The 497,457-nt window shown below is 35.8% G+C and overlaps 12 protein-coding genes, 2 long non-coding RNA genes and 1 other non-coding gene across 40 annotated transcripts in view; 10 read left to right on the top strand and 5 right to left on the bottom strand.

Moving 5' to 3' along the window:
• LOC129928011 (uncharacterized) overlaps window positions 1-8,038 on the top strand; it is a 10,710-nt gene extending 2,672 nt beyond the window's left edge. Inside the window, exons 2-4 of one of the 2 annotated variants that reach the window (XM_056039810.1) lie at window positions 4,342-4,388; window positions 5,862-6,625; window positions 7,874-8,038. In XM_056039810.1, the coding sequence (XP_055895785.1) occupies window positions 4,355-4,388; window positions 5,862-6,625; window positions 7,874-7,897 (822 nt within the window). In that variant the 5' untranslated portion in view covers window positions 4,342-4,354 and the 3' untranslated portion in view covers window positions 7,898-8,038. Of the gene's footprint in view, window positions 1-4,341; window positions 4,389-5,861 lie in introns of both variants that reach the window. The other variant, XM_056039809.1, reaches the window with a different exon arrangement.
• Window positions 8,039-40,462: 32,424 nt separating this feature from the next.
• Window positions 40,463-67,831, top strand: LOC106074790 (uncharacterized). 6 transcript variants are annotated; one of them, XM_056040551.1, is made up of 11 exons: window positions 40,463-40,599; window positions 41,035-41,088; window positions 53,647-53,769; window positions 56,271-56,410; window positions 56,839-56,946; window positions 59,311-59,446; window positions 59,609-59,689; window positions 60,081-60,222; window positions 60,920-61,043; window positions 64,037-64,242; window positions 67,336-67,831. In XM_056040551.1, the coding sequence occupies exons 2-10, from the start codon at window positions 41,052-41,054 to the stop codon at window positions 64,229-64,231; spliced, it is 1,086 nt and encodes a 361-aa protein (XP_055896526.1). In that variant the 5' UTR covers window positions 40,463-40,599; window positions 41,035-41,051; the 3' UTR covers window positions 64,232-64,242; window positions 67,336-67,831. The 6 variants fall into 6 exon arrangements, with proteins under 6 accessions (XP_055896526.1, XP_055896530.1, XP_055896528.1 ...); XM_056040552.1 differs by having other exon boundaries at window positions 40,465-40,753; window positions 56,274-56,410; XM_056040550.1 differs by having other exon boundaries at window positions 40,466-40,753.
• Window positions 67,832-69,338: 1,507 nt separating this feature from the next.
• LOC106071582 (divergent protein kinase domain 1A-like) lies at window positions 69,339-96,383 on the bottom strand. 3 transcript variants are annotated; one of them, XM_056040549.1, is made up of 9 exons: window positions 96,365-96,383; window positions 80,542-80,660; window positions 80,080-80,137; window positions 79,164-79,289; window positions 77,637-77,744; window positions 76,534-76,737; window positions 76,326-76,400; window positions 73,517-73,746; window positions 69,339-73,358 (listed from the first exon to the last, which is right to left on the bottom strand). In XM_056040549.1, the coding sequence occupies exons 2-9, from the start codon at window positions 80,556-80,558 to the stop codon at window positions 72,941-72,943; spliced, it is 1,236 nt and encodes a 411-aa protein (XP_055896524.1). In that variant the 5' UTR covers window positions 80,559-80,660; window positions 96,365-96,383; the 3' UTR covers window positions 69,339-72,940. The 3 variants fall into 3 exon arrangements, with proteins under 3 accessions (XP_055896524.1, XP_055896522.1, XP_055896523.1); XM_056040547.1 differs by lacking the exon at window positions 96,365-96,383 and adding an exon at window positions 82,817-82,968; XM_056040548.1 differs by lacking the exon at window positions 96,365-96,383 and adding an exon at window positions 82,632-82,780.
• Trnag-gcc (transfer RNA glycine (anticodon GCC)) lies at window positions 88,422-88,492 on the bottom strand. Its single transcript has one exon. It is a non-coding gene; the product is annotated as a tRNA-Gly (tRNA).
• Window positions 96,384-101,939: 5,556 nt separating the features above from the next.
• Window positions 101,940-185,855, top strand: LOC106061993 (uncharacterized). 2 transcript variants are annotated; one of them, XM_056040537.1, is made up of 20 exons: window positions 101,940-102,142; window positions 136,630-137,769; window positions 138,087-138,559; window positions 158,431-158,481; window positions 159,252-159,310; window positions 164,010-164,104; window positions 164,676-164,744; window positions 179,307-179,361; window positions 179,511-179,607; window positions 179,949-180,004; window positions 180,120-180,201; window positions 180,315-180,420; window positions 180,662-180,971; window positions 181,152-181,331; window positions 181,480-181,614; window positions 181,861-182,040; window positions 182,225-182,432; window positions 182,824-182,975; window positions 183,302-183,509; window positions 183,691-185,855. In XM_056040537.1, the coding sequence occupies exons 2-20, from the start codon at window positions 136,637-136,639 to the stop codon at window positions 183,927-183,929; spliced, it is 3,888 nt and encodes a 1,295-aa protein (XP_055896512.1). In that variant the 5' UTR covers window positions 101,940-102,142; window positions 136,630-136,636; the 3' UTR covers window positions 183,930-185,855. The 2 variants fall into 2 exon arrangements, with proteins under 2 accessions (XP_055896512.1, XP_055896511.1); XM_056040536.1 differs by lacking the exon at window positions 101,940-102,142 and adding an exon at window positions 120,107-120,463.
• Window positions 185,856-199,857: 14,002 nt separating this feature from the next.
• On the top strand, window positions 199,858-203,698 carry LOC106076340 (uncharacterized). 3 transcript variants are annotated; one of them, XR_008779704.1, is made up of 5 exons: window positions 199,858-200,208; window positions 201,295-201,437; window positions 201,849-201,948; window positions 202,354-202,467; window positions 203,072-203,698. It is a non-coding gene; the product is annotated as an uncharacterized LOC106076340 (long non-coding RNA). The 3 variants fall into 3 exon arrangements; XR_008779703.1 differs by having other exon boundaries at window positions 199,861-200,021; window positions 203,072-203,336; XR_008779705.1 differs by lacking the exon at window positions 199,858-200,208 and adding an exon at window positions 200,378-200,619.
• A 2,326-nt stretch (window positions 203,699-206,024) lies between these two features.
• Window positions 206,025-236,691, top strand: LOC106064618 (tetratricopeptide repeat protein 28-like). Its single transcript, XM_056040535.1, has 30 exons — window positions 206,025-206,173; window positions 206,883-207,092; window positions 207,504-207,681; window positions 208,019-208,254; window positions 209,340-209,584; window positions 210,266-210,354; window positions 211,131-211,221; window positions 213,121-213,279; window positions 213,443-213,580; window positions 214,439-214,587; window positions 215,380-215,606; window positions 216,116-216,280; window positions 218,713-218,841; window positions 219,882-220,078; window positions 221,174-221,367; window positions 222,621-222,806; window positions 223,953-224,109; window positions 224,810-224,976; window positions 226,226-226,438; window positions 227,803-227,950; window positions 228,126-228,298; window positions 228,577-228,680; window positions 229,230-229,455; window positions 230,690-230,775; window positions 231,524-231,681; window positions 232,443-232,554; window positions 233,908-233,970; window positions 234,203-234,279; window positions 234,407-234,485; window positions 235,214-236,691. The coding sequence occupies exons 1-30, from the start codon at window positions 206,069-206,071 to the stop codon at window positions 235,448-235,450; spliced, it is 4,698 nt and encodes a 1,565-aa protein (XP_055896510.1). The 5' UTR covers window positions 206,025-206,068; the 3' UTR covers window positions 235,451-236,691.
• Window positions 236,692-240,394: 3,703 nt separating this feature from the next.
• LOC106067009 (golgin subfamily A member 2-like) lies at window positions 240,395-278,624 on the bottom strand. Of its 4 annotated transcripts, XM_056040538.1 has the most exons (27): window positions 278,535-278,624; window positions 276,018-276,143; window positions 274,669-274,733; window positions 274,138-274,201; window positions 273,246-273,278; window positions 272,394-272,450; window positions 270,780-270,860; window positions 268,338-268,439; window positions 267,592-267,685; window positions 265,783-265,889; window positions 260,893-260,951; window positions 260,708-260,768; window positions 259,911-259,991; window positions 258,949-259,041; window positions 258,174-258,281; window positions 257,705-257,792; window positions 253,459-253,603; window positions 252,875-253,067; window positions 251,738-251,851; window positions 250,841-250,999; window positions 250,393-250,527; window positions 249,285-249,423; window positions 248,621-248,800; window positions 247,939-248,045; window positions 246,783-246,957; window positions 245,024-245,174; window positions 240,395-243,932 (listed from the first exon to the last, which is right to left on the bottom strand). In XM_056040538.1, the coding sequence occupies exons 1-27, from the start codon at window positions 278,580-278,582 to the stop codon at window positions 243,635-243,637; spliced, it is 3,063 nt and encodes a 1,020-aa protein (XP_055896513.1). In that variant the 5' UTR covers window positions 278,583-278,624; the 3' UTR covers window positions 240,395-243,634. The 4 variants fall into 4 exon arrangements, with proteins under 4 accessions (XP_055896513.1, XP_055896515.1, XP_055896514.1 ...); XM_056040540.1 differs by lacking the exon at window positions 272,394-272,450 and having other exon boundaries at window positions 278,535-278,604; XM_056040539.1 differs by lacking the exon at window positions 273,246-273,278 and having other exon boundaries at window positions 278,535-278,604.
• A 1,359-nt stretch (window positions 278,625-279,983) lies between these two features.
• LOC106067010 (organic cation transporter protein-like) lies at window positions 279,984-301,825 on the top strand. Its single transcript, XM_056040546.1, has 13 exons — window positions 279,984-280,146; window positions 280,935-281,037; window positions 282,068-282,280; window positions 283,259-283,371; window positions 287,373-287,452; window positions 287,989-288,092; window positions 289,524-289,678; window positions 290,789-290,957; window positions 292,442-292,648; window positions 296,475-296,695; window positions 299,411-299,592; window positions 299,725-299,876; window positions 301,627-301,825. The coding sequence occupies exons 3-13, from the start codon at window positions 282,132-282,134 to the stop codon at window positions 301,670-301,672; spliced, it is 1,578 nt and encodes a 525-aa protein (XP_055896521.1). The 5' UTR covers window positions 279,984-280,146; window positions 280,935-281,037; window positions 282,068-282,131; the 3' UTR covers window positions 301,673-301,825.
• Window positions 301,826-305,558: 3,733 nt separating this feature from the next.
• Window positions 305,559-311,966, top strand: LOC106067008 (uncharacterized). Of its 5 annotated transcripts, none has more exons than XM_056040556.1 (3): window positions 305,559-305,689; window positions 308,468-308,598; window positions 311,001-311,966. In XM_056040556.1, exons 2-3 carry the CDS (start codon window positions 308,562-308,564, stop codon window positions 311,897-311,899), a joined length of 936 nt encoding a protein of 311 aa, XP_055896531.1. In that variant the 5' UTR covers window positions 305,559-305,689; window positions 308,468-308,561; the 3' UTR covers window positions 311,900-311,966. The 5 variants fall into 5 exon arrangements, with proteins under 5 accessions (XP_055896531.1, XP_013081561.2, XP_055896532.1 ...); XM_013226107.2 differs by lacking the exon at window positions 305,559-305,689 and adding an exon at window positions 305,819-305,840; XM_056040557.1 differs by lacking the exon at window positions 305,559-305,689 and adding an exon at window positions 305,827-305,937.
• A 6,344-nt stretch (window positions 311,967-318,310) lies between these two features.
• LOC129928089 (uncharacterized) lies at window positions 318,311-324,418 on the top strand. The gene is made up of 3 exons (XR_008779706.1): window positions 318,311-318,601; window positions 318,733-318,788; window positions 324,042-324,418. It is a non-coding gene; the product is annotated as an uncharacterized LOC129928089 (long non-coding RNA).
• Window positions 324,419-329,483: 5,065 nt separating this feature from the next.
• On the bottom strand, window positions 329,484-340,813 carry LOC129928088 (uncharacterized). Of its 5 annotated transcripts, none has more exons than XR_008779702.1 (4): window positions 333,178-333,432; window positions 331,249-331,355; window positions 330,834-330,902; window positions 329,484-330,464 (listed from the first exon to the last, which is right to left on the bottom strand). XR_008779702.1 is itself a non-coding variant. In XM_056040543.1 (4 exons), exon 1 carries the CDS (start codon window positions 339,657-339,659, stop codon window positions 337,632-337,634), a length of 2,028 nt encoding a protein of 675 aa, XP_055896518.1. In that variant the 5' UTR covers window positions 339,660-340,813; the 3' UTR covers window positions 329,484-330,464; window positions 330,829-330,902; window positions 331,249-331,355; window positions 333,439-337,631. The 5 variants fall into 5 exon arrangements, 2 of the variants coding, with proteins under 2 accessions (XP_055896518.1, XP_055896517.1); XR_008779701.1 differs by lacking the exon at window positions 333,178-333,432 and adding an exon at window positions 332,550-333,131; XR_008779700.1 differs by lacking the exon at window positions 333,178-333,432 and adding an exon at window positions 332,564-333,126.
• LOC106070556 (histone-lysine N-methyltransferase PRDM9-like) lies at window positions 334,609-366,443 on the top strand. Of its 4 annotated transcripts, none has more exons than XM_056040545.1 (10): window positions 334,609-334,724; window positions 350,943-351,088; window positions 351,232-351,369; window positions 351,725-351,807; window positions 352,018-352,141; window positions 353,028-353,101; window positions 353,884-354,093; window positions 355,051-355,230; window positions 360,575-360,671; window positions 365,462-366,443. In XM_056040545.1, the coding sequence occupies exons 2-10, from the start codon at window positions 350,944-350,946 to the stop codon at window positions 366,256-366,258; spliced, it is 1,848 nt and encodes a 615-aa protein (XP_055896520.1). In that variant the 5' UTR covers window positions 334,609-334,724; window position 350,943; the 3' UTR covers window positions 366,259-366,443. The 4 variants fall into 4 exon arrangements, with proteins under 4 accessions (XP_055896520.1, XP_013085936.2, XP_013085935.2 ...); XM_013230482.2 differs by having other exon boundaries at window positions 353,028-353,104; XM_013230481.2 differs by having other exon boundaries at window positions 334,676-334,724; window positions 350,902-351,088; window positions 353,028-353,104.
• Window positions 366,444-417,461: 51,018 nt separating this feature from the next.
• LOC106072550 (zinc finger protein 226-like) lies at window positions 417,462-424,543 on the top strand. Its single transcript, XM_056040561.1, has 4 exons — window positions 417,462-417,621; window positions 419,503-419,775; window positions 419,983-420,168; window positions 423,653-424,543. Exons 2-4 carry the CDS (start codon window positions 419,548-419,550, stop codon window positions 424,130-424,132), a joined length of 894 nt encoding a protein of 297 aa, XP_055896536.1. The 5' UTR covers window positions 417,462-417,621; window positions 419,503-419,547; the 3' UTR covers window positions 424,133-424,543.
• A 3,037-nt stretch (window positions 424,544-427,580) lies between these two features.
• Window positions 427,581-430,563, bottom strand: LOC106072549 (C-type lectin 37Db-like). Its single transcript, XM_013232935.2, has 2 exons — window positions 430,446-430,563; window positions 427,581-428,212 (listed from the first exon to the last, which is right to left on the bottom strand). Exons 1-2 carry the CDS (start codon window positions 430,498-430,500, stop codon window positions 427,785-427,787), a joined length of 483 nt encoding a protein of 160 aa, XP_013088389.2. The 5' UTR covers window positions 430,501-430,563; the 3' UTR covers window positions 427,581-427,784.
• Between the last annotated feature and the right edge of the window lie 66,894 nt (window positions 430,564-497,457).

Genomic DNA, 497,457 nt, shown 5'->3' with positions numbered 1-497,457 from the left:
TATTTCCCTTATTACATTTTGTACACGTTTTAAGTTCAAATTCTTCTTTGTTATTCATAGTCAATGACAATACATGCATCTTTTTTTTTTTAAATAACCAATTAGTAGTGGTAATTTATTTATTTTGTGATATATAGAGAAAAGGGAGCTTTCTTCCTGCATTATTAAGATATATGGCAGAATTTTTCGGTTCATCCCCTTAGATAAGCTTTGTTTTCAAAAAAAGATTTTTTTACAAATATTTTGCTTGTTTAATTTCAGCGTTTCTCAAACTGGTAATCTAGAAGCCAAATATTTAACAAGGGAAGGAGCGAAGAACTTTTTTTTTTTTTTTTTGTACACGGGACGCCAAATTCTGTAGTTTTTGCTTTGTAGTTATAGATACATATTTGAATATTGACCATGTAATCTTATCTTCTAAATAACAGGCGTTTTTTCTAACAGATGTTGATTATGTCCCACGTATTATTACAATAGTTTAAAAATCAGATTCTTAATTAACCCTTAAAACGCGTGTGGTAGTTTATTTATTGTAATTTCATGTTGTATGCACTTATTTTAAAACAGCTCAGCACTTTAAGGGTTAATTGACGGGAAAGACGCGGGGACAGTTGGGGAGACTCGCCCAGAACCGAGATGCCAGGAGGAAGCTAGTTTATGGCGTTTGTTTCATGCGGGACTACAGTCAGAGATGAGAAGATGATTTCATCAAAGAAGTAGGAAATTGTTTATGTTGTTTTGCTAAAGGCGTCTACTAATCAAATAGACTTTTAATATGCCAACATTTTAATAGTTATAGTGATGGGCAAAAGTTAACTAAAAAGTAGCTAACTTTTAGTTTAACTAAAAAAAAATAGTTAAGGCCAAAGTTTAATTTATTTTTTTCAATTTGTCATTTCATTAACTAAAAGTTTAATTACTTCTTTTTAGTTCAAACTTAGTTTTAGTTTAACTAAAAAAATTAGTTTAGTTCCCATCACTAAATAGTTATATGTCTCCGCTAATCGCTAACACGATTCTACTCGCCTTTAATACGTCAGAAGAGTCAAATTTGACCCAAGTGCTTCATTATGTTGCTTAACATAAAAATGGTCTTAGGACTAAGTTCACATGTTGAAATTTTCAAGATTAAACTATCCAATGTCAAGGACGCTAAAGTAAACTTTTTTAAAATTGCCAACTAAAATTAAAGTCATGAACAGAAGAGTTTTAAAAATATTTGATTCTGTAGAACTAAAATGTTTACTCAAAAAAAAAATCGTGTAACTTTGTAAAAACACCTAGCTTATCAACACTGCCTTTATTTTGCACACCGGATATACCGAAAAGCTTGCTATTTTTAGGTTTAATCGCCATGAATGAAAATCTACTATAAACGTACGTGCGCTACATGCGCCCAAATATCTTTCACACTTGATTGTCGCGCTTTTCCTGTTCTTTATTTGGTCTGCATTCTTTTGAATGTGCGCTGAAGACGCCAGTAGATTTAATTTCTGATGGTAAGAAGTTTTAAAAAATCGCTTTTGCGTCTGTTCTGCCCTGACCCCACAGAAAAGCTTGAAGCCCTTCCCCCGTACCCGTAGCTTGCTATCAAGGGGACGTACTCTTTTTTTTTTTTTCGTTTAGGTCAAGGTTGTAACCAAAAGATTGAGAAACACTATGTGTTATTGAAAATGCATCATATTTCAGATGTGTGTTATATTTTCATCCTGGCAATATCCTGAAAAGACTTTGCTGCCTTTTTAAAGTGTGAATCATAGGCCTAGTGATTGAACGACTTTATGTTCACTGAAGCGTGCAACATTTGCGTGTCTTTGTGTTTGTTTATAGGTGTCACGTACACTATGACCATATATGGTAACAGTTTTAAGTTGTTCGCCGACTTAGCTCGAAATAGCAGGGAAACATTAGACTGCAATGATTGGTTGGTCTGGGAGGAGTAAGTTGTTGATCACGTGATTACAAGCTGAAACCCGGGGAAGATGCAAAATAGAATCAGTCGGTTGTAAATATTTGTAGAGATAAGATCTAACTTGTATGTAGTTAAGAATATATATTTTATTCGTATCAAGACTCAGATATATTATTGAATAAATCAGTTATTCAAGTACATTTTAACCATTGTAACTATTTGTGTATAGTGTTTTCAAGTTATTAATTAAAGTAATTGTTTTTGAACGAAGAGAAGTTTCTTCATTGAATTTAGATCGTACTTAGATCATATTTGTCAAGTTGTAACTCCTAGATCTAGATGATCCTCTTATCAATTGGCAACATTCTGTATGATCGTATCATCAACATAGATCTGTCTACTTCTATACGATCATCTTATCGAAAGATCATTTCAAGATCCTCGGCAATCACGATCATTGATGGTACAATATAGTTCAAGTCTGATCGTGACAGTAGCACCATCTTAGAGTGTGACATCAACACCATTGATGATCGTGACAATAGGGTAGACATTCAAAACGAGAGTTGCGGATCAAGAACGACTGCCCACTAATCTTGTTAAAAAAAAACACGAATGCAATCTTTCGGAAGACCATCGCACCGGCAAACACATATTTAACTTTTTTTTCAGTGCCCTCCCTCCCCCCCCCCCCTCCCCACAGACAGTGGCGTGGCGTATACTCGATGCCCGATGCGGCAGCTCCTCATTTTGCCCTCCAAAACAAAAAAAAAACTAACTAAAACTGCGCTCCCAGACTCCACGGGCTTTTTGGGACTTGAGGCGCATGAAGCGCCCTAACCACACTATCCCGTGGTGGAGGCTGTCCAGGCCTGAGCAAGATATTATAGCACAGTGTAGGACAGGCCATTGTTCCTTTTGGCTCGTATTTCTCACGGCTATGGCCAAATTTTGATTCACGGTGCCCCCGCTGCGGGGAAGAAGAGGAAACCATGCGTCATATTCTGTTTGACTGCCCTAGACTTGCTGATCTCCGTTTCGACAGGTCTTGGAAACCCAAAATTTTCTACCTGTATGATGACATGTATGCACTACAAAAGAAAGCAGGGTTTCTGTCCAGGGCTTTTGCAAGAGAGGATTTGAGCCTCTCAAGCCCACACTCTAATGGAGTTTGATGATGATAAAATAAAACTGCGAAATGCAATAAAAAAAATGAGTGGCTCGTAAATTTGTCATTGTTTATCACCAGTAATTCTTGATCAACATTTGTCTAAAGAAACATCGCTCGCCTACATCTACGCTTACCAAGTAAAGTTCCCTTTTCGGACCTTGCGATCTATAGGGCAGATGATGTTAAGGTCATCTGTTTCTTTGGCCAACGGTTAACGAGCAGGGTGTCATGTGGCCAGCACAACGATCAACCGCCTTTACTTTTCCCAAACTAAAGTCAGTTACCCATTAGAGCTGGGTGGACTCAGGGGCGCCCTAAATATCCCGAAATTCAAAATCCCAGTCTTCACAGAGATTCGAACCCAGGACCCCAGGTTCGGAAGTCAAGCACTTAACCTAAGATGTCAGAAATATGCGATCCAAGATGACGATATTTAGAACTTAATTTTTAAACCGATTTTTTTATTTTTATAAAACACTGGAGCTCAGCAGGCTCTTGTTTTGGAACTTTGGAGGCTTCTGAAGAAACTGCGTCAAATCAGTTGAAAGCATCTTTAATTCAGGACGAAATTAGTTCCGGTCCATGTCGATAGGAGCACAATTGAGACTGTCCTTATCTCAATAGTTGGGAATAGGACAAAAATGTATATTTATCCCTCACAAGTTTTTTAATTGGGTGATTATTTCTAGAATAATCCGACTCAAAAATAAAGTTCCATACGAAGCTCTGTCATAAAGAATCTTCAAAATTTTCAACTGGCACCTTTTTCTTTAGGTTCTGTACTAATTCCAGATCTGAGCACAAGGAATTTTTAAAAAGTATTTTTAAAATACGATTTTAACATTTGTTTTCAGACGGCGACTTTTTTTTTTTTGAGATCTCACTCTGATAATAAGTCGGATGCACATAAAATCAGCTACAAAAAATAAGCGTATTTTCCAAATAAATTATAGCTTTTATATAGCGCTACTTTCATACTTTCAATGGTCAGAGGGCTATGGTCCAATCTCATTTGTGGACCAGTGGGGAGAAAGGGGGTATCTGGTAGAAGGTTTTCCTTGCTGCTTCAGGCGCTCAGTTAACACAACTCTGCCCGAGTCGGGCGTCGAACCTCGAGCCCCCTTCATAGGTAGCCAAGACATGTTCAAGCGTACTTAGTTTCTCGGCCACGTTTCCCACTTTAAAAAAATGATTTCATGTCTCATGTTGCCACTGTGGTCCAAATAACATATACTTTTGTTTGTTTTTGTTTTAAAAGGGTGTTACTCCAAATGAATTCAACTGTTCTAACGAATTCTACAGCAGGTACTGTTATTTCTAAGCTTACATCAACTCATAATGTCTGTCTGTTTGGTAAAACGTTTGTTCACATTATTTCACCCACACCAAATCTCGGATCAAGCTGAAATTGTGTACAATTATTTCTTTTACCTGAAGACACAAGAATCAATGAAAAAAAATAGTTAATCAACTATTGGTAATTAATTATTTTGTTTGATATCTTGAACAAAGGTAAAGATATCGTACTTGACATATATGGTAGTATAAGTTGAATAAGTTCCCTTGAGGAAACGATCATGTAAAAACATTCACCAAGATACCCCCCCCCCCATCTTCCCTCCCCCGTTCTCAACTGGTCCAAACAAGTGATAGGAGCATAGCGTATTGAGATAGCTAAAAGCGAAACAAAAACGATTGGTACAAATATATCTATCGCACAGATTTATAATGTCTTAGTGTACAATCACATGAATGATCCAAACTTTTTAATGCAATTACACTTAATAAAACTTTTTTTTTTTAAAGTAATATTTAAAAATGTTTTTATTGTTTATATAGTTGTAAATATATAGTGTAAATGTTTATATAGTTGTAAATATATAGTGTAAATGTTTATATAGTTGTAAATATATAGTGTAAATGTTTATATAGTTGTAAATATATAGTGTAAATGTTTATATAGTTGTAAATATATAGTGTAAATGTTTATATAGTTGTAAATATATAGTGTAAATGTTTATATAGTTGTAAATATATAGTGTAAATGTTTATATAGTTGTAAATATATAGTGTAAATGTTTATATAGTTGTAAATATATAGTGTAAATGTTTATATAGTTGTAAATATATAGTGTAAATGTTTATATAGTTGTAAATATATAAACTTTTTTTTAAAGTAATATTTAAAAATGTTTTTATTGTTTATATGGTTGTAAATATATAGTGTAAATGTTTATATAGTTGTAAATATATAGTGTAAATGTTTATATAGTTGTAAATATATAGTGTAAATGTTTATATAGTTGTAAATATATAGTGTAAATGTTTATATAGTTGTAAATATATAGTGTAAATGTTTATATAGTTGTAAATATATAGTATAAATGTTTATATAGTTGTAAATAATATTTTTTGTACAATGTATTTCTTAAGGAGGCTGAGCGGTAAAGCGCTTGGCTACCGAACTGAGGTCCGGGGTTCGAATCCTGGTGAAGACTGGGATTTTTAATTTCGGGATCTTCGGGCGCCTCTGAGTTCATTAGTTGGGGAAAAGTAAAGGCGGTTGGTCGTTGTGCTGGCCACATGACACCCTCGTTAACCGTAGGCCACAGAATCAGATGACCTTTACATCATCTGCCCTATAGACCACAAGGTCTGAAAGGGGAACTTATACTTATTTATTAATTACGTGAGTGTTCCAAACTAATTGATACAATTACACTTTATTTATGTTAGGTATTTTAAAGTATTTTTTTTTTTCATTTTCTTGTTTTCAAGGTAAGCATGAGACTCAGATATCGGAAAGCGGAGAGTCCGACCTGCATAAACATCTTGCTAACTGTAAGAAAAACCCAGGTCATACGCAGTTTATTCCTTTTACACAATTCAACATTACAGATCTACCTGAAGATAGTCGTGACGTAGATCTGTATGAACTAATCAAAGCTACAGCTGACCTGACTGTTAGAATTGGTGTTAACAAGGTTAGCCCAGACAGGCCAGAGTTTTGGCCAAACACACAGTTTAATTATCCTTTCTATGATATTCGAGGAAGCAACATTTTGAGAACTGGCAGTGGACTGATAACTGTGTATAAATTCGTAGATGGATCTGGGTATGATGGACACGAAAGTAATTATCATGTTCTTACTGGAAAGAAACTAGAGAGAAATTACAAAACCTGTCCCTGTGATAAATGTCAACAGTCAGAGAAACCCAGCAAAATTTGGTGGGAAATATTGATCCACACAGCCACACATGTGGTTTTTGATGACACTGAGGCCAGTCATACGACTTGTAGATTGTTTTATGATGACAAAGATAGCCCGGTGGTCATTCTGGATAAGGTCAGTGTTGATTATGTAAACACTGAGAGAGACAAATGTAGATTAAAGTATGTTGTATGCGATTACACACTCGGAGATAAACTTTATAACATGGTAAAACTGTGGTGTGAGCTTTTAAAAAAAGTCTGGAAAAAATACATTAATAGATCCGAGCTAATGTTTATAGTGTCACACCCACATGGATGTTTCAAACAGGTGAGTGTTGGTCGGTTGGTTGACAATAACAAGGTGAGTGACTATAACTCAATTTACAATTTGACAACATTGACCTACACTGCAAGCACATGTCCAGGAAGTAGCGGCGCTCCGGTTTACTGTGTCGGGTTGGGTGCCACCCATGTTCATTGTGGAACTTTAGACTTAAAAGTTAATTACAGTGGCGTTGGTTACTATATGAAACAAACCACTGTGTAAAACAATATTTCGGGGTTATTCAAATGTGTATTTCATTCTTTCATCTCTAGTGTTTAAATATTTGTAACTTTAGTTGGTAAATCTCTCTCTATATATATATAAATATATTATACCATCCATGGCGCGAAGGGGTTCAATGAACCCGGACCCACGCCCATTAGGGGCCCACTGCCAGTGGTGTAGCAACAATGGCGCAAAGGGTTGATTGCACTTGGGTCCTAACTCTTATTCAGTTGAGGCCCACGTGAGAACTTATAGACGACAAAAAAAAAATTGCACTTCTGTAAAAATTAATTCCATATTAGAATCTGAAAAGTTCCCTAGAAATCTCCAAAACGTGGCACGAAACTTTATATTAGTTTGAAAACATTAACCATGTGTTTGAAAACATTAACCATGTGTTTGAAGACATTAACCATGTGTTTGAAGACATTAACCATGTGTTTGAAGCTAGAGTTAACATACCAGCAGCTTGTAGTATTTAAATGTAAGGAACTGTTCTCCATCAGGTTTAATGTCATGGTGTTCAGCCCTAAGTTTACGAGGGGACTATTGTTGCCAGTTCGTCCCCTTTGTTTTCCATGTATGTTCATAAACCATTGCTAGTATTAATAGGCTGGTATTAGACTGAATGGAGTGGGAGGAAGAGAGTTGGATGTAGAAACTATGAATGTGATGTACAGACAAATAAGGAAAGGGGGACTAACAGTGACAATTAGGTCCAGTGAGGTAGTCCTGATGGTCCAAGAATTAATATTTCGACACATCTATTAATTATTCAATTTTTTAAAAAGCTTAATCTGTTTCTTTTATTTTCCGTATTTAAAATACGTAAATTTATATATTTTTTTAAAAATGAGATGCAAATGTTCGCAATTGTACTAAGTCTGAGATCTTAACAGACTTAAGAAATTTTATTTAAAAATTAATCCAATCCGAGAAAGTTTATACTGTGAAGTCCTAGGTAGTGTAAGTCTTCGTCATATTGTTTTGTTGTCTTCTGTATTATGTTAAACATGTTTCCAACAGAATAAAAGGATCATTAAATATTAAGCAAGCAAAAGAAACATCGTAGGTCTCGTGCTTGTGCTATTACAATGAACGGCGAAACCGAATCGGAGAGCAGGTTTATAACCAAGATCTAGAAGATAGATAGATGTCCAAATTAATCATGGAAAAGTATGGAGTATTAAAGAAAGGGTTAGTATTTATTTGGTTCATAGTACTTAAAGAAATTTATTACCATTATATTTATACAAAAACCTCTAATTATGCTTTATTTAAAATTGCTATGAATATTGAAATCTGACAGGAAAAAAATATTTTAAGAATTTCTATGACACATAGCAGGTTGGCATCAGTTTGTGTTCTTTCCATAGAGCGAGAAACTGTTAAAAGTTTAGAAATAGATGCACTGGTTACTGTCTTTACTACCTAGAAGGCCAGAAAAATGTTCGATCTAGTTACTGTTAAATGATGGAAGTACAATTAGATTATAGTTTGTATCAATATATAACAGTTTTACACCTAGAATTGTTTTAGGAATGTAAATGTGTAGAATGTAGAACTCATAAAACACTTCTTTATTCAGTTGAAACATCTTTAAGTCGTTTAATTCTGTTAAGAAATTGTACAAACATTGACTTTTGAGACACTATGACTTGTCTGAATCCTAGCTGAATCAAACGTAAAGACATTATTACTTATAAAAAGAAGGCTACTCTACTTGCATTGAAATGTCTTTTGGTAAATTTACCGATACATTCAAATTACTCAATTTTTCTGTCTCACTTTACATTCATTTTGTTGGGGAAGGGAGCCTACAAACATATTCGTGCAAACGGGCCCACCGGTACCCTGTTACGCCACTTTGTGTGTGTATATATATATATATATATATATATATATATATATATATATATATATATATATATATATATATATATATATATATATAACTTGAATATACAATACTGTTTATGTTTTACTAAATATTTAGCATATCTATGCACAATAAGTTAAAAAGGAGTCGTTTCTCTAATTTTCGGACTGTTTTGAATCCTATTTTAAGGACCTTTTTATTGTAATAATGATTGATATATCTGAACTATTTAATATATATCATAAACAGTCAATTTGCAGACAAGAAATTAGTTATCTGGTGTGGTATTTAGCAATCAGTGTCTCCTAAATGCTGCTTGTAAGATAATTGGCAACCAAAAAAAAAAATATAAAAAAACGTACTGGTACTTAGGTAACTATTCAAGGAAAACATTCTTAAGAATGTTATTATGATTTCAACGAGGTAAAGAAATCCCCTGGTTAATATTTTAACATGTGTAGGCCTACGTCACAGAGAGTAGATACGAGACACTGATCACAAATATGCCTACAGATGCCTACAAATTAATACAAAACACACTCTTATTTCCTTTATTAGCAATTTATTCATTTAATACAACCCAGTTTACTGATGTACGTTTCACGTGTAATGTTGAAGTCAAATTGTGCTATGGACCTAGACCTATATACTATATGCTTTTAATGTATTGTCATTATAAGAGTAATAAAGATTATTATCTTGGCCTATTACATTTATGATTATTACTGTTATGATCGTAGTTAGACTGTTGATATGTGTTTTATATAGGTTGGACCACTCAGTGTCTGGGAGTAACATCCCTTGTAACTATTGTTGTCAACCAAGATAGCGTACGATCGTAGTTAGCTAGATTCTAAATAGACTAAATAGTTCATATTATTAACGTAACAATGTCACACATAGTTTTTCTTTTTTTTTTTTTTGGTTTTCTAACGATTTTAATTAAAGGAAGATGCTTCACGTCATTGTGTTGTTTATATATATATATATATATATATATATATATATATAACTGTATAAAAAAAAATTAACGCTCGATTATTTCAAATAATATTTAAACTTAAGTCAAGTTAAGGTTAAGTCTAACCGAACTAAATATGTTTTTTTTTTAAGTCTCTGTGGCATTTTACGTCTCGAGAGACGATCTTTTCCCTTTGCAACTTCTTGTGTGACTAAAGAGGCCAATCCTTGATACACAGCTGCGATCGCAGGTTGGGCATATATAATCACCAGGCGCCGTTGCATTTTCACCTTTCTTTCTGCTTCTGTTGTGTATGACATCTGCAATCTGTGACCCTTCCTTTATGCTCTCTCTCCATGTGGATCTGTCCAGTGCCACCTCTTCCCAGTTGCCAGTGTCGATTTTGAAGAGCTTCATGTCGCGTTTGCATACATCCGTATAACGTAAAAGTGGGCGACCAGCGGCTCTCCTGCCTTCTATTAGATCGCCATACAGGATGTCCTGTGGAAGTCGACCTACTGGCATTCTACGAACGTGGCCAAGCCAGCCAAGGCGTCTGCTGCTGATAACAGAGCGGATGTCCTGGCATCCTGCTCTATGTAGCACTTCCTCATTGGTTATCTTATCTTGCCACCTTATTTTAAAGATCCGCCTTAGGCATCGGAGGTGAAAGACATTCAGCTTTTTTTCCTGCCATGAGTAGGTTGACCATGTTTCACTTCCGTACAGCAAGGTGCTCAACACACAGGTCCGGTAGACTAGGGCTTTAGTACTGCTAGTCAGCAATATGTTGTCCCAGACTCTTTTCTGCAACCGTGACATGGTGGCCATTGCCTTGGCTATCCTGTTGTTTATGTCTTTATCAAGTAGAGTGTTGTTGGATATGATGGAGCCAAGGTAACAAAAGTGATCAACAATTTCTAGTGGTTGGCCATTAATGCTTAATTGAGGTGCAGTGTTTGTGTTTTTTAAAGTATTATAAATTATAAACTATAATAAAATATATAAAACAAAAATAAGTCTCAATAGTGCGAGATTCGTTAGCGTCTACTGTAATTAGTAAGATTTGAAGACTTTTATGATTTATTTTCTTTTGGTGGTCTTACTTAAGCTCCTAAATGACATGATGTCTATGTAGGTGATACCTAGATATAGTAGCCTTCTATGGCATCTCGTGATGATGCCAAAGTTCAAATAACAGACATTACGTCACACCAGATAATAGAAACTTACCAATATTATTGTGCCTGTTCCTGATATGAAGAATATATGTAATTTAGGGGCTTAAGTAAGACCACCAAAAGAAAATAAATCATAAAATCTAGATTGACATAGGAACACTCGTAGGATGTAATAATCTTTTGTTTTTTTGAAGTAACGTCTGTATTTTATAAGATAAGAAGAAGTGTCAGATGATTCGTTCACCCGATCATAAGATTTATTATTAGAACTATTTACTTTTGTTTCTTTAGCAGCTCACATTTACGACATAACCAAAAGCAATCGTATTATTTTAACTTAAAAATACATCGTAATCATATTTTAAATATTACGTCTAAATGATGTATAATGTACATTTATGTCTGCTTTTAAGTCTGTAGGAGTTAAGCGATGATGCTGAAACAGAAGCTGCAGTCAAGTTATGGACTGACTGAAGGAACATCGGAGACATGTAAAATATATAGATACTGGGAATATAAAATATGTCTGAAGGAACTTGAAAGAGATATAGCCTACATTTTTCTGTATAAGATGTCCGGTTATCTAATCCCAGGTTGCATCAGTTGCATCATCCCCAATCACTTCATGCCCTGGCTATTTAAATTCCCTGACATTTCATCCAAGGGCAGCTGATAAGTTAGTATCAAGGTAGATAAGTTAGTATCATGGTAGATAAGTTAGTATCATGGTAGATAAATTAGTATCATGGTATATAAGTCAGTATCATGATAAATAAGTCAGTATCGTGGTAGATAAGTCAGTATCATGGTAGATAAGTCGGTATCATGGTAGATAAGTCAGTATCATAGTATATAATTTAGTATCATGGTAGATAAGTCAGTATCATGGTAGATAAGTTAGTATTATGGTAGATAAGTTAGTATCATTGTACATAAGTTAGTTTCATTGTACATAAGTTAGTATCATGGTAGATATGTTAGTATCATGTTAGATAAGTCAGTATCATGGTAGATAAGTCAGTATCATGGTAGATAAGTCAGTATCATGGTAGATAAGTTAGTATCATGGTAGATAAGTCAGTATCATGGTAGATAAGTTAGTATCATGGTAGATAAGTCAGTATCATGGTAGATAAGTCAGTATCATGGTTTCTTAGAGCTTCTTCTTTCCATCTTCCTCTCCCATTCAACAAACTTTCATGGGGAGACCATCCTGAAACTCTGGCAACAAAAATATATATATAAAATCGCAGAGGCTATTTCCCCTATACAAACTTAAAAGCTTTAAACTAGTAGTTTACAGTCGTTGACTTGTGACATCAAACTTCTGGTAGACAACTAAACATCTGTAGACGTATTATAGCTTAACTAAAAAAAAACTTAAAATAACTGGAATAACGTTGTTGCGAATAATAATAAATAGGCCCTATATCTTTTATTGTAATATACTGTAATATAGCCAAATTCAACTTTTGATAAAATGAATTAAATGTAGTAGACTTTGGTAATAATATATTTTAACAAATTCTAACTCACTACACACTAACGCAACCTTTCAGTCCCACGTTCTGGAGTCGTCTCCCCTTAACTCAAGCCAATGACGACAATGCCACCTATCTTGCATCATTCACAACAAATCACTAACTTCTTTCCACCATCACAGACACACACACACTCCATAACAACTACATAAGAACATCGTGGATAAGTTTTTACTGCGCGACTATGCAAAATCTGCTAACATACGCAATAACTTGTTGACAAGGCAACGTTTCATCTAAACTATTTTCTAAACTGTTGCGCCACTTAGACAATTTATATAAAAAAAAAAGCACCGAAAATCACAAGCACAGCAATACCACATAAAATTAACTTTTTAAACAAAAATGTCTCAGCAAAATCGGAAAAAAATTGGAGAACAACAGCCACCCACTCCAACATATTTACATCAAATCCTGCGAGGTGGGCGATAAAGCATAAAAAAAAGCTTTCTGGCAGAGATGGAATCAAATCGTCCATAACAAAACAACAGTTGAAGCTGTCAGCCAATCTGGCATGACTATTGCAAAACTAGTGGACAATGTTTGTGAAAATCTCCATTCAAAACTAAATGACAGAGCAGCAGATTTCGAAATCCTTACTATTGCCGCTGAGGAGTGACACCACCTGGAACTGATTGACTTACAAAGCCAGACTTCCCTGCTTGAGAAATTTCGAGCAATAGCTTACAGACAATAGATTTCTACGCCGTGTTGTCTACACAAACCTTACACATTTCCGAAAACAATTGCTAGGTATGATCACAATGTTTACTAGAATTCAGTGGAAAAACTTTTTCAGTTATAAGACACCTGAAACTATTGTTACGTAATTGACTTATGGCTTTAAGTAGATCTACTGGTACGTGGGTACTGTAATAATAATGGCCTTTCACTAATTACATACTGTGTGGTAGGCCCATAGACATAAATAAATATAGACTGGCCGAAGGAAGTAACTTCATGTAACTTGAAAACATGTACGTCTATTGTATTCGGATTTCCGAATTATGAAAAATTGCATGATCTTCACGCTGAGAGATTTAAAAAAAAACACTAGTGAAAATATTGTAATACTTATATAGGTTACGGCTGAAATAGATATGAATACTTAACTTTTATACTGCTCATAAATGCTGTATAATAAAGTACACAAAATTGCAAGTCACAAATTTTCGTTTCATAAAACTCTTTAATCGGCCAGTCTATATTTATTTATGTCTATGTGTAGGCCTAATTGTTCTCCATGAAAGATTTCGCCTTTTAAGGTTAATATAAAGTTTGAAATGACGTTTAGGATATTTTAAGGAAACTTTAAAATTTTTTAACCATTTTTTTTTACAAAATTACAGTGTAGGACAGGCCACAATTGGCCATTAGTCACGTGAACAGGGGTATGAAGCTCCTACACGCCATGCAGTGTCGTAATTAGAGCTGTATGTAGCTACAAAATAATTCATGGAGGCGCTAAGCTAGAGCTGGACGTTTTGGCGCAGCCTTTTTGGCGCGAAACCTTTTGGCGCGAGTCATTTTGGCGCAAGGGACGTTTTGGTTTACTATAATTGAAGAAACACGTAACTTTTATAATCAAGTTTTTGTCACTCTGCTATATTATTGTATGTATTGTATGAGTTCTCCACCGAATTGTATCTTGACAAAGGTTTTGATTATTTCATGAATATATAATAAGTTTGATTCCTACCTAAACACGCTTCCCTCTTGCCCCTAAATTATATGCGAGTTCTGTCAAGCGCATTGGATTACACATATTGAATACTATTTCAAAAAGACATTTTAAACAAGATTACAAAGAGAGTTTGTGTTACACAAACTCAGAGGCGACCCCCGTCGAAGTCGGATCCCTGTCGGATCTGCATATTCGCAAATAATATTCAAGAGGTGATTTAATTTTGATGTAAAATGTTTTACACGTTTCGGATGTTCCTTCAGAGTTGAAGATAATTACTTCCTAGTCCAAACCTCCCGCAGGACGACGGGGGATGGGAGCGGGCAGGGTTTGAACCCTGGGCCATCCATAAATCTGAACGACAGTCCAGCGCGCAAACCGCACGACCAGGCAGCCATCCGATGGTCAAAAGTAATAATGTTTCAAAGATTCATTTGCCGTAAATTTAAATTTAATAAAAAATAGTAGATTAGTTTTAGTATATCAAAACATTACAATATTGATCAAAACGTTTGGAAATGAAAATCTACACTTTTTTTTACACTTTAAGTTTAAAAATTGAAATTCTACATCTTAATCTAGTCTATTTTAGCCTAAACTAGATCTAGAAATTCTAGATCTAGACTCTAAAATAATTTTAATTAGAATATAAATCCAGATCTAGATATACTGCAATAAAAATCTAGATCTAGTTTAAAAAATCTAGATTAGATTTAAATCAAGATATCATTCCTTTTTTAAACGCGAGTCACATAACGAGGCTTAATAAACATTACTATTCCGAGTTCTTTTTTCATTTCGTTTGAAGAATTTATTCCATATAACGTCAGAGGGAAAAAAAATACTACGTCACACGGCCTAGCTAGACTAAAAATCGCCTTCATCTATAAGAGCCATTTATCGAGTGTTCATAGACTTTGGTGCACCGAGTGCGTTCTTTAAGCATTTCATTTAAAGAATTCATTCCATATGACGTCAAAGGAAAAAAAAACACTACGTCACACGGCCTAGCTAGAAAAAAAATCGCCTTCATCATTACGAGCCTTTTATCGAGTGTTCATAGACATTGGTGCACCGAGTGCGTTCTCTTAGCATTTCTTTTAAAGAATTCATTCCATATGACGTCAAAGGAAAAAAAACACTACGTCACAAGGCCTAGCTAGACTAAAAATCACCTTCATCAACACGAGCCATTTCTCGAGTGTTCATAGACATTGGTGCACCGAGTGCGTTCTTTTAGCATTTCATTTAAAGAATTCATTCCATGTGACGTCAAAGGAAAAAAAAACACTACGTCACACGGCTTAGTTAGACTAAAATATGTTTTCATTAATACAAGCAATTTTTTCGAGGGTTAATAGACATTGGTGCACCGAGTGCGCTCTTTTAACATTACATTTAAAGAGTCCATTCATATGACGTCAAAGAAAAAAAATTCCATTACCTCACAATAGGCTAGTACCGGTACCATAAAAAAATCGCAATAATTTTTAGGTATGAACACAATTGAAAAGTTTATATAATAGATTGTTCCGGATGTTTGTATAAATAGTAAAAGAAAAAGAGAATTTCAGATAAATGTAATACCGTTAATTAAATTTTTTGGATGGTCTCGTATAAAAATTAGATGTACTACAGCCACGTGGAGAGATTTTCATACCTTACTTTGGTGTTTGGATTCTGTTTTCCTTAAAAATCGGAACATAATATTAACGATAATTAGATTTTTTAATGTTTTAGATAGAAAGTTAAATGTACTGTAATTATTTTGCGTTAGTAGATTTTTAAATAAATTCGGAAATTTCTGGCGACGATTTGTAAGAAACAAAATCCGGAACTTTCTTTATCGATTACAAAACTTCTTTGTTATGTTTTACAAGAAAATTAAATGTCTAAAAAGTAATTTTTCAGTAATCAATTCTAGTAAATTACTTTTTTTAAAAGCCTTATGCGATTTCAAACAATCATTAGGCATAATTCATGTTTTATAAAACAATATCCGGAACATTTTTACACTTAATGAAATATAAGTCAGTATAGAGATTTTGATTTAGCATTAATATGCTATTTACATAAAAAACGGAACAACATATTATTGATAATGTGTTTTTGCAACGTTTAAGCATGGAAATTGAATGTAATATAAGTTAGAAGAGCAAACAAACATTTGTTGGCGTTGATTAGTTTTGCACAAAAAAATCCGGAACAATCAATTTTAGATACTTAAAAGTATTGAGATGTTATGGGAGGAACATTAAAGGGTAAATCAGATTTTCAATAGCTTTTAGAGTTCTAGTTTTTTAAATCTAATCGTGACGGACAGACCGACCAACAGACAAAACGCACAAAAATAAGCTTCTTTTATTCGGATGGGGGCACTAAACAAAAAATAAATAAAATCTGATTTTTAAAAAAAGTTTAAGGAATTGGTTTAGCACCTGATCATGTTGCGACGTTACGCTACTGCACGAAAATCGCTGCATAAAAAGTCCATTTTAAAAAATGTGCGTGATATTTACATACAAAGTGCATTATTAGCCTTTATAAACAAACAGAAATGTTTTCTTTTAATTTTAGCAGCCAGTTGACCAGAAAAAACGACTTTAACTATTATTTATATTTGTTGTAAACATTTCCTGTACATTTTAAAAATATATTTGACTTATTGATACTGAAAATACACAAAAATTGTCCATCTTTGTTAGCATATTGTAACATTGCCTCCCTTACATTTACGTAATTGTTTTAGAATTGGTGTATTTTTATGAAAAAATCGCTTGCATAATTAATTTTATAAATTAAACGGTTTGCTTTTAGAAAACCAAAAGTAGCCGTTGCACCTAAACTTTTCAAGCCGGATTAAATGATGAAATAATATTTTTCATATCTCTTCTAGTTTTCGAGATCTGAGTGTGACAGACGGACAGACGGACATTTTGCACAAACCTAATAGCGGCTTTTTCCCCTTACGGGGGCCGCTAAAAAGCATTGACATTAGTTTAATGTCCGCAAAAGCTAATAAACTTTTAAGACATAACTTTATTAGAAACAAAATATATTTTGGGTGCTTTGGGTTTGGTCTTCTCTTGTCGCAGATAAAAATATTTTGGGTGCTTTGGGTTTGGTCTTCTCTTGTCGCAGATAAAAAATATTTTGGGTGCTTTGGGTTTGGTCTTCTCTTGTCACAGATAAAGACGAACATTTGAAGACAAGACCTACACCAAACATATTTTAAATATAGAGCTGGAGATAGCATTAAAAAAAAAAGTTACTTTTAATAAACAAATATGCACAATCAAAATGTTCAAGAAAATGATGTGAAACACAAACACACACCTAGGCCTACATGCAATAAATGATAAGTCACAATGATTAATGGACATAGTGTGAACTACTGGTAGCTACCTGGTTGTGTGGTATTGTCTCTAGATGTGTGGTCTCGAAAGTCCCGGGTTCCAACCCTTCCCACCTCAATCCTCCGCCATCCTGTGGCAGGTTTTTATTAGGATGTTATAATCCTTGATTCTGGGGGAACATTCAAAACGTAATATATAAGAAGTATGAAAGGTCAGACCTCGACTTGGGACCATGTTATTAACATACTTCCCTCATCCCCATAAAGGTCAGACCTCGACTTGGGACCATGTTAATAACATACTTCCCCCATCCCCATAAAGGTCAGACCTCGACTTGGGACCATGTTAATAACATACTTCCCCCATCCCCATAAAGGTCAGACCTCGACTTGGGACCATGTTAATAACATACTTCCCCCATCCCCAAAAAGGTCAGACCTCGACTTGGGACCATGTTAATAACATACTTCCCCCATCCCCATAAAGGTCAGACCTCGACTTGGGACCATGTTAATAACATACTTCCCCCATCCCCATAAAGGTCAGAATTCGACTTGGGACCATGTTAATAACATACTTCCCCCATCCCCATAAAGGTCAGACCTCGACTTGGGACCATGTTAATAACATACTTCCCCCATCCCCATAAAGGTCAGACCTCGACTTGGGACCATGTTAATAACATACTTCCCCCATCCCCATAAAGGTCAGACCTCGACTTGGGACCATGTTAATAACATACTTCCCCCATCCCCATAAAGGTCAGACCTCGACTTGGGACCATGTTAATAACATACTTCCCCCATCCCCATAAAGGTCAGACCTCGACTTGGGACCATGTTAATAACATACTTCCCCCATCCCCATAAAGGTCAGACCTCGACTTGGGACCATGTTAATAACATACTTCCCCCATCCCCATAAAGGTCAGACCTCGACTTGGGACCATGTTAATAACATACTTCCCCCATCCCCATAAAGGTCAGACCTCGACTTGGGACCATGTTAATAACATACTTCCCCCATCCCCATAAAGGTCAGACCTCGACTTGGGACCATGTTAATAACATACTTCCCCCATCCCCATAAAGGTCAGACCTCGACTTGGGACCATGTTAATAACATACTTCCCCCCATTCCCATAAAGGTCAGACCTCGACTTGGGACCATGTTAATAACATACTTCCCCCATCCCCATAAAGGTCAGACCTCGACTTGGGACCATGTTAATAACATACTTCCCCCATCCCCATAAAGGTCAGACCTCGACTTGGGACCATGTTAATAACATACTTCCCCCCATTCCCATAAAGGTCAGACCTCGACTTGGGACCATGTTATTAACATATTTCCCCCATCACCAGAAAGGTCAGACCTCGACTTGGGACCATGTTATTAACATATTTCCCCCATCACCATAAAGGTCAGACCTCGACTTGGGACCATGTTATTAACATATTTCCCCCATCACCATAAAGGTCAGACCTCGACTTGGGACCATGTTATTAACATATTTCCCCCATCACCATAAAGGTCAGACCTCGACTTGGGACCATGTTATTAACATATTTCCCCCATCACCATAAAGGTCAGACCTTGACTTGGAACCATGCTATTAACATACTTCCCCCATCCCTCCGCATAAACTAAACGTGAGCTGTGCTAAACGCATATGATGACATTCATCAGTTTTTATTTGTTTTAGTTCATGGTATTACAAATTAAACAAATCATTTTCGTTTCTACTTAAATTTGGATCAAAGTTTTCTATCATAATTTTGTTTTCATTAGGAAACTTTTAAAAATTCGCACTTATGTTGTAATGGGATTTAATAATAATAACAAACTTAAATACCAAAAAAATAATGGGCAAATATATCTCTTGTTCTCTCCATGGCTAATACGTTAGACACAAACACACATACAAAACATAGATATGTATCCCATCATTCTAAAGTATAGAAATAATACAATGAATATAAACAATGTGACTAACACATTTCGCGACAAAACGTCCCCTGCGCCAAAACGGCTGCGACAAACCGACCATCGCGCCAGAACTGCTGCGCCAGAACGTCCTGCTTCGAGAGCTTATGTTGAATAGAGGGGATCGTTGCCCCTTGGTTGTTTCACCATCGGGTGTGGGCCCCTCGATGGTCGTGGGCCAGGGTTCATTGAACCCCTTCGCGCCATGCATGGATGCTACGCCACTGAGTAGAGCTAGATAGATGTGCTAATATGTTTATATTACGTCATTTTTTGTTGTGAATAATTTGGTGAAAAGTACTTGAAAGGATATGGCGTAATAAAATGATAGTTTTCAATGTCTACTTTTATCAACACGAAGTCTCTGTTTATTAATTCTTATGTTTAATAGTCTACATAATTTATTTCTCTATGACAGTTTAAACATTTAAAAATAAAGTTTGGGTTCAGTTCGGCTTAAGTTTGAGTTTGGTTTGATAACTGTAGTGTAACTGAGTTGATTTTCTGCGTGCGTCTAACGTGTCAGAAGGTCATGCCCAGTGCGTGTTTCATGTCCAGTGTGTGTGTGTGTGTGTGTGTATAGTACTGTATCAGTGGTATGCGAGACGTGCTGGTTTCATTCACTGTTTACTGTAGTCTAATTTTGTCGAATAAAGCCATGGTATTGGTAGACTAGTCGTTATCATTTCATTACAATAACGAATATGGTTTAGGTTCGGTTCAGTCATATCAAAAGTTGTTTGGTTCGATGTTCTGAAATTAGTAATAGTAAAAGTACATGTAATAAGGTTCAGTTAAATATAGTAAACAGGGTTCGTAGCGCTCCTTAAATCTCCTCTAAAAAATTGAAGTCTCCTAAAATCCTAAAATTTGCTTATTTCTTGCTAAAAATGTAAGGAAAAAACAACAGCATTACTAGGCATTCTGATCGCATGACGTCTATGAGCTGACCAGTGACGCGTCTGCACTGCCTTTCACCCACTTGTGAAGCGTGACCTCATGATTGAAGATAGCGTTGGTTCAAGCAAGCATTTCACCTGGGATTATTATTCTGATGGCAGCAGAATTTTTTTTTTCATTTCATTGTTACGACTGAAGACGCACAAGAATGACTAGATCTAGTATGTAGTAACTATTGTCTATAATTAGAGCAATTACCAGCCTAATGTGTAGGCTACACCCCTCCGGGTCCTCCCTCAACTAAAATCTTCATGTTGTAACAGTAAGAGTGACTTCGTGTGGAAAGTCCGTAGATCTAGCTAGTAATATATTATCAGTGGCGTAGCTAGAGTATATGATGCCTGGTGCGGTACCTCATCTTGATGCCCCCCCCCCAAAAAAAAAAAAAAAAAAAAACTAACTAATTAATAACATTGCAAAACCTTACTTTTTTGTTCAAAATAATATGTATTCATTAATCAAATATTGTTAATTCAAAAAAATCACTTTTACATAAACAAACTACAAATGAATTTTACGCGCTTTCTTGCTGGCAAAAGTATCATTAATTTTATCGAAATCAATTTTTTCCACCAGCTCTTGTTCAATGGACAAAATGGCCAAATTAGTGAGTCGTAAATTTGTCATCATTGATCGCAAGTAATTCTTGATCAGTTTGGAAAAACTTCTCTCGCATGTAGCGACGCTTACCGCAATAGTAAAAAATATGCGAATAATGATGACGATATTCGGGACTGAATCATCTAGCTGATATTTTTTTAAATAAAATTCAAGAGCTCAACAGGTCCTTGTTTTGGAAGTTCGGAGGATTCTGATGAAACTGTGACAAACCGTTGAAGCCTCTTTCGCTCCAGCAGAAATTCCTTTTTATCAATGTCGATAGGAGTACTATCGAGATTGATTTCGACCTGAGGATTTAATAGCTGGGAAGGCGACAAAAATTCATATTTATCTGCTACATCATGAAGTTGCTCGAATCGGGTGATTATTTCTTGAGCAATGCTGTCCAATGTACAATAAATTTCCCTTCGTAGCTATTCTTTGTGTGTAAGTAGAGAGTCGTCACTTTTCTCAACAGGCATCGTTTTCTTATGGCCAATACGTTTTTGAGATTCTGTACTGATTCTCAGATTTGAACACACGCTTTCGGCAAAGGTAATGCTGACTTCAGCGATGTCCTCTCGATTACTACTTAAAAATGTCTCTAATGTTTTTAGTTTGAGTGAGCAGTCTCGAATAGACAATCCTTTTTGTTTGAAGGTAGAATTGCGCATCATTAATTTCAGTTAATACAGGAGCCCAAAATCCAAGATAGGTGAGAAAATTAAAAGACTGAATAGCAACCAATAATCCACCTGCTTCAGATCTAGTCGATTAATTTCCATCTCTGCTAGTTAATGTCTCCAGAGTTTCTATAATTTTAGAAAATTTATCCCTAACCACCTTGACGGCTTCTCCTCTGGTGATCCAGCGGGTCTCAACTAGACGTTTAAGGCTAGTCCCGGTTATTTTGATGAGGATATCCCAGCGGTGTGTTGAAGTTGAGAAAAAGGCGTGTAAACGGTCCAGTGTACCAAAAAATGTTACCGAATTGACTTCAGCTTCTGCAGCTCGAATTTCTGCTAAATTAAGAGAATGGTTTGAGAAGGCAATGAATAGTGACTTCTAGAAAACGTTAACGGACACCGTAATTTTGACCTTTCATGACCGCAGCATTATCATAGCCTTGACCCCTGCAGTCCATTATGTCTAAGCCATCCGAACGCAGTTTCTCTAGAATCATCTCAGCGGTTCCAGCAGCATGCTCGTCCTTTGTGTCGATGAAGTCAACAAAAGACTCACGAACCTACACCTCGTAATTAAAAAAATTGAGAAGTTTGATCCAGCTTTGTACTGTCAAAAATAATAGAGAAATATTTGGCTTGTTTTACTTGATGTATGATTTGTTTTTTAGCGTGATCCCCCAATATTGTAATAAATTCATTTTGTATTTGTGGAGACATGTATGTATTCGTTCTGGAACAAAGCTTAGTTCGAAGCACATGCTCCCTTAAGAGTGGATCGTACTTTGATAGTAATTTTACTAACTCTCCAGGTTTTTGTCTCTTGTATAATCAAATCTTGGGCCTTGTTGTCAATATTGTTCCCTACTCTCAGGCGATCTTCAAGATCCCTCCAAGCAAGCGATGACTGAATGTGAGCTCTGCTGGTCTCATGTTTTTCTATTTTCGGGGATAACCTCCACCGCTCATTGAATTCATCTTTGGATTTAAATGAAAATTTGGTCCTTGATCTTGTTGAGAAGAGTGTGCAGGGGAAGTAAAATAAGGATTCTTTTTTTTTTTTGGCGAATAACACATCCACTTTCTAAGAACTTTCTCGCCGTTTGACATTTGCCGGAAAAACCAAGCCTTTGAAAGCTTTCTAGCCTTTCCTTTTGCTGATTCTTGATGTCTATACGCCTCTATGAATTGACTGTCCATACGCTGAACTGTTTCAGATCCTTGAGTGTGAAGGTGTATGCGAATATTATCTGTGATGACATCAGGCCAATCTCCAATGTCGTTCAGTCTAGAGTTTATTATCCTGCTTTCTGTATTGTTTACACTGTCTGATGGCTCAGCTTCTTCGGTATGAATTTTTGAGGAAATGCTTGTGTGCTGTCCTTTAGTCTCTAGAACCTGCGGTTCATAATTTTTTGTCTGGATTCAATGATAACCGTCTCATCTTGCTTTGTTGCTTTTAATTGTTCAGTTAATTCACACCCATTAACAGCTCGCCTATAGTCGGTGGACTCTGGCAATGATGTGACTTCAAATTGTCTCGATGCTTCTTTAGACTTAAGAAATTTAAGAAACGCACCTCACTGCGGATGACATTGTGCTCTGGTCAACCGGCAAGAAAGCCGACCAAATACAGGCGGCATTACAAGCAGACCTCCAAACCATCTCCTCGTATTGCGACAAATGACAGATTCAGATAAACGTTGCCAAAACGACCTGGTCCCTGTTCAGCCTAGGGATCGACATTCTTAAGGCTCCATTCGAGCTTAAACTCGGTGGGCTGCGACTCCAGCGTGAAAACACGCCAAAATATCTAGGGGTAAACCTGGACAGAAAGTTGTCAATGTTCCAGCACGTCCAGGAAGTTGAAAGAAAAAGCCTCGGAGAAGTTAGCGTTACTAAGAAAGCTGGCCAGCACAAAGTGGGGTGACAAAGCTTACATGCTACGCACATTGTACTTAGGGGCAGTCAGATCACAAATTGAGTACAGCTCAAGTATATGCTAGTAAAACTGCCCTCGAATCACTCGACCGAGTACAATCACAGGCACTAAGGTTCATTTGTGGCACCTTGCGGACAAGCCAAACAAACGCTGCTGAAATCCTAACAAACGGGCCCTTTACATTTAAGGAGGGAGAGGGCGGTACTTACAGCCTATGAGCGCTATAAAAGGGGCGACTCTAGGCTACCCACCTCAATATTAGTGCGACAGTGGAGAGAGAGGAACCGCATAAAATGCGATCGTTCCTCCACATTGCGGCCAATATGTCAAAATCAGCTGGACTCTCCACTGACAGAATCCCAATTAGAAGAATTAGTACTTGCCCTCCGCGGAGGAGAATGCCGGCCTTACAAATAAACATGTCCCTTATAGGGCAAGAGGGAGCCACCAAGAGGCGATTAACACCTGCCATACTCCAAAACTTGACATCAGCTACACTAAAGTCCTATACCCATCAGATGCCATTTTCTGTTATACCGATGGGTCGGTAATAAGGGACCCCGATAGATCTGGGTATGGGGCCCTTATAGTCTACCCAGACCGGACAGAACCAGAGATGCCAATTTCTCCGTCTGAGATTAAAAGGGTTTTGAGGCGCCAGTCAGATTAGTTAGTCTTGAGCACTGTTCATCATTTTGTTTACGTTACAGTATTACAATTAACTAGTTAGTTAAGGGGAGGAGGACACCACGAGGGAGCAAAATATCGATATTTAAAATTAAAAAATCGAACTTTTTTTATTTCATTATTTGAAAGTTTATCCATTTATCTACAAGTTTTGAACATTGAAATATGTAATTTTTAACTTTAAATATTGTTTTTAGTCATTTTTCTAGAGCATTTATAATGTTTATTTCATCTAATTCCGAATCTACATGTAAATAATACCCTTGGTAACGCATTGAATACTTTTGAGTAGTCATATTCGACCTAGGCATATTTAGCATCAATGAAACCGTCGTTTCTTACACTTTCCTAAAATAACCGTATCTCCGAAATAATATAAATAGCGTTTCGGCTTTGAACGGAAACCCGTGGTCACCGAGAGTGTAAAATATATTTATTTATAGTATCTTATTATTTCCGACAAAATGATTGGTTGGCATTGGGCTTCCGCCCTTATCGACATCAGTTTTTGTATGGAAGAAATAGTCAAGGAGATGAAACAAAAAAGCGACATGACTAGTTTATAAAACGTTAGTTCATGTTTAAAATACAGTAGTTTAAGTTTGTTCGTGTCCATACAATTAGTAGTTTTTACTGAAAAGCTCACGGAAATAGGAAATTAATACACACTGAGGGAATTTTGTTTTCCTCTCCACTTGGTGCCCTGTGCGGCCCGCACCACCCGCACATTGGTAGGTACGCCACTGTATATTATACATATAAAAATACAAATATATTAAAAATAAATAAGTTATATACAAGTTAAAGAAACTTCTGATTCTTATCACTTATGATGAATAGGCTAAAGAAACATTGTTTCTGCATGCCCTTCTAACTAAAAAGGTTAAAGTAAATTAAGACTACTCTTTTTGGCTATATTTAGAAACATTAAGTCAAAGAAACAAACTCAGCCAGTATATATGTTTTGAAGAACTGTGTTGAAAGTGTTGGGTTGACTTGAAACAAGATGGCAAGTGTAACAAGTGATAGAGCCTGTATTTTGACTGAGAAAAACATTTTTTAAAATAAATTAAAGAGCAATATCCCAACCATAAACTCCCAATGGGATAGTTTGCACAACACCAAATGAAAACCTTTTTTACCCCACTAAAAACAATTGGAAGAAATTGCCGGCCTTTTTTTATTTGTATGAATGATAAACAGTTCTAAAAGTCAATATGTCTGCTATACATGATAAACACATTAAATAATTTTACAGCCAATGATTTACTAACATTTTTCATTGAATACTTTTTTAATTCAAGTGTTTAACATTCACTTTGTCTTGTTTTTATTTTCTGGCTTCTTTGTAATGCTTTATACGTCTCTTTAATTTTCTTCCTATGGGTTTGAAGGTTTCAATTTTCGGTAAGCCTCAGTGTGGGTCTCATTGTTTTTTCTCAACATAAGATAATTTATAAGAGAAAAAAAAGTCCAAAGAAAAGTTGAGAAATGAAATAAAAACAAATCGGATATGTGGTAGACACGACTTTCTTTTGCTTTATCAGCAGACTTTTTATTATCCTTTCATTATGTAAGTTTAGACATTTAATTGGCACATCATTACATTGTTTTTATATTTCTCTTTAAGAAAAAATTGTAACGTTTCTCCCTATCCAGGCTCTCTGAAAACTGCACCACACGACGCAATTAACTCAAAGACCTCAGGACTCCAAAGTAACAGTAACAGTTTAATTTCAAATACATCACAGTTGGCAACAACATTACACTGACTGTACAAAAACTGTGCCTCTTTCCCTGACCGTCTACACACACCATGCTGTTCTGACCTTGCCTCGTACTGGTCACATTGCAAGATAACGTGATAATAATATAATATTTAAAAAAAAAGAAGCTTTTAGGGGTATTATTAATTATTTTCATCCTATTTAGTGGTTGCATATAGACAGTTTAACCTTCCCAATGTCTTGGCACATTTAAATTTCTCATTTTAGTTTAGTTAGAAAAAAAAACTAAACAATTAATACTAATGTGTATTACTTTTTTAAAATATGATTAGTTGAGTTTAAGAATTACATAATTATTTAAAACTTGACATTGCACCTACCATTCGGTAAAGAAGACATGGGTCTACTTAGTTACTTATACTCTTCAGAAATCCTGATGTTTGTGTTTGTTTTTTTTTTAACTTATTTTTTTTTAAATTTATAAATATCTTTCTAATTAAGACATTTTATACTTTGCCTGATGCAGAACTAGTGATTCTATGGAGTGCCTAGTCTATGCAAAGTAAAGAAATGGAGGTTCATTTCATATTTTTCCTAAAAAAAACTAAAAAATACTCTTGGCATTCTTATCTTTTAAAATACAGACGTTTCTTCAAAAAAGATGATTACATCTAACATGTAATGCATTTAGTCATGCATATTAACCAATGACCTAAATTCTGCCAAGTCACTGGTTTTCCTGGCTAGCTCAGGCAACCCATTCCATGCTCTTATAGCACTAGGAAGAAGAAGCATTTGTTCATATTTTTCCTAGCATATGGAACGAGGAATGTGCCTTTATCTTTCTGAGTATTTTGTTAAATTTTATATTTGAAGATTATGGTTCAGTGTTTTATGTATAATTGCTACTTTACTTTTGAGTCTTCCCTCATAAAGGCTTTCTAAATTAATGGATTTTACTATATCTCACTGCTCTATTTTGTGTCTGTTCCAGTTTCTTAATGTTTTCTTGAGGGGGTCCCAAACAGAGAATGCATATTCCATTACTGGCCTAACCAAGGTTAAATTACATTTTAGTTTTATGTTCTTATTTGATTTATAGAAATTTCTTCTAATAAACCCAAGTGCTTTGATTTTGATAGTTTCTATGACAGTTTTTCATTTATTATAACACCTAGGTATTTTGCTTTTTTTATTCTGTGTTACTGGTGTACCATGAATAAGATAAGTGGAATTAATTTGTTTTAGTTTTTTTGTTACTCCAATTTGATTCCCATTTCTGTAATTCATCTAATTCTCTTTGTAAAATATCTGTGTCTTGTGTTGTTTTTATTGTTCTATATATTATGCCATCATCTGCAAATAATCTGACTTTTGTTCCTGAACTAATGCAATTTGATAAATCATTTATGTAAATTAAAAATAGTGGACCCAAGACTTCCTGAGTTTACTGTTATTGGTGTTGATTTAGAGCCATTTAGTATTACAGTTTGTTCTCTTCCTATCAGAAAATCCTGAATCCATTGATGTGATGGACCAGCAATGCCAAAATATTTTAATTGTTTAAGCAAGCTATGGTGGTGAACTTTGTCAAATGCCTTGGGAAAATCTAATAAGACAGCATCTATTTGCTCATTATATAAGTATTTTGAAAAATCAATTGGTTTGTAGTTTCCTGGGTCAGATCTTTTTCCTTTTGTAATAGGGAATTTGCATTAGCAATAATATAGAAACAGAACTACAATTTACAAATACAATAGCAACCTAAAAAATACTCCGACACATAATACACTCAATAGGAAAAGTAAACCTTTTTATTAATAAAATATGAAGAATGACTTCTTTATTAAAATACATCTTGAAAATTTTAATTAAAAAATATGCTAATTGAAAAATTTTACATTCAAAGGCATTTCATTGCAAAGATTTGACATCAAATTATCAAACAAAATAAATATCTGGTTGTAATTTTTTTGTTTTAACCTATCTGACTCAGACTCTGAATACTATAGACTAGATATATACATTTCTATCTTCTTAAATAAATTACATTCTAAAAATGACAGTTAACATTGGTTACAAATTTGATTTGAAAAAAAAAAAACTATGGACATAAATATGGCTGAAAGTTTGAACTTGACACAGACTTAACACATCAGTAAAGATTATGGTAAAAGTAAAAATTAGTATAAAAGTAAATAAACTCAGTAAAAATTAAGTCTGGACTAGATCTAGTCTAACACATGAATAAAAATAAGCAATAAATAAAACAAACTAAACTTGTTCGCAAAGGATTATTGTACATCTGGGCTAAACACTGCCAAGACCTTTTCAAGGCAATTACAGTAGCAATCATCAGCTGAAAGGTAATTCTTACTTTTTTGTATGTTATAATTTTGTGTAGGTTGCAGTCTTCTAGAATGATGACACTTGTGGTTGTCACGATGAGGTATAACAGTAAGGTGACCATCATAGCTTTGAATGCCTTTAAATAATATTTTAAAAATTTTTAAATAAAAATGAATAGTAATGCGTGTCTTCTAGCAATAAATTGAATTGATGCTACAACTGTCTATAATTTGTAAAGTTCTTTAAAAACACAAAATTAAAGGTCACTATCCTTTGAAAGATATTAGCACTAACAGTAAAGAAGTACATAATTAGCCTATGTGTGTTAACAATCATATAATCATATTTGCACAAAATAAAAATACATGTAGGGCTATTCCCTAAATTACTAGCTCGCACAGCAGAAAATATTTACTAAGTAATATATTCTAAAGTCACAGTAACATCTTATTATTTTTAATATTTAGATGTTACATTGACCATGTGTAAGTATGGATTAAAAAAAAAAGACTTACTTGCTTACAAATTGATTTATTGTATCTGCAGATGTTTACAAAATTTTCACAGTTATACAGCATGATGCTATAGCCTTTTTCTCCCAATTTGTTGAAAGCCTTTCGTAAAATCTCTTCGTCTGGCAGTTTTCAATAAATGAAGGAGGCTTTAGTTATGCTTTAAAAAATTCACGTTACTTTATATTATATGTTGCATTTGTAAAGTAAAATAAATAAAAGCACCCCTAAATGAATGATTCATTTGAAATGTGATATAAGAGTGATATAAGATGACCTGTTTGTAGGCATAGCAAAAATCGACGAGGTGACCACACTTATTCTTACCAATGCATCTACAATAAAGAAACGCCCTAGTACCTTAGCCAACTGGTCACTCAGAACACTGCACCTACATCATGTTTGCTAACAGCGCTCTATAAATTAAATTATTAGGCTATTATTTTAGCATTTGTGCTGCCTGGACAGCATAACTCAATAATACAACGTTATTAACATAAAATATAGGCCTACAGTTAGATGAATTGTACAAGATGAACCCAATCTTGAAATACACCATGAACTTCGATATATAGATATAATTACTTGTCTTTATACATACTTCTATCATTAGCCTATTTCTTACATGACTAGTTACTTAACTGAAATATCCGACCAACTCTTCCGGTCATTCATAACTAGTGTTTGCAATTAATGTTTTCATGCTCTATGTTCTCAAAATTCACATTAAAATGACAAGTTCATTATGGATGCCATGTGGCCAGCACAATGTCCTGCTGCCTTATACTTTATACAATTCATCCCATTAGAGTTTAGGGTTTACTTAGCTACCATATCATATATCCTAACCCAAACTTACTGAAAATAGGTGTCATTGTTTCTAATGCTTGCTATTTTGTTTTCTGCCACTTCTTGAAAATTGGATTTTTGTACTTGATAACTTCTTGTATAAATGAGCGCCAATATGAAACCAGTCCAGTTAATCCCTGGTTCTCTATCTAAATGAATCACTTCCTTATTTCCTGAAAAAAAAAAAATTGTGTGTGTATATATATGTAAATTTACTTTCTGAAAGACCAAAAATGTTTCTTGTTGAATACACACACACAGACACACATATATTATATTCATATATATGGGGCCAGGGTGGCTGAGTGGTTTAGCGCTTAGCTTCCGAACCTGGGGTCTTGGGTGTAAATGTCAAGACAGATTTTGAATTTCAGGATGAGTTTGGGAAAGTAAAGGCGGTTGGTCGATGTGCTGGCCACATGACACCTTTCTTGTTAACTGTTGGCCAAAGAAACAAATGACCTTAACATAATCTGCCCTATAGATTGCAAGGTCTGAAAGGGGTGTAGCCAGGATTTTTTCGGCGCGGGGGTTAGTGGAAAGACAGACACCCCTTCTTTGCCAACTGTGGGGTCTGGGGGAGCGCCGTGACCTCCCCCAGCGGGGTCTGTGGCGGAGAAAAGTATTTTCGTTATTTAAAACAATAAAAATATTCTGAGGTATCTACTGTGCATTATCCCGATTTATCCCGCTACCCTTCTATTAAAAAATTGTATTTCAGAAACCAAATCGTTATTCACTGCACTTTATTAATGGACCCCACGACTGGCAGACATTGGTAACTATAGCTACGCTCATGAAATTTATTAGTTGTAGCTTTGCTTTTCCTTTTGTAGGATGCTTTGGGGGGGGGGGAGAGATAGTTATTCCTCTTATTCCTCATAAAACCTGTTACTGGTCACATTGCGAGGTAACATGAAGTGTCTTGACGCTACAACACACTCGCTGTTGTATAGGGTCCCTACAGGCCTTCTAGGACCGGATGGAACGTCGCTTGAACACTCTGGCTGGTCATATTTGCCGTTACCCGTGTGCGTTATATTTACAACACAGGTTTTTACCGAACTGGCGTGTACTATCACTTGTCACGGTTGACCGCTCGTCTAGCGCTGGACTGGGGTTATTTGCGTAGGCTAAAAAACACACTCAGCCTACCACCATCTGTGTCAACACCAGGTTTATAACAATGTCAATAAGGTCTATCTATAGTTAATTTATACTTACCGATGTAGATTCCGTAGTGACTGTAGAACTTCCAGATTTGCCATATTTTTTTAACGAAGCCGAATTCTAGAATGTCTCCAGGTTTAGCTAACATGCATGTTGTTTTGGTGAGCTTCACCCGCTCGTTATACGAAATCTGCATATTAAAACAGTAGATTTAGATTAACATATACCCATGTTTTATTTTGTAAGGAATCAATGTAAATGCATTTATTGAAAGAAAAAAAGGAAGGATTAAAGAAAAGAGTGAATGAAAGAAATAGCGTGGGAAGAAAGGAAGAAATAAATGGAATGAAAGAAGAAAGTGTGGAAGGTAGGAAGAAAGTAAGCAATGAATGAATGAAGAAAGTATGGAAGGAAGTATTGAATGAAAGAAGAAAGTAAGGAATGAAGGAATGAAATACGGAAGGAAGAAAGTATGGAATGAAGAAAGGAAGGAATGAATGAAGGAAATACGGAAGGAAGAAAGTATGGAATGAAGAAAGGAAGGAATGAATGAAGGAGGTGTAGAATGAAAGAAGAAAGTGTGGAATGAAGAAAGGAAGGAATGAATGAAGGAGGTGTAGAATGAAAGAAGAAAGTGTGGAATGAAGAAAGGAAGGAATGAATGAAGGAAGTGTAGAATGAAAGAAGAAAGTGTGGAATGAAGAAAGGAAGGAATGAATGAAGGAAGTGTAGAATGAAAGAAGAAAGTGTGGAAGAAAGAAAATACGAATGTAAGGAAAGAATGAATGATTTAAAGAATGGAAGATGTGTGGATATTTCGATAAATTTAATGGATATATTACACATAGATCAGTGATTCCCATAGTGGTCTATATAGACCCTTAACCTATCTAGTGGGGAAAAGTTTCAGCATGATGGTTGCAAACCTAATTTAAAAAAACTGAGTAGCTTTAGTATTGAACTAACTAAAAGCCAAATATGAACATTTTATTATCAAAGTAGCTCACAAATATACACATTTTTTTTTCATTTTTTTTTTTTTTTGTGAATTCAGGTTATAAATATTAAAATCCATTTCGCTTGGTTTCAATTTGAATTTCATGTATACGACAATACAATGAAAAAAATGAAAGTGATTTCCAAAAATACACATTGAGCTAGGTAGGGGCTCTACTGAAAACTGGAAAGAAGCTGAGTGGTTAATTAATTGGATGAATAAATGGATATATAAAATAGTTTAGATGGATTAGGAATGGATGGATACTTGGATGAACAGATGGATTAAGCTAGATTACATGAATAAAATGACTGATGGATGATTAGATGAATAGGCAGTCCGGGGAGAGATGCTGGATGGAAAGATAAACGGATGACTAGACTGATGATTAGATGAATGGGTGGATGAATAGATGCTAGATAGATGTATATAGATAAAGGAGAGATTTATTTATTGATTGAAAGATAGATTTAGATAGATGATTAATAGTTTCTGGTAATAGTGTATTGTATTTGGACTCGGGTGGAGTCTATGTGGACTCGTACCACTTAGGAATCTATGTACTTACGTTTTTTTGTGCATTTTTTACTGGAAATAGGGTTGTTCTGTATAACTCCTTTGGTACTAGTGGAAATAATCGTATGTACCCATCATCATCTTTGACCTCGTAGTCTATTTTCATCATTCGTTTTAGTCTTTCTTCGATAATCTTTTGGTTTTCGGTTACAAACGTGCATTTTTGGTAAATTTTGTGAGAGCTATTGTTGCACCATGCCCGTTTCATCGTTCTGTCCAACTCCGCTCTAATCAAATATGTCAGGAAAATTGCTCCGCCTATAACTAACAAGATTGTGGTAATTGACTCTGGGGTTGTGTTGTTGGCATCGTCTGAAGACTTCGTAGCTTGCTCGTTTTCATTGGCTCTCACTTCAAAGCGGTTGTCCTCAACGTCTAAAAAGTCTTCAGCTTCGTCGACACACTTATCTCGCTTTTGTTTAACATTCTCAAGAATGTTTAGAATCATTACCATCAATAGCAACTTTTTCAATTTTCCCATCATGCTGTAAATAAAAAATGTGTCAGTGGCATTATTATTATTATTATTATTATTTGTAAAAAGAAGTTAGGAAAGTTATATAATAGCACCTGGTGACCGAGCCTAGCTCGATTGAATATATTTTCAAGGAAAGTTTATACTGACCCCCAACCTTTCTTGGAAACATTTTTGTAATAACGAAAATTACCGATGAGGAAGCCACTTCAGATCGGAAACTGCTTCTATGTTTGTTACTTCTAAGTATTATACAAAGTAAATTTTTTTTAAATATTAAGTGCTCCTATAGTCTAGAAAAACCCTCTTCTATGTCAGCCAAGGAAAGTTGACGCCTAAGCTGGTCTTTGAAGCGTTTCCGTGGCGCGCCTGTGTTACTTCGACCACCTTTTATCTCACCAAAAAAGACTGTCTTTGGCATACTTTCGTCTCCCATACGGGATACGTTCTCTGCCCAGCGTAGATGTCGCATCATAAGAAGTCCCTCTATACTGTCCATACCGGCGTTCGCAAGGACATCACTGTTTGTAGTGCGGTCCTGCCACCGTTTGTCCATGATGGAACGCAAGCATCTTTGGTGAAAGCGCTCAAGAAGTCTTAGTTGTTTTTTATATAGTGTCCATGTCTCAGAGCCATATAGAAGGGTTGAGAGAACCACCGCCTGGTAAACATTGATTTGTTCTTCCAAACTCTCGCCTGAAGGCGTCCAAAAGCGCTACTAGCCCTGGCCAGACGGTTATCAGCTTCCCTTGAAAGTGAGGCGTCATTTGACACTATACTACCTAGATATATGAAGTGGTCTTCCACGTTAAGGGGCTGTCCGTTTACTGTGATCCTTGGGGCTGAGTACGTTTCATTGAGTAACTTCTGGAAAATGACTTCTGTTTTCCCGAGGTTTATAGATAGACCGAAAGCGGCGGCAGCGTATGCAAATTCGTTTACCGCGTTCTGGAGGTCATGTTCATTGTGAGCTAGCAGGGCGCAATCATCGGCATAGAGAAGCTCCGTTATGACCATCTTAACTCAAGGGAGGCAACTCAACGAGGCAACTATGTTTATTCACAGGACATTGCAAGCACCAAAAAAAATCTTTCTTTAGCACAGTCTTTTCACTTCTGCTGTCAACTTGGGCGGAAATCCTTCTTCCTAATGTTGACATCCTTCTTAACCTATTCTATAATAGTGCGCACCTTCTGCACTAGCTTAGATGGTGGTGTGCATGGAAGGACCATAACATTGCCCCCTTCTTAGCGCTTTTCGTCCCGAAAAGAAACAGTGCAGTGGAGCTTTGACAGTTCAGGTGGAGGTCGATCGGTGGGAACCAGAGATGGTAGGGTGCCTGTTGCCCACGAAGCCATCTGCACTGTTTCCCGCCATAATCACTGATGCCAGTCTGCTGACACAGGGGGGAGTAAGTGGAGGTCAGGGTTGCTAGCCACTTAACACAAATGGAGGTTGTGACGATCAGTGTAGTTTCTAGGGCCGTTGTTTTAAGACGCCAAGTCAGTGGACATTTTCCATGGACGTCTCGTGACAGCTTCATCTGTAAGGTATGTCCATGAAGCACTCTTTAATGTTCCATAAGCGAATGTTCATCCACTACTGCACCAGATTCCGCTGGAATAATTTCACCATCGTTTAAGCCGCTCTCACTGATGTAGGCAGAAGTACAAATGTCTGCAAAGTTCAGACCCTGTTGCTGGGTTACTTGACATGGGCGCTGTATCCGCAGTGCGCCACATATACATTTCTTGTCAATCGCCTGGATGCAGTTGCCAAGCTTTGAGTTCTCTCTTATGACGCAAGGAATATCAAATTCGTTGTTTCTGTCTCGGCCATTGTTGGGGCTCGTATTCACAATTTCACCGAACGACATCCAAGGCAACGAATCAGAAACGATCTTCAGGCTTTCATGGTTTGAGTTCTCGTCAAAGGTACTGACAGATAAACAGTCTTTAAGGTCCACAGCAGCAAGCTTGGACGCAGATCCAACGTTGCTTTGATCTATCCGGCTCACTGAGGTACTCGTCGCAGATACATTAGGAACAAAAGTGTTACAAAAGCTTCAGGCACATAGCAGACGTTTCTTGTTTCTTCGTTTGCTTCTTTCGTTTCGATTCGAAATATCCCGTTGATTTCGTCGCAGCAATCGTCGTCACGTTTCTTGTCTTGAAAGTCACCCCCGAAAGACGTTCACAACACAGTCACAGACGGTGCTAAAATCCCCAGCGCTTCCATCACCAATGTTTGTGCAACCACAGTCCTGACCCGGTAACTGCTTTTTTATTACCGAGTCTATTCCTTCTTTCGATTGTGACACCATTTAATCACTTTGGTCTATTTGGCCTTCCTTTTTCAATACAATCTCATCCATCTCGTATTTTCATTTCTTCACGCATCGACTCGTACAGGTCTTTTAGTGAGTCTTTCATAATTTTTAGAAGCTCGCATTTTAAGCTAAACCCCTCCCCTTGGCTGCACTGGGCAGTAAGTAAAGTTTTCCTTTCAGACATTGAGGTCTGAGGCTACTGATGGTTTGAACCCCCCCCCCCACACACACACCAGCTACGCCCATGTGTCATATGTGCAAGCCTAATTCTCTTCAGGCGCAGACCGTAGCTTTTGAGGGAGAAACGTGGCACCGCTAGAAGCGTTGAGTCCATTAAGCGCAGGCCTTTTAAGGGACATATGGAGTGATTAGTTCGCTAAGGTACAAGGGCATTTCTTTGTTATAGATGCACTGATGACAAAGTGTGGCTACCTTGTCTATTCTCGCTTTCACAAGAAGCAATGGAGTAATGTCTTTGTATTTTGCTTTGACTATCTGTGGTTGTGTTATATGTATGAAATTTAAACGTGGGGTGAATGTCGTGAACATAGACATAAATAAATATAGACTGGAAAAAGGAAGTAACTTCATGTAACTTGAAAACATGTACATCTATTGTATTCGGATTTCCGAATTATGAAAAGTTGCATGATCTTCATTCTTAGAGATTAAACAAATCTACACTGCCTCCTTATATACAATATATATAGGTGTGTATCAAAGTTAAAAAAGCACTTTTATAGTGCTCATAAATGCTTTATAATAAAGTACACAAAATTGCAAGTCACAAATTTTCGTTTCATAAAACTCTTTAATTGGCCAGTCTATATTTATTTATGTCTATGGTCGTGAATTTGTTTTTTTTATTTGGATTGTCGCCCCTTAGTGTTTCTTTACATTTGTTAGCATGTGTACCGACCATATTTCGTGTTGTGATCTGTGTGTAGTTGTTTTTCATTCAGCGAAATAAAGCTTTGAATGTATCATGGTTTGTTATTATTCAAGTACAATTTTACGAGCAAATTTATAGTTTTTACTTAACCAAATCTTTTTTTAAATAGTCAGTTTAGTTAAAATGTGTAAATTGTAATAATTCTAAATCAGTATACGTGGGGCTGCCTTTATGCGCTCAGCAAAAACTCTACTTGAGTAGGGATTCGATATTGAGCCTTCTTGTTACGTATGTCTGCTGATTAGTAGAGCCAGCCTGAATTATCCAGGTTTGCTAGTGAATTAAACCACTGCTTAAACTTCTATTTAACACACAGGGCCGGACCTAAGAATTGCGGGGCCCAATTTAATAAATGTTTGTAAGGCTCCGTTTTCTTTTTACAATAACAGCTATTACTATTAAATTAATTATACCAACAAATGTTATACAATATGCATAGGAAGCAACTCAAATGCAATAGGTGTCTGTGGGTTAAAGTTACGTCAATCGTACGATAGACCTACACTAAATATGTTAACCTTTTTAAGTCCTACATCTTTGAAAGCCTGTGACAATTTAAGAGCCACAACTGATAGTGATATGCTTAATGTAAATTGCGGGGCCTCGCGCCAATTGGAGCAATCGGTCAAATTGACCTAAGGCCGGCCCTGTTAAGACAAAGTAGCGAATTGATAGACTAAAGAAATTTTTTAAAATGTATATTCACTTAAGAAGTATGTCGAAAAAAATAGTTATTTAATTTATAGGATCAATATATTTTTTACTTACATATTATAGCTACCAATAATCAACAAGTGGTATCCAACTCGAAAAAATAAAAAGGCTTGGTCTTTCAAGAAATAAATTCGTAAGTGCTGCGATATCACAAAGCTGTAAGACAACGCGTTGTGTTAATTCGTGAATCGGTGAGCTCCACCCACGTAAAAGGTTACCACGGTTGAAGGCCGAAAAATAAATAAAGGTAAACATTTGGAAAATGGGACAGAAGAACAAGGAGACACAAGACTAAAATCGTGCATAAAACACTCATACGTTTGCAATTCGAATCTTGATTTTCGTAATGCTAGTGCCGGCACGTGCTGACACGTCTGCCTTATTTCTATGGATGAAACCCAAGTGAAGGAAGCTAAAATACAAGCAATGGAGACACACCGACAAGTGCTTTAGTCCAGGGGGCTGTGTTGTCAAAAAAAAAAAAAAAAGCAATGTTACCGCTTGTCATTTAGCACTACGCCGTTGGATAAATACTTTTAATTTCAATGGACCTCATTCACCAATAGTAAACAAACAACATTTAGTCACGTGATCTTATTGATAAAACAACGGGAAAAAAGTGTCACGTGACAACCATCATGAATTAAACATTAGATCGTAAATTATATAGAAGATATAGAGCAACACGTGGCTAAATGTTGTTTGTTTACGATTGGTGAATGAGGCCCATTGTGCTACAAGATAAAATATTAAAATAGTAACACTTCCAAGAGAAAGTGTAAAATGACAAAAAACTGTAGATTTTTTTTTTTCGTCAATACTACTAGTATTGATTTTGGAAAAAAAAACTGACACTGCGAGGATAAAATTATTATTACTATTTTTTTTTATTAATGACAATATTTAGAAATGGTTGACAAAAAAAACTCTCAGTTATCGGCTATGCTACTCCACGCCATAAAAACTTCATAAAAGGAGTTTGATGCTTTCTAGTTTCGTTTAATCACTGCTAGTATAATAGGCCGGACTCAATATCTGAGCCACACGTGAAGGCCAGGAGTTGGACTGGTTGTCAGAGGCTATTTGAGACGCATGGCATTAGGAAGCATTTTATAGGTAGTGGAGTGCTTACATCCATTACTGTTCTCACTAACAGTAGAAGGGGCAAAGGCGAGTAACTGGCGCCTTAACCAGTAAGCTTCGGGCAGGAGGGCTCGTTAGCCATGGCTGGCTACCCACCTAGGAGAAGGAAAAGTATAGACGTTATTTTGTGGTGAGCTAGATTTGGTTTAAATATCATTAATATCTCTATCTCAAATTAAATCTGTGAAAATTGTAATAACAGATATATTGATTTTTTGTTCACATAGAAGTTTGTTCAAGTTATTTAAAGCTTATTTAGTAAAAATATAAAACGCCTTCATTGGTTCAGTTGTACTAGCTGTTTGTAGCGAAAAGTCAACGACCAACTAACAACAAGGAAAGGGGCGGCGAAAAAATGTTTTATTTTCAACGTAATTTATTTGAGTATTAGTAAAATTACATGTTCAGAAATTAAAATCTCTTAAGTAGGAGACGGCGTTTTATTTTCTAATAAGATCGTTTTAAATGTAGACCGCTTTTTGCGAAGAGCTTGTGCAACGTTACAATATGGGTCAAAACGTTTTCAAGAAAACATTTTAAAACGTCTCCGCTAGTGCGATTCTTCTGGATTTTTTTTTTTTTTGTCTCAGAATAGTCGAATTTCATCCGCCTATTGCACTTTATAATAGGGACGACTTTTGTGTGACAAATGATGTCGGCGACAAAGACGTCTTACCACGAAGAATATTTATTAAAAAGCTCACGCCCGTTACAGGCATACGTGCGCAACATGTATTCCTACCTAGAATGTCGCTCGCATAATACTATTGGCCAGGGCTGCCTCTTTATTATTAATATGGCACTGGACTTTTTTTTATTAGGATGAATATTGCGTTCATCAATATTAGCCTTTTAAAAATTCTCTCTTCTTTCTAAGAGAAGAAGGCCATAAGACGCTTAGCGCCGAGTCCCACCCGAAATCAAACCCCTTGTCGACTTGAGAGCGAAAACCTGTCGCATCTTCGATTCTATCTCCATGAAGAAACTTTTACAACGCTTATAATTTATGTAGGTAACACTATTTCGGAAAAAAAAAAAACTGACCATGGGCCTATTATATATAGGTCTGTGAAACTGACTCATTTTAGTGAAATTTCGTTACCTAAATTTGGATTCAATACATAGTGTTAAAAATATAAATGAAAAATAAAACCTAAAAAGTGTGTTATAATTAACACTAAGTTTCTTTTCTTTTTCATTACATTCTTTAAAAAAAAAATGCAAAGTTAAAATTGAAAATAAAACACCTAAGAGGAAACGTGGATACCACAACGATGCGAATATGAAAAGAAAAAGGAATGGTACAAAACTAGATTTAAATCAAAGAGCGCTTTAGGTAAAGTGTCCATCTCAGTCTTAATAAAAAAAAAAAAAAATTCTAAAAAAAAAGTGGGGGGGGGGGGGCGGAATTTTTTAAATTTTGCACGCAGGCGGCCACAACCCTCGCGGCGGCCCTGATCACAAACATGCCTCTTTCCTTTGTTAATTATATCTTATCTTATATAATACAGACGTTACTTCAAAAAAGAAAGATGATTACGTCCTACGCGTAATGCATTCAGTCATGCATATTAACCAATTACCTAAATTCTGCCAAGTCACTGGTTTTCCTGGCTAGCTCAGGCAACCTATTCCATGCTCTAATAGCACTATGGAAGAAGGAGAATTTGTACACATTTGTCCTAGCATATGGGACGAGGAATGTGCTTTTATCTTTGTGTCTTTCTGAGTATTTTATGATCAAACCTTTAGTAACGATTGCTTCACATTTGGTTGAGAACTTATAATGGAAAACTGTAAGATAGACAAAAAGTATCTTTACCGGCTGTGAATCGATCTATCTTATCTATTAAGTATTTAAATGTTGGAGAAGTAGGTACCTTAATGATGGCTTACTAGATCAGAAAAGATTTTAAAAATAGTCTAATGTTGTCAAGATTATTATTTTTTACCAAGGCGGGACATTTTATGAAAAGCGTGACAAACTGTCAAAAAGCGGGAGTCATACCTAAGTCGGGACGTCTTGTCACCCTACCTATGCGCATGGTAAATGGTCATTTGACGCCCAAGGGTGGTCTCTTTTTACAGGCTGAGAATCACTGTTTTAGTCCACGATAATTTGGTCACGGTCTTGGAATTTTTTTGCCAAATAAGTTATTAAAGATGATAAAATATTTTATAAAATTATAACTTCGTAACTTTGTTTTTCTTGAAAATATATTAAAATGATAGAATTTACAAGAAAATATTAAAAACAGAATTAAAAAAAAATAAAATCAGGACTTTTCTTGTCAGAGTAGACTAATGATATTTTTAGGGAAAAAGAAATAGACGAAAATCTGGCTATGCTGTATGTACCCATGTAAAAAAATGTATAGAGTCTATCTAGTCTAGATTTAGAGATCTAGTTTTCTGAGTGAAACGTGGGGGAATTAAGGAAGAGTCACTCTACACAAAGACAAGTTCTAGATCTATAAATTCTAAATCTCTAACTATCAAGTAGAAATCTACTCTAGATCTATATGATAATTATATACATAAGACACTAAGTCATAGAATCTAAATCTATAAATAAATAATACTAGTGACAAGTGAGTCTGTGAGACTAGACTTAGACTGACACTGACTAGTCAGTAGTAGACTGAAGACTCTAGTAAGTCCTACTCTAGTACTTAGTAATAGTATTAGTACTAGACTCTAGATCTAGATGATACTAGATCTAGACTCTATATTATTCTATATACTAGGTTCTAGATCTAGAAGCTAGATATAGATAATATAGAATAGACTTAGTTTAGAGTACTTAGACTAGTCTAGTCTCTAATAATAATACTAATACTCTATAGATAGACTCTAGGACTAGATTGTCAGTAGATAGAGTATATCATTATAATAATATAATATTATCATATGTAACTCATATTTCATATGAAGAATAACTAGACTAGAAGATGGACAGATCTAGATCTAATTTAAACAACATGAAAGGTAAGTCAGCAAGTGCTGCAATAAATTAAAACATTAACAAAGATCTAGATCTATCTACAGTAGGGGTGCACCGGATAGTCGCTCTGGCTCCGGCTTCTGCCGAATATTCGGCACTTTTTCACTATCGTGCTCCGGTCGGATATCACTATTGGATAGTAAACCTGACCCAGGAAACTACAGACCAGTATCACTTACCAGCATCACATGTAAAATCCTAGAACACATAATATGTAGCAACATCATAAACCACTTAGACAAACATAATGTCCTCACACCATACCAACATGGCTTTAGGAAATATAGATCATGTGAAACACAACTAATAGGACTAATTGATGATTTTTCAAAAGGTTTAGATAATAGTGAACAAATAGATGCTATCTTACTAGATTTTTCTAAGGCTTTTGACAAAGTTCACCACCATAGTTTGCTTAAAAAGTTAAAATATCTCGGCATTAATGGTCCACTGCATCAGTGGATTAAAGACTTTCTGATAGGGAGAGAACAAACTGTAATAATAAATGGTTCTAAATCAACACCGATAACAGTAAACTCAGGTGTACCTCAAGGAACAGTCTTGGGTCCACTACTATTTTCAATTTACATAAATGATTTACCAAATTGCATTAGTTCAGGAACAAAAGTCAGATTATTTGCAGACGATTGCATCTTATCTTATCTTATATAATACAGATGTTACTTCAAAAAAGAAGATGATTACGTCCTACGCGTCATGCATTTAGTCATGCATATTAACCAATGACTTAATATATAGAACAATAAAAACAACACAAGACACAGATATTTTACAAAGAGAATTAGATGAATTACAGAAATGGGAATCAAATTGGAGTAACAAAAAAACTAAAACAAATTAATTCCACTTATCTTATTCATGGCAAACCAGTAACACAGACTAAAAACGCAAAATACCTAGGTGTTATAATAAATGAAAAACTATCATGGAATCCACATATTGATGAAACTACAAAAAAATCAAACAAAGCATTAGGATTTATTAAAAGAAATTTCTATAAATCAAATAAGAACATAAAACTAAAATGTTATTTAACCTTGGTTAGGCCAATAATAGAATATGCATCCTCCGTTTGGGACCCCTCAACTCAAGAAAACATTAAGAAACTGGAACAGACACAAAATAGAGCAGTGAGATTCATAACAAACGAATATTCACATTTGACTAGAGTAACACCTTTAGTAAAATCACTAAATTTAGAAAGCCTTCAGGACAGAAGGCTCAAAAGTAAAGTAGCAATCATACATAAAATACTGAACCATAATCTTCAAATACAAAAACAAAATTTAATAAAATACTCTGAAAGACACAAAGATAAAGGCACATTCCTCGTCCCATATGCTAGGACAAATTTGTACAAATACTCCTTCTTCCCTAGTGCTATTAGAGCATGGAATGGGTTGCCTGAGCTAGCCAGGAAAACCAGTGACTTGGCAGAATTTAAGTCATTGGTTAATATGCATGACTAAATGCATGACGTGTAGGACGTAATCATCTTCTTTTTGAAGTAACGTCTGTATTATATAAGATAAGATAAGGATAGTAAAAGCTACACATGTATTTCTATTAATATTGTTATGACTTTGCCATGATCACCGCCATCCAAGATAGTACAGAAAGAAGGTGCGCACTATCTGTGACTAAACAAGTCGGATGTTGACATGAGGACTAACGATTTCCGCCCAAGTCTAGAGCCAATATGGAGATGCTGTGCTCAAGGCAGATGTCCTTTGTGTTTGTCATGTCTCCGTGTAAATAAACGTCAATGTCCTCGTTGAGTTGCCTCACTTAAGTTATTACAATATTGTTATGCGCCTCCGCGCTAAGTCTTTTCCAGATATGCCAAACGGAGGTAACACTTAAATATCGAAACAACACAGGCGAAAGGCAAACAATATAAAGGTAGTCTACGCTGATAAACGATGTCCAACAAGAAGTTTTAACTAAATCTCAATGTTAATAAAAAATAAACCAATAGTCAAAAAGTTGAACTATAAACTATGACTATGCACCAAATATTTTTTGTACAAAGACAAGGCGTGTTAATCTAAATAGAAATAACACTTTACATAATAAATTTGCATTACATACATAGCAGCGATGTCTGGCACATTTCAAAAGCTTGTCTTGACCTTTGAGTGGTCTAGTAAACATGTAATATTCCTTAACTACGTCATGCTGATAATCTTTCTAGACAAGTCTAGATGTGGAGGTATATCTCCAGAAGTAGAGATGAGCAACCCCCACCTCCTTTTGTTTGTTTAGTCCATAACATTGAGTTCACAGATAGGCAGCTGACCACATTAGATGTCAACGTGTTGACACTTTCTAGAGGTCACATCTCTTATGAGGGAACTGAGTTTGTTTACTTGGAGAAGAATTTTTTAGGGGCGGGACTACAAGCCAAATCTCTATAAGATTAATCTGGTATGAGTTTGTTTTTTTTTGTTGTCAATCAAGGGTCTGGACCACAAGCCACACCTTTTATACTATTTTCCTGGACAATAAGTTTGTTTACTTTATGTCTCAATTAGGAGGCTGGACTACAAGCCAAACAGACACTGACCAGGGGTATCTTTAACTTTAAAGGGAGGGCTCAAGAGACTCAACACCCCCAACTTCTTATTTGTTTAATCCATGACAATGTATTGATAGACATTGACCATTCTTAAGCCAGATTGGATTAACGCAAATTGTTGAGAAATTTTGACAGTCACTAGATTATGAGACTAAGTTTGTTTCCTTGGAGAGAAATGTCATTTAGGGCGCTGAACACACGTTCGTTGCACAATAAAATAAAACAAATATGTGCGTGTGTTGTCAGGGTTCGACTTTATATATATACGCTGCTGCTATGCTCTCTCTGCTTGTCTCTTGTTCTTGTTGACTAGGCTCGCTAGGGGTATGAATACTCAATTTCACTTGTTAATACTTGCTTAACTCAAATACGAACACTTAATATACATCAACTCTAACTCCTTATATTCATGAATATCGATAATACTTTAATACTTGATAACGCACACAATTATATCACTCTTATGAAATAGTAATACACAAAACACCAGTCCATCAACTTAAATACATAAATACCAGTCCAGGAAGTAAACGTCCAACCTTCCTGGACCGGGAGCAAGACCTTACTGACTTAACACATTCTCTCGCACATTCAACGAAGACTTAATTACTCAGTCCACAACACGTGCAACACTTCACATTCATAACAAGGGGATATAACAATCATATCAAACTAACATTCATTCTCGCCATACCTCTCCCTGACATCCCCCCTCTCACGATATGACTGTTATTAGATAACAGTCATTCAAATATATACATAAATATACATACATACACACACTGTGTCATACACATACTTATATACATATATATAAACATATATATCTACAAACAAATGTATATAATGTACATTAAAGTGAAATAGTCCTTATTAACCTTACAAAAGAAATATGTCCAGCTATTTACAACAAAGGGAAAGAGAGAAAAGAATAAATGAGAAAAGAATAAATGAGAAAAAAAAAAAGTGGCATGGAGAGTTAAATTACAATTTGAAGTCGGCAGGCATAGTCCTTCCCACGTTAATATTTAATATGTAAAACAGCAAAAATACAAGAAAAGATCAACTCCTATGTATAGCAATAATATACGACAAGATATCATCTCTAATAGTTAAAGGCACGTTTCACATTGTATTGGGGAAAAAAATGAATTCTGATATAACTAATACAAATATGCTAAGTCTTGACAGTGTATCTGCTAGTAGACAATGGTCTGTGGTCAAACTGAATTGTGCATCCTCCTGGGTATCAGAGGTATCTGTCTAGGCGTTGGACACTCACGCTACTAATGAAGTAATGCTGCTCTCTATATGTCAGCTCTCTGCACTTTACCAGAAGGAAGCCATCTACTTGGTGCAACAAGCTATTTCGGATGTACTGTTTAGATAAACACAATAACTATTAAGATTTGGTACAAAAAAATAATTAAAATACATGAAGACAGACAATGCTGAATTTTCTCTATTGTCAAGTCGCACTCGGGAATTCAGGCGACCCTCGTGGACATCCCCCTTCTCAGCAACTGGGAGAGGGGAAACACTACGTCAAGATTTCTTTCTTTTTCTTGGAAATTTTAGGTACAAAAACATTTGTAGCCTATTGGGGTCTGGTTTAATTTTACCCCCAACAACAACTTGACAAACTTCTTTAAGACTTTTTTTTTTCGTCTTCTGGGGATTTTTAGGTACAAAAACATTTGTAGCCTATTGGGGTCTGGTTTTACTTTACCAGTACCAACAACTTGATAAACTCCTTTTGTTAGGTTTAATCTCTTTAATGGTTTGTGTACTCTGTGAAATGGTCTCAGAACATGAATAATATTATTGTCAATAAACTGAAAATCAATAAGTTCCTTATCAATAAGTTCCTCAGTAGTTAAGACATTTTCTATTACTTCTCCAATTTCTATCTCATTAATATCATTAAGTTCCTCAGTAGTTAAGATATTTTCTATTACTCCTCCAATTTCTATCTCATTAATATCATTAACAGTATAATTACAATCATTTAGTTCCTTACTTGATAAGACATTCTCAATTTCTTCATTATCTTCTATCCCACTTATATTATTATCAATATCCAGACAGTTATTTTGTTCCTCATTAGTTAATATGTCATTTTCAATTTCTATTTTATAGTTCACATCTCCCTGTAATGACAGTTTTACTTCCAGTTCCATTTTCAACTTTACCACTTCTATTGCCTTTCTTTCTAATTCTAATTTTGATCTTTCTAGATCTAGTTTTTGTCGGTTTAAATCTTTCTAGATCTAGTTTTTGTTGGTTTAAAACAAACTCTCGTAATTCATCACCCTCAATTCCAAACATGTGGGCCTGTTCTATTAATACCTCAATTGACCTAGGTTTAAACTCGTCCAGTTCTATTTCCAACTTTACCACTTCTATTGCGTTTCTTTCTAATTCTAAATTTAATCTTTCTAGATCTAGTTTTTATCGGTTTAAATCTTTTAATCTTTCTAGATCTAGTTTTTGTTGGTTTAAAACAAACTCTCGTAGTTCAACCCTTAATTCCAAACATGTGGGCCTGTTCTATTAATACCTCAATTGACCTAGGTTTAAACTCGTCCATGGTAATCACAAATAAGAAATATTACTGAATAAGCGTAAATTAACTTATAAAGGTTAAGTTAACAAGTAACGTTCAATTTACATAAGACAATAAATTATAAAAAGGATCAACAAAAAAAAATTCACCCTTTATCTCTCCCTGACAGTGTCTATTTTTTCCTCTTGTATTAAAACTTTTAGAAAGAAAACTAATTTCATTGTTTAATTCTATTGACTTAACATATAAAGGAAAACCTTACAGTAAAATTTAACATTGCAGAAAATAAATTGATCTAAAGCACCACAATTAGATCTAGCAAACAAAAAAAAATTATGCTGGAATGTTAAGAAACACTTGACCTCTGTAACTAAGGTACAGATATAATTTATCTATATGCTTGACTGACCATGCCAATGTGTTATCTTTTTTTGCCTGCACACTAAACACTATTGCGTATGCCCAAGGAAAAAAAAATGCGTGTAGGTCAACACAATCATCTATACACACTACACTAGGACCACATGTCTAGGCTCACTACATCTATCTGACCAGGTTGTTACAATCAGTCTATTTATGTTTTTTTTTTTGGTAAGGAGGGTGTGGGTGATTTTTTTTTGTCTATAGTTGGTTTTCCTAATTCTCTTAGATCTATATAACAGTTGATCTAAACATAGATATCAATAATAGGCCTACAGACTACAATTAAATCTATGCTTCGCAACATTTAAGGCTCAGGCTATGAGTAGGTATAATAATATAATAATAATAATCATCTTTATTGTCCATATGGAAATTTGTCTTACAATTTGTGCATTACACCAAACAAAAAACATTATAACTATAAGAAACCAAAGTGTACATTCACACCAGACTCACTCATAATTTACATGTGACAAAGTTTATACCAGATTGTTCTTATTTAATGATTTGATTGCCAGGGGAACAAAAGAGTGTTTGTGTCTGTTTGTCTTTGCTATTCGGTGTCTTGTATCTCTTTTGTGATGGTGAAATCACAAAATCCTGACACAAAGGGTGATTCTTTATTTCGAGGATCTTGTTAGCTTTTTTATAGATGTTTGTATCAAACAACTACTCAAATGGGGTTTGTTTTTTGCCAATGATTTTACCAGCAGCATTAAGGATTCTATAAAGTTTATTTTTATTTTTAATGATCAGATTGCCATACCAGGCAGTGATATTGAAACTTAAAATATTGCAGATATGAGCGTGATAAAACATAACCAAGGCCTTTTCGATAACATTAAACGAGGACAGTTTTCTTAGTAATCGTAATCTTTGCTGCCCTTTTTTGCTGATGTAATCAGTATTTGCAGTAAAATTTAGTTTATTGTCTAGGATAGTACCAAGGTATTTAAAGGTTTACACTATTTCAATAGTCTCTCCAGCTACAGAAACAATATCATTTTCCTTCTTTTCCCTACGAAAATCGATTATCATTTCTTTGGGGTTTTTTACATTTAATAATAAAAAATTATCTTTACAGTATTTTTCTATGTGTTCTATTTCTTTGAAATACTCATTTACGTCTGAGCTCTCTGAGAGCATGGCAAGAAGAGCCGCATCATCAGCGAATTTTGTGAAGGAGCAAAAAGGACTATCGGATTGAAAATCATTGATGTACAAAATGAACCACAATGGCGATGTCACAGCCCCCTGTGGCGCCCCTGTGTTAACTATGCGTTCATTTGAAATAACATTGTTTACCCTAACCCTCTGAGATCTCTGGATAAAAAATTCATTAGCCCATAGTATTATGTCTAACTTATTACAAAGATCATTCAGAAGAAACATTTTAACCAATTTTTCTAAACATTTAGACACAATGGAAGTAAGTGAAACAGGTCTATAGTCATTCATTTCTTTTGGTTTGGAAACCTTTGGCACAAGTACAATTATAGATGACTTCCACACAGGTGGTATCTCATGGTTTAGTAATGAGGTATAAAAAATATCTTGGAAAGGTTCAGCTAGTTGTTCAGCACATTCTTTTAAGATTCGCCCTTTTATTCCATCAGGCCAACCAGCTTTCATTGGGTTGACGTTTTTGAAAATGTTACAAACTTGCTCTTTAGTAATCGCTAATTCTAAGCAGTTGTTAATATTGACATCCTCAAGGGCTTTGAGTCTTAGATAATTAAAATCTTTCTTGTCGAAGCGACAATAGAAATCATTTAACTCGTTGGCTAATGTTTTTTCGTCTCTTGTAGCAAGATTATTTTTAATTTTGACTTGTGCTCCTGCCATTTTGTTCATGATGCCCCATGCCTGTCTCATGTCACTTGTCTTAATTGAGTCTTCTAGCTTGGTGCAATAGTTTCTCCTCCCTTCCTCAAGAACGACGTTGAGATTTCGTTGAGCTATTTTCCTTGTCTGTATAATAGATGTTCCTGCTGTTAATAAAATATCGTTTGCCGCAAATGGATTAATAAATATATAACCTACTACGCTTCAGATTCCAACAATTAACTAACAGCTATCAGTATTAAGCCCTTAAAGCCAGAACCAGAAGCAGTCTTTGGACTTAAAATTACAAATCTGATGACCAGTTGTTGGTCAGAAATTCTTGAACACATACATCCAACCACCATACAAGCCAGATGAGAGATTTACATTAGTAACTAGTTAAATATATACTAACATATTTTACATTGACCCTCCAACACACAGCCTTTATAGTTGGTGGCCTCGTACATACACACAGACATGCTCATGCTACACAAATTAATTTTTGTTTATAAATACTGTTAATCTTTAATAAATCAATCAGTAACAGAGTTTAAAACAATAAGATATATCAAAGGAAAAAAATAATACCAACAAATATAGGTATGTTATTTAACAGTTTCGTAAAATGCTCAGCAATACAAGCTATTTACAAGACACTTAGGTATCCGGCCCCGGCTGAATATCAAATTTTACTATCCAGTCATATCCGGCTCCGGCCGGATATCAAAAAGTACTATCCGGTGCACCCCTAATCTACAGTAAAGTGCGAAGTTCGAAAGTATTAAGCCCACTGTCAGCAATTTTCAAGTTTGGAATTTTATAGCACCGTAACAGTCTGACCTATGAAAAAAATTGATGGTATCTCTGAATTCCTCGTCTTTTTTCTATAAAATTAGATCAGATTTATTGTATCACTAGGCTTAGTTAAAATTAAATATGAGGTCAAAGAGGTGTAGGGTAGGTATCGCCAAGCGTACTTTTCCTCGAGCAGATTTTTCCCCAGTTAGTAAGCTCGAATGAGTTGATGGAAGGTTCGAACAGACCAAAGTAAATATATCTAAAAACATGTTATAATATTTAATTTTCACTATAAAGTCATTTTCTTTTTACTCCAGCGCAAGAACACCATCCATTGCACCATTTCCCGCCCTCTAAAACTTCAAATAGTCTCTTTAAGCTGTTGAGCCATCAGACTTAAAAATAGCCCATTATCCATTTCCTTCACTACTGGGTAGTAAAAAAGAATTTCCACACCTCCTGAGTTTGACCTCACCATGAACTTAGCCTTTACAAGGAAAAGGAAATAGTATGTGTGGGAAGTGAAGAAAAAAGGTGCATGCACAGTAGCAATATAGTAGTAATTTGGTAAACATTCAAATAAAAAACTTTTAGCAATAAAAAGTGAACTGTTCGAACCTCTTGACAAATCGGGGCTGCTCGAACTTCGCACTTTACTCTATATCTTAGATTTAGATCTAGACATTTTCTAGATAGTAGAATCAGTAGAGATCTAATTATCTAATAATTATAATAGATATAGGGAGGTAAAAAAAAATTATCTTTGAAAAAAAAAACAATTTTTCATTAGTACATCATTAAAAATACTTTAAAAGAACTTTCTAAGGCTACCTAGAAGGGGGCTCGAGGTTCGACACCCGACTCGGGCAGAGTTGCGTTTACTGAGCGTCTAAAGGCAGCACAGAAAACCAACTCCTAGATACCCCCTCCCCCCCACTGGTCCACAAATGAGATTGGACCAAAGTGCTCTGAGCATGCTATAAGCATGAAAGTAGCGCTATATAAAAGCTATAATAATAATAATGGTGTATAAATTATGACTGTAGTCTGTATGTTTAACAGTATGAAAGTTATGATTTTTTTTTTGTGCTGTTTTGACCTAACATTGGTTGACATGGAAAAAGTGATGAGAGAGCTTGTTGCTGGCTCAGCCAGCGAGACACTCTCCCAAGTTAAAAAGTTGGAATTGAGTTTTGTGGGGCGATAAGAAATTTAATAGTAGATCTAGTATTCGTAGTAAATTTCTAGCTCACAAATCTGATTTCATTTATATTTATGAACTTCACTTGTTTAGAATGTAAATATTGATGAAATTAAAAAATTATCGTTTCTAGAGCTACAAGAAATGTCAGAGGGGTGTGAACAAAATGGCGGCGTTGTGATGGCAGAAAATAACAAGATATTTTAAAAATGGGATCAAAATCGTCTGAAACAATTTTTTTTCAAATGCGCTTTAAAATTAATGCGTTCAGTATTAATACACAAAAACTATTTGAATATATCCAGAATATTAGGTCTTACATGGCCTGAAGTGGTTTTATGTCGAGGATGAAATTTTTGTTATCAAAACCTGTAAATTCCATAGCCCACAATGCTTACCGTATTTTAAAGTTTTTGAGTGATGCGCTTGATATATCGCGATAAAACTTGGTAGAATTATGGCCAGGCATGATATCTAGCGTAGAAAAAATATGGATCATGGGGCATTTTCCTGGACCCTGTATTGCTAAATAACAAAAAAGGAGTATTTTTGATAATAAATTTTAAAATGATAAATAACTTTTAAAAAAAATCGTAATTAAGCATTAGTTAGGCCATTGTCTAAAGTAATCGATAACACAATTTTAAAACTTCTCGCATTTCATTCAAAGTGTAACAAATTTCCAAGTGCGGCCTATGTAAAAAAAAAAAAGTCAAAAACGCAATCTCACAATTATCGGTCATTTTTTACTTCCGCACTTCCTGGTTTTTTGACTATCTATAATAGATAATCTCTAGTCTGTCTAGCCTTGCCTTGTCTATGAGGGTGACTAGAGATTCTAGTAATCTAGAATGACTAATGACTAGAATAATCACTAGAGTTAAGAGTAATTTTAAGTTTATGCTATGCAAACATATAGAATCTAGCATATGCCAAAAATTTAAAGTTTTTCTTTGACAGCACATTATTTGATAATCTCTTATAGGTCAATGGAGTATTAAACCCTTCATAAATTAAGACACTTTAGTTTAAGAATAAGGATAACTACTTGTATTTGTACCCCTAACCTATATCTATGTTTGTTATTATATTTAAGGAAAAAGAGGCCATATGTATTCATTTAATCCAATTTTTTCACCATTTATTTGATTACAAACACCAAAATTTATCAAAGTATCTATTCCCAACCAGCTTCTACCGGCTTCAACCCTATTCCCAGTTGGATGGATCAAGTAGGATCAAAACCCTATTCCCAGTCAGTTGACTTCTGGTCTATCCCCAGTTAACTGTGTATAGACTTCCTGCCAATCAGTGTGTGTTGACTGGAAGGGTTGCTATATAAAAGGCTAGTGTAAACATGACTATGGCACTTTATGAGAGAATATTTATTTATTGAAATGGTGCTAAGATTGGTTGGATAGTCATCATAATTCATTGATTCTTATTGCTGTACAATCTCTCAAAGATTTTCACTACTTCTGCCACAACTTAGATATTATAACATCCTGTGTAGAATATATCCTATTCACTTGCCTCCCCTATTTCACCTTAGTGAGAAGAATAAACTTTGATATTAAATAGAACCAACATAAATGAAAAAAAACTCTCAGCTTTCCAACATACTGTTATAAACTTGGTGGTGGCACAGAGAGGGGTAGTGGTGTGTTTGTAGTCAGACGACGCAAATCGCCCCAGGCCAGCGCTAGACGAGCGGTCAACCGTGACGAGTTACGACTGTCAGTCGAGTCGAGTGTCAACAGGACAGTTCGGGAAGGATCGCCGTCGTGAACAAGAGCTCAGGAGCATCACAAGAGTTGACCACCTAGAAACGTCGAGCGGCGTTCTGTCCGGTTCGAGAAGGCTAGTAGGGACCCTATATAAAGAGCGGAGGCGACGCAGTCAAGACGGTTCAGAGAGCGGGTTCACGACAGGAGTTCAGAACATGGTCAACTACAGCACAGTTCAACGGTGTGGTTCTGTACGGAGCATTACGACGGTTCAGTGCGGAGTACTGTCAAGTACAGTTGAGACGAACGACGTCTTGATCTTGGTCTGTGATCGAGTCCGACACGAGCCCAAGTGTGTGAAGTCAGTCCCAAACTGTTGAACCCAGTGCAAGCCCGGAACGAGACGGAGAGGCCAGTGCAAGACTTGATACGGCGGAACGGTGTTATCGGAGAGATATTTGTTATCGCAGAGCTATTTGTACTGTTCTACGTGCTGCCAATTGTACAGTATTGGCTGTTATTTATGGACATTAAACCTTTACATTATTTTGGAGCCCTGACTTGTCAAGTTCTTTAAGTTGGTGGTGTATGGTGCAGTTTGCAGAGAGCCTGGATAGTGAGATTCGTAACAACACATAGCCTTTTACTATGTGTTTACACATATGGTTACATTTCTCCTCACAGACTTTTAAAAGAAAAGAAAAAAAGCTCAATGATTTAACAAAAATATTACATAGAAATTCTATAATAAAATAGCCAATAAAGTATATATTATTCCTTTAGGAAAAAATCATAGAAGTTTAATAAATTGTAAAGATTTAACAATATCAAACCAATTTTATTTTATTCCTCAAAATAATTTTAGAGCTATTGTCTGTTATCTTCGTTTAAATTAATTACCGGTATTAAAAAAGATAAAACATTTAATTATTATTATGTAACTGTAAATAGGATTTGACCTAATTTGACCCAGTTGACTGTGAATAGGATTTTGACCTTAATTGACCCATCCGGTTGGGAATAGGGTTGAAGCCTATTCCCAGCTGGTTGGGAATAGGGTCCACCAAATTTATTCCAAACAGTCTCTATATTTTGGCATCAGTAAACTCAGATTTTAATTCTATATTAATGTAGTTGTTGAGGTCACACCGGCCACGCCGATATCCACATGACCTTTTCCCCCTAGGGCTAGATAGCATCTAACAAAAGGCAAAACAATGTGGACACTGTCCATTCTACAGGCATCTATTGTCACAGTAGTGACTGTACATTACTGGACCTACTTCGTCTCCACTCCCTTTTTATGCCTTGTTCTACACCACGTTTTTCATATGGCTGCAGAAACTAATATAGTTAGAGCTTTTTGATACCCCATTTAAATATTAAAATTTATGGTTTCAGCTAAATTAACTAGAGCTAGAGCCACACAGCTTTCATCTTGCTTGCAAGATCGCCACCATGCTGACAAAATCAAAGAAAAAAAAAGCCTGTCGGAAAATGCCAGTCTAACTGATTGCCAACTTGGTAATAGACATTTTTTCACTTGCAATAACGTATTGGTCTACTAGACTTTGTTAGCTTTCAAACTAAAAATTAATGATAAGTCGAATTTAAAGAAAGACAGGAAGTTATAGTAGATCTTTTCCATTTTCTTTTTTTGACCCATCATATGTATGTATGTATATATATATATATATATATATATATATATATATATATATATATATATATATATATATATATATATATATATATATATATATATATATATATATATATATATGTGCATGTATTCATAGGGTTAGGGTTTACTGGGGGTAAAGGTTTGGGAACCCCCCCACCCCCACCCCATTGTACTTAATAATAAACCATGTTACATTCAAAGCTTTATTTTACTGAATGTCAAATAACTACACAGATAGTAATCACAACACGAAATATGGTCAGTACACAGGCTAACAAATGTAAACAAACACTAAGGGGCGACAATCAAATAATCAGTTCACAACACCCCCCTCTCTAAAAAATTGTGGATCCGCTTGTGGTTTAATCATAGGCTGATGGGCATTTCAGAATAAGCTTCCATTTATCTATAGAAAGACATTCCAATCACACTTGTACTGTTAACTGATATCTGAAATAAAAAAAAAAGTGTTCTGCGAATAATAATGAAATTCATTCTATGTATATTGATATAGGTAATCTATATTGTTTTCTTTCTTGCTCTTTTATTTTATTCCTCAAAATAATTTTAAAGCTTATTTCTATTATCTTCCTTTAAAGGGAAGCGTGGTCGAGAGGCTAAGTGTGCTTGAACTTGGCTACCTAGAAGGGGGCTTGAGGTTCGACACCTGACTCCTAGATACCCCCCACCGGTCCACAAATAAGATTGGACCAAAGTGCTCTGAGCATGCTATAAGCATGAAAGTAGCGCTATTTAAAAGCTATAATAATAATAATAATAATTAATTATTAAAAAAGATATAACATTTAATTATGTAACTGTAAATATGATTTGACCTAAACACAGCCGGTCGACTAGTACTAAATAATTCACCAATTTCAATCTTACAGTTGACGTCTGATTTGCTCCCACTCAATTGACACCACCCCAACCTCTGAGAGAAGGTGTGGAAAAATTTTTGTAGAGAAATCACACAATTTATATATGAATTCTTTTCTAGTGTAAATACAGTTCATAATATTGTTATAACTCCGCCATGCGCACCGACATCTAAGCTAGAAAGTGCGCACTGTGATAAACTAGACTAAAAAGGATGTCAACATTAGGAAGAGAGGAGAACGATTTCCGCCCAAGTTGAGAGCTGAAGTGAAAAGACTGTGCCTAAGAAAGATGATGTTTTACGAACTTGTGATGTCGTGTAAATAAAGATATATGTGCCTCGTTGAGTTGCCTCACTTAAGTTATTACAATATACTAGTCGACCGGCGGCGTAATAGCATACGCCGCTATTTTGCAGGGCGGATCTTAGGCCACTGCAACCTATGCGACCGCAGTTTCCCCTTACTTTCATAGGACTCACGTTTATTCTAGGTGTATAAATTATTACATTAATTAATCATTATTTTTTAACTTGTAACAGAGTTCCCGCGGCTTCCTGTTGATTTACCAGGAGCTCCTGGAGATCTCCAGAAATTATTAAAATCTTTTGAAAACTCATACAAATATCCTGAAATACATAGACAAAAATTGTCTTTTTGGATGTCATTCAATATGAAAAACGCCAATCCTACATGCGATAAAAAAACGGCATTGTTACATAATTGAGGAATCTGGTGAAAGAAGCTTCTCGCGCCTCAAACTAATGAACAATTACTTGAGGTCAACAATTCTCAAAGATAGATTGAAACATTTGGTAATTTTTGCTATTGAGCGTGATCTATGTAGGAAACAGAAATCTTATGATGTACTGTATGACTTCGCTACACTCGTAAAGTAATTCTCTACGTAGTAAAGAATGAATAAAATGCAAAGACAAATTTATTTTCTAATACAAACTCTTAATTTTCACTTATTATCCATATCCCTACACAAACTTGACCCCACGAAATCTGTTTCGCATTGGGCCCCGCAATGGTTAAGTTGGCCCTGCTATTTAGTGACGGGTGAATTCAGAGTAGATTACTTGTTCTCTTTCCATGACTTCTTGGTCACAATGGTTAAGTCCGGCCCTGCTATTTAGTGACAGGTGAATAATTCTTTTTCTCCCCCCCCCCCTCCCCATTTTTTTTTTCGCCTCTAAAATTATGTGTGGTAATTCTAGTCAGTCTGACTTGCAGAAATAAAGAGTGATCTTTCCATTACTTGGTGTCCAAACTCTTGAGCCATGAAGAGAGTTATATATATATAGATACTAATTATTTATATTTTAACCTATTTTTAGATTTTGCGCACGTTTATACATAGAGTTATGGGTTACTGTGCATTGGGGTTAGGGTTTGGAAAAAAATCACCCCATGTATACTTACGGCCATAAGTTAATCCAGAATATAATGGCTTTCAGAAGACTTTTATTGCAAGGTAGCAAATGGACCAAAAGTTACTTCTCAAATTCCTGATGATGGACCATTTTGTGCATATGTTGGTAATATTTCATCTGATACCAAAGCGAGTGACTTGGAGCAGCTTTTTTCCAAATTAGATGTAAGTAGATATATTTGATGCTTTTTAATTAATGATATAGACAGTGAGGGATGATAGGAAGAAATGAAGGAAATAGTTTTGACTGTTATTCTGTAATGAAGGCTCTGGAGGATCTAAGTCTAGATCTAAAGATTGTTCAAAATTGGTATTCAAAAGAATACTTAAAACTAGACATAAACATTTTTAATGAATCTAATGTTTTCTTTTCAATAAAAAAAAATCTTTTTATTTCTTACAATGTCTATATCTGTGAACCCCATAATTTACCATGTAAAGAACTGTTGCATCGGAATCTAAAAATAGCTATTGAAATGTAAAACTTGTCTATTAGTCATTGTCTGCCTCCATGTGTTTACATTGAGTCGGTGTGGATTTATGTGAAAATGTCAGAAAACTTGCAATTAACATAAACCATATTGTTTTCCTAGGTAGCAACTGTTAGAATAATGTGTGAAGGGGGGTGCCCTAGAGGATATGCTTACATTGATTTCAAGACAAAGGAGTCTTTACTGGAAGCTCTTACTTACAACAACAAGGTAGCTTGTTAAAACTCCATTTACAAAGCTTATATCAACTCACTCTGTCTGGTAAAAAAGTTTATAAGTTCATACACGTTATTGCTCCCAAACCCAATATTTCTTTTACATGCCACCACAAGAATCAATAAAAAGAAAATTAACTACTTATTTAACTATTGGTAATTAGCTAGTGGAGTATCTTGAACTAGAGAAAGAAATTTTACTTGACTGATAAGGTGGTTTAAGTTGATTTAGTCCCCTTTATTGTTTGTAGAAAGTAAATTTGTAAATAACAACCTATTTTCATGAGGAGCTTCCTGCCACAGTGGTTACTCGATCGAAAGCTTTCTTGAAATCAATAAAGGCATGGAAAAGATTCTCTTGGTGTTGGAGATATTTTTCACAGAGTATTCTGAGATTTAGGATTTGTTCTATTGTGCTGTGACCTTGTCTAAAACCTGCTTGTTTTTCTGATATGATTTTGTCTGCTATTGGTTTTAGTAGGTTTAGTATGATTTTTAACAGTACTTTGCTGGGATGGCTTATGAGGCTGATGGTGAGATAGTTTTGACAGAGTTGTAAATTGCCTTTCTTTGGAAGGGTGACGATGAGTGATTGGGTCTTGGGTTTGGGCCATTCACCTGATTGTTAGATCTTGTTGCAAATGGTATAGAGGGCGTTTATCATGGTTTCTCCTCCCGCCTGTAGAAGTTCACCAGGAATGTTGTCAACTCGTGGAGATTTTCCTTCTGTTCATCTTTTTAATACATCTTTTTCCTCAGTTAAGCCTCTATTGTTTTTGGTTTGTATTGTGTTAGTTCTTCCATGCTTTGAGGTAGTGAGGTCCTTCACCAGTTGGTATGCTTTTTCACTGTCATTCCTTCAAAATCACATCATTCAAGCATACTCTCCTACATCAATATATGACGATGAGGCAGTAGAAAAGTTTTATGAGCAATTACAGGAAGTGGTCAATAAGGTCCCGAAAAAGGACATCCTTGTTGTACAAGGAGACTGGAATGCCAAAGTAGGAATCGACTCCTACCAAACCTGGAAAGGCACATGTGGAAGATACAGTAACCTCTCAACTAATGAAGGAGGTCAACGACTATTAGAACTTGCGAAATACAACAATCTCTTACTGGCTAACACACTAGGATGCCACAAAAATTGCTTTTAACTACATGGCACAGTCCTAACGGAGAACACCACAACTAGATCGACAATATCATGGTGCAACAGCGGTCTAAGGCAAGCATCCATATGGCCAAATCCATAAGTTTTCCTGGAGCTGACATTGAAAGCAACCATGACCTTGTTATGATAACCTTCAAATTACACCTAAAAAAGGTAACAAAACAAGGACCTACCAGGATAAAATTTGACCTGGTAAGCTGAACGATCCCCAAGTAGCTGCCATATTCGAGGCACAAGTATGACGATTTGCAGCCCTCAATATCTTGGACTCCAATGGCCAGGATATCGACACACAAGTCAATATGCTAAGCACAGCAGTCACAGACACAGCCCTGGAAATATTATGGAAGCTCTGCCCGTCCAAAAAAAACCCTGGGTAAGAGAGGATATACTCCAACTTTGTGACAAGCGATGGGAGCTTAAAGGGAAAGATTTGTCCGACCCAAAATATGTCCACGAATACAAAAGCGTCAACAAACAGATTAGAAAGGGAATGAAAGAAGCGAAGAAAAAGTGGATAGATAATAAGTGTCAAGAAATTGAAAAAGCATATTACCTAGTTTATCAAGTCATAAACGTTTACCCCCGCAAGACCTAAAGACAATAGATACCCTCTGATTACAGCAACAGAGAATAAAAAGGCTATCTTCAAAGTCAATTTCTAACATTGTTTCTGTTCTTACATTAGAAGAAAGCAAGTCTATCATTAGTTTGCCAGCATTAATTTTGAAGGAATTTTTTGTTTGGTTACATTGCACCTGTAGTTTCTTCTTTCATCTCTATGTCCCACTTAATTGCCTAGGGCTCCCTACTACCTCTCAGCGCCCCCTCCCAATTTCACAAAATTGCCCCTGTTGAAGACCACTGGTCTAGATCTATTACAAATTTAATGAATGATCCAAATTGATACAACTACACTTAATATATAATATAATCTTTTTTTTTTTTTTAAATTATTATATTTTTTTTTTGCTTGTTTTAATAAATGATCTTTTGTCTATTGCTGTCCACTTTCCATTTACTGCTCTGTTAGGTTTGTGATTTGCATTTGTATGCCATTTTGTGATGACAGTAATTTTAGACTAAATGAATTTCTCAAGTTTTTTTTACATTGAGAATATTTTTATTTACACTTGACTAATTACTTTTTTTTGTATAAAAAGTTTTTAAATTGATACATTACAGGAGTATATGGATCATTCAATTTATGTAGATTTAGCCACAGAACAAAATCATGGAGCTACTGATGATTGTAGGGACCTCTCCAATGAGCTTGACATGACAGATGGTGACTGGAGAGGTGACCCTGTTGACATGGAAGGTAAGCTTTCTTGTTTAACCTCATTAAGAAAAAATTTATTCAATCTGTTATTTCATTAGCACAATTTTTTTTTTTAATTTGCTTCTTTGAGGGACCACAATTACACACAATTTCACTCTTTAATACAATTTATACATATTTTTATTACCTCTACTTCCTTAGATTCTTACAGGGAAATGTATTCAATAGGATCCGTTCTTGAATTCTCATTAGGAACTAGCAAGCATTGGGGGATTTATATTGGTAAGAACTTTTTTTCTCCAAAATTGTCTAAGTTTCATTTTTTTAGACCAGTTCTTATGCATAACATCATGTCTCATCTACTTTTAAAATTAAATAGAAACAAATTGATATAAACTTTTTTCGTATGTAAATTATGAGTGAGTCAGGTATGAATGTACATAGTTTTTCATAGTTACTATGTTCTGTTTGGTGTAATGCACAAATTGTAAGACAAATTTCCTCACGGACAATAAAGATTATTATTATTATTATTATCTACTTATGCATAACATCCTTTTTCATCTATTTTTAACATTGTCTACTTATGTACATATTTTTATGTGTGGATCAAATAGTGAATTTAAATTGTTCCAAAATTTTTATTAAAATAGGGATTTATTTTTTTTTAAAGGAGGAGGGCAAATAGTTCATGCTGTGATCAACAATGAGAGTTCTGGATTTTTTTCCAACTTTGTCATCGAACTAGCTTCAATTTGCAGAGTTGGCAGGCCAAATATGTACATGGATGAAGCCTATATGAAATTATTTTCAAAGTATGGTTACTAATATATATATATATAATAAATAATATATTATCTTATAAAATACAGATGTTACTTAAAAAAAGATGATTATGTTCTATGCATATCCCTAGAACAATCTAGTCATGCATGTTAGTCAATGACTTAAACTCTCCCAAGCCATCGGTTTTCCTTGCTGACTTTTCACTTTCCCACCAATCACATCATTATCCTGAGACCTACCATATTATATTTAAATAATAAGCATAACTTTACACATTTGCCCCATCCTCCATCACTTACAGACATTTAACCTTCAACTTCTTGTAGCCCTTAAGATCAGCATAGTAGTTTTTAAAAAAAATAATTGCATGCTAATGGGATACAACTTCTGTAATAGATATCTTGAACACACTAAGGAAGACTTAATAATTATTAACTTTATTATCTTGATTTTCCATTTTATTTAGCGCATACTGACCCCCTTCTACCCAGTCATACCTTGCCCACTTTATAAGCTGTTCGCTCAACCAAGTACAACAATAAAGAAAGAAACTAGTCCATGCACAGTCAAACAGTACACTACTAGTCACTCAAAATAACTCTTTATCACAACTTCCACACAAAAAAAATATATTTTTTTTTAAGCTGATTACTACTGTAAGTGATTTTAATTGTGAGGTAGAATGTATTGTCTTTTTATCATAAAAATTATTTCATATTTGTTTAGAGAAGCAGATAGCCCGAATGAAATAGTGCGAAGAGCTTTACACCGAATAGGGACAACAACTTCCATGAACAATCTACAATTTGTGCAATATTGTCTTTATGGTTCAAATCACACACTACTGAAGGTATTATTTTTTATTTGTATTGTGCTAGACTTAAACCCAATAGCTCCTACAGCAGTACAGTGTTTTTTTACGTTTAATACCTATTGCAGTAGAATGCAATGGGACGCGAGAAAGTTTAAAAAAAAAATTTCTATACAAAGAGCTCATCATGTCTCGTTTAGAACACAATTATTTAATTTATTCTATTAAAGATCTAGATTTAGATCTAAATTCTATGATTTCTAGTAAATATACTAGAAAAATTATAATATACATATATATAAAAGAATCATACATCTAGACTACTTGTTTCTACTAGATTTATATGCTCTAGTCTAGTCTAGTTCTAGACTATCAGTTAGCATTACTGGATACTTGTGACTATTTACTAGAGAGTCTAGTATCTAGATCTAACTTCAATATCTAGAACTAATTCTAGAGTATATAATTTGCATCTAGGTCTTTCTAGATTAATATATTAGATCTATTATACAAGGACTTTAGACCTAGTAGATCTGTCTCAGAAAAGTTAGACTTAGACTTACAGACTATGCCCAGAATTTAGATTTTAGATCTTAATACTTAGTAGTTTATTGGACCTAGATATGGATACGGACCTATCATAAATCTAGAATCAAAGAATATAGATTATCTAGGACCCAGCTTCTTCTATATCTAAATTATTTTTAAAAATACTACAAGTGTTTTGTTAGATCTATAAATAATAATAATAATCTAGGCTCATACAAAGACTAGAGCTAATAAATAATCTAATTAACTATATCTAAAACTAAGTAAAAAAAACAACAACAAATAAACATAACATCTTGGCTAGATCTAGAAAATAAGTCTAAGCTACTATTAGGAGTTACAGTTAACTAAGATTTGATAAGATCTACTAACTACTCTTTTAGCCAATACATTTTTATAGAACTATTAGATCTATTATATGAAATAGAGCTAACTTTTAACTTAGGTGCAACAAAGTTTGATTTATACTAATATAGTATCAGTGTGCATATATAAAAAAATAAAAGGTTGAAACATACATTTATATTTATATAAAATAGCTGTAAATGCTTGCAGGCTTCTTGGGGTTGCTGACCCACCCTTGCAGGCAAAATGGGGCTTCATTTCTGGCATCTATGGTTTAAAGTAAATGAAGATTATTCTTATTGGTAATATTCCCAAACATTCAAAGACACACTTTCAGGCCAGTATTTATTCAATATGATGAAGAACTGCATTGAGAGTGTTGGGTTGGCTTGGAAGAAGATGGCAAGTGTAAAAATTGATGGTGCTTTGACTGAGGAAAAACTTTTTTTTTTTTTTTTACATTAAAGAACAATATCCCAACCATAAACAGTTAACTGGAAGTGTGCGCAAAGCTGCATTGAATATCATCAAACATATTATTACCTTAACAATCTCAGTGATCAAACTCATCAGACCTAACAGTTGTAAAGACAAGCAGTTCCTAAGAATACTGAGAAGATTTGGGGGGGAAAAACTTCACTAGTTACACAATAGTATTCGTTGGCCTTGCATAAGCTAGATAATGTCAAAGAATATGGAATTCAAGTTATTCAAGTTTTTTAAGAATTCAAGTATTCTCAAAGGAGAAATTATGTTCCTTGAAGAGCATTAGATGTGACTTTTTTACTAATATTTCTAATGAAGAGTGTAAGACAGACTTGTTTTTCATTTGGGAGTATTGCAATGGGTTATTTGCACATGAAATGAGTGTGGATATTAAATATTTTCAAGCAAAGTTTTCTGAAAGGTGAAACTATTTCTAGTGAAATGGTTGAAAAGTACAAGTTTAATGGGTGCCAGAAGCTTTTTTTTTTGACACTTAAAAAACTTTGCTTCTAAACTTTCACATTGTGTTTGGGTCAGTTTAGCAGTGAACAAGCATTTTTATTGAAAGTAAAAAGTGTACGAACAGATTGATGCTGACAGTAATTTGTCAGTAGTCAGTAGTCACGAAGATAACAACTAGTAAGCTTGTTCCACAGTTCTGGAACATGCACGAGTGTAAACAGTAAAATACTTCACATTTAGTACTACTGTACATTTATGGGGAAAATCTTAATTTGGGAGTTAAAAAATGAAATGTATAATACAGTATAAATGTGAATTAATAGGCATTTTGCAGTTATAATTATTTTTCATGTTCTGACCAAATTATTCATTTTGCTCATAAGTATTTCACTACCCTGTACTTAACATATGTTAAACATTTAAAATAATTGTCTTGTCTTTCCCATGTCACCACCCTATAAAAAATTAATAAAGAATATTTATGCACCCGTAATTTCATTTCAAAATGCATGTTTTGGTAAAAAGATATTAAAAAGGAAAAAAATCTTTCTTTTTTTTTGAAAGGGAAACTATTCAAGATTGCATTATAATCATTTAAATACATTTTGGGAGAAAACTGAACTAGTGACTTTATAAACATCAGCGATTATATTTTCGATTATGTTGTAGAGTATAATCAACTGTGGTGTCATCAATTAGGAGAGAAAGAAGTTGACTTTACTTGCTTTTCTTTATTTGAGTGAGAAACAGCCACAGATTTAGAAATAGATGCACTGGTTTCTGATTTAGCTACTTAAAATGCAAGAAAAATGCTGTTTTAGGAAATAAATATTGGATCTGTTTACTGTTAAATAATGGACGTAGAACTAGATAGGCTACCCTTTTTTTATTTATTTTTTCACAGACAAGTTTCTTATTGAAAAGAGGGGAGGGGTGCACGGGTACCTTGCTATGCCACGGCCTAACATGAAGAATTACTAATGATTTAGTCAAAACTAGTTTTGGCTTATCTTTACATATATTATTTATGAGTAATTAGTGTTATTTTTAACATTAGTGCTGTGTCAAACATTTTATCATTTACATAAACTAAATCATTAGAAGGGAAGGAAACATGACTATTTTTTTAGTTAGGCATAAAGTATTTTGATATATAAATACAATTATTTTTAAAATATACATCTTTTTAGGTTTTGGTGGCAGCACTAGCAGTTACATTGGCATTAATGTATCCTTCAGTCATAAAGGCTGCCTTCATCTTACTTGCAGAATATCAAAATGTCATCGATGTGTTGTTTTTTTTATTGTTTGGATTTTTTTTGTCAGTATGCATACTGTCCCACCAGCCTGGAGAAAATTTTTCTAGGCCTAGAGCACAAAAATAGAGCCTGTAAAGGTAAATCTTTTCAACTTATTTAATAGATCTATACAGTATTGTATTGTTACGATCCTCTCTCTCCTAATCATCAGGCCTTCTGTAAACACTGCTAAACACAACACAATACATCAACACATCAAGAACTTGACAACAAGAGCTCCACAATATCGGGTACTTTAATAATGAGTGAATAAGTAGATAACAGCCAATACTAGACAATTGGCATCAAACTTCAACAACTAAAATGTCACTCTGTACATCACCGTACAAAACTCTACTGTCTCTCTTTCTGGACTTGTACATCAACACATGAGGACTCAACCAGGACCGACTTCATGGCCGACTAACAGTCCCGGTCTCGACGCTCTCCGGTCTTGAACTGCCCCTTTCCTACACACTGTGTCCTCGTACACGCAGGCTTTCGATCACATGACCATAACATTGGTCATATTTGCGTGTAATCGTGTAATCGTAGTACTGTCCCTTGTCCAAGGCCCCGCTGACCTGAGTGATTCACGTGTGTGTCAGCTGAGCCTATAGTTAACCCTTTTGCGCCGCCAATAGGGTCATAACAGTATTAAACTACAAAACCTGTCATTTCAGCATAATAATTATGTACTATGCCTGAAATAAAGATATATCTTAAGTTTTCAGCCTTAACTAATTTAGTAATGGTAAATTGAATTTTTTTTTTTTTTTCTAATAGTCATTAAAAATCCAGATTTACTTCTAGAACAGATAAAAGAGTGTACACACCCATATTAGAGTAATCTAAATTGATGATCTCATATATCTAGTCTAGTTTTTTTTAGTAGATGTAGATCTACATCTTAACTGAATCTAACCATATGAAAATGTTTCTTTAACGAATGGCACTTAAGCAGTGATTGGAATTTTCCAAAAATGTCTCTGATCCATTTTTCTAATATAAAAATCCAATTTTTTTCCCCCCGTTATTTATTTGACAAAAATTTAAAAAAAAATTTTTTTTAATGGAATCAGTTTAGATAGATGTTTAGATCTAGATTCGGTAATTTGAATACTAGATATAGTCTTTGAATAGGCAATATCAGAGTTGTGAGAGTATGCCTGCTGCTATGCCCTGCCTGTTGTTACGATGGCCCTAGATCTAGTAATCTTGAACCTTGCCTGCATTCATTCCCTGCCTGCCTGCCATTCTCCAGGAGTTTTCTATAGGAAACTGGAACAGAATAGATCTAAGTTCTAGATCTAGTAGGCTTACTTTACAAAACTAGACTTTTATATAGTGAATCTAATCTTTTACTCTTGAGTATATGTTGTAATCTAGATCCATATTAGATTATAAGTAGATCAGATTGACAGAGAGTCTAGAATTAAATGAAGATGATCATAATCTACTGAGATGATGTTCAGTAGATAGAAATCAATATCTACTAGATCTAGGTCAATATAGATTTTATTGACAAGAATGATACCATTTAAAGGTCACAAATGCTTCTAGATCTAGAAGCAAAACAAAATTTACAGATTACCACCTAGATAAAGATCTTTATTACTTTTCATTTAGTTTAGCAGATAGACTTTTATTTAGGAATGTACATGTAGATCTAATAGTGACTAATATACATTTAATTTTTTCTATATTTAATTCTAACTAATAAACTAAAAACTGCTGCTTTAAAAGACCTATAACAACTTAAAGATCTGCATGAAAGTGAGTCACACAAGGAAAGCCTAAATTCAACAGCTGTCTCATTTGCTTTTGTAAGCATTTTTAGTGAAGCCAAGGAAAGTTCTTTTTCATACATGTACAGTTTAATGACCAGTGAAACAAACATACTTTCAAAAATACTTTCCAATACTCAAGCATGTTCTGATTTTCAATTGCAGTAATTCTTTATAATATTTGAGAGAGAAGTTGTTACAATACAAGTGTTACAGCTTTTCTATATATATTTCTACTGATAACTCACTAGAAACTACCTTGGGTACCGATACGTCTAGGTGTCCCTGGTTCAGCTGTAGTTACAAATAAACAAGTAACACTCGATCAAACACAGAAACTTTAATAATCTTTACGGCATATCACACACCCTGGACTCTCTCTGACAACTAACACACTTCCGGTCATTCGTGTAAAAATAGATTATACATACATACACACATTCATCCGTGACAACAAGTAAAGCAATTATCTATTATAGAATGTTTAGAATGTCTGGACCAATATAAAGCTGTCAAAGTCCTTTCATCTAAATGTACAGACAATAGTGCCTTGCATGCAATTTGGATGTATCAGTACAGAAAAGCTCTTGCAGTGTAATTAATATGCAACATAATTTTGGAGAATTTCCTAAAAAATTTTTTAAAGTGTTCCCATCACTGCTTTAGTTAGACATTTTCAATCATAGTGTCACTCAGTTGTTTGAAGACTTACATTTGTGTTGTATCTTCTCCAAAACATCTAACATGAGAATTCGGAGATGCCATTAAGAAAAACACTACTAAGATGCAATAAAATGGCACAATGTAGATATAATTTTCTAGAGTTAAACTCAAACTTGAAACAATAAATATAGATAAAATACAATTCAATGCCATTTTATTGCATCAGAGATGATCAAATAGACTATTCAAGTATTTACTTTAAACTAGCAACATTTTGATCAAGTCCTTACTCTAACCGACCCTGACTTCAATTGACTAGCAAAACTTCAACTACTGTCATTATCTCTTCCCCAAAACCTCTATCCTTTTTTTTGTGACATCACCTAATGGACCTCATTCACCAACCGTAAACAAACAACATTTAGCCACGTGGTTCTCTATATCTTCTATATAATTTGCGATCTCATGTTTAATTCATGATGGTTGTCACGTGACAGTTTTTTTCATTGTTTTATCAATAAGATCACGTGACTAAATGTTGTTTCTTTACGATTGGTGAATGAGGTCCATTCAGCACTTGGACTTGCAATCATGATAATGTGACATTACTTGTGACTAGCCTTAACATTGTGTCCTACCATGGCTTTTAAGTGTACACACAGATTAAATTTTTTAGGTGTTTCAATATATATTTATTTTATTTTTAACATGTAATGAAATTTTATTTTGACTTTTCCTCAGTTCAACATGGCACTGAGTTTAACTTAGTAGCCTTTAAAAACACCTGGTTGTTGGCTGGCAAAATATTTCAAGTTTTCAGGTTACTTCTGTAACATTTAAGAACCCTAATTTAATTATTGATGTTAAAATTTGTGAACTATTTATTTTTTTAAAATCTTTTTTATTTCAACTTTTATCTTGGCTTCTTGTTTAATTAGGGTATTTAGAATTATTGTTTACCAGTTTCATTCAGTCTTTTTCATGTCAATTGTATTTTGTTCTTACTATATTCAAAATCATATATTTTTTTAAAGTACTGTATACATACCTACATGCCAGTAGGATTACATTACTTTATTCAGTTGTCATCAGTTTCTTTTTTACTTGATCTGTATATATTTATGAAATGTTTTTTTTGTGTTATGTTAAAACTCAACTTTAAGTTATTTTTTTTAAATGAATGAAAAAAAAATGTATCACTTTATCTGCAGTCTTATTAAAAGTAGATGAGTATCAATTTTTTTTTTTGTTTCATTTTTTATTGACCAAGTCTTCTTATAATGTTTTACCATCTAACTGTAATAGTTTATAAAAAAAAAAAGCTTATAGGAAATGTAATTGTATCAATTAGGATCAGTCCTGTCATTAAATTTGTAATAGATCTAGACCAACATTGAAGGTATTTCATGATGATGGGATGTGATTGGGTGCTTACATTGTTTGTTTGTTTGTTTTTTTTCCAATCAAACGGAAATTCAGTTTGACTACAATTGACAACATCAGCGGTACTACTGTACAATAACAGTATAGATGCAAAATTCGAACAACATTCACACTCACAACCAGCTCAATATGAATTTGACTTCTATGTACTTCTCGATGACGACAGCTGATCTTGTAACAATCTGACCGAAAGTGGGATAAAATTTTAAAGTCTTTCTCTTTTAGTCCTAATGGAAAGGAAACGACCACTTCGTTCAGATCTTATGTAACAGTGGTTTAATGGGTGCAGATTGTCCTTAAGAATCGAGTGTTTTGGAAAGGCATCTTTCATGAAAAAGCTCTTTATCACAAGGATATAAGCCTAGACCTTTTGCTCAGGGCTATTTTATCACTATTGTGTGTCAACTGCCATTAGATTCTTGTCTACCCCATGATTGTAATATGTTGAGAATTATTTCGATTTTAAAAGATCAGTGAAACTATGACATTAAAAAAAAAGTTTCATAATTACAAAATGTCATTATCAAGACTACTGAGATCTGTTTCTTTCAAATGAATGGAAGTAAGTTAAAAGAAACATTGCTTCTTGTTTGAATAGATCCAATTTAAAAAAAAAAAAAAAGAATAGCAAGAAAATGGATCAAGTCATGTAATAAAGATTTGTAATAGATCTAGACTATTCTAGACCAACAGCAATAACCAATTGAGAAAATGGGGGTTGGGGGAGAAAGAAAGGTATACCTGGGTGGATCTTATTATAATTGGTTATTAAAAGCACATACAAAAAAAAAATGGAGGATGACCTGAATTCGAACTCATGGCTAATGCCTCCTCAGGCCAACGTAATGTACTTAGATTGTATATTTATATATTGTTTAGAGCAGCAACCTATAAAGGAGACTAATTCAGCTTATACCACCACTTCAGAAATTTCAAACAAAATAATTAATTACCAATAGTTAATTAACAAATTGGTTAAATTTTTTTTATTGATTCTGTGTTGTCAGGTAAAAGAAAAATTTCAGCTTGATCCGAGATTGGTTGTTACAGAAATAACGTACAAACTTTTTACCAGTGAGTTGATCATTACAATCAATATATTAATTTTAGTAGAGAGTTGCAGGATTACAATCACAAAATTACAACATGTCTGTTTGAACTTATTAGCCTTGGGATCTAGAAGCAGACCTAGGAAGTTTCAATATTATTTAATTTTAAATTTGATAAATTTTGATCAACAAATTAAAAGGTTAATTTTTTTTTAAAAACATATACCGGATATAAGCCTACATTTATTTATACAACTCTGCCCCTGAAAAAAAAAAACATAAATATATTATCATAAACCACTATCAATATCAACTCTACATCCATCTCTTGGTAATTGTTCTCTAATGAACTGCACATTGCCCCATGAGGTTCAACTATAAACAAGGTTAGAAAGACAGTTTGTGTGGAAACACAAACTCAAAATCGGCCCCGAAGTGGTCCACCCAGGCAAGCTTCAATATTTTCAGAAAGAACATCCGAATGAAATTATATCAAAGACAAATGAGAGATAAGAATGGAGAAAGAAGGTTGACAGATCTTGAGTAGTGCCCCAACGGTCCAGCAGATCAAAGGATAGGTGCAAGTGAATGAAAAGTTAGATGTGAACCTGGCATAACTAGTTCCCCTTTCAGACCTTGTGGTCTATAGGGCAGGTGATGTAAAGTTCATCTGTTTTTGTGGCCTACGGTTAACGAGGGTATCATGTAGCCAGCACAACGACCAACCACATTTACTTTTCCCCAACTTATGTCAGGTACCCATTAGAGCTGGGTGGACTCAGAGGCGCCCAAAAATTCCGAAGTTGAAAGTCCCAGTCTTCACCAGGACTCGAACCCTGGACCCCCAGTTCGGAAGCCAAGCACTTTACCGCTCAGCTACTGCGCCTCCCTTGGCCTAACTGAAGTCTTATAATCTAGTATTTGTTTTGAAAAGGCTCAATCTCTTATTTGAATCCTCAAAAAAAAAAAAAAAAAATATCTATCTTCACAAATTAAAAAAAAATATTCAAGAATATTGCAGTTCACAAGATTCGTTTTAAATTAGGTCTAACTTATAATGCATACTAAATAGCTTTTTCTCTTTAAAAAAACTTCTTGCATAAGTGATTTTAAAAATTAGATTTTTCGCTTTCAGAAAAAAAAAAAAAGTAGCAGTTGCATCAGAACTTTGAATGGTCTAAAATATTGTGATGCCGGATTATCACTATCTTCTCTAGTTTACGAGATCTAAACGGGACGGGCGGACAGACATTTCACACAAAACTAATAGCGTCTTTTCCCCTTTCGGGGGCCGCTACAAAAATAGCATGTTCATTACATTGAAATGGACTTACAAGCTATTAGTGCTGAAACAAATCATGAATTCACATTGCATTATTATATAATAGCCCCAAGGTACAAAAGGAAAGGACAGATACAGTCCAAGGAGGACTCAAACCAGGGACTTCCAAACAGTTCTCGTCTGAGCTTATCTGTTTCACCTCTCAATAACCCTTATACCGTGGTGCTGCATTTATGTTACATGTTAAGTTTATTGTGATAGTAAACTCCTTGTCACTAATTATCATAAACTGACTATACAAATTCTATCTCACATCTCTCAAGATATATAGAAAATTTCCCTTCCATAAATAGGCTTACCAAAAAAAGCTTAATGAAAACAATCATGAATTTTCTACCAATAATCCTAGCATTGTTTCTCATCTCTTCAAAGCCTCAGTAACAGCTTCCTTACATTTTTTCTCTTAATAATTTAAAGTACAATATAACAGAAAACTGTGGTGTAGAAAACTAAAGAATGTCTAGTGGGTCAGCATAAAACTGTTAAAACTTCTGCTTTCTCATCTTTCATCATTTTTATTATCTTATGGACTGGATTACGCCTAAAGATGTCAGGCTTGTATCTGCTGAACTTGTAAAATAAGAACTAAGATCAATGGCAGAACAATTAAATCACTTAGACACAATGTCACTTACATATGTAATTTGATGAAGCCCCATAACTATTCCTTTTGTGCTAGGTACTTCAGAAGTATCAATGCAGTTTCTACATATACAGTTCCTACATCACAATCCCTTGACTTGGATGACACTAACCAGAACATGGTTTCATAAAATATTGACTAAAATTGATAAAAACTCATGAAGCTGCAGGAACCAAACTCTGGACCATCAAGACAACACCCTGAGGCACATATTACACGACAAGGCAGCCATCCTATAGACTCTAATAATATTGTATTTCATTTCTCATCAATATCTGTTTATCCCTGACATATGTTTTCTAAATCTAGTGACCTACATACATCTATGTCTGTTTACCATCACTGATCACATACCCCGGTACCTATATAATTTATAGTTTGTTAAACTGTCAGGTTATGTCTGATGCAGAGCCTAAAACTTGTGACACATCATGTCACATCTTTTAAAACTGTGACACTATTTCTGATACATTTTGAGAACATGTTTATTTATTGAAAGAACTTGAGGTATAAAATACATCCATTCCAACAATCAAAGAATCAAAACAAACTACAAAAAACAATAAGTACTCATTGTCCAAACAATGATCAATCTATTGCTATAACAGATATATGTAAATATTACTAATTCTTATGTAGACAAATGGCAAGAATTCTAGACTAACTGTTACATTACTGTAAACATCAAATTACTTTATTGTGGTAAGTCCAAAGAGTTCTCATATTCTTACAAAATTGTTCATTTAGAATGTTCACATCATGAGTTAATGTTCAAAACAATATTTGAGCCTCAATGGGAACTCCAAAACTTTCACACAAATTAACTCCACAACTTCTATACTGAGGCAATATATTCCAATGAGTCATCATAATTATACTGGTATTGATCAAATGAATTCACTATGAAATATTTCAAGTTTTAATGCTGATATTTGCACATTTGATAGTTGACGAAAAAAAAAGTAAAAAAAAAAAGTATACAAATACAAAATGTTAACAAACCAAGAGTGTAAATAAAATTTAGACAAACAACCTCAGAATGTTTTGAAATGAAAAAATATATGAAAATAAAAATAAACCTTAAATAGAAAGTTGTACATGTAAACATTTCTATTAAATTGATATTACAATAAAACAAAATCTAGTTACCAAAAATGCAACTAGCATCAAGTTTATGTGTCCAGAACAGGGCATTAGGGGTGTGGCTAAATGTATGATTGGCCTCCTTCAGAATTGAAATGAAAGCCTGGGCGTTAGCTATGGAATGATGTTGAGGTGGCTAAATGACAAACCAACTTTACTTTTTTTAAAAAATGGCGAATATAGAGTTTAAAATTTCAAACTGTTGAATCCTTCCATTTAATAGACTGGCATTTCACAGCTTGGTTCCAAGTATTCTGTCGGTAAGAACGTCTTTTAAATATTTCCAATTAGCACAGATAGAGAGCTCCTGGGTGCATGTGGCCTCAGAAAGAGACAGCTGGAGGTCACTTACAAAGGCTGCAGGATACACATTTGAGACCAAAAGGAAATCCGCTGCAGAGGACAGACGCAGACGGCGAAAAGATTATCTAAATCGACCACCTGTGGACAATGGTTATGCTTGTCCTGGCTGTGGCAGAGTATGTAAGTCACAGCTGGGGCTGCGCAGCCAGGGTAAATACAGCATTCCTCACTAATCTTCAGACTCGAAGACAAGCCTTATTATTATTAATTAGCAGATATATTGTAAACATTAATTCTTTAAGAACATTTTTAATACTTAGCAAATAAGACTAGTAAAATTATGTTCTTAAAAAATTGACCAAACTTAAGATATTTAAAGAACATAAAAATCAACATGGTTATAAACACAGCTTCAAACATAATTTATGCGTGAGAGTACTGGAGTGTATTCCAAAGAACTGTCTTGATATCGACCACCACCACAGAGTGTAACAAATCAAGTTTAGGTAAATGCATAGACATGTTCTGGCAGCGATGAATTAATCGAGTCAATGTAGACTTTAATGCTCGAGGGGCATCAAACAGAAGATAATCCTGCATGATATCACAGACGTAAGCCAAAGTGGGTCGAATTAGTTTGCCTGTGCACTGAGCAGTGGTCAGTTCACAAACGGTTTGACACTGATGGGTTAAAGTGCAATCTGATGAGCTTTGGCAAGAGATGTTGGCCAACCTTTTGGCCACTTGGTTGCTGGACAGCATCATGGCTTCCTCTGATAAAGTGACTTCATAATTGGGAAGCTGATAGAGTGTCAGGCCACTGACATTACACAAATGATATCTGGGGAAAAAAAAACAACAAACAAACTTTTAATAACTAGACAGACTGACTTTCCAACTGAATTTTAGGGACAAAAATGTGTGATTTGTTCTTTATGTAATTATAATCACAACCATAAGCCAATAACCTGAGACTAAGATAAATCAAACAGTTCTGACCTGACTCCATTCTTTTCGTACATTTCTTCCACTAACTCCAACAAGCTGAGCATGACCTTTGCCCTTTTGTGCCAGGCGGGCAAAGTCCAGCGGTAAGCATGACTGGAAAAGAGACTGAGTGGCCATGGCCCCTTTGAATGGTAAAGATTATCGCCAGTGGTCAAGTGGGGTCTGTGCCAAATGCTGATCCCTCCACAGGAACCATTCAAATGAGGAACAGCTGTTGAATCCTGGGGGAAAAAAAGTGTCTACATAAACAATGGAAACAATAAATCAGCTTCTCTGACAAGAGAAAATGTATAAGAAAGCAAAAGAACAGTCTTGTACTTATTATACAATCTTGGCACTAGATAGGAAAGGCGGCCTGGTTTTATGGTTTGCGCTCAGGAGCTTGATGGTACCAGCTTGAAACTCTACCTGCCAACATCACCTGCCATCTGGAGTAGGATGTAATAATTTTCAACGTGAATGAACATCCAAAACATGTAAAACATGTAGTGGGAAGCGTGGTCGAGAGGCCAAGTACGCTTGAACTTGGCTTGGCTACCTAGAAGGGGGCTCGAGGTTCGACACCCGACTCGGGCAGAGTTGTGTTTACTGAGCGCCTAAACGCAGCATGGAAAACCAACTCCTAGATACCCCTGTCAATGAAAGTTTGAATGGTGTAATACTGAGTTCTTGATTCCTGAAGTACTCTAGACACGGGACAAGACAAATAGTACAAACTGACCTAAGTCCGTTCAGCAGACAACATGAAGTTTATTTTACTACAATAATAACAATATACTGCACTCCTTGTTGGTGCTACAAGTCAAGAAATAATAACAATCCTATCCGCATAACAGCGGTATCAAAAGTATCCAATATATGTCAGTTACTAATCAATCACGTCCGCATCTCAGCAGGTAACCATAAGAACAATTACTACTAGTGACACTGGAGCTTCAACTATAGATATCCATTGAAATACGAATAATACCTTAATATTCAATAAGCACATAATGAAATCAACTCTCAAATATAATTAATCAACATCGACTTTCATGCTATATACATATATACACACCAGTCCAGGAGGCAACGTCCAACCTTCCTGGACCGGGAGCAAAACCTTACTGACTTGACTTGACTGAACTCAAAGTCAACTTTATTCATTCTACTTCCTGTTTTCTACATCAGGAATTCCACGTGTCTTTTAACTCTTAACATGATGTGAACTTCAGATCATGCAATGTCAACTAAGACTGTGACAACCCCCTCCCCTCCACTGGTCCACAGGTGAGATTGGACCAAAAGCGCTCTGAGCATGCTATAAGCATGAAAGTAGCGCTATATAAAAGCTATAATAATAACAACAATCTTTATAGAAGAAATCACACTGGTTTCATTTTGTGTCGATAAGAAAATTACTTTTTAAATAACACACAAAAAATAGATAGCGTTAGCGTTGCTAAGACAAAAGTAGGTTTATAAAGAAAATGTGTATTCAAAAATTAATTAAGTCATGTTTTCAACAGCAGAAAATTAAGTTACACTTAGGACTGGATGCTGAAATAAAAAGACAATAACTGAGAATGTGTAGTAATAAATCTAAGGGGGGAAACTCTAACAATATTTGTTGCAGATGATAAAAGATGTGAGATGATCCCAATGAACATAGGTCAGTCTTAGCTGTCACGTCTTTAGCCTACGATTACAGGTTTACAGTCGCCACCTGTTTTCACTTGCTTACAAGGCTTACAGACCATGTCGTTTCCTAACCTTCAAATTGTCTCAAGACCAGTTGTCTTCATAAACCAACATGGATGTCTTCCAACGGCTGCAATGACCCTTCCACAGTTTCTCTATATAAAAAAGTAAGATTCCTCTTTCAGAACTTGCGGTCTATAGGGCAGACGATGTAAAGGTCATCTGTTTCTGTGGCCTATGCTTAATGAGGGTGTAATGTGGCCAGCACAACAACCAACCGCCTTCACTTTACCCCAAATAACGTCAGGTACCCATTAGAGCTCGGTGGACTCAGAGGCACCTGAAGATCCCGAAATTAAAAATCCAAATCTTCAAAAGGATTCAAGCCCCTGTTCGGAAGGCAAGCGCTTTACCACTCAGCCACCACGCCTCACAGTTTCTCCATATAACTTCTTGAAAAGGCAACACCTCACATTTCGCTACTCTAGGCAGAGAAACACAAATTCTATTCCTAGCAACTGTATTCTTCTTTCAAGTTAGGTAGAATTCCAGTCTCTTTTTTTTCATATACATAGGAAGTGATCAAATAGTGCACTGTTGTGCACTATATGCGCCAGTGCAAGGACGGGCTCCAACAACAGTATGTATGCCAATGATAAAATGTGTGATAGTCTTTCAATTTATGGATTTGCTATGAGACAAATGACCTTACTATCTCATTTAGTCCAGTGTACTTAAATATATATATATATATATATATATATCATAATCTCTCTCTCTCTCTATATATATATATATATATAATATAAAACGTATATGAAAAATAGATAAAATATGTTTAATTACCAGGTGCACTATATGCGCCAGTGCAAGGACGGGCTCCAGCAACAGTATGTATACCAATGATAAAATGTGTGATAGTCTTTCAATTTATCGATTTGCTATGAGACAAATGACCTTACTATCTCATTTAGTCCAGTGTACTTAAATATATCTATATATATATCATAATCTCTCTCTCTCTCTCTCTCTCTCTATATATATATATATATATATATATATATATATATATATATAATATAAAACGTATATGAAAAATAGATAAAATATGTTTAATTACCTGAAAAACATAAAATGCTAAGAAAAAGGGTTGCTTCAGTAAACGCCATATACTCTGAGCTTCTCCAAGATTCAGCTGGAAAAAAAAAAGGGAAAAATTAAAGCTAATACCTCGTACTAAATGCAAATTATTTTTTTTTTTTTTGGTATAATTATCTCCCTTGCATAACCAAGTCAAAGAGTGTATGTATATCTAGATTAAGACTTACATTTCCATCTTTATTTAAATCAAAATCCCCAATAATCCTGCTCATCAATGCCGAGGTGTCTGTCAGTCCCAACTCGCTCTGTATATGTTTGTCTACATCAAAGACAAAGCGTTTTAGTTTTGTGCCTTCCACTATGCTGTCTATTAGCCAGGAATGAAATGGATCATTCTGAACAGAGAAGACGAGGTCACCATTCTGAAAGATCTGAACAAAAAAGCAAACAAAGTATTTACTAAAACAACTCAAAATATATGAACAAAATATATGAACATTAGAAACATCATGATCAAGCCAAAATTGTTCCCTAGAATCATGAAAAGATTGAACACATATACTATTAACACAAACTTAATGTTAATAACAGAGTCACACAAATAGACTTAGCATGAAGCTTGAAACTTATTGACTGATCCGTCTTCTTATTGTCTTCCTTTGTAGACATTGAACACATACTATTAACACAAACTTAATGTTAATAACAGAGTCACACAAATAGACTTAGCATGAAGCTTGAAACTTATTGACTGATCCGTCTTTTTATTGTCTTCCTTTGTATTTATATCATCTATGAAATTAGCTTCTTCAACAGACAGGAAAGGACCAGAACCTTCTATTGGAAAGATCCATGCCCATTGCGAACTGAACTATTTTTAGCTCTATTGGAAAATTACTGTAGTTTCTTGAAATGCAAACATTTTATATTGCTTATACACTTACAGTAACCTTGACCTTCACACAAATTATAATCTTTATAATAGCATTATTGGTAGCTTAGCTTGTCGAGATAGTGAAATTTGTTATTGATACTTTTTTTTCTTCTAATAGGCTTAAAGATCTTCTTGATATTGTTTAATAGAAATCATTTAAAAATTGGACTTTCTTACAAGGAACAAAAGATAGCGGGTAAGTACCAAATTCATTCTGAATTTCTGTTCCACTAACAAGTCAGCATATTAGAACTTTAAAACAATGGCTGTCTGGTTGTGTGGTTTGCACTCTGTTGTCTCCATGATTCAAGACTAAAAACTGCCTGCTGTCATCCCCAGCAGTCCTATTTTCAATACTGAAGAAACGTCAGAAACATATCAAACAAAAAGACTTACCTGTAATATATCCGAGTAACTTGTACAAGAACCAATGTCTATTTCTTTCTCATTGCACAGACTGTCACACATATCACCTGCTACATTCTTTTCTTTGTATTCCTGGCACTGGGGGAAATAACAAAAGTATGAAATAAAGTTCTTGGTCTTAGAAACTTTTCAGGTTCAGCCAGACATTTTCCACATCTCTTCCAAGGGTTGCCTACAACTCAATTTTTAATATGAACAAACATAAAAATGTCTTGAAGCATACAGTATTATAACACATGTACTTTAAGTTCAAAATTGGAACCAGTGAAAACTGCCCATGTGGAGAATCACCAGAGAATGCAGACCACGTCCTCCAAAACTGCTCTCTTTACCAAGAGGCCCGTATAAGACACTGGCCCCAAAACACCCCAATAGAAAGAAAACTATATGGAGAGCTCCCTGATTTGGAAACCACTGCGCAGTTCATCTCATGTATTGGTCTAGTCATCTGAACGCTCCAGCATAACAATGAGAACGAGGAAGAAGATACAGTATTATAAAATTGAATGAAGTTCCAAGTAAATTCTTTGGTCAAATTCCCTTTAAACTCACACCCCGATCCCTCTTAGTTCCACTTTTTTTTTACAAAGCTTATATCAACTTACTGTAACTATCTGTCTGTGTGTGCGTGTCTGGTAAAAGGTTTAAATACAAAACTTATATCAACTTACTGTAACTATCTGTTTGTGTGTGTGTGTGTGTCTGGTAAAATGTTTAAATACAAAGCGTATATCAACTTACTGTAACTATCTGTTTGTGTGTGAGTGTGTGTCTGGTAAAAGGTTTAAATACAAAGCGTATATCAACTTACTGTAACTATCTGTCTGTGTGTGTGTGTGTGTCTGGTAAAATGTTTAAATACAAAGCGTATATCAACTTACTGTAACTATCTGTTTGTGTGTGTGTGTGTGTCTGGTAAAAGATTTAAATACAAAGCGTATATCAACTTTCTGTAACTATCTGTTTGTGTGTGTGTGTGTGTCTGGTAAAAGGTTTAAATACAAAGCATATATCAACTTACTGTAACTATCTGTCTGCGTGTGTGTGTGTGTCTGGTAAAAGGTTTAAATAAGTTTTATTCCCATTTCCCATTCTCAGATCAAGTTTAAATTTTGCAAAATTGTAGATAACAATACACGAGTCAATCCAAAAATTACCGAATTAGTTAATCATTTAGTACTAATTAGTTAATTTTGTTTTGTATAGCAGTAAGCAAGATAAAGCCCATAATTTTCAGATAAATGGCAGTAATAAGCGGTTCCAAAGCGGATAAGCTTTGTTTTTAAAAAGTATTCTTTTTTTCTATTGCTTGTTACTTGATGTTACTTGAAAGATAAAAAAAATTGCAGAGGAAATTAAAACATGTTTTTAAAAACTCATTATTTAGTGATCAGACATTCTTGAAATCTTGATGTATGCTTTCTCAGGTGGTGAATAGATTGGATTGTCTATGTGACAACTTGCTAACCAACAACTACAGAATCTGTCAGCACTCACCACATGCTTAACTAACTCATGGCCAAAACACTTCTCTCCGTCGCTGGATGCCCACCAGAGGAAACACACCACAACAACCATGCACAGGACACAACAAATGTGACGTTGACATAATGTGAAAGCAACCTGTGTGATCAAACAAATGTGAACTGTGACATTGACTAATTAATGTAAAGCAGTTACAAAGATATTAGGACTTAATAATTTATTAAAAAGTAAAAAAAAAATTATAAGTTCCCCTTTCAGACCTTATGATCTATACGGCAGATGATGTTAAGGTCATCCGTTTGGTTTGGCCAACGGTTAACAAGGAAGGTTCAGAGGTCAAGTGCTTAACCGCTCAGACACCGCGCCCCCTTTAAGTTATTAGTACTTTATAAACTTCCGACTACATACTTGGTTTTTAAAAAAAAAGTAAATGTACCCCTGAACCTGTTTCTATTGCAGGAGGTTAATAACGGTTCACGTGGCCAGCACAACACCAACCACCCTTACTCCCAACCTTTTTTCAGGTACTCATTATAGAGTTGGGGGCTCTCAGGGGCATCCTCAATAATCCCAAATCGATTCCCAGTCTTCACCAGAAGTTGAGCTTGAGACCTTTGGTTTGGAAGCCAAGTGCTTTATCAACTGGCCACCATACTACAAATGTATATGGTAACGTAAGTTATGAAATAAAAAATGCTAATTAATAATTTTTGCTAACTTTTTTAACATAATTTCAAACATTTCGAGCTAGATAAAGTAAATAATTTATTATTTTCTATAACAATTAAAAATGGAAACCAAATCTCACAATTATATTGATACTATATTAATAATTTATTCAATTAATATACATATTATCCTTCCTGGTAATTTGACCTTAAAATGCAAGCCAAATCATATAAACAGAATTAAAAGAAAAGCAACTTACAATGATATAAGTCAAACACTTTAGAATGAATTCACCAAGTACAGAAGGACATCTTGCCCTGAAGAAATAAAACTAAAGCTTGTAAATAAAACTGTTAATTAAAAAGAACCAGATCAAAATTTAATGTTTAGACAAAAGAAAAAAAAAATTAAAATACTAAATTTAGACTATCTTGTACCAAGATTTTTAAGTTGTTCTTTTCTTTTAAACTGTATAATAAATAGGATGAATGTTCTCCTATTCAATGGTATATAAGAAGATCCTTGCATGTATACTGCTTCTGCTTTATACAGAGGGAGAAAGAGGGCAGGGAAGAGCAGGAAACACTAGCAAGACACAGTGGAGAATGGTGTTATTTTTTTATACCGAGTCACTTTGTTCCCCCCCTATGTTCCACGAGGAACACAAAGGACTGATGATGATGTTTGTGTATTCTTTTAATAAAAGGAAAAAACTAACTACCTTAGTCTCAGTCTCATCCTTCTCTCAACATAAAGGTCACTGTGTCAATGTTCAAGGCATCATCCATAGCATAAAAGAATCCAACAAAATCCTACACATGCTGCTATCCAATTATTTACCTGCAACGCAAACATTTCATAAACCTATAAAGACATCATTAAGCAATTTATTTACTCAGATCTATAATGTATAGATACCTAGTAAAGATTGTAGTTCTAGTCATTAAAATTAAATGTTCAACAAATAAACACACCAAATGGTCCATTAAAAAAAGTAAAAAAAAAAGTAAGGCTCCCCTTTCAGACCTTGCGATCTTTAGAGCAGAAGAAGTAAAGATCATGTTTCTGAGGCCCACAGTTAACGAAATGTCACGTGGCAAGCACAATGACTAACCACCTTTACTTTTCCCCAACTGGGTGAACTTAGAGGCGCCCTGAATATCCCAAAATTAAAAATCCCAGTCTTTACCAGGATTCGAACTCGGGACCTTCAGTTCAGAAGCCAACCACTTTACCACTCAGCCAATACTGTAGTAGAGTAACGTTAAGTTCCCTATCAGACCTTGCGATCTATTAGGCAGATGATGTTAAGGTCATGTTTCTTTGGCCAACGGTTTAACGAGCAGGGTGTCATGTGGCCAGCACAATGACCCATTAGAGCTGGGTGAACTCAGGAGCACCCTAAAAATCCCAGTCTTCACACAGATTCAAACCCAGGACCCCAGGTTCAAAGCCAAGCACTTAACCACTCAGCCACTGCACCTTCTTATAATTTATAAGGTATGATATAATATTTAGAAGATCTGTAAAAAAAAATCAACTTGATTTCTAGATCTCCATTTTATTCCATAGATATAGGTCTAAAATGAGATACATTTATTAAATTTTGACTTTTTGGAGGGTCTCTTCTTTGGGTTTCAAATTTGTGTCTTGCGACCTTTGTGAAAGCTCTCCAACTGGGTTTGCAATCATCCTTACTCTTTGAAATCAGAGACAATGCCTTACTATTAATTCTAATTTAACAGATATCTAGATCTAGAAGTAAAACCTAGAGTCACTAAGCCTTAATCTAAGGATTAGGTCACTAAAGTCTAGATCTAATATAATTATAATTTACAGAATGACTCTAATTTTAACATATTTCAGTCTTTTGTGTCTAGATCTTGACTAGAATCATCTTTACTTTGAATTCTAGATCTAATGGTATTATTAGAGTTTTTAGACAATCACTATTTGTACTTGAATTATTGTAATTAGTGAATTAGACTAAATTGATCATTCTTGAGTTGAAAAGATTATCATTTATGATTTAGATCTAGTCAATCTAGATCTAGTGCTTAGCCCAGAGTGCCCAGACTTAATGCTTAGGATAGAAAAAGAAATGTAATTTAATTACTAATTAATAACAAATCTAGATTATTCTAGATGTTTAGATATATCGGTACAATATACCAATATCTTCAATCTTCTTATCTTATTTATATATTATATATTATAATTAATATTATAATACAGACGTTACTTCATTTCATGTGTAATGTGTCAATCTAATCTAGACAATCTAGTCATGCAAAGGCCCCTACTTCAGTACTTGTTTCGATTTTTTTATAAACTAGATGATAGATATCTAGATCTAAGTTATAATAATATATATTAAAAAACTAGGGTAAAACTTCCCATCGAAGGAGTCTATATTACTCTCCCTCTATTAGTAAATTAGATATTATATGTAGATTCTATAATTTAGTATATAATATACTTTACTAAACTAACCAGATTGCCAGATTCAGATCACTAGTTTACTTTGTAAAAAAATTTTAGTTTTATTAGTTTATTTAGACTGTCTAGTTATAAGACTATTAGTATTAGATCTAGAGACTAATTTAAGTCTAGTATTAGGTAATTAGGTCATCAAATTATATACTAGATTTATTTACTATTAATATAATAATATTTAAATAATTTAATAAATATTATTATTTAGACAATTTAGTATTAAATTATTAGATTAGTCTTAGTAAGTTAGTTTAGTATAATATTAAATAAGTTATTAACTTATTGTAAATAGAACTAGTAACTTAATAGTAATACTATTACTATTAGATCTAGAAATATATCTAGATGATTAGATCTATCATCTAGTCACACAAGAAGTTGCAAATGAAACTTGAAAGGCAAAGTGGCAAAGGCGAAAGTCATAAGATCGTCTCTCGAGACGTTTAAAATGCCACAGATAGAGTAGAGTCAATAGAGAGGCAGAGAGTAGTAGTATGTACCGTATGAACATAGGCTACTTGGAGATATGAACATTAGGTCTGTCACTGCTGATTAATTATAAAATGATTATTTACATAGATCTATAACATTTAAAATAATGATCATAATAATCTATATATATATAGTATACATCTAGATCGAGTCTAGATTCTAGTGACCCATCTGATCTAGCAGTGATAACTCTTTTATTTGGAGACTCATACAGTACTTTCTATAGCAGCATATAATATATATAGGTCTGTGGTTTGTTCTAGATTATAGATCAACATGCAACTAACCTAAATTTGTAGAAATCAAGAATCGAGGTATAAATCAATGTAGATCTAGACTAGCTGATACCCGTGCTACGCTACGGTTGAAATATTTGGTAAAAATGTTTATTTTGCCAGAAACACTGAAGCGCATTAGACAAGTAGCCATCACAACGCCCTCCCTCAACAAATCGTCTAGCTCTCAAATTCTGTCTTTTTTTTTCTCTTTCATCTGACTATGTTAACCAAAATCTTCAAATAATCTGCAAAGTCATTCCTGGCTAGCGTGATCAAGCAACCCATTTTATGATCTACTAGCACTAGGGAAGAAGGAGCATTTGTACAAATTAGTCCTATAGCGTATGGAACGAGGAATGTGCCATTATCTTTATGTGCATCATACCAACGAAGGGCCAGCAACCCCCTATTTTAAAGTATGCACAGACACTTTTTAGGCGTTAGTTGTTAATAAAATATATTTGGTAGCAATTGCAAATTTTAAAAAATATTTTTTGGGGGTAAATTTAACCACTGCGGTTTCGATCTTGAAAATGGCTTAGTTTTCATAAGCTTCAGTTAACAAAGAATAGGCCTATGTTAAATTTTTACATTTTATCTTCCACGGCTAGTGGGAGAATCAGCGACTATGAGTGAATGAGTGGTCATAGGACGAATAATTTTATATTGTAGGAGATTATAGATCTAAATCCAATGCCTAGATCTAGACAGATTTGCGATTCTAGATCTGGAACTTATAGAAATTACATCTATTTAAATGTAGATTTGTGTTTAGGCGGGGATTTAAGCGTATGGAGCCGGCCCCAGTGCAGGATTTTTGTGGAGGCCCCTACAATTTATCGAAATCTTTAATAAAAAAATCCACTTACGAATGAAAATATTTATATATAAAAGCATAATATATTTGAGAAAAAATAAATAGTTCTAGTAAATTTAATCTCACCTTTTAAAAAAAATTAATAGGCTATGCATATTTTTTGAGTTTGTGGAGGGTAAGACCCCTTGGTAGATGTAATGCCGTAAATTCGGAGCTCTATTTACTTATTCCAAGCATGCAACATGCGTAAATTTCTTAATCACGACATTTTTTTTACAGCCGTAAAAAAATGCGAAAAGAAAATGTTAGAAAAAAAAAAAGGCTCGAACCTGTCGAAATTCGGATAGCCTATATTTTAATCTTTTTGTGGAGGCCCCTTTCTTGTGGAGACAAAATGTCACAGAGAGAGAGAGAGAGAGAGAGAGAGAGAGAGAGATAACATTGTATTTTATTAAAAGTAGGCCTGACATAATACTATATCCACCAAGAATTAATAGTTTCAATCACGATGTTGAAATCACATGGCTGCCTGGTCGTGCGGTTTGCGCTCTGGACTGCCGATCAGATTTATCGATGGTCCCGGGTCAATCCCTGCTCGCTCCCATCCCCCGTCGTCCTGCGGGAGGTTTGGACTAGGAAGTAACTCTGAAGGAACATCCGAGACATGTAAAACATTTTACAAAAACATTTTACAAACACATATAAGCCTTATGCCGTTCTGAGTATTTCATTAGGTTTCGTTTTTCTATTTGCAAATTATGGTTCAGTGTTTTGTTGTATTATCTCTACTTGACTTTATATTCTTCTGTACTGAAGAATGAAGATAAACATTTTGAAACCATTGGATGCTTTTTTGTTTTGTTTTGTTTTTCGGGGAGGAGTTTAAGTAAGTAGGTCAAACAAAATTAACTTATAAATTAGAGAAGTTCTTTTTTTAACTCTTTCTCTGCGTAATTATTTACCACATTCTGGTGGAATCAACGTTGGTATCGTTAGTTAGGAGAGAAAGAGTTAAAAAAAATAACTAGGTGCATCCATGGATGGTGGTTACCGTTACCTGGTCGTGTGGTACCATATAATATGCGGGCTGAACTGTCGTTCGGTCGTCTCGATTGTCCTGGGTTCAAACCCTGCCTGCTGCCATTCCCTGTCGTAGGGAGGTTTCGGCTTAGAATGTAGATTTATCTTCAAGAAACATCCGAAATTAGTGGAATTAAATGAAGATATTAATACAGCACCAAAATATAATTAGATCTATTTTTAGCTTGAATCGCACGTTTGGTTACGGGAAAGTTTAAAGTTAGCTGCCTGGTCGTATGGTATACAACCTTTAAATCCAGGGGCGTAGCTAGGAATTTGCCATCATTTGGATGCCCGGGGAGCTTGACCTCTTTGGGGGACCCCGCATTTTGCGTAATATTCAATATTTAATGTAAAAAAACACTCATCGGGGGGACCAGGGGGATTTTCAAATTCACCCCTTCCTCTCCCCACTCTAGCTACGCCTGTTTAAATCGGCACGGTGGTCTTAGAGTTCGAACCCTGCCTGCAGGGTCCTTGGTCATCCCAAAGGTTAGGGCTCACCATCATCTTTCCCTAAGTCTGTTGGACCGATGGGGCACCACACAAGATCTGTTGACCGTCTTTTTCCATTCCTCTGTGTCTTTTGCCTTGGATAGAATCTCTTTCAATGGCAGGCCCGTCCATTCTGTTATGTTATCTTGCTATCGCTTTCACTGTCTGCCTCTTCTTCTTTTTCCTGGTACTGTTCCCTGAAGGAAGGTCTTTGCGAGCCCTGAAGACCTTGTGATATGGCCATGGAGTTTTAGTTTGCGTTTTTTTACAGTGGTGATCTTCTCAGAGGGGTCCAATCGCTGTATTAATCCTGTTTCTAATCAGTTCCCTCGTGATTAGGTCTTTCTAGGACGTAAAAATCCTGTTTCTAAAAATTTCAAAAACTATAAAACAAATAATCAAAGCTGTCTGATTAGTGAGTCTGGTTTTTTATTTTTTTAGCTTTCAACCATAGACATAAATAAATATAGACTGGCCGATAAAAGAGTTTTATGAAACGAAAATTTGTGACTTGCAATTTTGTGTACTTTATTTATGTCTATGAGTTTTGTTTAATCTCTAAGACTGAAGATCATGCAATTTTTCAATTTTTCAGAATTCGGAAATCCGAATACAATAGATGTACATGTTTTCAAGTTACATGAAGTTATTTCCTTTGTCCAGTCTATATTTATTTATGTCTATGCTTTCAACCAAAAGGAAATCAATACACTAGTGCTGAAGAGACTATAGGCTACAGTTTGATTAACTCATAGCGAGGCCTAGATCTCCCCCTCCCCCGACGCTCTATAGTCTATTCTTATCTGAAAAGCACAAGTCGACCAATGTATTGATTTTATTAACCTCCTTTAAGCGGAAATAGAAGTAGTAATCAAGTCTTCATAGCTAACAATTGTCTTTACATCCGCCCCTTTCTAAACAAGATAATTGCTAGCTGCTTTTTTTTCCCTGTATCAATTTCATTGATTTTCCAAGCTAATTTTTTTACAAAGTTTATATCACCTGTGTCTGGTAAAACGTTTTAATACGTTATTTCTCCCACACCCCTTCTTGGATTAAGTTGAAACTTTGCACATTTATTGATTGGTCGCAGACAATCCATGACTTAATAAAAAAAACGAATTTGTCAATTAATTACTGGTTATTACATGTAATTATTTTGTTTGATAAAGTAAAATTTCATTCCTTTGTTCAAGATAACAAACAAAATACTTAATTATAAGGCTTGTCTTCAAGTCCGAAGATTAGTGAGGAGTGCAGTATTTCCCGTGGCTGCGCAGCCCCTGATGTGACCTACATATTTTGCCACTCCAGGGCAAGCATAACCATTGTCCGCAGGTGGTCGATTTAGATTTTTTTTTCGCCGTTATTGTTTGTCCTCGGCAGCGGATTTTCTTTTGGTCTCAAAGGTGTATCCCGCGGCCTTCGTGAGTGACCTCCAGCTGTCTCGTTCTGAGGCCGCATGCAACCAGTTGCTCTCTTCTATGTCAGCCAAGGAAAGTTGACGCCTAAGCTGGTCTTTGAAGCATTTCCGTGGGGCGCCTCTGTTGTGCAGTTAGCATTAGTTATTTTTACTGCTTAGACTGAAGAAAATGATGCAACGTCTTTAGCGAGGCAAACGTCAGCGAGTATGATTTGGACTGTTGATCAACGTGTCCGCGATTCGGTACAAATTCCATGGCCATCCAGCCAGGGCCGGTCCTAACAATTGCGGGGCCCTATGCAAAGCTGATTGCCTAGTCTGGGTGAGAATAAGGATAATAAGTGAAAATTAATATTTTGTATTAGAAAATAAATTCGACTTTACATTTTATTCATTCTTTACTAAGTACAAAATTGCGATCAAGTTAACTTTACTTTACGAACCTTGCAACCTATGGCATATTTATATGCCAGTGACAATAAAAGTAGATAAGGTATTGAAACTTCCGGTTAAGGGGAAAATTCATCCGATTATTACATTTTATTACAGGAAAGCTGACAATGCGTTTTTTATCGCGCGTAGGAATGGCGTTTTTGTAATAAATGGCGCCCACAAATGACAATTTTGTCTATTTTTCAGGAGATTTTCATGAGTTTTCATGAGATTTTAATAAATGCATGACATTTCCAAGAATTTTTCGCATATATTTTGCAATTAATAATTACACCTAGAATTAGCGCGTGGCCTATGAAAGCGCGGGGCCCACTGCGACCGCATAGGTTGCAGTGGCCTAAGACCGGCCCTGCATCCAGCCAACCATCCCGAAACACCAGCAATCGCTGACGAGATAAAAGTAATTGTTTACGGGTCTCGTGAGTCGCACATCGATATAGCATGACCAGCAGTAATGCATTGAGATAAAACACCAAGACTGAAACTACGTGAACCTGTCTCTCGTCTGTTCACTGACCCGACCCGGAAGTGAAAGATTCAGTGACCTAAATTAGTGTCAGAATATCGCGGGCTTCAGGTGGTCAGTGGTTCAATAAGTAGGAGAAAATATTTTTTTAAAAAGTGGGGGGGGGGGGGGGGGAGGAAGGGGGGATTAGGTAAACAATATTTAGTTGAAGTGGGCGTGGTGCCGAGTGTATTGGAGTCTCCCTACCCGCCCCTTAAGATTCCCTGCCTTTTGACAGCTTATGAGGCTTAGGCAATATAAGATGAGTCCAATTGAGCTTGTTTACTACCAATGACATTACTAACAGTTTTCATGATTTAAAAAAAAAAATGTTCAGATTACTCAACCATGATGAAACTTTCAAACCCTGCTGTGAGCATGGTAAAACATTGACAAGCTTTTTTTTTAAAGTCTTTCACAAATGAATTATAGATTGTTACTAGCGATATCGACTTCGTCATAAAAAAAAAACAAAAAATATTTATTTTTTTTTTTTAAAGTGTATTTAAAAAAAAATAAATTAATAAAAAAAAATAAATAAATAAATTAAAAAAAAAAACCTTGCATCGACCGGGAATCGAACCCGGGTCACCCGCGTGGCAGGCGAGTATTCTACCACTAGACCACCGATGCCTTGTAATTAACTGATTATTTTACGTTCAGTTTCGTTTTTACCACGGGAGATCAAAGCAAGCTATTCTACGCTTCCCTCCTCCCCCCCCCTTTCTATCGAGAGTCTAAATCTAAGTACCTATGTAAAAGAGTAAGGGAGTGTTTATTTAATGGAACTTATTTGATCTAGTCTGTAAAATTATTATTTTATTTCGAGATATTTAGTATAGATCTAGTTCAAAATAATTGCAAGACTATTGGAAAATAAATAGATCTTTTAGATCTAGTAGCGAAGAGACTATGGACCATGAGAGGAATGCCTGGGCATTAGCTGTGGTCGGAAGGATGTCGTATACACATCGATTCCCCCCTCTCCACGCAGCTGCCTTGTTGTATCCAAATGGGGTCAGCGGCGTCGCATTTAGCTATCTAGTTTACTAATTAATCTAAATTTATAGTAGATCTAGATTCTAGTGATTATTCTAGCTAGATCTTACAGACTTTAATGCCAACACATTCCATGCTCTAATAAACTCTAATAGCACTTGTGAAGAAGAAGAAGTAGGCTACAATTTTGTCCTAGCATAACGAGGAACGAGGATATATACATAAATATGTGCCTCGATTGGCCTCGATCCTTGATCTACACTCTGAGAAGTGGCCGTGGCATATTATTATAGGCCTATCGTACTATGATCGTACAAATAACAATAATAATAATCTTTATTGTCCGTATGGAAATTTGTCTTACAATTTGTGCATTACACCAAACAAAAAACATTATAACTATAAGAAGCCAAAGTGTACATTCACACCAGACGCACTCATAATTTACATTGACAAAGTTTATACCAGATTGTTCTTATTTAATGATTTGATTGCCAGGGGAACAAAAGAGTGTTTGTGTCTGTCTTTGCTATCGGTGTCTTGTATCTCTTTTGTGATGGTAAAATCACAAAATCCTGACAAAAAGGATGACTCTTTATTTCAAGGATCTTGTTAGCTTTTCTATAGATGTTTGTCTCAAACAACTGCCCAAATTGGGTTTGTTTTTTTGCCAATGATTTTACCAGCAGCATTTAGGATTCTATAAAGTTTATTTTTATTTTTAATGCTCATATTGCCATACCAGGCAGTGATATTGAAACTTAAAATATTGCAGATATGAGCGTGATAAAACATAGCCAAGGACTTTTCGCTAACATAGCCAATATTGATGGTTTTGACATGGTCGTCAATATTATCTAGTCTAATAATTTATGCTGCGTTAACTAATTAATAATCTTCTAGATCTAGTTTATGCCCTACAACGACATACCATAGTGTTTGAGGGCCGCGGCGCAGCAATAAACAATCTAGTCGTGCATGTTTTACTCCACAATTTAATGTTATTGTTATGGTCTCCCTCTACGTGACTAACTGTCCAGGATCTGCGGAACGTGTTGAGACAGACTTGTGCTTTAATCTCTTGACATGTGTCAAAGTAGCTCGAAACAAACAGCTAGCCGCCCCCCCCCCCCTTCTCCCGACATTGTATCTCAAGCGATATCTACTCAAACTGTATAGGACGCACTAATCTATATTTCCGAAGGATAGCTTGAAGCTTACAATTAAGTCCAATACTGAAAACAAAAGTCAAGGGCTTAAGGTAAATTATGGGCCGTACAAAAGTTGATGTAAAAATGATAAGGAGGTAGAAGGCTTCGTCTTGACCAAGTGTAATACATGAACTAGATACTAGAGATGGGAAACGAACCGAACCCGAACCGAACACACCGAACTCGAACCTGACTTATGACCGAACCGAACCGAACCCGAACTTTGAAACTGCTCGGTACGAACCGAACCGAACGAACCCTCCTTATCTTAACCTAACTAATTTTGCAATTTCTACATCCTTTTTTTTTTAGTTTAATAATAATAATAATAAAATGCTTAAATATTTTATTTTAATTTTAATGATTCCATTATCCAAACATGGGATAGATAAAGGGGGTGGGGGTATTTTGGAAACTAAAGAAAAATAAAAGCTCGCGCCATGGGTTATTTATTCCATACGTGCCGACTCTCCCTGCCCCTGAATTTTCGCTGGCTGTTTGCAATATTTCTTTTGAACCGATTAGCCCGCCCTCTCAGTAGATCTAGTAGGCATAAGTAGAAAGTCAATCTTAAAATATTGTCACTTTTATTGAAATGGCTGTTAGTTAAGAGTAGAATATTTTTGGACGACTATAGAGTGTAGTTATAAATCTTCAATAAGTTCATATGTATTCTAGTTTAAAATGCATTTAATTATCTTCTTTTCATAGTAAAATCAGTTTAAAACGGAATCTCTTTTATAAATATTTAATATTAGAACTACTTTAAAAACTTAATCTTTAATTTCTAAATAACGGTATTAACATTTCTTTTTAGTGTTGTATGTTTAAAAATTGTGAAGTATTCCGTATAGGAATATTATTACTATTATTCTGGTTTGCATTAGTGATCATCAGTATTTTTAATGCACCGGTGTGGGGATGGCGAGTACCTCGAATTGGAAAGGGGGGGGGGGGGTAGGCGAGAAGGCAACTTCCTGACAAATAGTTGTGTTATAGAGTGTGTGTGTGTGTTTCCTGGCGGCGGTAAGATGAGGTTAAGCGATTGATTGGTGTATGCATGTATGATGAGGATGATGAAATTAGAGTAATGAAAATGTGAAACGGCAGACAATTTTGAGAAATGAACGTGTAAAAGACGTTGTTTTGTGGTGACCTAGATTTCGTTTAAATATCAGTTTATTTCATTAATATTACATCTCTATCTCAAGTTAAATATGTGAATATTGTAATAACGGTTAGGCTATATTAAGCTGCTCGCATAAGAAATTTCTTTTAAAGTTTATTAAGTAAAAATATAAAACGTCTTTATTGGCTCAATAAACTTTAATTGTACTAGCTGTTGGTAAGCGACAAACCTACTAACAAGGAAAGGGGGCGTCGAAATAAATGTTTTCTTTTCAGTGTAACTTATCTGAATATTAGTAAAATTATATGTTTAAAAATGAAAATATATTAAGTAGGAATATCTTCTAATAAGACCTTGTTAAATGTAGACTGCTTTTGCGAGGCGCGTATGCAACAATACGGGTCAAAACGTTTTGAAGAACACATTTTTAAACATCTCCGCTAGTGTGATTCTTCTGAATTTTTTGTCTCATAATAGTCGAATTTCTTCCGTTTATTGCTATTCATTATAATGACGACTTATGTAGGAAAAAAAAGTTCGCGACAGAGACGTCTTAACACGAAGAAAAAGATCACGCCTATTACAGAAGTACGTGTGCAATATGTCGGCCTAACTAGAATGTCCCTCACATAATACTATTGGTCAGGGCTGCTTCTTTATTACTAGATTTAATATGGCCCTCGACTTTTTTAAAAATAAAATGACTAGTGCGCTCTGTAAGAAAACATAAATATAAGCTTTTTAAAAATTCTCTCTTCTTACTAGGAGATAAAGTTTAGAATACGCTTAGCGCCGCGTCCCGCCCGGAATTAAACCCCTGAGATGAACTCCTATTGAAAAATCAGAACAGGAAAGAGAATTAAACCCCTTGCCGACTTGAGCGAAAACCTGCCGCATCTTCGATTCTATCTCCATGAAGAAACTTTTACAACGTTTATAATTTATGTAGGCAACACTGTTTCGAAAAAAAAAAACTGACCATAGGCCTACTATATATAGGTGTGAGACACTGACTCGTTAAGAAATTTTTTACAACCCTTGAAATTTATGTAAGCAACATTATTTTGGAATGAGTATTGCCCATGAGCCTATTATATGTTGCAAAGTATTTGTTTTATGAAAAATTCAAATGAAAGTGTTTTATCTAATAGGCTACATTTCATTAAGCCTAATAACTTAATTTCGCTATTACATAATTTCATAACATCGAACCGAACCGAACCCGAACTATACTCGTCATCGAACCGAACCGAACCCGAACTTAAATCTGACCGAACCGAACCGAACCAGAACTTTGAAAGTTGGGTTCGATTCCCATCTCTACTGGATACGTAGACTCGGCTGAGACCTAGATATTTTGTCACATTCGACTCAGACAAAGCCGATGATTGCCGGGTGTTTTTATTATTATTATTATTATTATTCTCTTTTCATATAAAGGTTTGCTAAAAGATGAAATCAAACAGCGATTTAAATAAGGTCATGGTCAGAGTATTAATCAGTACTAGTTGTATAACTAATTGGTTAATTTTTGGATTGTCTGGTGCATTGTCGTCGACTATGAATAATTATGCAAATTTTCAACTTGAGTTCAAGAATGAGAAGTGGAAGAAACAACGTATCAAAACGTACTAATGGGATTAAATCCATAGGCTTATATATCAAAATCTCTCATTAAGTAGCATTTATTTCTTTTATTTTTATATCAAATAAAATAATTAGATCTAATCACCAATAAATATTTAGCTAATTGTTTAATTTTTAGCGGCCCCCGTAAGGGGAAAAAGTCGCTATTAGGTTTGTGCAAAATGTCCGTCTGTCCGTCTGTCCGTCTGTCCATCTGTCCATCTGTCCGTCTGTCCGTCTGTCACATTCAGATCTCGAAAACTAGAAGAGATATGAAAAATATTATTTCATCATTAAATCCGGCTTGAAAAGTTTAGGTGCAACGGCTACTTTTGGTTTTCTAAAAGCAAACCGTTTAATTTATAAAATTAATTATGCAAGCGATTTTTTCATAAAAATACACCAATTCTAAAACAATTACGTAAATGTAAGGGAGGCAATGTTACAATATGCTAACAAAGATGGACAATTTATGTGTATTTTCAGTATCACTAAGTCAAATATATTTTTAAAATGTACAGGAAATGTTTACAACAAATACAAATAATAGTTAAAGACGTTTTTTCTGATCAACTAGCTGCTAAATTTAAAAGAAAACATTTCTGTTTGTTTATAAAGGCTAATAATGCACTTTGTATGTAAATATCACGCACATTTTTTTAAATGGACTTTTTATGCAGCGATTTTCGTGCAGTAGCGTAACGTCGCAACATGATCAGGTACTAAACCAATTCCTTAAACTTTTTTAAAAATCAGATTTTATTTATTTTTTGTTTAGTGCCCCCATCCGAATAAAAGAAGCTTATTTTTGTGCGTTTTGTCTGTTGGTCGGTCTGTCCGTCACGATTAGATTTAAAAAACTAGAACTCTAAATGCTATTGAAAATCTGATTTACCCTTTAATGTTCCTCCCATAACATCTCAATAGTTTTAAGTATCTAAAATTGATTGTTCCGGATTTTTTTGTGCAAAACTAATCAACGCCAACAAATGTTTGTTTGCTCTTCTAACTTATATTACATTCAATTTCCATGCTTAAACGTTGCAAAAACACATTATCAATAATATGTTGTTCCGTTTTTTATGTAAATAGCATATTAATGCTAAATCATAATCTCTATACTGACTTATATTTCATTAATTGTAAAAATGTTCCGGATATTGTTTTATAAAACATGAATTATGCGTAATGATTGTTTGAAATCGCATAAGGCTTTTAAAAAAAGTAATTTACTAGAATTGATTACTGAAAATTACTTTTTAGACATTTAATTTTCTTGTAAAACATAACATAGAAGTTTTGTAATCGATAAAGAAAGTTCCGGATTTTGTTTCTTACAAATCGTCGCCAGAAATTTCCGAATTTATTTAAAAATCTACTAATGCCAAATAATTGTTTGAACTCCCTCTTCTAATTAATAAACAAATAATCTTCTCATTTACGAAATAATGTTTTTACGGATTTTTATGAAAAATATTTTAACTCACTACTCTCTTACAGTACATTTAACTTTCTACCTAAAACATTAAAAAATCTAATTATCGTTAATATTATGTTCCAATTTTTAAGGAAAACAGAATCCAAACACCAAAGTAAGGTATGAAAATCTCTCCACGTGGCTGTAGTACATCTAATTTTTATACGAGACCATCCAAAAAATTTAATTAACGGTATTACATTTATCTGAAATTCTCTTTTTCTTTTACTATTTATACAAACATCCGGAACAATCTATTATATAAACTTTTCAATTGTGTTCATACCTAAAAATTATTGCGATGTTTTGAAACGTAAAATAAAGGTTAATCAATTTTAAATAACTTTTAGTTGTTTTTTTTTATATCAAGATAACGGACAGACCGACTGACAGACAAAATGCAAAAACAATGTGGTTTTGATCCTTTTTAAATAATATCTATTAGAACTCAGTGCACCAATGTCTATGAACCCACGTTAAATATCTCGTGTAAATAAAGACATTTTTTTTTTATGGTACCGTTACTAGCCTATTGTGAGGTAATGGAATTTTTTTTCTTTGACGTCATATGAATGGACTCTTTAAATGTAATGTTAAAAGAACGCACTCGGTGCACCAATGTCTATTAACCCTCGAAAAAATTGCTTGTATTAATGAAAACATATTTTAGTCTAACTAAGCCGTGTGACGTAGTGTTTTTTTTTCCTTTGACGTCACATGGAATGAATTCTTTAAATGAAATGCTAAAAGAACGCACTCGGTGCACCAATGTCTATGAACACTCGAGAAATGGCTCGTGTTGATAAAGGTGATTTTTAGTCTAGCTAGGCCTTGTGACGTAGTGTTTTTTTTTCCTTTGACGTCATATGGAATGAATTATTTAAATGAAATGCTAAAAGAACGCACTCGGTGCACCAATGTCTATGAACACTCGATAAAAGGCTCGTAATGATGAAGGCGATTTTTATTCTAGCTAGGCCGTGTGACGTAGTGTTTTTTTTCCTTTGACGTCATATGGAATGAATTCTTTAAATGAAATGCTTAAAGAACGCACTCGGTGCACCAAAGTCTATGAACACTCAATAAATGGCTCTTATAGATGAAGGCGATTTTTAGTCTAGCTAGGCCGTGTGACGTAGTGTTTTTTTTTCCCTCTGACGTTATATGGAATTAATTCTTCAAACGAAATGAAAAAAGAACTCGGTATAGTAATGTTTATTAAGCCTCGTTATGTGACTCGCGTTTAAAAAAGGAATGATATCTTGATTTAGATCTAATCTAGATTTTTTAACTAGATCTAGATTTTTATTACAGTATATCTAGATCTGGATTTATATTCTAATTAAAATTATTTTAGAGTCTAGATCTAGAATTTCTAGATCTAGTTTAGACTAAAATAGACTAGATTAAGATGTAGAATTTCAATTTCTAAACTTAAAGTGTAAAAAAAAAGTGTAGATTTTCATTTCCAAACGTTTTGATCAATATTGTAATGTTTTAATATACTAAAACTAATCTACTATTTTTTTATTAAATTTAAATTTACGGCAAATGAATCTTTGAAACATTATTACTTTTGACCATCGGATGGCTGCCTGGTCGTGCGGTTTGCGCGCTGGACTGTCGTTCAGATTTATGGATGGCCCAGGGTTCAAACCCTGCCCGCTCCCATCCCCCGTCGTCCTGCGGGAGGTTTGGACTAGGAAGTAATTATCTTCAACTCTGAAGGAACATCCAAAACGTGTAAAACATTTTACATCAAAATTAAATCACCTCTTGAATATTATTTGCGAATATGCAGATCCGACAGAGATCCGACTTCGAAGGGGGCCGCCTCTGAGTTTGTGTAACACAAACTCTCTTTGTAATCTTGTTTTTGATTGATTCATGTCTTGTCAGGTACACAGTTTTTATTTGATTCGAGAATTGGAAATGGAAGAAAAACATGTTTAAACTCTTTACCAGACAGACAGAGTGAATGAATATAATCATTGTAAATATTGGAACCCACAGGTGACGTTAGTGACGTGATATAAGATACGAGCTAAATTATTTAAACTTACCTGTAGCTCTATTTCCAGTGTGTGCCTTCGATGCAAAAATTGGTTTAACATACACACACACACACACATGTTCACTGACCCTGAAGACTAACATGCAATGCACTATATATCGGCTGAACTTAAATTAACGCAACTACTACCTCGACACAGTAGTCGTAAATTCACACAGCCCTATTGTCCGATAAAAAATTATAAAGCATTTTACGTCATCTAACGTCGACAGTACAGAAGCCTGCTTGCAGGGGAGACCATTCAATAAACATATCACTGTATCAGGCCACTACGAAAAATGACATTAAAATAATACCTTGCAGACATGAGCCTGTTTCTCTCCTAACACAGTGACTCTCAATTTTTTTAGCGTTTTTATAAATTTTTACACTATGAATTATCAACTTACATTATGAATTATCAACCTACGCTATGAATTATTCTCTTACACTATGAATTATCAACTTACATTATGAATTATCAACTTACATTATGAATTATCAACTTACGCTATGAATTATCAACTTACGCTATGAATTATCAACTTACATTATGAATTATCAACTTACATTATGAATTATCATCTTACGCTATGAATTATCCACTTACATTATGAATTATCAACTTACGCTATGAATTATCAACTTACGCTATGAATTATCCACTTACATTATGAATTATCAACTTACACTATGAATTATCAATTTACACTATGAATTATCAACCTACGCTATGAATTATCCACTTACGCTATGAATCATCAACTTACGATATGAATTATCCACTTACACTATGAATTATCAACTTACGCTATGAATTATCAACTTACGCTATGAATTATCAACTTACATAATGAATTATCAACTTACGCTATGAATTATCAACTTACGCTATGAACTATCAACTTACACTATGAATTATCAACTTACGCTATGAATTATCAACTTACATTATGAATTATCAACTTATACTATGAATTATCAACTTACATTATGAATTATCAATTTACACTATCAATTATCAATTTACACTATGAATTATCAACTTACATTATGAATTATCCACTTACGCTATGAATTATCCACTTACACTATGAATTATCAACTTACACTATGAATTATCAACTTACACTATGAATTATCAACTTACACTATGAATTATCAACGTACAGAGAAAGAGCAGGAGGCGCGGTGGTTGAGGGATAGAGCCTTGGCTTCCGAGTTGGGGTGGCTCCTGGGTTCGAATCCTGATGGAGACTGGGATGATGAAAAGGTCATCTGATTTTGTTGTCAACGGTTGACGAGGGTGGCATGTAGCCAGCACAATGGCCAATCGCCTTAACTTTTCCCCCAAATAATTAGAGCTTGATGGACTCAGAGGCGCCCTAAAGACCTTGAAATAACAAAAAAAAAAGTCTTCAGAATTCGAACCCTGGACTCCCGGTTCGGAAGGCAAGCGCTTTACAACTCAACCCTCAAAGTTACCTTTTCAGACCATGGGGTCTATAGGGAAGATAATGTTAAGGTCATCTGTTTCTGTTGCTAACGGTTAACAAGCAGGGTGTCATGTGGCCAGCACAACGTACAAACGCCTTTACTTTCCCCAACTAAAGTCAGGTTAGAGTGGGTGGACTCATGGGCGCCCTAAAATCACCGAAATTCAAAATCCCAGTTTTCATCGAGGTTCGAACCCAGGACCCCAGGGCTTAACCACTCAACCACCGAGCATTTAATAACTAGAATTAAAACATTTAAAGACTTTCTTTAAAACACGTTTAATGTATTTTTTAAACAATATACACAGATACAACTTGAAATGATATATACATTTAGTAATAATAATATGGAATGATGGCTGCCTGGTCGTGCGGTTTGCGCGCTGGACTGTAGTGCGGATTTATCGATGGTCGAGGGTTCAAATTCTGCCCGCTCCCAACCCCCCCCCCCCCCGTCGTCCTGCGGGAGGTTTGGACTAGGAGGTAAACTATCTTCAACTCTGAAGGAACATCCGAAACATGTCAAACATTTTTTATAAACAAAATCAAACTCACTACAAAGAGAGCACGTCTTTACTCTCCAAGATCTCTGAGTCGTCTGCCGTTCTCATTGTATTCCTATTCAATTGCAGAGCCTGTCATGATTTCATCATTCTCCAAGACCAAAACTTAATGCTCCCTTTTTTCGTCGTTACCTTGGAAACACACACACACACAAACACACACACACTCCATAACACTACACAGGAATGACTTTTTAAAAGCATTTACTGAAGCTTACTTGATGTCAAGTTTTTGTCATTCTTTATTAAATGGAGGCGGGGGGTGTGCCATCATATTCTTGAACCTGTGCCACTGCTAATAAGCAACACGGATCAAAGATTATTAGTTATGAAGTACACATTTTAACATTTCAGCTTCTTTTTATCAACTATTGCAAATTTAAAAAACAACAACAACAACAACAACGACGACGACAACAACAACGACAACAACAACAACAACGACAACAACGACAACAACAACAACAACAACAACGACAACAACAACGACAACAACAACGACAACAACAACAACAACAACGACAACGACAACAACGACAACAACAACAACAACGACAACGACAACAACAATGACAACAACAACAACGACAACAACAACGACAACAACAACGACAACAAGGACAACAACAACAACATCTCAAAACAGGGATTTACCCAGGTCTGCGAGTGGGTTACAACATTGTCTTCCAAGAATTACAAAAAATTAATACTTAATTTAGCAAATTTCATTAAAGCAAATTCAGACAGCAACTTCAAAAGATACAAACAAAATTGAAAGAAATCTTCATAAATATTTATCGGTACTTAGGCCTATCCAATTTTTTTGGACAAACCGGTAATGTTTATTATTTTTTTAATATTCATCTTTCTCTGTCAGTAGAGAGCCCCGTGAAATTTAGGCCTACCTCGCCCACAACAAATTTAGGCCTACCTCGCCAACATCAAATTTAGGCCTTGTCATGTCGCTGTAAAACTATGTCGCCTGAATCATGCAGGAAAACCAACGACTTAGCAGAGTTTAACTCATTGATTAAAAAGCATGGCTAGATTGACCCATGAAATGCGTAGGACGTAATTATCTTATTTTTTGAAATAACTTCTGTAATTTATAAGATAATAAGATTTGTTGGTAATCAACTTGATATTTTTTATTTTACATCCAAATGAATATTTGTCAACGAAGGCCAGTAACCTTGCTACCAAAAGGTGCAGATGGTGTTGTGGTACCGAATTCTTGTATGATGGAGGGTCAAATTAGGGTTAGCTAGTGTCGGTGACAAAGCAAGCAATATCCTGGAACCCCCAAAGAAAGAGAAAGACTGTACTATCAGGAATACATGGCACCGCGATTTGAAAGCAGATGTCAAGCAGGCGTGAAAGACGTGGGGACAGTTGGAGGGACTCGCCCAGAACCAAGACGCCTGGAGGAAGCTGCTTGGTGGCCCTATGCACAATTAATGAATGCTACGTTACCTTATGAGCACAAACTCAGAATCACTGTTCTAAACCGATGTAATGTTGGTACGTACCGGCACCTTTTTCAATGTGGGTAAAAAATTACTTTTCTTGCATTTTAACGTTTAATATTAATTTATTAGTAGTTAAAAGTTAGGCTATCCATCACCGGCACCTATTTTTTTTCTTTTTACAAAAAAAAAAAAAAAAAAAGCACTGATACATCTATAAGTAGGCCTATTCCCAAATTATCTGAAAACTGGAGTCGTGGACGAAGCCAATGGATACTCAACCCATTAGCGGGAGGTGAAGTGGACTTGGTCATCATTCTCACTGAATTATTCTGGCCTCACAGCCTCAATCTCTGTCGTGTTCTTTAAGTCTATAGTTGACGAGATCAAAAAACCTGGATCTACTTGACCACAATGCTTTAAATGTGGACTTCAAATATTCTGTTAATATTTGGCTTTTAATCTCGAATGGTCTAGATACCGGGTATTATAATTAATTATAATTCTTTTGTATTCAGCCCTCTACTAGTTTATAACAGACGGCCAATCGGTAATCGCTTTTGCTAAGTGATCTTGGATACTCACTCGTACTGAATGGAGTCGTAGATTTCCTTTGAAATACGGTCTAGCGGTGTACCCAGAGCTATTGAGACCAAACATTAAGCCCAGATTAGGTAGTGCTTAACGCTCGGATTCACTATCTTTGTATTGGAATCGTCCAAGGCTTTAGAATTTCATCCCATCTATAGATTAACATGGTAAAGATGGATGAGGCCCATATGAATTGGTCATTGCAGCTGACTCCGCTTGGGAAATAAAAGTCTTCACATAGGTCAGTTATGTTCTATAACAAATTATCAAATTATTCACTGAGATGTTCACCATTTCCGAGAATTTTAAATGCTTAATATAAACGACAAAACTACATGATGTGACCTACATAGCACATTAAAAACAGCATCACTTATTGTGTAAAAATATTGTCATAAATATGATAGTATCGTTAATATCAACTTCATCAAGACCTGACCTTACACAAGACCAGATAGAAAAATATATCCCCATACAACAAAGCAGCAAAGACTCACAAGATATGAATACACGTGTCAATCAACTACATGCTTAAAGTTGAACAGGGTTGGTATTAACAGACATAACAGCAGATTTGAACTTTCCAAATTTACATATTGCTAATGCCAAACAAGAAAATGGTGCATAGAGTATTGTAGTGCTCTATGGTCCTATGAGATCCGAAAGTGTAAACATTATCGCATAATGCTCAAAAAGGGCATGGCACAATCTAAAAAAAAAACTTTACAAAATATGCATACAAAATATAATAGAAGGAAAAATCTATTAAAAGTTAAAATACTTTTAGATCTAAGGGATAAAATAAGAAATAATTTTTATTGGTCCAATCAATGGAAATTCAGTTTGACTACAATTGACCACCTAAATATAAATAGGTCCAATTAACACAATAGTAATTTAGTAAATTTATTTCAATTTAAGTCTTTTAAAAAAATGGCTAGGGTCCTCACTTTCTTAGATACGGCAAAACTAAAGAATATGTTGTTTGATTCTGAAATTAAATATCTAAAGGAAGAAATAGTAGCATTCTTCTTTTCCCCCATAACCTCTGTTTTATGTTCATATGCATATAGATGTATTGTAGATCTAGGCAACTTCTAGATCTAGATCTTGATGTAAATATAGTTGCTGTTTTTCCGCATATTTCTTAACTAGATTCTAAAATCTAATGCATGCAGATGTGGTGTAGCCTATCAACTCGACTTTTTAAATGCCATCACTGTACTCTTCAAATCTGCTATTGGTGGGATTACAAAGGCTGGTCAATGCATTGTCCCCATACCAGATCAAGCAGCGAAGGTCAAGTACCTTACGGGAAAAAAAAGGGCCTAAAATATTTTTTCCCCCATTTAAAATGTCCATTATTCTTTTATCAGACGTTTTTTGTTCTTTGACCTAAAAAAAAGAGTGAAAGAGTCGTGACGTCACTCCGAGGCGGTCCATACAAATTGACCAAGCGAAAAGCGGAAGTGTGGTTTCGTCTGCTAAACAACGAACCGACTTCTTTGTGTACCTGCCTTGTTTGTTGACAATTTTTAAAGAATTCAATTCGACTCTATTGGAATAATATTAAGGTTATGAAAGTTAATAATGTGGTACTATTTCTAGACTTGATCTAGTCTAAAGGACAACCGTACTTTTCTTTATTTCGTTACTTTGCGAGGCCAGCCAGGTGAGTGTTCTTTCCCCCAATTTCTTGGTGTGTTATTCATTATTTGTTCATAGCCATTGATTGAAAAAGAGAGGCAGTAGTACGGGAGGGGGCGGGGTGGAAGGGGTGTTATCTTGCTGTGCTGGTCATCGCTAGGCCTGATAGACACATTGGCGTCATTGGGCAATGTGTTTCGTAAATTAGGCTGTCATCTAGACTAGTAACTGCTAGTTCAAGTAGTTGCCAGTAGATGCTAGAATCTAGATCAGTAGATCTAAGTTCTAACAGTTAACAGTTACACTCAACACTGACTTTGACTTAGACTTAGTCTTAGACTTAGGACTTAGATTTAGATCTAGTAACATTCTAGTTAGACTGTAGACAGTCACACTGTAGATCTAGTAGTCACTTTTTCATTGTACTGTCCACTTATCATTTATCCACTAGTCTAGTAGATCTAGAATCTAGACAATCTAGATCTAGTAGATTTAGATATATATCATATAGATCTAGTAATACAGTGAAAAATGTGTTACTTTTACTGTACAGTCACAGTGAGTTAGTCTGAGTTTGTGTTCAATAGACTACTTAGAGACACTAGTACTTTTAAACCTTACCTTGTAAAACTCTAAAAATCTGTTCATCTAGAATTCAACTCTAATAATATTATAGATTCTAAATTTAGACTTATGCAACTGTACAGTGTAACTGTTAGATCTAGACTATATCTAGATATTTATTGCTAGATTTATCATCTAGCACTGCCTAGCATCTAGACTCTAGATAGACAGCATAATATAAAAATGTATAAATATAAATCTAGGTCTAGAATCTCAAGATCTTTGGATTCGATCGCAATATAGGCCTACCTTAAATTCAATAAAATTAGATCTTGTAAATAATTAGGTTGAAAACTAACCCCACTTCTTGGGTTAAGCTCATTGATTGAAACCATCTGATTCTTGTTGTTAAACAGCACTCAAGGATAAATATTTAATATTTATTGTTTGAGAAGCCTTAATTTGACTTTGACTTTGGACTTTGATTTAGATCAAGTTAGACTGTAGACAGTCACACTGTAGTAGTCACTTAATACTGTCTTTGCATGTTTTAGATGTATTTAGAATTAAAGATTATATTCACCGTAATCCAAACGTGCCTGATGTTGCTTCAGAAGAGAAGATAATTAGGCCATATGTCCATGTGTCTATCTACAATCTAGTCATGCAGGTTAATCCTCGGTATAAAATCTCTCAAGTTGTTGGTTTTTCTGTCCGATTCAGGCAACCCATTCCACGCTCTAATGCGCACTTGTACAAATTTGTCCTAGCATATATTGCAATAAGAAATGTGCCTTTTTCTTTGTTTAGACCAGATCATTATTAACTTAATAAATCTACCAACATGTACACAAAAAAACATTTTTATTTAACATTTTGGTTTGCTATAGAAATATATATATGTGTATATATATTGAGACCCAAAGAAAAGCCAGGAGTCTGAGTGGTAAAGTGCTTGGTTTCAAAATGGGAACTTTACTTGTAAAGAAAAGCCCTTGTTGAAGTGAGGCTCAGAAAACATAAAAAAAAATTGAATAAACCCCCAGCAGAAAATGGCTTTGCCTGCGTCATATGTGGAAAAATATGCAGGTTGCTACTGGGTTTGCAACACTGAATTGATAAATATAATATATATATATAAAACTAAAACCAGATTTAAAAAAAAGCCTTAGTTTATGTCTGTGACTCTGAATGGATAAAACCTATTATAAGTAGATTCAATGCATGTAAATACTTCTATTAAGGTAATAGAGAGGGTAGGTAAAGGAGAGATGGAACAGTATACCTGTGGTTCACCTTATTGACCTGAAAAATGCATCCGCCTTACTAAAAAAAAAACAACATGGTCCCATAACTTTTAAAGTTTCATCAACAGAGAAACACTTGTCTTAGTGTGGACATTTTATCATGCTGTAAAGTATTTATATAAGTAGGAACTGTACATTTTTTTGTTACTTATAAATGTTGGATGCTGTATCCTAAGCATTTCAGCCAATAGAAGTAGAGAACTATGGATGGGTTTGGTGCCTGGTCCAAACACCTCCGCAAGAGAAGTCAAAATCCAGTGAATTAGACGTCAAGATTTTTTTTTTATATTATCTAATTATTGGCCTAGCATACACATTATATTTTACTCTTTGAAGAACAAACAGAAAAAAAAAAACAAACTACTTAGGTACTTAAAAAAAAAAAAGCAAATCTCACCTTTATTTTATTAATTAATTGTTTTCATGCATGTCTAACTTCTATCTTGTATTTCTGATAATAAAGCAGCATTTTAAAATAGGCATACAGAGGGACATATAAAGTGATATGTTTTTAAATTTTCTAAGAAAAATTTTAGGAGAGTTACATCCCCCTGTGATCACCTGTTGTATACTACAGTGATTCCCAAACTTTTTCCAAAACAGAACACTTTGTACGTTCTGAGTATTTAGTGTGACACTTTGCTTTTTTTTTTTTTACACATATTCAGGCCTCGTGGAACCCTAGTGTTCTGTGGAACACGTTTTGAAAAACTCTGGTATACAACATTATTTCATCTGCATGGTTGACAGTTCCTGCCAATTTTTCCCAGAATGCTGAGTACTTCGTGGTGAGAATGTCCATTCTTCCATTATGTACCATCACATCAGTGGCTTGAAAAAGTTCAACAAGGAATGGGATTTGTACTAGCTAGTCTTTCTCTTCATTCCTCTCCTTTGCAATGGCCTCCATATAAATGCTAGCCCTCAGAGAAGCCTTTTTATGAGGGTGCCAACTTGGATGGAGGAAAATATTCCTAATTTAAGAGCATTAGAATGGAAATAGCTTCTCTTTTTGAAGTAACATGTCTGTAATTTATAAGATTGTTAAAGGCTTAAAATAAGTTATAACAAATCTTTTTAGGCCTTGTACAACTTTTATTATATAAATATATATATATACATATATATTTCTTCTTTAAAAAATTCTATTCAATAGTGCTTGAAAATAAAAAAAAGAGAATAAAGAATGTTTGTGTAAACTGTATTCACAGTGCATTACACAGATCACATTATTGTGGATAATTTGGGTTCCTCTCCACTGTTAAATAACTGAACTGCCTTTAAAACCATTTTAAAATTGTTTATGCAAACAATAATGATACATCTGCTTCTTATGTAATGCATAATTATACAAGATAAGACTTTTTACTAAATATTCATTTAATATAATAAAATGTGTACCTTAACTTAATTAATATATATATATATATATATAAAGATTTTGTAAAGGTGTAAAAATAGTTCGTATGTATGCATATACGTTTTCAGAAAACCAAATTTTACCATTACACTTAGATCTAAATCCATAATAATAATTATAATCATATAAATCTTTATTATCTATGAAGAAATTTGTTTTACAATTGTGCATTACAAAAAAAATACATACTTAGAGAAAACAATTTGTATGATAGCACTCAAGATATACATTCTTACCCCAGTTTCTTGTTAACATTAGGTGCGAAATTCACAGCAGTAAGTTACAGTTTGATCAAAGGCACAAATAATTTTTTTGTGCCTATTTGTTTTTGTGACTGTGATGTTAAACTCATAAATAGTAGTTTACGTTTCTGTGACTTTTAGAGCACCAAAAACAATAGCAGCAACTCTAAATTTAAGGATGTACAATTTGTGGGGAGATGAATATAAATATATTTTGATCTCATGTTTGATTTATGCTGACCCTATAATGAAACAAACTCCCTAACGTTTGACCAACATTCACCAGAGGATAGCAGACTCGGTTTCTCTGTAGTTTTACCTTTCAAATAATACAAGGTCAGCCCCTGGAAAAAGAGGTCATCAGATAATTTAATTTAGTAGTTATGTAGAAATAAACTTTTGTTTTGGCTATCTGGTCTAGTGTTATGTGCGCTGGACTGTTGTGTCATGGTCCAAACCTGTATTATCTTGCAGTAATAGCAAACTTATAAATTCACAATAACAATCAATTGAATTGCACATAATAAATTCCTTCATAAAAAACACTTATTTAGAACTGTTACCATATTGGGGGTCACCAATGCACAATTTTAATTTTGGATGCACCCAAAAGAGTCACTGGTTTTGGCTTAATCTTGAGACGGGGCAGAATCTGCTGTGGCTAATCAAGACAATTCTAGAACGGCAGACTTTGCCACATGTGTATGCCTCTGATTTAGGGCTAGCGGACAGGGCAGCTTTCTTTTTTTCCCTCTTGATTAAGGCCGCTTCAATTCTTTTATGCATTATTTCAACCATTGTGGAGTCTGCAACTATATAATCTAGTCCCATGAGCAGTTTTTTATTTTTTCTATTTATGGTGTTGATCCATACAAGCACAGTGTTTTCTTTTTTATTCCAGTTCTGAATTTTGAAAAATTCACATTAATGAATTAATAAGTACTACTTGCCTGTACAATTTAATACAATACAAAATGTATAATTAAAAAAATGCTGACGATTTATTTAATAAAATTAATTAATTATTAAATATACATGTAATATTTTTAGGAACTAGCTTTTTTTTTTTTTTTTTCATTTTATGACAGCCTGGAAAGAAATGTATGGTTCAATTGTAAAAAAATTAAACTTAAGCCAAATAAAAAGAAATTAAAAACTTTTTGGTTAAAAAGAAAATTTGCTTATTAACAAATATCCGTAAAAAGAAAAAAAAAAAGGAGCCACAAAAATTATTTTTGGAATTGTTACTGCAAAAAATGTGTCAATACTGGATAGTGACAATCTAGACATTTATATAGGACTTATTATTAAGGAGGATCATTGTGTTTTTTTTTAGTATTGCATAACATATTTTAACAAGTCTTTACGGTTTGTTTGTTGGTATCATGACTCTGGAGGATTCAAGATTAATATAAGTGTATAACAATGTTTCTGAAATTTTTCACAGGGTTGTTTTTCTTTTAATTTAACCAGCAAAAAATCATAAATCACATCATTTACCGGTATTTGTTATCTAATGATACCTGTGTATTCAAGTCTTTTTTGTATAATATTCACATATTTGAAAATAAATTTTATTTTTAGTAGGTGTAGGTAATTCAGCAATTGTATCCCTTGGAAAATAAAACACAAGGATTAAGGAGAGAGAAATTTGGTAAAATGGGAATGCACTTTTTTTGTGCCACTATGTTATGTTATATTTATAAAATGACTCCATTCTTTTTGCTAAATTTATAAATTAAAATAAATAAATAAATAAATAAGACTAAAAACTAATTCACTTTCAAATTGGATGAAGAGTTTACATTTTGGTATCTCATGTCCCCCTGCTGGATGTCTGGGCCACAATTTCTAACAATGAAAAATAAAAAACCACCAAAAAACCACAATTGGACATTAGAATATACAACACATTGAAGGTTAAATATACAAAATACTGTCAAGTCAATACAAATATTTGAAATAAGTCATTGAAGCGTACACAAATTATAAGAACCACAAAATTAACCAATGTGTTAGTAAGTTTAAAAAAAACTATTTTTTTTTTTTTTTTTTTTTAACTAATAATACTAGTGTTACAGGGATGGATATACTAAAAGAGAGGCAGCACAGCATACATGCGGACAGACAGCTTACACACACACACACACACACACACACTTTCTTCCCATTTCTCTGTTTATCAACGTTTTAAAAAGACGACCAAAGGGATGCAACTCATCTTTTACTTTAACAAAATGACAATCCAGAGAAAAATAAAATATATGTGTGTTTGTGTACGTCACGGGGGTGGAAAGTTTTATTTCATTTACTGTTCTACGTTCCTTCGTAACTGTAGATTATAACGTCTCAGTACAAAGTGGACGACAGCGGTCAAGGCTCGAACTTGGGCCATCGAGACGACAGTACGGAGCGCATACCACATGACCAGCCATCCAACAATTTCCTCCTGTTTTTTTTTTTTTTTTTTTGTTAGTTTTATTGTTAAAATGTTAATGATTTTAGGCCAGAGAGAAGTGTTGAGATCTAACAACTGTATCTATTCTACTTTGTCTGTCTAGTTTCCATGTTACCCACCACAGCCGGTGTCGACACAAAACATTTTAAAATTTAAACCCTGGGATCTTTATCTTGACCCCGTGAACTTTGCACCCACTTAGCGGCTCAATGCACGTGCGTGTGCACTTCGCGGAAGAAAGAACAACGGAAATGCAAATGGGAGGGAGATGGGGTGGGGGGGGGTTGTTAAGGAAGCACCGGAGATAAGAACGAAGATAGGGGGGTGTGAGTTTTAAACATTCCGCCTCGCGCGACTAGTGCGTGCTCACCTTTTGTTACCTCCCCTGCGTTGAAAAGGCGGCAGCACTATGCGGGGTATTTGTTTGGGAGCCAGCTTGTATACCGCGTCGTCTTTATCTCTTTTTTGTTGTCTTTTGGTAAATAGACATTGACAGATATGGAAACCAGATTAATTTAATATGGAATTTAATTTTACTCTAGTCGAGATGGTGTTTTTTTTTTTTTTTTAATTTATTGGATATTTACCCCAGTCACTGCTGATTTACTGGTGCCCATTATTACAAAGTTGAAATTTATAATTTTATATATGATGATCATAGACATAAATAAATATAGACTGACCGAAGGAAGTAACTTCATGTAACTTGAAAACATGTATATCTATTGTATTCGGATTTCCGAATTATGAAAAATTGCATGATCTTCATTCTTAGAGATTAAACAAAACTACACTGCCTCCTTATTTACTATATATATAGGTGTGTGGCTGAAATACATATGAATACTTAACTTTTATACTGCTCATAAATGCTGTATAATAAAGTACACAAAATCGCAAGTCACAAATTTTCGTTTCATAAAACTCTTTAATTGGCCAGTCTATATTTATTTATGTCTATGATGATGATCTATATTACTCTTCAGCATTAAAGTACGAGAAAACGAATTTGTAAACCTGACCTATATTGACAAGCAAAAAAAAAAAGTTAAATAATTCAATGTGAACATTGTTTTATACAACTGCCAATAGCTTTGGCTGCCTGGTCGTGTGTTATGCGCTCTGGGCTGTCGTCTCGATGGTCTCCGGTTCAAACCCTACCGCTGCCATCCCCCGTCGTCCTGAGAGGTTTGGGCTAGGGTGCAATAATCTTCAGTTCTGAAGGAACACCCGAAGCTTCTGCTAATGAATGAAAAGATTGATGGGTTAAATAATGTTAACTGCAATCGATTTGTGTATGAATAATGTCCTATTATTAAACTGTAGAAGATAACAGAAAGAAAGTTTATGTTGCATTATCTTTCTTAGCTTATTATATTCTGAATACTGCTATTTTATTTGATGCTTGGATATTGTCAGACACATTCGCTGGTGTGCAGTCACAGCGACAAACTTGTTTTTAAGTTATATCTATAATTATTCCCATGTATTTTAAAATTTCAATTAGTTTATTCAATTGGACTGGTATATCGTCAAGAAATAAATAGGCCTATAATGTATGATATTCATCTTGACTTTTAACAAAGCCAATTCAATTGGGAACCAGGCTTGATTCGTAGAACAAAGATTTACTGCTGCAGGGGTAAACGACTGTATAGAAAATACGAAAAACATGCATATATGTAACCCTGCCGGACCAAGTAGGGTTACATATATGCATGTTTTTCGTATTTTCTTGTTTCGTAGAATAATCCACTTTTTTTTTCCGAATCGATTCCTTGACCCAAACACGAATCTCTTATGGCACCGTTAATTATTTTATACTTTGTCGTTATGGGTCAAGCTCATTTCGCTGACTGACCTACACCTTACCTTAAGTTTTATTCAACGTGTAGCCCAGCCTCTTGGAGGGTTTTGTCCAGGCGAAATTCAGAGTCCGTCATTCAAACTGCCCCCGTCAAGTGTTTAACTCTTTACTAACTTGGAAAATCAACGTTTTAACAGTTCTAGCTGTCCACTTTCTATTCATTCATCCCCTAGCTGACTTGGGGGGACGTCAGTCTTTGCCCATTATACAAGTGGACCCGTCATTACTCTGACATTTTGATGCCCGCACCCCACCCCCCTTTCTTCCCGTCTGAAGGCTATGGGACACACTTGAAGTTGGTCAACGTTTTAACTGACCAGGGACTTCAAGGAAGGTAGGTAACTTGTGTCGCGTGCCACTGTGGGGAACATCGACCGAATTTGAAAAGCATTGACCTTTCAGGTAAAGATTTTGAAACCATTGAGTAATATCCAGTGTCCACTTGGGTTTATTAAACTCAAACAAATCTGGGTTTAACGTTGTCGAGAAAAGTAAACATTTTAGTCACTTCTTAGTGTGTCACTTTAAAGTTATTCCCAAGGGGCGTAACTGTTTCATTTTTTTTTAAATATTACCCCGCCCCCTCACTTAATTCATTAGAAATGTTACCAAAAAAAAAAAGATTTTTCTTTCGGACCCTATACTCTCCCGTCAGCCAGATACGAACCTGGATCTCTTGCTCTCCCTTTAGCCAGCTACGGACCTGGATCTCTTGAATTGTAAAATTATTAATTCATTAGAAATGTTACCAAAAAAAAAAAAAAAAGCTTTTCCTTTCGGACCCTATACTCTCCCTTCAGCCAGCTACGGACCTGGATCTCTTGAATTGGAAAACTATTAATTCATTAGAAATGTTACAAAAAAAAAAAAGCTTTTCCTTTCGGACCCTATACTCTCCCTTCAGCCAGCTACGGACCTGGATCTCTTGAATTGGAAAACTATTAATTCATTAGAAATGTTACAAAAAAAAAAAAGCTTTTCCTTTCGGACCCTATACTCTCCCTTTAGCCAGCTACGGACATGGATCTATTGATATCCTAATGTACTCACTTTTCTCGTTCACTAGTGGCCGAGAGGTTAGAGAGGGCAATCGTGGGACCAAAAATCCCAAATCCGCGTCTTAAGACGTTTATACTGACCTTGAGTGTTATTACATATCAATTAATAATTGTACCTCAAGCATCGAAATAAATGTAACAATTAACTAGCCATTTAGTCCAACTAAAAAAAAAAGTTTTATAAAAATAAAATCTATTAAAACTCATGATGTTTGGCACTCCAGCTGCCCTCTATATCACTGACGTCATGCATCTGTTTACGTCATCAAGCTCACGAACTCTTAGGCACCGAATTGCAATATTTAATTGAAGAAAATGCACGCGAAAGTGTGTAACTTAAGGTAAAACCCATGCCATTGCGTCACAGTCTGGCACGGAAGTGTTATTTGCAACAATTTATCTAGGAACTTCATATCTTTGTATGCCATAGTTGAATTGCACCAAAAAGCAACACTTGATTAGTTGACATCAAACTGTGTTTCATTGCTATTACTATGTAATGCAATAAGATTTGATATTTTTTATGATTTTTGAACCTTTACAAAATATTTTTTTGTTTATCTTTGCCTGCCATTAATCTTTGCCTAATTAACATTTTCTGGGCACGTTTTCACTTGACTTAACTAGGTCGTTCATCTAAATAACCTTTCATGGGTACTAGTGACTTATGCTAATAAGCTTTATTTTTAGTATCTTTAACCTTGGATAAACGCTATCAGCTTGAGTGTGTGCTAGTATTCTTTGCAAGTAGAGGATTAATACAAATGTAAAGCAAGACTTTAATATTTGAGTAATAGATGCTTCTGTGATTACATTAAATACACGACTCAATATGTGTTAGTAAGTTTGCATCTATATTAATTATGAATACGGTGCAGAGAGCTCAACAGTTTAAACCTCCACCTGGAGAGATTTATTTTTTTTATTTTGTCGTCTTCCGAAGTCCGAGGGGCCAGTCCTGCATGTTTAAACTGGGCATTTGGTCTTCTGATGTGGGAGGACAATGTTTAATTTGTGACTTGGTGGTCTCGGGTTTTGTTGACATAGCGAGAGTTTTCACACGATCTTCTTTTCTCCAGAACAAGACCCGATAGTTTTTTACAAATCATTTATCCTTACATACTTTATGTGTCTTAAAAGCTTTTATCAGTGAATGTATTGGGGATTCCCAAACATGGAGGCAAATCCATTTATACTTTATAGCAATATTTTCGGTGTATCTTCTGTACAATATACGGAAGTGTGGATAAGCTAAGAATTTTAAGTACACTAAAAGATGCAAAGTAGGCATACTCCTTTCAGACATTACGATCTATAGGGCAAATGATTTAGAGGTCATTTGTATCTATGGCCTATGGTCAACTAGGGTGTCATGACCAATCGCATTTACTTTCCCCATCGTTATCATCGGGTGGACTCAGGGACATCCTAATCTCGAAATCCAACCAAGTCCCAGTCTTCGCCAAGATTCGAACCCGAATCATATAATCTTCGTGCATCCGAAACATATAATTATTTGTGTGCTCTTTTCAGCTCCGTAGAATCAGATCTCATGATCTCTTTCGGTTGTAGCACAAAGTAATGTTTAGTCTTTTAGTTGGCATCTTTCAATATGGATTCCTTGGCATTGTCCATTGTAGGGACGCACTTTAGGTGACTGCTAGTGAACGCGCAATTGTGACGACATTAATTCAAAGCGAGGCTGCAGCTTAGATCTAGATAAACAGAAAGCTGAGGCCAGGTTTTCATAGGAGCAACTTCTTTGTTATAGTGACTGAGACAAGACTGTTCCCGTTCTGAGTTAAATATTTTTGAAATAACGTCTGTATAATATAAGATAAGAAAAATTGTCATAGAATCCCCATATTGTTGAAGCTAAAAAAAATATCGAACAACGCATTAGGGCTTATTAAAAGAAATATCTATAAATCAAATAAGAACATAAAACTAAAATGTTATTTAACCTTGGTTAGGCCAATAATAGAATATGCGTCCTCTGTTTGGGATTTGGGACCCCTCAACTTAAGAAAACATTAAGAAACTGGAACAGACACAAACTAGAGCAATGAGATTCATAACAAACGAATATTCACATTTGACTAGAGTAACACCTTTAGTATATTCATTAAATTTAGAAAGCCTTCAGTAGAGAAGACTCAAAAGTAAAGTAGCAATTATACATAAAACACTGAACCATAATCTTCAAATACAAAAACAAAATTCAATAAAATACTCAGAAAGACACAAAGATAAAGGCACATTCCTTGTCCCATATGCTAGGACAAATTTGTACAAATACTCCTTCTTCCCTAGTGCTATTAGAGCATGGAATGGGTTGCCTGAGCCAGCCAGGAAAACCAGTGACTTGACAGAATTTAAGTCATTGGTTAATATGCATGACAATATGCATGACGCATAGGACGTAATCATCTTATCTTATTTGAAGTAACGTCTGTATTATATAAGATAAGATAAATCTTCTTTTCATTTCTTACGTCTTTCTTTAGGTTCCATTATGTCTCCACCAGATTACTTCATATTGCTTTCTGCTCTTTTTCTCTCTTACTGTATTCAATTCAAGTAGCTGTAGAACGTAAGCAGGATTTTACATAGCCACATATTAACAAAGAGTAGATTACTCTGATTAACTTTTATTGTGAAACTCTCCATTTACAAAGCAGTGTATGTAGTTATTAACTAGGCCAGGTTTACCAAACTGTGTTCTGTGGAACCATAGTGTTCCACGAGGTCTGAATGGGTGTGCCACGAATTGCTGGACAGTACTGGAGTAATTAACTAGTAGGCCACCACCAGAATTAATCTATCTAAAAATAAAAAAAATAAGCAAAGTGTTCCGCTAAATTATGAGTGAGTCTAAAGTGAATGTACATTTTGGTTTCTTATAATGTTTTTTGTTTGGTGTAATGCACAAATTGGAAGACAAATTTCCATACGGACAATCAAGATTATTATTATTATTAATTGCTCAGAATGAGAGAAGTGTTCCGTTGCGGATATAATTTAGGAACTACTGAACTGGACATTTGTAGTTAAAAAATAAGTTTTTTTTAATCCACAAAAACCTATGACGTTTGGCATTCAAGCTGCCCTCTATCTCAGTGACGCCATGCATCTGTTTACGCCATCAAGGCTGTGAACGTTTGGGCACCGCGCTGCAACGTTTAATTTTAGAAAATGCACATCAAAGTGCAGACTGGTGGAAAGTCTGTTACTGTGTAATAGTCTTGGTGATGTCATTATTTTTAGCACATATTAGAATCTTGAGTGTCAATCAAATTTTTTTAAAAAACGTTATGAGCTTGTTATCTCGCCTCCTTTGCTAGACGTGTTGTGTTCAGAATATCTTTCCCATTTCTTACCGAGACCCAATTCTTATATGACTCCAGTGACACAATACTTCTTCATTCTAAATGGCAGTCTTGCGATAGAGAAATGCCAGACACCATGCCCAATTGTACAGTTATTTGTCATTGTTGGTGTAGTATAATCCTAATGTACAGTCTTTTTTTCTTCTTCTAACCAGCTTGTGGAGGACCACACTTAATTGTTGGGTTAGATTCAAATGTATTGTATCGGACTATCTGTGGTCTGAATATTCCCCTTCGCTGCCCCACCTTTCTTACAATCATCCGCCATTTTTTTTAAAGGGAGATAACCTTGTATTCAGTATGTTCCAAGTGTTCCAGCAGTGAAGACACTGTGATAACCCAAGTTCACTGCCCCTGTCTTGGTGGTTGTGTAAGATTAGGAAATGATTAACCCTTTGGTTTCAATCTCCTGGGCCCGTGAACAGTGAGTGTCACAGCTCGTAGGACGTGCACCTTTGTGGGTCTCATTCTTCAGACCTCCCTTAAAACAGTTCATTCCCTGGTTGATTAAGGAACGGTCCTGCAATTTCCCTTTCAAAACCTGGTCCCTGACGCAAACGGTAGATAATAAGAGCGCTCAATGTTGGAGGCGTGTCCGATTGAGCGGGGGTAATTTTCTAATGGAGACTTAGAGGAGAGATCACTGCCTGCCACTTTCACGCCTGTCACACCGATGTGAATAAGGGGATGTAATTTATAACACCTTTAGTCTACCGTTTAAAAAAAAAGTGTAACTTAAAGGATTTTAGTCTTCAAGGAACTGATACAATAAAATAAAGTTGTATTTTTTTAAAAACAAATTCTTTTTCTGAATTTAAGATAATCAATTACACAGCTGTGAATTTTTTACTTAGAAGTGTGTCCTAATCGACATTAGCACCGACTGACTCTTCATTATCTGTAGATACTAATAAAATCATATTTGAATTTACATCATTCTCCACTACAACAACTTCAACAACTCTCTATAATTTTGAAGTATTCGTCACTAGATGGTGGTGTAGGCGTTTAATTAATTATTTATGAGGTGTAGGAAAACATAAGCGTAGAGCAGGAACTACTTTCAGTCGTTCATTCAGTTCCATTTCAACAAACTCAGTTGATCAGCTGTCTCTAGGACACATATAAAAAATATCTATGGGGGCAGATATGTTTCTGTGCCCGACGGTTATCTAGGTCTTGATGTGGCCAGCACCACGACCATGGCCTTTACTGCCCCAATGTTATGTCCGGTACAAATCGAGACCCCCCTCGGTTCGGAAACCAAGTGTTTGGCCGTTCGACCACCTTTCTAGGACACACATACTTGATACTTCATCAGAAAAAAAAAAATACTTTGTACATCATCATAACGTCGTCTAAAACTTCACAATACAAAATACAATAAACCTAATCCAAAGTGACAGTGCTTATCCATTCACTTTCACCTATCCCTAGAGTCAGTTGAACCGTTGGGGGCACCACCCTTGATCTGAAGACCGTCTTTCTCCACTCCTTTCTTTTTGCCTTTCTCTTTTAATGTCAGGCCCTTCCATTCTTTTATCAATCTATGTAGTCGTCCCATCGCGTCCTCTGCCTGCCTCACCTTCTTTCTCCTGGTAGTATCAATAACTACAGTCTTTTCTTTACATTGAAATTAGAAAGCCTTCAGGAGAGAAGACTCAAAACTAAAGTAGCCATTATACATAAAACACTGAACCATAATCTTCAAATACAAAAACAAAATTTAATAAAATACTCAGACACAAAGATAATGTCACATTCCTCGTCCCATTTGCTAGGACAAATTTGTACAAATACTCCTTCTTCCCTAGTGCTATTAGAGCATGGAATGGGTTGCCTGAGCTAGCCAGGAAACCCAGTGACTTGGCAGAATTTAAGTCATTGGATAATATGCATGACTGAATGCATGACACGTAGGACGTAATCATATTCTTTTTTGAAGTAACGTCTAAATTATATAAGATAAGATTCTGACAGTAATAGATCCTGACATGATCATATATCTAAAAAAAAACATTTCGCTGATTTCATGGTTTAATTTATAATTGAATGATTTTCAATAACACTAAAGACTGTGTTACTGGGGACATTTCTTACATCATTGAAGACTGATTTTTTTTCAGGATTTTTAATACGCCCCTGAGTCCACCCAACTCTAGTGAGTACCTGACATTAGTTGGGGAAAGTAAAGGCGGTTGGTCGTTGTGCTAGCCACAGTACACCCTCGTTGACTGTCGGCCACAGAAATAGATAGCCTTCACATCATCTGCCCTATAGATCGCATGGCCTGAAAGGTGTATTTCACTTTTCACGAATGTATAATTGATGTTGTTTATTGCTTGCCATTCTATCTGGTCCATGCACTTTCGGCATTCGTAGTGAGTGTACAACTTTATTCTTGTCACAGACCTTGTTTTTCTACGGTATCACTTTTTGCTAAAAACAAACATTAACAAAAGTAACATCTCTGGATCAACGTACATGCATAGAACTATAGATGTCTACGTACCTCATTCTTATATTAAAACATACATTTTGTCCGGTGTTATTTACCTGTTGTTGTTTTTTTACGCACTCTTCCTTATTACTGTACTATTCCAGCACCCAGTGCCAATGATTAACTCTTTCTCTCCCAATTGACGATGCCAACGTTGATTTGAACTCATTAAACTTAATTGATTTTGGATTTTAAAAAAACATAGTCCTGTATAAAGAGCATGCTTTCTTCTACAATTTAATACCAAATATAACATTTTCTGATACCAAACAAAATAGTTATTGAAGTTTTAATCATAACAGGATAGTGAAATACAAATGAGCAAAATGGATAATGTTATCGAAATAAGTAAAATAATTACGGAGAGAAAGAGTTAATTGTATCACTCTGAGTTTGTACATGGTATATTTCAAAACGACAATTAATAAATATGTTTCACACATATAGATGACACATACAAACATTCTTGACATATCTCTCCCCTCGTTTATATGCTCACAAATTGTATTCCCTCCCCTGCTCTATTAATAGAGTATCAGTTCTCTTCCCAGTTTATTGCGTCTCATAACATCACTGGCCTACACTGTAACTGAACTCGGACACGTAGTTAACTCCGCCATTAAGTGCCTGACGTAAGGGTGCCACTTGTGGCCCCGAACAAGCCTTCCCTTGTTGCAGGCTCGTCTCCTGCCATATTGTGTCTGCCCGACCCCGGGAGATGCTCATCGTTATACTGTCTGGAGTGTTAGGCTCGCATCGAAATCTGCGACTCACGGTTGGGGCCCCGGTCGTGACTGGGGTCCTACTCGCGGTTGGGGACCCCTCCAACCCAGACAACAATGGCCCATTTATAACACATGAAGACCTAGACGAGATTTGCGTCAAGTGTTTTTAGAATCGAATTTTAAGTACATTTGCTCTCCAGTGTTATATAAGCCTAAGTATTATTACATAATGAAGGACATAATGAAGGACATAATGAAGGACATATTTGTTGACCTGACCTGTTGAGTGAACTTAAATCTTCGACTCAACACTGGAGCTAAAGCTCTGTTACGATCTTACACAAAAAAAAAAATAAAAACTTTGTTTCAACAATCTCCATCCTATACGGCATATCAGTGCTAATTTTGTTCACTGATCTATATAATCTAAACGTAACAATTAAGATGGTGGTATTTTATTACCAGTTTAAAAATAAAACTTCAAATTATATTTAAAAAATTACGCTCAGTGGTGTAGATTAGTTAGATCTTTTTTAATTCACTCTCCGGTGTCTCTTGGTATAAAAGCGTTATTTATTTTAAAAAGTAACATTTAAAACTATACTGTTCATTTATCTTATAGTGATAAATTACAAGACGCTCCTTCTTAGCAAGAGATAATTGCGTCCCACGCGTATCTATATGTCAATCTAGTTGTGCATGGTAAGTCATTGTTTTTCCTGCCTGATTCAGGCAACCCATTTTATGCTCTAAAGACAGCAGGGAAGTTTTTGAAAACAATTTATTTAAACCTTTATATTTAAACCAGATTTTGAAGTTTTTTCTTCTTAGCGCATTAACTTTCTCAACGTTTCATCGAGTTGTTCCCCTTTGTCTATGTCCATCTTTATCATCATTATCTTGTTTGTATTCTTTACGTTTGTGAATTTTTCTGTTAAAGATTTGATTTCATCGTAGGAGCATGTTTAACTGAAACACAATTCAGTTTTTTATGAAGAGTTATAAATTACACCCCTGTGATCTGTGTGGATATAACAAGGTCACATACAGTGGTTCTATAGTACTAAGACTACACATACAGTGGTTCTATAGTACTGAGACTACACATACAGTGGTTCTTTAGTACTTAGACTACACATACAGTGGTTCTATAGTATTAAGACTACACATACAGTGGTTCTATAGTACTAAGACTACACATACAGTGGTTCTATAGCACTAAGACTACACATACAGTGGTTCTATAGCACTAAGACTACACATACATTGGTTCTATAGTATTAAGACTACACATACAGTGGTTTTATAGTACTAAGACTACACATACAGTGGTTCTATAGCACTAAGACTACACATACAGTGGTTCTATAGTACTAAGACTACACATACAGTGGTTCTATAGCACTAAGACTACACATACAGTGGTTCTATAGTACTAAGACTACACATACAGTGGTTCTATAGCACTAAGACTACACATACAGTGGTTCTATAGCACTAAGACTACACATACAGTGGTTCTATAATACTAAGACTACACATACAGTGGTTCTATAACACTAAGACTACACATACAGTGGTTCTATAACACTAAGACTACACATACAGTGGTTCTATAACACTAAGACTACACATACAGTGGTTCTATAGCACTAAGACTACACATACAGTGGTTCTATAGCACTAAGACTACACATACAGTGGTTCTATAGCACTAAGACTACACATACAGTGGTTCTATAGTACTAAGACTACACATACAGTGGTTCTATAGTACTAAGACTAAGATTGCTTTATTGATCTTAATTGGAAGATTGTTATTACATTGACTCTTTTTTCATTTTAAAACAACGTTCCATACATAACCACTAAAGAGTTGAATCGAAGTATAGACCAAGGGTATATAAGATGGTACGGGGCTTAAGTCAGTGGCTCAACAGTCGTAGTTTTCCGCACCTCCGCTGGAGATGATAAAATAGCAAAGAGCCCTGCCCCCCCCCCCCCGTCCTCCAGAACTGATAATGTCCTGTAGACTTCATAGTAATAGAGTCTTGGAGGCCGTGGGCTTAGTAGAAGACTGGAGTGTTGGAGATTCTAGATAGATCCACTGGATGGGCTATTCGGGTTGACAGGAAACGTCCACTTGCTTAGTTTCTGAAACATAGACCTTGGGTCGAAAGAAAGTATGTGTGTGTGTAGATATATGTGTGGGGAAGGGGAGACCACTGCCAGGCCAGACAGGCGAAACAAAATGTAAAGTGGGAAAAAAAAGGTTATAGGGAAAAGAAATATGCTAAGAATTATCAGACTAACCGCGTACACACACAAAAAAAAAAAAAAGATAAAAACTTTTTTTTTCCTCGGCCCCACTTCTTCACCTGTGTTTTAACCTCCCCCGCCCCCCTCCCTCTTTTTTATGCTCCTACACCGGCATGCTTAGGTCTGGCGGTTTTCTGCCTTACATTCAAAACTTAAGCGAGAACATTTTTTTCTTCTTCTTTTCTATATTGCTAAAATATGAGCAGTGCTGCCGCTAAGCATTTAATTTTTTTTTTTTATTTCTGTTGTGTTTAACTCTTTGTGTTCTGAAGTTCTTTTCTGGGTGGAGGATTTACTTGTGTGTAGACTTGGATGTAAAAACGAAAAATAACTGGTTCATTTCTGAAGTAGTTTGTTAGAAACGGTAAAAGCAAGGAGTGTGATGTCAGTTCGAAGTAAAAACATTCTAGTCCTTGTTTCAATGTGGGCAGACGACAATGGAAGATACACTTTGATATTCGCAGCATGGAGTCTTCCTTTTTCACTGATGTAGTCATGTAAGTTGTTTACCTCAGAGGAAAGAGTATGTCTTGAGTTCAGTCCATTTACCAGTATCACTAACCTATATAAGAGATGTAAAGCGCTTGGCGTCGGCCAAGGCTGGGAATTAGAATATGTTTTTTTTTTTTAATTTAAAGGACGACCCAGAGTCTTAAACTCATAAAGGTACCTGACGTTAGTTGGGCTAAGTAAAAGCGGATGGTCGTTGCTCTGACTGCATGACACCCTCGTTAACTCGGCCAAAAGAAACCTTCACGTCATCTTCCACATATAAACATGTAAAACATTTTACAAAACATAGATTGCATGGTTTTAAAGTGATTTGTTTGTTTGTTGTTTTTTTTTCATGTTTCGGATGTTCCTACAGAGTTGAAGACAATTACTTCCTAGTCCAAACCTCCCATCAGGACGACGTGGGATGGGAGCGGGCAGGGTTTGAACCCTGGACCATCGATAAATCTGAACGACACTCCAGCGCGCAAACCGCACGACCAGGCAGCCATCCATTTTTCGGGACGTACTAGAATCAACACAGCTTTCATTGGTACCTGACATTAGTTGGGAAAAATTGTGTAGCCCTATTGTCGTGACGCAATGCAAAGACAGGCCGAATAAAAAAAAGTTTCATTTCAGTTTCCTGTAAAATAAACTACGGCTCTAGTAATATGTTTACTATGGGTGCACCCATTCGACACAAGTAAAATGGTACAAAACCTGGAAACAATACTTAATCTCATTTTTTTTTAAATTCAGATACACATTCCTGTACTTGACCTCCAAGTGAATGACCATTCAAGGTGTGTCTAATGTTGTTTAACCTGGTCTATTTTCAACAGCCGTGTACGTATAAGGGATGTGTTGGGGGGGGATGACTTTGAACCTTTATCATTGAACTTAAAGTCAACTCATATGAAAGGACAACATGGGAAAGAGGGTAATTAGGGACACTAATGATAGTTTAAGGCCCCAAGATATAGAGATCCAATATTTCATCCTTCCTCAACCTACATCTGTTTGGCTGTGTTCAATTCCTTTTGTCAAAATGGTGCTAGGGTTACACATTATTTTGTCTTGGTCTTTAATTTTTGTATAAACTTTCATTTAGGATTGTATCTAGACAGAACGTGTTTAGCGTTGAAATATAATACCGGTACTAAGTTTATATAGGCTTCGATACAAGGGACATTCTATTCAGCGTACAGTTTCTTGCGCGGTGATAACAGAAAGCTGGGACAGAAGATTAATAGTAGAAAATAACTATTTCAGACAAAAAATAGCTGTAACCTGCTTCTACTTCCACTCACCGCGTAAGGCTAGTACTTCGATCCTGCATATTGTTCTGTGTCATTTTCTCCCACTCATCTGACTATTTATGAGTCTATTTGAGAATTTCATCTATGTAAATAACAAAATATAAATACTTAGCTTTTTGGTGGAAATAGTGATATACTAGGTTATTAATTTTTAAAGTTATATGGTTATTTTGTATTTGCAGTGTGTGTGCACTTCGAAGCACTGCAGGCCTGCATGTTTCTGGGCTATTACGTTCGTAGCTAGATATTTGTAACATTTGAGTTGGCAACACTGAAGTTTTATTTTAGCGTCCTTGGCATTGTTCAGTTGATCGTAAAACTCTCCAGTAATGATGCCAACACACTTTTATATTGTTAAAAATAGCATCTTAAACGTGACCATAAGTTTACCTTTACTTACCCCTTAGTCTGTGGGACCGTCGGGGCACCACGCAAGATTTGTCAACCGTTTTTCTCCATTCCTCTCTTTTGCCTTGGATCCTCTTTCATTGGCAGGCCCGTCCACTCTTTGATGTTGTCTTCCCATCGATTTCTCTGTCTGCCTCTTCTTCTTCTTCTTTTTTCTTGGTAACCATGACTACACCGCTTATATCCAATCACTCCGTCTGGTTGGAATGTTGTACACATTATTTCCCCTACTTTCCATTAACTCTTTCTCTCCAAACTGACGATACCAGCGTTGATTCCACCAGAATGTGGTAAATAATTACGGAGAGAAAGAGTTAAACTTATCACAAATTAAAGGGCATTATTGTCGCTGACAAGACACAAATCGATGGGGAAAAAATCAGTTAATTAATTAGTAGCAATTAATTAACTGTTGTTTTATAGAGAGACAAAAAAGGCTTGGGTAAGGGGAGATAACTCTTATGTAGAGAATTCTATCGTTTGCTAAAATTTCTTTTTATCAAAAAAAAAAAAACAAAAAAAAAACTCTTACTTTATAAGTCAGTGGATAGCTTAATGGCTAACATGTCGGCCTTAGACCGTTAAGGCTCGAGCTCGAATTGAGACTCTCGAGCGAATTTAAACAAAAAATATTGTTTTTGAAAAGGCAGCATAGAAACCTTCTCCCAGATACCACCCCCCCGCCCCAGATGCCTTCTACCCCAAGCATGAAAGTGGCGTTGAAGAAGAACGATTCATAAAAATATTTCTACAAATCTTTTATAGGAAAATGTATTATTGCTATTCTAGATCTACTACAAAAATGAATGACAAAAAATGAATGACATGATTGATTCCTTAAAAAATTCATCCCATTTCACTCAATATACGATTTATTGTTTAAAAAAGTTTGATTTTTTAAAAATATTTTACTTGTTTTAAATGTAGATGTTAATTATGATCTAGGTTCACAGTCAGCAATAAACAAACAACAACCAATAGTGTCATGGCGGAGAATGATACTTTATTATATTGAACGCGTGCACCTTTGCGCACCATATCAACATTCCCTTTTCTTTAAAAAAAAAATAAAAAAAATAAAACATTTCGGGGAGTATCATAGAAAAAAAATAAAACAAAACCACAACATAAACAACTAAACATAACATACATGTATACGCTTCAATCAATATGAAACATATCACATTTAAAAATCAACATTCAATAGTTCATTAAGACACATAGTCATTGAATCTTGTCGGTTTCTTCAACTGATCCCTTGGTCGCAGGGAATGATGAGTTGATGAGAGGCGAACGTGTTGATCCTGAGTTCTATTGTCCTGTATGTTGTTATCAGTATCGGGAAATATATCTTCTTCTGTTTCTCTGTTCGGGTTAATATGTACTCTGTTTCTTTGGTACACTGCACCATTGTCACCTCGAATAATGTAAGCTCTCTGATTGACTTGAGACTGGATTCTTCCACGTCTCCATGTAGGGTCATTAGGAGATTGGAAATAGACCATCTGTCCAGTTTTCAGCTGACTTAAATTTCTTGACCTCTTATCATAAGATGTTTTTACACTCATGTGACGTTTTTCTTTCCTTCTCATAATGTTCTCTTGACATGTAGAAATCTTAATGTTACTCCTTTTGTTTGGTATCAGTGTTCGAGTCATCCGACCAAAAAACATCTGAACTGGGCTTAGATTTGTGTCTTGCCTTGGAGTATTTCTAAATTCCAGAAGAGCTTCATAAGCATCTGACTTTGATTCTCTAGATTTCTTCATTATGTTCTTCAAAATTTTAACTGCTGACTCAGCCTTTCCATTGGATTGATGGTGTCCTGGAGAAGATTTCAAATGAGTCACTCCCCATTCCATCATAAATTTGGAAAAATATTCCGATGTGAACTGAGGTCCGCTATCAGATATACAAACTTTGGGCACCCCATATCTTGCAAATAAAACTTTCAGTTTCTTTATAATTGCGTGTGTTGTTGTCAACTGCATGTTTTCTACCTCTATGAAATTTGAATAATAGTCCACTTTGGCTAGATATTGTTGGTCACACATTTGAAATAAATCAATTCCAATCTTGTCCCACGGATTAGAACCTATTTCGTGCTGTATTAATTCTTCTCTCTGATTTGCTGGTTTATTTTTCTGACAAATGTAGCATGAGTTGGCTATTTCCTGTATTCGAGCTGATAATCCAGGCCAGAAAACTGTTTCTTTTGCTCTTCTTTTCATTGAGTCTACTCCCAGATGTGCTGCATGGAGTTTTTCTTCTATTTCCTTGCGAAGTGATATCGGTATGATTATTTGTTCTCCTTTCAACAGGAGTCCGTCTTCGTATGTTAACATGTCTCTAAGTGAAAAATATTGTTTGAGTTCAGGTAAACTATTATGTTTGTCTGGCCACCCATTTAGGATATACTGAATAAGTGTTTGCAATGTTCTATCTTTCTCTGTCTCGATTCTGACTTTCTCCAGCACTGCATCTGGTATTGCCAGTCCCACTGTATTGACACAAACATCAGGGATATCACTCTTTTCCTCTGATGGGTATCAGCTATGAACAAATTTTTGCCTTTGACATATTGAAACTGGATATCGTAACGATAAAGACGCATCATTAGACTTTGTAGCCTTCTCGGAGCAGAACTGAGTGGTTTTTGAAGGATGTTTTCCAGTGGTTTATGGTCATTCTGAACTATAACTGTCCTGCCATACGTATACTGGTCAAAACGTTCCAAACCAACAACCACTGCTAACAATTCTTTTTCAATCTGTGCCCAGCTTTTCTGAGTATCAGTTAATGATCTAGAAGCATATGCTATTGGACTGCCATCTTGTAATAACGCTGCTCCTAACCCATTTTGGCTACTATCTGCTTGTAATGTAAGCTCTTTGTTAGGGTCAAAATATATCAATGTGCCATGAGTCGATATTTTCTGTTTTATCTTGTTGAAAGCTCGTGTGCATTGATCAGACCAAACAAATGGTGTGTTCTTTCTGACCAACTCTGTTATGGGCTGTAAATCTGTCGACAAGTCTGGAACAAATCTTGCAAGATATTGAACCATGCCACAGAATCTTCGGACTGATGAACTATCTTTTGGAGCATTCAAACTCAAAATCGCAGATACTTTGTTCGGGTCTGGTTTTATTCCTGCTTCTGTAATAATATGACCCAAAAAATTAATTTCAGCTGTTCTAAAAACAGACTTTTCATGGTTCAGTTTAATCTTCTTTTCTTGACATCTCTTCATCAGCTCTCTTAGGTTAATATCATGATTTCTGAGTGCTTCTTCTTTCGTTCTTCCTCTTCCTACCACTATAATATCATCAACGTAATTGAAACAGCCTTTCAGTCCTTCTAGTGCTAGATTTAATCGTCTCTGAAAAATTTCTGAACTCACTTTCAGTCCAAATGGTAATCGTTTCCATTTGTATCTACCAAAAGGGGTTATCATTGCTGTCAAATTAGATGACGCTGTGTCTAGTCTGACATGCCAGAAAGCTTCTTGCACATCCAATTTGCTGAATATTTTGGCATCGTTCAAATCTGCCAATATGTCATCTAAAGTAGCAAGATTATAGAATTCCCTTAGTAAAACTTTATTCAGGGCTTGTGGATCTATGCAGATCCTAATTTTTCCATTAGCTTTTTCCACAATTGCCATCTGACTCACCCACTCTGTAGGCTCTATCACTGGTTCTATGATTCCTCTCTGCACTAGGGTCTTTAACTCCTCCTTAACTCTTTCTTGTAAAGCAATAGGGATCTTTCTACACGGCAGAACCTTGGGCTTAATGCTGCTATCAATCTTTAAAGACACTTCTCCTAAGTCACCCAAATCACCAGTAAACTTTGGACTACAGTCTTCTTCTTGGTTATTCACTACTGATGCTATGAACCTATCTTTATTGACTTTGATTAACTTCATTCTTGTTAAAGTTTCATGACCTAGAAGGCATGCTAGATTATTTGGTACAACTATATATTCCACCTCAAATGTTTCGTTAGTTTTCTCATTTCTCGTCGTTAGAGTGGCTTTCCCTAAGGGTCTCATTTCAGTCTTATTCCACATTAGTAATCTTTGCGTTGCCTTTTCTATCTGATTCTTATTTACGTATTTTTCCTGGATGGTATTTACATCAGCTCCACTATCTATTTGAAACCTTACACGGTGACCATTTACTGTCATAACTGCTGTCATCCTTTTCGTTTTGTGTTTCTCCAAAGACATCACCCATTCATTTTTTACCATCATGACATCATCTCTTGTGTCCGACTGTATCTGTCTTTCATCGTTAGACATATCATCTGACACCTGCTGAATTTTCTTTTTGCACATTACAGCAAAATGATGTCTCCCCTTGCATGCTAGGCACATTTTACCCCATGCAGGGCACTTTTCTTTAATGTATTCGTGAATCTTTCCACAATACCTGCATTTACCTTTCTGAATGTTTGTTCTTGAAGGTGTTGATACTTTCTCAATGATTGGAGGGTCGGCTTGCATTTGTCTCAACTGTTTGTTGGCGGTCTCGTAGGCCCTGCAAATGTCTCTGCACCTTTCCAATGTGAGACTACTATCTTGTAGCAATTTCATTTTGAGGCATTCATGTCTAATACCAAGAACTACTCTGTCTCTAATCAAGCTATCTTCCAGGCGTTCAAAACAACACGTTTTTGCTAGTCTTCTCAGATTTGTTATGTACTTTTCAATGTCCTCGCCTTCTTGCTGTTCACTAGTATTGAACACATAGCGCTCATAAGTTTCATTCGTTTTTCCAATGGAAAAACTTTCAAATTTGTTCACTATTTCTTCCATCTTTCTTTCTTTTCCCTTCTCAATTTCAAGACCTTCATATATGTCCATCGCTTTTGTCCCTATAATTGTTAGAAAGGTGGCCACTCTGACCTCCTCTGATTCTTCCGACAATTTAGTGGCTAACTCATAGTTTCGCCAGCTCCGGTGAAACTTTTGCCAATTAGCGGCCATGTTTCCTTCTACCTCGAGCGGCTCGGGTACAGGAAGGAAATTTCTAGCTGCCATTGCACGGCGTAGCCTTGAATTGTTGCCTATTAATTATTGCAAACAATAAACCTTTATATACTTATTAATGATTACCTCTGATCATTAATATACCGCTGCCACCATGTTAATTATGATCTAGGTTCACAGTCAGCAATAAACAAACAACAACCAATAGTGTCATGGCGGAGAATGATACTTTATTATATTGAACGCGTGCACCTTTGCGCACCATATCAACAGTAGATCTAAAAGTTTGTGGTTATCAAGATGAACAAACGACAGCCCGTCTTTCTTTTTCTCTCTTTTTTCCCCCCCCTAAATGTCCCCATTCTTTCTGTACGCATTCTAGTGACCTATTATGGTGTAAAGTTCTTGACTTTTGACCCGGAACCAGTCACCTGTAAAGGTTGATGGACTCCCGCTGTGCTTTCTGAATTGAACAATTAGTAGCTCCAACAGCAGTGTGTATGTGAGTGTGTGTGTATGTAAGTGAGTGTGCGGGCTTGTTTTGACAGCGGCCTCAAAGTTGATGATTTGGCTTTGATCCTTAATATTTGCACAAAAAGTTAAATTGATTTTTTTTAACAACTCGTAACATTTGTTGTGCGCCTTTCAAACCCCTCCAGTCGGCCTACAATCGGATATATTCTTTTTTAAATTTATTAGACATGCTTCACATAAATAGGCCTTTAAAATGTGCACAAATAGTTTCATGGCACGGCGCGAACTAGGATGCCGGAGGGGGTATTTTGATACAATACAATGCGCTTGCAAAAGTTATTTTAAAACACTTCATTTTGGGGTGTTTCGCGAGTGGTGTTTTTGTTCTGTCTGGGTATCAATTCTATTTCGACATTTTTTGTTTATAATTATATTCACACTTCTTGTTAAAAATGCGATGTCTGTTTAAAAAGAGCACAGAGCCCTGTCCATTACGTATTGCACTACTTTACATAAACTGAATCACTTGTTTTGTTTTTTTTTTAAACACTATTGCTCCTTTATGAAGCTGAAAAATCCTGGTTAAGCGCACGATGATGATAAATGTACTCAGAGTGTATGGCAACATTATAAAAAAAAACAACAACAGCATTCTAGACTAGAATACTGGATCTAGATAGGCTATATGGTATAGAAGATTCTACTTTGGTGGTAGATAGATTCAGACGGTGCGCAAATTGTTCCTAAACGTCTATTTCTTTCATCAACTTTGTGTTGAATGTATGCGGGAATACCCGCTGACGTATGTATGTTCAAGATAGAGACTAGACTTCCGGACCAAATACGGTTTAAAGAAGATTATATTTATTTTAAAAAAGGATGACGGTCAAAGCAGAGTTTACCCCGTGTGGCCAGTCTGCTAGTAATTCCTTTCCCAAAACTGATAGGAAAATCGTTGGAGCCGTTTTTGAGATCCGTGTCCAGGTTGTTGTTTTTTTTTGTCCCATGAAGAATTTGTAAGCTGATAAGAGGAATTTTTTTTTGTTACTGTTAGTCTGTTTTGACGATTTTCTATTATTAACAAAATACAATGTATTTGTTGACGAAGTCATTTTGACTTTAAAAATAATGTATAGTCTTCTAGGAATTTTTTTTTCAATTGATCAAAAAATAAATAAAAAATTTTGGCATTTTTTTCTACTTGAGGCGAATCTAAAACTGGAGAAATATAAAAAATATATATCTTTAAAAAAACAACAAGAGAATCAACCGCTTAATCACTGCAATTTCTCGCAATACTGTTAGATTTATTTCCCCATTTTTATTGAAAGCAAAATTAATTAATTAGCTACAATTCTCCCACTTCCCATTCTCGGATCGAGCTGAAACTTTGCTCAATTATTCATTGTTCCTTACAAAGTATCAATCAATCAAAAATTAAATAAAAATAATTAATTAGCGCCGGTGGCTCAGTACTAAAGCGTTTTTCTTCCGAACTGTGGGTCCTGGGGTTGAATCCTGGTGAAGACTGGTATTTTTACTTTGGGATCTTTAGAGTCCACCTAGATCTAATGAGCACCTGACATTAGTTAGGGAGTTAGGCCGTTTTGGTCGTTGTGCTGGCCACACGACACCCATGTTAACCGTGGGCCACAGAAACATCATGTGTCCTAAAGATCACAAGGTCTGAAAAGGGAACTTAACATTTTAAAAAAATAATTTAGTTAAATCGTACAATACTGATATATATGGTTATAAATATGCAGTTCTTCCCCTTAGATAGGCTTTGTTAATTAAAAATTAAAAATATTTTACTTGTTTTAAATTTAGGATATAATTTAACCTTCTCGCCATTTTTTCTATTCTGAAACCTAATCTTTCGTTTTTCACTCAATCTTTAGCTCACACTTTTCAGCTTCAGTCTCCAGCCGTCTATTCCTATCCGAGCCTAAACACTCATAGATCATACACTAACCAGCAGAGCGCGGCAAATTAAAAATCTCTGTGGATTTTTCAATGTCAGCAACAGCTTGTAGGGAGCATTCTTTATTCAGCGCCCCCGCCGTGGTGAGCCAATAAAACCTGATGTTAAACCCGGAATGGCTCATTAGAACAATGACTTATCTGATGTTTGTGGGTGACTCAAGAGACTGCGCTCATCAGTCACTTTGACCGCCGATCACTTGACCTCCCCCCCCCCCCCCCACTCCTCCCCGCACTCGTCATGTTCAATCTTCTTGAGTTCTCTCTTATAAGTGGATCTTTCGTCCCCTCCCTCGGGTAAAGACAAATCACTCGTGGCCATCTCGGTGAGAAGAAGTGTACCCTCTAAGGAGATGTAGGCCACCTACTTTATTCTTATGAATTATTGGCTGAGCTTTTAATGTTTGAATTTTTTTTTCAGCGCCATTTTTTCGGGTGCATCAATTAATGGGGACACTCGCTGATTCAAGGAAATATGTTTTTGCGTTATACGTTCAAATAAATTGGGGATTTTCACTTTGTTTACATTTTGAATTTTAAAATCCTGTTTAAAATTAAAATACAGCTAGAGAGGAAACGCCGAGAAAGCGATATGACGAAACGGAGTGACGATATAATGGGACCTAAAGAAAAACGGAAGAAAATAAAAAGGCGAATCTTGAGAGAGATTTAGAAATACCGAAACAAAATTATCAATTTCATAGACGCCATTTTGAAAGATTATTGTTGACCATTAAATAATAAAAAGTATAATTATAATACAAGATAGGAGAATGAGATTAAAAGTTTGATTCTACGGCGCTGTAAAGTGGACACAAATTATTAGATCTAAAATGTTTCTCTTAATTACTTTTCTGTACACCGAGTACACCAACAGGGCTTGCTAGTTAGGGATATACCTCCATATATGAAAATCTCCAATAGAAGCTTGCTACATGTAAAACAATCCTTTGGCCTGTAATTGTTTTCACAAAGCTTATATCAGCTCAACTCTGTCCGTCTGTCACATGTAAAAAGCATGAACACGTCGTTTCTCCCACGTTCATTCTCGGATCAAGCTAAAACTTTGCACAATTTGTTTTGGCGGAGAAAATACATGAATAAAAAATAAACTAATTAGTCACTTAATTTTTTTGTTTTTAAAACCAACAAGGGAGATTAGTATTCACATGTAGGCTAAATATGTAAGGTTTTGTCCCCTTAGATAATTGTACGCGTTATTTCTCCCTCACCCGTTCTCGGATCAAGTTGAAACTTTAAACAATTAATTATTGTACTTAACAAAACATGAGCCAATTTTTAAAAAATGAACCAATTAGTCAATTAATTAATGGTAATTATATTTTTTGTTTTGCATTGAAAAACGGAAATAACTTCGTTATTCTTGAGAGACATAGTTATAAGTGAGGAGTTCTTTCCCTTAGAAAAGTTTTTTTTCCCCGTAGCTTGCTACTGCTCTTTATTAAGTACGAACGTAATTTCCTTCGGAAACTCTCCACTGTTCATTGGTTTCCAGTTGTTCTCTTCTGTCTGATTCCCACTCCTCCTCGTTTGTCTATGATAGTCTGCCTTTATGACGGTATCACCATCTTGAGGATTTCCTCCCCGGCAACTACAAAAGACACACGCGGAGACATCCGTCAGACTTGCATCACGTGATCACGTGCAGCGGCCACTCGCCGGACATCGGGCTGGAACTATTAGCGGTCTAGCGAGACTAAATATGTCATAGATCGTTGATGGATGCAGAGAGCAGATATTCCCAAACGGCGCAATATCAAAAGCATACGTCCGAACGTGCAATATTGATGGTAAATTTAATTGGATCCGTTTAGACCGAAGCTAGTCTTAATAGCCTTACAGAGAGTTCATGAGAAATTCCGACAAATTTTGAAATTAAGCGTAGTAATGGCTCCTAGTGATATAGAAAGGCTTGCTCCATGTTTGTTGGTATTTGTGTCTGGAAAAAATGGAATAAAACAGCTGAATGCATTTGTGAATTTAAAAAATGTAATTTAAAAAAACACACACAAAAGTTGAACATTGATGGATGGAGAAGTGTATGTGTGCTGGTCATTCACTGGCTACATTATCTGTCTTAGCTCGTCCCCTTGTCCCCCGTCGCCGTTTTTGTTGTCCCCACTTTTCTGATTCTTGCTCCCCCCTCCCCTCTTAACGTGAATACTGTATAAAACAATAAAACACGATCTGACCGCTGGCTACAAGAGAATCATTAATGAATCTCTTGACATCCATAATCTCAGAAGGACTCTTGTCATTTCTGGCCGTAGCTGGACAAACGCCGCTGCCTGTCAGCTGTCAGTGAGTAGATAGCCTGCGGTCAGTTTACGAATAGTTGACTCGGGAGACCACAGTGGTCCTTGTGACATCAGGTCAAGAGTAAAGTATGTGATGGAGAAAGTAACTGGCCTGAAACACGTGATACGTTTCCTCGCTTGACCACACCACCCATTTGATAATTAAACAAACTATATATTTTCAGATCAGTTTATACGTAAAATCTGTATACCGTTTCATTTGGACCCCCCCCCTCTCCCCGGAGTTAGTTTGGTACTATTTAAAGAGAGTCCAAACTCATTTATCTAACATTTATGTTCAAAGACATACAAAGAAACACACACACGCTAGCTTTTAATTTAGTTATATGTCTATGTTTGTGTGTTCGTGTTTAAACATTATGATCAGCCAATGCATTTAAAGTATTTTTGTGTGAATCTAACCAACGTTTGGACTTTTAGCATCGCACATCAGGACTGTTGTAGGTGAAATGGTCACCCGTGAACTTATGCTAGTGGGCTATTTAAGAGTTTTAGCTACTCTTAGTAATCTAGTCATTAATCTTCGGACTCGAAGACAAGCCTTATTATATAGTCTCACTTTTTTTCTTTAATTAGATACCATGCAGTATAAACAGACCTTTATACATAAGCTATACCTAAACTTTACTCTATATTTTCAACAACTAAATTCAGGAGCGCCCTAAGAATCCCGAAATTCAAAATCCTAGTCTTCATGAGATTCGAAACCAGGACACCAGGTTCGGAAGCCAAGTGCTTAACCACTCAACCACCGTGCCCCCCTTATTCTTAACATCATCAGCCCTAAAGATCGCAAGGTCTTTCGTATTCCTCATTTTTCTGAAGCTGTTTCTTCCTCTCTATCTCTTATACAATGAATGTGCTTAATATCGGTCGCCGCGTGTTTGCATATTATGCACACAGTTTTTGTGTCGGCATGGCTCGAGAATGAATCCATCGATTATTGCAGGTTTTATTTTTTTTTTATATCTGCTCCCAATTTCCTGTCTTCGCACAAAGCCAAGTAATAAATATCTGTCTGCGATGTTAACTCTCCAGCTGCACTCAGTTCACTCGATGTGAAATTATCAGCTTATATACGAGCGCTGCAGTAAACCCTTTATTTTGTACGCGTGGGGAGTCCGGCCCAGGGTGTAGCTTTCATTCCCTAATACCTAGTGGCTCTCAACAAATTTCTCAGCGGGAGTACCATTGTTATTCTTTTATGGGGGGATTAAAACAAATTGGACAGAGTAGTGAGCCTTGAAACGAGTTGAACGCAGTTGTCATGGCGACATAGTGTCGGCCATTTCTCGACACTATACTGTGATGGTGGGTTGATAGAAGCATAATTTATCTACTTTTCTACCTCTCTAACACACCCCCCCCCCCACCTCCAAATCTCTCAAATATTCAGTTTATTCGAAAGGCGAGTACATAGCTGCGTACTGAAAGGACTCTTATACAAACTAGCTATGCTCTAAAATGATACGTAATAGCAGCCTATAAATACAAACAGAAGTACTCTTGATGAAAGGTAACAGCACACTGATACAATCTTGGGAACAACGTCTCGTAGTGTCGAAATAGTGCCGATGTGTCAAATAAAGAAATAACCCGAAGAATAAAATTTTTATTTATAATGACTAATCTCATTTGTTAACTAGTAGTTTCTAGTACGATCCAAAGACATAGTATATAATCTGTGTTTTTATTCGAATAGCTGCATTCGTATGTCGACAGAGAAAAAAAAACCGGAATGTCCCAGTGCACGCTGTCTCTAGTGAAGGAGATACTAATGAGTGATGATGACCTTGTTGTCAGACTGACCTGCTCCTTGGCTTATCAATCTTCATTTATCTCCGGCTCTCTGGGCTCAAGTCATAACACCTTGGCCGGTAGCATCGCGTACAATTCTTTTCAGATGTCACTGCGCTGTTTGATGTTATCTGGTGTGGGTACCTGTGTTGAGGGTGCTCTAGGCGCTCTCTAACTTGGCCAGATAACACACAGAAACACGATCTAGATTAAAATTTAATTTACGGAAAACAGTTATGAATACATTTTCCCCCCATCAGGATTTGGCTCAAATGACGGGAGACAGTATCGACGTCTTCTTCAAGCATACATAAATAGCGAAAACGTCACAGCTATTGTTACATTATGTATGCCCTAGAATTGCGTCATCGGGTCATGATGGCTAGGAAAGAGTGAATTCTCAGATGAAAAGAATGCACTGTTAGATTTAGTAATAACGTTAGAGTAGATATGCAGAATGCGTCTTTAGAGTGTTTTGTTAGTAGCATTGGGAATCTCAATAATAGACACAGTAGTTGTTGCCTAGCGTATACACACAATCAAGTTGTATAGAAATAGCTGCCTGGTGGGGGTGATGTGTGCTCTGGACTGTCATCACGATAGCCCCCGTGCTCAAACCCAGCTCGCTTCCATTCCCTGCCGCTGTACAAGAGTTTTGTGCTAGAACAGGGGTTCTCAACCTTTGGGTCGCGACCCCCTTCAGGTTGGGGGGTCGATTGACGATTTGCCAGGGGTCGCCTAAGACTATCGAAAATATGGATTGTTTTTGTCTATTCTTCTATTGCTGTATGTGTGTGTGGAGGGGGGGGGTCGCGGCAGAGTGAGGGATCGTAAAAAGGGGTCGCCGAGCTTAAAAGGTTGAGAGCCGCTGTGCTAGAACGTTATATATCTTCATTTCTGAAGAGCGTTCGAAACGTTTAAAGCAAGCAAATACAAATATGTATACAATCAACAATTTAGTAACCTTTGATACAAATAAGTAGGACAGGTGAAGAGTGAGACCGAGCGGGGAGGTTACCTTGATTGAAAACTTTTTTTTTTTTTTTATTGCCTATAATTATTATAAAGTCTGATATCGAGAAAATGTTTAAATATATATATTTATTGCCTAGTCGACACTCTGACTCTTTGAACTGAATTCAGAACAATTCGATTAACGCCTTGAATGATTGGTAGATGATGATCATGTGATGTTTTATTTCTCACCCCGGACTCGTCAATGTTGTTATTTAGCGCGAAGTCAATGGCTTGAAGTACAAAGCGCCATCTTCTGGCTTGATTGGCTGTGCATAGAGTATGACGTAGCGTCCATTCCTGGAATAGTAAAGGCAACATCAATATTTAAGACCGACTCAAACAGACCCGAGAACTGACTTTGTCAAAATGAAGTCAACAGAGTCAACTTTAAAGTCAACACTCTCCGTTACCCTTTCTGTTATCTCATTTTCAGGGCGACACTTCTCGAGAAGACCAAGGGAAGATAATCTGTGCTCTCAGTGGCCAGGGGGACAACCGTTGACACCTAAAATTGTTTGGGAAGGGGACATAACAGACATAAGGTCTGATAGTGTTAACAGGCTTCAACGGTTTTGAAACGGGAATACAAAGGAAAAAAAAGTCAAGCGTTTTGTTCTCGTCTCAAGTCTTGTAAGACACCTAAGTGGATTTAGTTCGCTCCTGGAAGTGCGGCAATGGCGTGACCAAAGTAAACAACGAAGGGGCTGATTTTGGCGCCCCAGCTAACGGGAAATAACCCTACTCAATGTAAACATTCGTCATGGGGGATACAGCGAGGTTGTCGGTAGATCTAGGTTTTAAATAAACACCATTCTTGTGTTATGATGAGCATGCAATACAGATGTTATATATAGGACTAGCATTAACTTTAACTAAGACTGCTTAATTGATCCTTACGGAAATTTTTTGTGATTACAAGGACTCTTTTCTCATATAAAGACAACACAACAGAAAAATACACATAAATACAACAGACAACATAAAGAGTTCATTCAGCGACTACACACAGGTATCTTGGTGCATTTCATGTTCCCTGATCAATGGAATAGATGCATAGTAACATAGGCATGTAATCATCATGTTGGTCCAACTTATCTGATTGTCAGTAGGAAAAAATTATTGCTATAATATATAATAGTAAAGAAGGATAAAGTCATGGAATCATTTTGTAACCAAGTAGTTTAGAATATAAAAACTCTCTATACCTCATTGAAATGCAAGAGTAGCATTGTTGTATAGTATTTGGTAAGAACTCTTTATTAGGTCAAGGGAATAGAACTTTTAAAAACTGTTTCATTCGCCTCTGTTGGTATCACAGATCAGGAATACTAACGGATGCTTTATTTATAAATATTGTACTGACATCATGCACAATGTATCACAATGCTTCATCCCTCCTTAAACATACAATTTAGAGATTTTGTTTATGTGTGTTTACCTTAAACGTGATTTCATTTGATCTCAATGGTAGAGATATTCCATGAGTCTACGGAACAGAAGAATTCCAATTCACCATTCTTGTATGATTATAGGTGTGGTGGCCAAGTGGTAGAGCGCTTGGTTTTCGAATCTCGCTGGAGACTAGGATTCTTAATTTTGTTTTTTAAGGGCGTTCCAAGTCCATCCAACTCTATTGGGTACCTGAAATTAGTTGGGGAAGTTAAAGCGGTTGGTCGTTGTGCTGGTCGTTAACCGTCGGCCATAGAAACAGATAACCTGCCCTATAGATCACAAGTTCTGAAAGGGTTAATTTTAATTTTATTCGTGTATGAAACTGTCAGACTATTCACGTTCACATTTTGTTTTAACTTTCACGTTTCTTTCTTGTGTTTCAGTTCTGTCATGGAGAATTGTTTAAAACGCCGAGACCTGGATAGTGGCAGTGAGTTGGAGGACACTGAAGGCAGCGAACTGGACAATGACATGGATTCCGGAGAGCGAAAGGATCTCTTAGTATCTCCATCAGAGGAGAGCGGCCAGTACCAGCCTGAGTACGATAGCGGTCTGATAAGTCCTTACAAGCGCTTGAGAGTAGAGGATCTCGCCCACACGTCAGCAGAGTCTCACATTGGTGAGGAGGAGGCACACAGTTTGTTGAGATCCATCGACGGTTGTGACATCTCCTGGTCAAAATTCACGGGGGCGACGTCAGTGGAAGACTTTGGTCAGAGTACAAACAATAATTCAAACTCACCTACTATATCCTCCCTTGAAACCCGGAAGGACACAACGCCGAGACGTCAGCTTGTCAAAAGAGGCACCAGCATTGACGAAGCTTTACTGGCTGATTCTCGAGAGCGTGAGTTTCCTCTTCCTCCAGCCATAGACAAAAGACAAACTTCCACACACACTAGAGAACTGGACTCTCTTCTGTTAGCTTCCTATCATCCAGACTTCCAGACTCTAGAGTCCAGACATATCTCTTATCAATCACGATGTAACAGTCCTGTGGTCTCAACTCAAACTCTGTCAGTCTCCAGACAAAACAGTGGCTCCAACACTCAAGATTCATTTGACTTGTTGGAGATACACGCTGAGGAAGAGCCCACTGATAGTCCCAGTGATGCCATCTATGAAGAAATGCCAGAGAAAGAAGCTTCTGATCCAACTTCTGTAAAAACTGAGGCATCCAGTGCGGGCTCATTGGCATGCACCAAGTTAACACAGTTGGAAAACTTAAAGTCGGTGGGTATCAGCACTCAGGGTCTTCCCATCAGAGTCTCTCCTCTTCCTGTAGCAAGCAGTCTTGCCTCAACATTGTCGTCCAGCTCCCAAAGGGAGACGCTCAGTGACGGTGTATCCGCTGTGTATGACACCGTGGACTCTGAGCCAGAAGGAACAGCCTGGCCAAAACTAATGCTGGATGGAGGTTTAAGCTCAGGTCTTCCTAAGCCTGCAACATCTTCAGGTGTTAGTACCAAGGAAATGCAAGAACTCAAACCCATTCCAAACTCAGGATCCCAATTGTTTTCAAGGTGAGATACAATGCACACCGTATGAAGTACACAATGATAAGATATTCTATCTCTTGTGCTGTCTCTTCTTGTTCAGCTTGATTTCTTAAAAGTGTACACACATTTTAGCATAAAACAACAAAACAGTATTATATATTTTTGTTTTGCCTATTCTTTATTGCAGAAATATCTGATTGCCTTGTTAAACTATATATTTAATTAGGTACTTTAAATAAGGCATTGTTGAATTCATTTAATAGTAGGAACTTAATAGACTATTGAAAGCACAACCTTATATCTAATTATTTGTACCTATAAAGCGTATTTTCTATTTCTAGTTTGAGATCGTTATCAGGAGATGGACATGCTAATAGAGAAATGAACTTGGAGTTGAATCAATTCTCCCAGGCCCATGGGACCAAGTCTCTATCCTGGGATGACATCTGCCAACAGTACCAGCAGCATCTGCAGTATCAGTTTACTACAGAGAGCCAGCCGTACACCACGCCACAGGACTACCAGCTACCACAACAGTATATTATGCCCATTCCACCAGCAGGTCCAACTTCCCTGGACATGGCCCAGTCTGCAGGCACCAGGGAGATGCTTAGCTATTTGGGCTATCACTCTAAGAACAGGCACAGCTCCCAGAGATCTCTAAAGAGCTGCAGCTCCCAGGAGAGTGGCCGTCATCAGAAATCCACCAACTCCAGGTCCTCCCAGGAAAGTATTGAGCGCACTGAGAAATCCTACCCCAGTAGCCTGGTCATCTCGGACCACACATCCAAGAAAGCTTTTCTTCAAAGTCCAGGTAATGACCAGAAAATGTTTTGATGTGAGAATGTAGAAATCATTGTGATTTGAATGTAACAATAATACCGTTATATGACTCATTGTGCCGTTATATGACTCATTGTGCCGAGAGTGACTATGTGACAGATCACAGGTCTGTACGACGTGGCAACAGGCTATTGGTCTAAACTGCCCACATGCTGTGACGTTGCTGGTCAGTGCTCGGGCCTTCTATAACGATTGGTTTCGAACCGTTGGGGCACCACACATGATCTGTCGACCGTTCTCCATTCCTCTCTGTCTTTCGACTTGACTAGAATCGCTTTCACTGACAAGCCCGTCCATTTTTTTTTATGTTGTCATCCTATCGCTTTCTCTGTCTGCCTCTTCTTCTTTTTCCTGGTACTGTTCCCTGCAGGAAGAACCTCGTGAGATACCCATACAGTTTAAGTTTTCGATTTCTGACTGAGGTCTATAAGTTTTATGTTGAATATATTCAGAAAGATACTTTAAAAAAAAAACTTTCTGAACAATAAAAGTGGCTGTTGTGTTTCTAGAGAGAAAGAATGAATCAATTTTTTACTTTCTGTAGGGGAGAGAGATGAAGTGAAAGTCATGCTATGACATAATCCACATTTGCGCTCTTTGTAATGTTGGCAAGTTTGGTCAAAAGTCCCGAGTTCCACTCGAGTTTCTCCTCACCAAGAAGTTTTGGTTCGTGTGCACCTTCCGTCCATTATTTCTCTTTGGAATTCAATGTCAATTATTTCTCTTTTGGAATTCAGTGTTACTGTAGTGCCAGATGTCATTGCGTGTAAAATGTCACACTTTTGGTTGTCTGACATTTAAAATGGCGGCTACCTTTACAAGGTCAATGACGCCACAGGTTGAAATGGTACATGGCAGGAATCCTCACCCAGAGCCCGAGCGGGAACTATCGGGTCCCAGTCAATTAAATTAAAATCGGTATAACATGGTCGAATTTCGGTCAGTTAAACATGGTGCGAGGCTTTTGTTTTCAGTTGCCATGGTTACACTTCTTGTTCCTCTTCCATTCATTGAACGCCGGGAGCCTGCAGCGTTACAGCTAGTATTGTTTTGTGCACCGTAGTTGTTTCCCCTGACTGACAGCGACCTTACGAGATATCTGGTCAGGATGGCTTGTGACGTTTCTAAAATGAAAAAAAAACCGAGGTGTTTTATAGATGCTAAGCGGACAGGGGAAGGGGCAGTAGCTAAAGCAGTATATTATGGAAACTGAAACATGTCCCCGATCACCTGAGTCAGATCTAGCCCCTGGGCTGACTACATTCAGAGCCTGTCAGAGCTGTGATGGGGTGGCGTATCGTTGAGCTGATCTATGTTCATGACACGAGGCATGTGGTCATTGCAGGGTGTATCTGATAAATAAGACATTTATAATGGGATCGCTGAGATGTACACGTCAATGAAGACGTTATGGACGTATCTTGCTTCAAAAGTCAATTTGATTTCATGTTTGCAAAGTTATCCTCCTACATGCCATCATTTTCTGAACTCTAAAACATCAACAGGATTTCATTTACAAAGCTAGAAGTAGCAAATATTAAGTGATCGTTTAGTCAATTCATTGGATTGTGGAATTACTAGCTATATTTTTTTTTACCCGACTTTGCTTTGCTTTTTTTTTTTTTTTCGTCATGTTTTCGTTTTCCTATATTGTAAATCTATGTCGATTTAATAAAATCTGTATTGACCTAGATCTAGTAAACTCTTGTGTAGTTTTACTAGTTTAAATGACACCTCATTGACCTAGATCTAGTAAACTCTTGTGTAGTTTTAATAGTTGAAATGACACCTCATTGACCTAGATCTAGTAAACTCTTGTGTAGTTTTACTAGTTTAAATGACACCTCATTGACCTAGATCTAGTAAACTCTTGTGTAGTTTTACTAGTTGAAATGACACCTCATTGACCTAGATCTAGTAAACTCTTGTGTAGTTTTAATAGTTTAAATGACACCTCATTGACCTAGATCTAGTAAACTCTTGTGTAGTTTTAATAGTTTAAATGACACCTCATTGACCTAGATCTAGTAAACTCTTGTGTAGTTTTAATAGTTTAAATGACACCTCATTGACCTAGATCTAGTAAACTCTCGTGTAGTTTTAATAGTTTAAATGACACCTCATTGACCTAGATCTAGTAAACTCTTGTGTAGTTTTACTAGTTGAAATGACACCTCATAGACCTAGATCTAGTAAACACTTGTGTAGTTTTAATAGTTTAAATGACACCTCATTGACCTAGATCTAGTAAACTCTTGTGTAGTTTTACTAGTTGAAATGACACCTCATTGACCTAGATCTAGTAAACTCTTGTGTAGTTTTAATAGTTTAAATGACACCTCATTGACCTAGATCTAGTAAACTCTTGTGTAGTTTTAATAGTTTAAATGACACCTCATTGACCTAGATCTAGTAAACTTTTGTGTAGTTTTAATAGTTTAAATGACACCTCATTGACCTAGATCTAGTAAACTCTTGTGTAGTTTTAATAGTTGAAATGACACCTCATTGACCTAGATCTAGTAAACATTTGTGTAGTTTTAATAGTTGAAATGACACCTCATTGACCTAGATCTAGTAAACTCTTGTGTAGTTTTAATAGTTTAAATGACACCTCATTGACCTAGATCTAGTAAACTCTCGTGTAGTTTTAATAGTTTAAATGACACCTCATTGACCTATATCTAGTAAACTCTTGTGTAGTTTTAATAGTTTAAATGACACCTCATTGACCTAGATCTAGTAAACTCTTGTGTAGTTTTAATAGTTTAAATGACACCTCATTGACCTAGATCTAGTAAACTCTTGTGTAGTTTTAATAGTTTAAATGACACCTCATTGACCTAGATCTAGTAAACTCTCGTGTAGTTTTAATAGTTTAAATGACACCTCATTGACCTAGATCTAGTAAACTCTCTTGTAGTTTTAATAGTTTAAATGACACCTCATTGACCTAGATCTAGTAAACTCTTGTGTAGTTTTAATAGTTTAAATGATACCTCATTGACCTAGATCTAGTAAACTCTTGTGTAGTTTTAATAGTTTAAATGACACCTCATTGACCTAGATCTAGTAAACTCTCGTGTAGTTTTAATAAAGTCTATGTCAAGACACCTCATTGACCTAAATCTAGAGTAACTTTACATACCCTAAGATCACCGCTATAATGTTAGAAATATTCATGACAAGTTTCATCAAGATTGGTCAAACGGTTTTGATTTCTATAAAGAACATACATACACCTTACAGTATACTTTATATATTAGATGAAAAAAACTTTATAATTGTTGACTTTTGAGTAAACCCCCTTTCTACATCCTTATCTTATCTTATAAGAAAAATACAGAGAGTTAACCAATGAATTCTGCAATGTCGTTGGTTTTCCTGGCTGGCTCAGGCAACCCATTCCATGCTCTAATAGCGCTAGGGAAGAAGGAGCATAGCCAGTACGTTACATCTTTATCCTATGCCCAGCTGTTGTACATTGTTTTTTTTTTCTCTAGATCTTTTGAAAGTCTTTCTCAATTTTTTTTTTCTTTCTATACATCCAACATGCTAGGCCTTCTTTTGTTGTGTTTATTAAGTCTGTCCGTCTCACATTTGTCAAAGTTTGCCTTATCTTTTGAATTTCATGATGGCATCCTCTTGTTCTCCGTTATTCTTATTTAAATTAGAATATATAATACATGGTTTAACATGGTCACGGCAGTCAAATTAAAGTTAATGGTTTGTTACGCTTTTAAAAGAAAATATTCTTTTGTTTGTTTTGCCCATTTCTCTTTTTTAAATATTCTATCTAACCCCATGGTGAAAGTGACCTATTGACAGAAATGGTGGGAGTCTACTACAGTTTAGAGCTGTACAATTGGGTCTCAAGTGAGTTGTATTTTGTGACCAGTTGGACAGCGGGATTAGCGGGAGAGCTTTACTGGCCATCACTTTGACCAAACAACATGGTCATAAAACTGTCATTTTTCTGTCTGTCTCTATTGTCCGATGTCCAGTCAACACCTCGATAGTTTTACGGATCAGGCTAGACTGTGAGAAAATGAGTGCTAGTGACCCGGCATGGAGTTTAGCTCCTACTCTAAGTTTAGTGACTTACTCACAGGTTATAAACCTGTCAAGAAGGTACGCTGAAGCGGGGAGGGGAGAGTTAATATGTCTGTTATGATAGTGATTCTCAGCTCAGGGGCCTCTAACTCTGGTCAGCTAGGGTGGACAGTTACCTCGGACTGACTTACACCCAACATGTTAATCTCGCTAGACAGTGTACAACGTCATCGTCGCATCTTATCTATGTGAGACATAGCGACTGGACGATAACTAACATACTGTCACATACATACATACATGTTCCATACGTGCTCTGTTTAACAATGCATGATTGTGTATGATAATGTTATGTATTATTACTTAGGATAATGTTATGTATTATTACTTAGGATAATGTTATGTATTATTACTTAGGATAATGTTATGTATTATTACTTAGGATAATGTTATGTATTATTACTAAATCAACTGCGTGCGTGCAACTGGTTTTCATCTCTACCACTATAACTAGATACTAATGTATCTATTTTAATCTATGTTTTAATATTACAAACAGATACAGTAGTATTATATATTTGCTTATCTTGCAATCATACTATTGAACTAAATGAATGTAAGATTTTAATTAGTCAAACAATTCAAACGCTGAGGCTCATGGGTCTGGCTTGGGGGAGGGGGGAAGCGAACGTCTGAAGGCTGTAGTAATGTATAATGCACACTTTGATCCCTAGCCTGTAAGTTAAATGAACATCTGAAGGCTGAAACAAAGTATAATGCACACTTTGATCCCTAGCCTATAAGTTATATGAACATCTGGAGGCTGTAGTAAAGTATAATGCACACTTTGATCTCTAGCCTATAAGTTATATGAACGTCTTCTGTAGTAAAGTATAATGCACACTTTGATCCCTAGCCTATAAGTTATATGAACATCTGGAGGCTGTAGTAAAGTATAATGCACACTTTGATCTCTAGCCTATAAGTTATATGAACGTCTTCTGTAGTAAAGTATAATGCAAACTTTGATCCCTAGCCTATAAGTTATATGAACGTCTTCTGTAGTAAAGTATAATGCACACTTTGATCCCTAGCCTATAAGTTATATGAACATCTTCTGTAGTAAAGTATAATGCACACTTTGATCTCTAGCCTATAAGTTATATGAACGTCTTCTGTAGTAAAGTATAATGCACACATTGATCCCTAGCCTATAAGATATATGAACATCGATTGAAGCATTGATTGGATGGGGAAGAAGGGTTCATTTTTTTATCCTCTGATATTTGAAATGAGTCAATACATCTTGATATAATATCTGTGTCTATATATTTGATCTATACCACTTCCTCTTAGATTGTATTATATAATATATTTGATGCGTTGAACTAAAACTAACAGGTCACTACGTTAGCCTGTGTCTGATGGTGCTATAAAATGTTCGCACCTCGCGTCCAACTCCTACTGTCAGCACAAGACTGGTACTGACCACCATCACGTGCCGTACAGTTTGAACAGGTCGAGTACTGACCGTGACCTGGGAGCCAGTAGTTCACACTGACACCTGGATGATGGCTCGTGCTGGCCCTATCGTCTGACTTCCAAACAACCGCTTGTTGTCTCTGTTACGTGTTCCTCTGTTGGCTCTTCTTCATGTTTCGATATGTTTTATAATCGCAAGAAATGTCTTTTTATTTTTCAAATTCTACGTTGGACAGAAATGATGTAGACGCTATTGTTGCATAGCAACAGGAAAGCATGGCCAAAACTAAAGTTTGTTTCGTTTTGCTTGATATTTACTCAATTTTAAAGAATCGGTTTGGGTTAATCTTTTTAAAACTTTTATTATCAGACTAGGGCCAGGGCCATTTACTCTACGCATTTCTATAGAAGTTTTGAATGGCTTGAATGTACACATGGATAAATATCTGCTTAAGCTGTTAGAACCTGTGTGCGTGTGTATGAAAAGGAAACAAATTCAACCTAATACAGAACTTAGGAAACGAAAGTAAACTCATCATGGTAAACAAAAGGTTTTTTTAACAGATCGGTGACCTAAATAAATGAAATTATAAACAATCGACAGCCAGAGTTGACCAACACATCGGCGTATCCAGCAAATGACTTTGATGTAGGTCTGTTTGCATGTTACTTATAGCCGCGAATGACTCGTCGATTGAATGAACGCAAGGGGAGGCTATTATTCTAATTGAAAACTTGTGTTTGTCAACTTACTGTTAGTATCAACATCATTGCTCGTAGTTGAACACATTTTGTTCCCCAGTCCAGGGAGACTACCCTTTGTCCCTAGAAATAAAGACTTGGTAATTCAGGCTGTGTTTGTGTTGGTATGAGAACTCTAACGTGGACTGACTACTCTAACCGTTGTAGAGCTAGACCTGTAATTAAACCTGCCACAGAAAGAAGAAGTGGCTATACATAAAACAATGATACCTTTATAGGCCTCTTCGACCTCCTTCCTCAGACATTTTCTCAGACGCGAATGTGGTGTGGGTTCGATCCTCATACTGGCTGATTAATGTTTCAGTGACTACTAAAATGATTAGTTGACTTTATTATTTGAACATAGACCTGGAATTTGTTGTTTTTTACAAAGCTTATACCAACTCTTTGTCTGGTAAAAAGCTTGTACACGTTATTTCTCCCACACACAATCTCGGATCAAGCAGAAATTTTGCACAATTATTTCTTCCACTTGATAACACAAGAATCAATAAAAAAATAATTAAATAGTTAATTAACTATCAGTAATTAACTTTTTTTTTGGTATCTCGAACAAGGGAGAGATATTTTACTTGACTGAAGTGGTGGTATAAACTGAATTAGTCCCCTTTATAGGCCGTCGTCTGAGGCTTAGTGAACATGAAACATGTTCATACGCTCTTCGCTAGCAGAGTGGTTACCGCGTTGGCTTGAGAAGCCATAGAAGACTGTAGCCCACGAGTTTGAATTCAGATCGTTGACTTAAAAAAAATACATTAAAAAAAAAAGCGATCACCCAGATACCCCGTTCTTTCTCACCCTCAGCCCTTTCCAACTGGTCCAGACAAGTGATAGGATCATAGCGTGTTTAGAAAGATAAAAGCATGAAATTGCGCTAAACAAAAACAATTGATAAAAATATTTCGATACACACATATTTATTATTCTTAGTCTAAATCTATTTCAAATTATGATCCCATGACTGATCCAAACTGAGAGTCCAAGAGAGTCTAACAAATGTAGAGACAGACGCCGCCTTGTTTCTTCTTCGTTGGAAGAGTAACAAGAAAGGAATTGAAGTTCTCGTCTTCAATGAAGCGGAAACACAAAAATAAAGCACGTAGCTAACCGTTGGATTTGATACACTCCGTGAAAATAGCATTTCAAAAAACTGAAGCGTAGAGCCATCGTGCCAATAGACAGGTTGAAAAAAACAAAAAAAACAGAAGTGATTGTGAACTCGCTACTCACGACGGGAGGTCACCAATGCACGTTCTGGAGCTGTCATATCACCCAGCCTACGCTTCTCATTGTTCTATTGTTGACCGTGAGCTCCTTGTCACGTGTAGAATTGGATGAGTGAGCAATTTTGTTATTAAGGGGGGGAGCGCCAAGAAGGCTATTTCTGTGGCAAGCCCGAGTCTGTCTTCTTCCAAGATGGTATTGGAACAAAATGAAAAAAAATATTTGATATGATCTGAGAGGGGTGGCGGGCCGTAAGGTGGACAAATGAGTGACCGTCACATCTGGCCAAACAATGAAACAATGGAAATGAATGTCAGCCTCATTCCTGCGTGTCCATTTGAATTATATTTTTTTTTTCAAGCCATCTTCTCATGCAGTTGTAGTGACATTTGAGTTGTCGATCTGGTGCTAGGAAATACTTATGGTTAAAAAATTAATTAAAGCCAGTTTTAATAATGTCTTCCATCATTAAGCACACAGCACTAGTTTAGATATCTTATGAACATTTGAGGAATTCTTTTTACTCGTTTAAGAAAGGTCTGTTTTCTTTCACTTTGTCGAGAATAGAATAGCGCTTGGTTTAGGGTGTCGTTATACAGGATAGCTTTATAGAAGTCTTTTTATCCCATAGAAGTCTATTAATTATGTTGCATACAAATGCAGGTATATGCTTATATACAATGCCGATATAAGCCTGGTAGTTATGTTCTATATGATGTACAGGAATATGCTTATACACAATGCCGATAGAAGCTTGGTAGTTATGTTCTATTTGATGTACAGGAATATGCTTATATACAATGCCGATAGAAGCCTCGTAGTTATGTTCTATTTGATGTACAGACATATGCTTATATACAATGTCGATAGAAGCCTGGTAGCTATGTTCTGTTTGATGTACAGGAATATGGACATATACAATGCCGATAGAAGCCTGGTAGTTATGTTCTATTTGATGTACTATGCTTATATACAATGCCGATAGAAGACTGGTAGTTATGTTCTATTTGATGTACTATGCTTATATACAATGCCGATAGAAGCCTGGTAGTTATGTTCTATTTGGAGGAGGGGAGGGGGTGGTGGAACTGACCATCAACGTATCTAGTCCTCCATTGTGTTTGCTTTTTAAATGGACACAGTCTTGTTCCACGGTGTCCATTGATCCGTTCATCTATCCGTACTACAGAATGCGGGCTCAAATTAGTTATCATAAACACATTAGCGGCTGATAGTGGACAGCAAACTGACCCCCCGCTGTTTCACTTTGTGTGTGTGTGTGTTCTACACAACAAAACGTGCACATTAAAAAATCATTAGCTATAAATGTCCACGGGTCCATTTTGTTTTTAGAGACTTTCTTTTTAAATACAAATCTTCACTGGAGACTTGCTCTTTATTATTCCACATTATCTGCTCTCTACCCTCCTGCCAGGACATAGGACCTTTACAGTTTCAGCATCCCTCTACCCTCCTACCAGGACATAGGACATCAACAATTTCAGCACGCTAACATCTCCAGAAGCGCCATCAAATATTCAACAAAATAAATTCTCACTCTTTCCACTTTTCCTTGCCTCGTATCGAAGAGTCTGATCAATCATTTTAAAGGCATTTCCGTCAACAAAATTCTATCAAACGATAATTATTAGATAAAAAGTTTGAGAAACTTTACATAACCGAACATATACACCCCTGGACTGCCTATCAAGGTTGTTTTTTTCTTGTTCGAAACTTCACTCGAGCAGAGTTGTATTAGCTGAGAGCCTAATAGCCGAATGGAAACCTCCTCATAGATACCACCATCCTCTGGTCTACCAAACAGATTACACCATATCGCATGAAAAATGCGCTGTAGAAAAGAAATTTAATTAAAAAAAAATCTTCTAACAGTAAAGTCTACATCTGACAAGACAAAACGGCATTAAATAATAAAAATTAAGGCTTATCTTCGAGTTTAAAGATAAAGGGACATTACTATAAGTGGATATGCATAAGGGCAAATTCCCATCTGGACGATTTAAATTCCCTTCACACCGTCTTCGGCAGTAGTTTCTCTTTTGGTAATAAACTATCCTGACCATATATGTTCAAAATTTGGACCAGACAGACAGCGTGACTTAATAAAAGCTTCTGTGAAAATACATCTAAACGCTTCTGTTTTGAAATAACGTAAGCTGGCGTAGATTAAAAATACATTTGAAAATAGTGTCAAAGAAAAAAGAACTTTGAAATCAAAGACACAAATAGCAAATTGTCCGTGCACCTACTAACACAGTTTATCTATTTAATACCACTTAAAAAAAAAGTGCGCTAAAGGTTAAGAAAAGCGTTGGTGGTGAATTATCCTGGAGGGGATTATTGGTGAATTAAAGGCGTGTCCGAATGTTGGACTACCCTATTATGCCTCTTTCGATCGCCCGCTGACCATAGCATCACTGACTCCCTGCGGTGAGATCGCCACGGTTCCTCGGTGACCAAGACAATAGTGAAAACTAAGTCGCGTGCTAACTGCCAGCGAGAGATGGACACAAATCTATGATGACAGTGGTCAAGCGCTGACATGTCCAGTGGCCATAATCATCATACCTTGTTGTAGTGGTCAGCGCACCTGTTTCAAACCTTACATTAGCGCGTGGAGTTTCTGTTACAACTGTGCTCGTACAGTGTCTTAGTTTGTTCCAGTGAACTGGACGAGTTGACCACTACATGACGTCACGGTATTTCTATTTGAGCAGGGGCCTTAACACGCGTAGACATTAACATCTGGACACATTATGAGTTCTTAATTATTCCAATCTCTCACCACTGGACGCAAGTTGACATGTCCTGTCAATAAATCTATTTGACTGCATTGAACATCTCGTCAATCATTGAACTTGTAGTTGAGAAATACCAGCAAATATTGCATAAACCAAATTTCACACTGAACCCCAATTATTCATATGAAAAAAAAGTAAATTCTAGAAATATTATAACTTTTTAGCGATGAATTTCTTTTGCTAAACACGAGAACTTGGCGCCATTACTTTGTTGTTTTTATATAAACTCTTGATTGTAATTCATTCTAAAGAACTCGGCCTTTGTGAAACTTTTTAATTTGAAGCTCTACGTAATCGTAAGGAAGTTTTGTCACATTGTCTATTTCCACGAAGATTTTTTGTGGAGCAAGAGATGTTTTAGATCTTTTTTTTCATTGTGTTGGGCTCGTTCTGAGTTTTTCTATTAATTTCTAATAATAACAATAAGGTTTGTCTTCGAGTCCGAAGATAATGAGGAATGCAGTAGTTCCTGTAGCTTTGCCTGCCTAGCTGCGACCTACATTTCTAATTGCACAATAAATGCTCTTTATGTTCATGTTTTGAAATCGGTGATATATTAAAAAAAGTAAAGTTCCCCCTTTCAGACCTTGTGGTCTATAGGGCAGATGATGTAAAGGTCATCTGTTTCTGTGGCCTACGGTTAACGAGGGTGTCATGTGGCCAGCACAACGACCAACCGCCTTTACTTTTCCCTAACTAATGTCAGGTACCCATTAGAGCTGGGTGGACTCAGAGGCGCCCAAAGATCCCGAAATTAAAATCCAATGTTCACCAGGATTCGAACCCCGGTCCCCGGTTCGGAAGCCAAGCGCTTTACCGCTCAGCCACCGCGCCTCCCGGTGATATATTACTTGCATAAAATTCACAATAAATGTTTGAGTGACGCTATGGTAGGTAGGAATGTGCATTTCTTTTGATGTCATTTGAATATTTTGTTGTCTACTGCACAACAATAAGACTCATTCTCTCGAGGATCTTTTTTTTTTTAAATTAATATGTATATTTTATCTTTTCTAGTATAATTTTAATGTGAAAGTTATCTATTTGAACAAAAAATCTGTTAAGGCCCTAAAACTTTGTACACTCTTTCTAATTCGTTCGTGGCATCAGTCCAAGACTGTCCAGCGTTACCTCGGCAGATGGTCAGCACGTGTCAAACCTGAATCGTTAGCTGAACGAAGCGATACTTTTTGTCCACTTCTTCAAACATAGTTTTTGGCACGGCTCTGACCAGGAAAGGGTCATTTTATTTTTATTCAAACCGTACGAGCTAAGCTATCATATTGATGACGAGTCTCTATTCGCCCCAAGGACTAGTAAATGTTGTTTGTTAAGGAGTTTTTGTTTAAATAATTATTTTTAATGGTTGCCTTCCAAATGTCACGTGATGGAATGGGGAAAAGCAGTTATTATAACATTATGTTTCTTTATTACCTTTTTGTTGTGGAGATACCTGGCTAAAACATTGGTCGGTCTTAGGATATGACACAAAAGTTGGACCATTTCAGCACAATCCCATATTTTTTGTGTAGAGTCATTTCCCCCTTTCTCTTAGAAGAGAAAAAAAAAACCAACGTTATGATCACGTGACGCTCTCACTAAAAGGAGGTAAAAAAGGGAATATGCTATCCATTTCAAAGCGTTATTAATCTTTTGGCCTCCAATATTAGGCCAGGCTGTGTCCTCGTGTCACGTGATGCCATTGTGTCCAGCTAAACGTTTAATCTTTCCTGCCATCCCTCATACCACGTCCAGCTTTCACCTTCCCTTCCACTCACACAGGCGCACACACAGAGACACACAAATTATCAGACTCACACACACAAAAAGACAGACTCACACTTTTTGAGGGCTCTACCTTTTTGTTTTCTCCTGTCATATTTTCTTCTGGTGTCTGTATGCGTGTGTGTGTGCGCGCGCGAGTGTTTGTGTGCGAGTGTGCTCACGGGGGCGCCAGCGCCTCATTCACATTTCATCATCCTGGTCCAGAAATTCTAGATGGTGTTAAATCCCCATGACCTTTTTTCCCCCGTTTTGTCCGAGACTTGGAGAAGATGAAACGTGATGGAACTCGATACGCCCAAATACAAATATGACATTTATTCGTGTAGACTTGTGACTGCTGTACATCTGTTGCTAGGAAGTTAGATCTGTTTCTACATCAGTCCTTGAAATGGTGAACTTATTCGTGTGTCTATATCAGGGGCGGATTCAAGTCAAGAGAGTTTATTGAGGCCGCTACCCTCTTTTGAATTCTTAAACGAAAAAGCACTTGAATAATGCTTTAAAAAAATGGCATATTCTATATAGTGGTGGCCGAGGAGTGAAGCGATTGGCTTTCGAACCGAGGTGTCTCGGGTTCAAATATCGGTGAACAGGCCAACTGGGATTTTGAATTTCAGAGTTTTTCAGTACCCCCAACTCTGGTTGGGTCGTTGTGCCGTTGTGTTGGCCACGTGACACCTTCGCGAACCGTTGACCACCTTTACATCGTCTGCCTCAAAAATCCCAAGGTCTGAAAGGAGCAATTTACATTTTTTAAAAACTATATATTGTATGCATAGTTTTTTTTTAAAAGTTAGTTTTTAAGTATTTTCTTAGTGGCCCCCTCTCCCCTTGAATGTTGAAATTATGATCAACTTATCTACAGATTGTGTATAAATCTGCTACTTTAATGTCGTACAATGACGACACAGTATTGTCGTAAAAAATGTCCATAAGCGGTTCTCATTTAGTCCCCTCAGATCTCTTCGTTGCTCGGTTATCTTATCTTATAAAATACAGACGTTACTTCAAAAAAGAAAATGATTACGTCCTACGCGTGTTCCTATGACAATCTACTCATACATGTTAATCAATGACTTAAATTCTGCCAAATCATAAGTTTTCCTGGCTAGATCAGGCAACCCATTCCATGCTCTAATAGCACTAGGGAAGAAGGAGCATTTGTACAAATTTGTCCTAGTATATGGGACGAGGAATGTGCCTTTATCTTTGTGTCTTTCAGAGTATTTGATTAGGTTTAGTTTTTGTATTTGACGATTATGGTTCAATGTTTTATGTATAATTGCTACTTTACTTTTAAGTCTTCTATCCTGAAGGCTTGGTGTGTGTGGTTGGGGGTGGGGGAGATTGTGTTCACGTAGACACAAAGTTTATTGTAAATATATGCGGATCAAATTAGGTCTCTAGCTCAGTCAAGAAAATGTACACACGAGCCTCCTGTATTGTGGTGTGTAAACATGTTTGACTTGTTTGTTTTATGTGTCAAGTGCTGATCTGTCTTGTTTATTTTGATAGTTGTTTGTTGACTTTAGGATAACTGACCACTCTCTGGTGTGAACTACAGGCCACCAAATCTCTCACTGTAACACTGCTATCTCCGCCGCACACTTGTGCCACTGGTCAGTTTTTATCTAGCCAGACCACTGCACGGGCCCATTGGTTTCCGAAGAACAAAAAAAAAAAAGCCTTTTAGTTAACTCAAGAGAGGAAAGAAACGACGCTTAATCAGAGGCGGCGACACTATTTGTTACTTGGCCACTGTTTGACAGGGGGTTCTAACTTACTGAAGCACTGGTCTGGTCCTCTCCGTAGTTTCCCTTGAACAAATTAGAACCTTTCCAATTAAGCCCGCAGTTTGTGTTAGAAGTTGTTTTGGCGTCTCGGAGATAAGTGCCCGGATAAGCGGACACTGTTGTCACTGGTTGTTGTGGTACAAACCTGGAGATAACTGGACGTGTCAGCAGCCACTGGTGTCACGGGATCCCAGGGATCACGTTGAGTCACGGCAACGAAAAAGTAAATGTCACAATTCAAAACGTGACGCAATGTCACAATTCAAAACGTGACGCAACACAGGTCTTATGTTTCCGACCCACTATAACACACTCACACTTAGAAGAGAGTTCGAGATTTTTAAAAATAGTTCCTTAAAGTTTCCATAAATAGTGCCTTAAATAGTTCCTTAAAGTTTCCTTAAATAGTTCCTTAAATAGTTCCTTTTGGTTCCTTAAATAGTTCCTTTGTTGGGGAAAACTGGTACAGGCCCATTTTGTTATTTCAAAAAAAAAAAGATTGCTGTCAAATGGAAAGAATACCCTATTTCCCAAGTAACCAACAAAGAGGAAATGAGTGTAGTGCATGTTATTGTGCCATTTAAACAAGTTGTTTGAGTCGTAAAAATTGTTGTCTATTGAAAACTAAGTCTTAAAAATTGTTGTGTATTGAAAATTAAGTCTTAAAAATTGTTGTGTATTGAAAATTAAGTCTTAAAAATTGTTGTGTATTAACTCTTTCTCTCCTAACTGACGATACCAGCGTTGATTCCACCAGAATGTGGTAAATAATTACGGTGAGAAAGTGTTAAATCGTGCGTCTTGCCATCTTTTTAAAGACGTTATTTGCGTTTCTGCTGTGTACTGCGCCCTGCTATCTTTGTGGTGCTCACCTTACGTCAGGCATGTTATTGTAGAAGCAGCGTGCTGTCCAGCGAGTGACAGGCTTATCCTAGTGCCAGATCGCTGGGTGTTTGTTTTAAGGTTTCTCTCTTGTCCCACTGTTCCAGACCCCCCCCCCCACACCTTATGGGCACACGCCTTAGATAAGTGGCTTATGGGGGGCGCGTGCGAGTTGAGTAACTTAAATCCTAAGGTAAACATAAAGGGCTTCTAGATTGAACACTGAGGGCAATTTCTTCCTTCTGAAGCATGGCGTCTCAAAATTGTTAGAAGTTGAAATGGAATTTTGGGATTCGGGGAATCATAGTTACCAGAAACTAGTGCAGTAATTGTATGTAGCTTGCGTATGCAAGATTTAGATGACATAGTGAGACCAGTTTAATGTAGGAGTTGGGTTTTTACAGCAAGACATTGATATTTTCTTAGAAACTATAACGTAATGTTTGATCTTTGACCTCATGTCACTTTTGTCATTTACTGCCAAGAAGTCCTCGTTCTGGATGTTTCACGGCCAGTGTTCTACTTTGTGTTTCACGCCAGAGTGTCCGATTATTATTATGGCTTTTATATAGCGCTACTTTCATGCTTATAGCATGCTCAGAGCGCTTCGGTCCAATCTCAGTTGTGGATCAGAAGGGGGGAGGGGGTATCTAGGAGTTGGTTTTCCGTGCTGCCTTTAGACGCTCAGTAAACACAACTCTGCCCGAGTCCGATGGGTCAGCAATAATAGTATCGAGTTACTGGAGTAGAAACAATAGTGAAATTTAACGAAGCACCGAGTGTCTTCTTCAAATTTTGTCTTCCTTCTATTCTAGCCACTTTTCAATAGATCTAGATGGAGTGATTGCAAGCTGTACCTGGCACGTGATTTGTGTCAGTGTTACCTCACAGGTAGGAGAGAAATGTCATAGATCCATGCTGTCAGTCTTACCCCCCCCCCCTTTTCCTTTCATCCCTCCTCTTAGCAGAACTATGACACTTGTAAAAAAAAATATTCTTTGTGACGTAAACTGACGTATTGGAGTTGGTCTACTTTCATTTTTTATGCCCACCCCTTCTCTCTCTCTCCCTCTCTCTCCCCCCCTCTCTCTCTCTCTCTCTCTCTGCACACACATGCAGTCAATGACACAAATCGTCTGTAGAAGTATATCCTCTGTGCCCTGCAGTTCATAACAAGACGCTATCCTTTGTTGGGTAACCGCCTTAATATGTGGCAGTGTTTTCATTTGTCTGTAGGGGGAGAGAACACAAAATACAAATACGAAGTAGGAAAGGTGGTCCTCTTTTTTTTTTTTTTTTTTTTTTGGTTGGTGGGATTTGGGGGGGGGGGGGGAGAAACACCTGTCTTCTTGTGTTTAGTTTTCCTGGCTTCTCATTGGCTGCTCAGATTTGAATTGAATGCCTTCCCTCCCCTGCTATCTTTTGTATTACCTCTTGCACCCCTCCCCCCCCTTTTATTTTTATTTAATTCCTTGTTCATTTTTTTTTCATACCTGTGTAAAAGTTACCTATACAAATGTAATCGAATGAACTCAAAGTGAATAGAATTTTTTGTTTCGAAGTGGTATAATGAACATGGGAATGTGTAGAAGACCAACCGATGGTCACTCCTTGTATGATCTGGTCATTTATAGATTTATCTCTTCCTCGTTCACTCTGTTTATATCTTGCTCTTTTAATCTCTCTTTCTTTCTTTCCATTTCAACCTCTCTCTCTCTGTCTCTCTCTCTCTCTCTCTCTGTCTCTCTCTCTCTCTGTATGTTTGTAAATGTTTTACATGTTTCGGATGTTCCTTCAGAGTTGAAGATAATTACTTCCTAGTCCAAACCTCCCGCAGGACGACGGGGGATGGGAGCGGGCAGGGTTTGAACCCGGGACCATCGATAAATCTGAACGACAGTCCAGCGTGCAAACCGCACGACCAGGCAGCCATCCTCTATCTTTGTATGTCTCTCTTTCTGTATCTCATTTTTTTTCCTCTTTATCTTTTGTTTTTGTTTCTTTCTCTTTCCTTCTTTTTCATTCCCCATTTCTCTCCCTCTCTCTCTCTCTCTCTTTTTATATTCACATATTTTGTTCTATTTATTTCTTTCCTTCTTTCTGTTTTTTTAGCTTTCCTTTTTTCCATTCCCCCCACCCACTCTTCTCTCTCTCTCTCTCTCTCTCTCGGTTTTTGGTTGACACATACAGTTGAAATCAAAATAAATGGTTTCCATTGTTCCAGTTGAAAAGAACACTTCATAAAAACTGACATGAATTACTTCCTCTTGTTTCCTGTCCATTTACATTTTATGTGTCGCTTCTCTCTTGCTCGGAATTCTGATTTCATTGGAAACTTTTCACAAAATCTTTTTTCTTTGCAGCTCACAATAACACTTCTATATTGTTGTTGCAATCTTATTGCAAAATCTTGTCCACCGAAAACACAAAAGTCCCCTGTATATTATAACTGAGTTTTAATCCTTGAATAACTTGCTCTCAGAACGAAATGAAAGTATTAACTCTTTTTCTCCTAGCTGACGATACCAGCGTTGATTCCACCAGAATGTGGTAAATAATTACGGAGAGAAAGAGTTAAACCTTCTTAAGGGGAGGTATCCCTAGAGAAAATTGAGTTTTAGGTCTAGCATATCGATTTTTAACTAATAACATAATTAAATAGATCAATCATTTTTCTTTACATTACAATCATTTTTATTCCTTAAATAGTGTGTCTAAAACATGTTTTTTTAATGTTTTTGTAAGGGCTATGAGACAAAATCTTAATAAAATTTATACTTTAAAGTCATTTTTCTCAAAATGTTAGTTTTTGCACATGTCATTGTGCTTTAATAAGAATTTCTCCTAAACTACTTGATAGATTTTGATGAAATTTGAAACACTTCTTAAGGACATCATTAACTTTACTCGTACAATGATTTTTTTTCAATATTTTATCTACTTTTTTTTAAAAAGTATTTTTAATTAATATTTATCCTGTTTTTTTTAGGTCTAAAAAATACTAAAAATTCAAAATTTGTAAAAAATGTAACATACTTAAATCTTTAATTCTGACGTTGTATCAATTTAGAGGATCCTTTTTTCTTATCTTTTAATTTAATTTCATGTATTTCTAATCAATAGTTTTTACAAAATTCAGAGTTTTAATTTGTATACAATAAACAATATGGCCGCCGTTACCATGGCAACCATCATTCAAAAAAATATTTTTAGCATTATTTATTTTAGAATTTCATTATATGTTACCATAACAAATTTCAAAGGCCTAGCTTCAGAAATAACAAAAATAAGATTTTCAGGGATACCTCCCCTTAACATCTACTTCAGTGTCAACCGTGGGGCAATCTTTGCTCTTATTTGGGTTCAATTAGATGTAGTGGTCAATTTAAACAATTTCTATTTAAAACTCTTAAGTTACTTAACTCTGGACAACTGAGTTATAATCCTATCTATAATAAACTTGTGTGCGAATACAACTTGAAGGATCAGATCAATGAAGTACCTACTCCAGTGTTTCACGTTTGCATTGTTTCACTCAGGGGATGGGATACAAGAGCTTCAGATTTAATGGTCAGCTTATAGAAATCCCTTTCTATTCTATTCGTAGTTTTACCATCCACCACCCTTCTCCCTTTTCTCGTGTCCATAATAGAATATCACGTGATACACATGGGTAGATTTGTCGTAAGTTACAGCGTACCATCTGTGGGCATTGAGAGTAGGGAGGAGCGGGGGGGAAGGGGGGTAGATGATATCTCTCTGCCATAACATGGAGTAGCCTTGATCTGTATTGTAGTGGTGGGGCCTGCACCAGATGTAGCTGAGAGCACTTGAGTCCATTCTTCTAAGGTACAGTTCTTACTGTCATTCATCACGATATGCGGCCCTCGTCCTCTCCTCGTAGTCTATTCACAGCACGCTTTAACGTCCACTCGTGTCCCTCAATACGCAAGGCCATTGTCCGAGAACTTGAAAAAATCAAAAATTAGGTGATAAAAAGTTAACAAGTTGTGTGCGTGTGTGTGAGAGAGAGAGAAAGAGAGAGGGTTAAGGTTCTTGTGAGGGAGCAGTACAAGGTACTAACTAGATCGGTAACGCCCCTTGCATTTGTCTCACCTCCGCTTTCTCCCCCTGCTCGCCTTAGATCACAGGTCCGAGTTGAGTGACCAGTGCATCCCTCACATTGTTACCTCCGCAACTCATAAATAATTCATGCGAGTGACTACTGGTCAATAAATCTGGGGAGATAGCACGGGGATGCTGGACACCTCAAACCCCTTGTGGCCGAATAGGAAGAGCCACCGGTCAGTAGATCAATAGTTCAAACGGCCAGAGCAGTGTCCCTCTCATTCACGTTTCAATGTTTTATTGTCCTAGTCAGTGGACGCTCTCCAATAGATCAGCGCTCTAACAAGACCGATGTGACATAATAAACTGTATTTCTGTTTTGAGGAAACATACGAAGACAATGGATTGTAAAATTTAACACAAATAAATAGCTACTAAACATATATGGCTCCTCATATCTAAAAATAGTATATTAATAAAAATAAATAAAATAAAATAATAAAAATTGTTGTTGTTCTTTTCAAAGTTTATTTAACTTACTATAACACACAAAACAAACCTGTTAACGGATCCACTTCTTGACCATATAACACTGTTGAACAGTCTCGTGTTCGTATGTCCGTCGCACTAATATAACATTTGTTTATCGATGACTATGCTAGGATGTGTATCTCGTAATTGGTGAAGATCGGGTTGAATAAAGGAAGGAGGGAAGAAATGAGCCGAACCTTACGTTATGTAATTCGGAAATAAAAACACTTTCATTGGTATAAGGTCACTAGCGTGGGTCGGGTCGGTGCATTCTCTATGCATGTACATTGTTTGATTGGGAAAAAAAAAAGGGGGGGGGGATATCTTGTCCATTGTATAGAATAATGTAGGACATTTTCTTTTTAAATCTAGTACATTTTGCTATCTTTTAAAAAAATATTGTTAACTATAGCTTCAATGTTTTCCCATTTCGTTTGCAGGCCATTTGAAGTTATCAGCATATTGGAATGTTGGCCTCCTGACTGTCCATGGTAAGTTATCTAGAAGCTCAAATACAGTCATATGTTATGTATATTCTAAACCGCACTTGTAAATACTATGGCCGCGGGGGTGTTTCAAACAAACTTGTGAGCGGCTAGTCAATTTAATTAATTGTTATTCAATTAGTTTTCTGGTAATTGGGCTCATGCATAAATGTTTCCAATTTAATTTTAATAGAGTATGATGTTATCGTTTAGTTGCAAGTAGTTTACTTAAAAAGTAGAACTTCAAAACTTCATAATCATTTTTAGGGGCGTAGCTAGGAATTTTCCATCATTTGGTTGCCCGTGGGGGGGGGGACTTGACCTCTTTGGGGGGGGCCCTGGATTTTGCGTAATGTTCAATGTAAAAACACTCATTTTGAGGCCCCCACAAGTGGGGTCAGGGGGGATTTTCAAATTCTCCTCCCCCCACCCTAGCTACGCCACTGAATCATTTGTTACTCAACTAAGACGCTTGTCCAGTTGTTTGGTTCCTATAGTGCGGAGAGTAGTTCTATTAAAAGCATAAAGTATCTTTATTATGCTATCTTTATTTGATAGAACTATTTAGCTACTAAACCATTTGGACTTCTTAAACAACAAACGTAATTAAAATGTATTGGGAGAAAGAGAGACAAAAAAACAACAACACAAAATTGTCGCTATAGGTAGACATCTCTAAGAGGCGTATTCTTCTATAATTAAATTATGGCATTATTTTGTCCATTAGTATCTCTTCATGTTCTGCCATTAATGCATGTCGTCTGCTCTGTCCCCAGTCATACAGGCCAGGTGTCTGTCCTCTGCCTGGGCTTCCCATTGTGACTCTTACGTCAAGGTGAGTACCTAGCTTGACCCTCAAGCACGCACGCACATGCGCACATCTCTCCCTCTCTCTCACAAGCTAAATCTGAAAGCGTCCCCTTGGTTATCTGGCTCATTAAATATCCAGCTTGTAGCCTTATCCCGTCCTGTCATCACGCTTAGCTGACTACTACATCACCCGGAAGTCGGGGGACCCTTTGATTGTACCAGGACCATTCTCAAACTGTGTGGGACCCAGTCACTGGTGCATTACGTGGTTATCTGGAGCAACACTGATAGAACAAAACTAGAACTCAGTAGCAACGCTATAAAAAAAAAAGGGATATGAGAGGGAGGGGGTTACAGCTGGGTGTTGTAGAACTGGGAATCCTTTTAAAAAAAAACTATGACACAATAAACCCTTCACCACTGAACTATATAATACAAGAAACATTATGTACTGTTTCAACCTTGTCATAACCAACGTCCTTTCTCCCTCGGCCATTAGTTTGTATTTTAAAAAAGCTTTCTTTTAAATGTTTAAATAAATATTGACACACTTTGATTTAAAACACCAAGTTACTTAACTCTGGACACTCTAAATTACTTAACTCTGGACAACTGAGTTATAATCCTATAATAAATTTGTGTTAGAATACAAAGTGAAGGATCAGATCAATGAAGTACCTACTCCAGTGTTTCACGTTTGCATTGTTTCACTCAGGGGATGGGATACAAGAGCTTCAGATTTAATGGTCAGCTTATAGAAATCTCTATTCTACTGGTCGTTTTACCACCCACCACCCTTCCCCATTCTCTCGTGTCCATAATAGAAGATCACGTGATACATTACTGCGTACCATCTGTGGGCGTTGAGAGGAGATGGGGTGGGAGAAAGATCAGTATATAGATCAGTGATTTTATTCACACTTGTTTTTCTAATAGCATCAAAGAGCTCTCTCTTATCCAACATTAACTCTTAGTATGACACATAACAACTGTATCTCTTCCATCTAGAGTACATGCAGGTCCATGCGTTTTTATTAGGATTTAAAGAGTTAAATAACATAATAGTCCATTTTGAGTTAATTCGCAACGAAACAAGAAAAACTAGATAAACAATGAATGGAATTTTCTGTAGTCCTATGCTATAGATGTAATGTGTTGTATAGAAATCTATGTAGTCATATGCTATAGATGTAATGTGTTGTATAGAAATCTATGTAGTCATATGCTATAGATCCAGTGTATTGTATGGAAATCTATGTAGTCCTATGCTATAGATCTAATGTATTGTATAGAAATCTATGTAGTCCTATGCTATAGATCCAGTGTATTGTATGGAAATCTATGTAGTCCTATGCTATAGATCTAATGTATTGTATTGAAATCTATGTAGTCCTATGCTATAGATCTAATGTATTGTATAGAAATCTATGTAGTCCTATGCTATAGATCCAGTGTATTGTATGGAAATCTATGTAGTCCTATGTTATAGATCTAATGTATTGTATGGAAATCTATGTAGTCCTATGCTATAGATGTAATGTATTGTATAGAAATATATGTAGTCCTATGCTAAAGATGTAATGTGTTGTATAGAAATCTATGTAGTCCTATGTTATAGATCTAATGTATTGTATGGAAATCTATGTAGTCCTATGCTATAGATCTAATGTATTGTATTGAAATCGATGTAGTCCTATGCTATAGATCTAATGTATTGTATGGAAATCTATGTAGTCCTATGCTATAGATCTAATGTATTGTATGGAAATCTATGTAGTCCTATGTTATAGATCTAATGTATTGTATAGAAATCTATGTAGTCCTATGCTATAGATGTAATGTATTGTATAGAAATCTATGTAGTTCTATGCTATAGATGTAATGTGTTGTATAGAAATCTATGTAGTCCTATGTTATAGATCTAATGTATTGTATTGAAATCTATGTAGTCCTATGTTATAGATCTAGTGTATTGTATTGAAATCTATGTAGTCCTATGTTATAGATCTAGTGTATTGTATTGAAATCTATGTAGTCCTATGTTATAGATCTAGTGTATTGTATTGAAATCTATGTAGTCCTATGTTATAGATCTAGTGTATTGTTTTGAAATCTATGTAGTCCTATGCTATAGATCTAGTGTATTGTATTGAAATCTATGTAGTCATATGCTATAGATCTAGTGTATTGTATAGAAATCTATGTAGTCCTATGTTATAGATCTAGTGTATTGTTTTGAAATCTATGTAGTCCTATGTTATAGATCTAGTGTATTGTATTGAAATCTATGTAGTCCTATGTTATAGATCTAGTGTATTGTTTTGAAATCTATGTAGTCCTATGCTATAGATCTAGTGTATTGTATTGAAATCTATGTAGTCATATGCTATAGATCTAGTGTATTGTATAGAAATCTATGTAGTCCTATGTTATAGATCTAGTGTATTGTTTTGAAATCTATGTAGTCCTATGTTATAGATCTAGTGTATTGTATTGAAATCTATGTAGTCCTATGTTATAGATCTAGTGTATTGTTTTGAAATCTATGTAGTCCTATGTTATAGATCTAATGTATTGTATTGAAATCTATGTAGTCCTATGTTATAGATCTAATGTATTGTATTGAAATCTATGTAGTCCTATGCTATAGATCTAGTGTATTGTATGGAAATCTATGTAGTCCTATGTTATAGATCTAGTGTATTGTATTGAAATCTATGTAGTCCTATGCTATAGATCTAATGTATTGTATTGAAATCTATGTAGTCCTATGTTATAGATCTAGTGTATTGTATGGAAATCTATGTAGTCCTATGTTATAGATCTAATGTATTGTATTGAAATCTATGTAGTCCTATGTTATAGATCTAATGTATTGTATTGAAATCTATGTAGTCCTATGTTATAGATCTAGTGTATTGTATGGAAATCTATGTAGTCCTATGCTATAGATCTAATGTATTGTATTGAAATCTATGTAGTCCTATGCTATAGATCTAGTGTATTGTATGGAAATCTATGTAGTCCTATGTTATAGATCTAGTGTATTGTATTGAAATCTATGTAGTCCTATGCTATAGATCTAATGTATTGTATTGAAATCTATGTAGTCCTATGTTATAGATCTAGTGTATTGTTTTGAAATCTATGTAGTCCTATGCTATAGATCTAGTGTATTGTATTGAAATCTATGTAGTCCTATGTTATAGATCTAGTGTATTGTTTTGAAATCTATGTAGTCCTATGCTATAGATCTAGTGTATTGTATGGAAATCTATGTAGTCCTATGTTATAGATCTAGTGTATTGTTTTGAAATCTATGTAGTCCTATGTTATAGATCTAATGTATTGTATTGAAATCTATGTAGTCCTATGCTATAGATCTAGTGTATTGTATTGAAATCTATGTAGTCCTATGTTATAGATCTAGTGTATTGTATTGAAATCTATGTAGTCCTATGTTATAGATCTAGTGTATTGTATTGAAATCTATGTAGTCCTATGTTATAGATCTAGTGTATTGTATTGAAATCTATGTAGTCATATGCTATAGATCTAGTGTATTGTATAGAAATCTATGTAGTCCTATGTTATAGATCTAGTGTATTGTTTTGAAATCTATGTAGTCCTATGTTATAGATCTAGTGTATTGTATTGAAATCTATGTAGTCCTATGTTATAGATCTAGTGTATTGTATTGAAATCTATGTAGTCCTATGTTATAGATCTAGTGTATTGTTTTGAAATCTATGTAGTCCTATGCTATAGATCTAGTGTATTGTATTGAAATCTATGTAGTCCTATGTTATAGATCTAGTGTATTGTATTGAAATCTATGTAGTCCTATGTTATAGATCTAGTGTATTGTATTGAAATCTATGTAGTCCTATGTTATAGATCTAGTGTATTGTATTGAAATCTATGTAGTAGTATGTTATAGATCTAGTGTATTGTTTTGAAATCTATGTAGTCATATGTTATAGATCTAGTGTATTGTATGGAAATCTATGTAGTCCTATGCTATAGATCTAATGTATTGTATTGAAATCTATGTAGTCCTATGCTATAGATCTAATGTATTGTATTGAAATCTATGTAGTCCTATGCTATAGATCTAGTGTATTGTATTGAAATCTATGTAGTCCTATGTTATAGATCTAGTGTATTGTATTGAAATCTATGTAGTCCTATGCTATAGATCTAATGTATTGTATTGAAATCTATGTAGTCCTATGCTATAGATCTAGTGTATTGTTTTGAAATCTATGTAGTCCTATGTTATAGATCTAATGTATTGTATTGAAATCTATGTAGTCCTATGCTATAGATCTAGTGTATTGTTTTGAAATCTATGTAGTCCTATGCTATAGATCTAATGTATTGTATTGAAATCTATGTAGTCCTATGCTATAGATCTAATGTATTGTATTGAAATCTATGTAGTCCTATGCTATAGATCTAGTGTATTGTTTTGAAATCTATGTAGTCCTATGCTATAGATCTAATGTATTGTATTGAAATCTATGTAGTCCTATGCTATAGATCTAGTGTATTGTTTTGAAATCTATGTAGTCCTATGCTATAGATCTAATGTATTGTATTGAAATCTATGTAGTCCTATGCTATAGATCTAGTGTATTGTTTTGAAATCTATGTAGTCCTATGCTATAGATCTAATCACGCTAGTGTATTGTTAACTGTCTCTGTGTGTGTTTGACCACCAGATGTCTCTGGTACCCGACGAAAGCAGACGAACACGATGCAAAACCCAAGTCCAACTCACCAGCAACAACCCGGTGTACGATGAGAAATTCTCTATGTAAGTTAACAGTGGGTCATTTTTAAAATGGAGGTGGGGCAATGAGGGGGATCAACAAATCAATGTACACCTACAAGTGTACGTACGTTGTTGTTTTCTGTAACTACACATATTATCTACTAGCAAGTTCATACAACTCTGCATACAGAGAGAATAACAATTTCTAAATGGGAAATAAAATGAGACCGCTATTGATTGAATAGTCTGGAGTCAGGTGTGTGGAGGACAAGTAGCTCCCGAGTTTGAATCCTGAATTCCATTAGTTAATCTGATGTAAAAATGTAAAAGCATTATGGCAATGTGATGGCCATATAATATCCTAGTTCAATAAATAGAGGGTCATCCTTTCAAGAGAGCGATCGGTATCTAAGTTAAATTGTACAATTGGTTGAAAACAAAAGTTATATAGTAATAGAGGAACAAGGGGAACACTGTCATAGGAAGGGGAACATGATAAGATATTCACAAAGTTAGACACCTAAAGTATAACAATTTGAAATATTTGAGACATTTTGTGTTCATTGTAAGCCTCCGTCACATATAATTGTATTTCATTCTTTAATTTCAAAAGGGAGATACTGGAAGAAGACCGTCGCAAGAGATTATTGATATCAGTCTGGCACAAAGATCCATCCAATGGGTAAGTACTAAACATGTGTATATAGTGCAGCGTTGCAGAGAAGTTAGTGTATAATTTTCTCAAAGTTTTAATGTATATAGTTTTATACTTTCTGTAAGGTTAGCCTGTAAAATGTGTGTCATGTTTAAAGTATCTGTCATCAGACCTCTGTGGCTTTCTATCACATTAAGTCACACACACATGCCTACACACACGCACATATATAACAGAATGATTGTCAATAATATAACAGTGATGACCTGCAACTCTGTGGTCAGTCACCCGGCTGACATGTCTAGACAGAGATTTACTCTGGCCCATGCTAACAGAACTGATGGTGACCATCCTTACAAGTGTCAGTAACAGTGCTGGGGAGGAACAAGTCAAACATACCTACATGTGACACGTCTAGACAGAGGATGCTAACCGGCCCCGGACTCGGCAGCGGAGTTGGACGTCACTGACCGACTTGACCAAGTTGACCAACAGATATATTCAGTTCTACAGCTGGACGTTCAGGACATCGCGGTATGGACATGGGACAGTGGAAGGGGAGGTGATGGTTGTAGTCAATGTGCCAGACAGTGTCTGATCATGTCACCTCAATTCGCGATGGGATAATAAATGTCAAAATGTGAGGTTCTCCTGTTGTGTTTGTAGAATTTACTGCTAGCTCTGTCCTCTATACACAGTCCGCCCTGTCCTCTATTTGCAATCCAGTCACACACTGTTAGTATATTTGTAACATTGCTTGTATTTAGCAGTTACGAAAGAGTATCAAGCGTACTAATAAGTCTTTAACTTTGTTTCGCTTAATTAAAATAGTAAATCTTGCTCAGAGGAAACTGCAAGAATGTATGCAAGACAGATAGATAGACTTCTCTGAGATAACTCTTTTTGAAAGTTATATTTCTACAAAGCTTTTATCAACTCACACTGTCTGTCTGTCTGTCTGGTACAAATTTTAAACATGTTATTTCTCCCACTTCCCATTCTCGGATCAAGTTAAAACTTTGCACAATGATTCATTGTTCCTAACAAAACATGAATCAATTAAAAAAAAAACGAATTAATAATTCAATAGTGGTAATTAATTAATTAAGGGGGAAATACATCTTACAGTATTGAGAGTTATGGCTGTTAATGTGGAGTTTTTCTACTTTCTCTTTAAAGATTTTAAAAATATTTGCTAGTTTTTTTTTTGTTTTTGTTTTTTTTTCAGTCTAGTCGAGCTGGGGCTTGTGTGAGTTCTGACGATTTATGTAACTTTTTTGTTTTGTTACAAATGTATTTAGACGTAGTAAGAACCCTTGTCTTCGAGTCCCAAGATTAATGATTAGTTTAGTTTAGGATTATGAACTAACTATAAAAACATAATGGAACGTTTCTTCTGAAAATGTTTATTTCTTATCCAGAAAGAACTTTGGGTCACGAGGTCATTGGCTTAGTACAGTGTTTCCCAAAGTGGGGTACGAGTACCCACATGGTACGGGAAGAGTTTGAAGGGGGCACGCATTAACTATGTTCTCCTTCTAACAATTGTATTTTTCGTTTATTATTTTCGATATTTTATTTTTTTTTTTTGAGGGGGAGTGCGAGAGGGTTCTCAGAATTACGAAAATTAGTGAAGGGGTACGCATATGTTGAAAGTTTTGGAAACACTGGCTTAGTAGAAAGAGTAGTGTTGAAAGCGGGGGAGAGCGCTATTTTGTTTTATTGTGAAGGTTTGATCTCGGCGTCAAAGTGAAACAGTTTCATTCTCTATCTTCTCGCTTGATTGACATGTTTAAACAGTTTAGGGTTCCGCTTTGTGTCCCGACTCCGAATGTTTTCATTTATGAACAAACTCCGTAGAGACGCTGTCTATCTAGTTTACTGCCTCATTGTCCCGGGGTCCATGAGGGGCTAGCGCCTCACAACTGGACAATGTACTGGTAATCTGATAACCAGCAGTAGCACGGGGAAGATATTGTGTCATGGATGACCACTGTGTAGGCGGTTTCATGGGAATGGTAGTTCCGTGGTTTTCCCCGCCACAGCATCAAATCCTCAGTTCGATTTTAGTGTAATACCTCTCCTCTGTGTCAACACGATATTCAGCTATAGGATCTGTAGTGAATCATACAATGGCTTTCTATACATTACGTACAAAGTCATGTATGAATAAGAGTAGTCTTGTTTATACGAAACTTTTAGTATTTGTAAGTCAGGTCAGAAAGGAACGAAACAATCATAGCAGTAGTCTTTTTAGTATACCAATCATCTTTCATGTATCCGCCATGTTAACCTGTTTCTAAACTGCACGTGATGTTTTTGTCTTTCATCGTACGTCATACGCAGATCTTATCATGGAACAAAGTTTTGTAAACTCGTTCAAACCCAACTTGTAAAGAAACAAAGTAAATGGACACTTATTCATTGGTGAATTTTAGACATGGTTTAACATTTCATAAAAAAAATACAAGAAAGAAAGAAGGTTTTCATTGACGTTTAAAAGCAGTGGCGTCTGTCTAGTATTGTGGAAGCATGTCAGTTAATTGTATTTAGGTCTACGTGAGTGTTGGTCTGAACTGTCAATTGTTTGACGTGTCAGGTATAATGACAGCTGACTGGATTACTTCTCCCATGCGTGACTATTCTGTACGTGCGTTGTAGACACTGTGGTGAAATTTAATTTTTAAAAGTTTAGGGGTGGGGGGAATTTAAAGTTGAGATTAAAACATTTGCTATATTTAGATTTAATATTTTAATGCTGTTATCCCTTAACTTTGGAGTCATTCCCCTTTATGAGCAAACGCGCGAATCATTTATATTGTTTCGGTGTAGTCATCTCTGCATAACATTTTGCTGAGTATATTTTAATGCCATTATCCCCTAACTTTGGAGTCATTCCCCTTTATGAGCAAACTCGCGAATCATTTATATTGTTTCGGTGTAGTCATCTCTGCATAACATTTTGCTGAAGTGATTGAACCTCGATCTTTTGTCTTGTTTTGATGCCATCAGACTATCGATCATCTGTATTGATTGATTGGAAACACAAGAAGAACTCATGGTTCTCACCCTCTCGACCACTTACACGTCACGGCTCCTGTCAGCGACTTGACGTCACGCGGGGTAGTGAGCGGGGGGTCATACGCCACGGTGGTGAGTTTAGGTAACTCGTGGAATCTCGGGTGTCGGGCGCCTAATAACAGGAAGACTTTGTGGAGTTATGTAGCTCCGGGATATTCCTGACTCCCCCCCCCCATCACTAGCCTCGGCGAAGTAAAACTACTCACTAAAGAAACAATCGGACTAGCCAGTGGGTGGTTATTATCTTGACCTAATGCAATTATAGCTGACATTCGTGGAACCCTAATACAGTTAGCACTGACAAGTTGGGGATTTCTGGGTTTACTCTTTTTTTTTTCATAATAAGTCTGCTGACATTACATCGTATCATGGGAAGCAACTTATACAAGTTCCATTTGGGAATATTTAAATTCTGAGAGTTATTGTCGCTGTTAGTTTTTTGAGATGCGCATGCATGAGATTGCAACCAGCCAAAAATGTCTCTTCTAAAAGTCTTTGCCTACTTGAGTTTCTAGAGTTTCAAGTGTCTAGTTCACTTTTACTAAGTAAGATTTTGTAGGCTGCTAGCTTGAAGCTCCGCGCACTGTTTTAATTTCTGGTATTCAAAAGTGACAAATTAAATGACAAATCACGAAAACAATAAAACTTATCGGCCATGTAACCTGGCAACAGCAAAGACATAATTATTAAACAAAAATTTTTTAAAAAGTGTGGGGGTGTATTTCATGTAGCTATAAAGACTTATTCAGACATGTTCTATTTTCCAAATACTTCCCATTTCTAGTTCTAGAATTTTCTTCTACTATCCCTTCGTTAAAATGTCAGCTGGCGGGTTACTGGAGAGACTTCTCTAAAAGTATAACTGGCCTCACTCTATAGGCTTGACATCATAATACATTCGTTCTTGATACACGTTTGATTACTCTGCACTGTACTGATTCTACTAACTGTCCTCTAGTTCATAATATTTCATAGAGCTGTCTACATAACGATAGTTTCGGTATTTTATTTCAAACTATATTCTTTTTAAAGGCACTGACTGCCCAGTGTCCTGTAGTTGATAATTAAATTAATTAGAGATTCCATTGTCTTGAAGGTACATCCTCCAGCCATTTCTCTCTCATCAAGCCCCCTCCCCCTGTGGTGTCCAGTTGGATGGGAAGACTGTGACTGTATGGAAACATGGTGTCACTGGTCAATACTTGTTATTGGACTCGCTGGTCAATATTTGGTAAGATCCCAGCCCGAGTGGGCTCACTGGATGACCTTGTTGGTGTTAGCATGTACAATACTTTCCATTCAGGGCCCTGTACTCCTGTCAACACCAGATCACATACAACGTGGCTTGGGATCAAGACTTATAGACTATCAAACGCTGGCAGTAAACCAGTGAAGGGAAAAACAATTTCAAGGTTTATGGTTGAGAATGTTGACGTTCTGTCTACGGTGTCTTGTGCGTGGTAGGGGGGAGAAGTAATGAAGATCGTTTTGTCTAGTCTGAAATAAAATGAAAGCTATTATATATTTATGTTGATTTGATTTTATTGCTCTACAAAATGTGGCCCATCTTATGTCCTTGTCGTATGAGTAGTTGTATTTCCTCGTCATCAGATATCATCAGCGTGTCTTTTTTGTGTGTTGCGTGATGTCCCATGTGTTTAGTTCTTACCCTGTATTGTGGTAGGGGCGTATGTAGCTAAAGTTTGAGGTGGACACTGCCCATGACACGTCCGTGTTTTTGGTTTGTATCGACTGACATTTTGGTCATTTCTCGAAATGTTTGTAAAACGTAAGCCGTGCAAGTCATAAACTTGTCAAACAGAAATATTGTGCAGAGTTCGATTAAAGAGACAAGAATTCCATGACACGTTCGTGTTTTGCTAGGGTCACTATGCTGCACTGACGGATAGTTACACAACTAAACTTATAGTCTGAATATTGACTACGTCATATGGGCCTGGCTTACATCTGACCTTATTGTTCTAGTTCTGGTTCATATTTGACACGCGACTTGATTGACCAGCGTAGAAAAAACATTTTACGTTTTTTAATGGACTAGGGTCAGTGTCATCTGTAATAGAGCTATTGATATGTCAGTGACACTGTATCAACACGGCGACACGAATGTCCATATAAAAACAACACAGAGGTTTATGCTTTGTACCACTCCGTGTCACGCTTGAGTGCGCACGGGAGCTTTTCTCGAGTTGTTTTATTGTAGTCATTGTATATCTAACATCTAAACTTTATTAAAGAAGAGTTACATGTCCAAACCACTGCGGAGAAAAATAATTAATTTTTTTCTGAAAAAAATCAATATAAATGTTGGATCATAGACTTATATATACTATATCTAGACTGGACATGGAGACATTTTAACACTACAAAAAATGTCGTGAAAATTTTTTAAAAAGTTGGATCAAGGCGTTGTTTTGTAAAGTAGTTAAAAGAAGTTTTTTACAAAACAACGCCTTGATCCAACTTTCTACAAACTGTTCACGATGGATCAGTCGCGGATAAGAATTTATTTCCGGTTTCCAGTCTAGTAGTAGATATAAGTCTATGTGTTGGATAGTGTTTGTGGAACTCTTTTTTTATTGCAGTTTGTGTGTCAAGTCATTGCACTATCTAGCAAACCATTAGGGTTTAATTTTAGTTACAAAAAATATTCACAAAAAAAAACAACACAAAAACTAAAATCATAATAAAACTTAGTGACTATACCAGTAGATATATATAATATATGTGTTCTCTGTAGATCTATATGCGTCTTCTGTTAGTTCTATATGCGCCCTCTGAGACTCCTCGACTCAAGAAGACATACAGTAAACTAAAACAGACGCAAGATTGAGATTTATAAAACATGAATATTCACAGTGGGCTATGATTTGACTAGACAAACCCGCTAAGTAAAGTCACGCAATTTAGAGACACTTCAGGGCATAAGACTCAAAAGTAAAGTAGCTATAATACATAAAACACTGAACCATAACTTACAAATACAAAAACACAACCTGATAAAATAGTTAGAAAGATAAAGTCACTTTTCATATTCCATATGCTGGGACGCATAGAAGTACTTTTCTAAGTGCCATTAGAGCATGGAACGGATTGCCTGAATCAGCCATGAACATTAGTGACTTAATAGAGTTTAAATTTGTAATTGACTTGAACACTATGCACGCGTTAGGGCGTAATGTGCGTCCTTTTTGGAGGGACGGCTCTAGTTTATAAGACAAGATCCCGCTCGTTGAACATTTGTAGAGATTTACTATTAAACTCTTTGAAACATTTGTAGAGATTTACTATTAAACTCGTTGAAACATTTGTAGAGATTTACTATTAAACTCGTTGAAACATTTGTAGAGATTTACTATTAAACTCTTTGAAACATTTGTAGAGATTTACTATTAAACTCTTTGAAACATTTGTAGAGATTTACTATTAAACTCTTTGAAACATTTGTAGAGATTTACTATTAAACTCTTTGAAACATTTGTAGAGATTTACTATTTAACTCTTTGAAACATTTGTAGAGATTTACTATTTAACTCTTTGAAACATTTGGATCCAGCAATTCTTTTTTGAAAACACAGTTGAATTGCTCATCTAGTCACCGAGCTTGTGTTAGAATGAGTACATAGTGCACATGTTGGTCATTAACCAAAAAAACAAAAAAAAATCAATGTTCTGTAATGTTCGATTGAAACACTTTTGTAAGGCCCAGGCCCAACTCTAGCAGCATCGGCTCTATTTAGAATGTCACCCTTTAATAGAACTTAGTACAAAGTAGGGCCGTGGATCTTGGTCTTTAGGTTATTATAATTTCTGGTGCTAAATGGCGTGTCTTCATCGTTGAAACTAGAAGTTAAATACATTTGCACTTGAAATGTCCAAAGAATACAATAATCTTAGAAGAAAGAAAGACACAGATAAGAATCTCGTTTCAGCCTCTCTCTCCCTCCCTCCCTACCCAGGGTCACGTGTTCATGTTTAGACAAAATAAAAATATTTTTATGTTTAGTTCATGTCATTATAATATTTCATTGAATTTACATACTATTGTATTTTCTTCTTTTTTTTTTAAAGTTCTCTTAAAATGTGAATCTCTTCTATCTGCTTGTTCAGCCCCCACATTCACGGCTTCTAGTTAGTCTCGCGTGAGCACGTCTATAGTCAAGCTCTTGCCTCGCCCTAATTAATTCACAGCTCTCGAGCAGTTCGCGTGCCGTAGTCTACCTCATTAGCATAGCTCCTCCTATTGCTCCGCCCCTCCGAAGACTGTGTTTGCTTAATGCATTCTTTCTTATTACGCAATCTCAGGTGTCAGTCACTTATAGCTCCTCCCCCTGTCACATCAGATAACCTCTCCTCTCCCCGCTTCTTTCCTGGGACGCGAATTATCCGAGTGGAGATTTCGACGCGATTTCCGCCTTGGGCAGTGGACCTGTCCCCCTGGTATTAAAACGGGCATCGCATGGTCAGTGGTCAGTTGAATTCTGTGTCTTCGTGCGCGAACATCAGTTGATTTGCAAACTTGTTCAAATATTCTTGTTTATTTCATTTATTTTATTGGATTCATTGGACTTGGTCTACAATCATCTAGTTCATTTTGTCTTCTTTTGCATCGGCTTTGTTCAAGTCAATCAAGTTATCCTAAAGTGTAGGATAGTTCATGTTATCATAGAGAGTGTAGGATAGTTCAAGTTATCATATAATAGTCTATATTCTATATGATACACATAAACACGCATTGGATTAGTCGAGATTTATTCATCAACTGCTACACCATCTGTAAGTATTTGAAACTTTCTACATTATAAACGTCATCTCATATCTTTAGACTTTTAGGTCCACTACTAAACGTACAATAACTATACTATAATGCTTGACTAAGTCTTAGGTGAATAGCATTCTAAATGTACCTTTAATTGCTTAGAGTAGTCTACACCAGTATTACAATATCAGACCTCGGTTTACATTTATTTGTTTTGAAGTACATCCATTTCAGACCATTGGGTCTGTTGTGTGTCATTTATGGCTACTGATGACAATGTCATATGGATGTAGCTTTCTTGCCTCGAGTTTAGGATGTTAGAATAATAAGAGGCATGCATGTAATAAATACATTGAATTGTTGACGCACACAATCTTCTGATGGCATTTGTACAAAACCATTTTTAAGTCGAACAGAATCCTGTGTTTGACTATTTAGCTTGCCCCTGCCAACTCTGCACCATACTGAAATATCACGATAGTCTCCCTTTGCACCCCCCCCCCCAAACTGTATTCATTTCTAAATCAGAAAACTTGTTTAAAAACGGTCGTTATTGTTTCATTTGAAGTCATTTCCTGTTGTAAAGAAATAGGCTGAGGAATCTTTAGTACAACCTTAATGCCTTCCCTTGCAATTGTAGATCTAGGTCCGAAAGTCTTAACAAAATTAATTAGAAACAGTAGACTAGAACATGGGTAAGGTGATACTATCTTACTATCTTACAGTAAAGTAGATGAAGCTAGTCGCTAGACCAAGTCTCGGCTCTCGTATCTTTAACTACGTTTAGGCTTTCTTCCCTCTAGCTTATTTACTGTTGATCTCTCTACCTGACAATACACTTTTGACTTGGTCTGTTTACTTTTAGTCAGTCTGTCGCCTCCCGTTTTTTTTTTCTTCTCTTTTACGTTTTGTTTAGTGTTTTTGTTTTGCGCCCCATCTCCCAATATCAGCCAGCATCGCCCCCCTTCCTTTTACACACTTCTCGCCTTCACACACTATTCTTGGCGTGACCTATTGACCTCTTTTGCCAACGCCCCCCCCCCCGCTCCCCTTCTCTGCCATCTATTCATACTGAGGCACGCTCCTTGACAGTCCGTGAGACCAAGTGGTCACTCTGTTGTACCATTTATTTATTTTGTATCTCTTCCCTCGGTACCTGTCAGGCTCTAGTAGGCCTAACTAGCCCCTTGACTGACCAATATGGCTACCCAATTCGTCCAACAAGACCACAGCGAGAAGCCCCCGTACGGACAATGCCTAAATCGCTCTGACTAAGGCATAAACCTAAATATTCATTAATTCATATTTTGTCCTGGCTAAAAGGGATGTTGAAATGTATCTTTATAGAAACCAATTTTGTTCCTCTCGTGTCAAGGGCTATTACGATTATAATCCTCAAGTCGACTCCATGCGATTCATTGGTTCGGGGGGTATTGTTTGGACTTATTCGATTTGCGTCGCATTGTTCTCTGGTTACAGTGATAATAGGGCCCAGGGAAACCAGGAGAGCTCTTCAGTTTTCTACGCTCAATTCAAACTATGGCTACACCTACTTCGTATTACTCAAGGCACGAACTGACCATATTGGTCATTCAACTAGTAGCATTAAGTCCTACGACAAGGTTGTACGTTCTTTTCCCCCCTTTTCGCTCTTAGTACTCTATCGCTGACCAGAAGTTGTTTGCAGTTGGCTCTTATGTTCCGTGCATCTATCCAGCTAATAGTTCTCAGTCAGCTCATGAACTGATGAGAATAAATCACAGACTTTTTTCTCCCAACGATGACTTGTTGTATCAATTACATGTGGTCAAACGTTGGCTCTACACTTGACCATCAGGCGAGAATAGGTAAACAGAAGGAACAGGATCCTAAATAAAAGTTGGACCCACTTTCTAGGTTGAGCATCACTCACCTGTGTTTCTACTTTGACTGTTGCCACGTAACTCAAACCACTCTAAAACTAATTGCCCCAATTTAATATATTGCCTCCATCCATTTTTTCTCACTAATTGTCCACTGCCCGTGTTGCTAGGTAACTTAAAATGACCAGGAAGTGGTCTGTAACTACTAGCCCCTATCTCTCATTTCGCCATGTTCTCACAGCAAAAGTTTTATGATAGGCTCCCGACTTTATTGCACTGTGTGTTTTTATAATGGGCTGTATAATTTGTTTACACCGGTCTGTTTTTGAAAGGGTTCTCAATGACTGCGGGGGGAAAGTCTTGAAACTAGTTATCCGTATATGGATAGTTTAATGAGGAACCCAGAGCGTGGGTTAGTTTATGGTGGCCAGATCGCTGAACTAGTTTCCCTGTGCACCACCCCCCACATCTCGGGGTTTATCCTTCCCATTAACGTTGGCTTTAGTCTAAAGCGTCTGTTTTAGTGTGAGTTTGGACACTGCTCTGGGTGGTTTCATTTTGAGGTGGCCACTAGACAATGGGATTAACTTGACACGAGTAAGGAGGATTATGTACACAGTATCCACAGTGGCGACCTGCTGGTATATTGTTTCGCATAGATTATTAGCTAGTATTGACTTAAATAGCACACTTTTTTTTTTAAAGTTAAAGTTAGAACAAATGAACTCGGTAGGCCTTGTTTTCAAACTAATAGCTATAATGATCGGACGTTTTGATTTGCTTTTTTTTTTCATTATGTACACAAATATCAGCATCTAATTATTTATCAGATGTAAAACATATCAAACTAGTAGCTTCCTTGTCAAATAATTCTCTTGCTTGATATTTCTATGTACCTTGCTATTGTAATGAAGGCGTTGGATTTGACTTGAATTAGTTTCACAATGTTAATTATGTAATGTCCACATTGGTCCGTCTAACTGGTTGATGTGATATTGTATTGAACAAATGTAATGTTGATTTGAATTGCATTATAACTAGCCTCTTACTGAATCTAAGAATTCACTTCATGTTCAATCACTTCAGTTTCGGACAAATCTTGCATCTTAGTACTGTTTTCTCCAACATTTTGTTTGAAGTCTCTGGGCGCCCTCGGTTGTTACACCCTCATCCCCTGACTAAGTAGGCTTTTTATTCCGCACCGGGCTCTTGTGATCCTCTCGTGAGCTAAGTTTGACGTCACCATTCACAGCGGCGAACTAGCTCAAGTATTTAGCACGCGTGAGTTGGTCCAATCATCTCTGGAGCCATCTGTTGAGTGCCGAGTCTTTGATTTATGACGGGATCAATGCTTGTTATGTGGACTAGAAACTAATTCCACTGACCTAAGATTTTTGATATTGATGGTGTAGCTCTTGAGTGAAGTCTCCTGGTAGGGGGGGGCGACTCACTCGATGCTTTGATCATTAGCACGTTTTAGAGCACAGTGCCCTCGTTGTATCTTGTCTTTGATTGCACAATGTTATGTGCCTTCAGCGAAAGAGATTTAAAGTATAGTGAAATAACCAACTTGGTCTTTTTTCATATGCAAATAGGCACATCGCCGAGTAATTTTCTGTATGTCTTATAGGCTTCAGTTCATTTTAACTTTATGTCCTCTTTCTTTGATTATTACAACATTGAATACTAACATTTTGGATTTTAAATTCCGATTAAAAAAAAACTCTTGTTGTGTCTTTGGTTATTAAATGGTTTAATAAGGCAAATGTATCCCACGTATAGGGCTAAGTAGGCCTTCGCGAATCACATTTGTAACAATGTACTTTATCTGCATAGCGTGTTGAACGCAAAATCTATTTGAAACATTGCTCCGTCTCCTTTCAATACTTTTTTGATGACTACGAGCTAGTTAGTGGATACTCTCCCCTTTCTTTCCCACACTGTCTATTTATAGTTGTCGTTCACCATCTCTCCATTATAACACTTCCTGACTATTGTAGACACGAACATCTTATTAGCAGCCAGGTATCCAGGTAATTGAGCAACACCTCTGTAGTACTGAACCCAAGTTATCACTATTGTCAAGTGTTTATTTGGGTCTCAAGACGTTGGAACATCTGCCCCTGGCTGAAACTGGGTCACGGTTCAAGGCAGCCCCCCCCCCTCTTTTTTTTGTGTTAGTAAATAGACGCTGTTCTCTTTAGCGAGCACGATCCCTCCGCACGGCACCTGTTGACATCACGTGACGCCATGTTCAGCCTGGCGTAACTTTAATTTTCTTTGACAATAATAAGCGCAGGACTTGGTGAAAGAAATTACATTTGCGTGCATCTTTCTTGAAACTTTTTAATTTGGGAAAAAAAAAAGGAAACAAACATAGAAAGGGGGTTTTACTTATATGGCAGGTGGTTGCTATGTTTAAAATTTTATGTTATACGGGGGGGGGGGGGGATGCTTGTTGGTAACTTACCAGGTAAGGTTTCAATACTTACAAAAGGGGGGGGGGTAGTTACCATTTGAAACACTGTATTATAGATCAATGACATCTTGATAATGTCCAAATCGTTTATCTATTTAAGTGTACAGTTCTGTACTTGTAAGATTCTCTGATTGTACAAGTATTTCTTTCTTTCTTTCAAACTTTCTTAACGCTGCTCACCTGACCTTCAAAAACGAGGTCTTCTCCAAGGGATTAACTTCTGTCTTCAGTCAACGAGTTGTCTTCAAGTCGGACACACGACCAGTTGTCTGTAGTGGACAAGACCAAAGGCTCATCTTCCCACCTCCTTCTATAGAATTTCGAAGCTATTGCCAGTATTAACCAAGCCACAGGACTTGTATCAAGTGCTTGTCATCTCTTTAAATCAAGCGGCTAATGTCCGTTATATGGACAATTGTGCTGCCCCTTGTCCCGGACAATGTTCTGCGGACCCAGGGCTACGACCCCGTGAGTTCAGTGTCAGGTCAAACCTTCAGCAACAGATGTGGTGTGTACCCGCTCCCTCGGGCTCCCTGACGCCATGCTACCCATTTCATTTACCCTATTCCGATTTCTTAGTTCTATTTGATTAATTCTCTCCCTTTGAGCGTGCTGTAAACTTACACCAACTGTTTTATCTAGTGATTATGTCCCGTGTTACATACAACCTGTCGCTCATGGTATGTTGTCTCCCTTTCTTGGGCCTACTGCCACCTGCCTATATATTGTCTCGCTTTGTGAGTACTTCTTTTTGTAGTCTTACCATTCAATGAATGAAAATCTATGTAACACTATACACACAGAAGCAATAATTAAAAGTGAATGGACCCTTACAAAGCCTATTGTAAAAGCAACGACCCTCCCCACCCCCGACCCCTTTCCCGAAATGGCACCGCACTGACTAGCAAGAAGAAAGTCCTTACATTTATTTCTTTTAAAATAATAATTTAGCACCAAGCAACCTACTATTAAACTTGTTCTTGTACTTTCATTTGAAACCGCACTGAAATGATCCAGGTCTGGGAAGATGTCGAGCGTGGGTTTAAAGCTCGCGCGCGGATCTAGGGCGAGCACCTGTTGTACGCGAGCACAGGACACGGGGGTGGGGTGGGGACCAAGTAGTCCATTGTCGCGTCCCTCGCTACACGGCTCGGTTTTTTTGTGAGCGGCTTTTCTAGATTCAAACACTTAGCCAATCAGAAGGTTGTGTCTGCGTATATAACTTCTTGTAGTCAAACAGTGATTGATTTGTATTGTGGTTCTTCTTCTTCAGGACTATTACAGCAGGCTAGGTAACCTATGACATAATTGTAGACAGTAGCGTCGCTCGATAAGTATGTGCTCCTGGAAATATTGACTCTTGTTCTGTGTGTGTGTGTCTTCAAGTAACTCTTCAAAATGAAAGTTTTCACTTGTTTATCTCGTAACAACTCCATCGTGTATGAAAACACAAAGTCCAACAGTCTCATCTCAAAGTTCAACTTCAAGCACAAGAAGAGGCGTTCGGGGCCTTACTTTAAGCGCCCTAGCTCTCCTCCAGGACTGAAAAAGGGCTGCGCCTCAGACAAGGAGAATAGAGCACCGTGCGGTGCCAATTTCCAGACGTACCGAGAAATTTGCAGCGACACGCCCCCGAGACAGGGTAAAAAAAACAGCAAGAGAGGCTACCCACTTCCGCCTATTCCAACCAAAGCCAGCCAGCATGAATGTGATTCAGAGTATCTCCCATTGTCTCATGTATGTTCTCCATTAAGAGACGATAACTCTCAGGACACTACCATTATTTCTGTGGGTGTTTACGACTACCTCAACCCAGCATGTGACACCACACAGTCCACCATGAACAGCTGTGATTTCAAAGTTAGTGCTGTCACCATCACTAGCAGCACCGCGGTCACTCAGGTCCACGACCAGGCCTTCGTTCAGAGCACTGGCAGCCTTCCCCATAGGACATATAGCAATGTAGCCGTCAGTACTGACTCTCTCATGTTCCACAATACGGACTCGTTGGTCAGCGATGTTTGCCAATCAGTGGACGCCTCATCACATTACACATCATCACACTACACATCACAGAACACCGACACATCATCACACTACACATCACAGAACACCGACACATCCTCGCACTACACATCACAGAACACCGACACAACACAATGCACAGTCAACACAGCATCCAGCACACAGTACGATCACGACACATCCCTTGACCAGTACAGCCTCAACACATTAGCCATAACAGAGAGCGAAGACACGGGCGAGTACAGCCACCACGACTACTACAACTTGCCCCAGAGGTTCTCACACAATGTGATAGAAAGCTCAGAGTCCTATGACACTTTAGTAGAAGGTGAAACTGAGATTGATGTTGAAAACGTTTCTTCCAGTGCTTCCGAGTTCCTGGGATGTATGTCTTTCGGTGTCCAGAGCCTGTTAGAGAAGGTAGGTCTAGCTCTTTACATACATAACCAAGCAGACTCACTAATGCAGTCTTTTAGTCAGATCTTAGCTTTGTATTGTTAATACGCGATGCTGGCCTACATGCTTACCTGCACATGATGATTTAGTCATTTTGTGTATTTTGTTTCTAGGATCTGGATGGCTGGTACTATCTTCTAACGGAAGAAGTTGGCAGGAAGAAGCACTTACAAGCTCACACCAAGCCTAAGCCTGTTCTCACGGCGAGAAGTAAGTCCACATCTTTGTTGAGCTCACTGCTAGTACATTGACAGTAGACTTGATCACGTGACTAACCATTGTTAGTACATTGACAGTAGACTTGATCACCGTGACTAACCATTGTTAGTACATTGACAGTAGACTTGATCACTGTGACTAACCATTGCTAGTACATTGACAGTAGACTTGATCACATGACTAACCATTGTTAGTATGTTGACAGTAGACTTGATCACGTGACTAACCATTGTTAGTACATTGACAGTAGACTTGATCACATGACTAACCATTGTTAGTACATTGACAGTAGACTTGATCACTGTGACTAATCTTTGTGTTTCTATCTTCAGATCACCAGAACATTCCTCAAATCAACAAAGCTGTTGAAGGACTGGAGAGAATAGTGGTAAGTTCAGGTTTTAGTGTCACAAACATAATCAACACTACAGAAATAGTGTTTAAGAAGTTTTAGCATATTTTTACTGATCAGATTCTTATTGAGGTTTGACTTTGTGTTTCAGATAACTGTTCAACGTGGTAAAAATGGATTTGGTTTCTCATTTGTGGATGAGTTTCCACCGAAAGTTGGCCGTGTGGATAGAGGTTAGTAATTTAGGAAATTATCACCATTATGTATCGTTCGATTCATTCTATAGTCCCACTTAACCGTTCCTTTACCGAGGTCTCATTTTAAACGTTTAATTTTGTGTGTGCAGCATCTCCTGCAGAGCAAGCTGGGGTCAAGAAGGGTGACATGGTGATTCGTATCAATGGTCAGAATGTCTCAAGGTCAACTTGTGAAGGAGTGGCTCATTTGGTCAAGTAAGTAACCTATTCGATTAGTAATAAGCAATTTTTATATGTATTATAATTTATTAGAGTTAATCTATTTGTAAGTACAATTCATGAAGCTTATTTGAAGACCCAATATACGAAGATTTAATTTATGAACTGCCAATGTAAAAGTTGAAACTTCAGTGTTGTTAGGTAACATTTGACAAGGAGATTACGCGTCTGCCTCATCATATGTCAACTATATCATTATCTCCCATTGTTCTTCCAGGAAATTGAACGCCCACTCCATTACATTGGAGCTACAGAGAGAGCATGTCATTAAGAACACTGTTGAGATCTCAACTTCAGCTTCCAGCAACCCTCACCACCCCTCACCCTACAACAAACGAGGCGTGGGTACATCCACTGACCACCTCTACGAGAGCATCACAGACAGGTCTGACCACCACAAGGAGAACTGGGTCAATGGCTCACAGGATGAGTTCTTGACTGATGATGACACAGCTTATTACCATCAGAATGACCAGCCGAAAGCCATTACCAGCACTCCTCGGCCATTTATTAAACCAACTCACAGGGTAAGCTGATCAGAAAACATTTTGAAATAATGCTCAGCTCAATGTTTAAGCACTCTGGCTAAAAAAATATTTTCCCTTTGATTTTTTTGTTAGCTTTAGTAATGTTCTGTATGGTACTATAATGTCTAATATATATTTTACTCTAATATATTAAATACTGATTATCTATTTTGTGTTCAGACTGTGAGTACAGCAAGTCTTCCTACCACCAACAAACACGAGTCCATTCATCGTCTGATGTCACTGGAGCTGGATTACATTGACTTCATGCACTATGGGATTGAGAGATATTCCAGACCACTGCGTCACTGCATTGTGTCTGCCCAGCAACACATGGCCCTCTTCCAAAATGTAGAGAAGGTACAAGCTTAGTGATATCAATAGCCTTAGATCTATACATTAAAACTGTGGCTACTCCACTTCTTTGAATGTACAATGACAACCTTAAGTTCTGCCCATGACACACATGTCTGTAAGTCTAATGACTTGGTTTTCATGTTTCCTCCAGCTGGTGACTATCTCAGAGTATCACATCAAACAAATGCAAGACAATACATCATCAGTTGACTCGGACACGGAGGATTCTCAATCCAGTGAAAGCAGTATGTTCCCCAACTCTGTGGCATTGATCTACCAGTCCAAGGTACTTTTCATTTTCTGTTGTTAAAAGCAACAGTTTGAGAATCACTAGCTCTCAACAAGACAATTTTTAAATGATTACTGTACTGTCCATAATTGCATCATTCACCTTAACCTGGCTTAATATTTTTCCAAATTTATGTTGTACATTAGGTGTTTATTAATATGTATATTATTTTTTTTTAAAGCATTTCCTAAACATCTTAAAATTCAATAGTCTTTAACTAAATGTTCTCTGTGCCTATTTCAGGTCCACATGTTGTGCCAGGCTTATGAGTCCTATGCCAATGGACTGGCCAGCTCCAACACCCTGCTGAAAGAGTTGAGAAAGAACAGAGACTTCATGAGCTTTGTGAAAGACACGCCCAGTGAAGATGGACAGAACTTTGGACAACCAACTATCAGTGCTTTCATCAACAGACCAGTTCAGGTAAACTTAACTCATACATGTTCTTCTATGTGGGACCACTTTCTTACTACTTTTGTTCACACACAGTAACAAGTTATTGCCCCTTACCCATAATCCTTCAAAGCTACCTCCCTTTAATTTTTAGTTAAATAATAATCTATTTAAAAATGTATTTCTAAACAGTGGTTGCATCTTGTGTTTTCAGCACATCCAAGAACTGTGTATGGTGCTGAGTGAGATCTTCGCTGCGACTCCCCTGCACAGCCCAGACTTCGCCACTCTGCAGCAGATTGTCATCAAGTTGTCCCAGTGTGTCACCGCCATCACTGGTCTCAGCTCAGCCGGACGTGTGCAGAGTTTGGACTCTTTGGCCTCGTCGCAGGGTCAAACCAGTAGCAAGGCAGCCAGCAGCAGTAAGTCATTTATTGCATTCTAAAATTGAAAATTTGGGTGCCAGCAATTAAAATTGTATCTTGTGATGTATAATGTCGATAAGAAACATTTTAACCTATGCACTGTTAGCCGTGTGAATTATTGAATTTTAATCTACTGAGGAAGATAAACATCACAGCAAGTAATAATTGTACTTGGTGTACGGATTGAATGAGTTAATTTAGGGCAGATGTTGCATACCATGGAATGTTATGCAAATTAAGTAAAGACATCCAGAGCAGTAGTCATGAAACAATAAGTCAAATATATGACTTATATTTGTAATGACTATTTGGTATAATCTTGTTGGGTTTAGATAGATCATTTCAGTTTTGTTGCAATTCTCAAGCCATAATGTTGTCTATTCTTCAGGTAAAGGAAGCATGGCATCTCTCTCGTCCTGCTCTTCAGCTGAAGCTGATGCCCGGTGCCCTCTGATGCCTTCCAGCACTGCCTCAGTGAGATCATTAGATAGAGATGTTCTCCGTGTTCAAGAAAGACTAGTCCTGGCACCTTCAGTACCTGTAAGTTTTCTGGCTGGGACACACTTGAGATTTAATTTTGATCATGGGCTAATATATTATTTGTTTATTTATCAATGTGTGAGATACAACTCCCTTTTTTTTTTTTTTTTGCAAAGGGATATAACTCAAAAAATATATTTATAAAAATTAAATGTAATAAAAACAATGAGTTGGTAATGTCAAATATTGTAAACTATGTAGTGCACTAAAAATCTATCATAACAAGTTACTAAGGAATATTTCGGTTGCTTGGAGCAGAGAATGCTGTCGGTTTGAGACTTGAGATTTCATTGGCTAATAAGTTTTTTGGTTTTGTTTCACTCCAGGCTTTCCAGCTGTGCCAAGAATCCAGACACTTGATCTATCAAGGCAACATCTACAGGTGTGAGAGGGGATCCTGGTTCAAATCTCAGCTGCTTTTATTCTCAGACCTCCTCCTGATTGTTGATGAAGAGCCTGACGGTGCTCTCTTAGTGACTTCTAGTCCTACCCTCATACAAGACATCAGCGGCATTGAAATCAACAGGAAATATGGTAAGCTTTGATTCACTTGATACACTTCTTATGATATACTGCACTCACTGTTATTCCTAGCACTATTTTTTGTTTAATTACTTGTAGATGGGCTGAAATTCTAAGCTTTGGGAGTTGATTCAATCAAAAATAAAACTGTTTCTATGTATAATATAATGCCTAACATTTTATTTCATTTCAGCCTCTGAATTTGTTCTTCACCTCCAACCAGCCACAGCCTCCACGCTCCCACGCAGACAACCTTTGACTTCATCATCAGGCAAAGCTAAAGCCATCGTCCTGAGAGCTCCATCTGCCCAGGAGAAATTTGTTTGGCAATCCCTGTTAGAGCAGAGGGTGGCTGCTGTTAATGGAAGCAAGTTACAGCATTATGGTTCTATGAGGGACATCTCCAATGCCAAGACCAGCATCATCTTGTAGTTGTATCACATAGATGGGTTACATCACACGCACACTTTGATGCTTCACAGCGCTAGAGATCTCTCCAAGGCTATAACAACACTAGAGGCTCTTTATCACCACAGCTTACGCACACTTTGATGCTTCACAGCGCTAGAGATCTCTCCAAGGCTATAACAACACTAGAGGCTCTTTATCACCACAGCTTACGCACACTTTGATGCTTCACAGCACTAGAGATCTCTCCAAGGCTATAACAACACTAGAGGCTCTTTATCACCACAGCTTACGCACACTTTGATGCTTCACAGCACTAGAGATCTCTCCAAGGCTATAACAACACTAGAGGCTCTTTATCACCACAGCTTATGCACACTTTGATGCTTCATAGCGCTAGAGATCTCTCCAAGGCTATAACAACACTAGAGGCTCTTTATCACCACAGCTTACGCACACTTTGATGCTTCACAGCGCTAGAGATCTCTCCAAGGCTATAACAACACTAGAGGCTCTTTATCACCACAGCTTACTGCTACCAGAATCTTCTGATTCATCTCTGTTGTGGGTATTTTGTTGGTTACTTCCCTTGACAGTCATTGTTCTGGTAAAGTTATCTCCAACTGAACTGTTTTTCATCTGATAAATAAACTTTCTGTGCTGTAGTCTAAGCAGAGTCTGATGGACTTGGCCAAATGATGCAGCTATTCACTAGGACACAAGGTATCCCTTATTGACTAGTGCTGTCTTCACAAAACTGTTTTCTCAAGTGTAATCTAGTCTCTAGAAAACATCTTGCTATAATTGTGCCAGTAGAACATGGGCCCTGGATATGTTTTGTATGGTTGAACACTTTCTAGTGTATCAACAGACCAAATGGAAACAAATTCAACATTTGATTAATGACCTACACAGTGAACTTTGTGAATAGGCCATTGTAAAACTAGTCAGAATATTTTATTTGTCTGGTCAATATAACTGGACATGTTAATATATCAATTTATTTCTTGTCTTTCTATGTATGTTGAGGTTTGGTAGTGCAAATCGTATTTGTATAATTAATGTATGCGTCATTCTGTGCCCTATATTCTACTGTCACTGCCTACATCATGCTATAGACTGCAACTCATAGATCCTCTGAGCACTCATGTTCTAGATGGACCTTGCTTTTCATTGAGCAGTTTGATGTGCATACACTATTAATTTGACTAATTTCTAATTATTACCTTACATTAGAAATGTATCTGCTGATATATATGTATATATGATGGGTTTGAACTAAGTCTACCTCAATTTTATTTTAAACACTAGATAGTATAACCTATACTTTGTGCATGGTAAGCTTTAGTAAGAGTTATCTACGGCTGAATAAATCAGCAAGTATTGAGAGCCTGTATCGATTATTCATGGTGTAAATGCCCTATGTCTTTGTAGCTGTTTTGGAACTGCCACACTTGATTGATTGAAATATGCAAACTATCATATGTGTAATATTGTTATTATCACTACTGAATGATATCCTGACATGTAAATAGCCCCAGTTGTTTTTTTTTTTTTGTTGATGTTGATGTGCTGCTAGTGATGAAACTAGTGGTCACCATTCCAATGTATCTGTCCAATAGTGTTCTATTTGACTTTCTTTTGTATACAAATTATATTTATTTTAAATTGTCTATCCACTACATTGCTTGTCCTAACTTGCCATTAGACAGGAACTAAACTGTCTATCTTGCTACATCTTCTGTATCTAGTTTGTTTCTTTCATTTTTGTCTGTCCTCCTCTGCCTTCTAGTCCTCTGTCCCCCAGTGGAACAATCTGTACATAGATCCTTATACAACTCTAGTCTGGTGTATAACTGTGTACATAGATTCTAATTCCACTCTGCTAAATGTGTCAGTAATATTTGTACAATATGAAATTGATTCGTCCAATAAATTATTTGAAATAATTCTGGTTCGTTTGTGTCCTTTATCTGTAATTAGGCTAATCAAATTCAAATTAATTCTAAGTTAATGTTACAAAATAATTGAAGGTTTATGAAATACAAATGTCAATAAAGTTTGAAAACTACAGGAGAGTTCTTCTACTAGTCATTAGGTCTTTGAAGTTAAAATCAAGACTGTTGAATGAGATTCTATCCTATGTAAAAGACAGAGGAATGGACAAAGACGGTCATAGATCTTATGTGATACCCCAACAGTCCAACAGACTAAGGGATAGTTGATGACTGAAATTGTCCTTATTGTCTTTTTAGTATGGTAAATTTATTTGAATTCAACTCGTAACTAGCCAAGTTTTAAAATATTTATTGCTAGCATAAAATATAAAAAAAAAGAATTTTTACAGTGAGCCATACCAGATTAAAAAAAACTAGAAAATTAAAAAATACTTTAAAAAAAAAAAAAGCAAAGCTTATGTGAAGTGTAATTGTATCAGTTAGTTTGGATCAGTCATGTCATTAAAATAGATCTAGACCAACAATATTAAATCTGTACGATTAAAATATTTTTACCAATTGTTTTTTGTTTACCGCTATTTCATTCTTTCTTAGCTTTTATTATCACTTACTAGACCAGTTGGTAAAAGGGGGTGTGGGAAAAGAAAGAAGAGATATCTGGATGACTTTTGCCATAATCAGTTTTTTTAAAAGCATTTTAACTCTGTCATTCTAACCACTCCGCTAATTAGTTGCTTATGATTATAGAAGATTGTATAGTTATGTATTGTTCATTTGAAATTTACTTTAAGGCGCCAAACTTTAAAGGGGACTAATTCAGCTTATACCACCACTTTAGTCAAGTACAATTTCTATCACTTGTTTGAGATATTAAACAAAATAATTAATTACCAATGGTTAATTAACTAATTGGTTAATTTTTAAATTGATTTCTTGTGTTGTCAGGTAAAAGAAATAATTGTGCAAAATTTCAGCTTGATCCAAATTTGGGTGTGAGAGTAATAACATTTACAAACTTTTTTACCAGACAGAGTAAATTGATATAAGCTTTGTAATAATTCAGGCTATTCATGAAAATTTGTCCTGGCTTTCTGCTGTTGATCAATTCTTTGTTTTTTCAAGTTTTTCTTTTTGATGCTAATGATTCTCTAACTATCTGTTATTAAAAATTTTTTTTCTTTCACTCAATGAAATAAGTTTTTAGTGTCCAGTGAAACTGTAAACTATCAAAAAACTGATAAGATGCCAATAGATCCATTATTAAATGGCAAAACAGCTACTTCTCAGCTCCTAACAGTTTGTAGCGTACCAAGTTCTTATTTTTGGGGCATCTCTGCCAAACAAGGGAATGAAATGATTTATTGGCATTTTGAGTTCCCATTTCAGCAGATGTTTAGTTTAGTGTTGGTCAGTCTTATAACTCTAGGAATAGGAGTTTTCCTCTCTCTCTGATGTGATGGTCTAGTTGTTTTGTTTTTTTTTGTGAGGCTGCTTCAGTGTCTCTGATAGCTTGAAGTGACATCAAGATGTAGTGTCATCAGGACACAACCTCTGATTGAGATCCAGGTCAGAACTCATCATATGAAAATATGAGCTCATTAATAGCCTACTTCTTATTTTAAATGTCAGGAGCATTTTGGAGTAGAGCTTTTAAATAATGGTAATTTTTTTCCAATTCTTGGCTTTGTATGTCTAGAATTTAGATATTTGAGCTTTTGAAATTTTTAATGCTAATAACATTGAACATTCTTTTAGAGATGTGGTTAAATTGAATTTGAAATAATAACTTAATTACATTTCATCCATAGTTCTAAAATGTTTCAGAAGTTCCACAGGCCAGAAAATAGGCGTACTAAGCTAATGACTTAATCTGTTCATTTTTTTTTTTTCAATTAATAAAACAAGACTAAAGAACAGTCTATGTGTAAACAGAATTTTTTTACATAAATTTCAACCCTGGCATGCTGATTTTGCCAGCTATTTTTTATTGGTCATTATTCATATTTTTTTAGAAATTATTTTTTTTTAAAGGAAAGATGATTTTCCTCTGGTTTCAATAAATTTTATGGTCGAAATTTTAAAAATTCCAAGTTTTTCCTAAAATCAAAGAAACCATTTTTGAAGTGTAGTATGCCATGAGAAGTTCAAAATATCTTGAATAAATTTAGTTTGCATCCAGGGATAGATTTCCAATTGTATCTAAAGTAGGAAAAAAGTGCACAGATAGTCACTGAATGATAGTACCGGTACAGGAAACAAAAAGGAATACATGAATAAAATGTCTTCATGTTGTTGAAGCAGTCATTGTAAAGAAAAGCACCTATAATCACTGAAATATCTTAATAGTGATATTCTATTAGATTGGAAATATGAAAATTAATTTATAAAAGCTTTAATGCTGAGATCACTGGTAACAAACAGACCTTCCACTTGGAAACATACATAAGAAAAATGTGATACCAGTAGCTAAAAAGATTAGATACAGATAAAAACTTGGAGCAAGATTTTTATATTTTAGAAGTTTTAATCATGGATGGTGCTGATCACAATAACAGACATAAGAATAAATAAATTATTGAATAAAAGCCAACTTTCTGATGTTATGAATGTATTATTTTTTATTTACTATCATTATAATGTTTTGTAATAATGATAGTTGTAACGCACTATTTCGTCAAGAATGATAAACATATATTATATCATAACATCCAACACTATCTGAAATAAAAGAGAATACCAAGGAAAGTTTACTCTACGGAAATAAGCAAAATTACATATTAAAATGAAGTTATCTCCCCTAACTATGGTTCTTGTATTGGAACACCAAGTGTATTAAATTATTAATGAAAACATCCACAAAGACTGTCCCACCAAAAATGTGAAATCCCTGGATCTTTTGTGTGAAATGACAAAACAAAAAAAAAGTCAATGTTAAAAATAAAGAAACAATTACATTTCAATTTACTGTTTAATAACAAAAAAACAATAATTTAAAACATCAACCTGAAGTACCAGTAAATATTGATGGAAGGAGATCCTCACTCTCAAATGGTGAAATAACTAATGGCCCCAAAAACAAAATACATTTTTTGACATAATCACATAAACACAAGACATACAGATAATGCCATAGTATTTTTTGTCGTTGCACAGAATTGTCATAGAAACATTTCAGGAATAGAAACATTTCAAGAATAAAAACAAATCTTAATAATCTTATATAATACAGACGTTACTTCAAAAAAGAAGAAGATTACGTCCTACGCGTCATGCATTCAGTCATGCATATTAACCAATGACTTAAATTCTGCCATGACATGTCTGAGAAAAATACTAAATGTCAAATGGCAAGACAAAATACCAGATACAGAAGTCCTTCGAAGAGCGTGTCTGCAAAGCATCCACACAATCCTGATGCAGTCCCAGCTGCGATGGGCAGGTCAGGTCTACAGAATGGAAGACCACCGCATCCCAAAACGACTCTTGTATGGCCAATTAAGCGAAGGAAAGCGCTCGCAAGGTGGGCAAAGAAAGCGCTTCAGGGACACCCTCAAAGCTTCTCTGAAGGCGTTCAGCATAGACCCTGGCACCTGGGAGACAGAGGCACAAGACAGAGCATCATGGCGTCACGCTGTGAAAACTGGCGCACAGGTTGCTGAGGAAAAAAGAACAACGCAGGCAGAAGAAAAACGCCAGAAAAGAAAAGCAAGACAAACGACACTAGCTCCAGCTGGAATAACCTGCCCAGTGTGCAGCCGAACATTCCGGGCTCACATAGGTCTCACCAGCCACATGAGGAGGCATAAAACCCCAGTGCAAAGCCCTCAGCCCCCTGGATGACAAAGTGGTCATCATCGAACCACGATGGACGAACTATATAAATTCTGCCAAGTCATTTCAGGAATAGAAACATTCCAGGAAGTAAATCGCTCAGTTTTCATTAAACCCTAAAAAAAAAAAAGTCAAATCCAGTGTCTCAGTGCAGATACAGTCTAACCAGAATCTGAACATTTTATTTAAACACAGAGTTTAATGAATATAATGTAGGAACTACTCAAAAACCATATAAAAAATTTGGATATTATCATTATATGCAATTTCGATAACTTAGTTAAAAAAAAAAAAAGAGATGTAGTAGCAATGCTAAATTATGTATAATCTATATAACAGGTTTGCTAGGTCAAACCATTCAACATGTTACTTTTCCATTCTAACCACCATACATTTTGCGAAATGAAGATGTATGTTACATTTGAACTTTTCAAACCTGAGTACCATTAATAAAAATAAATATTTAAACATTCCATAACCATTACACCTAAAACAATTGACAAAATTAAACTAAATATCTTCATAAAATTATTAATAAACTGTTAATGCCTTACGTATCTTTGCTCAACAATAAAACCTAGAAGTATATCTTTGAGCTACTCAGACTAGAAAAATACTTGAAGACTAGAGTTAGGTCTGAAACCATGAATAAAAAAGTATACATTATTGCTGTGGGAACCAAAAGAGAAAACAAAAATCATTCATAGAATACAAATTTTACTTACAATATTTACAAGAATGACATTTCAAGTGTGATTATACATCAAACTTATGAATGTTTGTAAAATGTTTTACATAATTCGGATGTTCCTTCAGAGTTGAAGATAGTTACTTCCTAGTCCAAACCTCCCGCAGGACGATGGGGGATGGGAGCGGGCAGGGTTTGAACCCTCGACCATCGATAAATTCAAACGACAGTCCAGCGCGCAAACCGCACGACCAGGCAGCCATGACAACATAAGAATGACCACTGGATATTATGATGTGCTTGAACATTGGATCCAGGGATTTATGCTGGAGTTAATAACTTTATAACAAAAAGCACTTGATGAAGATGATGATATACAGGTAATTATAGGTTCATATAAACCCAAAGTGATTGCTGAATCAGATAACTTACAAGTAATTGTTGGTCTATGTAAAGCCAAAGTGATTGCTGAATCAGTAATTGTTGGCTCAGAGGATACAAAAGTGCTTGTTTGATAGGATGCTATACAGTTATTAGTTCAGATAAAGATTGGGAATCAGATGACTTCAAACTGATTGTTGGTTTAGGTGAAGCACAAGTGATTAATGAATCAAATGATGTGAAAGTGATTGTTGAGATGATGTACCAACGATTGTTGAGATTACAAATGATTGTTGAGATGAAGTACAAATGATTGTTGAGATGATGTACAAATGATTGTTGGACAAGTTGAAGTCAAAGGCCTGAAACTGATATCCCATAGAATAAATAAAAAACTTAATTCTTCACACTGAATAAGTATAACAACAAAACAAAATTCAAAGAAAATAATTATGAAAAATGACTAATAAGAAGATATCTAATTAATGAAAGTCAAAAAGTAAATGGATTACAGAAATAAGTTACAAATTGATATAGGATGAAGTAGACACATAACTTGTATCACTAGTTGTCCTGTTGGCTCATATTTCTCGCGGCTATGGCCAAATTTTGATTCACTGTGCCCCCGCTGCGGGAAAGAAGAGGAAACCGTGCCTCATATTCTGTTTGGCTGCCCCAGACTTGCTGATCTCCGTCTCGACAGGTCTGGGAAACCCAAAATTCTCGACTTGTATGGTGACATTTATGCACTATGCAAGACAGCAGTGTTTCTGTCCAGGGCTTTTGCAAGAGAGGAATTGAGCCTCTCAAGCCCTCACTCTAATGGAGTTTGATGATGATGATTGTTAATTATGATCTAGGTTCACAGTCAGCAATAAACAAACAACAACCATTAGTGTCATGGCGGAGAATGATACTTTATTATATTGAACGCGTGCACCTTTGCGCACCATATCAACATCCCCTTTTCTTTAAAAAAAAATAAAACATTTCGGGGAGTATCATAGAAAAAAAATAAAACAACAACAACATAAACAACTAAACGTAACATACATGTATACGCTTCAATCAATATGAAACATATCACATTTAAAAATCAACATTCAATAGTTCATTAAGACACATAGTCATTGAATCTTGTCGGTTTCTTCAACTGATCCCTTGGTCGCAGGGAATGATGAGTTGATGAGTGGCGAACGTGTTGATCCTGAGTTCTATTGTCCTGTATGTTGTTATCAGTATCGGGAAATATATCTTCTTCTGTTTCTCTGTTCGGGTTAATATGCACTCTGTTTCTTTGGTACACTGCACCATTGTCACCTCGAATAATGTAAGCTCTCTGATTGACTTGAGACTGAATTCTTCCACGTCTCCATGTAGGGTCATTAGGAGATTGGAAATAGACCATCTGTCCAGTTTTCAGCTGACTTAAATTTTTTGACCTCTTATCATAAGATGTTTTTACACTCATCTGACGTTTTTCTTTCCTTCTCATAATGTTCTCTTGACATGTAGAAATCTTAATGTTACTCCTTTTGTTTGGTATCAGTGTTCGAGTCATCCGACCAAAAAACATCTGAACTGAACAAACAACAACCATTAGTGTCATGGCGGAGAATGATACTTTATTATATTGAACGCGTGCACCTTTGCGCACCATATCAACAATGATGATGTATCACTAGAGTTTGTTGATCAACGTAACTTGACCTTATAATTCTTTAACTTTGTTTTCAAGCAGTAGTTTGTCCAGTTGAAGAGTCTGTATGGCAAGATCTTTATCTGAAAGACCTTTCATTAATTTTTTTAGATGCCATTGGGCTCTTTTCTTTTGTTCTGAATATGAACATTTCATTTGTAAACACTGTTCTCTGCCAGATACACTACACAAGTCATTTAATCTATTTTTAAGATTCTAATCATTGTATTTTTACGGACTACAGTTTGCTTTAAATTTTCTATTAATGTCGTCTGTGATTTAAATCTTGTTTTAAATTCCGTTTCTGTTCTGTGTTTAAATTCTTCTTCACTTCTAGTCTGTGACAGTAAATAGACATGTCTTTCTGATGATTCTTCACTTTTAGACTGTGAATGTAAAGAGACACGTAGTTGTAATGTTTCTTCTCTTGGTGTCAAAGCATCACTTGCTGGTCGATTTTGCGCAGGTTAAGTTGAATTGTTCAAAGTACTGCTAAAACTGTAGAAACTTGCAGTGGTTGTGGGTTGACTTTCTTAGTAATTAAGCTGGAGATGTCCTTCAAGTACATATGATTTATTGGTAGGTGCATCATCAGATCCAGGTTAGAACAAATCACTATAATTCTCACTAAGATTTAAAGATACTTGAATAGTTTAGAGTCCTCTGTTTTAATTGGTACAACCCTCTTGGTTTTATTGGGCATGACTTGAACTACTGAAAATGTTTCGTCACTGAATTGAGAAGACCCACTCTCTAATACTGGTGTTGTAATTAAATTTGGTTCAATAATGATAAAAACATTGCAAGCAAATATTTTGTATTTCTTTTAAATGTCAATTTTAAAAAAAAATATTTTGCAAGTGTGTGGAAAATCTATTTTTTTTTTAACATATTCATAGTTTGGGAAGAAGAGAGGCCAAAGGAGGAAGAAATTATTCTTGAGGTAGTGGTGTAGGAGGAATCATTTTTAATGAAAATGTAGAGCATGGCATTTCAAGCAAAGTTGAGTTGTGTCACCAGATCCAGACTGTGGTAAATCACTGTAGTGTTCAATGAGAAACTTAAACTTTAGAGTCACAACTGGTGCAGTCCTCTTTGTTTTAGGCATGATAACTGAAATTATATAAAATTAACATTTTTCTAAATATTGTATATAACAAAATATTCTTCTGAAGGCCTGGCTCTAGACTTTATTGACCATAGATATAATGTATAGCTACTATTTTATATCTCCATGTGAGATTATATTAATACAGTAATTAATAATAAACCACTCAGCTAAATGTAATAAAATATATTTAAATTATAAAAATAATGAATGATAGAAAAGACAATTATTTTTTATCCGCATCCTCACTCAGCAGTGTCAGCATATCGTTTGTAACTTTATGTAGGTCACAAAGTTTAAGTACAGTTGAGTCTTGATAGTCTGACAGGAGCCGGGGAGTAGGGTCACCAAAGAACGATGGGATGACCAAAGGTTAGCTGTTATGTAGCAGTATTACAAAGAATTTAACAGTATATGTTAAGAAAATTCTATTTAAAATGTGTACATATGATATTCTCATTTCAAGGGACTAAACTCAATCAAACGATGAAAAAGACAAATTATTTCATCTAAAAAATCCAGAACATGATTTTAGCTTTCTGATAATGTGCCAGCATTAAATGACAATTGATACCTACCTACATTCTAAGAATATGTTTAACATAAGATGACCAGATGTGCTGATATCCTGCTTTGAAATCATATTTCTTGTCACAAGAATAATCTCTTCATAATCAAAAGTTTCTTTACACATTATACCAGTGTTTCCCAAACAGTGTTCTGCGGAACCTTAGTGTTTCATGAGGTCTAATTTGTGTTCAATGATCTACTGATATAATTAACTAGTAGGTCTCCACAAGATTTAATCTACACTAAAAAAATAAGCAAAGTGTTCAGCTAATTACTCAGATTGTCTACGGAACAAGTGTGGAAATCACTGCATTATGGCAATGTTACATACAACATTACTGCTTGTTGATTGACAAATGCCAGAGCTCCCAAAGTTGGCCTATCTTCTGCCAATAAGGAATTAGTTCAGAAATGCACAGAAAGTAGCATTCAAAGGTTTTTCACTAACAAATTACTGATATGCATGTAACTTACTACTATGGATGATGCAGGTTGGTTAAAAAAGATGATGTAGCAAAGATTTACAAAAATTGTGGTGAGTATCTCAGAGAGAGAAGCAGCTGATTCGACAGTTAATGCTTTCAGATGGATCACACTGAAAGATGTTCCATCCTAGGACACCATTTCAGAAAGCCTGCAATTACTACATTTTGTTTGTTAACAGCACTTTATAAATAAAATTATTATTATTATTTATTATTAATTATTTTGGATATAACATCCTCATTTTCAAATCAAAGATAATAACCAAATTTGCCTGCTAAGTCATTGGTTTTCCTGGCTGACTCAGGCAAAGTTTGCTTCCCAAGTAGGCAATCTATGCCCAAAGGGTTGATGTTATTATTTTGAGAAGAATTCATTGTCCTATGAAGAAATACAAAATATGGATGAATTTGTTTAATTTCTACCAGGAGCTAACGCTTACTGAGTTTTCTGCGCCTTGAATGATTTGATATGAAAATACAGAGTTTGTATGTGGAAACACTAAAAGGACTTTTGATATTTAAGTGTAACTTTTGACAGCAAAAACTCCTAATGAAAAATGTATGAAACTATCTGGCAGAACCGAAACTTGACATGGAGATTCAAGCATCCTTGAAGTATGGTTTAAAGCAACAGCCTAGCAAATTGATGGTGTCGGGCCATCATCAAAACAGGTGAGAAGAAGATAAGGTAGAAACAATTTTAATTTAAGTACTGCTTTTCTTTTTTTTAATTTTTAAAATCCAATACTATATTGATGTAAAGGTTGTTGGAAGCACCATTTCTCTGAATCATAGCCTTTTTATTCATTACATGTGTCTCCCTTTTGCTCCCCAAATATCTGGTCACCTTACTCAATACTGTGTACATAATTTCATGAAATGTGTGGAGGTGAATTAAAAATTTTAAAAATATTTTTTTTCTTTTTGCAAAAACAATGTCATGGATTTTTATGGAATGTTGCAACATGCATGATCTCCCCTAAATGCAGCTGATGTATGAATCATCACCGCTTCAGATTACTGAGTAATTTGCTAAAAATAAGTTCACATCAAGAAATGATGATATGCCGCTATGCATACTTTTTCATAAGTGACAAAAGATGATAAATTGACAACTGATTCAGAGTCAGACTTAGAATAGGGATCTATACTCAGGACTAGATTGTCTAGATCTATAGAACTGTAAATTTTAGTAAACTTTTACTGTAATTTCCTATTTTACGGGCGGGGTTGCCATTTTGAAAAAGGTATAACAAACCAGATTGGCTGTATTTCCTTTTTTGTGCTGGTTTCTAAAAAATACCTGGCTAACGTGTTGTTACCAACTTTCTTTGTCCAGTCATTAATGAAGATAGAACAATTAGTCTTGTTAAGTTATTATAATTTGTGTAGTTTGGTATAATGTGCATGTATTATATTATTATGTAATTGTATACTTTTTATTGTCAAATTAGCAATTAAATCTATTTTAAAAATTCAGCTAGTGTTTGTTATAGATTACATTAGATAAAGAGTTTTATAATAATAAAACAAACTCCTAGATGTTACTTTTTTTTTCAAATGTATACACATGTGAACTATGCATTTGACATTTAATTTGAATAAATCAACAAAATAAAAGCAGAAGTAAGTTGAACATTAAATAGAGGAAAGTCTCGTAGTTCAAAAGAGTAAAAAATGATACAACACAAAAAATTAAAATAGTGTAATGGATAGCATTTGTACAATCTATGCATATTTTATATGCACTAGATTTAAATATAACATATACGTAATAATTCAAGAATAATTTTCAGCAATAGTAATAAGAAAATTTGAAAAAATCTCTCCTTCACGGATGCTATTTCTGTAGGTAAACTCTTGTAAATATGAGGCATTAAACAAGTCATTGCCAGTGCCAAACTGTCTCTTCAGTTTACTTTTGGCCCTCATCCATAAGTTTTCAACATTTTGTGTGAGAATATCAGAGTCATTTGGATCCACAAAGTTTTGTTCATGGATTATTACTGAATGTGAGTATATTCCATTTCTGATTCGGCTTATATTGGGGTATGCTGCCCAGCCATCTGAAATAATATGGCTACCGGACAGAATATACTGTGTTATTAAATTTTCCAGTGTTTGCACACTTCTGTCAGGTACTTCTACCATAAAACAGCGTCCACTGCCTTTTCAATACCTCCAAAGACCCAATGTTCTTCTCGCCACTGCCCATGGTGATACTTCCTGTGGAAGTATTTTGTTTCTGCGATTTCTATGACAATGGGATTTAAATCCTCATCCACCCAGCTGATTTGTGTTGCATTTCTAATGTTCGTTCCATTGGTCACACTCTTCTCGCATGAAATTGCACCAGTCAGCCTCACGGGACATCTGGTGTTGTGGCATGTCACAGGCCCAGCAATAAACGAGAATAAAATGACTCGTACTGTTACTAAACTGTTAGCGTTACTGTTACGAATATGAGCTCCTGAACTGAAGTAGACTAGTAGGCTGAGCAGAAGTGAGGAAACTGAAACGAAAGATAGATCTAGAAAAGTAGATTCTAGTCACTAGTGCCAGTGCCAATAGTATAGTAGTGAGTGAATACTCAGTAATACTAATACTAATACTGTTTTGTTTAGTGACTACTGCCAACTACAGCTTCAACTGATTTGTTTCCTATCTTATCTTATCTTATATAATACAGACGTTACTTCAAAAAAGAAGATGATTACGTCCTACGCGTCATGCATTTAGTCATGCATATTAACCAATGACTTAAATTCTGCCAAGTCACTGGTTTTCCTGGCTAGCTCAGGCAACCCATTCCATGCTCTAATAGCACTAGGGAAGAAGGAGTATTTGTACAAATTTGTCCTAGCATATGGGACGAGGAATGTGCCTTTATCTTTGTGTCTTTCAGAGTATTTTATTAAATTTTGTTTTTGTATTTGAAGATTATGGTTCAGTGTTTTATGTATGATTGCTACTTTACTTTTGAGCCTTCTGTCCTGAAGGCTTTCTAAATTTAGTGATTTAACTAAAGGTGTTACTCTAGTCAAATGTGAATATTCGTTTGTTATGAATCTCACTGCTCTATTTTGTGTCTGTTCCAGTTTCTTAATGTTTTCTTGAGTTGAGGGGTCCCAAACGGAGGATGCATATTCTATTATTGGCCTAACCAAGGTTAAGTAACATTTTAGTTTTATGTTCTTATTTGATTTATAGAAATTTCTTTTAATAAATCCTAATGCTTTGTTTGATTTTTTTGTAGTTTCATCAATATGTGGATTCCATGATAGTTTTTCATTTATTATAACACCTAGGTATTTTGCGTTTTTAGTCTGTGATACTGGTTTGCCATGAATAAGATAAGTGGAATTAATTTGTTTTAGTTTTTTTGTTACTCTTAACAACTGACATTTTTCTGGATTTACTAGATATATCTAGATCTAGTTTAGGACATCTATATCTATTCCATCTATATATAGATTAACTCGAAAGGTAAACCATGGTCATGGAACTAGATCTATATTTTATAGATCTATAGACTCTAGGTCTAATAATTTGAATTTCAAAAAGTTCGTTTTGTTTGTAGACCTAGGCACGATCTAGTTTTTGTAGCAAACCCTGCCTGGATGGCTGCCTGGTCGAGGATGGCTGCCTGGTCGTGCGGTTTGCACGCTGGACTGTCGTTCAGATTTATCGATGGTCCCGGGTTCAAACCCTGCCCGCTCCCATCCCCCGTCGTCCTGCGGGAGGTTTGGACTAGGAAGTAATTATCTTCAACTCTGAAGGAACATCCGAAACATGTAAAACATTTTACAAAACATTTTACAACCCACAGACCTGTATACAATCCTAACCATATACGAAAGATCAGTATCATAATATACATCTCTCTATATATATAGGTCTGCACGCTTGACATAGATACAAAATGGTAGCAACCAAATATCTTATATAATACAGACGTTACTTCAAAAAAGAAGATGATTACGTCCTACTAAATAGACTAGATTGACTCACTAGATTTACTTAAACTACTGATTTAGGTCTAGATCTACAGTGCGTAGCCGTAGAAATATAAGAAATTGACAGGTCTAGGTCTAGAATGTCATAATCTAGTAAATCTATTATAGTTGCTTATAATCTAGATCTAGATTTGAAGATGGAGAAGAGTATTTGTTTAGTTTATAAAATGTTTTACATATTTCGGATGTTCCTTCAGTCAAATCAGTGGGCTTCGCCTTCAGTCAGACTTTTAGGTTTTAGTCAGAGTTGAACTTGAAGTTAAAGATAGTTAAAGTTTACTTCCTAGCCCAAACCTCTCGCACGACCAGGTAGAGTAGAGGTATAATTTAATGAGTATTGAGTATGATTAATTGATTAATGATAGATTAGATTGAATTGATTCTTGAACTGGCAAAATGAACTAATCTCAAATAATTTACAAAGTTAATAAAGCTGGTAAAATTATACTTTATTTTATACTAGATCTATCTAAATTAGATCTTTTGACTTTTCTTAACTTTTCTAGATCTAAATTATTTAAGATTACTTAACTAGATCTATAGGCCTACAATTTAAAAAGTCTATTCTATAGTATTATTATAGTTATAGCCTATACTTATACTATTACACTAATTACAGTACTATACTCTGACTCCATTCTCAGTATATATCCCTATAAACAAAGCCCCATCAAAACCATTCTGGCGCGGTGTGGGGTAATAAGGTTTCATTGGGTAGATTGACCTACTTACAATCGCCCCTATAAAAACGTTAACGGATCGGTGTGGGATTTTAGTTATTGGGCCGTTAACGTCTTTCCGCTTTCGTGCCGGTGTGGGATTTCCCCAATCACGCCAGAACCAACATGATGAAATCTTTATTATAACATAAAAAACAATATTATGATGTTTTAAAATGTAGTATTAATCGTCTTAAAGCTAAATGTTGCTTTGAATCCTTTTTGTAAGTAATATTAAGATTTAAAAAAAAATTAATTAGGGTTCTATTGGGAAAATCCCTATCTGGAATAGTGAAGTTTTACCCGTATGGGCCCAATGCAGACTTTTCGTAATCAAATAGTGTATGTGTGTGTGTGTCTGATTTTTTAATGTGCGCACTAAAAAAATATATCTATAATCTATATCTAGTAATATTTAATCACACATATAATCTAAAGTTAAAGGAGAACATATTTGTTTTTTTTTTTGTTGTTTTTTTTTTTAGATTTAGATTTTAAAGAAAAAGTTTTATACATTTTAACATTTTTTTCGACCAATGAAAAAGAAGCATTTATTTCTTTTAAGCTCGCGATATTCGGCACAAACTGGATTATTCAGTCTTCACTCTAGAACGTACACACGTGGATCAAATTAGAGCTAGCTAGATCTAGATCTAAATCTGTTAAGTTATTAGTTATACTACAAGTTATAGAGCTATAGTCACTCTAGGTCTAGTCAATCTAGACTTTCATTAATATAATAGATCTATTATAAATAATTATATGAGCTGTACTTCTTGATATCAATGCATATCATCGGCATATGTTCTTCAACTCATGGCAGCAGCCATGGAAATTAAATTGGAATGGTCGTAACTTATGAGTTAAAGTCTTAAGCCTAGACTAGTTTTATTATAATATCTAATAGTAGTAATAGGCTACTAGATCTAGTACGATATAATATTATTAATATATATATATTATATATCTAGACTTGAGACCTATTAAATCTAGATTATTCTAGATCTAGACGACTTAACTTAAGTGATTAACATGCATGCGTTATGACTAGATTTACTATTTAGAATAGATTCTAGAATCTACCATGAATAGCATTTGCAGCAAAGAATTAGATTTAGTTAAGGACTTACTAGATCTAGATCTTAAATCTAAATCTACTACCTTTTAACTTTTAGGGCAGAATATTAGATCTAGTCTATATGCCTATCTAGTCACGTAACTGTAAACTAATACTTAGACTTAGGACTTTGGACACTTTGGTATATTAATATAATAATTATTATACTCATAGTACTCATACTCATATAGATTTTAGTTCTATTCTAATTCAAATATTTTGAGGTTAGAAAAAATTGACCTAGTTAGACTTATAAGATATACTAAGACTTAGTAAACTTAGATCTAGATCTAATAAAAGATAGTCTAGAATAGTCTAGATTCTAAATCTAGAATAGATGTTAGTTGTTATTAGAAAATTTAGTAGATATAGATTAATATAGAATAATATTTAATTATATATTGTTAATACAGACTGATCTTTAATTTTTTCATACTATAAAAGGCGATAGGTCATTTAGATTAAATAATTCTAGATCTAGTAACTAGTTATAGTCATAGACCTATAGACTTATAATCTTATAAAATAGAGATATTTACTTTGAAGAGACTAATGTACAATATTAGGCCTACACTCCAGATCTTGACAATCTAGTCTAGAGTTTAGAATGTTTAAATTTACACAAATAAATAAAATCAAACGTTTATATTGGTTTTAAAATTACAGATATTGAGATGTCTAGAAAAATATGTATATATATAGTATATATCTATATTACTATATAATAGACTAACACCACTAACGACTAACCCTATAGCTGCTATAGACTATAGCCCTATATTGACATTGTTTTTTGTTTTTTTTAATGTTCCTTCAGAGTTGAAGATATCTACTTGGTAGTCTAAACCTCAAAGGAGCTTAGGGAAGTGATGGCAGTTGCAGGGTATGAACCAGACGACCATGCAGAGACCAATGAGGCGACCAAACAGTCCATCGTGCATACCATATAACCAGGTCCAGGTAGCGTTAGATCTTTATTCACCAATACTCAATATATGTTAGATTTTATTTTTTGTAAATTTTAAAGACTCTAGGCTCTATGTAATAGAATTAAATAGATCTATACAGATCTAGAAATTCTAGATCTATAAACTAGACATAGATCTAGATTATATTTAGATCTAGCTAGAATATCTAGAGGTCTTAATACTAATTATTATATTATACATTTTTCTACAATTTGATCTAGGATTCATTCCTATCTAGCTAAGGCTTAGGCTTTTTAAAATTTCATTGTGTGGATACTGTTATAGAAAAAATACAGAGTCTCATCATTAGGCTATAGCAACAGTTTTTCTTATACACCATACCATAAACATTTCAGGATTTGTCTTTATTGTAATTTTATTTTGTTTGTATTTTTTTTTTTAGAATGTCAGTTTTCTTTAAGGGCAGCTGACAATAAGAATTGTCTATGTATGCACTACAGATGCTGTTCAATATCTTTTCATGAGGAAGCCTGCTCAAAAAGGTACGAAGAATAAATTTTTCTTTAAGATTACTGATCAGTGACACCCCCCCCCCCCCCCCCCCAAACCAAATGAAAATTTTAATGAGATCAAATCGATTAAATAAAAAAAATGTAAAATAAATGTTAATCTTGTGAAACAATGTTTGAGAGCAATATCTTCAGCTTTTTGTCATTTCACTGAGATTTAAGTTCATTATTAATTTGCATAAAAAATTATAATGAACATTTATACAATGAAAATAGGGCCTACATAGAATTGTTTTTGACCTAATGTCATTATATAGCAACAATCCTTCTTGTATACCTTACCTTAAACATTTTGTGTTTTGCCTCTATTGTAATATATTTTTTTTTTTGCATTCTTTAAACATTTTTTAAGTTTTTATTTTTTTTTTTTTTTAACAGATCGCCACATTTTCTTTAGGGGAAGTTGACATTAATCTTTTAGGTTAATAATAACCTATGCATGCAGTACAGATGCTGTTCATCATCTTTTCATAAGCAAGCCTGCTCAAGAAGGTAAGAATTAAATTTTGCTTTTAGATTACTGATCAGCAATCTGAAAGAAAATTTTTAATTTTAATTTTTTTTTTTTTTTTTGTTATGTTTTTTTTAAGTTTCACTGTGATAATTATTTTAATTCTAGAATAACTTTTCAGCCAACTTATTTTTAAAATTACCATAGAACTTTAATTACAACAGAATATAGTTGTATTAGTAAGAGCCTGTGATAAAGTTAATATAAATAAATTGGACAAAATATAATATTGAATGAATTGAAGCCTAGCTCGATCTAGTCTGCCATTGCACTTTTAGCATAGTCAAATACCAGTGCCACATTTGCTGACACCAATTCATAACATTTAATTTAAGGAGAAGATTGAACTCCAAATTTTGAAATACCATTAATTTTTGTGTTGCTTAATAGGCTTTAGAAGCAACCTAATTTTTGAGCACCGTTTATCATCAAGGGCTGGAAATATAACCGTTAAATAGTATGTCCACATAGATAAATGTAAGGTCTTCTGATGTTTAATTGTTAGATTCTTTTTATTATTAATACAGCTTGAAGGTAGTTTTATTACATGACTATAATATTTATTTGTTTGTTTGTTTGTTCCAGCTGCTGCATGGAAGTCAAAATATGAATTATTGCCACCAGTCTTGAAGTCAGCTTGTAAAGAATGCTAAGAATTGAATGAAAATGCTGTCTTGATATCTTGTTTGCGCTGTTATATTTGTCTTTTGTGTTGGTTAATTATTCCATGAATAAAAAATAAAAAAAAGTTAATTGTGTAAGTTTGATTTAAGAATAAATGATCAGAGCATGCAAGTCTTATATAGTACGTTACCAAAAATTGTATTGTTTGCTAGTGTTCAAACCCAAAAATGTAATTTAACTTGTTCATTACTTTATAAATATGTTGACATTATAGCTAGATGTATATAGAAATCATGCACTGATTCAATTATTATAATTTCCAAACAATTATGTCAAATAATTCTATTGCTAGATCTAAATCATCAGTGTGAAATTAGACCTATGTAAAAGGTTAAAAATCTCATACTAAACCATTGAGCTGCATTTGAACAAAAAGGGCATTATAAACAAAAAATCACTAATGAATTTGTTTTAAACTACAGTATTGAAAAACATTAAAGATTATTCCTAATTAAGCCATAATAAAATTTAATGACTGAACCATCGGAGACAGTATTTGCATGATAATACATAATTTAGCCCTAATAAATATTTCAGTTACTAAACCATTAGGGCCAGAATTGGACCGATAATGGCACAATAAGGGTTATCCCTAATTGAACCCTAATAAATATTTCAGTTACTAAACCATTCAGGCCAGCATCGGACCGATATTGGCACTATAAGGGTTATCCCTAATTGAACCCTAATTAATATTTCAATTACTAAACCATTAGGGCCAGCATCGGACCGATATTGGCACAATAAGGGTTATCCCTAATTGAACCCCAATGAAAATCTCAGTTACTAAACCACTGGGGCTAGTATGGGCTTGATTAGGGCGCGATTCTGGAAATCCCCAATGAATCCGGAAGTGGGTTTACCCATTCTGGGCCGATATTGGCACGATTAGGGTTGCCCGTATTGGTCCCTAATGGGAACCTAATGACGCCAATGTGCAAACGGTATGCGCACCCATTAGGGGCCAATTTGGGCTATTTAGGGCTGCAATTAGGGCAAAGGGGGATAACCCTAATTAAAACTGATACTGGGCCGTAATGGGCATGTTTATAGGGTAGAGTCTACAAATTAGAGTTTGAGTATAATATAGTATAGATCTACCATCTACTCAGAATATATAGATCTAAGACTAATAGAACTAAATTTATATTCTCTATAACTAGACTGATAGTGGTAGAGCGGTAGAGTCTAGATTTTATTTTTATAGATTCTGAGATTGTGATCATTCATTGTCTGTTGAGATGTTGTCATGACCATCTTCTTTCAGAAAAAGAAGATAAATCATAAAAGTCTTGATTGTATATACTAAAACTAGATCTAGGGGGCCTATGTAAAATGTTTTACATGTTTTGGATGTTCCTTCAGAGTTGAAAATAATTTACTTCCTAGTCAAACCTCCCGAAGGACGACAGGGGATGACAGTGGGCAGGGTATGAACCTGGGACCATTGACAAGTCAAAATGACAATCCAGCATGCATAAGGCTTGATCAGGCAGCCATTCTATAGTGTAGTATGGGCTATATATCTAGATATAATTGCATTCTATGGCTTCTATGGTCCTACAGGAATACAACTGTGAAGCTAAGTACTGAGACAATGAAGGATACAATGTCATACATATTACACATATAGATATAAAGGCTGCACTATAGGGACCATATTTTTAATGAGAGAAAATAGTGAATTAAATGTGACGAAAATAAAGAGCCGCATCGACCATGGCTAAACCAGTGACCCTAGAAACTGAAACTCTGCCTAGCAGTAAGGCAATACCAAACAAACTAATCTCTAGACCAGATGCCTTAAAAACATCTTTCTGTTCTAAAGTATTTTGCTAGCATGCATTTACCATCCTTGCACTCAAAATCACATTCCCCACCTAGCCCTGCCCCACCTCATTTGGTCCCTAGTGCTGCCTTTATATGTGTAATATGTATGTACGATGTACGGTCCTACAGCTATGCATATATATCCATTAAAAACACACACAAAAATTCTAGACTTAGAATTCAGATCTAGATCTCCTACTAACTACTGTTAATTAATTAATTATAGGTTTTATATAGCGCTACTTTCATGCTTATAGCATGCTCAGAGTGCTATGGTCTAATCTCATTTGTGGACCAGTGGGGGGGGGGGATCTGGGAGAAGGTTTTCTGTATTCCCATTAGGCGCTCAGTAAACACAACTCTCCTCAAGTCGGGCGTCGAACCTTGAGCCCCTTCTTAGGTAGCCGTGACTAGCCAAGTACTTAGTCTCTCGACCAGTTAACTAATTTAAAAAGTGTCATACAATTTATCTTAATTGACTACTAGATCAATTAGTTACTAGATCTAGATCATTTTGATATTGGCCGTTGACAGTGAGATACTTCTTTATCATTTTCTCCCATTCAGTATGAATCTGTTCTGTCAGCATGCAGACACCCCCTGTGGCCGGAAACCAAACCCCTCATCATCATCATCATCATCAAACTCCATTAGAGTGAGGACTTGAGAGGCTCAAATCCTCTCTTGCAAAAGCCCTGGACAGAAACCCTGCTGTCTTGCGTAGTGCATAAATGTTGCCATACAGGTCGAGAAGTGTGTGTTTCCCTGTAAGATCTAACGCTAAGGGAGTAAACCCTAACAGAAAATCTGGTTTTGGATTGGTTTGCTCTCTGGCAAACTCTTGCAGCCAACTGACCACAAATGGTGATGGTTTTCCATCCATCCAGTTCCGCATCTGCAACTTGTATATCACAATGTATATTTAATTTAATTAATGTATACATACTTGTCTAAATTAATATAAAATGTTAAATTTTGAAAAAAAACTTTTATTAACATTTTTTTTTTACTAAAAAAAAATAGGCGTCAACAACTAGTTAATTTCCTTATGTAACAAATTCAAAGAAAATGGAAAAATATGCAATTCTTAATACTTCATTGCTGCGTACCCTCAGTCTTCCCAGTCTAGCAGAGGGGAATGAAACAATTAGTGAAGTTGAAGAAATCAATGAGGTAGGAAATTTTATTGAATTTTTAATGTTCTTTTTGTTTTTAAACTGTTGCTCCAGGATGCGTAGTTGAGTTTAGATGCCTTGAAAATGGGGCAGAGTACAGAATAGTAATTTTGAAAAATTATGTTCTCTTAGTATCTAATCTTTACTTACTTAGATTTCATGCACTTCTGTGCATGGGGTTCCAAGCTGTTTCCACCAAGATCATCTCCAGTGACATCTTCAGTCTTATTACATCAGACTTCATGGTTTAAAGCTTTCTTGGATGCCAAGTAACATGTTTGACAAGAATGGCAGTTTCCCTTTTCCTTGTTTTGACCTCTAAGCCATCACTGACTTATGGGAATGTTTCAAAAAAATATATATAACATGACATCACTGACTTCTGGGAATGTTTAAAAAAGAGTATATAGATCATGACATCACTTACTTCTGGAAACATTAAAAAAAATGAAGAAGATGAACATTTACTTTAGTTGATAACAGAAGTAGTTGAAGAGTCCACCCTCTTCCATTTGCTTTTCTAATAAATTTGGCGAATTGAATAAAGTGACACACTACACACTTTTTGCTTGCTTTGTAACATAGCTTTAAATATCTTATTCAGAATATCCTGAGAATTGAATTTACTGTCAGCATGAAAGTCAGAATCCACCTTCACTAGTTAAAATATTATATTTTTTACATTCATTTTTTCTTTTACTTCTAAGGTGAAATCCTTACGTGAACAGGGCATTCATGCTGCCAAGACGTCTGATTTTGATGAAGCTGTTCAGTTTTATACTGAAGCCTTGGAAATTGACTCTGAAAATCTAAGTGTACTTCAAGCCAGAGCTCTAGCTTATTTAGAGCAAGGGAAAAATGCAGAAGCCTTAGCAGATGCAGAATCGATTTTAGCTCTTGATTCAGAAAATGCAAAGGTGATTATCTTTTTTTATCCTTGGGGCTTTAAGTGTAAAATGAAATAATAAACACATTCCCCATTGATCTCAGACAGAAAACATGCTACACCACTTTTAAGAAGAACATTAAGACCTATCTGTTTAAAACTTTCTTAGATTAACTGTCATTTTAGCTGTCGTGTTTGTGTTTGTAATGTTATTACAGCGCCTTGAGCCTACATTTTGTTTGTTAACAGCGCTTTATAAATAAAATTATTATTATTATTATTCGACTGTGATGTGACTTTCTTCTGATTTATTTAACTCTTGATATATTATCAAACATTTTTTAAACCTGATTTAGTTATAAGGAAAGCCAACAATGCTACTTTTTAACTTTAGCTGACAGTTTCTAGATATTCAGCGACTCTAATGTTCTTTCATCAACAGGGCTGCCTTCTGCAGGGTATTGCTTACAAAAGATTAAATATGTTAAAAGCTTCACTGGATGCATTGCTGTGTGCCCTTGACCTTGACCCCAACAATGCAGACAAAATAAGTGACCACCTTGCTTCCACGGTTGTTAGGATGTGCCAGACGACAGTCAGATTGGATGAAAACTTTCTCGGTAAGTTTGATTTTATTTTTGGGGCATGCTGGCTGAGTCGTAGAGTGCTTGGCTTTCAGACTAAGAGGTCTTGGGTTTGAATCTCTGTGAAGAAGGGGATTTTGAATTTCACGATGCCCCTGAGTCCAATGGGCGGATGAGATTAGTTTTGGAAATTAAAGTCGGTTGGTCGTTGTGCTGGCCACCTAACACCTTGTTAACAGGTGGCAATAGAAACAGATGACCTTTACATCATCTGCTCCATAAAAACAAGGCCTGAAAGGATTACTTTACTTTACTTTATATGCTATTACAATTTACAAATAATTTGCTAAAAGCACAATTCTTTTTTGACCAGCAATGAATGCCTATGAGAAATTATGTGAGTTGGGAGTGATTCTTTATCAAAACAAAAAGTATGAAGCTGCCATCAGTGTGCTAGATGCTGCCAGAAAAATTCAGACCAATCAAAAAGGGATAACTCTGCGTGTCCTCTTGACATTGGCCAATGCCCATTCCCAGTTAATGCATGTCGACACAGCCATCAGCTTGTTTCAAGAAACTTGGGGACTGGCTCTAGCAAACCATGACCATGTAGGTAGCATTTTCTTTTTGTGTAACAAATGCTATTCAAAAAACTTTTTTAAACACTATTCCTAACATCTTTTTAAACACTTTTTTTTTATCTCAGTTCTCAAAACTTATTCAATACCATTTCTAAAACTTATTTTAGAAACTTAAGTAAAAAGTAAAACAATACATAGGATGACTGAATCAGAACTTACAAATACGAAAACATAACTTAAAAAATACTCAGAAGGAAAAAGAGATAAAGGAATATTTCTTATTCCACCTGTTACGACAGATTAGTACACTTGCTTCTTTTGTCCTTAGTGCCAATAGAGCATTGAATGCATTGCCTGAATCAGCCAGGAAAATCAATGACTTAGCAAAGCTTAAGTCACTGATGAACATGCATGACTAGATTGTAGGACATTTTTATCTTATTTTTAATTTGGAATGAATTTGTGTGATTTATAAGATAAGATAATATAAGATAATATAAGATAAGATAATATAAGATAATATAATATAAGAACAATTTTTTTACATTTTTTCCAAAACCTTTTCAACACCGGGAGACATGGTGGCTGAGTGGTAAAGTACTTGACTTCTGAACTGGGAGTCCTGGGTTTGAATCCTTGTGAAGACCGGGATCTTCGGGTTGCCTCTGAGTCCAATCAGCTCTAATGGACCTGACATAAGTTGGGGAAAAGTAAAGATAGTTGGTCATTATGCTGGCCTCATGACACCCTCGTTAACTGTGGGCCATAGAAACAGTTGATCTTTACATCATCTGCCCCATAGATCACTAGGTCTGAAAGGGGAACTTTTCTTTACTTTTTAACACCAATCCTAACATACATAACAACGCAATCTTTTCTTAGCTTAATTTGTATTACTATTCTTCTTATTCTTACTGTATGATTACATCATTACAGCATTATTTGCAATATTATTAATTTCATAATTCTGAACAACATTTTCATTATGTTTTTTTTTCACTAGGTATTTGATACTGTAGTTGTATTTATCTACCAAAAATCTTTTGCCTTTATTGGCCTAATTGTATTAATAAAACTTAAACCTAATATTAATGTGTCTTTCATGTTTCCAAGGCATACCAAACCAAATGTCTTGTCAACATTGCAACTTTGCACCTGAGCAATGGGGACACACACATGGCTATCATCTTTTATGAGAAACTTTTACACCTGGAGGCAGAACTTGCAGAAGAATCTGGCCACCAAGGGAGTTGGCCAGATTACTGGACCAAAGAGCTTCAGTGTGGCCTTCACCTTAACCTAAGCATAGCTTACAAAGCAGTAGGCAACCTTGCGTCTGCTGTTGTGCATGCAAAAAAGTGAGTGGATATAAAGTAAACAAATAATTCTATTTAAACTTTAAATATTTTTAAATTCCCTTTAGACTAAGTTCCCCTTTCAAACCTTGGAATCTATAGGGCAGATGATGTAAAGCTGTGGCCAGAATAATGACCAACTGCCTTTACTTTTTCCCAACTAATGTCAGGTATCCATCAGATTTGGGTGGACTTAAAGGAGCCCTAAAGATCCTGAAAGTCTTCACCAGGATTCGAACCTGTGACTCCTCAATTCGGAATTAGCTTTACCACTCAGCCACTGCACCTCACTTTAGATTTAACTCTTAAACAAATATTTTCCTCGGCTATGTACTCAATATCAGGTTGGAGGGTTCACTATGAGATGAACTGTGCAGTGGTCTACAGATCAGTCAGCTGTCTATACAGATTGACTTCTAAACAGTATTCTGGCTAGTGTCTTGTATGGGCCTCTCTATAAAGTTTGCTGCTTTGAACAGCATGCTCTGAATTCTCTGGAGACATTCCACAAGGGCATGTTTTGCTAGTTCCAATGTTCAGCTTTCGGATTGTGTTGTCTCATTCTGTTGTGATCTGTTTATGGTAAACAATTGACTTGTTGATCATTTCAGGATAGCTTGTAATCTACAGGAAATAAAAACTTGTTGGTTAAATCCTGAAAGTGTTTCAAATGTTTCCCTACAGGTACATGAGGCTAGCTGAGACCTTGAATCTGGAAACCAAAATGGTGGCAGACTCCCATCACAATGTTGGAGTCCTGAATGAAATCATAGGTACCGGTAGTTAGTTTTACACTTTATCATTTTATAGTGACTACTTGTGAGTTTCTATTACCCAGTGCAATCTTCTTTCTTTTGATTTTTGACTTCAAGGCATAGTGAAGTGTTTTTCCTGGTTAGTTAGTCAATTCTAGCAATATAATAATAATAATGATCTTTATTATCCATCAGGAAATTAGTTTTACAATTGTGCATTACAAACAACAATACAGCGTACATTATTAGAGCAAACTTTTTTTTACAATAGCCCACAAGATATTCATACCCCAGTTTCTTGTAAAATTACATTTAAAATTGACAACATTTGTTCTGTCAAACAGATTGAAAGATGTAGAGGTCAACAGTTGAACAATTATAATGTCTTAGACCAGCGGTTCTCAACCTTTTATGCTCAGTGACCCCTTTTTACAATCCCCCACTCTTCCGCGACCCCCGCACACACACACATATACAGCAATAGAAGAATAGACAATAACAATCCATATTTTCGATGGTCTTAGGCGACCCCTGGCAAATCGTCAATCAACCCCCAAGGGGGTCGCGACACACAGGTTGAGAACCCCTGTCTTAGATAGTGTTGTTCTAATCATTTAATTTTACCAAAATATCTATTGAAATATGTTTAAATTCATCTCAATGCAATCATTTGTAACTAGAGCAAAGTCTTTTAAATCCTGACAATGTTTTTAAACTTTTAATATAACTTTTTTAGTTTCATTTTCCATTAGGCCCTATTTCTATATTTACTTTATAAAGATTTTATATCATAGGAAATTATCAAGAGGCCATTCAGTCTTACAATGTATTTCTACAAAAGTCTCAGGCCACTTGTAATCAGAAGTCTATTGGACAAGCTTATGGGTAAGTATATTGGCTATTCTGAGTTTATTAACACAGTCATCTCATCATCATTTTTGCAGAAGTTTTTGACATTATCCCTGTAAAATATTTTCACTAGATGATAGTTTCCTTCATCCTTGTACATTTAATAGCAGTCTTGCTAGTTACACTGATTGTAAAAAGGCAAAGCAGATGTAGTTTGTAAAAGAATACAATAATTACTAGTATGTCTGTTAAACAAGGGCATGGTGGCCGGGTGGTTACGCGCCTGTCTTCAAATCTCAATGAAGACTGGGATTTTAAATTTCAGGATTTTAAGGGACTAATGATGATAATGAAAGTTAATTTGCAACATTTAGCAAAATTGCCTTGTTTCAAAACAATGTTACTAACTCTGTGAAACTCACTTGTTTTATAACAATTTTACTAACTCTGTGAAATTCCCTTGTTTCATAACAATGTTACTAACTGTGTGAAATTCCCTTGTTTCATAACAATGTTACTAACTGTGAAATTCCCTTGTTTCATAACATTGTTACTAACTCTGTGAAACTCCCTTGTTTCATAACATTGTTACTAACTCTGTGAAATTCCCTTGTTTCATAACAATGTTACTAACTGTGAAATTCCCATTTCATAACAATGTTACTAACTCTGTGAAACTCTCTTGTTTCATAACATTGTTACTAACTCTGTGAAACTCCCTTGTTTCATAACATTGTTACTAACTCTGTGAAATTCCCTTGTTTCATAACAATGTTACTAACTCTGTGAAATTCCCATTTCATAACAATGTTACTAACTCTGTGGAATTACCTTGTTTCATAACAATGTTACTAACTCTGTGAAATTCCCTTGTTTCATAACAATGTTACTAACTCTGTGAAATTCCCTTGTTTCATAACAATGTTACTAACTCTGTGAAATTCCCTTGTTTCATAACAATGTTACTAACTCTGTGAAATTCCCTTGTTTTATAACAATGTTACTAACTCTGTGAAACTCCCTTGTTTCATAACAATGTTACTAACTCTGTGAAACTCTCTTGTTTCATAACATTGTTACTAACTCTGTGAAACTCCCTTGTTTCATAACAATGTTACTAACTCTGTGAAACTCTCTTGTTTCATAACATTGTTACTAACTCTGTGAAACTCCCTTGTTTCATAACAATGTTACTAACTCTGTGAAACTCCCTTGTTTCATAACATTGTTACTAACTCTGTGAAACTCCCTTGTTTCATAACAATGTTTCTAACTCTGAAATTCCCTTGTTTCATAACAATGTTACTAACTGTGTGAAATTCCATTGTTTCATAACAATGTTACTAACTGTGAAATTCCCATTGTTTTCACTATCTTGATTATTGAACAGAGTTGTATTTTGTATCCATTACCACTTTTTGCTTGTTATAAGAAAATGTTTTGTTTCGTTTAGGAAATGCTTGTCATTTTAACACAACTTCAATACATTTGTTTTTAGAATAAAAATTAATACATTTTTGGATGACAAAATGAGACTCACTGACTGTCGGAAACTTAAATAGACCCACAACAGACAATGGCTTTGTCCGCATCAGGTGTGACAAATTATGCGGGTCACAACTGGGTTTGTGTGGTCATGTGAAATACTGCACTCATCCTTAATCTTTGGAATTATTAGGCAATTACTGTAGACTAAAAGCTAACTCCAAGTCACATAGTTCTAGGTCTAGAAAGTATTTATTATACTGATTGAATAAATAATGCTATTTATTATACTAACAAAAAGAGTAATTACAAATATAAAAAAACAGCCTGTTTTTTATCAAATAATAATATTGTGCTACAGTCATCTTATTTGTAAGCCATATTGCAGTCTTTTGATGTGATATCTTCAAGTACAGTTTCTTGTAATCATTTATTTTTTAATTCATCTAGGTGTCTGGCCAGTGTCCATGCAGCACTGAAGAAATATTCTCTAGCACTGGGCTTTCACAAGCAACATCTTGCTATAGCTACAGAGCTTAAAGACAGGAAGATGATGGCTGTGGCTCATGAAATGTTTGCTGATACTTTGTGTTTGATGGAAGATTTCAAGTAAGACTTGAGTTCTTTCATGTAATGTTTCTACATGCTTTTAGTTGTCATGCTCCAATACATGAATGTGTATCAAGAAATTTCATAGTTTAAAAAAACTTTAAAAAATACATTAATTTGTCTGAAAGTGTATTTGATGTGCACCAAACTTTGATTTTTACAGCCAAGCCTTGGAGCATTACACTCAGGTGTTGAGTCTGTGTCGTAATGTTGATAACTCTAGTGTTGCCAGGGCTCAGTGTAAGATGGCCGCAGCTTACAAAAACATGGGACAAACCCAGTACAGTCTGTATTACTGCAAGTAAGCTACTATAAGTCTGCCCCAATAGAAATAGTCATGCATTACTTAAGATTGCATAAAGACAAGTAACTAAATATCTAGAGCTAAGTTATCTCTTCCTGTGGTCCCTTTGGGGCATAGGCCACGAACCAGCTTCCTTAAGGCTTACAAGTTCTGGGTAAGTTTCTTCAACTGTCCCCATATCTTGCCCATCTGTTCTGCAAATGCTTCCAAATCACAGTGTTATGTATTCCTGGGCAGTCTGCTCTTCCTCTTTCTTTCCTTGGGGGGTTCAAGGTGAGGGCTTGCCTTGTAATGTTTGATGCAGGCTTGTGATGGGTGTGATCTATTCACCTCCAGCATCTCTGAAAGATATCTTTTTCAAGAGCTAAGTATTTATTGATAATTAATAAACAAACCATCGCTGAGACATGATGTGGAGTTTCTTTCTGAATAGTAATGTCTTCTTTGATTGGTTGAAACTGTTTGGGTGATTCAAAAAGAAAATCTCTTAAAAGATGAATGTCACATTCCCTAGAAAACAAATAATAGTATTTTTTATGTTTTTTTATTGTGTTAAGTTGAAATTAACTGTTAGCTAGATTGCTGCTCTTCAGACTGAAAAACTAATATATACATATATACCGGTATATATATATATATATATTTTTTTGTTTTTTCTTCATCATTAGTTAGTTTTTTGAGAAATAAAAATTGTTCCATTGCTTAAATTTTATTCCTTTTTTGTTTTTGAAATAGTCTGCAAAAAATTAAGATATTAATAAGTCAAATCTTATAGACTTTCTTTGTTGTTAGTTGTATGGTCAGTCTAATTAACTGACGACTAAACAAACCTATCACGTTTCATCTTCTCTTCAGGGAAGCTTTATCCCTTGCTGAACGATTTGGCTTCACTGACCTAGAAATCCTTGCTGAGTATTACAAAGCCTGCATACTGAAAGATAGTTCTCAATTTCTGGAGACTGATGAAGCACAAAAGATTTTTATGAAGCTTATACCTTATCTAGGTCAGTGAGGGAAGAAAGTTCTTACATTGTTGTTTCCTAGTTTGTGGTGGTGTGGGGGGGGGGGGGGGGGGGGGATTTCATAAATAAATAAAAGAAAAATTAAGTGTGAATAAAGTGTGTCTTTAGATAAAGGCGAGATGTAAAGTCTAGATCTATGACTGACGAAATAAAATAAAAAGTCATGTGTAAAGTGTGGTGTCCCTTTTGAACTGGTATAGGAAAGGAGAAAGAGATGTGACCTGGATGCAAAAAAAAACTTTGTCCGCAGGGGGTTTATATGAGTTCTCTTTTCATTGCCCTTGCATGTTTTTAGCGAGGGCTTTTTTTTTCAGGCCTCAGATTGTGTCCCATGACCTTTGTAAGATCTCTCCAGAGATCTTTCTTTCAGAGGCCGTCTGCTGCCAGCTACTTTCCTCTTTGCCAGTGAAGGTGAAATGGCACTTAAATTGATCTTCATAGTGCTTTGTTTTTCTATGAAATTTTTGACTCACTTATTTATTATATTTTTTAAGTCCCAATGCTACAGACTATTCTTAGAAATGTCTTTAAATATAGAAACCTTGAAGTGAAGATTGATTGTAGCAGTTTTCTGTAGTGTTCAAGGGGCAGACAACTTCCTGTGACTTAACTCATGAAATAAAAGCCCTTCTAATCCCCATTTTAAATATGGGTCTTTGGTATATGAGCGAACCTGATAACTAAAGAGGATTGACCTTACCAAAAATTTTTGTAGTGATAAAAATCATTGTATTATTACCCATTTCAAGATAGCTAATTTCTTTTCTTACACAGAAGAGAAAATCTCGAAGCATATAGAAGAAGATTCCTTTTGTCCAGAAGTGTATGAGGAACAGCTAAGCCAATGCTATGATGGAATGCAGACTATCTTGTCAGTGATGTCAAACAAGATGGCGTGCTTGCAGTATGCTGAGGCACAGCGCAAACGAACAGTGATCTCTCTTCCAAACTTCCAGGCCACGTGTAGGGCAGGCAATCACAGCCTTGACCTCATGCTTGAGGTTATATGAATAATTAAATTCAATTATTTTGTGTGTCCCTTTGCATATTAATTAGTGTCTTCACTCTACTAAGTCACTAGCTGATTCAGGCAATGCATTAGGAAAGAAAGAGCACTTATATTAATTCATCCTAGGATCTGGAATAAGAAATAGTCCTTTATCTTTATGTCCTTCTATTTTTCCTTGGCACAGACTGTTTTGTAGTGATATACTGCTGACATTTAAAGGATCAATAAATGGAAAGCAAAAAAATAAATTTCAATGAAAACAAAACAAAAATGTGTTATTATGTTATTAACTGCTTAAAAAAGGAATAATACCTGTATAATCAAGGAGGTTTTGTTATCTTCAAGAGCTAGAACTTACTATAAGTTTGTTTTCAAGAAGTGATTTAAAAATCTAGAATTAAATGTTTGATATATTTTATCTTTGTATTTTAGTTTCACTATATTAGTTTTTGTGAAATATATTTGCTTAGTTTATAGACGTTTTCAATTGCTTTTCTTCAGGTTTGGGGTACTGATCATATGAATCGAATAGTTTCATCCCAGAATGCAACAGTTTTGTATTATTCATTATTAGACAACATCCTGTTACTTTGGGTACTCTCTCCTGGACAAGGTGTGACCCGATTTTATTCTACCAAAGGTTCAAGCCAAAATTTAACTAAGAAAGTAAGAAAAACATTTAACAAGCTTTTTTATAGCTTTTAAAAATAAATTGGATTAACAAATTGGACCATAATCTGTTATTGTCTGTCCATTATCATTAAAAAAAATAAATTCAATAAGTACTTATTATGACAGATTAGTGTCAAATAGGGGTTCACCGGATAGTCGCTCCGGCTCAGGCTTCTGCCGAATATCCGGCATTTTTTACTATCTGGTGCTATTCGGCTCCGGTCGGATATCACTACCGGATAGTAAAAAGTACACCTATTTAATATGCATAAAGTGGACCTCGTTCCATTAATGTCTGTTGTAGAATGTATTAATGTTTATATTAAAACAAAATAATGTGCATAAAAATAGAGCCATTATAAATATGCACCAAACATCGTTTATTATAAAGACAAGGCGTGTTAATAACTTAATATAAATCATAAATGGAAATTTACATCATAAATGCGCTTTACATACAGAGCAGCAATGGCTGGCACTTTTTTTTTTCAATTTGTCTTGACCTTTGAGTAGGTTAGTTAACATGTTAAAATGCAACATTCCTTGACTACGTCATGCTGACCAGACGTCTGTCTAGCTGTGCGGGTATATCTCCAGAGGTAGAGATGAACAACTCCCACCCCTTTTATTTGTTTAGTCCATCACATTGAGTTTTTTTTTATAGGCAGGTGACCATAAATGCGATGGACGTAGGTGTAATGTCATCGTATTGACACTCTCTAGAGGTCGCACCTTTCGAGGGAACTGAGTTTGTTTATTTAGTAGTTAATCTTAATTACTGGGGCTGGACTACCATAGCCACACCTCTAAGGTAACTAGGTATAATTCCAGATGAACAACTCCCTCCACCTTTTATTTGTTTAGTCCATCACATTGAGTTCATTGATTGACAGGTGACCACAAGTCAGATACGATGGACGTAAGCACTTCATAGAGGTCACACGAATGGATTTCAAGCCAAACATCTACACGGTATCCGGACAAAGAGTTTGCTTATTTGGAGAAAAATCTTAATCACGTGGTTGGGCTAGAGGACACACCTTTTCAAGTGTGCCGAGTTACTTGAGCATAAATCTCAATTAGTAAGCTGGACTAAAGATCACAGCATCTAAACGAGTCTTTAGCTACACAGAACACAAACCGCAAGATTATATAGCCCAGTAAGCCAGTAACTAATTATTTTGTAGAAGACACGACCAGGGCTATCTTTAAATGGAGAACTAAATACCCCCTACGCTTTATTTTATTTCTTTGGTCCTTGACACCCAATTTATTGATAGACATTGACCATTTTTTAAGCCAGAATGAAAACACACAACGTGCTATAACAAAGGATATTACACTGTCAATAAATATTACAGTTAAATAATTTTTCTAATGTGTTAACTTGAATATTATTCCTGCAAATATGTGTCTTGATTTGATAATAATATTCTTAATAATTTGTGACAGTCAATTAACTCCTTGTTATTACTATTTTTTTTTACTTAAGATGCGTACTTAGCCACTGTGTATCAGGCTAGGACGACTTTTACACATAAATAACGGAAAAACTTACAGTAAATTTTAAAATCGCATAAAATAAATTGAATAATAGTACCGCAGATAGATCTAGCAAACAAAGAAACAATATGCTGGAGTGTAAAAAAAACAAAAAACAACCCTTGACCTCTAACTAGTGGACGGGTATAATTTATCTACATGCTTGACTGACCATGCCAATGTGTTATCTTTTTTGACTGACACCCAACTCTATTGCGTGCGTATGCTCAAGGAAAAAACAATGCGTGATGGTTAACACAAACAACTATACACACTACACTAGGACTACATGTGTAGGCTCACTAGGTATATCTGACCAGGTTGTTGGTCTGAAATTCATGAACACATACATGCGACCACTATACAAGCAGATTGCACTTTACTTATGAGATTTACATTAGTAACTAGTTAAATATATACTAACATTATTTACATTGACCTTCCTACACACATCCTTTACATACACACAGACACACTCATGCCATACAGATTTTTAGAAATACTGTTAAACTTGAATAAATCAATCAGTAACAGAGTTTAAAACAATAACCTTTATAAAAGGAAAAAAAATAATACCAACCAATATAGGTCACATGTTATTTAACAGTTTCGTAAAATGTTCAGCAACACAAGCTATTAACAAGACACTTAGGGCTCCGGCTCCGTCCCCGGCTGAATATCAAATTTTACTATCCGGTCATATCCGGCCCCAGCCGGTTATCAAAAAGTACTGTCCGGTGCACCCCTAGTGTCAAATAATAAAAAGTATGAAATCATTATGAAATCATTATTAGAAGTGCCAGTTGTTTGATAAATTTATATCTAAGTATCTTTTACTGTCTTAAAGATCTCAAGTAGTGCTTTATCTTCAACTTCTATTGCAGATCACTGATTTGCTCCAGGATATCAAGTCAGGCTGGAACACGGCAGAACTTCTAACAACTAGTGAGTCCAGAGCTCTTCCTTCTAAACTCCCAGACAAATATTTTGTTCAAGTCAAGAAACTCTGTGATGTAAGGCTTGGGATTTTATTTTCTTGCATCTTGTTTTATTCCTAACAAAACAGGTTGTAGCATGTTATTTAATACTGTTAACAATGTAATGGCCTAATTGGATATTAGGAATTGTAGGGTTTTGAAGAAGGCTTCTTCTTCTACATTTTATTATGTTGGAATGTCCCAGATCAGAGATGAACTGTTTAGTGGCTTCCAGATCAGGAAACAGTTTTTTTTTTCTAAAGAGTTGTTTTGGAGCCAGTATCTTATTTGGGCCTATCGGGCTTTTTTCATGAGTTCTAATTTTCAGCTTCTGGAACATGTGTTTACTCATTCCATCTTGCCCTGTGAGGATTTTTTTTTTCTAATTTGCTTTTATTAAAGCCCATCTTTCATGCTTACAGCATGCTCATTGGTCCAATCCAATGGAGGCAAGGGGTACCTGGGAGAAGGTTTCCATGCTGCCTTAAGGCACTCAGTAAACACAACTCTGCTTGAGTTGGGGTTCAAACGTGACCCTCCTTGTTTAGGTAGCCAAGCCGTAGCAAAGCAGTTTTGGCCTCTCAGCTCTAGCTCCACATGTTTATGGACTGTATATTTCATGTGTGTTCTTTGACAAGTTTTGTAATGAGTAATTGCATTGTTTATGCTTCTTAGTAGTATATACTGACTTTCAGCTAAATAGTTCAAGAATTGAAAAGAATTGAAAGTAGTACATTTCCTTTCAAATAGTAAATCTGAATCTTAAAGACTAGTGATTGACATTAGTGAAATGCCAACTATAATTGGACAACTGTAAAGTAACATGAGCCAGATTGGCTGAATGGTAGACTGTGTATGCAAAACTAAAACTATACAAATTTATTACAGTACGTAGGTTTTTAAAATTGCTTGGCATTTCTCAGAAATTCCAGCCAGCATTTAATTTCTATTGGTCATTATTTTGGCCAGATAATCTTGATGTAAGCCTACTGCTTTTTTTTTTTAAAGAAATGAATCATCTATACTTCATTTTCTTGATAGATAACGTTATTGTAGGTTATTTATTTATCATTTAGGATGATGAAAATCTCAGCAGTAAAAAACGTGGCAGGCCCGCACTTATGCTGCTTTATGAGTTGCTAATCAACCCTGTGTCAGATATTCTTGACAAACTGGAAGTAGGCAGCCATCTTGTCATAATACCAGACAAGCAATTAAAGTGGTGTCCCTTTGGTGCCTTGACAGATCATGAGAACAAGTCTTTGTCTGACAGGTAATCCAAGTCAGTCTATTCAAAATAGAATGTCATCATAATATGTTAAAATACTATTGAAATGATGTGTGATGTGTAAGCAAAGGCAAAATGAGAAGCAAACCAAAACTTGATTTTATTAAAATGATCATAGAAAAGTACCATTTCAGACCTTGCAATCTATGGGGGGGGGGGAGCAGATAATATAAACCTCAGTTGATTCTATCGCTGATGACTAATGAGGGTATCATGTGGCCAGCACAATGACCAACTGCCTTTACTTCCCAGCTCATGTCAGGTATCCATTAGAGTTGGATGAACTAAGGGTCATCCTAAAAAAGTCTAACATTTCAGTCTTCACTTGGATATGAACACTATACCCTTTGGTTCAGAAGCCAAACATTTAACCACTCAACCACCATTCCTTATCATCATAATGACAGTTTGTTGTATATAAGAAAACATTTGATAAGAATGCTGCTGCACATTTTGAATTCATTTTTAATTGCATTCATTCAACACATTTTCCAAGTATATTCATTGCTTCAGTGGGAAGCGTGGTCTTGAGGCTAAGTGCACTTGAACTTGGCTTGTCTTGGCTACCTAGAAGGGGGGCTGGAGGTTCGACACCCGACTCTGGCAGAGTTGCGTTTACTGAGCGCCTAAAGGCAGCACGGAAAACCAACTCCTAGATACCCCATCCCCCCCACTGGTCCACAAATGAGATTGGACCAATCCAAAGCGCTCTTTGCAGGCTATAAGCATGAAAGTAGCGCTATATAAAAGCTATAATATTCATTGCTCTCTGGTCCATTGTTGCAATAGTCCAAAGTGCATACCACTTGACCAGACAACCAATGCAATGCATTTTTAAAAATATGGAATTATGTACTTTTCCAAAAGATTGAACTCAATACATTTTTAAAGCGCTGTATTTGAAAAATTTCAAAAAGGTCCCAAAACTTGAATAGGATATGCTTATTGCATGATAGTATTTATTATTGCATTGGTCTGGGTTAAATTCATTCAGTTACATTTTTGTTTTAATTCTTGTTGGTTTTATTTTCATTTATGTTACAATAGTGAGATGTTGACAGTGGATTAATATTTGAACAGGTTTCACGTCAGTTATGTCCCTTGCCTAATGCTGTTAGACAGAGTTGTCCAGAATGAGTTGAGCTCGCTAAGTCTTCAGGATGAGCTAGAGACGCAGCGTAGATTGGCACGTCTCGGTGGAGTTGTGAAATACTGCATGGAGAGCTCTGGAGAAACTCTGAGTCAATACGACACTTCTACCGAGGAAAGTGAAGGTGAAAAAGCAGGATATTATTTTTTTTTAAAGTTTGATGCTGAATATTAATGTTTCTAATGTACAATATTAATTTAGTTCTAACAAATACATATGTCAGGGGGAGGTATGGCAAGAATGAATGCTACTTTGATATTTTGGTAGGATTGTTATATCCCCTTGTTGTGAATGTGTATAGTATTGCATGTGTTGTGGACTGAGTGATTAAGTCTTCGTTGAATGTGCGAGAGAGTGTGTTAAGCTAGTAAGGTCTTGCTCCCGGTCCAGGAAGGGTGGACGCTTGCTTTATGTATTTATATATTTCATTGAATAATATTTGAGAGTCCATGTCATTGTGTGATTTATTGAATATTATAGTTATTCATAGTTATTATCAGGAGTTAAAGTTTATTTAGTAATAAGTCATATCTGGAGTTGAAGAGTCTCAAGTAGTAACTGTATGTATTTGTGATACCTCTAGTGAGCCAAGACAAAGTCAACACAAGCACAGAAATTGAACCCTGACAACATATTCTAATAAAAATGTGCTTTAACAAATTTTTTCAAAGTACTTTTTTTCTTGCGGAATAATAAAAAGTACATCACAAATGTGAATAGCAAGACATGACTGACATGAATAGCAAGACATGACTGACATGAATAGCAAGACATGACTAACATGAATAGCAAGACATGACTGACATGAATAGCAAGACATGACTGACATGAATAGCAAGACATGACTGACATGAATAGCAAGATATGACTGACATGAATAGCAAGACATGACTGACATGAATAGCAAGACATGACTGACATGAATATCAAGACATGACTAACATGAATATCAAGACATGACTAACATGAATAGCAAGACATGACTGACATGAATAGCAAGATATGACTGACATGAATAGCAAGACATGACTGACATGAATAGCAAGACATGTCTTATGTTAATACCTACTAGAAACTAATATTTTGAACTTAGAAAATCTTTTACTCTGTAATAAGGCTTGTCTTTGAGCCAGAAGTTTAATGAGGAATGCAGTATTTCCCATGGCTAAGCAGCCCCAGCTGTGACCTACATATTTTGCACAATTTTACTCAGTAGTCAAGAACTTTCTTGTTTTTAAAAAAAGCTGATCACATCTTTAGGTTGCTGACATAAATTGGATGAAAAAAATGCTAAGCTAATTTTTTTAAATGTATTTTTTTTCCATATTCTTTTATCTAATTTATCTGGCTCAAGTTTGTTTTGGTTTTTTGTATCAGCTGAGACGAAAATAAATCTAAGAGAAGTATCAAACCCAAGACTTCTAGCCCACAGGCCACAGAGCTCAGCTGGTCTCAAGCTGACCTCCAAATCCGACAGCAATCAAATTTCTCTTCCTGGCCACACCTCCAAGAAAAGCGGAACAAATCAAAATAATTTTGATCCAAGTTTTGTTACGCTTCCAGGTAAAGGATGACAGTCAAGTCCATTTGTTTGTGCTGCTTGATGTCATTAAGTATTTAAATTAGGGGTACTTTCTAGGGGCATAATCATAATTATTGTAATATAAATGCATTAGTAATTTGGTTAAGGGTACATGTTATAATATAATATTACAGAAGTACAGTAATAAAAAGTCATTGTTAAGAGCCAAGGGAAGTTAACAAAGGTTTTAGTTTAAATTGATAAATTGTATGTTTTTTGTGACCCTTCAATAAATTTTTGTTAGAAAACTCAACTCCGTATATTGAATTTCCATACCTCAGTTGGCAGCGTTTATCAAGCCCTCTTTTTGGTTTGTTTGTAATGCTTTTTTTTAATTATTTTTTTTTATTTACATTTTCACGTTTAAATTATCTTTCAGCTGTGCACTCCTCAGATTCGCATATTAAAATTTGGATTAGGCAAACCATGAATAGAACATGATGAGATTAGGCTAGAAGTCTCTTTAGGAGTATTTACAAATTATCATCAGGGTTATTTGACTTGATCTTGTATGCGTGGTAAATATGTCTGCTTCAACTGACAATCAGTCTCTACAAAGCAGTGGTTCTCCCCACACTTTTGTATGGCTCTGAGACCTGGGCGCTCTATAGGAGGCATCTATGTTTCCCTAAACAATTTTACTGAAGGTGCCTTCTCTCCGTAATGGGCCTACACTGGCAGGACCACTTCACAAATAATCTGTAGTCTGGTTTGGACAGCATAGAAGCACTGACTACTGTCTGACAGCTGTGCTAGTCAGACATCTTGTTAATATGTCTGTCTCACTTGATAGTATTAAATGTTTATCTACACAGGACAAAAGATTTTAGCAGCACACACTTACACAACAAATGTTTATCTATACAGGAGAAAAGATGTTAGCTGTACACAATTACACAACAAATGTTTATCAACACAGGAGAAAAGATGCTAGCAGTACACACTTACACAACAAATGTTTATCTACACAGGACAAAAGATGCTAGCAGTGCACACTTACACAACAAATGTTTATCTACACAGGACAAAAGATGCTAGCATTACACACTTACACAACAAATGTTTATCTACACAGGACAAAAGTTGCTAGCAGTACACACTTACACAACAAATGTTTATCTACACAGGACAAAAGTTGCTAGCAGTACACACTTACACAACTCTGTGTTCTGATACCTGGACTCACACAGACATCATATCCTCAACACATGATGTCACATCCTATAAGCAGATCAGTGACCAGAGAAATGCATTGGTTTTTGGCTGTCCAAATGTTCATCCCTCGTAAGTTAAAATTTCATATAAAAAATAAAAACATTATTCATCACCTATTTTTACATGGTCTGAGTTTTATACATCATATCTTCTAGAGATTTTCATAGATGGCTGCCTGGTATACACTCTAGATGGTTGTCCCAATGATCCTGGGTTCAAACCCTGCCCAATGCCATTCCCCATCTTCCTGGGGGAGGTTTAACCAAATTTGTAATAGTCTTCAAATCTGAAGAAACATCAGAAACCTGTAAAATAAACAAAACAAAATGTTGGCTTTGTACTTGTTGGATGATTCTCCACTGGGAAATAGGGTGAATAGATCCTAGCTTATAGATACCACTAGGCCACCCAATATAGTTTATGCATGTAGAGAAGTTGTAAAGCTCAGCTCATCATTGTCTTTGGGATTTCCATGAATCAGCCAGCTCTCAGAAAATACCAATCAACTCTTGATCTGGTATCAGATTTAATCTACTTTTCATAGTGTCCAGAAACACTCCAATGCTTTTGTATTTCCATAAAGTTATTTACAATCACTAGTCATATGTTGGAAAAAATTCAACAAAAAATGCTTCCTCTTGAAATAATAATGGCTTAAAAAATGGTGGCAAACTGAAATTTTGTAATTAACATCAGTCTTTGTAAGAAACAAGCCATACATATTTAATTCTGCTAGAAATCTAAAATAGAAGCTTGTGACATTTTTTAGAATTAGACTTCACAACAAAGAATGGAAACCAAAGTCACATTTGGAAAAAGCAGACGCAGAGTTGTCATTGGTGGCTGGATGCCTGGGCACTGACAAGGTTGTGGGGGATAACTCTACCAGACATGAACTTTTGTCAAGATTGGAAACAGCAGAACTGGTTCATATAGGTAGGTCAATAATAACCATGACTTTAAAATATACCGGTACTTACTATATTCTACAACTATTATATTCTCTAGTTTTAGAACCAACTTATTGTAACTTTTAACACAGCATCAATTTTGTTTTAGTACAAATCAAATTGGCTAGCTCTAAAATTAATTAGTTCTCTTTTCAGGCTGCTATAGAGGGTTTAAGAATTTCTATGTGCACATTAGATTGTTGACAAAACAGACTAGATCCCTGTCACCATGTTTGACATTGGGCTCGTGCTTATGATTATATTTGTAAGATTCATCAGGATGGAGGACTGTGTGAGACACTTGTGCATCAAACATTCAGACATCGACTAAATGACACATCTTCATCTTATAAACTACAGCCATTACCTCAAAAAGAAGATGATTATGTCCTATGTGTCGTGCATCTAGTCATGCATGTTAACCAATGACTAAAATTCAGCCTAGTCATTGTTTTTCCTGGCTGGCTCAGGCAACCCATTTTCTGCTCTAATAGCACTAGGGAAGAAGGTCACAGCAGACACATTAAGTTTATTACAAATATACATATATATCCATAGAATGCATTGAATTACACCAATTCACATAGAAATATAATAACTTAAATCACAATTACTTGACTTTTCAAAATATTAACCCAATTATAGATTGACTACCTTATCTCCTCACTAGGCATTGACTTGTTTCTAATCGACTATGAACTTATCTTATACAGTTAGTTTTTGTAAGTCTGAAATAAAGGTAAAATTATCTTCTGTTATAACTTAGGTTGAAAACATTGCCAGCCCTTTTAATTTTATAATGACCTCTTGTTTATTATAGTAAGTCACAAATAGAAAGACTGCACATAAACTGAAGACTAAAGTAAACCTTCTACTAACTAAATTTATCAGTTAATAATAATAATAAGGCTTGTCTTTGAGTCCGAAGATCAGTGAGGAATGCAGTATTTCCCATGGCTGTGCAGCCCCAATTGTGACTTACATGTTTTGCCACACCCAAGGCAAGCATAACCATTGTCTGCAGGTGGTCGATTTAGATTTTCCTTTCGCCGTCTGCATCTGTCCTCGACCGTCGGAAACTATGGCGTTTTCCATCTCTCTGATGATTGTTTAAACAGCATAGATCATATCTAGATCTAGAGACTATAGAGATCTATCTAGTAAAGTCTAGGTCTAATAAAATACTTATCAGGTATTACTAAATACTAATTCATATACTGTGAAAAATGTTTCAGCTACTTGGGCTTGTCTTCAGGAAGGATGGCTGCTGGTTACTCCCGATGTTATCAAAGAGGACAGCGATGACTCATCACATCTTGTGACAGTCACAGATATTCTAAGCTTAAAGCTTAGAGCTAAGCTTGTGGTTTTATCAACGAGTGGCCTTTCTGCTGCCAGAACTGACCAGGAGTGTCCAATGAAATTGGCTAATGCTTTTCTCTCTGCTGGTAAATAAAAAACACACTCTTGTACTTCAAAATTTGTATTCATCTACTACAAAGAAAAGCTTATGAAACTGTTCTAATCCATTTACCCAAACCTGTGGAACAGTGCAATTATAGTTCTGTAATCTACATTTACCAGCTCTTAATAACAATGTTGACTGATTTATGCATATTTGCATTACTTAGTTTATGTTGATCTAAAGTCCTTGAACATGCCTAAAGAAAGTACATAGAATAGCAGAACAATTATGTACTTTTCCCAGCTAATGTCTGTGTGTTTAATTTAAATCTATCAGGCTAAGAAGTGTAAAGCTCAAGCTTGTGATGGAAGAACAATGTGGATCTTAGATTCTGATCCTAATATACTTGTAAATTTACTTCTGAATAACATGAACTGAAGGTCTCGGGTTCATTTCCCTGGATTTTTCATTTCAGGGTCTTTGGGCACCTCTGAGTCCACCTATCTCTAATGTTGGGGAAAAGAAAAGGCGGTTGGTCGTTGTGCTGGGCACATGACACCCTTGTTAACTGTAGGCCAAAGAAACAGATAACCTTTACATCATCTGCCCTTTAGATAACATGCATGCATAAATAGGCTCATAGCTGTTTACAAGTAAACAACACAATCATCATCATCAAACTCCATTAGAGTGAGGGCTTGAGAATCTCAAATCCTCTCTTGCAAAAGCTCTGGACAGAAACCCTGCTGTCTTGCATAGTGCATAAATGTCGCCATACAGGTCGAGAATTTTGGGTTTCCCAGACCTGTCGAGACGGAGATCAGCTAGTCTGGGGCAGTTAAACAGAATATGAGGCACGGTTTCCTCTTCTTCCCCGCAGCGGGGGCACAGTGAATCAAAATTTGGCCATAGCCGCGAGAAATATGAGCCAACAGGACAGTGGCCTGTCCTGCTCAGGCCTGGACAGTCTCCACCACGGGGAAGTGCGGTCAGGGCGCCTCATGCGCTCCCAGACTACACGGGCTTTTTGGGACTTGTCCCAGCACTCAAACCACTTTTCCATTTCTGTTTTTTGTATTATAGCCAGGGCTTGATGAAAGCTTGCGGCCTGTTCAGTGGGTGGAATTTGCCCTCCCTGGTGGGCCAAAGAGTCTGCAGTTGTGTTGCCAGTCACACCTATGTGACTCGGTACCCACTGCATTATTACAGGGGTGCCATAGCGTAAACAACACAATGACAATACTTGGACTTAATATGAAACTAAATGTATGTTTTTTTTTATTTCATTTATTACCTTTGTTTTTTGTCTTTAATGAAATCATGCCTTCAAAGTCCCTTCTATCTAAATGAACCAATCCTATGAACTAATAACTTTCAGATTTTTTTTCTATCCTATTATTTCCCCAGGAGCTACTAGTGTGCTGGTTTGTATGTGGCCAATAGCAGACGACATGCTTCACACATTTTTCTTCCATTTTTATTTTACTTTACAAAAATCTGCCTTTATATCTGAGGCTCTTAGTAATGGGGTCAAGGCCATCAGGGAACATAAAAGGTACTTTTGTTGAGGGGGAGGGACCTAGGAAGTGAAAGAAATGTGTTATGTTACTGTATGTGTTGAATGTGTTGAAGTTGATACATTGTTGGTTCTAAACTATGTTGAATGTGTAAATAAGGTAAAAATAATTGAACAAATGTACATTTACATCCATGGTTTTATTTATGTGTAGGAGGGGCCATGTGTGTCACTGGGCTGGGTTTAAATTGATTGGCAAAGACACAAAGATTAGTTTGAGTGAGATCAGACATGCGGAGCTTGATCAGTTGATTGACAGCTGTGAGAGACAGGTGGAGGAGGAGTCTGTTCAACCTGTCTTGAACCTACCTGAAGATGTCCCAACTGGTAGGTTATGCATAGATCTGACATTTGAAGAAAACCAAATGTCTTACGTTTGGTCATTCCTGGCCTTTAATCATTAGATTATAGAACTTTATTAATAAATTAATTTCCTGAAAAATTATAGGGATTTTAGTTTCCCTGCCAACCAACAATATTGAGCAGGCATTTTTTAATGTCACAAAGATTATGAATTAATAGTTTTACAAAGTCTTCAATAGGTACTTAGTACTTTATATGAAAAATAATTAATTAATAATTAATTAATTCATTTTTATTTCCAGTCCCAACAAAAGAAGAAAACATTGAGCTGTTACAGAGACAAGTCAAAAGTTTGTTACAAGATTGCTACAAGAGACCTCAAGTCATCCCCTGTCTTATTGATTTGGTGAGCTCTTCATTGTTTAAAGTTAGGAAACTTCAGTTTTATGCTTTTAACTATTACAATAAGTTTAAGTTGTTTTTTTTTAAATAAAAATATACAAATGGTACATATTTTCTTGGTACATAAGTATTTCTTTTACTTTAATGTTTAAAAGAAAAACTATTAATAAATTAAAAAAAATATTTATTGGAAAATAATTATTTATTCTAGCATTAGTTAAACTAAATGGCCCCTCAGTAATATGATTATATAGATTTTTATTTCAAGGCTTTTTTTTCCAAAGCTGTATATATTTTATCTGTAAGAGTTAAGCTTTCAGTCTAAAAAAAATAAATCAATAAAAAAATGTAATTGTTTATTTCAAGTACTATCTAAGGCAGACAACCATTGAGTGATTAGAATTATGTTTACAAAGCAAGAAAATAAATGGATGATTTGTTTTAATGTCAATGCCAAGTTTAACTTGTGCTCTAACTTACATTTGGTTGAAAAAAGTTGTTTTTTTTCATAAGAACTGTACTGTTCTACAATGTTATTCAATGCTTGATTTAGATGGATGCTGCACTGAAGAGGCTTCACACACCAGAGAACAACTCTCAGTTATGTGTACTGAACAATGAATTGGCTTCTGACACCAAGGCCCTGGAGTTACTCAAATGGTTAGGTTTTCACTTTCAGCCCAAGGGCACGCAACTCACTGAGCCTTATGTTGTCTTCCCCCACTGGAACACAGACAAGCTTTTAATACCAACCTATGATGTCTTGAGAGCAGCAAAAGGTGAGATACAGTTTTGAAATTAACCCACAAAGTCATGTTTTGAGATCCATCTGGGTAGCTCTGTATCCTTCCAGCCTTGCCACCAATTGGAGTTCATCTCAGGGTAGCTCTGTAATAAAAATGAAATTTGGGACCCCCCCCCCTTCCCACTTCACCTCCCACCCTTCCAAATGAGGAAATCCTTATCATGATCTTCATAGTGGTGGGGCCCAAGAAAAATTTCTGACGTCAAAAAAAAAAAAAAGCTAAGATTGTACTGCCATTTAATGAGGTCTACAGGGCTCTATAAGACCTTTCTACAGGGAACAGTACCAGGGAAAAGAAGCGTTGAGAAGACAATGTCAAAGAGTTGACAAGCCTGTCAATGAGAGAGAAGCTCTCCCTGGAAAAAAGACAGAGAGGAATGGAGAGAGATGGTAAACATATCATGTGTGGTGCCCCAACAAGCCAAAAGACTAAGGGACAAATGTGAAACAAATCCCAAACCCTAAAAATCAGGTGGTGTTTTTTATTACTTGAGGAGAGATAAGAGCAATATGCTACACAGTATTAAACTCTGATATTACAATGAGATGTTAAACTAAGATAATAATAAAATAATATAATAAAATACACTATTCTTTGATGTCATGCTTTAATGTCATTATGAGGACTCCTTTATGATACCATTATATGATTTTGTAGCTTTGAAAAACAGTTTATAATAAGATATCATGGTATGATGTCATTATAAAATGTTATAATAAGATATCGTGGTATGATGTCATACTAGGATGTCATTATTAAATGCCATCCCAAAATTTCATGCTATAATGTAATAAAAAAAAAGCCAATAATTATCCATTCTCTAAATGCTTACCAAAAAAATCTCATTAATGTCTGCTCAATTAGATGGCTGCCAGGTCCTGTGGTATTATCACACTGGACTGTCGTTTCGATGGTCCTAATGATGGGCCTTGCCTGTCTTCATCCTCTGCCATCCTGCTAGAGGTTTGGACTAGGATGTAATAATCATCAAACCTGAGGGAACATCCAAAACATATTAATCAAAACCTAGTAATATTTAAGTATTGCATAGGAAAAATGTCTTTGGACTTTTTGGTGACATAGTGTGTACATGGGATTGAATAGAAGTAACCTTTTTGTGAACATGGAGGAACATGTGTAGTTTATGAAGTTTATGTGTGTTAAAGATCTAGCAGTGATTGTGAGAATATTGTTTTGTTGATTTCAGAGTTATCTTCAAGTAGCAGCTGTGTTACTGCCCTTTGTGAAACTCTTCCTCTCTCACAAGACAACATTTCAAACTTGATAGATCTGGTTAGTAACTTGATGTTTATATAAAGCATTGACTTGGATTCCTAACATTACATATGTTAATAGGACAGAGTATTATATTATGTAACTACATTTGTATATGGAAGTGAAATACAATCAAATTTAGTATTTAAAAAAGGTTTCTAATCTAGACATTATTCTCAAATATTACTTAACAATTTTTGAAAATATTCAGCAATCTTGATGTTTAGGCTGGTCACCTCAAGTTGTCTTTGCACCTCATTTTCATGTGTTCTTATCCATCAATCTTATTAGAGAATCCTAACAATCACCATGTATTGTTCCATGTTATCCATCATTCTTTTTGAGGAATCTCAACAATCACCATGTATTGTGTATTGTTATCCATCATTCTTATTGAGGAATCCCAACAATCACCATGTGTTTGACTGATAAAGAATCAAGCTCCTATTTGTATTCAAATTAAATAATCAAAACCTCAAGCATTTGAACACAAATTCAAAGTGAAATTAACAACAGTATTTGCTCAGGGCTAAAATTTCGAGTGAAATTTTGTTAACATATAACTTTATAATTGTTTAATGAATCTCCTCTCCTAAGAGATTCATCTTTGTTTCATTTTGTGATATAAACAGAAAGTCTGCCAACAAAATCTATTACTGTATATAACTGTTGTGTATGAAACCAATTGTGTACACCTGTTTATAAACTATGTTTATGTTTTATATAAACAGCTCCACATTAAGTGATTTTTTTTTCTATTAAACAGCTGTGTATAACCAAACATGCTCCAGAAATACAACTGAAAGTGACAGACCTGACTGTCCAGCCACTATGGCACAACCCCAGAACTAAATCTCTGCTGACCTCTACTGGCTACCACCAGGTGGGGCTTCTCTTGACGTTTAACATGACGCCTGATCACAAGTAAGTCTTAGAGAATAGTAACATGAGTCATTCTTGAATGGTTCTGTGCTATTTACATTTTATATTTACCAGTAGAGTGCATGGTAAGATTCTTATCTTATCTTATATAATACAGAAGTTACTTCAAAAAAGAAGATGATTACATCCTACGCGTCATGCATTCAGTCATGCATATTAACCAATGACTTAAATTCACTGGTTTTCCTGGCTAGCTCAGGCAACTCATTCCATGCTCTAATAGCACTTGGGAAGAGGGAGTATTTGTACAAATTTGGGTGTAGAAGATGTCATGGAGAGTTGATAAAAGAACTGGGATACTCTGTGAAGCCAAAAGATGCTCTAAAGAGAATTAGGCAGAGTATTTTTTGATTGGTTGATTTTATTGAAGGATATCTTAACTTTTGAAAAAGATTTAGTTATAATTCTATTTATATATTCATTAATAAGAAAAAAAAACTTAGTCTTTCGTTTTCATGGCTGATTTAGTTTTAAACATTAGAATAGTAATAATTGTAAAAATAATAATAGTAAGCTTTTTATCTGAATGAAAATTTATTTGTGCATTTCTCAAGAATTCAATAGTTGTAAAAAAAAAAATATTGACACCTGAAATAGTGAGATTAGAGACTTCATTTTAGGATGGGATGTTTTAGTAAGCACATTACTTCATGAAAGTTACTGTTATAGTAAGCACATTATTTCATGAAAGTTATTGTTATAGTAAGCACATTATTTCATGAAAGTTATTTGTTTTCTTCCAGGGAACTGTTAGTGGCTATGTTACAAATCTTGTTAGCATTCAGTTGTTATAAAAGTCCAGTCCTACTATTCAAGTTGGATGTCAAATTGTTGGGGCGAAACAGTGAAATTAAAGTGAGTCTAACTAACTTTTCATATTTTTTGTTTGGCTAAAATGATGATAAATTAATTTTTAACATAAAATAAATTTTTCCTGCACTTACTGTATTTAACTTTATCATTTTCCTTTTGGGTCAAATGTTTGTTTTTATATATTTTGGATGTTCCTTCAGAATTTGAAGACAATAACCCTCCTGCAGGATGACCATTGAGACCATTGAACAACAGTCCACAGTTCATACCACATGACCATGCAGCCACCTAGCTGGGAGTGGTGGGGGGGGGGGGGGAGAGGGGTATGGCAACAAAATGTTGCAAGATTTAATGCCTGAAGTAATGCAATATACTTTTAGTTTCACTTCACTTCACTCCATGGCCATGTGGAATGCACTTGCAGGAGATTTGGGCCAGATTGTAAAATGTTCATTTCTGAAGAAACATCTGAAACTTTTGCTGAACATTTGGCGGTGTACATTCTCTGTGCTGTTGATTTATTTTACAAGATAGCCATGGCATCAACCATCCAACTGATGTCAGCATTTATGTAATAGCATTTTTTTTAAAGCATTTCTTATGTAACAGTATTGCCACTAATATCACAAGCTTTCCTTTCTTTTCTGGGTTTTATTAAAACTTTTTTAGATTAGTTTTTTATTTCTGTTGTCGTGTTTGTGTTTGTAATGTTATTACAACGCCTTGAGCCTACATTTTGTTTGTTAACAGCGCTTTATAAATAAAATTATTATTATTATTATTATTAAGAATGAGATTGAATGCTCCACTAAAGAAGTTCATTAATCTTAACTTGTTTCTGTGTTTATTCTCACATGACTGTCATGACTTTTCCTTTTTTATACCACTTTGTCCAGAGCTCAAATAGAGTAAAAAAAAATGTTCTAAAGTATTTAAATAACCAGAATTTGTGAAGGGCTAGCCCTCTAGTCAATTTTTTTCTTCTGGTAGTTAGGTATCATTGCCATCTCCATTGAACTCTTATTTTTTTTTAAAGCTTTGGCAAGTTAGTGAATAGGCTTTGCAAATTTTTCTGGCAGTTAATTACCTACACCTATCTACTAAAAGAAACTTTTTTTATTTTAACATTCACGAAGAGTTGGAGTCACAATGGGGGATATTTTAAAGTGTTTAAAAGAATCATTTATGTCATGGGACATGTGCTGTACTTTGTAGAGAACTGAAATACCCATTGTGAGGCTTGGTTAAGGTCAAGATTTATAATAAGAATGAATTCTGAGTATATTATAATATGTTACTCATTCTTTCTGGTGTTTAAAATTTTTTTAAAAATCTAGACGTTATGCTATATTCATGTACAGGCAAATGAATTGTTTTGTTTAAATATGGTTGCAGGACTCCAGCAATGACTGTCCCAAACTGCCTACTCTCATGCCACTGTTACTTCCCAGAAATAAGGTGAGAGTTTCTTTGTTTTTTTTTATCTTTAAAAATTGAATCTTTGAACTTATGAACTAATGTTCACTTTGATGTGTTTGTTTTTTTGATGAGATTCTGGGTTTTTGTATAGTCAAAAATTGAATCTTAGAACTTATGTTCACTTTGATGTGTATCAGTTTGTTTGTAGATGAGATTCTGGGTTTTGGTATAATTAAAAATTGAATCGTATGAACACTTTGATGTGTTTCAGTTGAAAATGTCAACCCCATGGCTGTCAGTTGTTGAACAGAAAGATGAAATGCCAGAGAAAATGAAATTGGCGAAAAGGTTCAAGCCTAGATTAAAATAGAACTATTTTACTAATGTATAGAAATGTTTGACTTTGTAAGACTTTTTAATGCTGTAAAAGTAAGTTTCTCTTGTTTTCAAAACTCTTTGAATTTTCTTTTCTCAGTTTGACCAATCTGAATGAAGAATATCAAGGCCATATGGAAAAAGCCAAAACCTGGCATCAAATTTCTTTAGCAGCACAGGTAAATAGAAACTGTTTCGTCAACCACCTTTCATCTCACCAAAAAATATTGGCTTTGACGTATGGTCATCCCCCATATGGGATATGTGCTGTGCCTAGTATAGCTGTTCAACAAAAAGCAATCCCTGTACTCTGTCCATACCTACTGGGGAGAGGCGTAGATGTTGAAAAGAGAACTTAAACTGACTAACAGTATTTAATAAAATACTCTGAAAGACACAAAGATAAAGACACATCCCTGGTCCCATATGCTAGGACAAATTTGTACAAATACTCCTTCTTCCCTAGTGCTATTAGAGCATGGAATGGGTTGCCTGAGCTAGCCAGGAAAACCAGTGACTTGGCAGAATTTAAGTCATTGGTTAATATGCATGACTAAATGCATGACGCGTAGGATGTAATCATCTTCTTTTTTGAAGTAACGTCTATATTAAATAAGATAAGATAAACAGCTGTCAGTGGTAATGTATGCACTCAAAATATGTAGGTCACAGCTGGGACTGTGTAGCTATGTGAAATACATCACTTTTCCCTAAACTTTGGACTGAAAGACAAACCTTGGTTTAATTATGTGATTTACATTTACTTGCACAAAGTTAAAATCAACTGTTAATTCAAAAAAATTAACTAGTTCTGCGCTATCTTATATCTCATTGTATGACTTTTCTATCATCTGTCAAGATTTCATTTCTTTGGGAAAACCCTAATTTTTTGTTTTGCTTTGTAAAGTCTAAAGCAGCTAAGGAGCGCCCTGTCACGACATCAAAACATAAAGTCAAGGTCAAGGCTGGAGACTCCCCATCCCAACAACGTGTGCCAGTAGACTTTGAGAAGGAGCTGACCCCAAGAACCATAAACCAGAGCCGAGAGTATTCTCATTTCATTCTGCAGGAGAGACTTGCTCAAGTGAATCAGAGAAAGAAAGATGGTCTGATTAAACTCTATCTTCCATACATACACTCCTAAGGGAGATCATTCCCAGTTTTAGCGTTCAATTAGAGGCGGATCAAATTATTGAAATTTAATAAATGTTTGCAATACATGCAGAATGTTACATTTAAATTAAAGCTGAGAAACTGTTAATACCAAAAGTAAAAACAGTGAAATGAGTAGAATTTTGTTTTTAAATACAGGCATTTTTTATCATGTATGTCATTGAGTAGTACCACTAATTCAGATGTTAGCTACATTCCCACATCAAAAGACAATTTGTATGTTATGATTAATGGCTTATCCTGAGGTCATCTTGCCTTGATAAGATGTATTCCAATGACAAGTTAATCATTCTAATAACAAGATCTGTTTTTTCGGGGGGTTTTTTTAATTAAAATATGTGTTTATGATAGTTACTGTTTATAAATATACTGGTGATCTCCCAATTGCAAAAATAACTCCAGCTCAACATAATTTAGTGGTGTGGTGGCTGAGTGTTAAAAGCACTGTGCTTTCAAACCAAGGGGTCTTGAATCTCAGTCTAGACTGGGGTTTTGATTTCAGGATCTTTCAGGATGCCCACCTAACTCTAATAGGTACTTACATTAGTTGGGGAAAGTAAAGGCAGTTTGTCATTTTGCTGGCCACGACACCCTTGTTAACTGTCTTGAATAGAAACAGATGACCTCTACATCATCTGCACCATAGATCGCAAGGTCTGAAAGGTGGACCTTTTTTTTTTCTACTTCACAACAAATTGAGAAACTTTGTATCTTCATTTTGTACATTTTATTCAATGTTTTTTACATATTCTGTTTGATACTAACTTAAAAATTAATGATCAAGCATGTTGAAAAAGTTTACTTTCGTGTTGAAGCTAAATCTGTGATATAGTTCATTTCTTAGTCATATAGATCTACTTCTATGCTAAGTATTCAAAGTTTCAATTGTTGAATATTCCAACCATATTATGTAATGGTGTAAATAAGTTTGGCTCTGTAATGTTTCTTTATTTTATTTATCTCAATGTAAAAGTGATTTATGTAACAGTCCAGCAGTCTAGAATGTTAGGTTCGTTTGTGGCCCAGCAGTACAAAAAATACATTTGAAGCTAGAAATTAAAAGGAAAAAGTTTGAGTAAAGATTTGAATGTTGTTTAAGTTTCAGTTGGAAATATCTTAATTTATAACTAAACTTTTCTTTTTTTATGTAGGTAATTAAATTTATGTAGGTAATTAAATTTATGTAGGTAATTAAATTTATGTAGGTAATTAAATTTATGTAGGTAATTAAATTTATGTAGGTAATTAAATTTATGTAGGTAATTAAATTTATGTAGGTAATTAAATTTATGTAGGTAATTAAATTTATGTAGGTAATTAAATTTATGTAGGTAATTAAATTTATGTAGGTAATTAAATTTATGTAGGTAATTAAATTTAAAAAAACAACTAAAAAAGCAAAATGTTGTTTTTGTTGAGTCTTATTCCTTGATCACCATTGTCAGTACTTGTCAGTATTATTGAAAAACTATATTAAAAATAGTTTAGAAAACTTCATTGTGGTTGAATAAAATATTTTAAAAACTTATTCACCTCTACAAAATCATCTCTGGGCTACTTGTGACAATGAAAGCTTTTGTTTTTTTAACCTGAGTGATATAACTTTTTATTCTTTATTAAATATAGTGCCTACATAATCAGTGTGACATTTCTCTCTCTCTCTCTATATATATATATATATGTATAATCTGTGTTACTCTCTCTCTCTCTCTCTCTCTCTCTATATATATATATATATATATATATATATATATATATATAATCTGTGTGACATGTATATAATGTTGATATTTCTTTATTGATTTTCTACGTATTTCCAAATGATTTTCTAAAAATAATTGTTAAATGCTTTGTGGGGACTATCAAAGTTCAACACTTATTTTTTTTAAATACACTGAGATTTTTGTTGTACTAAACACTGGCAGCCATGTTACAGACAACACAATACAACTGTGATACTTTGATATACATAAATGTATATATTATTCTAATACTTTTTAATGTATATACTGTCTTTATTATAGAGAGTGAGACTATTGATCTATAACAATGATTTAGTGATGCTTTTAAACTCTCTTTGCTTCTGTCAAAAATTTAAAAAAAAATATGTTGGTGTTAACCTTGTGAATAAATATTCTTTCTTTCAATCTGCGTTGGCCACATAGTGCACATTTTATTAGCCATATAGTGTACATTTTATTAGTCACTCAGCTTACAGATTACATATTTGGTCTATAAATTCTAAAAATAGTTTTAGGTGTATGGGTGTCACATTTTAAAGGATGCTATGTTCAGGTCTATGCTTAAAACTTTATTTTAGAATTAGACATTACCCGCAACCCGTGGGTCTTTATTTGCGCATTACTGTCGATATAGTCACTGAGAGTGTTTTGTAAACAATTAAACGAAATAATAATGTAATAAGTAAAGCGAATGTGTCAATGTAAAAATAGTGTGAATGAAGCTCTCAAATCAAAATAGCTAATAGGCTTAAATCCATTTGTTCAAATTAAAACATTTGCTTGTAGGCCTACATATATTTGATTAAAATTTGAGATGAATAGACTTAATTTTGTATGTTCATGTGTTACAGTATAAAGTAGATCTTGAGGTAGACATAGATCTAAATCTACACTAATCTAGAGTTAAAAATTGGCTTTTATAGAGTTCATTCTGTGTTGCGCATGCGCGACCTTTTTTCATGAATGAATATAGGCCTATCTCAACACGGCTACGCAACTTTAGCAAACAGCGAACGAATGTATTAAAAATGCTTTAGAAAAACAAATTTGAATGTTAATTTGATTAAAATATGAAATGAATGGACAATAATTAGTATGTTTATGTGTTAAAGCATAAAACTATCTTTACGAAAAGAAGTTTTATCATCTTAGAGTTCAATAAGAGTTTTAGACCTATGCCTAGGAATAGACTCAGTAGAGAGATGTGTTAATGTGTAACCATTTGGTAATGTCTAATGAAAGAATGTTCACCAGGAAATCTGTAGTCACAGATATCAGGAACTAATTTATGTAAACAATGCTTTTGAAACACAAAATTGAAGGTTAATTTTATAATATAATGAAATCAATGGATCTTCTTTTGTATTTTCATGTGTCAAAGTAAAAAACTATTTGCGCAAAGTGTATTTCTTAAAATTAGATCCAGGTCTAAATCTATTCGATCTTTTCTCATGTCAACATTGTAAACAAAGCCTAGATCCATAAAATACTATAGCTTTAATAGAGTCGGACAACTTTATTTTTTTTTGAGGGTCGTAAGTTTGTTTTAGGGCTACAATACATACACTACGGTCTAAGTTAGTACCCAAGGAATATTCCTGCCTAGTTTTATCAAGATTGGTCAAGCGGTTTTGATGTCTATAAGTAACATACATACATACGCCTCACATTCTACTTTATAATATAGATCATGATTTTAAAGTCTTTAAGAGAAAGGGACACAACTTGTGATGAGATAAATTGCTTTCAATGATAAGAATGATTTTCTAATCCCTCTAGTGTTTGAGAGGGAAAAAAAAATTGAAATGCTTTTCTAAACAATTTATTTTTTTAAAATGTGTATAAATTTATGTATATATATTTTTTAAGATATTTTCAAATGATGAGAGAAAGAGAAGATCATGCTTTAACTCTTACAGTGCAGTGTTACTCTCAGCAAGTAAATCCCGGAGAGCTTCATTTTTTTTCTATCAAAATAATTCGCACTGAAAGAGTTAAGCTTTGAAGATCTAATTATGACAGACAGACAGAAAAGAAGAGGCTTTACTTTTCAGGGCAAGAATACAAATGTAGCTCATCTAAGTGCATATTATTAGAGTCCAAATAATGAACACAAACTAATGACTAATTTTAAATCTCTAATGCAGAAGATGGCCTCTGTGGGAGGGCTGTAAGCTCCCAAAGTGGAGTCTTAAAAAAGCAACTTTAAACAATTTAATTATAACACAATTTTCAGGATTTTCTTTGCAATATGTTAGGAACCAAATTAACATGATGAATGTTATATTAAATTTATTCTGTTTAGTTTGTTTTTTTTCTTCATAAAAGTGTCTGCTAGATATTACGAACATTTTTGTATCAATCAAGAAAATTTCTGAACATAATTTTGAGGCTGAGGCAGATGTCTCCCCCCATCATTTTAATTGGTGAATATTCAATGTTTCTTTTGTCCTTTGTCTGGCTCCCCCCCCCCCCCCCCATCTACTCCTATAAAATAGCACATTATTGGCACTATTACTGATTACTCCATATGTCCCCCAGAGAGCCCTGCGCTCAATGGACTCAACGCTTTTAGTAGTGCCACGTTTCTCACTCAAAAGCTGCGGGCTTTTTCAGTGCATGGACCAAAGGTTTGGAACTCACTCCCCATTGATCTCAGACAGACAACATGCTACACCACTTTTAAGAAGAACATTAAGACCTACTTGTTTAAAACTTTTTTAGATTAGTTTTTGATTTCTACAGTCATGTTTGTGTTTGTAATGTTATTACAGCGCCTTGAGCCTACATTTTGTTTGTTAACAGCGCTTTATAAATAAAATTATTATTATTATTATTATTATTACTGCTTTATAAATAAAATTATTATTATTATTACTATCTTTGTATTCAAAGACAGTTTGTGACAACCTCAACATGGCATATTCTCAACAAAGATGACTTCATCTAGCCTTAATAAAAATGACTTTACATAGTTTTAACCAACATGGTTTGTATCCAATAAATCTTGATGGACTTTACAAATACTGTGCAGAAATAGCCTTGACAATCATACTGTGCAGAAATGTGTCTAACCCATATAAAAAGTGTAATCAGAAATGTGTCTAACCCATATAAAAAGTGTAATCAAAAATGTGTCTAACCCATATAAAAAGTGTAATCAAACTCCAAACAAAGTTGTTATGGACTTTATTCTTGTCTGACGTTATTGGAAAAGAAATATTAATAACAGTGTGTTAGAACAACATTAGGGCATCATCAGAGAACAAACTAAACAGTGAAGCATAGACCAGGACAGAACAGCAGTTTGTCAACTCATTGTTGACTGGGACTTTTTAAGATTACTACTTAACTGTGACACAGCTGAAGGAAACTCTTTGTCACATTGACTTTACATTACAAGTAAACAGATTGAAAAAGTCATATTGACTTTACATTAAAAGTAAGCAGATTGAAAAAGTCACATTGATGTTACATTAGAAGCAATCAGAATGAAACAATAAAATCCTAAGAAGAGAGAAAAAAAAAATGAATAAAATATTAAATAAATACCAGATGTTTATAAACATTTTTTTTTTAATTTCATGATCATACTAGTCAAAATGTTGTATAGGCCAAGTGAACAGTGTATTATATTTTGTGTTGAGTCCAGGCATGGAATCAAGTTTACAGTAGGGCAGAAAAAGAGTTATGAAATCAATATTCCCAAAGTGTACAGCCAAGTGTACATACAGCCAAGTGTACATCAGTCTACATATATACAAGTTATATATATATACAATAGTATGACCACTTCCTTTGTGCCAATAGCTGTACAGTATATCACATTCAGAGAAAACCAGTCTAACTAAACCAGCTGGGTTTTTAATACGCTAGAGGAAAGAGAATAGCAGTAAGAAATAACAGCAAGATGGACAATACTGTTGACAGTCAAGAATTGTTATATTTGATTTAAATATGGTATTATGGCCTTGTTCAAAAGTAATGGAAGATTACAGGATCTATCTGATTATGATAGCCCCACTGTGACCTATATACCATATATAACAATTGTTATAACAAAAAGATGGCCAACACTGAAAAAAAAAAAGGTAAGTTTAATATACCAGGTTGATGTAGGACTTAGCTTGAGATCTGTGTGAATCAAGGATGAAAGAGTACTTTTAAAACCCAGCACTTTGTTGTTAAATATACACAGAAAAATCTAATCCTGTAATTGTGTACAAAATGTACACTTAGTATTTTAAACTAGAGATACAAGATGTGGAATACAAGCTGCAGTTTAAACAAATAAATTAACATTGTTACACGAACCACTAATGAGTTTGGTCAAACTTGAGAACTATCTTGCTCTGACTTAGACAGTTATAGTTTCACACATTAACTTGTAAAGGTTGAAAGATAGTCTCCACAGATTTACTCTAGTGATTGCAACAATCATTCTAGAATTGAACTTTCTGATGTTAATTCAAGATGTAATGTTGAAGAGACATTGGGCTATGAAATGTAGATTTTGTGTTGCTTTAGTACAAATTGTTTGCTCTAATCATGTAGTGTTTGTAATGCACAATTGTAAAACAAATTTCCTCATGGATAATAAAGATTATTATTAAAGAGATATACTTGTGCCAACATATATGTTAAAACTTATTTTGATCAGAATTTCTTTTTAAGTAGAGGAAGAGAAGAAAAAAAAACACATTGCAAAACTAAAACAGTGACCTGAGCAAAGACAAGGTCAAGCCAACTCAGCAACTGGATATAGAATTCAGGCTACACAGCTATCTTTCAAAAATAAGAAGCCATCAGTTAATATATAAAAAAAAACAGTCATACATGATAGCTTGCAATTAATTACTCGGATATGAGTACATTTATTAATTTAATCCATAATAGATTTTCACCTGTTTTTTAAAATGTTTTTACAATATACACATTTTTACTTTTAGAATGTTTTTTGTTTAAATATTAAGTGATCTACTTCTGTTTGAATTAGATCAATGATAAATCATAAACTAAAGAGCTAGAGAATTTCAACCCAACAAAGCCTAAATTTAGCTAGTACAAGTCCTCAAGAAAACTTCTATCTAAATAAAAATATAAAAAACCCAAGAATATCTATGCCCAACTGATACCAAAAAAAAAATAAAAAATACAAAAACAAACAATGTGGGTGACTTTAAATGTCCTAACCAGTCAGTTTCTTTGTTAGCACACAAACTTAGAAGCAATGGTGATAACATAAACAAGTCTACAAATCCTGCAATCTTCTCAAGAACTCCTCACAACTTTGTTTAGAGATGACTGAAGGAGAACAGAGATATCTGAAAACTCAAATGCTAGACTCAATAAATACTGGTGTGCCGCAGTAGGAATGTGTCAAGTGTTATGAAGATTAGTGAATCCATTTCTGAGCTTTGTTTTAAAGTAACTGTGAAATTTAAAAAAATAAATCTTTCATCAGATTAATGTGACACAAAAATAAAATGTGTACTGTGATGAAGCGCAATAAAGGTAAGAATATAAATAGCTGGGTCTACAAGTGGATCAAGTCACCTGACACATTCTATAAGCACAAAGGAAAAAAAACGCATTGTCTTAAAAAAACAAAAACTACTAAGGTCAAGGTTATACCATAATCTTAGCACTAATCACAGTCTCGTCCAAAGCTGATTAGTTTACTCAAGACAATAATAAATTATAATAACTTAAAAAGAGCTCCAGACAATTTCTAAAGCTTATGTAACAATTTGTCCTGAAACTCAATGTTACAACACAACACAAGTTCTCTCAAATAAATGACCTTAATTTTTATCCTTTGAAATAGTCACCAAGAAATGTTTTTATTTGTGATCAGACTTTCTTCTATGCATTTGATCAATGGCATAGCTCCAGGATAAATCACACAAAAGTAACTCATTTATCCAGGCCTCTGACTTAAACAAATCAGCTACAGGTATACATTTACCCCCCAGATAACAGTATAACAGATTATGTGTTTTTTTGTGTTTTTCTTGATCTAATAATCCAAGTGTCAAATTCTTAAAAATTTATACTCAGAAATAAAACAAACCTTTTTAAATTGCACAATGAATCATTCATAAAAACTGAAATCTTTTCATCTGTGAACTCCAATAAATAGGCAACGAAACAAATAAGAAAAACAAAAACTAAAAGATGGCCTGAAACTTTGGGTTTCAAATGTGCTCCAGTAAGAATGAGCAACCAGTTATTCCGACGTGAGTTTTAATGACGCAATAGATTAGATTGTCTAAGTTATGATGTCCAGGCACAGTTCCAGCACCAGTGACTTTTAAAAGGATGTGAAGAAATGGTTCCGCCAAGCAACAATGCAACTCAAGCCAACACGTGAGTCAAGAGCTTTAACTCAGCCAACATGTGGGTCAGAGAGGCTACACTATCTGCACGGCTCCTTTACAAAATTTGCAGGGTAGAAAGTTTCTGTCTATAAGCGGGATCTGCTCCACCATGTGGGAGTGACCCAACTCTGTCAGCAGTGTCAGGATCTTGTGGGCAGTCTTGTCCTCTTCAGGTGGGAGCCTGAAGGAAGGGGGAGTGTGCTGGTGATGATGGTGACTGTGGTGGTGGTGGTGATGAAGGTGCTGGCCCTGGTGCATGTCATTATCTTCATCATCAGGAGAGTAGCCACCATCAGTCTCCTCTCTAGTATGTCCATTGTAGACATTAGACCTGAAAGAACAGACAAGTTCAACAAGTTCAATAACAAGACATTATACAATCTTATCTTATCTTACACAATACAGACGTTACTTCAAAAAAGATGATGATTATGTCATGTGTCATGCATCTAGTCATGGATGTTAACCAATGACTTAAATTCTGCCAAGTCAATGGTTGTCCTGGCTAGCTCAGGCAACCCATTCCATGCTCTAATGTGCCTTTATCTTTGTGTCTTTCTGAGTATTTTATTAGATTTTGTTTTTGTAGATTTATGGTTCAGTGCTTTATGTATAATTGCTACTTTACTTTTAAGTCTTCTCTCTTGAAGGATTTCTAAATTTAGTGATTTTACTAAAGATGTTACTCTAGTCATGTTCAATACATATGTAGACTGCGAATTTGAAACCAATAACGCCTATTTTCAGTTTGAACCAGCTACCCATTAAGTCTAAACAAAGAAATGTAACTAAATAAAAAAAAATTAATTAATAAATAAATAACCAAATTAAAGAAATGTAAAATATGTCTAGTTTTAACAAATATATAATTTTAATACCTTAGAATAAAAACAAAGTTTTAAAATACTGAATATCCCGGGTAGACCTTAAACACTGTGATATTGCAGCATCAGCACTTTCATTAAAAAAAATTTTCAGAAAATAAAAAAAGCCATACACATTTGGTACTTCACTTATGTTCTCGTTCTGATGAGACATAATGAGCTCTTCTTATATGGAAGTTAAAAAAAACTGATGCTTACTTCCTATAACTAACCTATTACATAAATACTGTAAACAATGCATCCTACCGCAATAATAAATAATGTGACTCATTGAACTACTAGAACTAAATAGTGAGAAGTTTATTAAAACAAAGACGAAGCTAATATGTTTTGTAGTACTTGGGAAAAGTTGTATTAGAAAACTGGTCAGCAAAATGTTTTAATCCTGATAAAAAAAAAAGGTCCCTGACCTCCATTCGAAATTAAAACTAAACCTTGTTTGACAAATTGTTCAAAATATAAATAGTAAGACTTTCAAGTTATATCCAACAATCAGATGTCATAGGGATGCAACGAAATAAAACGTAGAAGCACTGACCTATGTGCAGGATGTAATGCTGACTCTTCTGGAGAGCCCAAGGACAACTGTGATGGTTCAGAGTCTGGAGTTGATGCCCTTTGTTGGCCACCAACAATGGGCTCCACCTCACTCTCAGTATCACTCTCTGAGCTGGTGTAGTCTGGCCAATCTAGAGGAGACAAAACAAGTGAACATGTTAATTATACACATTGACCAACAAGTTCCAACTGTAAATACATTTATGAGCTGGTGTTGACTGTGGACAGGCAAAGAATGTTAATACATTTGGATACACATTGACAAGTTCCATCTAGAAATACATTGAGATTGCAGGGGATGCTGGTTTACTTTTGAATTGTCAAAGTTTCAGGTAAAAAAGAATATGTAAGTACAAAAAGTCTTAAAGACTTTGTTTTGTAGTGGTCATCACTAAAGTAAAACACGAACTGTCCAGTCCAAGATTGACACACAACAAAAAAGCACAAATAAAAATCAACACTGAACAAATGTGCTTGGCTTCCGAAACAAGTCTCAGGTTCAAATCTTGGTGAACACTGGGATTCTCAATCTTTAAATTTTTAGAATACCCCTGAAGCCACCCAACTCTAATGGGTACTAGACATTAGTTGGGGAAAGAAAAGATTGATCATTACGCTGGCAATACCCTCTTACAAAATACAGACATTACTTAACTCCTTATCTCCATAATTATTTCCAAGTTTTGACAGAAGTGTTCATTTTTCCCATTAGTACATTCTACCCTGTTAGGATTAAACTTCAACAACATTTTTTGTTTGTTATCAGAAAATGTTACTTTTGGTCTAGAATTATAGGAGCATAATTGCTCCTTTTTATATAACACAAATTAAAGTTTATAAAAGCAAACATTAATTTAATGGGGTTAAATCAATGATGGTATCATTAATTAGGAGAGAAAGAGTTAAAAAAGAAGATGATTACGTCCTACTCGTGTACCTTCGTTAACCGTCAGCCATAGAAAAAGATGAGCTGTACATTATCTGATCTATAGATCTCATGGTTAACCGTCAGCCATACAAAAAGATGAGCTGTACATTATCTGATCTATAGATCTTATGGTTAACCGTCAGCCATACAAAAAGATGAGCTGTACATTATCTGATCTATAGATCTCATGGTTAACCGTCAGCCATAGAAAAAGATGAGCTGTACATTATCTGATCTATAGATCTCATGGTTAACCGTCAGCCATAGAAAAAGATGAGCTGTACATTATCTGATCTATAGATCTCATGGTTAACCGTCAGCCATAGAAAAAGATGAGATGTACATTATCTGATCTATAGATCTCATGGTTAATCGTCAGCCATAGAAAAAGATGAGCTGTACATTATCTGATCTATAGATCTCATGGTTAACCGTCAGCCATAGAAAAAGATGAGCTGTACATTATCTGATCTATAGATCTCATGGTTAATCGTCAGCCATAGAAAAAGATGAGCTTTACATTATCTGACCTATAGATCTCATGGTTAACCGTCAGCCATAGAAAAAGATGAGCTGTACATTATCTAATAATAATAATAATAATAATAATCTTTATTATCCGTAAGGAAATTTGTCTTACAATTTGTGCATTACACCAAACAAAAAACATTATCTGATCTATAGATCTCATGGTTAACCGTCAGCCATAGAAAAAGATGAGCTTTACATTATCTGACCTATAGATCTCATGGTCTGAAAGCTTTGTGTTACATTTATCATGTTAGAAAAAAAACTTTAAGGTAGTACTCACCATTGTTGTAAGAGTTCAAAGTTCCATTACTCATGGCTTGCTGGTGTTTCTGTGGCTGCTGGTGCTGTGGCTGCTGTTTCTGGGGGGAGAGTTTGGTCTCCTGGTTGTAGCTGTGCAGCATGTTTCTCTCCCCTAGTAGCTGCATTACTAGAGCCTGCAACTCACCAAGCTTGTCCTGACAAGTCAGAGAGAGACACCCATCAGTTTTCATATTTTTTTTTTACATGTTATTTCAATAGATTTGTTCAATTTATTCTAGATCAAGACAGATGTTAATATTCGGTCCTTAAAGAAATACTAAAATTCCTTTTCATTAATAGAGAAAGAAAAAAAAGCATTAAACTTGTTAGGCTTGTGATGGTAAAAAAAAAAGGGTTTGCCTAATAATAATAATAATAAGATTCTTCCATTTTCATCAAAGATGAACACAATCACATGAACTCTAAAATTGTTGTGAAGTCTGATCTTCAGTTTAAAAAGCCAATCACATTAAGTAGGATGGGTCTGCTATACATTTTTTACAGATTTTGTACAGATCTTTTTTTTTTTTTTTGCATAGTATTTTGAAACAGCTCCACGCTATGAGGAGCAATCATAAGATAGCATGGGTGCATGGATAATGATTGAGCAATCCTTGCTTTTGAGAATATCTTTCATCTCCTCTATTTCTATTGACCCCCTTCAGAGTGCTCTCTTCACAGTACAGCTTGTCATAAAAAAAATTGTTTTGTGTGGATCAGAAAAAGGTATTCTATTCAAAAAGGGTGATTAAGAGAATACATAGAGTCAAAACAAAACTCTTACAGCAGAAATGAAATCTAAAGTAGCAGAAGTGAAATCTAAAGTAGCAGAAGTGAAATCTAAAGTAGCAGAAGAGAAATCTAAAGTAGCAGAAGTGAAATCTAAAGTAGCAAAAGTGAAATCTAAAGTAGCAGAAGTGAAATCTAAAGTAGCAGAAGAGAAATCTAAAGTAGCAGAAGTGAAATCTAAAGTAGCAGAAGTGAAATCTAAAGTAGCAGAAGAGAAATCTAAAGTAGCAGAAGTGAAATCTAAAGTAGCAGAAGAGAAATCTAAAGTAGCAGAAGTGAAATCTAAAGTAGCAGAAGTGAAATCTAAAGTAGCAGAAGTGAAATCTAAAGTATAGGATCATATTTACCTGTAGCTGTTCTCTATCTCTTGCCAACTGTGAGATGTAATCATTTTTCTGGGATTCTCTCTGCTGAAGTAGAGCCCTCTGGTGGTGATACAGGGAAATATACTCTCCTGAACAAGAGACAAAATAGTTTTAATTGAACCTTGTAGGAAGAAACAGCAACTTTTAGACAACAAATATTACTCTGAAAATATTTAGATTTCAGAAGTTAATGTTAAAAAGCAATGAATATACTTGATACATTTAGCAATTATTTATAAACATGACAATGAAGTATAATTTTTGCTTGAGAAACTGGATACACTTGAGGCAGAAGTATTGCCAGCTTGTGAACTAAGATTTTTTGGCTAATTCTTTATCACTGCTGACAGCAATCCTCTTTGCCTCAAAGCCAGATACACCACCACACAAAGCCATGAGGAGTAATTTTATGCATGAAGCAGAACATGTTAACAGAATTTTAGAATTATTATCCTTTGCTTCTGGAAACTTTTGGTCACAACTAACTTGTTGACATTGCTGACATTTAGCTTCTTCAACATATTTTAGAAATCAGTACAATTAACAACATTCAGTCAAGTTTTCAATATTACGAATGAAATGTCTCATGTTAACAGAAGGAAAAAAAATATTGTTGCCAACTTTTTTGTGTAACATCCTCAGCACTTGGTCAACTCTAAAATACCTATAGTGTCTGTCTCCCCTTGTAATTGTAATACTAAGTGTTCCAACTGGTCAGCTTTGTCCGACAGGTCAGCCTTGTCCTTCATCACATGCATGTACTTCTGCTGTATCATCTCCATGGCATTCTTCAGCTCATTGTACTCTCCCCTGCTGATCTTGTCACTGTCTAAGTTATCTGTCCCTGAAGTGAAACACAAATAATCTCAACAGTTCTAAAAATAGGTCATCTTAAATAAAATGACAATAAAAAAATTAAAGCCAACATCAGCAGACATTTAGAATACACATTCGAGTACTTAAGCTTCAGAAGTTAAAAAAAAAGGCTAAGAAAACGATCATGAATCTACTCTCTATACTTTATCAGCTGGTATATAAAACATAGATATCAGATGATTTAAAAACATAGCTAAAATAGGATTTAAAAACATAGCAAACAGAAGATTTGAAAACATAGCTAACAGATGATTTTAAAAACATAGCTAACAGATGATTTAAAAAACATAGCTAACAGAAGACTTTAAGACATAGCTATTAGACTATTCAAAACCTAGCTAACAGAAGATTTAAAACTTAGTAGAGGACTCACATCATGTGACTAAGCAAACTGAATAAACTTTGTTTCAAGATGAACTTTTGGCTCAAGGCTATCAAAGGTTATGACTTACTGGTCTTAATGAGCTCCTCATTCAAGTCTGCTATCTTGATGCCCAGATTGTCAGACAGAGCTCTTTGTTCTTTCAGACTGTCATAAAGTTGGGCTCTCTCATTCTCTAACTGTCTGATTGTATCTTGGAGAGACTGAATCTAGCAAACACAAACATGGGCAAAACATATTCAAAATCTCATTCACCAGTTTATTCTTGTTTAAAATGATCTTTTAACAGAATTTTAATATCTGGTTGAAAGCTTGCAAAGAACTACAGAAAATAAATTAGACTAGTCTATGCCATTTCATTGCTTTTTCAAGGAGTCCAAACAATTTCTTTTTAAAGAGCTTCAACTTTTTTCTTTTCTTCTTGAAAGCTTTCAATTAGTTATAGTATAAATATTTAGACTAAAAATATTTAGACTAAAAAATGAAAGACAAAAAAAAAGGCTTTAAAATTTTCAATTTCCTTTTTCTATATTTCTATTTGTTAAATGGTGCAGAGCTCTGCTGGTGAGGTTTAGGGAAAATACTAAGCTCTGACTGACATAGCCCCTGCACGCTCGTCTGGTGTAGACACTGTGTCTGTCGGGGTCTATAGCTTATGCTGAACTGATCAGCCGCTGCCCTGGAGACTAGTTAAGGGTCAAGCCATTAAAATTGCCTCACTCCACTTTCATGGATTAAACCCTGCTCATACGAGTGAGTGGCTGAATTAACCGGTCTTTGATTGTTTTATAGTCCAATGTTAATGTCTGGACTGTTTTCACTGCTCGCTCTAAGGGGCTACCCAAATCTTCTCCCCCAGGAGGAACCCATACTTATTTGTTAAATTTTTTTTTTAATAGAACATCTTTCAAGCTACAGTATGCTTAGTGCTCTATGTTTCTATCTCTTTAGTGAGGGGTGAGGGGGCATCTACGAAAAGGTTTCCATGCTGCCTTTAGAGGCTTAGCAATCACAATTCAGCTAGATTTAGGTTTTGTACTCTAGCTTTCTTGACAGGTAGCAAAGCAGTTTATGTCTCTTGGCCACACCTCCCACCCTTTTGTGAAGTAATCGAGATGACTGGTAATATTTATTTCTACCCTAGTGATACCAAGAAATGAGCTGCACTAAGAACTCACAATTTCATCTCGAGGATTAGCAGCAGACTCCTCTCCATTCTCCTGTTTCAGATTAGATACAGACTTGACCTCTGTGGCCTTGATTAACATTGTTCTGAGTTCACTGTTCTGAGTGGTCAGTGCTTCCATCATATCCTGGGAACAACAATATCAATACACATCACATATGCTTCATCCAAGGTATTTTAACATTCAAATTGTGTTCTAATAAATACTCAGGTGTTTCATAGGTCTGTTTTCACTACAGCTTCTAATATATAGGTTAGGATCAACTTTGCTTAATCTGGACATCAACATTGCTCCATGTTTCATATAATCTACAGACAGTGATTTTCCTACCCATTTAATGAGCTCATCAAAACAGTAAGTCTGAGAGGACAAACTGTCAACAAATTAACTATTATTTACTCATAAATCTATTCCTAGCAAGTTTTGAGAACCACTTTACCTGGGCAGAGGTCAGTTCATTCTGCAGTGTATCCACCAACTGGGCCTGGGCCTCGTAATGCCGTAACCTGTCAGACATCTGACTCTGTTGATATTTCTCTATCTCTGCAGCCTGTGTGGCCTGGGACAGCTCGGAAATGGATTGTTCTTTGTGACTCAGCTGGTGGGGAAAGGAAAATCCTTCACATCATTTCTTGACAACAAAATTTGTAATTATCAGTAGAGACTGTGATCAAAAGAACTGATGGACTAAGACTTGACTAAATGTACAACTATTGTGAACTAAGTAAAATAGTAGAGTGACATGAAGCCATAAGATAGTTAGTCACTATGCCACCATCTGAGTTGTGTAGTGTTTCTCTTTGAGGAGTAAGACTATTTTATTAATCCCCAATCATCTTCAACTCTATTTAAGTGAGGGCTTGAGAGGCTCAAATCCTCTTTTGCAAAAGCCCTGGACAAAAATCCCGCTGTTTAATGTAGTGCATACATGTGACCATACAGGTCAAAAATTTATCCCTATGAAAATGTGCTGTGATTTTTTTTTTGTCAATTAAAAACAACATTCCACAAAAGAGTACAAACATAACATACAGGAAAGTTCATTGAGTGACTACACACAGACATCTTGATCTTTTTTTATACGCCCTAGTCAAGCAGTAGGGCTAATACAGTCTGACATATAAAAGATCAAAGAAGTTGCCTAATTCCTACTGGTTCTGCATTTGATTCTAAATACTGAAATGAAAACCTAGACAAACTGATGCAGACAACTTGTTTCATGAACTCAAATACAGATGAAGATTAGTCGTGAAACATTTTCTAGTTATAAAAAATTTGGTACAAAATGTTTCGGCTATGTCATTAAAATAGTATTCAATAGATGAACAGCACTAACTGTTGCTCGCAGCTGAGTTATCTCATCCTCCTGCTGAGCTAGTTTGGCAGACAGTTCATTCACAGAATGTTGTTCTGTCTGGAGTTTGGTCACTAACTCCATGTTGTCCTGACTCTACAAATAGAAATGTACAACATAGTTCAAATAACAACCAAATACAAAATGACTTTTCAATAATACAAATAACACAAAATAAAAAATTGACTTATATTCTATTTATTCAATTAGTGTAATGGTTTACTAATAATTCATTCTAATTCAAAGCTAATTCTCTTTAAAATATACTCTATTTCAATAAAAAAAAGTGTATGTTTCAGCTAGCATCATATCTCCCTTTGGCTACCAGAATTTAAACAAATATATATAGTAATTACAATAGTGATTACATTTATGGTATATTGCAACTAGATGCAGGGTCCCAAAAAAAACTGTTCTTTTCAAATCAATTGTTTCCTCTTAAACTGAATTCTGGATTGTGATTGGAAAAAAATCTCATTTCTGATCATTAGCTAACTCAATGCAAAACAAAAATACATTTTTTATTACGACACATTAGCATCTCACTGTCTCTAAACACAGTTTGAAATAAACGTCAAAAAGCAAATCAAGCGGACCAGAGTGAGAATGGACCTCTAACTTGAAGGTATATGAGAGCCAGACATCTGGAAGCTGACAGGTGGAAGACTATTGTTTCCAGATGGACCATCACCAACTTTGGTACACCAAGCAGATGGGAAAGATGTGGAATAGTTGCCTGGAAGAAGATGGTTGGTGCCCTAGACAGGACCACAGCAAAGAAGATGATGTCCCAAAACATTAATTTGGCAAAGTAATTACAACCAATAAGCAGGGGGTTACTTATAGCAACCATAAAAACCACGAGGCCAAAGATAGAAGTCCACGAGGCAGAAGATATATAATTCACTTGTTTTTTAGGCCTATGGTTACATACGGTGATATGTAATTTCCACATGATATTTCATAATACATTAGGGAACGTCTACAGTAAAAGTTTAAAGTCACTTGCCTAGGAAATTTTTATTTCGTTTTTACATTCAGTTATTGTTTACTTTTTTCCCCCTATTTTTATTCATTTGGTACTTAAGAAATACCTAGACATTGTTGGCTAATACCCACCATCTTAACAAATCCCTGTTGAAGCTCGGCCAACTGAGACTTGAGCTCTTTATTCTGGGTCATGGCTCGGCTCAGTGCTGTCTTGTCACTCTGTATCGACTCCAAGAGTTGAGCCTTGTCTCCTGCTTGCTCCCCCAGTTCTTCGAGTGATCTCTCAAGTGAGGAGATCTTGTCTTCTTTCTCCTCTAGCAGTCTAGTGGAGACACGACATTCACACACATTGAAAAGCAATACAGGAAGACATTTCTTTAAGTTAAAAACAGAAGTATTTTTCACTGTCTGGAGTTAAAGTTTAAAACATTAAGTGTTCTTCAATATCTGGAGTTAAAGTTTAAAACAATAGTGCAGAGTTCATCTGAATGCTAAAGACAATAGAATCGTCATTATTTAGAAGTAATAAAATCAAAATTGGTTTTGTAAAAATAGTTTTGACTGTAATACAGCAAACTACTGCCAGCAATGTCTGTTCAACTAAATAGGTGTAATGAAATAAAGGTCTTATGTATCCTATATGAGTGGAACCCCCAACTGCTGAAACCAGATTTGTGTATGAAAGGCAAACTTAGTCCATAACTGGAACCCACCTGCTCAGCTGCATATTGTCTCTGACTTGAGATTCTAATGCATCAGTTGCCTCCCTGACATGAGACCTGAGTTTGTCGAGCTCTTCTGTTAGTTCTTTGGGTACAGTTTGTGTAACTAGAGGGGCGGCGGGAATACTGACGTCTTCTGGAGATGACAACAACCAGATTACAACGTTACTTTAATTACTTTTCTGTTCATAAAAGATCAACTAAACCAATAATGTGAATCTGAAAAACTGATTTCATTCTATAAGGAAAACTTAAAGAAAAATCATTGGCGTTTTTTTTTGCCAGTATTTCAAAAGAACTATATTTGTTTCTCAAAAACGCTGGCCTCAGCTAATGTAACTTTACATAACTTTTGACTGGATTACTGAGTTTTTAAATTGATAAATACATTTCTAACACAAAAAAAAAACCCTCTTAAAATGGTGGGAAGCGTGGTCGAGAGGCCAAGTGCGCTTGAACTTGACTTGGCTACCTAGAAGGGGGCTCGAGGTTCGACACCCGACTCGGGCAGAGTTGTGTTTACTGAGCGCTTAAAGGCAGCACGGAAAACCAACTCCTAGATACCACCTCCCCCCCACTGGTCCACAAATGAGATTGGACCAAAAGCGCTCTGAGCATGCTATAAGCATGAAAGTAGCGCTATATAAAAGCTATAATTATAATAATAATAATTATCTTTAAACTTTTTCCAAGAATTAAAAATTAGAATTATTTTTTTTTAAATGAAAGTACTCATAAAAAAATCCTATACATAAGCTCAGAACAATTTTCTGAAATCCTGCCCAACACTTACCCCAGAATTAGATTTCAAATGAGTAATTTTTTTTCAAATTGTTCTGTGGCATTTTACGTCTCGTGAGACGATCTTTTCCCTTTGCAACTTCTTGTGTGACTAAAGAGGCCAATCCTTGATACACAGCTGCGATCACAGGTTGGGCATATAAAATCACCAGGCGCCATTGCATTTTCACCCTTCTTTCTGCTTCTGTTGTGTATGACATCTGCAATCTGTGACCCTTCCTTTATGCTCTCTCTCCATGTGGATCTGTCCAGTGCCACCTCTTCCCAGTTGCCAGTGTCGATTTTGAAGAGCTTCATGTCGCGTTTGCATACATCCGTATAACGTAAAAGTGGGCGACCAGCGGCTCTCCTGCCTTCAATTAGATCGCCATACAGGATGTCCTGTGGAAGTCGACCTACTGGCATTCTACGAACGTGGCCAAGCCAGCCAAGGCGTCTGCTGCTGATAACAGAGCGGATGTCCTGGCATCCTGCTCTATGTAGCACTTCCTCATTTGTTATCTTGCCACCTTATTTTAAAGATCCGCCTTAGGCATCGGAGGTGGAAGACATTCAGCTTTTTTTCCTGCCATGAGTAGGTTGACCATGTTTCACTTCCGTACAGCAAGGTGCTCAACACACAGGTCCGGTAGACTAGGGCTTTAGTACTGCTAGTCAGCAATATGTTGTCCCAGACTCTTTTCTGCAACCGTGACATGGTGGCCATTGCCTTGGCTATCCTGTTGTTTATGTCTTTATCCAGTAGAGTGTTGTTGGATATGATGGAGCCAAGGTAACAAAAGTGATCAACAATTTCTAGTGGTTGGCCATTAATGCTTACTTGAGGTGCAGTGTTTGTGTTTTGGACAAGTATCTTAGTCTTGCTTTGACTGATGTTTAAGCCGAACTTCTGGCAAGCAGCAGATAGTTTGTCAACCATGGACTGTAGCTGAATATCAGAATCAGCCACAATAGCTGCATCATCAGCATACAGGAGTTCCCTGACGAGTAGCTTCCTAACCTTGGTTTTTGCCCGCAGCCTTGATACATTAAATAGTTTTCCAGAGGATCTTGTATGGAGAAACACACCTTCGTTTATGTCGCTGTACGCATAATGCAGTAGACAGGAGAAGAATATGCCAAACAGAGTAGGTGCGAGCACACATCCCTGCTTGACACCACTGCAAACCTCAAAAGGTGCTGATTGGGCTCCATTGAATTTGACAGTACATTTAGTTTCCTCGTGAAAACATTCAATTAACTTCAGTAGTTTGGGAGGGCAACCTATTTTCCTCAGGAGTTTGAAAAGGCCACTTCTGCTGACCATGTCAAAAGCTTTAGTCAGATCGACAAAAACAATGTAAAGGGGTCTGTCTCTCTCTCTGAATTTCTCCTGCAGTAGTCGTAGAGAAGATATCATGTCTATAGTGGACCTACCACTCCTGAATCCACACTGAGACTCTGGGTAGACTCTAGAAGCTATCACTTGCAGCCTGGATAGTGCCACTCTAGCAAAGATCTTGCCCACTATACTGAGGAGAGAGATACCCCTATAGTTGTTGCAATCACTCCGATCCCCTTTGTTCTTGTATATTGTGACTATAGTTGCGTCACGCATGTCCTGTGGGACATGACCTGTTTCCCAACAGCGGCAGAGGAGAATATAGAGTTCAGGGAGCAGGAGTGATTCGTTGACTTTCACTACTTCCACTGGGATACCATCACTCCCAGGAGATTTTCTATTTTTTAAGCAGTTAATGGCTTTTTTGAGGTCACTAAGGCTCGGAAGCTCATCTAGGCATTCCAGTACTGGAAGATCTGGTAGAGAAGCCAGGGCGACATCGTCTACTGTATTCTGTGTGGCATAGACTTCGAGGTAGTGTTCTGTCCATCGTTCTAGCTGCTTGGTTTGATCTGTAATTTTTTCTCCTGATTTGGATAGAAGGGGGGCAGGCTTAGACACTGCTGGACCCAGGGCCGCTTTAATGATATCAAATCATCATCATCATCATCATTCCTTTGAGTTCCTCATGGAACATAGGGCCTCGACATAAACACGCCACTCTCCACGGTCTCTTGCTAGCTTTTTGATGGTGTCCCAGCTCTTCCCGGTCTTCTCTGCTTCTTCAAGTACACTGCGTCGCCATGTTCTTTTTGGTCTTCCTCTGCGTCTTGTTCCCTGGGGGTTCCACTCTATGGCCTGCCTAGCTCTGTTGCTGGTATCTTTTCTAAGGGTGTGACCAATCCATCTCCACTTCCTCTCTAAGATCTGCACTTCTATATTTTCTGTCCACTCATCTCCCACAGTTTGGTGTTTTCTACTTTGTCATACCAGTGTATATTTTAGGATATTTCTCAGGCATCTGTTGATGAAGGTCTGTATTTTTTTGTTGTGGCTTCAGTTGTTCTCCATGTTTCAGAACCATACAGTAGGACAGCCTTGACATTAGAATTAAAGATTCTTAGTTTAGTCTTGTTTGAGATGTAAGGAGATTTCCAGGTTGGTTTTAGCTGTGTAAATGTCTGACGTGCTAGATTTATACGGCGTTTAATGTCTTCATCTGTTCCACCTGATATACTGACTACACTCCCAAGGTATATAAAATTTTCTACTTGGTCTATTGTCTGAGAATCCAATACTATGTCTCCACTTTGTTTATTGTTTACTTTAAGTACTTTAGTTTTTTGGTGGTTTATTTTGAGGCCTACTCTTTTTCCTACTTCGCTTAAAGCTGTGACCTTTTCTTGCATATCCTGTAGTCTGTGTGATAATAGGGCTATGTCATCAGCGAATTCCAGATCTTCCAGCTTTTGTGTGAGAGTCCATTGGATTCCTTTCCCTGCGTTAGAGTAGGCTTCTTTTGTGACCCAATCCAGTACTAGAAGGAACAGGAGTGGTGAAAGAAGACATCCCTGTTTGACTCCTGTTGTGACTGGAAATTCCTCTGACAGCTTGCCACAGTGGGTTACTTGGCAGGTGAAACCATCATAAAGGTTCTTGATTATGGTTATTATTTTATTGGGGATCCCATAATGTCTCATTACTGTCCAGATAGATTCTCTGTCGACACTATCAAAAGCTTTTTCAAAGTCAACAAAAGTTGCATAGAGAGGAGATTGCCATTCGACACATTGTTCTACAATTATCCTGAGTGTAGCTATTTGGTCAGCACATGATATCAAATAGAGCTTTGCTATTTCCTGAGTGGAGACTGTCTTGGATTCTGTTGCAGGTATCCCTCCAGAAGTTGTTTGCACATTTTCTAGCCATTTGTTTTGCCTCTTTATTAGCACTTTTGAAGGCCTCCAGAGATTTTGGATTAGGCTTTGTCTTGTGAGCGAGGTGTGCAGATCGTTTCAAATTGTATCAGCAATTTAATTAGATACAGTACAAATAGAAAAAAACTGTCATTTGTAACACATCTAAATGACTTTATAAATAGCAATGTCAACTGACCCAGTTTTTTCTGCAGTTCAGTGATAGTTCCCTCTAACTGGTGTTGTGTATTCAGTAATTGTTCTCTTTCTTCTGTTAGCACTGTGATCTAAATGAACAACATTAGAGTTATAGAGAATATCAAGTGCACACATTTTTGTTTTGAAATTGTATTGTATTTGTCTATATATTTCAGGAGATTTGTATGAGTTTTCAAAAGATTTTAATAATTTCCAGATATTTCCAGGACTTTTTCGTATATTTTGCAATATCAGGAGATTTCCAGGAGGCAGCGGAAAATCTGTTATAAGTTATAAAATGGTTTAATTTAATAATTTATACACCTAGAATTAGCGCGGGTCCTATGAAAGTATGGGGCACACTGCGAAAGCATAGGCTGCAGTGGCCTAAGGCTGACCCTGAAAAATAGCGGCGTACGCTATACCACAGAGTAGTGTGTATCAATGATTGAGTCTATTCCTGGACTCACCTGTTGAGTCAACTGTTGTGCCTGATGACAAAGTTGTTCTGTGTAGCGCTGATACTGTTCTGTGACTTGATCTCTCTCGAGCTTCAGCTGCTGAGTTAGGTCTTCATGCTAGAAATATAGCAAAATACAACTCAAGTACACACACATAATTTTTTAGACAATATAATTCACACCTATTATGTGATGTTTTGATTCCACAAAAATAAAACAGTGAATGTTAATAAAGAATATAGAAATTAACATTTCGAGTCTAAGTTTTGAACAGCTGCATGGTATGTAGAATCCAAGTATTATCAGTTAACTGGATTCAGTCTTGGGATTCACTGAATCACTCTCAGTGTAAAGCACCAGGACTAATATTAAGATGTAAAGATATGTTTGAGATATGTGTGTGATATGTTTGACTACCACCAAAAACAAAGAAGAAACTTCTTTTAAAAAGGCAAGTAAAAAACTAGTGATTTGTAGCATTGCTATATGAATGTCAAAAGAGAGTCAGATGGATGAAAGTTGTTCATTTTGGTATTTAAAAAAATGAAATATACTTTAAGTTCAACAATTATATTTTCAACCTGAAATGCGTTGAAGTTTCTAATTAACACGGAACCTTATTCAAGAGTTTAGGGTCTTTATTTTTTTTAAATACTGAGAACTTTAAGGCAATGTCTGTTGGCCTCCTTCAGCCGTCGATTGACCATGGCTCAACCTGTAGCATTTATCAATCGCAAGAATGTTTCCGTTTGATAGACGACAATGTCTCAGAACATTCACTCACCTGATGGAGACGTTCCAACAGAGAATCTCGTTCTTTCTGCAAGTTGTTGAGGACTTCGACACTCCCTTGGGAGTTCTCAGTCTCACTGGACAACTGACCAGGAAAGAAAACGAGGCGATAAATCTTTTAGTGAACACATTATTAATATGTTGACGAAACTTAAGAAAGAGAAACAAAACATCCCGGCCACTTGTTTCAAGTTCAAATGTCAGTGGACTATCACATATGTCATTATCACTGTGTACTTCTTTTATCTCCTTATCTTATCTTATATAATACAGACGTTACTTCAAAAAAGAAGATGATTACGTCCTACACGTCATGCATTTAGTCATGCATATTAACCAATGACTTAAATTCTGCTAAGTTACTGGTTTTCCTGGCTAGCTCAGGCAACCCATTCCATGCTCTAATAGGGCTAGGGAAGAAGGAGCATTAGTATACATTTGTCCTAGAATATGGAACAAGGAATGTGCCTTTATATTTGTGTCTGTCCAGAGTATTTTATTAACTTTGTTTTTGTATTTGAAGATTATGGTTCAGTGTTTTAAGTATACTTGCTACTTTACTTTTGAGTCTTCTGTCCTGAAGGCTTTCTAAATTTAGTGATTTTACTAAAGGTGTTACTCTAGAGTCTAGTCAAATGTGAATATTCGTTTGTTATGAATCTCACTGCTCTAGTTTGTGTCTGTTCCAGTTTCTTAATGTTGAGTTGAGTTGAGGAGTCCCAGAGGACACATATTCTATTATTTTAAAATGCTAAACTATATACTACACTTGTAAAAGTATGTTTTCACTAATGGAATGCTCTAAAAAAAAAGTCCTATCACAGGATAAGGAAGTAATGAGTTCCAGTAAAATTAAAAATAGATTAGTGAAAACAAATTAACAGTTTATAGGAAGAGCCCAGTTGGGCCCAATGTTTACAAAAACACAAATATAGCAGCCTGAAACTAAATTACCTGCTGAGCATAGAGTTCTGCCATTTCAAGTCTTTTCTGTAAATCTTCAACAGAATGATTCAGTGAGCCATTTTCTGAAACCTGACAAACAGATAGGACACATTGTATTACAAAATGTTGAATTAATGAGTTATTCAGTGAACTAGTCACACAAAGCAATTCTGTTGTTACAAGACACAATAAACAAGAGCACTGTAAACATATTTACTGATAATGGGATTCAGTTGATAGATTCAATTCATATAAGTACAAAAACATACACCAGTCAAGTCTATTGTAGTTTGAATGACCCTAACCCTTAACACCACTAGACAGTGGACCGCTTTTTATGTAATTTCCAAAATGGCCACTATGCCAGTGGACTGCTTTTTTAGTACTTGCCTATTTCATTGAAAAAAAAATGAGTCAGAATATAAACATAACCAACCAATCGTAGATGTATTAACAACATTTAATTAATGTGGTTTTATATGACAATTTTCAAAAACATGAACCAGGCACGTAAAAAGTAGGTCTAGGCTTGTAATAAGCAGAAAGTTGATCAATATATGAGTTGATTTAGACTCTTAATAGGTTAAAATTTTATATTAAGAATAATGTTGTCTACTTCAACAGAAAGATACTAAGATCGATTTATTAGAAAAACAAAATCTTGATTTTCATTAGATCTAGAGCTTAAAAAATAGTAACAAGGGGCTTGGTCCTCAGGAGCACAGTGCATAGAGGACCATTTCTTACAAGAGCTCAGGACTGGTAGGGTTAAAGCTCTGCATGCAAGAACTAACAAAGTCTCCTACCTTGGTCTGGAGTTGTTGCTTTAATTCAGAAATCTGTTGTTTCAGTTCTTCACTTTGTTTGCTAAGGAAATAAAAAGAAAAGGATAGTGAGATCTAACACAACAATTCAATAACATTGCTTTGTATTATCATGTACTAAGAGAAGTCAATCTAGTTTGTGTTGAAAGTTTTCAGTTTATTTTTACTTTGATTTAAAAAGTTCCAGTTTGAGTCGGTCAACTTCCTTAGCACTTTCTGCAGCAGTCTGTCGAGTAAAAAACACAAACAAATTTTTATGTAAAAAAACAAACAAAAAAAAAAACTAACAAAAAAAGTGAGCTTGTGTTATTACAAGTGCCCCCCCCCCCGCCCCCCCTTAAGTCTTATGAACTTAAACTGTTCATACAAACACATAAAGTTCATGAACCTCATGATTTACACCATGCTGAAAATTTGAAAAACTACTTTTACAGATCTGCTTTCAAACAGAATCAAATTTCTATTAGTATGTAATAAGTAATTTAAGGTTTCATTCATGTTTGTTTGTTTGTAAATAAAGTTAAAAAAAAAAAAAAAAAGTAAATAGTACAGATGATGATGTAAAGGTCATCTGTTTCTGTGGCCAATGGTTAACAAGGGTGTCACATGGCTAGCATAATGACCAACCACTTTACTTTCCCCCAACTGATGTCAGGTACCCATTAGAGTTGGGTGGACTCAGGGACGCCCTTAAAATCCTGAAATTAAAAATTTCAGTCTTTACTGAGATTCAAAAGATCCCAACCAAACAGATTCACCAACCAAACAGATTCACCAACCAAACACAAACAGCATCAAGAGAAAAACAAATTTAGTTAGGGAACACAGCTACAAGTCTATAAATAAGCAACATCTATACAAGTCTATAAATAAGCAACATCTATCTAGATATGTTTGTTTACTGAAGAATGCTATTAGCACATTAAACACTACCACCCTGATCAATAAACTAATTCTCTATTTCTATATAAATCTGTTTCTAGTGTAGCATTAAGTCAGTAGTGATGGGCAAAAGTTAACTAAAAAGTTGCTAACTTTTAGTTTAACTAAAAAAATTTAGTTAAGGCCAAAGTTTAACTAGAAAAAAAAAGTTTAGTTAAAATCCTAGTTTAATTATTTTTTTTTAGTTACAAACTAAAAAGTTTAATTACAAATTTTACAAACTTTTTTAACATACACACCAATAAATATTTAGATCTATGTAATTTGGAGAATATATTTAATGAATAATAGAGAGGAGAATATACTAGAGGGTGCACAGGTCACTAGAAAGCCTTTTGACCTTTACCCTGTAATGGCCGCAATTCCCGCCTTTAAAAAAAAAATACACGTGTTCATTATATTTCTAGCAAGTTTCACTGCTTGATAAATCCTGATTCTATAGATCTAGTCTACATTTTGCTTCTTTTTTATTAAACACCAATGTGTTCCTGTATAGCTGCAGGCAAAGAATTTTGCTTTACCATAGATCTAAAAGAAATGTCGACTTTTTATTTTAAAACTTTTTACTAGATCTAGAGTTAGAGTCTAGTGACGTCTAAGTCTATTACTATTTACTACTGAATACTACTAGTATTACCATCATCATTAGTATTAGATCAATAGTCATAATAGTCTATATTTAATTTTTTTAGTCTCAAGTAGAGTCTAACTCTTAGTAGTCTTAGTCTTAGATCTAGATGTAAATTTAAAATTATAAGTCAATAATTATAATATACTATATTATAGATCTATTAATTGAAATCTATATTAAATATTACTTTACTTTATTAGACTAGATCTATTAGTTTAGAGATTCTACTATAACTATGTAACTATTCTAGAATTAGAGTCTAGATTAGATCTAGATATAGGCCTATCTAGATTACTTATTATACTAAGACCTAAGATGTATAATTATAAATGATAGAGATCTTGATCTATAATACTAATAATAGTCGTCACTATACTAGATCTAATACTAAATTAACTAAATCTAGACTAGATTCTAGATCTACATCTATGATCTACTTCTGTTATAATTATAGTTAATTATACTTATGATAATCTACTATCTAGATCTATTAGATCTAGATCTAGTATTATCTACTAGAGTATATATAGATCTACATACCCATACCTAGTTATAATCATAATTATAATAATCTAAAATCTCTATATCTAGAGTTACTAAGATATCTACTAGACTAGATTATATCTAGATTTTAGATCTAGTAGTAGTAACTAGTATTTCTTAGATTATTTTTAGTTTAAAATATTAATTATATAAATTTGATCTAGGTCTAGTAGGTCTAATTCTACATCCATATTATATTTCTGATCATTTCGTTTGTAGAAGATATTAGATCCAGAATATTCTAGAGTTAGTTAGAGAGTCAACATGCAGTTTTATCATTACTTCTATAAGGTAACTTATAATACTTATATTAGAACTTCGACAATTACTTCTAATTTCTTTCTATAATAGTATCATTCTAGTGATTCTATTAAGATCTACATCTATCCCATAAAGACATTTAAATCTTTTTTCATGTGCACAAATAAATGTTTATTACATTTTGCTAAAGAGATTGGTTGTGCTTTATACATTATATTTTTCATGTTTGGCTGTTTCGTCCTCAAAAAAGGTCAAAATAGTTAGTAAAAGTTTAACTAAAGTTTTTTAGTTTAGTTCAACTAATTTTTTCAATTTGTGGTTAACTAAAAGTTTAACTACTTTTTTTTAGTTCAAACTTAGTTTTAGTTTAACTAAAAAAAATTAGTTTAGTTCCCATCACTATAAGTCAGCTATAATGCATGTACTCTAATCAATACACATTCTACACACTAACTAAACTTAGGCTAACTTTGAAAAAGTTGTTTTACCGTTTTATTCAACAAAACAAACCTTTAAAAATGTCCAGAAATAAAGATAAAACAAACAGGAAGGATTTATGGCTCTAGTACACACTAAGTGGCACAACACATTTTAAAAAATAAAAATCAATATTGAAATGATAAGTTGAGTGGAGGGAGGATGTACAGAGAAATGTATTGATTCTTTATGAAACATATGGTCCCTACACACGCTGGTATGCAGAGTAGTGTAGATCTACTAGCTGTCTACCCAGCTGTTTGTGAGACAAAATATATGGCCGTCAAACACACTGGTAGGAAGATTGAACATATAGGCTAGTGCAGCTGGTGAAGGATATGGCTACTACACATGATGGAATGTTAATCAGCCAAGGTTTTCAGGCTAAAGATGATTTTAAAAAAAAAGGATTCTGAAATAAAATGTGTACCGGCTAATTTCAAAGACTAAAAAAAAAAATGTCCTCTGCTGCCTTTAAAGTTGTGGATAAGTTTAAAATTATAATTAATCACATCAGATTATGCCCCGACTGAAGAAGAAACTAAAACCAGAGATTCATCTGGGAGCATCCAGTGTCTTTCAAGAGAGAAGGAGCCATAGAAATTTAAGAAGAACAAACTAGTGCAGAGTAAAAACAGAAACATGTCAGTCACCAGTGTCACTGCTTTGGAAAGAGATGTCTACAGATACTATTATTTAGTTAATTACAGAGGCTATTCAGACAACAAATGTGACTTTAAATCAGAAACATGTCAGTCACCAGTGTTACTGCTTTTGAAAGAGATGTCTACAGATACTATTATTTAGTTAATTACAGAGGCTATTCAGACAACAAATGTGACTTTAAAACAGAAACATGTCAGTCACCAGTGTTACTGCTTTTGAAAGAGATGTCTACAGAGACTATTATTTAGTTCATTAATATGACTTCTACAGAGGCTATTTAGACAACAAATGTGACTTTAAAACTGAAACAAACTATTAAAAAAAACAAATGAAAAATTAGAAATGCTCTCTTCTGCAGCAATATATTTAGAAAAATGTTCCCAACTATATAGGTCATGTGATTAGAGTCTTGTGAGATACTCACGATAACCAGGAAACAAAGTACAGCTGAGCTGGTGGACTCTTTGCTATAATAATGAACAAGATCGGTGAAGCAATGAAAACCAAATAAGTGATGGCGACTAATCTTAGGCCACGCAAAATTCATAAATATATTTTGTGTGTTTATGGCTAGTCAAACTTAAGATCACATCCTAACAATGAATAAAAACATCCTTCAATTAAAAAACTGTCTCAGGGTTAAAACAAAAAAACAGGTCATTCACTACACAAGCAACAAAAAAAAAAAATACAAGACTTAAAGCAAATCTAAAAAGCATTGGAAATACTTCAAGAGCAGATATTATGATCAAAATGCTTAAGTTATAGGAAATTTTGAAAAAAAAAGTTATTCAACAAAATGGATAAAACCAAATACAAATCTACATATCAAAATAAAAAAAGAAGTATTTTTATTTTCTTAAAAGGCTAATAAAGTAATTAGAACTCTGGTTTGATTACATAATGAGATGAAACAAAAGTCTCCACCAGAAACAGGTTTCCAAAAAGCCATTGGACAACACTTCAATACTACAAAACTCTAACCTCTTACCTTCTGTTGCTAGAAAATATCACAGAGATATTCATCAAAGATATGGAACAAATAATTAACGTAAATGTATCTGCTCATAAAACCATTTCCATCAAAACAAAAAACATTGATTAGCATACAACATGCTGGCCAAGTAGCCATAAACATAGCACAAAGTAATGATAATATAGCAAACAAACATAGCACAAAGTGATGATAATATAGCAGACAATGATTATTAAAACAAATCAATTCCTTAGAGAAAGTTCAAACTCTGGTACACACAAAATCGTCTTTGCCATGAAAGTTATTGGAACTTTGCAGTCTTTATCTCAGTACATTGGAATGTGATTAGTAGATGGCTGTTTGGTAAAATTGCTAATTAAAAACATTTACAGAAGACAGCCAGTCACATAAAATGACTAGATATGGTCATGTACACAGATTTATTTCATGTGGAAAAGGCACATAATGAAACAGAAGTTTCAAAAATAAATTTAGCCCTCCTGCTGAGAAATATTAAAAAAAAAAACAGGAGAGAGAAGTTTTCTGCTTCAAAAGAGTTACCTTTTCCAATTGGTGACTGGATTGAGAGGATGTTGATAGTGTCCGCTCCAAGTCTGATACACGCTGTCTGGAAGCCTTCAGTCGACCACTCAGCTCTTCAATTTCTTCTAGAAAACACAATGGGAACAAGGTCAAATCAATACATTCAAACTGAACTTGGGACTTAAACAAAAAACATTTGAGTTGATAGGAATCCAGTAAATAAAACAATCAGTTCAGTTCATTAATCCAGCTGCTTGTTTGAACCAAATCTAAAAAGTTAAAGCACAAAAACAAAACCAATGCCCACTATTAATGTTGTTCAAAAGACCAAAGAATAAAGTCAGTAAGAAAAAGAATCCTCAAGCTGGCAGCAGAGTGACTGGATCAATCTTAGCCTTTCATTTTGGATGAAATAAAGTGACTGAGTGGTAATGCACAAGGCTTCTGAACAGAGATGTCCCGAGTTTGAACCTCTGTGATGAGTGGAATTTTGAATTTGTTGATTTTTAAGACCCCCCGACTCAACCCAAATCTGGTTAGGGAAAGTAAAGTCGACTGGTTAACCGTTGGAAACAGATGTCCTCTATATCATCTGCCTTATAGATTGCAAGGTTTGGTTTGGTTTTGGGCACATCGGCACAATTTTTGGTCATGTCGTGCCTTAGATTGCAAGGTCTGTAAGGGGACTCTATTCAAGTCAAAAGTAAAAAATAGAATGTAGCATCATGTGCAAAGAATTTTCTCCTGATGATCATGATTAAAGTCTCTACACTCCAGTAAAGATCATGATTAAAGTCTCTACACTCCAGTAAAGATCATGATTAAAGTCTCTACACTCCAGTAAAGATCATGATTAAAGTCTGCACTTCAAGTAAAAAACTTACTGACAAGAGATTGACAAACAAAAAAAAAAACATTGAATAAAATGAGATGAAAGAAAAGAAACACAAGTGAGTGCTAGTGAGTGATGAGGACAATTCCAAGAGCTAGAAACAAAAGTGAGTGCTAGAGTGATGAGGACAATTCCAAGAGCTGGAAACAAAAGTGAAAGCTAGAGTGATGAGGACAATTCCAAGAGCTGGAAACAAAAGTGAGTGCTAGGGTGATGAGGACAATTCCAAGAGCTGGAAACAAAAGTGAGTGCTAGGGTGATGAGGACAATTCCAAGAGCTGGAAACAAAAGTGAGTGCTAGGGTGATGAGGACAATTCCAAGAGCTGGAAACAAAAGTGAGTGGTAGGGTGATGAGGACAATTTGAAGAGCTGGAAACAAAAGTGAGTGCTAGAGTGATGAGGACAATTCGAAGAGCTGGAAACAAAAGTGAGTGCTAGAGTGATGAGGACAATTCGAAGAGCTGCTAGAAACAAAAGTGCTAGAGTGATGAGGACAATTCGAAGAGCTGGAAACAAAAGTGAGTGCTAGAGTGATGAGGACAATTCCAAGAGCTGGAAACAAAAGTGAGTGCTAGAGTGATGAGGACAATTCCAAGAGCTGGAAACAAAAGTGAGTGCTAGAGTGATGAGGACAATTCCAAGAGCTGGAAAGCTCTAGAACATTTGCAGGAGTATGTTACTGAGAGGGAACAAAACTATTTCCCTTGACCAAAATGTGCAAACCTGACTTAACAACACACTTAATAGCTTATCATTAAACACACATATATATATATATATATATATATATATATATATATATATATATATATATATATATATTATATATATATATATATATATATATATATATATATATATATATATATATATATAAAATAGAGTGAACCTTTCCCTGTGTAAGTCTAGACATTGTAAAAAATAAATCCCTTACCTATTCTCTGATCAGCTATTCTCTGAACTTGATTCACCTGAGATTGTAACTCTGTTTTTTCAGCTACTAGTATCCCAATAGTTTGTATATGAACCTGAGAGAAAGAGCAACAGATAAGTGAATTTAGTCAAATCAAAATGTAAATGCACATAGAAGATACACTTGAGATGATTGTCATGTCTAAGTAGCTAAATACGATATCTAATGATAGTTGTTAGAATGTTACCTAAGTCTGAAGAAGGCGATGTTATTGATCTTGTTGAGTAAGATAATTATTTTGAATTAGTGACAAGCATTAAACTCAAAAGATAAGATTAAATACCAAGCAATTTGAAAGAATTTGTAATTACTACAAGACTAAAAGTAGGTCATAAAAAAAAGTTATAATTTCTTTAAAAGTGCATCAAACACACAGAATAATTATTTTTAACAAATATAAGTCAGGGTATGTTAACTCAAAAGTCTAAATGTCTTTCACAACATTAAGCTGGCTAATCAACTATATCAACTTTTAGGTCCAACATTAAATTTAAGACCAATGAGAGCCTACATATTTATTTTGGGTGGAAAATAGCAACATATTTAGAAAGATGCATCCATAATGTTTTCATGCTAACTCGTTTTACAGAGCATGTGATTGTACAAAGAATCATTACGTAATCATTACATTACATATGATCACTTGATAGACACTTCTAGACTACCTAGCAGTCTAAGGCTTACTAGTTGTTGTTTTATGGTCTTACTTGTAGTTGCTCTTTCAATGACCCTATGTCCTTTTTATGTTTTTCATGGAAAGAATTTCTTTCTGCTTCAAGTTGTTCTTGTAGAGATTTGGAATGTGCTCGCTAGAACAGAAACAGTCAGTTGAACTCATTGAACATGTCAAATAATTGTTGTTTTTTTACAATAAACTGAGACAAAGGAAAATACATTTATAAACTTTAGAAATAATATATATATATATATATATATATATATATATATATATATATATATATTTATAGCTTTTATATAGCGCTACTTTCATGCTTATAGCATGCTCAGATCCCTTTGGTCCAATCTCACTTGTGGACCAGTGGGGGGGAGGGGATATCTTGGAGTTGGTTTTCCGTGCTGCCTTTAGGCGCTCAGTAAACACAACTCTGCCCGAGTCAGGTGTCGAACCTCGAGCCCCTTTCTAGGTAGCCAAGCCAAGCCAAGTTCTAGTACACTTAGCCTCTCGACCACGCTTCCCACTAATAACCTAGATCAAGTTATAAATAACCTAGATCAAGTTATACGTTATCAGATCAAGTTATGCCCCCTTTTGTTTGTCAACTATTAAGTTCTACATTATAAATAACCTAGATCAAGTTATAAATAACCTAGATCAACTTTTGTCTTTTTTTTTGCTAACTATCTAGTTGTATGTTATAAGTAGTTTCCTTTCAGATCTTGCGCTCTGTGACATAATGGGGAAATAACTATTTTTGATTACTTGTATAGTTAGGAGTGATTCCCCTTATGTAGTTTATAAAAGGCCTTGCAAACTGTGTTTAGTGCCCACTTGCTCCTGAGTTACCAGCTTGACCACTTGACCTGTGTTGTGTATAGTATTTTTTCTGTTAGTGGTCGTGTGTCATGGGGTACTCGGAGAAGTGTGCCCTGCTCTGGAGATCTTTGGGCTAAGTATGTCTTTAGTATTATTGTATTTTATATAATGTATTTATTAATAGATATAGCCCAAATGATTTCCAGGCAGTATATTTTTTTTTACCCTGATGTTCTGCATCCTGGGGTACTCCCAAATGTGACATATTTTTGTAACCCTTTTCTGAGGGATTCAACCTGTATTGAATCATCAGATTGACTTTACATATTTTTTATAGCCTTGTCTCTGAGGGATTCAACCCATATTGAATCATCAGATGGGCTTTACTAAACGGATGGCTATAGGTGGGATTCTGTGAAGCTTGTAGGCTCATAGATTTCCCTGAAGCCTATAGTTCATCATGACCATTTTTTTTTGGCTAAAAGTGGCTAGTGTAAGCCATAAGCCTGTAACCATAGTGTAGCCAAAAGTGGTCATACTTCGACCTGAGGCATGTGACCTTTAGTAGGCTGTGTAAGCCGGAAGTTTGTAACCCAATGGTCAAAAGTGGTCATGTGTTGACCTGAGGCCTGTGACCTGTATTTTTGATAACCAGAATGTGACGATAATGTAACATATGACTAGGGCTGTGTGCCATATTATTTTTGAGTATCTTTTGTTTACTTTTTGTTGTGTCGGCCTGTGAGTTAATGGCCATGTATTTACACCTTTATTTTATTCATGTAAATAAACCATGTAAATATGTTTACCTGCGACTTTGTAAAGTCTTTTGTTGCATACATTAGTTAAATTGTATACCTGGAGGTTATACTTAATAACCTAGGCAGTACAAGAAGGGACCAGTACACCTCTGGACGAACGTGCCAGCACACTTAACACTGACCTTTTGATCTAAATACCTAAATCTAGCTATAATTCTAATTGAATATTTTTAGCTATACCCGCTACTAGGTAATGTGAACTCATATTGGTTCATGAATCCTCTTTAGGTCACACGCTCTAAAGGGGCAGATGATGTAAAACTCATCTGTTTCTATGGCCTATAGTTGACGAGAGTGTCAAGCCTTTACTTCTACAAAGACATGTACCCATCTGACGCAGATGGACGCAGTTGTGCCCTAAGAATTCACAGCATTCACCATGATTCAAACTTGAGATCTTTCAGTCCAGAAGCCAAACATTTTACCACTCGGCCACCTTGCCCCACGCTATAAGTTGTCAGAACATTAATTACAAAGTATATTTTGAAAATGAAAAAAAAAAGTTATAATAATTTTATTTTAAATTGAGATCCTTCAGTTCAGAAGCCAAGCATTTTACCACTCGGCCACCACGCCCCACGTTATAAGTTGTTAGAGCATTAATTACAAAGTATATTTTGAAAATGAAAAAAAAAAAATAATAATAATTTTATTTTAAATCAATGTTTATATTATTGTTATAGCTATTACTATTTTACAAACTTTTTTTTATATTATTGTTATTGCTATTACTATTTTACAAATTTTTTTTTATATTATTGTTATTGCTATTACTATTTTACAAACTTTTGAAAAGTACAAGAGCAGAAGTGAACAAGGTCAAGGTCACTTACAAGTTGTTGGTTCTGTGAGCTGAGCTGCTCATTGGCCTGAGCATGTTTCTCCAACAAGGCAGCAAGATCTCGATTCCTCTCCTATCAAGACAGAGATACATAAAATTTGGTGTGATAGGCTGGTACATAAGAGAAGCATGTTTAGTACCAAGATCAAGTTAGTCACCAAGCTGACTTTCTTCACACTAAATATTTTTTTTTATTTAAAATGTAATTGACGATAAGAAAAATCAAAGCAACAAGCAAACAAGATGACAAAACGATGGTATGTTACACCAACTCGTGGAAGGGCCTTGTGGTCCAGTCCTAGTAACACATTATGTCAGCCAGAAGCTCATGCAAAAATATCAATTTATAACTGTTATAAATTAACAATAACCTAAACCAAAACATTGTTATCATTGACAGACTTAAAAGGATCATAAGGATCTTTATTGAGTTCTTTTTTTTTGTCATTTTTATGGCGCTGCAGATCATTTTGATCACACAAACAAATATCATGAACTTTTTAAAATAAATTTTGTGCATGAAATATTTAAAGTGAAAATAAAATAAAAAATTAAGTAGCTGTTGCATTCATGAACAAATTCTGAACATGTTAGAGACCATGGTGAAATAAGATTGGAAATAAGACCCACGTGTATACCAGATTCTGAACATGTTAATGAACCATGGTGAAATAAGATTGGAAATAAGACCCACGTGTATACCAGATTCTGAACATGTTTAAGACCATGGTGAAATAAGATTGGAAATAAGACCCAGGTGTATACCAGATTCTGAACATGTTAAAGACCATGGTGAAATAAGATTGGAAATAAGACTCAGGTGTATACCAGATAAGGAAAGCTGCCTCAATATTCTTGTACCTATTTCAATCAAGCTTGTTAATCAGTTAATAAGAAAATAATATTTCTGACGATGAACATTTCCTATAACCTCAAAATTCTTTAAAAAAACAAATTATTAACATTCATTCAGAATTTAGCAATCAAACTAATTTGGATTTAAAGCAATGTTTTCAATACAAATGAGCAGCCATGCAAGGTTGATACAAGCTAAAGGATTCGCACATTTAATTAAACACACATGAATTTATTCTTTTTTTCTTTAAACTTAAACATGCTAGAAGTAATGATGACTCATAGAATGATATTCAAATTAGTTTTTGAGGTTTCTTGGATATTAAATAATCTAAAAAAGTTATTAAGTCAGATCTATATATTTTTCCTCCCATTCATTGTTATTGGAACCCAGAATTAACTAAATAAATATCAGAAAAGATGTTTTTCTATTATTTCTAAAAAAAATTTTGAGTAATAATAATGCAAATGATTTAAGTCAAGAGTCAAGACTTTACTTTTTTTTTTTATTCGTCAATAATTGAAATTTAAGCCTGAACTCATATTAGATACAAGCTAGAAATAATGTTAATTTAATTACACACTTTTTATAAGCCCTCATACAATTTATGTTGAAAACTTTTCATTTTGGTTTGAATAATTAGCATGACATTCATTTTTATTGTAATTTATTTTTGAATATTAAAATGACTAATGAAAGCCAAAGCTCAATACATTATAAGCATACAAGGAAAAAAAAAGTTGTAAGCACCTCAAGTTCCTGTAACCCACTCTTGGCCGCCTCTTCCCAGTTGATATTGACTGCGGACTGACAGAAGCCATGGACAGGCAGAGGTAGACAAAAATAGACAAGAAAGAAAAAAAAACAACAAGTGAATGTCAGTTACATGGTTAGGTGATTCCCAAAAAAAGTATTTTGCATACATAGACCAGTGCTTCCCAAAATCACTGAGATCATCTTGCCCCCTGACAGTATTCTGAAAGCAATGTGACACCGGCAAGCCTTTATGACCCTTCTTTTTTAATCAAATGAGAGAATGAAATAGAAGTTTTTTAAAAATGTGAACTTACAACATATGATGAAGCTGTAAACCCAATAACACCGAAACAAATACATCTAAATGACATTGGGAAACACTGAATAATAACTTGTGATGAATGACAAAATATTTTATTTTTTTAAATTTATAATTTTTTAACAATCTTTCACGTACTCATTTAATTCAGCAATTAAAATACTAGTAAATTTAAACATTCTTAGAATACAGTGTAGTTATGTAATTATCCATGTAGTTATGTAATTATCCAAGTCTAATTAGTTTAGTAGTAAAAAAAAGTAAAGTGGATTACAATGAAAAAAGATATCTATGCATATAAATGTAGACCTTTTCTAAGCCCAAAACCAATAACTGAAATGTTTATCGTCTTTAAAGATCCCAAGTCACATGTCATTTAAAAAAAAAAGTAAGATGCATGCTGGGTAAGAACATAAAGCAAGCAGACAAATAAATAAATGGAACGTGAGCAAAACATTGAACTCAAATAAACATGGAATTAAAAAAAAATTATGGGATGGAATAAATCAGCCATGTTTTCAACTTACTTCTAAAGAAGTAGAATGAGGTTTGTTTCTAGCCTGAAAGATAGACACACTTCACTTTTCATCCCTATATCACAACATTGCAAAAGCTCTACCCACTCCCTAATGTCTAAAAGTAAATTTCTCCTTTCAGAACTTTTTATCTTTTTAGAGATCAGGTTTAGAATTAATTCAATACAATCCTTTGACTAAAGGAACTAACTTTAGATGACTACCCTACAGTAAAGGATCATGTTTCAACTTAATTCAAAGGATTCTGATAAGTCTGTTTAACAGCAGTCATCATTCTTATTGAAATACTTTGTGTGTGTGTTATCTCTATTGCTAGTTTACACAGGAGGGCTGCCTGGTCGTGCAGTGTGTTCTCTGGACTGTTGTTTTATGGTTCTTGGTTTGAACCTTTCAAACACATCTATTCCAATGATACTTTATTAGATGACAGTTTGAAGCTTTTGGTGCTGGCTACGCATGAAATTTGGGTTCTACATTTTGACGCTATACATTTAATAGAAATACACTTGTTCGGTTGGGGTAAGTCATATATCCCATAGATAAGTAGAGACAATCAACATTACAGAAGACCTCAGACTAAATTTGTTGTCAAGAGAGCTAACCCAAACCTTCAACATACAATCTCTCACACTCTTCTTTGTGTTCGTGGCTTAATATAAATGTAAAATTAAGTGAAAATTATCTATTAGTTAAAAGGACTATTCACTGTATTGAGGGTAAGGAATAATTTAATACTGTCACCAAAAGAAAAAATCTGTAAAAGTGTCATCAGAAAGTTAAAACAATTACTTTGGGCGTTTCAATGTTTTGCTGCTATAAATTCTAATTGTATTGTTTACTAAAACACCAATACATAAGCAGGTCAATACAACTTGGTATTTACCTCAGACAGAAGGCCGTTAATCTGCCGAGACAACTGTTGAAGACTTTCTGTTGAGGCTGTGGTCCTGCCGAGTGATAGGATATCTTTAACATAGTGCCATGACCAATAAGCAAATAATTTGCAATTTTATGTCTGCAAATTAATTTTTTTAAAATAAATCTTTGTTTGGTTTCGAGGTTTCCTAGGCTCACAATATTCAATGTTTTCTATCATAGTAACATTGGGTCATAAGCTCCTGATTTCCATTTTATGTTTTATCAAATCAATGTTTTGTAAATTAAAAAATAAATATCAGGAAAAATATATTTTTTTTTACAAACTATGCAGAACTATGAATTCAATCTCTTGCTAAAAGTTTAGCCTTGGTGAAAAGAGCAGAAAATAGACATAAAGAGATTTAAGACTGATCATGTGAGTTTGGGTTTGAGTTTAGGCACAGCGACACAGTTTAGTGTGGCCATTAATAAATCAAAGGCCCTAGCGTTGATATAGGACTATCCAAAAGAAATATCTCAGATGTTTAAAAATAACCTGTTATCATTGTCTAGCCGATGTGCACTAATGTCATCAGATTGTCTTCTGCTAGTGTTTGAAGGCTGGAAATAAACAAAGGGGAGATAAATATTAATGACAATTACCAGAAAATATTTAATAATGACGGCAAGATGTAAATTATAAATGTATGTAAAAAATACATTAACAAGAATTGAGTCAACGGGTGAGAAATAAATGTGACCTTCACCTGTCCACTCTTTAACCTGATACCGTTTCCTGCAGAAAAGTCTGCGCGCCCAGAGGAACTTATTATATGGCAGTACAGTCTTAACTTAGGAGGCGTGGCAGCTGGGCGGTAAAGCACATGGCTTCTTAACCGGGGCCCTAGGTTCAAATCTTGGTCAAGACTGGGATTTTTTTTTTTGAGATCTTTAGGTGCCTCTGAGTCCACCCGGCTCTAATGGCTACATGACATTAGCTGGGGAAAGTAAAGGCGATTGGTCGTTGTGCTGGCCACATGACACCCTCATTAACCGTGGGCCACAGAAACCTTTACATCATCTGCCCCATAGATTGCAAGGTCTGAAAGGGGGAACTTTACAGTCTTGCATTTTTTTTACAAAGGTCAGCAGATCATTATAGGGTCCAGTCAAAATTGTGGTCATATTTCAGATTTCCATGTTTGTCTTTGTATGTGATGCTTAGAATCCTTTTTAATGTTTTAACTTGAGATACTTTACTGAGCATCAGGGTTTCTGCACCAAAGTCAATATGAAATTCCAGGAGTTTTTGAGGAGAAATCATACATTTCCAGGGCATAAAATTGGAGCAAAAAATATAACAGTAGCCAAAGTAGGCATAATTTAGGTTGTCATTACCGAAGCAGTAATGGATATAAGCACTCCACTACCTATAAAATGCTTCCTAATGGCATGCATCCCAGTCCAACTTCTGGGTGTGGTTCAGATATTTAGTCTGGTGGAACTGTTTTCACTAACAGGAAAAGGGGCGAAGGTGAGTAACTGGCACTTAAACCAGTAAACTCATCTTCTGATTTAAGGGTAATTTATTATTTATTTTTCAATCTGTGAAATTCCAGGACATTCAAGGAGATGATTTAAAATTCCAGCAGATTTCCAGTACTTTTTTAATTTTTTTTTTTTATTTCAGGAGCATTCCAGGAAATCCTGGAATTTCAGGAGCATTCCAGGAAATCCTGGAATTTCAGGAGCATTCCAGGAAATCCTGGAATTTCAGGAGGCAGCAGAAACCCCGGAGCATGTTATTTTTGTCTGTTCTGATAGTGTCATTTAAAACAAGGATAACGCTAACAAAAGAATTCATGCACATCATGCAAAAGATATTCCTTGGACTTGTTGACTTACTAAAATAGGCTGAGGCGATGATGTCCTACTTAATTTTTCAAAGGGCTCTCTCTGGACTTCTCTGTCGGAGGACTCCCTTGTCCGAGACACACTGCGAGCTCTGCCAGAGTTTTGAAACTGTTTCAGCTGAACAAAATATATCATAGAAATATAATATAAATGTGACATTATATCATCTATCTTAGCAATGCATCTATATTATATTTTGACATTAAATCACAGTATATCAAAGCATTCATATAGTATTTGTCACATAATAAAACACATCAATGACCACTAATAACAATGCAAGTTGTTTTGCTGCTTAGAGGCTCACTCTGCCAGTGCTATTATAATTCATAGGACATAATTATCTTCTTTTTTCAAGTAACGTCTATAATAAGAAGATAAGATACTCCTTGACACGTGAAAGTGAAAAAAATCAAGATGTCTGTATGCAGTCACTCAATGAACTTCTATTTTTCAGACTTTTATGTCTGTTCTCTCCTATATAGAATGTTGTTTTTAAAAGGAAAAAAAAAAGAGTCATTGTAAAGAAACAATTTTCAAAAGGGATCAATATATGGCAGTCTTAGTTGTATTAAAGATCTAGATCTATAGAGATCCTGTACAAGGTATGGGCTTGGATGTAATAATCTTCAATTCTTAAGAAACATCCAAAACACTTTTGAACACAAGTCACAAATCTTGTAGCACCTCTAGGCAACTAGTCTAGAATAGATCTAATCTAGTTGTAAATCCTTACTCTTAATTTCAATGGTAATCTTTATCTAACTGATTTAGATTTTGATATCTAGATTATAGTGGCTTAAAAAATATTTCTCTCTTCCAAACTAATTATACTAGAACTAAGCTAGATATATCTTAAGTTTGTGTCTTTACCTTTAAATACAATCTAAAGATCTACAGTAACTGTAATGTATTGAGATTATTGTAACATTGAATCATATTTTATTTGCCTATCTTATCTTCTTATCTTATATAATACAGACGTTACTTCAAAAAAGAAGATGATTACGTCCTACGCGTCATGCATTTAGTCATGCATATTAACCAATGACTTAAATTCTGCCAAGTCACTGGTTTTCCTGGCTAGCTCAGGCAACCCATTCCATGCTCTAATAGCACTAGGGAAGAAGGAGTATTTGTACAAATTTGTCCTAGCATATGGGATGAGGAATGTGCCTTTATCTTTGTGTCTTTCAGAGTATTTTATTAAATTTTGTTTTTGTATTTGAAGATTATGGTTCAGTGTTTTATGTATGATTGCTACTTTACTTTTGAGCCTTCTGTCCTGAAGGCTTTCTAAATTTAGTGATTTTACTAAAGGTGTTACTCTAGTCAAACGTATATTTGCCTAGTCTTGAGTCTGCACAATTTAAATTATTCTAATACATTTATACTGTCTTCTATACTAGTCTATAGTATCTAGGTCTATTCTATATCAAATTTAAAATCCATGTTATATAGCCATGTTTGTATCTCAATCACACATACCACTGAGTAGATCTACTATTGATTCTAATTGAGCCTAGTACTAGATCTAGCTAGTCTAGTAGTATAATTTATAACTACTCTCTACTATTTAGAATCTAGGCTCTCTATAGACTATAAATCTTAAATCTTATAAATTTAATTACTAATATGTTACTTCAGTCTAATAGAGAGAAGATAATTATGTCCTACTTGTTTCATGTGTTAATCTTATCCAGATCTAGTCTGTAGTCATGCATCATTGCATATTATTGTTAATTAGTGACTTAACCTCTCTGATGATTCAGGCTACCCATTCAATCATCAATTCAATGCTATATTACATAATATTAATCAGATTCAGTACAATGATATTTATAATGGCACTGACTAAGATAGTGATTAGGCCTGATTAGGATACCGGATAGTACTTTTGAAATAGTAGTAATTAGAAGGGTCTAGACCAGACCTCTGTAGGATAAGGAAGAACAGAGACAGACGGAGCATTTAATAAAATCATATGATTTAATTTATTAATAACTTATTAAATGTAGATCTATCTTATCTATATTAATCTAATGATCTAATCTAAGAATTTGCCCAATGGAAGCAAATCATGTGGAATAAATACGATTTTAAAAAAGTCACTAAAGTGCCTTTATCTTTGTCCCATAGTCACAGTGTAGTCCAGGCATAATATTATAATCATTGTTAATCAATATTCATATCATAATTCATATGTCTTTCTGAGTATTAGTTTAGTGAGTTTACTTGTTGGGTTATTATTACTTTTAACTGTAACTGTAAGTGTAAGGTAAAGGTAAGAGACTGAGAGTAGTGAGAGTTTGAAGTAAGTCAGTGAGAAGTTCAGTAACTGAGACGTCTGAGAGTCACAACTCTGACTTGAGTTTTTCTTAAGTTTTTGTAAACTAGATATCGATATCTATCTTAGAGAATAAAAATATAATAATTTAACTCCTTTACTCTGACCAAACGTTTCAAAGATATGTTTTGACAAGCACATAAATGTAACATTTCACTCACTTTCTTCTTGGCAGCTGCTATTTTTTCCCTTTTGTTGTTCTCCTCCATGTTGGTTTATGCATAGGCTATTGACACGCAAGTCAACTTCCGTGAACATTAAAAAGCTAACTCTTTCGGCATATTATATTTATGAAACAAAAAAATGTTCCATTAAAAAAAAAAAAAATACTATGTGAACTTATATGACTTCTGTACAGACAAGTCAGAGTCAGGCTCGCCACTCAGGAAGAGTTCAAAAAGTAAGGAAGGAAGATGTGTAACAAAAATGACTCTTTTCTGTAATTTATAAGATAAAATCTAATAATAATAATAATGCGAGTCTTTGAGTCCGAAGGTTAATGAGGAATGCATTATTTCCCGTGGCAACGCAGTCCCAACTGTGACCTACATATTTTGCCACAGCCAAGGCAAGCATAACCATTGTCCGCCGGTGGTCGATTTAAATTTTCTTTTCGCCGTCCTCGGCAGCAGATTTTCTTTTGGTCTCAAATGTGTATCCCGCGGCCTTCATGAGTGACCTCCAGCTGTCTCGTTCTGAGGCCACATGCAACCATGCGTACTTTCTTCTATGTCAGCTAAGCTGCTAAGACAAGTTGGCGTCTAAGCTGGTCTTTAAAGCGTTTCCGTGGGGCACCTTTGTTACACAACCCCCCCCCTTTTTAGCTCACCATAAAAGACTGCTTTTGGCATTCGTTCGCCCCCCCCCCCCCCCCCATACTTGCCCTGCCCAGCGTAACTGTTGGACCATTACAAGTTCCTCTATGCTGTTCATACAGGCATTCGCAATGACATCGCTGTCTACCAAGCGGTGGTTCTCTCAACCCTTCTATGTGGTTATGCTTGCCCTGGATGTGGCAAAATATGTAGGTCACAGCTGGGGCTGCGCAGCCACGGGAGATACTGTATTCCTCAATAATCTTCCGACTCGAAAAAAAGCCTTATATATATATATATATGTATGTGCGTGTGTGTGTGTGTGTATATGTATATGTGTGTGTGTGTTTGTTTGTGTGTGTGTGTGTGTGTCTAAGACATGGGTGCTATATACAGAAAGCAACTAAGACTACTTGAACGCTTTCACCAAAGATGCTTGCGCTCCATCAAGATAAAATCTATGTTCGATACAAATGCTCCTTCTTCCCTAGAGCTATTAGAGCATGGAATGGGTTGCCTGAGCTAGCCAGGAAAACCAATTACTTGGCAGAATTCAAGTCATTGGTTAACATGCATGATTAGATTGACATGATTGACCTAGGAACACGCCTATGTCGTAACCATCTTCTTTGAAGTAACGCCTGTATTTTATAAGATAAGATGCCCACATTACTATAGTGCATTCTTTTAATCTTAATTCCTCAGACTGCATTCTTTTATTTTTATGTTTACTACAAAATTATCGTTTGCGCAGCTTTTCGGGAAAACAAAATTTTTGTGCAGTTTTACAAGAACGTTCAATTTCTGTGCAGAAAAGTGAATAGGCTGCATTAAAAGGGAGATTTGATTTTCTTATTAAATCTTAAATAAATTAAAGTATCTTTATGCTAAGAACTAGTGCCGGTACTACAACAATAAGTAGGCTACGAGCTGATTGGGTGGAACAAGACTGCTAAAGGTAGGCAAATGAAGTCAGAGACATAAAGCACATCAGCCATAATCTTCAAATACAAAAACCAAATCTAATAAAATACTCAGAAAGACACAGAGATAAAAGCACATTCCTCGTTCCATATGCTAGGACAAATTTGTGCTAATGCTGCTTCTTCCCTAGCGCTATTAGTATTAGGGCATGGAATGGGTTGCCTGAACTAGCCAGGAAAACCAGTGACTTGGCATAATTTAGGTCATGGGTTAATATGCATGACTAGATGCATGACGCGTAGGACGTAATCATCTTCTTTTGAAGTAACGTCCGTATCATATGAGGTAAGATAAATGGAGACAGCTAATCTGGGAGAGAAATAGTAAATCTAAATATAGATCTAAATTAAATAACTTAGAGATCTATTATTAAGTATTATCATCTAGATAGGCGGCCAATAGGCTCTATCTAGCTCTTCCTACGGTTTTAGGCGGCATAAGTGTCACTAACAACCATTACCTTCACATTGGCTTATCCCTTAGTCTGTTGAGACTCTGTTGGACCATTGTGGCACCACACAAGAATGTTACTCTCCATCTGCTGGTGATTGGTGAAGGAGCTATGGACCAGGATGTAACAATCTTCATCCCTAAAGGAGCCGACAACTTTGTTGTTACTAGGTCCTACAGGGTTAATTACTTATATCTACTTATACAAACATTCAACCATGCAGCAGTAAATCTTTGTTCATTTATAAAATATGCAAGCAAAACAATGCCTCTTTTTTATTAATCTTCAATTGTATATAACTTCAAAATAAGGTTATTCTAAAAGTGTCGGAGAACAGCTCCAGGACAATTAACTGGCACAACCAGAGTAGGAGATCTGCAAACGTCTACACAATATTTGTGCTATGGTTAAAAGGTATGGGAGACAATCCTCAGCACCAGAAGTATTAATTAGAAAGTTGTTATGCTATCTTGAGCTATCTCTCCTATAGTTTTATTATTTATTTATTTATTTATTTCGAATTGTTTAAAAAAAAACTAAAAAAAATTAAAGATCAGTTGTTACACTTGCCATCTTGTTCCAAGCCTACTCAAAATTTAACACAGTTCTTCATAGCATTGAATAAATACTGATCAGAGATTGTGTTTTGAATTGAGTGTACTGATGTATAGCCAATAAGAAAAATCCTCGTTTGTTTGAAACTTTTTATGAGACAGTTTCAATAATTAATATAGATTTTATTTTTAATATATTTGCATTTTTATATGTATATACTGTGGGCACACCTAATTTCTGTAGGTGTCGGCGGGCCGCATAAAACACTTTGGCGGGCCGCATGTGGCCCGCGGGCCGTAATTTGCCCACCCCTGCTCTAACCCAAAGTCTATGTCGTCGCTATAAAATATACGTTCACTGTCGGTCTAACAAAGTGCGCAACACAACTAACTAAACTAGCTATCTAACAATGTATTAGTAGGCTTTACAGAAAGACATTCCATTGAATATATAACCTTTTATAAGTAATAGTGTCATGACTCTTAATTCAGTACGTATTTATACTTTTTTACATGACACTAAAGACTTCTACGTCTCCCTAAAAGTAATACATTATTAATTGAAATGTGTGGCTTACTGGCAAAACCGCTTGGCTACCCAACAAGATGGCTCGAGTTCGAATTCCGACTCCAGCTGAGTTGTGTTTTCTTAGAGCCTTAAGGCAGCACGGAAAACCTTCTTCTAGATACCCAGTTCCCCCCCCCCCACACACACACACACTCAGGCACACACACACACACACACAAAAGACTGGAGCTTATAACATGCAAGATGTGCTCTATAAAAGAAAAAAAATTGTTTCACTAAGCCCCAATTATTCATAGTCCTGTACACCAATAACTTCTTCCCGCCTTGGTTGCTATACATATAAGCCTCCTTACTTCTTCAGAATTACAAAGTACTGAATGCCGTCTGCAGTTCACCCATTAAAGATTCACCTCCTCTAACAAAGAATGACGCTACAGTACGAGGACATTATTGAAGAGATCAACCCGTTCGGACGTTACCAGAAGACTGTCCTGTTTCTTATATGCCTGCCAGTTGTTCCGATAGCCATGCAGGCAGTTATAACAGTCTATACTCTGGGGACACCCAAACACAGGTAGGACTCAAACGGCAATGTTGAAGTTAGGGAAATGATCCAAAATTTACTTTTTTTATGGAAGGGATAATTCCTTTGAAACACTCTTTGGTAACAACATAAGGAACATATTTTAAAAAAAAAAGGGAAGAACTGCACACTTACGGCCATATAAGATTTATTTCCTTTTTTTTGGCTATATCAAAATTAATTCATTAATTGGTTAAATGTTTTTTTTTTATTGATTCTCGTTTTCTTAGGGACTATGAATAATGGTGCAAAGTTTCAACTTGATCCGAGAACGGGAAGTAGAAAGAATACGATATTCAAAATTTTATCCCAGACAGACAAACAGTCAGACGAAATGAGTTGATGTAAGCTTTGCAATGAAAAATAAAAACTCTCAGGATTAGGTTAATAAAAGGTTTGAATAATACTTAGCATCGTTTCATTTAAAGTTAAGTCATTAGCTCTCATTAAAAGATACCGTTTGAGAATTCACTAAATGTAGAAATAACTTTAGTGCTACAAATATCAATTTGTAAGTCGGTTCATTAAAAATATTCTCTGGAAAATCAGATTCGAAACAAGAAAATATAGTCATTAGACTTTTCATTTTACCATTTGGCAAACACACAGAAAATTTTGTCTATAAGAACAAAGTAATAGATTTAAAAAAAATTATTTTAAAATTGCAGGTTTTATTGCTACATAGAATTTTCCTGAATGCATTCATAGTCGCCAATGCACTCCCACATATGTTAAAATGGTTGACTATGGTCTATTAGACATGATAGTGATATAATATAACCCAATTACCAATGATAGCTAACTTCACCATCTAGAAGCGCCCCACTGGGTGATATAATAACATATGTTGGTATGCTATAGTCCTAACGTGCCCTGCTGTTTAATATTATCTATTATGATGCTATGCTATGGTCTAGATGTGCCCTACTGTTTGATGTAATAGAAGCTCTGTTATATGCTATGATCTAGATGTGCCATACTGGGTGACCCTAACGACACGTACGATCGTACAGACCTAGGATTATTCAACGATTCCATACCTCCTGACGTTGGAGACTGCTATCTTTATGACAGAAATACAAGTGAGTCACTTGGTCGTTCCAAATATCACAACATTTTAACAACATTTTTTAACATGCCTTATGTCCGATTATTACATAACATGCTGTATTTCAAAATATCACAACATTTTAACAACCATGGTGTCCAGGGGCGGACTGGCTATATGGGCATTCGGGCAAATGCCCGGTGGGCCGGTACCCAAATGGGCCGGTAGGGTCACCTAAAGGGTCTCATGAATGCCACTTTGTCACGTATTGAATAGTTCAAGGTTTATAATGTTCTCTTAACAAAGTGACCCTCTGAGCGTCGTGTTTTTTTAAAAATCATTTACAGACTCAACATTGTAGGTCCTAATGCTAATTTAATTTAACACATTTTCCGAAATAATGTAATAGTTTACATCCATAGACAGTGCTACTGTAAGCTTCATCCTTTAAGGGTCTACACAGTTAGCGATGAAAAAGCAACATAAGGTCTATATTTCTTATAAAGATATAGAGCATGCTTACAGTTATTGATACATTATTAAACTTAACATAATTATTTTCAGGACAGGTAGGCCTATAATTGGAGGCCCATCATATGATATACAATTTATGGGCCGGACTTGTATAGAAATGCCTGGGACGATTTTGACACCCAGTCCGCCCCTGATGGTGTCCAAAATGAAACTAAAACTAAATCTGTATATACAGTATGTCCAAATAATTACAACATTTTATCACGCAGCATTTCCAAATGGGAAGCGTGGTCGAGAGGCCAAGTGAACTTGGCTTGGCTTGGCTACCTAGAAGAGGGTTCGAGGTTCGACTCGGGCAGAGTCTAAAGGCAGCACGGAAAACCAACTCCTAGATACCCCCTCCCCCACCCCCCACTGGTCCACAAATGAGATTGGACCAAAAGCGCTCTGAGCATGCTATAAGCATGAAAGTAGCGCTATATAAAAGCTATAATAATAATAATAAATAATAATTTTTATTTCTAAATTATACATGGAAGTAATCAATTTATATTACAATTTAAGTAATCAATGACATTATGAAAACGGATCATTTGAAATGGTTTGAATTGCTCCACTAATCTTTTTTTAAAATTTAAATTGTAACTCTCATTCTGATCGCTTGTTCAGTGTGGACCAGCATCCAGCATGGGGAAAGGGAGGGGGGGGGTATTTTGAAGGATATTCGTGTTACATTTAGACGCTTAATACTCAGCTCGAGTCTGGATTTGTGGATAGGTAGACACAAGGCCGGCCTTAGTCATAGGCAAACTAGGCAGCCGCCTAGGGCCTCCGCTATGTGGGGGCCTCGGACAGGACTCAAAGAAATTTTTTTAATAAAAAAAAAAAAACAGCGAAACATGGAGGGAATCTCCCAGCAGAACTCTATGGCTCTGTGTCTACTAGCCTATCTCCAAGTCTCTATTATGTTTCAAGGTTTATCCACTAATGCAGTGATGCACAAAATACGGCCCGCGGACCATATCCGGCCCAAGACGTGCTTCCATCCGGCCCGCCGAAAGGTCGGCACAAAATACAGAAAATCCTCCTCCCTAAAAAAATGTTTAAAATGTATTTTTACCTACGTTATGGACCTCAATTTTATTTCTAATAGATTCCTACCAAGGCCTTTAAAATGTGTGCGTTTATGAAATAGGACTCAGAATATAGAACCTACCAGGAAAAGTGAATGGATCTTTACTTTTTGTGGGACATGATAACATGTTTGCCAAAATTTTTGTATTATACGGAAAGTGGGGCTGTTGTACAAAAACAAAAATAAAACATAAATAGAACTTGCAACATTTTCTGACGCGTACGAAGATGTTTAATTAAGTTTTTGTAGAGTTGGAAATTAAAATGGCCCGCAGATTGAATTAGGTTGGGCATCACTGCACTAATGTATATATCTACTTGTTAGACTACAGATGTTAGAAGACCATTGTTTCTTCCTTTATTTTTAGTCTTTAAAAAAAGTAAAGTTCCCCTTTCAGACCTTACGATCTATGGGGCAGATGATGTTAAGGTCATCTGTTTCTATGGCCAACGGTTAACGAGCAGGGTGTCATGTGCCCAGCACAACGACCAATCGCCTTTACTTTCACCAACTAAAGTCAGGTACCCACTGGAGTTGGGTGGACTCAGGGACGCCGTAAAAATCCCGAAATTCAAAATCACAGCCTTTACCAAGATTCGGACCCAGGATCTTAGGTTCAGAAGCCGAGCGCTTAACCACTCAGCCACCGCGCCCCCTAGTTCTAGTCTGTTGATCATAAATCGCTTATGAAGCACAGTCGTGTTATTGGCGCTTGGGTTGAGCTGTCTGTACCGCACTAGATGGAGAGAGACAGTGACCAAGACAGCCATGGAGAGCGAAAGAACATGGGCCTCAGCTCTGGAAGAAAAACGTACAATTCGAGAAATGGCCAGCTCCTCTGCCGCCGAAGCAAAAGCCACCTTAACCTGCGATATTCTTGGACAGGAGTGTCTCTCCAAAATAGGGCTCCACAGCCACGTGAGGAAGTGTGCGAGATGAACCATAGTCGTTCTACGACTGAAAGAGGCCAACTAACCAATATGCTTACGCTTTGCGTAAATAGCGCTACATGAATTTAATTTATTGATTGATTCAGATATAGATACGAAGTGTTGTTTTTTTTAATTCACAGCGTATTTTTTGGATTTTTCTATTTTATTTGGGGCCCTCAATTCACTTCGCCTAGGGCCTCCAATTACAGAGGCCGTACTGGTAACCATGTGACTTTTGCCTCTCATTCATAAGCTTTATGTTAGCTATTTTTAGTATTAACATTAATACATCTGGTGAATCTTTATGAAGATACATTATGAATAACAAAAAATAAATACTTAAAAATAAAACTAATATAAGAAAAAGAAATGTACATTTACAGCCATATCTATCAATACTGTAAGATTTATTTCACCCAGTCAATCTCAAACTTAATGAATCCATTATTATGAATTGTTTAACTAAAATTAAATGGTTAATTTTTTATTGAGTCATGTTTTGTTTGGCCCAATAAATATTGTGCAAAAGTTTCAACTTGATCCGACATGGGGAATGGGAGAAATAACGTGTACAAAAAAAATGTACCAGACAGACAGACAGAATTGATATAAACTTTGCAATAAGCTTTGTAAAAATCCCTATGTGTGTTAAAAAAGTTAACAATACGAGACAAATAAACAAGACTAATTGGAAAAACAGTGAAGAATTTCTGTATAGGCTACACAAGGTGTAGTTTAGGGCCGTCATAGTTTTCTCTGAATAAGAATGATTTTAAGATTAAAGTTGTATTAGTTCACTACAAAGATGTATTAGTTCACTACAAAGATGTATCAGTTCACTCTAGAGATGTACTAGTTCACCCTAGAGATGTATCAGTTCACCCTAGAGATGTAGGCCTATCAGTTCACCCTAGAGATGCATTAGTTCACCCTAGAGATGTATTAGTTCACCCTAGAGATGTATCAGTTCACTCTAGAAATATATTAGTTCACCATAGAAATGTATAAGTTCACCCTAGAGATGTATTAGTTCACCCTAAAGATGTATCAGTTCACCCTAGAGATGTATTAGTTCATTGCAAAGATGTATTAGTTCACTATAAAGATATATTAGTTCATTATAAAGATGTATTAGTTCACTATAAAGATGTATCAGTTCACTCTAGAGATGTATTAGTTCAATATAAAGATTTATCAGTTCACTCTAGAGATGTATTAGTTCACCATACAGATGTATTAGTTCACCCTAGAGATGTATTTGTTCACCCTAGAAATGTATTAGTTCACCCTAGAGATGTACCAGTTCACTCTAGAGATGTATTAGTTCACTCTATAGATGTATCAGTTCACTCTAGAGATGTATCAGTTCACTCTAGAGATGTATTAGTTCACCCTAGAGATGTATTAGTTCATTATAAAGATGTATTAGTTCACCATAAAGTTGTATTAGTTCACTCTAGTTCGCTATCTATACACTTCTGAATTGTAATGTAGGTACCGGTAACAAGACACTGAAGACATGTGAAAGATGGGTTTACGACAAAACCAACTTTGACGAAACGCTTGTCACTAAGGTACACAACTCTGTCTTTACTTCTGCTGTTCAACAAATACAAAACGAATTTTAATCATTATTTTTATTGTTTTTTTACAAAGCTAATATCAACTCTGTCTGTCTATCTGTCTGTCTGGTAAACATTTTGAACAAGTTATTTTTCCCACTTTTCATTCTCGGATGAAGTCAAAACTTTGCAAAATTATTCATTGTTGGTGAATAAAAAAAGAAACAATTAATTTATAAAGTAGTACTAATTAGTTAATTTTGTTTAGATAGAGGAATAGTTAACTCATCCACACCACTTTAAAGTGTCGTAAGCTCTGCCGATCCCAAGAATAACGCCTCACTGGAAACTGAAATCTAAAAGTGACATTAGTTTGATATTTCACGCGAAAACTGTTTAAAATCTTGTAAATCTTGATTTAAAAAAAAGAGTTCTCTTTTAATTTGATGTTTTAATTCTTGATCTTCTTTAGTTACTGCACTTGCCTGTATATACTAGCACTGCACTTGCCTGTATAGACTAACTAGCAGTTTTTATTTGTTGTCCAGTTCAATTTTGTGTGTAAGGACGAAATGAAGAAATCTTTGGCTCAAATGTTTTACATGTTGGGCAGCTTCCTTGGGACGTTCATCTTTGGTCCACTTGGGGATGTGTAAGTTGTTTTTATTGAACCATTTTGTTATTCTTAGATCTAGGCTAGTAGACATATAGAGCCATAGAGTTCTGCTTTGTTCGAGAACGAGGCTTAAAGACTAAAGAGCCATAGAGTTCTGCTTTGTTCGAGAACGAGGCTTATAGACATATAGAGCCATAGAGTTCTGCTATGTTCGAGAACGAGGCTTATAGACATATAGAGCCATAGAGTTCTTAATTCTGCAGTTGGCTACATAAAATAGAATGAAGACTTAACTCTTTCCCTCCTAACAGACAATACCAACGTTGATTCCACTGAATGTGGTAAATAATTACGGAGAGAAAGAGTTAATTCAATTAATGCAAGTTACTCTATAGTTGCTTTTTTAAACTCTTCTGCATTTAACAAAATTGTATCGCAGAAAGGGCTTTAAAATAGATCTAGTAGCTTTAAGAATGGTTGTGAGTGTGTTTGTGTTTCGTGTGTGAATGTTGTTCGTATTTGCATCTATATTGTTATTGTACAGTTGTTACGCCGATGTTGTTAATTGTAGTCAAACTAAATTTCCATTTGATTGGATCAATAAAAATTATCTTATCTTATCTTATCTTGTAAACTTTGAATCCTAATAAAGACTTAGATCTAGGCTAGTAAAAATATAGAGCCATAGAGTTCTGCTATGTTTGAGAACAAGGCTTATAGACATATAGAGCCATATAGAGTTCTACTATTGTTTGAGAACGAGGCTTATAGACATATAGATCCATAGAGTTCTGCTATGTTTGAGAACGAGGCTTATAGACATATAGAGCCATAGAGTTCTGCTATGTTTGAGAACGAGGCTAATAGACATATAGAGCCATAGAGTTCTACTATTGTTTGAGAACGAGGCTAATAGACATATAGAGCCATAGAGTTCTACTATTGTTTGAGAACGAGGCTAGTAGACATATAGAGCCATAGAGTTCTGTTTTGTTCGAGAACGAGGCTTATAGACTAAAGAGTCATAGAGTTCTACTATTGTTTGAGAACGAGGCTAATAGACATATAGAGCCATAGAGTTCTACTATTGTTTGAGATTTGAAACATGTTTCGCATTTTTTTCTCAAGAAAAACTTCTTGAGTCCTGTTCGAGACCCCCAACAATCGGAGGCCCAAGGTGGCTGCCTTGTTTGCATATGCCTAAGCCCGGTCCTGAGATCAAGTTAGAATGAAAAAAAAAGATAATGTTTTCTTGTGAGGAGAGAGGCGTTAATATTTTCTAATTATATGTATGCACGATAATCTTAAGAATAAACAAGAAAACCCAAACAAGCCTGCATTAACTCTTTCTCTCCTAACTGACGATACCAACGTTGATTCCAACAGAATGTGGTGAATAATTATGGAGAGAAAGAGTTAAAGTTTAATCCAACTCGTTCACCAACTTCTTTGATTTCTCATTGATAGCATCGGGCGTAGGCTAATTATGATAACATCTGGACTTATTTATGGTGTCGCCAGTACCTGTGTGGCCTTCTCAATGTCCCTGACCTTTTTATGTATAATATCACTGGTCAACGGGTCAGCCTGTACAGCGTATTATAATGTATTGTATGTTCTGGGTAAGTAACACACTGTCAAAATCTATCTATATATATAATTCTCTTCTTCCCTCAAGAGTTTAAACAAGAAGTAAAGGAAAGATCACTCTGCGGAGAGTCCACGAGAAAACAAGAGGTGGGGGGGGGGGGGGAAGAACACGTAGTCACAACATAGCCGGGCAGGGCCGTTGCAATATAACTCTTTTTTTTTTATTTCTACCTCACGTTAAAAAAAAAGGGAGGGGGGGAGTAATCTACTCTGTAGTAACTATCGAAGTGACAGAGCACGCTCAAGAGTTTGGACACAATGGAAAGATCACTCTTTTATTTTTGCAACTCGGACGAAGGGAGTTATCCTTGCGAAAAAAAAAGACAATTTTCGTCTGTATATTTCAGGAGATTGGTAGGAGTTTTCAAAAGATTTTAATAATTTTCCGGATATTTCCAGGACTTTTTCATATATTTTGCAATTTCAGGAGATTTCCAGGACCTGTTAAATCGACAGGAGGCCGCGGGAAATCTGTAATATGTTATAAAACGGTTTAATCTAATAATTTATACACCTAAAATTAGCGCGGGTCCTATAAAAGTGCTGGGCCCACTGAGGTCGCATAGGTTGCAGTGGCCTAAGACCGGCCCTGCAAAATAGCGGTGTATGCTACGCCGCCGGTCGACTAGTAATTTATATTTAAGTAGTTTACACATTTGATAGGGTGTGGTCAAAAATGTATGAGGCATTTTTTTTCCCTCGGTAAAGTTTATAATAATAACCATAGGACCTACGTTTAGTTCAAATAATGTCTTACTACAAGTCCAAGCTCTAGTACCTCACTAAAGCAGACTTCGGGTACATAGTGTGTTTACTCATCCGCACCACTTTTAAGTGCCATACCCTCAGCCGATTCCAAGAATAGCGATTCCAAGAATAGCGATTCCAAGAATAGAGATTCCAAGAATAGAGATTCCAAGAATAGCGCCTCACTGGAAACTTGGAATTTGAAAGTGCTTTTATTTTTTGTTATTTTACGCCAAAAGGTTTAAAATCTTGTAAATCTTGATTTAAAAAAAAAAGAATAGATCTCTTTTAATTTGAGATTTTAATTCTTGGATATCTTTTTTTTTCTTTTTTAGGGCTAGAACTTGTTGGTCAAAACAACAGAATTCTAGCTGGAACTGTTATTGTCTCATTCTTTGGTATTGGTATCATCCTACTTCCGGTCATGGCTTATTTCCTGCGTGACTGGAAAACGCTACAGTTGGCAGCATCAGCTTGGGTTATTGTATTTGTACTTTATTATTGGTGAGAAGTCTAGCCATTTATTACAAAGCTATTATATCAACTCTGTCCGTCTGGTAAAATGTTTGTTCACGTTGTTTCTCCCACACGCAATCTCGGATCAAGTTGAAATTTTGCACAATTATTTCTTTAACCTGACAAAAAATGATTTTTTAAAACCAATTAATTAATTATTTAACTATTAGTAATTAATTATTTGTTTGGTATAGAACAAGGGAAAGAAATCGTACTTGACAGATGTGGTGATATATAAGTTGAAATAGTCCCCTTGAAGAGGCTTGAGCCCTGAGTGAACAAGATTTTTTCTGCTTTAAAAAAAAGCGATCACAGCAACATGAACCCATACACAGATACCCCTTTCTTCTCCCCCCCCCCCTTTTTTTCTTTTTAACAGAACATTTAATTTTTTTTTTTAAAGAAAATATTTATGCACATTTTAATATTCATCCAAATATAGACTTGTTTAATGTCAAAATGTAGTTTTAAGACACCATTATTGTTATTTTGAGGTGTGGCCTCAGAGGGGCAAGGTAGCCTACCTGGCATAGGAACCGAGGGGCGTTAGGTTCGAATCCAGGTGAAGCCAGGAATTATGAATTTCTGGATTTTTTAGTGCGCCGTTGAGTCCACCCGCTTCTGGCATTATTTGGGAAAAGAAAAAGAGGTTGGTCGTTACGCTAGCCACATGACTCCCTAGGCCATAAGACTCCGTAGGCCCACATGACTCCGTAGGCTCACATGACTCCGTAGGTCCACGTCACTCCGTAGACCCACATGACTTCATTGGGATTTATTTGGTAAAAGAAAAGGAGGTTAGTCGTTAGTAGGCCCACATGACTCCGTAGGCCCACATGACTCTGTAGGTCCACATGACTTCATTGGTTACATGTCTCCGTAGGCCCACATGACTCCGTAGACCCACATGCCTCCGTAGGCCACACGACTCATATGCCCACATGACTCCGTAGGCTCGCATCACTCCGTAGGTCCATATGTCTCCGTAGGCCACATGTCCCATATGTCCACATGCCTCCGTAGGTCACGTGCCTCATAAGCCCACGTGACTCCGTAGGCCACATGTCTCCGTAGGTCACGTGACTCCGTAGGTCTACCTGGCTCCGTATGCCACATCATCTGCTACCATAGATCGCAAGGTCTGAAGCTCAAAGGATTGCTTAATCTATTTTCTAGGATTTTCTAATGGCCTTAAGAAATCTTTCTGCAATTATAAAAGCTTTCTATCATGCCAAAATATCTGTATATCTAATCTATCATTACCTCTCTTTAGGTCTCAAATTCAGTTTATCGTTGCTCCAATGTGTGCATTTATCAATTTGTATCCACTTAGAATACTTACTTCTATTAGTATCCATCTAGAATACTTACTTCTATTAGTATCCATCTAGAATATTTACTTCTATCGGTATCCACTTAGAATACTTACATCTATTTATACCCACTTATCATACTTACATATATAATGCCAGGTGTGTTCCGGAGTCTCCAAGATGGCTAATTAGCAAAAAAAGATTTACAGAAGCTGACGCTATCCTCCAGCACGCAGCCAAGGTCAACAAGAGGTCAATGACAGGAAGAAAGGAGTGGGCGGAGATTGCTCAGGTGAATGAACCGTTCTGGAAGATCGCGACACATCGCATCTTAGTTATACGAACTACAATCATCTACTTTAACTGGTAGGCTTTGCAAGCATCACATCTTAGTTATACGAACTACAATCATCTACTTTAACTGGTAGGCTTTGCAAGCATCGCATCTTAGTTATAAGAACTACAATCATCTATTTTAACTGGTAGGCTTTGCAAGCATCACATCTTAGTTATACGAACTACAATCATCTATTTTAACTGGTAGGCTTTGCAAGCATCACATCCTAGTTATACGAACTACAATCATCTACTTTAACTGGTAGGCTTTGCAAGCATCACATCTTAGTTATACGAACTACAATCATCTATTTTAACTGGTAGGCTTTGCAAGCTTCGCATCTTAGTTATACGAACTACAATCATCTATTTTAACTGGTAGGCTTTGCAAGCATCGCATCTTAGTTATACGAACTACAATCATCTACTTTAACTGGTAGGCTTTGCAAGCATCACATCTTAGTTATACGAACTATAATCATCTGCTTTGACTCGTCACTAGTAGGTTTTACAAACATCGTAACCTACTTTATATACACAAAAAGAAATTGATTGTTACTTATTTCAAAACGCAATATTATAAAGACATAAAAAAGTATGGACAAGAGAAACCAATATGATATGATAACTCGATAGTACTCCCCCCCCACTCACACACACACAGACGCACACACACTTTATAGAAGCTGAAAAGGGATAATAGCTGTCCATTCACGATCAGAGATGGAATGTCCTTATTGAAGCTATAAGACATTAACAGTGATTTATGTAAGTTTTACCATTCAGCAGAAATCTTACTGCACTACAAAAGGCATGCCTTGATCGCAATCTCACCCCTAAAGTGACTAACATGATTCGAACAAAGAATATTATGAAAGTATTTAACCATTTGGAGATTGTACGTTGAATATACACAATTTAAGGTCCAGATAAAATTTATGCAGATAACTATCATTAGTATTTGTTTTTTACTCAACTTTAATGTGGCAATTTGAAAACAACATATTAAAGTCCTTGCTTTCAATGACATGTGTACCTGTGTATATTGTACATAGTGAGACTAGGGTACTGTGTGTATATGTACTTGTTTAAAAGTTGACTGGGCGTATTGTGTTTATGTGTACATTGTTTAAAAGTTGACTGGGCTTACTGTGTCTATGTGTACATTGTTTAAAAGTTGACTGGGCGTACTGTATCTATGTGTACATTGTTTAAAAGTTGACTGGGCGTACTGTATCTATGTGTACATTGTTTAAAAGTTGACTGGGCGTACTTTATCTATGTGTACATTGTTTAAAAGTTGACTGGGCGTACTTTATCTATGTGTACATTGTTTAAAAGTTGACTGGGCGTACTGTGTCTATGTGTACATTGTTTAAAAGTTGACTGGGCTTACTTTATCTATGTGTACATTGTTTAAAAGTTGACTGGGCGTACTTCATCTATGTGTACATTGTTTAAAAGTTGACTGGGCGTACTGTGTCTATGTGTACATTGTTTAAAAGTTGACTGGGCTTACTTTATCTATGTGTACATTGTTTAAAAGTTGACTGGGCGTACTTTATCTATGTGTACATTGTTTAAAAGTTGACTGGGCGTACTGTGTCTATGTGTACATTGTTTAAAAGTTGACTGGGCGTACTGTGTCTATGTGTACATTGTTTAAAAGTTGACTGGGCGCACTGTATCTATGTGTACATTGTTTCAAAGTTAACTGGGCGTACTGTATCTATGTGTACATTGTTTAAAAGTTAACTGGGCGTACTGTATCTATGTGTACATTGTTTAAAAGTTGACTGGGCGTACTGTGTCTATGTGTACATTGTTTAAAAGTTGACTGGGCGTACTGTATCTATGTGTACATTGTTTAAAAGTTGACTGGGCGCACTGTATCTATGTGTACATTGTTTAAAAGTTGACTGGGCGCACTGTATCTATGTGTACATTGTTTAAAAGTTGACTAGGCGTACTTTATCTATGTGTACATTGTTTAAAAGTTAACTAGGAGTACTGTATCTATGTGTACATTGTTTAAAAGTTGACTGGGCGTACTGTATCTATGTGTACATTGTTTAAAAGTTGACTGGGCTTACTTTATCTATGTGTACATTGTTTAAAAGTTGACTGGGCGTACTGTATCTATGTGTACATTGTTTAAAAGTTGACTGGGCGTACTGTGTCTATGTGTACATTGTTTAAAAGTTGACTGGGCGTATTGTGTCTATGTGTACATTGTTTAAAAGTTGACTGGGCTTACTTTATCTATGTGTACATTGTTTAAAAGTTGACTGGGCGTACTTTATCTATGTGTACATTGTTTAAAAGTTGACTGGGCGTACTGTGTCTATGTGTACATTGTTTAAAAGTTGACTGGGCGTACTGTGTCTATGTGTACATTGTTTAAAAGTTAACTGGGCGTACTGTATCTATGTGTACATTGTTTCAAAGTTAACTGGGCGTACTGTATCTATTTGTACACTGTTTAAAAGTTGACTGGGCGTACTGTGTCTATGTGTACATTGTTTAAAAGTTGACTGGGCGTACTGTGTCTATGTGTACATTGTTTAAAAGTTGACTGGGCGTACTGTATCTATGTGTACATTGTTTAAAAGTTGACTGGGCGCACTGTATCTATGTGTACATTGTTTAAAAGTTGACTGGGCGTACTGTATCTATGTGTACATTGTTTAAAAGTTGACTGGGCGCACTGTATCTATGTGTACATTGTTTAAAAGTTGACTGGGCGCACTGTATCTATGTGTACATTGTTTAAAAGTTGACTAGGCGTACTTTATCTATGTGTACATTGTTTAAAAGTTAACTAGGAGTACTGTATCTATGTGTACATTGTTTAAAAGTTGACTGGGCGTACTGTATCTATGTGTACATTGTTTAAAAGTTGACTGGGCTTACTTTATCTATGTGTACATTGTTTAAAAGTTGACTAGGCGTACTTTATCTATGTGTACATTGTTTAAAAGTTGACTGGGCGTACTGTGTCTATGTGTACATTGTTTAAAAGTTGACTGGGCTTACTTTATCTATGTGTACATTGTTTAAAAGTTGACTGGGCGTACTTTATCTATGTGTACATTGTTTAAAAGTTGACTGGGCGTACTGTGTCTATGTGTACATTGTTTAAAAGTTGACTGGGCGTACTGTGTCTATGTGTACATTGTTTAAAAGTTAACTGGGCGTACTGTATCTATGTGTACATTGTTTCAAAGTTAACTGGGCGCACTGTATCTATGTGTACATTGTTGAAAAGTTGACTAGGCGTACTTCATCTATGTGTACATTGTTTAAAAGTTGACTGGGCGTACTGTGTCTATGTGTACATTGTTTAAAAGTTGACTGGGCTTACTGTGTCCATGTGTACATTGTTTAAAAGTTAACTAGGAGTACTTTATCTATGTGTACATTGTTTAAAAGTTGACTGGGCGTACTTTATCTATGTGTACATTGTTTAAAAGTTGACTGGGCGTAATGTGTCTATGTGTACATTGTTTAAAAGTTGACTGGGCGTACTGTATCTATGTGTACATTGTTTAAAAGTTGACTGGGCGTACTGTGTCTATGTGTTCATTGTTTAAAAGTTAACTGGGCGTACTGTATCTATGTGTACATTGTTTAAAAGTTGACTGGGCGCACTGTATCTATGTGTACATTGTTTAAAAGTTGACTGGGCGCACTGTATCTATGTGTACATTGTTTAAAAGTTAACTGGGCGTACTGTGTTTATGTGTACATTGTTTAAAAGTTGACTGGGCGTACTGTGTCTATGTGTACATTGTTTAAAAGTTGACTTGGAGTACTGTGTTGTGTACATTGTTGACTGCTCTATGTGTACATCCAGGGCAGTGTGTAGCATGAGCTACTACGGGATGAGCCTCAGCGTGGGCAGCCTGTCTGGGTCAATCTTCCTCAACGCTGTCCTGTACGGCCTCGTGGAGCTGCTCTCGTACATCATCTCCTACTTCTTACTGGACAGAATAGGACGCAGGAGACTTCACATCGGCTTCATGGTCATCACTGGACTTTCCTGCTCCGTATCCTCCCTGCCCACACTATACGGAGGTCAGTCCATATAGAAAAACAATTTTATTTATGTTAAGGTAGTTAATGGTGACGACTTTGTCTTTGTCAGGTCGGACAAAATAAGTAGGTCACAGATGGGTCTGCGTGGCACCATAAAGAAAGTCTCTTAATATTTGGACTCAACGTCATTGCCATATTAGTAACATTTAAGGAGTCGTTAATGAGGACACACTGTTAACGTGCTATGCTTCCCTGTCGAGAGTCTTACGTTTTAGTTCTGACCTAAGGTATTTTTGGCGCCCATCTATGGTGCTATACAGCATGCAAACTGGATGAAGTATACGCTCTAACCAGGAAATGTACCAGTTACATGAAGACCCGCCTGTAGTAACGAAACTATATAACAAGCCAAATATAAAAATACTTACAAAGAAAGTAAAACGTATATGTGGGCAAAAAACTCTTCATTTACAGTCATATTTCTTAATACTGTAAGAGTTATTTTCCTAAATCTACATTATACTAAATTATTTCATTACCACTATTTCTATTTAATTTAATGAATTGGTTAAGTTTGTGATTGATTCGTGCTGTGTCAGGAGAAATAAATAATTGTGTAAATTTTCAATTTCATCCGAGAATGGCAAGTGGGAGAAATAACGTTTTCAAATTTTTACCAGACAGACAAACAGACAGACATAATGAGTTGATATAAGCTTTGTAAAAAGAGCAGGCCTCGGTGGGCAGGCCACCTACAAACAATGCCAGTGTGACATAATAGGGAGTTAACTATTTTTGTATAATAGTATAGACAGGAGTGATTCCCCTTAATTAAGAAAGTCATATAAAGCCATGTAAATTGTGTCAAGTTGCCATTTACTCCTGAATTACCATCTCAGATGAACATGAGTTGATATAAGCTCTGTAAGGGGAATCACTCCTGTCTTTACTAATACACAAGTATAGTTACCTCCTCGTGTCACAGTCTGAGAAAAGAGGCAAAAAAAAAAAGGACAACAGTTTAAAGCTAGTGCGTGGAGACGAACAGCTCAAGAGAGATCTGAATGAACGAATGGGAAGAAGAAACTTCTATAAATCAAATAAGAACATAAAACTAAAATGTTATTTAACCTTGGTTAGGCCATTAATAGAATATGCATCCTTTGTTTGGGACCCCCTAACTCAAGAAAACATTAATTGATTTAACCAATCGTATCGCTTCATTCTTACAGTAGCTGTTAGGCTGTTAGGCTTAGTGACGGCCTAGTCAAGCGCTATGGTACAGTTATATATATAAACGTGTATAGATAGATCCAAAAGCATTAGGATAACCAACTCGAGGGAAAAAAAAGTAACATTTTCATCTAAGCCTACAGTCCAGAGCTATGATACAGTTATATATATAAACGTGTATAGATAGATCCAAAAGCATTAGGATAACCAACTCGAGGGAAAAAAAAGTAACATTTTCATCTAAGCCTACAGTCCAGAGCTATGATACAGTTATATATATAAACATGTATAGATAGATCCAAAAGCATTAGGATAACCAACTCGAGAAAAAAAAGTAATATTTTCACCTAAGCCTCTCCCTGTCCCAAGAAGTAAATAGATCGTGTGTCTGACTGATTCGAACAAGTTGGTCAGTGTAAGGCTAGTCCAGACTACAGTGTAGTCGGTCATGACAAGACAACCAAGCGATAGTGTTTGTTGTGTGTTGAGTGGTATGGCGAGAAAATACGCACTGCCGTGATTAGTCAAGCATGTAAATCTACTTTTAATACGCATTTTTTCTTTGCTTACAAGATCCTAGATCTAACTTCATAGACAAAGATATATTTCTTTTACGAGAATGTAAACTTTGCTGTATGGTCTCCTGTTATATAATAAGTCAATAGATTAAAACACCTTTGTGACGTCACATAGAAACCCGGTGAAAGTCTGACTGTTTTGGATGCGCAGGAAAATTACGTCGGAAAAACATCAATTACTAAGTTATTATTGCAAATAAAAAAAAAAGAAGAATATATTCATTATCTGTAAATCAAAACACATATTATATCAAAAATTGTCAAAACCATCGGAGTTTCCCTTTAAGAAACTGGAACAGACACAAAATAGAGCAGTGAGATTCATAACAAACGAATATTCACATTTGACTAGAGTAACACCTTTAGTAAAATCACTAAATTTAGAAAGCCTTCATGATAGAAGACTCAAAAGTAAAGTAGCAATTATACATTAAACACTGAACCATAATCTTCAAATACAAAAACAAAATTTAATAAAATACTCTGAAAGACACAAAGATAAAGGCACATTCCTCGTCCCATATGCTAGGACAAATTTGTACAAATGCTCCTTTTTCCCTAGTGCTATTAGAGCATGGAATGGGTTGCCTGATCCAGCAAGGAAAACCAGTGAATTAGCAGAATTAATTCATTGTTTAACATGCTTGACTAGATGCATGACGCGTAGGACGTAGTCGTCTTTTTTTGAAGTAACGTCTGTATTTTATAAGATAAGATAAGAAGCAGGCTAGTGCCCTCCAGGGGTTGTAGAGCCTCTGGAATGGATAGGCCATTTGATATTTGATGGGAACTCATTGGGAACTAAAGATGGTTGCTGGCTTCAGGATTTCGTTACCATTAACGACATATATAATCAGGCAATACCGTTTACCCAATTATTTTCGTGGATAAGCATCCGATAGTCACGAACTTAATACTTTTTTTTTGCTTCTTCTGTTCTTAGGTTACAGTTGGTTGACTATAATTCTGGCTACTATTGGCAAATTTGGCGTGTCTGGTGCTTATGCCAATATTTGGCTGTATTCCGCCGAATTGTTCCCCACAGTACTGAGGAGTAGCGGTCTGTCGTCTGGTTCATTCTTCGCGAGAATTGGCGGGCTTATCTCCCCTTTTATTGCCAATATAGTAAGTTTGAAAAAAGAGAAGATACATTTACCAATGAAAATTACTATATACAGCATAGAAGGTGGCCATAATAACAGGTTATTATTTATTGTTTTATTTATTATTTTATTTATTGTTTTATTGCATTCGCAGGGCACAGGACGTGGAGGAAATTTAGAAAAACTGATCCCACTTTTTATTTTTGGCGCTTTGTCGCTCGTGGCAGGATTTTCTGCTTACTTTTTACCGGAAACAAAGAACAGGCGACTTCCGGAAACCATAGAAGATGCCGTGGCTTTTGGAAGGTAGTAAATATTTTGGTCCAAAAGATCAAATTGGCGATTTGTGCTAAAGCTGGTGCGTTAACTATTTTGATAGTAATGCATTTTAAGTAAATATTTAATCTAGAAATTAAAGCAAAAAGACTCAAATTAAAAAAAAAAGCAAGCTTTGAACTTTGAAGACTATTTCTGTTGTTATGCAAGTTCTTTATTTTATTCGTCACAACAAAAAAAAAAAAAAAAAAAAAAAGAATTCTGCAAGAATTTCAGATTGTATTGTGAACAGTAAGGCCCAGTAAGGGTACATTCATATATCTATTGCATACAGCTTTCTCTCTCTCTCTCTCTCTGTAAAAGCTATATAGACCTATGTCGGCCTGTCAGTAAGACCGTAACCTATCATTCATTCAAAGACTTACAATCAAGGCATGCTTATCAACAACTTTTACGAGTGCAACCAGACAGCATGCCAACTGGGTAGTATAGAAGTTTGAATAGAGAATAGAGAAAGGGAAGGGGGGCTCACCGAAAAAAAACAATCCTGTCCAGGTCTTCCACTGACTAAAATCTGGCACTGACTATCATAACATTTTTTTTCCCGCCATGTCACAGTAAAAACAGATGGCTGCCTGATCAGGCGGTATGCGCACTGGGCTGTCGTCTCAATGGTCCCAGGTTCATACCTTGTCATTTCCGGTCGTAGTGTGGGAGGTTTTGAATAGGAAGTTGTAAATGAAGTTGAATGGTGTAACGTTGCAGAATGCGAATGTCGTGTAGTGCTGGGTTCCTTGCTTCCTGAAGTACTCTTGACACGTGACAAGACAAATACTATAAACTGACCTAAGTCCGTTTCAGCAGACAAATATAAAGTTTATTTTACCACACAATAATAATAATACTGCACTCCTTGTTAGTGCTACAAGTCAAGAAATAATAAACAATCCTATCCGCATGACAGCGGTATCAAATGTATCCAATATATGTTAGCTACAAATCACGTCCGCATCTCAGCGGGTAACACTGTACAGAATAATCCTTAATAATACATATCTCAAAAGCACTGGCAACAACTGCCCACGAGTTATTTTCTAACAATAAATACTACCAACTTTTTTAAGTCGCTACTGTCCGTCCCGGACCAAAATATTACTTGACCACTCGGTCCCAAGAATACCGCTTGACTTTACTAACTTGACTTAACTTGACTGCTTGACGTGACTGACTGAGTATTCAATAAGCACATAATGAAATCAACTCTCAAATATAATTAATCAACAATCACCAGTCCATCAACTTTCATGCTATATACATATATAAACACCAGTCCAGGAAGCAACGTCCAACCTTTCTGGACCGGGAACCAGACCTCACTGACTTGACTGAACTCAAAGTCAACTTTATTCATTCTACTTCCTGTTTTCTACATCAGGAATTCCACGTGTCTTTTAAACTCTTAACATGACGTGAACTTTAGATCATGCAATGTCAACTAAGACTGTGAAAGAAGTAGATTATCTTCATCTCTGAAGGAACATGCGAAACATGTAAAAAAAAAAAAATTTACAAACTACTCTGTAACCCTTAAAGTGCTGAGCTGTTTGGCAATGAAGACATACAAAATGAAATTACAATGTTCATGTTTAGAGGCTAAACTACCAGACGCAGGGTTAATAAGAATGAGATACATTTTAATTCTGATCTGGGTTTTCTAAAACGTGGAGCAAATTTTTTACGAGAGTTTTCTGAATCGTTCTTCTTGTGTGTTTCTTTTCAGGAGCAACGTTCTTCTGAACACAATGGACACGGTGGAGACTGGCTGATGGCGTCACTCAAGCACTGCTGTTTATCAGTTTGTGTGTGAGTGTGTGTGTGTGAAGGAGGGGGTTATTGTAGGTAGTGCATTTCGAGTTCGTTCACCGTACTAAGCTGACACGCACTATACCGTAACCTAATTAAAATGTTTGTTATTTTAAAATTAATAATAAAGTAAAGTGCAATATTGGGTCGTTGGGTTCTAAAAGTGTTTTTTTTTTAAGGTGTTTAAGGTGATAGACTTCGTTTTGTTTGTGTGTGTTATTGTCAACAAAAAAACAACAACATATTTTCATGCAATTCGATGTCCTCTGTCTATGAACTGGTGTCTATAATATAACTTCTTGTCTATGAACTGGTGTCTATAACTTCTTGTCTATAAACTGGTGTCTATAACTTCTTGTCTATGAAATGGTGTCTATAACTTCTTGTCTATGAACTGGTGTCTATAACTTCTTGTCTATGAACTGGTGTCTATAATATAACTTCTTGTCTATGAACTGATGTCTATAACTTCTTGTCTATGAACTGGTGTCTATAACTTCTTGTCTATGAACTGGTGTCTATAACTTCTTGTCTATGAACTGGTGTCTATAACTTCTTGTCTATAAACTGGTGTCTATAACTTCTTGTCTATAAACTGGTGTCTATAACTTCTTGTCTATGAAATGGTGTCTATAACTTCTTGTCTATGAACTGGTGTCTATAACTTCTTGTCTATGAACTGGTGTCTATAACCTCTTGTCTATGAACTGGTGTCTATAACTTCTTGTCTATAAACTGGTGTCTATAACTTCTTGTCTATAAACTGGTGTCTATAACTTCTTGTCTATAAACTGGTGTCTATAACTTCTTGTCTATGAACTGGTGTCTATATCTCTTGTCTATAAACTGGTGTCTATAACTTCTTGTCTATAAACTGGTGTCTATAACTTCTTGTCTATGAAATGGTGTCTATAACTTCTTGTCTATGAACTGGTGTCTATAACTTCTTGTCTAGGAACTGGTGTCTATAAATTCTTGTCTATGAACTGGTGTCTATTAACTTCTTGTCTATGAACTGGTGTCTATAACTTCTTGTCTATGAACTGATGTCTACTATAACTTCTTGTCTATGAACTGGTGTCTAAAACTTCTTGTCTATGTACTGGTGTCTATACTTTCTTGTCTATGAACTGGTGTCTATAACTTCTTGTCTATGAACTGGTGTCTACTATAACTTCTTGTCTATGAACTGGTGTCTATAACTTCTTGTCTATGAACTGGTGTCTACTATAACTTCTTGTCTATGAACTGGTGTCTATAACTTCTTGTCTATGAACTGGTGTCTATAACTTCTTGTCTATGAACTGGTGTCTATAACTTCTTGTCTATGAACGGGTGTCTATAACCTCTTTTTCCTCTTAAATTCAGTGTCCACCGCAAGCGGGAGAATTAGTGATAGATTAGTGAATCAATGAATTAAGCAATCAGGGGCCTTTGTGCATTTAATATTGTTGTAACTCTAATGGCGGAGCAATAGGGGTTAATGTGTGTGAGACCAACTGACTCATGCAATATCTGACACAAGTCCAAGGCTATCAATGGACAAGGGACTGTACTACTACTGCGCGCAAATTATGAACGTGATCGAAAGCTTTCGTGGAGCAGGGTCAGTGTGTAAGAAAGGGGATTACAGTTCAGGACATCAAGGCAGTTAGGACGGTGCCGTACAATATGAGCCCTAGAGCAGACACAAAATAGAGCAGTGCGATTCATAACAAACGAATATTCACATTTGACTAGAGTAACACCTTTAGTAAAATCACTAAATTTAGAAAGCCTTCAGGACAGAAGGACAGTAGCAATAATACATAAAACACTGAACCATAATCTTCAAATACAAAAACAAAATTTAATAAAATACTCTGAAAGACACAAAGATAAAGGCACATTCCTCATCCCATATGCTAGGACAAATTTGTACAAATACTCCTTCTTCCCTAGTGCTATTAGAGCATGGAATGGGTTGCCTGAGCTAGCCAGGAAAACCAGTGACTTGGCAGAATTTAAGTCATTGGTTAATATGCATGACTAAATCCATGACGCGTAGGACGTAATCATCTTCTTTTTTGAAGTAACGTCTGTATTATATAAGATAAGATAAGATAGAGCAGGGCCGGTCCTAACAATTGCGGGGCCCTATGCGAAACTGATTACGCGGGGCATAGTCTGGGTGGGAATAAGGATAATAGGTGAAAATTAGGATTTTGTATTAGAAAAAAAAATCGACTTTACTAAGCACAAAATTGCGATCAAATTAACTTTACTTTACGAACCTTGCAACCTATGGCATATTTATATGCCAGTGACTATTAAAGTAAATAAAGTATTGTAGCTTCCGATTAAGGTGAAAATTCACCCGAATATTACATTTTATTACTTGAAATCTGACAATGCCTTTTTTTTTGTTTATCGCGCGTAGGATTGGCGTATTCCGCAATAAATGACGCCCACAATTTTGTATATTTTTCAGGAGATTTTTATGAGTTTTCATGAGATTTTAATAAATTCAGGAGATTTCCAGGAATTTTTCGTATATATTTTGCAATTTAATAATTACACCTAGAATTAGCTCGGGGCCTATGAAAGCGCGGGGCCCACTGCGACCGCATAGGTTGCAGTGGCCTAAGACCGGCCCTGCCCTAGAGAATAGCGGTAAGAGTCAAGGAGTGGACAGAAAGCCCGACAGAGTTCAGTACGGCAGTTCTGTTTATTACAACAAAGCCTCTGAAGTATTTGTGATTAAACTACCACATTATTGTTTGAAACTCTTGTTGTCAAGTTCTTGTGTTAGATGTGCTGTGTTGAGCAGTGTTTACAGAAGGCCTGGTAGAGAGCAGTGTTTACAGAAGGCCTGGTAGAGAGCAGTGTTCACAGAAGGCCTGGTAGAGAGCGGTGTTTACAGAAGGCCTGGTAGAGAGCAGTGTTTACAGAAGGCCTGGTAGAGAGCAGTGTTTACAGAAGGCCTGGTAGAGAGCAGTGTTTACAGATGACCTGGTACAGAGAATCGAAACAATATAGATAATACGAATTTCCAGTGTTTTTTTTTCTTTGTATATATAGGCGCTTCTAGACCAGTACTGGCATTACGTAGCGGCGACGCCCTTAAATTTGTTCACAGGCTTTATAATGTTTATTATTGCAGAACATACCCTCTTTTTACAAAGCTTTTATCAACTCTCTCTGTCTGGTAGAAAGTTTGTACAATAAAAAAAAATTAGTAAATTCATTCATCATCATCACTCGTGGAACATAGGGCCCCGACAAAAACACGCCACTGTCCACGGGCTCTTGCTAGCTTTTTGATGGTGTCCCAGCTCTTCCCGGTCTTCTCTGCTTCTTCAAGTACACTGCTTCGCCATGTTCTTTTTGGTCTTCCTCTGCGTCTTGTTCCCTGGGGGTTCCACTCTAGGGCCTGTCTAGCTCTGTTGCTGGAAATTAATTATTTTGTTTGATACATATATATCTATGGCTGAATATATAGGGTTTCTTACCCTTATAGAATTGAACATGTTTTTTTTTCTCCCACACCCATGCTCAGATTAAGTTGAAACTTCAAACAATTATTTTATTTTGCCTATCAAAACATTAAACAATTTAAAAATTAACCAATTAGTCAATTTATTATCAGTTGCAGAAAATCAAATAACATACGAGTATTGTTTTTTTATTTTTTTCAAGATTAAAGTAGCCTTGTATGCCAAATTAGTTTTAGCCCAACATTTTACGACATGTGGGCCAAATAAATTTTCGACATGCGTGTCGATGGTCGCAGCGTCACAAAAAAAAAAACGGTCCAATTCATGTGTTCTTCTGCACTAAAGGTAAACATTTCGAGAGACCGGATATTACACATGCTGTTTCAGCATGTTACACATGCTGATATAGATACAAGATCGCTGGCTATAGCCTGCATGTCGTCAAAATCGAAGTAAAAAAAAAAAAGCTTGCCGGCAAACGCCAGTCCGACTGATTACCGCTCGGTATCAGACTTTTGTTGTTTTTTTTTTCACATTCACGTTTTGATATTTCAAACTAAAACTTATTAAGTCGAATTCAAAGAAAGACAGGAAGTTACAATTCTTAAGTTACGGCGCATGCGTTCTTTCCGATATTTCGCTTTGTATCAAAAACGTAAACAAACCTTAGACGCCTAATTTAGAAGCCGTAGGAGTAGGTAGTACAACACCGGTCCTTTCGCATAACAAGGAAAACCACTCTTGTAAATAATGTAAATGATTCACAAAAGAATTCCTGCCAACTCTTACTGTATCTTACCCATACTGGCCATGCATTTATCATTTATACACGACATGTCATAAAGACAAAGAAAACTATTTTTGTTGCTGTTAAAAAAATACGATCATTGTCTAGAATAAATCTAGGATAGAACTTTATCTTTACAAGTTAAGATACATGAAGTAATATTTCGATATGTGTCTATATCTAGAGATAAATTATATAGATCTAGATCGGTGACTGTAGTTTCTGTACTACTGTACAAGATTCTACTTCTAGTATTATTTAGTATAGTTCCATGACCTAATTTAATTAATTTGGATGGCTGCCTGGTCGTGCGGTTTGCACGCTGGACTGTCGTTCAGATTTATCGATGGTCCCGGGTTCAAACCCTGCCCGCTCCCATCCCCCGTCGTCCTGCGGGAGGTTTGGACTAGGAAGTAATTATCTTCAACAATGAAGGAACATCCGAAACATGTAAAACAAACAAACAAATTTATTATCACTAGTTATTCATTGGTATGGCTATTACGTAATTTAACTCGTTTTAATTTTTCGCTGGCAGAAGAATATATTTATTACCCTATTTTCAGATCTATGGTTATATCTACTCTCGAGTAGATTAAATTTATAATAAAGGAATTATAAATATTATAATATTCACTTCATCATATAGTCTATATAGTAACAATATAGTTAATATAGTACTATACTGAGCTGAGTCTATACTCTATAGGCTTACTTATAGTCTTATAGACATCTAGTAAGTCTAGTATAGTATACCGATACCATATCAATACCGATACTGCAATACCACACCAAATCTATCAAGATCTAAATCAAGGTTTAGTATTAGATTTATATCTAGATTATATTCTAGATCTAGACTAGTAGGTTAAAATTATAAGTTCCATGGTAACGATGGTATACTATAGATCTAGAATAGATCTATATTTAACTCATTTAAAGTGACCTTTGTTGGTCCTCAATTTTAGCTACTTAATTGCCATGGGCAATGGGGGGATAGATCTATGAATACTATGATTTGTAGACTTTCTGTATTCAGCCATTAGACTCTAGATCTATTATCTAAATATTATAAATAAATTTTTTTTTTCTACATAGATCTTGAATTCTAGATGTCATAGTAAATACACATTTGTTCAGTGATATGAAACATTTTACAAAAAGACAGTATAAAAAATAAATATTTCTCTAAAGTTTAAAATTAATTTCTTTAAAAGAAAGAAAAAAAAATTAGTTGAAGCAAAATTGTCTGTTTTTCAGTATTTTAAAATTATTATTCTAACTAAATTAAATAAAAATACTGGTATCATTTAATTCAACCACTCGCTCGTATGGGCAGGGTTTAATCCACGAAAGTGGAGCCTACATCGACTTTCTTGGCTCTTACACAGTCAAAATCTTTGGACCATGTGGTAGTGTTTGCAGTTTTGATGCGGAGACCATGGCAGTCTGTGAAGCCTTAAAAGTCATTGACTCTCAACTCGGCGAGGGACATTTGATGGTAACACAGATTGTTGTGGTCACTGACTCAAAATCTGTACTGCAGGCTTTGCAAAGCCCCGGACCATGGCCCCCCAATATCAACATTGTCATCATGGCTTCACATAACATTAAACAATTCTATGGCATCCCTGTAATAATGCAGTGGGTACCGAGTCACATAGGTGTGACTGGCAACACAATTGCAGACTCTTTGGCCCACCAGGGAGGGCAAATTCCACCCACTGATCAGGCTGTAAGCTTTCATCAAGCCCTGGCTATAATACAAAAAACAGAAATGGAAAAGTGGTTTGAGTGCTGGGACAAGTTCCAAAAAGCCCGTGGAGTCTGGAGCGCATGAGGCGCCCTGACCGCACTTCCCCGTGGTGGAGGCTGTCCAGGCCTGAGCAAGCTATTATAGCACAGTGCAGGACAGGCCACTGTCCTGTTGGCTCATATTTCTTGCGGCGATGGCCAAATTTTGATTCACAGTGCCCCCGCTGCAGGGAAGAAGAGGAAACCGTGCCTCATATTCTGTATGACTGCCCCAGACTTGCTGATCTCCGTCTCGACAGGTCTGGGAAACCCAAAATTCTCAACCTGTATGGCGATATTTATGCACTATGCAAGACAGCAGGGTTTCTGTCCAGGGCTTTTGCAAGAGAGGATTTGAGCCTCTCAAGCCCTCACTCTAATGGAGTTTGATGATGATGATGACTGGTATCATTTAGGATTTAAAACAACAACAAACAAAATGCTTGACATTTAATCTTATATGTTTTTACAGCATCTATCATTAAATCAATTTTTATTTGACAAAGTAGAATTTAAGTACAGGAAAGTACAGTTTTCACTGCTAGAATGTTTGAAAAACAAAACAACTAAGAAATATCCTTTCCTGCTTCTCCTCTAATAAAAAAAAGAAAAGAAATTTAAAACATTTTATAATTACTATATAGCAAAAAATAAAATACTTCTGCACTATTTTAGTTTCAGATTCTTGGTATAAATTTCAGATTGATTGATTGTGGCCCATATGATGTCATTAGATTGCATACCTCTGTTATAGAAAGTTTCCTTCTGTCTAGCTGAAAGTGTTAGTTAGTCTTCATGGTCTTGCCAGAGTACACATTAGAGGACCTTTATGGTAAGAAAAAAAAAAGTTCTTTTGACTTTTAGATTTTATGTTTAGATAATAAAGATTATTATTATGGAAGAGAATTAAAGTTCAATATCACTGCAATAGTACTTATTAATTATATTGACAATTATGATAATGGGGAAAAAGTTGTCACAATCTTAGTGATATATATTTTCTTGATGAAAGCCTTGCTTGATAGGCACATTCCTCGTCCCATAGGCTAGGACAAATTTGTACAAGTACTCCTTCTTCCCTAGTGCTATTAGAGCATGGAATGGGTTGCCTGAGCTTGCCAGGAAAACCAGTGACTTGGCAGAAATTAAGTCATTGGTTAATATGCATGACTAAATTCCTTGTCCCATATGCTAGGACAATTTTGTACAAATACTCCTTCTTCCCTAGTGCTATTAGAGCATGGAATGGGTTGCCTGAGCTTGCCAGGAAAACCAGTGACTTGGCAGAATTTAAGTCATTGGTTAATATGCATGACTAAATTCCTCGTCCCATATGCTAGGACAAATTTGTACAAATACTCCTTCTTCCCTAGTGCTATTAGAGCATGGAATGGGTTGCCTGAGCTTGCCAGGAAAACCAGTGACTTGGCAGAAATTAAGTCATTGGTTAATATGCATGACTAAATTCCTCGTCCCTTATGCTAGGACAAATTTGTACAAATACTCCTTCTTCCCTAGTGCTATTAGAGCATGGAATGGGTTGCCTGAGCTTGCCAGGAAAACCAGTGACTTGGCAGAAATTAAGTCATTGGTTAATATGCATGACTAAATTCCTCGTCCCATAGACTAGGACAAATTTGTACAAATACTCCTTCTTCCCTAGTGCTATTAGAGCATGGAATGGGTTGCCTGAGCTTGCCAGGAAAACCAGTGACTTGGCAGAAATTAAGTCATTGGTTAAAATGCATGACTAAATTCCTCGTCCCATAGACTAGGACAAATTTGTACAAATACTCCTTCTTCCCTAGTGCTATTAGAGCATGGAATGGGTTGCCTGAGCTTGCCAGGAAAACCAGTGACTTGGCAGAAATTAAGTCATTGGTTAATATGCATGACTAAATTCCTCGTCCCATAGGCTAGGACAAATTTGTACAAGTACTCTTTCTTCCCTAGTGCTATTAGAACATGGAATGGGTTGCATGAGCTAGCCAGGAAAACCTGTGACTTGGCAGAAATTAAGTCATTGGTTAATATGCATGACTAAATTCCTCGTCCCATAGACTAGGACAAATTTGTACAAATACTCCTTCTTCCCTAGTGCTATTAGAGCATGGAATGGGTTGCCTGAGCTTGCCAGGAAAACCAGTGACTTGGCAGAATTTAAGTCATTGGTTAATATGCATGACTAAATTCCTCGTCCCATATGCTAGGACAAATTTGTACAAATACTCCTTCTTCCCTAGTGCTATTAGAACATGGAATGGGTTGCCTGAGCTAGCCAGGAAAACCTTTGACTTGGCAGAATTTAAGTTGTTGGTTAATTAGCATGACTAAATGCATGACGCGTAGGACGTAATCATCTTCTTTTTTGAAGTAACGTCTGAATTATATAAGATGATAGCATCTTAAAGTATAAAAAATTATGTGAATCTAAGCAGAAGTGAATACAATTTATTTAGTTCCAGACATTTTCTGTCCATCTTCTTTTACCTAGATTTTTTGCTGCCAGCGTTTGTTTGCAGTCTGTGCCTTAGAAAAGTAGTGTGCTGTTTGCAGCTTTTCCACACTGCCATACACAGATTGTTAGTTCTGCTGAAGTAGTTCTGTTTGAGATGGACTAATCTGTGTCATTCAAAAAGTTCAACACTTTTGTATTGGGTTGGATGTGTGAGATTTATTCTGTTAAGTTCAAAGTTATCCTGTTCTGAAGTAGGGAGATTGTAGATTGCTTTTTGAGGGTAAGGAAATTAATACTGTCCAGTTTATTTGGTTATGGTCATTCCTCTGTTAATAGTTCAGCTTGTGCTTCCTGAGGCCCATAGGTCGAGCCCCTCTTTATGATTGCTAGCTTACAAAAATAATCATTGACTTGAGGTGTTCAAATTTGTTGGTCTTTCTGATTATTACATAGACTTTTTTTTAAATATTCATTTTGTGTTAATAATAGAAAGTGAAAATCTACATGGTAGAAATATATTAAATAAAAATAGCTTGGAGTCTTTTTTTTTAAAAAAAAAGAGATCAGTTGTTTGGAAATATTTTTATAGTTGTTGACATTACAGTTCATTTTGTGTTAATAATTGAAAGTGAAAATCTACATGGTAGAAATATATTAAATAAAAATAGCTTGGAGTCTTTTTAAAAAAAAAAGAGATAAGTTCCTTCGAAATATTTTTATAGTTGTTGACATTACAGTTAAATTGTTTTTTTTTTGTTGTTTTTTTTTTGGTTTAGGTGGTTATGAAACTCAGTCCTCTGAAGGTGGAGAAGCTGATTTACACAAGCACCTCACAGGTTGTAAAAAGAATCCAGGTCATGTAAAGTTTATACCTGTGGAAACATTCAATTTGGAACATTTACCTGAAGGATACCATGACCATGATCTCTATGATCTGATCAAAGCTGTAGCTGACCTGACTGTCAGAGTGGATGTTCGATTGACCAGTGAGGATCGACCTGAGTTCTGGCCAGATAAAAACTATGCCTATCCTTTTTACAGCATTAGAGGAAAGGATATTTTGCGCACAGGAAGTGGAAGGGTGAGTCATATCACAGAATACAAATCTTGTCCTTGTCAAAAATGTCTTCAGTCTGATGAACCTAACAAAGTCTGGTGGGAAGTTATAGTACAGACTGCTACACATGTGGTTTACGACAAGGCTGAAGCTAGTCACACAAAATTTAGATTGTTTTATGATAGACAAGACAGTCCAGTGATCACTCTAGGAAACGTCAGCGTTTGTGACTCCTACTTGAAAAGAGACCAGTGCTATCTAGCTTGTGTTACCTGCGATGCTGATCTAGGCAGCAAGGTCTACGATATTAAAACGCGTCTTGATGTCTTGTGGCGTAAAGTACACAACAAATATAAACAGACCAGAGACATCCATAAACTGACATTCATAGTGTCCCATCCACACGGATGCCCAAAACATATTAGTATAGGTCAATGGGTGGAGAAGTACCATGTGACCAACTTTGTCTGCAAGTTTTCCTATACGACCAGCACATGTCCAGGGAGTAGTGGTGCTTATGTCAACATAGTTGGATATGACACTTGCCCATATCAACCTGTGCATTCTGGGACATTAGCAAATAATATAAATTACAGTGGGTCCGGTATTATCATCTAATGTCAAAGCATGTAATTTAGTGTAAATTTAATTTAGTTTAAATTTAATAAATGACTATGCCTTTTAATCATTGCTTTCCTTTTTATACTTATAATTATTAATATTAATTATAATAATTAATTTTATAATTATTTTTTTTTTTTTTTTCTTAAAAGACATTTTTTCTTAAAGGATTTTGATACAAATTTCTGCCCATCACAAGTTTTTCAGTAATAGACAGGAAAATTAAACAAGAAAATATTTTTTTTAAATATAATTTTAAAAAAGCTTCTAATAAGCATAGTTGTATCAATAATGATCGGATCAGTCATGTAATTAAATTTTTAATAGATCCAGACTAACAATAAAAAAAAGCTTTTATACATATTAAATTATTATTATTACCTATTAAACTATTATTATGTTTAATAATACTTCATGCGTACTGCATGCAAGGAATTATATGGAATTATATATTATATAATACATTAGAGGCCTACAGTGGCTACAGTAAAGTAATATAGGGCCTATTGATTATGAAACACAATTTGTTTCTAATTGTATATAAATATCTTTTAGTTCTCTAAGCGGACTGGTCTAATCTATCAAATATAGATTATATCAAATCTAAAAAAAAAAAATCTTTGTTACGGTAACTTTTGTCTTTGTTTCTTATTTATTTATCAACAAGGGAGTTAAACTGTGATGGAGCGATTTTTAGAACATACGAAAACATGTTTTGAACTGCAGGAAAAGAGCGAAACTATATATAAATCTATGTGATGCCAACTTTGCGTTTTTCTTCTCCCTGAAACACTGTTGCTAATTAACATGCATGTCTAAACATCAGCCTACGTGGGATACGCGTAGGAAGTAATTATCTTCTTTTTTGAAGATTGGATAGGAAGGTACATTGCTATAAGCATTCACTCTTTCTCTCTTAACAGACGATACCAACTCTGATTCCATCAACATGTGGTAAATAATTACGGAGAGAAAGAGTTAATGATGCTCGCATAATGCTATTTCAGAGCAACATACTGTCAAGCGATAACGGCCAGTTAACGATCGAGAATTTACCAAGTACGGGCTTTGGCTGTAAAAAACAATAGGCCTCTATGTTTGTAAAATGTTTGACATGTTTCGGATGTTCCTTCAGAGTTGAAGATAATTTACTTCCTAGTCCAAACCTCCCGTAGGCTACACACATAGGCGTAAAGCCTCTATTTCTTATATACAGATATAGTGTTCACTGTATGCATGCGTTAAGTTATCGGTGCATTATCAAATTAAACAAAATGATTTTTAGAACAGCTAGAATTGGAAGTCCATCATATGATATACACGTTGTGGGCCGAAAGGTATTAAAATGCCCGGGCCGATTTTGACAGTCAGTCCGTCCCTGACGGTAGCCTACTGTACAGCTTGCAGAATACAACTTACAGAACGGTTTTGTTTCTCAGATATAAACAGTGATGTGATACGACTCGAAGAAAGCCAGATAAGATACACGATTAGGAGTAATACATACAACTCTGAATGCAGAACAACAGACACAGATTGAGGCTCCGTGTTCCATTACCTTCTTTCTGAACTTCATATGTTCAATTACCTTCTTTCTGAACTTCATATGTTCAATTACCTTCTTTCTAAACTTCATATGTTCAATTACCTTCTTTCTAAACTTCATATGTTCAATTACCTTCTTTCTAAACTTCATATGTTCAATTACCTTCTTTCTGAACTTCAATTGTTCAATTACCTTCTTTCTAAACTTCATATGTTCAATTACCTTCTTTCTGATCTTTATATGTTCAATTACCTTCTTTCTAAACTTCATATGTTCAATTACTTTCTTTCAGAACGTGTGTGCCTGGTCATTTGGTATGCACTCTGGACTCTCGTTCGTTGGTCCCGGGTTCAAACCCTGCCCTGTCCTGCGAGAAGTTTGGACTGGGATGTAATTATCTGAAGAAACATCTGAACAATTGTAAAACATTTTACAAACAAACTTACCATTTTAAATTACCTTCTTTCTCAATTTGACATTAAATTACCGGTACTTTCTCCCAGAACATAGCATGCTTAAATGTCACTTGGAAAGAAAGAATTCTCATGAATTTGTCAGAATCGCCAGTAAAATGGCAGGATGGCTGCCTGGTCGTGCGGTTTGCACACTGGACTGTAGTTCAGATTTATCGATGGTCCCGGGTTCAAACCCTGCCCGCTCCCATCCCCCGTCGTCCTGCGGGAGGTTTGGACTAGGAAGTAATTATCTTCAACTCTGAAGGAACATCCGAAACATGTAAAACATTTACAAACACATTTTACAAATCTTTCAAAATAATATTCTCTTTATCCTCTTTATTTTACATTCAAGTCTGTACCCTAACGCACTAAGTACTATGCTACCGCAATTAAGAACAATACTACGGGAAAGTAACTGTCACAACATTCTGATGATATGATGTCACGATGTGTTGTGATGCCGGGGATTTTACTTGAATTCAATAGTTAACAAAAAATGAAGATCTAGAATCACAATTGACAATTCTTTGATAAAACAAAACTCTGGAACTTTATTTAAATATAACGTAAGTACAGTTTATGTACAAATTACAAATCAATGAGCATGAAACATATTACAAAGGCTTTTCAAACAGAGCTCTTAGAAACGTGTCTATCTACAAGAACCTTATTTTATCGACTGACTTTTCTTTCTTACTACCGCCAATTCTCTGGCGCTAACTCTTTTCAAAAATGTCTTTGTTTAAATTCAAATCAACCAATATATTTCAAACATACTAATTACGTCCCTTGGGTAAATCCTGACTTGAATGTCAAGTGTCTAAATTTGAGGATTAAATCCCGAGACTCATGTCGAGGGCTTATATTTCTTTCAAAAGTGAAATGTACAAACAATTCCATAATGTAATCTGTGACAGTAACTCTTGAGAGATTATGGGCACAACATAATATTTTTCACGTCCACTTGCCATCCACATGAATCAGGCCTACACCGGTAAAGGACTGGTAATCTGAATTGTCCAACATGATGATTAGAACGCAAAAGAAATAGGACTAGTTATCTGAATGTTATCAGCATGTTAATGGAGAATGCAGAAGAAGAATGAGACAAGCTGAATAGTAATATTTCGCTGAAGTCCAACATTTCACCGTGGAACATCTTTTCCTTGATTGCCCCAGATATCAGGATATCAAAGTGAAATATTTTGGAGCAGACAGCTTAAAAATAATGTTTGGTTATGTCGACCCTGGGAAAATACCGGGCTTTAACCGGGAGGTGGGGGTTGACTGCGAAAATTTGATATGAGATTGGGCAAAGTAATTGATGTTTTCTTTGTCAGAGTTCCAGGTGGTATTCCCATGAAAGCTTGTTGTTGATGATAACGCCTAGATAGTTATACGCCTTTACTTGTTCTATAGGTGTAGTGTTTATTTGCAGTTCATGTATAGTTTGTTTTTTCTTTCTAAAATCTATTATAAGTTCTTTAGTTTTTGTGACATTCAGTTCTAGAAATTTCCTTTGAGGGATTTGGGCACGACATAGCCTAAATTGTGCCGATGTGCCAAAAATCCAAAATATATCATTGATCCTAGTGGGGAGAGTTCCACTGTGGCTATGGCTGGACTTAAGCCCCACTCAGTAGATCCTAGCACCACTGTTAGATGGATATGTGCAAGTCGTTTCTGACAAAGTCACTAGACTTAAACGTTCCATTACTATTTAGCATACCCATGTGGATGGCCATATAGAAGGCCTGAACACTGAACGTCACAACCTGTGGTCAGTTTAGACCATAATATTAGCTCGTTGCATCTTCGTACAGAACTGGATAGAGTTATTGCATTAAAGTTGTTGGTTTTTTTTAAATCGATTTCTCAGTTATGAAGTTGGTGGTGGTGGTCTATTTATTTCTATTTATTACAATGCGAGCGAGGTGCCCGAGTGGTTAAGCGCTTGGCTTCTTGACATGGGTTCGAATCTTGGTGAAGACTGGGATTTTCAGCCCCCCCCCCCCCCCCGGAGTCCACCCAACTCTAATGACTTAACTCGCTTGACCACTCCAGTTGATCACTTTCGCCGTGACTTGCGTGCGTAATATTTACGACATCAGTCCTTGCCGAACTGGCGTGTACTGTCACGGTTGACCGCTCGTTCTGCGCTGGACTTTGGCGATTTGGGTAGGCTAAAAACACACAGCCCTACTCCCATCTGTGTCACCACCAGATTTACAACAATATCTTGTATAAAGGAGGCAGGTACCCGTTTTTTTTTTCTTCTAAATATTTCCCTATTTATTATTTAATACAGAGAAACATTTGAGTCGCTGAAAGCGTGTCCCAAATAGCTACATATGATTTGAAGATGATTAAATTTAAAAACTCATAACGGTCAAACCAGAGTTTTCACTGTGTCAACAATAAGTTTGTTTTTTTTTAAGAAATACACAAACTGCCACATTTCTAGGATAATTGTTAGAGCCGCTTTTAAAATGGTGAAGTGTCCAGGTTCCACCCACTGTTCAACTTTTAAAGTCCATGAAGAATTTGAAAGCCAATAGTATTATTTTAAAAACACTTTTAATTAGTATCGCCAATCCGCGAATATTTTTTTTAAACTTTAACATTTTTCATGCCCATCCTTTCTTCGACTCAAAAATAAAAAAAATCCATAAAAAATGTTATGGATCAGCCTTTGGCCAACGTCTAATCTTTCGACTCAGGACCGGACACAACAGAATGCGACAACACATGTACCGGAAGCTCAAAATTGAAACCAGTCAAATCTGCCCATGTGGAGTAGCCTATCACCAGAGAATGCCGACCACGTCCTCCAAAACTGCTCTCTTTACCAAGAGGCCCGTACCGGGTATAAGACACTGGCTTCCAAAACACCCCAATAGAAAGAAAACTATATGGAGAGCTCCCTGATTTGGAAACCAATGCGCAGTTCATCTCATTTATTGGTCTAGTCGAAGAACGAAGAACCCTAGTATTGGGTTCATAAGTAATGCTGCTAATGATTGTCTTCGAATCCAAAGATTATTAAGGAATGCGGTGTTTCCCGTGGCTACGCATCCTTGGCTATGACCTACATATTTTGCCACACCTAGCGTATGCATAAACCATTGTCCGCCGGTGGTCGATTTAGATTTTCTTTTCGCCGTCTACGTCTGTCCTCGGCAGCGGATTTTCTTTTGATTCTCAAATGTGTGTCCCGTCGCCTCCAGCTGTCCAGTTCTGGAGCTGCCTGCAACCAGGTGCTAGTCATGTGGTAGCCTATGCGCTTTGGACTGTAGTGAAAGGTCCAGGGTTTAAGTCTTGCCTGCCGCCATCTTCCGCCGTCCTTCGGAAGGTTGGGTCCAGGATATAATTATTTTAATTCTGAAGGAACATCCAGAACCGGTAAGCGACGCTTAGGCACAGATCCAAAATGTCGTGTTTCGATCTAAAAACAAGTTTTAAAAAAAGGTTCTGTTGTTTATAATCATAAAATTATGTCAAAATGTTATCGTCAAAACATATCCTTATAAACATAGGCTATTAGCATTTTGTATTTTATTATTGGCTATTAGCATTTTGTATTTTATTATTGGCTATTAGCATTTTGTATTTTATAATTGGCTATTTGCATTTTACTTTATTATTGTCAACATGTTTAGGCTTAAGTGTTATATACGTCACATTACTAGACTTGTAATTGGTTTTGAAGTTCTGTTTTTATAACGGTGACATTTATATTAATTTTTTTTTATCTCATGTCATTCATAGGCTTCACCTTCACCTTTGTCTGTTGTCTTCCTATCACTTACTCTCTAAGCATCTTCTTCTTAAAGTTGCAAGAAAGTCAAATGCTCGATACGGGCCTAGTGTTTCTTTTAAAGGTTTTGCGTATTTCTATCTTTCGTACAGCATTGATAAAACGTAAGCTATATTCCATCTCAAACCTCCCGCACGACGGCGGGGATGTAGCGGCGGGCAGGATTCGTACTCGGGACAATGGAGCCGATGGTCTAGAGCAGTGTTTCCCAAACTGTGCTCCGAGGAACCCTAGTGTTTTGCGGGGCCTTAATATGTATTCCACGAACTACTGGAATAATTAACTAGATCTAGTAGCCCACTACGTGAATTAATCTTTCTAAAAAATAAGCAAAGTGTTTTGCTAAATACTCAGAATGTGCGAAGTCCCGTTAATCAAAAAATTTGGGAACCACTGGTCTAGAGTGTATACCACCAGCACTTGCGGCTAATGTGTCAAATATTACTAGAGTTCACGTCTATCCGTCAATTGAAGAATGTAAACAAGATTGACCCTGCATTGTTTTGTTTCGTTTCAAACTTTAAATGGAAGATTAAAGTTTCCCGTTAGGGTATTTTTAGATCAATCTTACTAGATCTAATTTGAAGCAAATTGTACCTGACAAATAATATCAATCGAACCACTTTGTCAAGTATATTTCCCCGAGAAAAACTGGACACAATGACATAGAAATCGATGGTCAATGAACAGATGTGTTAGACCGTGACCGTCGTGACTATATCGAAGGTGTCGTAGACTAAGGCTGACTTCAGTATCCTCAATGAACTGCTTGTAACGATGTAAACAAAATGTAGAAAAATGGGGAATTCCCATTTGTTTAAAAATACAATAAAAGGAAGATTTAAAAGCAACTATACGTTGCAATGGCGTTTTTAACTGTTAGTAATCTTGTCTCTCTATTTCTTTTCTTGTTTTTATTTTCTATAAAATGTTGTAGATTTACTTTGTGTATAAAATATCTAAAATAAGTTGTTATTTTGTTTTATTTTACAAATCATTATTATTACAGTAAGTGTTGAATTGGTGAAATGAATGTTACGCCCGTAAAGAAATCTATTCTGTATGGTAAGTAGATGTTTACAGTAAAGCTTTGTTTTGACTGCGTTTTCTTAAACTAGTGACACGCCTGAAGTGTTAATTATTTGTGTTAATATGTAAAGGCGGATGGTTTTTGTGCTGGCCACATAATACCCTCGTAAATCATTGACCACAGATGACCTTCTACATCTTCAGCCCTGCAGATCGCAAGGTCTGAAAGGGGCACTTTACTACTTTTACCGGTATAGGCTATGTATTGTACCATACTTTCATTCATTGGCCTCCTTCAGTCGTAGAACGACTATGGTTCATCTCAGAGCACACTTCCTCATGTGGCTGTGGAGCCCTATTTTGGAGAGACACTCCCGTCCACAGATAGCGCAGGTTAAGGTGGCTTTTACTTCTGTGGTAGAGGAGCTGGCCATTTTTCGGATTGTACGTTTTTCTTCCCAGCTGAGACGTATGTACTTTCACTGTCCATAGCTTTCTTGGTCACTGTCTCTCTCCATCTGAGGAATGACCATAGAGGATGACTTTTGGGATGCGCTTGTCCTCCATCCTTTATGCATTCGTGTATTGTCAGGCAAGTTATAAGAGTACCGTCCCTTGTGTTAGATGCAGGCTTACCAGACATTCAGCAAACGGATGATATGTCCTCCTTTTTACAAAGCTTCTATCAACGCACTCTGTCTGTCTGTCAGTCTGTCTGTCTGGTAAAAAAGTGTGTACACGTCATTTCTCCCACACCCATTCTCGAATCAAGCTGAAACTTCACACAATTATTCATTGGCATAGACAAGACATGAATAAATTAAAAAAAAAAGTAACCGACTAGTCAATTCATTACCTAACCCTAACAAAACCTCTAACCCTAACAAAACCTGAATCAATACAAAAGAAAAAAAAAACAACAATAGTTATTAACTAATGGTAATTCATAATAAAGGAAATAACTTATATTTTTATAGATATAATTTTAAAGGTGGAGTTCTTCCCCTTTAAATAAGCTTTGCCTTTTCTTTTTAAAGGATTTTTTTTTTTTTGCTTGTAGGTATGATGTCCTCAGTCCGGCGAGCATTGGTCCAAAATGTGTACATTTGGGTCTTTCACCGCTGTTTACTGCAATACGATTTATCAATAGGACCAAATCAATACTTCGAATCCGCGGCTTTAAAAAACAAAAATACTTACAGAAAAAGCAGAACGATGTTAAATAAACAGACAATTTTCCTTTACATGGGCGCAGCCAGAGAGAGGGTGTTCGGAGTTCAACCCCACGCCCCTCAAAATGAAAACCCTCCTGTGAGATATTTAGTCACAGCTCTGTTCCTATGAGGAGCTGGGCTCCAGTAGGCTAATTGAGGAAATCGCCGAGGTGACAAGCAACAGCCTTAGAAAAAGTTTAGGAAAACTATAGTTACCAATCTGCTGGGTGAGAATTTTGATGTCCAAACCGCCCCCCCCTCCCCCTCATTTTTCACTTCCTCCAAATGAAAACTAAAGCAAAACTACAGTTACGAAATTCCATGAGGTTGACCTCCCCCCCCCCACCCCCCCAAAAAAAACAACAAAAAAAAAACAACTAAATCAAAACTACAGTTACCGAATTTCATAAGGGATCCATGAAGTGGGATTTTGAGATTCACAGATTGATCTGTTTTCTTAATTCTTACCAGTCACTGGGTTCCACCGACAAAGTGCAGTGAATAGCAGAGTTGATATTTAACCTGTACTTTTTTTTTTTTTTATTCCTTGAGAAAAAGTTTTCTGTGTTTTTTTAAGCCCAAGTTCCTGGATAGATTGCCAGGTGCTCTGTTAGCGTGCAAGTCAAATATTCTGATAATCACAAGTGATTGGAACTTCAAATGAGATACTGAAACTTGTAAACATGATGTTTTAATTTTTAAAGTGCTTGAAAAACATTTTACATGAAAGGTTTTTGCTGGAATCGCCCAGTTCAGTACTGAAGGTCTTAAGATAGTTTTACGAATTAATTTAAGAGATTTTGAACTCAACTCCTCGGGTTGAGAAAGATAAGCTCAAGATTGATCTGTTTGTTTTGGGGCTCTTAGTTTTTTAAACAAAGAGAAACAAACAAAAAAAAATACTTTTAAAAAAAAAGCTTATATTAAGCCATATGAAAAAGTATTCGAGATAAACCTTAGTCGTTCTACGACTGAATGAGGCCAATAAATGAGTTGTATCAAATAGTTTGGATCGGTCATGTAAATAAATGTGTAATCGATATAGACAAACAATAATAAATCTGTGTTTTGTTCAGCGCTATTTCATGCTTTTAGCGTTTCAGCTTGACCCGAGAATGGGTGGGGAGAAATAACCTGTCAAAAAACGTTTTTTGACAGACAGATTGACAGACAAAGTGTATGATGGGAAAGAAGCGAATCTCAAGTGCCATTATGCTGACTGTCAGAAGAACCCTGGTCACTTGGGTTTTATTCCAATTTCAACATTCAGAATATCAGATTTACCAGTTGGACACCGTGACAATGATTTGTATGAACTAATCAAAGTCACTGCAGACTTGACTGTCAGAATCAATGTGACAAAAGTCAGTCACAGCAGGCCTGAGTTTTGGCCAAACACTGATAAGCCGTATCCATTCCGGAATCAAATAGGCAGCACCACCGCACGATCAGGAAGTGGGATTGTGGGAGTTGTCAAGTACATTGATGGCTTTGAGCATGACATTAGCAGAAATATCTACAACGTTCTGGGTCATAAGCCGGACACAGAATATAAAACGTGTCCCTGTGACAAGTGCCAAAACTCCGACCGACCCAGCAACGTCTGGTGGGAAGTATTTGTCCACACAGCCACGCATGTGGTTTTCGATGAAATCGAGGCCAGCCACACCAGTGTTCGGTTGTTTTTTGACGAGGATGATTAGTCCCTTGGTCACAATGGATAAACTGAAAGTTGATTATATTAACATTGAGAGAGACAGGTGCCAACTCAAATATATCACCTGTGATGCGACTCTGGGAAACAAACTTTGCACAATGGATGAACACTGGTTCGCTCTCAGGGATAAAGTTTTGAACAGATACACACATTGACAAGAAAAAAAGTTAAACTTTATTGTGTCCCATCCCCATGGGTGTCCTAAGTATGTCTGTATCGGTCAGTGGACAGATAATGCTCAGGTGGCTGAGTTTAACGACGACTATGACTTCACACAGCTGACTTACACTACAGGAACATGCCCAGGGAGCAGTGGCGCCATGGTTCATTGCGTGGGGTTTAAAGGGGGACATTTTCATAGTGGCACATTGACGAGTGAACTTAACTACAGTTGCGTAGGTCGCTTCTGGAAAACGTCTGCCGCCATATAAGATTTTTTGTGTGCAAATTTTGTCGTCTGCAATTCATTGAGCATCTGAGATGAAATTATAAAATAATTTGTTTGAACTACAGCCTCAGATTTACAGAAGAATAGTATTACGTCATCTTTAGTATTACGTCACCTTTAGTATTACGTCATCTTTAGTATTACGTCATCTTTAGTATTACGTCACCTTTAGTATTACGTCACATTTAGTATTACGTCACCTTTAGTATTACTTCATCTTTAGTATTACGTCATCTTTAGTATTACGTCATCTTTAGTATTACGTCATCGTTAGTAATACGTCACATTTAGTATTACGTCATCTTTAGTATTACGTCACATTTAGTATTACGTCACATTTAGTATTACGTCATCTTTAGCATTACGTCATCTTTAGTATTACGTCATTTTAGTATTACGTCATCTTTAGTATTACGTCACATTTAGTATTACGTCGTCTTTAGTATTACGTCATCTTTAGTATTACGTCATCTTTAGTACTACGTCATCTTTAGTACTACGTCATCTTTAGTACTACGTCATCTTTAGTATTACGTCACATTTAGTATTATAACATCTTTATTTACGACATTCTTGCCAGTATACATTGTGCCTGTGTAGTATTAAGACAATAAAGGAGATCTTGTTCTACTAATCTGTGACATCTGTGACATCTGTCGGTTATAGTTTAAAACGATATCCCATACCAGTTCCCATTTGACTAAATAAACCAATGAGGTAGTTCCGGATCTCTTCTAAGTCACGTGGGTGTGTTGTTTACATTAATGACCTCATTGATTTCATTGTAATTTAAACATGAAAATAGTCTAGATCTATACATCTTTAAGTAATAAAAAGTATGTTACAGTAATTCACTATTTTTTTTTATTATTTAGTAGGATTACTAGATCTAGGCTAACACTAAATCTAGATCTACATCTTATCATAGGAAGATATTGTCATTATTGCCATGAATAAGACCACAGTCACGTGATTTTTATAAAGTAGGTCGGAGATTCGGAACTTGCTCATTATTGTCACACTTGCACGGTCACAAGTTGATATAGCAACTAAAAATGATAATTGAAACAAATTTATCTTCTTATCTTATAAAATACTTCAAAAAAGATGATTACGTCCTACTCGTGTCAGTCTAGTCATGCATCTTAATCAATGACTTAAATTCTGCCAAGTCATATAAAGAACTCTGCTGGATTTCTAAGCTTTTATTAAGCAGCTTACAGGGTTTAATAGGATTCCTTACAAAACAACTTAAAATATTCTTAATCTCATTTACCAATTTTAGGAACATTTTGTTAATCTCTCTCTCTCTCTCTTTTCTACATTGTTCTTTGTAGATATAGGGACTCAGAAATTGTGACACGATAGGGCAGATGATGTAAATGTTATTAGATTCTATTCTTCAAATACAAAATTTAATAAAATACTCAGAAAGACACAAAGATAAAGGCACATTCCTCGTCCCATATGCTAGGACAAATTTGTACAAATACTCCTTCTTCCCTAGTGCTATTAGAGCATGGAATGGGTTGCCTGAACTAGCCTGGAAAACCAGTGACTTGGCAGAATTTAAGTTATTGGTTAATATGCATGACTGAATGCATGACGCATAGGACGTAATCATCTTCTTTTTTGAAGTAACGTCTGAATTATATAAGATAAGATAGATAAGCTGATGCTGGTAGCCTACCCATTTGAGTTGGTTGACTTTTTGAGACTTATTCTTCAAAGACAATACATTTTTTTATGCTTGCACCTCCTTGTATTTTGTTTTGTTCGATGACTTTTGTTTTAAAACCATAACAGTTTTAATAATAAAAGAGTATGATTGATATGGTATCGTATAATGTTAATTATTTTATGTGTCGCTGAATTCCTTAACAATATAAATATATATATATATATTGTAGTAACTCCAGTGGCGGACTGAAAGGGTTAATGTGTGTGCGGCCTTCTGATACACACGACTCAGGCCAATCACACAGGTCAACGGCTGTTGAACAAGGGACATTACTGCTAGTGCACGCAACTATGGCCCTTGCTGTGGTCATGTGGTCAAGCCTATACGGTCGAGAGACAATGTGTAAGAAAACAGTTGAGTCCAGGACAGCAAGGCAGTAAGGACTGTGTGGTACCTTTGAGTCCTCGAGAATGTAGCTGTACGAGCAAGAGAGACTTCTAATGTTTAGTTAGGCAGATCTGTTAAGTACAAGAAAGCAGTTGAAGTTAGTGTAACCAATTGTGTTGAATTGGCTGTCGATGTAATTGTAATTAAAACGCCAGTTTGTTTATTGAAGCTCTTGTTGTTAAGTTGATGTTTTAGATGTGCTGTGTTGTTGGGCAGTGTTTACAGAAGGCCTGATAGAGAAGATCGTAACAATATATATATATATATATATATATATATATATATATATATATATATATATATATATATATATATATATATATATATATTACAGACGTTACTTCAAAAAAGAAGATGATTACGTCCTACGCGTCATGCAATTAATCATAAGCATATTAACCAATGACCTAAATTCTGCCAAGTCACTGGTTTACATGGCCAGCTCAGGCAACCCATTCCATGCTCTAATAGCACTAGGGAAGAAGGAGTATTTGTACAAATTTGTCCTAGCATATGGGACGAGGAATGTGAGTTTATCTTTGTGTCTTTCAGAGTATTTGAAAGATATGGTCATCAGCAGCAATGTTTCTCCAGCAACGTGAAACAGGGCCGCCTCTCCTCTTGATAATCTCGTGGCCACAAACAGAGAGAAGTGGAAATCTTTAGCTGCTCCTTGTGCCACATCACCTAAGGAGTAGCCCAAGGGTCAACTTATGATGATTTAGAAGGAAATAAAAACAAGCTAGATTTGATATATGTAAAAATTTTACATTCGAACGAATCCAAGTGTCTAGAAAATCTCCAATAAATATTTTAAATTTGGGTTCTAGACTAGGTGGCCGAGAACGTTTTATTTGCTTTTATAAAACGAATCTTCCAGCATAATCCGAACCATCTGGTTTAGTCTCTTTAGTGGACAAGTAGGGGGAGGGGGAAGGGGAAACCGAGAGAGGCTTTCTGTGCTGCCATTAGATTCTCTGTAAACACAACTCAGCTCGATTTGGGATTCGAACTCAAGCACTCTTGATAGCCATGCGATTAGGATCACTCAGCCACACACTCCCTGGGATTTACCTAAACAGGGATAAATAATAGCCAAAAGAGACTATGTAACATGTACAACATTTTCTGAAACATTTTACATTAAATTGAATACCAATGTTCAAACTACTGAGACCGTGGAGAGTGGCGCGTTTTTACTGAGGTCCTTTGTTCTATGAGTAACGCAAAGGAAAGATGGTGATGAAAATGTTCAACTTCTATTATCGAAGGAGCCCACTAGCTAAGTTGTAAATTGTAAAACATTTTACGAAATATTTTACATTAAATTGAATACCAATGTTCAAACTACTGAGACCGTGGAGAGTGGCGCGTTTTTTACTGAGGTCCTTTGTTTTATGAGTAACACAAAGGAAAGATGATGATGAAAATGTTCAACTTCTATTATCAAAGCAGCCCACTAGCCTACTTGGCGGTTTTGCGTGTTGTTTTGTTTTACATGTTTTCGGATGTTCCTTCAGAGTTGAAGATAGTTTACTTCCTAGTCCAAACCTCCCGCAGGACGACGGGGGATGGGAGCGGGCAGGGTTTGAACCCTCGACCGTCGATAAATCCGAACGACAGTCCAGCGCGCAAACCGCACGACCAGGCAGCCATGTGTGTGTGAATTCACGCAGACTGATAGGCTACATTAAATTTTGTTTTTCTTTGTTTTAATTTTAATTTCTTTAATATACGACTAAAAAAGTGAGAAAAAAAAACATTTGAAGTTGATGAATTTTCAAAAACGCTTTACAGTTAACTTAGCAATAGGGCGTATGCTATCGAAAACTGGAAAACGTGACAAGGGGTCTACCAGACAGTCTGGGAATCACTGAGCTAGAGTATAGATCTAATATTAACAATAAATGTTTATGGGCTTTTCTAACTACTAGTAATCTATTCTATGTCGACTCATGGAACTATACTAATGGAACACCAGCTTCGAGTTTTTTACAAAGACAAAGAGAGTCGAAGTGCCGTCGCGCATCTTTTTCGCGCACCATACCATTTTGAAAAATCGATGAGGATGCCAAAGAAGAAATTTACTCCGAGAGCCACTTGGATTGACCTTCATTGAGAGTAAAACTTCCCCACACTATATTTTATTAGATCTGTAAAAACTTTATCCATTTTCTGACTATCTGATAAAATAGATACAATTTCCCTGAATAAGAGATCGTCACAAAAGTTATTTTTTTCGATCACCCTATAAAATGCCACTTATTTTCCAAAAAATAGAATCTAAATTCCGAAAATACAATCTTTCAGTGTTTCTCTGTTTGGTTTATTTACACTAAATCTGGATGAAGACCTGTCTACCGTTCCGCCAAATGCGTATTTGTTACGATATACTAAATTGCACGAAATAAAAATAGGAGGCCTAATACAGTTTTGACACTCCAAGCTACGCATTTCTAATCGTTTAGTTTTTTTATTATCGAAAGGACTAGGCTATAGGTATACACGTCTCGTGGGAAACAAAGAAAAAGTTAATCTTGATAATATTGTAGCCTAAATAAAATGACAAAAAAAAAAAACAAAAAAAAACAACTATAGCCTAATCTAAAATGAAATAGATCTAGAGCTAGATTTTCTTGGACGAATGATATAAAATAAGTATAAATAATAAGTCATATGAATCTGATAGATCTAAAACAAATACTGATAGAGTCATTCATTAATTAATTATTAGAATTACTTGACTACCAACTGGGTATTTTTATTGCCAAAATACAATGTATTTTATGTGCATTTATTAAAAACAACAACCAAAAATTAAGCGTTTGACGCAACTAGATCTAATATTAGTAATATATAGATTCTAGTTCTAGATCCAGTATCATCCAGAAAGCTACTTCTCTAATTCAGTTTTCTAGTTTAATTCTAGTTAGATCTAGATGTCTAGACCACTAGATCTAAATCTAGCCAGGGTTTTTGTCATGGAATAGATTTATAAAACTTCAGCCACCTACTGATCACGATATGACACTAATGACAGATAGGCCTACTCTCTACTACTACTAGACTCTAGATCTAGAATCTAGACTAGTAATCTAGTACTAGTAGTGGTAGTAGATCACTACATTTGACTAGATGATTACTAGATCACAGTAAAATTCAATGTGTACTTCCGACTTTAGCTCAACAAACAAGTCTACTCCAAAGTATAGATCTTATCTTATCTTATCTTATATAATACAGACGTTACTTCAAAAAAAGAGTCACAAAGTGTAAAGGATCATTATATATTCACATAAAAAAATTATAGGCCTAAAATGAATCGAATAATCAGTCACTAATTTGACTAATCAGTAATCTAAATTGTTGTTTTTTTTTAAAATAGCAAGTGTTATTGATGACTTCTGACTTGTAAACCAGTTGCAGAGATTCTAGTTTTTATTTTGATGACATGTTACGATATATCAATGATATTTAGATAAACCTAGTGGAACAGACAGAAGGACCATTTAATATAAGGCAAAGAAGTAAGATGTTTATAATCCATCAAACTCACAGAGGACTTGTCATTTGTGACAGCATTTCATGCATTTACAGAAGCTACAAACTATTCTACAAAAATGATAGGCTTGTCTTTGATTCCGAAGACTTATGAGGAATGCTATGTTTCCAGTGGCTACTCAGCCCCAGCTGTGACCTACATATTATGCCACACTGAGCACAGGCATAACCATTGTCCACCTGTGGTAGAATCAGTTGTTTTTTTTCTTTTTGCCGTCTACCCTCGGCAATTAATTTTCATTGGTGTATACCACACCTTTGTAAGTGACCTCCAGTTGTCTCGCTCTGAAGCTGTATGCAACCAGGTGCTCTCTTATTCTATATCAGTTAAAGCAAGTTGGCGCCTAAGCTTGTCTTTAAAGCATTTCTGTGGTACCTCTTTATGTGCATATGACATGTTAGGCAAATAGGTTTTGCCTATCGGAAGGCCATTTCGGAATATATAGGTGTTTAAAATGAAACTCCAAACATCTGGACTTCCAGTAACCAAGAAAATAAGCTTAGGATTCAAAGAGACGACACTGGCATTTCAGCTAAGACAATCAGTAAAATTAATAGCAACTTTAATTGCAGTCCACCAAACAAGATAAAAAGAAACAAGTGTGGCTTCAATAGCATTGATGATATTTAGTTTACTTTTATCTCATTTACTAGTATTACTATTTCATTGACTAAGGTTTTTTATTGTCAAATATGCATAAGTACATGTACTAGTTCCTGCAATTTGATGAAAAATAATAATTAAATTGTGTGTAGTCTATATACAAATGTTTATAAGAGCTTAGCTTAATTTACTTAATTTCAAAACTATGATTTTGTGTTCTGACTCTACTCTAAATAAATTATATTTTATTTTAAGAATGCAAAGTTGGAAATTCTGTTCTGATGAAAAAAATTATTAAAATAAAGTAGATGTTTATGGTTTCTTTGTATTTATTTTAAAATTATTTATTCATTAAAAATTAATTGTTCATTAACATTTACTTGAAGTAAAGATCAAAAACACAAATTCAATTCATGCAGATCACAGCCCATCACTTAAATGTATTTACTGTCAATTCTACACACTATTCATTCAAAATGTTGCTTTAAATTGTTATATGACACAATCAAAGTACTGGTACCTCACATTGATGTAGGCCTAAAGCACCTGAAATAATGACAAATTTTCATTCAATAACTTGTACTGTCATTTATTATCAGACGTGTTAAAACTAATGACCTGTATCATCATCATTGGCATCCTTCAGTCGTAGAAATAGAAAGACTAAGGTTTCATCTCAGAGCACACTTCCTCATGTGGCTGTGGAGCCCTATTTCGGAGGACACTCCCATCCACAGATAGCACAGGTTAAGGTGGTTTTTGCTTCGGTGGTAGAGGAGCTGGCCGTTTTTCGGATTGTACGTTTTTCTTCCTGAGCTGAGACCTATGTACATTCACTGTCCATAGCTTTCTTGGTCACTGTCTCTCCATCTGTTGCGGTCTAAAGCTATGTCTTCCCAATTGTCAGTATTGATGTTCACTGATTTGAGGTCACGTTTTATTACATCTATGTAATGGAAGTGGGGGCGACCAGTTTTTCTTGTGTCAGTAGTGTGTTAAAACTAATGACCTGTGTATATAATTTATTAAGAAGGAGCATCAAGAAATCTTGAACAATAATTGTCTACAGAAAAACTTTATTCTTATCCAAACAATATACATTTACAATGTATTTAAGCAAGTTAATTTATATTTATACAAATCTATATGGCCTAAAGATTATAGCGTATTTTGATGTGTGAATACCAAGTTACATTATTACATGAAAATAGTGTACTCATTTTTAAAATATTCTGGGTAATAAAAATAAAAAACTAATGATACAATAAAATTGAAGCATTAGTCAAAAAAAGAAAAATTTCACTCAAGATCTATGTGAACTCTGCTTGAAAATTAATTAATTAATTAATTTTGAAATTAATTTTAAAAAAAAATTATGGTTCTTTAGTCAATGGAATGATAGCAGCAATTATTTAACAATTTCATGATTATCCATTCATTTCAATATACTTATAACTGAAAAATAATTCATAAGGTTTAGATACAACCATTTGAAATAATGATTATATTTTTTTTCTTAATTTGCTTAATTCAAATCTAATATAAACAAGATTTCCTCTGTCAAGAAACTTATGAGGGAACAACATGCATGTTCTTCTCAGTAAGTTTTGCAAAGGGAATTAATAATATTTAATTGATGTTGTTTTTTTTATGCCAACATTTTAAACCTTTGCACCAGGTTTTAGTTTTAAGGAGAATGCACCATATTTTATATGTTTACTTTTGTTAGATTCTTATTTTAATTTTAAAAAAGTAAAATTTCCCTTACCACTCATCTACTGCACTCCCTCTTGTTTTAATGGGGCTCAGATTAATAGTTTTCAAGTACAATATTAAACAGATTTAAAGAAATACTAAATCCAAACCTGTTGGCTGAATGACAGGATATACATAAATATGTATACAGCTTACAGTATAATATATATATCTTAAATTAAAATTGGTCCAAGACTTTTATTTTGCAACATGATGGGATTTTCCTTTCTGGTGGTGCTATGCAGGAGTCCAAGAATCTCATCTTTTCTCATAACAGAAAGTTATCTAGTTATAAAAATAAATAAAAGGATTTAAAAAAAAATTAAAAAATATGTAATATGTGTGACATATGTGTTGACCATGCTAAACGTATATATGTTATTAATTATAGTTATATAATTTTGCCATTCTAAAAATAGTCTGTACCTAAAAGGAGCTACTGCGTTAATGTGTAGACATGGCCCTGACCTTAATAGTTATGAATTATTACTATAGGTGAAGGCAGATGTTCAGTTAATTTGATGCACATTGAACTAATCTAAAAGCAACTATAACATATATTATGATTTACATTTTCATGGAAAACTAGTTTTTCAAAAATACAAGTACTTCAGCTTATGAGAAAAGTACATGGGAAAAATTGCAGTACCTTACCTTTAAGAGGTGCAACCAATCATTGACTTTTCAGGAATGCATGCTTTTTTCTTGCATTTCCAAACATAACTGTAATTATACAATTAGGCATATTGGTTAATTTCTTTTGAAAACATTACAATTAAAAAATAATATTATTAAATTGAAAACGTATCAAACATACAAATTATCAGACAATTTTGCCTAATCTCATCTAACAGTTTATTGTAAATGAATGGCCTGCACAACAGCCAAGGTATATTAGGCATTCATGAAAGATGAATGTGCTTAAGAGTGTTATAAATAAAAAAAAAAAACTTAGAGAAAAATGTTAAATTCCATCCCAGATATTTGGATGTTGCTTGACCATGAAAATCACACAATTCATAAAACATCTATTAGATAACTAAAATAAAAATTGTATAGTAGTACTTACATTAAATATTGAATGGATGCCCAGAGAGTAGAAATAGCATAAGTATGATCCTTGAGCCATTCTGGTACATCATCAGAACTGGTTGCCATGGTTCTACTTGTTAATAACTGAAACATTACAGACATTTTTTTTTATTTATAATTTATCACAGACTAGAATAGAAATGTTGCCAGGAAAAATACCAATGGTTAGAATACACCTGATGCTACTTTTGTAGCCTTATTACTGGTTAAAATGCACCTAAACTTCATTAATTAAATCTGATAAGAAACATATATGTATCACACAAGTTTATCAGAGTGTCAGCAAATAATTAACTAGATATGTGAGTTTTATATTAAAGTACTGAATTTCAGGGGATAGATCCAACTTGACACCACATCATTTATTATTTCATGAACTCATGGGTCTGGGTATGGCATGGAATGGAAACTAATATATATGGGGTGTAGGCAAGGCATGGATTATAAATTGTCTTGTATAGATTAGATTGGGTAAAACTGCAAATCGAAGGTAACTTTTACTGATAGATCTGGATCAATTATAAATTTATGGGACCTAGGCCTGCATAAATTTCATCTTTTATTTATATATTTTAGGTACATATATAACTAGTCTAGAATCTATAATTATATCTTAATAATAATTTTTGTAGATAGATGTCATATAATATCTAACATATTAAATAGATAAATAAGTAGATTTAGAATTTTAGCTAGTGGAATATTTTTATATCCTAATCTGAACTGGATCTATATATCTAGAATTTAGATCAGTAGATTTAGTATTTTAGGTAGTAAAAACTTTTATACTCTAAATCTAAACTGGATCTAGATCTAATTATTCTACAAGCTTAGATCTAGAAGACTAGTTGTCAAGATTTGACTACACTATGGCTAATGCACTAGCTTAGTAGGCCTACTAGATAGATCAAGAGACAGAGTACTAATAGACTCGTCTTGCCTCGTTGGGCCTCTCAAATCAGCTATAGACTTTAGAGACAATTTAGGAAGGTGAATATCGATCCAATTCAAAGATCTACAATCTACATGTTAGAGTCTAGCTAGAGATGCTAGATCTAGTCTAGAAGGCTTATCAATAAAAAATAAAATCAATCATTTCTAAAGTTTGTAAAATTATATGTAGATCTAATCTATCTATTTATAATATAATAAAAATCTATGTCTACTTTTTAAATACTTAAAATGATATGGCTGGGGCTGGTGATATTAATTATTTTAATTGAGACATTGACATACTGTCACATACAAAGTAACAAAATAATTAGATCTTATACTAACTCATAGACTCATACCATATTGTATTAAACCTTCGAGTTTACGTTCCACTACCTTGACTTGACTATATTGACTAAATAAAGGGCACTATGATTATAGATGTAGATTATTATCTATGATGATGATGTTTATCAACTGGTAGATAAGATCTATAAGTAGTATCGTCACTTTAAGTATAATCAGTTATACAGTATAACTGTCTGTATCAAATATCGTGTGAATGACTGAATGTGATGTGAAAGTGAAGTCTAGATTTAGAATAATTTAGATAGAATTGATAGATTATAGAATATAGATCTACTATTAAAATATTAACTATGACTATAGGGCCTACTAACTATAGTGTCTATACTATAGTATAGCCAGTATGACTCGTATGAGTATACTCATATACTGTAATAGTAACTGTAAAAGTGTATAATAGTAAGTATAGCTATAGACAGCACTGTCACAGACTAGATCATAGATGATCGATAGATCTAGAATCTAGACTAGAGTCACTAGATTTGACTAGATCTATAAATATTCATATTGACAATTATTGATCTCATGTATGGTCTAGATCTAGATAAAATAGAGTGTCTATATTAGATCTATTGATTTTTTTTTAAAACGTTAAATAAATCTAGACCTTAGTCTTTAACTTTAGTCTAGGCCTAGGTGTTGTAGATCTATATTATTCTAGATATTATACAAGAGATCTAGATCAATATAAGTTCGGTTTTTTAAAAATTCGCATTCGAAATTTTAAATACCCAGATTTAAGTATTTATATACCCATATTGGTAGGTCCGAGTTAATCATTTATTAGATCTATTAAAGCATGTCTATATAAAAGATTATTATTTTAAAAATATATTATTATATAAAAGATATAGTTATGAATATTTACTTTAAAAAATTAAAGAAAATGAATTTTTCACTTTTGCCAATTAACACTCTGGCTAGCAAAAAGGATGACTCCTCAATACTGTGAAAAGACGATAACTGCATGAGTTGGTTTGGAATTGTATTTTGTAAGACTAATTTTCAAAACATATCCTTCATGAGAGAGAACGAAAAAAGGTAGTAAAAAAAAAAGCTGGCTGGACTACGCAAATAATGGACCAGCCTCTCTCTCTTGATATCTTGTTAAGAACATTGGTGAACGGGAAAAGTGGATGCTTTGGTTGCGCGGGACAGATGATAAAAATGACATGTACATTAAAAAAATCCAGATTTTGTGTAAAATACCCAAATGAGGAAGTACTGGAAACACCTATTTTAATGAAGTGGCCTTAAAAAAAAATCTTTTGTGACGATCCATTATTCAGGGAAATTGTATCTATTTTATCAGATAGTCAGAAAATGGATAAAGTTTTTACAGATCTAATAAAATATAGTGTGGGGAAGTTTTACTCTCAATGAAGGTCAATCCAAGTGGCTCTCGGAGTAAATTTCTTCTTTGGCATCCTCATCGATTTTTCAAATTGGTATGGTGCGCGAAAAAAGATGCGCGACGGCACTCTGATCATAAAATCTCGAAGCTGGTGTTCCATTAGTATAGTTCCATGGTCGACTTTACTTTATAGAATCATGATCTACATGCATATATCTACATGCATATATCTCAAAGTGTGTTAGTGGGTGGAACCATAGGTCTAGTGTTCCGCGTGGCTTCAATAAGAGTTCCTCGAACTACGCTAAATCACTCTTTTAAAAAAAAAAGCTAATTGTTCTGCTAAATACTCAGAATATGCGAGTGTGCCGGTTACAGGGATTCATGAATTGAAGTAGTTGCCGCTGACTAGATTCTAGGCTTAGGCCCTATATGGATCTATCAGTCAGGGTTTCGCTTTGCTTTTTAAAAAAAAATTATACGTTTGGGTTTCTTCTTCCCTTATATCTTCTTCGCATTCTTTTTAGGCCTACATTAAAAGCAAAACGTGAATAGTAGAATACACCCAGATCTATATAGATCTAGAACAGTTCTTATTCTAGAAACTAAGATTCTAGGTAGATCTAAACTCAAAATCTAGTGTCTAATAAAAAAAAAAAGAAAGAAAAAAAGGTAGAACCTATAAAGGGGAAGCACTGTTGTTGATTCGCGTCTGCTAGATTTACATTTAGCGACGAAGCTCTAGATCTAGACAAAGTTTTTAGTGGCTGACGTTCGAATTTCTCTTAAATAATTTCAAGGTATCTACATTAGATCTATCAGCTAGATCTAAGTAATAGTGATAGACTCTAGATCTAGTACTGTCTATAATTATAGATCTATATTATAATAGCCTAATTATTAGATCTAGATCTAGAATCTATATATATAGGTATGTGACAAAATTGTTGAAATTTTTTTTTTTTTAATTTGGATAATAAATTATTAAAGATCTTGTTCTGAGCTTTCCAATGAGGTATAGAATGTTATTATGGGTCCAATAGATAAAAAAATACACACAATTTTGACGCGTTTTCACTTAACATTGAAGCAATGGGAAACCATGGCACAAGATTTTCTGAAAAAATGAACAAAAATGTGTACCATTTCGCTACTTTTTATCACATTGCTATAATCTATATATCAAAATAAAGCTTAGGGTGTGCTTAATAAATGTATTTATGTTTTTAATACAGTTTATTTATATATATTTTTTTTTTTTAATTTTAACCAACTCAATATGAGGTTCTCATTATTTATTTTTGTAATAAAATGTTCTTATCTTTCTATTTTAACAAAATGTTGATAACAGATAAGTGAAGCACTTATCCTGAGCTTTCCAATGATATATAGAATATTGCTATATGCCAAACGGTTAATTTTTTACAAATTTTTTTAACGCGTTTTCACTCAACACTAAGTGAGGTTTTCTTAAAATTGAACGAAAATGCGTGACACTTTGCTAATCTTTATCACACCACTAAGAACCATATACTGTTACCAACATAATGAACAAAATAAATCAAAGTGAATAAAATTATATTCATTTTCATAAAATTTAAATAATTTTTTTTTATATTTCAACATGGCATTATAATATTTTTTTTTATATTAAATGTTACTTGTCAAGATCCTTCCAATGATATTTAGATTATTGAAATAAGTCTAACCATTCAGAAATGTAAAAATTCTGATGCAATTAAATTTAGGCCTAACAATGAAATCAATGAAGCATACCATCACTCATTTTTATAGCACATCTAAAAACAACACCAAGATAAAGATAAAACTTTAGATGTGATAAACAAATTTATCTTTAGATTCATGTATATTTTAAAAAAAATAAAAACTTAAAATCATTTTGTATAGAAAAAAAATTAATTACTTACATACATTTTTCTTGGAAATTGATAATATGATGTTAATTTTTAAGTATAGCATGGTAAGATGGCAAGGCATAAACGATTGCTGGATTTGTGCTGATAACGTAGAAGATGAATGCGATAACATAGAAATTAAGTTCGACCAACTGATGATGAAGCCCATGGTGGTTTATTTGTTAGTGACATAGGGACTCGACATGCAAATTAGTCAGTACTGAATGACGATAAAATGAATGGTGGCTTCTGTGTGTTAGTAGCATAGAAAAGCAGATATCATGCAAGTAAGCAGCATAAAATGATGATGAAGTCAATGGTGGTTTATTTGTTGATGCCGTAGTGACTCTGATGACATGCAAGTTTGTGTGTACTGGATGACGATAAAGTAAATGGTGGCTTCTTTTTGTTACAAGCGTAGCAAAGCAGATATCATGCAAGTAAGCAGCACATAATGATGATGAAGTCAATGGTGGCTTATTTGTTGGTGCAGTAGTGACTCTGATGACATGCAAGTTATTATGTAATGGATGACGATGAAGTAAATGGTGCCGAAGGAACTCTGATTACATGCAAGTAGTTGAAGGACATCATGAAAGTATAAGGCACATGTGGGAATTTATGAAGGGTTAAATGTGTAATTTAATGAAGGGTTAATGATAAATGGATTGGAAAAAAAGTGTTGTTTTTTTATGATAGTTAAATGTTTGAGAGATAAAAGGTTAATAGGAAATATGATGATTTGTGTTTGAAAAAACATAATATTGAATGGTACACATGAATATAAAAAGGAAAGTTTGCATATCTTTACAGTCACAAACTTGAAGTGAAGACAACTTTATAAAACTAATAATATTATTATTTATAAAAATTATTAAATATTTTAATTTTAAGTTATGGCTTTACATTACACATTATTTAAATTAATTGTTTATGAACCATCAATACAATTTTAAAATGAAACAGTATATAAAAAGTGATGATGTACCATGTATAGTAAAAATAGCTAAGAAAAATAGTTAATTGGCTTTATTAAATTTGATAATTATTTAATTAGATGATATAAAACAAAATAGTGTGTTAGAAAAAAAAGCGCAATAAAAAAAAATGTAAAGTACAAGTAGACAACAACTGGTGTTATTTCAGATCTACTGGGAGGACTAGAGAAACACTTATAAGGTAGCATTATTAATTTTAAACTTTGCAGTATTACATGTGATGCAATGGGAAAACAAATTTAAACAATATGTAGGTTTTATAATTTTAAAAATTATAGTTGCATGAAGAAAATGAATAATAATCAAATTATCAAAAAAAATCCCAACACAAATGTTTTGTTACAAATTTACAGAAATAGGGGATTTACTTTTCTGTTGAAAACAACAACAAAAAAAAATAAAAAATTAATGAACATTCTTCATAATTGGATAGTTTTATTTACATATTTTTTTTTATTAAGGTACTATTTTATTTTAAATATTTCAAAGCTTAAAAAAAAATAGTATAAAAGGATTAAGACTATGTTTACCTCTAGTTAATTTTATAATAGTATAGAATATGTTTAAAATTAATGACATAAACTTTACAGTTTGAAAATTTTATAAAAGTATTTATTTTAGTGAAATGTATTAGTCACTGATGATTAGCTAACAGATTTATTAGTGTGTTATATTAGTATGTGAATTGTTTTACCACCCAATTATAAAGAATCCCTGTTAGTCAGACAGAAGTGAAACTGGAACATTTTTGTCAATGGGTAGGGAAAAATCCTTGATGTTAACAAATACTATTCTACAGTAATGTCAAGTCTTTGAACAGTATGTCACAGGCAAGCTGATACTTGCTCATGTCATAGTCAACCCCTCTACTCTCATCCTCATCATCCAGCCAATATTTTACCAAATATACATCTTTCATTCCTTTTTTCAGTCCCTTTACCCTGCCACTATATAATACAGGGCCTGCACTGTACCAATAGTGACAGATCAACCTGTCAATAACATTTCCAGATAACAATTCCTGCACATCCATCCAAGTCTGTTCAGTCACGTTAGTAATCAGTTCCTTAATCTTGTCAATGTAATTGTCTTGTCTTAAAAGTTTTTCAATTTTCTTTCTTTCTTTCTGTTCTGTCTCCTGGTTTTTTTGCTCCGCCCTCAGAGCAATCTCCTTAGTCACCTCTGACGTCCTCACTCGATTAGCCTGCCTCCTACTGCGAGAGACACCAATGGCCCAAGTCACCCTTTCAGTCATATCTGAGACACTCAGAGAATCTAGATAGGCTACAGTTCTGTTCTTTAGGGAACGGATTCTAGAGGACATGTAGCACATCGTTGCATTTGGTGCTTTTTTCTTGGCTGCACTAAACATGCCAATCACCTCTTCAGAATCCATGTTATGTAGCCTAGCAGATTCTGTCTGGGTGCTCATCAGATCAGACACATTCATACTAAGATACCTTTTATACTGCCTATTGATAGTTTCTGCAATAGAAGACAGACTAGCTTTTATCATGTTTTCAACTTCCTTATCTTGAGGGCAGAGCAAAAGAACCTCCAGTATGGGATCATTAACATCAAGGATTTCACCAAAGAAGTCTAGGTTTCTTGTAAAAATACTAAAGGGATTACTAAGGCATTGATCTACTTGGGCTAGAACTTCTTTAATGACTGTGACAGCCCCAAGATGAGAAACAGCTTGCGCACCAGGCGCAATGTAAAATTTTTTCATCCAAGGGCTTGTCAGCAGTTTCCCTACCATACCCATAACAAAAAGTTGTTTCTTCCCAGTTTCACTATTGAGGTCACTGTGCAGGCAACTTATCAGCGATCCAGAGGAAAGGGCAGGGGATTTTAAAAATGATAATATTTGGTCATAATGAAGGACCAATATTCCACAAGTATGGAAAAACACATGCAAACGATTTCCCCTATACCGTGGAATAAGGCCCTTCGGTAAATTTTCATTAAGTAGAAAGGAAATAAAATTTTTGGGGTCACCCTTTCCATCTCGATACCTGAGTTTGTCTATTTGTAAGACAATGTTGCCTGCTATGCAGTCACTCCCAATAAGGCTGCTCCTTTCTGTCTGCAGGGACTTAAGTGCCAACCTGCAGCCTTTTGAAATACTATCAAGTGGGTGCAGGTGGCAATTAAGTTCATTTAAGGTTTTACCCCATAATGCATTTAATTTAACTATGGAAGCATGATTCACTGATGCCCGGTCTGACATAGTGTTGGAAATATTTTTGATAATTTCATTATGACAAGTGGAAAACTCTATCTTATGAAAATCTGAGTAAGCATATGCTAAATTTTTTATTGATTCAATTAAGTGTTTTTCATAGTCCTCAGCCCTCCCACCACTCAACTGATCTAAAGCTATAACAAAAGTATCAGTTGGAGTGGTGAGATGTACTGAATTGACAAGTACACCCTCTTGGGTTGTGGAATCAAACCCAAGAGTTAGATGTGGTGTTTTCATGGCAACTTCAGCGGCTTGTAGGTCTGAAATAACACCAAGTTCTCTTACAAAGTTGTCTACTGATGTTCTGTGAGGGACGCAATCAAGAAGAACACCCAATCTCTGTGATAAACTACTAACTATAGGGGAGATGGAAGAGGTTGGGGCCTGGTATAAAAGACAATTAAAAAACATTAACCTTGTCATAACATCATATGTTTTATTATTTTTTTTAAGGGACCTAGCTTTATTTTCTTTTAGTTCTTTAAGTTCATTTTCAAGAAGTAGTTTATCACTTTGAAGAGATGTTATGATAGCGTCCTTCACAGCCAATTCTTTATTAAATGATGATTTCATTTTCTTTAATATCTCTTGATGCTTTTTTGTTTGCCAAATACATTTTTTACATTTTAAAAAACGTTTGCCAGAATCAATTTCATATTTGTGCAATTTTTTTAACAAGTGACTAATCCTCTCATTTTTTCGGTGAACAGACCGTCTAAGATTTTTAATAAGGTTAGGCTGAGAGTTAATTTGAGATTTTAATAAACATATTTTTTTCCTATATTTATTCTTGTCTTCACTTCTTGCCTGGGACACAAAAGAAAGTCGTCTTTTTAAATGTCTTCTACGAGGGGTTAATTCATCATTGCTTCTTAAATTTGATGAAACAGGATTTATTTCAGTTGGTTGTATAGCTTTTGTTGGAGTTAAATCAGAGTTAGGAGCAGTTGTGCTAGGTAACTGGTAAAATATTTGATAGCAAATGTTTTAAATTTCTGACAAATATTTTGTTACATTACTTTTATACTTTGCAATGGTGCATTCAGTTAAATAATGAACTTTTGAAATTAAACATGGATTAAATGGGAATCCAAAAGTTGAAGCAACAATTTCTGCTGTGGATGTTTGGGAGGACTGATTTTGCATATAAATTAGGAGGACATGTCCTTTTAAGCATAGTTTATTATTGTCATCTGGTGAAAGTTCAGAATAATTAAAATTTTCATAAAGGAATTTGTACAAAATAGTGTCTTCAACATTTGTACAGGATGAAAGCTTTCTTTTTCTTTGTCTTGGCATGATATCAGATAAAAGAATGTGGGTGCGTAAGTGAATAATCCAATGGAAAATCTTAAATAATTCTTGAGTAATATTTGATAGTAGATTGTATTGTAGATCAAGTAATTAGATAAACATTGAAGTAGATATTCTATTGTAGACCTAGACAATCTAGTAATTAGATAAATTAGATAAACATTGAATTAGAATATATTTTTAATAGTAATTATATAAAATGTAAGTAGCCTAGATTCATCATAGAATTAAATAAAGGACTACATAGCAATGGTCTGGGCACTCTTTGCTGCATGATGATCATGATGTTCTGTCAAATCAGCATTTTAATCATACTCATAAAGCATGAGTATGATAATAATGATAGCAATCAGCATGATTAGCAGCTTTAATTTCATGAGATTGAAATACCTCATCTCATTAAACTTAAACCAAAAAAAAAAAAAGCTATCTAGATCTATTTTTCTATAAATATAGACTATAGACATATAGTAGAGTCATGATCTAATTATAAATATGAATGTTAATCAAGCTAACAAAATAAATCAATCAAACTGATCTAAATCTAATGTATGTACATCAAGTTTTATGTAGTCTAGATATAGTCACTAGTATAGAATTCTGCATCCAGTAACTTATTAATACATAAATACTAGATGTAGATCTATACAGTGTACACACACTATTAGTTAATACAGTAGTTGAGTAGTCGTGTTATAGACTATAGTCAGAGTAGATATACTTGATAAACTAGAGTTTACTACTAGATTCTAGTAACTTATAGCTAGAGGTAGAGTCAGTAGAGTAGACTGTGCTGGAATATACTTATAGTAACTAAGTAGATCTATAATATAGTCAGTGTCTTAGTAAACTTAGTACTAGTAATTGACTAGATCTATATTTTATATTAATAATAATATTATATATAGATCTAGATCTAGAATCTAACTAAATGTTGTCTAACACTCAGAGTCTAACTATAAAACTACTAAAAGTCTAAGTCAAGTCAGGCACTGAAACTTTCAGTGAAGGACAAGGAGTTTAATGATGTTAATGAATTATATCTAGATAATTAGATCTTGAAAGTATTATCAAGAATAATCAAGATCATTTAAATAAAGATCTAGATCTAAAATTCAGATATAGATCTAGAATCTAGATATACAGTTTCAAGAATTGCTCAGTTTTCCTTCGATGTAGATCTAGAATGTCTAGATCTAGACTATAATAATAATAAATGTTTACACTTGACTACAGACAAAATAGTCTAAAAATACTACATTGCTGTCACGTGACAGTAATGATAAATTGATTTTTTTTCGCCTTTTAACATGTATCATGCTTAACCAAAATGCTATTAGAGAAGTCATCTAGCTCTCTATAGAAAACAGAATAACTAAAATTGGTAGAAGAATGCACGTTTTACATGAATAAATTAAAAACTCCATCAAAAAAATGTTTTTTGGATCTAGTCTATTGCCAAAACTGAAGGACCTCGAGGTCTGATCCATTCCCGCCATTTTTAAAACAAGTCACATTTGTTGCCTCACAAGAATTTAGACAAAAATCGCTTCGATTATCATATTACAATGAAATTTGCTCAACTTACGGCCATTTAAATTATCTTCAAGAATAACCAAACTTTTTCAACGTATAAACAACCTGAAGCACGAAATAGATCTAGAAAATAACGAACTTTTTACGAAAGTCCGGCCAAATAAAAATTAACACTTTTTTTTTTTTTTTATTTATTTTTTTTTTTTAAATTTTTGTAAAAAAAATATTCACAAATAAAAAAAAAATTCTAAGGTGCTTCATATATTGACTGGTTCTTCATTCTTTGCTTTAAATCAATAGCACCCATAATTAAATAAATATAAAAATGAAAAATGGCGGCGCCACTTTTCCCGCGAGTTGAAAACTATCAACATCCGGGAATTTCGCATAGCTAATATATATAATATATAGTAGCTTCTTATATTAGGCACAGCTCATCAAAATCTCCTTTAAGAAACACGTCGCTTTTTTTGTTTATAATTAATTTGTTTTTATGTTTGGAGCTAAAAACGATGTTTCGGGACAGTGCATGTCCAATTTTAGATAAGTTCCTGTATTTTTGTTCCGCTTTTCCAAAGCAGATGGCAGTTTTTTAGATTCTCGGTAACCAAGTATGTAAAGCTATTGTTTAAACCTCCCCCGGCAATTCATACCCATATAAGGGATGAAGGCTCTATTATGAGCCTGTTTGATCGTAGGCTGGTGGATCTATCAAAATAAGCTTCCAAACATCTTTAGAAAGACATTCCAATCACATTCATACTGTTAGCTGTTAAATAAAATTAAAAAAGGAGGTGTTTCAATGAATAATAATGAATTAAACACATTCTCCTATAGTGCACAAGGCAAAATCGTAATAAGAAATATTATTGGGATTAATAAATCTATGATTTTTTTCAATAAATAAATGTGACCTAGATCGAGAAATCTAGAATATATAATTTATGAATGAAAGAAAAAGTGCGGGCTGCTAATTTGAAGCCAGATACCATGCCCACTGCAGGTGATCACGCCAGGCGAGCGCTGGTGGTGAGGAGAGGTATACACTAGGCGTGTAGTGTCACAACCTATCATACAGGCAGTGGAGGGAAGGGGGAGAGAGTCATGAAAAGAATTATAAGCATCTATGGGAGGGAGGGGATGTAACAAAACGAACATCCAAATTATGAAAAGAAGAGGGTCCTTGGATGGGAATTAAAAGAAAGAGACAGAGAATACATGTAGCCTAGTTGAAAATATCATGTTTGTTAAATTATAATAATTAATTTATAGATCTATAATTATATAGATTTATTTCTGTTTCTACACATAATATAGGTAGGCATATATATATATATATATCTAGAGAGAGAGAGAGAGAGAGAGGCAATATACTATAAATACATATTGCAGAAGTGAATCTACTTCTTTTAATACAATCTAAATAATTTTTAATTAACACAGATATAATTTATTAGCAATAGCATAGTGGTGTTTCTTAACGGTGCTCGATGTGTGCTGAAGGAGAAAGCACAAAAACTGCGTTTATTATAGGAGCATGAAGTGACCTGATTTATTTTAAAATAAAATCTTGACTATGGGTGGTAATTCAAAGAAACACAGCTATTTTTATAGTCCTTTAGTTGCAGAATAAGAATCTGCTTTCTGTTTTTTTGTAAGTTAAACCGTCACCAAATAAAAAAATAAAATAAAAATTTGACCTAGTTCCCGAATACGGTGTGCCTAATATAAGAATCTACTATATATAATATTCTATATTTAGATTTTTAAGATTTTAATTTTAGTATAAAACTAAAGTATACAGTAACTTACGACCACGTTTATCGAACAAGTTAAGCTCATTCGCCGACATTTTTTATGTTTGAATTTGTGTATCTCCGTAAAAATTAGACCTAGAAAAAAACTGATTGTATCTGTGAACTCTTCATCCATTTTTCTTAAAAAGTAGACATGTTTTATTCTATTAAATAATTCTATTACTACTCATAGTTAAACTTATATTTGATGTTAAAATGGGTCAGGTTGATGATTTCAAAAGCTTAAATTATCGAACACTTTTTTACCTTTATCTTATCTTATCGACTTAGACTTAGACTTAGGTCCTCCCGCGCCGTTCGGCGCATTGGGCGGCAAGCTGTCTCCATAATGATCTGTCACTGGCAATGTCTGAAGCCTCTTCCCATCTGGTGTCCACTGTTCTGAGGTCCTCCATGAAGGTGTGTCGCCAGGTAATACGAGGACGTCCCTGTTTGCGCTTTCCTCGTTTTGGCTTCCATGTTATCGCAACTCTTGGTGTGCGTAATTCATTTTGACGTAGAACATGTCCCGCAAACCTCATGCGACGCTCAGTCACAACCTCACTAAGTGTTCGACTCCCAGTTCGGCAAAGGATTTCCTTGTTTGAGATCCGGTCTGTGTAACTGACTCCCAAAATCCGTCTCAGCCATCTCTGTTGAGCCACATTTAGTCTTTTCTCAATTTTGACAGATGACTTCCACGTCTCACATGCATATGTAGCAGTTGGAATGACGATTGTGTTGAGAAGGTGTATTTTTGTCTCGAGTCCAATGGCTTGGCTAGTCCAAATAGGCTGCAGCCTTTGGAAAATGCTCCCTGCCTTTCCTATTCGGCACGCTACATCATGGTAAGCATCTCCATCATTTGTTATGATGCTGCCAAGGTACGTGAACTTGTCCAGCTCTTCAAGCTTTGACTCGCCAAGTCTGATGGGGACACCCTTTGCCTTATATCCCACTCGCATAATTTTAGTCTTATCCAAGTTTATGCGGAGGCCAATTTTGGGTGCCTCTCTGTCTAGGCTCTCCGTCATTTCTTGAATGCATTTATTTGTAGCCCCGAGTAGTGCAACATCATCAGCAAAGTCCAAGTCCGTCAATCGGAGTTGTTCATGCCATGGAATACCAAAGGCAGTCTGGTTCATTGCTCTCCTCATTATGTAGTCGATGGCTAGGAGGAAAAGGAAGGGAGATAAGATGCACCCCTGTCTCACACCTGTCTCGATTGTAAAAAACTCTGTTGTTCCCTCTTCTGTTTTAATGCAGCAACTAGACTGACTGTAAAGGTGTCGTAGGATCTGGACGAATTTTTCTGGTATACCGTATTCTCTAACTATTTTCCATAGTGATTCTCGGTGGACACTATCAAACGCTTTTTTGAAGTCCACGAAACTGATCGTTAGCCGTTGTTGGTACTCAAAACTTTGTTCTATGATATTTCGTAAAACGAAAATCTGCTCTGTACATGATCTGCCTCTTCGGAAACCTGCTTGTTCTTCTCTGAGCCTTTCATCTACAGACTGTTGAAGCCGTCTCAACAAAATAGTGCTGAAAACTTTGCCTGGGACAGAGAGGAGAGTAATGCCCTCCAGTTGTTACAGTCTGCCAAGTTGCCCTTTTTTGGAAGCTTTACAATCACTCCCTTTTGCCAGTTCTCTGGGACTTTTGAAGTTCGCCAACAGAGATTTAAGAGATCAGTCATTCTGTTAACAATGCACTGTCCCCCATATTTTAGCATTTCTGCTGATATCATGTCTAGTCCTGGTGCTTTGTTATTCTTTAGCACTGCAATGGCCATGGTAACCTCCTCAGCAGTTATTGGGTCTGTCTTGACCTTGAGATCATTGTCTGGAGAGGGGTCCTTGAATATGTAAGTTATGTCTGGCGACAGTTGGTTAAGGGTCTCTTTAAAGTGCTCTACCCATCTTGCATCCTGTTCTTCTTTCGTTAACAAAGTTTTGCCTTGCTTGTCTTTTATTGGTGCCCCATGTCCACTCTTTGCTCCAGTGAGATCTCGGACAATACGATGGAGGGTTTTTGTGTCATTTCTGCTTGCAGCTGCTTGTGCCTCTTGTCCCTTCTGCTCAATCCAGTCCCGTTTATCTTGCCGACAGCTTCTCTTTACTTTCAGATCTGCTTCCCTATAGGCTTCTTCCGCTAGGCTGCGATCCTGTGTTTCATTTTTCTGATCTCGTCTACGTTTGGCCTCTTTCCTCTCATCTATCAATTTCCATGTTCTGTCTTGTATCCACCGTTCCTTGTATGAACCTCGCCTCCTTCCGATAACTTCTTCTGCGCACCCAATAGTGGTATCTTTGAAGTTGGCCCACTCTTCTTCAAGGGTCAATATATCTGCATATTATCGAACATATTAAGAACTTATCGAACACACGAGAAGTATGGTGTTTTAAAAGTGTTATAATCTTAAAATTTTGTGAAAAGTATGGTGTTTCAAAAGTGTTACAATCTATATTTTTTTTTATTTATATCATTTTCTTTTTACGCCATGTCAAGACAGACAGATTTTTAGTCATTTTCAAATGGTCCACATCGAAGGAATCTATAATCTATCACTGATCAGCTCTGCTTAGAAACTGACGGTGCTAAGCCCAGTAACGCATTACCGTAGTACTTATTTAGGTCTAAGCTATTTTGAGACATAAGGCCATTAATAAATGAAATCCAGATATTATCTATTTGAGGGAGAGCCTAATAAGCTTTGGTAGCCAATAGATAATCCTCCCCAAGTCATTGTAGGACACAACAGTTTACTTTGTTGACCTAAAAACAAAACATACGGTACGCGGCCCTACGTAACTAGCCGCCGATCTAGCACGCTCAGTGTATGTAACAGCCCAAAAGTCAGTGCTAGATATTTTTCGATCTGGGCGGGGAAGGGGGGGGGGTGCTGAAAAGCTATGGTAGCTTGCGAGCTGTGTTACCTATAGATGTAGATAGATTCGCCCTCCCTAAACCACCTGGTTGACCAAAAAAAAACACCGTATTTTAGAGCACGCTTAGTATTTGTCACACACACACAAACAACATATCTATATATCTATCACGCCTAGTGTTTGTGACCTAATTAGTGGCTTGACCTTAGGTACTCGAATGATGGCTCCTTCCCCTTTCCCCTCAACATTGTTCTTACTACAACTTGAACAATGTTTTGGGGCTGCGTTGGTGGCCTGGTTTACACCTGTGTGTTGGGCTGTCACTGACCATTTTTTTTTTGTTGTGTGTTAGTCTGGTGGCTGCGTTTGGATTGAGTCTTGAAATTTACGTTGTTACTTTGCACTGAAAAAGTGTGAATGTTGGAGAGTGGAATTGCGTAAGAAGAAAGCGCAGGTAAGGGGGTGTAGGCAGAATAAGAGAGTGGTTAAATTTAAATGTGTTATTGTTATTATTTTGAGTATTTGTGATGCTCAAAGGAGTGTCTTTGTAGCGCATTATGAGCTTTATCATACTTTATGGTATATGGTACTTTATATATAATTTTTTTTAGACCCTGCGCCCCACGTCTAGATCGAGAAGCACAACTGACTATGTATTTGAGGCTGACGTCACATTTTAATGGTGGATCAATTATTGATGATCTCTTGATACAGTGTCTGGACTGTTTCTCCCCCCCCCCCCCCTTTTTTTTTTTTACCTACCAAAGACATATTTATTTCAAAATACCATATCTACATTCTATACCTCCCCCTTAGCCCTTTCGTTTTATTAATATCTCTTCACATCAAGCACATGCGCTAGGTATTGGTTTATAAAACATAATTCAGAAGTTAATAGAATGGGGCATCTGAAAAAAAAAAACACAAATGGATATATTGTAAATTCATTGTTCCTGTGTTATATTCTATATTCCTTGCACCTATGGTAGCACAACGATGATAATTGCATCAAACTATATGTGTCATAAAATCAAGCTTTTAAAATGGGTACAATTAATGCATATCGATGTAAATCTATTTACTTAGAAAAATATAGCACATTTACGGTAAACCGCAAATAGCTGATACAAATTGTAACACATGGGTAATTTATATATGTACTTTGCATTACATTATTTTTAAAAATAACAATTAAAAAATATATAATTTAAATATTTTGTGTTCTTTGGGTTATATCCCTTTGATGTTTATTTTTAACATTAAAATGGCGTTCGATATCTTACGAAGCTGTGATTGCTTATATAAAAACTGCTATTATCGAACACCCCCTTTTTAAACCTCAATTTTCATGTTTAGGTAGCAAAGGACACTTTAAAGAAAATTGTTGCAAATATTTCTCAGCCTAATTAGAAGCGTATTATATAGGTTTTGTTGAGCTGAACATCATTGGCATTAAAAAATACCCTTAACCCGAGACTCACTTCACTCTTCCCAAGAGGTCAAAAAAAGTAAAATTTTTATACCAATATTACCATTGCACTTTGAATATAAGTAAAAAAATTATCCTCGGGTGAAAATGAAACTAAATATAACTAAACTATAAAGAAATGGATGATGCACAATAGGAATGGACTAGTTTCGTCATAATCATTGAAATAAAGGAGAATTTTAAAAAATACAATGGGGTGTTCAATAAGTACCTTAAAACGAAGGTGTTCAATAGATGTAAGTTACTCTACTCCTAGTTAAACTTATATTTGATGTTAAAGTATTAAAGTGGTCGATGCTTTCAAAAGCTTAAATTATTGAACATCGTTTTAATGTTATCTTATCTTATCGAACATATTAAGAAACTATTGAACACACGACAAGTATGGTGTTTTAAAAGTGTTATAATCTTAAAATTTTGAGAAAAGTATGGTGTTTGAAAAGTGTTGTAATCTATATTTTTTTGTATTTATATCATTTTCTTTTTACACCATGTCAAGACAGACAGATTTTAGTCATTTTCACATGCTCCACATCGAAGGAATCTATCACTGATCAGCTCTGCTTAGAAATTGACGGTGCTAAGCGCAGTAACGCATTACCGACACATTATGATTATCGTACCAGTACTTATTTAGGTCTAGCCACTCTAGCTATTTTGAGATATAAGGCCATTAATAAATCCAGATATTATTTATTTGGGGGAGAGCCTAATAAGCTTTGGTAGCCAATAGATAAATCCCAATTTGCACCTTTTCAAAATCAATTTCAAGTATGTTTTTATGAAACGAGTTTTACAGTCTGTTGGCTATGGAGTCTTAATACAGAAAATGACTAAATGCAAAAGACACATCGAAAAGGAAGATGATTACGCTATAATATTGTGGCGATGTAGTAAACTATTGTTACACCAAGTTTTTAAAATTCCCACATAAGTATGCAACATGATATGATGAATGAGAAATAGATAGATAAATGCAAGTCAAAGATACTATTTGATATAATTTTACTTGAGTTATAAGAGCAATATATATAACAAAATATAATTACGTATGTTTAGTGATAAAACATAAAACTTTGGCAATACATATTACATATATATTTACATTAAGATTACTATTTCTTTACATATGACCAAAAAAAAATTACGGTTGGAGTTCGCCGCATAGTTAAGAACTGTAAAAAGGGTCACTAAGCCAAAAAGGTTGAGAACCGCTGGTCTACAGTGTACAGCAGTAGTCAGACAGACTCTAGTCAGTGAGTCATGATACCTTATCTTCTTATCTTATCTTGTATAATACAGACATTACTGCAAAAAAGAAGATGATTACATCCTACGCGTCATGCATATTAACCAATGACTTAAATTCTGCCAAGTCACTGGTTTTCCTGGCTAGCTCAGGCAACCCATTCCATGCTCTAATAGCACTAGGGAAGAAGGAGTATTTGTACAAATTTGTCCTAGCATATGGGACCAGGAATGTGCCTTTATTTTTGTGTCTTTCTGAGTATTTTATTAAATTTTGTTTTTGTATTTAAAGATTATGGATCAGTGTTTTATTATAATTGCTACTTTACTTTTGAGTGTTCTGTCCTGAACGCTTTCTAAATTTAGTGATTTTACTAAAGGTGTTACTCTAGTCAAATGTGAATATTCATTTGTTATGAATCTCACTGCTCTATTTTGTGTCTGTTCCAGTTTCTTAATGTTTTCTTGAGTTGAGGGGTCCCAAACGGAGGATGCATATTCTATTATTGGCCTAACCAAGGTTAAATAACATTTTAGTTTTATGTTCTTATTTGATTTATAGAAATTTCTTTTAATAAATGCTAATGCTTTGTTTGATTTTTTTTGTAGTTTCATCAATATGTGGATTCCATGACAGTCAAAATTTATTCTGTTTTTGGAGCTGGTTTATTTGATTCCTAAGCCAAGTTGTTTGATTTCATGCAAAAAAAAATTAGAAGGGTGTCTGTATTAAATTATGATTTTCTTACAAAAAAAAAAAAAAAGGAAAACTCGATAGAATTATGAAATATATACCGATAAATTCCTATTACACTATTCATAACTTAGATGTTTTAAAGGAATTAAAGCAAAACTTATAAATGCGACATGATAACCTGAGGATGGGTGAAGTCAGCCTTTATTAGAAAAATAAAACGTTATTTGAAGGCTAAATATGACATGCCCATTTTCAAGAATGAGTGATTAAAAATAAAATAAAATAAAAGATGGTTGTCAGGATTTCTACTATTTCCACCACACCTTGGCCTTAGATCATTACGTTATGCGCAGGATAATATTATAATATTACATCCAACATCAATTCTTCCACGACACCTTGATGATAAGTTATCAACAGCATGGTCATAATTATTCTTATCGCTGTTATCTCTCAAAAGATTTCTACTACTTCCACCACACCTTGGCCTTAGATCATTATGTCATGCGCAGGATAATATTATAATATTACATCCAACATCAATAGAAGCACTATAGCTAAGTACACAGACTGATTTAGAATATATCATAAGATTTCTCATTCAGAACGTAAAGTGGAAAGTGAAATACAATAAATGCATCAATAAAATGTAAAAAAATATTAAAAAGCATTCTACATAATCGTATTTATATATTAGATGAAATTTGGGCTTAAAGTCAAAGCCTTAACAGCACAATTAAATAATGAATAAGAAAAAATATTTAATTGGGGATGAAGTGACCAAAGATGAAATGACCGGTCGCCATATATATATGTAGTTCTAGTAGTTTTTTTTTTTCAGATCTTGATTCTACTTCATATTGAGAAAACCATTTTTTTTAGGATGAAACCAGACTTATATAGTTCAGAGGCCTTGCCATCTTCTATTAAAGAGTTCTTTAAACATGAAGAATTAGCAGAAATTCCAGAATATGAGAAATTGCATCTTAGCAGCATGAGACAAAACTTTGAAGCATTGAAACAAGCAGGTGGGTTATTAATGAATTTAGGTTATTGATTTTTTTCCTTTCTAAAAATATCTTTAACCTCTTTTCAAAGAAAAAATTATTGAAGCAATATGAATCATCTGATTCTAACATGAGACGAATTGTATTTGACTTGTTTGTTTCAGGTCTGAAAGTAAAACCACCTGAGTTTATGATAAGAAAAAAAATTCATCCCAACCATAAGAAAATTGTAGAAGTTTCAGACTCTGATAGCTCTGACTCAGAGTGGACACCAGATCTAGAGAGATCTCAAAATGGATCAGGTTTTCTTCTTTTTGTAGTTAAACTATGCATGTTTAAGCATGATGCTTTTTCATAGTAGTAAAAAGAAAAGCACTACACTGTTAATAGAAATTTGCTTGTGTAGTTAATTTGGATTTTAATTATGTTTCATCAAAAAAATATGTATTAATTTTTTTTTTTAAAGCATTAAAAAATATTACAATTATCAAAAGATAACACATAAACCTACATCATGAAAGAAGACTCATATGTTTTTCTGCAATTTAATGTTCAAATCTTATCAATTAGTTTGTGTTACTACATTCATCTAGTTTGTATTCTATTCTGTTCTTTATATTGCAAATAGAATGCTAATATCCCCCTAATTTTTTTTAGGCCAAAAAAAGAAACTGTTTCCAGTATTTATATCTAATAAATCTACCGAAAATGTCAAATTTAAACAGGCGCCAAAAGCAGTGGTAAGCTCTTGTTCTAAGGTTTTTTAGTTACAAAAGACTATGAATATGGAAAATATATAATATTAAATGTTATACCCTGGCTGTCGATCAGAAGGTTTGGAAGAAGGAGTTATTGAAAGCAATAATTAGTACCAGTATTTATTGAACAAAAATATTTGAACTCATCTGAATTTTTCTTACTTTATTAATTATTATAATTTATTTTTACAGCCAAAAACCAGACAGACAAAGAAAGAAAGTGAAAGAGAGGAAGAAATTCATGCATACCCATTCAGGGAGTCTAGAAGCACAAGTTATATGTCTTTAGCTATTCCTGAAGATGATGACTATCTGTGTAAGTCAAGATTTTGTTTTTTTGCTTCATTTTAAATTAATTATAAATCTTTAATGAGTTTTGTTTTTATATGCAATCATAGAGTTAGGCTTATATAATGTTTTGTTAATTGAATTAGAACAAATTTTAAATTTGATTCTAAGTTGTTCTTTCAACTTCATAAAATAAAGCCCCATTAATTAGGGCAGAAGCTGGTAAAACTTAATTTTTTTTATTTCTAAATGAAATTTTAAAAAAATTTGTTTGGTTTTGATTTATTTTGGGAAATGATTATCTGAATTTGTAAATATTTTAATTGTTTTGTTTCTTAGCTCTTTTGAGTTCTTTTATTTATGGCAAAATCAGATCTAAGTAAAATTAAAGATAACATTTATAAGGTATTTCTCTGGCTGATAAAATAGCTAAATGTTTTGTTATATTTACTGAGACTAATAATGATAGTACTTCTAAACAATTTACCATTTTAGTCATTGAAAAATGTTATACATTTAAAAAAAAATGTTTTTATCACTTATAATTAAAGCATAATAAGGAATAATAAGAAAAAAAATCCAAAATTTAGTAGTCAAACTCTTACCAAGTAAAATAGCTTTTCCTATACATTATATAGGAACATTACTAGAGACTGCAAACCTTTACTTGTTTTGAGTTTCAGATAAAACTTAGCTGTATGTGGAAAATATTTAAATCTAGAGAAGAGAATGGACTATCCTCTCGATCTCCTGCTAAGAACAGCTGCTGACCAGAAAAAGTGGGGGGATTTGGTTACGCGAACTGTCAAAGCACCCGTGTACAATGAAAGTCAAGGAACACATGAGATAATGAACAGAAAAAAATCATGTTTTTATTTAAATATACTCTTTTAATCCTTTTTTTTCTTTTCCAGTTTGTGAAGAATGTAACTTTGAGTACATGGGGGACTGTCCAGAACATGGTGGACTGAATATTGTCAGAGATTCTGTGGTATTGAATATTTAGATTAAATGTAGCACCTGAGTAGATTCAGTTAAATTTTTTTCAGTACTGAAAATTATTTAGAGAAGTAATAATAAATTTAATTTTAAAAAAATAAACGTCTAATTGTTAGGTCATAAACTTTTTAGACATATTGTCTAATAAAACTCATGAACAAAAGCAATGTAATAAGTCAGCTGGATAAAGCTCTATTCCCACATCAACATCTTGGATTCACTTATAGGCAAAGAGAAAACTGTAGTCAAATTAGAATCCAATTCCACAAACTGTAAATTCATGAGTTTTATAAGAAAGTACAAGAATCTGTACTATTTTTATTCACATAAATAACTAATTGCATTAGTCATGGTTAGTCCTTAGACAAAGGAATGTGCCTTTGAATTAGGACGGATTCTTCTTTGGTTTCAGCTTTTTATTTATGCATAGTTTATAGAAATGACTTAAGCAATTTAAGTAATTATATTTTTGTCATTTTTTTGTAAACACATCATGTTTTGTGCCTAGCCAGAGACAAAATATTAGTTAGTTCTAGGATCCATCTAAATTAAGCTGGAGAATTAATAACTTGGAACAAAAAAAATGTTTTTCATGGCTATATATATAGTTTTTTTTAAGAAATGTTTGTGAATATAAAAGATAAAATTTTACAGAAATGTATGCACCAAGAACACTGAAAAGCTTTCATAAATACTTTATGTCAATATGCATTTTTTTTTCATAAATATTTAATGTCAATAGCATCTTATGAATGAAATTTTTTATTTCAGGTTCCTTCTGACTGTAAGCCAGGCCTAGATGAAGACTACAGCAAGAAGACTTTACCAGAAGGATTAATCATCAAACAGTCGAAAATACCCAATGCAGGTTTAGGTGTTTTTGCCACCCAGCTGTTTCCTTCAAGAACTAGATTTGGACCATATTTAGGGAAAATTGAAAAATATGAAGAGGATGCTCATGAGTCAGGTTATAGTTGGCAGGTATCTTACTTACTATCTGATGTCTTCTTTTGATCATCTCTATATTTAGGCTGCTTTACAGCCAAATAATACATTGTTATTCCCCTATCTATTTGCCATAATGGATGTTTGCATAATTTGAACTAATATGTCCAAAACCCATAACACAATGGTTTTATGTTATTTTTACATGAACAAAAGAAAAGCAAAAAGTGATAACAGGCTTGAATAGTTTCTCTTTGGAAAACATGGATTTTTAAAATCATGTATTTAAAGAGTGAGGGCCAAAAAAAGCTCCATTTTTCTATATTAATTTTCTTAATTGAGCACACGGGATAGTGAGGTCGAGACAATTTTTTATATGTTCAGTAATTTATACATTAAGTTTTGTGAAATATGAAGAACTATCATAAAAAATACAGTTAGATCAATTTGTATCAAAAAATATTGTCTAGATCTAGGTCTATAAGGACTTGTATACAGTGTGTAAGTTTGTATTTCTAAATTCCATAATCAAAAAGAAAATTTTATATTGGTTTATTAACATTAATTTGTTATATTTAAAAAGGGCAAGTATTCCCCTTTAATTCTATACCAAATATAACATTTTCTGATAAACAAAAAAGTTGTTGAAATTTAATCATAGCAGGGTAGTGAAATACAAATGAGCAAAATGGATAATTCCCTCAGAATGCGGAAAAAAAAATATGGAGAGAAAGAGTTAAACCTAGAAAACAAGCATAGATTTACTACATATTACAAAGGGTATTATCTTCTCACAATTTATCTTATGAAACTTATGCAAACATTAGGTCCTAGGAACACTTATTGTATTTAAATTAGCTGAACAGATATTTCTCAATGCCATTTGCTTAATAAAAATAAGACTTTAAATTAGGCCAAAAACAGTTTTCTCACTGCTTTAAGATTATTTTGAAGATTGATGAATATTCAATTGATTTTACTTGTTCACTGCAGGTTTATAAAGATAGTAATACTTCCCATTTCGTCAATGCAAGTGATCCCACTAACTCTAACTGGATGAGATATGTGAACTGTGCTAGATCTGAAGATGAGCAGTGTGTGACAGCCTATCAACATCAAGGACAGATATACTATAGATCTCATAAGGATATTCACCCAGGCACAGAGATTCTTGTAATTATTCATTCTTTAATGGAACTACTAATTTTATTTCCATAATCCTTATTACGTTTGTATTTGAGATTTTCATACATGGCAGAATAGCTATAAATGGCTAGCTTTTTAGTGTACAAACTAAAGGCAGTGTTGATAAGCAATGCTTTAGAAAAGGTTTATGATAATAGTTGTGCACATTCTAGCACTACAGAATCAAATTTTTTAAGCTCTTCCATATGTAGCACAAAATGATTTCATATCATATCTTATAAAATAGAGACCTTAATTAAAAAAAGAAGAGTTATGCATTTCAATCAATGACTCTGCCTATCGTTGGTTGTAACCTTATAAAACATTACCGGAAAACATGTCTTTAGGCTTTATTGTACAAGAATGACAAAACAGTTCCCAATTACACAGTACACACACAAGCTGACCAGGACACCCAAGACATTTTCAATGTGGAATGCTTGTCCTTTAACTAAAATGGTGCAGGGTTGCATGCAATTAGAGATAATAGGCTCGGTGTGGGTATATGTATCACCACACTAGACTAAGGCAGGGGTCGGCAACCTGCGGCTCAGGAGCCACATGCGGCTCTTTGGATGTTAAGTTGCGGCTCTTTAGTTCCATGCCAAAATATTATTTCCCAAGGTCCAAAGGAAGAACTTCTAGGATTGCTACCGCTCTCGTGACAAACTAGCATAAAATACCTTGAAGACATTAAGATGGATTTAAATAAAATAGTTTCAATAGCAACTGATGGAGCCAGCAGTATGACAGGAAAAAATGAAGCTACTATGATTCTTCGGAGCAAAATAAACCATGAAATTATTACATTTCACTGCATTATACACCAAGAATCGCTTTGTGTCCAAACATTTCCATCCAAAATAGTTGAGGTCGTGAATTTGGTAATCAAGATTGTTAACAGCAACTTGTCCAAAGCACAAAAATACCTTGAAGACATTAAGATGGATTTAAATAAAATAGTTTCAATAGCAACTGATGGAGCCAGCAGTATGACAGGAAAAAATGAAGCTACTATGATTCTTCGGAGCAAAATAAACCATGAAATTATTACATTTCACTGCATTATACACCAAGAATCGCTTTGTGTCCAAACATTTCCATCCAAAATAGTTGAGGTCGTGAATTTGGTAATCAAGATTGTTAACAGCAACTTGTCCAAAGCACTCTACCATCGTCAAAAATTTAAAAATGTAATCTGATACTTCAATAGCAATTATATTTGCCTACATTCCTGCAAATTTTCAAAAGAAAATAATAAGAAATGCACAAGTAGATAGCTTTTATATATGAGTATGTTTACATAGCAACATTTTTCAAACTTTTTTTTCTAGATTTTTGATAGGGTACTCATACATAACATTCCTGTATAATATCATTAGATTTCAAGCACAAATAAAAAATTTGGTCTTTAAGTGTTTCCCCTACCCTTAAAGAATTCTTAACAAAATGGAGACTCAGTATACCGACCTCCTTCTTTGCAATAAAGTGTGATGGCTTTCCCAGGGTAAGGTGATGAAACGTTTTACTTTGTGCTTGAATGAATTAAATACATTCCTAAATCCTAAAGACATTAATCACCCTGAATTAGAGAACGACAAATGGTTGCAAGCATTTTACTTTTTGATGGATATAACAATGAAATTAAATGTGCTGAATCTAAAACTACAAGGAAAGCGATACCCAATCTATGTTTTGAAGATAAAAAAATATTCTTTTTGCAGAAATTATTCAAAGCGGTCAATTACTTCATTTTTCAATTTGTAAAGCAATATTGCGACTGTTGACATGAGTTACTTCAGCACAGTTATAAAATAAAATTAAAGATGAATTTGTCAACAGATTTGAGCAATTCAAAACACACAAAACGATTGTAGCATTTATAAAACAAATCTTCTCAACGCTATTAGTACCGAAATCCACATTGAGCCATTTGAAATTGATGCTGGATCTCTGTGGAGTGGAAAATTGACAGAGTTGGAAGAGTTGAAGGTCCAGAAATGAATATAATGCAACAAAAGTAGACAGCTTTAAAAGAAATACGTGAGATTAGACACTTATATATGATGCCTGGAATAGACTTCGAGATTGCTAGTCAGGTGAAAAGTTGACATTTGGAAGGCCGACTATTGTCAAATCTGCATATTCATGCGAGCAAGCGTTCTCTTGCATGAATATAATTAACAGTAAAGTAAGAAGCCAACTAACAAATGAAAATTTAGAGTTGTTCGTACTGTCACACAAAAAAAGCCTTGTTTTTTTTATAGGGCATTTCTGTGACAGCACACACTGGTACGGCGTACTGGCAACTTTTTCAATGTGGGGGAAAAAATATTACTTTTCTTGTATTTTAATGTTTATTATTAATTTATAAGTAGTTGAAAGTAAGGCAATCCATCACTGAATAACAGCACCTAATCACTGAGTACCGGCACCTATTTTTTTTTTTACAAAAAAAAAAAGCACTGTATTTATTGGAAGAAAAAATCTTGTGGCTCTTTAAATACGTTAAAATTTAGTAAATTGTCATTTTTAGCTCATTCGACTCAAAAGGTTGCCGACCCCTTGACTATGGTATAATGTCTGATAGTGGCTAGTAAGTGTGTTAGATCCTTTAAAATACAAACAATATTGTAAAGGGTTGCCAGTACCCTATAAAACACTCAACGAATGATTATGTAACATTAAGTTTGTTTACATTATAGTACCAAATCAAAATCATGTAGAGTGAAGATTCTAGAACTATTAATTGTCATAAAGCCAGACTTATAAGAAGTACAACTAGCTTATAGTAGCACAAATAAAATATGTAGTAAAATATCATAAAGAGCTACTATTAACTGTAAAAACCCTCAGCAAGTCTGACTGTAACACAAAATCTCCCATGATTAAAAAAAAACAAAACTCTGTGTTAAACAGAATTCCTATGTCCAATTCACAACTCAGAATAAATAAACAAAAACTTGTACATCTGACAATCCCCACTCCTAATGCACCTTACCTAGACTTGAAAGGAAATTATTCCATTTCTTTAAAAAGTTCTAAAGCTAGTGTACAATCTATTGCACTCATTAACCTATAAGCTTTAAACAGTGCTAAAATATTTTAATAGGTACTCTAGTGTTTATAGATTATAAGCTCCAAGGATGATTATTCATTACTTTTTACTTCAGATTTTGACCTTCACTATCATGATCCTAAGCAAAGGGAGATATTCATCTTAAAATCCCTATATTTTAAAAACAATTTAAAATGATTAAAGTATACAATAAATACACATTTAGTTCAAGAATTATTTAACTTTTGTTCTGATGGAATTCTTCACTTTGCACTACCATATCTGATAAAACTTCAACAATATTTTGTTATAATTGTTACTTTTGGAATAGAAAGTTCTATTTGTTCTGATGGAATTCTTCACTTTGCACTACCATATCTGATAAAACTTCAACAATATTTTGTTATAATTGTTACTTTTGGAATAGAAAGCTCTTTTTACATGTTAGTGGTTTGAAAATAAAAAACTGAAGAAAGATGACTGGAACGAAGATATTTTTTTTATCCTAGTTGACTAAAATATTGTTATAAACTTGGTGGTGGCACAGAGAGGGGTAGTGTTGTGTGTGTAGTCAGCCGACGCAAATCGCCCCAGGCCAGCGCTAGACGAGCGGTCAACCGTGACGAGTAACGACTGTCAGCCGAGTCGAGTGTCAACAGGACAGTTCGGGAAGGATCGCCGACGTGAACAGAGCTCAGGAGCGTCACGAGAGTTATAGTCATCTGACCACCTAGAAACGTCGAGGGGCGTTCTGTCCCGTTCTAGAAGGCCAGTAGGGACCCTATATAAAGAGCGGAGTGTCGCAGTCAAGACGGTCGAGAAAAGGGGCTCAATACAGCAAGGTTCAGAAAGGAGGTTCGCGACAGGAGTTCAGAACACGGTCGACTACAGCACAGTTCAGCGGTGTGGTTCTGTACGGAGCATTACGACGGTTCAGTGCGGAGTACTATCAAGTACAGTTGAGACGAACGGCGTCTTGGTCTTGGTCTGTGATCGAGTCCGACACAACGAGCCTAGTGTGTGAAGTCAGTCCTGAACTGTTGAACCCAGTGCAAGCCCGGAACGAGACGGAGAGGCCAGTGCAAGAGTTGATACGGCGGAACGGTGCTATCGGAGAGATATTTGTACAGTGTACGTGTTGCCAATTGTACAGTATTGGCTATTATTTATTCAACTATTAAAGTGTTACGTTACTTTGGAGCCCTGAGTTGTCAAGTTCTTTAAGTTGGTGGTGTAAGGTGCAGTTTGCAGAGAGCCTGGATAGTGAGATTCGTAACAATATGTTTTAATGATATCTTTCCATTTTTTATAATTCATAATAGATTTTAACACATATATGGGGAAAAAACAATTCCTGAGGATGACACTATCATAAAAAAAAAGTAACAAGTTGAAACTGGAGAAAATTTGTCTCCGATTCTGAAGAATAAGGGTTAGTCCAGTGTTTAAAATGGCTGTGCATACCCAATTGTGACCTGCACATTTTTCCACATCTAATGCAGACAAAACTGTTGTCCACCACAGGTTTATTTATTTTTTCTGCACCTGTCTTTTACAAGGGCTTTTCTTTGGGTCTCAAATGTTTGTCCTGCAACCTGCCAAATGTCTCTCAGAAGCCTTCTGCGGTCATCTATTTCCTCTATGCTAGTGAGGAAAAAAATCTTACCCGAGTTGATAGCACTTACAGGGGGCACTTATGATGTCCTTCTTTAAGCTGACAAAGAATATCACCTTTGGCATGCAGAAGTGTTCAACCTATTGCAGCTGTCAAATGTTAAGTAGTGGTTCTATACTGGCCTCCATCAGAAAATAGCTGTTTTGTCTTCCCAGCATATACCCCTCATGAAGCGAAGGCACCTTTGATGGGAGTGTTCCAGGAGCCATTGATACCTTTTATAGATCACACAGGTCTCAGAGCCATACGGAAGTGTGGTGAGAACCACTGTGTTATAAATTTCTGATGTTAGGGGAAGATCCTTATTCCATGCTCTTAATAAGAGGTGACCAAAAGTGCTGTTTGCCATAGCAAAGCAGTCGTTTATTTCTCATGTAAATAGAAACTGTGAGCTGGTACTTTTAAAAAGTGTCTCAGTCAAGTTACTTCTAGTGTGGCATGTTTTGTTTTCAATAAAATAAAATTGATGAAAGAATTTTAATTTGAAAAATAAATAGGGTTGGTGTTTAAGAATTTTACTGTTGCAAGCTAATTTTAACTTCCAATCTCACTCTTAAATTTTTTATCTGAATCCAACTCCTTTTTTATCCCTTGTAAAGGTTTATTATGGAGATAGTTATGCCAAAGAATTGGGCATCCAACTTCAAACTGTGGGAAACTGCAAGAAATTATTACAAGTTACAAATAATTTAAAAGGTACTGGTAAATTAATTTATTAAGGTTAACACTGAACTGCCTATTTTCACAAAAACAAAACAAAAAAACAAATAGTTAATACTTAATAACTTTATTTTCTTGAAACATTGCTTATGTTAAATACTAGTAATTTATAATATAGTAAATGCTTTAACGTTAATGAAGTACTATGACAGTTTAAAAAAAACAATTTTTTCAAATTTTAAAAACTCTGCACTTTTGACTGAGCTAATCAAAATTATCTTATTTTATTTTAAAAAATTGGGTTCTAAAAACAGATTTTTCTTTTGAAAAGGAAATATCGATAGTATATTCTACTACAACAAATGAATATTCACATTTGACTAGAGTAACACCTTTAGTAAAATCACTAAATTTAGAAAGCCTTCAGGATAGAAGAATAAAGTAAAGTAGCAATTATGCATAAAACACTGAACCATAATCTTCCAATTCAAAAACAAAATTATACAAAATACTCAGAAAGACACAAAGATAAAGGCACATTCCTCATCCCATATGTTAGGACAAATTTGTACAAATGCTCTTTCTTCTCTAGTGCTATTAGAGCATGGAATGGGTTGCCTGAGCTAGCCAGGAAAACCAGTTACTTGACAGAATTTAGGTCATTGGTTAATATGCATGAAGCGTAGGATGTAATCATCTTTTTTTTTGAAGTAACGTCTTTATCATATAAGATGTTTTTAAAAAGAGTTTGAGTTTTAGTTTTGTTATCTTCTCCTTTTAATGGGACTACTCTTGTTGCTTTCATTTTCTTAGATTTCATGTATAACCAAAGATTTTTATTATTATTATTAGATATTTTTTTTTAATGAATTTTGTCTGTAGGTGTGTGCTGACTCAGTGGGTTTGGTATATACTTTGAAGATACTTTTAATAGACTTTTGCTGCCTTAGTTTTTTTAAAATGTTTAAAATAGGTTTTCTTTCTTTTCTTATAAATTACAGAGGTTACTTCAAAAGAAAAGATCTTATGCATATTACTGGGTCAATCTAGTCAGACATGTTAATCAGTGAATTAAAATCTTCCAAGTTATTGGTTTTCCTAGCTGTTTCAGGCTGATATTTGTTTGCAAAGTTTCTTTAATTTATTATTATTATTGTTTAATGAGTATTTATCTTATCTAATACAGACATTACTTCAAAAAAGATGATGATTACGTCCTATGCGTCATGCATTCAGTCATGCATATTAACCAATGACTTAAAGTCACTGGTTTTCCTGGCTAGCTCAGGCAACCCATTCCATGCTCTAATAGCACTAGGGAAGAAGGAGCATTTGTACATTTAGGTGGTGTTATGTTTTTAAGATGGCTTTTAGTGCAATTCTGGAGATATCATCTGGTTAATGTCTTTACTGCTAGGAATGATTGTTGGAAGCTGAACTGAGTTAGGTTGTGCATTTATTAGAGAATAAGATTTTTCTTTTTGGTTTTTATTTGATACTCCATTTATTAGACTATTTATTTAAGGATATCATGGTCAGATAGCACAATGATTATCTGACACTAATCCAGGGAGATTTATTTAATGAGATTTATTGTGTTGTTTGGTTTATTTAGATTTTTAATTATCTAAATTTTAAATTTGTAATGTTTCTATAAATAAATATATTTTCCTTTAAGTATGGATGATTGATTACATATGTAGGTGTAATAATAAATGAAAAAGTTGACATGAAACTATTAAAAAATCAAACAAAACATTAGGGTTTACTAAAATAATTTTTTAGAAATCAAATATGAACATAAAACTAAAAGGCTATTCAACCTTAGTTAGGCCAATATTAGAATATCCATTCTTTGTTTCTGACCCCCCAAGCCAACAAATATCTAGATTTATAGATTCAGTGCTCTGACTTGGCGTTTCATTTATGCAGATATTTTAAAGATGGTTTTGGATAAACTTCTTATAAATCAATGTAAATAGGCCAACTAGATTCAGGGGTCGCTATTATAAATGTTATATTGTTTATTTCCTTTTTTAACTTTTTGTTGATATGGCCCACGGAAATTCTAATGGCCCACTGGCCAAATAAGGTTGAGCACCACTGGTCTATGAAAATTATCATCATCAATTTTCCCTTGGGTTCCTCATGGAATTTAGGGCCTTAGTAAAAACATGCCATTCTCTATGGTCTATTTCCAGTTTTTTATAATGGCTTCCCAGCTCTTTCCTGTCCTCTCGGCTTCATCTAGAATACTACGTCGCCATGTTCCTTTTGGTCTTCCTCTACGTCTTGCTCCCTGGGGGGGCCTGTCTAGCTCTGTTGTTGGTATCTTTTCTAAGGGTGTGACCAATCCATCTCCACTTCCTCTCTGATATCTGCACCTCTATATTTTTCTGCCCACTCATCTCCCAGTTAGGTGTTTTCTCAGACATGTGTTGATGAAGGTATGTAATTTTTGTTGTTGTTGCTGCTTCAGTTGTTTTCCATGTTTCAGAACCGTAGGGCCTACAGTAGGACTGACTTGACATTTGAGTTAAAGATTCTGATTTTAGTCTTGTTTGAGATGTGAGGAGATTTCCAGGTTGGTTTTACCTGTGTAAATGTCTTTTGCACAGGACTTATAGGACCTTTAATGTCTTCATCTGTTCCACCTGATACACTGACTACACCCCCAAGGTATATAAAACTATCTACTTGGTCTATGGTCTGAGAATCCAATTCTATGTCTCAAATTTGTTTGTTGTTTACTTTACTTTTTTTTTTTTTGTTTATTTTGAGGCTTACTCTTTTTCCCTACTTCACTTAAAGCTGTGACCTTTTCTTGCATATCCTGTAGTCTTGTGTGATAATAAGGCTATGTCATCAGCAAATTCCAGAGCTTCCAGCTTTTGTGTGAAAGTCCATTGGATTCCTTTCCCTGAATTAGAGTAGGCTTCTTTTGTGACCCAATCCAATACTAGAAGGAACTTTTTCTGTTTAACATGATTCTGCTGAAAATCTTGCTTGAAACTAACAACAGAGTGATGCCTCGCCATTTCTCACATGTGACAGATCTCCACTCTTTTATAGTTTTATTAGCAAGCCCTTTTTTCATTCACCAGGAGGTGTTTCTGTTAACCAAATTTTGTTGAATAGTTTGTGCATCTGGTCAACTATTTCAATTCCTGCTTCTTTCAGGACTTTGGGTGATATGTTGTCAATCCAGCTGCTTTACCTGACTTCATTTGTCTGAGTGCATTCCTTATTTCTTCTTTTGTTATTTCTTCCATGTTTATGTCTGGTGTTGGTCCTACATTTGGATCTGGTGGATTTAGTGGTTTGGTCTATTGAGCACTTCTTGAAAATATTCTTTCCATCTTTCAAGCTGTTCATTTATTGAAGAAAGTATTTTTCCATATTTGTGTCTGACGGGGGGAACACTGCAATTCTCCTTTTTGGTACTAAGAAGTTTGGTGATTTTGTACAGTTGTTTTATATCTCCTTTATCTGCTTCTTCTTCTATCTGTACAGAGATTATTGTAAAATGATCGTTTGTACTGTCTAAGCATTTTGGTAACTTTTTTGTGAAACTGCTTGGTAGTCTTGTATGGATTGTTGCTTGTGGTTTCTTGTTTTTGCTAGGTTTAGCGCATTTCCTCTCTTCGATTAATTTCCATGCCTCATCACTAATCCACTGTTTTTTCTTCTTAGGGTTAAGTCTTAGTAGTTCATTGCTTGTTCAGTAATAATTTCTTTGAAATTTTGTCAAGATATATCAATGCTTTCTAGCACAGCTAATCTATTTTGAAGGGATAGCTGGAATCCCTTTTTAATCTGGGTGTTGTGGAGCTTGTCTAGGTCAAATCTTTTCCTTTTGTTTATTTCTATTTATTGCTGGCCAGCTTCATTTTTAGTTTGGCAACAACTAGGTGGTAGTCTGAGCTAATATCTGCTTTTCTTCTGTTTTTCGTACATCTAGTAATGTGCTTCTCCAGTTGCGATGCATGGCAATGTGGTCGATTTGGTTCTCTGTCTTATTGTCTGGTGAGACCCATGTCATTTTGTGGCATTTTTTGTGGGGGAAAATGCTGCCTGTTATCACCTATTCATTAAATGTGCAGAAGTCTGCAAACATTTCTCCATTTTCATTTATGGCGCCAAGTCCATGGGTGTCCATACTTTTCTCTCTCTCTCTCTCTCTCTCTGTTGTCACTTCCCACTTTGGCATTCAAGTCTCCCCTGACAATCAAAACATCTCTTGTAGGTATTTTGTCAACTATACTTTGAAGTTGGTCATAAAAAGTATTTTTGTCAGTATCACTTGCAAGGTTGGTGGGAGCATAGCACATAATGATGTGAACATTTTTGAACTTAGACAAAAATTTGGCTCTAATTATTCGTTCTGAAACTGGTTCCCATTTTCTTACATGGACAGGTTGTTAGCCTATCGCACAACCCCTATGCCCCGGGGAGGGGGATGCACCTTTTGTCTGGCCCCTTTCCTAACAGACCTGTCCGGCTTGGTGCTTGGTAGTACCTGCCAGGAATGACGAGCTCCCGCCGGTATAGCTCTGAGGGTCATTGAGGCACTCAAGCTGTCACACCACGGCAAGGTTTGTGCAACAGGTGACAGGGTTTATGAAAATTAACAAGGTTAAAAAATATTTTGGAGATCCATCGTTGTGGTGATGTAAGATTTATACATGATCACCTTAATTTTAATACCTGAAAAGTTCTTTAAGCAGAAAGAATATCTGTTAAAAATGACACCAGTCAAATATAGAATGATAGCAATGAGGAAAACTTTGAAAACAGAAAAACTAATGTTTTTTTTTTCTTTTCAGGTATTGTACGATGCAGATTCTGTCAAATATCATTTAGCTGTTTTCAATTTTACATTGAATCTCATCTGAAGTATAAACATTCAGAACACTATTGGAAACATAGACAGCTAAGTGAGAACAAAGTCTTAACTGACAGAGTCAACAAAATGCAAGGAGGTCTTTGTGAACAAGCCCAGAGTCAATATCAAGTTGGCTGCAGAGAGTCAGAAAGTCTTAGGCAGCTTCAAGAAAACTGTTATGAGAATGCAAAATGTGACATTTTAAATATAGGAGTGAAATCATATGTTGGTGATGTGTGTGGTAAAGATTTTACACGAGTAGATCATTTGAAACAACATAAACGTCTTCATACAGGAGAAAAACCTTTTGCTTGTGATGTGTGTGGTAAAGATTTTACACAATTAAGTAATTTGAAACAACATAAACGTCTTCATACAGGAGAAAAACCTTTTGCTTGTGATGTGTGTGGTAAAGATTTTACACAATTAAGTAATTTGAAACAACATAAACGTCTTCATACAGGAGAAAAACCTTTTGCTTGTGATGTGTGTGGTAAAGATTTTACACAATTAAGTAATTTGAAACAACATAAACGTCTTCATACAGGAGAAAAACCTTTTGCTTGTGATGTGTGTGGTAAAGATTTTACACAATTAGGTCATTTGAAACAACATAAACGTCTTCATACAGGAGAAAAACCTTTTGCTTGTGATGTGTGTGGTAAAGATTTTACACATGTAAGTAATTTGAAACAACATAAACGTCTTCATACAGGAGAAAAACTCTCACATAGTTAGTAACAGAAAACAGAATAGAGATTATTACCTTACGTGATTTTACCGAAAGTTTCAACATGAACATTAAATATATGCAGTTAAACTATTTCCATGTGAAGTATGCTGAACATCGTCTACAGATTTGTTAATTAAATTGTATTATATGTCTACACGTTTGATAATAAAAATTTATTATAATAATGAAAGATTAGTTGTTGTTTTTTTATGTTCTGAAAAATTGGAGAAAAAATAATTTTTTATTTTACTTCCTGTATAAGTGAGGTGACCAGATGTTTGCGGAGCCAAAGCGGAATACGTCGATCTAGGGATATAAAAAGAACAGGCTTAGATTTTTTTCAGCACACGGGTTTTCTAAGAAGCTTTAAATTATGGTGGGACACTTTTCTTGTGAAACCAAATATGATTTCAAAGCTGGTTATAATTTAAATAGTCTCTCTAATCACCATTGCCCAAAATTCTGCTATATTTGAAATCGAAATTTATTTTTTTTTAAAGATTTCCAGCTAAGGTTGGCACAAAGAATTGCATCATCAGGTGAAACAATTTCATTTTATTGTGGGCTCAAAGCATCCGTCAGCGCTGTAAAAAAAAACAACAACTGGGAATCAATGTCCTTCTTCTTTGCTTTGTTTATTACACAGGGGCCAACTTTTAATAATAACAATAGCTTCACGTTTTCTTCTTAAAGCCTACATATTTATTTTGGGTCATTTTTAGGTTAAAGTAATTTCAGAGTGTAGTCCATTGATTGAAAACAATGAAAAACTGTATGATAGACAAAAGCCCCTTTAACGGCTGCGAATAGCTATATAAGGCTTATCTTCCAGTCCGAAGATTAGTGTAGAATGCAATATTTTCCGTGGCTACGCAGCCCCAGTTGCGACCTGTATATTTTGCCACATCCAGCGCAGGCATAACCATTGACCCCTGGTGGTCGATTTGGATTTTCTATTAGCCGTCTATGTCTGTCCTCGGCGGCGGATTTTCTTTTGGCCTCAAATATATATATATATCCCGGCATTTGTAAGTGAACTTGTTCTGAAGCCGCCTGCAACCAGGTGCTATCTTCTATGTCACTTAAATCAAGTTGGTGCCTACCTAGTCTTTATGTGAAGACTTACTATTTAGTCCAAACCTTCATTAGCACGAGAAAAGATGGGAGCAGGGTTTGAACCCGGGACCAACCATAAGTCAAAAAGACGAGGCAGCCATCCTGTTCTATGAAATTTCCCAGAAATAGGTGTACAACTTTCGAAAAAATTACTGGCTGATAGGCCACACAGTGAAAACTCTGGTTTGACCATCAACATTTCTTAAAATATCACCTTTAGACTAAATTTAGCTTATGCATGTCTCTATATTCTGAACACGCTTCAGTTGTAGTTTAGCGCTGTTCAATCGATTTTGACAAGCATAAACATATAGTTATGTCTTTTTTTAAAATTTGATAATATTTATCAACACATTTTTTTTAGCTTGCGTGAGGTTCTTAAATATAACTGGGCAGTTTACAGTTATATCGGAAATGGAGTTGGTCAATAGAAAGTACCGTATGTAAATTATACTAATTTTTGTAGATCTACTGTAAGAAAAAATTGTGCCACAGAGCCTTTACCAGATGAACACGAATGAATGATTATTATTGATATCTTCCTCGGACCAAAAACGGGCCCATTAGAAGAGGTCTTGCTTAACATGAAGATAATCTTAACGATGATTATGCTAAATAAAGACATTAACACTTTAGTATCAACCTTAACCTTATTTCACTAAATTTGAACAAGTTTGTATAGTGAACTGTAGACGTCAGGAGAATGCATTTGAGCTAGTAATGGTGCAAGAAAATGTATGGCTTACAGCGCTACAAAAAAAAACTACTAGCTGTCGAAGAGGCGGGTCAACATGGTAAGTGGAAAAAAAAACAACAACTCTCTTTTTGTGTTTATTCTTATGGTTAGGTTAACTGTAACCATAGTTCTGGATCGCTAGTGAGCATTGTTCAGTGGGTCGTTGGTTTGTCTCTCCAAACAACTATATCGATGCAGGCGTACTTAATTCGCTTTTAAACCAGTCTTTATATTTCTTTCCAATTACCTGAAGGTTCCAACAGAAACTCATCTTACCCAACTGTGACCTCGTACTCTGATTAGGTCATAGGACCAGTGACTTCTGCTGTGCTGGCAAGTTAGTCCAATGGTACTTCATGGTCCCAAATTATACTACCTAGGCAAATAATTATAACTTCTAGATATACAACTTACTGAGACATACAAGTCATAATAATGAGATTTCAGTTGCAACTAATAATGAGTTTATTTGCCCAACCTAATTCGAAGTGCGGGCCATTTTAATTTCCGTCACTCGTGTCGCGGGCCACATGATCGAAAAGTTACAAAAACTAAATTGATCTGAAACATTTTTTTTTAGAAACCTGTGGATCTAGTACTTACATTAATTAATGCGATATCTGAAAGTTATCTCTTTTTTTTTTAAACGTCGGAAAAGGGCTTCATTTCTCTACTTACAAATTGAGATTGAATTAGCTTTACCAACGACTCATTTTTTTGTCTCTTTTAGCTAAATATTCCCTATCCTCAATGTTTGTAAAATGTTTTACATGTTTCGGATGTCTATGCGTAGTTTCATTTTTTTAAAATTTGTTCTCAAAACCAAGAATGCCGTCATATTTGTATTATAGTTCCGTTTATTTGTTGTTGATTTTCTTTACAAATAAAATATTTTGGCTAAACATGACTTATTATCATGTTCCACAAAAAAAAAAAAAAAAGTAAAGATCCGTTTACTTTTCCTGGTAGATTCTAAATTGTGAGTCCACTTGAAGTTTCTTCGGCTCCCTCATTTCCTAAACGTACAAATGTCAAAGGTCATAGGACCATTCCATCAGTGCCCTAACGTAGGTAAGATACATTTTAAAACTTTTTTTTTTCTGGAAAAAAAAATGGGGATCTACACTTTGTGCCGACGTGTCGAGGGCCGGATAGAACCACTTCGCGGGCCGGATTTGGCCCGCGGGCCGTATTTTGGGCATCGCTGATGTACACCAAAGTGGGATTTGAATACAGTCAACAGAGACTTTTTAAAGGAGAGTTACTCTTCTTGACAAAAAAAAATTTTAAAAATAAAAAATGCTTGACGCGTTTCTACAGCGCTTTTAACTGGTTACTTTTTAACTTAGAACTTGGGTATTTTCACACTAAAATGTAATCCCAGTATAGACTATGTATTCCTTGCTGAGCTCCTGTTCTCGTTATTCTATACTCTTAAGCGATCAATTCTTGTATGTGGATCTGAGACATGGTCACTGTACTTGAACGCTTTCACCAAAGATGTTTGCACATTGCACCCCATCATGAACATACGGTGGCAAGACTGCACTACAAACAGTGATGTTCTTACGAATGCCGGTATGAACATCTAATTATAGTTCGGCAGTCACTCTGGGCAGGGCAGGGCACGTATACTGTACAGAGAACGACCTACGCAAAAGGCAATCTATTTTAATGAGTTGAAAGGTGATCGTCGTACAACGCTTCTTTAGAATACTAAACCCACCATTTCGCTTTGTTACAAAGTGCGTGTTTTATCCTATAACGTAGAGATTTTACATCACTTGAATTTTCGTACTAAAGCCACAATGAATATACTAATTGAAATATCAAATATCTAATGAATATACTAATTGAAATATTAAATATCTAAGCGTAACCGTTTGAAGAATACATCAGTTGCATCAATTAGTTGGATCAGTCATGTGATGTCGTCTACAGAAGTATACATCAGTTGCATCAATTAGTTGGATCAGTCATGTGATGTCATCTACAGAAGTATACATCAGTTGCATCAATTAGTTGGATCAGTAATGTGATGTCGTCTACAGAAGAATACATCAGTTGCATCAATTAGTTGGATCAGTCATGTGATGTCGTCTACAGAAGTATACATCAGTTGCATCAATTAGTTGGATCAGTCATGTGATGTCATCTACAGAAGTATACATCAGTTGCATCAATTAGTTGGATCAGTCATGTGATGTCATCTACAGAAGTATCCATCAGTTGCTTCAATTAGTTGGATCAGTCATGTTATGTCATCTACAGAAGTATATATCAGTTGCATCAATTAGTTGGATAGGTCATGTGATGTCATCTACACAAGAATACATCAGTTGCATCAATTAGTTGGATCAGTCATGTGATGTCGTCTACACAAGAATACATCAGTTGCATCAATTAGTTGGATCAGTCATGTGATGTCATCTACAGAAGAATACATCAGTTGCATCAACTAGTTGAATCAGTCATGTGATGTCATCTACAGAAGTATCAATCAGTTGTATCAATTAGTTGGATCAGTCATGTGATGTCATCTACACAAGAATACATCAGTTGTATCAATTAGTTGGATCAGTCATGTGATGTCCTCTACAGAATAAAACATAAATTGCATCAATTAGTTGGATCAGTCATGTGATGTCATCTACAGAAGTATCCATCAGTTGCATCAATTAGTTGGATCAGTCATGTGATGTTATCTACAGAAGTATACATCAGTTGCATCAATTAGTTGGATCAGTCACGTGATGTCGTCTACAGAAGTATACATCAGTTGCATCAATTAGTTGGATCAGTCACGTGATGTCGTCTACAGAAGTATACATCAGTTGCATCAATTAGTTGGATCAGTCATGTGATGTCATCTACAGAAGGATACATCAGTTGCATCAATTAGTTGGATCAGTCATTTGATGTCATCTACAGAAGTATACATCAGTTGTTGCATCAATTAGTTGGATCAGTCATGTGATGTCATCTACAGAAGTATACATCAGTTGCATCAATTAGTTGGATCAGTCATGTGATGTCATCTACAGAAGTATAAATCAGTTGTTGCATCAATTAGTTGGATCAGTCATTTGATGTCATCTACAGAAGTATACATCAGTTGTATCAATTAGTTGGATCAGTCATTTGATGTCATCTACAGAAGTATACATCAGTTGCATCAATTAGTTGGATCAGTCACGTGATGTCATCTACAGAAGTATACATCAGTTGCATCAATTAGTTGGATCAGTCATGTGATGTCATCTACAGAAGTATCCATCAGTTGCATCAATTAGTTGGATCAATCATGTGATGTCGTCTAGAGAAGTATCCATCAGTTGCATCAATTAGTTGGGTCAGTCATGTGATGTCATCTAAAGAAGTATACATCAGTTGTATCAATTAGTTGGATCAGTCATGTGATGTCATCTACAAAAGTATACATCAGTTGCATCAATTAGTTGGATCAGTCATGTGATGTCATCTACAGAAGTATACATCAGTTGCATCAATTAGTTGGATCAGTCATGTGATGTCATCTACAGAAGTATACATCAGTTGTATCAATTAGTTGGATCAGTCATGTGATGTCATCTACAGAAGTATACATCAGTTGTTGCATCAATTAGTTGAATCAGTGATGTGATGTCGTCTAGAGAAGTATCCATCAGTTGCATCAATTAGTTGGGTCAGTCATGTGATGTCATCTACAGAAGTATACATCAGTTGTATCAATTAGTTGGATCAGTCATGTGATGTCATCTACAAAAGTATACATCAGTTGCATCAATTAGTTGGATCAGTCATGTGATGTCATCTACAAAAGTATACATCAGTTGCATCAATTAGTTGGATCAGTCATGTGATGTCATCTACAGAAGTATACATCAGTTGTATCAATTAGTTGGATCAGTCATGTGATGTCATCTACAGAAGTATACATCAGTTGTTGCATCAATTAGTTGGATCAGTAATGTGATGTCATCTACAGAAGTATACATCAGTTGTTGCATCAATTAGTTGGATCAGTCATGTGATGTCATCTACAGAAGTATACATCAGTAGCATCAATTAGTTGGATCAGTCATGTGATGTCGTCTACAGAAGTATACATCAGTTGCATCAATTAGTTGGATCAGTCACGTGATGTCATCTACAGAAGTATACATCAGTTGTTGCATCAATTAGTTGGATCAGTCATGTGATGTCATCTACAGAAGTATACATCAGTAGCATCAATTAGTTGGATCAGTCATGTGATGTCATCTACAGAAGTATCCATCAGTTGCATCAATTAGTTGGATCAGTCACGTGATGTCGTCTACAGAAGTATACATCAGTTGCATCAATTAGTTGGATCAGTCATGTGATGTCATCTACAGAAGTATACATCAGTTGCATCAATTGGTTGGATCAGTCATGTGATGTCATCTACAGAAGTATACATCAGTTGCATCAATTGGTTGGATCAGTCATGTGATATCATCTACAGAAGTATACATCAGTTGCATCAATTAGTTGCATCAGTCATGTGATGTCATCTACAGAACAATACATCAGTTGCATCAATTAGTTGCATCAGTCATGTGATGTCATCTACAGAAGTATCCATCAGTTGCATCAATTAGTTGGATCAGTCATGTGATGTCATCTACAGAAGTATACATCAGTTGCATCAATTAGTTGGATCAGTCATGTGATGTCATCTACAGAAGGATACATCAGTTGCATCAATTAGTTGGATCAGTCATTTGATGTCATCTACAGAAGTATCCATCAGTTGCATCAATTAGTTGGATCAGTCATTTGATGTCATCTACAGAAGTATACATCAGTTGTTGCATCAATTAGTTGGATCAGTCATGTGATGTCATCTACAGAAGTATACATCAGTAGCATCAATTAGTTGGATCAGTCATGTGATGTCATCTACAGAAGTATACATCAGTTGCATCAATTAGTTGGATCAGTCATGTGATGTCATCTACAGAAGTATACATCAGTTGTTGCATCAATTAGTTGGATCAGTCTTGTGATGTCATCTACAGAAGTATACGTCAGTTGCATCAATTAGTTGGATTAGTCATGTGATGTCATCTACAGAAGTATACATCAGTTGCATCAATTAGTTGGATCAGTCATTTGATGTCATCTACAGAAGTATACAGCAGTTGCATCAATTAGTTGGATCAGTCATGTGATGTCATCTACAGAAGTATCCATCAGTTGCATCAATTAGTTGGATCAGTCATGTGATGTCGTCTAGAGAACTATCCATCAGTTGCATCAATTAGTTGGGTCAGTCATGTGATGTCATCTACAGAAGTATACATCAGTTGCATCAATTAGTTGGATCAGTCATGTGATGTCATCTACAGAAGTATACATCAGTTGTTGCATCAATTAGTTGGATCAGTCATGTGATGTCATCTACAGAAGTATACGTCAGTTGCATCAATTAGTTGGATTAGTCATGTGATGTCATCTACAGAAGTATACATCAGTTGCATCAATTAGTTGGATCAGTCATGTGATGTCATCTACAGAAGTATACATCAGTTGCATCAATTAGTTGGATCAGTCATGTGATGTCATCTACAGAAGTATACATCAGTTGCATCAATTAGTTGGATCAGTCATTTGATGTCATCTACAGAAGTATACATCAGTTGCATCAATTAGTTGGATCAGTCATGTGATGTCATCTACAGAAGTATCCATCAGTTGCATCAATTAGTTGGATCAGTCATGTGATGTCGTCTAGATGTCATCTACAGAAGGATACATCAGTTGCATCAATTAGTTGGATCAGTCATTTGATGTCATCTACAGAAGTATCCATCAGTTGCATCAATTAGTTGGATCAGTCATTTGATGTCATCTACAGAAGTATACATCAGTTGTTGCATCAATTAGTTGGATCAGTCATGTGATGTCATCTACAGAAGTATACATCAGTAGCATCAATTAGTTGGATCAGTCATGTGATGTCATCTACAGAAGTATACATCAGTTGCATCAATTAGTTGGATCAGTCATGTGATGTCATCTACAGAAGTATACATCAGTTGTTGCATCAATTAGTTGGATCAGTCTTGTGATGTCATCTACAGAAGTATACGTCAGTTGCATCAATTAGTTGGATTAGTCATGTGATGTCATCTACAGAAGTATACATCAGTTGCATCAATTAGTTGGATCAGTCATTTGATGTCATCTACAGAAGTATACAGCAGTTGCATCAATTAGTTGGATCAGTCATGTGATGTCATCTACAGAAGTATCCATCAGTTGCATCAATTAGTTGGATCAGTCATGTGATGTCGTCTAGAGAACTATCCATCAGTTGCATCAATTAGTTGGGTCAGTCATGTGATGTCATCTACAGAAGTATACATCAGTTGCATCAATTAGTTGGATCAGTCATGTGATGTCATCTACAGAAGTATACATCAGTTGTTGCATCAATTAGTTGGATCAGTCATGTGATGTCATCTACAGAAGTATACGTCAGTTGCATCAATTAGTTGGATTAGTCATGTGATGTCATCTACAGAAGTATACATCAGTTGCATCAATTAGTTGGATCAGTCATGTGATGTCATCTACAGAAGTATACATCAGTTGTATCAATTAGTTGGATCAGTCATGTGATGTCATCTACAGAAGTATACATCAGTTGTTGCATCAATTAGTTGGATCAGTCATGTGATGTCATCTACAGAAGTATACATCAGTTGTATCAATTAGTTGGATCAGTCATGTGATGTCATCTACAGAAGTATACATCAGTTGTTGCATCAATTAGTTGGATCAGTCATGTGATGTCATCTACAGAAGTATCCATCAGTTGCATCAATTAGTTGGATCAGTCATGTGATGTCATCTACAGAAGTATACATCAGTTGCATCAATTAGTTGGATCAGTCATGTGATGTCATCTACAGAAGTATACATCAGTTGTATCAATTAGTTGGATCAGTCATGTGATGTCATCTACAGAAGTATACATCAGTTGCATCAATTAGTTGGATCAGTCATTTGATGTCATCTACAGAAGTATACATCAGTTGCATCAATTAGTTGGATCAGTCATTTGATGTCATCTACAGAAGTATACATCAGTTGTTGCATCAATTAGTTGGATCAGTCATGTGATGTCATCTACAGAAGTATACATCAGTTGCATCAATTAGTTGGATCAGTCATGTGATGTCATCTACAGAAGTATACATCAGTTGCATCAATTAGTTGGATCAGTCATGTGATGTCATCTACAGAAGTATACATCAGTTGTTGCATCAATTAGTTGGATCAGTCATGTGATGTCATCTACAGAAGTATACGTCAGTTGCATCAATTAGTTGGATTAGTCATGTGATGTCATCTACAGAAGTATACATCAGTTGCATCAATTAGTTGGATCAGTCATGTGATGTCGTCTACAGAAGTATACATCAGTTGCATCAATTAGTTGGATCAGTCATGTGATGTCATCTACAGAAGTATACATCAGTTGCATCAATTAAGTTGATCAGTCATGTGATGTCGTCTACAGAAGTATCCATCAGTTGCATCAATTAGTTGGATCAGTCATGTGATGTCATCTACAGAACAATACATCAGTTGCATCAATTAGTTGGATCAGTCATGTGATGTCATCTACAGAAGTATCCATCAGTTGCATCAATTAGTTGGATCAGTCATGTGATGTCATCTACAGAACAATACATCAGTTGCATCAATTAGTTGGATCAGTCATGTGATGTCATCTACAGAAGTATCCATCAGTTGCATCAATTAGTTGGATCAGTCATGTGATGTCATCTACAGAAGTATACATCAGTTGCATCAATTAGTTGGATCAGTCATGTGATGTCATCTACAGAAGTATACATCAGTTGCATCAATTAGTTGGATCAGTCATTTGATGTCATCTACAGAAGTATACATCAGTTGCATCAATTAGTTGGATCAGTCATGTGATGTCATCTACAGAAGTATCCATCAGTTGCATCAATTAGTTGGATCAGTCATGTGATGTCGTCTACAGAAGTATCCATCAGTTGCATCAATTAGTTGGATCAGTCATGTGATGTCGTCTACAGAAGTATACATCAGTTGCATCAATTAGTTGGATCAGTCATGTGATGTCATCTACAGAAGTATACATCAGTTGCATCAATTAAGTTGATCAGTCATGTGATGTCGTCTACAGAAGTATCCATCAGTTGCATCAATTAGTTGGATCAGTCATGTGATGTCATCTACAGAACAATACATCAGTTGCATCAATTAGTTGGATCAGTCATGTGATGTCATCTACAGAAGTATCCATCAGTTGCATCAATTAGTTGGATCAGTCATGTGATGTCATCTACAGAACAATACATCAGTTGCATCAATTAGTTGGATCAGTCATGTGATGTCATCTACAGAAGTATCCATCAGTTGCATCAATTAGTTGGATCAGTCATGTGATGTCATCTACAGAAGTATACATCAGTTGCATCAATTAGTTGGATCAGTCATGTGATGTCATCTACAGAAGTATACATCAGTTGCATCAATTAGTTGGATCAGTCATTTGATGTCATCTACAGAAGTATACATCAGTTGCATCAATTAGTTGGATCAGTCATGTGATGTCATCTACAGAAGTATCCATCAGTTGCATCAATTAGTTGGATCAGTCATGTGATGTCGTCTACAGAAGTATCCATCAGTTGCATCAATTAGTTGGATCAGTCATGTGATGTCGTCTACAGAAGTATACATCAGTTGCATCAATTAGTTGGATCAGTCATGTGATGTCATCTACAGAAGTATACATCAGTTGCATCAATTAAGTTGATCAGTCATGTGATGTCGTCTACAGAAGTATCCATCAGTTGCATCAATTAGTTGGATCAGTCATGTGATGTCATCTACAGAACAATACATCAGTTGCATCAATTAGTTGGATCAGTCATGTGATGTCATCTACAGAAGTATCCATCAGTTGCATCAATTAGTTGGATCAGTCATGTGATGTCATCTACAGAACAATACATCAGTTGCATCAATTAGTTGGATCAGTCATGTGATGTCATCTACAGAAGTATCCATCAGTTGCATCAATTAGTTGGATCAGTCATGTGATGTCATCTACAGAAGTATACATCAGTTGCATCAATTAGTTGGATCAGTCATGTGATGTCATCTACAGAAGTATACATCAGTTGCATCAATTAGTTGGATCAGTCATTTGATGTCATCTACAGAAGTATACATCAGTTGCATCAATTAGTTGGATCAGTCATGTGATGTCATCTACAGAAGTATCCATCAGTTGCATCAATTAGTTGGATCAGTCATGTGATGTCGTCTAGAGAAGTATCCATCAGTTGCATCAATTAGTTGGGTCAGTCATGTGATGTCATCTACAGAAGTATACATCAGTTGTATCAATTAGTTGGATCAGTCATGTGATGTCATCTACAGAAGTATACATCAGTTGCATCAAATAGTTGGATCAGTCATGTGATGTCATCTACAGAAGTATACATCAGTTGTTGCATCAATTAGTTGGATCAGTCATGTGATGTCATCTACAGAAGTATACATCAGTAGCATCAATTAGTTGGATCAGTCATGTGATGTCGTCTACAGAAGTATCCATCAGTTGTATCAATTAGTTGGATCAGTCATGTGATGTCATTTACAGAAGTATCCATCAGTTGCATCAATTAGTTGCATCAGTCATGTGATGTCATCTAGAGAAGTATACATCAGTTGCATCAAATAGTTGGATCAGTCATGTGATGTCATCTACAGAAGTATACATCAGTTGCATCAATTAGTTGGATCAGTCATGTGATGTCATCTACAGAAGTATACATCAATTGTATCAATTAGTTGGATCAGTCATGTGATGTCATCTACAGAAGTATACATCAGTTGTTGCATCAATTAGTTGGATCAGTCATGTGATGTCATCTACAGAAGTATACATCAGTTGTTGCATCAATTAGTTGGATCAGTGATGTGATGTCATCTACAGAAGTATACATCAGTTGTTGCATTAATTAGTTGGATCAGTCATGTGATGTCATCTACAGAAGTATCCATCAGTTGTATCAATTAGTTGGATCAGTCATGTGATGTCATCTACAGAAGTATCCATCAGTTGCACCAATTAGTTGCATCAGTCATGTGATGTCATCTACAGAAGTATACATCAGTTGTATCAATTAGTTGGATCAGTCAAGTGATGTCGTCTACAGAAGTATACATCAGTTGTTGCATCAATTAGTTGGATCAGTGATGTGATGTCATCTACAGAAGTATACATCAGTTGCATCAATTAGTTGGATCAGTCATGTGATGTCGTCTACAGAAGTATCCATCAGTTGCATCAATTAGTTGGATCAGTCATGTGATGTCATCTACAGAAGTATACATCAGTTGTATCAATTAGTTGGATCAGTCATGTGATGTCGTCTACAGAAGTATCCATCAGTTGTATCAATTAGTTGGATCAGTCATGTGATGTCATCTACAGAAGTATCCATCAGTTGCATCAATTAGTTGCATCAGTCATGTGATGTCACCTACAGAAGTATACATCAGTTGTATCAATTAGTTGGATCAGTCAATTGATGTCGTCTACAGAAGTATACATCAGTTGTTGCATCAATTAGTTGGATCAGTCATGTGATGTCATCTACAGAAGTATACATCAGTTGCATCAATTAGTTGGATCAGTCATGTGATGTCATCTACAGAAGTATACATCAGTTGCATCAATTAGTTGGATCAGTCATGTGATGTCGTCTACAGAAGTATCCATCAGTTGCATCAATTAGTTGGATCAGTCATGTGATGTCATCTACAGAAGTATACATCAGTTGCATCAATTAGTTGTATCAGTTCTGTTATGAAATTTGTAATACTAGAATACCAATAGTCCGAAAAATTCTTCTTTAAAATGACACAAAAATATTAAAACATTTGAACAGTGATTCCGAACTTAGTTCGACCCCGCGGGCCATTTTAATTTCCAACACTCGTCTCGCGGGCCACATGAGCGAAACGTTACAGCCAAATTTTATTTATAACCTAACTATGTTGGCTTATTATCATGATCAACAAAAAAGACTAGATATTTTCACTTTTCCTGGTAGATTCTACATTCAGAGTCCTATTTCATAAACATATAAATATTAAAGATCATGGTACCAATCCATCAGAGAAAAAATGAGAACCCAAATGTAGGTAAAGATACATTTTCAACTTTTTGTTTGTTTGTTTTGAAGGGGATTTCTACTCTTTATGCCGACGTTTCATTTTGGCATATAACTCATTTTAAGATTAGATTTATTATTATTTATTGTAATAGTGTTTTTTTTTTTTTTTTTTTTTTCCGTTTCTGTTTTATTTTTTAACAGTTTAGTAGTCCATTTGGTCCATTTTCATGAAATCCTGTCCTGTTTGGGTTGTCTTGAAAATTTATTAATTTGGTCAAAGGGATGTAACCAAAAGAAATTTCCACCTTGCATCTTCGAGTCCTAATTGTCTCTCTTGTTGAAAAAAGAAATTAATGAATAGTTTATAGGTAATTTTTAGTAATTATAATTTTAAAGCAAATAAATGATGTATTAAAAACATACACATGCAAATTTTTAATAGTTATTACTTATACAAAACCACACACTCATACATTCAAACTTATTTTCTTCATTGTTTTAAAAGGCTTTGTAAATTGATAATTTATGATACAAATGGAATCTACCAATTCATGATAGAAAATAAAGGATTCCTTGGTTAATATAGTTTATAGGTAATTTTTAATAATTATAATTTTAAAGAAAATAAATGATGTATTAAATACATACACATGCAAATTTTTAATAGTTATTACTTATACAAAACCACACACCCATACATTCAAACTTATTTTCTTCATTGTCTTAAAAGACTTTGTAAATTGATAATTTATGATACAAATGGAATCTACCAATTCATGATAGAAAAGAAAGGATTCCTTGGTTAATATATAACATATGTACATACAATGGGTAGATGTAAAATTACCTTGGGGTTAGCCTTTATAGCGTTCAATTTTAAAATCAACTATATTTCTATATATTATATCTAAATCATTAGGGTTAAAATTGGCATTATGGTACACAGCTTTAAGTCTACTGTTCCATACTAAGTTTCTGTATTCTGACACAATTATTAAGTTAAAATTATGTATCGTCTTGTGTTTAGTTTTAGGCAACTTGTTTAAGAGAATAGATAAATTAATATTCACATTGGTTTCACAATTTCCTTCTAATAAATCTCTTACAGTATTTCTAACATTACTAAATAAAGAACATTCTAGATATAAATGCTTTTCATTGTCACCATTAACAAATTGACAAAATTTACAATATTTTACACCAGGTTTTTTCTTTGAAAATGGAGTCATCCCAAAGATAAGTCTGTAAGATATTTCTTTAGCTTTTGTTGCAATGTGTTTGTTATGAAGGTTAGTAAAAGTGTCTTTAAAATCTGTTATATTTAAATCTTTTCCCCATTTAATCCTAATAGCTAAATTTTCTTGTAACTGTTTTTTTAATGTTGTGTATATTTCTTTATATTTATTGTGTATTAAAGGTTCATTGCCAGAAAGAGTTCTTGAGATGGATCTGTAAAAAGGATGTAAGTTTGTGCCAAAATAGTGTGGAGTGTTGTTTTGTATTGGAATTAAATTGCTTAATCTCAAACCATAATAGTATATTGTAAGGGGGAAATCATTTGGATTCTTAACTACTTGACCTATGAATTTTAATCTGAGTGCACATATTTTAGTTTTGATGTCTTGTAAATTGATCCCCCCATCCTCTTTGTTTTGAATGATTGTGGTATGTTTGATGTTTCTAAGTGTGTTTTTGAAGATGAAACTTCTAATTATGTTATTTAATTGAAATATGTATTTTGTAGGGGGTTCTATAATATTGGCTAAATAGACTATCTTTGGGATGACCAAATTGTTTATAAGGATGGCTCTACCAAAAATAGTAGAACCTGTGTGCTTGTACATGTTAACTATATTGGATGCCTTAATAATAATATTTTTCCACTGATCTTCACAGAAGAAAAAAGGGTTACTATTGTATTCTATACCACATATTTTGATTTTATTTACAAGTTTAAAAGAATATTTTTCCTTAAATGTCCACTTCCCTACACCCATTATTGAGGATTTATTTATATTAATTTTAGAACCACTGGCATGGCCAAAAATTGTAAACTTTTTAACTATGTTATTAATATCATTTTCAGAGGAGGGAAAAAATGTTGTGTCGTCGGCATAAGCCTTAACTTTGACTACTGGGATTGGTCCCGGGATTTTTGTTCCTTTGATAGATGGGTCTGACCTAATAGATTCTAGAAAGGGTTCTAGACAAAGGATGTATAAAAATGGGGATAAGGGACAGCCCTGTCTAACAGATCTTTGAATTGGAAAGGATTGGCTTAAAGAATGGTTGATTATTAGTCTACTGTTAGCATTGGCGTAAATTAGTTTAATAAATTTTATTAAAAAAGAGCTGATTTTACATTTTTCTAATACTTTAAAGAGATAATTATGGCTGACTCTATCAAAAGCTTTCTCTTGATCTACAGATAGCAAGGAAACGCTAGAGTTTTTTTCATGACTGTACATGATAAAATCTCGAATGAAATGTGTCATTCCATCAATACTCCTGTCGGGGTGGGTGCAGTATTGGTCTTGTCCTACGAGTTGGGGAATGAAGGGTTTAAGTCGTTTAAAAATAATTTTTGTCAGTAGTTTATAGTCTGTATTGAGTAGTGAGATGGGCCTGTAGTCACTTGGAGAACTGTTATCTGTTGTTTTTTTGGCTAATAGTGTAATATATGCTTCGTTGAAATTTTTTGGAAGTTGTCCTGTTTTAAACGCGTCACTATACAGTCGCAGAAGTAGAGGGCTTATTAAAGGAAAAAAAGTCTTATAGAACTCAAATGTCAGACCGTCCGGTCCGGGAGATTTATTGTTTTGTGTCGAGTCTAGTGCTGTTTGGAGTTCGTCTAGAGTAAATGGAGTCCCCAAAAGTTCTTCGTCGGTCTGCTTCAACTGTTTACAATATTTTAGAAAACATTCTTGAGCCTCCTTGTTTATAGGTTCCATCTGGTAGATATTTGTAAAATGACTTATGAAAACATCTTTAATTTTGTCTTCGTCTTCAACTTTGGAGCCATGTCTATCAAGAACACTTGTAATGCATTTACTAGACTGAACATTTTGTTCAATCGACAAGAAAAGTTTGTTTGGGCCTTCTTGACTTAAATAGTTCCTACATCTAACCTCTGCTCCTTTGTAGATATAGTTATTTAATTCTTCCAACTTTAATGAGGCTTGAGTTCTATCTATTTCGTCTTCAGCGTGTAATAGTGTGTGCTTCAGTTTCTCTAGTTCTTGTTTTCTACGTGTCTGTACCAGCGTTGATATGACCTCACATTGTTGTTTTATTGAATTTTTTACCAGTGACCATGTTGTTGTTAGGTTAAAATTTGGATTGTTTGTATCTTGTAAGCAAGACTTGAGTGTGTTTGAGATTAATTCTATAAAAAGAGGTATTTCTAGAAGAGAATTATTAAATTTCCAATGACTAGTTTTCCTATTCTTTTTTTTACTTTCCTTACTTATCGTAACTATTATTGCCTTATGGTCTGAATATTCCAGAGACTCTTCCAAATGAGCTACCTTACTTATAAGGTACTCCGTTGGTACGTAAATTCTGTCTAGTCTGGAAGTTACGGGATAAGCTTTATTCACCGAAGTAGTGTCCTGACCTGTGGGGTTTACACTCCTATACGAATCCAGTAATTTGAATTCACTCTCAATGTCTTTCAAGAAATTTTTAATGGTAGTGTACCTCTGTGAAGGAAGATTCACCGTTGTTGTGTACTGCTTGTCTAGTGTGGACGTGATGTAATTAAAATCCCCTCCTAAAATTAAACTATCCCCTCTGTATGTGTCGTGTAATTTTTCACTCAAATATTCAAAAAATTCCCGTTTTTCTGTTTTTTTCGCTGGTGCATAGATGTTAGCCAGTGTAAATGTTTCATTTCTTGTTTCTACTTTTATGATGACTACTCTCCCTTTATTGTCACTATACTTGTGGACTATTTTAAACCTATCTGACACCTGAAAAATGGCTACTCCCCTGGATCTGCTACCATAACTAAAACACCCTTCCTTTAAAACCCATATCTGTTGTGTATTTGTGTCCTTTGTGTTCTGAAATCCTACTATTATTAGATACTTCTATTTGACACGAAATGTGTATATTGCTGAGTCTTCCTTGCGTTTCTGAAAACATTTTGACTGGTTTTGTAATTTTTCTTTTATTTCACTTTTTAGTTTGTCAAAAAATTCTTTAAAAAAATATGTTTTACTTTTATCATAATCTATATTTTTACTATTATTATTTATTTTATCGTTTGAAATAATCTCGTTATTATAATGCTTCTGTCTAATGTGTCCCAGTTTTAAACTGACGTTTAACTTTTCTGCAGTATTTTGCCTTTTATTCTTTTTTCATCCTTTGAGAAATGACATAATGGTCTCCCTTTTTATACACTCCGCGTCCAAATCGATCTTTTTGATTTTTTAGAATAATACATCATCAATTATGTTTTTTTTTTTTTTAGAAAGTCTCAAATAGGATTCTTTCATTATAGCTCAGCGAGTCTCAATTTTTTGTCGGTTTTCCTATAACATTATTTAAAAACAAAACAAAACTATACACTTGACATACTCAACATCAAACTTAAAAACAGAAAGGTCAAACTAAAGAAATGAGATGATTTAAGATGTTAGGAATTAAGGTCTGAGATCACTTTACTAATATAGGGCAGCGTTTTAAAAATAGAAATATCATTTTAAAAGAGTAATGCACGTTTGACGGGATGGAAATCTATGTATGGTTACTTAACAGTAGCAGAATCTATGTATGGCTACTTCGCCATAACAGAATCTATGTATGGCTACTTCGCCATAACAGAATCTATGTATGGCTACTTCGCCATAACAGAATCTATGTATGGCTACTTAACAATAACAGAATCTATGTATGCCTACTTAACAATAACAGAATCTATGTATGGCTACTTAACAATAACAGAATCTATGTATGGCTACTTAACAATAACAAAATCTATGTATGGCTACTTAACAATAACAGAATCTATGTATGCCTACTTAACAATAACAGAATCTATGTATGGCTACTTAACAATAACAGAATCTATGTATGCCTACTTAACAATAACAGAATCTATGTATGCCTACTACGCTACAACAGAATCTATGTATGCCTACTTAACAATAACAGAATCTATGTATGCCTACTTAACAATAACAGAATCTATGTATGCCTACTACGCTACAACAGAATCTATGTATGCCTACTTAACAATAACAGAATCTATGTATGCCTACTTAACAATAACAGAATCTATGTATGGCTACTTAACAATAACAGAATCTATGTATGGCTACTTAACAATAACAGAATCTATGTATGCCTACTTTACAATAACAGAATCTATGTAGACCTACTGTGCCATAACAGAATCTATGTATGGCTACTTAACAATAACAGAATCTATGTATGCCTACTTAACAATAACAGAATCTACGTAGACATACTGTGCCATAACAGAATCTATGTATGCCTACTTAACAATAACAGAATCTACGTAGACCTACTGTGCCATAACAGAATCTATGTATGCCTACTACGCTACAACAGAATCTATGTATGCCTACTTAACAATAACAGAATCTATGTATGCCTACTTAACAATAACAGAATCTATGTATGCCTACTTAACAATAACAGAATCTACGTAGACATACTGTGCCATAACAGAATCTATGTATGCCTACTACGCTACAACAGAATCTATGTATGCCTACTTAACAATAACAGAATCTACGTAGACCTACTGTGCCATAACAGAATCTATGTATGCCTTCTTAACAATAACAGAATCTATGTATGCCTACTACGCTACAACAGAATCTATGTATGCCTACTTAACAATAACAGAATCTACGTAGACCTACTGTGCCATAACAGAATCTATGTATGCCTACTACGCTACAACAGAATCTATGTATGCCTACTTAACAATAACAGAATCTACGTAGACCTACTGTGCCATAACAGAATCTATGTATGCCTACTTAACAATAACAGAATCTATGTATGCCTACTACGCTACAACAGAATCTATGTATGCCTACTTAACAATAACAGAATCTACGTAGACCTACTGTGCCATAACAGAATCTATGTATGCCTACTACGCTACAACAGAATCTATGTATGCCTACTTAACAATAACAGAATCTATGTATGCCTACTTAACAATAACAGAATCTATGTATGCCTACATAACAATAACAGAATCTATGTATGGCTACTTAACAATAACAGAATCTATGTATGCCTACTTAACAATAACAGAATCTATGTATGCCTACTACGCTACAACAGAATCTATGTATGCCTACTTAACAATAACAGAATCTACGTAGACCTACTGTGCCATAACAGAATCTATGTATGCCTACTACGCTACAACAGAATCTATGTATGCCTACTTAACAATAACAGAATCTATGTATGCCTACTTAACAATAACAGAATCTATGTATGCCTACATAACAATAACAGAATCTATGTATGGCTACTTAACAATAACAGAATCTATGTATCTTATCTTCTTATCTTATATAATACAGACGTTACTTCAAAAAAGAAGATGATTACGTCCTACGCGTCTTGCATTTAGTCATGCATATTAACCAATGACTTAAATTCTGCCATTTTGCCAATTCTGAGTGAGTTGATAAAAGCTTTTTAAAAATAAACCTCAATATGCTCAAGACAAGTAATATGAAAAAAAAACCCAGCTGTATTGGATTTGGACACGCATATAGAACGATAGAGGTAATGATTACTTGTGTGTTATACAATTTAAATACAGATTTCATCCTTTTTATTACAGGTTTACAGTGGTTAGAATAAAATAAAAAAAAAACAACGACTCCAAAGTTCTGAATCCACCCTATCTAGAAAAAACAAAACAAAAACAAACTAGTTTATAAAGTTGTGTAACGAAATGGTTTTGTTTGCATCAGCACTTAGCCTCGTTCTAGATATTTTTGGTCTTTTGTCAGGTAACCCTTGGCAACACCAAGTAAATACATTCAAAACTTTTTTTTTTTAGATCTATCTACATAATAAATCAATACAAAATATTAACAATGAGTCTTGACTGATAATCACTGAACCATATATCGTCACTGCACATAATCAACAGCCTTAACCTTTTACTTAAATTTATTTTTCGATTGATCGATCGGCAGTATCATACAAGAAATCGATCATCTCTTGGCGACTATTGTATTCCCAGCCTAGATCCAGTTTGAGGATATAATTGTTTGCCTTTATCGATCTTATGAAAATAAAGCAGTGGTGTGTGTAGCAGGAGCTTCATGATTTGATTTGATTTGATTTTGATTTTAGGCACATCGGCACAATTTAGGCCATGTCGCGCCTCAGTCCCTTAAGGACTACTCTCTCAATAAACAACAAGGGACAGATTCTATACAGTCATATCATTAAAATCAAGGTCTATTCACAGTTAAAATAGTAAAGGTAGTACACATTTAATTATTTGGTAAAAATCTAATGTAAATAGTACATGTTCACAAATTCATAAATCAGAGCTTCATGAGGTGAACTTCTGGTATATGTAGATTTGCTCTCATGGATGAATGTAACAAAAACCTTCCAAGGTTAACACAATGATCTGTTTTCACTAGACAATTAAAATAATGCAGACTAATAAACTTAATACGAAATAAGTGGAAACAACTTTTTATTGTGTAAGAGCTGAAACTAAAGCCGCTCTTTATTTAGTGCGTCACATCCTGACAAGCGGGTTTTCCCGTACAGCCAACAATGACGTAATATACCGACGTAATATTCAATCCGTCCAATCCTTCCTTTTGACAAAATGTTAACTAATAACACTCGAGCCGTCCCGCGGCGTAGCATACGCCCCCGCAACCTCTATCCTTTCTGAGCCTCGCTCTCTGTCACCGCGAAAGTTACGTGGGGTAACTCTAGTCCGACTTGCAGAAATAAAAGAGTTATCTTTCCATGACTTTTTCATCGTGGTGTCCGCATGGTTGGGCCAGGACGAGAATTTTATATATATATATATATATATATAGTTCGTCCATCGTGGTTCGATGATGACCACTTTGTCATTTAGAGGGCTGAGGGCTTTGCACTGGGGTTTTATGCCTCCTCATGTGGCTGGTGAGACCTATGTGAGCTCGGAATGTTCGGCCGCACACTGGGCAGGTTATTCCAGCTGGAGCTAGTGTCGTTGGCCTTGCTTTTCTACTCTGGCTTTTTTCTTCTGCCAGCTTTGTTCTCTCTTCCTCAGCAACCTGTGCGCCGGTTTTCACAGCGCGACGCCATGATGCTCTGTCATGTGCCTCTGTCTCCCAGGTGGCTGGGTCTATGCTGAACGCCTTCAGAGAAGCTTTGAGGGTGTCCCTGAAGCGCTTTCTTTGACCACCTTGCGAGCGCTTTCCTTCGCTTAGTTGGCCATACAAGAGTCGTTTAGGGATGCGGTGGTCTTCCATTCTGCAGACGTGACCTGCCCATCGCAGCTGGGACTGCATCAGGATTGTGTGGATGCTTTGCAGACACGCTCTACGAAGGACTTCAGTATCTGGTATTTTGTCTTGCCATTTGACATATAATATTATATATATATATATATATATATATATATATATATATATATATATATATATATATATATATATATATATATATTATTATTATTATTAAAGATCTGATAATTCTAATTAAAATTCCGATCCCATATGACACGACCACCAGACATCTATCCATGGTTCACAATATGCGTGGATGAAATAGTTACAATTATTTATCCTTTTTGCCACGGAAATTGGGGGGGGGGGGGAGTAGGAGAAGTAGAATCTTTACCATATATAACATAGTAGTGAAGATTGTCATACTAGGATGAAATACTGTAAATCGCAATCTTTTTCGTGCATCCGCTATATAAAACAAAGGAAATGTTGGTATGTTTTTTTTTATTATTTTTTATTAAAGCTACACGATAATTTGTGTGCAGGCATTTCAATTGATTCTAAACTGATTCCATCGGTACCCGAGAATGCAGAGACAGTACTTTGTGAAAGACAGATCAGAAGCAAAGTGAAATACGACGCACGTCTAAGAGTCACTAAAACAAAAATTGCTCCATTGGAGAGAAGTGAGAGTTTGTATAGGAGTTAACGTAACAACAACAACAACAAACAAACAACAACAACGACAACAACAACAACAAACAACAACCAACAACAACAACCAACAACAACAAACAACAACAACGACAACAACAACAACAAACAACAACCAACAACAACAACCAACAACAACAAACAACAACAACGACAACAACAACCAACAACAACAACAAACAACAACAACGACAACAACAACCAACAACAACAACAAACAACAAAAACAACCAACAACAAACAACAACAAAAAACAAACAACAACAACGACAACAACAACAACAAACAACAACCAACAACAACAACAAACAACAACAACAAACAACAACAAAAAACAACAACAACCAACAACAACAACAAACAACAACAACCAACAACAACAACAACCAACAACAACTACAAACTACAAACAACAACAACAACCAACAACAACAACAAACAACAAACAACAACAAAAACAAACAACAAAAACAAACAACAACAACAACAAACAACAACAACAAACAACAACAACAACCAACAACAACAACTAACAACAACAACAACAAACAACAACAACAAACAACAACAACAAACAACAACAACAACTAACAACAACAACAACAAACAACAACAACAAACAACAACAACAAACAACAACAACAACCAACAACAACAACCAACAACAACAACTAACAACAACAACAACCAACAACAACAACAAACAACAACAACAACCAACAACAACAACTAACAACAACAACAACAAACAACAACAACAAACAACAACAACAACCAACAACAACAACAAACAACAACAACAACCAACAACAACAACAAACAACAACAACAACCAACAACAACAACTAACAACAACAACAACAAACAACAACAACAAACAACAACAACAAACAACAACAACAACCAACAACAACAACCAACAACAACAACTAACAACAACAACAACCAACAACAACAACAAACAACGACATTTAAACCCAGATCCAGGGAAGGACTGGCTGTATGTGCATTTGGGCCAATGGGCTGGGGGGCGGGGCCTTCGTCCAAAAGGGTCGTTTGACATCTATGTATGGCCCGTAGTATAGTGAACGATTTTAAAGTAATCTTTTACGTAAGGGCCCATACAATTTACAAACTTTAAAACAGAAAAGCAAGCCTACATAACAAATTTTCCTTAATATTTTAACAGCCTTTATCCGTATACTGTGATTTGAGTTTTAGTGTACATAAGTCCCTTATATTTAAAATCTACTAAGCATTAACTAACACAATAAGTTATCGTTTAAGTCCTAAAGTATTACGTTTGTTTGAACAAGCCGGATCATAATAAACTAATTAAAACTAAAGTCACTACGCATCTAGGTTACATGATCTCCACCTATCCATTAGCCTGATGAGCTTTAGGGGCACCACACATGACCTGTCGACCTTCTTTCTCCATTAACTGTCTTTATCCTTGGATAGAATCTTTTTCAATGCCAGGCCCGTTCATTCTATTATGTTGTCTTCTAATCGCTTTCTCTGCCTCTTCTTCTTTTTCCTGGTACTGTTCCCTGAAGGAAGGTCTTTCCAATTTTTGTGGACCTTGGAATAAGGCCATAAAGTTTTAGTTTTCGTTTATGAGACAACATTGCAGCCTTAAAAACAAAAGAAGTTACATAAGCAACGCATGCATGAGTTTTACTACATAGGTCAGGGTTGGGCAACCTTTTACTATCAAGGGCCGCATTAAAAAAAATATTTTGGTAATAGGGGCTTGGTCATGTTCGCCTGATGGAGGACAACCGCATCCCGAAAGTCCTTCTCTCCGGGTACTCGCGATTGGCTCAAGACAAACACGTGACTTCGTTACGTAGATGTAATCAAACGGGACATTGGAATATTATGTTTCTAAATCTTCCAGTACATCTTGGACCCATAGCCCTGATAAGTTTGATCCCTGAGATAATTTGGTCAGTAAAATGTTTGCTATTCGAAGCAGCTTTGCACAAATTTTCTGGGATGTTGCTCTTTAATTTTATCAACAAACCTGGAGCACAGGCTCCATCAGTTATTACACTCGCCACCTTCCGGTACCTGACTTTTTGGCGCAGCCATTTTGACGCGAGATCTTTTCCCGCAAGGAAACACGTAGCTTTTATAATACATTTTATTTTGTTTTTTAAATTTTATTTTTGAATATTAAGATTTCTATCCCCAGTCACAGAATTTGTTTTTTTGACAAAGGTTTTGATTATTTCATGAATATATAATAAGTCAGATTCCTAACTGAGACCAATGAGGCGCGGTGGCTGAGTGGTTAAGCGCTTGGATTACGAGCCAGGGTCCGGGGGTTCGAATCCTGGTGAAGACTGGGATTTTAAATTTCGGGATTTTCGGGCGCCTCTGAGTACGCCCAGCTCTAATGGGTACCTGACATTAGTTGGGGGAAAAGTAAAGGCGGTTGGTCGTTGTGCTGGCCACATGACACCCTCGTTAACCGTAGGCCACAGAAACAGATGATCTTTACATCATCTGCCCAGTAGACTACAATGTCTAAAGAGGAACTTAACTTTTCTTACTGAGATCAGGGTAATGACATATTTCAGTCTCCCCCTTACATTGTAAGCGCTCTGGATTAGGGCCCACATCAATGGATTTCTATCTTCAAAAGACATTTTTAAAACGCATTGGTATTAGTTTAATGTCCATAAAAGTTAAGAAACTTTTATTTAGGTAAAGATGATTGTTACAGCTTTCCTAATATATATCTTTTATAATTCTCTGACAACTACCTTCGCGGTGCGTCTTGGTGTCCCGAGGTTCCGCTGTAATTATTATCGAATAAAACAACTAAACAACTCGATCAATACACATCAACTTTAATGAACTTTTCCGGCATATCACACACTGCACTCTCTACTTTTGACAACTAACTCACTTCCGGTGATTCGCTCATTTGTAAAAATAGATTATACATACATACACACATTCACCCTACACAGTGATTAAGGTGACACATCTTCTCTTGACGCAGATAAAGACGAACTACTGTAGACAAGACCTGCATCGAGCATAATTAAATATATAGATGTAAATGAAAATGTGTTTTTTGCGTGATAAGATTATTTTAAAATGTGCCTCTTAATAAATAAACAGGCTAAAGGGAAAATGTTTAAGAAATTAATGTGAAACACAACACGCTTAAACATGCAATAAATAAATATACATGCAATAAATAAATATACATGCAATAAATAAATATACATGCAATAAATAAGTCACATTGTTGATGGACATAGTGTGAACTCTGGATGGCTGCCTGGTTGTGTGGTATTGTCTCTAGATATATGGGCTCGAATGGGCTCGGTGGCTGGGTGGTTAAGCGCTTGGCCTCCGGACCTGGGGTCTTGGGTTCGAAACTCGGTGAAGACTATGATTTTGAATTTCGGGATTTTCACGGCGCCTGAGTCCACCCAACTCTAAGAGTACCTGACTTGGTCGTTGTGCTGGTCACATGACACCCTGCTCGTTAACCATTGGCCAAAGAAACTGATGACCTTTAACATCATCTGCCATAGAGACCGTATGGTTTTTAATGTACTTTTATATGGTCTCGAAAGTCTCGGGTTCAAACCCTTCCCACCGCAATCCTCCGCCACCCCGTGGAAGGTTTTTATTAGGATGTTATGATCATTAACTCTGAGGGAACATAAAAATTGTAAAATATAAGAAGCAGACCTCGACTTGGGACCATGTTTATTAACATACTTCCCCCCATCCCTCCCCATAAACTAAACGTGAGCTGTGCAAAACGCATATAATGACATTCATCAATTTTCATTTGTTTCAGTTGATGGTATTACACAATAAACAAATCATTTTCGTTTCACTTAAATTTGGATCAAATTTTTCTATCATTTTTTTTTTAATATTAAAACACACACTCACGTTATAATATAATTTAACAATAATTACAAAACAAAATTAAAGACTAAAATAATGGATAAAAATACGTAAGCAACAACAGAATGTTTGTAAATAAGACTTTACAACAAACTGTTTGTAAATAGGACTTGACAACAAACTGTTTGTAAATAGGACTTGACAACAAACTGTTTGTAAATAGGACTTGACAACAGACTGTTTGTAAATAGGACTTGACAACAAACTGTTTGTAAATAGGACTTGACAACAGACTGTTTGTAAATAGGACTTGACAACAGACTGTTTGTAAATAGGACTTGACAACAAACTGTTTGTAAATAGGACTTGACAACAGACTGCTTGTAAATAGGACTTGACAACAAACTGTTTGTAAATAGGACTTGACAACAAACTGTTTGTAAATAGGACTTGACAACAAACTGCTTGTAAATAGGACTTGACAACAAACTGCTTGTAAATAGGACTTGACAACAAACTGCTTGTAAATATGACGGCAAGTAAAATATTTATTTTTTATTCAAATATTTACTGAATATATAAAAACGTTTGAGTCGTGTGTGATGATAATCAGCGATTCCAGCTGACGCTGTGTTTAAAATAAAAAGACCAAAGCCAAATTTAATTTGATTAAATCTAAACCTAAAATTAAATTTGGCTTACGTTTTTTTTCTACGACGTGCATATTTTCCAGCACCTCGTTTTCACTATACTGCTAGCCAATAAGTTTTTGTTTATTTAAGATGCTACTAAAATTCAAATTTTAAAAAACAATTGTTAGAGCCCTTTTCAAAATATCCGTCCAGTTTCCTTAAAGAGTGAACAAGCTGATAGGAGGAATGTTCATTTAAAAAAAAAAAAGCCTTTTGGTCGGGCTAATGATTTTATCCATGGTAGATTCGTTGTGAACTAAAAGTACAAAAATATTTTTATTTTATATTTTGAAAGAAGCAAATCCAAATAAACTGATTACAGAAATAAACAGAAAGATTAAGTAAGAACAATCTGGTATAAACTTTGTCACATGTAAATTATGAGTGAGTCTGGTGTGAATGTACACTTTGGTTTCTTATAGTTATAATGTTTTTTGTTTAGTGTAATGTACAAATTGTAAGACAAATTTCCTTACGGATAATAAAGATTATTATTATTATTATATAATTTTAGCTTAAAATGTTTAGTCCTTCATGGATGACATCAAAAAGCCCTAAGCCCTCTAACCACGTCAAGGTAGGCTTTGTCTAGAGGATACGGAATAATGGACGAACTACTTTAGTCGGCGGCAGGCGACATATCTGCCACAGAACACCAAGGATGCATAAAACATGTTTCTTAATCAACTTATAACAGCTTTACGAATGACCGCATTGACACCAAAGACCAGATGTTGCAGTTGATATTTATTATTCCACACTGAAAGTCGCCATAGATATAAATACCGCCTCTTTCGACGACTGAGTATTCAGTCGCCGAAGTCAAAAATACCGAATCTATTGGAGACGAGAAGCCCCCAGTAGAGCAAAAACACTGACTCTATCGGGAACTACACTATCGGGAACTACAAGAAAATCGTAGAAACCGTAGAGATAATTACCGACAAAGATGACAACCGAAAACCACCGTAGAGATGAATACCAACTCTATCGACGACTATGGTAGACGGAAAAACCGACAAAGTCGGCGACTGAAATCCGCCTCTATCGAGGACAGACAATCAAGCCGCCTTAGACAGATACCGACTCTATCAGAAACTGAAAGCCCCTGAAGAGATGATAATACCGACAAAGTCGGCGACTGAAATCCGCCTCTATCGAGGACAGACAATCAACTCGCCGTAGACAAATACCGACTCTATCAGAGACTGAAAGCCCCTGAAGAGGTGATAATACCGACAAAGTCGGCGATTGAAATCCGCCTCTATCGAGGACAGACAATCAAGCCGCTGTATGCAAATACCGACTCTATCAGAGACTGAAAGCCACTGTAGAGCTAATTCCGATTATGTCGTCGACTTTAAGCCGTGGACAAAATCAAGAACTGAAAGCCGCTGTAGATATAAATACCTACAGCGAATTCCGGAGTGAAATATATTTCAATTATATTAACTTTATTATCGTCACTAGAGATTCTCCTTGTTTGTTATGTGCTTCACTTTTCACCTAACAGCCGCGCGCCCTAAAGTAGTTCGTCCTTTATTCCTGATCATTCCTGAGCGTTGGAGACAGCAAACATGCCTATATATAGCATACAAACAAGGCCCATTCAGTCTATTGTTAGAATGTTACATCATAGAATAGGGCTACGAATACAGTTATTTTTAAAATGTTTTTTTTTCCTAGAAATCAGAGATTCTCATATTTTAAATGAAATATAATGTAACTGACGTTTATATTATGACCAAATGTTTTATAGGGCTGATGTGACTGTTCAAAATATGACCCGTGTTGGCAATGTGGAAAATATAAAACAATGGTATCGTGCAAACCGCACGACCAGGCAGCCATCCAATGAATGAGGTCCATGAGAAGTTTAGAACTTGTTCATGTTTAGGAAGCGTGTAAGTAAGTTTACAAGTTAACAACGCGCAAAATTCTATTTCCATATCCCTCAAATAATGATTTAGAAAAGCCTTTTGGTCGGGTTATTCTTTGTCAATAAAAAATCTAATCCTACACAGACGACAAAGTATAACCCTAAGCCCTCTAACCACGTCAAGGTAGGCTTCGTATAGAGGGTAGGGAAAGAAATAAAAGGACAGACTACTCTCGGTCGAACGCCTGACAGACGATATCTATTATTCCTAAACATAAGAATTCGCGGAGTAAAATGCAATACAGTCAATGAAATAAAAACACGAACTCAATATTTTAAATTTTATTTCATATTTATTTATTTCAAATAAAAGACATGAACCATCATATGTATTCTTCTTCTTCTTGAAACTGTCAGGTAGAGTTGATCCTATACCAACAAGTGTGTAGTAGAATGACAGTGAAAAATGCTTTCCAACAACACCAAATTAGTGGTTTAGCAGTTATTGCGATTTTAAGTCAAATTTTGTATGTAAGCTCTAGGTCAGCAAAAGTGAACACTGAATGAGAACAGTGTAAGTAGCCTATAGTAATCACTGTGTGACAAACGTGACCATCTCTGAAAAACAAATTGGATTATTAAAAACAAAGAAACGAAACAAAAAGAAACAAACATAAATTTGACTGTATTGCATTAATGGTAACGAAGACATTTTTCTATAGCGCAATTGGCAATGGAAATTTAAATTTCTGTAATATTTAGTTCCACACCATGTAGAGGATTATCAATCGATTCACCATTGATAAAAGTTTGATCATTTAGCAAAGGATATGCTGTCGTTATCTCAAGATTATTTCTATGCTCTTTTACAACAATCATCAAGTAAAACATTTTATGTCTCACAAATGTTTTCAATTCTTTGCAATAATAACCTTCTCCGATCGGAGCATCGTATCTAAAGATATAGTTGTATTCAGTTTCATCCATTCTCTTTAAAGTTGTTTTCTTATAGCATCTTTTCTCTGTCTGTAGAATACGTCGAATTTCAGAATTTAAATGGTAACTAAAATTCGATGTGAAATAAGTTTTCATCCTATCTTTTACTTTCTTACTATTTGGAATTATAGGCCTAACATGTTGATTTATTATATGTTTTCTTTTAAGCCGAAATAGGCCTACACATTCTAAATTGTAATCCCAATACGACCGAAAGTAGAAGTCCCATATTCCTCCCCAAAGCGATAGTTTCAAAATCCACTCTTTATATACACAATATAAATCTGTATATAGAATATTACATCATCGACCAAAGTCTTTGTCTCTATTTTAAGAATCTTATGTTATGGATCAGCGCTTCTTTTTTCTTTCTTCTCAAAATAGTATCTTAATATCTGAATTATAAAAGACCATTCAATCCAGTGTTTCTCAAACATTTACGGGAGGAGTCCAGCTAAATGATCACATTTTCGTTCGCGCCTCCCTTAGCAATGTGGATCTTGTCAAGCAACTGGGGAGCGACAGAATCATCAGAGTGTTCTCTTACAGCATAGGTCGTAGCCCCACTAGTGGTTTCTGGCTGTGACTTGTACAACAACGAATGTTGATAGGCATGTTCAAGTACTCTGGCTTCCTCAAATGCATCCTTTAACTTTAAATCTGTTTTCTCAAGGAGGCGTTTTCTAATGCTGTTGGAGGCAATACCTGTTATGAATGCATCGCGTATGGACTCGTCACGATGTTGCTCAGCTGTCACGGCTTTGAAATTGCAGTCCTTGGATAGACTGCGGAGTTTTTGAAGAAAGGCTTCAACGCTTTGACCCTGTTCTTGTCTGCACGTGGCTAACTTGTGCCTTGCGAATATCTCTTTATTGGGCTGCACATAGATGTTATTTAGTGACTGAATCGTTTCATCACATGTTTATTTGTTACTAATCATTTGATACACTGAAGCCGAAATGTAATTTATTAGTAGTTTCTTGTTATCTACATTTTCTATAATAATTACCGACAGAAAGTTTTTAAATGTTTCGTACCAGTGCAGCCACTTTTCTGGTGCTTGAGGTACGGTAGGTTCCACATCGAATCTTTCGGGCCGAAGCAGTCTATCCATGTTTAGATACATTCAGTGAAATAAATTGTTGTACTTAAAAAATAACAATACCATGTTACATTTAAAGCTTTATTTCACTGAATGACAAACAACTACACATAGTAGAGATCACAACACGAAATACGTAATACGGTCAGTACACAAGCTAACAATTGTAAACAGACAGCAAGGGATAATAACCAAATTCATGACAAGACTCTTCTCGCAAAACAGCTGTAAATGTTACATGGTCCATATCATAAGTTGCAACGACTTCTCATACTGAAAATACTTTTCATTGTTAAAACATTGGTCATTTGTATACAGCTTTACTAATTATTAGCTTTATAGAAGCTACACACGTTTCTCACCGATCGCTGAGACGCCTACATGCCAAAATGGAAATGTGTAGGCCTATTTTGAGGCGCAAGTGTGTTTTTTCCTAAATATCAAGAAATATAGGCTACTTAGGAATTACTAAAAATGATTCAAGCACGTAACATAAGCGAAATGCAGCAATCCAAAGGTTAACACAACATTAAGTTATATAAGACATTTTGAACATTTGTCAAAATATTTACACATTTAGTCTTAGTCATAGACTTTTCTAGACTATGTTAGAATGACAACGTTCTTGTCACTTGGCAATGAGTATATTATCATAACGCTTCTGGTGTTTTATTCCTGATTCCAGAATAGCACAAACAGTAAATAAATTTAAAAGAATGAGGCTTGATCGGTGACATTTAGTTTTGTAAATGGGCGATTTCTTTTCAAGGTATGCAGCACCGTGTGACGAAACGCGCCCCACCTCAATACAGAACTGACCAGTGCGGAACTACCCCCCACCCTTTTTTACCACTAGTTAGCATTGTATAGCCCCCTCTCAACACTAAACTGACCAGTGTAGAACACAAACATCCTATTACACCAAGGTTAGATCCAACCCCCAAATTATAGGCCATAAACACACATCCCAAGTTACGCCCAAACGCCGAAACAAACGTACGCAGCCATTAAGTCCAGGAACATTAAAATTGAAAGTTACACCCCAAACGCCAGAACAAACACACACAGTCGTAAAGTCCAGGGAAATTAAAATTTGGTGTCCACGTACTTCACTTTGAGTCGGCACTCCTAACGCCCATGGCTATTGAAATAGCTCCCGTCCGCTGTGCCATCGAGCGATGGTCCAGCCTGATAATTGTTGCATGGTTCCGCTTTCATCCTCCTTCGTCCCCCCCCCCCGGGTCGCGGGTTAAAGAAGTCAGGTGCGTAAGCCCCAAATAAAAAGATTGGTCCAATTTAACAATTCTAAATTCGAAAGACTCGATGGCCATTCGGTCGTCACTACTCTAACATACCGCTCGGGAACCTATAAAAGCCGGAGACGAAAGTTTCAGGTTAATGCCATTCTAGATCAGAATCACTGAGAAGTCAGAAGACTCTCAAGTCAACGATTCGTTTGGGAACTTGTGTGAGGCAAAGCGGGTGAGTTGGAAAAACTTTATCCTTATTATTTAGTGTGTCTTCGCCTGTAGCATTTATGTTCATTTATCATATCATGTTAACACTTGTTTGCTTCCAAATATTACATTTGTAAATCTCTATGAATATGTGTTCCTCATTTACTCGTCAATGTTGACTGTACTCCCAACGGGGGACATCCACCTTACAACTTTGTTAATCCTATTGTCTATCTAGATATTTGCTATTCATTCATATCCATATTCATCTGGACCTACTCGCGTCTAGATTATTTCCTTACCTGTGCATATGCACCTGTATATGTGCACATATATATACATTATAATTATGCTTGTTTTTGCTATGCACATTCTGTGCTGTTACCATGCATCCTTAGGCCCAAGAACCAGTCTCGCGTATCTACCCCAATATTCTCGGCTGGTCGGCCTGCATTAGTTATGTGCCTTCTTCTACCCCTCCCCCTTTTCTTGTCACGGTCCTCTGGTCACGAGCGACCGCAGACTTGTTTACCTGTGGGCCAATAATGTCACAGGGGCTACAGCCTTGTAATATGGTCCCCCTGTTTCCCTCCTCATTTATGCCCCTGCCTTGTACATTTATATGTGTATTCGTAATATTGTTATTATATTATTTGTGCAGCAATTATTATTAGACCTAGTAAAACGTCGTTAATACACGTATCTTAGTTAGTCTGAGGGAGACGCTCCTACCAAGGATGCGCCCCTCGCCAACCAGCCTGTATGGTTTAATAATTCAGGCTCCTCTCACGTCTCATCTCATAGCCTCCTACATCAGGGCTGGCGTGTTTTAAACCTGAAGGTAGACCTCAGCAGCTCTCCACACATTCCCGTTGAGAGTGAGTCACTCATCAGAACTGATGGCATTCCAGGCTGAGGTCCCAGGACCGGTCTGCACCTACTACGGGAGTATGCCCACCGCGTGACATCCCCATATTCATCACACTAGTGCCTACCTACCCGCAGGGCACCAGCAACTGGCTGCCAGGACAACGGAGCTTCAACTTACCCCACCCCGAAGGAGAACTTTAAATACAGATGAGAGACAGCCGAATAAGCAAACCATACTCGAGTTTTATGAGCAACATCCCAGATGATATTATCTTAAACGTTACCATAAAATCGTAAATCATTCTGTACATCCCCCCTTTACTCGCTGATTGTATTTCTTCTTAATTAATCTTTATTAAATATTTGTTCTTCCACAAAATCATTAAGCTTTGCGTTTTGCTTATGCCTGTCTATAATACCAACAAAATGTTTACCACGATGTGGCTCTAAGACTTTACCCCTAGGAGTCACAGGCCATCATCCCCATCGGAAAGTGCAAACGGACCGATCGGCGGACTTATTCCACCACACACCGGAAATATTTTTTTCACATTTTGAAAGAATTCAGATTTTCTTCTTTCACACCATTCTTTGCAGAGTTAGCATTGAAAGTTTTGGCATCATTTGCAATGACTAATTAAAAAAAGATTTGTTTTCAGACATGACTAAATGCATGACGCGTAGGACGTAATCATCTTCTTTTTTGAAGTAACGTCTGTAATATATAAGATAAGATAAGATAATCCTTATCAGTCATTGAACTTGTTTCTAATATAAGAACTGGGCTATTGAGTCTGCTGATGTAAGATTAAGCTTTTTTATTTTGGGTTTTGATGCTTGAAGTTTTTTTTTTTAGAAAACAGATAGTCAGATGTGTTGAAGGAGGGCGCAATGGATCAAGATTTTAATGCTTTCTTCTTCTTCTTAAGCAAAAGCTTTTCTCTTGTAAACAAATTCAGCCTTCAAGGTCCCTGATTTCTTCATTCTTTAAATTTAGGCTTACTTATGTAATGCTAGCTTTAGATCTGCCTAGTATCTGTAATTTTAGAGTCAGGACACATCAGTTTGATTCCTTTGTCATGCTGAGAGAGATTATCCAAAATCTCCTACATTAAAACCTCTGCTCTTCTTCAACTCCTGAAAAATCGAATCTAGATCTAGAGGTAGCTTCATTAACAGTTGACTTGTTTCATGTACATATGCTATTTAAAGATATTATAACAATTCTACGGAATTGTTGGCAACTTTCCTGAATGTGAAATATTAGATCTAGACCTAGATCAATATAAAGTTAGAACAGACATTTTTTTTTATTTTAGATTCCATAAATGATAAGAAAGGAGATCAATAAATCTCGTAGGCCTTTTGCCTGAGCTAGCCAGGAAAACCAGTGACTTGGCAGAATTTAAGTCATTAGTTAACATGCATGACTAAATGCATGACGCGTACCACGTAATCATCTTATTCTTTGAAGTAACGTCTGTGTTTTATAAGATAAGATAAGATGACAGGCGTTGCTACACACTTATGAGTATAGGCCTATCTAGATCTAGTTACAGATATCTAGATCTGGATCCTAGATCTACTAGACCTAGTCAGTAGTCTAGATCTAGATCGATAATTAGATCACCTTTGATCTAGTTCTAGATTTGCTCTCACAAGATTTAGGTCTAGTAGGCCCCTATACACTTTATCACATTTAGATCTGGAAAACAAAGTCTATTTAGATCTTAATTGTAAATCTAGATTTACGTAAAATCGTGGTGCCCGACATCGTAAGACTTTTTAATGCAATACTAAATCTACATAAGTCCAATGAATCAGAACTAAACAATCAATCAATTCCCAATCAGTTTGAAGATTGAGTCAAGAAGTAAAACGACACATTGAAAGAAACTATGCTTCATTTGCATCAGCAAGATCTATAAATCTTCGCTCGTAAGCGCGCGAAAACAAAAAAAAGACATATCTCGTGATAGATGTAATAAGTATAGTCCATTTCTGGGAATCACGCGCTGATCTATAGATTTATAAGATTATGTTTGTAAAATGTTTTACATGTTTCGGATGTTCCTTCAGAGTTGAAGATAATTACTTCCTAGTCCAAACCTCCCGCAGGACGACGGGGGATGGGAGCGGGCAGGGTTTGAACCCGGGACCATCGATAAATCTGAACGACAGTCCAGCGTGCAAACCGCACGACCAGGCAGCCATAACATTTTGTGTGTGTGTGGAGGAAATGCGTTATTTAGATGATAAACCGTACACGTGTATTTTTGTGTCCATTTGCGTACTTGTACGCAACTTTGCAATCATTTAGGTGTCCCTCGGTTTCAGCTGTAATTATAAAACACTTAACAACCCGGTTATAAAGATGAGCATAAGCGTGAGTGTTTCTCTACCACATCATCCAATGGCGACTGTCCTTATGCAAACTTCCTGTCATTCGCTCCTACTTTCCTCACAAACACACATACAACTTGACCATGCAACCATACACACGTTCCTTCCTGACACACACACACACACAAATTCTAAACACGAACAACACTTTAAAAAGAACTTAAAAAAAAAAAAAAAAAAAAGCTTAAACGAAGTGTAATTGTGTCAATTAGTTGGGATCAGTCATGTGACTACATTTGTAAATCTGTGCTGTTAGAAACATTTTGACCAAGTGTTTTTGTTTAGCGCTATTTCATCCTTTTAGCTTTCTCAATGTGATCGTATCACTTATCTGGACCATTTTTTTTTTAAATTTTACTGTAATCGCGTTTTAAAAGTGTTTATTTGAAAAGAAAAAAAAAAGAGGGGGGGGGGGAGAGTGCGACCTGATTTTGAACTGATGGCTCATGCCGACACGCTAACCACTCTGCTATTGAGGTGCTTATGATAACGGGCGATTGTACAGTTATCTATTGTTTGTTTATTGTAAGTTACTTTAAAGGGGACTAATTCATCTTATAACACCACTGCAGTCTGTACAATTTCTTTCCCTTGTTCAAGATACCAAACAAAATAATTGCCAACAGTTAATTAACTAATTGGTAATTATTTTATTGATTCTTGTGTTGTCAGGTAAAAGAAATAATTGTGCAAAGTTTCAGCTTAATCCGAGATTGGGTGTGGGAGAAATAACGTGTACAACTTTTTACCATACAGATAATTGATATAAGCTTTGTAAAATATTTTGTGAATAACAATATTGTCCTATTTCGAGTCAAACATATTTTATGTTCACGAACGAGCCCCCAGGCCCGTCTAGTGTTATTGTAATAAAAGAACTCTCTTTGTTAAGTGATTCTTCAGTTTACATTTAAACTTCTATGAAAGTGAAACTAAAACTAGCAGGTCACGCTAAAATTCGGATTTCTAAAGGGATTGACCAATTTGATGACTAATGCAGCCTTGGGGCCTGGTGTCACGTGGTCACGTGGTGTGTGTGTGTGTGTGTGTGTGTGTCAATTACGTGGCACTGTGTTTCCCAAACTGCGTGCTGAAGACCACTTACTATTGGAGTGACAAATTAGTAGAATTACAATTTAGCTCTCCCGGTAAGAAAAAAAGGCACAAGAAACTATAATAACCACTTTGAACTGACCTAGAATTACCGTATTCCACATAGTGCAAAAGCTTAGTCTGCATTGTGGTTTCTTAAGATACCACGTGACTCAATAGAAAAGCTCAAACTGCAAATAAATGATTACATGGTTATAACTGATATGTATAGATTAGAGAGCTCCTCCATCGTCATTGAAGATGAGGGCATGAACTCAAAGAAGACTGTTAAGTCCAATTGCTTTTTAAAAAAATCTATTGATCGTAGGTAAACAGTGATTAGTACAAAGTGTGTACAATTGATATGAACAGGCCCCAGAAGATGGGTAAACTCGAGTTGTAATAAATAAAATGTGATGTCAAGATTTAAAACCATACTGTGGTAACCAAGGCAGAGCTTTTTACAAATAAAGATAAGTGAAATATGACCGTCAGAAGTTAGGTTATCAGTGGCATGATTATAATTATTCTAATAGGTGTTGTTTTTTTTTAAATCTCCTCTCTCAAAAGATTTCCACTACTTCCCTCACACTTTAACCTTTGATGAACTGGCATATATTTTTAAACATGTTACAGGAAATCATTTAACTTCATCTAAAAAGTCGCCTGTTGTCGTAGTCGTCTTAAAAGGCATGCAAACGAGACACGTATATTTAACTCTTTCTGTCGTAATGATCCTGTTATGATTTTGGCAGACATTGTTTGTTTGTTATCAGAAAATGTTATATTTGGTATTGAATTTTTAGGAGAATGCATACTCTTTTTACACAACACAAATTTAGGTTTTTAAATTATTATTATTATTGTTATTATTATTAGTATTATTATAGCTTTTATATAGCGCTACTTTCATGCTTATAGCATCCTCAGAGAGCTTTTGGTCCAATCTCATTTGTGGACCGGTTGGGGGGGGGGGGGAAGGGGTATCTAGCTGCCTTTAGGCGCTCAGTAAACACAACTCTGCCCGAGTCGGGTGTCAAACATCTAGGTAGTCAAGCCAAGCCAAGTTATCAAGCGCACTTAGCCTCTCGACCACGCTTCCCACAAAATCCAAAATCAATTTTGTTTAATGGGAGTCAAATCAAGTTGGCATCGTCAATTAGGAGAGAAAGAGTTAAAATAGTCTAAACAACAGGATATCTTGTAAGCAAAGATCAAATGATTTTGTAAAAATGAAGTTAAAAGATATTTCGGTGTCATAGATTCAGCTTATAGAGTTCCGTTACAAATGGCGCATTAAGGTGTTTCCTTTCCTGCTATAAAATATAGAAGTAAAAATCGTCCCCCGAAGTGGTCCACCCAGGCAGGTAAAAAGGCAGGTTTCAATATTTTCAGAAAGAATATCAGAATGAAATTATATCAAAGACAAATGACAGAGAAGAATGGAGATAGAAGGTAGACAGATCGTGTGTGGTGCCCCAGCTGTCCAGCAGACCAAAGGATAGGTAAAAGTGAATGTGAAGCTAGATGTGAACCTGGCCACACTGATGTCTTATAATGAATTTCTAATTGATCTAATTGTTTTGTAAAGGGTCAATCTCTTAATCCTCAAGAAAAAAAAAAACATTTCTTTAAAAAAAATATTTAAAAAAAAAATAATTAAGTGTACTATTTCCATTGCAGCACACTGCAGTTAGGCGATAATATGAAAAACTACTTTTTAATTGTTGTTTTAAATTATCTTTGGCTTATATGCATATTAAATAGATTTTTTCTCTTAAAAACTTTTTTTTTGTTGTAAAAGTAGTAGCTGGTATCTACATAACTTACATAACTTAGCAATAGAAATATAATAACATTTTTTGACAAAAATGTTAAACCATTTGCATAAATGTGTTAAAAATATAGTACTAACCACTCTGCTAGTGAGGTACTTTTGAAAATGGGAGTTTGTAAAGTTATTTATCGGTTGTTTCAAACTTTAAAGCTATAAAGGGTCCAACTGGTCCAGATAAGTGATTCAGCTTATACCACTTCAGTCAAGTACAGACCAGTATCACTTACCAGCATCACATGTAAAATCCTAGAACACATAATATGTAGCAACATCATAAACCACTTAGACAAACATAATGTCCTCACACCAAACCAACATGGCTTTAGGAAATATAGATCATGTGAAACACAACTGATAGGACTAATTGATGATTTTTCAAAAGGTTTAGATAATAGTGAACAAATAGATGCTATCTTACTAGATTTTTCTAAGGCTTTTGACAAAGTCCACCACCATAGTTTGCTTAAAAAATTAAAATATTTTGGCATTAATGGTTCACTGCATCAGTGGATTAAAGACTTTCTGATAGGGAGAGAACAAACTGTAATAATAAATGGCTTTAAATCAACACCGATAACAGTAAACTCAGGTGTACCTCAAGGAACAGTCTTGGGTCCACTACTATTTTTAATTTACATAAATGATTTACCAAATTGCATTACTTCAGGAACAAAAGTAAGATTATTTGCAGACGATTGCATAATATATAGAACAATAAAAACAACACAGGACACAGATATATTACAAAGAGAATTAGATGAATTACAGAAATGGGAATCAAATTGGAGCATGTCTTAACTAGGGTGTCAGGTACCCATTAGAGCTGGGTGGACTCAGAGGCGCCCAAAGATCCCGAAATTAAAAATCCCAGTCTTCACTTGACTAGGTCAAGATGAACTGCGCAGTGGTTTCCAAATCAGGGAGCTCTCCATATAGTTTTCTTTCGATTGGGGTGTTTTGGGGCCAGGGTCTTCTTCGGGCCTTTTGGTAAAGAGAACAGTTTTGAAGGACATGGTCAGCATTTTCTGGTGACACTCCACATGGGCATTTTTCACTGGTTTCAATTTTGAGCTTTTGGATACCCTCTGCATTCCTTTAAGGATTCTTTGACTTTTGGTTTTGTAGTGTTGGCCAGTAGTTTTTACTTTCTTGTCCCTGCGCCTGGCTCCACAGGCAGAGATAGAAGAACCACCAGCTCGCTTGTGTGGGCTAGATCGACTCCGACTTCAGCCTGCTTTTCTTTCTGGGTATGAATCCCACAGCCTTAGATCATCTAAGATCAACTGAAAGGCAGCCATTGTTTCATTTCGGAGTTGTCTCTCCTAGATGAACTGCTATCCCTAGCTAACGAGTTTCATCTACCCGGGTTTAGAGTTAGAGCGCCCTATACTCGCTTTTTGCAATCATTTCCCTTGGATTTCTGAGATGTTTTTAGTAAATATTCTAACCACTGGAATACTCCACCTCATCCTCCATTACTGCAAATCAGTTGGTCTGTTTATTTGATATTCACTGCTAGCCCTTATATCTATGGGTCCGTTCCCTATCCGCCACCTGGAAACGCACTAGGTAGAAGATGGTAGCTCTCCCAAGCCAACCTTCACCAGGATTCGAACCCGTGACGCCGGTTCGGAAGCCAAGCGCTTTACCGCTCAGTCACCGCACCTCCTGAGTTGTAAATAAAAGCCTTTTGGTTGAGCTATTGTTTGTCACCCGTGTTAGATTTATTTTCAATTCGGTGTTAAATATTTTTTTAAAATATTTTGAAAGAAGTTAATCAAGTAATTAATTACAAAAATTAACAGCGTATTCTTATTCACTAAAGATTCTAATCCTGCAGGGATGACATCAAATAGCTCTAAGCCCTCTAACCACGTCAAGGTAGGCTTTGTCTAGAGGGTACGGAACAAAGGGCGAACTACTTTAGTCGGCGGTGCAAATGAATAAGGTGACATTTCTCTCCCCTAGTAGTCCTACTTAGGGTACAGAGAATCACCTGTCGTTGATTAACATGTTGCATCTGGTCATGACAAATAACCGCCATGAGCTATCAAAGAGCTGCCTCTTGACGACTAAAAGCCGCCGTAAAAAATTATGCCAATTTTTTTTTACATTTTTTTGGTCAATTTTGTTATTGGCATAATTGTAATACTACTAACAAGATAATAATACGTTTCACTCTGATACGCCTAACATACTAAGATGTTTAAACACTAAATCCCTTCTATGTTTACATTAAAATTGTAAAAAGGATTCTGATGCGAATCAAATGTCACTTCTCCTAAGTCTCGATAAGGAAAGGCTGTTGGTATCAAATAATTACCTTTACATTCTTTGACTACGAGTTTCAAATGAAACAGTGCCTCACTCACAAGGTTTTTATTTAGGTCTAAATAAATATCAACTCCAATCGGAAAGTCATATTTCACAATGTATATGTATTCTGTTACATTGTTATTTTTCTCTACCTTATATCTTTTAAAACACTCTGACTCCGTTTGTAATATTCTCGTAAATTCTAACGCGTTTAAATACTGCTCTACAAATAGCGGAGTAAAACATGTTTTTCTATTATTATCGTTACGGTTATTATATAGTATCACCTCTTGTGATTTATTAACATGTAAATTTTTTATATGCTTCATTTTACACCTGACAATAGCACGTCCTAAAGTAGTTTGTCCTTAATTCCTTGTCATTCCCGAGTTTCTCTACATCACACACTTCCTTATATACACAGCCGAGGGGGATACATCTATTTTTAGAATATTGCGTCAACGTTTTTCCAAAATCTTTTCTTAGAATTTTTCTCCAATAATCAGCGATTCTCAATTTTTATTTTCATAAGGTATCACTGCCTCTCTATATAATGATCTCATTTCAACAGAGTGACTTATTTTCTGAGGATTTTAGAATGTTATTACAGCAAATTATGTTGACAAATTTTTGTTTTAAAAAAGGTCGTAGTAATTATTTGGTGAATAAACTATGAACTTGCATGATACGGAACGCCAATCGATTGTGGTTTTCCCACGTCATCACCCTATATATCAGGGGTTCTCAACCTGTGGGTCGCGACCCCCCTTGGGGGGTCGATTGAAATTTGCCAGGGGTCGCCAAAGACCATTGAAAAAATGGATTGTTATTTTTTATTCTACAATTGCTCTGTGTGTGCGGGGGAGGGGGGGGTCGCGGCTAAGTGGGGGATTGTAAAAGGGGTCGCCGAGCATAAAAGGTTGAGAACCGCTGCACTATATATGGTGCTGATATAGACGCTGGCAACTTGCAAACTTCGGTCCAGTGAATTGTCGAAAGATTAGAAAATGTATACTGGTTGAGGTACTTACTGATAGCACTGCACAGTAACACCCTCAATCGATGCATAAAAAAGTATTGATTGTTGCCAATATATTGTTCTTTATTTACCCACCGACAACGCCCGTTTAGTTTCTCAGACTATATGCTGCTTATTGTTTTGTTATGTACCCACCTCTCCCCTTTTTTTTCTTAACTATAATAATGTAAAGGCCCAAAATTATTACCCCCCCCCCCAAAGAATTTATTTGGCCCACGGATTCTACGTATGAATTTATTTGGCCCACAGATTCTACGTATGAATTTATTTGGCCCACGGATTCTACGTATGAATTTATTTGGCCCACGGATTCTACGTATGAATTTATTTGGCCCACGGATTCTACGTATGAATTTATTTGGCCCGCGGATTCTACGTATGAATTTATTTGGCCCACGGATTCCACGTATGAATTTATTTGGCCCACGGATTCTATCTATTACGTTGAATCGGACCAGTACGAGACCATTCCTTCTAGAAGGCATAAACACTGATCTGCAAAGTCGCAACCTGTGGGCAGCTTAAACCAATAGCTTATTGCCACGTCACAGGGTCTGTACAACGTACAGGCTTACTACCACGATCTTCTCAACCAGTACCACTTCCATTCCCCACCAATAGAGTCTTATTTACACTCTCCGACTATTCTTCTGCATTTTAGTTCTCTCAATTTGATGGGCTCAAATATATCATTTGACCTGGGGGTCCCTTTTTTCTTATTACACCCCCCCCCTTGTAAAATCAAAACTCTCACATAAAAATGAGATGAAGAAACTAGTAGTGAATAAAATAAATGAGAAATGGACAAGCTGTCATGCAAATCGGAAAGATGATTGCCTATTATAAGCTATCCCGACAAGATCAACGTCTAATCTTTCGACTCAGGACCGGACACAACAGAATTTGACAACATTCGTATCGTAAGCTCAGAATTGGAACCAGTGAAATCTGCCCATGTGGAGTGTCACCAGAGAATGTCCTCCAAAACTGCTCTCTTTACCAAGAGGCTTGTACAAGACACTGGCCCTAAAACACCCAAATATAAATAAAGCTATATGGAGAGCTCCCTGATTTGGAAACCACTGCGCAGTTCATCTCATATATTGGTCTAGTCATCTGAACGCTCCAAGATTTTTCTTCTTCTTCTTCTTAGACTGTCAGGTAGAGTTGAGCCTTCGGCTCTTGGAACTCCAGGCCAGCAAAAGTGAACAAGAGCTCCCTCTCACCGGCCTGAATGAGAACAGTGTACACTGTTTTGTCTGACGGGTGGGTCAGACTCGCGGCAAGAGGCCGCATACACTAAGACCCCCCGCCATTTTCCTTTTCTATACCAGGCTAACTGTGCAGGACACGCCATTTATGTAACGGCCCCTTGAGGAACAGCGCGCAGTGTAATGAGGATGCTCTCGCACCCCTTTAGGCACCCCCACGGGAGTCTTGTTTTGCTACCCTTTAGCCTAATCGTTTCCTCCTACGATCGTTTCCATCCGGGCGCCACTATGAGGCAGGGTAGCATGCCCGGGCGCCACTATGAGGCAGAGTAGCATCTACTATGAGGCAGGGTAGCATGCCCGGGCGCCACTATGAGGCAGGGTAGCATGCCCTGGCGCCACTATGAGGCAGAGTAGCATGCCCGGGCGCCACTATGAGGCAGGGTAGCATCCACTATGAGGCAGGGTAGCATGCCCGGGCGCTCCTACATAAAAAATGAGAACGAAGAAGAAGAAGACATAACATTTTGGACGTACAACTTTTTTTTCCCCTACTTTCATTAAATATAACTTCCCGCATTTCAACAATCCGCCTTACGGTTTGTGAATTTCAAAATGTGTTACTTTCAGTTGCGACAGCTTGTTTTAAATTGCCCTCCGAAACACACTCACTAATGGGCTGAAAATAAACTTAAAATTGATATGTCTGTGTTCAATTCAATAGTTATTTCGAACGCACAATCTAAAGAAAACGATATTGGTATGACTTAACGGCACACTAATCAGGCTGTCTGCAAACACATCTCTCTGTGTGTAAGTGTAATAAATTTTGGCTACAGGGGTGGACAACCTATGGCGCATGCTCCAAAAGTAGCGCAATGACGCTTACACGTAAGCCCGAGATGGAATTCACTCAGATAATGGAAGGCAGGACCTTATTTATTTAGGCCACTGGTTCTCAACCTTTTTTATTACCGGAAAACTTCGCACATTATGAGTATTTAGCGGAACAATTTGCTATCCACCAAAGAGAGATTAACGCACGTGGTGGCCTACTAGTTAATTATTTCAGTAGTTTGTGGAGCACAATTTGGGAAAGACTGATGTAAGCAATACTACTGCTACGAGATCTCTTACTGCTCCTTCTTCCCTAGTGCTATTAGAGCATCGAATGGGTTGCCTGAGTCAGCCAGGAAAAACAATGACTTGGCAGAGTTTAAGTCATTGGTTAACATCAGGGGCTGACTGGGGGGGTCAAAATCGGCCTTGACATAACCATACAATCCGGCCCACAACTTGCTTGCCTTAAGAGGAATTTTAGCATTTAGGCCATACATCTTTGTGGATATAGGTTAGTGTTTCCATGTCGTCTGCAGTGGCTTGATGGAGCTGTCAATGTTTCTCCGTAAAGGTTGTCATCAGATTCAACCATAGACATCAATAAATATAGACTGGCCGAAGGAAGTAACTTCATGTAACTTGAAAACATGTATATCTATTGTATTCGGATTTCCGAATTATGAAAAATTGCATGATCTTCATTCTTAGAGATAAAAAAAAACACTATTGAAAATAATGTAATACTTTTATAGGTTATGGCTGAAATAGATATGAATACTTAACTTTTATACTGCTCATAAATGCTGTATAATAAAGTACACAAAATTGCAAGTCACCAATTTTCGTTTCATAAAACTCTTTAATCGGCCAGTCTATATTTATTTACGTCTATGGATTCAACATGGTTTCTGTAGCGTTTTGAGCCCAGCTGTCGAGGAAATGAGTAATTTGACTGCATCTCTTGGCAGAGTATTCCAGCAATTTTTTTTATTATTTTTTTTTTGCTTTTTTATCTCTGAAATGGACCTCATTCACCAATCGTAAACAAATAACATTTAGCCACGCGATTCTCTTCTATACAAATTACGATCTAACTTTAATACACAATGGCTATCACGTGACAGTTTTTTTTTCGTTTTCTATCAATATTACCACGTGACTAAATGTTGTTTGTTTACGAATGGTGAATATTTTTAAAAAATCTTTTCCTTTAACATCTATTTAGGTTTCGTGTTTAACTGCTTAAATAATAGGGTAATGGTGATTTGTGAATGTTTTCAGAACACAGAAAGCCTGGGACCTTGCAACGAAGCGATCAACCCAGTTATATAATACAACTTTGGACAGTCAATTTAGGGAACAGTGGATCTACAGACTGCTGTAAATGGTACTACCTCATACTATCAAGAAATCTTATTAATTTTTAAACTGAGGGTCCCGTTTTACATTCACTCGAGCATGTCCACATAAACTCGACTTCAACAGGACTATAAAAAGTAAAAAAAAAATAAATAAATTATATCTTTTATATAGCTTTACTTTCATGCTTATAGCATGCTCAGAGCTCTAAGGTCCAATTTCATTTGGGGACCAGTGGGGGCAGGGGTATCTGGGAGAAAGTAAACACAACTCTGCTCGAGTCGGGTGTCGAACCTCGACCCTCCTTCATAGGAAGGGTAAACCAAGTTCAAGCGTCTCGACCACGCATCTTATAGGCCTATGTTTTGTTACCGTCTTAATATGTATAGAGCAGTGATGCCCAAAATACGGCCCTCGGGCCAGATCCGGCCCTCGAGTTGGTTCCATCAGGCCCGCCGAAACGTCGGCACAAAGTGTAGAAATCTCCCTTCCAAAAAAAAAAAAAGGGTTGAAAAAATGTATCTTTACCTAAGTTTGGACCCGTTTGGGCCCTCACTTTTTTTCCGATGTATTGCTATTATGATCTTTAACATTTGTGTGTTTATGAATTTGGAACTCTGAATGTAGACTCTACCACGAAAAGTGAACCTATCTTTACTTTTTTTGTTGAATATGAATGCCAACATATTTATTTTATAAAGAAAGTGGGGCATTTAAAAAAAAACGACACCATAAAAACGGCATTATAAAATAAATATCGCGGCATTATTGGCTTGAGTCGCGAATAAAAGATTGTTGAACTACGCCTAGAGATTGGAGGATCCATGTGAATATTTACCAAAAAGAGACCAGAAAAATGAGTGGGTTATAAAGCAATCTACACTGTTGCTCACATTTTAAGTAGAGAAATGAAGCTGTTTTCTGACACGTAAAAAACATGCCCAATAACCTATTAAGTATGTATTAAATCCACAATTTCTACCAAAATAGTTTCAGAACTGTTTCATTTCGTTTTTGAAACTTTTCGGTCATGTGGCCCGCGAGACGAGTGACGGAAATTAAAACGGCCCGCGGGCCGAATTAGGTTGGGCATCACTGGTATAGAGGAATGAAACTCACAGGAGCAAGGTTTAGGGATATAGGTGAATCCATTATTTTGGAATATGTGGCTAAGAGTAAAGTCTGTGAAGACTTTTAGTAAAAAGTAAGATAAGGGTAATCACGTATACGGTTTGTACTGACATTTAAAGAGGCCATTCGGCACCGGCCCACCGGGCATTTGCCCGAACGTCCATATAGCCAGTCCGCCACTGGTTAACATGTATTGACCAAAGACACGCGTAGGGCGTAATCATCTTCTTTTTTTGAAGTAACGTCTGTATTTTTATAAGATAAAGATACGATTATACAAAATTGACACGTATCTTCATATTTTTAAAAATAGAAAGTAAGTAAGTTCCCCTTTCAGACCTTGCGATCTATAGGGCAGATCTACAGGTCATCTGTTTCATGTGGCCAGCACAACGACCAACCGCCTTTACTCTTCCCCAGCTAATGTCAGGTACCCGAAATATAAAAAATCCCAGTCCTCACAAGGATTCGAACCAAGCCAAGCGCTTTACCAGCAACCGCGCGGGCTTTTTTAAATACGCTTTTGTGTAACAACATAAAGAATAATACGTTTCAAATTGATGTGCCCAGTGCACTGTTCATTCTCATTAGTTAAATAGTTGGGGGGAGGGAGTTTCTGGGAAAAGGTTTCCTTTCGGCCTTCAAACACAACTCAGCTTTAGTAGGGTTTTGAACTATTAACCCTTTATAGTTCACCAAGGGGGTTTAGGCCAGCACAGTCAGATCTATTTAACAGTTAGTCTTCTTAAGTATACTTAATTTAAGTTTCAGAATAGGAAAAAGCATCTTTAAAAGGCAGTTTAATCAAAAGGATTGTCAGTCTTTCTAAGTTTGTTATCTTTTAATTAAAGGAATATAGTCTCCCTTTTTGACTACACAGATACACTATAACCGCTAGAAATCCTTGATCTATAATACTGCGGACAGCAACTAATTGGGAACTCACACTGTCAAATTTATCTCAGTATATTAACATGTATCCAATACTTAATCTTTGTCACGACATAGCCTAAATTGTGCCGATGTGCCTAAAACTCAAACACCAATCTCTGCTGTTATTATTTAACATGTTATGGCCATTTACATAATAAATAGTTCGGACAACGTAACACTCACTGGCCCATACGTGCTAACCAATGACTTTCTCTCCTAACTGACGATACCAACGTTGATTCCACCAGAATGTGGTAAATAATTACGGAGAGAAAGAGTTAAAGTCTCCTAAGTATTTGGTGTTCCAGGCTGATTCCGAGACTCGGAAGTGGGATGAATAACGTGTTCAAAATTTCTACTTGTCAAACAGAGTAGTTGATAGAAGCTTTATTAAATATTGTGGGAAGCGTGGTCGAGAGGCCAAGTGCGCTTGAACTTGGCCTGGCTTGGCTACCTAGAAGAGGGCTCAAGGTTCGACACCCGACTTGGGCAGAGTTGTGTTTACTGAGCGCCTAAAGACAGCACGGAAAACCAACCCCTCTCCCTCCCCCCCCCCCAACTGGTCCACAAATGAGATTGGACCAAAAACGCTCTGAGCATGCTATAAGCATGAAAGTAGCGCTTTATAAAAAAAGCTATAATAATAATAATACAAAAAAACTGTCGCGTAAGATAGCAGCAGAGGCGTAGGGAGCATAACTGGCGCCCTTTGAACGACATTTATTGTCGCGTGCCTCATTTTTTTCAGAAACTCATTGGCCTCCTTCAGTCGTAGAACGACTATGGTTCATCTCAGAGCACACTTCCTCGTGTGGCTGTGGAGCCCTATTTTGGAGAGACACTCTCGTCCACAGATAGCGCAGGTTAATGTTTTCGGTGGTAGAGGAGCTGGCCGTTTTTTCGGATTGTACGTTTTTCTTCCTGAGCTGAGACCCATGTACTTTCACTGTCCATAGCTTTTTTGGTCACTGTCTCTCTCCATCTGTTGCGGTCTAGAGCTATGTTTTCCCAATTGTCAGTATTGATGTTCACTGATTTGAGGTCACGTTTTAATACATCTATGTAACGGAGGTGGGGGCGACCAGTTTTTCTTGTGCCAGTCGCGAGTTGACCATAGAGGATGACTTTCGGGATGCGCTTGTCCTCCATCCGGCGAACATGTCCAAGCCAGCGCAGTGATTACACCAAATATAGCACAAGTCAGACATAGAGACCGAAATGAAAAAGTAATTACATGATAATCTTTGTTAATTAATGAGGAATGCAGTATCTCCCGTGGCTACACAGCCCCAGCTGCGACCTACATATTTTGCCACATCCAGCACACACATAGGCCTAACTATTTTCCGCAGATACTTAAATTTTTTTTTAGATTCTCTTTTCGCCGTCAATTCGTCCATTCTCGGCAATTTCTTAATTTAAAAATAGGACACATATTTTCGTTTTCAAAACACGATTGAATCTATATAAAAAAATTTCTACAAAGTCTTGTTGTCTTGAAAACATTTTGACGCCCGTCTGCGAGTAGCGCCCGGTTCATGAGGCACCCCCTTTACTTGCTCTCCATCGATGCTGTAGGGTCAGAATTTTATAAAACATAGATCTACATTTATGAAGGACTATAGGTATAGAACCTCTCAGAGTTATCTTATCTTATCTTATATAATACAGACGTTACTTCAAAAAAGAAGATGATTACGTCCTACGCGTCATGCATTTAGTCATGCATATTAACCAATGACTTAAATTCTGCCAAGTCACTGGTTTTCCTGGCTAGCTCAGGCAACCCATTCCATGCTCTAATAGCACTAGGGAAGAAGGAGTATTTGTACAAATTTGTCCTAGCATATGGGACGAGGAATGTGCCTTTATCTTTGTGTCTTTCAGAGTATTTTATTAAATTTTGTTTTTGTATTTGAAGATTATGGTTCAGTGTTTTATGTATGATTGCTACTTTACTTTTGAGCCTTCTGTCCTGAAGGCTTTCTAAATTTAGTGATTTTACTAAAGGTGTTACTCTAGTCAAATGTGAATATTCGTTTGTTATGAATCTCACTGCTCTATTTTGTGTCTGTTCCAGTTTCTTAATGTTTTCTTGAGTTGAGGGGTCCCAAACGGAGGATGCATATTCTATTATTGGCCTAACCAAGGTTAAGTAACATTTTAGTTTTATGTTCTTATTTGATTTATAGAAATTTCTTTTAATAAATCCTAATGCTTTGTTTGATTTTTTTGTAGTTTCATCAATATGTGGATTCCATGATAGTTTTTCATTTATTATAACACCTAGGTATTTTGCGTTTTTAGTCTGTGATACTGGTTTGCCATGAATAAGATAAGTGGAATTAATTTGTTTTAGTTTTTTTGTTACTCTTAACAACTGACATTTTTCTGGGTGGAAAGACATGCTCCAATTTGATTCCCATTTCTGTAATTCATCTAATTCTCTTTGTAAAATATCTGTGTCTTGTGTTGTTTTTATTGTTCTATATATTATGCAATCGTCTGCAAATAATCTGACTTTTGTTCCTGAACTAATGCAATTTGGTAAATCATTTATGTAAATTAAAAATAGTAGTGGACCCAAGACTGTACCTTGAGGTACACCTGAGTTTACTGTTATCGGTGTTGATTTAGAGCCATTTATTATTACAGTTTGTTCTCTCCCTATCAGAAAGTCTTTAATCCACTGATGCAGTGGACCATTAATGCCGAAATATTTTAATTTTTTAAGCAAACTATGGTGGTGAACTTTGTCAAAAGCCTTAGAAAAATCTAGTAAGATAGCATCTATTTGTTCACTATTATCTAAACCTTTTGAAAAATCATCAATTAGTCCTATTAGTTGTGTTTCACATGATCTATATTTCCTAAAGCCATGTTGGTATGGTGTGAGGACATTATGTTTGTCTAAGTGGTTTATGATGTTGCTACATATTATGTGTTCTAGGATTTTACATGTGATGCTGGTAAGTGATACTGGTCTGTAGTTCCCTGGGTCAGATTTTTCTCCTTTTTTAAATAGGGGGGTGACATTAGCTTCTTTCCAGTCCTTTGGTACTCTGCCCTGGTTAAGTGAAGCCTGAAAGAGTATTTTGAACACTGGGGCTAGCTCATTACTTAGTTCTTTGAGTAATCTAGCTGGAATACCATCAGGTCCAGAAGCTTTATTTGGTTTGGTGTTGGCTAATAGTTTCTGAATTCCATTTTCTTGTACTACTATATCTTCTATGTTGTCTACTTGGTTCAAATTCAGTAATATGTCTTTGTCTCCTGGGGCTGAGAATGCTGATGCAAAGTATTTGTTTAGAATGTTTGCTTTAGTTTCATTATCATTATGTATTATGTTATGTTCATCTTTTAATGGCGCTACGCCTGTTGTTTCCATTTTCTTAGACTTAATGTATGACCATAGGTTTTTGTTGTTATCTTTAGATATTACATTGTTTATGTATTCACTCTGCAGCTGTCTGCTTACTTTTTGGGTTAAGTGTTTAATTTTTATATACTTTTTGTAAACTCTTTCTGCATTAGTTTCTTTAAATTTTCTATAGAGGTTTTCCTTCTGTTTACAAAGCTTCTTTAGTCTATTATTAAACCAGCATTTATTTGTTTTGTTTGATGTGTATTTAGTTGGTATATGATTTTCTATTATGCTTTTAAGATGGTTTTTAATGAAATTCCAGAGGTCATCGACTGGTTGGTTACTGTCTTTTTCTAATAAGAATGTTTGTTGAAAGTTTAGTGCAGCTTGAGTTTGAACTAATGAAAATAATTGATGAACGAAATTAATAGCTTCCATCCTGCCATCCGCTAGTTAGTGCTAATATGTTGCATTGCGTTAATGTTTCAATAAACATATAAAATTAGCGATCGACACAGTAGCGACATGAAAAAAAAGTTGGCAACAGTTATTTTAATTAAATATGGCAGCTATGTTTATTTTTTTAGTCTATTCTATTTCCAAATCTCTCTCTAAATAGAAATCTTCCGAATATTCCGATTTTCTTTCTTTGACGGAATTCCACATCACCACCTCAGTTCTTTATATTACTGATATGGTTAGTAATATAGACTATAGTCACTTGATCAAGATTCTATATTATATAAAAAGCTACACTAGCTAGACTTTAATTTTAAGTCAACTTTAACTTTAACTTAAGACTACAGTCTGGCTACACACATAACAGTGTTAACACAGTTACAGTAGATTAGATAACTAGACTAGAGTTACTTAGAGTAGTAAACTGTATTACTCACTGTCATCACTGACTCTTGTCAACTGACAGTGTCACTACTAAGACACTAGTACTAGATATAGATTATAGATCTAGATTCTAGTAGTACTGAGCTAGTAGTCTAGTACCGTTAGAGTAGATCTAGATTCTAGATGTAGATCTAGAAACTCTAAGAAACGGTGTATTAGTCTAGACTAGTATTCGTACGTGACTAGATACGCAGAATCAGGTTTCTCAAATATTTTAAGAATAGTTGAATAGGCAGAAAAAAATTAATTAAAAAAACACTCATTTGGCCCCCCTCTCAAGTGAGGGCCAGCGGTGATTTTCAAATTCTTCTCCCCCACCCTAGCTGCGCCACTGTGTGCCTGCTATGTTTACATTATTTTTTACTGAAGAAATAATTTTCTAAATCTATTTTTTCATGCAACGCAATTAAAAGAAAAAATAATATAATCAATGAAAGTACATTTCTTTCCTAGCAGTCGGAGGTTCGTTCAATTCATTTGCGTTAGATGCCTACCATGTAAAACAATTTTTTTAGCCTGCTTTAAGTCATCGCCAACCATTGAATCTTCTTGTTTCTCAAAAAAAAAAAAATTTTATTTAAGAGCTTAACAAAACGAGCAATAAAAAACCCTTTCGAAATCCAGCGAATTTCAGTTTACAAAAAGAGTCTAACATTTATTTTATCATTTGTTTCACAAAACCGTTGAAAGATGAGATTATTTTGGGCAAGGGTTTGTATTTTATTTACAGTCTTATAATAAGATTCAAATAGAAATGAAATGGCTGGCTAAACTTTTCTTGTTTATCATAACTCACTAGGTGAATTGTGAATAGATGTGTTCTTTATTCTATATTACTTATGAAGTCATTGTAGCGTCCAATCACTGATGGTTCTCTATATGTCGTCACAAGCTACATAACTAGACAGTTTTGAAAAAATAATTCATCACTAACAGAAAAAAAAGTATTTTTGTGTAACATGTTTTAAAAAAATAATAATTTTAATCAATTTTCAAACAATATCACATGTTGTTTTACTTAGGAATATATAGAGGCCTATCAAATTGTGTATACAAACAATTCTAAGAATCTCTTTCTGGGTCTGCTAAAATGACCTATTTTCAATAGAAACATGATATTGATAATGTGTTTTGTATTGATGAGGTTTAAAAATTAAGTAAAAAAAAGTTATTTTTTGAATCTGTAATCTCAAAGATCAGTTTAAGTTTAGTAAAGACTATTTATGAATGGCTTGTGCTTAGGAAATAAAAATTACACTCATTATTCTCATTGTCATTGGCTAGATCTTGGCTAAGCACAAAATCTTTGTCCCCTTAGTAATGTCTAAATTTCATTTTTAATAAATATTTCCTTTACAGATCATTTGATTAATTGTTAAAAAGTTGAATGTTTTGTAATTCATGTTTACTGTAGACTTAACAGATCATTTGATAAATCGTTAAAAAGTTGAATGTTTTGTAATTCATGTTTACTGTAGACTTAACAGATCATTTGATAAATTGTAAAAAAGTTGAATGTTTTGTAATTCATGTTTATTGTAGACTTAACAGATCATTTGATAAATTGTAAAAAAGTTGAATGTTTTGTAATTCATGTTTACCGTAGACTTAACAGATAGCAGAATTTTAATTGATAAAGAAATTACAACTTTAATTATTTTTTTTTTAATGACAGAAATATGATTTAAATGTGCTGTAATTTGGGACCTATTCACCTTCCATGATGTCTGAAAAAGACTTTGATGTTTCTTCTCTTGAACTGAAAAATATTTTAAAACATGTGAAGAAGGAAATAGAAGACCCAGATTTGTTATCACATCCTTGTGGAGAACAAGACTTCAAAATGCCAGAGATAAAAATTAAGAAGATAGATGAAGAGGAAGCAGACTTGTATACCCAGCAATCAGAAAACTGTGCTGAAGCTTCTAATTTGAAACGTGAACATCAGGTATATTATTAATTGTTATATTATTAATTGTTATATTATTAATTGTTAAATTTCATGACTACTTGTATCAAAAATTATTATTCTATATCAGTTTGAGAATTCTTGCAGAATAAAAGTTTACACAATTTTATTTTTTTTTGTTAGCTCTTTATGAATTTGTTGTTTTTTTTGTTAGCTCTTTATGAATTTGTTATTTTTGTTTTACAGGAAACTATTATAAAGCAAGAGATTGAAATGAGCAATTGTACAGAAAGTAATAAACCATGGTCCATGGCTTCAGGACTTGTGGCTGGGTCAATGAAGACAAATAACAGTCTTGACCCTGAACCTGTCATTTCCCCAAAGTTTAAAACACCTTCTCACACTCAAAGTTCAGAAGAATCAGCCAGTCAGGTAAATAAATATTTTGTCTAAAACTCTAAAACTAAAGTTTAGCTGAGATTTTTTAGTATGCAAGTTACACAACAATAATAAGGCATTGTCTTGGCTAACTCCTGAGTTTTATCATTCTGAAATTTTCAATAGCAATTATGAACTTTTTAGAAAAGATAGGACAGATAATCATGAAGGAGTTCCTTCCTTTAGCAATAAAAACGCACTGACTTGTACTTAAGAAATTACTTAAAACAAACTAAAAAAATATTGAATCCACATTTTGCAGCATTAACACCACCTCATCATCTTAACCCTGACCCTAATAATAGGCGGTATCTACAGACCACCAAATTCTAGTTGAGAGTATATGCAAGGGCTATGCAATTAGTTAATTGTTGCTTAAAGGGAAAAGGAAAAAATGCAGGTTTTTAAAACTTTTGGGGTGACTTCCATCTACCTGATCAATATTGAAAAATACTTAACCATAGACCTACACCAATCCTTAAGGGTATAAATGAACTATTTATAGAAACTTTACACAGCATAAGTTTAGATCCTTTTATAAAAAGCAGCTAGATTCAACAACACATTAGATCTCTTCTTAACCTACAGACCTGGATTAGTGGAAGGCTATGATATTATCTCTGGACCTCATGAACTGTATTAAAAGTTTGATTTAAAAAAATTCCAATACTAACTAAATACTCGTCAAATAAAATAAAATAAAAAGCTGGCTTATTAACAAACTAAAGAGATATTGCAAACAGAAAGAAAACCTTTTTGTATAATTTAAAGACTAAGGCAGAAAGAGTCCATAAAAAGTACCTTAAAATTTAAAATCTTTACCTCAAAAGTGAGCAGACAGCTGCAGAGTGAATACATAAAGTAATATCTAAGGTTAACCATAAAAATGTATGGGTTGTAAATTAAATTTAAGAAAAAATGGAAATAACAGGAGTAGCTCTATTAAAAGGTGAAGATAATACACAATGATAATGAACTAAAGCTAACATTCTAAATTTGTTAGCATTCTCATCCCTAGGAGACAAAGATTGCTTAATTTAAACAATCAAAAACATAGGAGACATAGATGTACAAGAAAAGGCGATCCAAAAACTAAGAGCCAACATAAAATCAAATAAAGCTTCTGGATCTGATGGTATTCCAGCTAGATTGTTCAAAGAACTAAACAATGAACAAGGCTAGCACCAGTGTTCAGAATTATTTTTCAGGCTTCACTTAATCAGGGTAGAGTACCAAGGGACTGGATAGAAGCTATATGTCACGCCTCTGTTTAAAAAAGGAGAGCTATCAGACCCAGGAAAACTACAGACAAGTTTAACTAAGCAACATCACATGTCAACTATGGTACTAGAACACTTTAATTTGTAGTAACATCATAAATCACTTAGATAAATAAAGCTTATAAAAGGGAAAGAACTGTACATTTAAAGCCATATATATCAATACTGTAAGATTTATTTCCCTTAACCTTATAAGTCTTATTTCCAGTTTTGAGCTACACCTTAATAATCATAAGCAAAGGGAAGTAACTCAGATTTTTTCAAAATATCGTTTTTCTTTTCTTTGTTTTTTTTTTTCTATTCAAATATATTTTTTAAAACACACACACTGCAACTAGAAAAATGGAAGGATGAATGAACTTTATATTCTTTTAACAACTTTGACATAAAAACAAATACAAAAATAACACCAAAACATATCCATAGCCTGAACATTTTCAACTATTTTCCTCGTGCATTGTAACCAAAAGTAAGCCAAGTAAAATATGTAATCCCCTAAATAATTTGTAATCATGCTCACAATGAGACTATATGCATCTTTTATTTAAAAAGTTTATAAAAGGCTTAAAGCAAGCATACTGAAAAGTGGATTTTAGAAACTTTCTATGACAGTTTTGGACTAAAATTAAATAATTGTTTTTATATAGCGCTACTTTAATGCTTATAGCATGCTCAGAGTGCTTTGGCCCAAACTAAGTTGTGGACCAGTGGGGGTGAGGGGGTTTTTGGGAGTAGGTTTTCCGTGCTGCCTTTAGGCGCTCAGTAAACACAACTCTGATCGAGTCGAGTATCAAACCTTGAGCCCCCTTCAAAGACAGACAAGCCAAGTTCAATTGTACTTGGCCTCTCGACCACGCTTCCCACTAGATTAGACTAGATTGAGAAAACTTTCCCAACTGCAGAAGGAGCTAATGGGTTAATCAATATTAAACTAAATTAATTGATTACCACTAATTAATTAATTCATTAATTGGTTAATTTTTGTATTTAATTATGTTTTGCAGGGGACAATAAATAATTGTACAAAGTGTTAATGGGAAGGGGGAGAAATGGAATGTGTACAACAGTTGTACCTTCAGTGAAGCCCAGTAGGGCGTAGGCGCCATTATCCATTATCCCCTTGGTGGTTAAATGTTTGTTTGTAAAATGTTTTACATGTTTCGGATGTTCCTTCAGAGTTGAAGATAGTTTACTTCCTAGTCCAAACCTCCCGCAGGACGACGGGGGATGGGAGCGGGCAGGGTTTGAACCCTCGACCGTCGATAAATCCGAACGACAGTCCAGCGCGCAAACCGCACGACCAGGCAGCCATCCTTAGAAAGGCTCTTATCTAACTACCAGGCCTGGACATGGGGTTCTTCACCCCAGTCCTGTCGGATGGCTCCCAGCGGTAGACGGCCATATCGATTGACTGGGCCAGACCTGGCCGTGCCGCGTACACAGAACACCGTCCCCGTTCCTGGACCCCACTTGCTACAAGTGGCAGAGAACAGTGCTGACTCAATTCGCCTCATATTCCTATAATGTAACTGCCACTGTTCCGTGCAGGGACTCCCACTCCAGCTATTGGGATACTGATGACGGCCCCCTTTGTGGAACGGCGTGGCAGCTTTTTGGACTGGTGTGCACGCAACTTGTTCCATCCCTACTGCAAGTGAGATAAAAAAAAACAAAAGCTCACCCAAGGGGTCCTGCAAGGTCCTGGTTCGCTACTCGTACTTAGCCTATCTAGTTCCACTACTAGACATTTCCACCGGAGGCGCCACCCTGAGGCGACGGGTAGCAGGAATCCTCCGGCAATAGTTGTACCAGACAGAGTGAGTTGATACCAGTTTTGTAAAAAAAGATAATTATCTGAAACAAAATGTGTAATATCACTCTAGAAAACAAATATTCCTAACCCTAACAGTATTTGGTTAAACCAAAGACTGAAAACCATTTCTCTTACATATTAGCCCAGATAGTAAACAGGAGCAGGAAAAATAAGAGGTTAAAGGGACATAATTTAGATGCCATATTTCAGCTGATCATCATACAAGCTTTTAATAATTGTCACACATATCTACTTCTGTAATGAGTATGCACAATCAGCTTTCCACCATCAAAACCAAAAAAAAAAAGGGAGGGGGCGTTTTTCCAAAGCTAAAATTTTTTTTTAATGTCTTAAAATTAATATATCAATTTTTTTTTGTTTACAGTTGGAGGTGATAAAAAAGGAAAATGAAGTGACTTCAGAAGATAATGCTGATAACATTCAAATTAAATTTAAAGGGAACCATTCCAAAGAAACTGTTTTGACAAAAAAAATCAAAACTTATAAAAAGCACATATGTCAGATATGTCTTCGAGAATTTTCTCAATCTTCCCACTTGAAATCTCACCAAGTGACTCATACCGGTGAAAAACCATTCAAATGTCAGATCTGTCTTAAAGGATTTTCTCAGAATTCCAGTTTGTATACTCACCAAGTGATTCATACAGGTGAAAAACCTTTTCAATGTCAAATCTGTCTCAAACAATTCTCTCGAGCCTCCAATTTGAAATCTCACCAAAGAGTCCACAAAGGTGACAAACAATTTAAATGTCAGAATTGTCAAGAAGGATTTCCCCAGTATTCACTTTTGAAAGCTCATCAGTTGGTTCATGCTGGTGAAATCATTAAATATATATATATATGAAGTAGCAGTGTCTGGAATGGCCTTAAAACAAAAAGTGCAGAAAATCCTAAAAACTGCTACTAAAGCAATTGGGAACAAAGAAATCCAACCTGGACAACTGTTCTAGAGAAACATTCATAAGAATGCTAGAAAGATTTTTTAAAATAAAATACTACCCTCTGGATCAGGATTATGGGATTTTATCATCACAACAAGGGGGAGCAACCAGTAATGAAGAGTTACATGAACAAGAGACTTAACTCCATTGTTCCCTTGGCAATTAAACCATTAAATAGAAGTGAACTCACTGACATACAAATTTCATGTGCAATGTCTGAGTGAAAGTGGTGTATATCATTTTCTATAGTTATCAGTTTTTTTTATTGATGGCACAAGTAGTGCGACAAATTTCTTCATGGATAATAAAGATTTTGTTTAATATTACAATTGTTTTCATTGTAGTTTTTTAAATTTACTTTTTAATAACCAAGTTGTAGGTGGCGCTTTCTAATCTTCAATTGTGACTGCATCAGGTCTGTTTAGATCTTTTTTTTTTCTTTTAAGCTAGGCTACCCCCAACTGTAAAATTGTTTGTGTTCTGTCTTCGAGTCCGAAGATTAGTGAGGAATACAGTATTTCCCGTGGCTGCGCAGCCCCAGCTGTGACCTACATATTTTGCCACACGTTCATTTGTTCATAAGCGTGAAAAACAACAAACTTTTGTTTATGTTCTAAAATCGTAATCATAAACGTAGATATCTGCTATGCATGGCTGAAGTTTTATGTTCCACTAAGAAACAATATTTAAATGTCTCTTGTCTTTCATATATTTCTCCTTTTAATTCAATTAGAAACACTCGAAATTAAATCACTTTCACTATTCTTCATCAAATATATCGTGGATTTCCTTCAGCTTCAGACCCTGACTGAGAGACATTTCTGCATGCCAGAAGTTTGGCTTCAATATTAGTCAAAGCAAGGCCATAACTCTAGTTCAAAACACTATAGCACTTGCCTCGTGTGAAAAACACTTTTATAACGTAATCAAGGTTCTTTATTCAGCCATCTCGTTTTAAGAGGTTTGCAAAAGTCAAACATTTAAAACCGTCATCATATATATATATATATCTAACCTTTCCTCTAAAATGCTGTATCTCCATGTCGCAAAGTTCGGATATTTATCAAAACGGCATCGCAGTTCTTTCACATCCTAAATTCAGTTGTAAGAACAGTGGCGTAACTAGAAATTTGCCACCATTTGGGGGCCCGGAAGGCTTGACCTCTTTGTGGGCCCCTGCATTTTGCGTAATATTTGGGACCGGGGGGGGGGAGATTTTCAAATTCTCCCCCACCCCCTAGCTATGCTTCTGTCGTTAGAAATGAGGGAGTTTTTGTTTTTTTTGTTTCAATTCCTGTTTTAATTATTGAAGTAAAGTCAAATAGTAAAGAATGATCCATATATTTTCTTTTCTTGACGTTCTAATGCTCGAGATACATATTCATGAGCTGTCCCATAATCCATAGGCCTATATCCGGAATTTGGCCTAGTTGTTTAGGAAAAGTTTTATAAATCACACAGTCCATCGTCATCATCTTGCTTAGACACTAGACATAGGGTTTAAAAACACAGAACTGTATTAACCACCAAAAATCCAGCGTCACAGATCATATTTTATTTCATATTTTTAATAAACCACCCAAATCAGTTTTCACCTGGCAGCGTAGAAATGGTTGTTTCCTTTCATTGCTACGACTGAAGACGCGTTAGATCTAGTCTGTAGTGACTATTGTAGAGCAATTACCAGCCTAATGTGTAGGCTACACACCCTTGACTTCGGTTTGACTCGAGCGCACAGATGATGATCTGAAGCAACATCTGCTTGTCGTCTGTCACGTTCACCCGAAAGAGATCGACGGAATTTCTTCCCAATACAGACATGGTCTATTTGGTTCTCTGTTGATAGGTTTTGTGTATTCGTTTGTGTGGGAAGACAGTTCCCCTTATCACTAAATTTCTCGTGACACACACGTCTGCAAATCTCTCTCCATTTTCATTCATCTCACCTAGTCCATGTTTTCCCATGACCTCTTCATATCCTCTGCTGTCATTGCCTGCCTTAGCATTCAAGTCACCCATTATGATTAAGATGTTCTTTTTAGGTCTTTCATCTTGGATGGTAGTCAGCCTTTAGTAAAAATTGTCCTTGTCCTACTCTTCACTGTCGTTTGTTGGGGCGTAGCATTGTGTGGCGAGATGGCGTTTTCAATCTGGTAGAGTTCTGCATAGTGCTTTACCCTTGGCGAGATGGCGTTTTCAATCTGGTAGAGTTCTGCATAGTGCTTTACCCTTGGCGAGATGGCATTTTCAATCTGGTAGAGTTCTGCATAGTGCTTTACCCTTGGCGAGATGGCGTTTTTAATCTGGTAGAGTTCTGCATAGTGCTTTACCCTTGGCGAGATGGCATTTTCAATCTGGTAGAGTTCTGCATAGTGCTTTACCCTTGGCGAGATGGCATTTTCAATCTGGTAGAGTTCTGCATAGTGCTTTACCCTTGGCGAGATGGCATTTTCAATCTGGTAGAGTTCTGCATAGTGCTTTACCCTTGGCGAGATGGCATTTTCAATCTGGTAGAGTTCTGCATAGTGCTTTACCCTTGGCGAGATGGCATTTTCAATCTGGTAGAGTTCTGCATAGTGCTTTACCCTTGGCGAGATGGCGTTTTTAATCTGGTAGAGTTCTGCATAGTGCTTTACCCTTGGCGAGATGGCATTTTCAATCTGGTAGAGTTCTGCATAGTGCTTTACCCTTGGCGAGATGGCATTTTCAATCTGGTAGAGCTCTGCATAGTGCTATACCGCCACTACCGATCGCTCCATTTGCAGCGCACAATCAGTTAGAATAATGTCATCTTTTGATTTCTGTTAACGAGGGTGTCATGTGGCCAGCACAACGACCAACCGCCATTACTTTTCCCCAACTGATGTCAGGTACCCTTTAGAGCTAGGTGGACGCAGGGGCGCCAAAAGATCCCAAAATTACATACGTAATAGTATAGCTATTTTAACAAAATTAAACTTTTCTCGTTCAGAAAAGACTAGAGTAGCCTTATGAAGGGGGCTTGGCTACCTATGATGGGGCTCCAAGTTCGACACCCGACTCGGGCTGAGTTGTGTTTATTGAGCGGCAGCACGGAAAAACCTTCTTCAAAATCCGTCCCCCCCCCCAACTGGTCCGCAAATGAGATTGGACCATATCGCTCTGAGCATGCTACCTAAAAGCTATAATTTATTTTTTTTTTTTTTTTTCATGCATTCTGGAAGTATTTGCTACAATACTAAAGTTATATTAGTACAACTTTAGAAAGCATGTAACTAGTGCCTAGATTTAAGTACTTGATTAAAGACGCACATGACTAAATGATATTATAATTAATTTTAAATATATTACATAACAGTAAAAATCAATATGTAAATTTTATGTTGCTTTTATTGAGTTTGAAAATTGTACAGAAATAATTTGTTCATTTTTTTATATCATTCAGAAATTACAATGTTTAGATTACATTTTCGTTCAATTTAAAAGTTTTACAGTAAAAGTTTTATTTGTTTATAATATAGAAAGGTTTACAGTAAGCGTTGTCCGTCTAGCAACGGAAACGAAGCAGATGAAGAATTAAAAATTACTGCTGGCATCTTTTTCACAAAGAATTCTGATGGGTCTTTCCGGATAGATGCACTTCATGTCATTCATTCCGCTTGCATCTGCAAGTGTCAACTCAAGGCAATTTTCATTTCCCCACGTGTTACTTGGCTGTCCCGTGGTCCATCTTAAGAATCCGACTTCTGCCCCAGTGCGTTGATGAACCCATGTATTCTCAGAGGCAGCATCCGATCCAGAAATGTAGAGGTTTTGGATTTCAGGATAGAATCTTTGGAAAGCCTGGAGGAGTTGGAATTCTCCTTCTGTATCAACTTCAGCAACGTAAGCACCGAAATTATTGCAGAACTGTTGGGCAGCCTGAAAGTTGTCAACGAGTATTTTGGAAATCAAATAAGTCTTACTGCCAAAACTGATTCGTTCCAACTGTGTCGTGTCCAAAACTGAGAAATATAGTAAACATATATTAGGTGTTGACAAATTGTTTATTCGAGAATGCAATATTCAAAAGAAGAAAAATAGGCTGACAGAGAAAGCGGTGGGAAGACAATGTTAAAGAATGGATGGGCTTAACATTAAAAGAGATTCTTTCCAAGGAAAAAGAAAAATCTTAAATTTGTAATAGAACTGGACTAACTATAATAAATTTCTGCGATTAGAAATATTTTGGCCAATTTTTTTATTGAGCGTAATTTCACGCTTTTAGCTTTCTTAATACTCTGTGATCCTATCATTTGTTTGGACTAGTTGGAAAAAGGTGGGGGGGGGGGGGGGGGGAGAAAGATGGGGGTATCTGGGTGATCGCCTTTTAAATGGATTTATAAAAAAAAAGTGAGCGACCTCAATTCTATCTTGAGGGCTAAAGCCTAATTTTTTAAAAAATTGTGCAAAATTTCAGCTTGATCCGAGATTAGGTGTGGGAGAAATAACGTGTTCAAACTTTTTACCCGACAGACAGAGGGAGACGATATAAGCTTTGTATTCAGCCCTCAAAGTTGTCCACTCCGGCACTTAAATATGCAGGCTTCAACATTTTCATCATAAATATCAGAAGCAGTGAACCGCAAACGATCAACAACCCAACTCTCAGCCAATGCAAAAAGAACAGACTTTTGTAAGTTTGGAAAGTGTTGTCAATGCCATTGTAATGTTAGGCCAACACAGGAAACGGAGATTTTTATTTATTTATTAATGTTATTATTATAATAGTGTTTATATTCATGTGAATTCGATGAACTGCTTGTTATGAAGCTTTGGTTCAATGTGAACCTAGCCTCTCATTCAAGGCATCAAGGAAGAAACTTCACTTTGGTTAACAGTATATATATGTAATATGAAACACTGCTTATTAAATGTTGTTTTAAATTATTTTTGATATGTAAATACTAATTAAATCCTTTTTCTCTAAAAACAAACGTAGACAATTTATTCTAAATTCTAAATGTAAGGATAGAAGACTTAAAAGTAGCAATTATGCATAAAACACTGAACCATAATTTTCAAATACAAAAACAAAATTTAATAAAATACTCTGAAAGACACAAAGATACCACTACTCATATCCAATCCCATATATTAGGACAAATTTGTACAAATACTCCTTCTTCCACTAGTGCTATTAGAGCATGGAATGGGTTGCCTGAGCTAGCCAGGAAAACCAGTGAATTGGCAGAATTTAAGTCATTGGTTAATATGCATGACTGAATGCATGACGCGTAGGACGTTATCATCTTCTTTTTTGAAGTAACGTCTGTATCATATAAGATAAGATATGATACATCTAAAGGTGTAAACTTTAAATCCAGCCTCCCATATTAACATTGTCTCCGGTGTATTTTGGGGGGGGGGGGAACTGCTTGCATAGTTAAGTTAAAAATTAAAAGGTTTGATTTTAGAAAACAACAGACAGACATACAGTTCGACTCAACACTATCTTTCGACCCACACATAAATCAGCTCTGCAAAGGTCTTTATCTGCAGCTGCGCAGATTAGGCCAGATCCGACCATATTTAACAACGGAGTCAACAAAAACGCTAGCTGTGGCATTCATACTCTCCCGCCTTGACTACTGCAACGCCGTGCTAGCAGGTATACCTGATGACAAAATAGCCAAGCTGCAACGTATACATAACAACGCCGCTCGAATAGTCCTTAAAAAAAACTAGACAAGATTCTGCTACTACGCTCTTGCGCACGCTCCATTGGCTTCCCGTGAAAGCGAGAATCGATTACAAGGTCGCCACACTTTGTCATCAGTGTATATATAACAATGAGATGCCCTTGTACCTTAGCGAACTGATTACTCCATATGTCCCCCAGAGAACCCTGCGCTCAATGGACTCAACGCTTTTAGTAGTGCCACGTTTCTCCCTCAAAAGCTACGGTCTGCGTGCTTTTTCAGTTCACGGACCAAAGGTTTGGAACTCACTCCCCATTGATCTCAGACAGACAACATGCTATACCACTTTTAAGAAGAACACTAAGACCTACTTGTTTAAAACTTTTTTAGATTAACTGTTATTTCTACTGTTGTGTTTATGTTTGTAATGTTGTTACAGCGCCTTGAGCCTACATTTTGTTTTTTAACAGCGCTTTATAAATAAATTATTATTATTATTATTATTAAAACTAAAAGTGGCCTCTGAAAGAAATAACAGTAAAAAAAAAATATTTACTTGAGCTCTCAACGACACTTAAAGTCAGGGGAAGTAAGAATAGCAGCATTTTCATTGTTGAATCTTTGCTGTTATTGCCCTTTACTCTAGAAATTTAAAAAAAACATGACAAATACTAGATTATATCACTAATGATAAAATACGTAAATACAAAATAATATATATATATATATAGAGAGAGAGACCCATAAAAGCTGCTGATCCATTGAAATTCGGATATTTAATTTCTCTGATGTGGAGGCCCTCCTTGGGGAGTTCTGCCTGCCTCCCCCCTAGTTCGGCCTTGACAACATAACACATTTATACAAGACAACGATAACTAGAGATTGGATAAATTCTAAACTGATGTCTTAGATATTATGTTGTTTTTTTTATTTTTAAGTATTTCAAAACAATCAAAATTAAAAAAAAATGCTTAAAAAAAACAACCACCACAAAGCTTTTCTAAAGGGGAAGAGCTCCACTATTAAAACTATATGCATCATTAATGTACAAGTTATTTCCCTTATTTGACTTCAAACAAAATAATTCAATACCAATAATTAATTGACTAATTGAGTATTTTTTTAAAATTGATTCATGTTTTGTTAGGGTTAGGGTTAGGATTATTTCAAGTATCGGTAAATAATTGTTTCAAGTATCGGTAGATAATTGTTTGAAGTATCGGTAAATAATTGTTTCAAGTATCGGTAAATAATTGTTTCAAGTATCGGTAATTAATTGTTTCAAGTATCGGTAAATAATTGTTTCAAGTATCGGTAAATAATTGTTTCAAGTATCAACGTGTGGGAGAAATAACCTGTACACATTTTTTACCAGACAGACAGACAGTGTGAGTTGATATAGCTTTGTAATAAAAATATGACTTGTCTTCGAGTCCTAAGATTCATGAGTGGAGCGTTGTTCACGTGGCTACGCAGTCGCAGTTCCAGCTGCGACCTACATATTGTGTGACATTTAGCGCAAACATAACCATTGTTCGTCGCTGGTCGATTTACGTAAAAATGATTCTTTTTTTTTTCGCCATCTACTTGTGTCCTCGGCAGTGGATTTTCTTTTGGTCTCAAATGTGTATCACGTGGCCTTTCCAACTGCCTCGTTCTGAAGCCGCCTGCAGATAGTTGCTCTCTTCTATGTCAGTTAAAGCAAGTTAGCGGCTTAGCTGGTTTCTTTAAAGCGTTTCCGTAGGGCACTTCTGTTACGTCGACGACCTTTTAGCTCACCAAAAAAAAAAAGACTGCTTTTGGCATTCGTTCGTTCTCCATACGGGATACGTGCCCTGCCCAGCGTAATTGTCGGACCATAAGAAGTCCCTCTATACTGTCCATACCGGCGTTCCAAAAAGCATCGCTGTTCGTAGTGCGATCTTGCCACCGTATGTCCATGATGGTGCGCAAATATTATTTCAAAATGACAGACGCATTAATGAACGTATTTTTATATCAACATGATCAAACGTTTATTTGAATACTACAGCATCAAAGCATTTCCTAACTCCTGACATTACAGACTTGAACTGAATACACAAGTTTTCAACACATGTCCATTAAAAAAAAAGTATTTGAAATAATCTATAATTTTTACAAATTATTTTTATTCTAAAAAAACAACAATACAATAAGTAGACTGACAAGACGGGCAGAAACCAGATAAACTTCACACATTTTATAGATAACAACCTTATGATAAGAAAAATGTTAAAAGGAAAACACGGATAAATAGCCGTACGGTGTAATATGATATACACTAAAGGGAGAAGCATTATTTAAGTCACATCGAATGTATAGTCAATACTCAAACACTTTGTAATCTAATCTTATCGTATCCTATAAATTACATTTCTATAAAAAGAGAATATGAAATACAACTAACTAGCGACAGTTGAATAAATCATCCTTCAAGGTACAGTAGAGGGAGCACGAAGAAAGGGTCATCCTAAGAAAAGCTGGCTGGACAACATAAAAAAATGGACCGGCGCTCTCTTGATATCCTGCTAAGAACAGCTACTAACTGGGACAAATGGATGGATTTAGTTACGCGAACCGTCACAGCGCCCCCTACGACGAAAGTCAAGGGACAGATGAGAGGAGAACGACAGTTATAGAAAAGCACTGTAGCTAATCGCAGACCATTAAACCATCATACCATGTAAAGACTCTCTCCACAAGATCATTATTTGAAACATTTTTGTAAAGTATAGCTAATGCAATGATTGATTAACTTAAGGGGGTGCGTAGTGGCTGAGTGATAAAGTGATTGGGATTCTGGGTTCAATTCTCGATGAAGACTGGAATTTTAAATTTCAGGACTTTTAATACACCCCAGAGTCTAGCCAACGCTAAAAAGTACCTGACACTAGTTGGGAAAGTAAAGGTTCTTGGTCGTTGTGCTGGCCACGTTACATCCTCTTTAACATTTGTCTAAAGAGACATGAGAGTTACATCATCTTCCCTATAAGATCTATGTTACTCTTTTTTTTTTACTTTTTGATTCATCAAACGTATAGTCTCTAGTTTACTCATAAAAGAAACCAACTGGATATTAAAACGTCTTTAGGAATGAAACTCAAGTGCGATACATATAGGTCCAAAGAGAGAGACTCACTCAGAAGACTGACGTACACATATTAAAACTTCTTTAGGAATGAAACTGAAGTGAGATAGGTCCAAAGAGAGAGACTAACTCAGAAGACTGACGTACACATATTAAAACTTCTTTAGGAATGAAACTGAAGTGAGATAGGTCCAAAGAGAGAGACTAACTCAGAAGACTGACGTACACATATTAAAACTTCTTTAGGAATGAAACTGAAGTGAGATAGGTCCAAAGAGAGAGACTAACTCAGAAGACTGACGTACACATATTAAAACTTCTTTAGGAATGAAACTGAAGTGAGATAGGTCCAAAGAGAGAGACTAACTCAGAAGACTGACGTACACATATTAAAACTTCTTTAGGAATGAAACTGAAGTGAGATAGGTCCAAAGAGAGAGACTCACTCAGAAGACTGACGTACACATATTAAAACTTCTTTAGGAATGAAACTGAAGTGAGATAGGTCCAAAGAGAGAGACTCACTCAGAAGACTGACGTACACATATTAAAACTTCTTTAGGAATGAAACTGAAGTGAGATAGGTCCAAAGAGAGAGACTCACTCAGAAGACTGACGTACACATATTAAAACTTCTTTAGGAATGAAACTGAAGTGAAATACATATAGGTCCAAAGAGAGAGACTAACTCAGAAGACTGACGTACACATATTAAAACTTCTTTAGGAATGAAACTGAAGTGAGATAGGTCCAAAGAGAGAGACTCACTCAGAAGACTGACGTACACATATTAAAACTTCTTTTGGAATGAAACTGAAGTGAGATAGGTCCAAAGAGAGAGACTAACTCAGAAGACTGACGTACACATATTAAAACTTCTTTAGGAATGAAACTGAAGTGAGATAGGTCCAAAGAGAGAGACTCACTCAGAAGACTGACGTACACATATTAAAACTTCTTTAGGAATGAAACTGAAGTGAGATAGGTCCAAAGAGAGAGACTCACTCAGAAGACTGACGTACACATATTAAAACTTCTTTAGGAATGAAACTGAAGTGAGATAGGTCCAAAGAGAGAGACTAACTCAGAAGACTGACGTACACATATTAAAACTTCTTTAGGAATGAAACTGAAGTGAGATAGGTCCAAAGAGAGAGACTAACTCAGAAGACTGACGTACACATATTAAAACTTCTTTAGGAATGAAACTGAAGTGAGATAGGTCCAAAGAGAGAGACTCACTCAGAAGACTGACGTACACATATTAAAACTTCTTTAGGAATGAAACTGAAGTGAGATAGGTCCAAAGAGAGAGACTCACTCAGAAGACTGACGTACACATAGCAAAGTAATATCTTACCTAGTCTGATTGCGCTTGGTATTTTAACATTCACAGAAATGACACTTCTTTTATAGCCTTGATTTCGTGAGCCAAACATCCTGTTTTTTGTTTAATTGCGAGGTTAGTTGCGACATAGATGTTTCTACTAGGATCTTGCGATTCAATTTTATAATCAGCAAAATCTCAAATTGCACTCTTACCAGAAATAAGAGAACAATGACTCTTTCAAGTAATATAATTATGTATTTACACAAGAGGCGCCACATTCCGATGAGGTTAAATTTAAGAAATTTTCTAAGCACTATTACAAGCACTTATTAAAGGAGATTGGGGGTAACAGTTACTTTGGTGGCCCTTCTCTTGACTGCTAGGGGGTATGTAAGCTCCCCCAAGGGGTTAGGATCGGAGCTTCGACCCCAAACGTTTTCTTGCATTCTAACTGCAGAAACGCTTTCTACTGTCATCTAAAGCTTATTATTCACCCTAGTAAAAAAGGCAGGTCGAAGTTAATAAAATAAAGTAACTTGGGGGCAAGGGCCGATACCAAAGTGTGAAAGACAAGTAGTGAAAGTATATCTTTATTAGGCGCATCTATCGTAATAGAATCTTCATGTTAAGCAAGACTTAGAGTTGGCCTGTTTTGGTCAGCACAAGACGTGGAAAGAACGATTGTTAAACACTTTTTGGATATTCGACCGTTTTGACGAGCGCAAAATGTCTAATTTTTAGGAACCTTTGGAATAATGTTTACGCTTGAAAAATCTTGTACTATTTGCATCCATCACTCATTCACTGTCCCACCTGATACCTACTCCCCATTTTTCAATTTACATTCAACAATGATTTAATTTAAGATTAGACTGTGGTGCGACAAAATATACAATGGGTTCTAGTATCAGTAATTTGCTTATATGAAATAGATGTTCAACAAATTTTGTTCACAAACTGTGATTTCTGCAGACAAGGGTTAGAGCTGGGGGAGGGGGGGAGGGTAGAATGGTAATTAGTGCTTCTATACTGGCCCCCAGCAGAACAGAGTTCTATGTGATGTAGCCTTGCCAGCGTATGCCCATTATGGTTCGAAGGCATCTTTGATGGAAGCGTTCGAGAATCCTTAAACGCCTTTGATAGAGCACCCAGGTCTCTGAGCCATTCAAACATGCGGTGAGAACCATTGCTTTAGGCCTATTGCTTCATTAACTTTTGTTCATGTTTGCAAAAAAAAAAAAAGTGTAGTAGTGTAAACCGAGTGACCTAAGCGGTGTCAAGATTGTTTTTTTTCCCTTTAAAGTCATTCTTCAGCAGACCATTGTTTCTGTCTTTTGGTGAAATGTCGAAGCGTTATTTCTTATCTGGTGATTCATGAATGGCTCGTGTTTCGCGTGTCCACCATTGGTGCTATATGAATTGAACTTATTTGTTGATTTAGATATAGATACAGGACAGGTTTATAATTCTTTGCGTATTTTTTCGGTCTTAATTTTTTTGTCTTCTATTTTCATTTGGGGCCACCCTATTCACTTTGCCTAAGGCCTACAATTAATTAAGGCCGGCCCTGCCTTGAGTCTGCATCTTCTTATAGACTACAGACGTTGCTTCTGTGAGTTTCACTTATTCCATATATGAGTTGTCTTAGACATAAAGCCAGTAAGAAAATGCAGAAAACATACGTGGAGTCCATACGTTTATTGACCTTAAGACTAGGCCAATAATAGAATATGCATCCTCTGTTTGGGACCCCTTAACTCAAGAAAACATTAAGAAACTGGAACAGACACAAAATAGAGCAGTGAGATTCATAACAAACGAATATTCACATTTGACTAGAGTAACACCTTTAGTAAAATCACTAAATTTAGAAAGCCTTCAGGACAGAAGACTCAAAAGTAAAGTAGCAATTATACATAAAACACTGAACCATAATCTTCAAATACAAAAAACAAAATTTAATAAATTACTCTAAAAGACACAAAGATAAAGGCAAATTCTCGTCCCATATGCTAGGACAAATTTGTACAAATACTCCTTCTTCCCTAGTGCTATTAGAGCATTGAATGGGTTGCCTGAGCTAGCCAGGAAAACCAGTGACTTGGCAGAATTTAAGTCATTGGTTAATATGCATGACTAAATGCATGACGCGTAGGATGTAATCATCTTCTTTTTTGTAGTAACGTCTGTACTATATAAGATAAGATAAGAAGATAAGACTTTTAGTAACTATCACGCGTACCATACGTGGAAAAATATATAAGCTTAACAAATGTTGAGATGCATATCACGCGACCTTTAAGCCTCTAGTGCGACCAACATATTCGTTTATTAAAGACTGTTGGGGGAAGGAAGGGTGGCTGGACTGTCGTTCGGATTTATCGATGGTCGCGGGTTCAAACCCTGCCCGCTCCCATCCCCCCGTCGTCCTGCGGGAGGTTTGGACTAGGAAGTAAACTATCTTCAACTCTGAAGGTAGCCTACATCCGAAAACATGTCAAACAAACAAACACACATGACTGGTGTAACTGTAAAATAAAAAAAAAATAAATTGTTTTGATTCGTTTATAAATTAGGTTTCTTGGAACTCATTAAGAAATTACAAAGGTCATGTTGTACTATTAAAATGTCAGCGTGACCTAGCTGAAACTTTGCACTATAGCTCCTTAGCGTAATGATTCCCAAAGTGGTCTATGTAGACCCGCAGGAGTCCACGAGACAAAAACGTTTGAGAAACATGGGCGTAGACAATACATGAATAATTTAAAAAAAAAAGGTAACTAATTAGTCAAGTATATAGTGTTTATTATTTTTTTTATACCAAGGGAAATAAAGCCTTCAGTATTTACAGGTATGCGTTATTATGTGGGGTTTTGCCCCCTTACATAATTGTACACGATTTCTTCACACCCATTCTCTGTTGAATATGAAACTTTAAACAATTACAAATTAAAAAAAAAAGAAAAATGAATCAATAAAAAAATGTACTAATTATTGTTCATTATTTTTTTTTTTGATATTAAAGAAGGTAAATAACTTCCACATTTCATGAGAGATATCGTTGTAAGTGTGGAGTTCTTTCCCTTTATATCTATTTTTTTTTTTTTTTAAAAAAAAAAAGGTTTGTTTATATTCTGCTTCTTTTACAAGTGTAGTTATTAACTTAGTTAGTAAGTAACATTGTTTGAGTGTCCCCCCTCACTCTGTATGAAAAGTTTGATGTTCTATGTAAACTCGCACAGTGCTCTAGAGACGAGTGAAAATCAGATTTTCATTTTTTTTCTACCCAAAAGGTTACAGGAGACCCACGTCCGCATTTTGTTGTCAGTCCGCTTGTGTACCATATCAAACGACTTTCTTCTTTCTAATTGTTATTTTTATTACTCGATTCGGTTTAGAAGATAGATACAGTATAGCGCAGGTATTCGAGATTTGTCAATCTGTGTATCGTGTATCCGGTGTGCAGAATATAGTGTGGTATTTTCTTCTGGTCTGACTTTGGGGGGTGCGTGGTTAAGCGCTTAGGTTCCGAGCCTGGGGTCCTGAGTTCGAATCTCAGTGAAGATTGGGATTTTGAATTTCGGGACTTTTAGGAAGCCCCTGGGTTCACCCAACTCTAATTGGGGAAAAATAAAGGCGATTATAAGAACAAAGAGCAGATAAATGTCATTAACTTTTAGTCTGAAAATATAAGGCCAGTAAGTGTAACCAGCTACGCAGTATTGTATACGATAACGGATCTAGCCCTCGAATAACTTCTGCAGCCACCCCCGCAGTCTACATTTCATAAACTTTGTTTCTGTACATAAATGCTACAAAGTGAAATGCGTTGAATTGTAGGCAATAGAAAAAAAATATATGAAGGGTTATTTTACTAGAGGCTCCACATTGTGTAGCCTGATATTAACTTAAATGCTACGCACAGAGAACATGTTTTAAAACAGCTGGTAACGTGTGTGCATAGGAATACATCGACGTTATAATTTTAACAAAGGCATTTACATTTCATCAAACAGAAAATGTTAATCTTACAAGTCAGAGGCGTATCAACCATTGTTTTTTTTCTCTCTGACGCTTTTCTTCTTCCAGCGCTGTTCCCTTGTCCTCACCAATTTGTTGCATGTTTTCTGTACGCTGTCCACTTCTTTGAAGCATAGTGTAACGTAGGGAGGATGATAGCTCGATAGATAATCAAAAAAAAAACTTAGCCTTAAAGAAAATTTTAAGACTGTAATGCTATTACAAAGAAACCCAGATGTTTTCACTATGCCTTAAAATCTGCACTGTGAAGTCAGTAATGCAATTGAAATTTCATCTAATAATCCTCTCTAACAATTATTTCTAAATATTCTGAAAACTATAATTCTACATTGCCTAGTCCAGCGGTTCTCAACCTTTTAAGCTCGGCGACACCTTTTTAAAATCCCCAACTCAGCCGCGACCCCCCCACCCCAACACACACAAACACACAGCAAAAGAAGAATAGACAAAAACAATCCATATTTTCGATGGTCTTAGGCGACCCCTGGCAAATCGTCAATCGACCCCCATAGGGTTGAGAACCCCTGGCCTAGTCAAAATCCGGTTGTCAGAATTTATATTTAAGGCTCTGATAATCTATTCAATGTATGTCTGTATGCAATCTTGTGAAAAGTTTTTTTAATTTTTAAATATTGAAGAGCACCGTTTCCTTGGAAGAATACGTTCCAATTGGATCCAGATAATGGTGAACTGGTATTAAAACACTCACAGCTTTTTATATCACATTTGTTTCAATTTTTTATCATTCAATCTCATACTTTGTCAATAAAATGATCCGCCAATATTTTTTCTAAAAGTTTTTGGCCCGCTCCTGAAAGAGTTTGCCCATAAACTGCACCAGGGGAAGAAACTTGTTTACAAGATTTGTGTTGTAGTGAAGTACTAGGCAACGATGTCTGCGGAATGGTCTGGACATTAATGAACTAGAGAAAGGAACTAGAGAGAGGAACTAGAGAGAAGAGCGAGAGAGGAACTAGAGAGAAGAGCTAGAGAGGAACTAGAGAGAGGAACAAGAGAGAGGAACTAGAGAGAGAGAGAGAGAAACTAGAGAGAGGAACTAGAGAGAGAACAAGAGAGAAGAACTAGAAAGAGGAACTAGAGAGAGGAACTAGAAAGAGAAACTAGAGAGAGGAACTAGAGAGAGGAACTACAGAAAAGAGCTAGAGAGGAACTAGAGAGCTGAACAAGAGAGAGGAACTAGAGAGAGGAACTGGAGAGAAGAACTAGAGAAAGGAACAAGAGAGAATAGCTAGAGAGGATTTAGAGAGAGGAACAAGAGAGAGGAACTAGAAAGAGGAACTAGAGAGAGGTACTAGAAGAGGAACTAGACAGAAAAGCTAGAGAGGAACTAGAGAGAGGAACAAGAGAGAGGAACGAGAAAGAGGAACGAGAGAGAGGAACTAGAAAGAGGAACCAGAGAGAGGAACTAGAGAGAAGCACTAGAGATAGAGGAACTAGAGAGAGGAACTAGAGAGAGGAAGTAGAGAGAGGCACTAGAGAGAGGCAATAGAGAGGAACAAGAGAGAGGAACTAGAGAAAGGAACTATAGAGAGGAACTATAAAGAGGAGCTAGAGAGAGGAACTATAGAGAGGAGCTAGAGAGAGGAATTAGAGAGAAGAGCTAGAGAGGAACTAGAGAGAGGAACAAGAGAGAAACTAGAGAGAGGAACTAGAAAGAGGAACTATACAGAAAAGCTAGAGAGGAACTAGAGAGAGGAACAAGAGAGAGGAGCGAGAAAGAGGAACTAGAGAGAACTCTGAGGCGCTCTAAAAATCCCAAAGAACAATTTAACAAGTTTATTTTGTTTTGCCACAAAGCACAAGTGCAACAAAGGCAGTCATAATTACAAATAAGAATTGTCTACACATAATCTAGATGAAAACCAATAAAAAGTAACAATAATGTAGGTGGTCATATAAATTATTATTATAATTATAACTATAACAATAGACAACTATCAGATCACGTGATTCACTAACAGTGAAATGACTATCTAGCACCTAATTACAATGAAAATAAAGTATAGCTTTTATATAGCGCTATTTTCATGCTTATAGCATAGCTCATTTGTGGACCGGTGGGGGTATCTGGGAGAAGGTTTTATTGTGCTGCCTTTAGGCGCTCAGTAAACACAACTCTGCTCGAGTCGGGTGTCGAACCTCGATCCCCCTTCATAGGTAGCCAAGCCAAGCCAAGTTCAAGCATACGTAGCCTCTCGACCACGCTTCCCACAATGCAAGTCATTAACACAATATGAGAATAATGATGTCAATAATGTAATAAAGTTATATATTAAGATAACAATATAGCAGGATTTAACTTCAGAAAAAAAAGGCAAAGAATTAAATTTATGATTGCACTGAGGTTTTTTAGTAGTTTTACAGATCTAGAATTTAACAGTTCTGCAGTCTTCACCAGTATTCGAATCACATATTTACCGGTTTCAAATAGTGCGTGTGTGTGTGTAAAATAAAGAACGTTTTCTACAATATTGTCTTCTCTTTTGAAGGAAAGTCACTAATTTATAGGATAAAAAGATTATTCATGAACCTTATCAGCGCGTCACATTACACTTTTACTTTCACGAGTATAAAAGTATGTTAATAAAATATAGAACAAAGACACTAAATATTTGGTTGTTACTACTATACATCTAGATTGATGTGTACCAACAAATTTCGGACTAAATTAATCTGCACCTAAAAATCTTGGCGTAAATTAAACTGTACCTATAAATCTTGAACTAAATTAATCTGTACCTATACATCTTGGACTACATTGATCCTTTCAGGGAAGGAGTTACGAAGAATACGCTGGGATCTCTTTTGTTATGTGAATTAAATTCGAAAATTCATTGTGCCCAGACAGGAAACGTTTGAGACATTCAATTGTTTTCTATTCTTTTTATCTATCTGACTAAAAGCTTAACACAGTCTGAACGTAAAGACCTACAGAGAAATTAACATTTTGGTAAGCAGAGATATAATTGTTATCAACCTGGTGGTGACACAAATTGTCGTAGGCTGTGTGTGTTTTTAGCCTACCCAAATCGCCCCAGTCCAGCGCTAGACGAGCGGTCAACCGTGATCAGTGACAGTACACGCCAGTTCGACAAGGACCTGTGCTGTAAATATCACGCACGTAAGTCACGGCCTAATCAAGCGAGTGGTCAAGCGACGTTCCATGCGTTTCTAGAAGGCCAGTAGAGACCCTATAAAAGAGCCAGTGCGTTAAGACTCGAGACTTCACGTTACCTCGCAATGTGACCAAGACGAGGCGAGAACCAGCACGGTGTCTGAAGTCTGAAGTCAGTGCGGAGCAGAGACTAGGTTTTTGTAAAGACAGTGTTAAATGTTGTTGCGAATAGTGATGTATTTGAAATTAAACTGACTGATACTCTGGAGTCCTGAGTTGTGAGGTTCTTTAAGTTCGTTGTGTCGTGTGGTGCAGTTTGAAGAGAGCCTGGATAGTAGGAGAGACGTTATATAATATATTGTCCCAGCACTCAAACCACTTTTCCATTTATCTTTTTTATTGTAGCCAGAGCATGATGAAAACTCACATCCTGCTCAGTGGGCGGTGTTTGCCCTCCCTTGTGAGCTAAAGAGTCTGCAACAGTGTTGCCAGTCACACCTATGTGACTTGGTACCCACTGCTTTATTACAGGGTTAGGTTAACCAGTGCCATAGCGTTGTTTTATGTTGTGTGAAGCCATAATGACTGTGTCGATATTGGGAGGCAGGGTCCCGGTCTTCGCAAAGCTTGTAGTACATTTTTTGAGTCAGTGACTACAACAATCTTTGTTGTCCTCAAATGTCCCAAGTTGAGAGATTCTATAACTTTTAAGGCTTCACAGACTGCCAGGGCCTCTGCATCCAAACTGCAGACACTACCACATGGTTCAAAGATTTTAATTGAGTCAGAGCAAAGAAATTTAATGTAGGCTCCCGTGTGGTAGCAGGTTTTAAAAATGTCTTCTTTTTCCCGTGTCGTAGCAGCTTTTACATAGAACTTTGTTTCTCGAGTCGTATCTAGCTCTATTCCACATTTTTAATTATTTTTTTTTTGGGTTGTGAGTTTTATTGTGAATAGCAGTAATTACGAGTTGACTTAGAGTCAAGACACGGCTGTCTTACAGCGTCGAACTGCCATTTTTCCAACACTGTAAAATGTCCCATGTTCTTCATTTCTACAACCGTCTATTTATTTCCTTTCTTGGTTCTTATCTTATCTTATATAATACACACGTTACTTAAAAAAAGAAGATGATTACGTCCTTCATCTAGTCATGCATATTAACCAATGACCTAAATTCTGCCAAGTCACTGGTTTTCCTGGCTAGCTCAGGCAACCCATTCCATGCTCTAATAGCAGTAGGGAAGAAGGAGTATTTGTACAAATTTGTCCTAGCATATGGGATGAGGAATGTGTCTCTATTTTGTGTCTTTCTGTGTATTTTATTAAATTTTGTTTTTGTATTTGAAGATTATGGTTCAATGTTTTATGTATAATTGCTACTTTACTTATAAGTCTTCTATCTATCAAAGGCCATACTCTTGACTGGATTGTTACAAATGCAAGTGAGCTTAAAGCCAAACTCAATGTCTCAGACAGCGGCTTGTCAGATCATTTTCTTGTACACTTTGAAATGCGCCTATCAAAAGCAAAAAAGCCAAAGAAAAACGTGACTTCCCGTAAACTTAAAGCCATAGATATTGCCTCCTTCAAAATGGACGTGACCTCTTTGCTGTTGCAACAGAGCAACACAGACGTTCTCAGCAATTACAATTCTTGCTTGAAAAAGTTGCTGGACAGCCATGCACCTCTTGTCACTCGTACAGTCTCAGTTAGGCCATCTGCACTCTGGTTGACGGAAGACATAAAGACTGCCAAACTTATTCGCCGACGTGCCGAACGTACATTTCAAAAGACAGGTCTGACGATACATCGACAAATATACATACTAGAAAAAAACAAGGTTAACCGTTTGATTAGAGACGCAAAAGCTAGTCATATATTCGACAAAAAATCGAAACTTCTAATTCTTCAAAGGAGCTATTTAGGATCACCGCTGAAATGTTAGGGGGAGCAAATAACGAACGTTTGCCGTCATCTATCCCAGTATCTGAACTTCCTGATTTCTTCAATAGATTCTTCATTGGGAAGATTGAGCAGATTAGAAATGACATGCCATCCCTCTCATCACAGCTTGACCACTCTCCAATTTTTCAAAATACTCCTTTTTGCGAGTTTCAGCGTGTATCTGAAGATTATGTCAAAAGTACTATTTTAAAGATGCCAAATAAGTCATGTGACCTTGATCCTATTCCAACTTCCTTGCTCCTTGAATGTTTAGATGAGCTTGTACCTACAATTACCAACATTGTGAACTCTTCACTAACTTCAGGCAAAAAAAAGGTACAAGGAGGCGATGGCAGACTAATGGCAGTAGGCGGTCCCAGCTGAATATAAGCACAACAATTAAATACTTATTTCTTCTACATGGTTGCACTGACCAACGGTCAACACCGAAAAAAAAAGAAAGAACTGACCGCACCCGTTCTATTTATAGAGCCAGGTCATGACTCGTACAACTAACTTCTGAAGTAAAAGAGCTGGCGGGAACCATGCACGCACTCAGCACTAGATAGTTTACAAAACTTAAAATACAGATAAAAATAGATAAAAATTAAATCTAGGATCGCCAGCTCACATAGGTATTTTGCGTTTTTAGTCTGTGTTACTGGTTCACCATGAATAAAATAAGTGGAATTAATCTGTTTTAGCTTTTTTGTTACTCTTAATAACTGACATTTTTCTGGGTGGAAAGACATACTCCAATTTGATTCCCATTTCTGTAATTCATCTAATTCTCTTTGTAAAATTTCTGTATCTTGTGCTGTTTTTATTGTTCTATATATTATGCAATCGTCTGCGAATAATCTGACTTTTGTTCCTGAACTAATGCAATTTGGTAAATCGTTTATGTAAATTAAAAATAGTAGTGGACCCAAGACTGTTCCTTGGGGTACGCCTGAGTTTCCTGTTAATGGTGTTGATTTAGAGCCATTTATTATTACAATTTGTTCTCTCCCTATCAGAAAATCTTTAATCCACTGAAGCAATGGTTCAGTCCAAACCACTTTGTGTGAAAACAGCCTTAGTTTAAATTTCGAACTACGCCCCACGGTTTGAGATATTTGCAGAACAAGACTTAATCCAAACAATGAAATTACTTATGCAATGGAATAGAGATGCAAACTAGGGATAGTCATTTCGAAGTTTACAAATGAATTTTCTAAAATTTCTTAACAAAGCTGTTATTTACAGTTTGTTATAAAGAGTAAACATAATCATCTTCTTCCCTTTTTTATTTATTTTTATTTTTTTTATTTTAATTTTTTTTTTGAAGTAACGTCTGTTTTTTTTTTTAAGAGGATAAGAAAAAGTTATAATTAAAAATGTCATTAACTCAAAACGTTAGCTTAAGTCTCGACATCAAATGATGCTCCGTCAGGCTCCCTGCGAACACGTCACAGCACGAAATGAACACAGAAAAACTTGACAGCTCTGGGCTTTTCAAAATAACGTGATTCCTAAATGAGTCTAATACATTAGCAGCCAAAACTGTACAATTGGCAACACAAAACAATAAATGTACAATGTTTCACTGTAGTCTACCGCACTGCCGTACTAAGCTCTATTGGTCTCTGTCTTGTCTTCGCCATGAACTCACAGCAGCAGACTGTCTTGACTCTGAACTGACAGTAACAGCCTGTCTTGATTCTAAACTCAAAGTAGCATCCTTGTCTTGACTCTGAAACAGATACAACCTGTCTTGACTCTGAAACAGATACAACCTGTCTTGACTCTGAAACAGATACAACCTGTCTTGACTCTTGTTAGACACCTTGTTCATAGTATTAGTTATTTAGCGACGCACCATAGAAGACGTACATTGAACGGGACTAGTGACGTTTGCGATATTTTGGGTTACAGACTGGAAAATCAGTTAGCAATAGACTTTTCTAGGGTAAAGACGTGTTTATTTGACAGAGACTTTTACTGTGGCCTTTACTTGGAATAAATATCATATGAATTGTTCATCAGTGTTGGCCACATCTCTTCACTAGTTAAATAGATCGTCTTGTTTATTCTGTATTGTTGATCAACTACATTGAATACACCCGAACAATAAAACTCAAACGCTTGCAGAGTAATTGATTGAAATTCAACAGTCATCTATAGTTGACCTCAAGACAGCCTGAACAAGGCCATCACACTCTTAATCTGAACACAACGCAGCATCCTGTCTTGACTCTGAAACAGATACAACCTGTCTAGACTCTTAATTCACAGTAGCAGCCTGTCTAGACTCTTAACTCACAGTAACAGCCTGTCTTAACTCTGAGCACAGTCACAGCCTATCTTGCTGTGCTTAACAGTCTTGGACCGAATAGTCTGACTCGCTCTTAATACAGGGTCCACAAAGGCCTTCGCGAAAAGTCACTGAAGACACCAGTTCCTTCTACATGATCCCATGACCATATCTCGGTTGTTACTCACATGGAGAGTTCATACCAGAACTTTCATGTAGGCGAGTTCATGGTTCCTTGAAACAGTTGGCCTCTTGCAGCACGCTGGACCGGCTCACGTGTGTCTGCTGATCAAACACACACACACACACACTTTTTACTTAAATACGATGAAAAAGTGTGTGTATCAAGTAAGGCGAATCAAAATATTTATTTTAAAAATTAATAAATTTGTCAGCATTTCTCTTTCTCCCTCTCTCTCTGTCTCTCTCTTCCTCTCTCTTCCTCTCTCTCTTTTCCTCTCTCTCTCTCCCTCTCTCTCTCTCTCTCTTTCTCTCTCTCTCTCTCTCCCTCTATCATTCTCTTCCTCTCTCTCTCCCTCTCTCTCTCCCTTTCTCTCCCTCTCTCTCTTCCTCTCTCTCTCCCTCTCTCTCTCCCTCTCTCTCTTCCTCTCACTCTCTCTCCCTCTGTCTCTCTCTCTCTCTCTCTTCCTCTCTCTCTCTTCCTCTCTCTCTCTTCCTCTCTCTCTCTCCCTCTCTCTCTTCCTCTCTCTCTCTTCCTCTCTCTCTCTCCCTCTCTCTCTTCCTCTCTCTCTCACCCCCCCTCTCTCTCTCTCTGTTTAACAGCGTAATTATTTGAAACATAAAATTTAACTTTTCCCGTTAAATTGTAAATTTATTTTTCATAATGTTGTATTAATACAAGGTGCCCAGCTTGGGCATACAACTTTTAAAAATACGAATTCTTCCTGAATTTCATTTCAAGTTATAAGAAATAAATATTCTTGTATACAATAGACAAGTTAAATTCATAAAAGCTGCTGAAAATGTCCTTCAAAACACCTTGGTGAAATATTCAAACATGGACACACAACATACAGACATAAAGCAAACTTCTGTCAAATCCGCCGCCGTAGATACACTATGTGCCGGTCTATTTATGATACGGAATCAATTCTTCATTAAATTAGAATTATTTAGAAATGTGTGAATGATGATTAACTCTAGCGTTGCAGAGCTGTTTCCATTCTACAATGTTAACCCCGGGAAACCACTCAGCAGAGTTTAAGTCATTTATTAACTCTTTCTCTCCGCAATTAGTTACCACATTATCTTATCTATTGTAGACGTTACTTCAAAAAAGGGAGATAATTACGTCCTATTCGTTTCATGTGTGTTTGTAAAATGTTTTACATGTTTCGGATGTTCCTTTAGAGTTGAAGATAGTTAACTTCCTAGTCCAAACCTCCCGCAGGACGACGGGGGATGGGAGCGGGCAGGGTTTGAACCCTCGACCGTCGATAAATCCGAACGACAGTCCAGCGCGCAAACCGCACGACCAGGCAGCCATCCGCAATTAGTTACCACATTCTGGTGGAATCAACGTAGGTATCGTCAGTTAGGAGAGAAAGAGTTAACATGCTTGACTGGATTGACACATGAAACGAATAGGACGTAATTATCTCCCTTTTTGAAGTAACGTCTGCAATAGAGAAGATAAGATAAGATAAATTTTGATACCATGATGATATATGAATGAAACAAAGTTTTGGCTCTTAAATTTTATTAATGAATATCTGCTCACCGAGATACGTAGTGAAAAAATATTGAATTGAATTCATTAAAATAAACAAAACAAAAATGATCTCAAATCCATCATTAAGAATACAAACTACAAAACAAAATTTAAACAAACAAAACATTAAAAATCCTTTTTATGGAGAACCAAAGCTTGTCAAAAGGAAATAACTCTGCGATTAATAACTATATCTTTCAAAAAGAAAAGTTATTTCCCTTACAAAAGCTAAAAAAATTAAAATTTCTAATTGATCCGAAAATGGGCGTGGGAGAAATGACATGATCAATTATCTAAAAAGGGGGGGGGGAATATTTAGCCGTATTTGTGAATAGTGAATGCTTAATTTCCCTTTATGGTATCAAGCTAAATAATTAATTACCAATAATCATTTGAAAAATAAGCTTGTAAAAATTTTACACACAAGTTTTGGGAGACTTAGTTGTGTTTGCCTAGCGTCTAAGGCAGCATGGAGAGGTTAAGGTTCATCTCTTAGAGAGGCTAAAGTTAATCTCTTAGAGAGGCTAAGGTTCATCTCTTAGAGAGGCTATTGTTCATCTCTTAGAGAGGCTAAGGTTCATCTCTTAGAGAGGCAATGATTCATCTCTTAGAGAGGCTAAGGTTCATCTCTTAGAGAGGCAATGGTTCATCTCTTAGAGAGGCAATGGTTCATCTCTTAGAGAGGCAATGGTTCATCTCTTAGAGAGGCTAAGGTTCATCTCTTAGAGAGGCTATTGTTCATCTCTTAGAGAGGCTAAGGTTCATCTCTTAGAGAGGCAATGATTCATCTCTTAGAGAGGCTAAGGTTCATCTCTTAGAGAGGCAATGGTTCATCTCTTAGAGAGGCAATGGTTCATCTCTTAGAGAGGCAATGGTTCATCTCTTAGAGAGGCAATGGTTCATCTCTTAGAGAGGCTATGGTTCATCTCTTAGAGAGGCAATGGTTCATCTCTTAGAGAGGCTATGGTTCATCTCTTAGAGAGGCAATGGTTCATCTCTTAGAGAGGCTATGGTTCATCTCTTAGAGAGGCAATGGTTCATCTCTTAGAGAGGCTATTGTTCATCTCTTAGAGAGGCAATGGTTCATCTCTTAGAGAGGCTATGGTTCATCTCTTAGAGAGGCAATGGTTCATCTCTCAGAGAGGCTAAGGCTCATCTCTTAGAGAACCTAAGGTTCATCTCTTAGAGAAGCTAAGGTTCATCTCTTAGAGAGGCTAAGGTTCATCTCTTAGAGAACCTAAGGTCCATCTCTTAGAGAACCTAAGGTTCATCTGTTAGAAAGGCTAAGGTTCATCTCTTAGAGAACCTAAGGTTCATCTCTTAGAGAGGTTCATTTAGTAAATAGAACGCCAATTTCTTTAATACAACTTTCCTCCACATGTCGACACAATATATTTCAACTCGGGCACAAAACATGCAATAGCCTACACCAGTGTTTCTCAAACTTTATCATTAACGGAATACTTAGCCCCTTGCTAAAATCCTTTGCCTAAATTCCTGCCTAAGCCCCTTGCCTAAGTCCTTGCCTAAGCCCCTTGCCTAAGTCCATAACTAAGCACCTGCCTAAGCCCCTGCCTAAGCACTTGCCAGACCAGATAACAAGTAATTTGACCTAGGTTTTAAGAATACATTAGACCGCAGCTGTGAAAGACTTATATGAAACGTTGAAATTGGATTGTCAGCGTCATAGGTTGAAAAAACTTTCCCACAAATTACAAAATAATCAGGGTGTACATGAATAGGAATGAAGAGACAGTGGTTCTCAATCTTGTTCATGTAGATCCTACCCCCCTAATGAAATAGAAATAGAGTAAAACAGACAAAGAAAAGATAAGGAAGATGTAATATATTTTCGCATCCAAAACTGATAGGCGGATTCTACTGTAATGTTAGTTATGTTAAACCATGACCTTTGACCTACATAGCTTATCCAACAGCTTTCGATATGTGTTGTGTGCAGGTCACGTGAATACTTCTGCAATGTTGGGATGAGCACAAAGAGACAATAACCATGAATTCATCTTTGTCAAATTCACAATTCAACGTGGCGCAAAATGTATGCAATTCGATAGCCACCGTTTATATTACCTATTTATTTTTTTTATAAAATAAAACACACCCACACGTTTAAAGTGTGCGGTAGCGAGGTAAGCCTGGTCATGCGGTCATCTTAGTTCATACTCTGCCCGCTGACATCCCCTATAGTCCTGCTGGAGTTTGGACACCCATGTCCGCCCTGCCCTATATTCCTGCTGGAGTTTGGACACCTATGTCCGCCCTGCCCTATAGTCCTGATGGAGTTTGGACACCTATGTCCGCCCTGCCCTATAGTCCTGCTGGAGTTTGGACACCTATGTCCGCCCGGGAAGTGAAAAGTCCAAGAACGAGCTCGCCTCCAGTGAGCTACATAAATGTGTGGTCCAATCCGTCGCACTGTTCCCTAGCGGGAACCATAAGTGTGGTGATGGTTCCTCCACGGAACGCGGAGGGAACCATTGCATTGGCTCGAGGAACCTGGTTCAGATGTCCAAATGGTTCGAGGCAAGCACGCCCCTTTTATGAACCATGTGACCCGATAAAGGCTTTTATCTCGTGGCCAGGATGAGACATTGGCTCTTCACCGATCTCTCTGTCAGGAGGCCCCCGCCGACTAAGTGATCATTTATTCACACCCGTCTTGGCATGTTGCACGCTCTTCCGAGCCTCTGCATGAATTCCTCCTTTCATGTGTGGCTGGAAGCTCAAGCCCCACGTGGGGGCCATCCTAATGCCTATGCTGTCCCATCGTACCCGTGAGGGGACCATCACCATGCGTATGAGCCCCTTTGGGAAACGGGCTGCTGGGGGGTTTCGGACTGGTTTAGAGAGCCTTTATTCCATCCCTACCACGTGTAATGTACCCTCGCTAGAGGATACATGTGGTAGCCTACTGAGAGCTATGTTTGCTATAGTACTTCGCCTATCCACTTTCCCGGGCGGGCGCTTCCACCGGAGGGCCAACGCTGGCTCGGGGGGGGGGGCAGATTGATTGATAACGTGTCCAAACTTTGGGACAGACAGACACAGACAGACAGACACAGACAGACACAGACAGACACAGACAGACACAGACAGACACAGACAGACACAGACACAGACAGACAGACAGACAGACGGACAGACAGACGGCCAGACCGACAGACAGGGTGAGTGGATATAAGCTTTTCAAACACTCTTAAACTTGGCCAAGTTTTATTTTGAACATAAGACTTCTTACAACACGCATTGTCTACTAGCCTGCCCGGTCATAAATAAAACATCTGCTGCGTCAAAGTTTTTAAAATAAATGTGAACTGACATTTGTGACCTGCAGCTCTCCTGCCTTCCATTATGTTAGTGGAAGCCAATATGAGAGCATGTTGAAAATAAAAATGGACATTAAAATAGAACAAATAAAAAATACAAACGAAAAGGGAAAGAGACAAAAGATACGAAAGATCAACGCTTCTCAATTAGTGGAGCATCTGTCCCTTTATTTAAAACCTGAATGTTTATATATTTACCGGTAAATGAAACAATGGCGTATGGTCTTCTGAAAGTGTGCAAATGGACCTCATTCACCTATCGTAAACAAACAACATTTATTCACGTGATTCTCTATCTCTTCTATACAAATTGTGATCTATTTTTAATACACAGTGGCTATCACGTGACAGTTTTTCCCGTTGTTTTATCAATGTTATCACGTGACTAAATGTTGTTCGTTTACGATTGGTGAATGAGTTCCATTGGTTTATGAAATACATACATAATAGTGAGGCTAGTCTTCGAGTCTGAAGGTTCCTGGGGAATGCAGTATTTCATAAAATACAAATGTATAGATTAATAAAACAATGTAAATCCAATGTCCACTTACAGAGCAGACTTATTACATGAACACATCGCCGACGTTCACCTCTGTATTCACCACAAATTCACATTACCTGTGACTAATAGTTTACAGACACGTTGGTTCATAATGAAATATATCGGTAAGGTCAGACTAAGGGGGGCTACTTATGAGTTTATCTGAAACTAATTCTGTTTTCTTGTTTTCTATACAGTTGTATTTAATTCTTTGAAAGATTGGCAATCTATGTCTGTGTCTCTATGTGTCTATGTCTCTATGTGTCTATGTCTCTATGTGTCTATGTCTCTATGTGTCTATATCTCTATGTGTCTATGTCTCTATGTGTCTATGTCTCTATGTCTCTATGTGTCTATGTCTCTATGTGTCTATGTCTCTATGTGTCTATGCCTCTATGTCTCTATGTCTCTATGTCTCTATGCCTCTATGTGTCTATGTGTCTATGTCTCTATGTCTCTATGTGTCTATGCCTCTATGTCTCTATGTCTCCATGTCTCCATGTCTCTATGTCTCTATGTGTCTATGTCTCTATGTGTCTATGTCTCTATGTGTCTATGTCTCTATGTCTCTATGTGTCTATGCGTCTATGTCTCTTTGTGTCTATGTCTCTATGTGTCTATGTCTCTATGTGTCTATGTCTCTATATGTCTATGTCTCTATGTCTCTATGTGTCTATGTCGCTATACGTCTATGTTTCTATGTGTCTAAGTCTATGTATCTATGTCTCTATGTGTCTATGTCTCTATGTGTCTATGTGTCTATGCGTCTATGTCTCTTTGTGTCTATGTCTCTATGTGTCTATGTCTCTATGTGTCTATGTCTCTATATGTCTATGTCTCTATGTCTCTATGTGTCTATGTCGCTATACGTCTATGTTTCTATGTGTCTAAGTCTATGTATCTATGTCTCTATGTGTCTATGTCTCTATGTGTCTATGTGTCTATGTCTCTATGTGTCTATGTCTATGTATCTATGTCTCTATGTGTCTATGTCTCTATGTGTCTATGTCTCTATGTGTCTATGTCTCTATGTTTCTATGTGTCTATGTCTCTATGTCTCTATTTGTCTATGTCTCTATGTGTCAATGTCTCTATGTGTCTATGTCTCTATGTCTATGTCTCTATGTGTCAATGTCTCTGTGTCTATTCGATGTGCCTCAAATCAAAAAAACAAAACAAAACAAACTCTGTGTCTATGTCTCTATGTGTCTATGTCTCTGTGTCCATGTCTCTGTGTCAATGTCTCTATGTCTATGTCTCTATGTGTCTATGTCTCTATGTGTCAATGTCTCTACGTGTCTATGTCTCTATGTCTATGTTTAAAAAAAAACAACAGGTTGACAACTGAACAAGTTTCAGACGTTTCAATACATCTAAAGATTAAGTCCTACCCTGAACCCCCTGCAGGACCGCAAGGACGACAGTGGTGGGGGTTTTGAACTCTAGACCATAATAGTCGAGAGGAATGATCACCTGGCCCTGTATTTTTGTTAAGCGATGTCTTCGGATGAGCTGCTTCAAGACTCGTCCCCTGGTCAAGAGAGTCCGTTACTTCGTTTCATTTCATTAGCAATTTTTTCTCTATAAATACCTAGTCCTTAGTACTAACCTTACCTGTGTGCATCAATCATATACAATCACTCAATCATATACAATCACTCAATCACACACAATCGCTCAATCACATACAATCGCTCAATCATATACAATCGCTCAATCACATACAATCACTCAATCACACACAATCGCTCAATCACATACAATCGCTCAATCATATACAATCGCTCAATCACATACAATCACTCAATCATATGCAATCACTCAATCACATACAATCGCTCAATCATATGCAATCACTCAATCATATACAATCGCTCAATCACATACAATCGCTCAATCATATACAATCACTCAATCATATACAATCGCTCAATCACATAAAATCGCTCAATCATATACAATCACTCAATCATATACAATCACTCAATCATATACAATCGCTCAATCACATAAAATCGCTCAATCATATACCTCACTGCCCTGGAATCTATTTTCGACATGATCGACTCTTCTGTTTATAGTGTGCTGTGCTACCCTTCCATCCCAGTGGCGCTACAGCCCATGGAGGGCTCTGGCCTGCTTCAACACATCCCTCCATTCAGATCTCTCCTGGGCCTTTCGTCTCCACCTCCCTAACCCCAAGCTGTTGTACATAGTGAACAATACTGAACATTTGTTGTTTTCATTGCAAGTTAAAAATGTATGGCCCACAAGGCCCACGACGAGTTCGTTCTCTCTTTGAACTCCTGCTCCCATATTCGTTGAGTACTTAGCAGGCTAATACGTAACAAAAAAAAACAAGCAATATAATAACAATCATATCCAAATAAAATCCCAAACTAATTACAGGTACCCTTTAGAGCTGGGTGGTATCCCGAAATAAAAAAAAAAATATATCAGTCTTCACATGAGAGTTACCACTCAACCACCGCACCTTTTGTTAAGTTAGTAAGTTAGTGATTGCATTTCCTACTCGTGACGCGTTGGAGATTCAGGGCTGCGCCACTGTGTTAAATAGTAAAGTAAAGTTCCCCTTTCAGACCTTGTGGTCTATAGGGCAGATGATGTAAAGGTCATCTGTTTCTGTGGCCTACGGTTAACGAGGGTGTCGTGTGGCCAGCACAACAACCAACCGCCTTTAATTTTTCCCCAACTAACGTCAGGTACCCATTAGAGATGGGTGGACTCAGAGGCGCCCGAAGATCCCGAAATTAAAAATCCCAGTCTTCACCAGGATTCGAACCCCCGGTCTCCGGTTCGGAAGCCAAGCGCTCTACCGCTTAGCCACCGCGCCTCCTACTGTGTTAAATTTAATTTTCTGGTTTTTTTTTGACTTGATGAGACCACATTGACTTGACAGATGGCTCAATCTTCTATGAGCTGGGGAAATACAATGTTCAGAACTTGATAGAGAGATTCTTAAGGCCTCCGCGCGGTGTTGATTCTTTGAAATATAACTAGTGTAGATCTGACTGGAAGTAACACTGAACTCAAACTACTTCAGTAACACCGGCGAAAGGCCGAAACAATCAAAATATGTAGTCGACGCTGATGTTGTTTTACAAATATATTTAATCATCAAGAAGGGAATCGTCCGATGTCAGCTATGTCCGTAAATCCGTATATCTATTCTACTGCTCTACACGAAGCGTCTTCTTTGTAGCGTCACTTAGAGAGTTCTTATTTTTTAAAGATCTGTCACGTCACTTGTCGCTAAGTAAAACTTTGCCCTTATTCCCGAAACAAATAACTAAATCCTAATCATGTCATAACAGGTACATCAATGAAACGTTTTGTGATGCAAAATAAAACAAGATTCCTCATTGTAAGAACTGCCAACTTTGAGGAGAGAGGCAGGTGAGGAAAAGGAAATAGAAGGACTGGATAGAAAGGTGTGAGAGGCGGGGGTTGAGACAGTGAGAAAGAAAGAATGAAAAATAGGTCCAGTAAGAGAGAGAGAAAGAGGGCTAGGGATGAAGAGACAGTAAAAGAGAATGAGAGAGAGAGAGAGAGAGAGAGAACAAAAAAGAGGTCGAGATAGAGAAGGCTAGAAGAGAGAGAGAGAAGAGAGAACTTTAAAAATGAAATAAAGAAATATTTTTTTACAATGAGGGCATAAGCTTATCTCCCTAATAAGATAGTCAAACTATCATTCTCTACTATATGAAATAAGACGCGCTCTTTCTCTACTTTATCTTATACAGAATTATTCTTTATATAAATATAACAATGTAGGAATTAAGCTTTGAAAAATAATTGCACTAATTAGGCTGATGAATATATATATATATATATTTTGTTACGAATCTCATTATCCAGACTCTCTGCAAACTGCACCATACACCAACAAACTTAAAGAACTTGACAACCCAGGGCTCCAAAGTAACGTAGCACTTTAATAGTTGAATAAATCTGAGCCAATACCGTACAATTGGCAAAACGTAGACTGTACAAATATCTCTCCAATAACAACGGTACCGCCGTATCAACTCTTGCACTGGCCTCTACGTCTCGTTCCGGGCTTGCACTGGGTTCAACAGTTCAGGACTGACTTCACACACTGGGCTCGTTGTGTCGGACTCGATCACAGACCAAGATCAAGACGCCGTTCGTCTTGACTGTACTTGACAGTACTCCGCACTGAACCGTCGTAATGCTCCGTACAGAACCGCACCGCTGAACCTCACTGAACTGTGCTGTAGTCGACCGGACTGGATCGAACCCTTTTCTGAATCCCTTTTCTCAACTGTCTTGACTACGACACCTCCGCTCTTTAGGCCTATATAGGGTCCCTGCAGGCTTTCTCGAACCGGACGGAACATCGCTCGACGTTTCTAGTTTCGTCACATGACTACATCCCTCGTGACGCTCCTGAGCTCTGTTTACGACGCCGATGCTTCCCGAGTGTCATGTTGACACTCGTTTGACACTCGTTTCGGCTGACCGTCGTAACTCGTCACGGTTAAGAGCTCGTCTAGCAATGGCCTGGGGCTGACTACGCACATACCACTACCCCCATCTGTGCCACCACCAGGTTTATAACAATATATATATATATATATATATATATATATATATATATATATATATATATATATATATATATATATATATATATATATATATATATATATATACTTAGTTCGTCCATCGTGGTTCGATGATGACCACTTTTGTCATCCATGGGGCTGAGGGCTTTGCACTGGGGTTTTATGCCTACTCATGTGGCTGGTGAGACCTATGTGAACCTGGAATGTTCGGCTGCACAATGGGCAGGTTATTCCAGCTGGAGCTAGTGTCATTGATCTTGCTTTTTTTTTTTCTCTAACGTTTTTCTTCTGCCAGCATTGTTCTCTTGTCCTCAGCAACCTGTGCACCTGATGAATACAAATTATACCAATGGATATTCTACTTGGTGCGTTCCTTACTATATAAAAAAATCGTTCTAACGTGTTTCTGAATAAATATTGGAGGTTGTCTCCCATCCAGTCTGATGAACGCGGGCCTAAAACAATGGTTCTCAAACTTTTAATAATGGCTTTCCTCTTAGCCCTTAAAAAATTACATTGGCGCCCCCCTCCCCGCCCCTTATCCAGCTAAAGTGTCTGTAAGCTCCGGGTCCAAGAGTTTGCTTGCATTTTAAGCTTAAGGGATTCATCCTCCAGGGTGGCTGCAAGGTCGTGCGGTATGCGCGCTGGACTGTCATTCGGATTTGTCGATGGTCACGGGTTCATACCCTGCCCGCTGCATTCCCCCGTCGACCTGCTTGAGGTTTGGACTAGGAAGTAAATTATCTTTAGCTCTGAAAGAAAATCCGAAGCATATGTAAAACATTTTACATACATACAAACATTTTGATCTTTAACTGTACTACCCTACTTCTATCAGGAAGAAACACGCAAGTCAGTTAAATTAAGAAAGAGTGTGATACATTCGAGGCAGTTGAATGTATGTTTGTAATGGACTTGACTAATACTTGTGACTAAAGAAAAAAATTAATTTTCCTCACATAGCTGCCTGGCCGTGTAAAATGCATTCTGGTCTGTCGTCTCAGTGGTCCAGGGTTTGAACCCTGCCCGCCTCCATCCCACGCCATCCTGAGGGAGATTTAGCTATTACATAAGTCTATATTACTATGTGATGTTTCTGGGAAAAGGGGCGCAAATAAAGTGCCGTGTATTGGGCGCCAAATAAACTCATGACGCCCCTGTATGTCTGTGTCTGTTTGAAAGGATATTGCAAGTCTGGCCAATAGACAGATGTCAAACCCTAATGAGAAATGAATTGCTTATATCGATACTTTATCTTGCTAATTAATTCAAAGTTAAGTTATATAATGTACACAGTTTACATGTCAGTTATACCATCTCCAGTTTGGCAAGGTAAGCCTATGTTAGATGTAGTGCTCTGCAGATGTTAGATGTTGTGCTCTGTAGATGTCAGATGTTGTGCTCTGTAGATATATATGTCAGATGTAGTGCACTTTAGATGTTAGATGTAGTGCTCTGCAGATGTTAGATGTAGTGCTCTGCAGAGAGTAGATGTTAGATGTTGTGCTCTGCAGATGTTAGATGTAGTGCTCTTTAGATGTCAGATGTAGTGCTCTGCAGATGTACTGATGTAGATGTTAGATGTTGTGCTCTGCAGATGTTAGATGTAGTGCTCTGCAGATGTTAGATGTAGCGCTCTGCAGATGTACTGATGTAGATGTTAGATGTTGTGCTCTGTAGATGCAGATGTTAGATGTAGTGCTCTGCAGATGTACTGATGTAGATGTTAGATGTTGCGCTCTGTAGATGCAGATGTTAGATGTAGTGCTCTGCAGATGTTAGATGTAGTGCTCTGCAGAGAGTAGATGTTAGATGTAGTGCTCTGCAGAGAGTAGATGTTAGATGTTGTGCTCTGCAGATGTTAGATGTTGTGCTCTGTAGATGCAAATGTTAGATGTACTGCACTGTGGATGCAGATGCTAGATGTTGTGCATTTTATGTAGATGTTAGATGTAGTGCACTGTAGAATTGAGCGTATGTCTCATTTATTTTGTTTAAGGCTTGTGTCTTGGTAAACTATTATTTAGTTAACTTATCATCAGCTTGCATGGATTTTGTTAGGACTACCTGTGCTAGGTAATATTTTCTTTTCGATTTTAGCTCAGAATTCACCAACATGTTCACTTGATTGTGAGACAAGTTAACTCTTTCTCTCCTAACTGACGATACCAACGTTGATTCCACTAGAATTTGGTAAATAATTACAGAGAGACAGAGTTAATAGAGCCATAAACTACCACATTGATAGTCAGAGTTCTAGTCTCAGGGAATTATTCCTTATGTATATTTGTTCCTTTTTTTTATGTTGGGTCTATATTTCAAACGTAATATTTTTTCATATATGTTATTGACTTATGTACCACTGTGGGCGAAAGCATAAATATAATTTAAAAAATAGCGTATTCTGAAGCCCTTGCATTATTTTAAGTTAAAAAATGTAATTATCACATATTGTAATTACTATTTTTACATTCCATATCGCAGCTAAGTTAATGCATGTTGATCTGATGGTAGCGGTTGAGACTTTAGATATAATTTTTATTATTTGTTATGTTAGTGTTACGCTGTGTTAAAATTGTGCAAGAAAGTATAACAATAATATAAAAAAAGTATATAAACTGTCAATAAGATGGTCTCCTATAGGACTATGACTTTCGATAGTTACTTAATTTGACATGTTCCCTTAGAGGTTAAAGGTTATTACTTATTACATCCTAGCTCTCACAGGATGACGGAGAATTCCAGCGGGCAGGGTTCAAACCTAGGACCATCCAGAAGTCCTATAGGACTATGACTTTCGATAGTTACTAAATTTGACATGTTCCCTTAGAGGTTAAAGGTTATTACTTATTACATCCTAGCTCTCACAGGATGACGGAGAATTCCTGCGGGCAGGGTTCAAACCTAGGACCATCCAGAAGATCTGTCCCATGCACATTTCACACGACAAAGTAGCCATTCATAGTTTGATTTCATGAAATAGTCGAAACTATTTTTAAAAAATTTCTTTCTTGGGGGGGGGGGGGGATGTGTACATTACATACTATTATATGTATAGTGGAAAAAAACCAAGTTTATTATTAATCGTTTTGTGTTCGAAAAATTATCATCAAAACCTATCGCACCAAACGTCAAGCGACAAAACGGCTCTCGTCAAAACGAGGACAGCGGCTTTGTTTGCATTAGATGTGGCAAAATATGTAGGTCGCAAACTGTTTTGCCGCAGTGTGTAAGAAAATTGACATCTACAGAGTAATAATAAATAAAAAATATATGTTTTATGGCAATGTACCTTTACATTCGTTGGTTGCATTTTAATTATTCCTTTTTTTTTCTGTATTTCTAAATTTTCAACTGTTTTTAACTTTACCTTTTTTGCATTTAAATGAGAATTAAATAATGGAATTTCTGTTTCAAAGAGATTTTCTACATTGCAATTCAAAGAAGAACGTTTGGACAAAATGCGAACACTAGTTATGGTCCTTGTCGTCTGCCTAGCGGTACAGGCCCTTGCTCTTCCAAGTAAGTAGCACAGTAGATCATCATCATCATCAAACTCCATTCGAGTGAGGGCTTGAAGGGGTTAAATCCTCTCTTGCAAAAGCCCTGGACAGAAACCCCGCTGTCTTGCGTAGTGCAAACATGTCGCCAAACAGGTCAAGAATTTTGGGTTTCCCAGACCTGCCGAGACGGAGATCAGCAAGTCTGGGGCAGTCAAACAGAATATGAGACACGGTTTCCTCTTCTTACCCGCAGCGGGGGCACCGTGAATCAAAATTAGGCCATAGCCGTGAGAAATATGAGCCAACAGGACAATGGCCTGTCCTGCACTGTGCTATAATAGCTTGCTCAGGCCTGGACAGCCTCCACCACGGGGAAGTGCGGTCAGGGCGCCTCAAGCGCTCCCAGACTCCACTGGCTTTTTTGGGACTTGTCCCAGCACTCAAACCACTTTTCCATTTGTTTTTTGAATTATAGCCAGAGCATGATGAAAACTTACAGCCTGTTCAGTTGGTGGCGTTTGCCCTCTCTGGTGGGCCAAGGAGCCTGCAATAGTGTTGCCAGTCACACCTATGTGACTCGGTACCCACTGCATTATTACAGAGGTGCCATAGCGTTGTTTTATGTTGTGTGAAGCCATGATGACTGTGTCGATATTGGGGGGCCATGGTCCGGGGCTTTGCAAAGCCTGTAGCACAGTAAATAGACTTTTGTCTTTCTGATTGGAGAGAAACAAGAAAATACATTTTAAAAAATACTTTATAAAAATATCTTACATTAATCGTAGTTTTATCAATTAGTTTAGATCAGTCGTGTAATTAAATTTGTAATAGGTCTAGACCAACAATAATAAATCTTTGCGATAAGAAATATTTTTACCTATTGATTTCGTTTCGAGCTTTTTTTTGCTTTTAGTTTTTAAGTTTCATTGGGAGAAATAGTACACAATAATTTTACCAGACAGTCAGACAGAGTGAGCTGATATAAGCTTTGTAAAAATATTGATTCACCAAATTAATTCTAATCTAGCATATAAAATACAATAAGTCTAATCGGTAACTGACATTAGCCGAATGGGGGGGGATCGTTGTGCTGGCCACATGACACCCTCGTTAACCGTGATCATCTGACCTATAGATCTCAAGGTCTGGAAGGGGAACTTTACTTTTAAGTCACATATAGTAGAATAATACGTAAAGGTCAGGCAGCTACATCCTCTAGGAATGCAGGGTGCTCAGAAACACAATCGAAGATACGACTAGTCTTGAGACAGAACTGCTGCATGTGGGGGTCTCGCCCTGTACGGAGACAGGCAGACCCTACAGAACACTGCCAGATGCCTGGACTAGTCTTGAGACAGAACTGGTGCATGTGGGGGTCTCGCCCTGTACGGAGACAGGCAGACCCTACAGAACACTGCCAGATACCTGGAGTAGTCTTGAGACAGAACTGGTACATGTGGGGGTCTCGCCCTGTACGGCGACAGGCAGACCCTACAGAACACTGCCAGATACCTGGACCGTGCTGTACGGGATTAATCCCAGTACGGAGCCTTAGTGCATGCAGGCTTACAAATAGTAGCTACATCCAACTTCAAATATTTCTGTTTATCAAAAATTCTATTTCTTTTACTCTCTCTTTCTCTCCCTCACTCTCTTTCTTTCTCTCTACCCCTCTCTTTCTCTCTTTATGTGAAAAATTCTACAGTTCTTGAATTCATTGACTTATCCTTTAATCGTACGCTCAGGTTCCCCTGCCAAAGGCAAGAGAAGCGACAAAGATTCGGCCAGTGTGGAGAAAGATTCACGCTCTTTAGGAGTGAGTTCGGAAGGCTTGGATTCACGCTCTCAAGAGAGTGTGGATAAAAGCAGCTTGGAGGATTGATCCCTTGAAAATAAGATGAGGTTTACTTCACGATCTAGAGAAAAGAATGATGGGGATAGATGGGGATAGATGGGGTTAGATGGGGATAGATGGGGATAGATGGGGATAGATGAGGATACTGTAAAATAAAGAACGACAATTGTTTTCTTTCTAACTTGTTTACTTCCCTTGTGTATTTCTTAATGTCAGTTTGGTGTTCATAAACGAATGAAAACAAATGTTTAAATTTCTCAAAAAGATTAAAATACTAACGAGCAAAATATAAGAGTAGATATTAAAAAAAAACAACCACAAATCTTAACTAAAAAAAAGAACACTTTCAAAAATGTAGATTTCTCTTATTCGATATCAAGTAAAAAGAAAACAAAATAATTATATAACTAATTGGTTAATTCTTTGATTGATTAATGCTTTGATAAGTACAATAAATAATTGTTTAAAGTTTCAACTTGATCCGAGAAGGGGTGTGGAAGAAATAACGTGTTCAATTATCTAAGTGGACGAAACCCGACATCTTGAGTCGCATCTTTGTCGGTATCATAATCAAACAAAATAAGTACCAGTAATTAATTGACAAATTGGTAAATTTTTGTATTGATTATGTTTTGTCTATGCCAATAAGTAATTGCGCAAAGTTTCAAATTGATCCGAGAATGGGTGTGGGAGAAATAACGTGAACACACTTTTTTACCAGACAGACAGACAGACAGAGTGAGCTGATACAAGCTTTGCAGAAAGTTAAAAACATTCAAACATACAGATATATGCCCTCCAGTAGCGAAGCTACAACGGAACATTTTATCGAAATGAGATGAATGCCTGGCATTAGCTATGGTCAGAAAGATGTGGCCCTCTTCACGAAGCTGATGTGCGGTCCTCCACTAAAGTGTGGTGCCAAGCTATACAAGGACACCCCTGTTTGCATTTCCTCGTATTGGCTTCCATGTCATGTCAACTCTTGGTATACATAGTTCATTTAGTCGGAGAAAATGTCCCGCAAACCTCATGCGAGGCTTTGTCATAACCTCACTAAGTGGTCGACTCCCAGTTCGGCAAAGGATGTCCTTGTTTGAGACCCGATCTATATAACTGACTCCATATCCGTCTTAGCCATTTTTGTTGAACCACAATTTAGGCAGATGACTTCCATGTCTCACATGCATATGTTGCAGTTGGGATGACGATTGTGTTGAGAAGGTGTATTGTTGTCTCAAGTCCAATGGCTTGGCTAGTCCAAATAGACTGCAGCCTTCGGAAAATGCTCCCTACCTTTCCTATTTAGCAAGATACGTCATGGTAGGCATACCCATCGTTTTGTTATGATGCTACCAAGGTATGTGAACTTGTCCTGCTCTTCAAGCTTTGGATCGCCAAGTCTGACGGGGGCACCCTTTGATTATATCCCACTCTCATAATTTTAGTCTTATCCAAGTTTATGCGGAGGCCAATTAGGGTGCCTCTCTAATTAGGCTGTCCGTCATTTCTTGTATGCATTTATTTGTAGCCCCGAGTAGTGCAACATCATCAGCAAAGTCCAAGTCCGTCAATCGGAGTTGTTCACGCCATGGAATACCAAAGTCAGTCTGGTTCATTGCTCTCCTCATTATGTAGTCGATGGCTAGGAGGAAGGGAGATAAGATGCACCCCTGTCCCACACTTGTCTCGATTCTAAAAAACTCACCTTAACCTTATTCTGAAATAAATGATAACAATTAGATATAAAGTCTCTACTGCAAACATCAGAGCAACGCCCTACTTAAAACATCTAATGATCAAATCTTATCGCATCAACTTCCCTGCGAAACGGAATGTACAAATACTAAGTGATAATTTAATTCGATAAAATAATACAAGGGCTTCAGCCTGCGCTATTTTTAGAATGATAATTAACTCGCGCTAACCAATAAAAATTTATGCTAAATTTTGTCCACAGTGGCTCATACGTCAATTACATATACAAAATTATTACGTTTGAAATATAGACCCAACACAGAAATATGAAATTTAAGGAACACATGTACATAAGGATTAAAATACTAGGACTAGATCTCAGACTATCAATGTGGTAGTTTATGGCTCTATCAACTTGGCTCAAAATCAAGTGAACATGTAGGACCTAACACAGGGAGTCCTAACAAAATCTGTGCAAGCTGATGATAAGTGTGTCACAGCCTCGTTTGAGAATCACTGTGCCATGAAGTGATTGTGTAGTCCCTTGATCATCTCATGCCTTTTTGCACGTGAAAGCTAACGGTCTGAGACTGACCACGAAGTGAAAACCTAAAGCTAACGGTCTGAGACTGACCTCGAAGTGAAAACCTAAAGCTAACGGTCTGAGACTGACCACGAAGTGAAAACCTAAAGCTAACGGTCTGAGACTGACGACGAAGTGAAAACCTAAAGCTAACGGTCTGAGACTGACCACGAAGTGAAAACCTAAAGCTAACGGTCTGAGACTGACCACGAAGTGAAAACCTAAAGCTAACTGTCTGAGACTGACCACGAAGTGAAAACCTAAAGCTAACGGTCTGAGACTGACCACGAAGTGAAAACCTAAAGCTAACGGTCTGAGACTGACCACGAAATGAAAACCTAAAGCTAACGGTCTGAGACTGACCACGAAGTGAAAACCTAAAGCTAACGGTCTGAGACTGACCACGAAATGAAAACCTCAGTTGTTAATCTGTCCTTGTAGAGTATGGACATAAATATATGTTCAGCGGGAAGTATGTATATTGTGAAAAGCTAATTCTGAACATGAAATCTTTACTATGGTTGTGATTGTACGTTGTGCCTTGGCCACCTACACTACTCATTTCTACTCAATAAATTTGTAGTCTGATACCACCTGCCTCTATTTGGTGTATTTAATGAGCTATGTCTAATATGCAAGTAGTAAGTTCCTCGCGCTAACAGAAGTCAACAACTACAAGAGTAAGAGAGACCACGCCCATTAATACAATATAATGTTGTGAAACTACACACTCATAAAACCCAGCAGATGTGTTACAAAGTTAACCAAAGAATAGTTTATTAAGACACAGGCCTTAAAAAAAATTAAAGGAGACATACGCTCAATTCGACAGAGCACTACATCTAACATCTACATCTGCAGAGCACTACATCGACATTTACATAGCACTACATCTAATATCTGCATCTGCAGAGCACTACATCTAACATCTACATCTGCAGAGCACAACATCTAACATTTACATCTGCAGAGCACAACATCTAACATCTCCAGAGCACAACATCTAACATCTGCAGAGCATTACATCTAACATCTACATCTGCAGAGCACTACATCTTACAGCTACATCTGCAGAGCACTACATCTAACACAGGCTTACCTTGTCAGACTGGAGATGGTGTAACTGGCATGCGAAGTATGTGCGTTATATAACTGAACTTTGAATTAATGAGCAAGATAATGTAACGATATATGCAATTCATCTCTCATTAGGATTTGACATCTGTCTATTGGCCAGGCTTGCAATATCTTTTCACACAGACACAGACATACAGGGGCGTCATGGGCGTGGCACTTTTTTGGCGCCCCTTTTTCTAGAAACATCACATAGTAATATAGACTTATGTATAGCTTAACCTCCTTCAGGATGGCGCGGGATAGCAGCGGGTTGGGTTCAAACCCTGGACCACGGAAACCACAGTCCAGAATGCATACTTCAAAGTTAGATAATAAAACATTATGAGTCCAGCAGCGGGCAGGGTTCAAACCCTGGACCACGGAGACCACAGTCCAGAATGCATACTTCAAAGTTAGATTATAAAACAATATGAGTCTAGCATGTGCTTCCAGAACGATCAAATTTATTCCAAGTGATGTTCAGTGGACGCTTTTTACGTAACTAATTTCTGAACACAAGATGTATTTCTGAACACAAGATGTGTTTCTGAACACAAGATGTATTTCTGAACACAAGATGTGTTTCTGAACACAAGATGTATTTCTGAACACAAGATGTGTTTCTGAACACAAGATGTATTTCTGAACACAAGATGTATTTCTGAACACAAGATGTCTTTCTGAACATAAGTTGTATTTCTGAACACAAGATGTCTTTCTGAACACAAGTTGTATTTCTGAACACAAGATGTCTTTCTGAACACAAGATGTCTTTCTGAACACAAGATGTCTTTCTGAACACAATATGTCTTTCTGAACACAAGATGTATTTCTGAACACAAGTATGATCTTTCAGTCAAGCCCATCATAAAGTCACATGCTCAACTTCCTGGAATGGATCCCAAGCTTTCTTAATTTAAATTTAACTTGTGCTTTTATTCCTAAGAGAAATAGTCTGGTACCGGCATAGACCACAGGATGATGAATTTCTTAAGCTTAAAATACAGGCAAGCTCTTGGCCCCCGGAGCTTATAGACACAATAGCTGGATAAGGGGGAATCACCAATGTAATGTTTTTAGAGGAAAGCCAATATTAAAAATGTGAAAGACATTGATTTAGACCCGCTCTCTTTTAGTTACTTAATAAGATATGTCTTCAAATATTTATTTGTAAAAATGTTACAGCGAATTTTGTTTCCCAATGAACGTACCGTGTAAAATGGACATTGTTCTAATTTTTATTCATCAGCATGATTAGTGCAATGATTTTTTAAAGCTTAATTTTAACATTGTTATATTTAATAAAAAAAAAAAAAAAAAAAAAAAAGGAATCATCCTGTATAAGTTAACTTAGAGAAAGTGCGCCTCTTATTTTATATAGTAGAGAATGATAGTTTGAGTATCTTATTAGGGAGATAAGCTTATAACCTAATTTAAAAAAAATAATTTTTCATTCTTAAAGCTCGTTCTCTCTCTCTATCTCTTTCTTTCTCTTTTTTTTTCTGTCTCTCTTCTTTCTTCTTTGTCGACCATCTTGTTTGTTCTCTCTCTCTAAGTCTCTCTCACTTTGTTTTCATCCCAAGCCCTCTTTCTCTCTCTGAGCCTTTTTTTTCATTCTTTTTTTTTCTCTTCCTTTGTCTTTCTCACTCTATCACTCCCCCCCATCTTCCTATCCAGGCTGTCTCTTTTTCTTTTTCTTTTTCTCTTTTCTCTTTTTCTATTTCTCTTTTTCTTTTTCTCTTTCTCTCTTTTTATCTTTTTCTCTTTCTCTTTTTATTTCTCTTTTTCTCTTTTTCTTTTTCTCTTTCTCTTTTTCTCTCTTCCCCCCCCCTCCTTTAACCCACCTTCCCCCTCACTCCTGACAGCTGGCAGTTCTTAAAACGAGAACCTTGTGTAATATGTTTGTAGTTTGCATCACAAAAACGTTTCATTGACGTATCTCTATCTCAGACACATCGAGTTCTGAACGTTGTATTTCGCCAGCTACCAGAAGATGGAACCATCTGTCAAGTCGATCTGGTTTTATCTAGTCAGGAAAAAAAAATATAACACAGTGGCGCAGCCTTAAATCTCCAATTCTTCACGAGTAGGATATGCTATTACAGAGTGATAAAGCGCTTCCCAACCGAGGGTCCCGGGTTCGAATCCTGGTGAAGACTTTGATTTTTTTATTTTGGGGACTCCACCCAGCTCAAATGGGTAGCTAAAGGCGGTTGGTCCTTGTGCTGGCCACATGACACCCTCGTTATAGAACAGAGATTTACAATTTGTACATCTAACAGGATAGAGTCATTCAGATTGAAGTAAAGTTTGGCTCTCTCTTTACAACCCTTAGATCAATACTCAGATCAACACTCAGATCAACCCTTATATCAACATGTTGTTTCCTTCACGTCCTATTCTCTTTGAAAGTTTGAAAGTTGAAACTTTACACAATTATTCACTGTCCCTAACAGGAATCAATCAAAAAAATTAAACAATTAATTAATCAATTTATTTTGTTTGAAAGGGACATAAATCTTGAGACGCATGATTTTATATGTGAAAGTTTTTTGTCTCTATATAAGCTTTGTTTCTGTTTAAGTATTATCGTCATTATATTGCTTGTTTTTTGGTCATGTATTAGCCTGCTTATTACTCAACGAATATGGGAGCAGGAGTTCAAAGTGAGAACGAACTCGTTGTGGGCCTAGTGGACCATACATTTTTAACTTGCAAGGGAAACAACAAATATTCAGTGATCTGATCTACTCTATAAACATAAGAGTCAATGATGTCAAAAATAGATTCCTAGCAGTGAGGCATACGATTTAAAATGATGATTGATACAGACTAAGTCAGCACTAGGGGCCAGGTAATTAAAGAGAAAAAATTGCGAACTAAATGAAGCAAAGAAACGGATGCTCTAGATCAGGGGACGAGCCTTGGACGACACCGCCTAACAGTCTAGGTCTAGTTCTAGATGAATCTCTAGATCTAGATCTAGTTTGTATGACAAATGGAAAGGGAGATAACAATTGTTATTTTCTAGGGGAAAAGTCACCAAGTCATTTCTTGTAGCTCACTACCTCACTACCTAAAGTAGGTCAAGAATATTTTTTTTGTTGTTGCCAATTTATCTAAATTTAAAGAAGAATAAATTATTTTAGTTTCTCTTTATTATATGTAACATATTATTACTTTTAACTAAATTATCAAATTGTCTAGTTATTAAAATTAATTTTAATTGCAATGTGTGTGTGTGTGTTATAATTAACTTCTAATTTATTATTACTTTTAGTCCCAAGCTCAGCCCAACAGACATACCATACACACCCAGTTGTACATAAACTATTAAACGATGTGAATGATGATTTATAATTACATTATAAATTTAATCTAATGATATTTATACAATGAAATGACATATGGTTAATGGTAATAATAAATGAATACAAGTACATATAGTATGATATGAGAAAATTACTAAATCATAGTCTAGTTCCATTAACTACTGAAGGATTAGTTCAAATACAATAATAACCACCTTGTAATAGACTGTTCGTCAGCATTGTTCTCACAATATTTCATTCTAAGACAAAGATTCAGTAAACTGTTCAAGATAACATTAGTATCTTCCAGCCAGGACGAATGTTTACCGACGATGAAGAATCAAAGTTCAGAGTAGTATCAAAACTCACAACGTCACAATGTAACACTAAGTATGGATATAGAAACCCGCAATCTGGAATCTGGAACCTCAGACCCGAAAACCAAAACTTGAAACCTCAGTTGAAAAACCTGAGACGAAAACCTCAGTAGTGAAACCTGAGTGAGACCCTATAGAACAGCGGTTCTCAACCTTTTAAGCACGGCGACCCCTTTTTACAATCTCCCACTCTGCCGCGACCCCACCTCACACACACAGAGACAGCAATAGAAGAGTAGACAATAACAATCCATATTTTTGATGGTCTTAGGCGACCCCTGGCAAATCGTCAATCGACCCCCAAGGGGGTCGCGACCCACAGGTTGAGAACCCCTGCTATAGAAAGACAAATAAAAGATTCTTCTAATCCTCCAATCTAAATACAAAATACGAATACGACCCGAATCCATATTAAAATAACTGTACAATGTGAAGTAAAACTCACCCTAAATAGGGGTCAAATAATCCTTCAAGAATATATCTACCAAGGCCAAACGCTAAGGCTATCCAGTCACGAAGTCACACGGAGAATTCAAAAACTCAAAAGATACAGCCTGGTTCTACAGCCCAAGATGGAGTGTATCTACCAAACGACCAAAAAGAAAAATCTTGACGTCATACGAACATTTATGACGACGCGGCAAGGGGAGAACACTAACATCACACACGAAAAAATAAAATATCAAAATGACGTCATCGCCTACTGATGAAAGTGGCGCTATTAAATAGAGAACATTCTTACTATGCAAGTAAATAATTAGTAGCGACAAACATACAGATGATCAAAAATTCATTACAGAATAATAATCATAATAATCATAATGATAATCCAATACAAAATACTTGTATCTATCTTGGTATAAACGGCCGTTGACTTGTAATACCTGACCTCTAGTAGACAACTAAATCGCTGTAGGTGTATTTTATTTTAACTTATAAAACTTGAAATTACTTCTTTGTAAACAAAACTAAATAGAACGTTTATTACAATATAGACCAAATCAGCTTGAGATACAAAGAAATAAATGTAGTAGTTTGAGTAATAATATAAAGTGGTATAGTGAACAAATTCTAGGTCACTACATTGACTACAATAACACGTCTTTTCAGTCTGGCGTTCTAGAGTAGTCACCCCTACCTAAGACCGATGAGGACAAAGCCGCTTGCATCCTTCACAACCAATCGCTAACCTCTTCCCACCATCACCATAGAAACACACTACTCCATAAGAAACTTCTACGCTACTTGAGAGATATAGTTGTAAGTGTGGAGTTCTTTCATTTATATAAGCTTTGTCCTACAAAAAAAAAAAAAAAAGAGATTGTTAAAAATATTTTTCTTGCTTTTCCCTTTTTAGCTTCTTGTCAAAGATGATTTTTGACTTAACTTCAAACTGGGGGATATTTGATTAAGAGGAATAACACAGTAGCCTTTCAAGGAAGCTCGAGTTAGAATCCGAACTCAAGGAGGGTTGTTCTTACTGAGGGCCTATAGTTCGCTGTGTGGTTGTGAAATTTTCATTGAAAAGCTTTATGATCATCTCATTCTAAACCTCAACAAAACAAATAGTATCGATATGGCAGAGAATCTTTAAAAAAAAAGTGATAGTAAGTGTATGTGTTTTGTTTATTTTCAACAGTAATGAGTGAGTTCAATTCGTTGCTTACACTATGAGAGCCAATACTGCCGATGAAAAATGTTTCCTCAACGGAGTCATCTCGACCTTCTGACTTCACTATACTTACAGGCTTTGATCTGCACACTGACGAGAAATGACCTTTTTTATGACATTTGTGACAGGCTTCCCCATAAGCTGGGCACTGACGTGGTCTGTGTTCCTTGCCACAATAGCTACAGCTCACATTTCCTTTTGTTCTTTTAAAGCTATTGGTAGCTGAATTCACAACTAGTACCCCACTTTCTTCATTCATGAGCTTAAGCTGCCATTCAGTTGCCTCAGCTGCCCGACATATATTTTCTGCTCTTAATGTTAAGGTCTATATCTGGTTCTCTCAAAAGTCTTGTCGGGTGTTCTCATTCCTTATGCCACCAACCATCCTATCCTTTATTAGGGAATCTTTAAGCAAATCAAACTCACATGTCTTTGCCTTGAGTTTGATGTCAGTGACAAAGCTGTCAAATGACTCTCCTTCATGTGCCTCGATCGGTTCAAAACAAGAATCCGATCCTTCCAAATAAAACTTCAGATTGACAAAAAAAATTGGACGAAATCATTTTGCCAATCTGATCAATGAGGAAAATGATATTGAATTGAAACTGACAAACAGATAAAATTATAATTTCTGTGAAAGATCATAGGCGAATGCTTGCGGACAAAATATCATCCTACTTTCCAAATCTACTTAACATCACGACGTTTGCCAATAAGTTTATTCAAAGTCAAAGTTGAAGATGTTACGGAGACAAGAAAACTGTATTTTATACTCAATAGTGATGCAGCGAAAAATGATTTCTCTTTAATGTCAGCTACACAAATATGTATTCAAGTATTTGCAATCATATTCCTATTTCTCTGAGTTGCGCCTTATCAGAACCCATTACAATAATATATTTTTGCTAAAAGTGTTTTCAAGTCTGTTAGTTTTCTTCTCCTAGCCAGCTTTTTGCTGCTGAGCTGTGAGCTCTTTTGCAGACTGTGCCGAGGAGAAATAGTGTGCTGTTTTCTTGAGTTGTTCAGCACTGCCGTACAGGGTGTTTGTTATGTTGGGCGGTAGTGGAAGTAGGGTCTGCCTAAGGTGGATTAGGAAGGGAGCATTCAAAGAGGACTGTTAGGTATCAAGAAAAATAATCAGAAGCTGACATTCGTTGTGATCAAGCAAAGACAGTCCCGAGAATTCCTGACGTGGTGAATCAGAAACAAGATTAGACTGCCGCAACAATATTGTGATATTTAATTTATAGAACTATTGTTACGCCACGCTTTTCAAATTGTCACCTAAGACTGCAACTCAAATCTGGTGAATGAGATATAGATAAGTAGATGTAAGTTAATTTGATATTATATTTGTTATTTAACTATCAAGAGCAATATATTGTTATGACTTTGCCATGCGCACTGCCATCCAAGATAGTGCAGAAAGAAGGTGCGCACTATCAGTGACCAGACAAGTCGGATCTTGACATAAGAGACAAACGATTTCCGCCCAACTAGAGAGCCAATATGGAGATGCTGTACTCAAGGCAGATGCCCCTTTGTGTTTGTCATGTCTCCGTGTAAATAAACGTCTATGTCGTCTTTGAGTTGCCTCACTTCAGTTATTACAATATATTACGTATGCTTTGTGATTCAACATAAAACTTTGGCAGTACATCTCAGAAATTTACATCAAGATTACGCTTTCTTATGCTTGTGAACGAAAATAATTTTACGGTTGGAGTGGAGGTCGCCGCATGGTGTGGACTATTGTAAAAAGGGGTCGCCGAGCCAAAGGTTTGAGAACCGCTGTTTTAAATCGTATACCTCGCTGCCCGGAATCTATTTTTGACATGATTGACTCTTCTGTTTATAGTGTACATTTGTTTTTCCATTGCAAGCTGAAAATATTTGGCCCACAGGGAGAGCATACTCTCTATTCCTGCTGCTCCCATATTCGTTGAGTAATTAGCAGGCGAATACATGACGGAGAACAAACAATATAATGACAATAATACTTTAAAAAAACAAAAGTTGTGTAGGGGAAAGAAATGCAAGTGTACAATCATGTGTCTCAATACTGTAAGAATTATTTCCCTTTCTATATAAAAAAAAAATTAATTGTCTGATTTTTTTCTGATTTATTCCTGTTTTGTTAGGGACAATGAATAATTGACTAAAGTTTCAACTTTCAAACTGTCAAAGAGAATAGGAAGTAAAAGGAAACAACATGTTGATATAAGGGTTGATCTGAGTGTTGATCTAAGGGTTTTAAAGCTAGAGACAAACTTTATTTCAATCTTAATGACTCTATCCTGTTAGATGTACAAATTGTAAATCTCTGTTTTATGACGAGCGTGTTATGTGGCCAGCACAACGACCAACCGCCTTTATTTTTTCACCCCAACTATTGTTAGCTACCCATTAGAGCTGGGTGGAGTCCCCGAAATTAAAAAAAATCACAGTCTTCAGCAGAATTAGAACTCGGGACGCCTCGGTTCGGAAGCCAAGCGCTTTACCAACCAGTGATAGCATATCCTACTCGTGAAGCCTTGGAGATTTAGGCTGTGCCGCTGCGTTTAATTTTTTTTGTTGTTGATGCTTTTTTTCTGACTAGATAAAACCAGATCGACTTGACAGATGGCTTCATCTTCTAGGAGCTGGGGAAATACAACGTTTAGAGCTCGATGTGTCTGAGATAGAGATACGTCAATGAAACGTTTTTGTGATGTAAAATACAAACACATTACACAAGGTCCTCGTTTTAAGAACTGCCAGCTGTCAGGAGAGAGGTGGGGGGAGGGAAGGGGGGGGGGTAAAGTGGGGGGAGAAAAAGAGAAGGACTTGATAGGAAGGTGGGGGGTGGAGTTAAAAGAGTGAAAGAAAGACGAAGGTCGAAAATGAAAAAAAAGAAAAAAGGTCCAAAGTGAGAAAGAGGGCTAGGGATGAAGAGACAGTGAGAGAGAATGAGAGAGACTTTGAGAGAACAAAAAAAGAGGTTGACAAAGAGGCAAGATGAGAGACAGAAAAAAAAAGAGCAAGAAAGAGACAGAGAGAGAGAACGGGCTTTAAGAATGAAATAAATAAAAAAATTTAATGAGGTTATAAGCTTATCTCCGTAATAAGATACTCAAACTATCATTCTCTACTATATGAAATAAGAGGCACACTTACTCTAACTGTACTTATACAGGATAATTCTTTTAATTTTTTATTAAATATAAGAATGTTGAAATTAAGCTTTAAAAAATAATAGCACTGATCATGCTGATGAATAAAAATTATAACAATGTGTTCAGAAATACATCTTGTGTTCAGAAATACATCTTGTGTTCAGAAATACATCTTGTGCTCAGATAGACATCTTGTGTTCAGAAAGACATCTTGTGTTCAGAGAGACATCTTGTGTTCAGAAAGACATCTTTTTTTCATAAATACATCTTGTGTTCAGAAAGACATCTTGTGTTCAGAAATACATCTTGTGTTCAGAAAAACATCTTGTGTTCATAAATACATCTTGTGTTCATAAATACATCTTGTGTTCAGAAAGACATCTTGTGTTCAGAAAGACATCTTGTGTTCAGAAAAACATCTTGTGTTCAGAAATATATCTTGTGTTCAGAAATACATCTTGTGTTCAAAAATACATCTTGTGTTCAGAAAGACATCTTGTGTTCAGAAAAACATCTTGTGTTAAGAAATACATCTTGTGTTCAAAAAGACATCTTGTGTTCAAAAATACATCTTGTGTTCAGAAATACATCTTGTGTTCAGAAAGACATCTTGTGTTCAGAAAGACACCTTGTGTTCAGAAATACAGCTTGTGTTCAGAAATACAGCTTGTGTTCAGAAATACAGCTTGTGTTTAGAAAAACATCTTGTGTTCCTAATTGTTTACGCAAAAAGCGTCAACTGAACATCATTTGGAATAAGTTTGTACCGTTCCGACGGAAGAAACTACACACTAGAGTCATACATTTTTAGTTCTTAGTTGTTTTTTAGAATCCAAAACAAAAAATGTAAACATGTTCCTCTCCTGTGGTCTCAATGGTCCAGGATTTAAACCCTGCGAGCCATCATCCCTCACCATCCTGAGGGAGGTAAAGCTATACATAAATATATATTACTATGTGATGTTTCTAGAAAAAGGGGCGCGAGTGCCGTGCATGCGGGCGCGAGATACGCCCCTGTATGTCTGTGTGAAAGAATATTGCAAGCCTGGTCAATAGACAGATGTCGAACCCTAATGAGAGATGAATTGCATATATCGATACATTATCTTGCTCATTAATTCAAAGTTCAGTTATATAACGCACACAGTTCACATGCCAGTTACGCCATCTCAAGTTAGACAAGGTAAGCCTTTGTTAGAAGCAGTGCTCTGCAGATATAGATGTTAGATGTAGTGCTCTGCAGATGTAGATGTTAGATGTAGTGCTCTGCAGATGTTGATGTTAGATGTAGTGCTCTGCAGATGTTGATGTTAGATGTAGTGCTCTGCAGATGTAGATGTTAGATTTAGATATAGTGCTCTGCAGATGTAGATGTTAGATGTAGTCTACTGCAGATGTAGATGTTAGATGTAGTGATCTACAGATGTAGATGTTAGATGTAGTGATCTACAGATGTAGATGTTAGATGTAGTGATCTACAGATGTAGATGTTAGATGTAGTGCTCTGCAGATGTAGATGTTAGATGTAGTGCTCTGCAGATGTAGATGTTAGATGTAGTGCTCTGCAGATGTTGATGTTAGATGTAGTGCTCTGCAGATGTAGATGTTAGATGTAGTGTACTGCAGATGTAGATGTTAGATGTAGTGATCTACAGATGTAGATGTTAGATGTAGTGCTCTGCAATTGTAGATGTTAGATGTAGTGCTCTGTAAATGTAGATGTTAGATGTAGTGCTCTGTAGATGTAGATGTTAGATGTTGTGCTCTGCAGATGTAGATGTTAGATGTAGTGCTCTGTAGATGTAGATTTTAGATGTAGTGCTCTGTAGATGTAGATGTTAGATGTAGTGATCTACAGATGTAGATGTTAGATGTAGTGCTCTGCAGATGTTGATGTTAGATGTAGTGCTCTGCAGATATAGATGTTAGATGTAGTGCTCTGCAGATGTTGATGTTAGATGTAGTGCTCTGCAGATGTAGATGTTAGATGTAGTGTACTGCAGATGTAGATGTTAGATGTAGTGATCTACAGATGTAGATGTTAGATGTAGTGCTCTGCAATTGTAGATGTTAGATGTAGTGCTCTGTAAATGTAGATGTTAGATGTAGTGCTCTGTAGATGTAGATGTTAGATGTTGTGCTCTGCAGATTTAGATGTTAGATGTAGTGCTCTGTAGATGTAGATTTTAGATGTAGTGCTCTGTAGATGTAGATGTTAGATGTAGTGCTCTGCAGATGCAGATGTTAGATGTAGTGCTCTGCAGATGTTGATGTTAGATGTAGTGCTCTGCAGATATAGATGTTAGATGTAGTGCTCTGCAGATGTTGATGTTAATTGTAGTGCTCTGCAGATATAGATGTTAGATGTAGTGCTCTGCAGATGTAGATGCTAGATGTAGTGCTCTGCAGATGTAGATGTTAGATGTAGTGCTCTGCAGATGTAGATGTTAGATGTAGTGCTCTGCAGATATAGATGTTAGATGTAGTGCTCTGCAGATGTAGATGCTAGATGTAGTGCTCTGCAGATGTAGATGTTAGATGTAGTGCTCTGCAGATGTTGATGTTAGATGTAGTGCTCTGCAGATGTAGATGTTAGATGTAGTGCTCTGCAGATGTAGATGTTAGATGTAGTGCTCTGCAGATGTAGATGTTAGATGTAGTGCTCTGCAGATATAGATGTTAGATGTAGTGCTCTGCAGATGTAGATGCTAGATGTAGTGCTCTGCAGATGTAGATGTTAGATGTAGTGCTCTGCAGATGGTGATGTTAGATGTAGTGCTCTGCAGATGTAGATGTTAGATGTAGTGTACTGCAGATGTAGATGTTAGATGTTGTGCTCTGCAATTGTAGATGTTAGATGTAGTGCTCTGTAAATGTAGATGTTAGATGTAGTGCTCTGTAGATGTAGATGTTAGATGTAGTGCTCTGCAGATGTAGATGTTAGATGTAGTGCTCTGTAAATGTAGATGTTAGATGTAGTGCTATGTAGATGTAGATGTTAGATGTAGTGCTCTGTAGATGTAGATGTTAGATGTAGTGCTCTGCAGATGTAGATGTAAGATGTAGTGCTCTGCAGATGTAGATGTTAGATGTAGTGCTCTGCAGATGTTGATGTTAGATGTAGTGCTCTGCAGATGTAGATGTTAGATGTAGTGTACTGCAGATGTAGATGTTAGATGTAGTGATCTACAGATGTAGATGTTAGATGTAGTGCTCTGCAATTGTAGATGTTAGATGTAGTGCTCTGTAAATGTAGATGTTAGATGTAGTGCTCTGCAGATGTAGATGTTAGATGTAGTGCTCTGTAAATGTAGATGTTAGATGTAGTGCTCTGTAGATGTAGATGTTAGATGTAGTGCTCTGCAGATGTAGATGTTAGATGTAGTGCTCTGCAATTGTAGATGTTAGATGTAGTGCTCTGTAGATGTAGATGTTAGATGTAGTGCTCTGTAGATGTAGATACTAGGCAGTCCATTTTGGTGAGCTAAAGGGTGGTCGAGGTAACAGAGGCGCCCCACGGAAACGCTTCAAAGACCAGCTTAGGCGTCAACTTTCTTTGGCTGACATAGAAAAGAGCATCTGGTTGCATGCGGCCTGAGAACGAGACAGCTGGAGGTCACTCACGAAGGCCGCGGGATACACATTTGAGGCCAAAAGAAAATCTGCTACCGAGGACAGACGTAGACGACGAAAAGAAAATTTAAATCGACCACCTGCGGACATAGGTTGTGCTTCCCCTCATTGTAACAAAACATGTAGATCACAGATGGGGCCGCGCAGCCACGGGTAATAATGTATTCCTCACTAATCTTCGGACAAGAATACAAGCCTTATTATTAGATGCTAGATGTAACGCTGTGTGGATGTAGATGTTAGGTGTAGTGCTCTGTAGAATTGAGCGTATGTCTCCTTTGTTTATGGCCTGTGGCTTGGTAAACTATTCTTTGGTTAGCTTGCATGGATTTTGTTGGGGCTACCTGTGCTAGGTAATATTTTCTTTTCAATTTTAGTTCAGAATTCACCAACATGTCCACCTGATTTTAGGACAACTAAATAGAGCCATAAACTACAACATTGATAGTCCTAGTTCTTGTCGGAGAATGTAAATGTTTATGTACATGTGTTCATTATATTTCATGTTTTTGTGTTGGGTCTATATTTCAAACGTAATATTTTTGTATATATGTAATTGACGTATGAGCCACCGTGGACAAAATTTAGCATAAAAAGGTTTATTGGTTAGCACAAGTTAATTATCATTCTTAAAATAGCGCAGGCTAAAATCCTTGCATTATTTTAACGAATTAAATTATCACATCTTATTAGTACATTCCATTTCGCAGCGGAGTTGATGCGATACGATACGATCATGAAATGTTTTGTGTGGGGCGTTGCTCTGATGGTAGCGGTTGAGACATTAGATCTAATTGTTATCATTTGTTATTCAACTGTTACTCTGTGTTAAGACTTTAAAGGAAAGTAGAAACTGTCAGTAACAAGGTCCCGTATTGAGGACTATAACTTTTCATAGATACTATATTTCGAATGTTATCTCAGAGTTTGAAGATTATTACATCCTAGGTCAAACCTCTCACAGGATGACGGAAAACTCCAGCGGGCAGGGTTCGAACCTAGGGCCATCAAGACAATCTGTCCCAAGCACATTCAACATGACAAAGTAGCCATCCATAGTTCGCTTTCATGAAATAGTCGAAACTATTAAAACATTTTTGGGGGATGTGTACTATAAAAACTATTTTACAGTATGGTGGAAGAAACAATGTTTATTATAAAAAGTTTTATGCTTCATAAATTATCATCAGAACCTCTCGCACCTAACGACTAACGTCAAAACGAGGACAGCGGCTTTGTTTACCTCAGCATGGCAAAATATATAGGTCGCAAATGGTTTCTTTTAGGAATCTATGACAAAGATAGACATCTACATAGTAATAAATATAAACAATTGTTTTATGGCAATGTACCTTTATGTGTATACTGCTCGTCTCCTTATTCTTTGTTTGTTTCTGTATTGTGTATTTCTAAATTTTCAACTGTTTTTAACTTTACCTTTTTTGCATTTAAATGTAAATTGCATAATGAAATTTCTGTTTCAAAGAGATTTTCTTCATTGCCCAATCAAAGCAGACGTTTTGGACTTCTTCAAGATGACACTAGTTGTGGTTCTTGTCGTCTGCCTGGCCGTACAGGCCCTCGCTCTGCCTCGTACGTAGCAAAGTAGATAGACGTTTGTCTTTCTGTTTGGAGAGCAACAATTGTATTTGTATCAGTAGTTTAGATCAGTTATGTCATTAAATTTGTAATAGATCTAGAATCAAGACTAACATAATTAAATATGAATGATTAAAAATATGTTTACCTATTGTTTTTGTTTAGCGCAATTTCATGCTTTTAGCGTTCTCAATGCGCTATGATTCTATCACCTGTCTGTACCAGTTGGGAAAAGGGTGGATGGAGAGATAGTAGGGAATTTATGTGAATGTTACCTTGATCGATTTATATATATAATATATATTAAAAAGTTGAAAGACATGAGTTCGAATTCAAGAGCTCAAGCCTCTTTATGTCAACACACTAACCACTGTGCCTGCGAATCACTTATGAAAAAAAAAAAGATTTTTATAATTATCTATTGTTAGCTACTAACTTTAAAGCGGCGAACTACTAAGTGTAAAGGTGGGCTAATTCAAATTATACCACTACATCAGTAAAGTACAATTTATTTCCCTTGTTTGATTTTCGCTAATCAATAATTTCATTAGTTAATTTATTTATTGATTCATGTTTTGTTGAGGACAATGTAAAGTGCAAATTTTCAACTTATTTTTAGAATTGAAATTTAGAGAAATGACGTTTAAAAAAATGTGTATCAAACAGTCAGACAGATAAAGGAAACAGACATAAGCTTTGAAATAATACTTATATGCAATAGCATGCCATATTTTAGAAGACGATAAAAGATTTTATCTCTGCATATTTTTTTTATATTTAATTAGAATAATTTAGTTTTTAAAAAAATACATCATGAGGTTTCTTTAGGGTAAGACCCTGGAGGGACTCACTGTCGTAAATCCGGACCTGAATTTATAGGCCTATATTAAGTGCAACCTGCAAGCGGACATTTTAACCATGACTGTGTTGTCAACTGTAAGATTTAAAGTTTTGTCGGTACAAATGCGGGGGAAAAACAGTTAAGTTTTTTGACCCGTCGAAATACGAATATTTTTTTTAAATCTCTATTTTAGGAATTCCTCTCTTACGGAAACTCAGGGGCAGCAGCCTCGTCTTCCTTCCTTAAATCCTAATAGTGAGGATTCTTCTAATTTGTCTGCGGAGTTTTACACCAAGGGAGACAATATTTCCCTTTGCAACATCTTATTTGACTAAAGAAGCCAATCCTTGATCCTCAAGCAGTTGATACTGTCTTTTTTCAAGAGTAGTCTTTAAGAACAACACTGGTATTTATACAATTTAACGACTTGTAGAATCTCAAATTCCGTAAAGAATAAACATAGCCACATGGGGAGGTACAAAACCCCAGTGCAAAGCCCTCAGCCCCCTGGATGACAAACGTGGTCATTATAGAACCACGATGGACGAACTATAAGAATAAATCAGAAATAGAAGTTTTTGCGCGAAGTTCTTTGTAGATTATTCGAACAATAAAGCGGAGACCTCAAAGAAGTTATACAGTTAGTGTAAACTAGCCTGCTCTACATTACCGTATTTTTTGCGCGTATACCCCACGTATAACCCACACATGCGTATACCCCGCACAAATTACAAAGTAAGTGAAAGCGAAAATAGTACAACCCGCAACCTTATTTACCCCGCTTGTTCACGTTTCGACATTACCGGTATCGGCCAATTAGTTTAGCTGCTTATTTACATGTCACAATTGATTACTGGTTTATTCTCTGCCACATCGGTACTTTTAGTTTTGTTGAGGTTTTGAACTCTGGCAAAGAAAACAGACCAGCGACTATTCTTCCTATACAAACTCAATAGCTTTAAACTAAACAAGAAGATCTTAGATAATTTTTACGGCGCAACTATGCAAAATCTGCTAACATACGGAATAACTTGTTGGCAAAGCAACGCTTCATCTAAACTGTTGAGCCGCCTAGAAAACATTTTAATAGGGCTTATAAAATCACACACACAACATTATCATATTTGAATGAGCTTTATGAACAGAAATGTCTAAGAAAAATCGAAAAAATCTTGGAAGATAACTGCCACCCGTTCCATCATAATTACGCCAAGTCGTCGCGAAGTGGGCGACTTCTGTCAATCAAGACAAGAACATAGCAGTACTAAAACCCGTCAGACTATATCAACACCAGCCGTTGAAACATGAAAATGACCAAGATGCCTGTGTGTAGTCGCTCAATGAACTCTTTATGTTGTGTCTGTTGTATTTATGTTTCTGTTGTGTTGTCTTTGTATGAGAAAAGAGTCCTTGTAATCACAACAAATTTCCATATTGTTACGTTCTCTCTCCTAATCAGGCCTTCTGTAAACACTGCTAAACACAACACAACACATCAACACATCAAGAAACTGACAATGAGAGCTCCACAATAATCTGGTACTTTAATAATGAGTGAATAAGTAGAAGACAGCCAATACTAGACTATTGGCAACACATCAACAACTAAAATGTTACATTGTACATCACCGTACAACACTCTACTGTCTCTATCTCTTCCTGGACTCGTACATAACACTTGAGGACTCGACCAGGACCGACTTCATGGCCGACTAACAGTTCTGGTCTCGACGCTCTCCGGTCTTGAACTGCCGCTTTCCTACACACTGTGTCACTCGTACCGCAGGCTTTCGATCACATGACCATAACATTGGTCATATTTGCGTGTAATCGTGTAATCGTAGTACTGTCCCTTGTCCATGGCCCCGCTGACCTGAGTGATTCACGTGTGTGTCAGCTGAGCCTGAGTTAACCCTTTTGCGCCGCCAATAGGGTCGTAACAATATGGATCAATAAAGCAGTCTTAGTCTTAGTCTTAGACTTAGTCTTAGCCTTAGTCTTAGACTTATTAGACTTAGTCTTAGTCTTAGACTTAGTCTTAGCCTTAGTCTTAGTCTTAGACTTATTAGACTTAGTCTTAGTCTTAGACTTAGTCTTAGCCTTAGTCTTAGTCTTAGACTTATTAGACTTAGTCTTAGTCTTAGCCTTAGTCTAAGTCTTAGTCTTAGCCTTAGTCTTAGTCTTAGTCTTAGACTTAGACTTAGTCTTAGTCTTAGTCTTAGACTTAGTCTTAGACTTAGTCTTAGTCTTAAAACGAGATGATCATAAAACTATTGAATGAAAATTTTCCAACCTCACAGCGAACTATAGGCCCTCAGCAAGAACAACCCTCCTTGAGTTTGAATTCTAACTCGAACTTCCTTAAAAAGGCTTCTGTGTCATGTCTCTTAATTAAACATCCCCCAGTTTGAAGCTAGTCAAAAAGGGAAAAAAAAAAGAAAATCAAGATTTATAAAAATCCTTTTTTTTTTGTTAGACAAAGCTTATATAAGGGAAAGAACTCCACACTTACAACTATATCTCTCAGTAGAGTAGAAGTTATTTCCTTATTCGATATCAAACAAAATAACTACTTATCAATAACTAATTGACTAATTTTTAAAAAATTTAATTCATGTTTTGTTCATGGGTGTGGGAGAAATAAAGTTGACAAATATTTGACCAGACAGACAGACAGACAGACAGTCAGGCAGAGTGAGCTGATATAAGCTTTGTAAAAATATTGATTCACCAAATTAATTATAATCTAGCATATAAAATACAATAGGTCTAATGGGTTCCTGACATTTGTCACATCTAACTTCGAATATTTCTGTTTATCTCTGTCTCTCTCTCTCTCTGTGTGAAAAATTCTACAATTTTTTAAATTCATTTACTTATACTTTTATCTTATCCTCAGGTGGCGCCTGCAAGAGAAGCAACAAAGAGTCAGTGAGTGTGGAGAACTTTGACTCACGCTCTCTGGAGTCAGTCAGTGTCGAAGACTTTAATTCACGCTCTGTGGAGTCAGTCAGTGTGGAAGACTTGAATTCACGCTCTGAAGAAAGTGTGGATAACAGCAGCTCGGAGGATGCACCCCCAACGATGCGTTAAGGGTTGAGTTTTACTTCAGGATATAGAGAAACAAATGATGAGGATATATGAGAATAGATGGAGATAGATTAAGATATTGTAAAATAAACAACGGCTAAATAGATCACCTGGAAACAATTGTTTTCTTTCTAACTTGTTTACTTCCCTTGTCTACTCCTTAATGTGTGTTTACTTCCCTTGTCTACTCCTTAATGTGTGTTTACTTCCCTTGTCTACTCCTTAATGTGTGTTTACTTCCCTTGTCTACTCCTTAATGTGTGTTTGGTGTTCACATACAAGTCATAACTAAATGTTGATAAAGGGAAACAACTATAACTTTCAAAAATGTAGATTTCCCTTATTCGATCCCAAGTTTAAAAAGCACAAAAATTATATAACTAATTGATAATTCTTTGATTGATTCTCGCCTTGATGAGTACGATCAATCAATATACTTAAATAACAGTTTATGGTCTCCTTCAGTCGTAGAGCGACCATGGTTCATCTCGACACCCCTTCACGTGGCCGTGGAGCCCTGTTTAAAAGAGACACTCCCGTCCACAAATATCGCAGGTTAAGGTAGCTTTCTCTTTGGTGGTACAGGAGCTGGCCATTTTTCGCATGGTACGTTTTTCTTCCGAGGACAGACGCAGACGGCGAAACAAAAATCTAAATCGACCACCTGCGGACAATGATTATTCCTGCCTTGGGTGTGACAAAATATGTAGGTCACAGCTGGGGTTGCGCAGCCACAGGAAATACTGCATTCCTCACCAATCTTCGGACTCGAAGACAAGCCTTATTATTATTATTGTTTTTCTTCCAGAGCTGAGGCCCATGTTGTTTCGCTGTCCAGAGCCTTCTTGGTCACTGTCTTTCTCCATCTAGTGTGGTCTAGAGCTATGTCTTCCCAATGGTCAGTATTGATGTTCACTGATTTGAGGTCCCGTTTTATTACATCCACGTAACGGAGGTGGGGGCTACCAGTTTTTCTTGAGCCAGTCGCGAGCTGTCCGTAGAGGATGACTTACGGGATGCGATTGTCCTCCTTCCGGCGAACATGTCCAAGCCAGCGCAGGCGGCGTTGTCTGAGGGCTGTAAAGATGCTAGGAATACCTGATCGCGCAAGGATCTCAGTATTGCACTTTTTTTCTTTCCATGTGATTTTCAAGATCCTTCTGAGACATCGCAAATGGAATGAGTTTAGTTTTCTCTTGCTTAGGTGGTCCACGATTCACTGCCATACAGTATGTAATTATAACGCATGATTTGTAGACTTCCATTTAACAGTAAATAATTGAAAAATCGGTAATTTCTTTAATTGATCATGTCTTGTCTATGCCAATGAATAATTGTGCAAAGTTTCAACTTGATCCGAGAATGGGTGTGGAAGAAATAACGTGTTCAAACTTTTTTTTTACCAGACAGAAAGAGTGAGCTGATATAAGCTTTGTAAACAGTTAAAAACATTGAAAATACAGATATATGGTCTCTTTCAGTCGCAAAGCGACTACGGATAATCTCATTGAAATGAGAGGAATCCCTGGGCGTTAGTTATGGTCGGAAAGATGTCGGCCACATATCAGTTCCTCCCCTCTCCACGCAGTTGATGTATTGAAAGGAACGTCAGGTGCCAATACAGTTTAGGGTCAGCGGTGTCACAGGCTCTGCTGAGCGTAGAACTGTGTGCTGCGAGCTGCTTAGGGTCAGCGGTGTCACAGGCTCTGCTGAGCGTAGAACTGTGTGCTGCGAGCTGCTTAGGGTCAGCGGTGTCACAGGCTCTGCTGAGCGTAGAACTGTGTGCTGCAAGCTGCTTAGGGTCAGCAGTGTCACAGGCTCTGCTGAGCGTAGAACAAGTTCCTCAGGGATCGCAAAGACCTTTCTTCAGGGAACAATACCAGTAAGAAGATGAAATGTCAGAGGAAGTGATGGGAAAACAGTGAATGAAATTTTATCAAAGGCAAAGGACAAAGGAGAAAGGAGAAAGACGGCAGACAGATCTTGTTTGGTGCCTCAATGTTCTTTCAAACTAGTGGATAGGTGAAGTTGAAGCTAAATGTGAACTTAGCCTAACTGATGTTAATGAATGATTATCTAATATCTCTAATTGTTTTGTAAAGGGGGAACCTTTTTTTTTCTTTTTTTTCTCTCTTTTTCCTTTTTTTCTCTTTCTCTCTTTCTTTTCCTTTATTTTTTCTCTTTTTTTTTCTCTCTTTTTCTTTTTTTCCTTTCTCTCTTTTTTTTTCTTCTCTTTCTCTCTTTTTTTCCTTTCTTTTTTTTCTCTTTTTCTTTTTTTTTCCTTTCTCTCTTTTTCTTTCTTTCTTTCTTTTTTTTTCTCTTTTTCTTTTTTTTTCTCTTTTTTCTCTTTTTCTTTTTTTTTCTCTTTTTCTTTTTTTTTCTCTCTTTCTTTTTTTTTCTCTTTTTTCTCTTTTTCTTTTTTTTTCTCTTTTTCTTTTTTTTTTCTTTCTTTTTCTTCTCTCTTTTTCTTTTTTTTCTCTCTTTTTCTTTTTTTTTCTCTTTTTCTTTTTTTTTCTCTTTTTTTTTTTTGGAAACCTCAGCATTTGTGCTATTCATTTTTAGCTTTTTCATCATAGGAAACCTTGGGCCCTAGGCCTCTTTTCTTGCGTCTTTTTTGGGGGTATTTCATTCACCTCTTTTCTGGGCTTTAGCCTCTTTTTTGGGCCTACTTTTTTTTTAAAAGAAAAGACATAATATATTATTTTATATCAACAATAATACAAAGAATATTTAATAAAAACAAAATTTTGTGAAGGAATAGTTTCAAAAGCACAATTCATGAGTTCCATCATGGACATCGAGTAGACTGCAGCAAGGGTCTAGACCAGGGGTGGGCAACCTTTTTCTACCGAGGGCCGCATTAAAAAAAAATTGGGGATTGGAGGACCGCATAAATATTGATTTTATTTTTGCACCGCCAATTTGGGAATTACAACAAGAGTTAGCAATTTCTTGAACTAATTTCACGAATCATTTTTTTTTAAATTTTGCTATTGTCTGTTTACAATCTAACATACTATCGCATTTCATCACATCACAAATGTTCAGTAGTACTTAATATGAAGTATATAACTGTTTACTCTTGTGCATAATGTTCCAGAAACGTCAAACTAGCTTACTAGTTGTTGTTTTTCTTGTGACCTCTGTCTTATAGTCAAACAGCATCGACCTGTTCACTTGATAATTTGTAAAAGCTTTATGAATGTGGTTCCAAATAATGCCAAAGTTTTTAAAGTGTGGATATACAGCTTCTGGCCCCCATGAAGCTACCGCGATAAAATTGACTGGATCTTCTCTTTCAGGTCATAATTTGCTAGGAGGTTTGTCATCTGGAGCTGAATCGACTTCTGCATTAAATGGTGAGCTGGGGGTATTGAAAACTGGTTCCAAGTTCTTGACGTCTTAGGATTTGCTTTCAAATTCCACGATCCTTTCAATAGAAATAGTTTCGCCTTTCTGCTAATGAAAATAACAAAACCTGTTTTCACTTACTAGCCTAAAAAAATTGAAGAGCTTTGTTTGAAAAGATTTAACATGCACAAATATTTCATGCGCAAGCAATGCATTTCGGTGTTCCCAGTGATAAGCATGAAGTCTTCCAATCTTCATTAGAAATATTAGTAACAAGGTCACAGTCAGTGTCCTTCATGGAACCAAACAATTTCTTCCTTAAGATCCCATATTCTTCTTATGCTAGGCTAGCGGATACTTCCGTGTTACCGAGCATCGAAATGTTTTGTTTCCAAACCTTCAAGTATTCGGAACTGCCATTCAGGGCCGGCCTTGGAGAATTTGGAGCCCTAGGCAAGGTGAATTTGGTGGCCCCAAATAAAATAGAAAAGTAAAAATGAACATCGAAAAAAACTAAAATGATGCAATTTATTAAAAACCTAGTTTACTTCAACAATATCATTGAGGACAAATGTCGCTATTTCTTCTCTAAAGTTATGAAATGCAAGCTCAGTGCGAGGACCCCAGCAATCATGGGCCAGGGGCAGATGCATGGTTTGCTTATGCGTAAAGTAGCCTTATGTTAAACATACCTATATTTACGTATTAATATTACGTAATGTGAGATTATTTGTGCAGCTTTATGTACTTTTTCATGTAATGAGATAATGATTGGGATATTGTTATTTACTTTATTCAAAAGCCAGTTTTTCTCAGTCCAGCACGGACTGCATCAGTTATTACCCTTAACATCTTGTATAAGCAAACTCAACACTTTCAACACAGTTCTTCATAGCATTGAATAAAAACTGTAGTTAGTCTCTTTTGACTGAATGTTTTGAAATATTGCTTTTAGAATTACTTTAAACTTTTTAGAATAACGTTTAGAGACAATGTTTCTTTTGCCTCTTCATTGTAAGTGATAAGAACCACAAGCTTCAATAATTTCTATTGATATTTACAATTATTTATTTGTAATATATTTGCATTTTTATATGTTTAATGTGTGGGCACACCAGATTTCTTTAGGTGTCTGCGGGCCTCATAAAACACTTCGGCGGGCCGCAAGTGGCCCGCGGGCTGTAATTTGCCCACCCCTGGTCTAGACAATGAAGACAGCAAGAGCCAGAAATTGATGCTAAAGTCAGTTTACATGCATGTTGAATGTTTTTACTAAAGTCAAATATTCTCGGCAACACCAAGTGGTATGCCACCGACACATATTCCAATACTTTTGGTATGTTTGTGGATTACAACTGCAGCAAGAGTTCTTAGGAAAGAACTAGGTTAATGTCATAAAATTATAAACTCTCCCTTTCTTGACACTTTTTGATTGTCTCCCTTGTGATAATCTTCAACTGGAGCATCTACTCTTTGAAAACAAAAGAAAAACTTTTATCTTGAGTTGAGTGTTACACATCTGGTCAGCTTGCAGGTCACGTGTATACTATAAAACACAACTTATTAATTGTTGTTTTAAGTGATGTACCGCTTGTATGAATATTAATTAGATTTTTTCTCTTTAAAAATCAAAGTAAATGTCTGATTCTTTTATTTTTTTACAAAAAAATCTAAACCATTTGCATAAATGTGTTTAAAATATGGTAAATAGTCATCTCCCTTACTAAATAGTCTCCCGTGTTTGTTACTATTAATATGTATGTCCTCAAAAATTCATATCCATGGTGAGACTATTTCATGATGGCATGAAGGCTCGTGTCCAAGAAAGTGGAGAACCATCAGAGCCCTTCGAAGTATCAAACGGGGTAAAACATGGCTGTGTCCAAGCACCTACACTGTTCAGTATCATGTTCTCGGCTATGCTGACAGATGCATTCACAAATAGAGAAAACAACAGGATAAATATAACATACAGATTTGATGGTGGCCTATTCAACCCGAGGCGGCTCAAAGCGAAATCAAAAATAAAAACAGCAGTAATCAGGGACCTGCTATTTGCTGACGACTGTGCCCTAAATGCCTGCTCTGAAAATGATCTGCAGTGTCACAGTGTGTGTGAGTGATATTAATTAGCTTCATAGGTGTTATCAAAGCTCAACTATAGACTTGACAGAGACCAGACAAAGGTTAGGGCATTGTCAGTTAGATGTTTGTCTTGTAGAGCGACTGGCACGTGGGTCGGGACAGACAATTATTAATGTTAGTTTTAGGCGTGGGCTAGATACTCAGCCTATATAGAGAGAGGTTTGGGGCAGTCCGGGACACAGCGCCATTAGGTGTCAACAGGGGCGTGTGTCGTGTGCCTGAGATGCTGTAGCATGTAGGAAGTAGTACTAAAGGACCAGGGTAAGAAAGTGATTTGTATTAGTTATTGCATTAGAACAGGGGTGGGCAACATTGTTGTATCGAGGGCCGCATTAAAAAAAAGTTTGGTAATGGCGGACCGCATATATATATATATATATATATATATATATATATATATATATATATATATATATATATATATATATATATATATATCTTAGAAAGATAAGCTTGCTGTGTAGAATGTCTTTTAATTCATATATACACTGCATTATGATTTTATTAAATTGCTGTTGTCTTTTTATATCACAATATCCCCACAAATATAGACCTACAGTTGTACTTAATGTGCAGTATTTTACTTCTTACACTCGGATAATGTTTCTTAACTGTGAAACTTTCTTACTAGTTGTTACCCCTGTGTGTGACTTCTGTCAAATTACAGTCAGTCAACACTGACCAGTGATTATACTTGTTTAGTTTCCACAAAAAAATGCTTGCTCACTGAATGAGACAATTTATGTTCCGGAAGTTAAATGTCGGGACGAGCGACGCCTTCCCTTTGTGGAGCATCACCAGAGAATGCTGACCATGTCCTTCAATGGTGCATACTAAATCAAGGGACCCGAACAGGACTCTCCAAAGACTATTCGGAGAACTACCTGATCTGAGAACCACTACGCTTTTCATCCCAGTTATGGGATCACTGATCTGAACCCTCCAACATGTAAAATGAGAACGAAAAAGAAGAACTGATGTATGTGTACCCAAATAGTGTGAACAGCAGCAAGGGTTTTTTAAGTGTGGAAATGCAGCTTCTGGCACCCATAAAGCTCCGGGGGGGGGGGGGGGGGTTTGAGTTATGTCCTCTGGAGCTGAATCGGCTTCTCTTAATAAGTGTTGTACTTTTGTACTTTTGATCTTTTCACTGAAGATAGGTTCACCTTTCAGCAAAGGAAAATGACAAAAAAATTATTTTTTTTTTTGCTTGCCTGTATAAATGGGAAAGCCATGTTTGTAAAGATTTATCATGCATTTACATTTCATATGCAAACAATCAATTGCAATAGCAATGTTATAAAAACATGAAATTTTGTCTTCCACTCTTCATTAGAAATATTGGTAAAAAAGTCACAGTCAATGTCCTTCAAGTAACATAGCAATTTCACCCTTGAGATTTTATATTCTTCTCCTTTGCCTTGCCCATGCTAAGCTAGCGTTACATAGGATAATTAATCATAAATCAGAACTACCCGAGGTTAACTCCCCTAGCTCTAGTAAGTTTCTTTTCCGTGCAGTGTTGTATCAAATGATAAAATTATATGCAGCTTTGTGCAAACTTTCCTGTTTCAAGTTTATGGTTCTCAGTCAAAGATCGTGCTCCATCAGTTGTTACACTTGCCATCTTGTTCCAAGCCTACCTAACACTCAGACATTGTGTCTTAAATTGAGTGTATTAATGTATAGTCAATAAGCATAATCTTCGTTTACTTAAAACTTTTTATAATGAGACAGTTTCAATAATTTATATAGATTTTTTTTTTAATATTTGCATTTTTATATCCATATAGTGTGGGCACATCTTATTTCTGTAGGTGTCGGCGAGCCGCATAAAACACCTCGGTGGGCCGCATGTGGCCCGCGGGCCGTAATTTGCCCACCCCTGGTCTACACAAATGACAGACAACACATGTTGAACTCATGTAGTCTTGTGATTTTGGTACAGGGGCGTGCATTGAGGAGTGAACTGGTTGGTCTGGCTGAGCATGGGTGAAAAACTATTTCTCTTGCTGTTCTATGCTAGTCATTCTACATGTATTTATATTGTATTATTTTATAATTTATCATACGTGATGTCATAGAGCAGCGGCTCTCAACCTTCTATGCTCGGCGGACCCCCCCCCCCCCCACACACATACGGTAATAGAAGAATGGACAATAACAAACAATATTTTCAATGGTCTTAGGCGACCCCGGGAAAATCGTCAATCGACCCACAGGTTGAGAACCCCTGTCAATAGAGTAATTAATTAATCAATCACTTATTACATTTTAATGTGGCCATTAAATCCTAAAATAGAAAATTAAATATTCGTTTTAATTAGGAGTTGACTTCACGAGTTTTATATATATGTTGTCATTTCATGTTGTGAATAAGTTACTACACTGCAAAGTAATGTTTTAAAGTACTGATTTATTATTCAAAGTAGTATTCAATATTTAAACAAAAGTAATTACTAGTACAGACATGAGAATCACTGCTAGATGAAAAGAGCCAAGATAATAAAGTGAAGTAACGCCCCCTTCTGCAGCCTTAAAGGCAACATAAAGTGAAGTGAATGTCTTACAAAAAAATGACTCAACGAGAACGCATCTATTATTAGTTCAAACTTTTGGAAGGAAAAAAAACATTAAAACAGAAATAGCGGGTTGGGAGAAACATCTATAAAACGTTTTGTTTTAACTCATTACAACTGTCACGGTCAATAAATCTTTAATACTTGAGCAAATGGTGCCATTCTATCACCTTCACTGAAGATCTTTGATGGTGATAGATGTTTTTGTACAAATGTTTGTAAAATGTTTTACATGTTTCGGATGTTCCTTTAGAGTTGAAGATAGTTAACTTCCTAGTCCAAACCTCCCGCAGGATGACGGGGGATGGGAACGGGCAGGGTTTGAACCCTGGACCATCGATAAATCTGAAAGACAGTCCAGCGCGCAAACCGCACGACCAGGCAGCCATAGATGTCACGATGAATAAGTTATTGAAGTAGTAATGATCTTGAATGATACCTCTTAGATAATGATCCTGTAACCGCGATGCCGAGGATTAGAAGATGTCAGCTGTCTAGAAGAATTACTGTGACTTGCTAAGGCCTAAGTTATATCTAGATCTAAATGTAATCTAGAAATGAATAGGTGAAAATCCTTCTCAATTCAAATACAGAAACTTTTAATATAAAACTTGAAACAGCACACAATAATTACATGAATAAACTGTAACTTAGATAAAATATTCAAAACAATTTTTCTACTGGATATTAAACGATCTACACAGTTTGAGAAATCGGCTCGAGACTGGGCAATTATTTTAAATTCTTTTCAGCTCGTAGCGTCACCACTCCTCTTCCTGTCCTCCTTGCAATCAAAACCACATTTGATCTCTAGCTCACATCTCTAGCCAATCAGGAATTATCTATCAGACAATGGGTACATGGTCGGGAATCCCAGAGAAAAACCCTGCTAATTAGGTCTGCTGGGTCTACAACTCGACCTCGACACGAGCTATATTTTAAATAATTAAATGAAATAAAATAATTGAAATGTCTGACAAATGATATGTGACAACAGCCTATTACAACCTCTTACAGCCTTTTACAACCTATATTACAACCTATTACACACTATTACAGCCTATTACAACCTTTTACAACCTATTACAGCCTATTACAACCTATTACAACCTATTACAGCCTATTACAACCTATTACAGCCTATTACAACCTATTACAACCTATTACAGCCTATTACAACATATTACAACTTATTACAACCTATGACAACCTATTACAGCCTATTACAACCTATTACAACCTATTACAGCCTATTACAACCTATTACAGCCTATTACAACATATTACAACTTATTACAACCTTTTACAACCTATTACAGCCTATTACAACCTATTACAACCTATTACAACCTATTACAACCTATTACAGCCTATTACAACCTATTACAACCTATTACAGCCTATTACAACATATTACAACTTATTACAACCTATGACAACCTATTACAGCCTATTACAACCTATTACAACCTATTACAGCCTATTACAACCTATTACAGCCTATTACAACATATTACAACTTATTACAACCTTTTACAACCTATTACAGCCTATTACAACCTATTACAACCTATTACAACCTATTACAGCCTATTACAACCTATTACAACCTATTACAACCTATTACAGCCTATTACAACATATTACAACTTATTACAACCTATGACAACCTATTACAGCCTATGACAACCTATTACAACCTATTACAGCCTATTACAACCTCTTACACAAATGTCGTGATCGCTTTAATTACCACAGCTGTGAGAAAAATGGAGGGGAAAGAAATGAAAAAAAAAAAAGAGTGAAAGGTCGAGAAAGAAAGAGGGAGAAAGAGAAAGATAGAGAAAAAAGAACTATAAAGAAATAGAGAGTAGAGAGAGAAAGGTAGGCTTCGGATTACAGACAAAGAGTAAAATTATAAGAGAGGGAGAAAGAGAAAAAAAGAACTAGAAAGAAATGGAGAGTAAAAAGAGAAAGAAAAGGAAAACAGATGGTTCGGATTACGGATAAAGAGTAAAATAAGAAATTAGAAGAAAAAACAGCAAGATTAAAAAGAAAGTTTGTGTTATCACACAAACTCAAAGGCGGCCCCCATCAAATTCAGCAATGGACCAGTAATATTCAAGCCATAGTTTTGTTTCGATCGTTGAAAGTAATACAATTTTAAAAATCATTGGGCACTGAGATAATACTAATAATATAAAAAAAAAATTCTCTTTAAACGTTTAAATATTTCAAAATGAATTTTTATCAGACATAAGTACTTTTCAATTACACATTTTTAATTTTTTTATATATATTCATTAAGTAAAGTTCCCCTTTCAGACCTAGTGATCTATGGGGCAGATGATGTAAAGGTCATCTGTTTCTATAACCCACGGTTAGCAGGGCGTCATGTGGCCAGCATAACGACCAACCACCTTTACTTTTCCCCAACTAATACCCATTAGAGGTGGGTGGACTCAGAGGCGCCCTGAAGATCCCTAATGTAAAAAGTCACAGGCTTCACCAGCATTCGAACCCGGGACCCCCGGTTCGGAAGCCAAGCGCTTTACCACTCCATATATTCATTTAGCCTACACATATATATATTTAAAAATAATAATTATTAACCTTATCAATACTTTTACGAATCTCACTATCCAGGCTCTCTGCAAACTGCACCATACACCACCAACTTAAAGAACTTGACAACTCAGGGCTCCAAAGTAACGTAACACTTTAATAGTTAAATAATACAATACCGTACCGCCGTATCAACTCTTGCACTGGCCTCTACGTCAGACGACTACATCCCTCCTGACGCTCCTGGGCTCTGTTCACGACGACAATCCTTCCCATCTCGGCTGACCGTCGTAACTCGTCACGGTTGACCGCTCGTCTAGCGCTGACTACACACACACCACTACCCCCATCTGTTCCACCAGCAGGTTTATAACAATACATTCCAAATTGATAAAATGTTACATGAAATAAAAAGAAACTAAAAAAAAATAAAATTATATTCGTATTCTTCTAACCAAAATTTAAAACAATATTCTTCTTCTACTTTACAATTTTATTGAATTTCCGCTAGTGTGCACATTATGGCTCACACAGTACATGCGTTTTCCCCCCTCCACCCCTAAATCAAATCATGCCACGAAGTCGGCCAACATATCAGAAGGGGAACGACATATTATAAAGATTGGTTAAAATATCAATAACAAGCTTTTATCAAATAGATATTTAATTTATTCTGTTTCACAAACTGTGATTTCTAAAAAAAAAAAATTGGTCCGCCCCCATAACTCGAAAGTTTGGAGGGGGGGGGGCGGGATTGATATAATCACCTTCTCCACCCCACCAAATCGGCCGAAATACTAGATGGGAGGGGGGGAGGTTGACATATTCTAAAAATAGGTTAAAATATAAATAATTAGAATATGTTATTTTCATATGTAAAGAATTTGTAAACAAATTGTATGATTTCTCTACTAAATTTACCCCCCACCCCGGAAGGGATGGAGGTTGGTCAATCGTGTGTGTGTGTGAGTGTGTACGGTGGTCATCCCTGCCTTCCACCCTGGATCCGTCAGTATGTCTATGTCTCTATGTCTATGTCTCTATGTCTATGTCTCTATGTCTCTATGTCTATGTCTCTATGTCTATGTCTCTATGTCTATGTCTCTATGTCTATGTCTCTATGTCTATGTCTCTATGTCTATGTCTCTATGTCTATGTCTCTATGTCTATGTCTCTTTGTCTATGTCTCTATGTCTATGTCTCTATGTCTATGTCTATATGTCTATGTCTCTATGTCTATGTCTCTATGTCTATGTCTCTATGTCTGTGTCTCTATGTCTATGTCTCTATGTCTATGTCTCTATGTCTATGTCTCTATGTCTCTATGTCTATGTATCTATGTCTATGTCTCTATGTCTATGTCTCTATGTCTAAGTCTCTATGTCTGTGTCTCTATGTCTATGTCTCTATGTCTATGTCTATGTCTCTATGTCTATGTCTATATGTCTATGTCTATGTCTCTATGTCTATGTCTCTATGTCTATGTCTCTATGTCTATGTCTATGTCTCTATGTCTCTATGTCTCTATGTCTCTATGTCTCTATGTCTCTATGTCTCTATGTCTATGTCTCTAGGTCTATACAACGCTGGCAGTAGAAAAACGCCAGAGAAGAAAAGCAAGGCAAACGACACTAGCTCCAGCTGGAATAACCTGCCCAGTGTGCGGCCGAACATTCCGGGCTCACATAGGTCTCACCAGCCACACGAGGAGGCATAAAACCCCCAGTGCAAGACCCTCAGCCCCCTGGATGACAAAAATGGTCATCATCGAAAAACGATGGACGAACTATTTATGTCTCTATGCCTCTATGTCTCCATGTCTAAGATTAAGTCTTAGCCTAGACCTCCTGCAGGACGGCGAGGGACGACAGTGGCGAGGCTAGAGACCTAGACCCTAATCAAAGCCAAAGGTAACACTCCGTGCTGAAACAAGTATTCTTTTCGATGGAATCTGAATGGTTGAGTGGCATCCCTGGTCCTGTAAATTTGTTAGGCCGTGTAGTCCAATTCTCAATTTTCTCTCTCTTTTAAAATACCTTTGCCCCTAGTGCTGACTTTGCCTGTATGCATCAACCGTCAATTTGAATCGTATACCTCACTGCAAAGAAATCTATTTTCTACTTTATTGACTCTTTTGTTTTATTGCAAGTTCAGAATGGACACACCAAGTACGTCCACACTTTCAAGTCCTGCTCTTACATTAGCGTCCAATACATGACAGAAACAAGCAAAATAATGACAATACGTATATAGGGGAAAGAACTGCACATTTACAACTCATGCGTCTCAATACTGTTGGATTTTTTTCCCCTTTAAATATCAAACAAAATTAATTGATTATTTTTTTCTGATTGTTTCCCGCTTCGTTTAAGGAAATGAACAATTGTGCAAAGTTTCAACTTTCAAATTTTCAACAAGCGTGGCAAGTGGAAGATTTAGCGTGTTGATAAAAGCTTTTTAAATATAGAGCCAAACTTGACTCAATCCTGTTAGATCTACAAATATCTAGTTCTGAATCTTTGGGCCGCCTCTGAGTCCACCCAAATCTAATGAGTAGCTGACATTAGATGGGGAAAGGTAAAGGCGGTTGTTCGTTGTGCTGGTTACATGACACCCTCGTTAACCGTAGGCCACAGAAACAGATCATCTGCCCTACAAGGTCTGAAAGGGGTAATTTTACCTCTGTTCTATAACGAGGGTGTCATGTGGCACAACGACTAACTCAACTTATTTTTACCCAACTAATGTCAGTAGGATGCTATTGACACTTAGAAGATATCATATATGACATGTCAGTGACACTAAGAAGATATCAGATTTGACATGCCAGTGACACTAAGAAGATATCAGATTTGACATGCCAGTGACACTAAGAAGATATCAGATTTGACATGCCAGTGACACTAAGAAGATATCAGATTTGACATGCCAGTGACACTAAGAAGATATCAGATTTGACATGCTAGTGACACTAAGAAGATATCAGATTTGACATGCCAGTGACACTAAGAAGATATCAGATTTGACCTACCCATTAGAGCTGGGCGGAATCCCGAAATAAAAAAAAAGAATCCCTCTCTTTACCAGGATTCGAACCCGGGACACCTCGGTTCGAAAGTCAAGTGCTTTACCGCTCAGCCAACGCGCCATTGTAGGCCAGTAAGCATTAGGATTTATTAAAAGAAATTTCTATAAATCAAATAAGAAAATAAAACTAAAATGTTATTTAACCTTGGTTAGGCCAATAATAGAATATGCATCCTCTGTTTGGGACCCCTCAACTCAAGAAAACATTAAGAAACTAGAACAGACACAAAATAGAGCAGTGCGATTCATAACAAACCAATATTCACATTTGACTAGAGTAACACCTTTAGTAAAATCACTAAATTTAGAAAGCCTTCAGGACAGAAGGCTCAAAAGTAAAGTAGCAATAATACATAAAACACTGAACCATAATCTTCAAATACAAAAACAAAATTTAATAAAATACTCTGAAAGACACAAAGATAAAGGCACATTCCTCATCCCATATGCTAGGACAAATTTGTATAAATACTCCTTCTTCCCTAGTGCTATTAGAGCATGGAATGGGTTGCCTGAGCTAGCCAGGAAAACCAGTGACTTGGCAGAATTTAAGTCATTGGTTAATATGCATGACTAAATGCATGACGCGTAGGACGAATCATCTTCTTTTTTGAAGTAACGTCTGTATTATATAAGATAAGATATAAGTGACGCGTTGGAGATTTAAGGCTGCGCCACTGTGATATATATTTTGGGGGGCTTTTTTTTCTGACTAGATAAAACCGGATCGACTTGACAGATGGCTTCATCTTCAGGGAGCTGGGGAAATACAACGTTTAGAGCTCGATGTGTCTGAGATAGAGATACGTCAATGAAACGTTTTTGATGCAAACTAAAAACATATTACACAAGGTCCTCGTTTTAAGAACTGCCAGCTGTCAGGAGAGGGGGGAATGTGGGGTAAAGGGAGGGGGGGGGGAGAGAGAGAAAGAAAAAGGAAAAAGAGAGGAATGGATGAGAACGGGGGGGGGGTGAAAGAGAGAGAAAGAAAGAAAGAAAAAAAAGTCCAAAAAGTGAGAAAGATAGGGATGGAGAGACAGAGAGAGTGAGAGACTTACAGAGCAAGAGAAAAAAAAAGAGTCGAGAAAGAGAAGGCAAGAGAGAAAGGCAAGAAGAGAGGATAGAAGCTTATCTCCCTAACAAGATAGTCAAACTATCATTCTCTAATTTATGAAATTAGATGCGCTCTTTCTCTAGCTTATCTTATACAGGATTCTTTTAGCGGCCCCCGTAAGGGAAAAACCGCTATTAGGTTTGTGTAAACTGTCCGTCTGTCACACTCAGATCTCAAAAACTAGAAGAGAAATGAGAAATATTATTTC

The sequence above is a fragment of the Biomphalaria glabrata genome, chromosome 9, assembly GCF_947242115.1.
Source record: "Biomphalaria glabrata chromosome 9, xgBioGlab47.1, whole genome shotgun sequence".
In the NCBI taxonomy this organism is placed as follows: domain Eukaryota; kingdom Metazoa; phylum Mollusca; class Gastropoda; family Planorbidae; genus Biomphalaria; species Biomphalaria glabrata.
This window is presented reverse-complemented; position numbering and strand designations above follow the sequence as displayed.

Bases quoted from the DNA above. Each gene is read 5' to 3' on its own strand.
- LOC106070556 (XM_013230482.2), top strand. From the start codon at position 350,944: ATGAAACCAGACTTATATAGTTCAGAGGCCTTGCCATCTTCTATTAAA. The intron at 351,089-351,231 runs GTGGGTTATTAA...TGTTTGTTTCAG, and splicing joins TGAAGCATTGAAACAAGCAG to GTCTGAAAGTAAAACCACCT. The intron at 354,094-355,050 runs GTATCTTACTTA...TGTTCACTGCAG, and splicing joins AGTCAGGTTATAGTTGGCAG to GTTTATAAAGATAGTAATAC.
- LOC106067009 (XM_056040538.1), bottom strand. From the start codon at position 278,582: ATGGAGGAGAACAACAAAAGGGAAAAAATAGCAGCTGCCAAGAAGAAA. The intron at 260,769-260,892 runs GTAAAAATAAAC...TTATTTCCTTAG, and splicing joins CTGGAACTTTTTAAATCAAA to CAAACAAAGTGAAGAACTGA. The intron at 251,000-251,737 runs GTTAGTGCTGTT...TTTCCCCACCAG, and splicing joins TAACTCAGCTGCGAGCAACA to CTGAGTCACAAAGAACAATC.
- LOC106061993 (XM_056040536.1), top strand. From the start codon at position 120,432: ATGGAGTCTTCCTTTTTCACTGATGTAGTCAT. The intron at 164,745-179,306 runs GTAAGTACTAAA...CGTTTCTTCCAG, and splicing joins CACAAAGATCCATCCAATGG to TGCTTCCGAGTTCCTGGGAT. The intron at 182,976-183,301 runs GTAAGTTTTCTG...GTTTCACTCCAG, and splicing joins TCCTGGCACCTTCAGTACCT to GCTTTCCAGCTGTGCCAAGA.
- LOC106067008 (XM_056040556.1), top strand. From the start codon at position 308,562: ATGGTCTTGCCAGAGTACACATTAGAGGACCTTTATG. The intron at 308,599-311,000 runs GTAAGAAAAAAA...TTTTTGGTTTAG, and splicing joins CACATTAGAGGACCTTTATG to GTGGTTATGAAACTCAGTCC.
- LOC106074790 (XM_056040551.1), top strand. From the start codon at position 41,052: ATGGACAGATCTAGATCTAATTTAAACAACATGAAAG. The intron at 53,770-56,270 runs GTAATAGACATT...AATGGCTTTCAG, and splicing joins TCTAACTGATTGCCAACTTG to AAGACTTTTATTGCAAGGTA. The intron at 60,223-60,919 runs GTATGGTTACTA...ATATTTGTTTAG, and splicing joins TATATGAAATTATTTTCAAA to AGAAGCAGATAGCCCGAATG.
- LOC106072549 (XM_013232935.2), bottom strand. From the start codon at position 430,500: ATGAAAATGCTGCTATTCTTACTTCCCCTGACTTTAAGTGTCGTTGAG. The intron at 428,213-430,445 runs GTAAATATTTTT...TATATTTCTCAG, and splicing joins AAGTGTCGTTGAGAGCTCAA to TTTTGGACACGACACAGTTG.
- LOC129928088 (XM_056040543.1), bottom strand. From the start codon at position 339,659: ATGAAATCATCATTTAATAAAGAATTGGCTGTGAAGGACGCTATCATA.
- LOC106064618 (XM_056040535.1), top strand. From the start codon at position 206,069: ATGGAAAAATATGCAATTCTTAATACTTCATTGCTGCGTACCCTCAGT. The intron at 207,093-207,503 runs GTGATTATCTTT...TTTCATCAACAG, and splicing joins TTGATTCAGAAAATGCAAAG to GGCTGCCTTCTGCAGGGTAT. The intron at 234,486-235,213 runs GTAAATAGAAAC...TGCTTTGTAAAG, and splicing joins AAATTTCTTTAGCAGCACAG to TCTAAAGCAGCTAAGGAGCG.
- LOC106072550 (XM_056040561.1), top strand. From the start codon at position 419,548: ATGATGTCTGAAAAAGACTTTGATGTTTCTTCTCTTGAACTGAAAAAT. The intron at 419,776-419,982 runs GTATATTATTAA...TTTGTTTTACAG, and splicing joins ATTTGAAACGTGAACATCAG to GAAACTATTATAAAGCAAGA. The intron at 420,169-423,652 runs GTAAATAAATAT...TTTTGTTTACAG, and splicing joins CAGAAGAATCAGCCAGTCAG to TTGGAGGTGATAAAAAAGGA.
- LOC106067010 (XM_056040546.1), top strand. From the start codon at position 282,132: ATGACGCTACAGTACGAGGACATTATTGAAGAGATCAACCCGTTCGGA. The intron at 282,281-283,258 runs GTAGGACTCAAA...GCTATGATCTAG, and splicing joins CTGGGGACACCCAAACACAG to ATGTGCCATACTGGGTGACC. The intron at 289,679-290,788 runs GTAAGTAACACA...TTTCTTTTTTAG, and splicing joins TAATGTATTGTATGTTCTGG to GGCTAGAACTTGTTGGTCAA.
- LOC106071582 (XM_056040549.1), bottom strand. The intron at 79,290-80,079 runs GTAAGTTGCTTT...TTGATCACACAG, and splicing joins AGTGTTTGACTTATATCATT to GTTGCTTTCACATTATGTCA. The intron at 77,745-79,163 runs GTGAGTGCTGAC...TATTTCCCCCAG, and splicing joins ATGAGTTAGTTAAGCATGTG to TGCCAGGAATACAAAGAAAA.